This window comes from Coloeus monedula (genome assembly GCF_965178545.1).
Source record: "Coloeus monedula genome assembly, chromosome: 3".
Lineage (NCBI taxonomy): Eukaryota > Metazoa > Chordata > Aves > Passeriformes > Corvidae > Coloeus > Coloeus monedula.
Window position 1 is genome coordinate 94,887,151 of NC_138783.1, and position 564,059 is coordinate 95,451,209.

At 40.8% G+C, this 564,059-nt stretch overlaps 5 protein-coding genes across 12 annotated transcripts; 3 read left to right on the plus strand and 2 right to left on the minus strand.

The window, feature by feature from the left end:
* Positions 1-1,146: 1,146 nt before the first annotated feature.
* CARS2 (cysteinyl-tRNA synthetase 2, mitochondrial) lies at positions 1,147-37,887 on the plus strand. The gene is made up of 15 exons (XM_082278003.1): positions 1,147-1,455; positions 2,042-2,092; positions 6,246-6,363; positions 10,309-10,380; positions 10,974-11,079; positions 11,820-11,903; positions 14,344-14,473; positions 16,745-16,878; positions 19,867-19,934; positions 22,599-22,665; positions 27,228-27,366; positions 29,334-29,457; positions 31,373-31,471; positions 34,718-34,978; positions 37,723-37,887. The coding sequence occupies exons 1-15, from the start codon at positions 1,241-1,243 to the stop codon at positions 37,795-37,797; spliced, it is 1,743 nt and encodes a 580-aa protein (XP_082134129.1). The 5' UTR covers positions 1,147-1,240; the 3' UTR covers positions 37,798-37,887.
* A 1,060-nt stretch (positions 37,888-38,947) lies between these two features.
* Positions 38,948-91,058, minus strand: NAXD (NAD(P)HX dehydratase). Of its 7 annotated transcripts, none has more exons than XM_082279130.1 (12): positions 90,946-90,989; positions 89,011-89,600; positions 87,428-87,799; positions 83,838-83,988; positions 82,733-82,778; positions 81,039-81,127; positions 68,231-68,339; positions 53,002-53,052; positions 52,816-52,920; positions 52,335-52,455; positions 43,710-43,830; positions 38,948-41,190 (listed from the first exon to the last, which is right to left on the minus strand). In XM_082279130.1, exons 2-12 carry the CDS (start codon positions 89,579-89,581, stop codon positions 41,040-41,042), a joined length of 1,887 nt encoding a protein of 628 aa, XP_082135256.1. In that variant the 5' UTR covers positions 89,582-89,600; positions 90,946-90,989; the 3' UTR covers positions 38,948-41,039. The 7 variants fall into 7 exon arrangements, 6 of the variants coding, with proteins under 6 accessions (XP_082135256.1, XP_082135255.1, XP_082135260.1 ...); XM_082279129.1 differs by lacking the exon at positions 90,946-90,989 and adding an exon at positions 90,247-90,387; XR_014226310.1 differs by lacking the exons at positions 43,710-43,830; positions 90,946-90,989 and adding exons at positions 49,264-49,383; positions 90,247-90,387 and having other exon boundaries at positions 41,111-41,190.
* Positions 91,059-124,792: 33,734 nt separating this feature from the next.
* On the plus strand, positions 124,793-151,499 carry RAB20 (RAB20, member RAS oncogene family; the record flags this gene model as incomplete). Its single annotated transcript, XM_082279505.1, has 2 exons — positions 124,793-124,964; positions 150,707-151,499. 2 exons carry the CDS (start codon positions 124,793-124,795, stop codon positions 151,225-151,227), a joined length of 693 nt encoding a protein of 230 aa, XP_082135631.1. The 3' UTR covers positions 151,228-151,499.
* A 5,540-nt stretch (positions 151,500-157,039) lies between these two features.
* COL4A2 (collagen type IV alpha 2 chain) lies at positions 157,040-302,897 on the minus strand. 2 transcript variants are annotated; one of them, XM_082277674.1, is made up of 48 exons: positions 302,839-302,897; positions 302,445-302,548; positions 302,248-302,308; positions 258,581-258,661; positions 208,107-208,241; positions 207,980-208,024; positions 205,735-205,851; positions 204,934-205,005; positions 203,331-203,366; positions 203,175-203,237; positions 201,604-201,639; positions 200,890-200,931; positions 200,288-200,362; positions 199,092-199,136; positions 197,824-197,886; positions 196,951-196,995; positions 194,632-194,685; positions 194,295-194,361; positions 192,832-192,933; positions 192,276-192,431; positions 191,572-191,664; positions 191,103-191,269; positions 189,729-189,801; positions 189,535-189,641; positions 188,173-188,374; positions 187,342-187,401; positions 186,505-186,567; positions 182,906-183,013; positions 181,279-181,500; positions 178,965-179,126; positions 177,866-178,036; positions 176,592-176,735; positions 175,207-175,332; positions 174,702-174,883; positions 173,154-173,217; positions 172,271-172,345; positions 171,564-171,671; positions 170,516-170,623; positions 169,187-169,258; positions 168,673-168,798; positions 167,229-167,345; positions 165,216-165,377; positions 164,982-165,080; positions 164,074-164,220; positions 163,336-163,452; positions 162,110-162,301; positions 161,123-161,409; positions 157,040-158,673 (listed from the first exon to the last, which is right to left on the minus strand). In XM_082277674.1, exons 2-48 carry the CDS (start codon positions 302,486-302,488, stop codon positions 158,419-158,421), a joined length of 5,148 nt encoding a protein of 1,715 aa, XP_082133800.1. In that variant the 5' UTR covers positions 302,489-302,548; positions 302,839-302,897; the 3' UTR covers positions 157,040-158,418. The 2 variants fall into 2 exon arrangements, with proteins under 2 accessions (XP_082133800.1, XP_082133801.1); XM_082277675.1 differs by lacking the exon at positions 302,839-302,897 and having other exon boundaries at positions 302,445-302,686.
* Positions 302,898-302,969: 72 nt separating this feature from the next.
* On the plus strand, positions 302,970-423,638 carry COL4A1 (collagen type IV alpha 1 chain). The gene is made up of 52 exons (XM_082277676.1): positions 302,970-303,294; positions 352,447-352,497; positions 369,640-369,729; positions 369,820-369,864; positions 371,390-371,434; positions 371,543-371,605; positions 371,707-371,760; positions 371,908-371,934; positions 373,257-373,340; positions 373,453-373,515; positions 374,113-374,148; positions 374,687-374,728; positions 376,303-376,392; positions 376,986-377,021; positions 377,167-377,226; positions 379,353-379,397; positions 379,618-379,671; positions 380,143-380,184; positions 381,341-381,434; positions 382,095-382,130; positions 383,663-383,827; positions 385,751-385,846; positions 386,990-387,073; positions 387,790-387,860; positions 390,851-391,042; positions 391,874-392,042; positions 392,402-392,494; positions 392,593-392,697; positions 394,173-394,270; positions 394,573-394,723; positions 395,050-395,163; positions 395,566-395,733; positions 396,287-396,376; positions 396,958-397,110; positions 399,874-399,972; positions 400,064-400,153; positions 401,023-401,162; positions 402,024-402,154; positions 402,259-402,335; positions 403,068-403,166; positions 403,698-403,748; positions 405,618-405,803; positions 406,455-406,588; positions 410,149-410,221; positions 410,925-410,996; positions 412,298-412,426; positions 413,842-413,940; positions 414,087-414,299; positions 415,017-415,194; positions 418,010-418,124; positions 418,748-418,920; positions 420,564-423,638. The coding sequence occupies exons 1-52, from the start codon at positions 303,232-303,234 to the stop codon at positions 420,643-420,645; spliced, it is 5,010 nt and encodes a 1,669-aa protein (XP_082133802.1). The 5' UTR covers positions 302,970-303,231; the 3' UTR covers positions 420,646-423,638.
* The last annotated feature ends 140,421 nt before the right edge of the window (positions 423,639-564,059 follow it).

The following is a 564,059-nucleotide window of genomic DNA, read 5'->3' on the forward strand; positions in this document are numbered from 1 at the left end:
GGATGATCCAGTTTCAACCCCTCTTTCATGAGCAGGGACACCTTTCACTTAGACCAGGTTGCTCAGAGCCCCATCCAACCTGAACACTTCCAGAGATCAAGCATCCACAGCTTCTCTTAGCAACTTGTTCCAACACCTCCCTACCCTATGAGTAAAGAATTTCTTCCTAACATCTATCTAAATCTCTCCTCCCTTAGTTCAAAACTGTTCCCCCCTTGTCCTATCACCATCTGTACATGTAAAAAATTGCTCTCCCCTTTCTTTGTAAGTCCTGTTTAGGTACTGAAAGGTGCTATAAGGTCTCCCTGGAGTCTTCTCCAGGTTGAACAACCCCAACTTTCTCAGTCTGTCTTCATAGGATAGCTGTTCCATTCCTCTGATCATCTTTGTGGTTGGACGTTTGTGGAATTCTCACTTGTTTCCTTGGTACCTGCTCATAGTCACTTTTGGAAACAAGGTACTCGTTTAAAAATACTTTTGGCACCCTTATGTCTGTTCCATTACACTGTTACTCTAATTTAGTAGCTTAGTTTCTCAAGTGGTTCAAGGCACTGCAGCCAGTTAAGCTCCATTTCCTCGATATGCTCTGTAAGAAAGAAAAAAAAAATCCACAATGAGGAAGCAGACCTTGACAGTCAGCTGGCTAAAGGCCATGGTAGCCGGCAGCACTCTGTATAATTTTTGAAAATATCCAGGTCAGGTAAGACAAGTACGTGGGAGTCAGGGGAGCGCGTGTTTTCTGAGATTCTGATTTATTAAGTCCAGTTTGGGAATAACACGACATGTTTTATTATCAGAAGCTAACAGAGTGCCAGCCGTTCTCTGACTTGAAAGGCAAAGCAAAAATAGGTTCACTCCTAAACTGACCGAATTGACACAATGGAGACCACTTTGGTAAATTAGTCACACATTTCCTACAAACAGCTCCCTTAAAAACCTCGCTAAGAAGAAGCCGCGCTGGGGTTATTCGGGAGCACAAAGCTGGGTACGCGCTGTTTCAAGGGGGGCCTGGCCAGCCCAAGCCCCGCACCGCAGGCTCACCACAGCACCGCTCCGAGCGGAGCGGCGGCGCTGGCCCGGCGGGAGGCGGTGGCGCCCGGCCCGGCCCCGCCCTCAGGCGCCGCCTCTTCCTGCGCCCCGGCCGCGGCGGCCCCGCTCTGCCGCCGGTCCCGAGCAGGCGGCGCGGCTGTCGCGGCGGGTTCTGCCCGCTCCCCGGCCGGGGCCGGGCGCTGTGAAGGCCATGCTGCGCCGGGCGGCGGCGGCGGCCCGGCGGTGCGGGCTCGGCCTCTGTCCCGGTTCCGGCCGGGGGCAACCGGGGGCGCGGCGGTGCTCGGGCGCGGCGCGGCGGCGGCAGTGGGTGCGTCCGGCGGGGCGCGACAGCGGGATCGTGGCTTACAACAGCCGGAGCCAGAGCAAGGAGCCGCTCGTGCTGGGCACGGAAGGAGTGGCGACCTGGTAGCGCCTTGCGGCGTGGCGGGCGGGCGTGGGGGTGGCGAGGGTGGCAGGTGCGGTTTCTGTCCAGAAACGGCTCCTGTCTCCAGTTCTGGGCTCCTCCGTACACGAAAAACATGGAGCTACTGGAAAAGGTCTAGCGAAGGGTTGGGAAGGTGATTAGGGGACTGGAGCATCTCTCTTGCGAGGAGAGACTGCTGGAGCTGGGCCTGGTTAGTCTAGAGAAGAGTGAGAGGAGATCTCATCAACACATATAAATATCTTAAAGGTGGGTGCCAAGAGGATGGTGCCAGGCTCTTTTCGGCATTGCCCAGTGACAGGACAAGGAGCAGTGGCCATTAACTAAAACAAAAAAAAGTTTCACCTCAACATGAGGAAGAACTTCTTTACATTGAGAGTGGCAGAGCACTGACCAGGCTGCCCAGGGGGCTCGTGGAGTCTCCCTCTCTGGAGACGTTCAAAACCCACCTGGACACATTCCTGTGTAATCTGCTCTAGGGGACCCTGCCTTGACAGGGGCTTGGACTGGGTGATCTCCAGAAGTTCCTTCCAACCCTAACAGTTTGGTGATTGTCTCCCCTCTCCGCAGGTACAGCTGTGGACCGACGGTGTATGACCATGCACACCTCGGGCACGCCTGGTGAGTTGTGGATTGTAGCGTGGGGGCATCCAGGCAGATATACAGTGCCGGACATCCCCACGCCTGTGGTGCCAGGGATCCAGGCGGATACACGGTGCCGGACATCCTCAGGCTGCAGTGTGTGACCGAGTGACAGAACTGTGACTGGTGACATGAGGCCGAGGCCCAGCCCTTCGCCTCCTGAGCTGTGCAAAGGGCAAAAGTCTGTTTGTTACGTGTTTTTTCCTCTTGGGCTGGGGTAGTACGTAAAGGGGCTGTTGGTTCTGCTGCCTGGCTGAGGCAGAGACAGAGTGTGTGTCTGTGTCTTGGGAAGAAGCATTAGGAATGTGTGCAGTTTGTTTGTGTAGGGCGAGTCGTTTCAAATCGTATCAGCCTAACATGACCTCTCATGCAGAGGAGTTGTGAGCCTGGAGCAGGGCCTCTCGGCTGTGTGAAAAGATAGTATTGCCTCAGATTTAGTTCGGACATTGTTGGCACCAAGGAAAAGCCGTGCAGGGTTGGCTGATAGAAAGGTACTTTCAAGGTTTACAGATGAACACATCGTATCTTAAATCTCAGAAAATCCAGGTAGCTTAAAGGCCTTTTTGCATGTGGCCTTTTTTACTATGTTAAACATTTTTACTATGTTTAAAAATAAAAAGCCAATCCAGAACAGCACAGGTTTTTCTCTATAGTTCATTAGGATTGTTACAACAATAAGCTAGCTTCATTATAAGTAACTTTGAAAAAGTGCTTTAAATACACCAGAGAAAGTTGCTACCACTTGTTTCAAAACAACATACCTGATGAATAGACATGCAGGGTGTCTGCTGTTTCTGTGAAACTGAGAGGAGTTGCAGCAGCGCAGCCTGTTCTTAAGGTTCTGTCTCCTCATTCTTAAAAAGCAAGTTATGTTGTGCTCTTTGGAAGAGCAGGGGTTTATCAGATAATTGCCGTCTGTATGAAGATCAGATATTGTGCATTTCAGTAACTGAATAATTCCCTTTCAGTGTAAGGGATTTCACAGCTTCTTGTCCTGTCTCAACTTCATTCAGAAACTTCTGTTGAATCTTGCTCATGTTGAATTGATCCATTGCAGTACTGCACAAGTGCTGCTTTGTTCTGTAAAAAGGAAGACTTAAAATTATTATGTAGAAGTACTGTTGTCAGTGCTAATGTTAATGGTGCTGTACTGTTGTCTATACGTGGTGGTGTCTTTTTCCTCCTTGCTTTTGTCAAGCAGAAAGCTGACCTAGCTTTTTACAGGTGACCTAAAAATCAAGAAAACGATATCTTGGACTTTGTTTGTACTTAGTGCCTTCAGGGGAACTTTTTTTATTTTAAAGTCATAGTAATTTGTGTATTTAAAGCTATGGTTGTAGTGATACAGGCTCCATTACAGTTTACCTTGAAATAATTACGATTTAAAATCATTACTTGAAAGTAACTGTGTAAAAAGATGGTTATAAGTTTCTTGTCTTTATCCCTCAGTCGAGGTTCTCTAGTATGATAGGGCCTGTCCTGCCTGACATGGTGTCATAAGGGAATTGGAGAGGTACTTCTGTCCTAAGGGGTATAATTGATCTAGACCACAAAATGTTTATAGAGGTGGAGAAGTGGTTTCTCTTGCCTTCGGACTCTCTTGATTAAAAGAGGGAGTAGAAAGGCCTTGTTCACTCTTGGCTGGTTTTTTTACCCATCTTTTCTTACCCTGTGTCTAAACGAGCACTTTCAAGCTTTCCCGTTGTGGAGGTTTGCCATACATCTGTGTCACCTGGGTTTGACCTCTTCACTTGCTGATTTAAGAAGGAATGGCTAGTGCTGAATATTGTCTTTGGTGTATCATGCAGACACACCAGGTATAACTCTCTCTTTCAGCACCTCTTTAAGCACCTTCACGTGTTGTTCCACAAGGTGTCTGCAGCGAAGACCTTTTGCTGTCTTTACTCATCAGTTAAACCCTCCACTGTGGGAGGAGCTGGCTGTTCCTTTCCAGTATCTCTGGTCTTACACATGTCAGTGTTGGCATCCTGTTGGTCAGCTGATTGGTTCAGGATGGTGGAGCACTCTTGGTTCTATTTATTTATTTATTTATTTTTTAATGGTATTTTTTTTTTCCCCAGTAGCTAGGTCCAACAATAGAACAGCTGAAATGTGTGCTGCTGCTGAGGGCCAGGAGATGCACTGGGAAACAGCATAAAGTCAAACAGGGTGGTGGCTGTTGCTACTCTGCCGCTCTTGTTAAGTACCATAATTTTGTTGTACTCCTGCCACATGTTCTCTTCTCACTAGAATTCCTTTTTTCCCCCTCTGTCTTACATTTGACTTGTGTCAAGTACAACAAATGCAGCAGGTAATAATGCAGAAATGGATCATGGAAATGAGTTTGAGATCCTTGAGGAGAATTTGGAAATAATGGCATTATTTTTCTGCTGTCCTCTTTCCGCTCCACAAGGAGTTCTTACTTCTCTAAATAATTTAACATTCTCTACCATGTTGTGCTTCCAGTCTTAAAAACAGATGCTCTGTCTGCCTCCATATGACATCCAACACCCATTCTATATTGAAAAAAGTAAGACAGGCAAATAATAGTATTTTTTTCCCCAGTTCTGGGTCTGACCTTGATTGTACTTGTTTGAGCTGCAGCCTGGTTGGCATCCAGGTTCCTGGCCGAGTGCTTGGAAATAAGAGTAGAACCAAGCACAAGAGATTTCTCTTGTGCATGCTCTGCTACCCCGTGATTTTGACTGTCTGTTTTGTCTTTTTTTTTTCTGTCCTGAAGTGGTAAAGACCCTGCTTTCTGAGGTGTCAGGAAATCTGCTCTGGCTCTTGGAGAGTTTCTTCCATTAATTCAGTTGGAAGATGAGAGGGAACAGTGTGAAATTTGTGTCTGCTCTGGGAGCAGTGACTGCAGGGCTGTTAAATCTAATATCAAGCTTTTGATGCTGCCGTTGTTCTCTGAACAGGATCCAAAGACCAATTTAATATTCTTATGGAATTGTGTCACCACATTAGATGAACCTTACTCCCAGTGAGCTGCTATTCATTAAAAACTATCTCCCTGGCAGCAAGGCTTTCAAAAAGTCTTTTTTCATCACGGGCATGGTGCAAACAACAGCAAAATATCTTTTTCTTCATCAAGGTATCTTTTTCTTCATCAAGGTATTACACATCCATAAATCAGTACCTTAGTATCACCTGGCACCTGAAGGGAAGGGTGCAAATCCATTTCTAGTAGTTGCTTACATTTCTTTGTTCTGAGGGCCATGGGAGTTGCAGTTTGTGTGATGCTGTGGGTGAAATGGGAACATGCAGGTCTGTGAATCTCCTTGCTGGTTTTGGAGAAAACACAGCCCAGAAAGGCTGAGGATTCCCATCAGCTTGCAGGGCAGACTCAGAGTTTTTATTAACCATCTAGTATCCCTCCTAGTAATTGGGTTTAACTCAGTCTAAGTGTGTTTTGAGAATTACAAATGGAGAGTCTGTGAGCAGAAGGAGCTGCAGCAGCCCTATACAGTTTGTCAGTCTGTCAGCATTCAATACTCTGCTTTGTGACAAAAATCTTGAATAATTTTCAGAATAACTTTTATTCTCAAATGTAAATAAAACAAAATAACCTACAGACCATCTACTCTTTGCTGTCAGAAAAGGTATGTGGTGGTGTGTGAATGAAATAGTTTGTTGTTTTATTATTATTGGTTTTCTTAGGGTTTATCAACCCTAATAAAAGTTCATTTGAATCGTGCTTTATTTCTTCCTGTTCTTCTGCCCCATGACTTTTGAAAATCTGTTAGAATATACGAAGCCCAAGGGATGTATTTCAGTACTATCTGATCTCTGTGTCTTATTTTGTCCGGTTGGGTTTGAAAGAGTCTCCTCGCTTATGTGGCTTGTGATGCTCTTCTGTACTTGAATAAAGAGATGCAACAAAAGAAAACTCAGAAAATTTGATGTAATGTGTCACTAATGCCAGAAGAGGGTAGGCCAGTTCAAGAGAAATGTGCTTGACTTCTGTGCAGGTAGCAACTGATTTTGGGAAAACACCTTATGCACTGAAGATCTTTTCATTGCAAGTGTTGGGGTATTTAGATTGTCCCTGTGGCTGCTGGTTATTTTTATTTAAGTTTATTCTTACTACTGCATGTTCAAAAGCTTACATTTCTTTCTCTTCCAGCTCCTATGTTAGGTTTGATATAATTCGAAGGATAATGACAAGGTTTTTTGGAATTGAAGTTATCATGGTGATGGGGATCACAGACATAGATGACAAGATAATAAAAAGAGCCAGTGAGGTAGGTGTTTGCTGCAGTCTTTGACTAACCTTTTGGTATTTTCTGAGCTGCTTACATAGGAAAATTAGCCTGGGTATGGGGTTCTTTTGTTATGTTTCTTTTAATTAGTAGATTTAAGTAGAGATTTCTGGTCATCTGGTGTGGCTGTAATGGGTCTGGGAGTGAGGAGGCCTAGGTGTCAAGAGTCGTGTGATGGAGAGAGGCACAGAGGGGGGCTACATTGCAGCACCCACAGGTGGGATCCTCCTGCCCTCTCCCACTGCCTGGGAAGCTAGCAGGGAAAAAAAGCCCTGTGTGAATCTTCAGCACAGTGAAACTATCCCAAAACTTAACAGCCAGAAGGGTTCTGAAGTTCTGGAGAAGTGGTGTGTGCTGTGACCATGAAAGGCAGTACAGTACGTGCAGCACTGCCACGTGAGGCTGAGGGCAGTTCCTGGAAGGTGCCGAGCACCATCTAGCTGCAATGTCAGCACCTTGGAAAGCCTTGTCAGGCCTGTCTGTCACCTACAGGAAAGTTAACATTGAGTGTAGGGGTAAATCTTGATAAGACTGGGGCTGTAAGTGGTTCTTGGTTGAATTTTACTCTGACCTTTTTTACCAGAGGAGCTTGGTGAATAGTTATTGCAATTCTTTTTTTTTTTTTAATTGTTTTAAAAACACCTTTTGAACCCTGAAGCACTAAGAGTGTATTCTGTGTTTTATTCTGTATTTTGAGTCTTTTGTTTTATTTGTTTTTAGAATCTGTAATTCTTGTCTTTGGAATCATAAGTGAATGTGTTGGATTGAACTGCAGTTGCAAGCTTTAAGATAGTTTCTTTTAGCCAGAGAATTTGACAGCTGTCCCTTTTGCTTAATTTTTAAGTAAACAGATACTTTTGCAGTTAAATATAGGGCACTGCATTCAAATGAATACTAGCACACCACTCCTGTAGAAATATGTCTGTTCCCTTAGTCCATTTACTTCCAGTTTTCTAAGGCAGTAAACAATTTAAAAACAAACAACCCCCCTCCAAAATTCAGGCATCTTAAAATTTTTCCTTAGTGTCAGAACATCTTAGAGATTTTATGTTTGAGGAGGAGGGGGAAATGGTATGCTCTTAAAAGATGTGTTGATTTGCTATACTCTTTGGTTCTATAAAGTCATCTTTTCACGGCTTTTTTTTTTGGTGACTTTTTGAAATGTTTGCTCAACCATTTTGTTTGGATGGCCAAGGCCCCTACCTCAGTAGCCTGCTTTTGTTGTTGGAACCTGTGCACCTGAGGCATTACAGTGGTAGAATCAACATGCCTAAGCTTGTTGTTCATCCTCTGGTGGGATTCATCTGGGGGAAACCTGAAAGATGGGTATCTAGTTTATGACGAATGTGCTCGGTGGTCCTTTGAGAGAGACATGAGTCTCTTAGTGTGTTGAACGTCCATCTGGATGGGAGGAAATACCCCATCTTCTTTCTGTAGGCACATTTGTTTCTGTCTTGATCAAAGAAGCAGCTGAGCTGTGTAGGGAGATGAATCCAGTCACTGGTCTGTAGGCAGAAGCATGTGTTTGTTTTTCAGTGCTGAGCATTGTCGCGGGTTCCATTTGTAACCGGGCGGAAACACCAATTTAGTGTAGTGGTTTGGTCCAAAATACTCATTACTGTTTATCTGCTGTGAGATAAGAATTAGGAGAAATGCAAAGCAGGCACCAAACTTGAAAGAATATAAAGTTTATTAACAGACCTAAAAGAGGGAAGAAAAAAAAAATTATACCACCTTCAGAACTCTCCTCCTCCCCCCACCTTCCTCCCTTCTCCCACTGACAATGTGAAAAACAACCCTTAAGATGTTCAGTCTGTTTACCACTGCCATAATAACCTTGTTTAGTCCATTTAGAAAGAGAAGTTTCTCCTTGCTCATGCTATGAAAACATTATCACAACGAGACAGCCGCCCACTTCCAAATATTGTTCAGTCCATTTAGGAAGAGGAGTCTCTCTGCCTGCGTGTGAGTCCTTTCCCCCGACTTGCAGCTTTTTCCCGCAACTGCTTTCGAGGGTCCACTCTTGAAGTTTCTTGGGGTACAATTTTAAGGTTGAGCTGTTCAGAAACAAAAACAGAGGCCCTTCTCCTTCCCTGGGAGCAAAGGGTCTTCATCATCTTCATCGTTAAGACTATCTCTGGAAACATCTCTAGGTACTGAGGTTTTCTCCTTTCCCGTTTGGAGCAAAAGTCCTCATCTGGTTCATCTCTAGGGACTGAGGTTTTCCCCTTTCCCGTTTAGAGCAAAAGTCCTCATCTGGTTCATCTCTCCCTGTCCAAACTTCTCATGAAATTACAGCTGCGTCAGCATCTGCCTATCTCAGTGCAGGTGCTTTTGCTTACGAGTTGAACACTCCACCCCCCATATCTTCATGAAATTACAACAGGATACTCTGATATATCATAGCTTCACAACAGAATTTCAGCTTTAAGCATCTCCTCTCTCTCTTCCCTCAGGTTTTCAGCTCTTCACAGCAGTAAAAGGGTTAATCTCACCTCGGCCTTGCAGCTTTGCAGCTGGAATGTTGAATTTTCCTTATCGCAGTGGAGAGGGGGGAGAGCCGAGCCGCTCTGGCTGCCCACGGCAAGGCAGTGGGGGGGGTTCCATGGCTGGAACAGGTCCATGGCTCCAGGATGGCCGTGGCCCGGCCCAGCCTGGCCCAAGCAGGGCCTGGCCGGGCCCGCTGGCCCCCACACGGGGCCCGCAGCCACCTGTGCCAGCGCCGGAAACGAGAGAGAGCTTGGAGGGGGAGTTTGCCTATTCTTAAATGTGGATCACAGAGGTGTTCACAACTTTAAGTGGCTTAGAGAATTGTCCATATTCAAACTGGCCAGCTGATAGGTTCTATCAGTTCCCAGAGGAAACTGTAAGCACCCCTTAGCAAGGATGTCCCTTCCGGGACTATGCTTGCTAACCTATGACAGCATTATCCTCATTTCACTGCTGCATGAACATCTGGACTGTGTTCACCAGAAGTCCTGCTTTGTTCAGGAGTTTGTACAAACAGTGGTACCCACCTGCACTCTGAAAATTGGAACCCATAAAGATGCTCCAGTAATGAATTGGAAGTGATGAAATGGGATTCATGTTGTTCATGATTCAGTTACCTGCAAGCTGGAGAGACTGACAGTATGCTGTCTTCTCCCCAGCAATTTATTCTCAGAGAAGATGTAAAAGCATGCATTTGAAACACTTTGATACCATGCTGTTGCTTGCTAGGGCAGGTTTTGCTGTCATGCATCTTTTAATCCCTGGCCTCTTCTGAATATTTGAGAACAAGTACCTTATCGTGTGTGAGTTTCCTTCCTTTTGGGTTGGATTTTTTTCATCCCCTCTGCAAGAGGAGCCTGTTCCTGTCCCATGAATGAAAAATGCAGAGAAGGTGCTTGAGAAACATTGGACTTGACAAAGCGTGGAATTGACTTTCACTATTGAGATCTATGAGTACCCATGATCTGCTGAAATAGCTTATTTTTCCTAATCACTGAAAATTAATATCTTGTGTCATCCTGCAAGTCTCTTACCTGCCTTTCTGACATGTAGGTGGAATCGGTGTTTCCTGTCAGTAAGTTGAATGGATTTTATGTCCTATGTATGGTAGTATATTTTATCACTGGACATGAAAGACCCTCTCAAGAGGAGAATAATAAGAGAGGGAAGGAGTTTGTTATTTTAGTCTTTGGTTGCTTTCTCTTAAAAGATATGTATTAATATTTTGGAAATTGAGACGCATAAATGAAATACTACTGAGTTATTTATAACTTACATCTCTTCTCTATCAATGTTAGATTAATAAGCCTTTCTGACTCTTTACCTTGGGGGCTCTCTAAGTCTTCCAATTAGCTATTAGCTGTCTGAGAAAAGATTGCCATATTTTATATTATTACTCTGATTTATGATTTGCTTGTCTGCTTCTCTTTTTTTCAGATGAATATATCGCCAGTAGCTCTTGCTCGTATTTATGAAGAAGACTTTAAACAAGATATGGCTGCCTTAAAGGTACAAATACTTGACATTCTAAATTTAGGAGTATTTCTAAGCAATTATTTTGGTAAGGAATCTGGTTTTGAGAGTTTGATCTGAAAAAATAAATTTGTTGCTTGGAAACTGAGTGCTGATGTACTTTTTCATTCTTCTGGAATGACATTGCACACCTTTTGAGTAAGAAAATGTGGGGAGAAGCAATGCTGAGCTTTGGAATGAACAAGTTAAATTTCTTTAGGAACTATTATTTTCCATGTTCAGTAGAATCTTGATTCACAGATATTGCATATTTACTATAATGCAGAAATAGCTTGATTGAAAGTATAGGAAACAATCTTTCATTGATTTCAGATGACTTTGCTTCTTGTCTCCCTGTCAGAAGCAGGGACTAAGCCACTGGGAAAAATTTGGGGTTTTTTTGCTGCCCCTCAGATATTTTTTCTGTGTGTGTATTATCTTTAATACTGCTTATGAACTTTTTTTGATACTTGCAGTTTTTTTAAAGATAAAATCGAGGAGAATGTTCTTTTTAATTTATTTCTTGGAGGGAAGGAACTTAACAGCACTGTGTTTCATACAGATTAATGACATGTTACTCTTCCTTTAAGGTCCTTCCCCCTACCGTGTATATGAGGGTGACTGACAATATTCCTCAGATAATTTCCTTTATAAAAACAATAATTTCCAGTGGACAAGCTTATGCAACCTCGCAAGGTAAGACTCTGAGCATGGTAACTCCTTGTTCAGCACATGTATAGGAAGTCACTGCTCTTAGTAATCGTGTTTTGGAACCAGATGAGATACCCTGTGCCAGGCTTTCCTTGTGTTGCTTAACAGGGTGTGAGCTAATTGTTTGTGATGACATGAGTGGGCAGAACAACTATTACTCAATTTCTAAGTTAAATGTAGCTCATTACTTAATATAAATGTTTACTGTAATAAACTGCTGTTGAAACTCCTTGGGGAAATCCTGGCCTGGTTTCTACAAGAAAGCTAGGGGAACCTCTGAAGAGGAACTGTGTCTCTGCAGTGTGCTGCAAAAGATGTGCCTACAAAGCAGAGTGTGTGGATTTTTTTTTTTAGCAGAGCTGGTGGTTGTAGAAGGATTCAAGTGCTTCTTTATCCTCTGGTGAGGTGCATTGTAACTGGACTAGATGTAGCTTGAGCTGCAGTAGGGGAGGGGATTGCTGATTGTGCATGGGCAAGGAAGAACCTGGGAGATCTCCAGAATTCAAAGTTATGCTATGGGAAGAATGAGCATGTGCACAGAGGTTACTGAAAAGCTGGGTAACATGGAAACGTCTGCTATTGTTTTTGCAGTATTTCAGAATTTCTAAATCAGAATTTCAAGTGGGAGTGGAAGAGCACTTTGTTTTGCTTTCAGGGAAATGTTATCAACTTCTCATTAATGTGCCCCCTCTTTGCTATACAACTAAACATTTCTTTTGTATTAGGCAATGTTTATTTTGATGTTAAGTCCTGGGGAAAAAGATATGGAGTATTAACTACTATTAATCCTGATACCCAAGATGAAGCAGGTAAGTTCGTGGCACCAACTTGTTTGTGTTAATGCATTGTTTGAATGCATGATGCATCTATGTGCAAACTTTCATTCAACAGTCTGAAATGGTTTTCTAACCTGGTGTGTGTATAGCTAACTTTTTGGTTAAGATTATGTTCCTTTCATAGTTATTTTTTGAGGCACTCAGTGTTGCCAGTGCAGGAGGAAGCTTGGTCTCTCTTCTTCCTTTCATCCTTCCCTCTGTATCTTTGTTCTGATGCCTTAGAACAGTTAGGATTCTTGAGCAATTGTAATTAAATACTTGGCAGTGGTACATAGAAACTTCACAGTGAGGTGGTGTTCTTGCTGCTGCACTAGCCTGCAGTGAGGACTCAAGGGCAAACAGAAGCAAACCTCACCTACCATGTTATTGTTTGGGGCAGTTGCACTCCTCTGAAGCTAACTGGATGAATTGTTTCCTTTATTACTTGTCACTGGGCTAAGCAACCTCTTTGTGTGAGGGTGAGCAATCTCTTCATAGGCTGTGCTAGAACAGGCCTATACCCTGGGCTGCGGGGTTTTTGCTGCAGTTCCTGCTTTGAGCCTCTCTGTAGTTTCTGTAAGGGTCTGATCAGGTCTCTCTGTCAGAGAATTTAATGCAGGTCTCCTGCATCCTTTTGCAAACTGAAGTTCAGTATTCATCATTTAAAAAAAAAAAAATCTGTATGCAGTTATTGAAAATGCCTGTCAGGCTGATGCTCAGGTGCAGCCAGGGCTTCTCACAGTTCTGCTCTGGAGTTGTTTCAGCGTTACAGCTCACAGAGGGAATGCATTTTGTCAACAGTTATTTAGAGGTAATTACTGCCTGCAGAGAGCCAGCAGCCTCCTGGGCTGCACAGGGAAGAGCATTGCCAGCAGGTCAGTGGAGGTGATCCTTCTCTGCTCAGCACTAGTGAGACATGCCTGGAGTGCAAGTCTGGTGCTGGGCTCCCCAGAACAGCAATGGTATGGACATAGTGAGAAAGGCCAGCAAAAGGCCATAAATATTATGGAAGTACTGGGGTATCTTTCATATGAGGAAAAGCAGAGAGAGCTTGGACCACTCAGCCTGGAGAAGAGAAGGCTCAGGGGAATCCTACCCATGTGTACTCATACTGATGGAGGGAGGAGAGCTGATGGAGCCAGGCTTTTCTCAGTGGTGCTTGGTGATGGTACAAGAGGCACTGATCACAGCCTGAAACATGGGAAATTCCATTTAAAGCTAAGAAAAATCCTTTTGCTCTGAGGATGGTTAACACAAACCATCTTGATCAGGGAGGCTGTGGAGCCTCCATCCTTGGTGATAATCAAAGCCCAGCTGGACACCATCCTGGGCTGCCTGCAGTAGCTGAGCCTGCTCTGAGCAGGGGGTTGGATTAGACTGTCTCCAGCCGTGCCTTCCAGCCTCAGCTGTGACTGATTATGTGTTTTACCCTGCTTCCCCTCTAGTCACAACTAAATGTGTTGTTATTTATAAATATTTTGACACTTGTTTTGCTTACAATGGAGAAGTGGAAGAGTGCTGTTTTGTAGCAGTATACTCAAAAAAGGGCAAAAGAGGGTTGGAGTCAGCAGATACTGGTCAGTCAGAACTTGGCAATCTCGAGAAAGAGCCCAGGTGAAGATTCAGTGGATAAAACTAGGGTTTTATTTCTGTCTCTTTAGTTCTTAGGAATTTTGAATTGTATGATTCTAAATGTGAGGTCATGTATTTGTCAGAAAAAAAGTACAGAGTCCAGAACCCTGTTCTGTGGCTCCTGCCAGGGAGTGCTGTGTATTTGACTAAGGGGTTAGGAGTCAGCAGAGATGAACAATCGTGCAGTATTCTGCAGTATTCTGACAAAAAGGACTGCATCCTTGGCAATGTAGTGAAGGAAGGAACGAATGTAGCTGGGAGGAGACCTTTGTAGAGAACTCATCGGTGAAAATGGTACCGAAAAATCGTTACTATCCAAGAACAGTTTTGATTCTTACCTCTGTGCACTTTGTTTTATAGATCTAAACCACAAAGTACTTGTGTCCCAGAGGAAAAAATTGTGAAGTGTTTGTTTGTTTGTGGGTTTTGGTTTGGTTTTATTACCTTTTCTGCTGCAGTGCAGTCAGTTTGTCCTGGGGAAACTGGCTGATATGTAACTAAATAAATGAAAAACCAGGAAGACCAGGGGAGGATAAAAGGAGGATAGGATGTATTAAGGAATCTTGAGTCAATCTTTGTAGCTTGTCGAAATCTATTCCAATACACTATTTTTTTCAAACACTTGATTGATCAACTGGAAACCCTGTGTAAGGGGGAAGGGAGGGAAGTTGTAGTGGAAATAAGTTGATCGAAGGGGATTAAAATCAGAGTAGTTCACTAAACATACATTTCCTCTTGCTTTCATTTAGTCATTTTTTTTCTTTGAGACATATCCCATTAACAAATCACTTATTCTTGCCAGTTGATTCTGATAAACGACATGGTAAAGATTTTGCCCTGTGGAAGGCTGCCAAGCCTCAAGAGCTATCTTGGAATTCTCCATGGGGAAAAGGAAGACCTGGATGGCACATTGAGTGTTCCACAATATCAAGGTCAGATTTCTTGGATTTTAATAAATCTAATGCTATTTTTTGTTTTCAGTCACAGTACAATAGTAGCAGCAGTATTGAAAGTGTTTTCTGGTCAGTAGATAGTACTGGTTTTAATGTGACCATTTTATGCAACTTGGGATGTCACATGTGGCCCAGATAAACTCTGCTTCACCTTACTGTCACAGCTGCCTCTATGTTTTGCCACCTTGAGTCAGACTTGGTACTTAGAATATGGAACACAGGATCACACAGTTGATTAGCAGTCTTTTAACTTGAACTGAGTGACCAAAGGTTTGATGGAAGTTATGGTACTCACTTCCCTTCCACTTCTAGCAGTCTCCAGCAGACCTAGTTCAGGATGTAGGCTGTGTCAGGAGGACAGGATATGGGATTCCAGCTTGTTCTGTGAGATCTTGCTGGCCTTATCTTAACAGCAGCTGTGGATGTTCATGCTAATAATCTAAGTGTTATTCAGCTTTCTTGCTGAGTAGTGTTTTGCTTGCAGTTGGTTTGATGTAACTTGCTTTTAATTTACAACAGGAGAAAGTCTTCTCTCCTGGAAGATTGGTAGTGGTACTTAGTTTTGGTCTAGTCTCAGATCTTTTTTTGGAAGCTAATAACAAATAGTTTAGATCTGAACTTGTTTAGCTTAAATTTTCAACTAAAGCTGAAAGGAGGTGGAACCAGCTGCTTTAGGTTTCTCTTTCATATGCTTTTTTGGTGCACCTAGGATTGTTAGTCATTTCTACCTGCTTGTGAAAAGTGTTTATAAGTGTGATTTTCTGTCTGTAAATAGTTGCAGCATAGTGAGGCAGCTCTTAAAGCAGTCAAAGTGCACAAAATCATGCTGTGTTTGATGTACAACCTGGGACAGAAGTGCACAGATAAGAAATGCCAGTTACGAAATGGCCTGTCTGCTAATGCAGTGCTGTTTGTAGTCTGCATTTTTTTCTGTAAAAATGTATTTTACTGAGGCTGGATGAGGCTCCTGCCATGTAAATAAAAGCTGACCCATGGAGAGCATAAGTGTAGTAATCTTGGACTGTGAAAAATGGAGAGCTTACTTTGGTAAGTGACCTAAAACAATTTGCTGTCCCAGTCAGCTGTCGAAGGCCCATTGTTAGGCAATACTTATTTAGCTCTAGTCTGTTTTGCTAAGTATCTCAAAGCACTTTAAGTTAGGTGAATTAATTTTGAAAAGTCTGTGAAGGTGAATGAGGAGTCTCTGGTCTCTAGAGCAGCCCTGGAGGAGGGAATCCCCTGCTTTGACTCCCTCAGGTCTGATCTTCTCTCTGCAGTTTCCCTTGTGGTGACGTGGGCGGCTCCTCCTGTCCCTGAGCATTTGGCAGATCTGTCTGTGACTTTTCTCCAGCTCTTAATGGTTTTGTTGGAGGAAACAGCAAGTGCTCCTCTGTAGGTGGCACAAGGGAAGGTGAGGGTCAGTCCTGGGCAGATTTGTGCTTTAGCTGGTTTTGAAGCAGGCAGGAGCAGAGAAGGATGAACTTGGGAGATGGTGACAGCCCATCTTTCTTCCCTCCTCTCTTCTCCTCCTTGCCTTTTCCTCCTGTTCCCCAATAGCTTCTGCAAAGCCATCATGTGGCACAGTGTCAGCATGGTGTTTTGTCTCAAAAAGGAATCAAAGTATTAATGTTTAGCCAGCTACCAGCAGCACCTTGTTAAGGTAACGTGAGAGGCCTGTGTGTGTGTCTGTAGGCCTTGCATCTTCCCCTGCTTGAGCAGGCCTGGTTTCTGAGCAGTTAAGATTGACTTACATCCCTGTGAGGCTGTAAGTGTAATCTTTGTTTAACAGATAAACAAAATAAAGTTGCTAACCTGCCCAGCTTGACCTGACTGCACACACTTTTGTCTGAATTCCTACAGAAAAGGTACAAGATAAGGAAGAGTAATACCAAATTTGCAGAAATGTTTGCTGCTTCAAAGTTGTTAGGTGTGCAGATAAAGGCACCTGTTTGATACTGAAACTGTAACAGAACAAGGAAAGGAGACTTCCTGCTTGCCATCCTTTAAACTAAGTTAGAAAAATAATTGCTTCTACTAAGGAGAACTAATTTGGAACAGATATGGGTCTTGTCCATACAAGTTCTGCTGCAGTTTCGGTATCCAAGTTATGTATAAAGGTCTTGTTTTAAAACTGCAGTTACTAAATTGTACACTTAAATTTATGTTGTTTCATCTTACTCTTTTCTGCATTTCTTTTTACAAAAAGCTTTTGTGGTGTTCTACTTACCGATCAGGAAAATATTGTTACAGTGCAGTGTTTGGAAAGCAGCTGGACATCCATACCGGTGGAATAGATCTTGCATTTCCTCATCATGAAAATGAAATTGCACAGTGTGAGGTGTATCATCAGTGTGAGCAATGGGGGAATTACTTTTTTCATTCTGGTAAGTAAAATATTGATCACTTGAGAGGCCTGTACAAATACAACAGTTTGGGTTTTTTAGGTTTGGCATTTTATGCTATGAAAACTTGTTACACTGCCTGGCATTATGCAGAACTGCTCCTTGCTCCCTCTGCACAAAAGTGCTTCATTCAGTGAAGTTCGTGCTGTACAGTGCTTTGAACTACATCACTGGCTGACGGTTCTAGTGCTGTTCCCATTGATAGAAACCTTGACATTTGTTCTTCCTCTTGCAGTCGTGGTGGTTCCAGATGGACAGCTGAAGTCAATAGAAAGTCAGAATCAAATGCAGTCTCTATTTTGGTGATCAGTATTTTGGGCAGGATGTCTCTGTGAACTCTTGGAGCTGATTCTCTGAGTAGAAGAGCTGCAGAGTTAAGCTTGTGGTACATGCTAGGATTACACGAGCTTTTGTTTTTATATATTTGTACTGTTTGGGATGAATATTGAATTCTAGTTTCAGTTCCCAGTGCAGAGCCTGCTGTAAATCAGTAGCAATTGTCCAGAGGCTGGTGCATCCTCCAGGGTGTGCTTTGTTTCCAAGGCGCTGCGGAATCCTCTGCACTTCTGCTGAGATGCACTGGTTACTGCCAGGTGGAGCCTTCTGTTGAAAACCAGTGAATCTGGCTTTTCAAACTTGGAACTGAAACTGTAGGGGAAATATTTTTTGATACTAGCTAAAAAAAGAGGAGTCAATTAAAAAAAAAAAGGGAGAACTTAATTCCAAGGGCAGTTTGTACACTGTGGTTCTGTAGGAGCTGACAGATTACATTCGTTAAGTCAAAAAGTCTTGCCGGAGGATGATGGTGTGAATTATTTAGGGCAAATGAATCAGCTTCAGAAACAATTTATTCTGCTAACAGACTTCAGAATTTTAGCAGCTCAGAATTGGAGGAGCAATCCCCATTAGAGGAAGAAAATCCCTGCACTGGGGATAAATCTTATGAGGACTTTATTTTTAGACTACTTGTACTCTGGGAAGAGTGCCAAACCGAAGTTACGAAAATCCTTGTATTTTGTATTCTTGAATGAAATCACTCTAAGTACTGAAACTCTTGGAAGAGGAATATTAATTCAAATTCAGATGTTACCGGTACCGTTTTAGGAAAACAATCCAACTACTTTAAGCTTGGTTGCTTGAAGTTAAATCAGTCAATATTTAGGCACCTTTGCAAAAGAGAAAAAGTAATCCTACCCAGGCTCTTCCCCTTCTCCCAGGAGAATTTTGGCTGTGGGCTTTACTTGAGTCAAAAGAGCTGCAGGTGTCCAGCTGTGTCTGACAGCCTGAATATGCTTGTTGGGTGTCCCAAGTTTAAAGATGCAGTGGTGAAAGTGGCCTCACCTGCTAGCAGGCAGGACAGACAATGAAAGCAAGATTTTTTTATCATGGGTAGTTGCTGTAGCTGGTTCTGCATCCATAGATCTTTTGATTCATTCCTACTCTCCACAGAGTGTGTTGTGTAGAATTAATTTTCGAAGTGGTCAGGGTAGGACTGGAGGTAGCCTTCTCCTGGTGAGTCCCTGCTGCTTTGAATCATTGTCAGAAACAGCTGAGAAGTGAAACCATGAGCTTTTCAGGTCCAGTTATCAGGTCTGAGCTTGTTGCTTTTGTATCCAGATGAGTGTAATGGGGATTTTATCTACTTGTGGAAGGAAGGGGATTTCAGGCAAGGCTGCAAAGCAGCTCTGTGCAGTGAGTAGCACAAAATGCAGACAGCTGCATGGGCTGCTGAGCAAGAAATACCATTTCTGCCACCACTCATAAAAGCAGGAGCATGATCACACATTGTCCTTCTGGAGTACTCTGAGGCGTTGGTAACACTGGGTTGCCAAATGTGAAAGAATGCAGTGCTTGTACGGTATTACAGAGCAAGAGAAGTTTATGCTTAAAAATCTGCCTCAAAGCATGATTAAGTGCTGGATGCTGCAGGCCACAGAAGTGCCTAAAAATCCCATGTTAGTTGTGGGTGGTTGGTAACTTACAGAATTACCCTTTTATTAGGAGAAGCCTGTTAGGGCTTTTAACAACATTTCTGAAATTATGCTGAGTAGTCTTTCAGTGGCAGCATGTTTGGCATCTCTCTGGTGCTGTGAATAATTGGTGTTTTCCATCAGTGGTACTGCTGTGGCTCACATGGATGAGACCTGGAAGAGGACAACCTCAGGCTATACCTCTCCTGTCTTTGTTCATCAGAGCTTTCGGTCCTAAAGCCAGGCTCTACATACTCTCTAAATTTAGTGTTACTACCTTTTTCCTGTGCTACAGCCTTGCAAAGCAGTGGTCCATGTGACTGTTGAAAGTTCTAGCAGTGCTCAGAGATCACTTTTAAAAATAAACTAATTCAAATTAGGCACTGTAGCTGCATCCCTCCCTCGCCCTGCTTTTTCTCAGTCTCACAAGTCTGGAGAAGTTGAGAACGTGCAGAAAATTCATTTTGCGTTTAAGATATTTTGAACCAGTGCAATAAAACTTCGGGGTAAAAAAAAAAAGTTAACAGCCACCAGCAAGTAATAAGTACAGAAGTTTGAGTTTTAAGGATTTTTTAATGTGAGATCACTGGAAAATATTTCTTAAAATACTTCTGAGAAGTCAAGAGTAACAGGTAAGGTACTTGTCCTGTGAAGACTGAAGTATTTGCTGCATGTTTTTATCAGTTTATTGTCAATTCTGGACAGAGAGACTCATGGTGGTGGTGGGGTTTTTTGTTTTTTTTTTTTTAAATGATTTAAATGTATATATTTTAAAATTCACCCAGTGGAAGTTTTGAGGATGGAGAGGTGTGCAGGACTGTAGGCAAAGCTATTGAAAAATGTTACCCATTGCACTGAAATGGTTGGCGTATATCCATCATAGCATATGCTGCCTCCAACATTTCCAGTGTCTCAGTGCAGTCTTTCTCATTTGCTCCCTATTCAGAAGCACACTTGTTTATCTTGATTAATTTATTTTTCTTTCTTTTTTTTACTATAGGGCATTTGCATGTGAAAGGAAGTCAAGAAAAAATGTCAAAGTCATTAAAAAACTACATAACGATTAAGGTAATTTCTTTGTTTGCATTGAAGCAATGTATGTTTGTAATATGTAAATACTAATTACAGCCCTCTTTTGAGAAAACTTAGGAGTGTGTGCTTATGCTGCAGTGTTTCTCTAGTACTTATGTATCTGTTGCTGTGGATCTGGATGTAGGATACCTGCTCAGATTCAGGGTTTGCTTATAATGATGGATCTTGCTGAGCTGAAAGTGTTTGTAGGAGCAGAATTTGTGCCAGTACCAGGATCCTGCACTGTAGATTTGTGGTTGATCTTGACAGTCTCAGGAGTCTTTTCCAACCTGAATGATTCCGTTCTGTAGTGATGAGTTCTCATCTGTCTATTCTTAATAGAGTATTAAATTCTTCATGCTTTGAAAAAGCATGGATTAGGAAAAGAGTGGACATTTTTCCTTGTCCTTCTTTAGGTGAAATGGGACATAGTGTCCACGTTTTATCAGGAAGCTACTGGGCAATCCTGAACCACACTATTGCAGTGGTGTCTCCCATTACCCTTTATTTTTATACAGTGACCTTGCTGATGCACAGAGAGCTTTGCCTTCTGGTACCCACGAGCCACATGACTGTTTCACTGTGTCCCAGGTCTTTGGTGTGGCGCAGAGCAGGGTTTCTCTGCCAGATGTGTATGACAGAGCTGTGCATGGTGCTGGGGTGGCTCCCGTGATGGCTGACGCCTACTGCAGGAATAGGGTGATTTCCTTCCTTTAGACAAAGCTTGGGAAGCTGCTTCAGCACATATGTTCCCCTTTGCCCTCTTGGAAGAATTAATTAAAATCCCTTTAAAAAGTTCAATATGAGCTGCTTTATTTTTAAGTCTTCTGATGCTGTCTGGGTACAGTTAAGCCCTGTTTCCCTGGAGCTCACAATTTTCACAGATATCTCATGAGTTTCAGCAGGTGTTGTGGACAGGGTGGAGAAATTACCACAAATGCAGTGCATGGAGTTAAAAGCAACATATAAAAATGTTCCCCTCCATGTCTCCCATGATGGCACAGCTTGTGTTGAGGAAGCAAAGATTTCAGGCCTGTCTCTCTTACCTTGTGGGTCTCTGCTTTTCATGTCTGCCCTTTCACACGGCTAACAAGTATTAATCCTTCCCTGGAAGTAGTTTTCAGTCCAGTGAAACAATTTTTTTCCTGTACAGCTGCCTTGCACCTTGAAAGTTAAGCCCTACATGGAAGGTTTTATGCCTGTGCCAAAAGAGCGGAGGTCTGTCCAGAATCTTCCCTTGGTCCAGCTAGTGACTACCTGCATCCCAGGCTGTTGCCTGGGCACAGCAGCCCTGCATGTTCTGCATCCAGCTGCCCTGTTTTCCCTCCCCCTTGTACCCTACTTCAGTTCTTTCTTTCCTTTTTTTAATAGCTATTAATTCTGACCCCAAAAATCAAAGAGATTGTGATAACACAAAGCCAAGCAACCTGCTTTCAAAGAGCTGTGAGACTTCATCTGTTCTCTGTTTTTAAGGAAATGCGGAGTTGTTTGTTCTAGTTTGGATGGTCCTTTCCCAAATTTGAATTTACTTCTGTATTGTACTCATATTGTTCTACCTCTGTATATTAGTGTAAAGCTTCTGGGCACATTGGGTACACTCATTTATATCCAGTTTTATTTTAAAAACCCACAATAAACAAAAAAACACCCACCAAAACAATCAGTATCATTATTTCTTGATTTTGATTGCCTCAATTATTTCTATTTTCACTTGAGAGATGGCACATTGCTGATGCTTTTTTTGGTGTTCAGGCTGGTTTAGTCTTGTAGCAGAAGCCTTATTTCAAAAGGTGAGATTTAAGCAAATGACACTTTCCATATTTTCTCACTTGTACTGGCTTCTTACAGTTTTTGATTTTTGTGGCACTTCAGTGATCATCACCAGTTTGCAAATAAAAAAAAAAAAAAAAAGAAGCAGAAGTGCAATAGTCACAGTCAATCTAGCACAGTGTCCAGCCTTGCTGAGAGCAGGGTTGGAAGTGATTGAATGTTTTATCAGTGTACCTTCAAAACATTTAAATAGTTCTTTACACTATTAATATAAATTATTTGTACTAGTATTAATACTAATAGTTTACTGTTTACTGGAGTAAATTATTTGTAAAGCTAGATAAATATTAGAGTGGTGTTTATTAGGCTTCATGATTAACACAGATAATTCTTCTTATACGGCTAGGATTTATCTTTGTTCACTCCCTGTGTTTCTTCATATTCTAATCCTGCAGAAAAAGTACACTCATTTTCTTTTCCAATAAGTCTTTTTTTTCTTTTTTTTTTTTTGTAAAGTTTGCAGAACTCAGGAGCTTTCCTTTCTGTAAGATTGTATTCCAGTCTTAGTCTGATAATTTCATTTTGGGTTTTTTTGCAAAGGTCTTTATACAGTGTATGTTTGATGGTATTTGCAAAGTAATGTTCATTGTCCTATATTGGACTTTGTGTGTATATTTATATCTTGTATATATGTATGCACATCTATCTTATATGGAATTGAATTTTATTTAGTTTATGTTTTAAAGCAGTGTTAGAGTTTAAAGACTTTATGCTTATCTTAAACTGCAAAGATGTGTTATTTGTCATGTTAGTTTGAAATGCAAGGGGGTGGAAGAACTCCTGGAGAAATTGATACCATGCTAAAGCTGTCTTTTTGTGCATGGAGTTTAGGATTTCCTGAAGAAATGTTCATCAGATCAATTCAGAATGTTTTGTTTGCGTGGCAGATACAGCTCAGGTAAGGAAAAGCCCCTTACCTGTTGAGGTGTGCGTGGCTTTCCACACACACTTCCCAGCTGGCGATGCGGAGGCGGAGCGAGCTCTCCCTGCGGGGCGTGCGGTTCCCGGAGTCCAGTGGGTGGAAAGGTTTTGGTGGTGCTCTGTGGGGCTGCTCTTTGGCTCACCTTTAGAATATTGTCTTTACTGAGCACAGTGCATAACCATTCATCTAAATACCTTCTTGAGCTGCAGTTAGTTGCGACTCAGCTAATTGCACTTTTAATTAATGAATTACCTCTGTCTCTGATTTGCATCTGTTGTAGTTACTTGTATTGCAGTCACAATCAGCTGGTTTTGGACACATACCTAGATGTGCTTTGGCTTATATTCCTGTAGGGTATGATGAGGGCTGGCTAATAATTTTTTATCTCCCTGCTGTGTTACCATTTTTGTCCTGTGGAGTGCCTGAGTGTTCAGGCAGTTCTGTGGTGCAATGCAGCTCGCTTACACCAGCACATAATAACCTAATGATCATCTTAGCCTGGCAGATCATCTCTCTGCTGGTGGGGAGAGGTGTGGGAGATTTTGTCAGCTTCCCTGCTTTTTTCAGCAGATGGTAGTTCCTTAACCAGTGTTGGGTCACCTGGCTTGTTGGCCGTCCTGGCATGGCAAGGGACGGGTGGAGCATGGGTAAGCAGCTGGTGTGGTCAAGGCTCTGGGGCATTGCTCATGCCTGTCAGTGTGCTGCCAGCCCTTGTACACATGCAGTCATTGGACTGAGAAGTCTTTCTGCTTGTTAATACCTCTAGCTGCCTTGCAGGAGCCACCCATGTGATCTTCCTGGTGGATCCTCCCTCTCCTAGGACAGCTGAAGGCATCAGGAATGTAATATATCCCTGCAGAATTTCAAAGCATGGGATAGTAGAGAGGTGGTTATTAACTTCTGACCTCCACTGTGACAGAAAGACAGGAGTGAATCCAGTTGGAAGGTCTGCTGCAGAACAGCATCCTGTTTGGGGCAGGCAGTGGGTTGGTGGCATGCCTGGCTGTTTTTGGATGATGCTACAGGGCAGTGGCACACTTGGCTGATTTCCTCTTTTAGGAGATGAAATACCTTGTGTACACTTAAGTGGCTCCCTGGCTTGGGGCACCTGGGAGTCATGAACAAATGTGTGTTTAAAACAAAAGAGGAGATAAGACTAACACCTACTACACTATCATATATATATATATATATATATATGTTTGACATGTAAACAAGCACTGAATGTCTGGTAGTTTCTAAGCTTGCCTCAGGACGAGGAATGGCACTGGAGCCCTGCAGTGGAGGGCTACCTGCAGGCTTTCTTCACTCCCTGTCAGCTAGCTGCATTTGAACCTCTGCTTTTTGCATTACTTCTGGGATAAACGCCTTCCTGAAGTAAAAGAAGAGTGCTACCTGTGTGGATGTGGGTTTGATGAAAGGATATGGTGGTGTTACATGAGAGTATAGTGCCAGTAAGCCAGTTGGCAGGTAAGGGTTGCTCAGAAGTCTGCTCTTGCCATCTCTGCCTTACGAGGCCGTGTGTATTATTAGCTTCCCAATAAGGAGCCAGAGTTGGTCTCTGCTGAGCCAGGTATTTACTGTGCTGCCTGTCAGCTTGTGTCCCTGCTATCAATTCACTTTGGTCTAAACACAAGTTCACTGCACTCCTTCTCATCTTGCTGTCTGCTCATATTTTTATTAGAAGTGAGATCCCAAGCACCTCCTGCTTGTTTCTTAAAAGGTTTTTATAGCCTAGACCCATGGGTGATGGTTCCTGCCATCCCTGCCTGCTAAAGAAAGCCTTTAGTAAAATCTGGGTTTGGGGGTCAGATAGTACCACACACATTGGATTGAGTCTGTAAAAGATCTTTGTAGGCATGGGGATGAAGGCAGCACCTGACAGTTGGGAATGGCTCATGCTTGATACTGTGGTTTCTTGGGCTTGGAATGGGCCTTTTTTGTTGTCTAGACCAGCCCCTGTATGTGTGTGTGCTAACAGGCACAAACAGAGACAAATGTGACTCCAGAGTGTCCCAGCCTTGGAGGAGCAAGGGTTGAAGGGGTGTGTGCAGGGAGGTGCATGTGTTTCATGGGAGTGGGGTCCGGAGGATAAAGCTGGATGCCTTGCTTGTGGGGAAGAGGAGAAAAGTCAGAGAGAAGAGCCTTTTATCATCCTTCCATAATGTGTTTCTGCACAGGGTCTCTGCTTCATTGCCCTCTCTGCCTGCTCAGGGTGGTGGGGCAGAGCTCCTTGGGGTGAAGCTGAGCTCTGGGGGCAGTGGTGATTATCTGGGTCTTTTGCTTTGGCTGGTGCCTCTGGCTGTTCCCTTCTTGGCCTGAATCACCACCCTGTGGCACACCTGAGGCTGTTGGGAAAATGGTTCCTAGGTACCTGAGGCAGCAGCATGGTGACCCTCCACCAAAGTGCCAGCTGCATCTGGGTGCAGCTTGAAAGGAGAAGTGCCATCTCCAAAGCCCTGTGGGACTCTGCTGTGAGGCACAGGCAGTGGGGTTGTGTCTCCAGAGCACTCTCCTGGTCAGCAGAAATGCTCTGGTGATTTTGTGAACCTGAGTGAACTGCAATATTTTGACCCCTCTGGTGTCTAATTACTTGGTGGTGCTAATAAATGTACTGTAATTTGATGATGCATTAGTGATGCCCTCAGTGGCAAAGGAGGGAAGGAGCAGGGAGCACAGTGAAGGTTTATAGGGCTGGGCTTGCCTGTGCTGCGCTGTGGGTTTGCAGTGCCAGCAGGCAGTGGTTTAGGAGTATGCCCTGAATTGGGGATGAGGAACAGCTTGAATCAAAGTAGGCTTCATCAGGATAAACTTTTATCAAGTATTCCTTGCAGAATTCCCGCAACCAGGTTAATCGAGTAATCCTAGTGTATGTAAATGATCACTCTCAGTGTCTCACTGTGTCGTAGAGGTCTGTACATTTTTGAAAGTTGAGTAAAGCTTAATTTTAAAACCAGCATTAATGAGGCAATAATGCAGATTTTTAATTACACACAAGTGAAAAATCTGACGAATACAGGTTCAGACTTATGCCTTTGCTACACAGGGGTAAATCCTGTGGAAAGTCTGTTTAAACACTTAGGCTTCCTTAGGATTTAGGCTAATGGAACTGAGATCAGGTCTCACATCTGGCTGCTTTTGCCCTCTTAAATCTGCCCTCTTGGTAAGACTGTCTGCTCTAAAGAGTCTGTCTGGGCAGCGTTGGGTAATTCTGCAAAGCAGTTGGATGTAACATGAGCAGGGCCAGAGGTGAGATTTCTGTGCAAACTGTGGGTGATGCTCAGTGCTGAGGAGATTAAGAATATGCTGGAAGCTGTGGTTTGGATGTACCTTATGGCAGAGGTGAGGTATATGATGGTGAGGCAATACTGCACTGGCTATGAATGGCTCTGGTGTAATACTGGGGAAGGAAGGCATTCAAACTTAGGCCTGGCCTAGGTAGACACAACTTCCACTGAAGCCAGGTGAGCTCTCTTGTGTGGGGTCCAAGAGTTCTTCTACAGAAGGTTGCACATTACTGTACAAATAAAGAAAAGCCTCTCACTGATAGCAATTCCCAGTAAAAGTGACAGGGAGCTAGTCTGGCACCTGCACTTCTGAGGGCGAAGGCAAGGCGAGAGGAGTCTGCTGAACTCCTACCAGCAGGAGTGGATGCTGGAAGTTCCTAAAGTGAAATTGCCTGCCAAAGCTAAAGTCCCCCTGAATGCAGTGGGGATGTCTGATGTTTCTGCAGCTGGTGGAAGAGGAGCACTGTAGGGTTCCTGTACAGCACATCTCATTGTAAAGCAGAGCTCAGCTTTGGTTGCAAGGGCTCATTTACCTTGAGATTTTATCTTTCTTTCCAGTGGCCATAAGAGGCTTTGATGTGTGTGAGTTGAGTGTGATGAATCCCACCCTAGACATGCCCGTATGAGTTTAAGCAATTTGTATTTTCTCTACAAATAGCTTTCTCAAAATGATATGGTCAGTTTAGCTTTGATATTGTGAGGGAATTGTTTAGGAGCTAGTCCACAAATTTTAGGTTCATCTAGATTTTAGATGTTGGTGAAGCAGCCCTTTCAACAGTCAGTGGTGAGGGTTAGGCCTCTCTGGAGGTCTCCAAATACAGATTGTGTCTACCTAAATTAGAATAGGCACAAAATTAGAGGTAGATGTTGCCATCTTAAATCTGGGGGAATGCTTAGAAGTCTATTGAATCTTAATGCTTTGGATTGATAACCTTGCAGAAAGATTCAATAAAGGAAAAAAATTAAAGTCAAATAGTGATTGCTTCAGTAAACTTTCAGATGCAACTTTTTGAATCCATTTGATACTTTTTCCAGTAGGTTATACTTTGTCATATGTAGTGATTGTCTTTTGTATTGATTTAGTTCACCTGGTGTGCATGAAGAATGGAGCTTTTAATTAAATGTGCAATTAATTGTAAGAAGTTTGCTATACATATAATAACAAACTTCTCCTTTGTCTCCAAATACTGTTCCTATGTATGACAGACAACATTCTCTCCATCATAATGCCTTAATTTCTTTTTTCCTTAGCGGTAGAATTTAGTGATGAGAGCATGGAAGATGCAAAGAACCTTCTTCAGGCAATCTCCTCATTTATTAGAGATGCAAATGCTTATATAAAAGGACAGCTGGTGTGTGACCCTGTTAGAGAAGACATATTGTGGGAAAGGTAAGTGCACCTCCTGTATCTTAAAAGATGGTGATTATGTGAGCAGTAGTTCGCTGACAGGCTCAGAGGTTCTGTTTAAGAAGCAGGACAAGAAGGACTAGGCAGCAGTCCTCCCTCCCAGCCCAAAAACCAAGGGCAGGGGGTTTTTTAATTCTCTTTCTAGCCAGCTGTTTTTGCTCATAGTCTGCTACACTCAGTTCATTGTGTTTTTAAAATCTCTGTTACTTATCCAGTGTGCCTGTCCTAACACAAGCATCCTTTGCCCCTTGTGAGCGATGTAGGAGGCAAAGCTATGGCAGTAGTGAGGCTCCCCAGTTTGTAAGTAGAGCTAGGCAGTAGCAACTGGAGAAGAAGTGATACACCTCAGGCATGTGAATTTGTAATCCAGCTGGCTGGCACTGTGGTGTGCAGCAGAGGAGAGAAGGGGCTGCTGAGAGATTGGCCATGGGCAGGGATGTCACAGGGAAGGAAGACATTACAGTTGTTGTGACCCTTACAATGGTGAGGAGAGTCCTTTGGAGTCCGTTGTGAAAACCAGATTATCTTCAGGACTGAGATGTGCTGTGTGTTGGGTGCAAAGTTGAGAGCAGGAGCATGGTGCTCTGGAGTCAGGGTAGGAGGGGCATTGAGTGCCCTGAAGCAAGGTTAGTGCAGGCAGCTCTGGGCTCTAGAATCAGAGGTGAGACAGCCTGTAGAGGTGAGGGGCAGCTTCCTTGTGGCTCAGGCACCTCACTGCTGGGGAAGCTTGTGGCTGCACTGAGTGAGGGTTTCAAGGGGCACTGGAGCACATCACAGGAAAGTGGAGTTGCATTAACTTGCTGTAGCATTTGGCAAAAGCAAATCCTTCAGCAGGAGATCTGTTGGTGCAAGATTAAGTTGAGAGGCATGAGGAAGTTGAAATGGATAATCAGCAGGGGATGTGTGGGAGGGCACAACTTGTGTATCCCTAGGTGTAAAAACAACCAAAATGAAACAAAGCTCTTAATTAGCAAAGTGTTAGATACTCAGTGGAGAGGGGGAAGCTTGCAGGGGAAGGTGTTGGGAGGAATGAATTAGAGCAGCAGCCATCCAGGATCTGAGGGAAGGTAGGCATTCCAGGCAAAACCATTCAGAAACAGGCAAAATACGGAGAGCTCCAGAGATGCTAAGATAGCTTGAGGCTCCCCAGCTGAGCCTGCTCCTTGAGCTCTATTGGGAAATGGCATCCTTGGGCCAGCACTGTGGAGCTCTGGTTTGCCTGGCTGTCGATGGGAGCACGCTGACAGCAGCTGTTTGTAGCTCCCCATTTATCCTTGCTGCTCTCCTCAGCTCCCTCTCCAAGTGGCTGCAGCTGGTGGCACTGGTTCTGTGGTGATCAGTGCTGATTGCCTGCTGGCTTTTGGCACTGTTACACAAATGGTCCCACTGGACCTTTCCATCTGGGCCATGGTGAGTGGAGTCCCTTGGGATTGGGCTCTCCTGAGAAAGGAGGAAGCAGTGCTTGGTTGAGAGTCAGATCCTTATAACAGGATTCTTGGCCAACACCAGGACAGCTTTCTTGCCTAGCACTGGAGTGCTGCCTGTGATGTGCCTCTGGAAGAGAAGCATGCTGTTAGCATGATAAATGGGCTGCTGGAAAAAAAAGCAGAACTCAGTAGGATCTTTGATGTGCTTAATATCAGCCTCATTTTCCATCTGTTTTTAAATGATTTAAGGCAAACTGCTGTGTTGTTGTTGGCCCCTCTGATTAACCATGTCTATGTATTGAATGGATGTAACACTTTGGATTTTTACATGAATCAAGTTTTTCCCTTCACAGCAGAAAGATGTATTCTCCCTGATGAGTGTAGCACTGCCCATCACAGGACAGCTGGGACGGAGATGGCAGTGTCCTTTCGATGCCTCCCTCTGGCTGAATGGCTGATGAATTCAGCATACTGCTGGCATCTTGTTTGTCTTATCTTAAATGTTACCTTTTCTTCTTGAAGGCTAGCCAACACAAAAGTAACCGTGAAGGCTGCGTTTGCAGATGACTTTGACACCTCCAGGGCTGTTGCAGCAATTATGGACCTCATTCACCATGGCAACAGACAGCTTAAGGCTGTTACTAAGGTAACCCATTAGGATACAGAGATCAGAAAATGACAGCTGTCCACTGTCCTACTGCTTAATGCAGACAGATTAGTTTATTGTTCACATAAGAAACCAGCAGAAACAAAGCTCCATAAATTGTTGACCTTAATGGAGCCCATTTGTCCTGACCCTATCACAGGAATTGTGCATGGCTATTGTTTTGTGCTTTGTTGTGTCCAGAGGATGTTTCTTTCCTGCTGCCCTATATTATTTATATCTAAGGTTTTTGAAAGGCCTGAAGCCGTTGTGACATGCTGCTAATTTTTTTGCTGGTTCTGTGTTCTTACCCTGCTTCTTTGCTAAATATCCATGCACAGAAATTAAGCTAAACTGGGAAGTGGTGGTGGGGGTGGTTGCTGCAGGGGCTCTGGCTGGCAGCCCCAGGTGCACTGGGCAGTCTTGGTGGCGAGTTCAGTGCTGGGGACCGAATGGTTTCTGCTGTCAGCAGGCTGTAACTGGCATCAGCATTCCTGCATGAGTCTGTCTTCAGATGGCTTTTGGCACATTAAGACCCTGTTAAAATCTCTCATGCTGGCACAAAGAAAGCATCTGGTAAGGACAAGACTTGAGCAGTAAACACTGTCTGAAGCACTTCTGGGTTCTCCATTTACCAACAGCTCCCTTTGTCATTCAAGGCGAGCATCTCAGCCTTGTTGCTGTGCTCCATGAGTGCTGGTGTCATCATCATGTTCACCATGTTTGTGCAGTAAAAGAAATGTGTACATGGTAGTAACTGGTTTTAAGAGAGAATTAGTCTGTTGGTTTAGAAATCCTGCCTCCTTCTGGTCCTGTTTTGGCATTGGCTGTAAATTCTGTCCTTAGCCTTATCTTTACAAAATGACTCTCTGATCAAATCCCTGACCTGAAACACTTTGCAGCAGGGATCTGTAATGGCATTACCACTCCTAGATAAAAGTATCCTCATTTTGTCAGTCACTGCTTGTTCTCTCTGAATTCCTCCTGTCAGTCATTCTGTTGAGAATGGGATGGGGCAGCTGACACAGATTTCTGGTTGGGGTGGTGGAGCTTATCTGGGTGCAGCCCAGCTGTCTGGAGTGTTCCCTCTTTATGGCTGTGAGTGTAGTTTTTCTCCTTAAGAACTGTGAGTAAATCCACATGACTACTTACTCCTCTCTTTAGCCTTCCTGCTAAATATTTCTCACATTAGATGGCACACTCCTATTCCTTTCTCCCAGTGGCCTGCTCCAGCTCCTCCCAGTTCAGATCTTCCTATACATTTTAGACTATGGCTTATCTCAGGCCCTAATGAAGATGTCAGATAAAATCCAGTACTAGCTGCAGATTTGCTTGTGCATGTCATCACCCTTATTTTTTAGGCAAGGGTTAGTCCCTTAAATTGCTCTTCAGTCTGTCATTTAATCCGTATTTTATTGCTGCTGCTGCTGATTGCTGGTGCTACCAGGGCATGACAAAATGCCATATGCTATCTCAAAGCAGTCTCCACATAGATCGAATCAATAAGATACTCAAAGAATTATTTCTTTTTAATCTTTTGCATTCTAGGGACCCATGAATCTGGGATTTTGTTCTTTTTATTTTGTTTCCATACACACAGCCCTCTCATGCCCAGAAGTGCTATTTTTAGTTCTAATTTACTGCACACATGTAATGTGTGGCAGCTTCACACATCTCTTCTCCTCGCTGCGCAGGCTGGTGATAAGCTCTTCCCTTCCCTCGTTTACTTAAATCCCTTCCCTTTGTGCTGTGAGGTGCTTTTATATCTCTGTAAGATTGCCTGTCTGGGCAGGTGTTCTGGTGGAGGTAGATCTATATAATTAGTAATAGTTTTCCCTTGTGGACTAGGCTACAGAGAGATGCTGGGTTCTGTAATATGTATTGACTGGACAATCTCTTTTGAGTGTTTTCTAAACAGGATGCTGGATCTCCTAGAAGCTCTGTTGTGTATGGAAGCATTATTTCCTATATAGAAGGCTTTTTCAATGCCCTTGGGATGTCCTTCGGAGAAAGACAGGTAATGAAATATATCTTCTATGTGTTCTAGTATATGGTAGCAACCCCAGTGTTATGTTTCACAGAATACTTTCTGAAAGCATCAGATGTAACAAAGTTATTTATGGTTTTAGTAAACCTTTCTGCACCTCTTGCAGTTTCTCCTGTGATGTTTTAGGAGAGTGTATAAGCAGGTGGAACAAAGTGTGGGCTTTTTAGTTCTTGGATACTCCCGTGTGACTTCTGCACCAATTGTGCTGTGGAAATGAAAGACTGAGGAAGGAAACAAGAAAAAGTTAGCATTGGAGGCCTTTAAATTGTCCTGTTATGTGTCTGGCTTTGCCCCAGCTTTTCCTCTTCTCCCAGATAGTTGCATTCAGGCTGGCTTTGATAGCTGTGCAAATATTTGCAATTGTGAGGGGTCCCACTCCTCTGCAGAAAGCTCAAAGCAAAGTACTGAACGGGAAGGAGAGTCATCAATATGGAGGTGATATCCTGATGTATGGAAAGGGAGCATTTAAAATGACACAAGGTGTTGGAGAATAGCAGGCTGTTCTTTGCTCCTCTACTGCTCAAATATGGAGCTGAATGCACAGTAGTAGAAAACTTTCTGTAGAGAAACTGTTCTGCAAAAATTTATTTTGGGGAGGGGGAGAAAAGAATAAGAATGTAAATAACAATTTTCGTCCTTTGAAAATCAGGCAGTATGGCAGTAAATGCATTTATTTAGTTTACCTCCATGGATTTTCTCACAAAAGTTCTTTCAAAATGGTGGCTGGATGTGATTTGGCTGTGTGTTACTCCTCATAGCCTGTGGTTTGCATGTTATTTTGTAGTGGCATACTAAACACTTAAATTTCTTTGTTAGTTGGATGGCAAAGTCATTCCTCCAGATTCTGGGCTGTCTGTATGCAGGCTTCTGCTGCACCTGTATTTTTGCTGAAACAAGTATCTTGAGTGCTTTTCTTTGTTGTAGGCTGTGCTAGTCCCTTTCTCTGTGGCAGGAGGATCAGCAGTAGATGCTGGTCTGAGATACACAGGCAAGAAAGGAGCAACTGATCAGACTCTTCTCTGTTCCTCTGCTCTTTCACCTTCCAGTAAATGAATCTGTCAAAATCTTCATCAGAAAGGTCCATGAGTTACCACAATTTAGTAAACAAAATGGTGTAAGAATTGTTTCCTGACCCTGAGACCAGCCACAACAACCCAGCATCCACCCTTTCTTGCCCCTTAGCCAGGTAGCCCCAGGCATGCAGCTTGCCTGGAGCAGTTCCTTACCACAGTGGTTCCTGGTGTGTGTGCTGTGTGGGAGAGGGCTGCCTGGCCTGGACACTGCTGTGCTAACAGTGCAGAGGATACAGGGAGTGGTGTTTGGGCCCCCTCATTTGGATGTTTGCATATGGCCTGTGGGTCTATCTTGCTCCTGGGCTGGGATTCATCTCAGCTGATCAGCCTTACAGTCTAATGTAGCTGCCTGTGCTTCTGAAGTCTTTGGTGGGGATAGCTCATCTCAGTCTGGTGGCTGTGTACAATAAGACCGCCTGTCTCTTTCTCTGCATTGGCAAGAGAAGATCTTATTCACAGGGAGGTAAGATGAATCCCTCTGGAAAGGTGATGAATGAAAACCATCATGCCTGTTTTAGAGCTGGGAAGCTTTTGCTCTGCCAAAGCATGCAGAGTGTTGAGTGTATTGCAGGTGCAGCCGAGGCCACTCTGTGGAGTAAGCAAGGGCCAGAAATTTGGGATCAGCCCTGAGAGGCTGCACAGTGTTTTATGTGGAAATCAGATCAGTTCATCTCCTAAAGCTGCTCCTCCTTTTGAAGGCTCTCACTCCAGTAGGTGTCTGGTTTGAACTCTTGCAACGGTGTTTGTAGAGGCATGTTTCTTGCTCCCATCATCATGTCTTTCCCTTCTGTATTTAAGTATTTATCCTGGCACAGGTTACTATGGAGCATTTCTGGCACTTAGATTTATTATCTTCTTCAATCTCATAAAATTTTTCTTTGGTATGGTTACATGTTTTGAAAGCTTGGGGAATTTGCTGCATTTCACACTCTTATCTTCAATAGCTTCCCTGTCACCTCCTCCTCCTGCCCCTTTTTGTTTGTCAGTGACCTCTGAAACTCTGCTCCCTTTCATTCCCATCCTGCCATTCACTGACTAAACCCAGTCCCCTCTGGCTTTAATTACTCAGCTGCTCTTCCTTTCCCAGATGATGTTGCTGCCAGGAGCTTCGCCCCCGGCCTTGGTGCGCTTTGTGCTCCCGCTCTCATGTCACAGTGATAAAACACCACACTGGTGTTCTCTTGTTTGTTGGAGGTTTGTCCTTTTCCTCCCCCTTGGGAGTTTGCCTCTAATGAGAAACAGGGATGGTCTCTCTGCCAAGAGCAAGACCAGGAGCCTGGCTGTGCTACTGCTGAGGAGTGGCCTTCCTCTTCAGCTGACTCCCAAGCTCCCGTCCTGGCAGCTATTGGAGCAGGGCTCTGTAGGAGGAGTGAGTCTGTTCCCTTCCTGAGGCATTGACCAGTGAGACTCCTGCCAAGCCAGAGGAGGCCAAGGAAGCTTGGAGGTGGCTGAGGGGAGGAAGGGGCTCAACTACAGCTAGGAAACACCCACAACACCCTGTGTGCAGTAGCTGCAGCTCTGTCAGGATTTTTTGAGTGGCTGAAACTTCGGGTGAGATGGATCAGATGAAAGTTCTGTGGATTTGGGAAGGTTTTCTGTAGATGAAAGGGAAAGGATAGGATAGACTAGAGACTTAAAGCCAAAATACTTATTTTTCCAGGTTTGTGTTTCTTGAAGGCGGTCTGGAGGTACAGAGTAAAGGGCTGATGTATTCTCTGTCTTTGGACTTTTACAGCCAAGGAGCTGTCTGAACTGGTGGCTAGGCTTCCCTTGCTGTGTTGGATTCCTGTTGCCAGGCCTTTCTTACATCAGCTTGTCTGATCCCTTTTTAAGTTATGCACGCTTCTGGCATCTCGGAGGTTTCCTGTGGCGATGAGTTCCCCACTTGGGTTATGTGTTGTGTTCATGTGAGAACACTCTGCTCCAAGGTAAAAGCTTTCTTGTGCAGGAACATGCTGAACTACTTCCAAGCGTGACCCCACTTTTTGTCCAGCATTAGTGAGATGGTGACATTTTAATTCTACCAATATATGGAAGATGCACAACCAAGAGAGGTGATAAGGCCTCACATTGCTACGGAGATGGGGTTGATTTTTTAAATATCATTCTCAGATGTTTGTAAAGCCCCGTGTTTGATTTCTAGGTGCCTGTGGGAGGAGACAAGTCTGCAGTGCTCTCCAGTGTCATTGAGGAGCTGGTGAGGTTCCGCGCGAAGGTCCGTCATTACGCGCTGGCTCTGCCGGAAGCAGCAGACGCTGTGCCAGGAGAGAGTGTGGCGGGAGCCAAGGAACCCAAACAGGAGCAGAAGGAAAAGAGGAAGCAGCTAATGCGCGAGAGAAAACCCCTCTTGGAGGCTTGTGACAGTCTGCGTGGAGACCTTGCTGCCTTTGGAATCCACATAAAGGTAGAAGACAGTAACCCTCTTTGTGAGAGTCTCAGTCACTTTTTAAGACAACACTTCTTTTTGTCCTTCATTCCCCTTCAGCAGCTTGTGGTGGTGTGCTCTGCTCCATGTGTGACTGCAGTAGCAGGAGGTGAAAGTCAAGCTCTTGTCTGGCTATGCTGCTGCCTTCTCTTCTGCTCCCCTTCAGCCTGGTGTCTCCATGCAAGCCACTGAAAATCCCATAATATTCAGAAATCCCTAAGTTGCCCAAGTTAATCCAGAAGGAAGGGTGTGAGTAATGTGTGGAGTCTTAAAAAAGATTGCAAAGGAACTGGGAAGTAAACCGAGATGACTTGCGAAAGTAAGGCCTTCCTTCTATCCTCCCCACCCAAAATAAGTCTCCATGAGAAAGCTTCTTCCATCTTCAGCAGCTTCATTCCCAACTGTTCCTGAGCCACAGGGGCTTTGCCCAATTCCTGTACCATTCCTCTCTCCATCCTGCTTTCTACTTTTAGCCTACACCTAATGCCAGTGTTCCTTTCCATTATCTCAGTGGCATCTCTGGCTTGAGAAAAGACCCTCTATGGCATTACTGCCTCCTCCTGGTTCCAGGGAGCTGCATTACTTCTTTAAAGTGCTGCTTCTTCCACTTCCTCTTGGTCACTGCCCTTCTTGCCTCCACGAGGCGAGGGTCAGTGTTGCTCCTTGTGCACAGAATAATCCTCCACATTCTCTCCCTCCATCCAGTTTATGCTGCTCATTTTTCCTTTGCTTGGGAACTGATCCTGGCAAGTCTGGTTCCATGGTTTTACCAGTGGGAGGATGGAAAGCACAGTGACATCAGGGAGTGACAGCACACATCCGCTGCAGCTGCCGAGCGTGAGGGCTGTCACTCGTCAGCGCTCCTGTTACAGCGGAGCGTGGTCGGCGCTCTCCTCTCTGGGATGACAGCGAGCGCGCCGACACAAACCGGGGTGAGGGCCAGAGCGTGGTGGTGGTGCTGAGCTGCAGCTGTGAAAGGAAAGGGAAGCTGGAACATCTGCTTCCTCTGACTTGTTTGTAAATCCCCACTAAACTCATCTGTCAAGCAAGTTTGCAAATCCAAACAACTGTGCTGAGACAAAGTCTTGGAGAAGCAGCCTGCCTTTTCATCTATTGGAAAAATGCTGCAGCCCCACCTCCATCCTTTCACAGATTTGTTTTGGTTTGCTTTTAAAGGGATTTACATTTGAAAACCCCACAAATTAGCCAGGATTCAAACCACTCCATTTATTAAAAAAAATTTGTAATAACCTGAAGGTCAGCATAATATGTCCCAGAATAGATTGCTTCAGAAGACGAAGCACACATGCACTTACAAGCACACATAGCAAGCATCCAAAGCTGAACTCCTGCTTTTTTTGCTCATACTGTGAAAGTATCCCAGGGGGTGCTGTGAAGTTTGCTCACACCTTGCTTTTGCAGATCCCAAAGAGTCCTTAAACTGAGTGGTGCAGCTCTGCAGTTCCTCACACGGGCTCACCAAAGCACATGTGCAACAAGGCATGGCCTACACAAAGCAGGGCTCTCCCCACCCTCTTGCTCATCATGTGTCTGCCTGGCTGGGTCAGCTGATGCCAAAAATGCCCCAGTAAAACAGCCCCTAACAGGGGTCCTGCTTGCCTAATAAGTGCTTGAGGAAGTTACTTGAATTTCTCATTTCTACCCAACCTCTCATTTACACAAAACTTTTGAGCCTCACACTGTGCATTCATTAATGCCTCTGCCAGCATGCTGCCCTCTGTCATACGAGGCTCAAGCAAGCCAGCAACTTCTCAAGTACATGTGCTGAAGGAAAAGCAGTGGAACAGATGAAGCAGACAAGCCTCAGCTCCACCCAGTGCAAACTAGGAACCCGTCTGGTTTGAGGCAGGGCAGGGAGGGGGTGGCTCAAGTCAAAGCTTAAATTCCTTAAAAATCAGCTTTGTAGAAAGGGTAATTTCTCCTTCAGGTTCTAGCTTGTGATTTCCCTACTCTGGTTTCGTCTGTCAGGTTGCTCAACGCAAAGGATGCTGGCTGAAGTTACATAACTTGCAATAGACTGATTACAAAAATCCATGTGTCTTTTCTTGGCATTGTAGCATGCTTGGAAGCTATGCTACTAAGTGAAATGTAGTAATTAGGTATTTAGGCATCAGAAAGTTTTCATTTTAATGTTAAAAAAAAATTTCAACATTTCCACCCACTGTCATGAGTCAGCACTCATGGAATGTTATAATGTGTCAATGTTCAGATTAACTTTTATTTTCAACCACTGCAATCAAACAGCTGGTTTTAAATAGAATGTTCAATTTAGCTGTAATATTGCCTTTCGAAAGTATGACAGTATCTCATTACAGATACTAAAATCAACAGGCTTCTGTCCCGAGTTCAGAAGATCAAACACATTCAGCAGTATATTCTTATGTATTGAGTGTGCTTTTTCAGGAACATGAGCCCGTGAGACTTGAAAATACAACTGCATGAGTTGAGCAGAAGCTACTCATGTGAGAGGCTACACCCCTCTGCAGCATCCCATGCTGAAGAGGTGACATTTCTACTGTGTATTTCTTCCCTCTGAGCTGCAAAAAATTGGCTAGTTTTGTTTTACAGCTGTGAGCATTATTAGTAGCAGTGGCATTCCTGTGAGATTGTATTGCTACTGGATGAATAGCTCTGCTGAGTGAATCTTGGTTAAAAGCTGGGATCCAGACTGGTGAGATTGACCTGCTTACTTTTTCTTACAGGACAGAGCTGCTGTTTCAACCTGGGAGATTGTGGAAGGAGGGCAGACAGAGAAGCAGACTGAGAAAAAAAGCTGATCCTTCATCCTTGGACTTGTTTTTTATTTCAGCTTCTTTGGCAACTGTTGTAAATACTAATTCTTTCAAAATAAAATCTGTTGAACAGAATGGCTAAAAATGATAGCGTGTAATTTGAGCAAAACTGTTGGCACTACTGCTTGGTAAATAAATACAGGCTTTGCAGCACAGGTGGTGGAAGCATCCAGAATACAAGGCAGGATGGGAGCAGCTGCACTGACTTGCACAGACATGGGTCTGTTCTACTGCAGGAGCTGCCCCAGCCCCAGGCACTCTGTGATCTGCCCTGACCCCGTGTTGGTGACCTGACACGGAATTTAAACATAGTGAAGGCAGAGGCAAGAACTTAGGCCTGTCTTTAAGGTGAAAACAATTTATTTTATACCTGTTGGTTTAAGAATTCTATTCCTCTCAGACATAGCAGTGGGGGATACTTTTAACCTTGAATTATTTCCATATTGAAGTGGTGCTGCTTTGGTCCTGTGAAACCTTCACCTGTAATATGATGGTATCCAGTTACCTGTAAGGCTTGGTATCTTCTGTTTGCTTCTGCACTGAATACATGGAGATGGCTCTAGCACTGGGAGTGCAGCATGCTCAGGCTCTCTCCAGAGGTGGGAAGATAAAATTAGTATGTTTACTTTTCACCTGTTCAGTTACCTTTTTGCTGGCCCTGGCTGCTGTGGCTGTGGGCAGAGGTGCAGAAGCCTCTCTTACACCTGAGGTGCTACAGGCCCTGTGTTGATATGGGGCTGGTACTTACCTGGGACGTGCACTTCCCTTAAATCAATTTATGAAAACATAAAAACCAAGAACCTGGGTTCATCTACAAGGCACCTGTGTGTTTTCAAAGTATCTGTTCAAAAAGATAAAGGCTTTTTTTTATACTGAGAATAAAATGTGTAGCTGTTTTTCTGCTCCCTTTCTCCATTATCCGTACTTCCAGAGAAGCGTGGGCTGTCACTTCATCAGCACTGGGGCAGGTGCTTATTTGACACAGCTGGTATTGTACATGTGCTTGTGGCAGTGTTGTTCCAGCAAAACAGAGTGAATGGGGAGCGGGCAGCTCAGCTGCTGTGTGAAATGGGATCGGCACACACCAAACAAAGTCCAGTCAGTTTGCTGTTATTTTTATTTCCTACCAAAAGAAACTGCTACATTTCCAGAATGTTTAAAAATTGTAACAATTTGTATACATTAGTGAATAACAGAGTTACAACTTCTGTGTAGTTTTAAAACCAACACGGCATGTTGAAATCTGTACTGAGCTGTTAATTGATTGAATTCACTTACAAATACCATTTAGATTATAATACCACTGATGTTCTAATTACAAGAAAAAATTGCTTATTTTAAAGGAAAGGCAGTAGCTGTTTTAAAATCAGTTTTAACTTTCTGATTTCATTTAAAAGTAGTCAGGTTTCTCAAATACATTTAAGGGGAGGAAATAATAGCTTAAGTTTGCCCAAAGTTGTAGACAGTTTACAAAACTGCTTAAATTAAACACTAAAACTTCATCTCTGAAGAGTAGTCTGTGAACCCTCATAGAGCAACACAAGCAAACACTTAAAATCCTATTTTAAAAATAGGTAACTGGTTTAAAAAGAAAAAATGCATCAGGGTGAGGTAGTAGTCACAGTGCATCCAGAAATACCAACTCTAAGGGCTGAAGGGAAATACTTGGAGTAGCCTTTCTGATTCCAGGTGCTTTCTGCAGGCAGCTCTTGCAGGGAATGAGAACACAGTCTGACTGGTCTGTGAAACACCACAGTCAAGCTGTGAGCACTGCAAGAGTGGCTGTGCTGAACAGGCAACATCTGCTGCAGTAACCGGACGCGTTAATGTGCTTGTTCCGGCGCTTTAATAAGCAGGAACACTTGGAGCTGGATTGGAGGTTCAAGGGTAATACCCACTTAAATTTGCTTTGCATGAACTTGCCTCCCTCTCCACTGTGGTTTAGTCCCCACAAGCTTTGACTAGATGTCCAAAAATTTAAGGAATGGTCCTGTGCAAAATCCCACAAAGTTCTGCCTTACACCTAACACTTGCCTGCTCTGCCAGTGCACCAGAGTGGTGTGGCCCTGACAGTGTCTGTCGGTCCTGCAAAGATCAAGCAAAAGCCTCTATGCTTTTTGCTCTAAAAACTCCTGCTTTCTGCAGTACTAAGTACTGCACCTGAAGCTCAAACACCGACCACCCTTTTTCTGTTCCTGCCTTTGACTTGCAGCATATGCTGCCTGCACACCGCTAATAAAGGTACAGGTACTTGCCGTGGGCTGCCTTTTGTTCCTTCAACTTGTATTCCCACTGGCTCATCACTTCCCACCTACGGATCTGTGTGCTGGTCTGCTCTGAGCTCTAACCCAGCAGGCAACTGGAGTTTTAACAGCACTTAACTCTGCCATGATCACTGAGAGCTGAACCAGTTCTGCTGGGTATCACTGAGTTTCTTGTGCCGCCTAGTACCTCTCCAAATGATAATTTCCCAAGTTCATCGTATCCAGTTCCAGATGAGTCAAGACCAGAAAAAGAAACAGGAATTTATTTCTTTTTCAGGTGAGCCTAATTATTGTTTAATGAATTTTACTGCTAAGATGCCTATAGATATCTTCATTCTGCCAAGGGGGAACCTCTTAAAAAAGTAACACAAGAAGACATTACAGGAAGGGGTGCCTTGTCCAAGTGAATCCTGCCTCTGGGACTGGGAATGGGAAAAGGCAACTAATTACATTCAAAATCTACAGCAACTCTCATGCATTCCCTTTCCAAAGAGGCTTACTTCTTGCTTCTTACTATACTAGCGTGGCAAAAAATGAAGTGCAATAGCTAATTCTAGACAGAGGGTCTAAGAATGACAAGTGACAACCTTGGTGCAATCCAAGAAATTCAGTTGAGCTGGTGGAAGAATTTTATCTAAATATCAAGTGCATTTTTTTTGCTCTTCACACTTTAGTTATTGCTCAATAACTATCAAAAAGAACAGGAATACTTTCAGTTTAGTTTTATTATATTATAACAGATCTGCAACTACAGCTTATTTCAGCCAAAACATTTTTGTATCCCAAACTCTTAAAAAATATCTACATTAATCATATTTTTCTATTCTTAAAAATAAAAAATATCTACCTAACATACCAATGCTGCTACAGCACTTGAAAGGGTGCATTATGTAAATTCTACGGTACATGTAATTACTCTTGCAGTCACTGTTCTTCCTTTTCTTCTTCTCTGCTGTTTTGGCTTCAGGTTTCAAAAAGTTTGTTAAAAGCTGTTCCAACTTCTGAAACCATGTCAGAGGCTGTCATTGAACGTCCGAATTTTTGAAAGGCTTGGTGGTTAGACTGCCTCGTGAGAGAGCAAGCTCCAAATGCAGCCACTAGAAAGGGATTTTGACTGAAAGGAAAAAACCAGAAAACATTATAAAGAGAATACAAACACTTCAGTGCAATTTATAAGGTGGTGGACATCATCTTTGTACTCGTAGATGTTGGTCAGCATTACCAGGAAGGCCTCTTAAGCAAACACCTTCTCAGACTCTTGCACTGCAGAGCATTTTTGAACTTTTTTTAACAAATACTTCCCTACCCATGGCACAGCATGTGACTGAGTGAGAAACACCACCAGGGCCAAAGCATGCAAAAGGACAACACAGGCTTAAAAAGTGGGTAAGGTGTTCCATGTCTAGCTTTACTGATGTGAAGATTCATGCTTTCCTTCAGAGGAAGACCAAAGTCTCACCTGACAGCCTTTCAAGCCTCTTTTCTCTCCACTCACTGGGTAACTCCATTTAGTTTTGTCTTGCAGGGGTGGGGGAAGGTCTTGGGGACGCAGACAAGAGATGGATGATTTTCAACAGGGCCATGACTGCTCCAGGGCTTTCATTAGATCAGCTTAAAAGGGGTACAGTGGCAGGTGAAGACCCCAACACAAATTAAGGCACACTGCTGAAATGCCTCCTACACACTTAGGAACTGTGCAAGAGAGTGGACGCAGAACAGACCTCTCTCTAATGCTGAGCCTCGCCTTGAGAAGCCAGCACAGTCCAGAGCCAGCTCCAGCTGCCACCTCCAGAGCACCTTTTCACAGGCTGGGCCATGGGAGTCACTTCTGCTGCCTTAAAACAGAAAACGACTGCAGAATAGTTCAGCAGCCAGCGCTGCACTCCAGGTTCTGGCTGATCAAAAACCTCACAAAGCTCAGTCTCAGCTGAGCATTGCTGCCTGGCAGACACTAAGGACCTCCTGACTCCTCTGCCAAGTGAGAGTTTTGGGAAGAATCCCAATGTAAAACACAGGCAAAGCAGGACATGACTTTACAATTAGGTGTTACCTAAGCAGAATTTCCATGCACTCATCAAGGTGCAGGAGTATTCAAGCGACCTTGAGACTTAATCTTGGATGCCCAAATACTGCTCTGAAACAAGAGCTGTGCACAGGCTCCTTGGCTCAAGACAGCTAAAACACCATACTCCAAAGGCATCAGCATCCTCTCTACTTTAAGTGAGGAACCCTACCTACTGTACCAGTAGCACCCCTGAGAGCCAGTGCAATCTCAGTGTTTGAAAATCCCTCTGTACAGACCCACGGTGAAATGCCAGAGCCAGGCACAAACTGGAAGGACTGGCTGGACTGCCTACAGTGCAGTCTCCCAAGCAGATGCCCTGACTCACTGAACCCAAAAAGCTCCTTCTTTCCTGCAACACACGAGGTAGGGAGGATTGGTACAGCAGGTGCCTGTGAAGGGTCACCTTAACACCACTGCAGGAGACACAATGCAAAGCTGATGCCAATTACACTTTCCCTTCATCTATAAAATAAAGGAGTTTCCGAGCAAGCTGTTTAGAAAAGCCACAGGAGCTCAAGTCAGGAGAGCCTGGAGAACACATGCTGTGTTTGCTAATCTTTCCAACAATTTAACACTGCTGTGCTGTACCCCATGCAAAAACGAAGTCACTCTTTTAAGGACTTAAAACAGAATTCCCCCTTTAGTGGCAGCTACAACTTCAGATACCCAGAATGACAAAGGAAACCAAGATTGTGTATGTTAGATTTCAGAATTCCGAAGTCTGGTTCAACTGGTCCCTCATTGCCCCCGGGGTACCTCATGCAGTGTGCCTGTGGTAACACAGGCCCAGGCTGGATAACTCCCGTGCACATCTGATACTGTGCACCTGCATGCAGCATCCCAAAGACTACAGAAGGTCTCCACTCCTCAAGCTTCCAGAACTCATTACTTACTGAGAAGAGAGACTGTTAACTCCCTCATTGCTTATGCTCCTTCCAACTTCATTTAAAGCTGCTGCTTTCACAGAAAGACTACATGACTACCTGGGCCAGCTAGTGTGGCAGGAATTGACATAGTTTAACTAAGCAGCCAACAGCCATCTGCTGCTTTATGTACAACCAAAGTGGACTACCATTTGGCTTTATAAGAATTACTCTCTTTGAAACCGTATTTTATTTGCAAGTTTCAAAATACCTGCCCCACTGAATTACTCAGGCACAATGCAGGACAATTCACCAAAACAGAAATAACAAAGGCAAACAACATGTCTTTTGAATTACAGAGATGCTATTGCCAATGACCACCACTTATTTATCCTTCATACTTTCTGTCTACATTCAATTGTTTTGAAAACACCTACCTCATACATAAATATCCTTGCAAACAGATCCAGAGGCTGTTCTTCTGCCCCAGACTTGGGAGATATTAGATTACTGAAGGGTTTGTCTTATTAAAATTATTACTGTTATGTAGACTGCTCTAGAACACCCTTACACTTTTAAAAAGTACATGGATACCTTCTTACCAAAACCTCCAATTTCATTTGGAAATTCACATAGCAGGTCTACAACAGTTGCCACAGGTGAACACAGGCTCACAGCAATTAAGTTATTAATTAATATTCATACCCATTTGTTTTTTCAGCTCCAGCAACAAATGCCCAGTGTGCCAAGACTCCAAGAGAACCAGAAAGGAGGTCCCCCTGTCCACCACATCTCCGGCTGCTTCCTTCGTGACTGCACACAAGTACTATGAACAGACAAACCAAAAACAAAGTCATGTGCTTTTCCCCCTCCATTTACAGTGACAGCACTGCAGCTGCAAGGGTGACCCTGTGAGGCACACGGCAACTAATGGTTGAGAGACTTAACACAGGCAGTAGAATATGATGAAATACACTACTCTTAAAAAAAAATAAATTGCATTAACATTTTTAAAAATACTTTTCTCATTACCTTTTAATCCTTTGCAAATAACATTGCACAATGTGCACACTTTCTCCACTTCACTCAGGCTGCACAGGTGAGTTTAGTTATTCACGTGCCATAATGAGCCACCACCCCAAACTGGACCGGGTCCCTCACAAAGTCATTGCACAAACACAACTCTTCAGCGTCTCTGAGTTTGCAAGTATAACCAAGGTGTTTACAAAAAGCAAATGCAATACAGGACTAAAATCTCAAATGTTCTACCATGTCCATCATGAAAATACTTTATTGAAACAGCCTTTTCCTTAGGCTTTGTAAAAACCACATGCAAGACAGATTCGTTTTTTTCTGCCAATAAACTGTGTCTCACCATCCGTGTATGTTTCTGTCAGCAGTGTCACTGTGGATAGGCTGTGTCAGGGTATCAGATGTTACATTTCTATTTTAAATATACAAAGGACCTTGGTCAAACTGATCTCTTTGTGCAGCTTTAACTATGAAGAACACGCAAACGGTTTCACTACATTTAACTCCTTTGTTATCCACTCTCAACAAGCCCAAGCAAGAAGCCTAGAGGACATACAAGGCACACAAAAAGAAAACAGCATCAATTCTGCTCCCCTTTACCATACTCTCTTGTGGGTATGTACCTAGTCCTTAGCTTCTTTTTTTTGCTTGGCTCTGAAAAAAACCCCAGGACAGATTTATTTTCCTCTCCTAGGAGAATGGAAGAGCTGGCAGAATCATGATTGCCGAAGTGGTGATCCTTAGCATCTCCACTCAGCTACTGCAGGATTCAGGACTCTGCACACAATCACTTCTGTGCTGCTGAGCATGCCAAATATACAAGCAAAGGATAAAGCAAGACCAGGCATTGCTTGGGCAACAGCTCTTACCTCAAGCCTGGGCTGGGTTTCTCCAAAGTGTATAAACAGAGCAGCCCAGGTGTTTTAGAGGGAGTACTGTCCATATTTTTAACATTTATAACCATTTTTATCTTTCAAACTAATGGAAAAAATTTGCACAGAACTGAAGGACTTGCAGATACATCTTCCTAAATAGCAAATGGTAAAAAACTACATAATGCCAATGAACCCCTTCCAGTTCATTATGTGCAACAGCGAAGAATTGCACTTCACTCCCATTTCCTACCGATTCTTCCAGCGGTAATTGCAGGGCTCACGAGGCCAGGCAGTTGTGCGTGTTTGCTGCCACTGAGAGGGCAAAGATTCATTAGTCACCACGAGCACAGCACACACCACTGCAGCCTTGCCAGCAGTTCATTTTCCCAATCGCTCTTCTCCCCTTCCCCCTCCCCCTCTCAAATTAAGATTCTGGATGTGTTTCTCAGTGAGCAGTAGCTAATGTCAAATTTCACAAGTGTAATGCCCTTCTGAGTTAGCTATCTGAAGAAGGTATGCCCTTTCAGGTGGCACGATTTATTCTCAGTTTTATTTTAAATACAGTGCTTTGGAGAAATTACCTCTAATACTACTACTTTGAAGATGCTATCTCACCAGATTTTCACTTTGAGGGCTTGAACTCCTGGCAGGAGGCAGGATGGAAATCCTCTGTTCAAAAGCTTTGGGGCCTTCTGACTGACAGCTGAGCACAAGCCCCTGCTTATTAGCTGCATGTCACCATCTGCCACTATTCTGTAGCCCCACAACCTTCCAGTCATTTTTGAGCTGTACAGGAAAGCAAGATCTCCTCAAACTAGGCCAATTATAATACTCTGCTAAATTTACCAAAAAAAAAAAAAAAAAAGAAGTGGTCTTTTGTTTGTGGTTTTAAAAAGTAAGTCTCAAATATGTGCAGACTACCTCACAGGCAACAACAAAAGCAGACCTTTGTACTCTGCACACAGATGCTGGAAAACAAATCCATGGAATACCTTCAAAGAAGCAGAACTAGAGGAAATTCACTCGAATGAGGAGGGAAAGATATAACACACAATTCTTGTGCAGAGGCTTGGTTGATCAAAGAACATCTCAAAATAAAAGGATGATGAACATGACAACAGGCAATGGGAAAAGGATTTAAAAACATCTCTGAATTACAGTCATTATTAAAAGCTTTTAAAATATAAGAAGGAATCCCACAGTGGCATCAAGACAAACCAGCACACTGCCAAACCAACACAGGATGCTTTTCCCAGCCTTCTCCTAGAACAACAAAATAAAACTGCTGTCTTCATGCTCCCCAAGTGCAACATCCCCCACTGAATGTCTGAGCCCTGCTGAGAAGACACTTCCAGCAGTTCTTTAAGGACCATGGGGCTGAAGCCTTTACGTTGCACTGAGCAGTCACAACCAGTGGCAACGTTTCAAGGCCTCAGTTAGCTGGACATGGCTGAACAGTCAGCTATGATGCCGAGAAGGTGGGCAGTTCTATTCCCTGGAAACATGCACAGCACTCTATCTGCATGAGGATGAAGCTTTTTTTGATCTGTTGTTCAGTGAGGCTGTAGCATGTTCAGCTAGGGATGGGCATGTACACGGTTCTTGGAAGAGCTGAGGAGACCAAGATGACTGGATGCAGGACAACAAGGAAACTACAAAGACTGAAATCACCACAATGTATCAATTTTGAAAAGGCAGCAGCCAGGGCCACTTAACATCAATTAGTCTGACACCAGTCCTGATCAAAACAAGAGAGGTTCAGTTATAGCTCAACTGACAGAGTGTAAGACACAGAAACACACAATTAATGCTGGTCAAGCTGGCTGGTAGAGTAGGGTGTCCAGTTCTGTTTTCTAATGGGTCTGGGCAACCAAATCTGACGTCATTACTTCTCAAGGTGATGAATCAAAAAAAACCCACCTCAGTATAAGTAGCAGACAGTTTTTAAATGAAAACTGATTTATGCCAAGTAATTCTCAGGGAAAAAAAAACCTACCCAACTCCCTAGCACTTATCCATGCAGCACACATATACTATCAGAAGAAAAGGCTAGATGAAATAAGTGTCATCACTGAAGAAATGCCTGCAAGGAGATCTGCTAGAGTCAGAAAAACCACAGTCCTATTCAACACAGTCTCAGCAAGTAAACATCACATAAATACCACCAGAGCTTTAGGCAGCAAATACAACACGTATTTGCTCACATATAATCACACAGATTCCTTATGTACCTAAATCCATGGAAGTAATTTGTACTGAAATGAGTGCAGCAGAAACAAAAAATTGAAGGCTGTCATACTGACAGAATACTGGAAAGTAGAAATTCAAGAGTTTTAGGCTCCAAACAATTCAAAACTTTGCCCCAGGCTTTCTGGGTCACTATGGCCAAGTCATTTAGTAGTGCTATGTTTAATATATTTCAGGCCATAAAATATTCTCAAAAAGGGCTGAAAAGGGAGTGATGGCAAGATACACATTAATATTTGTGAAAGCATTCAGACCATGGTGTCACACTTAGCTGTATCATTGCCAAGTTTTAAGCTGAAAAACTCCCAGCCCAAATTTTGCTGCTGCCAAAAGCCCAGAAGAATGACCTATTTATGAGTATTGTGTGCTTAATTAAAAAAACGAAACCACAACATTCTGTTATGTAAATGAAAATAGCTGTTCTCTCTTTGAATGAAAAAAATCAGAATGCAGTAGTTTTGCTGACCTCAAGCACTACAAGTTAACTTGGAAGCACAGATTTTGATGTGGCTGTATGCAGGCAACACCATTTGCAATGCCAGCTCCTAGACACATCACAGTTAGAAAACCAAAGCAGTAGAAAAGGCAGTGTGTGTCTGCTTGTTCCTGACCCACCATGTTCACCCAGTAGTGAAAAAAAGAAATGAATCTCTGGGGTGGCTTTTATTGCTGCATTTAGAGCACAGCATGTGAAATATGGGATAGTTTAGTTCTGATGATGGTCAGAAGGCTGAAGAGCCTCTGTGAAATATAACATTTATTGAGACTGCAGACTGAAAGACTGGAGATTTAAATTTAGCTCCTGAATCTCAGACATCCTGAACAAATTCCTTGCACTTGTTTTCCTCTTACAGAGGAGGAGTATTACACTCACTCTAATGTGGTCAGGAATCAATGTATGAAACATGACCATTTGAACTTCTGATATGACCCAACTGGATCGGATCAGCTAACAACAGCCATCCCACACAACAAACACACTCTAGTTTAATTAAAAGGCTTAAGATCTCCATTTTCTATGCAAATAATGTAGCTATCAAGGATCATTTTGCTCCATCAAATACAAGATTTAGACCTTTATCAGATTTTTAGTAAAATCTCTTACTAATATACATCTCTGACCTAGCATATACTTATACTAGTAAGAAATCTATCTTTTTCCTTTTGCAAGTTAGTTCACAAAAGCATGTAGCTGGAGATCATGGACTCCCAGAAACATGTCCCAGAGTGCATATGGACAGGGAAACCAAGTTTAGTGACTCTGGCTGGGGAAACAACTCAACTGGTGTGGAAAACGTAAGTTGGCTTTTATATAAAGGGTGCTTATACTTTTTTATTCCCTAATCACACTTTTAAAACTTAGATAAGTCCTTGAGTGCAAGATAGAGCAGGCAATTGAAGTTAGCCAAAAGTGACCCGAATTTTACACCAGTTCTGTTGGACAGGCACAGGAGCCAGGGGCCAGGTGAACAGTGCCAGGGAGAAGCTGGCTGGGCTGCAGGTGCCACAGACCCCACAGTGGCACCAGGGACAGGAACCATCACCTTCCCCTTTTGCTCATTCTGCAGAAGCAGGACTGGAGACAAAGGTGCTGCCTCTCAGTTAAAAATCTTGGTGAGTTTTGCTCAGCAGCTGTGAGTGAGCCAGGCAGTGACAAGCACTGAATAGCTTCCTTTTTCCAGCTGTGTAGGGAGATGAATGGCTGGAATTAGAAGCAGTGCTTGGGGACTTATGGAAAGAGTTGGATTTTTACCCCATAGTCAGTACTCAGTATTCTGCCTCACATACTTCCTTGCTTCTCTTCACCATGGCTGCAGCTGAGCAACTGGAGAGAAACCAAATTTGGCTACTGGTTCTTGGGAAAAGTAACAGGATGGTTCCCATAAAAGCCTGCCTTTTGGAAGGTAGAGGGTCAAACACAGAAAAGCTCATTATAATGCTTAAAAATGAAAATTCAAATCCTCTGATTCAAGGACCTAACCAAATTTTAAACATGTTAGGAACTAAGGCTGGTATAACCACACTTTATTATTGACCAGTTCTCCAAAGAATAATAAAAAAATAACCTTAGAGAGCTGTGCCATAGTGAATAAAAGCTGACTTACCTTTTACCCACAGGCTGAGTACTCATTCCTACCCTGGTCAGTGATGGCACTGATATCACCTACCAAGAGCATGGTGAAGCTCATCTTTGTAGAGCAGGGAATCAACAACTGTAGACCAAGCTATAATGTGAAATTGCAAAAGGAAAGAGAAAAGAGTATATAAAACTTAATTTAAAATCTTGGTGATTAAGTTTACAGGCCAGTCAGCAGCTCACTACTGAAATGGAGACAAATTTTAGAAAAACCTCCTTTATAGTGGAGGACTCTTACTGCTTTCACAGAGGCCAGTATGTGACTGATGCCATAAGCAATCACCTGCACCAGCTAGTCTGGTCTGTGAAAACAAACTTCAGAGGTATCCAGACGCTTCAAAGTTTGTGAATCCAGCAAAATATCAGGTACACTGCTGTACCAGTTAATTTCTTTATCTATTAGTAAAATCTTGTTTTGAATTTATTAAACTTCAGCTTCCAATCAGAATTGGAATTAGAGCCTCTCTGTGTAGATTACAAAGCTTTTTGTTGAGAGTAATTCTTCACCAACACCTTATGCCAAATCTCCTGGTAACTCTTTCTGTCTTCAGGTAACAGAAGTAAACTGTCTACTGCATTTCTTACACACTCATGAATAAAAGTACTGTGAAAATAACCACTACAATCACTCCAAGCTATAAAGCATTCACAAACCCAATCTCCCCTACTGCAAAATCTGGCATCTTCAAAAAGCCTTCCTTCCACAACAACTAAGCACAAAACACTGGAGTTGCATGGTTAAGTTTGCAATTTCTCAATTTCTGTTTTCCCTGGAGAGCACTGAGACTTACTTTATTTTTCCCCCCCTAGAAAGCACATGTGCAGTATATTCCCAAAGGAGAAAGTTTAAAAGTACTGTAAGCAAACTACAGTGACAGTATGCTGAACACAGGAGGTCAAGCAGGAAATGCCTAATAGATAGGGCTTAAGCACTGCAAATGGATGATGACATGATAAATAAAAGGCAAAAGGAGTACACAGATCTTTTCATAATGTTTGATTGTGCTCAGAGGACATTGGCCTGATCCAATAATCTGGATTTCCCTCAAACTGGAATCATGATGTATGTAGTCTTAGCTGCAAAAAAAATGATAACAGATCAAAAGAAGAGACAGAAGAAAAATAAGAGCAAAAAACCTGGGAAAGAATTCAAGGTCAGTGACATGGCAACATACTCCATGTTGTGGCACAGAGCACACAGCAGAATCTCCTTTCTCAATGTAATTTTGCATTTGAGAAACTAAATGACCAGCAGACTAGACCCAAAGAACACTCTTGTTAAAAGGAAGCTGAAGTCTGTAGTTTCTGCAAAATTCTCAGGAACATTCTTGAAAGTCATGCAAACTCTACAAACAGTTTTTGTAACAGACATTATAACCTGCTTTCTTAGCTCAGCAATGCTGCCTGTAATGTCTGTAATCCAACAAAGCATCAGTGATAGTACCAAGGTAAGAACAAGAAAGCAGCCTATAGCTGGATATCAATCAACTGCTATAAAGGCACAGAACTGTTTTTTATTTCAAAACAAAAGCCACTCCACTAATAGAAAAAAATATCAGAACACAACAGAGACAAAGAACAAGGTGGGGGAAAAAATAAAACCAATAAAAAACCCCAAAAGCACACAAGACATACATGAACTTGTGTCACATATGAACATTCAAAATTGAAACTGGAAAGAGCTTCAGCTGTTTTCTGTTTTTTTAATCCTGCATGACAAGAGATTCACTGGAGACAGTGCCCTGTTTCTCCAGCAGTTGTGGGGACACACTTATCTCAAGAGTTAATAGTTCAAAAGGAGAACAGAGATATACCAGATAATGTACTCAATCTAAAGCGCTCGCCCAGGCTTCCCAATGTTCATTTAAAAAGCAACAATCCCGTATAAAAAGAACATTGTTGACATAAAAGCAGAGAAAGAAGACAACTATAGTGCTCTAAAGCTCTCCAGCTGGCATAAACTGAAGTCAAGACATTGTATCCTCCAGCAGAGTTCATCCACCCTTAAGCCTGGCCTGACTGTCCAAGGTTACAAATCAAGTCTGCTATGGGTGCAATATGACACAAGACTTCTGTGGGGAAACCTGGGTACTCTAAGAGGAAGGTCCCTTACCCCATAGCTGTAACTATACTGCTTCCAGGTCCCAGCTGTTGCACAATCTGCTGGAGTATCTGCACTAATGGGGTATGTGGAAGGTGGCTCTGCACAAACCAGTTGTACTTACGACATCTGTTTTCTGTTATAAAAGACTTCCATGGCTCCCAGTAATGAAAAATTGACTGTATATACAAAACAATTTTGAAGCAGCATAAACATTTATCAGAGATTAGCATTTCAAGTAATTAAAAGCAGAGCTGCTGCTTGTTATGTATGTGAAGTAAGACCATGCAGTCAAAATGTATCCATGGCACTTGTGAATAATTTTATACTGATCACAGTAAATGATCAGTATAAAAAGCACCAGACAAGCAGCTAATTTTATTAAGTATACTTTAAACCATATTGGTATGGGACTGTTATAATGGCAATCTAGAGTTAATTTTTTAATTTGTCAGGGCTGCTGTACAAGTCATATACGTACATGTGAATCTGCAGCCCCATGATGGACAGCACCAAGGAACTGAGCAGGTCATGAGCCTCAAGACATCTCCACTTTTCACACACACTGATACATGGTGAATATTGATACATTGTTTTGTATCAATTTAGCAATGACAGCTGCACTTATATAAACCACCTCAGCAAAGAACTTTCAAACAGTTCACAAAGATTAAATAATTAATTTCTCAATACCCGTGGAATGTAAAACATAATGTCATTTAAATGAGAAATGAAATTAGCAACTTTTGTCAGCAAATAAATTTAGTTGCACTCTTAAAATATAAATTTACACAAATCATCTAAAGGTGATCTGCAAAGGCAGCAATCCCTCCAACCTTCAGGGGAATACAGCCTATTGCTATACACTCTACTGGACTATGATTGAAAGCAAACAGAACAGAACAACCACACTGCTAAGAGCAGAAGGCTTCACTTACCTTTCTCTCCATCTGAAATAAGATCTCTTTCTCCCTTTTGCACAACTGTCAAATTCCCCATGGCTTGGCTGAGTCTTAATACACATCCATGATGATCACTACTGTCTACGGGGTCTCTAAGCTACAACACAAGAATTCCATATACAGTACATATTTTGCTACTACAACATATTCTAACACATGCTACTTACATATGCTTGGGGGGTGGGGGGAAAGGCAACATCATCAGTCTTCCCATGTATTTTTTTCTACACCCACTGCAGTGTTAAAAAATGCATGAGAATGGGTCTTCTTTAAAAAAGAGCTCTGTTTAAGAATATGCATTGCTGTGGCAATTATCCCATGGAATAAAACCCAGAGAGTGCTTCCCTCACACATAAGAAACAGCATGTAACATTTAAGCCAGCAATAAGTTACTTATTTTCAAGACAAAAAGACTAAACTTGCACATACTTAAATACCAAAAAGGCAATCAGCTCACCATGGCTTCATACAGTCTGCTGAACTCCATATAGTTTGGAGTAAGAATAGCTCGCTGGTAGCCTTGAATAAGAGAAGGCTGCTGGGAAATGAGCCACAGTCCATCCTGCAAAACACAGTAAGAAGAGCATTTACTGAATAGATTCTTAAATGTTAAACCAGTGACTGAAATCCAGAAAATACTTACTGCATCAATAATGATAGGAATTCCTTTCACTTTCGATTTCTCTATAATACCCTGCAAAAAATGCAGATACTTTTAAGATGCTTGATAATTTCGATCTCTTAAGATACAAACCAAATATATACAATAAATCTGACCATGTAAGTTGTTTTTACAAAGTGATAGAAAAAAATGTTATGTTCTGCAAACTAATGTAAAACCTTTTCGCAGCAGGTAATTTTACAGTCACAATGTTTTCTCCCTGGTTTAAGTGTCCACAGAGCTGGTATGTGTATAGGGTACTCATGGCAAGGTTTTAGGAGGGGGAAGAGGGGCTACAGGACTTCTCTGAGAAGTTGCTGGAAGCTTCGCTCATGTCCAATAGAGCCAATGCCAGCCAGCTCCAAGACAGTCCTGCCACTGCTCAAGGCCAAGCCCAGCAGCGAGGTAGCATCTCTGGGATAATAGATTTAAAAAGGGGAAAAAGTTACTGTGCTGAAGCAACTGCAGCCAGAGAAGAGAGGAGTGAGAATATGTGAAAGCTACAGCCCTGCAGATGGACAGGTCAGTGAAGAAGGGAGAGGAGGTGTTCCAAGCTCTGGAGCAGTCCGTGGGGCAGTTCACGGTGAGGCAGCTGTGCCCATGCGGCCCATGGAAATTCACAGGGGAGCAGAGATCCACCTGAAGCCTGTGGAGGACCCCACAGCAGAGAAGGTGGATGCCCAAAGGAGGCTGTGACCCTGTGGAAAGCTTGCACTGAAACAGGCACCTGGCAGGACCTGTGGCCCCATGCAGAGAGGAGCCCATGCTTGAGCAGTCTGTTCTTGAAGGACTGCACCCCATGGGAAGACCCATGTTGGAGCAGTTTGCAAAGAAATGCAGTCCATGGGAAGTCCACTGGAGAAGTTTGTGGAGGACTGTCTCTTGTTAGAGGGGCCCCACGGTGGAACAAGGGAAGAATGTGGAGTCCTTCCCCAGAGGAGGAAAGAGCAGAAAAGACAACATGTGATGAACTGACCAGAGTCTCCATTTCCTGACCCCCTGCACCACTGAGAGAGGGGAAATACACAATTTTGGAGTTAAAATAAGCTTGGGAAGAAGAGGGCGGTGGAGAGAAGGTGTTTTTAGCATTCGGTTTTATTTTTCATTATCCTACTCTGATTTCATTTGTAATAAAACTCAGTTAAGTTCCCCAAGCTGAGTTTGTTGCACATACTTCAATGTAACAGTAACTGGTGAACGATCTCTCCTGTCCTTATCTTAACCCACAAGCCTCTGTTATATTTTCTCTCCCATCCAGCTGAGGAGGGGAGCGATAGAGAAGCTTTGGTGGGCACCCAGCATTCAGCCAGGGTCAACCCACCACAATATGCAAGCAAACAAGCAATCTCGCCCACTCTGCCTGCTGCAGGAGGCATGTAATGCCAACACAAGCCACACATAGTAAACATACATCTTCAATTAAAAACCCCAGAAAAACCCCAGTGAGTGCTGCCTTGATAGAAATCGGTGAGTAACTGTCAATACAAACTTCAGCTGCTTTGCGGCTCACAGTGCCACTGCAGTGTTAGTTTATGCACAAACTGAGACAAGCAGTATGTATGATGTCATTTCACCCATGGTCCTGGAGGTTTTATGCTTGGAAAGCAAAACCAAGGTGGCCCAGACAACAGACCATTTGTAAGAGTGTTTTTTCAGCAAGCAGTATCTCCGAGCAGACTGCCTGCCCTTGTTCTCTTTCCTAAGCCAGCAGCAGCAAGGACTGATCCTCAAGCTTTTTAACGAGCAGTGGCCAACAGTCAAGTTCTTTTCTGCGTCGGTTATTACCAACTCATCCTTGAAGCTGGGGGGTTTATCTTTTTCCTGTATAAGGTAACAGAGCATTGTATCCATCCAAAAGTCTGAGTACTTTTGAATGTTATTAACATCTTCAGGTTAGCTATCGTATGGCACTGAGCTTTACAGGTTAGCAAGACATGATGTAAAGAATAAGGAAGCAATTTTTAATTAATGTTTAGGGTACTGAACATCTCTCTTTTCTTGTACAGTGGTCAAAATAAACACCCACCTTGCTCCCTGTAAATTATTACACATGACATATACATATCCTTACAAACATTACTACCTGATTCTGGTTTTTCCAACACCAGTGGAAAATACTTCCCTTCTATTTTTTTTGGGCAGTGTTTGCAATTTGGAAGCATGAGACTGAAACACCATCTACTGCTCCAAGCCTGAGGACTTGCCTCAACACACAGCTGTGGCTGCAGTACAAGCTACTAGAGAATAGAAACCTTTCCTACACTTGCACAACTTGGGCTGTGTGTCAGACTGCTCGGTGCCCACCTCCTTTGAGATCCCTAGGGAATACCACAGAGTCTCCTCTTATACTCAGCTACTTGAATAATTTTGAACCAATTGCAAATTTTACACAACTCATACTGTTCAGCTACTACTGAATTATTCAAATTTATTAGTAAGTATACTTAACAGCTGTGTGAGGATGGAGTCTTAAAACACACCTAGAATTAACTGCGCCATTCTGAAAACCAGACCGTCTTACTTTCAAAGCTTTTAAGGAATGTATGAGAGAATAATGTCTTAATTCATTCATGCTAATCTGCACAGATGTGCACAGCTCAGTTTTCCTTCACAGAAGCTGCACTGCTTTGCCCCTGCTGTGTTAAGCTCATTAGCAATTACGTTTAACTCGACTCACTTCGTAACAATGAAAAAAGGCTGTGGATCTAACAACCAGGTTTTGTGTTTTGCTGTTTATATTTTCCTTGTATACATGAATGTTATAGATACAACAGCCCAACTATTTTTGAACCATACTAAGCTGTTCTGATTAGATATCAGAGGGCACTGAGACTCAGACCTCAGCAAGATCATCCTCCCCCAATCTTTGAAGAAACAATTACCTTTTACTTCAACCTGGTTTTCTAACTGGTTATAATTACAATATTTGGTACATTAGCAGCTTCACCAAACTCCTTCAGTACACTTAAAATGATTACTGCTCCACTTTGCACTAATATGAATCACCAGTTTATTCTAGTATGTCAGCTTCAGTAAGCCAGTCTTTCATGACACTTCATTTTCTAAAACTAAAAAAGATTCCCCCAACAGTCAGGAAGGAAGTCTGAAGGAAGACACCAGATCTCAGGAGTCCTTAGCCTTCCAAACTATTCTCTTAAATGCATTATGAGCAATCTAGGGAAGGAATTTTGCCAAAGTTCTGTTCCCAAAACAGCTAAGGTTTGGCAGATGCTGTTATTGTTTGGCCCCTTTTCATGTTTCCTCATAACTGTCATCTTGGCTACTGGAATCTCTTGCTCTCTCCCAAATAAGCAATCTTGAAGATCCATTGTATACCAAAAGAATGTATGTATAAGATTTAAAAAAGTGGAATTTACAAAGCATGACAGTGTATCTACAGGTAAATAGCATCTGGAAGGCCAGATCACTGGTACACTCCAGAGAAATAAGGCATTTTTTCCTAATCATGTTTTGAATTCCTACATCTCTAGCACATCTGAAACATCCACAATACTGAAACATTTGACCTCTACTCTAAAGAGAAATTTCACCTTGCTAAGTAAAAGTTACTGGGCAAGCAGCTTTTATTGTGCACTAAGTCTCTGAGGTATTGGTTTCTAATCTAACGTACTGAATGATCTTTGCTTGTTCTTTCTCTCCTTATAAAACAAATAATCCGGGGATACAAAGTAATTTGTCTTATTTAGAAAGCTCATTTTTGATTTAAAAAAATGCCAAACAATACAAAACAAACAAACAAACAAACAAAAGCCCCTATCGCAATCATTTTCCTTTCCTCTTTGTTCCTTAAACCCAGACAGAAACTGCCTGGAGATAGACAAGGAACCTCAGAGAGGAAGTTCTGGGAAGGGAAGGGGTGACTTTGAAACTGTAATAAACAGTAAAGATCAGGGAACCCCCGTAAGACAGCCACACGTTTGAAGGACGCAACATTCACAGGAGACCCCGCTTCCTACTGACTGTGGACAGCACCACTGGAGAGCAGCTCATCCCATGCAGCTTACACACCACATTCAGGGTGGGATGAATAGCCAACAGATATACCTGTCTCTCCTCAGCTACAGAGACACTTTACTGTTTTATTTTTAGACACCAAGAATTAGGTGAGATGAAGCCCACTTCTAAACACTCTACTTCTGCAGACACTGTATTAAAAACCCCCTTAAATATTTGCATTAAGATGAGTTTATGGCAGTAATGGTAACATCTTCAGTGCAGAGTACTTTGTTCCTGGAAGCAAAAATCAATTTTCAGCTGTATTTGTACCTCAGTATTTGGCATGGATTTCTCTGGTTAATACCTGTAGATACAGAAGAACCTTCACTGTTAATTGCCCAATTACTACATCTCAGACTAACTCTGCTCTCAAACCAGAACCTATTTAACAGTTCCTGATAAGAATTCTATGTATGAGCAGAAACCATCTGTTCAGTTTTATCCAATGTAACAATTATTTCTATGGGAAAGGATTTAGAAGGTAACACTGGCAATTAAAAATATTAAGAAATGTCACTAAGACACAAAAGCTGAAATCCAAACACCAATGACAAATGAACAGCAACACATAGAGATATCAATGATAAGCCCAAGACATCACCCCTTCCCTTCAAACAGCATTTGAATATTAAGATTTTGAAGATCCTAGCTCCAGGATATCCCAGTGGACAATCTTTCTGTGCACAGAATGTATTATACTACAACAGTGATGGTTCAGCTTGGAGCAAGGAAGGAGCACTTCCTTCAGTTGATTCCTAAGCCCTCAAGGACATCCAAAACTGAAGCACTGGACTCACAAGGTACCTTGGCACAAGTCACAAAGCAGAGGGGACAGTGATGAGAAGAAGAGGATGATACACTGTTGCCACCCAACCTTATTGACCTACAGCTACACTGGCTAGCTAAGATATCAAAGTCTGAAATTTGGATCCTTCCTCTGCAATTCACAGCCAGGGCCAAAATTCAGTCTCTTACCTTTCATATTGAGAGTCTTAATAATGGGGTTTGGGCAATCTCTTGCTAGACATATTCTTCTTTGTATCAGCTGGCTAAATACTTGGTAGTCCTCTGAAACCGTGACATTTGCATGAGAAAATGGAAAGAAGCGTCACCCCCTCTTATTAACATCAGTGATGATTAATTGTATTGCAAGACTGCATTACTCATGCTAGAACAAATCTGTAACAGGAGTTTCCTCTCCGAATAACCAGACCAAATCTGAAGCTTCTATCCTCATTAAGCCAAAGAGGAAATTACCTGGGATTCACAAATCCCATGAAGATGCTCCATGGGACAAACTCTCTCACGGTTATTACCATTTGTTAGCAGCACCAAATACTTGACCTTTAGGAATGCCCAAAATAGTATTTCAGTGATTGCAGTTTTTCGTGGTGGCAGTTGAGGTAAAGAAAGCCAGAGAGGGTAAAATTAACCTGAATCTACTCCTACTCTACTCCTGAAATACACAATTTCCTGAAAAAACTTTTTTTTTTTGACTGATTATTCAGGATTTCTACGCAAGCAACCTACTCAGTAAGAACTGAAAAAGAAGTTGTGTCATAGTAGAAACCATTGGTCTATCTGAGGAAAGGTAACCCTTTACTGTAATTACAAAAATTTACAAAGTAAGGATGAAAAATGTATGGTTTTTTTTTTTATTATCATGGAAACTATTCCCTTAGATGCAAGGCATTCATTGTAGTAGAAATCTGTTTTCTGTCCCAACTTTCACATGGAAATTTTAAAACAGATTCCCAAACCCAAATTCCAATCTTTAGAAGAAACCCAAAAGACAAAACCAAAACACAAAAAAACCAAAACCACCAAAACAAAACCGAAACACACCAACCACCACACTTCCCCCAAAAAAACCTGACAACACAAAACCCCCAACACATTGACACCTGTACAACACACACAAAAAGGCAAAATTATTCAGGCTGGAAAGGACTGCAGGAGGGAGAAGCCTGAAGGAACAAATGGACAGGATACTGCTGAAAGAGGGCACAGTAATGCAAAAAAGCATGGTACGATTTAACCATTTGATAGCCTGCAGCTGTGCTGTGAAACACAAGATTCACCTGCACTGTACTAACATGGACATCCAGGACTCCTACACTCTTCCACAAGTATTATGGAAAAGGGAATGGGGATGAGATGAGCCACTGGTTGTAAGAAGCAGCCACATGGGGAATAGTGGGGAACATGAGAGGGAGGAATAAATTCCCATGGAGCTCCTAAGTACAACCAAAGGATCCCTCATCAGCCATGGAAGCCTTCACAGAGCAGCCACGCTGAGGCACCAGGGGCAGAGAACAGGTGCTGCTCTCACAGCGAGTACCCACAGCCTCTTGGAAAGAAACTCTGCAGTCTGGACTTCTCCACCCAAGTCCAACAAGCCTGTAGTAGCACTCATCCTATTTATGCTGCCCACATGCAACAGCCTAAAAGCTGGTTCTCCACAGATCCATGGAAAAGACAATTATGTAGATTTGCCCACACCTAAGTTAGATATACTTTTCAGCTATTTAAATTAGATGTGGATTAGCAGCAGAATGCCTGCCGTGACTTTTAATAAATATACTAGCAGTTTTATCACTACTTAGGTTTTTCTTGATGAGCTGGTTCAGCTACACAAAACTTTGGCATTTGGTGTTTGCAACGGGAAGAATCAGGAAATCGGAGCCAGTCATTTTAATATACGATTGAATTTTAATGAAATGTATAGAAAACTGGAATAGCAGAATATATAAAGCAACATCTATCCCACAACAGTAATTAATTTTCACATTGTCATTTTTCTACCTAGCAAAGGAAAGACTGCTTTACTTGATATCAGCAACAAACACTGCATTTCCTCAGTCCCTTCAGCAGTCATGTCTTGACCCACTCCTGGAAAAATTCCTACTCATGTTCTCAAAAAGAAATTCAAGCCTTAACATGCCATAAAAATGGACAATGTTGACCACAATGACATCCAAACACTTTAGGAAGCAGTATTACCTTGCCTTCAGCCCACTGAAAGTGCAGTCCACTGCAACCTGCAAATGCCAAGTATGTAATTACACACTCTGGTTTGGTAAAGACATGCAAACGTGCAGAACATCGCATTGGGAGTGGCAGCCCTTTTTACAAAGAACCCTCTCCTGAAATACAGAAACAGAAACTGCTGTTGAAATGCCACCTATAATTGCTTATATTTTCTGCATGGATGCTGCTCTCATCCAGCAATCCTGAATCCATGGTTTTGTCTGAAACAATAGAGATAAAAGGAAAAAATAGCCAAAATTTTCCTGTACATGCTGCAGCTTAAAGCATTTCCACACACCCTCCTCCCCAAGGTGACCTGGAGGAACAAATAAGTTCCACCCCAACACGCTGCAAATTGATTCCTACAATAGGCACTGAAAGCCCTAGGAAGCATTTCTGCCTTGCTTGCTTCAAGTCTGGATAAATGCAGAGTTAGCAGGGACTCAGCTGCAGTAGAGGTCAGGATGCAGCTCTCTGGTGGAGATGCCTGGAAAATGGGCTTGGCAGGCAGGAGTTTGCAATCTTGCACAGCTAGAAGTAGGCAAATATCCCAGGCACAGGCTGTGCTCAAGGCTACAGTCTTAGCTGGCAAGGGGGAAAAGTTGCCCTTAATATATTCTATTTGATGCAAGAAATTTGAAAAAAATTAAGAATGGAGCTCTACTGTTTGCGATTCTTCCCATTAGAGCCATATTTTCAGTAACTGGTTTTAGGCTTTTTATTGACTCACTGGTGAAAATGAGCAGTTATCTCTTAAATGTGCTTTTATTAGTTCCTACAAACTGATCCAAGGACTCATCCTCCTTTCAAAATTCAGCAAAGACAATCAAAATCTCTCTTTGTGGTGAAGATATATATAAATCATCTTTAACTAGCCTAATTGCCTGATTTTTTTCCTTACGTATTTCTGTATGCATACCTATCACTAATTCACTAATCACTCCAGTAAGCCCTCAAACCTCATGCAAGGAATGACCACCACTTGTGAATGAAGAGCACATAATAGAGATGACTATCCCTCCTCTGGAGCAAATAGGTTCTTCATCTCATGGTTTATGCTCCATTCAATTTATGTTGGTCTTTTGTCTTTTAACTGTAGTACCACATGCTAGGCCCTGTTTTCCAAAACAGCTTTTCAGGTGCACAGCAAAATATTTCACTTAAGCCAGGCAGAGGGTGTTAAGAACTCTAAAGAATACCCCCCCTACACCAGCAGGCTCATTAAGTGCTTTGGGAGATATTAGAAGCTGTTACAATCAACAAAGCTGAAGACATTGTATATGGCAGCTATCAAAACTGTTCTACTCTACATAAAAAAAAATACGAAAATTATTCATTTGTAGATTCCTGCTTTGAATCCAAATGAGATCATTTGCCTTAAGCATGGAGGAAAACTGCAGCCAACAGTTTCTTAATATCAGCTTCAATCACATGCTAAATTCTTAAAGAAGTGACATAAGCCAAAGTAATGCCTGAATACAATACAATAAGAAAAAGCAAAAGCCTCTGAAATACTGTCCTAGTTATGAAAAAACCCAGAGCACTCCTTTTTGCCCATGCTCCCCCAAAATCATGGTCAACCAGAGACCATTTGGGAAACTACATTTATACATACATTTCAGCCCTGAACACATGGAAATCCACTTTTAATTATTAATCCTGTTTATTGCAATCCAAAGTATAAATATCTAAATCAGAATAAATAAAAGCAGTAATTTTTCTCATGCTCTCATTCACTGAATGTCTGCACTCACAATGCAAACTCTACAAGGTTTCCAGTTTATAGCTGATTATGTTAACTAGATTTGGCTTAAGATATTCATGGTCAGCTGTTGGTTCTTTGTCTTAAATAAACATAAACTTAAAATGAACTTGTCATGCTTAAAATGAACTTAATGAACTGAATTTATCACTGCCAATTTCTTTTTAGGGTTTGTATCTGAATGATGCTCAGAAAGAGTTGAAAAGATATCCAATACCAGTGGTTTGCTCACAAATGCTTTGAAGTATCAAAATCAAGTTAAACAACAATATAAGCCTACATGCAGAAAGCAAATAAATATCCCACTTCACTGTGAATGACTTTCATCAAGACCCATTATACATATTAGAAATAAATTCTGTTTGCAAGCTGCATAAACCTGTATTTAAGGTACTGTTAGCAGATATTCAAACACTATTTTTCTAATCAAGACATTTGTGAGGAAGCCACAGAATACTAACAGTTCTTAGCACAAGCAGCAGTAGTTTCTTGGCATAACCAAGAGGGTATCTCTGCCTTGAGCTGGTGTTTCCAAGGTTTATCCGCACCAGTAACATCGCCACAGAGAAAGAACTGCATCCTATCCCAGCAACTGCTTCCCCTTAGGCGAAGACATCTACAAATTCTGACTCTCATCAGGCCTTTTGAAAGCAACAAAGCTTGGCTAGCAAGAGATCAGTTTTTCACTGGATTCTACTTGTGATACATGCATCAATGCTGGGCGTTGGGTGAAAGCTGACAGCACACATGTTGTCACAGAGAGGCCACGTACATCCCACTGGGTTTTGCCCTTGCAGCACCCCAAACACAAGACCCAGCTACTAATACAGCCCCTGCCTGGCTCCGTGGGGTCCCGCGTGCCCCCACAGCCGCACGGGTGGGTTCAGTGCTGCAGTCGGCAGCAAAGAGTCGAGAAGGGCGTTTGGGTGCGTTCTGCCAGGAGCATTTATTGCTGCTACACTGTCGAAGGCTGCAGAGGCAAATACGAACATGATCCCAAAACTCACAGTTTTATCTGGGGAAAAGGTGGGACTAGGGAACAGGGACCAATGGGGAAGTTCTGGGGGAGTGACAAGGGGTAGAGTCTGACAGCCATCTGGGGGAGCCAAACTGGGATAAATTAACAGAGCAGAACAAGCATCCTGGGAGAAGCCTTTCTGGTCACCCTAACACGATGTGGTTCTTGTGGTACTAGGGACTTGTCTTACTGAAAACTCTCTGTCCCTTGTAATGTATGTTCACCGGTCACCACAATTCCTCCTTTCTGTATTAAACAAAAGGGCCTCTCTCAGGGATCCCCCAGAGCTGGGCAGGGACAGTATTAAATGGCGCCCCAAATTGGGCACCACCTATTACTGGGTTCCCTGCTGGCTCCGTGGCTCACATGCATGAGCACACAGATGCAGGGCTGGCTCCACTAATATTAAGCCAACAGCAAGGAGTTGAGAAGGGTCCTTGCTTAGAGTTCCACAGAAAGCAGTTTATTGCTACAACTTGTGAAGGTTTCTAGAGGCAAATGACCCCGAGCACATGACAGCTCAGGCTTAAGTACAGGGGCGTGGCTAACACCAGGAGCCAACTGGGGAAGCACAACTGGGGTACATTACCATAACCAAACATGGCATCCTGAGAGAGGCTTCTTTCCCTCACAATAACCGATAGTCTTTGGCACCAGAGACTGCCTTACCAAGAGCTCTCTCTCTGTCCCTTGTACCACTGGTCAATCAGCCACCACAAGCTACCTGATCCACTCCAAGCTGAGGGCTGAGAAGAGAAAGAGGCATATCCTTGCTGCTACTTCTGTTCCCTATGAACTGCTGAATCCCCACAGCAAGAACCTCCAAAGGGTATAAACAGGGAGGAAGCAAATGCACATAACACACACTAAAGAATGAAGTTTCTGGAAAATAATTCTTCTGCTGATTAGAGCTGCCATGAGCAGTGACTCCAAACAATAATACATTCCGTTGGTTAATATTTGTACATGGTGGTAGGTACCACAGGCAATACTACTAATCTGTCACCTGCAGCATTCACCTGGGATGCTTCTCAGGTGTCTTACACCTGGTACAAAGAGAACTCAGAGGGCTACTTAGGTATCAAGAGGAAAATCCTTTTCAAGGCCCACAGTGACAGACGCAACTCCAACAAACACATATGGTAACAACAGGTGACCCTGTACTCTGCAGTGCTCTTGATCTTGCAAAAAACTAGTGCAGATAGTGTAGTGAAGCACCTGGTCCCATTCCCACAACTTATTAGGGCTGTGAAGTGTTGCCTCAATCCTTAATGCAGGAGGCTTGAGAGGGGGAAAATAATCCAACTAACCAAACACAGACAGGCTGACACCTCAGTCAAGGAACTAAGAATCCACCAATCTGAAAATCTCAAATGGGTTCTCTCTGGGCACACCCGATGGAGATGATCTGTGACATGGGCCCAAACCTCTCTCACCATGTAGATGTTAACTACAGCCAAGACATTTTAACAGAACCTTAAGATGATGACACAAGGGGTGGAAAATGGGATACTGAAATTTATATCCCAAGAGATAGCAGAGATCTTTAAGGACAAATGACTGGCTGAGGGAAGCATTGCAGGGCAAGGGAGTTGAGGGAAGAAAAACAGCAACATCAATAGGCACAAAGGGCAGCTAGGCAGGGCCTCAGCCGAAAGAAAATCCAAGCTGGTACTCCGGACATGTTCTGGAAGCTAAAATAAAGACTGAGAATTGAGCAAGAGGAACAAGCATATCGTTTGAGAACCCAGTTGATTTTTATCGTGTAATCTGAATTACACAGAGTTGTTCTTGCCATTAATCATTACCCCTCCTACAGGAGGAAAGCAAGCATCCTCTGCTGAAAACAGCATTCTGACTTCATGGCTGCAAGGCAAGACACAGCAAGTCTGGAAGACCAGAGTGTGGGACTTGGTGCTGGCACTTCAGGGAGGGAGGCAAAGAACCCAATGACAAGCAAGGAAGATTCCATCATCGAAGACTTCAGTTAAGGAGAGGGCTCTTCATAAGGATGAATGCCTCTCTACCCGATCCCAACAGTAACTGCTATTCCACCAGCAATTCTGTATCAGTCCATTTGACCTCAAAGCCAGGAGGAATAGGAGATGGCAAGAGGGTGGAAACTGATGAAGGACTCAGCCTGTAACTGCCTAACTGCTAGGTGGCAGCAGAATGCAGAACATCCTGGAGCATTAGGCAGCACCTCCTGCTCTCCCAGGTGGCTATGCAAGGAATACGGTATTTTTAACCAAGTCCTCTTGGGAGCTGCACTCATCATTCTGCAGCAGAGGAACCTGGTTCTCACACCTAAGAAACAGCTCTTGATGGTACAAGCAGAAATTTCCCTACTTCCAAGCTTCTCCTACAAGGAAAATCAGCTCAGAGTAAAGCCAGAAGTACAAACATACATACAACAGCTGATGAAGTCAATTGTGATTGGTAGCTATGACAGGAACATAACACTGCTGCTGTGTAAAAAAAATATCCAAAAAAGAATATCCAACAGCTCTAGAAATATTCTGCTTCTAAACAGAGCACAGTCGTAGGGATTTTAGCCTTGCTTCCACATGGCAGCTCAACTCTTTCTCAACAGGCTAAACCACCAGCAGCAACACTCCAACTGAGCTGAACTCGGTGACATAACATACTGGTATCTCTGGCCAGAATCAATCATGGACACTGAAAGGAAAAAACAGATGGCCTGATGTTCCCTACAGGAAAGCTGACATTGTGGCCAACTTTCACATCAGATGCGGTAACAGTATTTCAAAAGTCTGAAGTAGTATGGGCAGCAGAAATGCTTCAATCTGCACACTCCAGAGCTGAGAAACAGCGCAGAAATGTGGTTTTGCTCCTTTCTCTTGAAGAGAAGCAGGTCGTACTGGTCCTACAAACCCATGGCTAAAAAGCTCTGACAGAGCATCAGCTCCAAGCAACTGAGTAACAGCATGTGAGGGTTCTGGCACAGACCCACACAAGTGGCACATAAAAGAAGGATATAACTTGCAGAGTGGCTTCTTGTAACAGGACTTGTAAATGGAATTACAGCCAAACCTACAAAATCACACGAAGCCAGTAAACATGCATTCAAAGACTATCAAGGTGATCAAGCAAAAAAAAAAAAACCTAAATCAAAGGAAAACGATCACAAGGTGGGTTTTTTTATCAGACTGTTGAAAGGAGTTCAAGTGCCACAGTGAACAGTGCAGGCATCAAGAATGAGGGAGGCAGGTGACACACTAAAGATGCTGAGGAAGCAAAGCATTCTTTGATCTGGAGATGATGCACCATCTGGTCAACAAGTACTCAGGCTATTCCACAACACTGTCTCTTGGCCATATAACAGAAATTGAAGGTTACTGCACTAGTAATTAATTTCTTAATTTCTCAATGCTCAAAAGAAGAAGCAGCCCGAACAGGACTGTTTGGAGAAGCACATTAATTGGCAATGTGCTGGCACAATACTGACAAGAACTGACATACAAACAGCATCAGAGAGATTCCAGAACAGTATGCCTCAGCACCTAAATGGGGCAGGAGGAAGCAGAGGGGAAGCTGTATCTCACCATCACCACCACTCTGATACAAAATGCTGACCAGAAAGCAGACACTCACCTACCTCCCAGCCCTGTGTTCATATGACATACGCCACAGTTAGCTTAAAGGGAAACCAGAAAACTTTATACTAAGCCAGCCTCCTATAAAAGTTTAAAATAGATTTTTTTTCTTGACACTTAAAATTCACTGCTGAAGCAAGAGGGAGACTCAGCTTTCCCTCAGCACAGAAAAGCACCAGTCTTCCTCAGACAGGCAGCCAGGGTTCACTTGTCCCCAATGGCATGTTAAAAGCCTCAGCACTGGGTAACTAATGAACACTTACACAACTACAGTGGAGACAAAGAACTTGAGCTTTAATGTGACTTGAAATTAATAACGCCAGATCCACAGCTCATATGAATGTGCCCTGAGATTTTAGCATGAAGTAACTTCCAAATGCCTTGTCTTTATTGACAGGGTTTGTTTCTCTAAGCTGGCTTACACAGGACAGCCAGACTGAAGTAAAAGTATGCTTGTAATTCACTAAGAAAGCAATATTAATTTTAGCAATGAGGAAAAAAATACAATCAAGAAATCTTCCAGATACTTCTGTAGTACAGATAAGCACATAAACCCTGGATGGAATTCTGACATAAAAGAAGTTTATCTTAGATATTCTAAATGAATTCTTGTTTTCTTTTGTTTAAGGTTATTTTCCTTTAGGAAGAAATCCCATCAAACCTATTTTTTTAAGCCAAGAAAAAAAAAAAACCTGTCCCAAATATTTTTTTCTGTAAAAAAAATTCTGAAAAAGTGTTTCCAAAAAATAATAAAATCTGCTAAAATTTTTCACTCAGAATTTGATTTCTTCATCAGCTGTAATAAATTTCTTTTTTCTTTGTTTTCTTATCTTTATTAGTTTTGCACCTCTGTTTCATAATATATACATTTTCCTTCCAAAAAGAATTAAAGAAGCAAGAAACTCCAACAGCAACTTTCTCTAAAAAAATCCTAGCAAAACCACCATTCGCAGTTCTCAAGGTATTCTAAACACTTGGATAGTGTGGTCTCTCCAGTCTCTTGCCTGCTCTGTTTCGTGATTTCACTGTGTAACTGTCAACATTTCTGTAAATTATATTCTACTTGTTAGTGCCACTGATTAATTCAGTAATACTGCTCAGGAAAAAAAAAAATTGAATTGCACAAAATTAGATTGACATTAGACTGAAAGGTACACTTCAAACATGCAAAGATGTGTTGACAGTAATACAAAACATCATTGGGAAGATGGTCTAAGTACATATTATTTAAAGTAAAAAACTATCTAATCTCCTGTTTCAGCTCTCCACTAAGGCTTGACAGAAAATAGGATTCTCTCTTTATCCAAAGTAGAAGTCTGCAACATTTTATAATTAGGAGTATTATTTCTTATTGCAAGGGGATACAGTCCCTGTTCTTTGGTGCATCTGATATGAGCTGTCAAACATGGTTCTGAAAATTAGGAACTCAAATCCGTATTTATGTACTTACCGTACTGGTGCTTTGCACCTGACAAAACACAGAGCCTTTTATCCAGATATGCCAACATCTGTTTCTTAATTAGTGACTTTCACAAGCTAAACAAAAGCAAATCAGAACAACCATACAGGTGCCCAAAATTCAGACTGAAGCTTACAGTTTAACAATGAAAACCATGGATAGAAACTGTAATTTTCAGTCAACGATATTTTATTAAACTTGATATTTAGCAACCGTATCAAGACCATTTGTGTTATGGTGAAAAATGGAGGAATGGTTAATAAAATTCAACATGAAGACACAGGATAAAATATCAGTATGCACATTACCTTAGCATTCTCAAGTAGAACTTCATCTCTACCTAAGCCAGGTCCTATGACAACCGAGTGCAGCCGTGGTAACCACTTTTCCACCTCATGGACAGCATTGGGACTATCACTGCATGGAAATGTGGGGAAAAAAAAAAAAACCAACGAGTTAAAAAAGGCTTCATTTTAGTATTCTCAAAAACTGAGTTCAAGATGCAAGATAGAAAGAGAGATTTCCTGTCTTCAGTACCAAGCAATTTTATCCTCCAAACTACCAAGAATCTGTGACCCAGGAAATATAGAATGGTTGTCCAAATAGCTAAAATGAAAAACTTCTCTCAATTCATTCTTTAGGGGATACCACATAAAAATGAGGAGGTAATTGCAAGTATCCACTATGGTTGTTACAAAATAAAAAAAATAAAATCCAAGCAGGAAGCCAACAATTTTTAGAGTCTGTCACAATTCCCTATTTAATGCTTCCTTGCAGAGGTTATACCGTGGAGACAGATGCACCATCTCACAGGTATATATTGTGGCTTGCTGGAAATGATGCAATTGTTTATTACCCCACATGGCAGAATGATAAATCTACTCATATGCTTTTTTGTCAGTTGCTTCATAAGCATTTTTTCCAACTGAATTACAGCCAAATTGTCCCCTCTCCCCAAAAGGCAACAGGAGAAACAAGCTATTCAGTACAGGCATTATCTGCTTGTAAAGCTTAAAATTTCCATAGCATTTTGGTTTATGACTACATTAGAAAAATGATGAGAAAATTCACTGCCAAATATAGCTGCCACAATACAGCATTCAGCCACTGACCAGAGCTGTTTATTTTGTTCTGATCAGTTTTGTTGTGTAAATAGGTCAGAATATTTTGAAAGCACTGCCCAGCATTTCCAGTTAATCCTTACTGACAGTATGGAGGGAAAATTTAGCCTCCCTCCTTCCCCACCTCTGGCATTGGTGACAACAATAAATGAACATTTTAACTGAAGCACAGGGGAATAAAGCTCCCTGTAGGCAGAGCAAGGGGGTACTGCTTCACAGTATTGCTCAGAATATTGTAAGCTTGCAGTGCTTCAACAAAGCTGTATTATTACAGATGAAAGCCACTGCATGTTTTTCATAACCAACAGCTGTCCTGATGGGACACACCACTTGGGAACCAGTGTTTAGGTTGTGTCTGGCAGAATCAGCAAATTCCACAATGATTTCTGCAAGTGCCAGGAGGCCAAAGCTTTTGCAGCTGCAGGGAGCGAGGCATCCCGCTCAAGGGCGCAGGGATGCGGGGCCTGGCTGCAGCCCCGCAGCCCCTCTGCTGACAGCAGCTGCCTCAGAAAGCCCAGAGGTGCCCTGTGCTGACACCACACAACAGCTCTGTCAGAACAAGGCTGCTGGGTGGGAGCAACGACCTGCTGCAAGGGCAAGGGAGACACTGAACCACGGCAGGACATCACTGTCCCCGGAGCAGTCCCTGTTTTAGCAAGCTGGATTTCCATTTGAACGCTGCAGCTCCCTCCTTTCTCCTCTACCTTTCATAGAAACCACAGTAGCTTGAGAACTATTAAACAGCTCACTTTTCTTTTTATTTATTTTTGTACCACCACCTATCAGTTTATGATGTATACAGAGGCTGGAAATAAAAATGATTCAAGAAATATCTAAAGAACTATTAAAAAAAAAGACAGGTGACATGTGAAAAAACATGTGAAAAACTGCCTGTAAACCAAACTCTCATGAAACATCACCATTTCTGAACGCAGACCACTTTTCTTTGTTCACATACTGAACTTATTTTATCTTTGAAGAGCAATATATATCTCAAAAAATATATGTTTGTCAAATAAATGTATCTATATACCATGTAGTTGTAAGAATACTGCTATATATATATATGCACGTCTGGATTCAACATACCTTTGGATAGTAGAAGCCAAATACATTAAAAAAATCTTCATTAAATATAAGCTAAGAACAGAGCCATAGGTAGTACCATAAATGCTCTGCTCTTCTACAAACATCTCATGCAAACAATCTAATGATAAAAAGTTTGTCAATCTATTTATGTTCAGGATTGAAATAAGATAATTTTGTCTAAAACTCAATTGATAATGTGCACTTTTCAAAACAAAGCCATCTCTTGGGAAATAAACAGTCCAATATTAAGCCACTCCCGCACACTTTGCCTCTGGTAATAATAAAAACCTACTGTGGAGCTTTTAATCTCCAAAGCATTTTACAAACATTATGTTCAACTCTACTGCAACTTCACATCAAGAAGCAATCCAAGATGTGAAGGGTCAAGAGACAAAAAATAGTGCTAATGACTACTGCATCGCAAAATCAGCTATAAAAACACGTTGTAAAGTAACTGATGGATTTTGAATCTTCATAAAGAAAGCAGAAAAATATTGCCTCATGGAAGCATCATGCCAGCTTCACCTCAAGACACTGGATGTTCACAATAGCTGTGGCTATGCAGCTACGGACACTGTACCAATATCCTGTATCTACAGCTGCTCTGAAAGTGGAAGGGCTGTTGTGTTACCTCACAGTTTATGTCCACACACGCACATCAAACCAGTCGCATTTTAAAGCTGATAGGGTACAAATGATCAACGAGCATCTTTCTTTAGGGAGGGATAAACCTTGAATGTTCCTGACCACAGGATTTAGCACAAAGGCAGAAATTCCTCTAGCTCTTAACAGCTACAGTCTATGCATGATTTTAAACACACTCAGAAAAGCTCTCTGAGGTCAGATGGCCTCTGCACTCTCAGACTTCAGAGCAGACAAAGCTCAACCTGCCTGTCAGGCACAGTTCCTGGACTACGGCAATTCCTCATCAGTGGAAAAAGTGGTTGGAAAAGGCTAGTTGGCATGGGCCAAAATCGTTCCTAAGGATCATCTGGATAATTTGCTGGTACAGATAATTGTGCCTGGGTACTGAGGAACAAATATTTCTTGGCAGTATTTGGTTTATCATTACAGAAAAAGTCAATGCATATTCTTGTTTGCCTGTGGATCAAAACCAGACAAAAGTGTCTTTGGAAAAATCTACCTTGGAGGCACCAGCACAGAATACCATGGCAGGTGCTCAGCTGCTCATGGTGTACTACACTCACACAAAGAACATAGTGAACCTCCTTTGTCACTTCGTGCCAATTTCCCAGCCTGGTTATTAACCTGATCTCAAACCTCTCCTTTTAATTATCACCTCCATTGTGCAAGACATTGAAACAACAACTGAAATTAGCGCTGTATTAAAAAAACCCCAACACCTTTTTAGAAAGGTATGAGGTATGAAGAAGATGTCCCCTTGATCAAAAGAGATGTAATCTTCAAGCTTTGACAGAAATTAATCAAGTAAGCAAGAATCACTATAGCCTTTAGAGGAGCAGAGCTATATCATATCCAACTTTATTTCTTTCCAAAAGAGACATCACAAATGCAATACCCCCATTCTAAAGCACAAAGCTAGTAATAATATAAAGAGGAGTAAGAAAATCTCTTAAGGCCAGGAGAAAATAGCATTTCAATTTCTGAGAAGAGTGTAAAAACCTTTGAAAGAGACCTCAATTAAATAAAAATCTGGGATTTTCCAAAATAAAGCAAGGTTTTTTGGAAAGTGATAGGGCAAGAGTTAGGGTACTAGTCTGGCTTTCCCATAATATAAAAATACAAACTCTGCACCACGGACATACACAATAGGAATAATTGGGAACCTGAATCCTAGGAGCAACACCTGCAAACATGGAGAGTGAAATACAGTACCATTTTGCAGATGTGTGCATAAAAAGATCCTAGTGACAAACCACATCAGGGAATAAATGGGGAATGAGCAGATACTGAACAGCTACTTCCAGCTAATCACTACATGTTATGTGACATGTTATCAGATGCCATTCTGATGAAAATCTAGATTATGACAGCTCACTGCTGCTCAATCAAGCAACTAAGCAACACCCTTCCAAACTCCCAAAAGCTTCCTCAAAATCTTAGGTTGTCTGCAAAGCAACCAATGAAGCTCTGACTGCACATAGAAGAGAACTATCACAGGGTAAACACATAACTACAGGACACCACAGTAACTAGTAAGAAAAATTGAAGGAGCTTCTGTAACTTGTGTCAGATCTGTGAAGTTGTGTAGGTAAGAACAAGACTAAAGCTAATGTCAACAATCATTGAATCAACTTCACACATTGTCCATTAGCCAGATCTAAACAAACAAGCATGCAGACAGAGAGGGTTACACAGAGGCACACAAAGGCAAAGGACCCCAGAGATGGGGTCTGATCAGCTTTCCTTGGCTGTTAGTGAGAGGTAAGGGGAGGCTGAGAGACTGATGATCTCTAGGGAAGGCAGACACAACACCTTTATCATTTGCTGTCCCTGAAATTGCTGCATAGACAGGACCAAGGTATGGTGTTCAGTATCTTGCATGCTTATCTTTTTGCTCTTTTCTCCCAGAATGTATTGAGATAAGTACTTCCCATGGCAAAATAGACAAAGATTCTTCAAACTAAACATCACTGAGTCTCTAAAATGGTGAGGACAAATTTTCTTTGCAAATTATTAGTGGCTTAAGACAACTTTTGCCACATTAACCTCATAAAGTTCAATGTGTGCAAGGTGCTGCACCTGGATCAGGCCAATCCTCGATATGAGTACCGACCCGGAGAAGTGATTGGAGGTGAAGAGCTAATACAGAAAGAAGAACTAAGTTAAGTTTTTTTCTCTTCAGAACTCTTCTGTATTTCACTATCACACAATAAAAATTGTCCTAAAACACAGTTCTGTAGATCTTCATCTTAGGGAAAGCTTGATGTAATAACCTTTCCAAAAACAAACAAGCAAGCAAGCAAACAAAAACCCCTAACATAAAAAAAACCAAACAAAATACCCCAGCAAACATCTGAAAAAAAAGAAGGTGGCTACTGCTCTAATACCACCCACAGTTTGTAAGCATCTTCTAGAACTGTTTGTTACAGATACCTGACAGGTGCCATCTGCTTGAAAGTCTGCTCTAGATTGGTCAGTGCCCAGAGTGGGGGGACACTTGACAGCTAGGACCTAAAACACCACTCCTATCCCCAACTCTCCAAAGAAATAAAATTTTGTTCTATGCTGCATTTTTTCAAAGACTGGCTTTTACCAAATAATGAAAAGCCACCAAGCAATAGCTTTAAATTATCACAGAAAGCTCTACACACAGCAGCTTTCCTCATTCAGGATGACTGACAGTTTCTGTCATTGCTTTCTAGAGGAGGGAAAGGAACAAGTGATAAGGTGCAGCCCTGTCAAATTTTACATGGAAACAAGAAAATGTGAAGCAAAGTCAGCAAGGGTATAACCAGGAGCTACAAAAATAGTAGATAAGCATGAATGACAGCACAAACAGGAGGCAGGACTGCAGCTCTTCATATGGGTTTTAGGCAGAGCTGGTACCACCTTAGTAATCAGAGATGTGGTTTGGACATCAGAAAATGCCAATCAGTGGAACCTCCTGCTAGAGAAGAACTGGGACAAAAGCAAGACTGCTGTCACCCAATTGACTATATGGCTCCTCGTTGGAGAGTACATTATTCAAATTCTGCTCGTTATCTGTACACACTTGGTATGACTGAGGCAACTCCAAATGCATTAAAATATACCACTGCACAGGTCTGCTTATGCAAACTCAGACAAAGTCACACTAAGGGGGCAGTTCCATAGCAAACCTACAGACTTATCTTCAAAGACGGGAAGGAGTTTCTGATCTGAGGATGAAAGACTTTCAGTTTTGTTTGTCCAAATACTGCAGGTAATTATAATTAATGTGAATCAAATGTTAGCTCTGCTGACACTTGGAACCTGTCATGTAATACATCACATCAAAAGAGCCAAAGATGTAGCTCTATAACTGAAGTAGTTATCTCAGAAGCTAATTGTTACCAATTGTGGTAAACCTTGGGTGAGGTATTTATTGGAAAGTGGGAAAACAGGATAGGGAGTGAAATTATCCTGGAAAGAATGGGTCAAAGGAATGAAAAGCAAACCCAAACAATGCAAAAAAAAAAAAAGTTGAGCATAAAATTAAACTAATTATCTATTCCAAGAGTGGCTGTATTTGTTAATGTTTAAATCATCTTTCTCATAAATAAATGAGAAATTTCCAGAAGCCCAAGGGCTTCAGGCAGCCTCCTTCAGTCCCATGAACAGAACTGGAAATAATAGCCTCTTCTGGAGAAGCTCATTGAGCCCATTATCAACTTGTGTGTCTCTCACCAAGCACCTCAATCATTTAGAGCAAATCACAGAGACAACAGGCTGGCATGGAGCTGTCTGGATGCAATTAGAGAACAAAAAGAGTTATATTTATTAAAGTAGGATTAGCATATTAAAATGCCCTCCCAAAATATTTAGAAGAAAAAAAGGGTCAGTTTCACCAACCAGGCTGTTTAAATCTTTGAATGTGTACAATCTGTAAACACTGGATAGACAATATGTATTTTCCAGCTACATTAAATAACAGGGAAGAAAACTAAAGAAAAACAAAGACCTTAATGAGAGAGGGATTGAATTCTATTCAAATCAAGTCTTCATTTCCAGACATTGAGTAAGTTAATCTAGACACTAGAAGTGAATCTGGTAGGTTTCTTCTGAGTATTAGCAGCAGCAGGAACAGCAACCCGTTATCCAGGAGAGGCAGGGGTGTCACAAGTTCATCAGAAGGGACTGCTCTTAATGTGCAGATACCAGAGTTTTTACTTGCTCCATATTCTACCTTCAAGGCAGTAAAAGTGTAAATGACCTATCGAGGTAAACATTTAGAAAAAAATGCCATATTGGCCATATCATTGTTTTGGGGTTTTTTCGTAAGGACAATGACAAAGTGTTTTCCATAGCTGCTGCTTGGACACCAGACTCTTACTTAGGTATCAGATGTTCTGCTTCACTAGGAATTGGGTGGTCACACACTACAGGCATTGGAATTCACAACAGCCTCTTTAATAATGAACCAAAATGCACTAAACAAATGGGACCACCTCTCTTAAGCAGAGCCTCCTGCATTCTGTGAGAGAACCCCAAAGGAGAAGAAGCTGTTGCCTGACTGTTTTCTGAGACCTCTCACACAGACATGACAACAGCACTGAAGGTCAACCTTATCTAGCCTTGTAAAGATAGCACAGCTACCAACACAATCATTTTATGACCAGCATTTAGATATAGATAAATACTTAAAGCTGTTGTAGTCTGTTTTGATCTCAACCACATTACCAATGTGTATTATGACAATCCTCCCCAAAAGCGTAATGATAACCAAATGTCTTGACCTCCTATTTTCAGAGTTCATGGAAGTGGTCTTGACCCCATTATACTTCCTGTGAATTGACTTGATAAATAGAACCTGTCAAATATTTTTCAAATGGACTGCAATCAATTGAACCTGTGACTTTCAAAGCAACAGAATCAAGATGACAATGTAATTTCCCTCAGAAAGGAACACATTTAAAATGTCCCTAGAAAAAATAATACTTTTTTTTTTAATGTTAAAACCAGTAAATAAAGTGACAAGCTTGTATCACATCCGTAGCCCTCACAGTCAGCTCTTAAGGCACAGGTGATAGTTGAATTAATATCCAGAAGGCTAGAGTACTTCCAATCAGCTGTGGATACATGAGAAGACAGGACAGGTCTCAGCCTGTCTGCTTTGCTTGTTGTCATCTGGGGAGAAAAAAAAGAAAAAGGGGATCCTCAAACCTTCAAAAACAAACCCCAGGGATGCCTGCCTTCTGTCAAACGCAAGAAAGATTGAACACCAAAGAAATTTGATCCTGGTTTCAAATCACAGCAGTATGGCAAACATTCAGAAAGATAAATTTGGCCAGATCTAACTGGAGTACATCTCTTTCTGACATATCAGAAAGCAGCAAGGACAGCAGCCCTCCCTGCAGCAATGCTAAAAATCTTTGACTACTTCTCACATTTGCAGGAGGTGACAAAACCTCCTCTGGAATCACACTGGACCTCTGCAACAACCACAAGGAAAGGGACTATAGTACAGGGTGAATACACCTCCTAGCTTTTATTCCCTCTGAAACGCACAGCAAAGCAGCAGCAGCTTTTTGCCAAGAAAGCCAGATACAGAAAACAAGTCCATAAGCAAGTTTTGGCCATGGCATTGCATGACAGAACAAGAAAGAGTTTAAATATATAAATTCTCTGAGTCAGCACATACAAACTGACCTTTATCTCTCCCTAAGTACTCAAGAAAAAACCCCAAACTTTCTCATGCAATTCCTAGCTAGGCTGATGTCTAAATAAAGCTTTGGAAAAAAGATCACAAAGTTTAGGTCTTCCTCCTTCTTCTCTGCAGGTGTAGTCAATTGTGAGACATCTTTTTGATTGTTGGAGGAATCTCTGTTTATTCCCTGACTTTCCCTGGTGACAACAACTCTGCACTTCTTCCAGCAGCTGATCCAAAAGAGGTCAGTGCCAGCGTTACACCACAGTTGTGTTTAATAGCTATCCTCAGCTAACACAAATGAAAGGTAAGAGCATCCTCCCACACTGAATCAATGTTTTTGCATCTCCTCTCCACGTAATAAATTATAGGGGGCCAAAAATCTGAAGATTATTCCTGGGCCTTCTTTAAGAGATTTAGCACTGGTTAAACGTGCTCAAATAACTTATCAGGGCCTCAACTACCCATGATTCACCTTCGTGATTTTTTTCACATGGTCAAAACATAGCCAAAATTCAATAAAACTAGGTAAAATATGTTCCAGAAACCCTGATCTTCATTAAGCTTCTTCATTAAAGGTAACTGGCCTGAACACACAGTCTGCCCTTGTGAGAATTTTCTCCCCAGTTATTCTTATTTCAAACTGAAAATAATAATCCTTTTGAAAATCCAACCCAAAACCTGAACTCTGCAATTAACTGTAAGACTTCTAGTAATTCTGACAATCTTTCCTAGTCCACACAAACCCAGAGATACAACCAGCTAAGAGGAAGGTATTAGTTCTAAATCCATGCCTAGTTCAAGGGTGATTTTTTTGGTGGATAATGTAAAATCACATCACTTTTTTGGCACCACAAGAAATTAATGACCTGACATCTCATTCTACTTCTCTGATAAAACTCTGGAGATTAAGGAGTATATCAACTGTTGACTTTACAAACTGTCTGATAACCACCTTACAAGAGGGGTACTCAGTAGTATCTGGCTCTTTTCTGGCCTACAGAGAAGAAAATCTCCGTACAATTATGAAAAGTCCTTGCAAGAGGGGAATATAGCAGAATAGATTTATTCTCTCTTCTTTTAACATACAACCAACTGGTTTCACATAGCTCATTTAGCTCTGGGATCACTTGCCTACCAGGACAGGATAAGCTAACCCAACACAGGTATCCAAGAAGTCTATTCAACCTGACCTGAGCCAGGCCATTAACATGGCAAATATAAAAAAGCTGCTGAAAACTCTTCCCTAGAAATGCCTGAAGGAAGTATGCACACATCGACAGCAAAAATCCACACAGAGAACACCTGCAATAAAATAATAAAATGAAAAAGCTAGGTTTCATCTTGCCTGTATTTGTGAAACATTTACAGTAGAAGCACATTAGCTGACAAAACAGGAAAATGCAGCACAAACCTGGGGTAGCAGTGACAAGACCAAGGAGAACAGATGTCACCACGACTGGGTATATTCCACTATTCAAAAGACCCCAACTTCTGCAACACCTATTTTTCTCCACAGGAAAGCGAAGTCGGACAGCAACAATATTGAACTGGTTAGCTGGTCAATTTTTGAATAATACCAGTTCATTGTGGAAGGGGCCATAATGCATTTGACAGAATTCCTGAATACAAAGGAAAAGTTACTACTGATAATATTGACTATTCACAGCCTCTAGATACCCTGCTATCATTATTCTGCTCACGTGGTGAGGACACAGAGCCAGGTGCTGAAGCTTTGTCTTTCTAGATCCCAGGCTGTCACGTGCAGTCCCAGCTCCCATGTTCACTCACAGGGAATGAAGTCAGGAGACAAAAACCACAGAGAAAGTTGCACTATGGGTGTCCCCGGTATGGAATGTTACACCAAAAGGATTCCTGGGATGGTCTACATCTGGAGTCACATGGAATTGCCCTGGCAATGCTGCAAGATGGATGTTCATTTTCATAACCCTCCTTCTGCAATCCTAGTCAATCTTTCTCACATAACATTCTCTGCATCCTTCAAGTGACAGACATCTGCCAAAGACCTGAAATGCTCCAGTCCAGCTTCTAACTCTCACATACCTTCACCAGTCATGCTGGCAAAGATCTGCAACAGCAGCTCTAATGAACCAGAAGAGCCCAAACATTCAGAGGGGGCAAAAAAAGAGCATTTTCTTTCCTTGAGGTGATCGCCTGTGAGGTGAAGGCAGTAAAGAAAGTAGAGGCAGCTAAGATGATAAAATGTCAGATTCCCAGCAGCACAAAATGGGAGCTGAACCTTGGCAAAGCGCCAAGCTGCTCAAACAGGGAGTTGAGTACACGGGGCCATAATTATGATTAGCATAATAAGAGAGTGGTACAACAGCTACCTAGTTACTCTGAAGGGTCATGGAGAAATCATAACAAAGCAAAGTTTTAAGGGGAGACACAAAAGAAAACAATGACATAGCTGCTCGTGGGTTTACCCAGAGGTTCTTCCATGCGTGAAGTGCGGCCTGGGAGAAAGTACAAAGACTATTTAAGAGATCAGGCTCTGAATCAAGAGCAGCCGGCCGTGCCTGCAGAACTCAAATGGCTCCATAACATATAAAGGATCATATGAAAAGTGTGACACTGAAGACAAAGGACCTCACAAGAAAAATAGGCTGTTAGTGCAAATTTCAATAAAACCTGGGCTCAATAGAGTCAGTCAAGATTTTTTCCTTTCTAACCAGAAAGGACTGTTTTCTCTCCCCCTCAAATGAAGCAGAAGAGAAAAAACCCGAGAAAATTTAATAAATAAAGTCTGAGCACTCGGATATTTGCATTTTTAAAATTTTGAATGTCATGTAAACAATATTTACAGATCCACTGCATCATGCAATTAGCCCAGCTGGGTGCATGAAATTAATCAGTTTTAATAAAAGTATTAAATACTCAGTTGCAGACTTAAAGATATATGAAAATCCCTAGATTCACTGTACTGGGTACATCTGAAGGAACTCATAGAGCCTAAGTTTAAAATCAAAAGTTCTCTTTGCAGGTAGAAAGATCAGAGTTTTCACTGAAATCTGAATTTCACAGAAGACACTGAGAATCTGCATATAAAAAAATCCCAGCCTTAGCAGGCACGATCTGGTCCTCCATGAACAGAAAGTTTACTGTTAACCCTATTTTCACCTCCCCTTTCCTCTGTGCTGCTTCTATTTCTCCAATTAACCTTTTCCATTACCAGACATCAAGAACCACCGTGCACACAATGCTTTTCCCAAGGCAAGGTCACCATACAAGATGACCATATGCTGTATCTCAAGTGCAACACATCAAGACACCCCAAGTTAAATGTTAATATTGCCATCAGGCTTCTCCACTGTGTTTGCTACCATATGATACCAGACAGAACATCAACTGAAGAGATGCTTTTTTGATTAAAGAGGCAAACAGTCATACTGGTAAAAACCCTACCCATCTCTCCCTTGCTTTCAAACATCATTTTTATTTTGTCTGAACTCTGTGAAGTTATGGATTTGTTCTGTCTTTGGGAGGCTGGGGGGAAAAAGCAACCAACAAAACACAACCCTGTTTAACTGTCTTCCTTCTAAGCACCTTGGTCTACAGCAACAGGAATGAAACCCACCTTCAGAAAGCAATAAACTTATGACTTCCAACCGCAGGCACCCCCATAAGGAAGATCATATTCTGGTTCTCAGACACCAAAATATTTCTAGTGTTATAAATCCTTCCTGACAGCAATATCTGACAAACACGTTTTTAAATTATGTTTTTCCTACCCTAATCACAGCTTTACTACGTACACCAACAGACTTTGACATGCACTGGTGTGAGCTAAGCTCAGAGGCATATACCTAAGGCACACATCTTAACTCTCATTTGCAGTGCTCATTGCAAACCATCATAACACCTAACTGAAACAAATTTATCCTATGAAAGTTCATCCATCAATAACACATTTCAGAAGAAAAATTCAGAAAAGCACACACACACTGATTTTACCAATTAGGAGGACAGTTACTTATTAAACTTTTCATCTTCTTGTTAAGTAAGTCCTGTATTTTATATCACTTTGGAAGATCTATTTATTCCCAAGAACAGGTGTGTATCTCAAACAACATACTCATGAAGAAAAAGGAGAATAAGCATCTCTCTTGCCTTGTAATTTTGCATAGGTGTCTACAAACAGAGTACTGAGAGAAAAAAAGACACACTACTGTTAAACACTATTAGGGCTGAAGAAGCAAGAGAACACACTCCATTTGCCTTTTGAATGCAGATTTCAAAATGCTGACTTGTGGTGATTTGTAGTTCCAGATCTTGCTACCGTTCACTGTTAAATGCATTACAATCACAGAACACATCAGCAAGTAGCAGAAAGAAAGATCTCTGCTTTTTAAAAATTGCACTTTGACAGACATGAAAATAAATTCACAACTGGTTGTCCTATATTAAGTATCTAACTGTTTGTAATGAAAGGACAAAGCCCAGAGTTTTGTGATCTCCAGCTCACCCATCCAGTAACTCAGCGAAAGAAATAACACAAACTAATCGATTATCAGACTGAAATATTAAAACTAGTAAGCCTGACTAGCTCATTTAAACAAAACATAAGTCACTTACAGAACTGGATGAACAATCAGCTCTGGACTATATGATTTGATTACTGTTGCTGCATCTTTGGTACAAAACACATGGGATAAATCTGCACCCTAGAAAAGAAAATTTGCAAACAGTATTATAAAATTCGTACTTACTAATAACTCTATCATTCCAAAGACTACTCAACTAATAATTTAACTGAATTCTTATTTCTCAATAGTTTAAACAAACTTTATTAATTTTTTTCTATTTTGGCTTAGACTAGTATGAAATGTTCTGTTCTTTTTGTATCTAATTTCCAGTATAATTTTTTTTTTGTTTCTCACTAACAGGATGACTGAAAACACAGGTCTTGAATTTTTACTCACTTGAGATATGTTTCTCATTAGCAGTTCTACTGTAACATACTTGCAAAATATAGCTATGGCAATCCATGAGTACATTTCTAGTCCTACCATTTTCACTCAATGGGCCAAATTCAAACAAGAAAAAGGCTGGCACAATTTCAGCAACACACCCTATGTTAAATAAACATTAAAGCTGAAGACTTGAGTCTCAAGCTTCTGCTACCAACTCAAAAAATCAGAAATACACATAAAATTATGTAAGCAGTGACCAGGAAACCTGATCTTGTACTGGTCATGCATACTGAAATTTCCCATTGTTAAGGAATTGTCTTCTCTGCTTTACTACTATACATTTAACATTTCAAGCTATTATGACTGTTTATGTGCAGATATAATGGTCTGAAATCAAGTGACCTCAGTAAGAAACCTCCTAGTATTGCCACTGTATTTGCAGATAGTGGACAGAAATCTGAGTGGCCTTGGGATCTTATAGTAACATGATTAAATAGTATCATTTCAGTTTTAAATCTTTGAGGGTTTTCATCCTGAGGGAAGAGGTGGTTGGAAATACCTGGGTTTGTTACCTACTTATTGAGAGAAATCTTCAAAAAGAGAAACATACACAATGAACTGAAAGTACTGATACACTATATATAGCATTCTGAAAATTAGATGTATTATGTAAGCATGACTTGTTTACATTTGAACAATCACCCTGTATTTATGTACTCTGCAGTAAATATGTTTAGCCATTTGATATGTCAATAAAATAAGGAAGTTCATGCTTCTAGGGAAAAAAAGCTTACAAAATACTTCTGCTAAAGATGAGAATGCAAACAAAATGTGCTATTAAAGATCACACTGAACTCCACCCACAATCTTTAGACTTACAGCACGTAAGAATTTTACTAGGCTAAAGCTTTAAGTTTTGAAAGAAAGTTACTTCATTCAACACAGCTATCAGGTCCAGAAAAGTTTCTGAAGAACTTATTATAGTCAAAAACATAACTTTAAACAATAATCTAAGGTTACTTTATTGTTCACTTTTGGAGAAAATATTTCATCAAGTCTTGAAATTTCCTGTGCAAGTCCCTGAAATTGTCAAATTCTGGACATATTTCTAACTTCATCTCACATGGAAAAAGAAAACACAGTGAATGAAACACAGTGAATGACACACTTGCAAAGTATTTCTACAAATTCTGGATGAAGGATTTTCTTCCTTCAAGAAGATCTTCTAGATCAAGAGAAGATCTTCTAGAGCTCAAAGTTCATGTGCATTACAGAATGAATGCTATTTTTAAAATGGCACCTAGGCAACAGAAATGATGAAAAGTTCATTTTGGACTTGTATAGAAGAACACGTACCACTTTGAGAGCTGTAATTGCAGCAAAGTATGGTGCTCCAGTGTATCTAGAATGAAATAAAATTTACGTTAGGAAACACAGTAACAAGATTAGATAACGATCTTTCATGGAAATATTTACAAAGATCATGCTTATAAACCAGCAAAATTTTCTCAAGTAACTAAGGTAAAACTTTAGACCAACAAAACTGAGGTCGAGAACTGTTTGCAAGCTAAATATGGGATCTGTGACCTGGATCAATCCCATCTGGCTTTAGATGTTTAACTGAAGTGCCTAAACTGTGATTCCAGTTGCCCTAAATTCTCTTTATGAAGACTGAAGAGAGAGATCTGAACAAGATCACCCTCCAAAGGTGCTTACTTCAGCCAAGAGGTAAGAACCTAGGAGCATTAGGTTCTAACTCCTGGCTATTCAACCCAGCTATGAGACATCACCTTTTTGCTCTTATGAAATGTTTATTAATGGCAGATGTCCAACAGCAGATCTCTCTTACAGGAGAAAGATGTCATCTCTCTTTCAAAATGGAAAAATGAAAAACAGGAAGGTGCAGTGGCTCATTCAAAGTCTTGTGGCCAATATTATTTCTAGGTCAGTACAGCATTTAACTGATTCATGCAGTACCTCTTTTTTCCCCTGAAACAGGGTATTTTCGTTACTCCAGTACATAAAACAAGGTATTGACAGAACCTAGTAAACACCAATATTTATCAAAATAAAAAACCCACAAGAAAACACAGCATAAGAAAATACAGAGACCCAGTTCCCAAGATTCCAGAGAAGCAGATGTGCCACTGCCTTACTCTACGCTACTTACTCTATAACCTCATCATGCAATGGGAAAAGACTAACACTGAAAACAGAGTTTGGTGGTCAAAAAAGACAGAGAAGGTTTTTTAAGTTCCCATAACATTCAGTATCAAAATTTTGCAACACATCTGCAAGGTACCATGTTCTTTCCTAAGTGTGCATGGTCACGATGATGGAGTATTAAAGCTCTCCGGAAAATTGTGGTTTAAGTGTAAGGTGAGTTTGAATGGCTTCTACAAATAGCTATGACATCCTGAAGCTTTATCAGAAGCAAGAATCAAATTTCTATTTAACTTACTCTCGACATCCTCCAACAATGCCTATACGACCATCTTGACCTTTATGCTTTTTCCCTGTTAGGGGAGGGATAACATTGCGCACCAGCTGAAAAATATTCTCCATATCCTTCAGAGTGTGTGTTCTGTGCAGTGAAAAAGATCTCTCTATAACTGAAAAGAAGAAAATAATTGTTACTTCAAAGAATGTTCTTTCTTAAACTATTGCAAGCATTTCTTTTAAGCACTCATGTACACTAATAAAATCACACAAAGAGACATGAAGTGACATACTTCTAAAACCCAAATGCTTTGTCACTTAAAGGCCTTTAGAACAGTAAGTAACCAGGGAAGGTGATGATTTAAAAAATGAATTCAAGGTCTGATGCATAGAATACTCTCACTGACTGTTCACAGTCCTAATTTAGGGCTCAGGTACAGAAAGAAACAACAACCCAGCATAGTTATATGAACACTTTGTAACCAGAAATACCTTCTTAGTTCAGCCTGAAATCAATTCCAGAATTAAACTCAACTGAAATAGGAACACTTAGTAAGGACTAAACACATCCAGACACAGAGCAAGCACAAAGCAACTGAAACCAAATTTTAAATGTACACCCTACCTTATATTTCGCTTCCCTTAAAGCCTTCCACCTCTTAGCAGAATCAGGGCCTATCTCACTGTTTTTATTTTGGTGGGTGGATACAAAGCATAGTGAAAGTCTTTCTGCAAAACTATAATCCAACACACTGGATGCAAACATCACAAACATCACACAAAGATCATTTTTAGCTATAATACATCTCCAGATCTTGGATGCAAAGCTACATGTCAAGCCACATACTAAAATGACTGCACACTCAGTAGGCTATGTATCAAATGAGTCTTTCAAAAGGCTACAAAAACTTGGAAGAAAAAATTATTTCAACAATTACAACTAGAAAGAATTAAAACATTTACCCAACATGGGAAAAATGTGAAGATCACTACTTCTATCAACAATGTGTTAACTATAAATTGCAGCAAATACACTAAAAGAGCAAGTTCTTAAAAGCTCCTCATTACCTGCACAATTCTGTTCAGAAGAGCAGTTTATTTGAATGCTAATATCAGTGTCCTAGATCACCAGCCATGCTAACTTTCTTTTTCTTTTTAGTTCTTCTAAAAAGCTTTCAAGGAACTGCTACACATGTATAACATAATTATGCAGAAAATAACTCCCATGAGACTCCTTACTTTCAGCTGTATAAAACTCAGTAACTCTACCCCACAACTCCAAAATACAGAGGTGGGAAAAGGAAGAGGGGGGAGGGGGTGGGAAAAAAGAAAAACTGTTCCAGAAATACTGGGCATAATAAGGGAGAAAATGTAACAAACAAGAAAATTCCAAATCTGCGTGCTATCAAGCAAAATGCATCTTTTTCTCTGTCTTCCACAGAATCGAAACCTAAACCAGACATACTAATCTTCAGTAACAGTATGCTTTAGTGTACAATAATGATAAATACTCCTGGCTGATCTTTTGCTTCTGAATATAGGCATCCCACTCTTACTGAGAAATAATACAAAAGGGGGGGGAAAAAAAACCCAAAGGAATGAAAACGAAAGAAAAAAACCCACAACCTGTTTTGGATTATGGCCAAACTAGTATTGCAGTGACCCAAAGGAGAACAAAATGCTCATCTCCTCTGAAAATAGGGCAGATTGTTTTCTTTAAATCACACTTCATACACTCACTGGTTTTCAACCACACAAGAATATCATATAGCTTGGAACCCTTAAAGCACAATGTTGTTAAGAAGGCCTTCTCTTTATTTGCTGCTGGTTTTTATTCATGTGTGAATATAAAGTGACTACATAATAAAAGGAGAGAAAACAGAGAATTATGCAAAAAGCAGATCTTAATATAGCCCTACTCTACCTACAGAGCCACTATAGGATATTCAGCTCTTAACAAATGAAATCCTAATTCCTTAAAAGATGTGTTGCCTGAAGCATTATGTTCACATTTTAGCATGCCAACTTTTTTACACCTTTGCCAATTAGAAGATTCTAATCTTGAATTGCTCTTGCTACAGTTAAATAAATAAAATTCATTTTTGCATAGTGCAATATGCCTGTACACCTATATGATGAAATCCAGCAAGAAAAACTGAACCTCAGTTTCAGGTTGTTACACATAATTAAGCTTTTCAGGAAAAACCTTTCAGAAGTAATGGTAAGGCCTTGTAGGTACCTTCACCCCAGTCTAGAACCTTAAATTATTTCCTACAGGATTTTCTAAAGCATTCCAATTCTACTTTATTTTAGAAGTGAAAACAACATTTAAAACACTGCATGCATTCATCCCATAATTTATCTACAAAAGTCTGCTGCCACCAGGAAATCCTACAGACCAGCTATCTACTCAAGAAGAAACACAACCAGATCTGCCAGCCTAAACCCTCAACAGGCCGAACAACCCAGTCTGCCACGCATTTTACAGGGAAACACAGTAAGTAACACACAACCAAAACGGCTCCAACAGCCTCGCAGGACTCAGAAAATGCCCCTTAGGATCTGGCAGGCCAGATTATTATTCAACACTGAGGCTGGGTGGTTTCTTTTTTTTTCCTCTTTTCAAACTACGCTTTTTTTCTTCCAAGCAGTATAAAATTCAGAATTAGAACAGAGTAAGACTTGTTTAATTTCCACGTGGCAGGCTACAATCACTAAGCCCTAATCTGACTTCAGTTCCAGCACTGATGGAGTATCCCTGATTTCCTCCTGCCCATGCAGTCTACCTCCACACACAAAGAGACCGTGATAATGATAAATGCCACAGGCGCACAGATCCCAAGAAGTTTGTTAATGATTGCTACCATCAGCTTCTGGCCCACACATAAGGTACAGAAGGAAGAGTTTGTGCATAAATACCAATTCTTGAGATACTGCTTTGCCTTTTTATTTAAAGTAAATTCAGATGCCCAAAGAATTTATAAAGAGCTGGTGTAGAAAAAAAATTGTAAGCAAATATTTTCATCTTCTATTACACCTATTACAATAATACAATGCTTAATTGATAAGATTCAGAATTTTGTTGGAAAGATATTTATTTTAAAGAAGCTAGATCTTAACATCTGACTTACTTCAGTGTAGGCAAAACTCCACTCTTTTCCCAGCCCTGAAAAAACATATGCACAGCCTTAACTTCATATACTGGGTTATGCTTGACAACTTCAAGCAGAACAGCAGCAAAATTTCTGCTACAAAGTACCTACTGTTTCCAGATTGCTTTCAGCAACTGTCCTACTTGCCTTTTACATACAAAACTCCTCCTAACTTCACTGTACAGAGACATGAATGTGGAAAGAAGCTCCCAATGTTTACAGGGTTCAAAAGGTATGATTTTGCTCATCAAAATTTGTTATAACTAATGTACCTCTATAAATAATCAGTACAATGGTACGAATAATTAATTCATTTCATTTGATATCAGAGAAACACCTTCACCACAGTATTAAATAATTCCAATTAGCTTTTATTTTCACAAGCTGCTTACTACCAGTGCTTTCACACGGAAGTTTTAAAAAGTACCCTAGCTTTTATTTATGCTGTAGAAGGAAGTACCTATCGGTGGAGAAAGTGTTGCTGTCATAGCATTATAATTAAAGTTATCCGCATATGAACGATGGTTCGCTCTCCGAGGTGGACTTCCTGGTATAGATTGTGACCGTTGTGATACTGTAGAAGAAATTCCAGCCAACATCTGTCCCAACATCTGTAACATCTGGAGTTCTCGAGCATGCTCAGCTTCCCGACGCTTGTCCTCAATTTTGAGCCTCTGCTCTTCAAATCTGTAAAATTTCTCATCTGTATCCATGCTCTGCTGCAGGAATTTTTCCATCATTTTATCCAATGTTAAATTTGTATGGCGTTTTTTTGATCTTTTAGGCTGATTGAGAGGTGGGGTAATAGTTGGAGCACTGACTTCTTTAAAGCCTAAAGCAAGGAAAGAATCAATTATTTTTCTGATGGAAAACAATTTTCTAAGAGGAAAGCAGCAAAAAATCTCCCTACAAGATGTGACCTAATGCCTCACAAAGCATTAGGTTACACTTTCTCAATGTGAACTGTATCTATTTGAGATATTTTTCTTTCAGAGCACTAAAGCAAACCCACGAACTTCTAACAAGTTGCAAGGGTAACACAAAAATCACAGAGACATTTTTTAATTGTTGTAGTACTAAACTTCAACAATAGGAGTCTTTTTCATCTTCTAAAAAGGTTTAAGCGAAGGTTATTAAATAGTATACCCTCATTTGTGTATTGCAAGTAATTACATTAATCTAAATTGAGTTTCAGTCTGTTGGCATTCTAGATTTGCATTTCAAAAGAACATTAGTGTAAACAACTCTTTGATGGGGTTTATGTGTAAAAAGAAGGTTGGTTAAACGTCAACCAATTGGCTGATTTCTCAGTGATGTCAACTTCTGAAGACAGGCTCATGTTTGTATTAAAAACCCTGCATTAATCTAGATTGAAAACAAACAAGCAACACTTCCCCCACACCTCCACAATACAAACGTGGAGGGTAAAGAACGCGCAGGGAAAGGACAGGCTGTATCGAAGTGCTGCTTCTGTCCGCAAGCCCGATAAAGTTAGAAGCAGTGTTTCTGAAACAACCCATGCAATTAACTATGTAAAAGCTCTCCCCTAGCTTTCTGGCCCATCTGCAACAATAAGCAGATTTTTCAGGTATTATCGTCATCATCGTTTTAATACCGATTAGCAAAACTGCACGCAGTCTGCAGGGAACAGGAAAATCCTCCACCGAGAAGGATGCTTATTTTCTTGTACAATGCCACCTGACACTTTGTCTCGATAATCTCGGCGCCAGTTTTCCACGGGTTTCCCATTGATAAATACCGATAAAAACTCACTAGGGTCCCTGTCCACAGCATCTCCCCCTACCCGGTATGCAGCATTTCCAGCACCCGCAGCAGCTCGCTCCCCTTCCGGGCTCCCCAGCTCACGGGGAAGCGCAAGGTGCAAGAGTTGGGGGAGGCACGGGCGGATTTCAGAGTGCAGAGGACGGGGCGGGAGGGAGCAGGGTAAGGCAGAAGCCACTCAGAAGCGCGCTAGCTGGGGAGAACCACCGGCAGTCGGGCTGCGAGAGCCCGCGGGGTGAGGGGAGCCCGTCGGCTACTCACCGTCACCCGGCGGCACGGGGATGGCGAAGGACGGGCACTCCACCTTGATGGGGTGGTCGGCGTAGGAAGAGCACTCGCCGGAATCCTCGGTGAAGTTGTCGCGGGGGGACTCCGGCCCGGCGTCCTCGTCCAGCTCGGCGTCCAGCTCGCGGCTGTTGTGCGGCGTGCCCGGCGTGGGCGGCGCGGCGAGCGGCCCCGCGGGCGGCTGGGCGCCGTCGGGCGGCGGGGCCAGCGCGGCCAGCGGCTCGGGGGCGCCGTCGGGGCCCCCCCGGCAGCTCAGGATCCGGTCCATCTCGTCGTAGTACTTGCATATCTTGCGGGCGTGCCCGTTCTTCTTCAGCCCGTCCCGGGCCTGGTAGTACTGCCGCTTGAGGCCCTTGATGCGGATGCGGCACTGCTCGGGGGTGCGCTCGAAGCCCAGCTCGGCCAGGCGGCACGCCACGTCCCGGTACACATGGCTGTTCCGAAAGTTGCCGTCCAGCGCCGACTGCACGTCCGCCTCGCCCCAGATCTCCAGCAGCGCCCGCGTCTCCAGATCCGACCACAGGAAGCCCCGCGTGTTCGTAATCATCCTTGGCCGGCCGGGGTCACTGCAATGGCCGCGCACCGGGGAGAGGGAAGGAGGGAGGGAGGGAGAGAGGGAGGGACGGAGGGGGCGGAGGAGGGCGGCGGGGAGGAGGGAGGGGGTTTAATGCCCGCACGCGGCTCTCCCAGGGGGCGCCTACGCCAGCCCCGGCAGCCGCGGTGCGGCGGGAAGCGGCGGAGAGCCGGGCCCCGGGACGCGCATCCCGGGCCGCAGCCGCTCGCAGCCCGCACGCACGCAAACAAAACTTTCCAGGCGCCGCTTTGCGCTGCGGGCACCTGCAAGAAGAGCGGTGGTAAGGTGGGGGGAAAAAAAAAAAAAAAAAAAGAAAAAAAGCCCCTTCCCCTTGACTCGCCCCCTCCGAAAACGATGATGATAAATAAAAAATAAACAAGCGGGCTCCCGGCGCGGAGCCGCGGTGCCCTCCTACCCCTCACTCAGGCAGTCATCCGTGCGCGGCCGCTCCCCCGCCCCGGGCTCCGCTGGGAGCGACAGGACGACGGCGCTGGCTGGACTTGGAGGCCCTGCTCATCACAGTGCGCCTGCCTCCCTCCCTCCTCCTCCCTCCCTCCCAGCCGCAGTGGAGCGCGATCCCTGCACACACACACGCACAGAGACACACACAGGGCGCTGCAGCTCCGCTCGGCGCCTACCTCACCCCCGCACACCGCCGTGCCGGGCCGCGCCGCGCCAGCGCGGGCAGCGACATCGCTGCGCCCTGGCCGCCGTGTCAGCCAGCCCGGGGCGGGCGGGTGGCTTTCCCCCCGCACCGGCGCACACACGCGCGGCAGCGCTGCCCCTGCAGGCCGCCACAACAGCCGCGCCGCAGCCGGCGCCGCCCGCAGGCCCGCGGGGACCCGGCAGCCGCTGCCCTCGGCAGACCCTGCGGCGGTGCTGGGGGTCGGGTCTGTGAGCGCTTCCCCCGCCCTCGGCCGTCCCTCCGCGGGGCAGGTGAGCGGCCCGGCCGGCCCCCGCGGCAGGCGGGGGTGGGCTGCATCGTGCCGGGCCCAGCTGCCGCCCCTTCGCTTTGGTTTTGCTCTCCGGCAGGAGCGTCACGAGGCCGCCACCGCCTCCCTCCCGCCCCGGCCCAGCCCCCGGCGGGGCTGCCCGGCCCGGCCGCTTTTCCTTCCGTGGGAAGCACGCACCGGCCCGGCAGCACCCGGCGCCCACCCGCCTCCCCCCGGAGCAGCCCCACCCCCCTGCCCGCCGGGCCGGCGCTCGGAGGTTTGTACCTTCGTCACGCCGCAGCCAGAGGGCCACGGCCGCGGCCAGTGCGGCCACGGCGATGACAGCGCCCCGTGCCCGCATCCTCGCGGGGTACCAGGCAAGGCCGCTCCGCGCTCTGCTCTTACCTCGGCACAGCTTGGGGCTCCGCACAGCCGCTGCCCAGCGCGCACAACTCATCGGCGCGGCTTCCGCCTCCGCTCCGCGCCGGCGGGGCCGGGCAGGGCTCCGCGGGCGGGCGCGCCCTTCTGGCACCGCTCCGCGCCTCCCGCGGGCTCCCCGGGCAGCCACCGGCGGGCGGGGCTGCCGCGGCAGGCTGTGTGTCAGGGCCCGGGTGGGGAGAGCTTGGAGCGCCTGGCCCGGCCGTAGCGGCGCTTTGGAGCTGTCTTCGCAGCCCGTTTAATTGGCAGCTCTTAAAAACTCCTAGGGATTTAGCATTTATTACTGCCGGCATTTAAAACTCTTCCCATCCCTCACCTCGCCAGGTGTTTCTGGGCAAACTCCTTATTTGCAAGTGTGGTTTGCTTCTAAGGTGCTATTTCTTGCTTAGATACGTAGTTTTCTCGCATACGCTGCATTTGCCTTGTGCTCTACTGGTGAGGCCACACTCGAGTACTTTGTCCAGTTCTGGGCTCCTCAATTCACAAAGGACACTTGTGCTGGAGCAAGTCCAGAGAAGGAAAACAAAGCTGGTGGTGGGTTTGGAACACTAGTCCTGTGAGGAGCAGCTGAGGAAGCTGGGGTTATTTAACCTGGAAAGAAGGAGGCTCGGGAGAGACCTTACCACTCTATGACTATCTGAAAGGAGGGTGTAGCCAGGTGGGGGTTGGCCTCTTCTCCCAGGTAACCAGTGACGGAAGAAGAGGACATAGTCTTGAGCTGCGCAGCAGGGGTGGCGTAGGTCATACATTAGAAAGAATTTCATCACAGGAAGGGTGATCTGATCTTGGAATGGGCTGCTCAGGGTGATGGTGGAGTCACTGCTCCTGGAGATGGTTAAGGAAGGACTAGATATGGCATGTAGTACCGTAGTCTAGTTGACATGTGTGATCCTGTGATTTTATAGCAGCATTCCATTAATATTTTCTTTAAAAGACACCAGATCTAGTGAAACTACCATCCGATGTTCATCTCTGGTCCTATGGCACCTGCTTAATCTATATAATGAATCAAAATGCAGCGTTACCCAGGAGAGACTTAACAAGATTATATGCATGAGAAATCTGAAACATTTTTTTAAAACTCAAACCAGCTGTAATTTATACTCTGGACTCCTGGGTATTTCAAGAAAGTGTTGTTAATAACTTATAAAAGCTTGTAGCCTAACTGGCAGTAAATTGTCAATGTTCCAATTAATATTTTGAAGGGATGAAGACAGACAACATTTACTGCCCTGGGTTACATATGAGCTGCAGTCAGAAAGACCTGCTGGTGTGACCTGGACCAAACCCAAGTCTGAGATATTTATGTCTTTCAGCTTCAGAAGCACCACTTAAAACAGACAGGCTCTCTGCAAGCTACAAGACAGATAACCTGAACCTTTAGTGACCCGGGTTGATCAGTAACCCATGTTCTGAAGCAGGACCTTGGATACCTGATAACTTCACTGTCAAGAATTAACTTGTTTATTGAAAAGTTGCTCTTCTATAGGTCCTGGTATCTGGTATGATTTTAAAGCAAATACCAAGTCAGTAAAATTTGCCCTTCATTCAGTCAGCACAAATAATGCTTTTTACCCTCAGATTATAAGTGGCAGTCCAAAAGATAGATTAAACAGACAATCATGTTTAGTTTGCACATGAATTTTAACCCAGAAAGAAAATGTTGAACGCCTCATTTCATACACTCATGTTTTGATTCCAACTGGGAGGATAATGACTGTGTAGATTCTCATAACTCCAGCACTGATTTAATGTCTGGAAGAGAGGGGGGAAAGAATGATGAGGATGTTTTCTTCATCCCATCAGATGTCTCCAGCAAAAGCATGTCTTGTGCCAAACGAAAGAGAGAAGAAAGATAAAACTAATGGTTTTTGCTGGGTTCTTTGGTTTCCTTTGTAGCAGAGATGGAAGGAAATTCTGATGCTGCAGAGCCCTCAGCAGTTGTTTGTGGAGGACCCAATTCTCAATTCATGTGTAGAATGAAACCTAAGGGTATCTGTGGGCTTCCCCTATGCCACAGTTCTTCACGTTGTTATGCAGAACTTTGTGTAACAGCAGGAGTGTAAAATTGTTGAGCAAATCACGTTGCCACTCCTCCAACATTCTCCTGCTCTGCATCTAACTCAAGGTACCTTTTTTTGGTGTAGTACTGGCTGCCATCTTCATACCTTGCACAATATAAATCCATAACTACTAGTGCCATCTCTGAGTGCAGCAACAGCAATACTACTTAACCAGAGAATGAGGCAGGGAAACGTTCTTCTTTAACAGAACTACAGAAGGTAGGAGGTGTATGAGGCAAAAGTTCACATGCCCATCATAGAATTCGGGAAAAAGCAGCTGCAAGAGGCACTTACTTCTTCAGGTATATACTGTGCTTGTCCAATTTTTAAAATTGAGCTTCCTGATTTGACAGTCCTGTCAATTTCTCTGCTTGTCCCTCTTACATGGAAGGAGGAATGACCCTGCAGAGTTCCATTTCATTCTTTGTCAAAGTCATTCTGGCTCTATTGCTTGTTGCTCTGTTGCTGGCCCCTACCTCTTCCTCAGAGTCTTGTCCCTCCTTCCCTAGCTCTTGATCTCTACCTTCAGCTTCCCTAGCTGCACTGTCATGGCAGCATATCCTCCTCATTAGTGAATTAACTGCTGCAACCTGTCCCTGCCCTGCTACACAAAAAAAAAAGGCATCAGTAGCCAGCCTGAGAATGTCCTACTGCTGTCAAGACAGACAAGAGCTTGGAGGGTTGACTTTGTAGTAGATGGCAGCAGTCACTGACAGCTGGTGCTTGCTGGGAACAGTGTGGTGAGGGATGGACTGTAAGCTAGATGTCCCTAGGTGAAGACCCCAAAACAGTGGCCATTCAGGACCATCTTTTCTTCTGCAAGTTCCTGATGAACCTTTGTTTACATTTTGGCTCTTTGCTTCTGATCACTTTACACCCACTCAGCACTTCAGTCCTTTCCATCCATTTGTAACTGTTGTGCAACCCTGCCTACCAAAGCCATTCCAAGGTGCATGTGGACAGCAGGTGGCAATAGCAGAGTTTGCAACATCCTTTGATTGTATTCTCTCCACTCAAATAATTGTCATCCTGTACTGGAATCACCATTTAATATCATAAATATTACAAACTTATCCCTGTTAACATATCCATATTAATAATTGCAATAGGAGGCTTAAGCATACATGTGGAGAAAGGTGATGGAAGAACTTGGGAGTAGTAAGTAGCTCTAATTGAAACTGCCCATAAAATATGACCGAGGATTTCTATGTTATTGAAATGGGTATCGGGAAGAACCTTTCATTGTGAAAGATAAAGGAAGTCTTGATTTCATTTGAATGATTACCTAGCTAAAATGCAGCTGTTAGAATTGATAGTGGTAATAGAGAAGGCAAAAATGGTATAGGTGTTCTGATCAAAAGGGGGCCTATCCTGCAGGTGTTATTAGTAGTGCTGTTTACTGTCATTAAAGTGAGTGGAATGAGCATGTTTTACACCATTAATATGTTTATCTTAGTACAGGACAAAATGTGGTTATATGGTGTAAATTTTAGTTTATTAGTTTGACGTCTCTCTAGGCTGCAAAGAAACTAGGAAGACCTGAAGCTGTAGTAATTACTCCTGTCACTTCACTTCTGTGCATTTTGATATTCAAGAGGAAGGATAGCAGCAAGCGATTTACAACAAGCCATTACAAGAACACATCAACATAGCTTTGGTTTCCCTATGAAGTTCACTAAACAGGAATGTCATATGGGCTGAAGAAGGAAAAGAAAACTGTGTATGAAAAGAAACATACCCACACCTAATTAAATACTGTGTAATAAGTTTGTCCCTACAGCTTCTGTGATTCTTCATATTCTTACCAGGGCAGTGCAGATGTTATCACTTCTAGACATACTCAGTCCAATAACATCTGTGAAGCCCTGTGCTTCACTAGGTAATTTTTGTTTTACTCAAAGTGAACACTCTTTTTGCTGAGTGCTAATGGTGAAAAGAGAATGTTTCTGGTTTGTACTCTCCTTAGAGCAGGCAATAAGAATGATCTATGTAGTGCAATAGAAGTGAAGAGGGTTTTTTAGGGCTTACCCAAATTCTTTAAACAAGTTCCTGATATCTAGTCCAAACAATCATGTATAATCTCTTAAGCAACAACCAAAATGTTAAAACAAATGGCCTCTTTTCCAGTAGGGAATAATGAGACTCTCAGAAAGTTAATACTGGGGAGTTATACAGTTTTCTTAAAAAGTGCTTTATTCTGTTCTTTGGTAACATTTGCCAAATCCATTAACGTACATAATTTATAACACTGCTATTATTATGAAACACACTGTTTATATAACTTTTTTACTGTTCAGTAATGTCATTTAAACATGATATTTTATTTTAGTTGTGTTGTAGCTGAGCCTGAAGGTTTTGCCTGAGTATCGCCTCACCCATGGTACGTATACAAATGTCAGGCCCTTGCTCAAAACTCAGTTTTATGTGCGTCTGAGAGAGACACGCATACTCAGAATGATGGACAGATTTGTCAGAAGTAAATTTGTTTTACCTTAAGTGATACAGCTCAGTTCAGTCTTGGAAAATCATAGTGCATATTGAACATGACTGCTGGAGGAAGGCTACATGCTGTATGCAAAAGGGATTTGAATGCTGAAAGGTTCCTCTTTCAGATACCTTGCTTCCTTTTTTCCCCCTGTAATGTGTTGCTAGTTATCTCATAGATCCAGCATATGAACTTTAGCAGTTGTGTCCCCAGGTTTCTCTGAAGACTCTGTAGTTGCTTCCCCTGCAGCCCCTAAGCCTTGTGTTTGTAGTCAGGCTCAGATGCTGTAATGCGACGGGTGATGTCTGCCTCCAGTTGCTTCTGGAGTTGTGCGTAATCTTGTTGCCCAAAGGAAAAAGCTGTAGTTCTCTTTCCTCCCTGTGAGAGCTGTTCCTTTTACATATTCCTGAGCTCTCATATATAGAAAATATATTCTAGTCCTTAGTATGCCTGCACTTCAGTTTACAGGTGTTAAACACACATACCCTGTGTTTGATTACAGCATCCTCTACTTCAAAGTCAGCATATATACATGTACGTTATTTCTTCCTGTGATTGCCACAGCTGTATAAGTGTATGGGCAGCAACAATTCATTTTCTTCATGCCAAGGCCTGCTCTTCAAGTTCTACTGGGATAATTAATCCTATTGTGGGAGGAGAAGGTCATGTAAAAATAAAAGCTAAAATAGGGTAAGAGGGTGGACATAACTATGTTGTTATAAAGATGACACACCCCAGTGATGATTTTCCTTGCTGTATGGGAATAACTATCCCAGTATAAAGCACCTTTATACAAATATAGGTATGGACATGACATGTCAGAAGTTGAGATAGCAGGGAAATTGTATTGGTTTAGTTCTATCACATTAATTAAAATAGGACCTATTTTTGACAGACAAGCCCCAAATAACATATGGCAATATAAAATTACTTCATTTGGCAAAAGGTTCACAAAGAAGCTCATCCTTTCATGTGAAGTAAACTTTCCCCCCCCCCCCATTTCTGTTTTCTATCCTTCGTCACTGTTAACACCTTTCCAGAAGGGCGCGCCACGTCAATGATCCAGTTGCCCTACTAGCACATGTTCATGAAGAGTAGTTAATGAAGGAGCAGTAAAGATCAGAAGGGGGGAGGATTTTGTGTGAGGGTGTGGAAAGGAGAGCCTTGACGGGTGGCTCTCCAGTACTGGGTCTGCCAAATGTCATGTGTCAAGAAAGAGGATGCGTGGCCAGCGAGGAAGGGAGGCAGGTAGCCCTTCTGCCCTGAGCTCCGGCTGTCACCTTTAGGTTCATTTTAGGAGTTCAGACGGCCCATGCCAGGGTCACCACTCTGTACCAGCCCACCCCTCCTGCACTCCCCCACCATCTTCCAGTGTCTTCCATCAAACCCAAGTCTCACTGACAGATTAAATTAAGACTAAACTCTCAGTGATTATACAATTAGGGGAAAGTCTCACTGCCCTGAGGAAATCCTGCTGGTGCTCCCTGGCTCCAGGCCTTCCCGTCCAAGCCTGTCCACTCTCAGCCCCTTCCCTTGCCAGCCGTACTATGGCTCAGCACTCGGTGTCAGCTGGCCCCAGCCTTCCTGTGCCATGCACTGAGGCTGTCCACAGTGACCTTCTGCTCCCATTCTCCCTGTGCAAGAAGAAGCAGCTCCTGCTGCTGTCAGTCAGGCAGACACAGCCTGCACTTCCCCAGAATCCACCCAGGCTGGATCCTGATGGATGGGAGGAGGTGGGTGTGGTGAAACTCGGACGCTTTAGCAAGGAATAACCATGCTAACCCCTGGTACTGTGGTGGGAGAAACTGTGACAGAGTGATAACTGGAGTGTCTTTGGAGGCCAAACCTCAGCACGAGATGCAGAGCTCCAGTGAGGGTGCAATATGACTGTGCATCATCTTCAGCCTGCAGTGCTGGCTGATCTCCTGTCATGCTAACTCTTCAACACCATGTAGGGAGAGGAGGTACCCCCCTCTTCAGCTACACCCACTCTGCAAGTAAGAATTCCAGGACATTGCTCTTACCTTCCCCATTCTTTAGTGACATATCCCACTCCCTCAGGCTAGCACCCCTAACACTGCATCCCTACTCACTCCATTCTTTTCTCTTGAATACCTCCTTGTCCCACTGTAGAGCCCGCTTCGATCCCTGCTCTGTTTTCTTTTGCAAAGTGGATCCCAGCACTATGTTGAATGTGAGGGAAAAGCACCACAGCTGGGCAGCCTCCCACACTTTGACCAGATTGCTGATCATTCCCATACAATACTGCATGTGTCACAGGTGAGCAGTTCCTGCAGCTGGTGACAACAGAGGATGAAAGCAATAATCTGTAAGCTGCCTTCAGTCCAATTGTCAGTTGGTGAGTTACCTGCTGTAAAAGTTTTTTAAGGCACTGCCTTCTGAGTGGGCATGAAGGCTTTCTCCCATTATATGGAAACCAGATTATTGGTGAACTTATTTGATCCATTCCTAGGGAGTAATAAAATATACATTTTGCTCAGTAAAAACTCCATCTGGTCTCTGAGATATATAGGCATGGCAAGCATCCACCTTCCGTTGCTGTCACTTGCAGTCCCCATCCAGCCACTTATCAGTTCATCTGTCACAAGAAGCAGAAAGATTTCCCTTGCATAGACAAAAAGTCACCTCCCTGAGGCATCTAGTAACTGGTCCTGCCTCTATTGTGGCAACTGGAGTGGCACATTTTAAGGCTGTAACAGCCTAAAAAGGATTTAACAGACTGCCCCTTCTGCTCAGGCATTCAGAACTGTCTCTGTACAAGAAAACTGTGTAATGGGGAGGAAAAGCATTGGGAATTAAAAATTAATCACTCTTGTTTTTTCCTGTAAGAGCTCTTTTGTAATGCTTTAGAGCAGACAGGAGTTAGCTGGTTAGGAAGATCAGCAAACTGAATGCCTTCTTTTGAGATAAAATGTGATTCATTTGCAGCTGTGCAGACACAGCCTTAATCGACTCCGTGTTTATCAGGTTCAATAGCGCTTTTATCAAATTCACCGAGCAAAAGAAGTGCTGCAGGTTTGAGCTTAACTATCCTACAGATACCTGTAGGTCAAGGCTGAGACCTCAGGTCTTTCCTTTCATAGAGGGGGACCCACTTCCCTCCCTCTTGGTCTGAGTTTATTTAAGCTTCTGGCCTGCTGCATTGCGATTACAAAAGTGACTCAGTTACTTTTCAGAAGCATCACATTATTTCAAGACAAAAGTATTACTGAGTAGTATCAAGACCTGTTTGTCGAGTTTAACTGATGCTTGGGGTTATTAGTTTTTATGTCATGTGTTTCTGCATTTTTCCTGCTCAGACATGCCCTGTCAGTGTGCCCTTCTCCCTCCCTGGTTTTCCTGCCCTGTTGACCCAAAATCCATTAGCACATTGCTTGAGGGCATTAAGCTTCCCAGTCTTGTTCAGTTGGAAGATTACTCTTAACTACTCTTTTAGGACCTCAAAGATGCAAAGAACACCTATTGATCCATTAACCTATGAACATTTAATGTGTGGGGGGTCTGGAGATAAAATTTTTGCCTTTTTTGTGCTTTCAAAGTCTCATGTTGTTTTGTAAAAGAGACTTAGACCATTCAGTGTGAGTAAAAAGGCTCAGAATTGGAGGTCAGAGTGACAGACAACAAAGTTGACCTAATTGTGGAGGTGTGTGAGGACTGTTTCAGAGTAGTGGGAAAAAATGGAAATAAAGGAGGTCAAAAAGTTTCAGAAGATGCTTCTGACTGATTATTTTTGCCAGGTCATGAGCTGTAATGGGAAATATGGAGTGTAATTCAGCTCCAGATTGTAGACATCTAAATTTAGATATTAAATGTAGGTGACTGCCTGTGAGCCACATACCTCAAGTTCCATTTCAAGCAGTGGAGATCAACTCCTTAGAGTTATTGGGGCCTGGAGAGCTACTGAGCTCATCCTAAATTAGACACCTACCAGGCCAGTCAGCCAAAGACCCAGCTGTGCTGCAGCTAAGATACTTCTTAAACTTTGACAAGTCTATTTGGTACATCCCCAGGTGCCCAGGGTTCCCCAGAGGCAGAATAATCACACACATCTCTCTGGTGACTGGGTTGGCAGGGGGAAATTACGACTGTGTCTGCCCAGCCAGAAACACCACAGATGGTCAGAACAACTGAGTGCAATGCATCCTTTAGTGCAAACCTCCTTGAATTTCCCAAAAGCTGCTCATATACTTGCTCATTATACATGGTAGACACATGAAGGATGTAAACATGGCATCAACTGATCCTGGGCAGCCAAAGAGCCTCATCTGTTCAGAGTCTTCCTGCCAGGCCTTCTTACTGTCATGAGGCATCAGTCTCATCTGTGGGGCTATGGACAGGAGCAGTGGGACTCAGGGCTCTTTGGTAAGAGTGGCTGGATACCTCTGCAGTAAACACTATCAACTGCTCAGACATGGCAGGACAACCCTGGCACCGTATACCCAGGAAGTATATATGGAATGTATAGGGAAGGCTGAAACAAAATTTTATAGCTCCAGCACTAACATCTATTGCTCACTTGTTTGCAAGAGAAAGGGCAAGTTCAGCATGTATTTCTTTTTTAGCTTACCCTCTACTTAACTTAAAAGGTAAAAAAAGAAAAGAAAAAGCCCAAACACACCCACAATGACATTATCAGAGCTTATTTTTATCTTGTTTGTGGAGTTCACTTACAAGGTTACAAATCTTTTTGGTATATTGCACAAGGATTACAAGAATTCAACTACTAATGGATTTTCCCAGTAGAACATGAGTACAGAACATTTCTGGAAATACAGTCTGTTCATACTGTTCGACATAAAATGTGTGAACACATGAATACTTAACAGAGTATATTAAGAATAGGTATTAGCAGTTAATATAGGAGGAGATACAGGTAATTGACTCGCACTTCATGAGAAGGTTCTTGGTCCCTTGCTGCTCATTGCACATTGCCTTCACAAGGTACTTGTGGTACACATCTGCCTTGGAAACATCATCAGCTTTGTCTGTGCCACTGTTTTTACATGGTCTTGCCCTTTCTTGCTGTTGTTAGGTTTCTGTTTGCAACTAAAGGCTGTTACTTCCATCTGCTGTGGGCAGAAATGTGCCTCTGAAAGACTCTCACTGTCCCTTGGCAGCATGCCACAGAAATGTTTCTCCACAAAAACAGTAGCTGTCAGTGCTGGATTTTAGGGACTGTGGAATCATCTTGAATACTTTACAGTGTACCTTTAGACAAATTATTATTAGGTTCCTGCAGAATTTTCTGGGCCTGGACTTCTCAGTCTCTTACATTTTCCAGGTGAACAAAGTGACTGATGTACAGCTCACTGTTCATGCAAACACAGAGCAGCCTAGCAAGCTGAAGTGCTATGAATCTGCTTCCTTTTCTTACTTATAAGCAAGAGATCTTGAAAGAGAGGTGTTTCATCTTTTGTAACTCATATATATCACTGTCCAATCCCATAAAATATTTCTTCTCCCCTGTACCCTTTGTAATCACTATTGACAGCACAATTCTTCTGACTGTCACTCAGGTTTATAACCTGAGACAACACTTGAGTGGGTACAAACAAGCAGACAGGAAAATACAGAGAATAAAGAAGTCATTAATGGTCAGCATGGGGAGGGCAGTATGTCCAGCACACCTGCAGCGTAAGTTTCAAGATATTTGCTGGAAAGCTTTGAAAAGCACAACGCATTCACTTCATAAACACTTGTGCACCCTTCACTCATATGTGATGGCTGAAGGAGAAAGTGCCAGAGGGATGCATTGACCAGTTATTGGCTGGAATCAGCATCTTTATGGAGAGTGAGGGATAACAACACAGTGCAAACATGCTAAAGAAGTTCTTGGAAATGAAGACAAGGATATAGTTGATGAGCAAGAGAAAAGAGCAGAGAATAAATGTGTAGAGTTCAAAGGCAAATTGATGGAAAAGACCTGAAAGAAACAAATGGAAGGCAGGAGCTGTTACATAAGGTGGTACGTTTTACTCAGCGAGTCCCTAAGCTGCTGGCTGTAGAAGAAAGAAAGGGACCTTCTCTATTTCTAGGTTTTTGCTCATGCTATGAGCATCTCTGGCTCTCCACAGGTGATTTCAAGTGATGTAAATACAAAGGAAAGTCTTGCAAGTTAGGAAACGTTAGGAATTTGCATTGTGAGGTATTTTGGAAATTTTGCACTGAAAAGTAATAGTCTCTACATTATTTTCTCTAAATATATTTCTCTAAATTTCTCTAAATTTTTTCGCCTAATGACCAGCAGTACAGTATGTGTTCAGATGCCATGATTTTGTTACGAGGACAAATAGGAGAATAAAGAATGTATATAGGATGTGTAACTCAGCACCAGAAACTTACCTGTATTAGTCACAAATTTCTTAGTCTTATTTAGCTTGCTAGAGAAAAACTGTGACATCTGACTAAGACACTGGTATCCAAATAAACCCAATTCATGCACAGTCCACATTAGATTATTTGTATGATACAGAAGTGTCTCTTAAATTTGCTGAGTTTTCCCTCCAACCCCTCAGCACTTTTGTGCTACATCATGTTACCCCCAGAGCTTCTCTGCCGTCAGAGCTGCTAGCCATCTCAGCTTTTTTCCCCCCTTAATGTAAAATGAAAGAAGTTTTGAAGCAAAAATTTAAATGGTGAAACTCTCTTCACCTGTATCTTGTCTTTTAAAATTTAGCCTAGTAATCTAAAAGTCGATCTACTGATTCAGTTCAGGGTGAATACATTGAGAGTGGTTCATTTAATTTCTTAAAAACAAGTATGTACTTATATCTGCAAGATATTGTAAGCTCTTTAATGTAGGACTTGAATTTTTCTTGACCTTGATATCAAAGCCATGGTTCAGGTGCACTAGAAGGAAAATCCTGTATTAATAGTCACTCATTGCCCGCATCAAGGGACCTGTCAGAAGACATCACTGCCCACTCCTTTCTCAGGTATCTAGGCCTCCCTTGGGTGGAAAAGACGTCAAGGGAAGGAAAAGGAGCACAAACATCTGGCTTTTTCACCCAAGTCAGGGTGGAGTCAAAGTGGATATCTACTGACACAGTAGGTGTTGGTCTATGACATATATAATACCAAACAATTTCTCTCTCTCTCTTTGTTATGTAAGAGTGGTGTCATTTTTTGAGCTGTCAGACACAGTCTGCGAATCTGTAACTTCTTTACAAAACAGGTCACAAAACTCAGGATGGGGAAGACATTAATAGGACTGTATTCAAAGGTCTTTAGCAGGCATTTCTCTCTCTTTCCTGTATTCTTTATACTAATCTTTTGAAATTTTATGGTGTTGTTTTCATATATTTCCCACATTTATGGCTGGAGAATATTTATTTATTATTATTGAGCTGTTTAGGTGTCCATAGCTGCTCTTCTCATGATTCTTCTCATGTTTAAAATGTTCATTAATACCTTTGTTTGAGAAAAAAAAAAAAAAGCATGCACAATAATTTGTAGACATAGAAAGCTTCAGAAAAGCTGTTTGTGTTTCTGAGCTCTCAGATTTAATTCTGTCTGTCCCTTTAATGTCAGCTGAACACTTAATACTGATGAGAAGACAGCTGGCTGCTCAGACATGGATGTACAACATCTGTTGGCTGCTGTATGAGTATGAGACTTGGAACAGCTTCCACTCACTGTGCACCTGACTTTTTTGAAAATGATCCAGTTTTTGTGTTTGTGAACTGATTTGATGCCTTTATTCATCACAGAGCATTTCCTCATCCCTTCTTTATCCATCCTTGAATGTGTGCCACACCATCTGAAAATAAAATATTTAATTGGAAGGATGACATTTGTTTTTTTAGCTTTTGCACAGTTCTTCCAATATTTCCTTTATTTAAAACAAAAATGAATGAGCTTTGGCATGCCTGCAAGTCTGTGTGACTCTGTCTCCCTTGCCACAGGTGGCAGAAGTAAGAAAATGACATACCCAAATGCTCACAAGCTTAGAGCTGTGGGCAATGGGATGCTAAAGAATCCATGCAGGGATGAAGAGTCTCTGGTTCTGTAGCACATGAATGGTGAGGTCTCATTTCTTTGATGAAGAAAGAGGTAAAGCATGTGACTAGGAAGAGTGCCTGAGAGATTAATTAAAACAGCAGTGTTGGAACCCATTGCAATAAAGAAATTTAAAGATTTTCTGGGTCTCTGAATGTATCTGGGTAAGCCTCCAGCAAGGAGAAATCTTTCTGGGGCTGTAACCTGCACTCTGAATGCTTCCCATGCTGCTGGCAGCTTTCAGCAGAGTATCACAAAATGGGTTGCAAATATCGAATATGTACATATGCAGGGGATGGCTTTCTAATTCTGCAAATGCTTCACTTCCAACACACAACACATGCATGTCATTCCATTTCACTGTGAATGTGTCCATACAGTTTGCTAAAATCATCCTTTATGTTAAAAGAGTAAATGGGGAGATAGGAACTTTATTTACCATCAACACAAAAGCAAGAGGGGATGCATTTCATTGTCTCTTTCCACTTCACCTAAGGTACTTTCTCAGGGCAGGACCTGCACAGACATACACACCTGTATAATCTCCATACACACCTGTATAATCACAAGTGCAAACTGATTTTCAGGGTGGGATGGGGAGGTATTGATATACTCAGTCTTAAATACAGGGCTTGCAGACCCAAAGCTGGGAACGTAAGTTCTGGGACATGCATTCCCAAGCAGCTGGGTGTATATATTGTCAACAGCATGACCTCATCCAAAATTCCTGTGGCTGTGTTTGCTGCCACATCACTTGAGTGTGTTGGTCATTGTTACTGGCTGCAGGTGGTGCTTCATGAGTGCCTCCACACATGCTCTGGGTTGAAGTTATCTCCCTTGAGTGAGGGTGAGGGGAGCTTACAGGGATAAGCACTTGGTGTTATCCAGTGTCCAGCACAGCCAGGGCTTTGGGTCTTGCCCAGAAGCTGTAGGTATCATTGCTATAGAAATAATGCTTTTTGCCTACTTTGTCAAGATATGAGAGGATTTAGGCAATAAGCATTTCAACAGGTGCCTGCTCCTTCCCTTTGATAGGGAGAACATAATTTCTTCTTTTAGCTGGTCTACCTCAGTCCATAGGTCAGGATAGAAAACCCACTTCATCTACTTGTTAGCTACAATGAACTCTGAACTGGAACACCTAAAGTATGTGCTTGATTACACTGCTACTCTTCTGGGTGTGTGTGGATGCATTTGAAATTTTTTTTGTGCCTGTAGTGACTTTTTCAGGTCCCTTCTACACAAATGTGAGGAAATACGGGCACACCAATTTCCATTTTTTATTGTAGACAGAATCATATTTGAGCTTATGCCACTGGTTGTGACAAAGCTAGAGTCTATTTGCACCTGAAGGTATCCAAATCCTCTTGACATGCATTCTCTATGAAGTTTGAAAGGTAAGGTTAGAACACATTTGCTTTAATTTAAGTGTTTGAAGGTAAAGTATCCAGCCTTAGATTACATTACAGACTTTTCATAAGCAATCAACAGGGAAATGTACCATCAAAGCTGATATGTGTCATCCTAAAATGAATGCCTGTGAGAAGTTAGGCAAGTATGAGAGACAACTCCTCTGTTTCCTTCCATTGCACTTAAAGAGAGCATGGGGTACTAGCTCTGACTGCTGTGGATGACTGTGGATTGGTGGCAATATTTCAGTGTTTATGGAACCTGGCCATACAATCCCTCTTCACAGGTGACAGAAGTAGAACATGACTCTGATGGCTCTATCACAACTATGATAAGAATAAGAGACAGAAGGACCTGGGATGACAGACATTTTCAGTGACCATCTGGACAGGATGGCTCTCCTCCAGAAGCAATGAAGAGTGGAACAGCTGACTTACTAATAAATATCCACAAGTGTTCATCTCACATTTATTATGCCACACTGAGATGAAACCCTAACCCTGACTCTAGCCCTAGGAGTACCGGTTAAGTTACAGATATTTTATTTTTCCATTATCCTGAAGAACAGAAATATTGCTAACACTGAACTCATGCTAGAGAAATTCCAAAGAAATACCAACCAAGTACCAACCAAAATAGTAATTAACAAACTCATTGAGAATGACAAAATACCAAGGGGCTTACAATTTAAGAGCAGCTTTCACGAAAACAAATTCTGACTAATTTTTTGCCCTTTATTTTTTTTTTCATATCAAATTAATAAAGGGAGAAAGAAAATGAGGCAAATAATCTCCTGGCTGAACTTTCACACAACAGGCAGTAAAAGAAACTTGAAAACCACAGGGTTGCGTGAGCTGTTCTATCATTAATCAAAACTTGCAAGAGAAAGGAAGCAAAGGATAATAAAATTAGTTTGAAATGAGGTTAAATTTGAATTGTTCAAGTGACCACTACACGTAAAATTTGCTTGTGTACTGTCATCAGAGTTAAAAACAGAATTAGCCAATTATTATAAAAAGTGTGTATAATTAATTAGCAAACTGTTACAGAACTAAAAAAATATTCAGAGTCGAACACTTACTTTCATCAAACTTCATTTTATTAATCTATGCTGCAAAACCTTCCTGCAGTATTTTATGCAAATATCTCATGGAGTGAAGAAGGATTCCATTTGTTCATACAAATCCCTGGAATATATCCATTTGCTAGGTTTCAGGTTCTGCATTTTTTGGTGTGCATGGAGTAGGATGGGAGTGCAGCTGGTTGCAGTTGCTCATGCTTTGTACCTCTCGACATATTAGAGCCTGGCAAAGAACCATGAGCGTGCCATCACGAGTATGTTGTCTTGAACATTTGGCCAGAGGCGTGCAAAATAGAAACCCTAATGCCTGAACAGTTGCACTGACCAGGTGTCCTCGGAGGTTGGCTGGGGACACAGACGCTTCTTTTTACACTTTCTAGGAAGCATCCGGGTGCAACTGAGCGAGCTAGGAAAAAGAATCTCTTCTTCATTCCTTGGAAAGCTGAGGTAGTGTGGAAGAAATGCTTTGGGTTTTCCAGAACACATTCCTAAAATGAATGAAGAAGAAGCGTGTCTGACCAGGGAAATGGGCAATGCAGTATCGCATTTTTGGAGGAGTGGGGTGAGTGGAGGAACTCCTGCCCTGTGGAAATTACCCAAGGTTGTTTTTTTGAGGCCTTCTGTGCTTTGTGGCACCACAAAGGTGTCACACAACAGGACCCACAGGGTCTGTCACTGGTAATATTACCACAGCCTGTGGAGCAGTTTAATTTAGCTGCCCTTTGCTTCCCAAGTGGTTACTGGTATTGAGTAGAGAAGGTCTCAGTGGGGACCAGCTTCTGGTAGAAGCATTTCCCTGTTTACAAAGATGAGAAAAATGGGTGTAACTCAGCCTGACACTTTCTCAACCTCATTTGAGTCCTGCTGAAGACAGGGTCTTGATCTTACCTGTTCTTTTTGCACATTCTTGTCCTTCAGCCCTTGGAAACACGAAGGCTTTCTGGACAAGAATTGTTCTGTAGCTGAGGGAGTAGTGGCTAACCAAGTTATCTGCTCCAAAACCACAGTAAGCATCACTGACACATCCATAAAGCCTGTGAAGTGCATGCAAGTAAAATTTGTGAAATATCATGGTTATTAGCATGTATGCAGTGCCTCTTAGATTGTCAAATAAACTGTTGAAGATTAGAGCTTTGTTATTCTCTTTATTGTAGGCCCAAACCAAGGGATGGAATTGTGAAGAATTATGAATAAAGTCACTCCTAAAGTTTTGGCCAGAATGGCATATTCCCAACAAGCTATTGAAGACTTTGCAACATCCCTTTTTTTTTTTTTTTAATACCTTCAGGTTAAAATGCCAACCGAATGAATCAAAATTAGGAGTGTTCAGCAGAGCAGGAAAGACTGCAGAGTGCTGCTCCTGCGAAAATGAATGGAGACATTCTGGAACCCTGGCTCCATCGCATGAATGAGTCCATAACCTCAACTATCAAAAGTTCATTTTATATGTAGCTTTGGGGGATTTAACAAACCATTTCAAAGATTGGAGATCATAAGAAAAATGAAAAATAATTTTAAATGTTCATTACAGTATCATTACTTCATTTTGCCTTCAGAAACTGGCATGTATGATTTAGCTGAACAGACATGGAACAATTTATTTTGATCAGTGTGAAATACAATGCATTTTACCCTGCTCCTCTTACGCTTTCCATGGCACAGGTTGCATGGGGTTTGATTAATGTATGTGCTTTACATGGGGTAATTTTTAATTTTATATCCCCTCTTATAGCTATATAAAAAGGCAGTATTTACCCTGGATGAGAATTCTTTTGTGTTAGAGAAAACACACACGTATGCATTTTTTCCTTCCCTGAATCTTTGTTCTATGGTTTTAAAGGAAATAACTTTGAAGCTCATAATTCTTGCTCTTTAGTGAACATAGTATTGGGCTAGGAAGATAGCAAACCTAGAAATGAGTAATCAGCCAGAGTCTCTTACAGAATACCACTCTGACAGCTACAGGCCTGGCCTTATGGGATCTGCTTTAATATAGTATCTACAATTAGTAATTGAAGGCAAAAAATGCCTTATTGGCCCTACAAAGACCATTTGATGTAGTAATCTAATTTTAGGTATCCAAGTAAAACCTGTTATTCCCAATGTGAATTTATATTTTTGTGACTGGAGTGTGTGCATTTAATTGGCAAATAAAATTGAAACCAATTGAATAGCTTTGTGGCAATATTTATACCATTGATAAAAACCAGACTGCCTCCAGGCTGAAAAAGTTCAATCATCCCTTTTCAATATGGACAAAAGTAGATTTTTTTTTTTTTTTGGCAAAAAAACTAATGCAAAATTTAATTTCTTCAGTGTTGCTTTTGTGCTCATATAGGTAAAAGTCTACACGCTTCAAAATGCTCCATGGAAAAGTTATTTAACTTCAGAAGACTTGTCTAATAATCTCCATTGGTATACAAGAGTTGTTGCATTGGAACTATTTGGGTTGTATCAATATGTACAATACTGCAGGTGTTGTTAGACACTGACTCCTTGAAAGTACAGCAACTTCTGGGCTTTTTGCTCTGCTGCTTTATTTCTAATGGATTGCAACACTCCACTGTGCCTGAATAAGGATCTGCTTTCTCTGTCATTTTCTGATTTTGACTGTGATCTGCATTTCAAGGCAGCAGAAGTAACACCAGCTTTTCTTTTTAATCGTCCCCCTGACATAAGGGCATCACGGATAAACTGAAAACAAGGTGCTTCACCTCTTGTTTCTGACTGGCTCTGTCAGTGCTGCTCCTGTGCCCCGGCAGAAGCTGCTCTACAGAGCTCTGTAGCAGCTATGGAGAGCTTTTTACTCGCCGTGAGCAGCCACTGAAATACCATAAAGAATCCACGTATTAACATTAGGCTTATTTAAAAATGGGGGAGAAACCCCAAAATCACCTATCTCAGCATCACAGTTTGCATCAAAGGAAATCCTCAGCTTGTTTTTGACCCCCAGATGTTCCTTCTTTACTGCAACCTTTGCAATTCAAGGCACCTATCCAGACCTGGGTTAAGGCAGTAGGATATTTAGACCACAACTAAATTAGAGGGGTTTGTATATTTTCTTATCATATGAGTGGCTGTATTTTTTCATGCTACCAGAGTGCTTAATCAGTCAGAAGGCAGTTTCTGAGATATGTGAAGAAACAATGAATAGAGGTTTTGTTATTATAGATACACCAACATTGTGTAGAAATAGAAATGATGATTTGGGAAGCAGTGGATATAGAGGTGAAAAATGTTGTTGGATGGCTGACAAAGTAATTGGAAGCTGACTTGACAACCTTCACTCCTCACAGCCTAATTCAGTACACCCACTTGTTCCTGCAGGCTGTGCACTGAATGTAGGGGTGAATCCTTCTTCTCAAAGCCATAGAAACACCATCAGGTGTTTCCACTCCTGCAAGGTGAAGGCCTCTGTGATTCTTGTGGCCAAGGCGGTATCCATCCACCAGGACACTGCTCTGGAGCCTCCTGGGTTTTCATTCTGCTCTGGCCACTGTGTACAGCTCAGGCACCAGAAAAGGCTTCAGCACATCTTGGAGATGGCCAGCAGAGAACTTCCTCCACACAAAGGAGCTCTTTGTTGGCATTAGGTGTGCAGAGCTAGCAGAGCTGTGCTCTGCAGCAGCCATGCTGCCCCCCTGGGGTTTACCAGTGCCAGGGGAAAAGGGCAGAATGGAGAAGGAGGAATGACAGAGGTCCATGTCTGTTTTCCAGACAGTCCCAGGATGGGCAGTTCTGGCAGCCTGCACACAGAGCCACTGCACCAAGACTGTCACCTGCTGCTGGTGAGGAACAGCAGGGTTTATACACATGTGTAAGCACAGGAGGAAAAAATACACACAGCAGCACCCACAGCACAGGTGATAACACACAATCTCAAAATTATCCAGCAGGAAACACCGGGACACCTGACACAGGTTTTGTTCAAAACAGGCTTAAGCAAGGTATATGCATGCATAGGAGGGAGCAGAGATATGCTGAGCCAGTATGACTATGAAAGTGGAAGCAGGGAATATGACATGCACTTTAAAGGAGGTTATTTGTTTCCATGTCTTTAAGGAATGCTGTCAGTCTCTATGCTCATTAGAAACAGACAGCAAATAAGTTTTTCCAGAAAGTGAGTATGATCTTAACAGCATCTGACTGCACATGTGAACATTTTCTGAATACAGTAACATTTCTATTGCTTCCTTACATAAAGCATCATTGGGAAGAGTACTCCATGACAAAGTATTTACTGTAAAAGCAGGAAGAAAAAAGTGTCTGAAGGAGGAAACCCCTCTTATTTCAGCACGTTAAACATGGAGCTGGCTGTCTGCATCTGGCTTGAAAGCTAAGGGATCTTGCACTCGGCACTCTTCCTGTGGCATCCATTTCCAGAGCATGAAGAGAGGTCTCACAGTGGTTGGTGAATCCCCAGGCAGCAGTAGCCTCTGGGCTGCCATGACAACCACGGGGCTATGGCCACAGGCTCTGGATGCTTGCACACACTGCATGGCTGTTGGGTTTGTGACTAATTCCTTACCATCAGCTGACTCTTGCCCTCTGCCAATGCTTCTTCCAGTTCAGAAAACACAGGAAGTAATTTCTACCAGACAGTTCATTTGTATTGCTGACTTAATGGTAATTTTCTGATTAGTGGAACCAGATATTCTACAAAAGAGGGCATCAACTGACCATTTATGAATAGCCTAAAAATAGTAAACCATATTTCATCTCTTTCATTTCACTGGTGGCCCCTAAACCATTTCTTTTCTAGGCTCAGGACATTCTTGATTACTTCAGCAGTGACAGAGAACATGAACAGCAATATCCCAAGAATGTCAGCATCTCAGCACAATATGACTGCAATACCAATTATTTTTGGCCTCATGCTGTGGCTGTTTAGGGGAAGAAACTCTCCATCTCCACCACAGTACCTTCACAGAGCTTATGAGCAGAGCTTTTCCAGAGGGTGGACAACCTAGGTAATCTCTGCTGTTTGAATCATCTTTGTCAAGTATTTCTTGCTGTGACGAGCTTTCAGTTTAATTTGTGGGCAGAATTATTCATTTTCAGAGCGGTGGTAGCAGAACTGTATCCAAACAGGATAAATGCTGGTCCTTACCACAATACCATGCAGTTTCAAGTTGCTGCTGTTTGCTTAATTAGAGAGAGGGGAATGAAGAGCTCTGTAGTCCTCCACTGGCACACCAGGGGTGTGAGCTGCCCCTGCTCACCTAGTCCACATCTCAGCATTGCCAAGACCAGCACTGAACTGCACCAGGGCCCCAGCAGCCAGTGACAGCTCTCCCCTCGTGTGAAAGTCTCTGAGCAGCTGCAGCGGTGGCAGCCCTGGACACAGACTCTGGGCAGCTCTAGGTCTCCCTCTCCAGGAGCACAGCTGATGAAAAGGCCGCTGCTGGGACTGATCGTCAGTTTCTCCATTTGTTAGCTTCTTCAGAACGTAAGACTGAATCCACCACTGAATAAAATCTTTCTTATTGCACTCACATGACTGTTATCTATTTGAGCTTTCAGGTTAAGCAAAGAGTAGTGTGGAAATACTTAGTCTCCTGGGCCTTCAGAGCAAAGGGACTTCCCCTGACCCTTTGCAGTAATTCATTTATTAGCTGCTGGCAAACAGCAATAATAATAACAAGCATGTGTCAGAACTTGTCCCTTCCCCATGAAGTGGGGCTGACATTTCTGCAAAGCCACACAGAGGCTCAGGAGGTCCATGAGGGGCTGGCAGCCTCCATGCAGCAATGGGAGTTCTGCTGAAGATACTGCTACCTGTAGCATTGCAACAGACTACTTACATGTAATGGTGGGGGGCAACTTAAAACACTATAAACGAGTTTTCCATTAGATACGGTTTCTATGGCCACTAAATTTCTATGGGAAGTGTATGCTTTGACCCCTGAGCCTATAGTGATGTCCCCCTTCCTCCCTGGGTCATGGCACTCACATTTCCCTTAGCTGCATGACTTTAGCTAGCAGTCACCTGCTTTTCAGAAAGACCTGAACCTGCCATCAGCAGCTGGGGTGCTCTGTCTCACTGCTCCTCACTCACATTCCTGTTAGTTCAAGGGCCCGAGGACACAGACTCTCAGGCACAGCAGACACCTCTCGCAGGACAGCAAGACGAATGCGCTCCATCCCTCAACAAGATTCCACGTGTAGCCTGAATTGCCCAGAAGCCGTTTCGTATTTGGGACCTTGGTACCGTGTTGAGAAACGATGCTGTGAGGAGGGAAGACGAGAGACGCGTGGGCAGCCTCCCGCCGTACCTCTGCCGATTACTGTGGCTAGAAGGTTGGGAAGAACGGAACCCCGGGACAGCTGCGGGAACCCGAGCCGAGGGCCGTGGCTGGCAGCCCGGCCGGCCGGGCCAGCGCGGGGTCTTGGCCGGCGGCTCCCGGGACGAGACGCCCGTGCCGCCACCTGCCGGCCCCGCAGCCCCGGACAGAAACCCCGGCACCTCCCGGACCTCCCTGCTGCCCCCGCTTTGTGCACTTCACAAATTACCTTACAGTATTTCCAGTTTTCCGAACTTCTCCGGCACCGGGCATATCCCCAGCATTCGCATGACATCCAGTATGTTTTATCCGACGTCGTAAGGTAAACATTAATATCACATAACAAGGGAGACTTTGGGAAAAAATGCAGCTGAGAGAAATGGTAATCACTTCTTTTTCTTTGCAAGAGCTTGTTTCAGAAGTACTCCCTCCAGTTTCTGGCTGTGCCTATAGTGTTGGGGCATATATACTGTATACATGCCTGCAGTCTTGATTTTCCTACTTGTCCAGATAAAGGCACCAGCTTGAGATTGCACCCGCTCCCTCCTTTCTGAACATCAAGTTTTCTTTTACATAGGAAAAACAAACAGCAAAAGGACAGGAATGGTGCTTCAGCTATGAAATTGGGACACAAATTTTTAAGCATCCAGACTTGACAACAGAGAGGTGCCCTCATACCCCATAATGCAGTCATATTCTGAACATCCTATTGTAATTGGAGTACTTCATATTTCCACTCACAACACAAATCTGCAAAATTCCCAAATAATGTAGTAAGAGACTAAGAACCTAGTTAAATTGTTGTTTCTTCAAGGATATCTTCCAAAAGGATATCTTCTAGAGGATATGCCCCTGCTTCAAATTCTTTTATCCATGCCCAGAACAGACAAAGCAGAAATTCAGAGAATGTTAACCAGATTTAACTGAAGGGGTAATGCAATAGTAGATGACCTTTACTGTTAATAAATGAGAAATCATTCACGCTTGGGATGCCGAGACCTGACAGGGTCTCCTACAGGAGGCCTTCAAAAACACCTGTTTTCATTGACTGTATAGCTATGCCCAAACCATTCAGTCAGGGAACTGAGGAAGAAGTGTGGCTCACAGGCTGAAATCAACAGGCTGCTTTTAGGACAAGGTACACCATGCATCCATACTTCAGATCATAGAATTATTTAGGTTGGAAAAGATCTCTGAGATCATTGAGTTCAACTGCCAAGCACTGTCAAGTCCATCACTAAACCATGTCTTTTAAATACCTCCAGGGATGGTGACTCAACCTCTTCCCTGGGCAGCTGTTCCAGTGCCTGACAACACTTGAGGTGAAGAAATTTTTCTTAGTGTTCAATCTAAACCTCCCCTGTTGCAACTTGAGTTAATTTTTCCTCATCCTGTCACTTATTTGGGAGACTGACTTTCACCTCACTACAACCTCCTTTCAGGCAGTCGTAGAGTGATAATGTCTCCCCCGAGCCTTCTTTGCTGCAGGCTGAACACCTCCAGCTCCCTCAGCCGTTCCTGATATGACTTACTCTCTGGACCCTTCACCAGCTCCATTGCCCTTCTCTGGACACATTCCAGCACCTCAATGCCTCGATGTTTTCTGCAAAAAGGGGGACTATAAAGAAGGCTGGAATACAATTCCACTAATACAGATAAATGACGTCAAAACTAGAGGCTGGGTTGTTAGTTCCTGAGTGATCCTGGTGAACTTTTACTTCTGCATTTGTTCTCATGTTGTGTTAATGCAATTAATATGCACAAAGAGTAGATACTGATCTACTGCTCTCAGAAGAGGCTAATTTTTTTTTTTCTGCCATCAGCAACGTGCTTTTTCAAGGTCATGAATCATCTCATTCTTCAGCAATGACTGATTTCAGAACGTGACTAAACCAGCCTCCATCTACTGGTTAATAGTTAACAGTTTATTTCAAGTGCCTGATAAATTCTGGGTCAGATCTCCTGAAAACATTTGGCGGCTCAGAGTTAATGTTTATCTTAGCAGAGTGAAAATATAAACCACTTATTTCTGTAGCCTCTCGTGATTTGTTTTCATTTCCTGCATGAAACAAATGGGGCACAAGCAGCCACCAATCTTGCCAGGGAGACAATAAAAGAGCTGATCAGAAAAGTCCCTCAGAAACAGAAGACCAGACAGGAGGAAGCTACAAGGCCCAGAATCATAATTTACCACTGCTAAGCAGGTAGTTTAAGACCAAACATCTACCCTCACCTAAGTTTTGATCAAGTTATGCAGATTTTGCAAAAACTTTTCCATTCTAAAATCTCTAACTACTATCTCTGTATTTCTTTGCCCAAATCTAGTATAGATTATACTACTTCTGAAATCCAAAATTCTTTTTCCTTTCAACTGCTTGGATCATGTCAATATAAGTTTTATGATCCTTCCAGCTGGTAATCAAGAAGCAAGAGAGCACCTACAGCTTGAAAAATAAAACCTTGAGCAGTTGTTAGCCTTCATGTGGGTCATGTGGGTCTAGTAGCTTTATACTAGAGGATGTGGCAGGCCAGAATCTGGGGACCTTTGCAGCCCTTTTCTCCAGTCACCTCCTACCCTGATTGCCTCAAATTCTCAGTGTCCCACAGAAGGGACAAGTGAGCTGTCATTTTTATTGCCTGAAATGCCACAGCTGTTAGGTTAACGCTTTAAGACAAGCTGGTCCAAGTTTCAGTTTAAATGTAACTGCAGCAGTTTGGGGGCTGCTTCATAGAACCATTCTGTTCACAGAGGTGAGGAGGGTTCAAGTGGGAAGCAGAACAAGCATACAGGAGCTCTTTTCAGGTAAATGCTGCTCAGAATTAGCATCTTTGGGACTTCATGATTTTGACCAGTCTAATATATATATTTTTTTAAACTTTTGACCTGCACAAGACAAGGAGTTCTGCAATGTAATCATGCACGGAGAAGAAACAATTTCTTCCTTCCATTTTAAACCTCCTACCACAAGACTGTAATGGCTTCTCTCAGTATTGGTAATTTCCTGATAGTTTTTAATCCTTTGTATTGACAATTTGAGGACAGAGACAATGAAGTAAATGAGGTATCTGGAGAACAAACTCCACTTCCACTTCCCAAATTGCCTTAATTCTTCAATTTTAAGAAGTTCCTCAGTTTCAAGTTCTTGCAGCTGTTGTACCTTCATGCAAAGGTTTGCTACAGATCTTTTCTTTTTCATGATCACAAGATGTACTTGCAATGAGTATAAGCACACTGTGAACTTGTGTGCCTTCTGCATCAAAACAGAGGCTGTGACCTGAAGCTCACTGAAATGGGTGGATTTTTTGCTACTCACTCTGAAGAACACAGCTAACAAGTGTTCATTGCAATTTCTCCATCTGTACTCAATTATTCCTTTCTGTTAGTATCCACTGTCAGTGTGTCCAGAGTTAGCTAATTTATAACCCTAATCAAAAACTCGTAACAGAATTTAAATTCAAGTCCATCCTTCTTCACTGAAGAATTTTAGCATAGGTTTCATTTAGGTATGCTTTTAACTGTTAATAGTATTCCTGAGAGCCAAGAAAATACTTCAGCACCCAGCTGAATATGCCATGGGATTAAGTCCATACTTGCCATTTCACTGAGAATGGAAATTTTTTTTTCTAGAGTCACTGATGTCTTACAATCAGACTGGGTATTCCTATTTCTTTTTATTTTACCCTCTTCCATTCTTGTTTTCCATGCATAAATTCTATGCTGACGCTTTTAAAAAGCATTTTGTAGCCTGTCTCTTCTCTTTTGGACAAACCCCTTCTGTTTCACCTTCTAATTTCAAGTGCTTTTTCCATTCAGTGTCATTTGTCTATATTAAATTGTCACCTTTCTCCTTTTTCTGATTTATAAATAGCAGTGTTGCCATGTTATTTTATAGTAATCTCATCTGAGCTTTAGAGAATTACAAGCTTCTTTATTTGACTTAAATAGGAACAAGCTTACTCCAATAAAAATATCTTATGTTAACATCCCCAATATGTTGTAAAAGTTTTCTTTTCTCTGTTATTTTTACGCCTTAAACAGACCAGCTTTGACAGAAGCAGTGTTTGAAGTAAATTACATTATATCATATTATATCTGGATGAGTTTCACCCAGCACTTCTGTTTAAAGTAGGGATTTAGATTAACTATCAGCTAGCATGAATAATTTCTGCAATTTCCTCTATTTCACAGAAGCTGTTTCCTCAGTGTTTTAAAAGGGTACATATAATTCAAATTCACTGAAAAAAATATCAGAATTAAATTTTTTCCTTGAGTATTTTCGTTCTTCTTTCATCCTTTAGGGTTCTAAGTTTTCCCTCTTGTTTAAGAGTTTCTTGGCCTGGGTGTGAAAGAGGGTTAGGATACCTTATAATCAAAGCTCTGGAACCAGTCAGTGATGTATCAGGCCAAATACAGAACTGATTTGCTCCCATAAGCAATCCAAGCAATATTTTAGTGGCTGGCTTAAGTGTAAATGAGCACAGAATGTGGTGCTACATTTCTGCAATGCTCTGAAGATGGCAACATCATGACAACACTAATTAATACAGATAAGTTAATAGCCAGAGAAAGCCAATCCACAATTATATTTACCTCCCACCTGGCATTTCAAATGGAAAAAAGCAAGCAAGCAGACTTTTAAATATTTTCAGAGCTGAAGCCAATCCAGGAGGTTCTAAATCAATTACTTTAGCAACTTGCTTTCATAAAGGGAATCCTCAGCAGCAGATTTAATTTCTAGGTGACTTCCCAGGCCCCAAGAAACACAGCAGCATCTACAGTCTGGAAAGATATCAAAACAGCAGCATGCAATTCCTAGCAACCCATAAGTGCCAAAAAATATACTGCTTCAGCAAACACCACTTGGATCAAATTTTCACATAACAGAGCTACATAGAGAATAACTATTATAGCAGGAAAAAAAGTTTAGGTTTCAGCTGCAAGTACTAGACACTGTTTGTCAGAGGCAATTTTAAAGTATTTTTGCTGTTGAATTTACAGCAGGATTTTCTCTATGTAATTAGATTGGAGAATATTTTTTTGAGATGAGTGAAGGTCAAATTGCATCGTACTTATTTATACCGTGGCTATGAATAATTCCACTGATCTCAGTAAGATATCTGGAGAAGTACCCAAGGTGAGTAATGATTAAAACCTTGGTTATTAAACAAGGAAGGGTAGAAGCAAGCCAGAAAAGTTTCCTAAGAGCAATCAACAGCAAATTTTTGAATGGTGAAATTGAAAATGCACTCAAAAGAATGACACAGAAATTAATTCTCAGAAACACTGTGATGTAAAGTGGTGTGCTGGGGAGTGGTGCACTTCATTTTAATCATAAATATGTGGTTAAAGACACAGAAAAAGTAGGAAATTCCGACTGCACCATCTTTATGAAAACTCTCTACAGGATACTGTAGTATGGCAATGTTTCAAATATAATGAGGTTGCTCTCATGCTGTGTTTGAAACTATTTTAGTAAAACAGCATATTTTTAGTAGGCTTTAATGCCTAGATATAATGTCTGAAACAGTGAAAGTCCAACTAACTAGCTAGCAACCAAAATCTGAAATATTCTGGGGGGTTTTGTCTCTTTATACAATTTAGAAAGCAGCCAGGGAGTCTCTTTCATGTATTAGGAAGGGAAGATTTTCTGTTACAGAAGCAACTAAGAAAATCATCATAGCTTTCTTTTCTCTAGTTCTAAACCAGGACTAGAAGGGGATTGGAACATTTTATGCAATGAATTTCTAATTTGAAGGCAACAAACTTGGCAAGAATTTCCAGTATTACTCTCCAAAAACATGCTAGTATAAATTATATTTGTATATTTTAAATTCCACTTTGATCATCCTTTTTTTCTTCTAATCTCAAAATCACATCTTCACACGTAAGTAAATCATTACTATCTTTATCCTTCTAATTGCATTCATGTTTTCTTTCTAAATAGGTTCTATTATCCATAAATAGCTGGGGCATCTCTCATCCAAGGGCCAGACGTGGCCGGAGGAAACAAGAGCCCATGACGAGGTCCAATACTTTTAGGAGAAATCATTGTGATAAATTTCATTTCATAGTGATCAATTTACACTTTGAAGGTCACAATGTTGTCTTTCTGTAAGGATATAAAACGAGGATGGCTGGTTTTTCCTGCCAAATTCAATCAATTTTTTTTTGATCTTTAACATGCACGAGGAGGAGAAATCCCACTTCTCTCTACAACAGCCAGTATGGGTGGGGAGGCGTTCAAAGGGGAAGGAGAAAAGGAGATTGCGATGACTTGCCTAGCCAAGAGGTGAAAGTGTAGTAACAGGGCTGGAGGCAGGACAAAGTGTAACTCCTGACTGGATGCGTGTTGTGGTTTAGGAATGGTTCCCCAATTCCAAATGCCACGTGCTCACATGCTCACTCCCCAGTACCCCTTTCCCTTCCCCTGAAGGGAGATGGAGAGGAGAACTGGAGGCTCAAAAGGTAAAAATCATGGGTTCAGATAAGAACAATTACTGAAAACAGCAATGAAATAAAAAACTGAACAGTAACAGGAACAATATTGAAAACAAACTGTCCAAGAGGAGAACGATTCACACGCAAGTGCTCACCACAGAGAAACCCCTGACAACACCCCACCACATGGCCATGCTTTGACACCAGGGAGGGATGCCTTCCCCTGTCCCCAGAAAATGATGTGAGGTGCTATAGAATAACCTCTGGGCCCTAACCATGATCTCTCCTGGCTACTGCGAAAATTAACCCTCTCCTGCCTGGAACCAGGACAATGTGATTTTGCCCTGAGGCAAATTTGTCTGTGACACCCTTTAATGGCCTTTTCTTCATGACCAGAAACAATGATGGCATGCTTGGCAACACATGAATTTATTCATAGAGAATAGCTATGGCTACAGCCTAGGGAAATGACTTAAAGTTAAGGTATAACATGCAAAAGATATTTGATATACATGCATGTCATTAGTGACGAGGTGGGTTCAACTAAAACCAGACATCTGTTCTTCTGTATATGTCAATTTTTTAACAATTCATATGATGACAGTATTGAACTTGCAAATAAAAATTAAATTCTTTCAACTATCAGAAATGTGTTGCGAAAATAACTTCACATCTAAAGGTCACAAGTTGCATTTGTTTTGACTCCCATGTCATTATTAGTCACTAGGATCATGCCTTCTGATTCTGCCAAATCTGCGCTCACATTCCCATTGTGGGCTGCTGCAGTCCATAGGATGTCTCCTAGATACATGGGTCTGCTTATCATGGACAAGAATCCTAATGAGTTTATAAGAACTAAAGCAAATTCTGTCTTACTACTGGCTAACTTACTCCATCTCCTTATTCCAGGAAGAGTGAAAACCTAATGCATTTTTTATAGGTCATAATCCTGTAATTTCTTGTAAGCATGTGTACCACTGTACCCATCCACACACAGTGCTCTATTAAACTTCATGAACATGATAGTAGGACAGCCTTGGATTCTTGTCTGCTGATGGAGTCTGATTAGACCTTAAAATGCTGCCATTAAAAAAAAAGCAATGTATGCAAAACTCACATTTTGTGCACCCACTTGGGTGGGGAGTTTCTTCTGAGCTCCTATTTTCATTTGCATGTCTAGCACCTGTGCATCAGGGAAGAGTTTACTTTTGCTCACTCAGTGGCTGTATCTACAGCTCAGGTTGCTTCATGGTTTCCATCTAAGACCTGCTGTTCAACTGGCTCTAACACAGGCAAAATGTAATCATCCAGGTCAGGCTTTTCTGTGATAAGGATGTCTTGAGCTGCTTGGTTTACCATCTCATTGTCAGTGTGCTGTGATTCGACACCAACCCGGTGGAAGTCATACAGAGAAACACTTTTTCAATCCTGGTGAAAGAAAACAGTCCTACAACTGAGGTGCTCCAAAGCCTGCAAGGTTTGAAGAGTGGGTAGAGCGGGGACTTGCCAAGGGAAAGTATAGGTCTGTAGGCAGCCAGCACTGCTAAACTGAAGACCCAGGCTACTAAAGCTCTGTGGCTCCAACCATGGGCTGCCCCATCAGCCTCCTCTGTGCCGATCACAAAACCAGCAGAAAATTACTCACTGTCACTCCTGAGCTAGTATTTAATCAGCTCATCAAGCTCAATTCTTATAGGGAATGGTCAAGCAGAACCCAGTGCCAGCCTAAGAAAAGCATCAGGAAAAGGAGAGGGAGAAAGGTGTGGAACTGCAACCCTAGAGAAAGCAGACTAACTTTTGATATGCAGTACAGGCAATTTCCCTTGATTAGGGCATCCAGGCTGTGGACTAATCTACGGGGTGAAGAGGAAGAAACTAGTATATGTTAGAAATATGTAGGCTGAGCAGTAGCAATGTGAAGATTAGCTTTTTAGGCTACACAATGACTCATCACATTGCCACTGCTTGTCTACATATTTCAGGCTTTGTAGCCTGAAAGAAAGCACCTTGAGAGTGAGTTCTAGTTACAGCTGTCTGGAAGATGATGAGGGCAAATACTTCTGTTTAATGAGCATGCATACTCATTTGCTCATTTAGAAGAAAGACGTCATAAAGGAAGGCAATAAGCAGAAACAAAACCAGAAATTGCTGTGGTTCACCAAATGGTACCTGTTTGTAGCTTCTGCAGTGACCTCATGCTTCATGAAGAGGTGCAACAAAGCACTGGTGTGCCAGCACGTATTAAGGACAAGAAATAAGCCTCCCTTACTGTCCTCATCTTTGGTTCATAAAGCCTTGTCTAGGATTCAGTAGGTAACTGAGATACATTGCTCTCAGTTATGGATTCTTCTGTGTTTTAAAAGTAGGATGAGTTTGTACCACCTTTATCACTACAAACAGTCCCATTGAGGTCACCTGTGGTACTTCCAGAAAGCACACATCTGGCCATTGGAGATTCAACATCCCAAAACACGGAGACACTGCCAGAGGACAAAAAGGAGGCAGGTTGAGGTGCTGAACACCAAGTCCACAGCACACCTGTGACACCTTGGGGGCAGCAGTTAGTAGCTGACATGACATATCCTTTCAGCCACTTGCTCAATTTGTCTCCAAAATAAGATCAGCTCAACAAAAAACAACCCTGTTCTGTGACAAATATTTCACCTCATGTGAACTTGGAAAATATTGTTAGCCTGAAGACCAAACGAGGAACATAGGCAGGACAATGTGTGTATATATATATACCTAGGGAAGGCTGGCAAGAAAACAAATAAACAGGCTCTAATTTTCTCCTGCAATATTAAGCAGCTTTCATACTGCAGGAGACTAGAAAGGTTGAGTTACCCTGACGTCAGTACAGTCATTATTGGCTCAGGTTCTTGGCTTGTGTACAAGGCTAACATTCTTACTCTTGGGAGTGTCTTACTCCAGCACAGAAGTGGGTAAGAAACTTTAATGTGTTGTGCCCCTCTGTATCCTAATCCAAGTATCTGAATTTCAGAACCTCTGGAGACCAACCATGGTGAGCATGTTGTCACACTGTCAGGAAGGCTAATGAACAACCTCATTGTAATTAACAGTGTCCTCAGATGCTCTAAAATGAAAAACAAACACCAGTGTATGTAGTACATATACATGCACTACCTAGAGAGTAAAGTATTCCATATTCCTTCCTATCAAGCAATTTGACATTCTTCATGCCCATACTTACTACTGTGGAGACCTCTTGCTACAGACAACTCAGTGATTTGGGGAAATTATCTTGCAACAGGCCAATACATCTGAGTGCTAGAGAGCAAATTACAGGCTCTTAATGTTTTCCCAAATATTTTCACATATGCTCTGTTATTATTTATATTGCATTACAGACTACCATGAGCCACTTGACTTTAACAAGAGGTGACTTAAATTGTATGCTGTAGTTCGGAGCGCATTCATCCAAGGAGACGTCGGCAGTAATAACAAAACACACTGTGCTCTGCCTAGCGTGTTTTCCTGAGGTCAGTGGGAGCTCAGACTGCTGAGGACTTCACAAACTTGAGTCTTTAAGGGCTTACCTCAGGAGCCCTTCCACGTACTTTGAACCTGTTCAGATCACCACTGTCCTAAATTCTCCCAAGGATCTGAAACAACATGCAGTACCCTCCAGTCCTGTTGCACCTGATTATTAGGGAAAGATTGCTGTGAAACAGAGACGACCCTTTAGGTAAGCAGTGAATGGGAGATGGATACTAGTGGGATAATGCACATCCCTGGCTGAGTGAGAGTTGTTAGGTGTGGCACCAGGTCCAAACCAGTAGTGGACCAGATGAATTTGGTGCCTTGTTGAGCTAGGCTATGTTCAACATACAAAAGTAATACATTGCCATCAGTGACATTTGGCTGGTGACACTTTCAGGAGAGTCCCCTGTCTGTCTGACTGCTGCTAGCTAGAAATACATCCACTGAAATATGTGAGGATGTAGGTATGTGTTTCAGGAAACTGTGGAAAACTTCTGTGAAGGGAGCGGGCTTCTTTTTTTATCGAGCATGTTATTTACAAAGCCTAAAATCCCAGTTGCATTTTCACCCTATTATTGAGACTGTTTTCTGTCCTAACTTCTCTGCTTACTTTTAGAAACAATTGGTACTTGTTTTGAACACCAGAAAGACCTACATTTCACTAGTACTTGAAAATAATTCAAATACAGCAGAATTTTGGTAAAATTCAGAAATAATTGTTTTAAGTGTTTTAACTGCTAGGATTTGGTAGCAGAAGCACTGCTGTAAATCAATAACTGTGTTTAAGCTTTTAGGTGTTTTGTTATTCTGTGGACAGTAAAACAATTCATAAGGTGAGAGTAAACTCAGGATTTTTTTACAGGTGCAGATCCTTATGGTCTGTACTCTTTGATACAAAATTCTTTTCTCTTTCTGAAATGGCATCTGCCACTTCAGAAGGGTGTAACATATTGCACATGGGAATTTGCAAGCAGTATCCATACAAAGAGAATTTTTGTTCTTTTAACACTTTCATACCAAACACCCAGAAGAAACCTACTTGCTTTGCAGTATGTCAGAGAAGCACTTTGATTCAATAAGCACATTTTTCCCAACTCTGGGAGCAAGATGGGAATCCAGGCACAAAATTGGAATCTGAGACAAAGGCTGCACATGCCACAGAAAAATAGTGCCACACAATTTTCCAAGTGCAACAATCCCATCACTTACATAGTATTGCCCACAGCCCTGAATCACACCCCACATTAACATTATGAAGTTACTACTTGTAAGACTTTTTAACCTAACCATTTAATATCTCCTCTCTTTGGGTATCTCCAGTACTTTAATATCTGGAGCATATCTGATTCTGAACTGAAATTGCATCTCACTGGGTACAGCTGCAAAACCACAAATCTGGTCAGTAAAAGCAGAATAAGCAGAAATAAGCAGGCATGACTTAAAAACCCCACAGTCTCACAGCTAATCCTTTTTAGCAGGTAGGCAAAAATCAAAGCACCTCATAAATATGAAGCCTAGACTGGCTAAAGAAATTCTAGCAGTTTCAACGTAAGACATACAGGAATGAGGATGTGCGTTTACTTATTAAGAAAAGTGTTTCTATCTGAGAACTTTCCTGTGGGGAGGGTGAGAAAATTAGTAACTGGTAAGTTCTCCTAAGAACACTGTAACAGTTGTTTCTCTCCAGTTGGTCTACACATCATCCCTTTATTTGCCCAAAATTTGTAGCATGTTTATATTTTATTGATATTTTTTCCCAGATTTGTTTGGCATAAAGAGGACTGACACAAAAGTGATAGGCTAGATCTCTGGGTAATTTAAATTATTGCAATTCCATCACCTGTAATCAAATTAATCTGAATTACAGCAGCTGGGCAATTGACTGCGAAATTGGGTAGACCTGCCCCTTAGAAAATAATCCCCGATACCTCCCTCTCACCAGGGCAAAGGTGTTTGCCTGGCAGCTGTCACAGCTCTGTGAGAGATCTTAATTTCGGAGCAACTTCCTGCCCCTCCATGCACACGCCGGGAGGCGAGCGGGATGAGCGGGCCCTCCTTGGGTTCCAGGAGGGCTGCGGAGACGGTGTCTGTGCCGTCTCCAGCTGGAAGGACGCGAGCATCCCAGGGCGCAGCTGCATCCCCCGAAGGCTCAGCGCGGCCGAGCTCGGCCCCGACACCCCCGCGGGAATCGGCTTCTCGGCAGCCGGACCCTGCCCGGGGCGGCCGGGACCCTTCACCGGCTCCTGCGGCGCAGGGCAGGGGCGGAGGGTCCGCGGAGCTCCGGCGGCTTCCCCGCCCGCGTTCCCTCCCCCTGGCGGGGCGGGAGCGGGGCCGGGCCGGGGTGGGGGAGGAGGAGCAGCCGGAACCGGGGCCGGATCGCGGCGGCTCCAGCGGAGCTCCCGAAGTTTGCGGTGCCGGCGGAGGCGGCTCTCGGTCCTCGTCCCGCCGCTTCCGGGGCCCCGCCGGGCGGAGCGGAGCGAGCCGGGGAAGGGGGCGGGAGCGGCCCCCGGCACGGAACCGAGCCGAGCCGCGATGAAGAAGCCGGACGGGAAGGTGGTGCTGCTGGGGGACATGAACGTGGGCAAGACCTCTTTGCTGCACCGCTACATGGAGCGGCGCTTCCAGGAGACGGTCAGCACTGTCGGCGGCGCCTTCTACCTGAAGCAGTGGGGGCCGTACAACATCTCCATCTGGGACACCGCAGGTGAGCGGGATCCCCGGCACAGCGGGCGGCACGGGGGGGATGGGGTCCGGCCCGGGGCTCCCAGCGTTTCCCGGCGGAACGGGGCTCCCCGAAACCCGCGGGGTGTTTGCTGGCGGGCTGCCCCTGTCTCCGGGTCCGGTGAGAGCGGCGCTGCCCCCGGCACCCTCCGTGCCTTGGGATGCATAGGGCTTTCTTTTCCCCAGTTTTGGCTCGGCCCTAATGTACGAGCTGCTGATGGCAAGGATTGCGGTGGGGTGAGCTCGCTCGGGACAGCTTTGCCTTTCCGAGAGGCGGCGGGCAGATGGAGAGGTGACCCCCGCGGCGCCCCGGTGGGGGCGGCCGGCGCCGGGAAACCTGCCCTGGTGCTTATCGCCTTGTTTCGGCACTACGGTAAAGTCAGTCGCCTGAAACAGGGTTTGGTGGTAGGACAGAGTCTGAAAAGAGACACGGTTTTGACGGGCCCTAAGGGGCCTTACGGCTGCTCATCTCTGGTACTTTTAGAATTGCTTTGCGAAATGTGGATGTACAGGGAGGATTGCGGTGCCTGGTTGCTTTCTTTCACCCGACTAGATGGCTACTGACTACAAGTTCAGTCAGGAATTAGAAAGGTTATGGCTTCTGTTCGTCCCTTCTCGTTGTGTACTGCTGAGTTAGATATCAGCTGGTGTCAGACTCGGACTTCCAAACGCGTGCTGCTTGCCAGCCCTTCCGACGTGGCGTTCCCCTTCACCGCAGCTGTAAGAAATTGGTGCACAGAGAGCATGGGCTGCCGGCAGTCTCTGTCTGGGATAGCAGCAAGGGGCTGGCTGTCCCACTGTTGTGGCAGGCAGCATCTCCGGGATGCAGGAGTCAGCGTGGGTTGTGGTTTGGAGGCCTGGGGTGGAGGAGGTGGGAGGGCAAAGACTGGAGAAGTGGCTTGTGGTCTGAGTCATATGAATGTCTTGCTCTTGACTATTAAGTCAGGAAGCTCTGCTCTGTCATGTAAAGGACCAGAGTGTCCAGCAAAATGAAGTCAATGGACACTCTTGCTTTTAAGTTGTTCTTTGGAAATATAATCTTGTTTTATTTTTTGTTTGTTTTCATGTTTAGCTGGTTTTTTAAAAATTGGCTAGTGGCAGCATGAAGAATGGAGGTTATATGTCCTTGTGGAGCTGCAGCATCGTGCAATATTCCAGTTTCCTCTTGACGAAATTTGGGAGGGAAGTTCGTTTGCTGTGTCACTTTATGTCACAATCTAGTCCAAAATGGCTTTTCCTGTGTCAGGAATTGAGAAGGAGGAAGGGGAGAAATGAAACTGCTGAAAAGTTATACAGAAACACTTTTGGGAAGTGTGGGGAGGAGGTGTCTAAGAGCTTTTGCTTCTTTTATTTAGTTATCTGTTACTATCGTGAAAGCTCTCTACCAGTAGCTCTGTCTTAAATATACTTTCTGTGTCCTTTGCCATCGTTTTTAAAAAAAATCTACTTTAATTTTGGAATTGATGTGTTTTACTATGAGGAGTCTCTTGTGGGCAGTTGCTACTTGTTTCTAGTAAGCCAGACCCCCGTGGGTGATTAGCAGTGGGCTTATTTCAATTAAAAAAACTGTCTTGGTGAGATTGTTCCTTGGTAATTCCCATTACACCCTTCTATTTTTTTTTTTTTTTTTTTTTTTTTTAGTATACATAATAAAAAAAGTTCCTCCAAGGCTCATCTGCTGGTTTTAGAACCTCTTTTTTCTTCAGTCATTTACTCTTTTTGCAGTAGTTTATTCTGTGTTAATTGAGGAATCAGGTTCCAGTTCTGTGTGGAATCTGGAAAGCTCCAGAGGTGGAATCTCCATGTGCCAGGTGGAGCACCCAGGTGCTACCTGTCTCAGGACAATGCAAGTGTTTAGAGCTCAACAATCGCTTTCCCAGTGGCCACAATTCTCTCTGCTGCCTGGAGCAGGGCCACTGCACAGCTCTGCAGAAGTTCCTGCTGCTCAGCAGGACTTCTGGAGCAGAATTGCTGAACCTGTATCTGCAGAGCAGCAATTGAAAAGTGTTGCTCTATTGTACCAGGGGTGGCATAACGTGTCTTCCTTGTTCTTCTCTGTTGTTGGAGTTAGTACTGAGCCTGGGTGCCTCTCTCTTGTGTTTCAGAGGCGGGCAAGGGCTCTTGCACTGTCTCCCTGTTGACTGCTGCTCTTGCAGAACGATGGAAGTTGCCAAAACTGGGCTGGACTGTTGGGGCCTGTGGGCTTTCATTTATTAACAGCTCTCATTAATCTTGGGAGAAATAGAAGCTCCCAGGGCACATATGTGCTTTCTGCTGTCCTGGTGAAGAAATAAGGGACCTTGTTGACACTGTAACTCTGGCATTAAGTCACAAGGGGATTCAAAAGTTGGTGTTATTTATTTATTATTTTTATTTTGTGCGGACCTTATGCTTTTGCGGGCCTCAGTGTCTGTGGAGACCTTGGTCTGCACCTCTTATCTCTCTGTGGTCTCACTGTCTTATCTACCAGGTGGGCTTACCAAGTAAGCTTGGAATGCGTATTAAGGAGTTTAAAATTTAGCTTTTCTTGTCTGTTTATTAACCTGATGTAGCTAACTACTGAATTCTTGTGAAGCAGTTATAGGGTTATCAAATACTGATACATTGTTTTCTTTAATTACGTATGTGTAGATATCTAGAGAAATCCAGCAACAATCAGTCATCCAGGAGATTTAAAATTCTTCAGCACAGCAATGACAAAAACATGGATCAAAGTTTGCACCCATCCCACCTACCTAAATACTGAGTGCCAGCTCAGGATGTCTGTCTTAATACCTCAGTAGTACTTTAAACTATGTATGATGTAGAAATATGGAAAATTTGGCCTACAAAAATTAGGGGTTGCATGGTAGTAACTACTGTACTAGTTCAATTCATAATTAAGGTAAACTGGAATGCATATTTTTTCATTTTCTCCATGTTGTATTTAGTATGTGAATGTATGTTTATTTTTGTTGTCACTTATCAGCATTATTTTGGGGACTTATCTCCATAGAAGTCCCCTATATTTTACTTGCAGTTCAGATTGTATGGTTATTTGTGTTTCTGGTATGGGTTAGGCATTTGGCTGTAACAATGCAAGCTTCAATATACTGACACTTCATTTCTGTAATACAAAGTGATGTTTGTGCACAGTTAGACTTTAGTGATTGATGAGAATATCTGCAGTAGTGGTGGTGGATCAAGTTAAGTGTGTATGGATACTAGTACTAGACAAGTTTCATTTCTGATTTTCTGAATTATTTAAAATGCTTATCATTTTCACTAATCACTGTTGATTTTGCATTACTTCCTGCTCTGATATTTAGAAAAATCTCGTTTTCCTAGGAAGAATTAAATTTGCTTACCAAAGTGCTTAAAATGTACATTTCTGTGCTGCTATCATTCATGAAATCAGTGTGCACACCTGACCTGTTCTACCAAGTTAGACTTGAAGTGTAAATCAGTTATTCTAGGGAGGACTCTTCTTTTACCTGTACATTCACACTGCTACTTATCTTGGAAAAATCAGCTGCTTAGTCTAGTCTAAATCTTTCATGTTCTTATCCACAAGCCCTGTAAAATGTGTGCGCAGAAGTTGTCAAACTTGATTGTTTTTTTAATATAAATGCTCATGGCAAATAGTTCCACGTTTCCTGTTTTCCAATTTGATGATTATGAGAGAAGTTATTTGGAAGTTGCATTCAAGTCAAGGAAACAAATAAGCCGCAGATGGGGAATACTTGGGAGAAGTATCATATGCTTGCCATGTTTCAGAGCTCTTCTTTTCCTAGCAATCTGTTTTCGACTGTTTCTCCCTTGTCAGAGGCTTGGATAGACAGTCTTGTCTCTGACCTAGCATGGCTGCTGTTGTATTTGTGGTTGGTGCATAGAATTATTTACTACTTATATTCTGATGTGAAAAATTACATTTGTTTGTTTTCTCTTTGGATCAGTTAACTCGAAGGTGCTAAAAAAAAGAGAGCATGAACTGTACAAAAAAAACCTGTACACTTTTAGCATGTTTTAAAGAACTAGTTTGCTGGATAGAGGCCTAGTCTCGAAAGCATTTGAGTACATGCTTTGAGACCTTTGTAATAGTTTTTTTTGAAGCAGTATTTTTTCTGGAGCAAGGAAAGTAAGCAACATCATCAATGAGAAGAACTTTCTCACGTGAAAGGATTGGAGATTGGACACTCAGGATGTCAAAGCTATATATATATATATATCTGTGTGTGTATATACATGGATATATATATATATGTAATATGTGTGTGTATGTGTATATATATATCTTCTAGGCAGTGCTGACAGCAGCTGTGGAGTAAACTAAAACTTCCTGCTGGGTGCTGATGGTGTGTAGCTCAGAGCTAGCATGTAATCTTTTATGTCTGGCAGCACAAAACCTCCTGAAGTTTTGAGGGTCTTGGTCCTATTCCACCATTAAACTTGGAATAATAATGTGTGGACTGGCTACAGCTAATGATATTGTAGGTGTCTTTTGGTCTCAGGCATGTTTTGTGATGCCTTGGTATTCCAAAAGGTAAAACTTTCTTTGTATGTTAGATTTCAGTCTCTTTGAGTTGACATTTGTTCATCTGACAGATAAGTGGTCTTTTAACACCAGCAACAAGGTTTCTTAATTATTAGTGGTTATGTCCCCTGTGTTGCTGGCTTGGTATTAGAGCAACCAACCGGTAAATGAATGACCAGTATTTTAGAAAGTTCACATCAGGATCCTGTAATTCTATTTTAAGAGGCTGAGTTTTGAACTTGCCAACAGATATTCATGCAGCATTATAATGGGGAACCATAAAGGTTAACTGGGAAAGCAAACTTCCCTTCTTTTCCTTCCTCTCATTTTGAGCTATCTGTCAACACTGACTGACTTGGTTTTTTTCTTCTATGAATACTCAGATAGATATAGATATATATGTGTGTCTATATATATTTTTTTGTTGTTGTTGTCAGAACTCTTATAGTTAGGGACAAAGGAGATGAACAGCCTAGAAAAGGCTGTTCTGTGCCTTGGGTCAGCTGCAGTGTATCTGCCCGATGACTGCTTACGCCTCTTGTGACTGGTTTGCTGATGTCTGATGTTATCGGTGCTGGTGAGCACGTGTGAATGGCTCACAGCTTCTGATGTCTGACTGCTGGGGTTTCATAGGCTGCCTTGCAGGCAACTGCCCGTGCTGAGCTTTCTCAGGCAAGGTGAGAATGTTTAGCTGGGTAAGACGTGTTAGATTCCCCCTGGTAAGAAGGATTAGGTTCCTCCCTTGTTTAGTTAGGCTTTGAGGTTTTTGTGGGTTTCTGTTGTTGTTTTTTTTTTTTTTCCCCAGAATTTATCTGTGTTGATGAATACTTCCTTGTGCACACTGAGTCAAAGAATATCTTGAGCTGAAAGGGACCCATAAAGACCAAGTCCAATTCCTGGCTACTTGCAGGTTTATTAAAACTAAACCATTAAACCACATGACCAAGAGGGACCTCCTTGAACTCTGACAGGTTTGGTGCTGTGGGGAGCCTGTTCCAGTAACTCACCACCCTCTCAGTGAAGAATGTTTTCCTGATGTCCAATCTGAACATCCCCTGGTGCAGCTACACTTCATTTCTTGGTAAAGGCAGTGACTCAGCCTAGCTTTCAAGGGAAACCTGGGATGGGGTGTGGCTTGGTCCTCAGAGTGTGAGATCAGCCCAGGAAGCTGGAACCAAGCATTCCCCTGTGTGGAATATATGATGTCCAGTATGGAGTTGGCAGTAGGTAAGCAGGAAACATGATCCCCGGTCATATTGAAACAGAACAAAGAAAGGAGGATTTAGGTGACATGTTTTCCTCACAAGTGTAGACTGATGGTAGCTACTCTGCTTGATATTCTTCTGGTTTTGACGTTTGGAAGTAGAGGATTACAGCAGGGAAAAAGAAGCTGCAGATGAGATGATTGAGTTAGATTAGTTGAAGCCAAAGAGGGCTCTGATGCATGTGCCTTTCTACACCAGATGAAATCTGGCAGCAGTTGGGGTTGAGTGTTGCTGAATATGTAATGAAGTATCTTTAGTTGAGGAGGTTTCTTGTTGGAAGGACACAGGGAATATCACCTCAAAAAGTGTTGTTTTGGGCATCAGGGATCATCAGTGAGAAAAGCTGCTGAGTGTGTACCTGTGCTCAAGAGGTGAGAACTAAACAACACAGAAGTTGGAAGTTATAGGGAATAAAATGCCTTAGGTTTGTTGCTGGTGAGTCACGGCTTGGGGGCTAGTTACCAGCAAGAGTCTTAGATTTTTTTTAAAAAAATTATTTCCTTTCTGCCCTTGGGAAAATTATTTTGCAGAATATTATGTTGACTTTAATTAGTTGTTCATAATTGATGTATGTAAAACAATGATGGCTGAGGACCAGTGCTGCATACACACATAGTGTGTCTTCCCTGAGATTACTGTGTATGGTTATAGGCTGTATATTTTCATATCTTCAAAAGGAAACCGTAAGAGTGGAGGTTCGAAGGGACAGAAATTCCTGAAGAGTTCACTGTCAGTGAGCTCTGTCTAAAGCCTCTGAAGTAGATTCAGAGGAAGGAATAAAAGTTTAAGCTTTAGACCATTCCTGAAACATGGTTTTGTTGTTGTGAAACAGTGCACTGGATTACTTTTTTTTGGCAATGAACGTTTTCTGAAAAGAGCAGAATAACTTGGGAGGTGATTAAAAATATGAAGAAATAATGAACAGCCTGGGGAAAGTCCTGGAGGAAGTTATATCTTCTGTGTCCAGCAATTTAAAATACAATGATACACTGGTAAAGTCAAAGGTAACAAATTCACTGCAGCTGAAAGTGCTTTTGTATGCAAATTAAGTAAAAATATGGAAATACCTTGTCAGAGGGGATTGTGAAAAATACATATCAAAAAGAGACAGAAGACAAAAGTAACACAATTTATTCAGCTATAGCTAACTCACTTTCTTGAAGCAGAATTTTATTTCTAATGTGTAATTTTAGTACTGACTTGCAGAGGCAAGCTAATGGGGAGGTTATGGCACCTCGTGAGTACTTTGTACAGGCCAAGATAAATGTTGTGTGTGAACCTCTGTGCTACCTTTCCAGCCCCCACATTAAATCCCTGCTTTGTGTGTGGTATTTAATAATAGTGTGCAAAGTGGCTGTGCTGTTCTAGCCTAAGTGGGAAACTACCCAATAGTTCGAGTGGGACTCTCCCAGAGTAGTATCAGTGACCTGAGATGTATGCCTGGCTAAAGCTGTCCAATATCATGCCAAGGCATTGTGCTCGACAAACATGAGCAGCTTTGGCGTCGTCAAGAGGACTTGAGTTGGTACAGGTTCTTGAACTGATTGCATATGGCATTTTAAAAAGTCAGATTCTAGGCTGGAGCAATACTGAGAGTCTTCATAATGAAGAGTTTGTGCTTTTGGCATTGCATTCTTCTTCCCTGGTTACTGAAGGAAGAGGTGTATTTTGCAGATGTCTGTCAAAATTGACTCAGCAGCTGAAAGATTAGTTTAAGTACTGACTGTCTGCTTTGTGACAGTACTGAAAATGTATGAGGGAGGGAGGCATGAACAAGAAAAATGGTAAGTAAAACAATGTAAATGCAATGGCAAAGCTGCTGACAAAAATTGCAGATGTATGGAAATTTGTCTTCCTGGTGGATCGGGAGCTGGTAGGAAAGACTGGAGAAAATAAGGGTGTCCAAGAACTGGATTATTGGCTTCAGTTAAACTGGTGTCCTAGAGGGTATATGCAAAGGCGTAGGTGTTCTGGGCAAGAAAACAAGTTACTAATGCCCTGTTGCATTCTTCAGTTTGACTTTAGTATTTGTGAAATGTATACCTGAGCTGTCTAAGAAACAACAGCTCTTTCAGTTTGAGCGTGAGGGGGGAAAACCCAGGGATTGGATGGGAGATGTTTTTCCCGGTAGTTCTCTGTCTAGCTGAGTAAATAGCGTTGCACAAAACAACAGAAAGCTTCATAAGCTGTAATGTAGAGATGAACATGTGCAAGGTAACTCATGTTGACTCAGTTGTGTGTGTTGGGTTTTTTGTTTTCCTGAGATACCAGTTACATTCCATAATGAAAAACAGATGGGTATTTAAAATTAGTATGTCTAGGTGCCTGAACTTAAGCAGTCAGGGTTGTGGTGTCTTTCTGTTGACTATGCAATGAACTTTTGCTCTCATTTGGAAGGAAGTGGACAATGGATACTTAAAATACAAATGTAGGGCCGGTAGTTGTTTTACAATTACTACTTTGAGCCGTCATGTATGGTGAGTACATTTCTAGTTCCACCTCCGTACATGTACACTCTGGTGACACAAATGTCAAAACCAAGGAGACTCATAACGAGCCTCACAGTGCCTTGGCTGAGCTTCTCCTGATACTCTCTTGGCTAGTTTAAGTATCTTGATACTTATATCTAGATGAATTGTTTGCATCACTGCAATTGCTGTCTCATGTTGAAGCCACTGGCCATGTGAGCTTCCAAGTGGCAGTGTTTTACTGCCTGAACTGAAGGTACACTTAGTAATCCCTCATTCGAGTCACATTGTGCTATTGCAAAATATCCAAACAAGTAACCTTTGTCTGGGTCTCCATCTAGAAAGACACTGAGTCTGTGGTGGATACATTTGGAGCCATTAAAAGTTATGGAACAGAAAGAATAATTTTGTCTTCCAAGTCTGAATGATTTCCTTTCTTTTGGGGAAACACTGGGTACAACATCCAGGGGGTTGATCAAAAGACATCAAAGCTGTGATAAATTCCTTTTCCTGTGGTTGATTAACTGTAATTTCATATTCAGTACCTGAAGATATGCCTAGGAAATGAGATTTCAGGTTGGTGATTAAACTTCACTTATACAAGCGTGCTGCAAAGAGCAGAGGTGGTCAAAGGAAATGAGTGGGTTTTTGCTCTTAATCTGAATTCTTAATGTAAGTAGTTTGCCGTCCTACATCACAGGAGATTCAGGATAGCTTCCTTTAGGGCAACCAACTCAATAAGCATTCAAGATTTCCACACCTAGGTAGGTGTGGAAAGAAACAAATCAAGAAGAGTGCTTATTAACATGGTTTTTAAAGGGAGATAGATCATCAGATGTGTTTGTGAATTTCCTAGTATATCTTTCCATCTTTTAGGAAGCAGATGAGAATTGAAGTTGGCTTTGCATGGGCCACCAAGCAGCCGTTCATGGACAATCTGTGCTGAGAGCCTAAAGACCTGTGTGAGCACCTGATGTAGATACTTCTCCCTGTTCCCTCAGCCTTTCTTTTCAATACAATGACCTATTTTCTATATTCTGTTACATGATTTAATATTCCTAACTACTGTTTTTGTACTTCAGGAGATTTGTAAAAAATACAGAGAAAGGATGCTGTCCAGCCATCCAACCACTCTTACATACTTAGTTTAAAAATAATGGTCTTCAGTACAGTTGAAATAACAGGAAAATTTTTGATTTACATTCTGCAGCTGATGACTACCTGTGAATTTTTAGTCATGTATAATATTTAAACATGTGAGACTTTGTTGTGAAAGGCCTCAAAAATTCAGTTTCTGTTCTTCATAGTGACGTCTGTGATCTGGACATAAATCTGTTGTTGCTCTTTTCTTAATTGTTGAAAGTAGAAATAAGGATCTTGGTAATATTCTAGAGGGTTTTTTGTTTATTTTCCACCTATCATTTGCTCTCAAAAAAAAAGCAAGGATTTTGGTTCATTCAGAAAAGGGAGAAATAACCCGAATCTGTAGTGGCTTATAGTTACAAAAATATATGAAAGAAAAAGCTCTGTGTAGTTGAGTCAGCATCTTCCAAGCCTCATAAAAGGGACCATCAAATCTTGTGGTTTGCTGCAAGTGAGACTTAGGTGTTTTAAAACAAAAGAAAAAATCCACGCTGGTATAATGAGAGTGAATGTATTTTTTAATTTTTTTTCCTTCCTGATACAGGCTGTTGCTTTTTTAAAAACTAAATCTCTAATTTTGTGAAACTAAAAATCTCTCAAATTCAGCTCCAATCCCTACCAGTATGATTGCTTCTTACTTTTATGAGACTGTAGAACTGTCTTCAGGACATGAGCTTTCCCTCCTGCAGCAGATAGCTGTGTATGACATTTGTATTGTTTCCCTTATCTCCTTTCCTGTTCTAGCATTGTGTGACTTTTCAACATTGTCGTGTTCAACTTCTTTTTTCACTTCACATCTCGGAACCACAGTGGAAGTGGAATAGTTGGTGTCTATCTTCTCTTTGAGTAGCAGAACACTTTGTGACCTAGAGATACTGCCGAATTATGAAAGAAAAGGATGCAGTGCAAGCAAATCAGTAAGCAGTTCCTTTTCCATAAGTTGTTTCCCCTCTTGGCATGAGGGTTGAATGTGCAGACACTGGACAGTGGTAACATTGCTCTTTATAGCTTATTTTGTTCAGAAAATTCAGAACTGAGTTGTTTATGATTTTTAGTGGTACTTCCTTTGTACCAGGTTGGAGAACATTAGTGAGATGAGGTTGATTATGTACCATGCCTCTTGTCTGATTACAGTTCTATAATTCTCAAATTAATGCTGCTAAACTGTGGATACCATGTATGCTTTTAAGGGTGTAGGCAGAGAAGCTGGAAATAGAATTAAAAGGAAGTAGTGCTGGAAATGTAAAGACCATCTGTTTATCTTAGCATAAGCTCTGAAAACACAAGTCACACATCCTGTGATAAAATTATCTTAATAATTTGAACAAGTTTTAAATACATCCCCACAAAACCCAGGTAGCAGCACTGTGTCTGGCACAGTCTCCCACTTCTGATATTTGCTGAAGGCAGCCCACTGGATAACTAGCACTCCCTCCTGCTTTTGACAAACAGCAACTGTTTAGAAGCACCCAGTGAAGATGATTTCAGCTGAGTAGAAACTGGTGGTAGCTGGTAAGGAGTAGAAGCAGTTGTAATTTTCTTCAAGGGTAATTATTCATTGCTTGTGTTCTTAGTTGAGAACCTGCCTATAAGTCATTGAAAACATTGAAACAAATCATAATGAGTGACCCTAATTTTATGTCCCATGTTATTAGTATGAGTTTCTCTTCAAAAAAATAAAACTGTAAACTTTTTCATTCTTTTGCAAGATCCATGGCCTTTATTTCTACGCATTTAGCAAAGTTTAAATATTTTTCAAATTGCTAGCGAAGGCTGGTTTGAAGTTAAACACAGTGTTACAAATCAGGAGCTGGCATATAGTTATCCACTGCGCCTCAGTTCCATTTCACCAAAAGATGGTTTAACCTTAAATAAGAGGCACTTGCCAAGTAACTGGAGGGGCAGACCGGCTGTGGGTACCTGCTACTGATCTGATAGCCAGAGCTTCCTGAAGCATTTTGGAGAACTGTGTTATTCGTTACATGTGCAAAAACCATTCCTCACTTTTGAAACATATGACACAGAAGGTCACTTCTGACAAAACAGCCTGCCAGCTCTCAAATGTGTTCCTGTGAAACCTGGACTCTGTTTTTTGGAATGTGAACGTTGTCATTTGTAGATGCCTTTCCTTCCCTTCCTCACCTAGTAGTGATCAGTGATGAATACCAGCACTTAGCTGCTGTCTTGCACTACAGTCTTGTAAGAGCTAGGCCTCTAGAAGTATTTCCAGTTCTCTTCTTCCTGTCCTCTACTGCTATCAACCTGCAAACGTATTAGTAGGATAAAAGATCTATGGAAATAATGCTTGAGGTGCTGTCTATGTATGAGCCTAGTAATTAATTTTATCTTCAAAAGGAAGCATGGCTAGTGTACTTGGGTCCCTCTCCACACTGTAGTGCCCCAGTGCCTGTACTGAACAAAGTTGTGCTGCAGCTGTGGAAGAAGAGGATGGTCTCTGGCTGTGTGGTAGGGTTGGAAGGTGCATTCCCAGAGATATGTGACCTTCCAGACTGATTTCTGAAGGCTAAAAAACTCTTGCTTCTGGTGGCCTGATGCTGTGCTAGAAACAGTCTGGAGATCCCTGAAACTGTCTATGTACTGAGGTTCTTAAAAGCCTCTGGCTGGTGTCCTGGGATGGCCCTGAAGTGGAGCACTGAGGGGCAGGGCTGGATTCTGTTGGCCTGTCTTTGCTGCTAGTGCTTTTGAAATATTAATGGAAAGAATTATCATGAAAGTGAGTTTGATGAAATATAGGTATTGCTATAGCTAATGCTCTTGTAAATGAATCTAGAATGGTTTGGGTTGGAAAAGATCTTAAAGATCATCTAGTTCCCCTGTCATGGGCAGGGATACCACCCACTTGATCAGCTTACTCAGGGCCCCATCCAACCTCTCCTTGAACAGTTCCAGGGGTGGAATACCCACAGCCTGTCTGGGCAACAAGCTCTGAAGCTCTCCTGTGGGTCTGAAAGAAAGCTAACTTACTGTGTTATTGTGTGTGACTCCTATTGGGTGGATGTGCACAAAAGAGTTTACAGCTGCTTCTTGATGGTTTGGTTTCCTATACTTGGGAAGAAGGGAAATAACTGACAGCCAGGAGGCAGAAGTGCATATATATAATGTGTTTGGGGTTAAAGTGACAATATGGAAAAATGAATGTTTCTAAAAGAGTAGACCATTTGATTTTATGTATGGTTGGATACAAAACTTAATCCAAAGAGGGTGTGCAATGAGTAAAAATAAACTCTTTTTGTCCTCTCTAAAATGTCAATGCCCTTAGTTAAAATGTTTATTAAGTTTATGGCGTTTCCTCACTTAGAACACGGTATGGTGTATTGTACCGATTGACTTGGTATGTACATAGTTAACCCTTCTGCAAAAAATCCTATAGGGAATTTTGATTTTAAAAAAAGAGGTTGTAAAGAGCTAAGGCTATAGCAAAGTATCTAATGAGGAAGTGGAAAAATGTAACTCAGCTTAGAACAGGAATAAAGAATGAAAAAAACCAGGAAGAATTTCTTGTCTGTGAGGTAGTGGGCAGACTCTGACTTAATTCTTTGCTGAGAGCTGGCACGAATGCTGACGAGTGGTAGAATTTCAAAGTGCTTATTGAGATATGTTTAGGAGGGCAATCTCAACTAAGCCCCAAGCAGCCTCTTGCTTACTCTGCCCCACTGGGATGGGGGAGAGAACTGGAGGAGTAAAAGTGAGAAAAATCATGGGTTAAGACAAAGTTTAGTGGGTAAAGAAAAGTTGTGTGCACCAGCAAAGCAAAATAAGGAATCCATTCCTCACTTTCCATTGGTAGGCAGGTGTTCAGCCATCTCCAGGGAAGCTGGGCCCCATCATGTGTAATGTTGACTTCGGCAGACAAATGCCATCACTCTGAGCATTTCCCACTTCCTGCTCCTTTCCCCCAGCTTTATCTGCTAAGCATGACACCATATAGTGTTGGATATCCTTCTGGTCAGTTGGGCCCAGCTGTGCTGGCCGTGTCCCAATTTCTAGTGCACCCCCAGCCTCTCACAGGTTGGGTGATGTCACAGAATCAAATAGGTTGGACAAGATCTCTGAGATCAAGTCCAACCTTTGAACACCACCATGTCAATTAGACCATGGCACTCAGTGCCATCCCTGTCCAGTCTTTCCTAAAACACCTCCAGGGACAGCCCATTCCAATGTCTAATCACCCTTTCTGTGAAGAAATTATTCCTGATGTCCAACCTAAACCTCCCCTGGTGCAGCTGAAGTCTATGTCCTCTTGTCCTGTTGCCGGTTACCCAGGAGAAGAGGCCGACTGCCACCTGGCTACAACCTCCTTTTCAGGTGGTTGTAGAGGGTAATAAGGTCCCTGCTGAGCCTTCTCTTCTCCAGGCTAAACAACCCCAGCTCCCTCAGCCTCTCCTCATGGGACATGCACTGTTGACCAGCACTCCCAGGTCCCTTCCTTCTGGGCTACTTTTTAGCCACTCTGTCCCCAGCCTGGAGCTCTGTCTGGGGTTGTTGTTGCCAAGTGCAGGACCCAGCCCTTGTTCTTGTTGAACCTTGTGCCACTGGTCTCAGCCGATTGATCCAGCATGTCCAGGTCCCTCTGCAGAACCTTCCTACCCTCCAGCAGATCAACCCAACTCAGTGTTGTCTGTGAACTTGCTGGTGGTAGATTCAATCTGCTCATCTAGATCATCAAAAAAGATATTTAACAGGACTGGGCTCAACACTGATCCCTGGGGGATGCCATTACTGACCAGATTCCAGCTGGATGCAGCACCATTCACCACCACTCGCTGGGTCCAGCTGTCCAGCCAGTTCTTAACCCAGCAAAGAGTGCACTTCTCCAAGACGTGGCCCACCAGCTTTTCCAGCAGTATGCTACGGGAGGCAGTATCAAAAGCTTTGTTGAAGTCCAGGTAGGCTACATCATCTTTCAGCACATAGGGATAGCCTGGTTGTGTGTCTTCAAGATTTCTTTCTTAAGGTACATATTGGTTAAAGTATGTGTTATGTATTAATTAAAGTTAAAATATGTATTGAAGTATATGAGACACAGGAAATTCCCTAACACTGTGCAAGTGCTGCTCAGCAATAGCTAAAATATCCCTGTGTTATCTATGCAGTTTCCCAAATCAGCAACACAAATCCCAAAACACAGCCCCATACTGGGTATTGTGAAGAAAATTAACTATGGCCCAGCCAAACCAGCACACCAAGCTAACTTGCCAGTTCCTTGTTGAGCAGTATAAAACATCCAGTAAGTGTGGAGTGACCTCCTGGCCCTGCAGTGCCAGTCAAACTGTGCTGAAGTACACCTGGCCACGCATTCTTGCCTAAACAGGACTAAGGACCTGCTTCTCAGTTTGAAGAGCTAGCTTTGGGAGGGAGTGTGGGCTTTGAAGGTCTCCTTTGAGTGACTCTGAAGTTAAGGACCTGGCAACACCCTCTGCTTGGAAATTGTGTAGGGAAGTGGGGTCATCTGCAGTGCCTTTACCCCTGTAGAAAGGAATTGTAAATTTAAGGGAAAAGTATCAGTTTTCAGGTACTGGAAAGAAAAACCAGCTTCTTTTAGAACTCACCCTGTGGAAAATGAATTGGTTTTCTGTAGAACGTACTTTTCTTTGAGGATATGAATTGGTGTTACAGCAGGTGTTAAAGCTGAAAAGCTTCTCCCACAGGCCAGAAGTGAGTGTCTTGCCCAGGTCAGGTTGTTGTACGGCCCTTTGCTGTAAGTGGCCTCTTTGTTACTGCTGAGCAATATTTGACCATCAAGCTCTGCTGCTCCAGTTAAGTGTTCAGTGATATTGCTTCCTGCAGAAGTCCTCCAAAGTAAATCCAAGGGGTTCCCCCCCCCCCCTTATGATTTGCTTCCAGTCATATTTTCCTTAAGGAAAGCTGCCAAATGACCACTTCTTTCTAAGGAGCAGTTTCAGACTTTCTTTTAGACACATAGTTTCAGAAGAATTTTACGTCAATGCTTTTTACTTACTCAGATTTAAATTTCTAGTTTCATTCTTGCATTCCTGCTTTCATTTCAGTACAGGCATACAGGAGCTTCATAAATTTAACTCTCAAGCACCCTGCCACATTTTCAGTAGACATGGTGTTGATGTTAGATTTCTGGTGGAGCATTTGCTCGTAGACAGGATGGTAATGTCCCATCAATCTCTCATGCTCTCATTTCTTTTGCCAGGTATCAGTGTTTAGATAAAACGTTTCCTTTCACAGCTGTGAGATTTCAGAGAGAAATAGATAAATACTGGTGTCGTTTCTTCAGTTTGTGTTGAAGATGAACTCTTGGTACACTTGCCGGTCTGGCAGGGTTAAGGTTAGTTCTGTTCATCTTTTACAAGGCACTACCCTTCCAGACAGCTGAAAATACATAAACTGCTTGAATCTTCCAGGGTTATCTTGTTTTTCAAGAAATGAATGCAGTATATAAAGAGAACTAAATAAAATGAATGGTTTGAAGAAAGTAAATCTATTTTGCTAAATGTAAAAGTTATTCAGGATTGTAGAGACATCAGTGGGATCTTTAGCTACAAATATATTTTTTTTTTATGCCGGTCTAGCCAAAGTTTTTGTTGGCAAAAACATGCTATGTGATGTGGTTAGGAGGTTTTCTGTGTCTCTATGTAATGCTTTGTGTTGCTAGACATAATATGGTGAAGTTTAAAACTTTGGATAGAAAGCATATTTGTGTTTTTATGAAATGTGATAGCTTTGGATAGAAAGCATACTGGTGTTTCTATGGGAACTTCTATTTTGAAATTAAAATTCTTGTGAGTTTAGAAGCTCCATCTTAGTTTTATTATTAGAATGATAAGTCCTGAATTATTCTTGCCAGCAAAAAACCTAATTTTGCATTTATGTAGCAGAACAGATTCCAGGTATTCTTCAGTTCCAGAAAAGCTGAAACTAGTTAATGGGCTAAATCTTGTAGATAATAAGAATCTTCTCTGATAATATTTCTTCTCCTTTATATAGGCATTGTGCAGCTGAAGGCATTGCTGGTTATGGAAACCCTAAATATGCCTTTAGTCCAAAGGCACTCAGTTTATAAGTCTCTCTATAAAAAGACAATTGCAGCTAGAAATACATTGAGCAAATGTATAAGGCTGCAAATGAAGAGAGACTAATGTTATGGGGTGCTGGCAACAGGTTAAGCTAGAGTCATTGGGCAGCAATATATTTTGCAAGGTCTGTTGAGTTGGTAGTAGATGGCAAACCAAGCTCTTGGTACCTCGTGGTGTCCCAGAACCTATGAGCTGTTCTGAAAAGTACAAGTGTAGGAAGAGATAAAAGTAGTCAAGAATTTAAGTAACGTTATAACTTCAGTGAGACTCTTTTTACATTCTTGGTAATTAAAACAATATGGAAAGGTGGGAGAGGGGAGCTACAGGTATGGTTTTTAGTTTAGAGAAATATGCCAGAGGCAGAGTCTGAGTGAAAAAATACTCATTTCTCTGGCCTAACAAGAAGTCATAGGGGAATACTTATTAGGAGGAGTGTGGAGTTTTTCTGGGGTTTGGGGAATGTGATATTTTTTTAGTTTGGTGTTCGAGGGAGGGGAGTTTGTTTGTTTTTTGAACAGATTACTTTGTGAAGCTGAAGGTCTATCAAAGTTCAGAATCTGAAAGCTGAACTCCAATGCCTTATTGGTCGGATACGAACTTTCCTTTCTTTAGCTACTTTATAGAACACAAATTCCTCCTAAGTCACAAGACAAGGACAGAGTGAAATTCTATCATCTTTATTATGCAGGAGGTCAGATTTGAATGAGGATTACAGTTGGTCTCTGATCATGCTCTGTAAATGTTTTTTACCTTCATGACTTTTTTTTTTCTTTCCTCTTCTGTTCTCTCCCATGTAAACTTGATCTCCTTTCATTGAGTGTGTCTGATGGGTCTGTCATTGGGAACCAGAAATGCAAGCCTTCACTACCAGTTGTGGAATGAAGATGGACAAACTACTCTTCAGGGCTGGATTAAAAAAGTTTCTGGGTATATTTAAAGTAATTCATGACCAAATAATACAGGATTTGACAAGGTGGCTGAGGAGTGTTTATTATATTTGAGCTGTGGGTGAGAAGGCTTCATCTGTGGTAATAGGCTTTTTTGGATACCTCTGTGACTCAGAATGCTCTGCAGGATGTAACAGATTGATTGGCACCTCTGTAAACTGCTAGGCATCTGCTTTTAGTTTAGCTGCCTTTAGAAAATTAAGCTTTTACTTAAAAGCACGTTTCTCCACAAACTATCACACTGTTAACTGTCAAAAAAACACAGCAAATTTTTACCCATGTTTCAGTTGTTGGTTCTTTGGAGGTGTGCTCTGAATTAAGGCTACATGGCTTTTGAGGCATTTCTTCCACACATCAGAAAAAGGTGGTGACTAGCCTTTTATTTTGGAGCTTCTACCAGGACATGCCTAGATTGATAATCTTCTTGGAGACTACGAAGCAGAACTAATCTGTAGCAAAACAATCCCATTATTTTCTGATTTGCCATTCTTATTAAACAGAGGTTTGTGTGCCTTTTTGCTGGAGAAAAGCATATTGCAACAACCCATCTTCTTCAGATAATGCTCAGATGATCCTGTAGATCATTAACCACATGTTGCAGAGTTTGGCATGTGATGTGCAGCACACCACGCTGACATTCTTGCATAACTTCTCAGTGTGCTATTTGTCCTAACAATAAAAGGCCCATTTAAGTGAGCTTCTTTGGAAGGATTGTTTTATGTGAATTGTGCCAAAGTATCACTTTTGGAATGTTAATTGAATTGATGTTCTAATAAAAATTAAAGAGTCGGTTGAAACTGCTTGACCTGCTGGTATACTTCAAGTTTGACGAGGGAAAGATGTTCTTTAAAAGGTCAGGGGTGTAAAGGGGATTTTTCTCCCGACAAATCAGGGCTTTCTTGAGTGGATTGGCCTATAATCATTCTGGGGGTATATAGCAAAAAAGAAAAACAGGAAACACAGCCAAAATAGAATTATGAGCACTTTTTGCTGGTGAGAACCAGAAAGAGAAGCACATTAAAGTGGTTCCTGCTGTCATTTATTTTAGCTGGTTGAGATGAGCTGGGATCTTGTCACTGCATACAAATTTTAAGGGTGGGTGTCAAGATGATGGGGCCAGACTTTTCAGTAGTGCCCAGTGATAGGACAAGGGACAGAAGGCACAAATCAAAACACAGGGGGTGTAATCTAAGTATTAGGAAAAACCTCTTTACTTTAGTGTGACAGAGCACTGGAACAGGCTGTCCAGGGAGGTTTTGGATCCTGTATATCTGGAAATGTTTAAAAACTGCCTGGAATGATTTTGTGCAACCTGTTCCAGGCAAGCCTGCTTCAGCAGGGAGGTTGGACTAGATGATTTCCAGAGGTCCATTCCAACCCCAGCCATCCTGGGATTTGTGTAACTCTCCTTTTGAAAAGGCTCTAAACAAGCAATAAGCTTGAATCTGTGAAGAAATATAGACAGCATTACTTTAGAGAAGTTATTAATCCTTTTTAAGGGAAGACTTATCTTTCAAGAAAGTAGGTGAAGTGGGTAGAATTTTAATGCGAAGTCTTTTACATATTTCGTATTTGTTGGTTCTTGCTGAAACATGTCCTTCAAGTCTTATTTATGGCATATTAATTAGCTTTAGTTTAGTTGTTATACTTCAAGGGGAGAGGAAAGAAGTAGGCTAAAAGACATCTGCATAAAACTTTTTTTCATTAAATGTACTACTATTCTTAGGTATAAAGTATAGTGGAATTTCCATTTTTGGTAAGTAAGCATCCCATTTTTCTTTATTTCAGATGCCTTCTAGTGATTCTTTTCATTTATAAATATTCTGAATTAATTCCTTTTCCAGACAGGTTGTGTGGTTTATTTTATTTGTGTGGCAACACAATTTGTGCTTTTGGTACCCTTAGATAAAGCAGGGGAAGAGTGAGCTGCATTTCTTAATGTGCACTGGTAGGTGCTGGTGTAGAGTAGCCTTCCAGGGGGTAGTTGTCTTCTCATGGCAGAATCTTAATAGCTTGCTTAGATGCCCACAAGGATGTTGGCTTTTTTATGTAAAGGAATGAAAATAAAAGATGAGCTTTATTTTTTCTCTTGAGTATTATTTTAGAGACAGAACCCCTAGTAAAAGGCTTAGAAAATGCTTAGTAATGCTATTATTTTCATCCAGCTTTTCCTGAAACCTATTGTAGATTTTCCTGTTATTCCATGGAGAATATATTAATATCTGTTAAGTATTCCTGCATAAGTTTCCTTCCAAAGAAAAAAGATAAGGTTCATGCTCTTTTAAAAATTGTGTTTAAGAATTAGTCCTTTCTCACAGCCCTTCACTTACTTATCTCTGTGTATTTTTCCTAGATCTTTATTTCTATCATAATTTAGATTCTCTAGTAACAGAGTTTACATGTATTTTGGATGTGTTTTATTCCAGACACTATTGGATCACTGATGGTAGACTTCTAAAAAGAAAAAAAATATCTCTAACATTTTTATTTACATAGAAGGGTACAGCTTCATTTCTCAGGATAAAAGTCATACTGTGGAACCATAGCTCATAAATTTGGGATTATAGTGCCAAGGCATTTCCTGTTTTATCAAAACTTTCTCTGCTTCCAGTTAGATGACTTGTTGGATTTTCTTGGGTAACTTTATCCAGTTGTCCAGGCAAAAATCAGATCTATTAAATTGAATTTTTAATATTGGATAGAATTCTATTTTATAGTCTGCCAGTAGATTGTGTAAGATTTCTGAATGTGAATTCAATGGGGACTAGATTATTGTGACATAATGTAATGCCACTTCCCAATCAGGAAAATAATGTTACATTCCTCCTGTATAACAGTACACTGCAGTCTCGAGATCTGCCTTTTATTCAAATGTCATGGAGTTAAATGTATTAGAGAGCATCTTTTGCTTCACTGCTTACAGTTCATAAGGCTTTCTCATCTGTGGCAGTCAGCCCAGATACATCATTGGTTCCTCTGAATCTGGGACTTGCCTCCATTGGGATATTGTGATCTTTTTTTATGGGAAGAGATTTGTAGTGCTTGGAATTAATGTCCAGAGTATATTTGCTTTCCTGAATGCCAGCCTCCAGGGGAGGAGAAGCAGCTCATGCAGTACATTTCCTTTATCTATATAAAAGCAGCAGTATAAATACCTAAATGCTATTAGGCTTGGCTCTTAGCTTTGGATCTAAGCTTGTCAATAACTGCTGTGGTAAGGACTGTGTGTGTATATTGGTAGGAAGAAGGAATCAGTACGATAATTAAAGCTGACTGAAGGACAGGGCTCGGTTTGATCATGATTTCTTGTCCTGCTTAAGTGAGAAGTGAATGATTGTTCCTTGTTCGTGTGGGTTGTTTTCTGACACTGAGCTGCTGTTTTGCAGAAGGAGCTTTATAAGCCTAGAATAATTCACGTTTGTAGAGTGGGGATGTTTGCAGGGTCTTGGCAATTTCAGATTCCCTCAGAACTCCAAGTATTTGCTCATTAAGTAAAAATTGCATAGATTTAAGGGAAGAGATTATTTCTTTCACAAATTTAAGTCTTCTATTATGAGATAAAGATTTTTGACTTAACAATTCTGAATAAATTGTGTTTAGAAGTGGAGTAAGCATGTCTCAATAATGTATTACTTTGAGTCCACTTTCTTGACTGTTTTTGATGTTTTTTCTTTGGAGAGCTGTATTAAAGAATTCTCCTTTGTTCATTGTTCACTTAACCCATGTGGTTGTTATTTTCTTCTTCCATGTGTAGCTCTTTCTACTTCAAATCATGAAAGTGAAGCCCTTTGGGTATTAAGATCACTACTCTCCTATGTTTATGTTATATTCTGCTTTGGCCAAGACATACATATCTAATTTTAATAACTTAAGTAGAAGCTGCTAAAGTAGGCCACAGTTCATGCCGTGAATGTTGATTCATATCTAAGTAATGAGTATAAACAAAATAAACATCATCTTGTTTTTTAGCAGAGCTAGACATCTGTTGCCTTCTGAAACTTCAACATATGCAAGTGTCTTCTATAATGCAGCTTTGTGAATGTATAATACTGGGTGAAGGTGGAGCTTAAATGAATTTTATAGTTGCTCAACTGTAATTGATTTTGTGTTTGGTGGTTGTTTTTTTTTCTGGGGAGGGGCGGGGGGTGTTGTGGTGGAGTTTTTTGTTTGCTTGCATTTGTTGACTTAATTATTTAGTTTTTCTTTCTCTCAGAGGCTTTAATTCCATGGGGAATTTTGTCTTGAAGAAAAACCAAATGTTGGCATTTTTCTGGCAGATCAGGAAATCATGTATTCGGGCAGCTCCTGGACGAGTAGAAATTGAACTCTCCAGTGCTTTGTGACTCATGTTTCCACTTATTCCTACTTATGTCCTCTTTGTTAATCCTTTGGGATGGAGAGCTTTATTTTTATCCCCGAGTAACCAGAGGTGTAGTGCAGTTCTTAATAAAGCTCCTGACTTCAAGGGAAATATGATAAAGCCACCTACAAGAAATAAACACCAATCTTGAACAAGGTAATGAAGAACTGACTTCATCGCTGTCGAAACTTGACAGCCTGACTCATAAGTGGGCAGGAGAATTTTCCTGAAACCTTTAGGGACCTTTACTGTTTGTTCTTTGATAGTAATTACATATCTTGGTATATGTGCAGAAATAGAAATCTCAGTTACTAGAAAAATGGTTTCCCCTGATGCCCTTTAAAGGGTCACAACTTTACTGCCTTGTCTGCAAACAGAAGGAGATGTTGTTCCCTTTTCAAAAGGGATCTTTGTCTACTTTTGTGATCCTGAGGATGTTCCTGCTGAGGTAACTCAAAAGCATAAGTGTCACCCTTTAAACCTTCATCTACTGCAGCTGAATTCTCAAAGATAATTTCTTTTTGATACTGATTTCTGTGCTGTGTCATGGGTGTCATACTTTCTCTTTTCTTTCCTCTTCTAGCTGCCTCCCTAGGGCATGGTTCCTGTTGCTCTCTGTGTATACTCAAGTTCAGACTCTTATAAAGCAGAAAGAGAATCTGAAAGACAAAACCTAGCTGATTCCTTGTGTTTGTGTTAATTCCTCTCTACTATATGGATTACAGTACTGCTTAAATCACAGTGATAATCCTTGGAAGATACCTAGTTTATGGACTGAGAACTTCCTGGACAATTTTGTGATCTTGTACAGTTTTAATGCAATGATAGCATGCCTGTGTAGCCCACCTTTGTGTACTTTCCCCCACTACATATTTACCTTAGGAACTGAGTTGTGCTGCCACTCAGACTGTGCTATCAGAGTAGAAACAGTACTTTTTTCAACACTTTATCGAAGACCGTTTAAGCTCTTTAATATTCGTTGTGTTTTATCCCTTGCAGCCTGAAAGTAACAGCCTGTTTTACATTCTTGTATGTGCTCAACACTGAGAGATTTAAAACTAGTTCTTTCGATAGAAATTTTCTTGAAAGAGTGTGTGTGTGTGAAGTTGTGCCACTTCAGAAGTTGTGGTAAAAGCCTTTGAAGAGGTGGTAGGTAAGGAGCATTTAAATATGGCTTCTGCTCTCATAAACATCCACAGCAACTTCATGGACTACTTTGGATACCACTCTCAGCAGCCACGGGCAGGCAGAGAGCTCCAAGAGCGACATCGAGGTCTCCTTTTCCCTTCTTTCTCTGTTAGGTTTATTATGAACTTTAGGGTACTGAGGTCCATTTGGCTCAAAACTCTTTGATTTGTTCATGACAACCATCATAGGACTTTGAAAATGCTTGTTGGCTGTGCTGCCTCTGAGTGGCTGAAGTCTCCAACAGGAGTTTGTATACTTGATGGAAGAGCTTCTGGAAAGCTAATGGTGCTGCAGATAGGGATACAGCTGTAGGGCTGTTGAACTGCTCTAAACAAGGCAAAATATAAAGATGAAAAGAATAATGGAAATTAGTTTTTGGTTGCTCGGTTTCCAGAATTTTCCCTGATGTTGTGCCTTTGTGGTTGATTTGGTGATTCTTGCAATTCCTTTGACTGCAATTTATTTGATAGTTTTGTCACTCTTCTCTGTTAACATTATTTTTTTGAAAGGGCCAAATTGTTTAATTGTTGGATTCAGGGCTTACCATTCAATTTAACTAGTTGTGTAAAAAAATGTGTGGTTGGAGTGGGACCAGATGGGTCCAGAGGAAAAAATAACTGGCTATAAGAAGGGGATGGCTGTTCTTATGCAGTAAGTTTTTCACCCTAATACTATTTTGCCTGATGCCTTGAGGACAGATATTAGTTTAAATACTTTGTGTAGTTTTGGGTCTTTTTCCATATTTAGAGTTGTTCTAGCCCTTAAGTGTCAGAAGTGGTCTGTACAAGGAAACTGCTGCAAAAATACATCGTGCAGTTTTCTCTTGTTGATTGTGCTGTGAGGATGAGCAAGGGAGACTATCCATAATTCCTCTGACATAATTAATCCCATATGTAAGGTAAATTGTTACTGTTTCTTTCCCCCTTTCTACAATATATTAGTTGCAGCAGTAGTCAGTTGGTAGTTACCATGTAAAAGTGTCATGGTTTGTATTATGCTGTGCAAGATTAGATTAGCATACAAATTCCATAAAACAAGTAATGGTATTGTTCTAGTACTCGGTTGCTGCAGCAAATGATTCTGGGGGCTGCATTTTATGGCTTACGCATCTGAAGTGGGAGAATGGGGAGATATATATTCCATTGTGGTTTCCAGACCACAGTATAATCGGGGTTTGGGTGAAAACAAAATCTGCCATGGCACAAACTTTATTGAAAAATTTGGGACATTTAAAGACTCAATTGCAGTGCAACTGAAAGTACAACTTTAACATGATATTGGAGGAAAAAAAAGCATAAAGGGATTGACCTCCTCCCTGCCCTGTATCCCAATCTCCCTTGCCCTTACTCAACATACCTAAACAAGGGTATAGCTATTATTTTTTTTTTTTAAAACCTCCTTTTTCCTACCTACTAGATCATTAATTAAAGAATTTCTTTTGCTGAGGGAAAGCAAATCAGAGGTTATGGAAAATTGCTTCAGTGCAATTTTGTATAAACTTTGCCTAATGGTTTTCTGAATGCTGTTCATTGAACTTTTGACCTCTGCAATATCATATAACTGCTTTTACCAATTATTCACTTTGCAGGAAAGCATTAAAATTACATGCGTGTTTTTGATTGAATTCTCATTTTCTGTGTGACAAGAAAGTAACTGAAGAGCAACTATTTACTTTCTCAGCATTAGGCCTGAATTTATAGACATTTGTTTCTACCCCTTTTTTCCAATCACTCACCAGCCTGAGAGATCCCACAATTTTTCCTCATGCAAATGTTTCACGTACTCTTAAGCATCCTCACCAGCTTCCTTTTACCTCTCTTTATAGTGAGCTCTTCACCTTTCCAAATCTGTTTCTCTGGCAGTTATCAGAGTTTCACTCAGTATTAAAAGTGCAATGAGATTTGGATTTCATGTTCTAGCTTGAGGTTTTCCAGATCTGTTTTACTGATAATGGTGAACACTTTGTGTCTCTTCTGGAAACTGTGGAGTAGAGTCCTGATGTTTGTCAGAGGACTTAACTGCAGTGACTGTTCTGTTCCCAGCTGGAGGTAGATTCTGAGTTCCTTTCTCAGTGTGCATGTTTGTGTGCAGGTGTGTTTTCCCAATGGGTGTTGACCTGTGTTTTTCAGCATTAATTTCTTCTGCCTTTCCTATTCCACAGTCATTTACAAGGATTTTTTCCCGTCAAGCCAATGTTCCTGAGAACTGTGGGTGTGTAGCATCAGCCTAAATAGTTTACAAAATCCTTCAAAACCTAAGAACAAGTGGATTACTGATTTTGATCCAGATTTCTGAACTGGATGTACTTGAAAATGTGTGCTGAATTTATAGGAGTAATAAATTCTAGCAGAACCTGAAACAGTAGAACTTTTTTGTTTGTAAATGGTGAGGTAGATGGACGGACCATCTGTGGGTGCAAGCAGGGTAGTAGTTAATGTGACATAAATCAACTAGCATGCAATTTAATAAAAAAGAAGCCAGCTTTGTTTTGCTCTCTGCACATGTGAATGCTGCATGAGCTTCCTCGCTCATTTGTCTCTACAGATTCCCTTCTCTGTGACTGAGCCAGCAGTGAGCAGAGCTATTCTGTGGCACTGTTGCTCTCTTAAGGAAAAACAGAAGGAAAAACCTGAAAGTACTACAAATAACACATTTTTACCTTTGCTGCTGCATCCAGACTTGTGAAATTTGTTTAAAATTCCTTAAGCTCTTTTGCTTGGTTAGTAATGTGTTTTCCAGCACGCTAACATTTGTTGTGTTTAAACCTTTGCCAGGACGGGAGCAATTCCATGGCCTTGGGTCTATGTACTGCAGAGGAGCGGCTGCCGTGATCCTCACGTACGACGTGAACAGCCTCCAGAGCCTGACTGAGCTGGAAGAAAAATTCTTGGCACTGACAGACAGTGCAAGTGCTGACTGCATTTTTGCTATTGTTGGAAATAAAGTTGACCTCAGTGATGACTGTACTTTACCACCGGATGAAAATAGACCTGAGAAGTCTGTTGCCAGCTGTGGCTCAAAGGTGCGAAAACAAGTCCATGCAGAGGATGCGATTGCACTCTATAAAAAGATACTGAAATACAAAATGCTAGATGAGAAGGATGTTCCAGCAGCTGAGAAAATGTGTTTTGAGACCAGTGCAAAGACAGGATACAAGGTGGACTACCTCTTTGAAACTGTGTTTGACATGGTAGTCCCAATAATTGTACGGCAGAAAGCTGAGGGGCCACCGCAAACTGTAGACATCACGGACTACAAGCCAGCCAAAAGGACAAAATCAGGTTGTTGTGCCTGAACCATCTATGTGACATAAGAAAAGGGGAGGGATTTTTCACTCCAGCAAAATGAGGAGCAAGAACTGCTTTGCAGTTCACCAGAAAGGAAAAGTCAAGGAATAAATAGACTAAAATGGTGTATGCCAAAAAAAAATAGAAACAAATAAATCTTCTGACCATTAAAGGCTTCTGGGAAGCTCTGTGTATAAAAAATGGGAATATGAGTGAAATTATGGAGTAAGACTTGCCAGTTTCCATGGGCTCTGAAGACAAATGGTGTGTTATTACAATGGGTAGCGACAATCATTTGGACAGATTTGAAAGAGTCTGATTTTTAGTGACTTGCCATTTCATGTTGCATGTAAATGATCTGTTTGTGTACTCTTGAAAACTTTCATATGATTATCTTCTTTTCCCTTACGATTCTAACTTTGGAAGATTGGACACATGGTACTTTTTTATTCTTAAGGCAAAAAAGAAAATTCAGGTATATTTATATTTGTAGCTAATAAATCAATTCAATCTTTTTATGTCAGACATGACAATGTATGATTCAGAAACTAAACTCTATTAAACTATTAAAATCACTGTGGATATGTACTATTCAGTTGGAGACTTTATTAATGTGAATTCTCCTTCCATAGTGGGCTTCCCTGTGTTAACAAGCAGCATCCCAGCTCTTGCTGTTCTAATTGCAGGTTGCAGGAGAAAGTTTTTTTTTTTTTCTTTAATTTCATTTTTCTCTTGTAATTTTTTAATATAGGTGGGTTTTGGGGAAGAAATCAATCTTATTTTGTCTGAATTTTTGTAAAAACCTCTTTCTGGTGCCTGTAGGAATATCACTGTGTTCAGTACCTGTATTCTGTCTCCTTTCCCACTCCTTAGTTGTTCTCAGGCAGAGCTGCAGCTTTGATGTTTATCAGCTATGCATGACATTACTACCTGGAGTAGTAATTACCTCTAGCTGGAGGGAAGTGAAGACTGGTGTTTTCTGATGTGAAACGGGCTAATGCAGGAGGAGGGGAAGAAACTGCCTTTTGTGGAGTAAAAGGCCCATGAAGGAGCAGTAATGAGGTACATGGTTTCTCTCCTGACTGCAGTAAAAAGGAGTGGGTAACACTTAACACAGCTCCTAGAGTTTCCCAGCCCTCTCAGCTACAAAGAATGCACGTAGTGACCCAGGAGATCACACTGAACTTAGACAGAGTGGAGAACTAGTTTTTAAAAACAGACCCACACCCATCCCCTGAACCCCCTGCCTCATTCCTCCCAAAACCAACCAACCACTAAACCCTAAAGATGCAGTTTGCATATTTTCAGTTTTGCAAGCTCTCGTCTCCTTCATCTTCCTTTGGATGCCTCTGTTAGAATTTTCTGAGACCAAGCATTGGTGATTCTTATGCTTTCTCATTGCCTCTCTCTGTCCCACCCAAATCACAGTTGTTTTGTACACAGGGAGACAATTCCTAAATAAATAGTGAATTAAATTATTACTTAAATACATTTAAAGCACTTTTTTCTGGAAGTACATCCTCTTGAGCGAACTGCTGCAGAGTAGTAGCTTTATTTTCTGCTTTCAAGTTAATTCGTAGTACACATGTAGTGGGGAAGAATGGCCTGAGAGAGAAACCACTGAACATTAAATAATGTAATCATAGGTTTGGGTTGGAAGGGATCTTTAAATGTCATCTAGTCCACTCCTCCATGCATTGAGCTGGTAGGTTGTCAGTCAGGTTGCTCAGAGCTCTATCCAATTGAAACTTGAATATTTCCAGGGATGGGGCATCTACCACCGCTGTGGGCTTGCTGTTCCATTGTTTTACCACCCTTGTTGTAAAAATGCCTTCCTTATATCTAGTCTGCACCTACCTTGGTTTAAAATCATTACCCCTTTTCCTATTGTTACAGGCCTTACCAAGGGTTGTGATCTTTTGGGTTTGCTAGTGGCTTGCAGACACCTACCAGTCTGTCAGAGGCTAAACAGCACCTGAGCTGTAGTATTTGAAAATGTGTATAATTAGAAACATTCTAGCTAGTAACAAAATTCCAGGGGTCAGTACGTAGTCTTCCCTCAGGACTGGGAAGAGACAAACAGGTTCCACTCTCAGTTCTGTTTGTGACCAAAGGGTTCTGCTGACACATCTGTGAGAGGTCCAGTGCTGGCTTCCTTTGTCTGCTGACAACTGAACCTGCAACACGCGCTTATTGCGAGGTCAGGCATTTTGGGAGATGTACATCTAGAAGGTACAGAACAGGAAAAATATTTGTGAATTTAACATCCGACACTTAAGGTATAAATATCTGTAATTCAGTTGCACAGGCATTTGATACATATGACATCTTAAGTAATTCTTACAGTCTTTCTGAAAGCTCCAACTTGGGTGTTTTCACCAAATGAGATGACACAGGAACCAGTCTTCTGTGCTGCACTTTTGCCCTTAAGGCTACCCTTGTTGTCTGGGATGATGTTTGTGGCTTTTTAGTGTTTCTGGCTCTCGTTTCTGGAGAAATTTCTGGGTTATGATGGGTTGTCACTGTACCAGCCTTTGTGAAATCATGACAATACCTGGGAAGTTGCATAATACATGGGAGCTGTTGATGAGAGGTAGGTTGCCCAGAGCTGGGCCTATTGTGGTGATGCTGCTGAAGCCAAGGGAAATCCTCCTCTCCAGGACTAGTGAAGGTGGGTAAAAGCATGGACAAAGGACTCTGCCTGCCCTGCCAGGGAGAGGAAACTTGTTTTACAAGCATTTATTTCCCCTGCCCCCGCTCCTTCTTATGTCTGGATTATGTGAATTAATTATATAGTGAAATAAGAGGTGTTATTTTTGGCCATGCTGGGTGAATGTGAGCTACAGGCCAGCCTGTGCCTGAGGTGATGGCTGAGCCAGGCTGACCCACGGGGGAGGATCTGTGCCAGAGTGGTTGGGAAGGATCCATCCTACTTTCTGCCCCTCACAGGCACTGATGGTGCAAGACTGAGGTTGTTATGGGCCCTTGACAACCCCAACAAAGGCTTTAGGTCTTGTGGGGGCCACAAAAGGAGCCAGAACCTCCTCTGCCGGTGCCCATAGGGCTGGCAGAGCTTCTGAGCCCACTTAGTTACATCCTTGCCCACATCATGGTGGGAAGCACTCCTGCCTGTTTTTGCTTCTCTCTTTGTGAGCAGTGGGGTGCAGTGATGCTTCTTTCCCTTGTTCAGTGGGGTTTGAACTATTGTGTGCTGAACAGCTGCAGGTCCATGTCCCCGCTGCACCTGGGGCGGGTGGCTGTGTCTGGGGGTGCTACTGGTCCCCATGGGGTTACAGGGGCAGCTGCTGCCTGCACTTGTGTGCTGTTGGCACACTGGCAGTGACCCCTCAGCCTCTCCCCTGGCAGCAATCTCACACTTCCTGTGCCAAGGCCATGTTTACTGCTTTTTGTTTGCTAATTTTCTATTTCTGGCAGCCACGGACAAGCACAGTCATGTAGGGTGTGAAAAGACTCTGCTCATTTGGTCAATACACTCTGAGGGAATAATTGGGGCCAACTCACATCACTATGTTGACTTCACTATACCTGTGTTGATATACTGAAGCGCTATTACCTATAGAAAGGGAATATGATCTCATTTATCTTCTCCAGGCTCAGCAGCATGTTATACTTCAGCATGTTTTCAAACAGGAAAGTGTAGGAAGCATACACCATGCTTCAAGACAAAAGATTTGATCAAACCAAGGCAAAACACTGGTGGTTTATTGCATCCTAGGTTGGAGCACTCTAGTTTAGTAAAAGGATTATTTAGTTTTGCTGTAGCTGAGCTTTTCCCTAAATAAAGATATTTTAGCTTCCTGAAAGTGGATTCTACAATCAGAACTGTGGAATGGTTTGGGTTGGAAGGGATCTTCAAGAATCATCTAGTTCCAACCCTCTAGCCACGGGCAGCGACACCTGCCACTAGACCAGGTTGCTCAAAGCCCCATCCAGGCTGGCCTTGAACACTCCTGGGAAGGGGACATCCACAGCTTCTCTGTGCAACCTGCTCCAGTGTCTCACCACCCTCACCATAAAAAATGTCCTCCTTCGGTCCAGTCTAAACGAACCGTCTTTCGGTTTAAAACTGCTGCCCCTTGCCGTGTCCCTACAGGTCTTGTTATGTCTCCTTTAGGTACTTTGAGGCTGCTATAAGATCTCCCCAGAGTCTTCTCTTTTTCAGCTGAACAACCCCAGCTGTCAGCCTGTCTTCGTAGGAGGTAAACTTGCAGCTAAGAGTCCATTTGACAAGTCAGTCTCCTTCCATGCAGTGCTCTGGATTAGCTCACCAGGTGAAGTCCTGTGCTGTGAGTGTTCCACGTGTTTGTGTGCACGAGCTCGCTCCACTTCTCCGAGCCGTGATTGCGCAGGCTTTGGAGGAGCACAGCTGTGAGTACACAGACCTGAAGCACATGACGCACACAAAGTACAGAAGCTCAAGCCTGCTTAGCACCCTGTGGCTTTTGTGGTTGGTTTCTTTTTTCCCCACGCCCATGTATTCCACTTAATGCTGTGCTGGGACCACTCTGTTAAGAAACTTGTTAAGAATAGCTTATTGAGTCAGAAAATGAAGAGGCAGAGCAACTGTTGGTGGAAGAACTATGTGCTGAAGTTCTATGTGCTAAAGCAATGAGCTACGTAGGAAGATTAGGCAATATATTAGCCACAAAAATCCAAATAGTTTGCTGCTGCTGTTGACATAATCAGTTTTTACAGATTTTTATAACCTTGAGTTCTCTTAAAACCCTGAATGTGCTGCATTGCCAGAGTAGCATGCTGTACAAGTGATAGTTGTGTGATCATCCCACAACCGATGTCTAGCAGTATGTCGAAGAGGCAAGTTGTCTATTCTTGGGTATTTGTTACTGTCACAATTTAAGAGAATTGACAAATATGGAATAAATTTAGCTCATGTTGACTGCAATGTTTTAAGTAGTTTTATTTAGCTGAAACAAATAACAGTGTGATAAGTTTGTTCAGGGGCTGCCTTTCAGAGCTGCAGCAGGGCCAGAGAGCTTGTTTAAAGCTCAGGTAATTTCTCTGTTTATGGATATATCTAATTTTATGAGCAACTAATCTGGGTCAGACAATGTGCTAGGTAAGTACCTGAAGGGAGCCTACTAGAAAGATGGAGGGGGACTTTTTACAAGGGCATGTAGTGCTAGGACAAGGGGGAATGGTTTCAAATTAAGAGTAGGTTTAGATTATATATTAAGAAAAAATTCTTTACTGTGAAGGTGGTGATGCACTGGCACAGGTTGCCCAGAGAAGTTGTGGGTGCCCCATCCCTGGAAGTGTTTCAGGCCAGGTTGAATGTCACTCTGAGCAACCTGGTCTAGGGAAAGATGTCCCTGTCTGCAGCAGGGGGGTTGGAATGAGATGATTTTTATGGTCCCTTCCAATTCAAACCATTCTATGATTCTAGAACTTTAACAAAATTTATATATTTTTTTGTGGACGTAACACTTGTCAAGTCTGGTAAATATTGTTTTCCTGAACCTTGTAGAGTGTGAATAATAGGTTGTTTTAATCTGCAATGTCAGAATTTATTTGCTTTAATCATTCCAACAACAGATTAAATACTATTTTAGTTGTTCAGCTTAAATAAGTGATTTTAGACACAGCTTCCCTCTTAGATCTTTTTAAGTGCCATAAAATAAACAAGTGTATTCTGGTTGAAGAGTTTGAGTTTCAGCGGGAGGAGTTTTCTGGGAGTGCTTTTCTAATTCCTTAGTACAAACAAAGTATTTCAACAGAGCAGTCCATATGCATTATATGGAAAAACAAGTTTACGAAACAGAAATCACCAACAAATAGAGATGTAGAAAAAAACAGGTTTTATTTATGATGCAGTGAGGTTGGAATGTAATAATAAAAGCCAAGAAGCACCTGAAGCAGGAGCGAGGCGAGTTACTGAAAAATCAACTGTCATTGCTATAAATGTTAATCAGATTATGTGATCATGAAATTCGTAGCTGATCCTTCTTCCCCTCCTGTCTTGAAGTGTTGACAGACAACTTTGGGCTAAATTGCTTCTTTCTATCAAGCCTTTTGTATGGTTTTGATAATGGTGCTAGATATGTGCCTTGAGAGGGTGCCAGATAAATGCCCTGCTTCCCTCCCCCTTGCTTTTTCAAGGATGACTGTGTGCACGTTGGGATGGTGGCTGTCCCACTGCCACATGTCCCCAGCTGCCAGGACAGCATGCCTTCAGAGAGCCAGCTGGCAGGGCTGTAAGTTCTGTGTTTCAGGGTTGTGTGGCATTAAGCAATGCCTTCTCCTGCAAACCCTATCCTGTGTGCTGCTCCAACATGATGTGGTTAAAGCCTGTTTGTGATGAGCGGCTTGATTTCAGAAGGGAAAAGGTGCAATGCAAAAACCAATTGCTGCTGTTTCTGCTGTGTGGTGTGACACAGATGAAATGTCCACAGCACAGTGGAGCAAGGGATCCTTTGGCTTGGGGTATGTCTAGGAAAAACCCCATCAAGCTTATAAAATAAAACGCTAATTTTCATCATGTAGACTTATAACCAAATTGAAAGAGTTGCATTTTGCGGTTACTGTTTTTGGGAGCCTGTGGGCTTTGTTATTGGCAGTGGTTAAGTGCTAAAGCATGGTGAGGCTTGAAAAAATAAAAATATTGTGTTGGGTGTGTTTGAAATGCCCAAGCATAAAATACTAAAACTTAAGTTAGGTTTCAATGCTAGACATAAGCATTCTGGACCATGGTATATTTTTGGTATTTTGCAATGATTTAGGACTTAAATCACCCTGTGTTAATTTATGGAACTGCAGCTGTTAGCGTTTACTGTTGTGAAAATACAGTAAATAGAAAGATACATATATTCTCTTCATGTAAATGCAGTGGGTATCTGACCAAGGAAACCTTTTATTACTAAATTTTTTTTGGTGTTTCAAAGCTGAGAGTATTTCTATCATTTGGCAAATGATGTAATATTAGACTAGCAAAAAATGTGTATATATACTGCATAGTTGGAGAACACAGCACTAGATCTGTTAGACTTGTGTTATACTTAATTTGCTTTTACAGACATTTAAAAAATTAATTTCCATTCAGCTTTTGAGGTAATAAGTTAAAAAAAGCACCAACATGACTTATTCAATTGTCTAACCACCACAGAAGGCTCCACTGTATAAGAACTACATGATAAGGTGGTTCCTTATACTGTGAGAGACTTCTATAAGTTTTTCATACAGACTTGACATCTGCTGATATGGCTTCGAATGAGTCCTGCCTTGAGTGTGTCTCCCGAGGGCTTGCTTTGGAAGGGTTGGTCGATCGTGGTGAGCCAGAAGCTGTATTTGTTTGCAAAGTAGTGACAGGTTCCGCGTGCGCCATTGCATTCGATGAAAGGAGTCGCCCTGAAATCTTCCAGGCAGCTCCCAGGAGAAACCAGCGACTGTCCTCCACCTTCATCACCAGCAGCAGTGTGCTAAGGGAGACAAGGAGAACAGTGTTCAGAGTGCAGCCTCAGGCAATGCTCTCATAAACTTACATGTGTGAAAAGAGAAAAACCACTAGAATTTCTCCTAATTCTTATCTCCAGAGCAGAAAGTTGGCCAGTCCTGCATCTGTGTAAGGGTTTGGCTATGCTATAATGATATAAAGCAGCTAGCCCATATGCTGATGCATCTTTAAAATCTTCTAACAAATATCTTTTCTATAGTTAAGATTTTCACTGTTGGAAGTCTTAGAATTGGAGAGTCATTTAGGTGGAAAGGGCCCACTGGAGGTTACTTCATCCAGTTCCCTGCTCAAAGCAGGGCCGACACCAGAGTAGCCCTCAGTTGCTCCAAGGTGCTGTAGACTTGTTAGTATCTCCAAGGATGGACTTCCCACAACTTGTCTGGGCAACTTGCTCCTCTATTTCATTACCCTCACTAAGAACAATTTTGCACTGTACATCTAATTTGAATTTCCCAAATTATAAAGTCTGTCTTCCTCTGCATTGCATATGAGGAGCATTGTGGAAACAGAATTAGCTTCTATATAACTAGTTCCCTGTAGGATGTTTTTTGACAGCAAATTACACCAAAATCATGCATCTCTACACCATGCAACTGTTGCCTTTGACAGGTTCTGTGATAGTGAACTGAATGTTACTTTTCTGCTGTCAAAGGCGTTACTAACAAAATGGGCCTTTTCTCTGTCCCTTTAAGAGCTGTACAGCTGTATTTTTAAGTTATACTGTTGAATTCTTGTTAGAAACGGAAAGAATCTGCAATGTAAAAGAAAGCAGCTGGAAAATAAAGTTCTTAAATAGTTTTGTAAATGTAGGGAATGTAAGAAGCAGCATAAATTATTACAGCTTTGAGGCCTCTGCACTTGGAGGTGGAAAGCAGATAGTAAAAACTGCTGCTACTGTTTGAGCCCTGGCTTGGGAGCAGCCCTGCTTGGCAACCTGAGCATGACCACTGGCATTGCATGCTTGGTCTGCAAGCTCCAACTCTATGCCTGTAACATCTCTTCTGGTATTGACTATGGCTTTTTATCCTTCTGCAGTGCTTACTCGTATAGGATATATGATAGTGGAGTGCTTGCTGACTTCTCCGGCTGTTTGGGCAGAGTGTGCTGACTGAGGATTGTACCTTACTCAGGGGAAGGAGGTGACAAATTTAAGCCAAGGAAATAAAACAGTATGTACTCTGAGAAAACCACACGTGTGCTCTACTTCCACAGTTGCCTGAGAAGCAAAAATGCGTACAACCAAACACTTCATTTGCTCCAAAAGCCAGCTGGGAAAATGGGAATTCTTCTCACTGTGTGTACCACAGTGCTGACAGACTCTGTCCTGGCAAAAGGTTCTTGCTAAGGTGACCATTTGCTCTTAACAATGCTCAGTGTTTACATGGGGCTTTGCAAATATTTAATTAATTCTTAGCATTCTTGTGAAGTAACTATCAGATTGGTATCAGGGCTTTTTATAGAAGGAAAAGAAAGGTCAAACACAGGGATGGTAAAAAAAAAAAATTGACCTGCTCTCTCAAAACGTGGTTTTCTTTTTCTGTAACAAATTTCAGATTTCCCTTTATCTTATTTTCTGAAAAATTTAAGTTTTTGGCTTTTGACATACAAATGCTGCTGCAGGTTTTGACTCTCGTGTTTATCAAGGAAGTCAGAAAAATGAGCATCAGACCATTCAGTGACATTTCAGCTGCTCTTTACCCTCCAGTGCTCATATGATCCCTCTGTACAGTCTTGCAAAAAAAGGTCAGGCCCTTCAGTAGGTCTTCTGCTGCACACCCAGCGCTAAGTGTAACATCCCTTTTCCTGATTATAAAATCACAAGATCAAAGAGATCCTGTAAGCCATGGGATGTACAGCTGAGCTCTTATTGCCATTGGAGATACAACACTGAAACTTAATTTGAAAAACAACCAGCGGCTGTCTCTCTTTCCAGAATAAGTGAAAGACTTTGGCTTCAAAATCTTCAACCAAACACCAATGATTTTTAAATTTCAAAAAGAAGGGGAAAAGCGTGTTGTTGCTTTTTTTCCCCCCTAGATCAGCTTCTTAGTAGTGATGTATGTAAGTAACTCCAAATCTTTGGCAGTGAAAATGTTTCATATGCTACTGTTGCACCTCAGTGTAATTTTATTTGTTAAGTCACAGCTGTCCTTTTGTTCAGTTCTGAAGCACTATTTTGTACATAAAGTAAGGTCTCCAGATGCTACTCTGACAAGAGACAATGTTCTCTGAAATTCACAGAAATTTTCATCTTCCTCTTCTGCTTCCTAGAAATTACTTTTGTAGTTCCCTGGTTCCCCAGTGCGATGCATGGTTTTGTTTTTGCTGGCTCTGAAGCAGAGCAGCCTTACTAGTACTAACACTCAAATTTAAAACCCACTGCTGCACAAAATGTGACACTGGAGACCAAATACCATAAGGAAGGAATATCCGATCCACAAACTGCGCCAGCCTTCAGGGCAGTGAGGAATAGAAGCTTCTTGGCTGTGGACAGCAATTGCCACAGCTGGGGCCTCACAAACTGAGCAGCGACTGATATACGGCTTAATGTCTTCTTCTGCCACGGGCATCATTGGAAGAGGTGCTGTAGTTGAGAGCCAGTAGGATTTATCGTTTCGGCTTGCATAATAACAAATATCCCCAGGGTTACAGTAGAGGAATGGCATGGTGCTAAAACGAGACAAACATGAACCAGCCAGCCCTGTTAAAAAAGAAGAAAAAAGCAATCATTCTCACAGAAGACAATGCACATTTTCATTTTCCTGCTCTTTCCCAAGTATCTGTCAGGAAAGCCTGTGGGGATCTGTTAACCCACTGCTTTTCCTATTTCACATGTTCCCCTGTTCCCTGCCCTAGCCCTGGCTAGGTTTCTCCCTATTTGCTCCTTTTCCCTTGGTTTCTCCCTATTTGCTCCTGTACCCCAACCCCACCCAGGGCCCCTGACAAAACCACCCCGCACCCAGACCATGCGTTCTCTCTGCCTCTGAACATCTCAGGGACAAGATGTGATTAAAGCCATCTCAAACCCTCATGAGAGACCCTTCTCTACCTTCTTTACCACCAGTGCATTGTAACGCTGCTGGCTGCCGGAGCCAGGTCGCGGGGCTGTCCGCAATGGACTCCGGGATGAGACTGATCGCACGGCCCTAGGAAACCCCTGCTGTAAGCACAGGGAGCTGCAGCCTGCTAGGCAGAGTCCAGAGGTTACAACACAAGCCCTGTGGTCCAGAATGTTTTGCTGGCTTTACAGGTTCCCTTGAACAACACTAATGACTTGCTCATTCGGGGGCGCTCTACAAAGACATGCTGTTTTTATATTCTCATTTTGGTGCTTCCTAAGCCTGTTTGCTGTAGTCCCAGTTTTTGGAATTGAGGCTGCTGCCAGCAATATTTGTACATACCTAGATCCTGATTGTGTGCTTTTTCTTGTCCTTCAAAATACAGTAGGCTGTACCCACTCCAGAGTTTGTTCATGCCAACTGGGCACATTGGCTCTTGGTCGGACTGGCTGTGCTTCACCAGCAGGTAGCCCATGCTGACACTGCGACCCGGCATGCCTGGTGGCCCAGGGCTACCGGGGCGACCTGGCTGACCTTAGAGAAGGCAGAAAAGAAAGAATCCAGCTGAGTTTGTGCTCCCACAAATGATCTGGTGCTAGCTGATATTCTAGCTAAGCTGCTGACGAGCAGCTTAATTGCATGATGCCTTTTCCTTATGGTAAGTTATTGTTAAAAGAGCTGCATTTCTAGGATTGTAACAATTGCTTTTGAAGTACATTGGTGCTGGATTAGGCTCCCCAGTTTCTTAGATAATGTATTTCACATCAGAACTAGGGAAAGTCAAAGTTCTGTGTACAGATGAGCATATTTTTCCTTTAAAATATTTTCTTAGTCCAATATTAACCAATAGTTGTTAGACTTCTTGCATTTGATCCATACACTTGAAACTATGCTCTGCAAATACCTTTTTCTCTGTGTGCTTAGCTAAGATAGTAATAGTTCTGCTCTTTGATTTGATAAAGACACAGGTATTTCTTTTACAAATACATTCCCCTAAACTTCATCTATCCAAGTATCACCTACCCAGCCATTCACCTCCATGAATGTAACTGTTAGTTAAACACTAGGATGAAGATACTTAGAGAGAATAAATACACTCAGATCAAAACAAACTCATGAGTGTACTGACATCTACAGCTATCAAAATTTATTCTGAAAATACTGCTCTACGGTAACTGTTAACAGTTAATTAGTTGTCCCTTTTGAAGTATCTCTGAAGACAGAAACTCCTCCTCTCCTCTCCTCTCCTCTCCTCTCCTCTCCTCTCCTCTCCTCTCCTCTCCTCTCCTCTCCTCTCCTCTCCTCTCCTCTCCTCTCCTCTCCTCTCCTCTCCTCTCCTCTCCTCTCCTCTCCTCTCCTCTCCTCTCCTCTCCTCTCCTCTCCTCTCCTCTCCTCTCCTCTCCCTCTCCCTCTCCCTCTCCCTCCCCCTCCCCCTCCCCTTCCCTTCCCTCTCCCTCTCCTCTCCTCCCCTCCCCCCTCCCGTCCCCTCCCCTCCCCCTGATGCAGTAACTACAGAGCAATGTAGTGCAGAGAAATGAGAAAGAGGGAAGAAGTGTGATATCTCTTACCTTCAAATCCCACCGGACCCTGAAATCCCATTCCTCCTTGTTCCCCTCCGGAACCAGGAGGAGCTGGAATGCCACCCCTGCCCTGGAGTCCTGGCTCTCCAGGTGAGCCTCTGAAACCTTACACAACAATGGTTGTAAGCACAGTGACTGCAGACATATCAACATGCCCATCCCACCTTGTTAACATGTGCTCTACTTGCATATGTTTGGTCCTGTCTGCTGGGTTTACTAATTTACACTGAAGGCAAGATCCTGTGGTACTTGCTCAGGCAAAAAGCACTAAGTTCATTGGAAAAGGTTGCTGGGATCAAGACAACATGAGCCCCACAACCCTAATTCTTCACTCTTGGCACCACTTATCTCTGATGAGGCTCATGGCGAAAGTTGCACTGCATCAGGTCCCTATGTCACTAACACTACATTATTCCCTGAGTTGACAGCATTCCCACAAGGATGTGCACCTTCCCACCAAACACATTCAGTCTTGGTTTGTGCCAGGTCCATATCTGATGTTGCTCTGGCTACTGAGTGTTACCGTGTAGATTTGTCTACATGAGTGTTGCCAAAGTTTTCTCCTGTTTTGCTTACGCTCTGAATGTTAGGAGGACGAAAAAAGCTGAAGCCCCAGCTTTGGAAGACCAAAAATTGACTCTCCTTCCTGGCTTACAGACAAGCAGTGCTCTGGTGGCCTCATTCTGCTAAGGGGAACAGCTTGCAGTCTGAATGTGTGATTCCTACCTGGATCTCCTGGTGGGCCCTGAGGTCCCATATCTCCTGGGCTTCCCTGAGGTCCTATATTTCCACGAGGACCTGGTGAACCTTGCTCAGCAACCAGCCTTGGAGGAAGAGGGGGCAGCCCAGGAGAGCCTGGAGGTCCCTGGAAGCCTGTCATTAGAAGGGGGATGAGATAGTTTGATTAAAAAAAAAACCCAACCACCCTGTATTTTTCCTTAATGTACTTTCATCCAGAGATATGTTGCTCTTACTTGGCTGCATACGTATGTGAGGGTCTATGGTCTGCAACTCACCAGCTTGGGTATAGCAGCTGTTTTATATTGGAGAAATATGTGTGGGTATGGGATGCCCAAGATGAGACAATCTCCAAGTATGGGATAATCTCCAAGAGATTGTTTTCACTTGGACAGTACACAGATAAGCAGAAGGAAGTTAATGATGCTACTGCTCCCTCATTTGTGACACAGGAAGCCGGGAAGTTCCCCCCAAACTGCCACAGCTCTCTGAGGTGCAGCACCATCTTTTGGTGGGCTTCAAGAGACACAAATACACGATGGTATAGATGGAGTGACGGATTTTAAAGGTCTCCTTAAATATCCAGTATGTCTACTCTGGAGGACTAATTTAGACAAGAAATTCTTCTTTTTTTTAACCCCAAAAAGTAGCTCTGATTTTGGAGTTGGCACCTCATACAAATTAAATTCATAAAGGCAAAAAATTGACTTCTCATGTTAAATTCAGGCATCTGTCCTCTGGAATTTGCCAGGATTCACACAGTCATGCAGGACAGAGGACTCTGGAGGTCTCCTAGCACAACCTCCTGCTCAGAGCAGGGCCAGTTAGATCAGCTCTGTGGAGCTGGAGAATGAGTGGTTTAGAAAGGAGTCACACATCTGACTGCACACACTTACCAGTTACTCCTCTATCTCCCTTGGGTCCAATAGGTCCCAAATCACCTGGAAATCCTGCTGTGCCCATAAAGCCGATGACACCTTGTTCACCCTTACGACCTTTAATGCAAAATGACAAGTGGCATTATTGCATTTCAGTACAAATCAAGTGAGTGCAAAAGTCATGGTATTAAAGCTGCTGTAGCATAGAAGGCTCGCCTGCTTCCTGCCAAGATCAGCATTTCCCATCCTTACCTTTTAGTCCAGGGAATCCAGGCAGGCCAGGTCTTCCTGCTGATCCAGGATCACCTCTACTTCCTTTTGGGCCAATTTCTCCAGTCCTACCTGTTTGTCCACTTTCTCCTTTGCTTCCTGGTGGAGCAGGTATTCCAGGCTGCCCCTGTGGTCCTGGATAGCCTGTTTAGAGGACATATAGATTGTAATCTGTTTATATTTAACATCTGGGCACAAAGGAAAATAACAGAACTATCTAACTGTATCCCATCAGGTTCTATTTCCTTAATTTAAGCAGGAAGCAAATGTTTAGCTCCTCAGCAGACTTACTCAGTACTCCCGCTCCTGCTCTCAGGCTGGCATAGCTGTCTGCAGCAGTGGCACAGGAATTAGAGCACGAAGCTCCCACAAAATTCAGTGTTATCTCAAGCAAGATTTCAGCAGAAATAAGGTGCCTGCTGAGATACAGCCTTCAATGAACTATTCCTTCACCAGTAAATACCCCACTTCACTAGGTGCCTCCTTGCTTCATCCTAAATTATCCAAGTAGCTAGAGAGAAATCAGAGAGCATCAAGTACCTGACTCAGAGCCAAGGACTTACTGTTCTGTGTATCTTAGTGCTTCATTTGAACATCTGGAACTAGATAAGTGTTGCTGCCTGTTCTGAGCTTCCCCTCCCCCTCCCAAAGACACGTGCTCCTGCCCATGTGCTCCGAGCTCCTTTGTTCCAAGCGCGGGCAAAGCCAAATGTAACTCAGACTCTTCAGCAGTGTCTGATTGGCCGGTCGCCCCGGGTCCGCCCCGAGTCCTCCCCTTTCCCCTTCTCCTAATAAAAGATGGTCGAGGGGAGGCTCTGCCTCTCTCTCAGCTCAGCTACTTTCCTGTGAACATCTCTTGTTGTCTGTTTCATTTGAAAGCTTCTAACTGCAGGAAATTGAGTGAGCAGGGAGCTATATTTCTCCCTCTTTGTTTCTGCTGATTTGCTTTGCAGCTGATACAGGTACCGATTTTAGAGCTACTAAAGTGCTAGATTGCCCTTGCTACCTCTAGGCTGCTTGAGGCTTTCTAAGGCATTAAACCACTAGCCTAGCTGGTAAAAAGCTGAAAGATACCTTCCACAGAGAAGTACTTCATGCTGTCTTGGGAATTATGGGAACAGCTTCTTTTTCTAGAATTGCATATTGCCTGAAGCTAAACCTGGCAGGTTTCTCTTCAGTTACCTCTGCTGCTTACAAGGCATTTGGACCTTGTTTCTGAGGAGGGAGTGACTTACTAACTAGGGTTTTGAGTGGGGCATCTCTTGTGCTGCCTTTTGAAGCTGGGTCACATGAGGATACGAATGCAAGATGTATGTGGCAAAGTAAGAGTGAGCCACACTTGTCTCACCATTTTGGCTGGGGCATGGTGTTCCTGTTTCCACTCCCCTGACTGCTTGGAGAGTTGGAGCCACTATGCAGAGTCAGGCCAACTAACATTCTCTTTTAACTTGGAAGCCTAGGTATTTTGCTGGTTTTCAGCTGGTTTGCCTAAGTTTTTGCTGAGTTTACATAAAAATTTCCATCCATCATATAAAGATGTTAGTGGAACAACTGCTAAAAGCTCTTCAGAGTGGCACCACAGTTTGAAATGACTGTGCACTCCAATAAGCAACAGGTATTTTTAAGAGGGAAGAGCTAATGCTTTCCAATGAAATTTAGCTTGCATGGTCATTTCACATAGGAGGATTTTGTAAATGATTAACACAATATTTAATAGACTTACAAGTCTGCCACAGGCCTCAGATTTTGGAGTAGTAGATTAGCATAATACTTCTGAAAGTTGTTAAGAGAATTCTGGATTATTTAATGTTATTTGCATGAAATTCAAATCCTTTCATCAGGACAACCTGGAGGAACTGCCTTTTGCTTTCAAGAGGTCTGTCTCTGTTACCTGATGTACCATTAGTTCCGTCCAACAATTTCAGTGTTGTGTTTAATAGGGCTACTTTACTGAATCAATTCAGAAATAACAGTGACTGCTGTTGCATGAATTACCTGGCACTCCATCTAGACCTGGGGAACCTTTATCACCAGGATATCCTGATATATTTGAAATCCCAGGAGGCCCTGGAAATCCTTCCTGCCCAGGAATACCAAAGGGTCCTGGGACTCCTGAAAGGAAGAGAAGAAATAATCAGTACTGCAAGAAAAGAAATGCACAATTGCAATTAAAAGGACTCACCTTAGACTAAGAAGTGGGATTTTCAAAATAGAAAACACCTGCAATTCCTACCGATTTTTATTTTTTCAGATGTTACTGTGGAAGGTTTTTTTTAAAGAATTTTAAAATACTAGTTCTCTGCCAAAGCTCTCTGGGTAGCTAATTACATCTCACTGTGTAGAATACTAATAATCTTGTGTTTGCCAGGTAAAATATTTCAAGATAGGAAGTACTCAAAATACCCTAGGTATACTGAAGCAGGCAGGAAAGCAGCTTTGTTCTTCTGTGCCTGCAGAGTCAGGGCTCACACTTAGCATTTTCTGGGGTCAGTTAAAACCAAAAGTTCAAATCCAAGAAGTTCTCTACAGATGAAAAATTGTTAAATGGCCAAAAATCTGCCCTACCAATAACTGATTATTTTTTAAAGTATATTGAAGTTGTCAGGAAGTCGACCTTCTGTTTATAATTGTGACAAATATCCATGGATGAGGTAAGCTGCTTTTTCTAATGCTTGATAATAAATCTCTGAATAGTGTTTGAGATGGCACAGCGTGTTAGTAACAATAAAGTGTAACACAAAAGAATAGGAATGAGCCATTGAACCACGCAGGCAAAGGCAGTAAGGTTTTATATCTCTGTCAATCCTTAATCCTTTTAGAGCCAAAATGTTGGAAAAATATAAAAAACAAACCCACAAAACTCCTGTAATTTGTTCATAACATCAGTCTGGTGGCTTCTTGATGGATGAAAACCAGGTGGTGACCCATCCTGAGATGAGCACAGCCTGTTACAGCATGGGGGGTTGGACCTTACTCTGCACGAGGGGTGATGGCACCAGCAAAGCACCGTGTATGGAAACAGAGCCCCCGAGGTGTCAGCAGGACCATCACACTTTGACAAACAGTGAGGCTTTCAGGAGAAAGGTAAATATGGACAGGCTTGCAAAAAAAGAGAGAGGGGTCATGCATTTGTGTAACTGGAGCTTCATTAAAAATATTTGGAGAACCGATGGTTGAGAGTAGCCTCTGGCATTTGCAGCTTGCTGGGCCCAGTGGGTGCTACAACATGTTGCTACCATGGGGAAGGACTCAGGCTGTCCAGCACTGGGGAATACACACTGCTGTTTCTGAGCAAGGGCTGGCTGAGCTGCAGCACAAACTCCAAACAGTGACCTTCCTGACTTCGGGAGTTCTCCTACACAACTATGCACTTTGTGACCTCTCTAACACCCACAGATGAAACAAATAACAGATGGATCCCATTCTCTGGAATACAAACCTGGAACACCTCTGTCTCCCTTCTGGCCTGGAGGTCCTCGGCCACCTTCTACTCTGCTCGGCTCTCCTGCTTCTCCTTTGTCACCCACTGTGCCTGGGAAACCTGCAGAGCCATACCCATCTGAACCTGTTGAGAGTTGTTCAGAACAAGAAGGAAAGCTGAAATGTTTCTGCATATAACAATGCATGCTAAAGTACATGTATAGAGCATGTGGATTTACAAAATACATGAGTCTGTAATGGCTCATTGAAAAAATGGCTCATGATGAGAAAAAAGACCTTGAGGTTTTAACTTTATCAGAGGAAAGAAGTTATAATTTGAAGTTGTGTTCTAATCCACCTGTGGGGTAGCACATAGTGTACGAAGTTGTTTGCCAGAGCCCACAATAATGAAGCACATTCCAAAGCTTTTGAGGACACAGTTAAGAAAGTTGCATTACAAAGACCTCACTAACAAAACTTGAAGCCAACACAATGTTGTGCCTGTGAACAGGCAGAGTAACAGCCTCACTTACCTGGTGATCCTGGTAAACCCTTAGTGCCTGGTAAACCATGCAGTCCACTGATTCCTCTTAAGCCAGGCTGGCCTGTTTTAAAATGACATTCATGATTATCATAATAGTTTCTATTAGTCTATATATATTCCTGGGCCAAAAAAAAAAGAAAAGCTTGAATAAATGCTATTCTGTGTTAAAATATGGTGTATTATCTGAAAATTAATTAATTACCATAAGTTTATTATGAAATACACCACACCATAGTTTGTGATTGGCAAATTTTGTAATTATCTGATAAACTCATTACTCCAGAGATAGTTTTTAAATATCTCTGATCCATCTGGTAGCATGCCATTAGTTCCAGCCTTGCTTCCAGAGTTTTATTAGTACCCATTTAGTTTTCCAAAATCCTCAAGCCAAGACAATTATGACATAATTGTAGACTCTAAATGTGGTTATAATAAAGCTGTCTTCAGGAGCAATTCACTCTGTCTCATTTAAAAAACCCCAACAAAACCCTAATGAAATGTCTAACAGCTACTGTTACTATTGTTACAGGTAAAATTTATTCCATCTATTTGTACCTGTCAAAGTGGTGAATATGATGTTAAAGCTAGACAATGGCCACAGCTCTGGAGGATTATTCAATCTCAGAAAAATAAGTGTCTGTCTGTCTCTCTTCACTGTCTAAAAAAGCAGTCTTCAAAACTGTATTAGCTGAGCTTTGATGCAGATTCAGATAGAAGAATCTTACTAAAAGCAGGGTGATTTCTGGCTATAAGGTAGAAAAAACCTGCTAGCTTAATATATTAAGGAATTAAGTGGCAACCATTGAGATTCTGTATCCTATGATACAAACAGCTTCATTTTAAACTATCACCTGCATTTTGATAGCACAATTCTGTCTAAGCCGTAAGGAATTCATTCTTGAAACTCGATACTGAATCAGTTAACAGTTTTTGGTGATGATGTAGGACAAATATGTTGCTTGCTATCTAATTCCAATATTCTCATATTGTATATCATTACCCTTGCTGCATATTTAATAATTTTTTTATTGTTTTTTCTTCCTAGCTGTCATGAAAAATGAGTGTGCTTCCTGAAAACTACTTTCCTAGTTGAAGAGGTCATCAACAGTTAAAATGAGCTGAGAAGACACCAGAAGCCATAAATCAGAAAGCAACCAAGTGTCTTTGTTAATACACCTGGACTTTATGAGGAATAAATGTTTTAGCAGGGGAAACTCTGCCACTCTGAACTGCAAAAACCCCCTTTCTTCTTCAACCCAAAGGAACATTTGCAAGTGTTCAGACAGAAATGATTGAATAGCTGAAAATCTACAAATACCTGCTTGTCCTGGTAAGCCAGGCCAGCCGGGAGTTCCCTTTTCACCTGGAAATCCAGGTGTCCCAGGGCTTCCTTGCTGCCCTGGGGGGCCAACCAGTCCTGGCAAACCTGTGTGACAACAATGAATCATTGGTCATGAGCATCCTTAAAACCAACAGCCCAAAACACCAACTTGTGCTACTTTCATTCCCCCAGGCAGCAAACTGAAGACTTTCCCTTCCTAATGTCATTGTATGACACTGCACTGCTCATCCAAGTGCAAGAAAACTAAAGAGAGCACAGGTAGGAGAGACAAACTCATTACAAGCTTCAGGTTTCTGACAACGTCAGAAAGACAGTGGGCTCCTCCTATTAAAATGATAATTTGACTTCTATTGCCAGTTACAATAAGTGATTTCATTGCTGTGCATGTCACTTTCCCCCTCTCCTGCACCTGTTTTGCCTTTCTGACTGAGAAGCTCATCAGACAAGAACTGTTTCCCAGTGAGGCACCTATCAAAACTCTTCCACTTTTGGCTGGAGTTTCTAAGCCCTCTAATAAGGAGAAATGTGGAACAACTGTTCTGAAAGAGCCTTTCCATGATCCTCCTGCAACAAGACATGTTCTTAAGTCCTGAGTGTATGATCTGGCCTCAGCTGAACCTGACTTGGATTCTCTTGTACAGTTGGCCAATGAGCCTGGCTCGAAGGCTCTGTAACTGTGTCCTGGGGGATACTGACTTCATTTATGGCAGAAAAGGTCATTGAAAAGCCCACTCCTTGTAGTACTGAGACAACATTAGAATACTTGAGTATGCCAGCAATACAACACTTTGACTGGACACGTGGTTGCTATAAAGAAGCAAAAACTGGTATGAAGCAGAGTTAGGTTTCTGCAATTTTCTCTTAACTTCTGCTGTGAGTTCCACATCCTTGTAACTGCTCTTCACCAACTTACAGAATGATGAACATATTAAAAAACATAATGACTTTCTTTTGATGGAAAGAGTATTTTTCTTTTTCCTCTTAAACAATGTTATTCTTTGAAGTGTTAAAAAGAATATTTTACCTTCCGGTCCCACAGAGCCAGGGACACCCTGCGTGCCCTTGAGGCCTTCAATGCCAGGGAAACCAGGATCACCACCTTCTCCTTTTGGCCCCACACCTCCTCTTATACCTGGAAAACCACAAAACCAGTACCTTATTTTAATAATATCTATACAACCTTAAGCAAACAAGCATAAAGTGAACTTGGCTACTGAATGGGTCCTGGTCTTGTCACATAAAGGCATTCTTCTAGTCAGGGTGCTTACGTAATCTGGGAGCATGAACAGTCATCTGGCCAAACGATCACTGAACTTGTTTTTAAAAGTACTCCCCAAATTATGTGGAATATGACACTGATGTTCAAGTGGACTGCATGTGCAGGGAAATTTTAATACATTACCTAACAATTCAGTCCAAAATCTATGAGACTTTGCTATCCCATCTTCTATAATCATGGCCTGATAATGCTCCTTTGGTCATCAATAGCAAAAAAAATAATATAAAAATGTTTACTAGAGTTGCATGTGATGATGTTTACTGCTATAATGGTATTTTCAGTTGAAGAGGCAAATGTAGCACATATTTATTTCAATAAAGAAAAGATGAACCTCTCCTGGAGCTGTCATGAGAGCACACATTCAAGAGCCCATACAAAACTCCCCCTCCTTTCCTCTGGGAACTTTAATATGTGAAAGAAAGATATCCAAAGAGCAACTGTGAAATTAATACCTGTTAAGCCTGGCACACCAACTTCCCCTTTAAGGCCTGGCATTCCTGGTAAGTTTACAGTATCTCCCCGATCACCTATTTCAAATAAAAATGAACATGAGTGGTAAGGCTTTAATTTAAACAGTACTTCCTGTTGTTTTGAGGAATTGCAACTTGAGGCAAAATTCAACAATTATCTTTCTAGAATAAAAGAGGAGTAAATTAAAGAAAGCAAAAAAAAGTCTGTAGAACAGCCTCCCTCCTTGCCACAGATGGATTTATCCATGGACAGCACATGTGGCATGAAATTAACAGTATTAACCTTTTTACAGCCTCCCACATCTACAATATCATTCTGTAAGACTGTGGAAAGACTCTTTGAGATTGAAGATCCACGGAGACCTGTGGCGATCCGTTTACTCACTGCTTTTCTTATCCCATATTGTTCCCCCACCCCGCTTTCCCCTGCCCCTGGCCCTGGCCCCTCCCTCGGGCTCTCCCTATTGGTTCCTGTACCCCAACTCCGCCCATGTACCGCCCCTGAGCCCCTGATAAAACCCCCCTGCGCCGAGATCACAAGGTCTCTCTGCCTCTGGGGATTGCTGGGACGTGATGTAACCATTAAAGGTCCTCTGAAACCCTTATGGAGGGACCCTTCTCGCCTCCTTTGCTGTCACTGTGTTGTAGAGCTGAGAGCTGCTGGAGCAAGAGGGCGGAGCCGTCCGAAATGGACTACGGGATGGCAAAATGGTCACACTGCCCTAAACACTCCGCTGAGCTCCCAGGGAAAGCTGCAGCTTGCTAAACTAAACCTAGCACTGCAACAGAGACCCCTCAGATCTTAATGTCACATATTTGATGGGTGATGAATACGGAGGGTGCTCAGATAAGAGAACAAACTCACCTATTTCTCCATGTGAGCCAGGAGTACCAAAATGGCCTGAAATTCCTGGAATGCCTTTTTCTCCCTATCGTATGATTGAAAACAGGCATCAGTTAGTGAGGATGAGCATTTAGTCAACCTTCCAAGCATTTAGTCAACCTTCCAAGCAGCTGGTTTTGGAAATATTTTAAAAAGGCTATTAAATTTCCCATTTTTGAGTTTCTTTAGTACTTTATAGAGTGATTTGGCAGCAGTCAGTTAATCTAAATCAGTACCAACCAAGGGAGAAGTTATGTTTGCAAAGGCTTAAGTCTGAAATTGAGGACATCTTATTGTGCATATAAAGTAGTGAGTCCTTGTGCTGGTTTTGGCTGGGGCAGATTTAATTTTCTTCATGGTAGCCAGTACAGGACTGTTTTGGATTTGTGCTGGAAACACTGTTGATAACACAGGGATGTTTTCATTCCTACTGAAATGCGCTTCCACAGTGTCGAGACATTTTTTGCTTGTCACCCCACGCTGCCAGTGAGCAGCCTGGGGGTGAGCAAGTATTTGGGAGGGGACACAGCTGGGACAGCTGATCCCAACTGACCCAAGGGATATCCCACACCATATGGCCTCATGCTCAGCATATAAGGCAGGCGGGACAATAGGCTGGGGGGTAACAGTGCTTGGGCATTGGCTGGGCATCAGCCAGTTGGTGGTGGGCAATTGTTTTCATTTGTATCACTTGTCTTTCTTGGGTTTTATTAATCTATCATTATTATATTCCTTTTCATTATTATTATTATTATTTATTGTTATTATAGTTTATTTCAATTAGAAAACTGTTCTTATTCACTTTTCACCTTTTTGAGTTCTCTCACTTTAGCCCTTCCAATTCTCTTCTCCCCATCCTGCTGGGGATGTTTGAGGAACCAAGTGATAGGGTAGGGCTTAGTTTCTGGCTGAGATTAAACCGTAACAGTCCTGCAGTCCTTGGTTAAAAAAAATTTTACTGAAACCTAAAGGCAAAGAGAACCTGAGAAAGGAATATAGTTTTTGTGTCTCTTAAATAAATTATGTCTGTGAGTCTACTGTCAGGCCTTTTCTAAGCATTTATTTCTTTCAGTGTAACTTATTTTGCAGCTGAAGTGAATCACAGTGAATTACCCTCTAGAAGCTAAGGTTCTTAGGCTCTTTTACTGTTAAATAAGTGACAGTGAGTAACTTTTGGCAGTGATACCATCAAGTTCTGGGAGAAAAAGAAAAGTAAGCCCAACATTGAGAATAATTTTTATCAGCAGCTGCAGCAACAGAACCAAGGAGCTAGAAGGAACCATCTGGGTCCTCACTGGCAAAAAGTTGGCACATGAAATTTGGATGTCTCACAATGAGAAAATAAATGACTCTGCTTAATTAATGTTGGAGGGAGCAAGCAAAAATATTTGATCTATTTATTCAATGCTTATGGCATTTTTATCTTTGCACTGCCGTTGTTCAGCAAAATTTCAAGGGGTGAATGTCACTTGCTGAAAAGCTGAATGCCAGCACAGGGGCACCAATATTCCCTCATGTGTGTGAACTTACTCGGACTCCTGTGGTGCCAGGGAAGCCTCTGATGCCAGGAGAGCCAGCAGGACCAGGATACCCTTTCAGACCTGTCAGCCCTTTTGCGCCGATGTCTCCTTTCACACCAGCCACGTAGCTGGGATGCCCAGGGGACCCTGGGGTTCCTGTCTTTCCAGGAAGGCCTGGCATTCCCTTGCTACCTGCAGGCAGGGAAGAAGAAATATAAGTAAGGAAAGACTGACACGCAGTTGCTTGTGTGTAAGAAGTTTTCCTGCTAATGGCCGTCTCGAAACATGGCACCACAGTGTGCTGTACAAGTCCACACACACCCACCCCTCAGAGCTTTCCTTGGGGGTGACTCTGTGAAATGCAGCCAGGAGCTCAGCTTCTGCTGTCAGAGACCTTGCTAGGGAGGCTGCAGCACAGTGGTACAATGAACAGGGAATATTTAATATGGTAGCTGAGAACAAGCACTGGCTGATAATCCTGAATGTGCTTGCCTTGTTTTATTGTGACCACTGACCTTTTAAGCCAAAGAATCCCTTCGTGCCCCTTTCTCCAGCATCTCCTTTTTCACCTTTGACTTCCATCATCATGCTGGGCATGAGCTTTGGAGGTTCTCCTGGGGGGCCTTGATCCCCACGGTCACCTAAAGGGTAAAAAATCCAACCATGTTACAAAATGTTAGTCAGCAGCACTGTTGGGAAAAGTGAACAGAAGAGCGAATTAGGAAAAAGGAATGTCCTTGCACAAGCTACAGAAAATCCACCTTCATGAAAAGTAACCTGTGTCAATATAACATGGCAGTGCAAGAGTCACAGTTAAGGAAACATGAAAACAGAGCTAAACTTTTGTACATACAATCCCGGGAGCTGGACCCAGACTTGCCTGTGATAGATAATTTGTCTCTCAACAGATCAGTTAGGAATCAAGTGTTTATAAAAAACCCCAAAATCATGGTTTATAAAAAGCCCTGAAAAGCACACAGAAGAAAGCACAGAAAAGTAGTTCATTTCTATTAAAAGGGAATTCTCAGTCAAAAAGCCTTGGGCAAAAGAAAGTGTTTGGATTTGTTATCTGTTATAGTGTTCACTTTCTTGACTTTATCAATAAGTATCAGTGATATCAGTAAATAATGTCTTGAAGAAGGGACCCATATAGACTGTATGTCTGTATTTAGTTCTTTGTGGTGTGCAGAGACAGGCCAGTAACCCAGACTTGTCCCCTGTGATTATGCATTGTCTTATATTTCTTTGCCAAGAAGCATATTTGCACTTCTCTTCACAGGGGCTGCTTTCACACTTGGCTTTTGCTGAGACTGATGCTGGGATCACTGTTCTGCAATCTCTGAATTGCAGATACTTTTTAAAAAAAATACCAATCTCAGGGTTCCTAGAAAGAACATTTTGGCCTTGTGGCAAAGCATTTATTTAAAGATAATTGTGTGCAATAAAAAGAGGACTGAGTTACAGTTTTCATTTCACCAACGATAATACCAGCTGAATGTTTGTGATTTTTTACTACTAAAACTACTTAATTGTCTGGTTTTCTGAATATTTCACTGTCTTTACAGTGCAACTGGAGAAAAATCCAAGTATTCTCCCCCAAATATCCTATGCTTCCTGGGAAAAAGCTCTCTTGACTTCTGCACATGTCCAGAGGTGCCACTGTCTGAGCTCAGATGAGTAATAAGATGTCTGTCTCCAGCCTTAAGTATGTAAAGAACTAACCTCTCCCTGAGTCTAAAATCCAGGCCTCTTGGCCAGAGGCCCATGTGTGAAATAGGTGGAGGAATGTCTGAGCTAAATTTACCATGTGAAAAATGTGTCTTCTTTGTCTTTGTGTCCTTGTAAAATAGTTCTGCAGACGTGAAGAGCAAACACACTGGTACCACCCATAAGCAAATACCTTTGAAGCCATGGGCACCCTGTGAGCCTTTATCTCCCCGAGCCCCGACTGGGCCAAATTCTCCTTTGACTCCCTTGATGCCTGGTCTTCCTTTTAGGCCTGTCATGCCTTTGAAACCATCAATGCCAGATGAACCTTTCGAGCCTTTAAAGAAAGAAGGGGAAGAGAACTGTTATTTCACTCAGATTTCTGCAAACTAAGTAAATATGAACCAGCAACACATGACAAAATTGTATGAAAACTTCAGTGCAGCAGTACCTATTTTTTGGGTGCCTTGATGCCTACAGAAATCTTTGGGTCTGGAGCAGGCACCCAAGCTCTCTGAGAGGTAGTAGAGCTCCTGAGGTAGTGTACTCTCAGGAGTACACTAACCCACCTCAACTGGCCAAGAGGAGATGTTGTGGGGATGACCAGAACTTACTGTATTCTTCTGACAGACCAGTACAACCCCTCTCCTAGAGCTAAGCTTGAGATAGGTACCTAGTTCCACATAAGGTTTTTAGTCAGCCTGTTCCACATGTAGAGATATGAGTCTAGGACTGGCTGGCCCTTTCTCACCAAAAATTCCCCTACTCCTCTTTTCTAAACAAGAGAATGCTGTTTTACATGGGTAAAGCTAACAAACAGATCTTAATTTTTCTCAAATGAGAGCTGATCAGTACTCCAGAGCTAGTCTTGTCCTGTCTTTCCAACTGATGAAATTGCAGCATGCATTTTTAAGCATGCTTTGTGCTCAATTTGGCTTCACGTGGAATTGAACACTGTTGAAACTCCCCGTGTGGTGTAGGCAATGTGCATTACACATATGTATTTTCTCATTGCTGGCAGGTGAGGACCTCACCTTCTCAACATAACATTAGTATCCTAAAGTCACCATCGAGGTCTTGTGTTTGGCATTGCTCAGTCCACAGCTCCCAGCTTTAAAAAGCTTTAAAGCCAAGGTTTGGGGAAACATCTCTTAAATTTTACTGAGGACCAGTGGGACTAGGATGAGGGTAAGACTTTTAGAGAGAAAATAGTAAATACTGTATCTTTTTTTAAAATGAGAAATAAAGCACCCATTGCTCTTCTAAATAGGGCTGCATATCATGAGCTACCACTGTGCCAAGTACATCAGAGGGGAAAACGGGCAGTGATTTTGGAATTTATTAGGCACATTATCCTAATTCTACTGTTTTAAATAGAGGGAGACCAGCAGAGAATATGTCTGGCTCACCTCAGCACAGAACAGCTTTAATCAATTACTGTTTTCAAAGCAGCAGTCCAGAGCTCACCTTTATCTCCTGGAAAGCCATCCATTCCACTTATGCCAGGGGGACCAGTCACGCCACGTATACCTGGTAATCCTGTGAGACCCATGTCACCTTTGTCACCAGACAGACCCTTCAGGCCCACAGGGCCAGGAAAACCTTGCTCACCATCTTCTCCCCTAGCACCAGGTGGACCTGTCATGTAAACGTGAGAACAGGGAGAGTAAAAAAGGTTTGGACATAGATGATGATTCATACAAGGTAGCTCAAGAGGGAGAAAACTGCTGTCCTACCAGCTTCATATTGAAGGAGGGAAATCAGGATTTTTTTCATCAAAGAATTGCAGAAATGGCTGCAAAGATAAAGCAGCTCATCAGTGTGAACCAGCCTCGCTATCAGTTTGGTTCCACACCCACTACCAACAGGACTTTTCCCTCCTCTTTAATTTAAGAATTAAGCCCCTTTTCCATAAGACTACCCCCATTTGGTGGCTCCCTTTTCCCAGTCTGCCAGCAGCAAGCTCTGACCTGACTTGGTAAGTGGCTATAGAAAGAAAAGCAGCAGCTCTGCCTGTGAAGAAATTTCATCCCCAAGCTTTATTTTCTGCTGTGGAAACCATACAATGGCCCTGCCACAGAGGACTGGCAAAAGGAATGACACAGTGATGCCTTAAGAGGCCTCCTAGACACAGAGACTAGACAGGAGTAAGGGAATAAGGTAGGTATTTATTTGAAAGGCCTTCAAAGGTACACCCTGGGAGCCAGAGGCTGCTGCCAAGATGGACCCCAAGATGGACAACAGGTCACGAGTTCTTCACACTTTTATAGGTTTGGTTCATTTGCATATAAGGGTTAATTCTCCAATTAAAGCTTCAGCTAATGATGTAATTCCCCTCAGCTTACCCCCCCTTTAGAGGCTTTTTGGTTTATACTTTTTGGCCTAGGACAGTCTAGGTGTCCTTGGAGAGCAGGCCCAGGGAGGCTTTGTTATGTCTACCTAGCACGAGAGAGCAGAAGTTAACAGGCTACAGGAAACTTTCAGAGTTACACACTAGGCAGTACAGAAATTGAAAAATATAAAAGTTAAAACCTAAGGCATCAACAGGACCGTGTTACTTCCTCACCAAGAGGTCCTTGAGAGCCAGGCCCACCATCTGGCCCACGGTTTCCTGGTGGACCTGGGAATCCATGTGTTCCCGGTGTTCCTGGTAATCCCATCAAACCAGGGAGACCTTGTGGCCCTGGATCTCCTTTGGGTCCTGGCAAACCTGGGCTACCATCCGCTCCTAAAAGACCAAAATCATGCATTAGTGAGCATCATATCTAGAGAGCTTGTCTTTATATATCTCTTCTCTGTACACCCTAGTCTTCCAGGGTGTGTTTTTCCTTTGAAAATTCAGTGAGAACAGCAAAAACAAATTAAAGGACTGGTCTTTAGATTTAAAATAATTGATGTTACCAGCAATTATCTCAGTATTTGTGTCAGAAAGGTTGATTGACTCTTTCAAATGAATGGTAATGATTTGGCACCATGTGGATATAGATAGAGCAGGTCTCTTTCAATTTTAATCCCAATAATTCTGTAATTCCTGAGCTCTCTGTCACATATATCTTAGTAAGAACTGAATCAAGCAGCTGACTGAACCACTGAAATAATGCTATGTATCTTTTCTAAAATGTTATAGGCAGGAAAAGCAACATTTAAGGCAGATGGTGGGATCTGTGGTGTTGTTTAGAAATTTTCATGTAAGGTTGTTACAAGGCATTGATTTGTAAGACCGATACAAATTCCTAAGCAAAAAGGCCCTGATTCTACATGACTTACTGCACTGGGTGAAAATTTATGTCTCTACCATGTAAGGGCAAAGAGGGTGTTAAGTTTTAAAAGATAATGCCTGCTTTTCATTCAGCTTGGAGAAGCAGCAGCATCCAAGTAGTACATGGCATTTAAAATCCAGGTCAAGCGGATCTGCTTCTCTTTATTCAGGTTTTACATCAGTGTAGGTCCATTGGCTTGACTGTAGTTAAATGAGCTTTATAATTGTGGTCACTTAAAGTGGGTTTTCTCAACAACAGCATACAGGCTTTAGTTTGCTATTCTGAGTGAAGTGGCAAAGGTGGCATAAAGGAATCCCTAGCCATTTCATGTAAAATTAAGAAAGTTCATACTCATACAAAAATTCACGTGCCATTTGGAGCCATTCTGTCAGAACTGTAAAATAAATTAAGAACAGACAAACTAGTAATGCTTTTTATTTTTGCTGTATTTTTTACTACTGAAAGCTTAGTTCTACAGAAATGCTGTCAAAGAGAGTGGAAAATCACACCAAATTTTTTGTTTTCAAATGAAATTGGATTTCTTCCCCTTTTCAGAGGTGTTAGTGATGTTTTCTGCCTTTTCTCAAACCTGTGAAGTGCCACAGAGCTGCTTTCATCCCTTTCCTTCACTCTGGGGCTCTACTGCAGGTGAAACCAGCTCTCCTCACTTCAAATAACTCTGGGAAGACAACGCTCTTCTTTATTTATTGTCATCAAAAGTCATGAGAAGGATATCCAAAACTAGTTTCTGTGATAAACCTTGCTTCGAGCTAGTCATACAATTACTGCTCCTTTCTCAGTTCCATACAGGGGAAGGGGGTAATCAGCACTCCTAATTTAATTATGTGTCCAAATGCTATTGAAACTCTGTAGCAGGGTATGCTAAATTCCCACATATGCTTTTGAAAGTCCTTCACAGAGTTCAGAGAGTGAAAAAGTCAGATTTTGTAGAGAAACTCTGTTTTCTGCAGGGATTTTAGAGTGTTTTTTATGGTCTGTGAAGTAAACTAAAATGAACACCTTGAAGTTGTGAATCAGTATATAATGCTATCTTTTTCTTATTCGTGCATGCCCAAAGACTGACAAGGTAAAATAGCTTATTAGCAGTTACCTAACTCTATGTCCTCTTAGTTAAAATTTACAAATTTGGCACTACTGCAATGTGCTGATCAGCAAAGCCATGCAGTATCCAGACATCTTTTGGTGTGGGAAAAAATTGCTGTATGTACTATTGCTATATGTAAGTGAAAAGTCAGGATAATAGCGACATCACCATTCCCTTAACTACAGTGAAAAAAAAATAGCATCTGAAAGCAACAAAAATGAGCAAAATCCAGTTCTCTAGTATCCTACTGTAGTTGATTTCATGTAGAGCAGTGTGAAGGAGAGCTAAACATAAACAATGGATCTCCAGAAAGTGTTCAGAGGAGCCAGGCAGATTGGCAACAGCTGACACAGAAGTGGAAAGAATGGGAGATCATCCGGCACTGGGAATGGATAGTGGGGTCATCAGTACCTCTGACACATCCTAACCTGCTCTCTTACTACTCTCACATCCCTACAATTTGGCTGCATTTGTATCACACTCTTAAATATTTCTTTATTTGAAGGAGTGTTTACCTCTAGTTCCTGGTATGCCTTGATCTCCTGGTGCACCTTTCAACCCTGGGAAGCCGGGGAGGCCAACATCCCCTCGGGAACCTGCTGCTGCTCCAAACACATCACCAGGAAGGCCCTTCGGTCCTGGTGCTCCTGGAGCTCCGGATTTCCCTGTAAGGCCTGGGTGCCCCTGCAGTCCAGGTAGACCATTTGGGCCTCTGTCTCCTCTGGGTCCAGTAAAACCTATAAATAAAACAGGGACTAGGCATCACAGGGTTCACTACAAATGCTGGAGTTCAAATCCTACATATACCAACATGATGCCCCCATTACCACAAATGACAAGGCTTCTTGTGGACTGGAAAACTGGACCTGGACTGAAAATTAAGCCCAAGCACTAGTGAAAGATAGCATGGAAAACTGCAGAGAATTGGTCCCTGTGGCCTGGGAGCCATGTGGGAGCCCTAATTTAGCAATTAGAGCACTCTGTAGAGCTTAGCAGGGGAGATAGAGGTTCATGGTCCTGCCCTATGCTGCACAGAGCCATGTTTTATGATGCATCCCTTGCCTGTTGACCAGGACACACATCAGCTTTTCTTCTGCTTTCTCTGTTGCTACTACAGATGCTGTAGATGAGTCTAGAGAATACTATCAGGCCATGTGCTGCCTGAGGGCAAAGCAGTACCTGGCACTGGATTTGGGAAAGTTTGCAGCACTTCAGAATCTGTGGGGATTTAGGTCTTTGAAATCAGATAACACAAAAATATTTCCAGAGAGCTCATAAATTAAGTTGCATCAATGGCTTTTGTATTGGGGTACAGAAGAAACCCCAAACAACTCAGTACCCATTTCTCTGACCAAATAAACTACCACAGGGAAGTGGTAGTTTCTGGAGGTAATTCCTGTAATTCTTGCTGGACTGACTGAAGATTTGTGAACATACAGACCCTCTGTAGCTTTTATGTGTGTGCCATTGCATGGATCACATGTGCAGTGGCACACACGCAGGCTCATCTGACTTGCTACCTACAAACAGACATCTGCCTTGATGTGCCTTGAATTGGTGTGCCTTGAACTGATGTGTCTTGGACATCCTGGAACCTCTGGAATGATACAGAAGCCCTGGGATTTAAAAAATCTGCACCTATTACAGACTAGCACAAAATCTGACAGGCACTGAACACTTGCAAACACTCTGGGAACAGAGCTGCCAATGTGCATGGTGAGTACCTAGTACTCCACCTTTGATACGTCCAGTATAATTTATACTGATATTGAAAAGAATTGAATGGAATAATACTATTATTTTCTTCCTTTCTGCATCATCATTATGAGTATAATGCACTTGGAATCTGACCTATCTTATTGAATTTCTTTACGACAATTTAATGAATTTTTACTGTCACATTTATAATTTTGCACAATAAAGCAGATTTTAAAAGGTTGGCATCTATGAAATTTTTCATCATTATGGAAGTTGCAGGAAATACTTCTGGATTTGAAAAGTAGCAGTTTTGTCTAATGGCTTATTGATTCAATGTAGAAGGGAAGGTAAGTGAAAATGTACCTGGAATCAAGTAGTTGTGTTTCAGTGACTGCAGTAAAAAGGTCAAAAGTATGTAAAGAATGACTAATTATTTCAAGATACCTGGAGGACCTGGGAATCCTTCCCGACCTGGATCACCTCGTGTACCATTTAGCCCTGGAAAGCCCATTGGACCTGGATCACCTGGGAATCCTCTTGCACCTTTTGCACCTAAATTATATAAAAGGAAGTAAGAAAGTGTGATCTGAACAAACAAAACAGAAATGTGCATATAATGTAAAAAAAGGTAGTAGTAAATACCACCATGATGTGTTTCTGGATGCAAAGATGAAACTTCAAAAAAAAATTAATGGGACTATACAGTAGCTCTTTAGAAGTATCCAAGATCCCAAAACATGGACCAAAAATCTAGGTTAAGTGCTTTTACAAACATGGATTAACCTGAATTTAAGACCAATGATATGGAGACTACTAGGTTGAAGATAATTAGTTTCACAGACTTTTGGAGTCTTTCAATATTTTGTAAATTAAGGATTTTAGATTAAGGTCAAAAGGCAGTATCAAAAAAGAATGTTCACAGAAATGGGCACAGATGAGATGCTGTAGGAGGAAAAAAATTTTCCCTTCCCTGCTAAACTGATCACAGAACAAGAACAGACTGGTTTAGATAACCAAGGAGCAGAAATGTAAGGCTAAAGGTTAGATCTAATAACCCCAAAAATGAATACAAATTAACTAGCCTTATTACTATTTTTGTAACATTACAGGTCTACAGATTCCCTCTAAAAGAAAGGATGTGCCCTGAAAAAGTGTTCTTTTGGCAACGACCTCTTGCTCATACTGATTTTTCTCCTGGCAGCAAAAACGGTACCTTACTTCCTTGTGATACATTATTTGACACTTCAGTAAGGGCAAATATTACTGTTTTTTAACATCTCAAAACCTGCAAGTATTTTGTAGGATTCCTTTATCATGTTTCAAAAATTATATATTTTTTTCAGTGCAATAGTTTTATTACATGAGTCTCATTAGTTCACTGTATTCCAAGTGAACCAAGATTTTTTGTAAAGTTCTTTGAAAATAATTCCTTTGGAATGCTTTGTTTCCCTACCCTCTCCAGCACTCTGAACTTTCTAAGTTCCCAGCTCAGGCTTGAAGGTCAACAACATGCTTTAACATTTAAAATGTTGCTGCTTAGCATCACCATTAATTACAACTCATTCATTCATTACTGAAAGCAAGTTTCCCTAACTATGACGAACCAAGGAAACTTGGTTTGTCACTTGGATTTTAATACTTTTTTCCACTTTAGTTTTCTGAATTTCCATTATTTAACCATGATTATTTGTAATTTTAACTATCATTTGTGAAGGGGAGAAGGAAACATTTAAAAATATGAGAAATAAGGTGCACATAACCAGCCAATGCAGTGTGCATAACATTTCACAGTGCTGTGCAGGAATATTTTTCTCTCCCTTATATGACAAATAACTTCTCAGGAAGAAATCAAAAGGAAGATCTTAGGCTTTCCGGTCTCAACGAAAAACTCCAATGTGCCTCTTACCTGAATGGCATCTTGGTCTTTTTCCCATCTGCAATAACTGACTTTCATTAATTCTGTTCAGTATAGCACTAATTAAAAAGCCATGTGAGAGAAAGAAGGTGCAGAGGGAGAATACAACCACTGCTTACCACATATTTCAGTAACTCATTATGTGATGTTAGTTGGTGATGATGTTGTGCCAAACAGCAGCGAGAAAAATGCTTTTATTTTGGGCCAACGTTTAGTTTGCAAATGTTTTAGCTGTATGTTTGAGACAGAAAACAGCTTAAACATTTTATTCAACAGCAATCATGTAGGTCTTGAGACTCCTGAATAACCAAGATGAAACTCAGGGTGGGCTGTGCGTGTTGCCAGGAATTTCAAAGGAACACAAGGACATCAGGGTGGGAGACTATAAAGACAACTCCTTTCTCGATACACTGTGTGTCATTAGCACCTAGGACACCAAGACACTTTATTGTCTGCAGTGGAGCTCCATGCTGGCTGAAGAGAAGGTGGGAAATCTTGTGGACAAACCACATCACTCTAAGCAGACAATGAAAACGGTGTAAAGAAGGTGTGGGTGCTTTTGTGTCAGTCTGGACAATGTGAGTAGAAATGATTCTCCAGACAATTCAGTTGACACAGCTATGGCAAAAAGAAGCTGTGAAAATGTGTCCTTTTCCTCCCAGGCTTCCAGTTCCAAAACTGCCTCAGGTTGAAATGCAGCTACACAGAGTTCTGCACTGGGCTCTGCAAGGGGCCTTTCCCAGGTTTTGGAGAGAGAGGATGAAAACCAAGTCTTAAAATAACTAAAACATGTAAGCTAACAAAGACAGAGAAAGATCTGTTAAAGAGCTAACCAAGAATGCAAAACGTAAAACACAAAAAACCAGCATCACTTGTGCTACATCAGTCTTACAGCTGGGAGTTAAATCTGACTGTACTCACTGGAAGAAAAACCATCAAGCTCATGTGAATGAAGGAATGAACAAATCATCATACTCAGAAAAAAATTTAAAATATTGCAAGGAAAACAAGAAGCATTGATCCTAGCAACAAACTTAGGCATTAGGACTAAGGAAACACAAGTAATCTTTCAACAGACATAAAATTTTCCCTTTTAAGATCCATTAGTCTTTGATAAATCAATCAGTCAATCCATGTATGCCATAATAAACCCTGTGCTGAAAAAAGAAAAAAAAAGCTTGACCTTAAAATTTATACTCCAGATCTCTAACCTTGGCTAAAGCACAGCAGCACAGGAACAGATGCATCAAGAATTTTACATTTCCCAAAATGTGAAGGACCCAGCTATGGTTTTTGTCAGTTGTTACAGTTGGTAATGAGAAGGACTTACTGAAAAACAGTTTTATTGCTTAGGCTGGGGTACATAAGTTTATGGAAACTGTAAGTGCTGGTCAGACATTCCCTCTTCAAGGTCAGTCATTATGACCACTCACCACACCTTGCCCATTTCTCAATTCCATCTCACACAGTCCCTCAGGCTCTGTCCTCACCTCCTCTTCCTCTTGGAAGGAGGTGGGGAACCCTCAGTGCTGGGGAGGCCCAGGATGACCAGATGGCCCCTCTGGGCTAGGGGGGACCAGCTCTGCAAGGAAGGTGTATGTGGCTACAGACAGCACAGCCGTGTTGTGTCAGACAGCCTGGCCCACGACACTGAGCCACGTCACAGACTTTAGGCTCACACTTGCTGAAGGCGCTCCGTACGTCACTTGAGGAGGAACAGTAAGAAGGATGTGTCACAGTCCTCCATTGAAGCCTTTTATCACCCTGCTCTCAGAGGACAGGATTTGCTTTGTGAGGTGTCCAGTCAGTTCTGAGAGACCTCAGTACACTCTCTACCAATAAACCTCCGTATACTCTTACTGACTTGCATGTGGAGAATAGCAAATGGGCTGTCCTTGCTGCCTTCTGTTCCATGGCTGACATTCATAGGCAAAGGCAGGCTTAGTTCAGGAATGGTGAAGTCACCTGGGCTGCACACTGCTTAGGTCTCTCTGGCAGGGCTAGGTTAATGCTGTCTTCCAATGAAATTTCTAAAACTTGCTGTCTGCTAAGGCTCAGCTTTAATTGATATGGCAAGATACCCCTCAAATACAGTCTATGTGGGAAACAGGTGAAGGCAGAACATTACCTGTGGCTCCTGGCAGTCCTGGCTTGCCTTGGGATCCCTTTGGTGGCCTTACACAGCCTGCACCTGCAAACAAAAACCAAAGTTAGTCACACTATACGTGCTCCTATGCTGCCTCTCAATGTCTCTGTGCCTGTGGTTGAGACAATTTCATTAAAACAGGTGAAGGAAATTAACAACCAAACTCCTAATTTGAAAAGAAATTTTATTCTTCATTGAAAAAAAAATTGGCCACGGGTGGCATTTTCAGGGGAGCACTCAAGCTGATCTCCACCCCAAGAGCTTCTCTTCTATTTTCCAGGGGCTATGGTGGCTGGTCCAGTTGGACCAGCATGGGAAGGGTAGTCCAGCCTCATGGATGACTGTATTTTTCAGAATAAGAGAAAAACTTTGTTTCCCTCTGGCCGATTTATACCCTTGAAGAAAGCAAGTCAATTTTTGTAAAAATCTAAGTGTTTTTTCTTTTGTGTAAAATTGCACTGAAAATCTTCATTCAAAGTTCTTCTTTAAAAAAAGTTGCTAAAATTTTCTTGGGCACCTATTTTCTGGTACTGTTTTTATAGATTGCACAGTAATCATTATTTTGTTACAATAAACACTCAAGAGTGATGAAATAAAGAATCTCTGAATTGTAGAGCTAGAAGTGCAGTAATTTTAGAAAATGTTCGATTTGATTAATTTACTTTAGAGCTATATGGAGTATATGCATGGTTATTTGTGACCTAAAGTTCAAAGAGTTTACAGCTAAGAGCATCCAAAGCAGTCATCAGAAAGAAAGTATCAACCCATAAAAGCATCATAAAGCTAAAAAGATATTCAAGCCATTTGTATGTACAGTACCCGACCATATTGGCTCACTTCCATCTCCTCTAGGAAAGTCTTCAATGACCTGCCCACAGTCTGTGAGCAAAGAATTAGAAAACACAGTTATTATCTAAAGAAGAAAAATTGCCAAAAGACAAAAATGTTCTCAATGCTAACCAAAATGCCTATAAAAACAACAGATAATGTATTCCCTCATGTATTATGCATGCATACAACACAAATTATTTGCTGTAAATACCGGAACACTCTATCCACACATTGATTAGATCCAGGCTTAAAACCTGTCCTGTCCAAGTTATGAGGCTGTGTGTCCCATGCACTGTGTAAGGTTGACATGTGCTTGCTTTACCTTGAGTATTCTGCCAGGCTTCTCGAAGTCAAGGAATAAGACTCTGAGCCTGACCTCTTCTGAATGTAGCCCTGGCATTCCTATGCTTGCAAAGGACTTGAAAAGCTGCAGAGATACTATGAGGAGCTCTGAAGGGTGGATACATGATTTTCTATGGTCAATTAAAAGATTATGTTGGATGGGAAAGATCAGAGAAAACCACCTGTGGGATTTCCAATGGCAGGACATTGCTCCATTGCCTCCAACTGCTTGAAACCTGAAAAATGTTATTTGCTGGCACTAACACATTAATTCATGCTATTTCAATACCTGACATGAAACTACTGGGACTTCTGACGTATCTCCTTCTTTAAGATTTCTGGTCAATACCAGCATTTCCTTTTTCCCTATGGAACCCCCACCAAGCTCTCACTTTTCAACAGTGTGCTGTATAAATGCTGCACGTATCTCTGTGCTGATCTTCCAAGGCTCTGAAGTAAGACAGTTGTATCTCTTACCTAGTTGGCCAGGCTCTCCTGGCAGACCAGGCAGACCTGGTGGTCCTGGGCTTCCATCTTGTCCTTGTTCACCTGGAGGACCCTGGAACCCTTTTGGACCAGGAAATCCTTCACCTGGCAGGCCTGCTTCTCCTGGAAAGCCCTTTGGGCCTAATTCACCTGGATAACCAGGATCACCGGGGAAACCTCTTATAGCATCACCCTGCAGGAAGTGAATGGAGGTGGTCACTCCTGACTTTGCTGAGAAAAAACTGCAATTCAAACAGTTCAACTACTCTCATGAATAACATCTTATAGGCAGTAATTTCTCAAGTGTTGCATCCCAGCTCCTTAAATCAACATTGAAAATAAAGTATTTTTAAAATAACCTGACTTTAATGTAGACCACATGGCAGTAAGGGCATGACAGAAGTGCTCCTCGAGGGAACATTCCTCTAAAAATATTGGCCCATAAAAAGCACTTGGGTAATATGAATCAGTGTTGTGGAGGGACTCCTGGCCCTTTCTGAAAAGCTCTAAGTCGATTTGGGGAGACCAAATGCATTGCTAGAGATGTTCTTTTGCGGCTGAGAAAAGCTGACATTAAAATGCACCCAAAAAGGCAGATTTTTTTTCTCTGTCTGCACCCCTAGTGACATTTCTACACTACTGAATCAACATCTTACAAACATCATTAGAGAATACTTTTCTATCTTCAGAAGAAATGTAAAGTGCCATCTTCACTGGTAGTAAAAGTACTGTGGTCTAGAGTGCCTGATAGAGCTCTTGCCCATCTTCAAATATGATATATGAGCATCCCAGTGGTTCAAAACATCAATTTATGATGGGCCACATGAATTTTTCTTTCAAGGTATTTAATTTTGCTTATAGAAGAAAGCTAGAAAATGAACAAAGACTACATGTCTAATTTCTAGATAGCTACAGTTAGTTAGGTGAGTTGCTATCAAGCAATATGATGATACAATGTACATTTTAGGATAGAAAATTGTAGTAAATTTTGCTTTTCTTTAAAACAGATGTACCAAAGCTATTGAAGTTCAGTCACAAAGAATCTCAGACCATACAAGAAGGAGTCACTAATAAACCATTAATTACCACAAACTAATCAGTAATCACAAGCTGGCCTAAATGAGAGTTATACACCACTATTTGTTGTTTAAGTAAAATGGAAATAAAAGTGAAAGATTGTTCTAAAAGCCCTGAGAGTAAACCTGATGCTTTATTTATCAACAACCAGCAAACCCAGCCTAGCTGTGCATCATTATCTGTGAGAGAAGGACAGGCTATAACCCCTCACAACCCCTCAGAATTAAGTGCATTAGTAGTATTAGGTGTGGTGTATTTGCTGTATTCTTTGCTTACCGGAAGGCCAGGCTGTCCTGGTAAACCATCTAATCCATCTCTGCCTGGGAAACCATCTTCACCTCTGATTCCAGGAAGCCCAGGATCTCCTCGGATTCCTTTGGTGCCTAAAGAAGACCTTCCATTGTGAGATCCATCTCTCATTAGTAGTATAAATAATAGGAAAATACAGGTGATAAGAATTTTCACTCTACCTTTCGTAGTTATGTGTAAAGAGTCTCCCTTTTCTCCTTTCCGTCCAGGAAATCCATCTGGACCCGAAAATCCCTGGTGTTACATACATTGAAAAAACCCCAAACAAACCAGAACTGTTTAAGAAATAAGTACCAAGATTTGCATTTCTACTGTCCTGCTTAAAAAAAAGCCTCCTTAGATTTTACTGCTTTCCTGTTACTTTCCTTGAAGGATTTCCTCTTCAGCAATCCCATTCTTGTGTAGAACCTTTATTAATATGTACTAACTAGGACCAAGGTCTCTATGGCATGGTAGGGGAGCTTCTGCATGAGGGACACCTGTGGCTTTCCAAGAGCTAGTGTCCTGCAGGTGACTTCTGCTGCAGAACTGCACTGGAGAAAACATGGTGAGTTGCTTAGTGTTAGCCACTAGAGAAAAAGCCCTAAGCAACTCTTTGCCACCTTGGAAAAAAACCTTAGGGTTCTACTGACATGCAATTCCTCCTGTGCACCACTCCCAAAGAGGACAACCTCACAGCTGGCAGTGAACTGTGGTTCACAGCACCGTTCTGGGGCTGAAAAGTAGCACTACCTTCATTTACCAGACAAGAACTTGGGCACCGAGCGATTAAGTGACCTGCCCCAAATCAAAGACCTGTGGGTAGTTTTTGGTTAGAGGGAGGGCTGGAGGTCTCTGGCCCAACCCAGCACTTAGAGCAGGTTGCTCAGGGCCTTGCCTAGCCATGCACTGAAAACCTCCAAGGAAGGAAACTTTCTCTCTTGCAAAGACAAACTGTGGTGAAGCTAAAGGGCAGTCTCTGGCATTCCTGATTCTTTGGCATAATGCAGAAACCTCCTCCTGAACAGCCCATCTGAAAGCGAAATTTCTAGCTGCTGGCCAAGAGCCTTTCAATCACAGAACCAAATCCATATCCATGGTAGGTGCCAAGGCCCAGAGGTTACAGACTCATTTACCATTGACTATTTTATGCCAGTTAGTTTTAGTTCCGAATAATTACACTCATGCTCACTAAAATGTAAGCCTGTTAGGTGCATGTTAGGTTTTCTTCAGCCACCTGTTACTGAATTCCAGGGCAGACACTGAATGAAAAGGATGTAGCTGATAAAGACAGAAAGAAAGATAGAAAGGTAGAAAGATAGAGAGAGAGAGAGAGAAAGACAGAAAGAGAGAAAGAAAGAGAGAAAGAAAGAGAGAAAGAGAGAAAGAGAGAAAGAGAGAAAGAGAGAAAGGGAGAAAGAAAGAAAGAAAGAAAGAGAAAGAACAACAGAGAAAGAATACTTTTCATCATTTTTCCATGGAGAATAGTTTGGGGTTTTGGGTTTTTTTTCACAGTAGGCATATAAAACTAAGCAATAAAGAAACAACTATCTCACTTTTGCACCAGGGTAGCCAGGAAGACCATGTGGTCCTTGATCACCAGGTTCTCCTTTCCTTCCAGGCTGGCCAGGGGTTCCTGGAAAGCCAGGAGGGCCGCGGGGGCCAGTAGAGCCCCTTCTGAGTTCCTCACCCAAAAGGCATCTAGTGCAATCCCCTTCTTCACCTAAGGAAAAGATTGGAAAGAGAAGAAAGAAAGCTCTATCAACAACACATGGATGTGCAGCTGTATCCATCTTACATACAGACTTGAGAATACTTGAGTAGTGTCTTAAATACTTGAGAAAACTACTCCTTTTTTTTTTTTCTGACAAGAATCCAACACAGTGTTTCTTTGTCATATTAGCCCCAGATCAAATTCATCAGTCCTCATGCATGTCATAGTTCAATAAACCCAGACTGAACACACTGGGACTTTACATAATGCATAACAGCAGATCATTTATTGAGTTATCTGTTTTAACCTACCTTTAGGTCCTTTTTGTCCTCTTGGCCCAGGGAAACCTTGTATACCAAATCTGCCTGGTGTTCCCTCCCGTCCTTTAAATCCAAAGAGACGACCTAGAAGTTTAATTAAACAAAAATATAAATTCATCTACCGTAGATTTACTCTTTTGCTCTTTCATTCCTATTTCTTTGAGCTGCAATGCATTTTCCCATTTCCTCTAATGTCACTTACTGCCTAACCCAGCCTGCTGTGATACACTCCATTCTCTTTTCCCCTCCCCATCTTCTCACAGTTTCTCACAGCCATTATCAGTAACTCAGTCTGCTGTGGCGGACAATCCTTGCCATTCTTTGCTCTCTCTAACACTGGATTCCTCCTCTCACTCAGCCCAACCTACTTTCCATTAGCACAAACAGCCTGCTCTGGATCACCTCACATCTTTTTCTCCATCCTTTCAAAAGTTGCCAGGACTGTCTAAAAATCACGCAAACATTTTCTTCATTGATGAGTGTACAAGACTTCTCTGCGTGTCCTCCCCACCTCTCATTTCATTTCATTTCATATCATTTCATTTCATTTCATTTCATTTCATTTCATTTCATTTCATTTCATTTCATTTCATTTCATTTTTCTGTCACTGTCTCACTTTGCCCTGCCAACAGATGTCTTTAAAATAATCAAAGGTGTTCCTGTGAGTCCTTATCATCTCTCTTTTTGCACTTACCAGGGGCTCCAATGGGACCAGGTGGACCACGAAGTCCTGGTGAGCCGTCCTTACCCGGAAACCCAGGTGGACCCGTGTAATAAGCAGGAGCTCCTATTTCACCCTTTTCACCTTTTGGTCCCATTTCTCCAGGTAAGCCTGGCTTATCCCCATCCGCTGAAACAGAATCAGGGAAGAAGTTCAAAACAATTTCTTAACAGTGCTGCCCAAAGAGCTGTGATGTAACAGAAGAGAAAGTTTATACAACTGCATCTAATATGCAAGGAAAAATGGACATATTTAGCATAGAGCAAAAATGGTAACTGCATTTTTCACTTGAGCAAATCAGTAACAGTTACTGAAAAAAGGCTCTGTCATCATCTCTATTTCAGTAGTTTTGCAAGAGTCCCATTGGTCCAAAGGAAAATGCTCCTCTTGTTTTTTGCCCCCTCAGTTATTTACTATTCTGCACTGTGTATTGCATGACCAGCATAAAGATTATTCCCACCATGACCCTGTATCAGTCAGAACTCCCTATAAAGTTAAGCTGTTAGAAGATATGTTGCTGGAGTATTACCATCAGAAAATCCAGGAAGACCAGGTGACCCACGATCTCCTTCCTCTCCTCGGTCTCCTGGGAGTCCAGAAACACCTGGGAAGCCTGGATCACCTCTTGCACCTGAAAGACATCCCCAATTCCACAAAATGTGTTAGTGTGATGCTGCTGTTTGTTAAAAAGCAAATATTAGAATCTTCAAGTGCTTTGGACTAGTAGAGTTTACGATAGTTTCTAAAACATAGCTTTAGAAATGGACCGACAGGAATGGTGTGGAGCCACCAAGCCCAGGAAGAAGGATGGTATTAGTATCTTTTACTAATATGCACCTATAGCTACATTGCTCCTGGGAAGCACAGAACAGCAGCTCTCTGAGGAGAGCCCCTCTTTTTCCTACAGGAAGTTTCTGCTGTAACAGATGTGTGATATGTGAGCTTCCTTTACTTCCCACTACCAAAAGCATCTGCCTGGGCCTAGCTATTGCCTGCAGAAAGTATCGTGTTCTTGTCAAAGATCAGTGATAGTAGAGGACATGTGGTGTGTTCAGCCCCCTGCCTGCTTCTTTCTCTCTCTACACACTCCCTCCTGCTTCTAAAAGGTTCACAGAGTATTTGGGGTGATTTGACCCATGTTTTGGGTCTCTTGCCCCCTTTCTCTGGGAGGAAGGGAACCATTCATTGCTAGTCTCTCTGGCTTTCAACAAGACCAGTAAACTCTATGGTATGAGGACAAAGGCCAGGGCATGTGATCACTCTTGCTGTTTGCTGGCACCTTCCCTTGAATAGTTTTGGCCTTGGCAAACTGGCACACCTTTTACGTGTTTCTAGTCTAGCCAGCCAGAGCCACCACAGCTCTGCAGAGCAGCTGACACCGGGTGCTACAAGCGTAGTGAAAAGATCACAACAGAAATTTGTCAATTTAAAAAAGGAAAAAAAATACTTTTCTATTCCTCAAGGCTTTTTTCATGTCTTTCTTTCTTTTCTTTCTTTTCTTTCTTTTCTTTCTTTCTTTTTCTTTTTCTTTTTCTTTTTCTTTTTCTTTTTCTTTTTCTTTTTCTTTTTCTTTTTCTTTTATTCTTTCTTTTATTTTTTCTGTCTTTCTATTAGATGATAAGAATGTTCTCTGCTGTGCTGCCACTACTGCACTTTATCCAAAATCTGAAGCAGGACACAGAAGACAGACTCCCATTCTTCCTTTTGCTGGACAACAAAGTCACATGCTTTTTTGCTTGCTTCTTCTCTGTGGATACAGGCATGCATGGAAGCCTTTTGTATAGCAATCCAGCTTCAGCAGCAGAGACAAAGAAACCACCTGCCTGCAAAAAGGTGATTAGGGCACTCTCTTGGAAGGCAATTACAGCTTCTGGAACACTTTAGCAAACACTTTTTTTTTTTAGGAGTTGAATTCTCAGAATGTTATGCTTTTGGTCTACGCAGAAGGTAGTGAAACAGCTAAGATAAACAATCTAAGCAAAGAAGATGTACCTTTCCTTGGGATGCGGGAAGGAAAATAGGAATCTGGCCCTGGAGGACCCATCTCGCCAGGCTCTCCCTGTCAACAGAAGTTGAAGTATCACACCCAAGCACATTATTATAGAGAATTTGTTTTAAAATGGAAAGGTATGCCCATGAAACACAAACCCCCAAACTCCAAAAGGCACTGACATGACACTTAAGAAACCTCAAAGATTTCAAGTTAACGAACCACATAACCAGTCCTACAATGACAACAGACACAATTGCTACCACATGATGACAGAAAGGAAAGAAAGCAAAATGATATCTGGCTTATTGCTTCTAGCAAATGAAACTAAAGCAATACCTTGCTTCCTCTGGAACCATAGCCACCAGGTGGACCATCAAATCCTGGAATACCCTGTAATACACACAAAAATGATTGACTTTTCCTTTATCAGAGAGAGACTAAAATTATTTGGTCTGTAGCAATTCCTGTAACACCAATCAGGTTCCTTGTGGTTTGATGTCCCACCTCTTGGAGCAAGCCTAACTCTTGCCAAAGGCCAGAGGGACCTGCTGTGCTGCTGGCTCTGTCAGCCCTGGCAGTGGTGCAGATGGAAGGAACACCTACACTCACACCATTCCATGGATGCTGCAGGGTGGAGGAGGAGAAAGGGGATCCCCTCCATGCCAGTTGACCCTGAGACACATGAGCCAGGCAGCTAAAACACACCAGCCTGTTGCAAGAAAATTAAACTAATCAGAATCATTACAAGTGGACATATTTTCACTGGAATGGAAAACAGGGAGCAGTGAAATAGCACTGAAGTGCACAGGTCTGTTTTGCTCTTTTCCAGGTGGCTGGAGACTGTTTGGCTGAAGAAGGGTTCCACAACTGAGAAGAACTCAGGAGCAGCCCTAAAGGTGCCTTCCCTCTACTCTCCCACCCCTGGGCATGCCATATCCCTGAGAAAATTTTCCATCCCTACCCTAGAAATTGTTATAATATTTAAGATCCTACCCACTCCATTCTTTTAAAAGGTTTGAGATCCATAGCATGTGGACTAAAACATGCACAGTAACACATCCTATCACCCGGGAGTGAATTTCAGCTACTGGCATGAGAAAAGTGCAGGTTTCAGAGATGCTGACCCAGAGGAGATCATCTCTTCTGTGTGCTTTACTCAGCTCTTCGACAACTTTTGTTCTCTACAGAAAATGTCTGCATGAAGTCTGGAAAGAGACTGATGTTAAAAAGGTGTGCTTTTAGTAGAAAACAGTGGCCAGATCCACAACTGATGTCAATTAACACAATTTTGCTGAAACCAGTAGTTTTGTATAATTCATACTTATAATTAGATTATCAGTCAGCTTTTTAAAATCTCAGCATCTCTCAAGTTTCACAGTGGATACAATTCTTACCCAGAACTTGAATGTTAATAACCAGCTCTGTAAGTCACTTTTGAAGCAGTTTTGAAGCACTACAAGTACCACAGCTCTTAACAAGATTCTGCAAACCTGACCACGTGTTTCAGAGACGTTTCCATAATGGCAACTGTACATCACACCATCAGAAAAGAAGCCTCTCCATTATCAGGTGTAAAATCTCTTTACGCTAGGTGGAGCTGGTGGTCTAAAAGCAAAGCCAGCAGCTTCCTACTCAACTGCAACTTCATCTGTGTGGTAGCAGGACTTAACCATCCTTTTTTCTTTCTTAAGAATAAAATCACTCCAAAAGACCCAAAAAGGAGGTTGTTGTGAATAGCACACAGAGTAAGGTGTCTCATCTCACACACACATTATACAATGACAGTCCATCCAAACCAATGTACCTTCTGCTAAAATTATTGCCAAGATTCATGCTCAAAAAGGGGCAGCCACTGTTCACATCTGACTGGAGCATGAACCCATGTTAAGGTCAACCAGTGGGCTTCAATGGGTTTTGCATCAGCCTCTCCATGTATGTATTACTAGCAGCAATTCCCTTCCACACCACCAGGACTGAATAGCTGTGCAAAGGTTATTTTTCGGATTTCATGTACTTTCACATCCCATGTGTTTCATGTTATTATTGTTATGCCTTTGTGGCAGGACAAATCTTTAAACAACTAAAGATGGCAAAGCATGGAAAAATCGTGCATCCCACAGCTATTTACCTCATGGAAGTGATTTCTAAAGCTGACTGAAGAAGCCTTTTTCTGAGACCAAACAGTAAGTCTCTGTCTGACAAAATGCTATTTTAAATATTTGGGTGTGTTTCCATGGGGACAGAGATTTAACTGGTATATTTATCAGTTTCCATCTCTTCTCCCTTTGTGATATCCAAGATAACCATACATCTCAACCACATCTCCACAAATTCAAAAAAGTTTCTGCTTGTAGGAAGAAAATTACAGAAATCATAATCACAGTAATGGGAACAATGAAAATGACACCCCCCTGCAGTGCTCTCAGAAGATGCTCACGGTTTAAGCAAAACCAGACTTTAATTATAGGGTAATTATTTTTTTCTCACTGATGAGAAAAATAACTGACCCAAAATTACAATGATGGATGAACCCAGATGATATTTGTTAGACTACAGCTAGTGTAATTGCAGGCAGAATTTGTTCTCTACAGTTTACTTTTCAGACAGATTGTCTACGTATGTGTTAGAAGCAACAGTCTCATATGAAATACTCACTCTTTCTCCACTGAGTCCTGGAAAACCATTGATGCCAGGCAGTCCCTATGGAGGTACAATAAAATGAACGATATTAAAATGCCATTCTAACATCCCCACGGCAAAGAACTATTATTATTTCTTAGATAAAATAAATCTAACAGCTTGAAACTCTGAAATAAATAAATCTACCAGCTTTAAACTCTAACAGTCGCCCTTCAGATAGGTTTTCAGTTAGATTTTTGTATGGTGCAAATGGAACAGGTCCAAAATCTAATCCAGTATTTGATTTTTTCTCTCTTAATCAATACATTTTAGATTGACCATAAAGATTTTAAAGATGACTGAGATTTTTTAAAAAAATGTATTATCGGTACTGTTCTCACTCTATTTAAGCACTTCAGAAACACTGCTCCAAAACAAGCAGTCATAGATGCTAGGAGGAGACATTTAGATTAACTTTTGTTTGAGGGGTCACAAGTAAGTGGAGTCAGACTCATGTTTGTTAACTGTGTTCTGCAGACATCTCAAATGGAAACATTGAAGCACAGTCTGTGCTGAGGACCAGGACAGCAGCTGTGGTCAGTGAGCACAGCTTCAGGTGAGAGATGCACAAGGCTTCCCAGTGATGGCAGAGGCATAGCTTGTCATTCTTTGGCATACCTGTGAGTCCACAGACACACCTGTGAGTCCCGTGGGGGCCTCCTCCCACCACCATTTCAAAATGGCCTTTTCACTTTCCTGCTTCAGGCAGTTCTGAGCTGGCCAAACCTACTGATCTGAAGAACTGTAATTTCTATAGTTTGTTCATCTGTGTTCTGTTCCAGAAGGCAAATTCTCAGCTCAGATCCACACATTCAGCTGAGTGAATTCTACCTTTAATAAGTGACTCACCCTTTGTCCCGGGTAGCCCATTACCCCTTCTTCACCTTTTTCAGGAGCAAAGAGAAGTACACCCTAGGAAAGACTGCACGTCAGTTCAACATATTTCTTCATTATGTGCAAAAAAATTGCAACACTGTGTTATGGAAGCTAAACAGGAAGAAAGCATCACTGTAACACAAGGATAATCTAGTAATAGCTGCATGTGAAAGAACAGCTGTCCTTAAAATTAAGTGTAACATGCTTGCTTCACTACAATAGCAGGAGCAGGCCAATATAGAGAAGACAGTGTCTCCCTCCTACCATCTCCTTTATTTCATCTGCGTCTGCAGCTCTGAAGAAGAGCCAAAATAATCAGTCAGCTATACAACCAATTAAGCAACTCAGTTTATGCCCAAACTGTAGCTTCAGAGAGTTACTTGGCAAACATAGGCATGCTGCTATCCACCCTACTGTACAAAAAAAAGGGGGGGGGGGAAAAAACACATATCCCCTTTTGCTACATCAGCATATAATCTAGTTTTCCTAATGAGTAAAAAACAATCCTACATGTGTAAAATATGACCAGCAGCTGAAGAACTGGCTAGCAACCACACATGGAGGGCATCAGGGCTCACACTGTGACCTTCTCCCGTAACCTTGTGGAGTTGCTAACCAGACCATCTGAGAAAATAAAGCTCTGCAAAATGCTCAGTGAGACACCCCTGCTTGGTAAAGACTGTGTTTTAAAGCCTGCTGGGAAGTCAAAAGGAACCACTCAATGGCAAAGCTATTCAGTCAGTCTAGAGGTTGTCTGTGAATTATAACTAAACCATGTTCAGTCAAGCTGGGTTGACAGCTTTACACAATGCAGCAACATATGGGATTACTGCCCAGTTACTCAACAGATCTAAAAAACCATGAGACAAAATGTTTGTATGTGCTGGAGAGTAGACTAAAAATGAGAAAAAATATTTCATATATTCTTATTTAATGAAATATAGTGAAATTTTAAAACATAGATCAGAAGAATAAGTAAAGAGATTTATTAATAGTTAAAACTGAAATTAAAAATGTGTGAGGGAAGGTCTTATTTCAGTAAAACAGTAAGAGAACAACTGATTGTGCTGTGGAGTTATTACACATCAAGTTGTTCAGTTTTTCTGAAGCATTAGAACTGGTGTGTCTGCTTAGAACACATCTATATTGCTCTATATCTATATTCCATCACATCAGTGAACAGTGCACAAGTATTAACTCCAATATTATTATTTGTCTTTGTTCTTCTCCACATGACTTACTGGAATTCCAGCTTCCCCTCTTGGCCCAGGGTCTCCTCTTTCACCCTAACAATAAAGAGAAAGTATTCAGATAGGTTTGGCATTCCCATTTATATTTCAGTAATTTTTATACAACACAAAATGACTGATCAAGAGAAAAAACATTACTCTTGTGCTGTTCTTTATTCATACACTTCTCATATGAAATGCATGCTTTCATAAGAAGTTTTTGAAGTTGGTTTTTAGAAAAATATTTGATAATTTTTCTGAAAAGGTCTCTAGGAATGTGAATGCCCAGCTCTTTCCAGGCTTGTTCATGAGATGTCTGGGTGGTGAGTGCCTAAGTAATGCCTATGAATAAATGCACATTCTTTCATTTTTACGTACTGATTATCTCTGAATTATTTGATCAAGAGGTCCTGTTAGGGTAAGACGAATCATAGCCTAAAGTCCACTCACTATCTTGATGACATCTCCATTGAATATAACAGCTCTCCAGGTAAGTAGCTCACATGTGGGTGTCTCTGCTTAGTCATGGAAATCCCAGCATGTATGGGATATATTACTTAATGTATGTATTACTTAATGCAGACTGCAGAGCATTAAAGGTGTTTTTAGATCTTCCAGTACTGTAGTAATTTACTCATCTTATTGCAGAAATTGTATGAGCCACATAAACTTTCTAACTTCAGATATGGGATGAAAAATTACTGGTCTGGAGGTTGGTGTCTGATACAGAATATACACATACAGGGTATGACTGCCTCTGCTCCCAGCAAGAAGCAGCAGATGAGAATAAACTGCATCTCTCTGGTGGGGATTTCACCAATACTTATGAATAAGGCTTAACTCTAAATATATAAATATCTGCATCACATAGATAAGCTATAAAAACAAACACAGTAATGGTTTCTCAGCAGGCATTTCTGTTTGTAAAATGAGATGTGAGTGATGGCCAGTAGTTGCATGCTTAAACAAAAAGAACAAGTTTGCCAAAGGCACCTTTAAACCTGAGAAATACTTTCTGAATTACTTTAGCCACTATAGTTTCCATAAATACTTTATGATTGAAGTTTGTGAAAGCAGCAGATTTCTCTTTTGATATATTGAAGTCTCCTAAGTTCTATATGTTAAAACATGTTTGTACAATATTTTAGTTTTGGTACTGCAGAGCTCTTTGTTCCTTGTTTATTTTAGAAAAATACCCTCTTAGTTACCTTGTGTTTGTCAGGGGGGACACCCGTCAGTTCTCTTGTAGGAAGCCCAGGTGGACCTGGAGGACCTGGGGAGCCCTGCAGGAAAAATATGAAGGTACATTTACTAACAACTATAATAGCTGGCCAAGCAGTTGATCAGCACAGGGTCTAGGACACTGCAATGAAAGGAGCAGCACAGATTTGTGCCTGCTGGGAGTATGGTTCTAAACCATATACAACAATACCAAATTAGTTGATGGCAAGATAAATTAATTTTGTGCTGGGTTAACATATAGCAATACTTGCTCTTGCTCTGTGTGTTTCCAGAATAACAGCAAAGATCATTGCATTATATAAAGTGGCCTGGCTTTATAGATTTCAGAAGTGTTACCTCTGTTTCAGTGTAAATGAGAGCACAGAGAGACCCAGACGAAGCGGTTAGTTCAGCTATGATGTTCCTCATAGAGATTATAATTACTTTCAGACCTATACTTCATTTTTCTCTTATAATTATATAATGCAGTTGCAAATGAAGAGAGTATTTAAAATAGGATCATTTATAAATAGCAGATAACATCAACCTGCCCTTTAGTAGTGATATTAATTAATTAGTTTTCCTTTACCTGTTCACCTTTTTCTCCATAGAAGCCAAGGCCCCTGCTGCCCTGCAAAAACAATAGGTCAATATCTACCAAGTGTACAACTCTAATCTAATTAAAAATTCAAATTTAAACATGCTTAAAGGCCTTTTCAGGCTTACAAGTCTGTAGGACACCAATGAAGAACAGCAATCAAATAATAGTCTAGGTTTACCTTGAAGTATTTTTATAGACTTAGAAGTATTTTTATAGACCTAAACTTTTAGAAAGACAACACTATTTAAAATCTCATGCTACCAGTGCTTTTTTGAGTCATCCATTGAGTAATGTCATGAAAAGATTAAGCATTTCCTTTACAATGTTTTTAATAGCCTTGAATGCTAAATAAAAACACCTAAATGGGCTGGAACAATGAGCTCGTATGTTTTTTCCATGGAGATAAAATTGAATATTGTGAAGACTGCAAGGCTTCTCTGTTCATGGGAAGCTACTACAGTAGCTTCTGTAGAAGTGACTACAGTAGCAAATTAAATCTGGCTCTAGAACTGGTTTAATCTTTTCAGGGTAGGCGATCCCAGTGTAAGATTAACTTCCCATGGTATGCAGCCAACACAGAAAGTCTTGTGCTACACAGTCTTTCGTGCAGCCCATGGTTCTTTCTTTTACTGCCTTAAGTAGGTTTTGGATAAACCTCAGCAACACAAAATCAACATTAACAACTCTGACACAAAGACTTACTTGTGGTCCTTGGGGCCCTGGGGGTCCTGGGGGTCCCTGAGGAAGCACAATAGGGGAGAGCAAGTTACTCGTTGCTTTCTAACCAATGCATGCAGGAGGTTAGTTCCTTTCTGTCTGAAACCTAAGTTTATACTTAGTAGGCAGGGTATTCCTCAGCATCTCATGTGCTATTCTTACTATATTAGCTGTATTTACTGTTCTGAAAAATACCTTCCTAAATCACATCGTAATCCTTCTGAACATAATGGCAGTTACCCAGCCTAGATCTAATGAAAACCCATTTTTCAACTAATAAGAACTTGTGTTTTGGATTCTGACTAAGTAACATTTTAAGCTCATACCTGAAGTTAAGCACATCTTTAAGTGCTTCACTAGGCTGCAGTCTTGGTACTGTATTGGTGTGCAAGGGGGTTGAACTACCACAGGCTTCTCAGACCTGTGAAATGCTCCCAGGTCCCTCTCACAGGTGAGTCACAGCTTCAGAGGCAGTAAATAAAGTTGGATGTATTTTGCTCAAGAGATGTTGCCGATATGGTAACCAGAGCGATGTAATTGTGGGGCTCAGAAAACGTATGGTTCATAGCACTCCTAACATCCAAGAAAGAGCTCTGGGAATATGAGTCATTGCAGGCTGGGCTCCTGTGTGAAGCTTGTGAACTTCTGTGGGTTTGCTCTAAAGCAAGAGTAAATAAAGGACTGTTTTCCCTTCAGGAGAACCAGTGGAGGAAGAAAAGGTGAAGTATGCTCCAGGTGATGAAACAGGCCAGTGCAGAAAATTAACTTTGAACAGCTTAGCATGCTATGGATTTAGGGCTTTTTTTGTTTAGTTTGATTTTTTTTGGGGGGTAGGGAGTGGGTGGGGGATGTCCCTGAAAACAGCTATGGGGGCTATGTGGGAAAAGCCCTGAACTAATTTCTCCCTCTCAGATCAGGAATGCAAAGCAGGTCCAAAGTGAATTCTGACAAAACGAAGAAAAGAAAATGCTACAAAGTTGCATTACAGGAAAATAATAAAAGCTTTAAGAAAATGAAATATATTGAATTTGAATATCTGCTTCTCACCAGCAAAACTATTAACTATGGAAATAAGAAATATATAAAATGGTATCTGGAGAGAACACAATATTCTCAAAGAACTATACTGCAACAGTTGTCAACATCAATGCTCTAAATGATGATTTTGGAAAAAAATTACTGAAAAGTAGTTCAAGAATAAGATTGCATTCTAAATATTATTCAATCTCCTGTGGGAAGTGTGGAGAGCTAACATACATATCCTTTATGAGCAGAAAAGATAACATATTCAAATCATGATATTTTCGATATAGGGAGATGTTCCAAGGAGGTTAAAAAAATACAACCTAAATCAAAAGCCTTTGACAGCACAGGGCAAAAAACCCTATACCTCTTTCTGCAACATTCATCCCTCAGTGTCTCACAGTGCTTTTTAAAAGGTTTTATGTGCATTGACACCTTCTTGCTATTTCTACCCTAGGTTACAATCCAACATAATGGAACATAATTCTTCTGTTTGGTTAATTTTCTAGAGAACATCATTTAAATGTACTTACTGGTCTTCCTTGCTGTCCTCTTGGACCAACAGGTCCTTGAATACCCAGCGTACCTGGAGGTCCCTTTAAATAAAAAAGCCCACCAACTATCAATTAATGTCATTCTGATATTAGTTACTGTTGACATTTCATCACATCCACTGTAACACTACTTACTGGAAAACCAATGAACCCTGAATCCCCAGGATCTCCCTAAAAAAAACAAACAACAAACAACAAGAAGTAAAAAATGCAATAACTTCTATATACAAAATTGAATAAAATATTTTTATCACTCATTAATTTTTTTCTCATTCAAACAACTAATTATAGCATATGATGCTACTCAAACCCTTCCATACAGATGCATTCCATAGAGATGCTGAGATAACTGAATTTGGGCCACACAGATCTCATGCTTTCTATATATGGTGTAGTGGCATGCAATAGAGTAGCAGGGTACAAAGTTGGCTAGTGAAGTTAGGGACCCAAACTACAAGGCTGAATGATACAACAGACGACACTGAATTTTTTTGTTGAAAAATCCTATCTAACCAGTGGCTTAATTAGGACTATAACCTTAGCTGAAATGCCCAAGCTCATTTTGTGAGTTGCATGGGAATTACTGAGTCATTTTGATTCTCTTCTGAGTCACTAAAAGCATTTGGAACATACTGTTTTCAGTGACCACATATTTTAACTTCAGTACATGCTGAAATGTTTTTGGAAATTAGATCCAAAAATGTTCTAGCCCAAAGACGTTTCAACACACATAAATAATGTGTTATTCAGTCCAAACACCTTCAATCACTTTGAGTAACATCTTAACTACCTAGTTAATTTGCGTTTAGTTAACAGAATAATTTGTGGAACCAAATACTTTCTGAAATGAATACAGGTGTCAGTATCCATCCTTGGCCAAAATGTAGTTGAGCATTTCTTAAACATTTCTTAAACATTACTTAATCATTCCTTAATCATTCCTGATTGCTAACAAGTGCAGATCTGAAGATTTTCTAAAAGGAAAAGAGAATTCCATTAAAAAATACAGGCAACTTACAAATATGTCAAGAGAAATACCTATTTTGGCACATACTGCTGGCACAAAACACACATAAACAATGTCAGCAGATCCCTTCTGTGCTGAGTATAGCTCAGCTGTAGCTTTTATATCAGCCACAATTTATATTCTGCATATGTAATCTTATCTCCTTCTCATACCTTCAAATTATGCAAGATTATATATGTATATGAGAAAAAGCTGCAGGTGATTACAAAATAAATTTTAAGGATTAGACACAGTAAAAGCACCCACTGGAATACTTGAGGTTCACTAAATAAATAAATAAAAAAAATATTGAAGGATATTTTACCCTTAGTCAGTCAAACACTTGCAGGAAGATTTTACAGAAAAGGTGCTAATAGTAACCAGAATCACTAAATGGACAAAACTATGGCAAAGGAAGGATTTTGTCATGCATGATACAAAGGTAGTCATTGAATAAAGAGGGGAATACTTGACCTACATCATCTACAGTGCCTTTGCAATCCACCTACAGGCTGACTTTCTCTGGAAATAACTGAGTGGAGATTTTTTCCCTTGGATATCAGATAAACTTTGCTACAACCAGAGAAAGCAGAAACTGCCTTTCAAAGCCTACACAAAATCAAAGTGGGCCTCTTGGGATGTGCCCATCAGGGTATAAGAAAAATGTACTCTCCATCATGTGTGTGAAAAACTGTACTGGGCAAGAATAACTGCTGGGAGTTACAGACGTACCCTGTATCGGCTGATGATCTCCGGTGCTATTATGTACGGCTCCCCCTTCTGGCCCTTGGGCCCTTGGACTCCCTGGAGGTGACCAGAAAAACCAAAACACACCCTAAGTTTCATATCATATATGTTAACTTGTAAACAGCTAAGAGTGAAATGAAAAATATTTGTTGGTGTTTTCATAAATATACATAGACATACTGCAGTTTAGAGGCAGAGACTATGCCTAGCTTTGGAAATTTATGGTTTAGAAAAAGATGTAAACCCTCACAGTACATAAAAGAATGAATTTCTAAATCTGTGGGAGAAACACCCCATTACCTGGGAGTGGTATTATGGGGAAGCATGTCCTAGCTAGAACTGACGCTGCACTTCCCAGGGCTGACCTGCCCCCTGGTAAATCCAGGAGCCCCACCGCTCACCTCAGCATGATCCTGTGTATCTCATCATGAAAAGCCAATACTTTGGCCATGGGGCAAGAAAGGAAAGGTTACTTTCATCAGCAGCTGTGAGTTTAATATTGTTTTATTGCTGTTGATTAAAGCTGTACAGGTTTTCCTACAGTAATCTCTCTGCCAAGACCTGTATGAGAGGTATAGCTCTGAGCAGACCTTCTGGCCCTGGCTGCAATTCAATGACTAAACACAGTGCAGTGTGTCCATGCTGAGTCTGCACAAATGCTCTGCTGGGCCAAAAAGCCCCACGTTCCCTTCATTAAGATATGTCCCATTAACTTCCAACCCACATGTGAACGAAACTCACTCCAGCAATGTTCTTGGCCTCACGTACTCCCTGCCAGCTACTTACAATGCTACCAGGGAAACCAGAGCGTCCGGGAGTTCCTGAGTCACCAGGGTCACCTGTTGTCCCATTACAGCCATCATGACCTGGTTTCCCCCTTGGTCCTGGCTGCCCTGGATGACCCTGTTGAGGAAAAAATTAAGTGTTTATCTATCCATCTGTTTCTAGTTTTCCTTTTCCTCTAGTCACGAAGTATTTAGACATTCTCACATTAAGCCCAAGGCTTGGATCCATGGGAAACTAGGATTTTCAAAGACAGAAACAGACAGTGCCTTTTTTTAATATAGCTGCAGCTTGAACCAGATGCCCCAGACAGCATGAAAAAATGAGTAGTGAAGGACCTTTCAGAAAGGGTAAGAAAGCTATGTTCAATGCAGGCTCTGTTATGCAGAGAACTAAGCCAGATGAGGCTGCTGTGAGGGATCCACCAAGAACTGGGATTGTTAAGCATTTCAGTGCTTCACACTGGAAGAGTGGCAAGAACGGCTCCTCACTGACTTTCAACAGCTTCCAAGCCAGGAAAAAAGTCAAAGATGCTGTTGGAGCTAGATTGAGTGTCATGATGAGGCTGTGAATATGGAAGAAAACAGCAGGGCTCAAAGTTAGGGAGCTGGGGGCACTCCAAGACCTTGACACACAGCCTCTGAAAAGTTACTCGTCTCAAACTGGATTTTCACTGCTGTTCCCAGATCACCTTAATTGCTGTTGCTTCTGGTTTGCACTGAGGCTGATGAGAAGCAAATCTTCCCTTGAGCAGCTCTTTCTTCCAGCAGGCTCAGTTACAAAACCCAGAAACTAACATAAAACATTTGTCCCTTCTTCTTTATCTATAGCAAGAGTTTTCTCTTTGCTTTTGCTCCATTGCTTAGAAAAAACAGAAGATTGTCCATGTCCTTACTCAGCTTCACCAAATACTGGCACTCCTCATCCCAGAAGAGATTCAGTCTTGTCACCCTTCTCTCTTGGCTCCCAGCCCCACATCCTAGCACCATGCCACTGTGGTTTGTTCAGGTATCTATTTACCTGCCTTCCCATGGTCAGTGTTAAGACGTGGCCTGAAAAAACTGGTTGGGAAATGTAAGGGTGCTTGAAGGGCAGGGGAGCTTGAAGAGAGGACACAATGAAAATGCAAGTTCAAGTACTGTCTGAAGGTATTTATCCCTCACAAGGCAATGTGCAGAGGCCAGGGAGGCAGGGCTGAAAAAGAAAACATGCCCAGGTAAGAGAAGCAGTCCAGCTATAGCAACACCGGGCTTCACAGGGGAGCAATTTACTCTGCTTCCCAGGATGTTACAGTGCTTAGAAAGAAACTCAGCATGATGCAGTGAGATGAACAAGATCCTTGGCTCAGGAGTGTTAATAGAAATGGCAAATATGGTTTTCTTTTTTTCCTTTAAGAGTGAGAAAGAGGGAGACAAGGAAGATTGTGAGAGAGAAATCCCTGAAACTTGATAGGAAGCTCTTCTAGAAACAAAAGAGGGTAAAAGCAGAGTGGATGTGGATGCGTGGGCTGCAAAGCAGGGCCCTGGTGTCAGGGAGCACTACAAAGGAAACCCAAGCCTGGGAACTCTGTCCAGGGATTCCAGTGACTCAGATTTCTTTGTTATTTTATGACACAAGATGTAAAGAAGTGTAGGCTGGGAAAATACTGTGCTGTGAACTTTACCCGGTTTTCCTCTTTGAGTGTTTCAGTTTCATGGACCTGGTCAATTTGTTCAAAGTTTTACACTGTTTAGTGCTCAGGAAGTTTTTAAAGACAATCTCAAGCATGCCATATGCGTTATAAAGCAAATTAACCATAGTTAGTATTCTTAAAATCACTGGTCTTTATACACACTTTCCAAATCAGAAAAAAATAGGAATGACCCACTCGTGTCCTTCGTTCACAAGCTTAAGAGTTGTGAAGCACTTATGTCACAGGTCTTTCCTGTGAAAGAACATACTTAGCTGGGTAACCTCCAGAGACACAGGAAATGTCTATCCTTTTTTGCCCCTTTTACAAGGGGATTTCTCTGTAGGACAAAGCAAATGGACCTTAATTACCTGAGGGAATGAGATTGAGCACAGATTCTGCTCTTTTGTTGTGTATCTGTAGTTCCACTCACTTCAGCAAATGTCCTTAGCTGAAGAGTGTGTACGTGGCTGATGTAGAATTTAAGCCAGACATTTTAATTAAATTACAAAGGCTTTAAGCTAGCCTGCAATATTTGCAGTTGGTGATTTCTTAAAGATGAAGTAACCTGCTACTTACAGGAATGCCATCTGCCCCGGGGAATCCAGTGACTCCTCTTTGTCCCTAGAGTGAAACAGCACAATTAAAATGATGTTCTGCCCAGCATTTTGCTTATTAGCTAAAGCATTTGATATTCAAAAGTTACCACTTCTCCTTTGGGTCCAGTTATTCCTGGGTATCCTCTTTCACCTTTGTGGCCTTTGGGACCTTGCACTCCTGGGATCCCCATCAATCCTGGTGGTCCAGTGAATCCCTGTGATCCAAGAAGTCCTGGCTGGCCCTGATAAAAACAAGAAAACAGCATTTACATAGGAACAGTTTTGATGCATGAAGCTGGATAAGTTATCACTGCTGCAATGGAGTCAATCTCTCCAACAAAAAATAAACACAGAATTTCTTTCCTTCCCAGTAGGCCAGGCTCTTTGATAAAAATCATCTGGAAACACCACACAGAGAAACTCCAGCAGCAGTGACTACATTGCACATGTGGTCACAAAATTAACACATCGGTATTACCATTCAAATCAATATTCACTACTTCAGTATTTATGGCCACTCTACAAAAAAAATGTTTTCTTTGGAAGGAGGTTTCTCAAGAGTGATTCTCCTACAACACAAAGTATGATGCTCTGAACAAGTAAAATACGCTTAACTGTGAAATTTGTTTATTGGCCGTATTTATTACAAGTGGAGTCTGATATTTAACGGCAGGAATTTCTGCCCCTTAGTGATGATATTTCTATTCAGCAGTGGAGCCTGAAAATGATGGGACGTGCATGAATCCTCACAGGTTGAAGAGTTGCACACAGGGCTCCCCAGTCATTCTCCCTTCCAGTGCTGGTTTGGCTCTTCAGGCCACTTCAACCGTTGTTTAAAAATAATCCCTGTTGGCTGCCAGCATCCCAAGGCTCAAAAGGGGAAAAAACAAATTTGAAACGACACAATGGTGGTTTAAGTAACGGATTGTGACAGTATGTCTGAGATCTGTGAACTGAAGTATTTGAATATCATTCCAGATGCAGCATCACTGAAGGCACATATGTTTTACATGTACTCACTGCACTAATGACATTAATACTAAATTGCTGCAATCTTTTCTGGAGAAATATGCTTTAAATGGGGCAAAGCACCATTTATCAAAACATTCAAATTAAAAGTCAAATCTAATGAAAGTTGTTTTTAAAATGCAATTAGATTTTCTTCACAGACCTGGCTGCAACAGCATCAGTATCTCACAAAGGAAGAACTAAAGCAAACCATGAACAAACACATACATATTTATACAAAAAAGCTGATAAAAAAATACTACCTTGTTTTAGTATAAAATACTTACAGTCTTGCCCATGCCTTCAAAGAAAGAGCTAGAAGATGAATGTAATTCCTGTTCAAGAATTCAACTTCATTTAATGCCATTGAGGTGGAAAGAGGGCAGTGTGGGTACTTGAAAAAATGAACCTGCAGATATCCTAATTTCTTTGGACCAGGAAGTTGTAGCAGAGATGCTGAGCAATGCCTTACTGATATTAGGCAAAATTTATTTTAGTCTCATAGTCTCATTTGTGATATACTTTAAAAACTTCATAGTCAACAACTATGTAAAATAAAAATTTATCTGTGCTATAGCTGTCTTCATACCACATATCCCAAAACAACACTATGACTGAAACACAGCTTACTTGTAGCTTTAACAACACATCAATTTTCCACACTGCTTTCACGTAAAATGGTTGTCAAAACACTTGGGGTAGGTTTTATATTTTAAATCTTATTGTATGATATCAGTCCATATTGAGAAGCTGACACAGCCAAACCAAGTACAGAACTCAGTGAAAGTCTTTTTTTTTGGAAGAAGACTAGGAATGAGCCAATATGAAGGCTGAATTACATGGAGTTCCTTGGGACAAGCCACCAGGATGGATCTCGTACAGTATGGCTCTTTTGCTCTACTGTTGTGATTGATTTGACAAGACTGATGGTTTAGGAGCACTGCCAAAGGATGCCATGAATTTAAGTGTTTGAGCTGCCAGTGTGAAAGAGAATTCCCTCTGCTTACAACCAAGCCTGACTTTATATAGCATCCCTGCTTTTAAACCAAATCTGCTCATGTGGGTTATTAGGTGCTAGGAGGCCAATGTCTTTTCAGATTAACAAACTGAGAAGGAACAAAGATTACATGAATACATCTAAAACATAAAGGAACTCACATTGGTAGGAGGCATATGCATCTGAACAAGCAGCTGCTCATTTCCTTATGCCAGGTACAGCTAGCTACTACAGATGCATCTACCTCCACAGCACTAGTTTTTAGTTTTCTTAGAACACAGTGAATCTCTAAAAGTTACTCTGTGGAGGTGCAGATCACAGTAGACATATTTTCCGAGTTGCCTGACTCAAGTGGAAAGATGCTGATTAAAAGCACTAGAATAATGACTTAAATCTGAACCAGAATTTTTCAGTATGAGTCCCAAGATCAGGAGAAAGAAGTTCTTATGTCACATTTTCTCCACTTTTCTTACCTACTATGGCTCAAAATTTAAGTATATAGGAATTGACAGAATACATATAAGCATGCTCCACGAAATTGCCTTTTTAGGGAAATAGAAATTTCCTTCATTAAAAAAATGGAGTCTGTGATCGTTTTGTTTGTTTAGGTTCTTTTGGTAGAGCAGTATAAATTCCTATGCAAATATCAATCAAAAATATTTCAATTTTACTATAAAGCCTTAAAACCTCATTAAATGCTTAAGGTAGTTTGTTTTTCCTCATGCACCCAAAGCTAGAAAGGAACCTTTAAAAGGGTTCAAAAAGTATGGAAACATGTCCCATACATTTGCAAAGAATACGGAAAAACTATTCAAATTCATTTGTAGAGATTTGAGTTGGCTCCAGTTGCATTTAATTTCTGAAAATGAACGTTTCAGTTGCTTCTGCAAAGGAAGGATTCTGTGCACTGAAAATGCCACTTCATTTTTGGAGTACCTGAAAGCCAAAATAAATCAAATTCCAAAGCCCACTCCTCCTCCTGAGATAAGCAAACCATCTCGTTAGTGCCCCTCTACATCCCTTTAGCGGGCGGCTGTCTGGAGGCAGAACACGTGTAAAACTTTTCATTGCGGTTTCTGATAAAAGGCTGGTTATGTTCAGAATTGTCAAATCTGTGCCTGGCTTTCCATGGGGACCATGCAGAGCTGTACAGTTCAAAGGTGGTATTCCATGGAACATGGTTACCTCTCTAATTCCTACATCAGATACCACTCTCCCACTTGCAGTCCCATTTTCCTATCTGGTGTGGAGGAAGAAATAAACAAGGAATGGAAAACAAGTAAGAGGGCTGGGCATCAGCACCCCTTCCCCATGCTTTCCTGATAATTTTCTGGTCATTTGTTTGTTGAGGAATATGGGTTATTTAATATTATTTGCAATAAAGACAAGAGAATAGATCCTTATGGGACTAGTTTAACACAAGGCTAGAGTCAGAGCTAGGGAAATACTTAATATCATGACAATACTTGTGTAATTATTCAGCCAATTACTACCTTGGCTTGTTAACTGAATTAACTTTGCTAACCTTTGTTAACTCAGACTTGTCAGCTTTAACTCTGCTTCCTTTATCTTAGGTCTTTTGTTGAACAAGTATGTCCCCTTTTCATTAGCAAGTGACCTAAGAACATTCTCTCTTTGGCAAAGGTCACTGAGGAGATTTAAGCAAAGACAATAAGTTTGAAAGGTTCAGTCAAATAATGCATGACTCAATTATTAGTCACAAATACCCCTGTGTGACACATGCCACACATGGTACTATGCCTGTGCTCCTGGAGGGTCAGAAATCCTAGAAAATTCTCCAAAGCTGTAAAATGGTGCCTGACTTAAAATTTCCAGGTCTTAAAAAAACCCCAAAAACCAAAAAAAAAAAGCCTAGGGAAACATACCATCCTTGTCATATTTTAGAAAACTCATGAAGTACTTCCTCTTGAACACGCTCTGGCTCACAGTGCCCTTCCCATTTCACTAGGGTGAGCTGGACCTCTTCCCTAATCCAGAGCGTGGCACTATTACCCCATACCACCCACCACAGGAGTTACAGGCCAGTGCTAAGAGGTTCACTGAAGTGTGTGTGGAATGCCACAGCCAGCACCTCTGAGAGAGCACATAAAAAGAAAAGGAAGAAGTGGGCTGATGGAGTATCTTGAAGACTAACAAGAAGTCCTTTTGTTGTTTTTCATACAAAACTTCCACAACTGTTTAGTCGAATTACAAAGTTCCCAATGTCAGGATGTGGGATATATACCTAGATAGGCAGTCCCTGCTTTGCTCTTCCTGCAACTTCAGCTGACTGGAAGAGGTCTCGCAAAACTCTTGTGGCCAGCCCAGATACTGTGAAAAAACTATTTACAGAGAGGAGCAAAGGCTGGAAATTAGAAAGCCTAGAGGAAATCTCCCTAGAAAATATTTGCCATGTTATATATACATTGTCACTTGTCCAGTGACATGCATGAAAGAAAATGCTGCCAAGGTTGTGACTGAATTTAATAACTCCATTTTGCAATTAAGTACTAGTGGACGTAAGAAGATCCTGATCAGACTTTTAAATTTGTACTTAATGTTCATGTTTTGCAGCTTGAACTTTAATTTTCAGTTCTTTTATGATCACTCAGATGAAAGAGGTATGTTGCAATACTTTCTTCCTTTTAATTTACTGTTAAATTTACAGTGTGGAAACAAAATTGACAGAGGAGGGTGTGCTAATTTTGAGAGCAACCAAATGTTTGGTGTGCTATACAAACAAAGATGCAATAAGTGACAGTACCAAGGTTTTAAAATACAGAAATCATGAATTGCTGAGAAATCCACCTACCAGGGTGGAGATACAAAGATAGGAGAAAACAGTTGATTTGCAATAAAGGGGAGAATGAATTCAAGTTTCTACAGAGCTTCCCAGCCATTGAGCCCATTTCTCCATGTTTCATTACAGACAGCCATTTTGCAATTGCTTCTGGTACATGGAATGTGATGATTCAGTATTCCCCACACGAAAACCAGCCTTGTAGACCCTCATTTCTTTTAACAGTGGACAAAAGGAAAGGAGGTTAATTTCCTGACATTTTGAAAAGGTCATTGGTGAAAGGACAAGTTCATTTCCTGAGGGAAGGGTGATCTGACCATGACAGACAAGCTGGAGCTGGGATTTTTTGTAAGAGCGCTTAGTCTGGAACAGTCCCTCTAAGAACAGATGGGGAAAGGACGTGACAGCAAGGACCTCAGTGCACTCCTACTCAGTGAGACCAGCAAGCGGAACAGAAAGCAACTCACCAGGGAATAAAATAATTTATAAGGAAAATGAGCAACTTTCGAGCTGACTGAAAGTGCTAAGCCAGGAAAAGTCATCCCCCCAGGCACACAAGAAAGAAACAGAAAAGTTTTTAAATACAATGCTGGCAAATGTGGAAAACTGGATGTAAATGTAGGGAATTTGTGATTCTTTCAGCTGATTTTAATGGATGTAGTGCACTAAAGTAATCACTGACCCCAAATAAAAAATGTATGATCTTAGTGCTCCAACCACCCCCAAAGATATAAATTACAAGGAAGAACCTCAAGAACCCTGCTGTGGCACACAGAGTCAGACTAGGATGGGCATATCACCTGGCATTTCTGCTGGAGCATAAATCCAGGAGGTTATCTAGGACTTTATGGATTAAACGTACTAGAGGGGAATACTAGGGGAAAGGTTTGGGGTTCAGCTCCATAAAGTGCACATTTTGTCAGAAATACTTCACCTATGGGGTTGCACCACTTTGGGCTGGGAGGCAGAGAAAAGCAGACCACATGGAGCACCTGCTGCCACCGCATGGTTTGACTCAGCAGCTGCTTCTGGCAGCACTGGGCTGCCCAGTATGGACAGACCCCCAGAGATCTCCAGACACGGATGAGTACAACATCTACCATGACACAGAAGAAACTGGAACATTTCTGTACCTTACATCATCATGTTGTACACTGATGATGTAGTTTGAATGGTTCCATCCACCTCAGCAACTCAAGAGTTTTGTTTAAGCAAGATTCAAACACTTTTGTAATTCCACCTAGGAAGAATAGATCAAAATGATGCATGGAAGGGTAGAAAATACAAATACACAGGGCATAACACAACCCATGCTAGCCACTGGAGAAAAAGATCATCTGAGAGAAAAAATCCTGAAGTTTGTGCAGTCTTGGTTGTTACTCATATTAGTATGTTACTTTATTTCTGTGTCTTCAGGACTGTAGTAATGACCACTTTCCAGAAGACAGATGCCTTGGAACAGTTTGCAGCGAGCATTCAGAAGCTCCTCACTAGATGGCACCAGCCATTGCTGCTGCATGCAGCCCCCACCACTGCAGGTGAAGGATTCCAGACCACGGTACAACCCTCAGGAAATCTGATAAGGAGTTTAGATAGGGTCAAACTGTCCTTGATTGAGGTCTAAGGCAACAAAAGCAGCAGGTTTCTGGCAAAATGTCTGTCAGTGAGATAGCTGGGGAAGTGCAAATGAAATGGGATGAAATGCATCATGCAACTGAGCAGCATGTCTGCCTGAAGCGAAGGTGTTCCATCATTCAACCTTTATTCTGTGTAGCAGAAAAACTTGGTCTTCAATGAGAAAAACTTATTATCTTACTTGTTCAATGGATATTTACACTTACTGTCATAGGCCTGAAAAATCTCAAATTTATCTTCTGAATCTGTATTTTTAGTGTTGTCAGAGACTGAAACAATTCATGCCTCAAACATTGATATAAAGTTTTGCTCATTATAACAAAAACTGTATAAAGAAGCTAAAACCAAAGAAGCTTCCCTGAGGATACTTGACTGGGGCTTTGGACTGTAAGTTAAACCACTAAGATTAGATAAAGAGAAAACCCATTCTTTCATCATCTCAGGCCTAGGAAAAAACAAACAAGGAGGAAGGAGAGGAATGCATCCACAAGAAAGCCAAATGCAGCAGAGATTCTTCCCTGGCTGACTTTGGGGTGGGGGACACCACAGCCACAGAAGCCAGGTTTGCACAGACTCCCCCCCCCGAAATGAGGCAGGAGGGGGAGGAGGTTTGGGGTGTAACCTCTGGTTAGAGGCAGTGAACACCCATCCTCCCTTACACAAACTGGCCCAACTGCAGAACCCCCAAGCCCACAGGCCATGTCCATGGGACATTCATGTGAGAGGCAGCTGAGGGGGTGTCATAATCTATGAAAGACCCCCGAGGTGCCCCCTTGAGTCATTCCTGAAGCCTTGCACCACAGGACTGCACAAACCTAGAGTCTGCTGTAAGAGACAATGGCAAACTCCCCCCATCCAGCCCCCCCAGGGAGGTGCCTGGGTTTTCCTACCTAGCCTGAGCTATAGTAACCCATCGAATTCTATGCCTTTTGGGGGGACCTTCACCACCAAGAGACCAGCTGGAGAGGATCAACAGAGCATTGTTGGGATCCACAGAGTGGTGATATTTTCCTTATTCTGTCCCTGTCACTCTCTTTCTGTCCTCCCCACCTATTTTCTATTTCTTTCTTTCTATTTTTCTCTTTCTCATATTTACTATCAAATAAAACCCATATTATTGTCACTGGCATATGGTCTTGTTTGAACCTTAATTCAGGCAGAGGCATCTCTAAGAACTTTAATAACTGGATCTTGACAAGTGTAGGGTTGGCATTAACTTCTGCCACCACACTGATACCAAAAGGGGAGCCTTATTCTGATATTTCAGACATTTGGTAACAACATGGTTACCAGTGTACCATGGTACCAGGAAGAGACGGACTTCTGTTGTCTAATTAGAATACTGATAAGCAAATCAAACAAACCTTTCTGTTGTGCCTTAAGCTGTGTGATATTCAATTCTTAAACACAGAGTAGCACTGAAAGAGTCAGCAGGCTTTAAATATAAAAGTACATAACTAATGGTGAGTTCTACTTTTTTTTTCTGTTTTTCTACTTTAGAGGAGGTTATTTAGCTGAGTTTCACATTCCAGCTCTTATTCTCAGAAAAGACTTTCCTTCTCATTTTTTAAAAAGCTTTTTTATTTATAAGAAAAGTAAACAAAAAATTATAATGTTCGTTAAAAATAACTAAAAAATTAGGCTAGTTCAGCCTAGTGGCATGGTAAAAATCTGCTGTTCTTTTAAGTACATTGTCTGGACATACGACATTTTCTCTCAAGACAGTGGTGACCAAATGACATTAATTCCAGAGCAGTGATTCAGCTTGCAGAAGGGTGGATTTCTTTTTTTTTTCATTAAGGAAGGAATACACATTAAATCTTCATAAAAAAGGAACTATGAAAGCATTCTCTTTACCAGAAGCCACATCCCTTTTCTGTACTCAGTAATGAAATAATTTTGTACTGTTTTCTGTTCCCACGGTTTGATCTAATTTGTGATCTTCCAGAAAGCTGCTATGTCACCCAAGAAGATAAAACATGTGCAAAAGTAAATATATGCTGGAATGTAGGTCAAGAACTCAAAAGAACCAGTTAATAGTTTCTTCATGTCACAAAATACACAGGAGTAAATGTCAGAAATGCTTTTTGTGCTTTGCAGTGCTTCTGTAGCAAGAACAATAGTGGGACCACAGCAATGGTCTCTCAAAGAAAAGCATCAGAAAGGTCAAGTCTAGACAAAACCACACAAGGATTTCCATACTAACCTTCAAAAGGTTAATGCATAGAAAGGAGAAGATGGAGGTGGACAAGATGTGGGAAAGAAGCATTGGGCAGAGGCAAAGGGTAGATTTGTTTGCTGACTCAGTAAGGGGATATCTCTGAAAGTACAAAGCAGAATCCCTGCTGAAGTATGGCTGCACAGACAAACTGGGAAATTCAGGATCAGAATTAAGACATATATTAGCAAATATATCTCTCCTGTGAGCATGATCTACTGAATTATGTAAGAAGACTTGAAAGGCACAGAATTTATTTTAAAGTATTGTATTTATGAACAGATGTAGACATTTACATTTAGTGTAGACACTACAGTGTAGTCATCAAAAGCTCCCATCAGGTGCAGGTGATATCTCATGGCATGATAGCCTAATGCAGATATTCAAACTAGGTAGAACAAATGCACCTGAATGTGCCCATTTTTCTTAAGTGTCTAGACAAGGGGCCCAGGTCTCTAGCTCAAAAGTTGACCTCACATCATTGCTTTCTAAACTGTGCAAGAAGGCAATACCCCAAAAGATCAAGTCCTGAAATTGTGGATTTAGCAGTTAGAATAAAGACTGAAATAAACTGGATTGTGAAAATCATGCTGCATGGAAAAGGAGCGGGATATAAATGCAATAAATTTACTTAACTTGACAGGCAATTTATTGCAGAACTGTTGCTACTGGTGGTACAAAACAGTAGGATTTTGTTGGAAGTAAGAAATATTTCAGCATAAAAGAGTAATCAGATGATAATGTTGAGTGCTCAAAAGCATATCCATTTATTCCATCTTGGCCTGAGTGGAAGTGCAGTTAACAGAGCTACTCACTTTATGTTGGTTAAACTGAGACTACCAAGCTAAGACAACTGTAAAATCAGAAGAAAACCCTACTTCAGTGACATGTAAATCCTGCCCCTTTGACTTCCAGCTAAATTCTGTTTTTAAGAAAGAGGTAACTAAAGTTAAATTTGGAGATGTTACTTTGAGTGAACTTGAATGAACTTGAATGAGTTAATGATGTTTTACAGAACACTAAAATGACATTGATTTATACTTGTCAAATGTTCATTACTATGTAATTAACTGGAGAAGCTTAGTTTGATAGTCAACCAAAAAATTTGCCAGAGAGGAAAATCACCTTGCCAAATATGCTCTTATAACCAGACAAATATCACACTGATGGGTGTGGACAAGGAGCAGGAGGAAGCAGGGAACTCCCAGTTACTCTGTGACATCTGCTGTATCATGCTCATGTAAAGGAGCAGTCTTTGGTCATGATGCCTATTAAATGTGTGATTAAGCATTTGGAGGACAGTGAATGCCTTATATGTTTTTAGCACAATGAGTGTATTTATAGAACAAAATTCTGTTCATTCAACATGGGTTTTTGCGGGATTAAAAAGCCAAAAAATTTCCAGGGCACCATAGAATGCAGGGCAATCCTCCTACTCTGCTAGTATCTGCATCAAAAATAATTTTTTTTTTTTATTCTTTCCATTAATTCCATTCATTTTATTACCATCATAATATTAAGATAACTGCTTTCTGGGACTTTTAAAAAGCCAACTTCACACATATTGCTAAAAATTTGAATAACACAGTCGGTTGGATAGCTGTAAGGTTGCTGCTTGGCTAACTGGGCTTCTCAAGGCAAGACAACAACCAGCACCTGCTTGAGTTAGAACATTCAGTCATAGACACAAGAGCCAATCTGCCAGCCCAATTGCTTTCAAATGGCTTTCAGTGGTGTGTGGGAGTGTTCTCAAGATCCTAAAATTCAGGAAGTTCAACACAGATGTTTTCTGTCAGTAGGCGTTGGAAGCACCAATAGTAACATCTGTTCGCTTTTCATATTTGTGAGAACATTTCTTTTTCGGTCCAAAAACCATTCACTGTTGAAATTTCCAAATTGTGCAACTGGCCAAAATGTTAAGCTCATTAGGCTCCATGAGTTTAAGAGTATGTGAAAATTAAAACCCCTGCAGGAGTTCAGACTATCGTATGCCAATTTTTCCATTCTGTGTTCTTCTGTTTAAACAAAAGCATAACTATTTTTGTGGTGGGAACAGCTATCAAAACTGATTTGATCACGCAAATAGAAGTTACTACTGGCTGTTTTAACCATAGAAAGAATTTAATTCTCTTACAGAGGCTGTGACTTTTTAGTAATTGTGTATTGGGATACCCTCTCCACATGGGAGCGCAGAACACATGTTCTAGCAGCATGTACAAGGGACTTGGTACAGACCTCACACTCTGGTCATGGGAATTTACAGCTTGGGACAGTCTCCGAGTTCCCAACAAGGCCAGATGATTGGCTCTGAACCACCAGGAAGGACAGGGGGCTTTAAGGCAGATGCGTGCAGCAATATGAAGAGTCATTGTTGGTACAGAATCAGAGACATCTTTTTTTTCCTAACCCTTCTAGACAGATGTGTCTCAAGAGCAGTGGGGTGCTGTGATATCATCTGAATGGAGTTTGTACAGTTGTTTCCTCTCCATGATTTCCCAGCCTTGATGTATCAATGCAAATGCTCTAGAAATTTCAGTAACTGGGACCCTGTTGAAACCTGCTGTTGAGTCAGCTTACACTGAAGCCAAATCAACCCTTATGCCTTCCAGTGTATGTGGCTTGTTAACGCCACAAACGTTCTAACGCAATCACTTTGATGGTCGTTAAGCTGGGCCTGCCTTCATGTTGGGTTTGGCTCCAGAATCAACCAATAGTCTAAATAATCTGTAATCTATGAGAAGTCTTGCCATCTTCAGGCAGTAAACAGAAATACTCAAAATTAAACAGAAATACTCAAAATTATCAGCAGTTGTCTTTTATATCATACAATTATATTCCCTGCAGAGATGCACAAAATGTTTTTACAAGCTGGCAGTACTAGATCAAGCTGAATGATCATCTAGGGAAGCTAAATTATTTGGGAAAATTATTACGGCAATCAATTACTTGGAGAACTCTCAGTGATTCTGTGAAGTCTTTCTTTTTTTGTTTCCTTTGAATCATGAAGGAAATAGTTCTGTATCATCTACCCGAAAAAAAATGAATGTAACTTGTGATAACACTCTTGGAGAGGATCAAGGGGGGAATATAAAATTGAACAGAAAGGTTCTCCAGATCCATCACAAAATATCTAGCTTTTCTGGTATACTCAGCTTGAGGCAGCACTAATGGGGGCCAAGAGTGCCCACACATCTTCTGCAGATTCCAAAATCTCATCGCTCACGGGAAAGGATGTTCTGGAGAACATCAGCAGCAGACAGTTCCACAGCTGTTTAAGGAGAAAGATTATTTATCATTTCAAATGTTGATTTCGAAAGCTACTGGAACTTTTTTAACCATTTATTGTAGGCAGTATGGGCTATGGAGCTTCTTCAGCAGAGGATTGGGATAAGAATCAGAGCAAACCATTTTGTTTGATCATAAAATCACAGAATGGTTTGGACTGGAAGGGACCTTAAAAATCATCTAGTTCCAACCCTGCTACCAAGGGCAGGAATACCTTCTGCTACATTAGACTGCACAAAGCCCCATCCAACCTAACCTTGAAAGTTCCAGAGATGGGGCATCTACCATCCCTCTGGGCAACGTGTTCCACTGCCTCACCACCTTCACGGTAAAGAATTTCATCCTAATATCTAATTTACATTTGCCCTCTTTCAGTTTAAAGCCAATACCACATGCCCTTGTGAAAAATCCCTCTCCAGCATTTTTGTAAGCATCCTTTAGATACTGGAAGGCTGCTAAAAGGTCTCCCCAGAGCCTCTTCCCCAGGCTTAACAGACCTAAGTCTCTGTTCTCATAGGAGAGGTGTTCTGGCCCTCTGATCATCTTTGTGGCCCTCCTCTGGACTTGCTCCAACAGGTCCATGTCCTTCTTATCTTGGGGGCCCCAGAGCTGGGCACAGCACTCCAGTGTGGATCTCACCAGAGCAGAATGCAGGGGGAGAATTACCTTCCTCAACCTGCTGGTCACATCACCTGTTTTTGATCCAGCCCAGCAAGTGTTGGCTTTGTGGGCCGCAAGGATGCAGTGTTGGGTCATGTTGAGCTTCTTGTCCACCAACACCCCCAAGTCATTCTCCTCAGGGCTGCTCTCAATCTGATCATCCCCCAGCCTGTATTGATTGGGCTACTATGACCCAGATGCAGCACCTTGTACTTTGCTTTTTTTGACTTCGTGAGCTTTTCACACTGCATGTCATCCCTCCCCTCCAGCATGTTGACCTCACCACACAGCTTGGTGTCATCAGCAAACTTGATGAGGGTGCACTCAGTCCCACTGTCCATGCAGCTGACAAAGATGTTGAACAGTGCCAATCCCAATACCAACCCCTGAGGAACATCACTCAGCACTGTTTTCCACTCGGATATCGAGACATTGACTGCAGCTCTGTGAGTGTGTCCATCCAGCCAATTCCTTATGCACCCAGTGGTCCACCTGTCAAATCCCTGTCTCTCCAGTTTGGAGACAAGGATCCTTTACTCCTTTTCATTCTGCAGATACTGAGGGAGTGAAGGCACTGCTAAATTTTAACAGCAAGTTGCTTTTACTTGAAGCACATGCCATTAGCTTGAGAGGTCTTGGAGAAAATTAAGGTTGCTCTCTAACTGGTAGCAAATGCAGGTAATGTGGAGGAAAACAGAAGCCTTCCAGACAGGGAGAAACAGTAGAGGGAGCCTATGTGTTCTATCAGAACATCAGAGAGACTGCTAAACAATTTGTCGTGACTACTCATCTGGGTCCCATCACTGGGGACTGGTTTTGGGCTTCAGCTTGAGGAAAGTATCCTCAGTATTTTACATACTGATTCTAGAGTGTCTCTAAGCTTTGTTAAATTAGTGCCTTCTTGGCTAAAACACAGTCTGCTTACAGGATTAGCTGTGTCAAAGGAATCACTGATGTGCAGTGATGTGCTGTCTTTGTGAACTTAAAATGTCCTTGCAGAGATGCTTCCATCAGTCTAATGGGAGAGGCTGCATTTATCAACAGGGAAATTGAATTGCTGGTGGTGAAAGGTCAGACTGGTGCAGTTCGCGGGTCAACCATGACCCCAAACTTCTGCTAGGATGCCTCTCTTGCTTTACCATGTCTGCTACAGGCAAGGATGAAAGGAAGCAGGAGATAAATGGGAAGCTCCTTCTCCTTTTGAGAACATTAATGCTGGAACATCTGCCCTAGATTTAAAGGTCCTGGATCCTCCAGGTCCCTGAGAAGATCTCAACTACCACATGGAGCATCAGTTTTCTGTATTTTTGACAGAGACAGTAACAAATGCACTTCTATTTATGTGGTTATCTTTGAGTTTTTGACCTTGCTCTTCCCTTTATTCATGAAAAAATATTTCAACTTTAGTTTTCTTACTGTTTCTGCATCTGGGAGAACCTAAGGCTTTTATCTAGCTACTGAAAAGAGCCAATGTTAGCTCTCCTGTGCAAGTTAATGCCTATAACTTTTATTGCTTTTTTTTTTGTCAAGAGATAAAGAATATTTGCTATATGAAAACAAACTCTGAGCAATAGTGTTATGGAGGCTACCATGCTCAGTACAGACTGTGATGATGTGGATGGCTGAATTAGTCATGATGGCCTGGAGACTGGTAAGCCCCAAATTACCTGGGCAATAAAAAAGACTAACCAAATATTACCTGCTCTAGCTGACCCTGCTTGAGCACAGGTGGTTGGACAAGATGATCTTAGAGCCCCCTTCCAACCTCAGCCATTCTGTGATTCAGTGAAATATGGTGACACTGATGTTCAAAATCCTCTTTAAGACCCTACAATTTAGCTGTTTGCCCATTCTACTGCTTAGATTTTTTCTTCTCTGTGATGTCTTCAGAATTTTTCTGTCTGTGTACATATTTATTCTCTCTTTTGTTTGCTGCCTTCAGATCTCTGTGTATCTAACACAAGCCATAAAGCACTCTAGTTTCTTTAGAACAGATAAGGGGAGGGAGTCATTGACACGAGGTGGAATACTTTCTTATTGTTAAAAACACTGATAATTACTATGAACTGTTTGGTTAAGTTAGCATTATTAACAAAAGCCAAGATACAAGTTTATAGCTATCTGCTTGTGGGTAACTATAGCTGTGTGCTTGTTGCAGACATGTATGTGTGAGGTCTCCCATATCTTTACAGTTTACTTGGGTATTTACAAGAAAAACCAGTCTTCTGCTCCTGCAATGCTTTAACAACCTCACTAAAACCCTGCCAGACCTATCACTCTACCAACTCTACTGATTTATGCAGCTCTGAACTAGACTGAAGGAGTTTCTGCTGTTATTGTTTCCACCACAGGAAGACACTAACAAGTACTCTAAGGATAAAAACCAACCTACTTTTTAATGAACACAGCCTGATATTTCCATTACATTTTGACATGAAAAAGACGGTGCACTTAAAAGGAGAGATTTGAGAAAGAGTCAGAGTAAAAAAAGATGATGGAGCTATTCAGCTTCCTCCGAATATTTTTGACTTAGAGCCATATTTCTCTTCCTATTCCCCCCACCATCTCCAAACAAACAAGAAACCCACAGCAGATTTTCAACAGATACAGAAAAAAAACCAACCCCCAAATTAAATTTTTCCTAATAAGGCTGACAGAATTTTCAGATGGTAAGTTTCCAGTAACAAGGACTGAAACAAGTATCAATGAAAAATCATTTTTAATTATGCTGGTTGGAGTAACACAACATTAATTTCACAAATATCCAAAAAAATCCCAACTGCAATGAAGAAAACCAGCAATTTGCCTATTTGCATATTCTTTTTGGTCTTGATTATCTATTTAATTCCTATACATATTAGATACCTTTGGAGGATGAAACTAAGAGAATACGGTTTAGTAACCCCATGGAGATGATGCAATTCAGGAAAAAATGTAATGAAGAATCTTAGAGAAAGAATTTAAATTATTAACTATGATAGATTGTGGACAGAAAAGAAAATCAAAAGTATTTCCTCTCAGCATTCAAAAAACCTATTTTCTTCTGAAGAGAAATATGGTTTAATATAATTTCCCAGTTAATTCTGATTATTTATAAAAGCCTGACTAGACACTGAGCTATGAATGCCTTAGAGTTTGAGTTACCACAGAAATTCAAATAATTTTAATTACTTTACGCAAAGTAGTTATGAGATTTCTGCAGAAGTTCCTCCTTGACTGAACTTTTCCCAATTAATTCAATTTTGTATTCAGCAAATCTAACAAAAAAAAAAAAGTGAGATTAATATACTTTGAATGTACAGCAGAAACATTAAGGACAATAGCTGGAAATATATTTCAAGGCATAGCAAAGTAGGCTTAGATTGCTTTTCAGCTGTTTGACTAAGCAAACATGTTACCTCATTCAATTAGTATCTTAGAGAACTGATGACCTTGTTACCCAATTGAATGTTTAATCCTTGGCAGCAGAAATCAGCAATGACTTGAGAAAACAGCTAAACAACAGGACACAACACATTCCATCTCACTGGGAACACTTGCTGCCCTAGACTGCCTAGACTTTCCTTCATATATAAGATACAGCTATTAATTGGTATGTTTTTAAGGAATACAGCTTTCAACTTAGAAAGATTAATGACACTACCCTGACAATATGCAGGGTTCACTTGCTTCACTATAGATGAAAAAATTAGTAGCATTAAGAAACCGGAAGTTTCAGGGAAAAAATCCAACAAACTGGAGCAAGAGATTTACTTTTACCTTAATGTTTGCCTGAAATGAGGGTAAGCACATGAAACTACAGCCTTCTCATTCCTCAGTAAATGTGTGCAGCTACTGATGAGAGCTTGAGACTGGTCTGTACTGAACTAAAGATGTGTCACTTCCATGCACCAAACTGAAGATGGGAAGCACCCATGGATGAGAACGCTACCCTTCAGTCAATGCCCAGCACCTCCTCACACTCATCTCTCTGAAGCCCATGGTGAGTTCCCTTCCACCTCTGGCAGGAACACATGTGGGTATTGCAATCCCTATCACACCTCAAGGGTGCCACAGGTCTCAGACAAGCCCTTCTGAATTGAGGTGAATTTCTGCCAGTTTGATATTTGCTAATTATTAGACTGCTTCAGCAGCAGCAATCCTTCATCACAGAGATAAACAGGACTTCTTTTATTTATGAAGAACACTAAGGAAGAGACTTGGAAAAACATTTCAGAAGACAGTTTTTGTGCAGCTGTTAACACCTTCAGAGAAGAAACGCAGAAGATATGTGTTGGGATAAAATACACAGTGACAAACATGTAAACACAAAAAGCCAGGCTGCAACCTAATTTAAGCCTTGTTCAGTCACAGGCTAGCTAAAGCATGCTTCCACCCTCATAATTAAAAAAACACCCTGAAATTTAAAACAACTGAAACCACACAACAATGGGACTTCTTGCACTGTTCCAAAGATGTGTAGTGAAAAAAAAAAATCAGTTAAATGTCTGAGATTAAATAGAAAGTATCTAAGAATCCATTTAAAATGGTTTTACATTATTAATCACTTCTTTTCCTAACTCTAATGGAGCATGCATGTGTTCAGTAAAAATGCACCAGGAGCCATTCCAGATTAAAAAAAGCTGATCTTTTTTTGATTGATCTTAAATTTTGGGAAATGAATTAAAAACACTATTGAAAAGTCTGCATTCTAGGTGTAAGCAATGCACCTTGTTGCACATCAAGCACATAAGATGGCAGAGATTGAAGCACAATGCTCTAGGCAAACATAACTATCAGAGGGCACCTTGCAGGCCATTTTGAGTGAGCACAAGAAAAAGAAATCTGAGAATTACTCCAGCATGTCCTCACAGCAAAGCTGACTATCAACAGCTGACAGTTTGTGGGTACACAAGAAGCTACTGAATGGAGTAAGCGAGGCTTGATAAATGGGCATTTCATGACCTTCAAGATATGGTCCAAAACATGCTTGTTTTTTCAGGAAACTTTGATACTGTATTACATGAGATTACATCATATGATTGTCAAAGCCTCAAGGTCACTCAAGGTCCACACCTACTTATCTTTTTGCGTGAGTGGTGTGAAAGGTGCTTGGGAAAATCTGTGAAGCAATTTCAAGTACCTCTTTTATGTATCCTTCAGGTGACCTAAATGGTATAACACTGAATAATTATTCGTAATAAAGTTGGGCTATAAGCACTTCCAAAAATTGTATCTAGATATTCTTTCCTCCAAAGCTTAAATTTTGTCCGGCAGAGACTCTTGCACCACTGCTATTCCTGATGCACATCAGCACACGGAGGAGCCACCAACAGGCATTCCTGGGGGGGCTGCTGCCCTAGAAGTCAGGAAGCCACTCATTACACTCCACTGTCCTGCTGCTTCAGCCTACAAAGTGCAAAAGATGAGTTATTTCTGGTTAAATTAAGCCCATACTAATTCCTTGGCTGAAGCTAATCAGTTCCTTTTAGGGAGAGATGGGTGTTGTGCAGAGGCTGCTCTCCTCACTGTCCTTACTAAGGACCACAGGAATCCAATGGGACAGTTTAACTCTAAAAATGAAACCAGTGATTTTTGGGGTGCCTATTTTATGGATCTGCTCAAATGAACTTGTCCCAAACTGTCAGCTGCTTTGCACAGCATCTGCCAGAAAAGTTTCTTCAGCTTTCTTTGGGAGGCAGAAACAAGGCATATGACACCACAGCCAACTCTGCAGCACCTTCTTCTGAGTGAATTTCCTTTTGCAGGGTGGAGGGAAGGGGTGAACATAGGAGATCTTCCTTGCTGGGGGGGCTGCTGATCTGCCTTGCCTAAGGGAATCTTTGGTGACACTCTGCACTATCAGCTCCTCCTTCCACTGATCGTCACGTGGACTGAGAGGAATGGGGCAGCACCCAGTACTTGAACCCCTTCAGTTCTGGTCAGTGCTGTCCATCTTCCCCGAGTAAAGAACACTTTCTGCCTCCATGCTATTGATCTCCAATAGGCTCTACAAATGTAAAAACATGAACAGCTTATGCACAGCACTTGTGGTTTTTTTACAAAGTTATGTAAAATTCACACAACAATTGGAGAGATTCATTTTAATCCCCTGCATGAAGACTGCAAAACTAAAAATGAGCATAAATACTGTGAAAAATGAATGTCCCAAGGATATGTGCTATCACAAACATGAAATACAGAGCTCCTTGTTTAAGTTCTCCTACACCATTCCAGTCTATTCCCTCCTCATTACATCCACAGAAATACCATTCATTCATGATAAGCAGGTTTGATTAGTTCAGATAATGTTCCATCGCTGTTCCTTGCAAGCTGCAGTCATGGCAAAGAGTTTTTGAGTCACTTTCATGATCTTGTTCCAAAATATGTCTGTGTTGCTCAGTGCCTAAACCCATCAAAATAATCATGACAATGTTTGCATGTGGTGCTATTAGTTAAATATTGAAGCTATAGCTGGAGAAACAAGGATTATAAGTTTTACTAGTAATTGTAGTCAGATGCCTGTTACAATCCTTGCGGTTTTGCCTTCTTGTTCAGTTGTTGCTCACATAGACTATCCACAACATGAGTGGGAAATTCCTGTGAGGAAAGATTCTGGAAATGAGGTCCAAATGGTGCAGTCTACTGGTCTGAATGGAGAAAATAAGCTTTTTTTTGGTCAATTTACTTTGATTAAGGCATAGCAGAATAAACTGAATATAGCCCAATAAATGATGTATCTTTTATCACTGAAATGTATTCACTTTTGCATTATTATATATTTTTATCATTTAAAAAAACAGTGGATAGGAAAAACTTACTGGCAACCAATATGCACATACTTGATATTTCTATCTACATTTTATTGGTAAACAAATCTCTGACACATCAGTAAGTAAATAGACTGTAAAATGTATCTCTAGACAAATATCAATGTAGATGGATAAACAGTCTTGAGAGAGGAGGTTTCAAAAAAAAATCTTAAGCTGTCATGTAATATTAACAGCAATACAGTCTGCTTTCCACACCACTACTTGGAACGAAATGTTATGCCCATGGATGGTAAAGCAATGAATAAGCTGCAGTTAGTCCTGGTCATGAAGCACTGTTTGAAGGCTGAACAGAAATGCCAAAAAATCTGTACAATTAAGTGCTACTAGTTCTACAGATCCTAAGTAGGCCATATAAGAGCTTATCACTCTGCTTGCTGTAGAAAACCAAAGTGAAACACAAGCTCGACCACTGCATACTTGCAGTTTTTCTAGCTCTTAAAAGGCTAAACAGAGCTGGGAACATGAAGCCACAGAAGCCACCCATCCTGAGGGCAGTCTGAAGAGAGTTCAGCACTGGACTTGAAACAGCTATTAAACCAGAGCTGTGTAGGATTATTTTGCTGAATGAAAACAGCAATATGTCAAAAAAGTTCTTTGTATGGATTGATTTAAAAGATAGTGGGGAGGAAAAATGGGAAAGAATTCCTAATTACAAAATGGGAGTTTTAGTCAAAATGAGGTAAGGTGCCAACTCTTGAGCTAGTGAGTGGATACAGCCCTCACAGGACACATGGCAAGCTCAGGTTCAAGCCCAGAGCACAGCTGCATTGCCAGGTCTGTATGTCTTTTTCTAAAAGTGTTTTTTCATCTCAGTCTTAAAAAAAAAAAAAAAAAAAAAAAATTAGTTTTGCCTTATTTAGGAATAAAATATCACAAGTTTTGAAAATATTTCAGGTCAGCAAAAGTGGCTCTGTTAACATTTGTTCTGCCATACACTACCCAAGAGCAGTCTCCTTGCTTTTATGCTGGAGGACAGCATGTTTGGATCTTGCTGTCTCCTGCTTTTTACATCTGCTATGCTGTGAATGGAGTCAATGTCACCAAGCTGGCTCTCCTGGCCTTATTCCAGCCTAAGATTTCCTCATGCCGGAGGGAATTGCTTCAGCTGCTTTTACAGAGCAACTTTAATTCCCCTTTCCTCTGCCACAGTTTACCAGAAGGGCATTGAGCAGAAATTTAATCTTCCTTTTTTTTCATCTTCTTCCCAACAGTGTAAGTTCTTACTAATATGGCTTTGATAACGAAAGTAAAGGAGGCAACAGCTTGTGCACTCATCTTAAACCAGGCTTTTATTGTAATTTATTTCCCCTAATCTTTATGTGAACTGAAATGTAACTGTACACACCTCATGTCAAAACTCAGATCTAGATACATTCCTTTCTGAAAGATTTAGTGAAAAAGGAAAGGGTATTCAAAAGATAGTACAGACTGAATATAGTGCTGGAATAGGACATTCACTGGCTTGCAGCAGTGGATGTAGAAAAGGTTCCCACTGCAAAGAGAGATTGATGGTGGAAATCTGCTAGAATAAGGTTCCCTCTGGGTCAGCTTCTAGCCATTTACAGTTTCTTTATGGTAAAAGCTATAATTCATAGATTTCTCTGCCTCTCACTGCACGATTTTCCTAATTTGCGATTACTTTAGCTTTCAGTACACTGCCATCACTGCTATTTAAACAGTAGGTGTATTGCAATAAATGCTGTTGCCTTGTCATCTCTGATTAACTCCACTGAGTTCAATACTAGACCAGTGCAGCTGAACTGGGAACATATTTGGGTCTAACATCTAACAGATGTGTGATGGGAAAATTTCCAACATCTCTCCTTTTTTTCTTAGAAAGCAGAAAGAAAAAACTAGTTTAACTCCAGTTTCTCAAGGCTCAGAACCTCTCACAATAACAAGCTTTAGGAATAACATGGGAATGAAAGAAAGCACAGTAATATAACAAGAGGGAATAACTGCTTTGCTTAAAATATAAACTATTTCACATGCTTATTCCTATCCATATTATATAGAATCTTTCCACTGAAAGCATTCCAAGAATGTGCCATTTACTGCTAAATCAATGAAGTCAAAGAGCATGGGAATGTAGTCTGAGATCCCAGAAGAATCCATCCAGATTGTGCTATCAACAACCTGTAATGCAGTGCAAGGTTGGGACCAAGCCTGGTACTTTGTCCAAAGTCTGGAGATTATTTTTTTTAAAGGCTACAAATGCAGGCATTTGCAAAGTACCATTTGTGGCTGTTTGCCTTGGGAAAGTTAAGTAAAGTTGGAAAACAATGCTTTCTTAATGAATATATTTTATTTTCTCTCAATCTATATGCAAGTGTTTATTGCAAACAAATTGTGTGTAAGCTGCTCTAAAATAACCCTCTAAAAATAAGTAATTGAAGCTCACTCTAATACATGGCATAAGTAGGAATTTTGCTGAGTTACTACATGCTCAGCTTTTTCACCCCATGCTTTGTCTAATGTTAAGACCACAGCTTCTGTGATAAATATGATTCTTGTATAAACACATTCTTTCCAACAATATTCATCTGGCTCTTTGCGTCTAAGAGAGTATGAAACGTTACAGAGCTCTCAGCACTTCATTCTCTCTCCCATTCAGCAAGCAAAAATAAATCTTTGCTCCTTCCCTTGGTATATTATATGCAGTGCCAGGAGCTGCAAAATCCTTCCCTTTTCTAGTAGTGTCTAGTGCACTCAAGAACTCGCCGTTAGCCACAGACGTGAAGAAATGTTAAACAAAGTTGCTAATGCATAACCACCTCCTCCTACACGAGCTCTTGCAATAGGTTTAATCCTCAGCTGCACTTGAAGAATACACTTGTCGAGATTAATGTGGCATCACAGCCGGACTGCTTGCGTAGTTTTGTTTAGAGTGGCATCAGGATCTCTGCAGAAGCATCCAGCCAGGATGAAACACATCTCAACAGGGCAAGAAATCAGATTTTTCACATTGAATGCAGTGGAATTTCCACAGGGGACTGGGGAGATCTTGACTGCTGTTGGTCTTCAAAAGAAGTCCTTATACATGCAGGATGAAATGTAGCTCCTCCTTTTCAGTCTGGGCTACATTTACAAAGACCCAACACCATGTCCTGGATCCAGATGCTTACCCAACCTTTTCCTTGCTGTGTATCAGGATGAGACACAGGTCCTTTTTGCCCCCTTCTCCCCTTCATCTGCCCCATACTCTAGCGGAGGGGCACAAAGCTCTTGAGGATGGAGGAATAGATTGTAGGGGCACTGGCACTGCAGGGCTGGCTGCAAGACCTCGAGCATACCTCAAATTAGACATCACTCTAATGAAGTGGCTGGAACCAAACAGGTACATGGAGACTACAAGCAGAAATTAAGAACACTACCATTATTTCATAGCTAAAATACTGGATTAATACTCTGCAGACGTGAGCAATTTAGTTCTCAGCTCCATCGTGTCTTTCGTTCTTTAACACTTGCAAAGTTCTTACAGCTGCGCCAGTGGGTAACACCTCCTTTCTTCAAGTATCATGTTTCTTCATGTTCTGCAGTGGCAAAACTGTATCTTTTCCTCATTATTTACATCACTTCAGTGAGCAAAGTCCCCTTTTCAGATTAGAACCAAATTTCTGTGTGAATAATGATGACAGTAGAATAGCTGCAATTCAGTCCATTGCACTAATTTGTAACTGTTCATTAAAGAATTCCATGTTTACCTTTTTTAGAAGAGTTTTTTAGAAAGAAAACTTCACTAGGGTTATTTGCATGAAACTTCTTCACAATAACTAATTGTGAGAGTGATTTATTCAGTAAAAGCTTGAGCCTTGCACACACACACACGAACAGGCACACACGTACATGGAAAGCTCTTCATGCCTAGCGTGTAGATATCCATTTCTGTAGAGGAGGGGAATCACAGTTCTTCCACATTTGCTCATCATTATCATCCTTATTGTGTGCCTGCTGAGCTTCACTCTCTGGAGGTCCACCTCCAGGGAGAGAAATATGATATGGGAAGTTTTCTGTATTTAGACCTGAGAACAACTGAGAAACCCAATGTCGGCTGCACTGAGCAGCTTTTCTCTCTACTGCCAAGTCTACAGCAGCCTTGAGAATTCATGCTCTGCATAGCAAAGGGATATGTTTCTTTATCATCTGAGTCAGTTTATACACCACTGGCATTTGCAGAGCACATCAGTAATACTGAGACAAGGCAGTGTACAGACGAAAGCCAGAACCTGATCCCCCAAACCATCCTTTCCAGAACTACATTACTCCAACTCTAATACAGCACTTCACACAAAACCAAGGCTGTGTCTTTTTTTCTTTAGTAAGGATAATGTATGTTAATGGCTGAGTTCTCCATCAGTGTCTGCTTCTGACACAGGGACCAAAAAAAAACCCCTTTCCTGTTTCTTTGTCTGTGTATATCAACATGTGCCAAAAGGAAGCATGTTTGGACACTATTATGCAGCTTGCTGAGAAACTATCTTAAACGTGAGGTTACTTCTTTCCTACCAGTCATTATGGTTTCTTATCTCAGGCATTCAAACTATTTGCTAATTGCTCTCTTTTCTGTTTTGGAATTTTTTTTTGGTGGGTTTTTATTTTTTTTCTGACTTTTTCTTGTTTTACAAAGTAGTTGCTATGAAAATAATAACAACTTGACGACAGGAACATTTCTGTCCATATTTTTAATACTGAAAGGCCCTGTATTTATTTTGTAGGAATGTTAACATTTCTCTGGGGATATCATTGCAGAAAGCAGGTTGAATTTTGCTGTGAGGTTGAAATGCTGGTGAAATAAAGACTGAGTAGATCTTTGTGACTAATTGCGACCAGGAGTTATACTGCAGCCTGATCCATAATCACTAAAACAAGTAGAAAATATATCCCCATCTACTTTACATTTTGTAAGGTATATTAAGCATACAGGCTTCAACTATTTCTCATTGCAAGATCTAGTTCGCCTTTATCTCTTATTTTGCTCTAGCCTTAAGGAAAATCCAAACATATTCAAATATGCTTGTTATATGTTAACACATTTAGTGTGCTTTTTAGATACATCATGCCCACAAAGTTGCCAATGTGGCTATAAGGGGAGAGAGAAAGAGGTGTGACCTATATACGGGAACAAGATTTACAAGAGTTATGCAACATTGTGCCTTAGCTGGCACTAGCATTGCTCTGCCAATGCACAGCTGGAATTCACAACCAAAACATGGAGATGGAGTGGTTGTTTCTTTTAAAAAGAGGTAGATGGTATCAAAATCAACTTCTAAAATCTCCCAACAGAAACATCTTTCCATCTGCTGCTATAGTTTCTTTATCCTGAAATTGTTCTGTGGAATTTCCTGTTTACTCTCAATCTCCTAATTTATAGATCATGTCCTTCAACACCAATGGTAGAGTTTATGTAATTCCCATTCACTGAATTCCTTCATTATGTTCTTTTAGAACAAACTGTATTATTATCTTAATGTGCGCAAGTTCAGGACATTTAACATTTTTCTACCAGCTGCAACTTAATTGCAAGTTTGAGCTTCATACTGACAATTGCCTCACTAAAAAAAGAATATTAAATTCAAACCACTGGAATAAAACCTTCAGTATATCCTATAGAATGACTCTAGCATTACTTTTGAATTTCCTCATTTTATTGGTGCTTACAGTATGTATTAGTTCTATCTGAAGCACCAACGAAATACAACATCTCCTAATCAGTTACCTGAAGAATCCCTCTCTGCATCACTTTTATGGCTGATCTTGAAATACGGGATCAGCCTGGAGCAGAGCCATCAGTGTGACAGCCGAGAGAGCTACAGGTGACCAACTCAGAAGGGAGAAGTTTGTGAGTACTCCTGCAATGAATTTCCCTTTCATGGAGTTGGTAGGATAAGCAGCCTTTCTATAGGGCAAGCTGTGGGGCTCAGCACAAAGACCAGGATTCATCTCTTCTAACATCCTCCCTTTTCCTCCAGCCACACTTCTCTTACAGAAAGGTCTTTACAGCAAAGGACAGACACAGAAACCCTGCCTGTGCTGTCCTTCCTAGGCAGTGCTTAAGGAGAAGGAGGATGGATGAATCACTTTTTCCATCTCACAAAAGCATGCACTTCCATCCTCAGCCCGTCCACTGCTGGCAGCCTTCCTGTGGCCTGGGAAAACCAAGGAAGAGAGCACTGGATCCTGGTGCACACCACTGCTCCTGTCACTCAGGAAATCTTACAAAATCCATTTGTAGAGCAGCTTTGGAAAATTGTGATTCAGTTTATTTATTAAAATAAGATTTATTTCACTAAGTCTTCCCTGCATTTTTAAGTGGTTTGTTGAAAATCTTCCAAAGGTTGACTCGGGAACCATTCATTTTAACTTAGCAGAAACCTTCTTTTAACCAAGTACATAAGAAGCAAAGGCCATTTGCTGCCGACTGGCCAAACTCAAGATGTGCTTAAGTAATCCTCATGCTTCTTTGCCCCAATTCCTCCACCTTCTCCCCAGAAGTAACGAGGCAGGAATGGCCCCTTCATTCCTCTACTGACACCATTGGGAGAGGGATGGGTGCCCACAGTGAGAGCAGCTGAGGTGGCACCGAGCCACCTCTTTAAAAAGCACTGGCTGCACACAGTGAGTGAGCTGGGCATTGTTATACCTCACAGGCTAACCTGGCCCTCAGACAAACAAAACATTACACTGACAGTACTCCCATTCCCTCTATTTCCATCAGCTTTATTCAAACAGGGAGAGGAGCATAAACATGACAACCTGTTCCAGGACAGCTTACATGTCCACCACATTAACACTGACACAGAACAGCTTTAAGTTACCTTCCCCTTGTGCAGCCCTGAGCCCTGCTGCATTTAGACAGGTTTCCTTACTGCCCAACTCACTGTTCCCTCCTGCTCCCACTGCTCACGTCCTCCTCTTCTGGCCTTAGTCCCAGCCATCTGCTGCCAGTTCCTAGACAAATCACATCCACAAACTTTCTCCTTCTGTCTCCTTCACTGTCCACTCCCACACTCTGCTGAAGTATCTTCACCAATTAGCCACCTGGCAAGAAGAGCATCTTCAAGTTCATTAGGTGAACATTCCTGCACAGAAAAGCACCAGTTAAAAAAGAAGGGTGGGGTTGGCACAGAGTAGCCAGGGAGAAAAAGAAAAGAAAACAGGCAGTGAAAATAATGTAGGAAAGCGATGTACAGACTTGGGAAATTCCATGCCTGGTAGTATGGATGGCTAGCTGGGTTTCAGCAAACTTCAGAGTGAATAAAACATCCTGCCTTACTTCTACTCTACAACCTAGTCTTAAAAAAGAGTACGAAAGAAAACAACAAGAAGAAGGTGGCCGGAGTACTTCAATAAAATTTTTATGGACTGTGAGATGCACTAAAATCCATCACTGAAAACCATCCGGAAACACATAGAGGTCTAATCTGAGGTCTTGCATTTTTGTTTCAGCAGAAGAAAGTACAAACCAGACCAAAATCAAACACAGCTCATTTTCTGAAGACACTGGGTGGTAACAAGCAGTTGTGTTTTGTAAGAATAAGCCATCAAGAAGAGGAATGCATGCTACTTTTGATTTTTTTCTAAACATGGATTTGAGGTCGATAAAGGCGAATGAGCTCACCTCCCAGTAGAGATAAAATTCCACTCATACAACTGATTAGCTATAAGACAGTCCTCATCATACTAAAACTATTCCAATCAACCCCTCCTCCTGAAACCTTCCCACAACCCCCCCAACACCACCCACTGTTCTCAGTGCCCTGGAAAAGTAGCTGCTGACAAATGGGAGTGCTGTCCATCTACTGAGTTTTCCAAGTGTTATGTTTTGGCTATTTATTGGCATAGTTACATTGCAAATGAAGTTCTCACTCACTGATATGTTTCAGAAAAATTTGACCTAAGCAAAGCATACCCAGTCATTTTGGCCAATTGGCAAGGGTTGATTAAGATTCCTGTTATTTTTACTTTGTTTTGACTGGCTTTGAAAAGGCAGTCCTAAACAGGCTTTTCTCACTTTCTGGAACCTTAGGGAGCCAAGGAGGTATCATACTGTACATGTAGAAGCTATTGTGTGTCCATACAGTGCAGTGCCATTACAGGCTACCACTTGTACCTCCTCACTCTGATTTACTACCCAGATATGAAAACAAAATGTACTGTTTATGCAAGCATTCCTTCCAAACTTTGATAAGGGAAATGATATTAAAACCCAAAGGGGCATACACAGATGTCCAGAACTCCTGGTGAATGTCACATTGTTCTCATGCTCCCCACCTTTTACCAACTAGAGACTGAAGTTTCTACCATTTTTCTAGAAATATTCAGAGCCTCCTAGATGGTGAGTTTCTGACTGGATATGGACAAAACCTTCTAGTGATGGGAGAAAGGAATCATCATACTGACAATCCCTTCAGTATTTGTTGCAGACACAGTCCGTGGAATAATTCTCCACCTCCTCAGACTTATATCCTGTAGGTGTAGTTTCTACCAACAAGAATTACTTGGCAATAAATGTTGCATTAAATATTGAACTGCAATATTCAGATATACACACATTCATCCCACACCAGATTCAAATCTGAAGAGATACCACAGCAACAACATAATTCAAGCAGGAAATGACAATTGTCTCAAAGAATAGTAGAAAAGTTTGAGTTGGAAGAAACCCTTTAAAGGTCATCTAGTCCAACCCCAATGACCTTTTTTGCTTCTGAGATTTTGAACACTGTAGACAAGCATAAAACGCATGAAATAATCCCAATCCTCTTCTCAGCATTGATAAGCTTGTGGTCAGATAGTCTAAGTTCAGTTCTGGATACTGCATCTCATCAGTCAAGAGGAAAACAATAAAGAATGGTCAGCAATGCAAGAAGCTTTGTAATAAGTGAGTGAGTCAGCTCTCCCTGGACTGCAGCAGCAAAGACCAAGGGGGGTATAATAGCACAGGTACCAGCACAGGAACTTCAGATATGCTGACAAGCTTGCTGGTGGACTGTGGAATCTCCATCATTGGAGGTCCTTAGGGGAAAGTTAGACATATCTGTGTTGGCAACAGTAGCAGACACCTGGCATACCTTAAGAGTTTATTGGGACATAAACAAGGAGAAAAAAAGCCCTGTCAAATGCAGTAAGTGCTTATTAGTTGTACTATGTACAGACTCTCCAAGAGATCAAGGCTTCTGTGTCAGAGACACTTACATGCATGTTGAGCAACAGTTTACAGAGCTTGCACTGCAAAGAAGCAAGAGGGAGGGAATTGCTGGTATTTTCTTTACTAGGGTTGAGAACCTCAACCGCAGTGGTATTATCCAAAAGACAGAACCTCGTTTGCAAAAATAGTCAGTACCAAACCCTGGCTCTAAGTTCCCTTAGGTGCCTTCAACTCCCACTTAGTTATTTAGTAAGTAAGTACGAAGACCAAATCACCACATAATGGATATAACTCCTTGTCAAACACTTCAAAAATCTGTTTTACTACAGAGAACTGAGCTCTTGGGAGATTTACCTTACATGACTTCCCTTCCAATGTATCGTGGGCCTGTAGCTAAGCCAAGAAAGCAAGCAATGTCTCCTGAGAGCCAAAGGCTACAAGCAGCAGAGCTTGCCTGGAGGTTACAGCACCTTCTGCACCTCATTTCTGCTCGAGCACAGGCAAGACACCCATTCAGTAATGACTGAACTGTCAGAAGTACATACAGCTGGGCTGGCTGAACTCAGTGCTGATTCACTGCAGTTGGGTCAACTGTGAGCTGTGGGATCAGCTGCTGCCTCCTGAACTGGCAGTCAATTCACCTCAGGAGCAGGGACAGGTTGATATACTGTACATAAGAGGAAAACACTTTTTGCTTTTGTTTTTTTTTGGTAGTAACTCCTCACATACTCCTGTATTTTGCAAAGCAGATACTGAGGTTTTTTACTGACAAACTATGTGTGTACTGAAGAACCTTGTATCTGAACAGGCCTGAGAGCTCCAGAATGTAAAAAGTGCACTTTTAGTAATAAAAGGTAATGCTTACATGTTGTCTAAAGACAATACAGAAATCTAATCTCTTTGCGGAAAAAACCCAAACCTATTTTGACATCAACATTTATGATTTTGTTTGATGGGCATAGAACACTCTAAAGGTGAACTGGTACACTGTACTAGTGACTGCTTTTCACCCTGTGTATTCTTGATCTACACAGTTTATTGAAAAAAGTTTAAAGTGCTTGATGCTAATAAACTTTGGTTGTTGGGAGTTTTTTTGGTTGGTTGGTTGTCGTTTTGTTTTGTTGGTTCTTCACTATGACAAATACCATCTGATTGACAGGATAGCAAATGAGATCTAGATGAGATCTAGTGGAAACCGTGGGTGAGATGTACAGCCGGTACTAACTGGGGTAGTTCCATTTTCTTCTTGAGGCTGATGCTGACAGCTAGCAATTTTCCTGTAATGAGATCTGACTACTGTCTACTGTCATCAAAGAGGCTTCAGAAGAAATGTGTGAGCAAAGGAATTGGAATGGAAGAGAAACTACCTACAGGACATCTGACTACCACTGGTCCAAAAAAGAGGGTGCAACGACAGATCAGAGAGTATTTGTCTTCTTTGGCCACCATGGACCTTCACTGGTTTTTTTCCAGACCACAGGGAAACTACCAACAGCTACCCGTACACCTCCCAAGCCTCATTTCAAGATCCTGAGTGGATGTTAGTAGACCTTAAGTTTTGTGGCTATTTCTCAGTTCAGGAGTGAATTCAGCAGAGGTGAAGGTGGACTGCATAGCAAAGGTCACATACACAAGTTATACAGAATTCACCTGAGTTCTCTCACTTAAGAAATCTCACTGGGTTCTCTCACTTAAGAAATCAGAGCAGTCAGTTTTAGCCGATAGGAGGAACATGAGCTTAAGTCCACAGTAACATGGAACATCTTTCTTTTCACACTTTTTCTCAGTATAGCTTCTTGTTCTACACTGTGTACCCTAAAATCTGGAGAAAATCTGCCCTGTTTTTTCACCTGGGAGACTATAAATAAATGTAGAAAATAGCAGACAACTGCATATTTTTACATATATTACACAAAATTATAGCAATATTCTTCCTCACTGAAGTTACTTGTTCCCTTAAGCTCTTGAGACCTTTGTGCTTACTGAAAATGGTTGTGTGTGTGTGTCACTTTAATGTAATGACACAATCTGTAAATACAATAGTCTAAGTTAAATAATGCTTCCTCACAAAGTTTCAGGCACACAACTAAGGAGTTAAGTAGTTTCCATGTTTGTTTTTCCTGGATCCTGTTCTGAGACTATCTTCCATAGCTGGAAAAGGTCAACATCCTACCATTAATACAACATTATTCCCACAAGTTTCTACAACAAAAAAAGTTTTCATAAACAAAAGCCATTTTTTAATGTGGTGCATCAAGAGCCATGTTTACTTGCACTGTTATTTTGCCAGTACCTTATGGTTTAGAAAAGATAAGGCTATTAACAGAATTTAAAATACATATTTTTTGATCTTATTCCACATCGGGAATGAAAGAAAATGTTACTAAACTGTCCTCCCAACTTCCTCTCTTGAGAGGTCAGATAACTTGGCAATCTATCACTTCTGAAAAAGAAAGTATACATATGTGTATTTGAAAGAGCCAAGACATGTAAAATTTATATACAATCATTCAAGATTTTCTGAACTTTGCTCTGAAAATAAATAATGCTGACATTAAGGAACCAGTTTGAAGTATTTTATAGTTATTAAAGTAAAGCCCCACAAATCTTCTCATAATCAAAATGCTCAGAGGAACTTCTCTGCTTTGACTTAACTCTCTTTGTTCCTATGCACTGGTTGGCAAACATGGTTCATCTGGGAAATGCACATACATTTATAGTCTTTCCATTTGTCAGCTTTCCGTAAAACTTCAAGAGTCTTCACAAAAGCAGTAACAAAATACTTGCATGACATCTGGCTAAAATGTAAAAGGAAAAAAACACTGATGAGAAGTGAGTTTTGTTTGTTTGGGTTTTTTTCCTTCACATACAGTTTCTAGCTCCAGCACCTGTTTGGACTGCTCATTTGTTCCCAGTGCATATGCTTCACACATCCCTTCTCTCCAGAGAAACAAATGTACAAAACTGCAATGTACAATCCAGAACATAGATCCTATTATTTCTTCTCTTTGAACTTCAAATCTAAAGTGGAAAGAATGAATTGGAATGGTCATATCTGAAAAAGAAGGTGCAGTGCATGGAATTAAATAAGTGATAATCTTGAACTCTAAAACAAATTGTTATTATCTGTTAATCTACTTGATGTGCCTCTTCCCTATGCTGTGGCTTCCCAGTGCAATCACGGCGCTGGTGCATGCTATCAGTTACCAGTTTTAGATGAGAAATGCTCCTGTTGAGTTTTTTGACATGAGGGTAGACATAGAAACCTGAAGAGCTGAGGCACTCTGTCAGCCTCCTGCACTGCCCACGCTATCTGTCAGTGCTGGGTCACGGTATAGGTCTGCCTTGATCTCTGGGTGCATCTCCTGGGGACCTCTTTCTTTGAAGTATTCGGTTTCCTCCCCTACTCCACGGATTTTGTGTCAGGGAAGCAACTTTTCACCTTCGTCTGACACTTGAGCAAGACACAAAACTTTGTAAAGTTTTATACACTCAGCAAAGCTTTTCATTTTCAGACACTGAAATGTGGGAAGATCCTTCATTTCCTTCAGAGTGTGCCCAAACCCTCATAGCTCCTTTTCAGGACCAGGCTCTGGGAACACAGAGCATCCCATGTCTGTGTGTCTGTGGCATACCTTCGATCATCATTTGCATGGAGCAGCATCAGCCTCACAGATACCTGGGTGGTAGCCCACTCCCCAAACTGATGAACTTCAGGGGAATCATTCCTGCAGCTCTCCTTCCAAACCAACCCAGGACAGATGGAAATTGAGAGCAAGTTTCCTGTCCCTCCTCAATGAACATTCAGGCAGCATGGAGCATATTCAGGGACACACCAGGCTGGATGAAGAGGTTGGTGGAGGCTGCCAGCTGGAGGTGTCTAAGAAACCAGAAGCAAGGTTTCTTTTCATTACTAGAAAATGATTGGGAATGAGAGTCAGAGACAAAAGATGGGCCCTGGTGGCCCAGGATGATGTACCAGCACAAGAAGGGGCTGTGTTTTCGATGTGCAACGGGTAGAAAAGGGACTTTAGGGTCAGATGGATGGATAGTTACAGTTTCAGTACAAAATAATGCATAAAGGGAAAACCAGTTGAAATAATTGTCATTTTAAACATCTTTTTATATGTGATTCTGGATTACATAAGAGGTGTATTACACAGGATTCATGACAGAACAAGCAGGTCAGGATTTTGTAAGTGAATTTCTGCTTCTATCCATGAGCCAGTCAGCAGTACCAGGGTGCTGCCTCTTCTGAGGAAAATGCGGAGAGAAGGTGAAGAATAGGTGGTGACTGCAACTTTAATTGAAAGATACTCAGTAAGTCAAATCAGAGGAGTAAGATGAGGTAAATTCCCTTTGAGAAGCTTTCACAAATGCTCTGTTCAAATTTCTAATTTCCATATTTGTTTAGCTTTCACCGAAGGGAGGAATTTTGTTTATAGTTCTCCATTAAAAGACCCCTTTCAAAGGCTCAGGTAACCCATATCTCAACCCTTTTGAATATCAAGAGGCACTGATTTCACCTCCTAAAGATTTGGGTTAAAACCTTGGAAGAAAAAGTGCAAGGAGGCTATCCCTACTATCTCAACATTGAGACACATAATACCCTGACCAAAGGGAGAGGGGCAGAACACAGAAAATGGCCTTGTAATATAGGGATAAAAGTAACAGCATTCTGAAGTGGTTACAGGAACACACTCAGTTGCACATAACAGAAAGCAAATGTGCAGTTCATATTACTGGAGTTCCATATTCACCAGCCACAAAGCAGTAAAAATACATCTCACACTGACAGCAACAGAGGAGATTACATCACTTCAGGGATGCATCTGACTCTGACTGTAAGAGAATGTGGAGGAGCACAAGTGTCAGGCTAAAAGCTGGTAAGAGCCAAGAGAGCATTACAAGCACCATGGCATTACACAAAGGCACATGCTCTGGACATAGACTAAACTGGCCCCAGTTTCAGGGTGATAAACAAGGCAGGGGATTGTTTCACAGCCCCCATCAGAATTTATTCTTAGCAGTTTCATCTGCCTGAATACTTAGAAGTCAGATAGGAAGTAAATGAAATTCATCAGTCATCAGCTGGCTGATGCTCCTGCATCCTGGGGTGCTTTTGGGTTGTGCAACGTTTCCTCTCCCAGGGAAAGAAATACTTGTTACAAGTATGAAATGCTTTTTCTTCAGTTGCTAGTTCTTAGCAGCAGTTTCTTGCTGAGGTTTTCTTTGCTTTGTGTCTGCTTACCTCATGACACTTTAGTATCTAAATATTAGTGTTTTGTTTGAAAGACTTGCCTTTTGTTTGGTTTACATATCGCTATGTACACTCCTACAATTTTTCTTTCTGACTACCATCGTCTCCTCCTTCCAGCCCATCCTAACCAACTCAAGGAAACTTCTGCTTGTTCTGTGATTACACCAAAAGCTTTGTGCCCAGGGAATGAGGCACTTCTAGGAAGGAAATCTTGATAATATTTTGCTTTGTAGAGTAGTAGATTAGTATCTCCAGACCCTTTTATCTCAATTCTCCCCTGACAGTCAACTTTAAGCAAAGATGGCTATTTCCTAGTTCCATTACAAGAAACCGAAAGGTTCTCACAGAAGACTTAAGCTGGAAGCTTAAGCATTTCCCTCCTGGACCCTCTGGAATGTCTTCATTACTGCTGCAGTTTTGATTTAAAACACCTGGGTCTTCCCCAGTCAAACACAATGTAATTTGCCTGTGATGCTTCTGCTTTCTTACAAAACACACTTGAGCCACTCATGAATTCTTACATGCTTAGTTAGGTCTTAAAAAGCCAAAGCTTACTTCTCAACAAATTTCAGTTCTGAAAGCTAATCAGACCAGCAGCCAGAATAAGTGATCAAACTAGAAATGTCCTTTTTGCAGGACTTCAACCAAATTGTGTCTGGTGGCAATAGCTGCAGTCTATTTGGCAAGCACACGGCTGCGGTGGGATATATTCCACAACTTATATATGGGCCTGCAGCTAAAGGGATTAATTTGTAACACGTGCATAAAAGGGATCATGCACTTGCTTAAAGACACAGGTTAACTGATAGAGGTTACAAGACCCTAAGAATTACTTCCTTTTGTAAAGAGGGAATTTTGAGGAAGTTTTTCCTTGAACTAAATGGCTAGTTAAGGGATAAGTTAAAGTTTGACCTGTACTTCACTTCATGACAAGACTAGATTTTAATGCTTGAGACAACATGAGCTGAACAATCTTTTCTCTGAAAACTGTGTTGTATGTTTGAATAAACAAACTGCAGGAATAGATGAACAATTGTAAACTGATACTAGGCATTAAATTTCATTATGGGAATGCTCTGAACTGAATTGAAAATGAAATAGTACTCCACTGGGTATGGATAACAGCTATGAATCCTCTAACTGCAGACACTTCCTGAGATCTTCAACAGAATTTGGTTTAGAGAATTTGGAATATATAAAAAAACCCCACAGGATGAAAGATCTCTTCTTGAAGCAAAAGGTTCACAAGTGTCTACAACAGTGTTCCAGTGACTGCAAATACACGACGGAGAAGTATGTTTATCCCACAAAAACGAAAAGGACCCCTGTTGATTTAGTACACAGAGGCAGGAACACATTTAGCTTTACAATTATGCCTCATTGCAAGGAGGGTTTATTTAGCCAGTTGGTGTTCTGATTTACACCATACAAAACATCTTTGAAGTCACTTAAGTTACACAACATACATAAATCAGGACAGTTCTCTGTCTAGGACTAAGAATAGGTAGAGAAGGAAAATCCTTACAGGGAAAAAGCAGAACACAATGTCTGTGAGGGAAAGAGTAAACAACAGCCCAAACTGCAGCTGTGTAAATGCACCAAGCCACAGACTCAGCTGACAATATGATGTGTATATTTATACCAGAGTGTTGGGGCTTCTTAAAAAAAAAAAGTATGCTTACTGAGAATGGTATTTAGTGTGTGTTTAGTTTTGGTAAACATGAGGGGCCAAACTGTCATGCTTAGGCAGGACACGCTGAAATTCTTTAGAGGATTTTTGCTGATTAAATGTATACATGACTGATACAATTAGTATTGTCTAGCAGAAATTATTACTTAATAAAACTATTACTGTGGCAGCAATGCATAGCTATCTTTGATAGCTATATATGTACTTTAGAGAGAGTGTAGCTCTCCTGTGGTAACAGTCATGCGTCTCTCCAGCAAGGACTGGACGTGCTGAGGAGAGAGATGTACAGGGCAGGAGGGTCTCCATCCCGAGGGGGAGCATCCCCACCCCTCTACATGTTTCTTGTTCTGCACACCTTATACCACAGTGGGGCACAGGCTGAAGTGTCCTGTTGAGTTGTCAGGGTCACTTGCAGAGGTAGCCCAAGTTTCTTCCCAAGGGCGCTACCTCATCAAGTGACCATCTTCCTTGGTCTTGGTGGTAGTCATGGATACAGACTAGCCCCCAACAGACCTGTTCTCCACTTCCCATGTATCTGGAATAGCTCAGGCATCTTTAGAGGCATGACACCGGAGGATGTTGGCTTGGGACAGGAGAAGCAAGCCTGTTCTCTAGTTCACTTGACTAAGGTTACTACTGCAGCTCAGGCCCTGGAGATGCTTGATACCATGGAGTTGGCCTGCACCTTCAACAACATCATTCCAACACATACCATTCCTTTCTCAAGAGATGCTTGAGCCATTATGGCAAATTTAAAATATGCCTCTATGTGCCTGACAGGCCTGTGGTGGTGCAAGTGGCTGCAGCCACCCTGACCCCAGAATCCCCACTTTGGTGGTCAGGCACCAATGCTTGAAGACTGCCTCTAGGTGAGGGTGAGATCCCATCACCCCTTGGTTCAGTGATTTGCCTGTTCTAAGCTGGTTGGTTCTTGTTCTCTGCTCCCTGTTTTACTTATAAGTTTGTAAATATTTGTTTCCTTTAGTTAAATATGTATCAGTTCTAGAAGTTTCTCTGTTACTCAGTATCCCATCGGCTATCCCCTCTAATCCCTCCGCTGAGTTATCCCCATTAGTTACCTCATTGTCAATCCTGCCTCTTTATCCCTACCCTATTGGCTCTTGCCCTTATGCCCGCCTTTCCTTCCCTGAGTATAAAATCTCTGGACCTCCTATTAGAAGCGCTCTTTGTCCCTGGAATTTTCAATGCCATGAACCTGCTCGTGGAGCCCACACAAAGAGTCCCTCCTTCCTTCTTTGCCTGCATGTCCCGACAGCTCAGCTCAGGATAAGCTCCTTTGGGTGCCTATCCAGTGGAGAGCTGTGGGTTTAGAGGGTGCAGCCAGACCTCTGGGCTTCTTGTTTCCCGGCTTAGTGTGCCCTCACAGGCCCTGAGAAAATAGCTCTAGAGATGCAGGGGTGAGCAGCTCCCTGCTCAGACGCTTAGTGTGGCTCAGTGCACGGACCCATCCATGATCTTGGGTCTACATGGTCTACTTACGGAACAGCTCATTTTTTAAGCAGAGTTTTCTATGGTGGCCAAAGCTGTATCAGCAGATATATTTTGTGATGATAGTTTTCAGATGGCTTTACAATTCACTAAGTAGTTGTCTATGACATGGTTTCTCTCCTCAGGCTGCTCTGCTGTTCTCCTGGGGGAGGGGGGTATTTTTCTCCCATCTCCTTTGATGATAAAACTCTATTCTCCCTTGAGAAAGTTATCTGGTCTTCCCCCCCCCCCCCCCCAGCTGTACTGAATTCTGGATCTTTTCATCAACTTCTCTAATTTTAATGCTGTTGTTTAACTGGATAATCTGACTTCTTCCATTTTACATTTACATGTCATAGCACATCTGCAGCATTTGAGAGTTCACTGCATGGATGTTTCAAACCACACCACAGGATCTTGGCAGTTACACATGACTTCAGAGATTTTATACACATATATCTGACGTACAGAGGAAGTAATTAAACCATATGAACCTCTCCTGTGCAGTAGGAAGTACAACACAAATCTTCTCACTTGATTTATTATAACCTTATGTCATTTAGCAAAACCAACTTTGCAACTGTTTGAAGGAGAGAAGCCAGCTGAGGAGAGGGAGGACCTCTGTGGGGAGCTGTGGCTCTTGCAATCCTGAGCAGTTTTATGTGCCTGTGGCTGTACTGGGCAGTCAAGACCTGGCTGGCATCACCAGGAGTGAGGCAGCAGAGCACAAACTCTACAGTTTGGTTTGTGAGGTGTCGCAACAACAAGAAAAAGAAATGGATCTGTCCTCAGCCTGCACATTCACCTCTGCCTCTGCTCCAGTGGCAGGGGCTAAGGATGAGGAGCTGCAGGGGACAGCAACAGTAACATCCTTGTCACACAGGGACCCCACCCCTCCTCTATCCTGAAGGTTCACTCTGTGAAGAGGGGTTGAAGGACAAGATTGGGCTCATGCAACCTAGCTTGTCCTGTCTACAGGGCACACTGATGGTGGGGGAACGGCCCCATGGTGTGCAGTCCCTAGCAAATACAAATTAAGTAAAGTAAAAACTGTGAAAAAGGGCGCAAGATAGTTTTACACCACATATCCATGCGAAGCATGTGGAGGGGTGTGCTCTCTAATGGAAAGGGGGTTAGTCTCGCAGTGGTAAGGGATACTCTGTAGCAGCAGCAGAGTCATATTTGAACTTAAGAGTTTCCTGTGGAAAAAACCCATTTTATCCATAAATCTGCATGCCACTGCACATCCTCATTAAATACTGGAATAATTAATATATTTGGGTTCAACACCCACAGTGTCATGTGGTGCCTTTGAGCCCTTTGCTGCTGGAGTCCCTGTCCACTGGAAAGAAGCTGTCACTGTGCCCCTCTGCATGATGCTACCTCTGCCACAAACCTGGAAGTGTTAGCAATGCTTTTGGCACCATGCAAAGAGCCACATGCAAACAGCTCCTGCCCAAGGAGCTCACATCCTAACACACACAAGCCCAGACAGCTGTGAAGACCACGGCATCCTGCATTATAGGAGGGAGAGCTCATCTCAGAACCAGCTGCTCTCATTCCTCTTCCAGGCTATCAAGAAACGAAGTCCTTTGGGGGAAGCCTTTAACAGATATATGGTAGTGAAATGGAAAAGGAGAAGATGCTGCATGCTTTGGAGTGGATAACAGAACGTTCACAAAAGAAAGAGAGAAGTAGGGGATCTAGAAACTGAAAAACAGCCAAAAGGTGATTTATAGTGAATAAGGAGTATTTGGATCAGAAGAAATAATACAGATGTATCCAAGTCTTTATTTGACTGGACAGAAAGACTATACAGGTTGCTATACTCTGAATGGAATGAACAACGTATACTGGGGATGATAGCAAGTACAACTTCCTTTTTTTTGCTCTTACACCTATGCTGGACTTTGCCAACAATCTTGGGGACAAATAAACCCGTTTTAAACAAGTTTATAAGGGCTAACAACATTTCTTTAACCAGTGATACTGTATTTACAAAAATTAGTTTTGCTAAGTAATAAGATAAGCAATAGTTAGACAAAGAATTTCATTGAACAACCCAAACCAAAGCCACAAAAAACCCCAAAGTGCTTTTCTTTGCTGGGTATCTATGATAGCAGTAGACAGAAAGGAATTTGACAGACTAATACAGTCTTTTCATAGAAAAATAGTTTTAGCCTGTGGGAGAAAAAATGCTGCACGGATGCTTTGTTTGTTTGGGCTAGCAGCTTTATTCATTGTCTAGAAGCGTTCTCTGTGCCTAAAACACAGACTTCTATCCTTCAAGATCTTTCTGCATGCTCCCAAAGTTCTTATCTAATGGTCATTATAAGATATTATAACATTTGTCATCCTTTTCCAGACAAATGTAATGGAAACACTTAGGTATACTTCCAACAGTTTGGTTCATTATGCAAAGACATTGAAGATGATTTGGAAACCTTATGTACAAACTGAGGTTATTAAGGAACATTTATTTTCTTAAGTGTCAGTAAGAAAATGCTGAGAACAGGCTCAGTCTGCCTCGGCAGATACTGTTTGAGATGACAGCCTGCCCATTCCCACATTCCTGGTCTCTCCAGGTCAAACTCAAAGGATTCCACTAATAGTTTGATACTTAGCAAAGCAGACAAAAGGAAAATGGGTCAATGTTACTTGCTCCCATGTGACAAAAATACAGAAAATAGAAACAAGCGCCATTTGAGAAATTTGTAAAGCCTCAGACATATGTCATGAGAAACATTTACAATCTCTGGAGTATAATTTAAGTGCTAAAGGATGACCTGGATTATCCCTCTTGGATGCCTTTGTGAGCTACCCAGTCACAGAGTAAGACTATCATCCACCCGCTGCTCTATCTTTAAACTCCTGCTCACAGTAAGCAGAAATTGCAAAACTTGGCTGAAAGCACAAATAATATTTTTGTGCAGTAGTTTTACTGTCTGACTGCTAGAAATCAAAGTCTGAAGGTCTAACCAAATGAACAACACATTTTTCCAAAACCAATCCTGACAGTGCATTTCATCTCCTCAATGAAGTGTAATTCATATGCGAAAACCAAACAAGATGATCAACAATACAGAATCACAGAATATTCTGAGTTGGAAGGGACCCATAAGGATCATCCAGTCCAACTCTTAAGTGAATGGCCCATCCAGGGATCAAACCCTTGGCACTATGAGCATCCCATGGTGGGAAATTTCTAGCCAACTGAGATGACATCACACATACAGGAGGATGTGCTGTGCTGTGCAGACACTATTGACCACAACGAGTGGAAGGGTGACAGATGAGTAGACACTCATGACATTCCCTAACTTTAGGTACTTACTTTCTAAATTAGGTAAAGTATACTTGGAGGATTTCAAAGGAAGACAGGAAGGATAAAAAAAAAGGCATTCAATAAAAAAGTTAGGATAATATTTTTACATGATTGTGAATTGCATCCAAAGGGTTCTTATCCCAGCATTGGCTATTATCACCCAAGTTAACTTTGCACTATTCATCTTCAACAACTTTCCTTTCTATTATTTCTTCACCAGAGTTAAATTTTAAATCTTGTTTTATTTTCTGAAATAAAGTGGTTCTTGATTCCTTACTGTGATTTCTCTTGCATTTTCTCTCCATCTCTCATTCAAATTTGTGATATGCAGTGGTTCAAATACACTCAAAAATGCTGCCCTCAAAATAAATTCCTAAAATGTCAGTAAATACCTTCTCAATTTATTAGCAAACTGCCATAAGATTTTTTTCAATGAGTGTAACAAGTCCATAAATCAACAGATTGCATAGGTAATGCAAAAGGCATCAGATGGTATCATTTCAAATGGAAGAGCTGAATCTACATTGCAAATAGTTAATCCAGCATATTGACTTCGGTCATAAGTTTGTTTGAACTGCAACCTTGGTATTCATTTTGACTGATGACACTAATTCTTGAGCTTTGTCCAATGCTGTTGAATTGTTTTCTCATCACACCAGCTGAGATTGCAAAGGTTTCTTAAACAAGGTCATAGGAGAAATATCTGCACAGGTCTAACCTTGGGCTTTAGAAGGAAGGTGCAGCACCTGTATGCATGCTGCATACCTAGCACTTATTTTGCTGGAGATAACGTATGTCAGTCCAGGGAAGTTTAAAATTATTAAACTTAAAAAGGAAATATAAAGGTGAATGTGTCCTTTTGACTACCTTTCATTAAAGTATCACTCTTTTTCTCTTCTGTACAGTTGATTTGAAAAGGTTTTGAAGGGATTTTGCTTTCAGGGCTGGAGCAAAAGGGAGGGAATGCAAATTGCAAGCATGGGACAGGCTAAACAAAACGTGTAGTCCTTTAGATTACAAATAAATACAGTTTCTAGATGTTACTTATGGAATGAAACAAGTTTCATACCTGGCTGAAGCAGAAATGTTCTGCAAAAGAATAAGATAACAAGGAGCGAAAAAAAATTTTTGGTCAATATGCATATTTTGTTTGATTTGAAAGAATGTCTCCATTTGAGTTTATTTTATCTTTTCAACATTCTTTACAATATTCTGAATATTTACAAATGAAAATGTGATTTTTGTGTGAACATTTAATTGCACTCCTGCAGGTACTGAAACAAAGCATCCTGCTTTGTTTTTTAATGTATCTTGCATTTTTAATTTGAAACAGATTCTGAGAAAGACCTTTCACTGACTTCCCAAATGTCAGATTTTGTGTAGAATGCATATATGGGAGGAGGAGCTTCTTGCTCATGGGAAAGTTATCTAATCTCTGTCCACCAGTTCAAAAAGATCTCTGATGTTGATTAAACATGTATAAACAGAGCTTAAAAAAAAAAAAAGAAGGAAACATGCATATTTCACTCAAAAAATGTCAAGACAAATGTACTAAAGGACAGCAATTACCAACCAACATAACTATCCCACTACTTGGTTGATTAATAGTCAACGTAGCCCAGGTTAAGCAATGTTCATTAAATAAGACATTAGGTCATAAACTAGGTACCAAGTTCCAGACTGATACAAGTTCAAGTTCTGTCAAGCAAACCTGTACACTGCCTGCCTTTGCTAGTGAACTCTGAAGATTTTGGGCCTATTTACTGCTAACAGTTCATGCAATTACGCCTTATACCCAAGGTTTAGGTGCCTATGGAACAATATCAAGACTTCAGGCATTTGTCTATGCTGGCAAGACCTTGTAAGGCTGAGTTTTCAAAGTATAAACTTAAACCAAAGCATGCATCTGAAACCACCCTCAAACATGTGTGCAAAAGAAAACTGTATTCATGTATGTGAAAGCAGAATTTAGCTTCACACTGTCCAACAGATTTTACAGCAACACTTTTCTTTTCCTGTCTTTTGCCAATGGAGCTGCTCTCCTCTACTTCCTTACCTAGAGAAAAAAAGAAAATTAAATCTTGAAGTACCACACCAGACTTGATCACAGCATTGAAATATCGAAGAGTGTCATCTTGTCCCATGTATAGTGCTCATTAATACCATAGGCACTTTACTTTTAAATCTGTTGCCATTACAAACCCCTCCTCCAAATACCTTCCCTCAGAGGGCAGCTCTTCTTCCTGGAAATTTCCAGAGACTTATCCTTGGTCTATGAAGCAATGTGAAATTTTGGAGCACAAATATTTGGTACTTATATCCATTCTGCTGCAGAATCTGACAACATTTCAGAAGATACAGGATCAAGTTCACTCCCAAAGCTTTGTATATGGCAAACACTGGAAAGCAAATAGGACATTTTCCAAACCATTTCTGTCTTGTCGACCATCAAAAAAATCCAACAAAACCTTGATGCTGATCCAACAAGTACTTAGGGGTTGTCAGTCAGAGGGAAGGTGGATAATCAACCTGGAACAAGGGATCAAATTTCTGATAAACTCTAATCTCTAGGTGATTATAATGTCTGCTTGTTGTGAGGATGCTCCTGGGACAGAGTGAATCTTCCAGGAGAGGACAAAGCAGGTGATGACAGTGGGAGGTTTGATGAGTTCACCCAGAGAGCTGGATTTGGAACAGGTGAGAGGCCTGAAAGGCCTGCTGAATGCAAAGGGAGCAGAGCCCATGAGATGTCCAGACAGGTATTTAGTCTGGTAGAAGGGAGTGCTGACCAATGTGACCAGTGGTCATAATCTGTACTATACCCCTACTGAGGTAAAGTAGAACAGAGGTGTCCAAGGGGGTTAACTCAAAGCAGCTGTGTGGGAGACTGAAGTCCTTGCCAACTCCATGGAATAGGTAAGGTAAATAACCCCATTTACAATTTCACTTGACTGGTGCTTGCAACAGATGGTCAAAAGTTGTAAATGCTTCTACAGCAATGCTAGAAATCTACAAAATAGGATTATGGAATTATATTACCTGGCAAAAAGTGACAAGCCTGACATAAAAGGCATCTCATGGTGGTGAAAGGAGGATAATCAGTGGCACACAGAGTTACTATACTAGTCTGTTTACTTTACAGGGATGATAGAAAATGAGATATGGCCACGGCAATGGCACAGTACGTGAAGGCTACAACAAAGTGTTACAGAAAAAAATACTCAGGGCAGAGGGGAACATTAAGGAGTCCTTGTAGGTGGACATAACAGAAAGGTAGGACTCAGTTTGTATTTAGGATTCCTCTGTTAAGGACACCAATCATTAAATACTCAGTGAAATTTTCGTAAAAAAGCTCAGAGAAGCTGCACAACTAGGTCAGGTAGCAATACTAGCCAATTCCAACTACCCACATACTGTCAGGCACAATGCCTCATGCAGATGTGATAAGGAAATAGAAGTTTTGGACCCACCAACTGACTTTTTCTTAGCACAGTAAACACTGAGACCCATAAGAAAGAATGCTGCTCTGGGTTTAGTCTCAAGTGCTGCACAGGACCTGCTTCAAGAAGTACTATTGAGAGAACCGCTCTGCAAGAGCTTAAAAATATAACTGAACTTAATGCTGTAGTGGGATGAATTAAGCCAAACAAATACATCACACAGATATCCAATTTCAAGAAGGGGAAATACATAAAAATCACAAAAATATTAAAAGCCAGAAAAAGCAGTCAAAAAGGCGAGAAGCCTAAAGTAACCTGGAGGCTTTTCAAAAACCCTGTATTAAAAGTCCCAGTAAACTATGTGTCACATATCAAAAAGAAAGTAAAACGGTTCAATAAAAACCCTGCATAGCTCATAAAAAAAAGCTAAGGAGGCTATTGTAGGCAAAAGGGTTGGCATTTAAAAAATTTCTGAAACAAACAGGAAAGCCCATAAAAACCAGATCAAGAGTAAATGGCAACTGGGATGGCTAAAAATGAGTAAGAAAATTTTGCAGAAGACAACTAAGCTGATAGTAAAAAGTTGTTTAAAGGAAAAGAAGAAGCCATCAAGGGAAATAGCAGTACCACACGAAGCCAAGGGCTCATAAGGGGCACTCAGGGATAATAAGGCCATAGCAGAGAAACTCAGTGACTTCTCTGCAGAGGTCTTTTACTGCTGAAGGTGTTTGAGAAGGTCCCAAATCCAAGTCATTCCTTGAGACAGAGTAGTTTCAGATAAATATGAAGGAAGTCAGAGATAAAACAGGTAAGCCAGGTGTTACTAAGTGAACACGAGTGGAGACATTCACCCATGACTTCTGAAGGAACTCAAGTGTGAAACTGCAGAGCTGCTGGCCAAAGTGTGCAACCCAACATTACAAACTCCACTGCAGCAGTGGGCTGGTGCCAACCAAGCTTCCATGCGGAAAAGGGGCTCAAGAGGAGTCCAGTTTATTTGACTTTCCTACTTGGTAAGGTAGTAGTCCACCTTAAGGAACACAATGAATGAGCACAAGGATAAGCATGGTAAAGCAAGCCTTAGTGACTATCATATATTTGGATTTTCAAAACTGTTTTTATAAAATGCTTCACCAAAGCTTTTAAAATTAATTCTCTTGGGGTTGTATGAGAGGTGCTCTTATGGGCTGAAGGTTGTAAAAAGATAGAAAGAATAGAATATTACCTGATGGTCACATTTCAAAATGGAGACATAACAGCAGTGGGTCCTCTCAGACGCGTGCTTTGCAAAAACTGGTTTTTGCAAAGATTTCAACAGTGATCTACAGAAAGAACTGAACTGTGAAACATCTGAGTCTATAGATGATACTAATCTCTCTTAGGCTGTTAAATGTGATGCTGGTGATGAGGAATGGGGAGATCTGGTGATCTCCCATGTTGGGAGATCCAGAAGGACCCCACCGAACAGGATGGGGACAGTTCTGGTCTCTTGCAGAAGAGAGAGCAGAGTAAAGGGACTAAGGGCTGGAGTGTCACCTTCAAAACAGAACCTAAAAAGGCTGTGACATCCTTTGGACAAGAGAGAGCTGAGAGGGAATATAACTGAGATTTACAAAATCAGGGAAGCAGTGAGTAACCTAAACAAAGAGCTACTCCAAATCTCACAGTACTGGAAATAGGGTGTATTTGATGAAACCAGAGGGAACTTTGCTTAGAACAGGTCAGACAGTGATTTATATAATTTATATTATTTAAGTAGTGCCACTGGAGGTTGTGAAGACACACAGTTACAGTAGCTTCAAAAAAGGATTAGACAAATTCAGGATGAAATACAGATACTGAAGGAACATATAAATTGGGTTATCTTGGGTACAAGTGAATGGACTGCAGAAAATTGCCAGAACTCTGTGCTCCCCATAAATAGCATCTCTTACTACCACTGTTGGGAACAGAGTAGTGAGATAGATGAATAACTGAGAAGATGCTTCTAATGTTATTATTTTGTGGAGGGAAAAAAAAAAAGAAAAAAAAGAAAATATCAAATTTAATCAGATATATCAGTTTATACCAACAAAGAGTTACAAGGAGCTACTGCCATTATACCAGCTTGGAAGCCAGTTAATTGTGATATACAAGAATTATTCTAACAGTTGATAAAATTATTTTATTGGATTTAAATATTTCCCTAAGATATAACAATGGAGTGGATTTTAGAGTATTTATGTGTTCTATTTTGTCGGTGTTTGTTTTTCTTAGTTATGAAGAAACACATCTAGATCTAACCCACGTGTTAAGACTTAAACTTGTATGGAAAATGCTTGCAAGTAAATATCAGACACTAGATTTCCCAACTGTATAGCATCCAAAAGCAGACAGAAGTAATTACAGGTGTACAGGTAATAGCTTACCCTTGGCCACTGCATTAGTGAAAGCAATATAACAGAAATCTGTAAAAGAGTTCTAGTGAACCCTCATGTCAGTCTCGGTTAAAAAGGAATGTTAAGGCATTCTCAAAAAGTGGCCTTTATGGGGGACACAAAGCAGTCTTTTAATTTCAGTTTCCATCATTCCAGCCCCTTGCAAAAACAATGGCTAAATGTCTTGAGCACTGTTAGATGCTTGACTTGGAAAATACAAAGGAAGATTTCAAAAGAGTGCAATTTTTCCCTCTATAGAAAGATCAAAAACATTTCTACTCACTTCCACTTTCTATAAAGCCTTCTAGGTTGGTTATGAAGTGAGACTGGTTTTGAACTTCAATAGGTCAAACAGTTGGCCATTGTACTGAATGGAGTTATCGTTTCCTACATAAGTGCATTAATGTTTAACAAATTTTAAGGCACATATACTGTTCTCTGAGCAATGTTTGAAAAGAACTATAAATCTCAAGATTTTAGGAGTTGCAATAAAAATCTAGAGGAAGAAGAAAGAAAACCAGATGTTTTAAATATTTTTTTGTTTTGTTTTTTGGTTTTTTTTTGGTTCCTTTAATCCAGGCTTTCCATGTTTCCATGTCATTCAAAACATAATTTCAATGTCATATCAGTGTTTCCCTCTACTCTCTTCCCTCTTACCCAGGCATCTGTGTAGTCCTTACATTATGTTCTCCAAATGTACCTTAGGGAAAGGGTGAGTCTGTTGTCGTAGGAGAACAATTTAGGAGTTGCCCTAGAAGAAAATTAGAAGAGCATTCTGTCTCAGGGAGAAGATGAGTCTGTTGTCTTTCCTCTGCCTTCTCACTCTGTGTCCTCCACTGAAGCTTATACTATGGTTTCTTATCGTGTGGATTTGAACACGCCTTCAGGAGCTTTGATTTGCACTGCCACTCCACTGAGCTGTGAAAAGGGGAGATGAGGCTGAGACTGGTTCCCAAGCTTGGCTCCTGCAGCCCCAGCTCCAACCATCTACCTAGATGCAAGGTACTGTTAGATAGACTGGATATTTGTAACCAGCTAACAGTAAATACAACTGGAAGATAAGTAGGCTACAGCAAAAAAGAACAAAGACTACAGTGTCATTAAAGACAGGGAAAAAAACACCAAACCAGCTTGCAGAAGAAATTCCCTTTGCTCTTTCTACTTTGAAGATGTGAACATGAAGCAGGACTGGAGGTGGGAACTTCAAGGGGATCATGTATGGCCCAGAGAAACATTTCTTTAGAGAAACTTCTCCAAGAAACAACTCAGCATTTGCTGTGAATTGCAAACACAGTTATCAGCAATGTCCTGATTCTCTGAACATTTGGATTTGACTAGCTTTCCTTTTGGGAACGAAGAAGGAAGTGCCATTTGCAGGTGTCCTCACAGCCCTGGGAGCAGCTCAGATAAGAGGCAGGAGGTTGCTGGCTAGATGCTGCCTTTGCTTAGCTGCAGCCACTCCCCCACCACTACAGTGGGCAGATGATGCTTCTGCTGTTTTATTTCTCTGTCCCCACTGGATTTTAGCTGTGTCTGAGCCCAGTGAAGGTTGCAGGGTTGAGTTCAGCCAAAACAGAGTGGAAGAAAACCTAAAACCACATACCTCTTTCCAGTAGGCCTGCTAGGTGGGTGCATTGATTTGTGCTAGGTTGCCTTTTGCCCCTAGAAACTGCCCATGTGAAGCAGGGTTCAACTTTCCTGTGCCTTTGTGCCTATCCTTACCAGTCCTGAACCAAAAGCAGTGTAGGCAGAAGCACAGGGCTTCCAGCTGTCCTGCACCTGGAGACCTGGCACAAATCACCAATGCCTGGATGAATCTTCACACATCTGGACAGTGCCCCTCTGTCTCTCACACAGATTCCCAGGAGGCATCAGTGGGCATATTTTACAAAAAGTGCTTTTTTAAAAACAAGTTATTGGATTAAGACAACAAATAAACATAAGCATCTTTCCTTAAATGCTGTATCTTAAGAGTACAACTGAGCAGTGACAACAAATGAAGTAGAAGCACATATAAAGAGTAGGCATTTCTTCAGACCTTTACTCCTTTCATAGCTTGCAATTGTTTACCACTTCAATGAATTCACTTCATTCAACAGCTGCTGATGTGAATTCAGTAGCAGCAATCCAAAGAAAATGCTTTTAATTTGCCTGGTTTTGAGACCTGTCACAAACAGAGGGTGAACTTCCAGAGGAATGGCTGGGCTGACAGCTGGCTCCAGACCCTTGCAGTGCTGCTCCTACCTGAGTTCCAGGCTCCCTGAAAGTGACAGCTCTGTGGCACCTGGGATGGAGAGTCACAGCAGAAGCAGGCTCTGACAGACTGGTCAGGCATTCTTACAAGTGCAAACACGCAGTATGTCCATTGTGCATGCAATGAGTCACCTCGAACAGAAAACGTGTGTCGTGCCAGATTATACAGAGGTTTTGTGAAAATAAATATTCCCATTGAGGATTAGCATGAGACCAGAAGCTATGCCAAATTTGACTAGACTCTAAAGGCCAATCTTGTTCCTTAAACCAGATGTTTAACAGGGGTTTGTGACATCTGAAGAGATCAGCAGACACAAAATACCGGCAGCGTGTGCTAAATCAGAATGAGGTGTATCATTTCAGAGAGGTAAAATACAGAGAGATAAAATGTGATTTTTGAAGTGTAAAATTCTGTAAATGCCTTTTTCCAATACTTTTTCACATCTTGCAAAATTAACCAGAAGCAGTAAAATATAATTTATGTTCTGTAGCATACCCTTTTTCTCTTTTTGAGTATCTGTTTAAAGGGAGGCCAACCTCATTAATAAATGGGGTTACTTACTTCCCTGAGGTAAAACCGAGAGTGGTGAGCAAGTGCATAAAATCTGCCCTTACTTCCCAATCTAAATAGTAAGCAACTCACAGGGAGCTTCTTGTCAGTGGCACCTGACTGCTTCTCTACCGTGGTATTTTCACATTTTCAGCTTTTCTAATCTATGCAGTTAGTTTTGTTTAACTATCTGTTTTTTCTTTCACATTTGGCAACTTGAAATTCAAGGTCATTCAGTCAATAAGGAGCATGAAAAACATAAAAGTTGGTAGTTTTGCAACAGATATTTTCATGAACTCTAGTGAGAATCTTACAGCATCAGTTTTTGATTTTCAGTCAAAAGTGGGAAGTGGCAGGAGGCACTTGCCAAACTTCGTGTGCTGGATGATGAGGGTAAGGCAGTAACAGCTGGAGGGACTCCCATGGGAAGCTGTGTCTCAGGGGAGGGCTTGTTTGTCCTTAGCTTCATCAGGTTGTCATTGGGTTATTATAATGGAAAGCACATCATGAGCAGCTCCTGGTCAGGCCACGGGAGTATAACCATTACAGCCCCCATAGCATGGTAACCCCAGGATCATCTGACTTCCATGGAGACATCAGGACTTCTGCTGTAAACAAGTGTTCCTTGCCTCCCACCTACACTGTGACTTTCCTACCACCTCTCCCTCCTCTCAGACGTGGAGTCAAGCTTGAGGAATGCAATGGGAATGGGAACTGATGGCTGGCTGTGTGGAGGGAAGGCAGACAACTGAAAAATCTTATGAGGTTTGTGATAGGAGAACAAGCACATGACCTGCCACCACATCTCTTGCCTGACCTATTCTTAGAGATGGGTGGATGGAAAAGGCTGAGTCACTGTCTCAGCTGCAGAAGACCAAGCTGTACAGAAGGAGCCTGCCAGCCAGGGCTCCAAGCCATACAGGATAGAAACTGCCCTATTTCTCAGTGCTCTTTGTGGCAGGTGGCTAATCCCCTCCACCCCATCTCCTTTCCTCTGCCTCATTCCTCACTAGTCCCCAAAACAAAGAACAGACTATCAGCCACAACATAATGCCAGAATTTCTAAGCAGTTCCCTTTCAGCAGGGATTTCAGGTTTTGCAGGCGTGGTTCACTCTTGCTTTACTGGAAATCACACAGAGAATCATAGAATTAATGAATAATTTAGATTAGAAAAGACCACTAAAATCATCTAATATATGCATCCCATGCATGTATGTGGTATCTTTTCATCCTACTGATCTGATTCTCATCACTACTTCTGAACCTGGCTTGGCCCACAGTGAGTAATTAATACAGTCAGAAGAAAAAGAGAGAAGGACTAAGTCTTGTGGCTACAGACCATCATGGCTGTCAGGTCCCTTGGCTCTCATCTTTGAGATAAGTGCCTGCTACATATAATAAGGTATTTGTAACAAAGTATTTCTTCAAATCTATGAGCTTGTGAGAAAGTAAGATGAAGCAACAATAACTTTTTCCTGAAAAAGAATAATTGTTTTAATACTCTTAGCAGCCTAATGCAAGTCATATATAGTAAATTATATAGCATTGAACTTGTACCATCAAGAGCATTTTACAGGAGAAAAATGTTACTTACACGGCTTCCTTTTTCAGGGAAACACTGACATCCTCCACTGCAGTCTCTGCCTCCACATGGTCCTGTGTATTTCTTTCCACCCTGCAAACCAGAACACACATAACACAAAAGTTAAAAGGTATCAGCTAGAATATCTGAAACAGCACACTAAGCTTTGATTAGCAGACTGGCTGGGAAGTGCTAAAGCAAAGACCAGGACCAGATCTAGGATTTACAGTTGAAACCTCTTTAATCTGTGCTTAGAAGCGGCCATGAGTGGCTGTCCAGTTCTTGGAGATCAGCATCAAGAAATATAATGTTACTTCATTTATTTCCCTCCACATTTTCAAAACACTGCAGCTTGATGCTGAGCAGTATCTCATATATCTTTTTAACACATGCAATAGATATCGTATCACAGAAGTGCAGCTGCTTGGATTCTTTACGGACATGGACTAAATCCTAGGTCACAATGCAGCACATCCTTCTATGCATGCTCTAAATGGTTGCTGTATTTTGAAATATTTCTTGGTGGACATAAAGGAAAATGTACATATCACGTCCAAAATCATGAGCTAAACTCCTGCTTTCTCCTCTTCTATGGCTGCTGATTCTGGAGGAACATAAAATTTGCTGCAGTCAACCACTGTGATTTAGAAGTCACTCCCAGCTCAAGTAAATGTCTTCAGTTACATCTCTCCTGCCTGACCAGAACCACCTTGGCCTGGTCCACAAATACATGGATCACAAAATATGTACCACTCCACACAAATCCTTGGATGGACTTCAACAGGCAGGCAAACTCAGATTATATTCCATGCAAATGCCTGCATGGAATGCAGCAGCCACAGTCAGTCTTGTTCAGAAACATGAACAGCAGAGATGCTGTGCATGCTGTGGTGTGACTTTTACAAATGTAACTTAATGATTAGGAACATTGTGAAGACCAGCCTGCAGCCCACCTAAGCCCAGGGTTTTGAACTCCTGAAAATGACCCAGCAGCCTAGTAAGTAATCTGGGAAAGGAGGAAGGGATTCCTCATCACTATTTCTGAACCTGGCTTGGCCCACAGTGAGTAATTAATACAGTCAGAAGAAAAAGAGAGAAGGACTAAGTCTAGTCTACAGGAAACCAGAGCCTCTCTTTCAGGGCACTTCACATGCACTGCTCCTTAGATGAAACCTCAAGGGAACCCAGCTGTAGGGTACAGAGTCAGGCTCTATGTCACTTGCTCCCCTCTTGGCTAAATGAAATGGTGCCTTCACTTTTCTGCCTCCTTCATAGCTTGAGCACATAATCTCTTGAAAGGGAGGTGAAAGGGGTATAAACGACCCTCCAAAACAGGATGGGTGCTCTGAACTGCTATGCTGTTTCATAAATAGACAGTGATGTTGCCATTCCTGCCTCTAGCACTGACTTAAGGAGCTAAAACACAGAGAGGGGACCAAAGCTGCCATGCTTAGAATTTTTCATGTGGCTCTAAGCAATCCTCTACTCAACACCTGAGGTTTTTGGGTCACATTTCTCAGGTATCCATTTCTGCCTTTAAACTACCTGAAAACACAGCTCTGGGATTTGGATACCTCCCTGGCAGACAAATGAGTAAGAGCTATGGAGCAGGCACCCAGCATTGCCTAAGTCCTGCTTTGGTCGTATTTGTAGAGCAGGATCTTAATCTTATGACACACAGCAACACAAAGTTCCCAAAATGAGTTCTTTTGCTTGTCATGAGAAGGTTCATGTCTGTATTTTAAGTACTTATATATATTAAAATATAAAAACTTTCAACTTTATATTTAATTCTCATGTTTAATGGAAGAGGTAGGATTTTCATACTGATAAAAGCGGTCCACCAAACTGAAACCATGCCCTGACCTATTTATAGGTTTGGTTTTTATTCAGGAAATTATTTCATGGATGTAGCAGAGTTCTGTGTCATGTTATGGATTCTGCTTTATGTTTAAGCTATGGTTTAGAGGAAATATTAAATCAAGACAGTTTTATAAACTCCACCAGTTTGCTCAGGTTGGTCCATTTTTTAGTTAAATATCTGGATAAACACAAACTCTTTCCAAACTGTTTCCATGGGGTTTATTTCTTGTTAACCTATTTGCAGATGAAATGTGCATCTTTTTCTCAGTATCCTTCATTTTACAGAGTTTTCCCCTCAGTTCCTTTTCTGAAATTGAGAATAGTTCTATTAATTTTTATGGATGCCATGCAGATGTATGGCCTGTGTGATCATATTCCTCTGGAGGATGCAGGTATCCATTAAGGAGCAGTGTGTGAAGTAGTGCTGCCATTGGTAACAATGAATTTTGAACTTTTAGAATCTGTTTTTATTGGTGCTGTAAACAACAGCATATCCCAGCCTAAGAGTAACAGTAATTTGATGTCAGTTTTCAGTTTCGCCTACTGAGAAAAAATAATGAGAACAATAAGTTTATTTCTTTAATTAGCAGAGTGACTCTACATTTGGTAAATTGTTGTCAAGGAAAAAACAGACAATGAATCAGAATGGCAAGATGTTTGTGCACTTGTAAAAAAAAAATGGAGGAGGCTGCTAATGCTTATTTCAAATGGAAGTTCAAGGTCTATTGTTTGTGTACTATCCACCATCCAACATTTTAATTTGCATGCTGTAACAATACCAGCAGCTAATATGGGGACACAATTGTTTTCTTCCATAATTTTAGGAAGCGCTTTTTTTTTTCATTATTTTCTCATTTTGTATCCTTTTATGCACACAGACTCTGCAGATAATGAAAAAAAAAATGTGGAAGATTCTCCAAAAGTTGGGAACATAAAGGGAAAGCATTTGAGACCAGCAGTAATACACCTCTTCTTGATTATACTTGGGCTTTCCTTATTACCTAATCTCCACCTCTTCACTTTTCAACTGCTACTTTCAACTTTTCAACTTTGGGAGCTTTTAGTCACATGTAGCATTTTCTACTATCTTCCACTATCTAAAACATTTATAACTTCTTGAAGATCATTGCACTGTTGTTTGATCTTACATTATTGGGGGTTACAGTCTAAAACATTACGGTTTACAAGATTGTTAAGGTTCAAAATTAAGTCTGTTAAGGATACTTGTACAACTTTGTTTAAAAAAATTATACCCATGGGCACACAATTGAGATGAAGGGAAATCAAATGGACATATATCAGTCAATAATTAGAATGTAAAGAGCCTTAAAATTTAAAATTTAGCTATGTTTTTGGAAGTGCTCAGCTATTTACGTCCTGAGGAAAAGATATTTCTGGGAACATAACACTAATGGTGACAACCCAGTGTAGCTGTTTTGATCTGAGCAGGAGCCTTTTTGGTCAGCGGTGAGAACAGTCAGATCTAGGACATAATTAATTCCATTCTTATCCTGGCATTTCAACTGATAGATTGCATCTCTCCCAGAAAGTACCTACTGCTTTCTTTCAACCATGAAGGTGGGTGGAGGTGAGTACCTTACACAGAGAGATCCCCCCCCTATAGAAGTGTAAGGATGGGGAGATGAATCTCCTGATTTGCTCAGCATGCAGTTAAATGAAGAAAAATGTGCCTGCACCAGAATGATATTCTAGGATTTGTGTAATCAAGCTGGCTGAACTGGCCCTCAATTATGAAGGTGTCTGCTGAGAAGATTTTCAGTTCCAAGTCTTTCTCATGTTTTGGATGATGCATAATTCCACTAATCTCTAAAAAGTCTAGAGTCTAGGAAGAGTCTAGAAATGGGGTTTATAGACTCTAATTTAAGATTTATGCAACATAGGCACAATATCTGGCTGCTATTTTAGATCACCCAGAGAATCTCATCAGATGTATTTCAGACACCAGAGCTAAATGTCTTCATAGAAGGGTAAGGGGAATAGAAATGTACCATAGGGCAACTGGTTGAGATGTGTCTACAGAGCAGATGTCCAGCTCCAAATGAGATGAATCCTACGCTAAGCGTCCAAGTCTCACTCTCACAGGTAGCCATGGGAGCTTTGATGGGAGCACCGAGTGTGAAGAACACTATTTAAGAGCAGACATATGGTGCAAACACAAAACAAGTTATACCATTGCACTTGTATGCAAGCTTTCTGTGCATAAGGTGAGGTGTTGCTTAATTAGAATTAGGTTGGAGAATCAGGAGTAAAATATGGTAATTCTGTCCAGAAATGTGTAACAGAAATGCTCCCAACGAGACCCACAGGGTCAAAAGGCAGCCCTTGGAGGCAAGGCTGTCTCATTCAGCCAACTGTGATGGTAATACAATATTAGACAAAAAATTGCCTAGGTAATAGTGTCAGAAGCACCAACTTTTGAGTGTAAAAAAATGGACCAATGAGGAAAAAGAAACTAAGAGTAGGTTGCTTATTTGGGAGGAGTACAGGCAGTGAAAAGGTGGTGCAAGGGTGGTAAAAACTTGGAAAATTAAAAAAATATGAAGAGGGCATCAAATTAGATGAAGAATGAGGGTAGTGAGGATATACTAAGAGCAAGAGCAGGGACACCGGCAGGCAGCAGTGATGCTGACTTGTGGGCACAAGCCCACTGGGAGTCCCCATGGGGAGAGACCACAGGTCTCTTGACCAGGCATGTCCCTGTGGGAGGGTGGGGTAAGAAGGGATAAGCTTGTAAGGAAGGATAGGCTTACTCCTGAATACCAACTGAAGGAGCAAAGGCAGTAGAATTGCAACTTAATAGCCCTTTTGTGTAATTTATCAGATTTCTTACAGTGATTTTCTACAAATGCTAATAACAATAGGATATAGAATTGTAATTCAATGTTTCTTGCAGTGATGTAGTTGTGAACTATTACTAATAACAACAGTGGTATGTTACTTTGCCAAATAAAGAAATACTAGGTTCTCAGAAGTGTTTTCTTTAATCAGCAAATCTTAAGTTACATCTAACCCATCCACACTGTTTAAAAGCTAGGCATCTCCAGAGCTGGCTTACCCACACACTGTGCTGGGATGAATATATTCATCATGTTCAAGGAACGTGAACACTACTTAGAGCGAGAGAAAACATGTTAGTAAGTGCCACCTATGTTTGTAAAGCTTGCATATTTGCCTAGTGTAAATACTTATCATTCTTATGTATAGCAAGCATAAAATGTGTGTGTCCCAACACAAAACCTTTTCTGCCCTCATGCTTTCTCATAATTTTTTTTGTCTCCAGACATTATTTCTGTACTTATATATCTTCAGCCAAAAATAGACAACTTAAATGCAGTTTCCTTCAGCCAAACTCTTAAAAACCCCAGAAACATACATACAGTTTTCTTTAAACTTTTCCACACATTAGTGATTTATTTGTTGCGAATCTTGGCCACATTTGGGTAATTGTCATTTCTGCGTGCCCATTCAAGTACCTTCACTTCAAGGGCTGGTATTCTAACAAAGAACAAAGGCAACCAGAGACAGACCTCAAAGTCCAGTTCTATGAGTACAGAAAGACCAGGAAATATAAGCCATTTCCTTACATACAGCTCAAAAAATAATTACGGAAATTATAATGAAAATATTGCAACTTGGAATCAAAGACTCCATACACCGACGTCTTCTTTCACAACGTTTTGTAGGTTGTAGTTGTGCATTAACTTCTGTGCTGACAAGCCTCATTCTGTTCACCTAAGTTTCACCAAGGCATGTTTTAGAAGGTTTTGGGAGCTTGCTGAAACACTGAACTATGACTGGAGGTGCTGACATACTGCATGCCTCTGCAGTGGGGCAATGAACAGCACATTCGAGCAGCACATTCAGATGCTTCAAGTGAGGCTTCAGCCTGGAAGTCCCGAGGGAATTCCTGGCATGCCTGAGAGTCAGCCCTCTGTGTCAGTGCCAGGGAGACCAGACTAGGCCACACCTCCAGTATGAACCTCTGCTTTCACATTTGACCTTCAGCTGTTGATACGGACATTAATTTCAAATTCGGTTTATACAGCCCTGACTTAGAAACTGAGTACTCCTGCTGCTGATCATCACCAGAGAAGAACTTCATCGGATTCAAGTGTGACAGCACAGTTGTATTTGCTCAAACCCAACATTTTACTCCTTAAAGAGTAGAAAACATTTGTTTCCTGCTGCCAAACTTATTTCTCTAGAAACATGTTATAAACAGCCACTCAAAACAAGTACAGAGAATGCTGTCAGCAGAGGAGGCCTGGACTGCCCAGGAACAGGCTCAGTCTTTCCTCAGAGCTACAATGTCAAAGATGGAACCAGCCATCTGAAACTGCCTGCTCACAGTCCAGTAGCTACTAGTGCATGGGACAGCAAGACCACTGGGAAGACCTTAATTGTCCAGGGAAAGGGAGAGATCACTGGCACAGTCAGAGAGGAAGGAAAAGATGTGGGTGTGGATCCTCTCTCCCAACTGTTCTGAGAATTATTTCGCTAAGAACTAATTCTTTCTTTCATATTGAATGGGAGCCAGAACCTTTTCCAGACTGGATGAATGGCAATTGGAATAATTTAGTGTGTGACCTTGAAATCTTATGAATGTTTACACTTCCCACCAAAAGTAGGGGGAGCCATGTATTTACATATCCTTCCATGAAAAAAATCTGGAGGACGAAACTGGTCCCAGGAAGAACACAAAGAGACTTACCACCAACTATATGACAAGAGCTGGTCTCCTAACCACTGCCCAATGGAACCTTCCCAATGCAATGAGAAGATCTATACTTGTGACAATCAATTATGTTTTATAAACCAGTGTGAAGTTTCACGTGCCATCTCCCTCTTATGACAGAGTGTATAGAGAAAACTGGGAAGCAGGATGCCAAGAAAGCAAGCAGCTTGCTTCAGCTCTGAGTCCTGATGGGCATGGGAATGTCAACAAAGGAGAAGTATCCAAAGGGACTACTGCTCCCAGGGACAGAGATGCCTTTGTTTGATGTCTGGGACAAGGAAAGGAAGGGCAAGAATGTAAAGTCTTCAATGCTGAGAAGACCCCAACAGACAGAAACTTGTCTTCTCAAGTGTCTCAGCAAGTATGTTGGAGTCAGAGATGGGAAACATGAATTCTGTATCTCTCAGAAATGAAGCTATAAAAGACTTTCCTCTTATGGACTTGCTTGTGACTCTTGATTATATGAACCTCCTGGCATGCAGCCTTGATTTGAAGGCTGCATAGTTTCATTTCAAAGTGAAACTTCACAGCTCCACATGTTCACTTTATTTGAGGTACTATTTACCACCCCTCTTCAAATTAAAAAGTTCTCCTGTTGAAGTCTGGAGAGTGCCTTGGAACAATGGCAGAAGCCAGATCTGATAGAGTGTGAACTTATCCTTCATGTTTTCATAAAACCATTTTGTGGCTTTCATCCAAACACATATTTACCCAGAAAACCAGATGGAATGCAGAAAGAGCTGCTGTGATAAAATAGGCATAAAAAAAAAAAAGGTCTTTAAGAGGCTCAGTCAAAGAGTAATGCTTAAAAGCTGCTTGTGTACAAAGCACAGATATTTGAATAACTGTCCAGGGGTCTTGCCTACTCGTCCAACATGACTTTGTTTGCAAACAGCACATTTCAAAGCAAGCAGACTATGTTGTGACATAGTTTTCTGTCAAGAAGTCAGAGAATAGTAGTCTCGTATTTTACAGGTAATGAAGTTGGATTCAGCCATATTTTTCCTTTTTTTCCATCACAGAGATGATTATATGTTATGCTAAGAAAGAATATAAGATAGAAAACCCAGTTAAAACACTTTAAAATGTCAAACAATAAAAAAAAAAGTCACCTCTATAGAAAAATATAGCACTCCTGCTTATTTTTGAAGAATCTGTAATGCCATGAGAAAGGGAATCCTAAAAAGCTGCCCCAGGTCTCTGCATGAAAGTGCTCCAGCTTTCAGGAGCTAACGAAGGAGGGCTAAGATGCAGAAGGGTTTTTCTGGAAAAAAATTGCATCCAGAAAAGGAAGAAAAACATAATCTGGCACTTCTCTATTTGAGACAAGTAACTCAGCTGCCTAAAGAAATGACAAATTTTGTCTTCGTCATCAACTAAGGCTTGAACATATATTAGCAGGAGACAAGTGATGCTGCAGGCTCTTTGAGGGGTGTGCAACCATGGTTAAAAATGTCTCTTATGTCTTACAAAGGATCAAATATTGCACAGCCATGAACTGATACCTATGGCCCACAATGATTACAGAAAGAGAATAAAAATGTTGTTCCTTTTTACCAAGGTCAGAATTGGGTTTGCCTGCAGAAGAAACACCCCACAGGTATAAGCCTAGTAAGACTTTGAAGATAGAAATCTATTAATAAAGGTAAGCAAAGATACTGCATTAATTATTCCTATTAGTTAAGGCAAGCCCATTGGCTTCCTTGATTGTAATGAGAACTCAGACACCTTGTGGATATGTAGATGTTTAAATTTATACCTGGTTCTTTGTTCAAATGGGATTTTTTTTAGCTAAATCTGAGAGAAAGTAAGGATGCAGCAGTAGCTAAAGTAAAATCTGGATTGATAAATTAAAATTTGATTTCTTGTTAAACTTGATCCCATCTTTGTAAATGCATACTTTTAGAGATGCATATTATTTCACTATCATCATTTCTTATGAGACAACAGACTCTCATCTAACATTCAACATGGCATTCCTCATCTAAAAGGATAGTGGTCTTTAGACTAAGAGTGCTGGAACATCTTAACATGAGTCCTTATTCTCAACACCCCATCCCTAGAAATTAAATGTATCTCCACAGAAGCTACTTAGGTGGTTTCAAAAACAGTATTACAGAAGAGAGAAGTGTTTTCTAGTTATCAGCAATGAAAAAAGTCCTTTGACTTAATTCTGTGATTTTTTTGTGACTTGCCAAGGTAGACGTAATCATTTATTAGGGAGGCTGTGACATTGAAAGGCACAGATTGTTTCTCTTTTAATTTTTATTCTAATATTTTATTTATGCAAACCACTGTGCATTTTGTATTTGATCTGCCCAGGGCTTATGAAAGGCACAAGTTAGTGGACAGTGTTATCACTTGATATGTGCAGTTATACTGGAATATTTTCCATAAAGGAATGAAGTCAAAGACACTATCAGTCCTTAATCTGAATTTGGCTTTTGTGCAAAATCTTATATTACTGGAATAAAACCTCCTTTCCCATCCCTAAGAACAGAAAGACATTTGTTCACATACTAGTAGCATAATAATGAAACACAGCATTCACTCATTAAAGTAGCAATTTCTATATTTAACTACTGGTTTCCGAAGTCTAGTCATTTTCAGTTTTGGAAAGACATCCAAATAATGATATCATTTGCTTGAAACAATAGAAAGTCTGGATACTAGTCTATATATGGAGATTTTTTTTTAGTCTATTTATAAACCATGCCAGTTATTTGACCTGTCTCGTTTACTCACCTACGTAAATTGGCAGACTCAGGAAACTTAAGAACATATTATTCTTTGTGACTTGTAAACCTTAAAAGTTGCTAATCATACTTCAGACAGGCAACCAGTATTTCTGAAAACTCATCTGTGCCTATTACACTAAGAACAAGACAACCTGCCAATGTTGTCTTTTGACGCTTTTTTTGCTTTTGAACCAGCAGCAATGCTATTGCACTAGCTCTGCTTGTGGGGAGGGGACTGACAGAAACCAGCTGCACAGCTGTTTGCATGGCTGCAGCACCTGTGTTCTTTTCAGTGCAGTGCAATGGTGCCAGGGTTTCCCAAAATGTGGGCATAACCACTGAGATTTTATTCCTGTTTCATGTTTTCTGTAATTACTTAAAAACGTTTGATTGTGTATGAACTGCTTTTATCAATTGAATTTGTTACATTTGTTTTCCTCTGATAACTGTTTACAGACATGGTTCTGTTTACAGTCATGGTTTGGACATGGTTCAGACATGCTGATCTAGTTTGGAAGTGAATACTTAAGAGATCCTGGGAGTTCTTTTTCCCTTGGGAGGGATGAGGTTGGTGACTGTTTTAAATGGCCTTTTTAAATCTTGTGCCTGCAGAATCAGATATAATAAAGAAAGCAAAAAAGCTGAATTTAAGTTTGTCCTGCAGAATTATATAATTGCAATTAGAAATATCTACCAAGAACTGGAAGTATGGAACTATCCCTGGCAGCACGATTTGAAAGGAATGGATTTTCACAGGTTTATCAGAGATAGCGGAGATCGACTGACACTGCTTTTATCATAAATGCTGATGGGTAAGTCCAGTCCGTCATAATGTTTACAGCCCTGGCTCAGTTTTCAGGGTTGTCTGTTAGACAAATTACTGTAGTGGAAATATTAAATGTGGAAATTTGCTATGCAATTTTTCAGAATTGCTTCTTGGGACTGGACTGGTGTTTCCTTAAAAGTAAGAAGAATGGGTAAGAGATTTGCAAACTGGAAAAAGAACTGCATTTGATGATGGAAGTGTTTACTGCTAACTGCTTGGTCAGATGCTTCACCCACCATTTCCTTTCTATTTCAGTCAAGAAAAAGCCCATGAGGACTAGCTTTCTAACTGACCCATTTCACTTTCCACTTTTGATTTCAAAACTTAACCTCCTCCCTGAGCCTTACTGCCTCTGCTCCAAGTTGATCAGTGTTGCCACTGGTGAAAGCCTTGGGTACAGGTATAGCAAATAAAGAAGGTACAGTAGAGGATCTGACATATCAGGACTGTATGCAGACATCTGTGAAAGTTTTGCCACTTGCAATGGGGTTAAGGAAGGTAATCTAACATACAGAAGAAAGTATTTGGGAAAAAAAATCAATGTCTTTCTTGTGGATATAAAAACTGGTAGTCAACTATCACTGAAAATCTCTTTTCTCATCTATATACTTTTGATTAGCAAAATGTCTTAAAATATTTTCTCATATGAGAAAAGAAGGGACCTGTAAAAGGTCCTTCTTTTTTTGCATGTCCTAGTGCATGTATAAACCACCCAAAAACTTCAAACAGAAGAAGTGTTATAATTCCTGCTCATAGAACTCATATGATATTTTTCATTTCTTTCTTCTACCAAAAAGCTCTTTTAATTACTTGCCTATTTAGGTGTGAAAATCTATATAGCTCAATATAATGTATTTGTATCTGTAGCTTACAAAACCTGAAACCTGGAATGGCTGAATTGTTATCCTGTATCCTAAAAAATAAATGACAATTTATTATTTGGATATTTCTTCATCCTGCATATCTGTTTCCACATAATTTTAATGGGAAGAGTGGGAAGGTTGGGTTTTTTTTTGGAAAGGGGGGAATGGGGGAGGTTTCACTTCCTTGAAAATATCCCCTTGAGTATACAAGAACATTACCACAGCCATACTGTGAAACATTGGCTCAGGAGATGGCAAGATGGAAATAACATTTATTTACTCAGAATAGAAAAAAAGGGTTCATATTTCCCATATTACCACTGACTTGTGACTTAAAACCTGCTCTGGTTACATGTGGCAGCTGATCTGATTTCTGCAGTGTTGCAGAACTGGGTTAAATGCACTTTCCCAGAGTTTGATGAGTCACTGGTTCAGCTTGGTCTAGGACCCAGGATCTTCCTGCCTTCCGGGCCACTTCCCTCACCAACAAACACTGTCTGCATTGCTGCAATAAGTCTTGTCGCTCAGTCTCCACACCAAAAATGCTCTTATCATAGTACAAACAACTAACATATTGAGATTATAAACAACCAAATATCAAGCTTTAAACTGACTTAAGGGATGTCATTTGGCTTCTCTTTCACATCTTTTTTCATTACATGCTTGTCAGTTTGCAAACAGATCTACAAAATTTGGAAATGCTCATGTCTTGCCAGTAAGGAGTAGAAAATTGACAAGAAAAAAGTAACACATCTGTAGCTCACTGTATTAGAAATTATACGAGCTTGACTCATGATATGAAGCTTGACTCTTAGAAGAGGTGGAACAAACCCCAGAGTGCTCATCGAGTTCAAAGGTATTGGAAACTGGTAATCGATGCTTTATTCAGAACACATTTCTGAATGAGCTGTACCACCCAACTAACTCAGAAAATCTATCAGAGGCAGCCAGAAGACTGGATGTATGCATTCAGCTTTGCTATAAGAAACTTTCTACGAAACTCCTCATAGGCGATGCCAGCTCAACATAATGATACTTAGAAAGAATGCCCAAAGCCCTAGAATGGATCTTAGAAATATTTTATCAGCAATTGTGTGGAAATAACCTGGGGCTGCAATGTTCATGTTCAACAAAACAGTAACAACAACATCCAAGCTCTATCTCCTTGTTTGCCTCCTTGAAACCTCACAGATTGTATCTCATGCCTCTGTTCAGAAGAGATCTTCAGATTAGAGACCATTAATGAGCTGTTGGTGTCCTGAGTAGGTACCACTTTACTATGGCACTGGTCTGACCTCTCTAAGGTCTGAAACACAAACACGCAGTGGCTTTTCTCTGACATAAGATGCAAGATTCTGCTAAACTCCAAAGCAAGTAGAGGAAAACAGCTCTCCCCAGGCAGATAGAGGAATCAAGCCTCTAGTGAATCATTACTATATGTATGGAGAACGTAAAGACTGTTCTCCAGGGACCCTTTGCTCTACCACAAAGCCACAGCTTCATTTTCAGGCCTCACAAGGTAACAGAAAAATCACAATTGTCTTGCCTTTCTTTTCTGTGATATGGAAAAGTCAATAGCTACACTATATTTTGTGAGCAGGATAAATCTTAAATGCATTAAGTTTCTGGGAAAACTCTACTACATAACCCCTCCTGGAAGAATCAATCTCTCACCATTTATTTTTATAAAGAAACTCAATGCTTCATCTGCTGAAAGCCTGGTAAAACAGTTTCATTGCTACCTCTTCACTAGAGCCTTCCTTCTGTGTTCTATTTTTCCAGCATCTAATAAATTATTCCAGTTGATTTTTGAAAGGCAGATCTTTTTCATGAAAAGGCAACAGTACTGACACATGCTGGATCAGTAATGAGATTTCGAGTCCGGTCACACTTTGTCAGCAATGTGTTGTTCACAGAGATGGATCTCACCAAGCACGCATTTGAGGGGCTAAGTTCTGTTCAGTATCTGCAAGCTGCATAACTAGAACCTCATTTTTCCATCTAACAAGATGAGCAATAGTCCCCAGAAAATTCCCACTCTCTGTTTATATTGCTTAATTTGTAGTCTCTTTCCTTTTGTATCCTGAAAGGTAAGCAGAGGGTTTCCCTAGCTGTCAGATCCTGGGATCTGTTTTACTGAATTGGAAAGCTGGTAAACCAAGTCTTGGAGGCATTTACTCCAACCATCATCTACTTTATTTCCTTAGTGTGTACTTACACACACACAAGCATAATTTCATTTTTCAGCTGTGAAGTATAATAGCTTTTCTTCTGGTTTCTTTTCTTTACTTTTCTGTTTTTCCTGATGAACTCAGGCAAAAGCTTCTCAGCAGCAGGAGATCCCAGATACGCTGCTAACTTGGTTTCAATTTTAGTGTTGCTGCTCAAGTGCAACCTTTTAGCACAGTTGGACCATTTCTCTACAGTTCTCAGTTTTCATGGTTCTACACTGTTCACACAGTGTCCACTAAGAACATTTATTCTGCCGTTCTGATAATGCAAGCATAATATTTCCGTTTCCCTGGACTTCTGTGACTGCTGCCCATTACATTCCTTACGCATACACGTTCTTTCCTACTCCTGTACAACACTTAGGTCTCCAGATCATTTGGTTAACTCCCTAAAGTAGATTACATTCACACTAACATTAAGCCTTATTTTGTGGCATTAGTGATTCCTGCTGCCCACTGCTACAAAGAACACTGGCTTTAGTACCTCAGGAGAGTGCTTTTTCCTATTGGTGTTCCTGTGCTTCTTTATTAACACACAAGCCAGATTGTGAGTCTAGGCCACCACTTATGCAGCAAGGTAAGATATTAAAAATATGGGCATGACAAAAAGAACCTTTGAAGATCTTAATATGGTAATAATGAAGATCCTTTATTGATTTGTCTTCTCCTATTTACTGAGAAAGATAAAGGGTATCTACAGTAACAAATTTCTCAGAAATTCTTGTGACATTTTAATGCCCTACTTTTTCATATTCATCCCCAAAAAATCTCCCACTGCAAATAGCCAGTTGGCCTGGACTCACTTGTCCCACTAAATCCAACTGTATCCTTTAATCACGGAAACCCAGCCTCTTGTTGCTTACTGGAGAACTTCCTTACCATCATAAAATGTGATGTTCTTGCCTGTGAATTCCTGCTAAAATGTGAATTAGGATCCCAAGGCAAGGAAGTTTTTTCTACTTCTGCTGTTTTTATTATATTTAGGTAAGTAAGAAAACATTATTTCTTGTGTTTTCCTCATTAAGCCACATCAATAATATAAAAATAATGTAAAAACCTACTCTTAAAATCTCACAATAATAAACCCCTCATCCTCCACACAAATATACTTATTTAACTCTTACAGTACCAAACCCCAGTATGCTTTTATTGGTAAAAAACCACAACAAATGTAACTATTATCCCATGGTGGTAGCAGTCTAGCTCTCCAGTCACCTCTTTCTAGCAACAAGGGACCTAGAGGAAACATGATTTACATGACTGAAGACAACAGTTTATGCCAGATGCTTAGAGAGCAATAGGATGCATTACACAAACAATTACTTGGTTTTGTATTTTGACCAAACATACAAGTTATTAGCCAACCCTGTTCCATATCTTATCTTTTTTAAAATATTCTGTTCTTTCAGAAGGAGAGCAGTACAATGCTGATGTGCTTTGCTGTGTCTATTTTGCTGGCAATAGGGAGGTTAACTTACTTCTCACTTTGCCCCACTCCCCACCACCCCCCATCCTAGGAACACAGTAGGCAAAACGGAATTGTTCCTCTGAATTGCACATCCGTCAGCTTCCTCCCGGGAACAGACAGCTACTTCTTATCTTGGCTGTTTTACATCACTGAAATGTGAAGGGAGAAGTTGAAGGAAGGAAATCATAGAAAAGAGAGACCTCTGTGTTTCAGAGCACTGGGGGGAAATACCAGAAGAAGGGTGGGATGGTTGGTGGTGGTGGGGACAAGAATACTGTAGGTAATGAAGAGCTACAGAACCTCCACTGACAGAAAAAGAAAACTTTTTGAAGAAAATATTTTTGATCTGCTATCCTTTACCCTTTGAAAAGACATTTAAATGAATACCATTACATTATTTCCATATGTAAATTTCTTATGCTCTGAGATCCTAAAGGAAAGAAGTCTCTCTCTAATGTTATTCATGCTGCAAATATAGGAAGAAAAACATCCTTTTTGCACTATTTTAGGACACATTGCCCATGAAAGTAGGGATTTACTGCTAAATCTAGTATAAATATTGTCATTTGGTAATACTTCAAGAAATGACAGCAGGGTTAATTTAGTCTTCCCTTGGGACCATAAATGGGTTCTCTGAGAAGACATGAATAAATTTTAATTATCTCATTGAGAAAAAGATCTGCTTAAAGGACACAGGCTTGAAATGTGTGAGGGGCAAATTTCAAAAGATCTGGAATTAAACATCCAGAGTACTTATCTGAAGCTTATTGGGACTATTTGATGCTCTGTGAAACGGTACCAGAAATCCTGTCCCAGGCCATCTGCAGTAATTTCACAGCTTCCTTTCAGGCTAGAAACTTGATCTGTCTGGTGGTAATTCCTCACCTCTGGACCTTGTGTAATGCTGAGAGCATAGCATAAGAACTCAAACCCCCATAACTTCAGAAATTCCTATCTTAGAAATGCTAACCAGGCATGTCAGAACTCAAAACTCCTCAAGTAGCAACAGGAGCTTGGACAAATCAGTCACTTTCTCCAGTGAAAGCAGATGGTCTGAAAAGCAGCCCCTTAACAAGAACTTCTGTGGACAACAAGTCTTCTCTACAGCCTAGAAAAGAAACATCGTCCCCTGGTATCTGCTAGTGAGGGAAGGGAATAATGGACCAGGCTTTATCAGGTTTAATTGAACATTTATTTTCTAGCATTTTGGACCTTTGTGTTAAAACTCACCAAGCCAAAGAGTATAGAAAATGGTATGCAAAAACACATTTGCAAAAAATTGGGTACCTATCCTGGGATAAATAGTGGTCCTGATAAATTGCTCTGGTCCCAAGAAGTGGAAAAATGTGTCTGTGTGGGGAAAAAGATCGCTAGGAGATTATTTCTTCTTTCCCTTTTTCCCCTAGGAAAGAAAAAAAGACTTAACTTGGTCAGTGCGTTCTGCGTGGCTGGGGCCCTTTGTGGATCCCCGCACCGCTGCACTTTCTGTAAAGCACCAGGAGCGCGGCGGGCAGGGCCGTGCCGGAGCCGCAGAGCGCGGGGAAGGGAGTGGGCAGGAAGCTGCGGCCGGCGCAGCGGGCACCGCTCCCGCAGCAGCAGCCCCGAGGGTGGCAGAGGCCCCGGTGGAGCTCAGCGCAGCGGGCACCGCTCCCGCAGCAGCAGCCCCGAGGGTGGCAGAGGCCGCGGTGGAGCTCGGCGCAGCGGGCACCGCTCCCGCAGCAGCGGCCCCGAGGGTGGCAGAGGCCGCGGTGGAGCTCGGCGCAGCGGGCACCGCTCCCGCAGCAGCGGCCCCGAGGGTGGCAGAGGCCGCGGTGGAGCTCGGCGCGGCCGGACACGCGCGGGGAGCTGGGGCAGAGCAGCTCCGGCCGCTGCCCCTGCGAGCCTCCGGGCGGGGGCGGGCTGGAAACGGGAAGCCAGCACAGCTCCCACCCCCTGCTCCTGGAGGTCAATGTGACGCTGCAAACGCGCTCTGTGATGGCAGTTTTGCCTCCTGCTGTGGATTGCTTAGGTTTTCTAAAATGACGTATGATTAATTGGGAGGTGGAAAGAACAGGGAAGTGTAAAGATTTATTTATTTTGTTTGATTCATTTTTCCTGCGGAGGGAAGTACTGCTCAATAAGAGAGTGTAATTCAGATTGCCAGATTTCTGGGTGGAGGCTCAAACTGGTGCAGTTTGTTTGATTCTGCAGGATGGGTTGTTTTTCTTTGGTAAGGAGAGTTAAAATTGATTCTGACCTATACTGCTTCTTGCCAGAGAGGCTTCCCTCACGTTGAATTCCCTGTTGCGTTAGACATCAGTCTACCTGAATGATCTCAGTTCAAAGATAATGCAGACCTCTAAGGAACCAATGCACACAATACATACAGGTATCAAATCTAGAAGCACAGCTATCTCGTACATAATGGATGTGGTGAAGTGTCAATTATCACCTGGATAGCTCAGCCAGGAAAGGCTGCTTTCGCAATCACACTGTCGAATCACAGTGCTGCTAGCAGAGTGCCTTTATGCAAGAAATACAAATTGGGAGCAGCACAGGCTTTGCCTTTCTAGCTTTATCTATAATAGAGGCTTCTGTCAGCAAAATGTGTATATGTAATCCACTGATGGCTGGACTGCAGACCTGGTTAAAGTGTGCTTAAATAGAACCTTGCACTTAGCTTGGTGACTAAAAAGATGCAACTGAGATGGCATAATGCAACCCTGTCCATTACTTAATAATAATAATAATCTTACTTGTAAATATTAAATACCATATAATATTATTCAAGTACATACTTAGGTAATAGATGTTTTTCATTGAGTTCTTCGTCTTGAGAGATAACATGAACTATGCTAACTGGTTCTCCATATTAATTCAGGTGAGTTGCTTTTTAAAAAATCATTTCTTTATTTTCCTTTGTGGAAATCAATTCCAGGGAAAACTGAAATTTCTGAGGAATTTCTTCTTTTTGGAGAGCCAGCTGTGTGTTTGGCCTCTAATATCAGAACCATTTCTTCCTCCCTGTGCAGAAAACACTAATAAAATATTTATCATTTAGAAAAGACATTGGCAATGTTTTTCATACCATCTGCATTCTGACACCAGGACTTTGCAAAAGCTGAGTAAGGACGCTGCTTGGACAGCTTTCAAAAAACTGGGCAGACTGCTTGACATGCCACAGGAGTTGAAGAGTCTGTGAGCCAAACTGTTACTGACCCCCAGCACCTCATGTCTGCAGCCTGGATCCAGCCTTCATAAAAGCATCCTCTTTGCCCATATTTCTACAGCAGCTCCAAAAGCATTAATCAGTACTAATTTGCAGTGTTGAAACTGTGTATGTCAGTCACTTTGTTTCATTCTAAAGAATCTCTGTTTCTATAGCACAGTACCTGTAGCATGTGTTTTGTGGAATGATTTAGTGCCAAAGCTCAGGACGTATCCTTTGTATTTGCTCGCTGCAGGGCAGATATCCATCCTATCTAAATATCCCTTGCTGCAAACTGAGGAACTTATCAAGATCAGTCCTACCAAACACTTCTATTTTGCTATTTGTTAATAGCTCATTACACTTCTTCTAGTAATTTGTAGGCTGAAAGTTCAATATAATGCCCATAAGCGCATTCATATGCTTTCTGCTGCTGTATTTTTGTAATCCTTGGACTCAAAAATAGCAAAAATTAATTGTTTGTGGTAGGAAACAGCAACAACAATATCAAAACATATATAAGCAAAGTTGGGAAAATTTATTTAACTTGATGTTAATTTTTGATATTTTTTTTGTATACCAAAAAACCACTGAACTTGGGTTTTCCCCAGCTTTGACTATATGTTTTAGCTCTATACAGTTGGAAAATTTATGAATGCAACATATTTTCTATGTAAATATGAAGTATAGAAATCTTCAGTATCAAAATGATAGATCACTTGAGTTATTAATCTTTCTGAGTAGGAAAAATTTGGTTTTCAGATAGTTTTTCATTAAATTTATTGAATATCTTTGAAATATGGCTTCCTTTCTTTTAGATTATAAGTTGCCCACACCTTCAGGAAAATAGAAAGGTCAGGCAACTTTCTTGTCCATGACTCCATACAGACTTAAGGCGCCTGTGCTGAGACTTCTCCGCCTCAGGGAGGTCACCCAGCTCTGCTTTGCTGGGGAAATCTGATAAGGCTGCAGGTTGGACTGACAAGACTGCAGGCCATGAAGACCAGCAAGGCTGTTCCAGCTGTCTCCCAGGAACAGCTGGAGCCTGCAAATGTTACTGCTGTGGCACAGCCTTGTGCATCAGATCGATAGTCAAAAGTGGAGGACCATCAATGGAATATCAAAAGCAGTTTTGGTATCACTTTGCTATCTGATCTCATTGAGGTTACAGACTTTCCATGGAGGACTTGTGTCTTGTTTCATTAAAATACTTTCCTGCATTGAAATTTTTTTCTCCTGGCATTCAGCATCTCTCTTTCTTTGGGACATGGCAATACCTACTGCATGAGGAAAATAGGAGGTCCCACAAGCATGTGGAAAAGGTTCTTGGCGAGCAATGCAGAAAAGAAAAACATTCTTCACTTGCTCACTCATTTGCAAAAGAGAGAATATTCCTGAGAACTCCCAAGCCTCTGTTATCTCTGTGACTGATCCTTGGTGAACAGTCGGCAGCAAAATGAACTTTCCAGAGTGGCTGAATATCAAATAATTGTGGGTTGCCTGGACTAGAGAACAGCACCATTACCACTTATCTCGTTATGAAAAAATGAGTTACCATATTTGTCATTCTTTACTTGATAAATGTAAACACAAGGGGTATGTAGGGACATAACATCATTTTCTTCCATTTCTCAAAAATAGCAAAGCTAAATGTCTTCCATGTAAGTCCAGTGTATTCAAAAATTAGAAAAAAAAAAAGACTGGAGAAAGGTTTCTGGGACTTGGTTTTCTAATTTAATAATGGGAAGAATGGTTCCTTCCATTCTTCCTGTTTTTTTGCGTCTCTGACTTGGCGGGTAGATGGAAAGAGATTTAAGAAACAGGGAGTTGAGTTACATCCAAGTTGAAAAAAAAAAAAAAGAGGAGCTATCGACCTGAAAGAAACTGATCTTCAGTGCTGAATTAATATTACATAGGAGTATTACTTGATGATGACAACAACTCATGCCTTTACATGTGGGTGTATCTATTCCTTGAATTTACAAATGAGCTTGAATTAATGAATTCAAAGCTGTGCAATCACTTCTTTCATCTTCCTGTTATATACACTCACTCCCCTAATGCCCTAGCTCCAGCCTCCTTAGTCAGAGCTGCAGATATCCTACAGGCTTCTTTGCAGGTGCACCCATGCTAATGGTCAGCCATACAAATAGGTGCTTCTGATTTTGCCTGTGTGCTGAGGGAGACTCAAGTGAGCTGAGCTGGAAGCCGCTGTTTTTGGCTGGTACACGTCCTGCTTTCAAGAAGTGGGCCCATATGGCAGTTTTATAAAATATAGTCTGGGAATCACACAAGAAACTGTAGTAAAAAGAAAATGGACTGAAAAACAACAGTTACAAACATTTGCCTCCTTAATGCAGACCAAGTCAGGAAGTAGAGGCCAGAGCAGCCTGTCTAGCTCAGAGTAGACTGAGCTTTGGTATTACGCATCTGGAGTTCTGTCACTTGTATCAGCCCATGAAGGGAAAAGATTCATCAGTGTTACTCCTGAGACCTGTGTGTGGAAAGACCATAACAATAAAGCAGATCATTTAGAATATTCAATTGCTATACCCATCACAAAGATGAGGTAGTTGTAATAGCAAGACTAAGTTGGAGAAAAAAATGTGCTGACTTGCAGAAAACAGAATTAGTAAACCTAAAATCTCAAGGAGCACATTAAAAAAAAAAATCATTTTACAGCTACTCTGAATCTTCTGACTGCACTAAAAAAGTCACATAACTAACTTCTGTGCTGCTGCTTTTTCTTAAGCAGAAGTATGCAGACTAGCTTTAAACTTATCTCTTATCTCTATACTTCTTGTAATTGGAATTTTCCAGAGGAATTTGTCTAGCAGTTGTTTTTAACTAATGTTCATTAAAAGCATGATGAAGCCCCATCAGGGAAAATAAATAACAGTGTTGTGACACTAGGAACCCAGTTGTCATTGTTAGTGATGAAAAAAGATAATTGCCCTGACCAGTAGTGTTTTGGTAGTCTCAGTAAAATCTAAGACTGAGGAAAATAAGCTGGACCAAATTCTGTGAAACATGAGTATTCTGTCATATTCCTTCAAATTATAAAAAACCTCGGTAAGTTATTCAGCTGCCTACAATATCAGATTTTAGGAGCACTTGCTATGTATCTGGAAAATACAATATCTGGGAAAAGGAATTGCTTCTCATCCTACTGGAAACTAAGATTGAAAGGCTGGAGTCCTTGAACCTGTAAGATGAAAAGCTTTCATCCTAGAGGAGGACATGGTTTAATGGTGAACATGGTGATAGTGCTAGGTTGGTAGTAGGACTTGATGATCTTAAAAGATCTCTTTCAACTTTAACTATGCTAATATTTTTCTTAATTAAACTAGTAAAGATAGTCACAGGGGACACAGTCAGTCAGGGAGGAAGATGAAACTGGGTTCTCTGCACATTTCATGCTAGCCATGCAGCTAGTTTCTTCCAGGCTGAGAAAGGAAAATGCCTGAAGAAAGGGAAAGGAAATTCTACAGGAAATTTGGTAAAGATTTCCTTCTCTTGTTTTTCTCATGGAAGAAGGTGACCTGAACTCATAAGGATAAAAAATAAATGTTCCATGAAGCCTCATACAAATCACCTTCTTGTCAAAAAAGCCTCCTCTTCTGCATGCAACACTCTTAAAAGTTCTAATGGAACAATTTAATATAATTAGTTCCACCAACCTGCACAACTCCATCACTGATGTGCTGCTTTTGCAATACCAGAAGCAAAACTGAGCATGACCGAACTCTTTTCCTGCAATGTCGTGTTGCTATACAAATAGCAACTGGCTTCAGGCTACATCATGCTGCCCTTTGAGTCCAGGTTAGTCTGTGCAGGGTGGCTGCACTCTTGGGCCTCTTTGGAGAGGCAATGAAAGGACACTGTGGGTGGCAGAGAAAATAGAAAGTAGGAGCAAGAAGTGGAAATCTATTATATGCCCACAAAGCTCAAAGGGAAAGAATAAACAAAGCACTATTATTCCTCCTGTTGCTGCTTTTTTATAAGTCATTTTCTCACTGGGTTTTTTTTTAGTAGATTTCTTTCATCTTCCTGTCTCCTGATCTTGCTTTACCAAAACCCACCACGTTGAGATGCACTCAGGCTTAAAAATTATTTAAAGAACCTCACTGTACTTATCCTCCCAAGTGTCTCTTTGTGCACAGGCACTTCCCTGCTTCCCTGCTGACTGGGGTACTGAGCCAGGTAGCAAACATGCAGTGCACTTCACTTCAGCAAGCATGCTCCCTCCTACAACTGACCCTGGAACCCCGCAGAGTGCAGAGCAGGGGCGTCACATATCTTTTAGGGAACCCCTAGCTCGCTGTCTCCTGGCATCAGGCAAAGCTTCCTCAGCTGTGGCAGATGCTGATTGCTGCTAGCAGCAGCTTTCCCTGGTGGGCTTGCCCTGCAGACGGATTTGAGAAGGCAGAAGGTACCTCTCGTTACGGGCATGTGGTTGCAAAGAAACACAGCTAAGCTATGCCCTGCAGGGTCATGACAAACAAAAGCCTCAGAGCCATAAATAAGTGCCTGGGGATTTAACATGCTCAGAGGCAAAAACTTGAGCCCATGTTACCATGCACAAGCCAGCAGTGTTTTCTGAATAACAAGAGGCTATGGATACCTGGAAGATGAGGTGTGCTGCTGAAACATCTCAGAAGGTTCTGTTTGACACTCGTTGCTGACTGCACAACCAGGGAAGGGACAGAGAGCTCCAGAGGACAACCAGGTCCTGCTGTGCCTGTCTAGACACCCATCCACCATGCAGTAGGCTCAGCTGTGCCTGGCAGGCGCCTCCTCCTCTGCAGGCAGCCTAGACCTACTGCAAAGCCTGTCCAGCTATCACAGGGTGAAGGGAAGCCAAGCCCCTCTGAAACCTGACTTCTCGGAAGCATCTCACATTGCACATTTATTCTCCTCAATACTTGGACCATTATGAAGGGGAAAAGTTTGTATTAATGGAGTTACCAATTCAACAATTTATATGAGCAAGTAGGCAACAAGGTTTTCAGGTATAGAGTTCACTTTTTCCTGACAACGCGAAGAAATTATTTGATTAGCAGCTAGCAAAAAGGTTGATGGATGTGTGGCATGCATTCAGAAGCATGAAAAGAAATGCAAGGAGGTAGAAACGCATGCCTGATAAAGTCTCAATTTACTTAAGAAGATGCATTTTACTGTCCTAAGTGTGAAATAAGTTTCTAAAATTGAGTTTCCAGAAGATCCTATTATAATTTCATCATCACTGAATTTATAGTACTTCAGGGAAGGCTTCTGTTTCTTAGGATACCTCCCAGAAGAACCTGGCACTGGAATACTTGACTCAGTAAATGCTTAACTTTGATAGTATAACCTTCTTTCCAGCAAAAGCATGACCTCTGGTTATTTTTGCAAAAGAAGACATTTGGAATTATCTATCTGCACAATATTCTTTAATAAACTGAAAGAACCCCATTTACTTTCCCTAAAAGGAGACTTTGAAATATAGTAAATTTTGTGAGTCTTTAGAACATAATTAAAGAAATTCACAAAAGGGATTATTTTTCCATGTAGGATGAATGAAATACATGATACATGATTGTACAGATAGGCCAAACTTCCAGTTTAATTAATCCACCAACTTTGTCCAAGGCAAGATAACCTTTCAGAAAATACCTTCTCTATACAGAAAATAGGGCCTCAGCCAAAAGGTGGACACTTCTGAATAGGTTTTAATAGCCAGTAAAAGCCAAAACTGCCTTTACTGTGTGCTTCTTCATGAGTTCAGACAAAGGTGTGTTTCAATGTATGCTGAAATAACCATTTTCAAAGATGAAAATACTAGGTTGCCTGATATTCTTATAAGACAGAGACCATCAAACAAACCCTTGATTTGGAAAACTATAAATTCAAAAGAGGAAACAGCCTTAAAAGCAATTGCATCCCGAGAGATGAACTTTACAACATAATACTTGCCAGTGAATGGTAACCACAATTTCATCCTTTCAGGCCAAGAACAGCTGCACTTTCTAAGTACACTATGAGTGTTTCTTTGCATTATTTCATCCCTAACACTCCAGTTAGGTAACACACAATCTCCTCTTTCTATTCATCCTTTATAAACTTAATTAAAAAGTCTGACTGGGGAGAATTGTTTGTAAACAATTGTAAACAATTCTCTTGTCAATGGAATGACCTTTTTTCCTAGGTATTAAGTGTCACAGTTTGAGTTTCTCTCTTCACCCTGTGAAGCCTGTATTAGGAAACAATGAAGTAAACAATAGAAAGAGAAAAGCCACCAAGCTCTAGACCAGCTGAACTTAAATGACTTAACATAATCTCTAAGTTAGTTGAAACAGTGTGGTAGCCTTTCTGATTAGTCTTAAATAACATTACAGGCTTCCTGGAATACAGTGCACTCTGTCCAAAAATTGCCTAAAATTTCAAATGAATACGCATCCATATAAGGAAAAGATGGTGCATTATGGACCAATCCTAATTTGTATTAGTAGCCCTTAACAGACCTACATTCAACCTTTCAATAATGTCAGAATTTTAAAGAAAATGCAATAAAAATAAACTGTCTTTGGAATGGTACTTTTAGTGCTTACCTGTGCTGGATGGGAAGATCTATTGCTACCAGCGTAGAATGCAAGTATAGACGAGTCTCTGTATGATCCCAAAAAGGGGAAAAACCCCTTTTATTTGTGAATGGGGATTAAATTCACACTTCCCACCACTGCAAATTTGACAATGATTATCACAGCTAGCTGAAATGGATTTAGATTTAAGAATTGGGATTTTGCCACTCTGTAGAGTGAAATTGCATTGACTGATGAAATTTTAACCTTACAAATTTCAAGTTCTGCTGCTCACAGGAACATTGCATTGGCCCTACTCCACATGCCAAGTAAGACAATAAAGTTAACAACATTAGGGTAATATTACATTTGTGGAAACAGGCCAAGTGATGAATGATACACATCCAAATTTCCTCCTTTCCTTTCACAGAAGAATTATTACTAAATGTAAAAACACAAGAGACTTAAGTGAAAATAAATAGGATTGTTAGTTAAATCATTTTAAATCACCATGACTGTCTTCAGAGAAAGAAAAGGCAAGAGAATTAACTGAAGTTCATTACACTGTAAAAAGTAGGCACACCAATCTCAAGTTACTATTTTCAGCCTAGTATGCATAATAGGACAAGAGGGCAAAGGTAGAAATTAAAGAAAAACAAATTCCAACCGTCAGGAAGCATTTTTCACATGAGAATCATAAATGTTGGAAGACTCTATCAAGTAAGGTTAATGAGGCTAACAGCTAGCAGCCAAGGAACATCAAATTAGATGGCATCATGGGTGGATGACAAAAAAAAAGGAAACAATTTTGCAATTATCCTGAAGGCAAAAATGCTTCTGATGCTCTTTGCCTGCCAACATTCATAAAGGGCCACACTTGCCTTTCAGTTACATCTGCAAAATCCAGTAACCATCCCTAGGGGAAATGCACAGCATCAGTGACAGGATAACCTGGTCGATGGGTTTTATGGAAGGTATGTGAGAAATGAGGAAGGAAATCTTATTTTTCCTTAATTGGCTGTGATTTAAAAACTATATTAATTTTTATATATACAGTACCTATATAATGACATAATGAAACTAGTAAACTTGTAACTTTGAGCTCTTTCATCTACCTTGTAAAGGTGAAACAAAAGCTCAGAGACTGATTTTAAAGCTAGAACAATGTGGTCAAAACAATCTGTGTTTATCCTAAGAGTAATCAACTACTGGAAAAATTTAGTAGGGGCTGTGGTAGGCTCTTTGGCACTGAAAAAAACAAAAAATACAGATGGGATGTTTCTCCAAAACTGGCACTGTAATTCAAACATGAATTAAACTCAGGAAATTCTCACAGCCTACTTTATAAATATCAGTCTTGCTTTATATATTCCATGTTTCTCTTGACACCAATATGCCACATGAATCAAGCGTTGTCTATCAAACTGAGCCTGTACTTTCAGCTGATGATAAGCAAGGACTCCAGATGAGAGATGAAAGACTTACAGGTGGTGCTGTAGGTCTCACACAAGTGTAATGTGGGGTGGGTGTCATAGGACGCTCTCTGCTTGCATGCTTAAGACAAACAACCAGACATAACTTCACTGGTTGATAACAAATGTAGGTGACCAGTCTGGGGACATAGTCTGACTCACTCTTCCAGGACCCTATTTTCAACTTCTAGTTCTTAGAAATTAAAACATGAACCTCCTTAAAGGAGGGAATGTGTTTATCAGCACAAAGAGATAGGACATACATAGGACATACAACTACAAAACCAGGAAAGCCAAAAGATGTACATGATGTTAAGTCACTCATTATCACCTGAGGGAGGCTTGAAAAGTAGAACTTCAGTAACGATTAACATGAAACCTCACTGTCAGCACACACTGGCAGAATTTCTATTAATTGTTACCCTGAAAACTAAATCCAGTCAATCCTATTGTGTTCTCTTGCATCTCCCAGCAACTAACAGAAAAGGTCAAATGCTTAGAGCCTGACTGAAAGTGTGCTTAAACCCACTGATTTTAAGGAGTTTCTACAAACATGTTGCAATCTCATGTTAAAACCTGACTGAAAACATTAGACCATTTGATAGCACATGCTTAAATTACTATTTTCTGTTGAAGACATCATGCTGTTCTGCTTAAAAGCTGGTGGCACGAAATGGGTCTCATAACACTGTAGTTAATTATTAAAAAACAGTGGAGCCGGGAAAGTATTGTGTTTTTCAGCTTTAATTATTTAGACTTAAAGCAACTGGCCACATGTCCTTAATAATTAGACAGAATCCATGCAACAATATACTGAGATCCCACACCATTAATCCTTTAAAAATCATGCTGAATATATTGTTTGGAAACCTGTGATCTTTTGGGGCACATTTAATGCAGCACATAGCAATACAGCACAGATTCAAAAAATGAGTTTCAAGTGAGCTGCCTTGGGCACCGTATCTGGCCTGAATAGCCTAAGTTGCAGTACATTTGGAAAATCTGCTGGAGGACTTCATTAGGAAAGTTCTAGCTGCAGAAACACACAGCTTCCTGAAAGTAACTTTCATATTAGTGATGTAGTCAGCTCAGTAACCTGTAGTGGTGGCAATGCCACTCTGAGTGTACAAGGATACATTTCTTTCCCTGTTATTTTCAAAGTTGAGAGATGTTACAGTTAATATAATGCAACTGCGGCAGGGATGTGTGTACTGAATGCTAAGGAGGAGAAAATGGTTAACCTGCTTATACACTAACAGGGAGAATGCGTTCCATCTCCCCTGTATGCTGGGCCAGGCAACACACACCTTCTGCATCATGCAGATTCAGGCATGACTCACAAATTAGCAAACTTGAGGATGACACCAAGTCAGGAGGGAGTGTTGATCTGCTGGAGAGTAAGAAGGTTCTGCAGAGGGACCTGGATGTGCTGGATCAATGGGCAGAGACCAACAGCATGAGGTTCAACAAGAACAAGGTCCGGGTCTTGCACTTCGGTCACAACAATCCCAGAGCTACAGACTGGGGGCAGAGTGGTTGGAAAATGGCCTACTGGAAAAGGACCTGGGGGTGCTGGTTGACAGCTGGATGAACATGAGCCAGCAGTGCCCAGGTGGCCAAGAAGGCCAATGGCATCCTGGCCTGGATCAGCAACAGTGTGGCCAGCAGGACCAGGGCAGTGATTGTCCCCGCTGTACTCAGCACTGGACAGGCCACACCTCAAGTCCTGCACTCAGCTCTGGTCTCCTGAATTCAGGAAGGACATTAAGGTGCTGGAGTGGGTCCAGAGAAGGGCAACAGAGCTGGTGAAGGGGCTGGCGTGCATGTCCTATGAAGAGCAATTGAGGGAGCTGGGGTTGTTTAGCCTGGAGAAGGCTCAGCAGGGACCTTATCACTCTCTACGACCACCTGAAAGGAGGCTGTAACCAGGTGGGGGTCGGCCTCTTCTCCCAGGCAACCAGTGACAGAACAAGAGGATACACTGTGCCAGGGAGGTTTAGGTTGGACATTAGAAAGAAGCTCTTAACAGAAAGTTGATGATACATTGGAATGGGCTGCCCAGGGAGGCGGTGGAGTCACTGTCCCTGGAGGTGTTTAAGGAAAAGCTGCATGTGGGACCCAGTGCCATGGTCTATTGACATGGTGGTGTCATAGGTCACAGGTTGGACTTGATGATCTCACAGGTCTTTTCCAACTTCATTGACTCTGTGATTAACCTGCACCATGGCTGAAGTGTCTGTCCCTCCCAACACCATAGGGAGGGACAGACAGCAAGTCCTGGCTTGCTCATGCTCTCTAGTTAGTCAGCCATGGATTTATCTCACCTTGGGGTTACGTTTTCATAGAATGGCTTGGGTTGTAGGGAACCTTAAAGATCTAGTTCCAACCCCCTGCCATGGGCAGAGACACCTTCCACTGGAGCAGATTGCTCAAAGCCCCATCCAACCTGGTCTTGTAGAATTCCAGGGATGGGGCATCCAAGACTGCTCTGGTCAGCCTATTCAAGTGCCTCATCACCCTTATAGTAAAGGATTTCTTCCTAATATCTAATCTATTCCTAACCTCTTTCAGTTTAAAGCCATTCCCCTTTGTCCTGTCACTACATGTCCTGATAAACTCTGTCTTCAGCTCTCTTTTAGGCCTCCTTTAGGTACTGAAAGACTGACAATTTTTAAAAGAGTCCATGCAGCTCTGCTGTTGTGGAGGCTGATGGGCAGTCTGACACTTATGCTTGAAGGAGAGCTACAGGAGTTCACAGCAGGCCCCCATTTCCAGGTCTCTCACAGTCTCAGTTGCAAGCTCTGTGCTGCAGCTGGACTCCTCAGGGAGCTGCTCTCTTCTTCTGTTCGTGAAATGCTGGAGCTTCCCCTTTTCTCAAGTCTCCAAGTCTTCTGGTATTTGTCTTGCTGCTTTTGGACATGCAGAGATTTTGGGAACAGATCATCAGATCAAAAGGTCAAAAGTCTTTCCTGCTTGTGCTCTGGAGCACAGTCTTTGTGTTCATGGCTCATTTGAAAGATGCTGGGACAGATGACGTTACTAGCCAGACTCTGCAAAGGCTAACCAGACTAAAATTACATTTGGTTCTGAAGTGCCAGAAAAAGAAATTTCTTGAAGCTATGGCAAAACTGAGTTGGTCTTTTATCCAAGAAGAAAATAAAAAAAAAGCAAGCAACAACCTTGCACTTTTATTTTAATTCACCATTTTCCCATGCCCTTTTGTAGAAAAAATGCTCACTTTTGACAGTAGACAAACTTTGAAGTAGGAAGATACAGTAGAATTTCTGAGATTAAACAGCAAGATTTTTGCAACTGAAACAACTTCATGTCAATCTGACCACAAAAAGACAAAGAATGGTCTCAGACCTGGCTTCTCAGCTACTGAGGAATAGGACTTTCCTCAAAGAAAAGACTAAATTCCTATTTACAGAAACACTGCAAACATTGCGAGATCTTTAGATGACAGTCGAATAGTTTTAGGATGGTCCCTGTCCCTCTGTTAAATAAAAAAAAAAATCCTGCTTTTTCTGTATGTACATAAATGGGTTTGTGGAGTTTCTCCACAGGCGAGGGGGGTTGCCAATTACCTGCATGCAGCACTGTAATCTCTCCACAGACTGTGTCTGTGTCTGCGTCTGCAGGGTAGGTAGTGAAAACTACTTGGCAAGTGCATTTTCTTATCCTTTTTTTTCCTGAGGAGGATGAGCTTTAATCTCCCAAATTAATTATGCTATTCTATCAAGTTAGGTGTCCTTGTCTTAATGGAACATTCATTTTAGAGCCTAATGAAAGATGAGTAGCCTCAAGTCTAAGAACACGTGTCCAGGGCGGATGTCAGTCTACCCCTCATTCATAACGCATGATGAGTGTACTTCAGTTCCTCTCTCCTTGTTTACACATGTTACTGGCTTTATGGAAGAGAGTGAATGATACATGACTAACATGGAAATCACGTTGAATGAAAACTAAATACCTTGAAGAAGTAGTAAAAATTACATCATCCCTAATTTCAGATGGTATAGTTCCACTGCAGCTGACAAGCCTCATGGAGCCCATCTCATGGAAACTGGATTTCATACACCAAGAGCTCCCAACATGCCAGTACGATGTTTCTGGCTGCCTGTGATTTGGTCACATTTGCCTGCTGTATGTTTTTCCTTGGAAAAAAAAAGAGCAGACCAGTTGATTCAAAGCATGAAGCAGCGCAGGATCATGCAAGCATGTTGCTGTAGGGCTCACAGGATTCCTTACTCAGACAAATTCAAGACTACAGTCCCAATCTTCAAAGTGATTTATGATACAGCCTCAAGCTACCGTACTAATCACCCTTCTACTCACTTGTGACTCTATGTGATACTATGTTCCTAAGGGACAATACAAACCTCAAGCAAGAGATTAGAGTTGTAAAAGCAAAGGTAACATTTTCTTGAAGAATGGCTACAATATTATGCCCTTGAAGACACAAAACCAATTATTATGAGCAAGTAACAACAAGGAGTGTTCAAAGTTTCCTTTCTTACACAGAAACATAATCAGATCAGTATTGGGCAAATCATGCATTGGATGGATGATATGTTTGGATCTCAATTTGATGGCATAGATTCATAAAATAAAAGTTAAAGAGAAATATAATTTTTTCCTGGATTTTTCCCAGTCCATCAACCATATAAGTTTATTTAAATAATCATTTCTTAAAAGGGATTCTGGTATAGATGGTTTGATGCGTAGAAACAGTACCATATTTCACTCTCTTTGAGTGTAATTAAGTCTGTTTACTCAAAAGAAAGTTTTATCCTTTTAGTTCCTGGGTCACTCAAGGGATGAAGTCCCAAGAAGTTCTCTCCTTATTCTCTAAGACTGAGGCAAAAGCTAAACAGATGGTCTTATAGTAGACTTTTTTTTTTTTTTTTTTAAGGCAGTATCAATAGCTTAATAGCTAAGGCAGCAAGCTTGTGATTCACAAAGAAATAAAAACTCTTGCTGTGAGAAAGGAGTGGAATAGAAAAGTAAGAAAGAAACCTACACTGGAAGCTGGCATTGTGTGACTGACAACTGATAAAGACCAGTTCACATCAAATGAGGACAATTTAAATCCCTGCCTTCTACTACCCACCTGTCCTTGACTGCATTCTAAAACCACAAGGTAGAAGAGCACATTTTTGCCATGCCCCCCACCTAATCACTCCATAGAAAATCTCTGGAGAGTGGGGCAGTGGAAGAAGATGCACTGCAGTGTTGACACTCTCCAGCACAGATTGAGGTGCAGTTGGGATGTTCGACATAAGCCACCAGAAAACAAGTATGTAACCAATGGCTATATATTCTAGCCACTGTCCTTTCCTTGGGAAGAACTACTTTTCCTAACACTTAGGCATGACCAAGACGACGAGTAAATAGTTTTTTGATGCCTCTGCTTTTGCAATTTGACTTGTGACCTGTTGCCATTCACACCTTCTTGTATGCTTATTTTTGTCTTTTATTTTGCTTATATGAAGTAGATGTCAACAGATAGGGCACGATAATGCCATGAATAATCACATAAAGCTTAAAACAAAACTATCAGGAGGGGGTTGGGTCTTCCTTGGCACAGATTTCCTATTCAAATGGGTGACAGTGCTGCTCAGTTTTTCTATTTCATCCTTACTCAGGTAAAACCCCCCAATACAATGATGCATGTGAGAAATGAGAGTAGGCCCTGATTTCCAGCCAGTTAATGTCACAGTCTGAGGCACACATGCTCCATGTCTATACTAATGTATTAAGGAGCCCTGTGCCCCACAGCCTGACCACTTGCACCATTTAGCTGTCAGAATGGTCTCATGAATGCCTGTAGCTTGGGCTAGGAAGCTTTTGCTTGCTTTGCTTGCAAAGACAATTTTGGCCATGATGCAGGAGTCAGCATAATGTAAGGAACACAGGCAGTCTCTAAGGGGCCACCCTGTTTTGGAAACTAAAGAGGCTATTATTGTTATGGACATGGACAGACTGTGCCAACTGACCACAAGGCAGAGAATACACCTGGGACTCTGCGGTTTACTGTAAGGGACACAGCCAGAGAGGAAGCAGCCTGTATGCCTAAGTGAGTTAAGAGATAACAGATGTGCTGGCAACCTTGTGGGCATGTACAGAGGACAGAAGCTTTGGAAAACTTTACACTGACTTCTTCACACCTATTCTTACCACAAACCTGCAAAGCACCTAGTGGAAACCTAGTCTTAGCCCCACACTGCAAGGAAAATGCTTACATTTCCCCATTCACTTCCTTTTTCCAGCCAGTGTCACTTCAGATTTTCTAAGTTTCATGCAGAGACGTTTGGGCTGTTTCCAGCAGACTGTTTCTCTGGCTGATATGCAGGCTTCCCATGCTCCATGGCCTCAGCGGCTATTCCCAGCCCTGTGCGGGAGCGGCATTCCTTTCTGCCCACTCCCTTTGCCGAGGCTCAGCCCAGGACACTCTGGCAGCCCTCGTAAGCAGCTCCACTCTCCTCCCGGAATTGCACCCCGGGGTCTCGGTACTTGCGTTCAGGATGCCGCGAGACTCAGACCAGGTGTCTGAACATCAATTACACGGGGTCAGTGAGGCTGCAGCTTGAATGTGGGAATGCCTTTCTTCATCCATGTGCAGCATGCCCAGGGACTGCACAGATGGAGCAGCAGGAGCCAACGCTTTGCTGAGAGCAAGACACACATGAGTACGACAGGGAAAGCCTGTGAAGCTTTCCCAGTTTCCCATCCCTGCCTTGGAAAACGATTCTGCTCCCCACAGCTGCAAGGCACAGCAAGCATGGGCAGGACCTGACAATGGACACCCATGCGGTACAGGCAGACAATTGACAATTTGTACAGATGCCTTTTTTCCTTCTTTTTGTTTCCGATGAACAAGTTTTGTTTTCAAGCCTGTGTTTCCACAGGAGGCCGGGATGTGCACCAAGGGGGTCAGCTCTGTGTTGAGCCAGGAGCTGCAGCCTCCAGAGGAAAGACAGAAGGGCAGCCACACTGCTCAGGCACCGATGGCAGGTACACAAGCTTCCGGAGTTCAATCGGATATAAAAACCCATGAGCTCAGGCTGCGCTCTGTGACAAGGCTTAAATCTGAGGCAGTTAGTTGTTTTGTAATGACACAAACTAGAAGGTGACAAAAAAACCACCAAAATACCCAAAAAACCCCAACTGCAGAACAAAATAAATGCGCTGTATCCAAAATATTTTACTTTGCCCAGCATTCCTTTTCTGTATACAGACTGATTATATATTCAAGTAATTTTGGTCAGCGAAGAATCTTTAAAAGCTTGCGAACTATAAAGGAAAAGTATACTTGGAATAAAGGATTTATTATTTGGCTCCATCACCTAGTGGTGAGAAGAGGTGTGGGTAGGATCTGCAGATAGGACCTGCCAAAAATAAGCCAAGCTCCATTTATCTGAATGATCTTTACTTACTAGCTTCAGAAAGCTACTTCAAAATGAAGGTTGGGATCATTTACAAATAAATAGGACGCCTGAAATATCCCAGTAAGCATGCACGCTTGGTAACTGATATGATCTAAATGTTTTTCTGATCTCGTGTTTCTAAAATAAAAATAGAACTCATTAGTAAATTTACATTGGAAATCAGAGGGTTTTCTTGACAAAAAGTCCCCTGTTGAGGAACTGTTCCTGGAGAGATATACCAAATGATGCTGCCCTTTCAATTCATATGGAAGGCTCTGGTCAATTTTAAAATTCTGTTCGAGCCCTCCTAAAACATGCCGATTTCCCTAAAATTGCCACAAATTTTAAACTTGCACATCTGCTTTTCCAGCTTCCTGGCCTCCCTGCAGCCAGCTGGGCTGCACCAGGACCTGCTGGCTGCCTCTGCCTCAGGCTCGCTCCCCCATCGATCCCAGGGGAGCCCCGGGCCCGCTCACCGGGCATAGGGCCAGCCCCGGGTGCAGCTGTGCTCCCAGAGTGGTGTGAAATGAGCTGTGTGGGAAAAGGGCTGGGAGAAGTGGGGCTTCCCCCTTGGCCTGCCAGCAGCCTGGGAGCTCGGGCCGAATGCTGGGCCTTGGTGCTGGCCTGAGCTGTGGTCAGACGTGCCCATGCCAGGCTACACCAACCTCCTCCACCTGTGGGCAAATACCCCAGCCTGGCCTCTGCCTGTGTCCATCCCCATGGCCCTGCCCTGCCCGCCAGGGCTGTGTCTGCCCTCGGTGACCACCTGGGCCCGCTGGAGGGTAAGGGTCCTGCCCACCTCCCCACCCTGTCCATGGTCTCATGCCTCCTGGCTCCCCTGACCACAAGGAGCAGCAGCCCACTGTGCTGCTGGGCAAACCACATCCACATCACCCCTCATTCCCGCGAAGTACAACAGTAAAGGCAGAAACTGAAAGACAGCACAAAACCAGGTGTGTTCAGAAGACGCAGCAGCCTAGTCAAACACTGTGACTGACAAAGAGGGGAAACTGCAATAAAAACATGATTCTGCTGAAGTAGGGCAAATTAATCACACAAAAGCAAGTTTGCTCATGAACTGTGAGAGCTTTTTCCTTGCTACACATTGTTTCCAGGGTGTGAAAACAAGGAGCTACCTTTGCCTCAAATCAGCACCTTCAGCTTCCAAATGAACAAAAAAGGGCACGTGGAAACCAATAATGTTGGTCCTTGGTCACTCAGAAATGTTTTCATGATAAAGATCACATAGTTTCTGAGCTGAGTCAACTGCTGCTATCAACTAGGTGCTGCCATTTTAAAGAAAATAACTGTTGATAAATATCAGGAAATACTGCAAATTTCACTGTGCTTTTTACTCCTTAGGAGCAAACAGGGTACTGTGAATAAAGCAAGGCATGAGAAGATAAGCTGCCTTCTTAGGCAAAATGATGTAAGCTACTAAATTAACATTGAACTCTTTGAAGATCTTGGATCAGTATAATATGATATGAAAAATGTTCCACTCCTTGGCCAATTTTTGGCTTGTCAAAACAAAAGCAAAGAACTAATTAAGAATAATCTGGTCTCAAACAAGAAATGCATTACTGCTAAAGAACCCCAACACTAATACAAAATGTGCTCTGAACTACTGAATTAAAATATTTATAACAAATGTGTTTGATTATAGTGTAACTGAAGAAGCCACAATGCAGCACTACATTTCGGGTAAGGCAAATATATTTGGACCTGTGCAAAATTTAAAAAATACATGGTAGGTTTAGTATCATAATGCATAAAGGCTTCCTCTGGTAAAACAAAAAATTGCTACATAATAAAACTCAGATGTCCTACCTTAAATGCTCAAGGAAAAACAATGTTGAATTTCTGAAACTGCTTCAGCTACTTTCAGAGAGTAAGGTGAAAAAACAACGAGATCATTTTATCACATGACAGTTTACCTTGTCAGGGTTCTTGTTTCTCAGTATCAACATTTTAACTCAGAGGATTCTGGGAGGCTGACAGAACTCCGTCTATTCTGCTACCAAATGCAGCATGACTGTATGACACGTCAGTTAATAACTCAACAAAATAGTATTAACTTGAATATATTATAGTAAATATTCTTTGAGCATAATTCTGATCTGTAAAGAAGAAAAAGTGAGTAAAGAACCTATGTGTGACTTTGCACGGAGAGTTTAAAAAACATGGCCACACACAAGAACCTCTTGTCATCATCATTAACTTCAGGGAGATACAGTATTTTGCTTTTGTTGTAACCTGTCTTTTGTCCTTGCATGAGTAACTTGAATCAGTTATATGATATACAGGATATGACTGTATACAAAGAATAGACTCTCTAATTTTTTCCACACAGACATAGCACAAATGACTCTTAAAGAAATCTTTGAAGAAAGAATGATTAATTAATAAACTAGAATCGGTATCAGTTTCATAGGCATGGCAGAAAAAAAGAATTTAAAGGAAGAATTTGAAGAGTAACAAAGAAAAGAGACATTTAAGAAACTCTCTTATTGATGAGTGGAGCAGACAGCACACAAGAAAGCAGGGACCAAAAATAGGGAATTTAAAGCTATCAACCATGACTACATCTCCATGTGTGGAATACTGCTGTGAACGTGTTTGTCTGTCTGGCATCATATGACACTGATGGGGGAAGTCATGGCTCTTCAAAAAAACATAAATTCCCACTCAGGCAGCCATCCTGCTGCCCATCTACAACATGATACAAATTCTGTGACCCTCATCATTGAAACACCACTGCCAGACCAAAACATGGCTTTGATGTTGGTGAAAATGAGTAGCCTTGCCTTAGGCAGCTGCCACCTCCTTCATTCAGGATTTCTCATAGCTTTTTAAAAGAGCTGCCTGTCAGCTCCGTGACTGAACATAGAAGGAGTCCTTTCTAAACTACCCAACAATTCTTCCAGGGTTCAAAGAAATTTTGAATAAAGGAATCAGATGGGCTAGGAGGGTCCCCAAAGTGCTAGCAATTTTTTCAAGGTACAATTATTCTGTTGGATTTTCATATGGAACACCACTCTTATTCAAAGATGGGCTCAGTTGTACACTTACCCAATCAGACATAAATAAGCCATGTCTGCCGGTATGGATATACCTCAAATGAAGTTGTTCTAAATTAGGATTGCAATGCATCTTTTTGAGGAATCTCCTAGGCTGTTTCTGAAGCAACCCACAGGTAGGGAGCCTGGATTTCCAGGAAGAGGTGGATTCACTTTGCATGCACTAAGTAATGTGGCAGATGAAATCAATACATCAGATTGATGCCTCATTCCTAGGTCACCTGGGCAGTATGCCTGCCCTATCACATTTTTCCCACTGTGATCCCAGTGTCTACATTTACAGTGGACGTATTAAGCAGGATGGGCCAAGTGATTACTCCACCCTGGCTTCTTTCAGCCTGGAAATCCTGTGTTAATGTAGAAAGTCGTCCTGTTTCAACCAGACAAAACTTTCCAGATGGAATAAAACAGGACACATCTGGGAAAACCTGGATGTGAGATAGCCCAGAGCATTGACACATTTTAACTTAGCACAGTAACTCAGGCACCCATGTCAGCAATCTAATTTCACTATGAAACCAATAGAAGTAGTACATAGTACTGTTGGTTTTATTTTCTCTTTTAAAAATTATTGCTTTGCCCACTTTGATGACATCCCTCCATGATATATCCCCTTGCAATCTCACAGAAGTGAAGAGAATCTCATGCACTACTTCAACTGTTTTCTTTCTATATTTCTATATATGGTCTCCTTTTAAAATGACAGTTGTGATCTGTTATTTGCTGTTATTTTTGCAAATGTTATTCAAACTTATTTTCTCTCAATTTTCTTTCTTTGATCTGACAGTTATTTCCTTCTTTGCTGGGATTCTATTGCTCCCACCTAAATATAACTTGGAAAAAATAAATTTTTGTTAGAGGCAGTTTAAAAAATATACTAAGAGGGCACCAATAAAGTAATCAAATGTTACAAAATTACTTAGGGAAAAGTGTGCTTTGGGGAAGACAAAAGGACAAAAATCAGCATTAGCACAAGATACATTCTCTGAAGAGGAAAAAAAACAAAACCAAGAACTATATTTTTGTTGTAATATATATACAGGGACAGAAAGGGAGAAGAAACCTGCAAACTTGGTTGAACTTCAGGTAGTTAATACTACTTAATTTTATTTAAGCCATGTGAATTCTTAAATCTACAATTCAGAGGAGTTCCAAAGTTATTTGAGGCCTTTAACATCACTATCCAGTGTACACCGAAGAGTGCTAAAGATAACTGTGCCTGATCGACTCCATCTGGCTGGCTGTCCTGGCACTTCCATTCAGGGACTTCTCTTCCTTAGTTCTTAAAGCCTGCAACCAGCATCCTCTTCTCTTGCCAGAGACACCATTTTTTTCTCTCCCAGTTCTCTAATATCCTAAACATCCTCCTTCTTTTTCTTCCTCTCATTTCTTTTTCTGGTGAGAAACATCCATGTCTCCCTAACAGCCAGCAGCAGCCTGCCAGGCAACACATTCAGTCAAACTCTCAAACTTCTGCTCTTACTCTCTTCCTCTTTCCTGGCCTTTCCTTAATCTCCCTTCCAATTTCTTCCTATGTAGAATTTTTTCTCATTCAACACCACTTATGTCCAGCAGCTGTAACTCATTCACATATATACTGATGTCAAAGTCACCAGCTCTCCCTGTCTCATTACAGACCTGGTCCTACAGACTCTAATAACTTGTAACAGTTTTTTTAATTCAAGATAATAAAACAGTAACATTAGCACATTGATCTGTGTAACAAATAGGAGAATATTCAGTGTGACAAACAGGATTACAATATAAAGAATATGACTGCCAGCAACTCTGGCAATTATTCAGGTGCTGCTGCTTCCCACAGACCCCCACTTTGTCACTTTGCAAACGTATTTGACCAGAGCTGCCAGTGCAAGGAGCAAGCCCAACCCTCCTCCCACCCCCAGCTGCCTGCTTCCAGTCCCATGCCAGCCCAAGTTTCTATGAATACAAGTGATGATCTGACTCAGGATAAAGTTAGTTCTCACCCCTCTTCTCTTTTGGGGTAGTGATTAGTATAAACAAGGAATTTTCCAATTCAGTTCACCACATGACTACAGAAAGACCTGTGCTGGCCACAGGAAGAAAGCAGCATGCGTGGAAAACAGGATAAATATTTTGATGGCAGTGCAGCTCAATTTTTCATGGAAACATGACCAGACTTCCCCATTAACATTCACTGGGGTGTTCCATCTCCTACACAGCCACCACCTTTGGAATTACTAAATCTGGGAAATCAGACCTTGAAGCAAGCCAATTTACTTTTTCAAGATTCTCTGGGAAAACCAGCATGTGGAGGAGATTCAAGCAGCCATGACCAGACCGCATCCGTTAACCGAGATATCTTGAACAACTCTTCAGTATACCTCTATTTTAACACCACAGCCTGCAGTCTACTTTAAGAACATGAAGGAGAATGAATTTAGTCCATGCTATAGCTAAAACTCAGGTATCATGCTATGCACACTACAACACAACTTCATAAAAGGAGGGTCATAATGCCACAGGTTTATGTCAACTGATCCCAGTAATATCATTACTGGGCATAAAACATTCACAGTATCACCAGCCTGCTCTGGTTTCAGTAGCACATGGTAATTTTATCATCCATTCAGCACTATGCAGCAGAACAATGTTTGTATCTAAATGAGGCAAAGACAAGCAGCACATGACATTTAAGGTCCTCACTCCTGTCCCTTCTTATAGGGCTGTGGGTCCCCAGCCTGACAGCTCTTGCTCAGGCATGATGTGGAGAGATCAACCATCCACGCAGACTGACGGGCAAGCACTACACACCAACTGCAGCTGGAGTGCAGGATTATTGTGTGTCACAACACCTGCTGCAAAAGCCTAGGACTTCCCATTCCTTAACGCAGTATTCCATCTCACCACAAAGATGTGGCCTATCATCACACATCTATATGGAGTGTAAAGTCATAAAGTTGCAGACAGTAGGATTAAAATATAAGTGGGATAGCTTTTGAAAAAATGTAATCAAGGTCCCGCTAGCACATGACCACTGAGCCTTACCCACACTTGTGGCTGACCAATAAATGCAGCCACAAGCCAAGCCTTACCAACCTCAGTTTTCTATATTCAAGCCTGATCCAAAATTTATTCCCATTAATGATAATCTTTCCATTAAACTCACCAAGCTTTGTAATAGGTAAATGCCGCACTCTCCTATACATTATCTCTCATGTCTTTCACATCCTTGTGACAATGATGCAAGAGCAGTGTAATTAAATCCAACATGTTAGTAAGTTCTACTTGTATCAACAACTCAGGTAGATAGCTGCAACCACCTATACAGTGCATAACAACTATTTTTGGATTTAACTATTTTATTTAAACAACAATTTATTTATAAACATGCCTCTGACTTGTAGAAATAAGCTACACAGTCCTCAGATGTAACTGAAGACATTTCACCTGCAGATTAACTTTACCAAAGTACTCTTTGGTATCTACAGCACAGCATTTTTGGTGCCTTTCATACAAAAATAAAGAAGTTGTTGGGTTTGTGTTGGAGGTTGGGGTTGTTCCTTTTGTTTTCTTTCTCTCAGGGAATTTTCTTCCATCTGTTGCTGAGAGACAATAACGACCGGTACTTAAGAGAGACAAAAGAAGTAGCCAGGGTTCAGGGGAAGGGTGCTGCTGGCTACTCTCTTAGGTGAGGGGTTTCTCTTGGAGGGTCAGAGATACCGTGAGATTTGGGTTGGGGGGAAGGGGCTAAGCACAGCTCCTAGCTCTCTCTTGCTCTCAGCATTGGAGGAGGATGGTCAAGCTGTTGCTCACTGGGGGGAGAATTCGCTGCTGCCACTGGAGCCCAGCCCTGTACTGCTTCTCCTGCTGTGGGTGAGTCTTTGCTTGTGAGAGCAGCCATTGAACTGGGACCTTATTGGCACCCTGCCTCACTGGAAAGGACCCTTGTCAGCTGTTTGGGTGCCTCAGAGGAAAAGACTGGGATCCTGACTTTTTGAAAGTTTGAAAGACAGGTGTCTGCCAAGGAAGGAGGGAACCTCCCTTGGAATGAAGAATACGACCCCCTGTATTGGTTTTGCTCGGCCTGGTTTTTGGTAGCAGGGGGGCCACAGAGGTAGTTCCTGTGAGAACCTCCTGGAAGTTTCCACCATGTCCAGCAGAGCCAGTCTCTGATGGCTCTGAAAGATGGACATGCTGCTGGCCAAAACTGGGCCAATGAGAGGTTGGTAATGCCTCTGTGATGACATATTTAAGAAGAAAATCGAAACAAAGTCACAAGGTTTTGGCTTCTAGTCAGAGAAGAGGAGGAGGTGAGAACATGTGAAGGAAAACAACATGGCGACACCAAGGTCAGTGAAGAAGGAGGGGCAGGAGATGCTCCAGGCGCCGGAGTCAAGATTCCTCTGCAGGCCGTGGTGCAGACCATGGTGAAGCAGGTTGTCCCCCTGCAGCCCATGGGTCTATGGGGGATGCAGAGATCCACCCACAGCCCGTGGGGAAGGTGCTCACACTGGAGCAGGTGGATGCCTGGAGGAGGCTGTGATCCAGTGGGAGACATGGTGGAGAGAGAGGCCCCTGCTTCCAGGCTGGAGCAGCCTGTCCTTGGAGGACTGTACCCCGTGGAAAGAGAGCCACGGTGCAGCAGTTTTGGGAGGGCTGTGTGCCCATGGGAGGGACTCATGTTGCAGCAGGTGCGGTGTGGCTGCTGCTCGTGAGAGCAGACTCATGTTGGAGAGATTTGCAGAGAACTGTCTCCTGTGGGAGGGAGCCCACAGCCTCACAGGGGAAGGACTCCTCACCCAGAGCAGTAGAAGAAAATCGTGGTGATGGACTGACCAAACCCCCATGCCCTGTCTCCTGTGCTGTCGGTGAGAAGGAGGGAGGGGCTGGGGGGAAAAGGTGTTTTTAAGGGCTTATTTTATTTCTCATTATCCTCCTCTGAATCTGTTAGCAATAAATTCACTTTGTAAGTTTAAGTTGAGCCTGTTTCACCCTTGAAGTGTTTTCTCCTGGTCCGCATCTCAACTAATGAAGCCCTCGTTAATTTTTTTTCCCCTCTCTTCTCTGCCCAACTGTTGCAGGGGAGGGTGAGCAAGCGACTCTCATGGGTGCCTGGCATTGGGCCAGTGTCACGCCATGCCACCCCCTTCCCTACTAATTATTATAACTTTGAAATTAAGGGGCTTTCAGGCAAAGATGTGGGAAAAGTAAGAGCAGCTCTTTACTACTGTGTGCATGTATAACAAGATAAACAAATAACAACAATGGCAGCAACAACAAACAAAACCAGAAACCCAGGAGCAGCCTTCTCTCGGCCACAGGCACCTTCTCCTTCGGTGCAGTTCCGCTCGCAGCCGGCAGGGGCGCTGGTGGCTCCCGGCCGGGCAGGTGCAATGGCTCCCCCCGGCTGCAGGGGGCGCTGTGGCGAGAGCTCGGCCGTCTCTCTGCACATGGATGATGGCGGACGCAGCCGGCGGAAGGGATGGGGAAGGGGCTCCCTCTACAAACCCCCAGGGGCAGTCGCTCCCGGTGCCCCAACCGATGGCAAAAGGAGCTGTAGCAGGAACCTCGGAAGCAGCAAGCTGGAACGGCAGAGGCGAGCAAAATCCCAGAGTATTAAATGAGATGTATCAGAAGCTCCACAGCTGTAGCAGGAACTGTGGGGTGTGCGGGGCTACAGTGTAGGAAAAAAAAGCCCGAGGTAACAGCAGAAAGCAGCGTGTCTGGGCAGCAGCAGTTGGGCTCCTCTGCAGCAGCTGCCGCACACAGCCAGGGAGGTGCGCCCTCTGGGAAGGAGGAGGGGGTTGGTGTCTTGGGTATGGTTTTTTATGCCATGCCTTTTTGGGGTTTTTTTTGTTTGTTTCAGGGGTGGTCACTTCTTCCCCCCCATACCCTGGCTCTGGGAGAATCATAATGAGTGAGAGCCAGACCGGAGTTTCCAGCAACAGTCGGGGTCGGGGTGAGGGGCAGCTCCTTCCTTCTGGGTGGGCTTTTTGGCTGGCATATGGTGGTGACATGCAGCTGGTGTCCCTGACTAGGGATATTGCTGCTTTGTGGGTTTTGCCTGTTTCTTTTTGTTTCTTTTCCTTTGGCACTGTGACTGGGCTTGCTGGCTAGCTTCTCTCCTTCTCTGCTTTTGGGGAGCCCAGAGCCAGTGTGGGCCACACCAGGACCTGGGAACACCCCGTTCCCTGCCAGGGGCCATCTCCTCTGCACAGCCCAGACCCAGGGACCAGCCACTGCTGCTGAGATACCCTGGGGAGGGATTCCCCACTTAGCCCTGCTGTTCTCTGCTGCAGTTTCAGGGCATCTTGCTATAGTGTAACCCAACACTCAGTGCCTGCCGGGACACCCCACAGTTCCTGCTACAGCTGTGGAGCTTCTGATACATCTCATTTAATACTCCGGGATTTTGCTCGCCTCTGCTGTTCCAGCTTGCTGCTTCCGAGGTTCCTGCTACAGCTCCTTTTGCCATCGGTTGGGGCACCGGGAGCGACTGCCCCTGGGGGTTTGTAGAGGGAGCCCCTTCCCCATCCCTTCCGCCGGCTGTGTCCGCCATCATCCATGTGCAGAGAGACGGCCGAGCTCTCGCCACAGCGCCCCCTGCAGCCGGGGGGAGCCATTGCACCTGCCCGGCCGGGAGCCACCAGCGCCCCTGCCGGCTGCGAGCGGAACTGCACCGAAGGAGAAGGTGCCTGTGGCCGAGAGAAGGCTGCTCCTGGGTTTCTGGTTTTGTTTGTTGTTGCTGCCATTGTTGTTGTTTGTTTATCTTGTTATACATGCACACAGTAGTAAAGAGCTGCTCTTACTTTTCCCACATCTTTGCCTGAAAGCCCCTTAATTTCAAAGTTATAATAATTAGTAGGGAAGGGGATCATATTCTGCATTGCAAGGGAGGTTCCCACCTTCCTTGGCAGACACTTGTCTTTCAAAACAAGACAGTTTGTTTCACTATCACTTTAACAAAGTACCCAATTTGAGCAAAATTAACAGTGGAATATTTCAAACAACCTGACTCTTGAAGCATTATGCTTCTCTGCTAAACATCATTTTGTTGAAGGCAGCAATCTGTAAGGTTTGCAGAAATGATTTGTTAGTTGTTTCTTTTAATAGAAAGACAGATAAGCCATCTGGCAAAGAAAATGCAGTTCCTCACTTATTGGTACCAAGGAAACTGCTTTTTCCTCCTCTCCTCAATAAAAGTCGTAAGACGTTTTACTTACAGCGTCCACTTTGACTGCTGACAGCAAAACTTCTATCAGGATCAGCAGAAGCCCCGTATCCCTGCAGAGAGAGGTGAATAAGGACGATATGGTCTTAAACTAGCGCAAAACAAGCACGTGATAACACTCTGCAGTTAAAGGTGACAATACGACTTTAAAAAGTTATTTCCAAAAGCCTACCGAGCGGAATTACTTACTGACAAAGGAAAATACGTGCACTGGGAAGCTGCGAGATGTCCATTTTCGCTCCTTCCCCGGCCGGGGGCTCGGCTCAGGGCCCCCTCCCGCCGGACGGCCACTCCTGCAAGGCAGAGAAGAGCCCGCTTGTAACGCCGCTCCCCGCGCCGGAGGTCTCCAGGCTCGGCGACGCCGCTGCCGGAGCAGGGAGCGGCCCCACCGGCCGGGCCGTGCCGGGCTCCGAGCCGGGGGAAAGAGGGGGCTATCGCGTCGCTCCCGGCGCGGCGCACAGAGCGGCGTCCTCCCGGCACGGAGCCACCCGCGGGGGCGCGGACCCCGACGGGCCAGGCAGAGCCAGCGCCCCCGGCCCTTCCCCGCCCCCTTCCGCCGCCCGGCCCCGCGCCCGCTCCGCACCGCGCTGCCGAGCCGAGCCGTGCCGAGCCGTGCCGTGCCGTGCCGTGCCGTGCCCTCCCGGGCGGCCGCAGCGGCGTGCGGCGAGGAAGCGGCGCGCCTCCCCGCTCCGCCCGCGCCCCCCCGCGGCCCACCACCCACCCGCGGCGGGGAAGAGGAGACGCAGGAACTGCGGCCAGCGGGCGAGGTTGCGCCCTCTTAGGGTCCCCGCCCGGGGGGAAGGAGAAGGGGAGCTGCCACCGCCCATCGAGTCCTTGGAACCCGAGGCATTCGAAGGCGCCGCGGCCGCGACGGAGGGGAGAGACTCGCATGTGGGGCCGGCCCCGCGGAGCCCCACTCTGAGTCGCCGGCACCCCGCCGCCCAGGGACTGACGGCGCGGTGCAGTGCGCGGCAGCATGCGGCTCTGGCTGGGCTTCGGGCTGCTGCTGAGCGCCGAGCTCAGCGCCGTGTCCGCCGCGGTGAGTACGCGGAGGCGGCTCCTTCGGGCTGCGCGATCGGGTGCACACGCGGGACCCTCTCACGGCGAGACGCGGGACGGGACGGGGAGCCTGCGTGGGGTGGCTCGGGGCCTCCGCTCTCGGAGCGCTGGGGCAGCCAGGTGGGCTTCGCGCGGATGCCCGGCTGCCCCGCCCCTCCGCGGGGCTGCGCCCGCTCGCCGGCTCTCCGCGGGCGCGGAGCGAGGCGGCCGGCACCGCGCGGGGATGGCAGCGGGGGCCCGGCGGGGACGGGCCCCGCAGCGCTCTCCCTGTCCCACGGCCCGGCACGGAGCGCCGCTGACTGCGGAGGGAATAAAAAGCACGCACCCACCCGGGACTGAAAAGCAGCGAGTTGTGTTTCCACGGTAAAAAATAATTAAAAAAAAAAGTGAAAAATAAATAATATTAATATGAATAATAGTTTAGTGTTGGCTGCTTGGATTCAAAGTGCTGTGCACGCTGCCTTTGACCCCGCGCGATGGGCAGTAGCAGCAGGCTGGGGACTGGGAGGGATCCTAATGTTAATGGTTAAAGTTGAATTTTGGCATCTTTCCGGATGGAACTAGATTGTGGCATAGACTTGTAAAATCGAAAGCATGCAAGTAGTCTGAAAGTTTTGCTAAGGGAGCTAATTTTATCGCTGTGATAATAGCTACTAGCTGTCCTTAAGTTTAAAGGACTCTCTTTCCTGGCGCTCCTGAAGTATTTGGGCAGTTCCTTCTGTACCTCTAAGTAAAGGGCAGTTGATATAAGAATTTGAAATAGGTTATCTTTTTGTGTCTCCTTGTTTCCTTGCATTTGGTTAGGTTGATACTGTATTAGTGAAATTCAGGAGTGCAGAAAACTTGTCAGTAGATTTAGACACATGGGTTTTTGTCATGCTTCCTACCATAAATTTAAGATCTTGTATTAACATTTCAATCAACAATGGAAATATGGGAAAAGGTTACTTTAAGCTTTTCTGCAATTTCAGATGAAATTAAGTCCTATAATGAATTTTGATACCTCTCTGTGACCAATGGGATGCCTTGAATCAACTGAAGTAAGCAATGCACTGAACTACTGATGTCTTGTCTGTTGCTCCTAGGTTGATAACATCAGGCTTACTTTGATTGCAATAAATCACTCAGTAGTGAATTCTCTTAGGCAATTCACCCATCACTTGGCATTAAGCTGATTAAACTGTATTCCCTTGAGGTCCTAATTAATTTTAATTAATTAGAATATTTTGAAGTAACTTATTTACATTTAAGTTCTGAATTTGGTATGTCTAGAGATATAAATACGTATCTGTAAGGTACATTCCCACCTTGTGCTGTAAAGTGAAGTCATTGGGTAAACCATGACTTTCAATCAAAGACACAAAACTGTGTAGGGAAGAGGTGCTTATTAAAAGAAGATACAAACTTTAATCAGTTGTACAATTTAAGCTCTTCTGTAGCAACTGTGAAGAGGCTCTGTTCTAGAAGTGTCCTGCATGTACTGGATAAATTATTTCATTAAAATCAAGATTTCTTGAAATGTAACCTGGAGCTGTTAATTACATTATGAAACTATTCCCATTATTAACTGTTCTTTGTGGGTTGAGCTGCCTGCAGATTTACAGTTCCTCGTCAGTGCCACCAGGAAACACAAGTATGCAGTGGAAGTTCAGCTCCTTGCAGTTTTGTTGCCTTAGATAAACTTTCAGTTGTAAATGGGTGGCCCTTCAATGAATTCAGTTCTGCTGGCATTGTCCCCAGCTCCACACTGTTGCCTGTCACTAGCAACCACTCAAAAGATGATGGAGATGGCTGTTGGCCTGCACCACACCAGGTGTGGGTGGTGATCAAGGGGCTTCTCTTTGGAGATTCTTGAGCCAGGCTGATGCCTGTGCATGATTAAGGCAGGGTGGTGTGAAGCACTCTACACCTGGGCAGGACCTCTTCTGCTTTTGGAGAGTTGACAGAGCTGACCCCGCTCTCACATGGTCCTTAGATGAACATGTTCCCACTGTTTACATTTAAAGAGTAGTTGTATTAGCAGAAGTTTGTGTGGTAGGGAAGGTTGTAGCAGTACTTTTTTGCAATAGGCTGAATGGAGCAACCACTTTTCTCCAGAAAAAAAAAAAAATGCTGGCTCCTTTCTTCCCCAAAGTAGCTTTTATTGGCTAGTCCTGTTTTGTGGTTTGTTTTTTTTTTTTTACAACAGTTGTGCAGCCACAGTCTTCTTAATTGTCCCATGGCCTTCATCACAGAATTGGTGAGGCTGGTGGGCACCTTGGAGATCATCTCGTCCAACCCCCTGCTCAGAGCAGGGACACCTACAACAGGCTGCTTAAGGCTTAGTCCCACTGAGTTTTAAATGTGTCCAAGGATGGAGACTGCTCAGCCCCTCTAGGCAACCTGTGTCAGCACTTAGTCACCCTTACAGTAAATGTTTCTTCATATGTGCACTGTGGTTGTTCTGAGGTACCTAACTGAGGCTTGAGACCGTGCCTGTGTGCACAAGCGTGGCAGCAGCTCATGCTCTGCTGGTGGTGGTGATCCTGCAGTCTGTCAGGGCTGACAGAGTGAAAAATTGTTTTTATCTCTGACATATCTGTGATTAAATACATACAAGGAGGTTTGGAAGGACTCCTCTGACAGAGGCATTTGACATAGCAAAGCCAGCCAGCTACTGTCATGATCATGTGCCTCAGTACAGAAAGAGGGAGCTTCTCTGTTGCAGCTCTCACTGGTTTTAATGTGGTACTATAAGGTGCATCCAGATGTGACACTGGAAGTTTAGTGTTCTTTATTTTGACCAATTATAATTAAAATATTAGTTATAGCTAATCCGGGCTTTTGTGCTGTTCTGTGTTCTTCTCAGGAGATTAATTTTCAGCTTACAATGAGAGCAGAGTGGAAGACAGGGCAGCAGATTAAGATGTTTCCAGGTCAAGATAAGAGACTGCTCCCATGAGACAGTTACAGGAGAAGCTTGTTTTGATTGATCTCTGCAGGGGTTCTCATTTCTGACACTCTTCAGGCTGCCATTTCCTTTGGAGAAAGTCTATTTCCTAACATTAGTACTGCTCAGTTGAGAGTTGACAATGCCATGGAAATCCCGGGTTCACGTTTTGGTACCTTGTCCTTGCTGCTGCAGTGCTGGTCCTTGTGCTTTGTGCAGTGGAGTGAGATCTTCAGCTGCACTTGAGCCCCGGGTTGAGTCGCCTTCCACAGAAATGGACTGGCTGCCATGTAATGTTGGTGGAATGAAGGAGGTCTCCTGGCCACCACTGCTCAGCAGTGGGCTTAGCATTCTCTCCAAGTTCCCAACCCATCCCTGTTTTCTGCTTCTAGTCTTGGTGAAATGGGTGCTGGGACAGAGCTGAGAGCAAGCTCTATGGAGCTAATAGGGAAAGGCATGCCAAAACAGTGATAAAAGCATGCATAAGTTTTTCCACAAGGGCAGTGCTGATTCCACTAGTCCTACTTGAGCTGAGTGTGTGGTGGCAACTGGGGATGCACTGGTGTGAGGCCAGGAGGTTCCTGTCCCTGGGTAAGCCCTGTATGAAGAGTGGTGCCCTGTACGTGGCCAGGCAGAGACAGCTCTGCTGTGTTGCCCTCATGCCTTCCTTGCATCACCTCTCCTGTTTTTACATCATATTTGGGAATGCATTCTGACACATGCAGTTAAAAGCCAAAAGCAAAAAGAATGTAATTGCTTCCAACTAATCTGAACAATTTTTCTATTCTCTTTTCATTAAAAATGTGATTTACTGAAAATTGAGATGAATGGGGCACATAAGCCAAGAGCAAATAAAAAGAATGACATGGGCTTTTGGTTTGTGGTTGAACAGAAGTATGACTGAGTCTGAATCACTGGTAGCACTTCACCTGGGTGTGCTTAATGAAGTAAGGCAAGGTTGGGCAGCTGCCTTCATGTCAAGGACTGCCACTGTCTTTGATGCTGAAACACCTATTCCTCGAGGCCATCTGACACCCTTGTCCCTGAATGTCCTCAAGGACTTGACAATACCAAGAGCATGTTTAAGAAACCCTGGTAAGTGTTAATTTAGGAGGGAGATACAGTCACTCTGGTTCCAAAAATATGGCCAGAAGGGGAGACCTAAATGATTTCTAATGAGTGAAGATTTTCTCGGGCTAGAAGGCTTCAGAGAAAAACATAAGTGGGTTTGGTTGCCCCTGCCAGGCTATGGTGGGGTGTGGGAGTCTGAAGAAGACAAGTGCAGTGCTCCCTTCCTCCTGTTGGAGCAAGATGTCTTGTCAGGAAGAGGTGTAGGATCTGGGATGGCTGAGGATGCACCAGAGAGGGTCATGAGAGCTTGGGCAGGAGGGTGGCCTTCCAGCCTGTGGTGAGCAGTGCTGGCTGGGGAAGTGGCGGAGTGGTGGGTGTGGGTTCACCTGTTCACCCTCGGCATTGGGGGATTATTACTCAATATATATACACAGAAAAGTGTGCATATATTGAGCAATATGGGCACTTCTGGGGCAAGAGGACAGGCCTGGTGACTCCTTGGTCCCAAAGGAATGTTTTTATATCTGTTATCCTTTCTGCCAACTTCCCCTCTCCCTTTGGCCACTTCTTCTACAGCATCATGGCATGGGGTGCTGGAGGTGGGAGAGAAGGGCAGGCTTTTTTGGAAACACATACCTGCCTGCTGCTAGTTGTGTTGGTGAACACAGTCCCTGAACCTCCTTGAGCAGTCAGTCCTGACTCATCTCCACAGACTTTGCTCCTGGAGTCAGCTGTTGAGTGTCAGCATACGCAAGTGCACTCATGGACTATCATTTCAAGTTGCACAGTTTTTGCTTCTGAGTGTTTGTATCAAATGCGTGCAGGACTACTGCAATGTTTCATTGCAACTTGTCCATTTGGTGTTTATAATCCTGGATATCATTAGGTTGTACAATGCCTGAGGTTATGCTGGATGTATATTCTGTCAGTTGCCTTGATTATGTAGAGCAATGTAGGAGAGCTGCTGCAGGCAGCTAAGACTATTGTTTTAAAATGTCAGAAACCACCTTTAGGGATAGGCTTAGGAATATTGTTCTTTTTATAGAACTAGACTAAACAAAGGAAGATTCAACAACCTCTACACGAGAATAAATTGACTTACTTCATCAGTGTTTAAAAGTTGCATAGTATGCCCTCCCCAGAATTTCCGATGACTTTCCCATCATAAACACTTAACACCTTAACATCTTGCAAGATTTGATCAAAGAGAAGAGTTTGGGAGTGGGCTATGACCTGAATGGAAGAGCAACCTGCGGCTTTAGTGAGTAGTTGAAAGTGTGAAGTACTGCTGCAATGTAATGATGTTTGTGAGAAGATAAATTTTTGATTTCTCTTGGTTGTGACTGGCTGGAATTATTCTTGGTGATTTAATACATCAAAAGAGTATGTGGGATTAATAGCATGTGCATTTATATAGCATGTGCATACAGCAGTGTCTTGGACAATGTGTCAGTAAAATACAGAACAAGTTAAAACATTATCAATATGTAATTACTGCCATTATGCTGTTGTAATGTGAAGTGAGTTGCTGTAAAGAAACAGGCAAAGGTATTCTTCATAAAGAGTATAACTAGTGCAAAAAACTAGTCTGTTTTTACCCTCTGGCATGTACAAACAGTTAAAGGATGAAAAAACTGACTGTTTATCTTCCTTTATCTCTGACATATTCTCTTACAGGAGGAGGAGCTCGAATAAACTTTGTAAATTGAAAAAGAAAAGTACAGTGTATATGTTCAAAAGCACTTCAGCTTCCAGTCGCTTGTACTTCTACTACACTGTTCAGCTCAGGGCTCATTTTTTACCACTCTGATATCTCAAAATATCTCAAATATGTATTTTTTAGGAAACCCCTTAACACTGTGCATGCTTTCATTATATTTCCAATGTGAGCAAAAAATATTGTAAGCCATTAAAAAAAACTCATTTAATGTTATATTAGCTCTTCTTAGGTTAGGTGGTTGTGTGGTGGTGGTAGGAAATACCCCTTTTCACCTCTGATTTGTCAAGTTATCAAGCATCTGAAAACTTGTACTTATGGGTTCTGATGAGAATTGTTGTCCTGCTTTTATACCTGTGCTGGGATGTTTCGGTGACATCAGTGCAAGGTGCTGAGGCCTGGGTGCAGACAGCAGGTGCCATGGGACTCAGCAGCTTGGGAATCTGCTTGGGTGGAGATGAGTCAGCCTAGCCTTGCAAGCAGCAAAAAAGCTCCCTTTTTTTGGCTTGGCTTGCCTTTCAGCCACATAATAAAAAGGACATGTCCAAAAATGAAACGAGGGAAGCCAAAGAAGAGCTGGAAAAGGATAGGTTTCCTTCTTCTTGAATTTTTTTTAATGTTACCTTCATATGTAAAGAATGTTGTTCTCACACGTTCTGAAATAAACGGCATAAGATTTTCTATGAATGTTCTGACTTAATTTATTAAACGTGTAACTGTGTTTTTAGCAAAGTTATTCAGCTATTTCTGTGGAATTTCTTGTAATCTGAAGGATTTCTTTGTGTGGATTCAAGAGAATTACTAATCATCCTCTGTTCCCCTCCTTCCCTATGCTTTTTTTCTCTCTGTGTGCATCCGCTGCCTTCACCTTTACTGCTGCTGGCAGACAGCCTCTTTCTTGCAGGGTCTGAGGAAGGGTGTGCTTCTTCAACAGAACAATGTGAAGGACAAAATACAAAGTGCTGTCAAGTGTGTGGAGTAAACAAATTGCAAAGCAATAATTAGGTTTCTTTCATCTTTTTGTGGCTTTCATCTGCTTGTAGCAGTGACAGAGACCACATTTTGACCTGCAGGTTTTTAGGACAGCTGAGACAGAACCAGCAGAAGAAACTATCAGAGTTATAAAATAGAGTAATTAGTTTAATACACTGAGATTACTAGGAAAAACTAGAATAGTTTAATTAAAAATCAAGTGAGTTTGGTCATTTGCATTCAGAAGAGATGTATTTTTTGAGGGAAGACTGAAGCATGGTACAACCTATGCAATATCTTATCTGTAGATAACAATATGTACCTTTTTGAAGAACATTTCAAATGCTATAACTGGGAAACAGAAAATTTTTAGGTAAAGTCTGTCACCCCCGTGGAGATCCCTGCCCAGCTGTTACAGTGGGAGCAGAAGACATATGCTGAAGAGCTTCAGTTTGCAAACTCTGTGCTTCATCTCTGAATTGAGATAAGATGAAAGCCACAAATCAAGTCTAGATGTTGAACTTTCTTGAAAGGTGCCAGAAGTGTGGTGGTGTTCCCTATCATTGCTAGAAAAAAATTATTTGAGGCAAGTAACATTCATCTCCTCTACCACCTTTAAACACCAGTGTCCAGCCTTCTCTCTGCCTGTGTGTGTATCAGCTGCTGTGAGATTTATAATCTCTCTGGCTACATGGGAGGTCTGAGGTTTCAACCTTTCTTCTAGTCAAGATGCCCTCAATATGTCTTCTGTACATGTGGATGTTGTCTTAACACTGGGGAGTAAACCTGGTAGAGCATTTCTAAATGGTTTAGTGGGAGAAAGAGTTCTAATTCATTAATATAGTCAATAGTCAGTGCCATTTTTACATGAAGATTCTTCCTATAGATAATTCACATTGCAAATTCATAATAAAGTATGTAATCTTTCATGCAAATAATCACTAACTTAGTGGAAAATGTTTTATAAGCTGGTTCTTTTGTAGTAGATGATTTATGGGGTTCTTAGTTTAGTATACAGAAATCAGAATGAGAGGCTTTTTCTTATTTATTTTTTTTTTCCCTCTTTGTCATGACAAATGTTTCAGTTGTAGCTAAGGGATAGAGCAAATTAGCACATTTTCACTGGATAGCTATGTGCTGACTAGATATTTTAAGTCTTTTGGTCTTGTTAGTCCGGTTGTTTATCTAGTGGAAGAAAACTTGTTTTCTAGTCTACTGAAGACTTTTGTTGAAATATTTGTTAATCTAAAAGCATTGAAACAAATCCTAAGATTGTAATGAAACCCAAATAAGGCTGAAAAATTACACTGGTATGGACTGATGGGGCTGTAAAGAATAAGAACAAAAGTTTAAAGAAAAATTAGTGCATTAATAGTTTGTATTCACAGTGCACATATTAAGGGAAAAATCGGCTACATGAGGGTAGATTCAAGCATTCCAGGAATTTTCATATTGTACTTGAAGCTTGCCCCTTTTATGGCAATGGTAACTCAGTTATCTGCTAGCAGAATAAAAAAAGGATGGGTTTTGACTGCCATAAAGCCAAGATACATGTGCAAGCACTAATTGTGGCCAAAACTCAAAAGACCTTTTTAGCTGTAAATGCCTGTGTGGTTTTAGCTGTTTGTTAGAATAAGCAGGGGAATCTAAAGCTATGTAAATGCTTTTAATGTAACAGCTTTACTTGAGAAAATGATGAGTAGCTTTTTATTGAAACTTTTTTTTTTTTTAGCTGAAGTGTATTGACTGGGGCTGTATCTTTGTTAAGAACAGCTGTGTTTTTTGGAATCAGCATGGATATTTTTAGAGAAAAGCAGGGAACAGCAAGAGATATAAGTGAAAGTGAGAAGAAAGTAAAAAGCTTAACATTATCCTAGGAAGTCTCTATTTTCGTCATGTTTGGTTTTTTGTGTTTTTTAAATGGCACAGTGATTCTGAGGAGTCAAGGCTGTGTGACAGTGATTCTGAGGAGTCAAGGCTGCATGACGCATCTCCAGGGGCCAGAGCAGAAAGCAGGGCAAGAAAAAAGGTCAGGAAAAAGGGAAAGAACTAAGTGCTAGAGCCCTGTACTTTGTTTTGCTTAGCTGGACAACAGCTCTGGGAGCTGGCTCTGGCTCCTGGCCACTGCCACCAGTTGTGAGGACCCTCCAGCTGGCAGTCCCAGCCTGGAAGGGGTTGTTTCTGTGATCATTACTGGTAAATATCAGCTGAGAGAAGACTCAGACATGGATTCTGGTGCTGTCAATTCTTACGCAATGTAATTCTTCTGTCTGTGACTTTCTCTTACTATTTTAAAACTTACTTCCCAGTATGGACCTTGGCGATCCAGCAAATGTTGTACCAGTGCCTAAAGTCATTGGGTTAAATAATGTCTTGGCTCACGCCCTTGGGAATGCCAAAATAATAGTTCAAATCAGGCAGAAAAGTAGATCCATCTTTCTGGGAACATGCCTTTGAAAATGTGCTCTGATTCACGCTGGTCAGACAGAGTGGATGCTGATTTCTGATGCATTTTCCAGGAATTATGTGCTTGGTTGGGACAGAGCTTGTGATTTTAAATGGACTGGATGTGTCATAAGCATGGAAAAGCTTTGAATGTTAGCCCCTGAGATGTGCAGGCTGGCAACTGCTAACCTTGCAGTTGTAGCTCATTGCCCTCTGTCCTGTCAGGTGCAGACTCATTTCCTCAAAGCTGCTAATAATTTCAGCTTCCATTTAACTGATTTTTAGAGTAGTCAGAGGGGCTGTGAATGTGGAGAGATTTTTCTTTAGAGTATCAAGGAGACCAAAGAAGACAATGGTGACAGGACAAAGCCAAAAAACTGCACGGGTCAAAAATTACAAAGATTGTTTTGTGAGAGTGCTTCTGTGTGCTGTCATTATAAGAATCATGTTTTCTTTTTAGTGCCTTCAAATAAAATCTTTAGAGGAGCAAGCCTAGCAAGTGATTGCCTTATACCCATTTGTGTTCCCACAGCCTTTGCGAAGGTAATGTACACACTAAAATATATACCTGCTAAAAGGTGTTTGTTCTAAATGCCTTCCTTGCATTCAAAAGAACTTTCTCATCGATACCACAGAAGCTGCTGGTGCTGGAATTGATTTGGCAATGTGAAAGCCAGAGGAAAAGGTCTGTTTGATCCTCTAGATACACTACTTTGGATGCTGCCGGGTCTGCAGAAAGTGCAAGCGCGCAGAACACAAGTAGGATATTCTCAAGACCAGATGACCCTGTGTTAAGGCCTGAGATGGCATCTACATGGTCCCTGTGTAGCTGGCACATGATGGTTTTGGTCCAGAGTTTGTAAATTACCAATACTGTGCACAACTTTAATTACTCTCACAATATAAGACACATCTGTGCATTGACAGACCTGCATGTCTGGACTCTTATTTCAGTGGAAGACTTTTTATTTTTGTTCAATGTCAATACATCAATATCTTTTATTTTAATAGTGTCCTGCTGGTTACAATTAAATAGTATCAATTTAAATTGCAAAATAGAGCAGCATGCAGAACTTAATGCAATGCCAAAACAGTCTGTGTACTGAGTGTCTTCTGTTCAGCTCAGGTTTATTTTAGCTGGACTGTTATTCTGTACCACATGGTTCACAAGCAGTTCTTTGTTTTTTGTAAATCCCCATTCAACATCATGGATTAAAGTCTGAACATTCATGGCCAAAATATGAAAAGTTCTGGGTTTCCCTTCCTGGGTTCTTTTAGATGTGTGCCATGATTGGAACAGTAATGGGCAATTACATGGGACGGGTTTGCACATGGCACAGTGTGTGTCTGTATTGTCCAAGGGAAATTGTGAAATTGATTTGCATGGGAAGCTGCCCATGTGATTATGTCATATTGGGTATTGTTTTGGATAATACCCCTACTTTTCTGACAGATGTGGTTCAGCTGTCTAGAAAAATATTTCATATTTCAGAATCCAGAGATCTATAAATTGTGTCAAATCAGTCTTGAAAGCAGAATGACATTTTTGCAAAGTTGCACATACTATTGTATGAAGTACTGCTGAAAATAATTGAATGTTGCGATGTGCTTAAAACATGAGTCTCTTATATGAGTTTTTTTATACCTGAGGACAACCAATGAATTTCGGGTAAAATGTAAAGCTTTTGTCCAAGACCACTCATTAAAACAGAATTTGTAAGTTTGCGTGCAAAGTAATTTGTTTCTTGTTTGCTGTGTTTGAAAGTATAAAGTGCAGAATTCCTGTCCTTAGATTTATAGTATTAGATGGAAGCTGCATTTTTAAAATCTGAGTCACACCATGCTAAAGGCAAAGTTATGATGTACATTCATAATTAACCTATCTCATAGTTGTCACTGGTGATGGATAGTGATTTGTGTGTTTCCCTAAGTACCAATTGTTATTAGCCTGATAGCCCAATATCAAGTGGTATAATTGATAGGAATTAGTAATTTGACTAAATTTTGGTGCTGATCTTCAATATCTCACTGTCTGCAGGAATTATTTAGTGTAAAACTGGGTCTGTTTTTGGAGAAGCTGTCAGCTTCTTTAGACTGGTTATTTACCTGCCTTTGGGAAGGTGGAAAAGGGGTGAGACTGTAAAAGAGTCAAGGCACTTTGCATGTTATGATGAAGTGCTGAGGTAGCAGCTGGGTGAAGAAATAATTTCTAAGTATGTTGTCTGGGTAAGACCAACAGCTACACTTTGTCATTCCTGTGTGTGTGCCGTGCTCCCTAGGGGACAGATGGTGTTTCAGCCTGCTCCTTACACCTGCTTTACTGTGGTGCATGGAAAAGATATGCCAGCTTTTCTTTCCTGGCTGGTGCCTCCTACACATTAAGCCTTGCAGGTGAATCAGCATGATTTGCCTTTTGCTTGCTGTCAGCACCTTCATTTGAAGCTGCTGAAGCTTGGTCTGGTTGGCAGCAAGGATGTGCTCCTGCAGGACGAGTGGCAGAACCCGCTGCCTGTCATCCCACACGAGAGGCAGAGGAGTACATATCAGCTCGTGGCTGTACATCCCGAATCACACCCTTGGCAGTTGGATCTGCTTCCTGTGAGCTTGAGGATGTCCAGCGAGAGTCCATTGCTGCCTGTCCTGCCAGGGCTGGAGAGGTTTGCTCTCCTGTAGAGCCTGAAGTGGTAGCGCTGCTCGATCCCTGCCTGAAGTTGCCTTTGAAGCTGAACTCTCCAGCTGACTGCAGTAGGGAGCCACAGCAATGCCAGTTGCATCCCCTTCAAAACCTACAGGCCATGAGAAAATTGAGGCAACAAGCTGTAAAAAAGCCAGAAAATGTCTTTAAGATCTATGTGTCTTACTCTTAGGGTGTTTCAATGATTTATTTATGGCATGAGAAATTACTTTTGTCACTGAAGATTTATTACATGCAGAGAAGTAGGTTAGTGATCTTGATCAGCAGAGTAAAAATGAGTTTCATCAGCTTGGTTGTCTGAGGATGATTTTATCTTAACAGGCCTACAGATGGAAAATAGAGTCTGGTCAGATGTTCATTGCCTATTTTCCTCCCTTATAACCAGCCTTGCCCTGTTCCCTAAACTGAAAGTCCAGTGTCATGTCTACAATCACTTCATTTTTTCATGTTTGTTTCATTGTTGGGGCTTAGTGATGATGAGCCTATCATAATTTCCTAAAAACTCAGTCAATTAAAATATAGCACATGAAAATATATGCTATTGTCTAATATTGGGAAGCCATTAAAAGCTTCTGGATGTGTTGACAGGTGTAGTGATCAAGGTAAACTACCAAGGGAAAAGTGTCTCCTCAGGCTCTTGAATGAGTCATCAAAGAGATTCTTTTTTAAAATAATAAAGACATTTACAAAGAGACATCCTCTAGAATGTTATCAGTAGAGTACAAAACAACCTTTTCTATATAGTTTGGCTTAATTTTTCCCACTGTTAAGTGAGCACTTCAAGCTAGCTTTAAAGGTGGTGGATGTATTTTTGGTACCCGAAGATTTTCTCCTTGTTCTAACTCCTCTTAACATTGCAAAGGAGACGGATTACTGGGTGGTCTTTTAGTCCAGAGGTGATTGCAGGAAGAGAAACTAAGAATGTAAGGTTGACTGAAACCCAAAAGTTTTGTGGCTGTACCCAGCAGGTGTATTATTTGTATTATTTCTATTTTTAAGGACCACTGAGAGTTGGTACAGATCACTGCATTTAGAATCCCTGTGAAATGCAGCAATATATATGGGCTTTTGGGGGTGGGCGGAAAGGCAAGCAATCCAAAAGGAGTAAAAGGTGACTTTTTGTTTTTTGTGTGTTTTGTTTTTGGTTTTTTTTTTCAGGCCTTATCAAGAAATGCTGGAAAGAAAAAATTTGGAGAAAAAGGCAAAAGAAATATGAATTATGTATTTTTGTCTTAGAATAGCAGTCACCTAATTGTTAGGGTAATGAAAAAATATTACCACTACACTTTTATTTATTAGAATTCTTTCTGAAATTATAAATAGCTTGAATAAACAACATTTTGGAACCTGCAGTATCAGCCAAACAATTCCTGTGCACTGCAATCTGTACTATTCTCAGTCGTGTGCAACATATGTTGTTGTGTGTTGGCATATTTGTTTCTTGACTAGGATTTTTTTACCAGAAGCATCTCCTTTATTTTTATTATAGAGTGAAGTACCTGTGCACATACTTGTTCTGGAAATCTTCATTTCTTTTAGAAATTACTGATACTGATACTGACACTTTATCTTTTTCAGCATTTTCTTTTTCTCTCTTCTAGACAAATGATGTTGGTGCCTACTCACAGAAGTATGTGCTAGTAGAACCCCCTCAGTATTGCATGTAATATTCAAAAGTATTTTATCCTTCATTTCATGCAAACATATCTAGCACGTCTCACTCATTTTAGGACTAAGAGATGCATTATGCATAATGGTGATAAACCCTCATTTTGACAAGCAGTTGCCTGTTGCAGATACTCTTTTTTTCCTTTCCCCTCATTCTGTTTTATTTTTTCTCCAGGAAAAGTGTGATACCCTCCTTCCCTCTCTCCCAACACCTTTAAAACCTGTGGAGACCTCTCACATCTAAGTGAGGGCCATGGATCTTGATAGATGATCAAAGAAGGATAAGAGTTCCAACAAATGTCTTGTCCCTTGCCAATAAAATTGTCATAGCCTGTATTCTGATTCAGTGGTAAAATTAAAGTGGTGGGGTTGTTTTTCTGTTCTTTCAGGTTAAATTATGAACTTTCTCACTGTTCAGGCTAAGGTTTTATTTTCCATTTCCCTTCGTTCACTGACGTGTTCATGAGACATTTTTAGATATGAAGATATGGACATTGCATCCTGTCCAAAGGTGTAATGTCTGTTTCAGAAGTAAGTCTCCAATGTTGCCTGTGGACATACAGTGTGTGCCACAAACCTATCAAGGGCTGTCATTTTTTATCTGAAGGTTCCAGTGCAATCGTTGAGTCTCCAGTGGTTCCCCTCCCACTGCACATGCACCTGCTCTCTCAGCTACAAGCAGAATTGCAAACAGGTTCAGGTACTGCAGCCTGAAGGGATGAATGGCATATTTGTAGGGAGCTTGGCCTAATACCAACTTGGTACCATCCTTTCCCTTTCCCCTTTTCCCTTTGGTGCATGGAAGGAACTGTCTTCCCTGAGCAGCTCCAGCTGGCTGCCTGGATACCCTGTTTGAGCAGATAGCATGGATCTCTAGCACCAGAACGCTGTTCAACTGCTTATCTTGTTCCTGTCCAAGGATAAGGTGAGCTTGGAGCTGATGTGGTGGACTGAGGGAAGTGTTGCAGGCAGTATCCAGCGCAGCTGCAGATGAATGTGGCTGACTGCACGTGTGGGAGCAGAAATCCAGTCCCTATTTTGCCACAGGCTGCTTTGGCAGCCCTTAGGCAGTATTTTTAGCTTCTCTGTGTCTCCCTTCCGTAAAAATGAAGTAAGGATAACAAAACCTCCTGATCTCCAAAGTAAGATATAAGTAAGTTTTGTGATATTCCGTGATAGGGATTATACAAAGCTTGAAAGTGTGGAATAAAAATGGATTTGATGGAGATTGAGGATTGATTTCTCAGTATCATCAGCTTCAGGAATAAAAGGAGTTCACACACTCAAAAGCTGGCAGCACACTGGCCCTCATGACCTAACATGTAACTCTGGGTTGCCAAGCCTTTTCCTGTATTGGCCCTTGCTGCTCTCATTTTAGGTGTTTCTGCAGTAACCACAGAGACAAAAACTTTAAATACAGAGGCTAAATATCAGAATGGGAAAAAAAGACAAATGATCAAGGGGAATTTTGTCATGGGCTCAGGATAGTGCACCAGATTAACTTGGGATTTCCATCCAGTGATTTTGGCTATGTCTCTATAATCCTCTTGGAGCACAAAATAATTCCTAACTTTAATTACAGTATATTTAAAAGCATATTTTCTAAACTGTTTCTGCTTCGGACCCCAAAATAGAAAAATCTTGTTTTTTCTACCAGAAAAGGCAAGTATTCACAGAATTATTTAGATGAGTAAAGGTAGAGGGGGAAGATAAAAGTAATAAAACAGAATAGCTTTAAACCTGCATACCTTATGATGCCCGCCAGTTTTTATGAGGTAAAAACAGCCAAGATCTCCATATAAATTTATTTTAATAATTAAAAATGGTCTTTTGGAAATGGAAATTACAACTTTTTAATTTTTTTTCCCAGTTTAACATGAAATTCCTTTCCAGTGAAAGAAGGGGAAATGAAGTAAATGAATAAAGGAAAGGCTTGCCAAACAATGATAAGCTGTGGATTGTTGTAAATAACTGTGAAAAGTTTAGTGTCATTATAGGATAGTGTGTTACCTGTTCTCCTCTTCCCCCAGTGCTAATTGAAATTAGGGGGGACTGATTTTATTCTTTACGGTTAAATTTACAGCGTTGAACAAGACAGGGAATCCAGGCTGTTCTCAGCTGGATTACAAACAGTAGAGCTATTCTTTTGGTCTGAAAACCCTGACCTGGTAGGGAAAAGTGATCCAACTGCTTCCAAAATAGGCACATCTGTATACTGTAGTACTTTGTCTCTCAGGGATACTTGATGTGTGCTCCACCAGTTGAAGAATGGGTGAGGTAAATGTAGAGTTCTAGAATAAAAGGCATGAAACTACACCTAATCCCAAAAATTTTAGGCATCTCTGGGTGTTTTTTATTTAGAAAAGTTAATGTCAATCTATTTTAGGAAGTACAGCAGCTTCTATTCTTCATTCTCCTCAATACTTGTAGTTTTTGGTGAGCTCTTAAATACTTTACCAGTCTTAAATACACTTACAAATATTAAATCACTCTGTTGCATCACTATGAAAATAAAATTTTCTGTGTTCACGTGCTGAAATACAGAAATTGAGATGCAAATGAGAAGCAAGCATCCAATCAGTTTTCACTCTCATTTTCTCTTGAAAGTGCAATGTTTTTGAGATATCCAGAAAGAAACATTGAAATATAAACGTGACTCTAAAGTGAGGTATGTGATCTGACTTTTGTAAGCACTATTTTTTGCTTGTAGACAGTTTTCCATGTGGGGTTGGATAGGAGAGCTCCCAGCTCCTTGCCCCAGTAATACCAGGTAGCAGTGAAGTTAAGTATTGCAGAACCCATTGGTGGGGAAAAAGATCTGCTGCCTTTCCCTAAAGAGTAATAAGACCAAGCAGCATTCTGAGCAAGCCTTCCTGCTGCCATTGTAGTAGGATTAGGAGAATAGTTAACCACACCAGCAAGGTATTGGCAGTCAAGGTTTTTGGTCTCTGTTGTAAATGTTTTGTGATTAATTTAACAGGGTTGGACAGGATAGGGAGGCAGGTTGGACTGACTTGCTGGCTGGTGCTAAAGTGGCTGTGTCCCACAGGGCTGCCAAAAGAGACATTTCCACTCCTTTTTCTCATGTATGTCAGTGTCAGTGATCGTTTTGCTGTGAGCTGTAGCCCATTTGAGCCCGGCTGGTTCCCAGCATTGGCTCCTGGAAGGGCTGGCTGCATGACGGCCGCTGTTGGCACTGGAGAGGGAGCGGGAGCGGGGCCAGACCGCAGCTGTTAACAGCAAAGGGCCCGGGGCTGCGCTGCAGAAACTCTGCTAACCACGGCCTCAAGGTGTGGTTTCACATCAGAGCTGGACTGACCTCGCGCAGGGGCGGAGGATGAGTGGGGCTGACCTTCTGGTCCCAGCCCGCTATTTACTGGCTTCTGCAGACTGCAGCCTTGCTTTCTCTCTGGTCTATTTGCATGTGGAGTGGCAGTGGCCATTCAATGCATGGTGTATAGTCAAATGCACTTCCTTCTCACCACTGGCCATGTGCTGACATATTAATATGTTTTCGTACAGAGAAAATGCTTAAGGAATATTCTGTTTTCATAGTCAAGCTCTGTGCAACCTAAACATGGGCCCCTTTTGCATCATTCTAGCCTTTAATTGCTTGATGGATTTCACAGGATCACATCTTATTCAGTATGCAGAACAGAATGTGCTCCCTGAGCAAGGGAAGATGCAGGAATTTTTGCCTTGCTCTTCACTTTCTGGACTTGTTTCTTACTTTAGAGATAATAATCAAGTTGTGCTTTGAAGGCAGAATAAATGCATTCAGCTTCTCATGAGCTTCCTATGGCCTTTATCACAGTAATACCTGAATGTTTTGAGAAAGCATGTGCTGATTTTTATAAGCATACTCCCCAGAAGGAAGGAGGCAGTGTATTGCTGCACTCAGTTTTTTCATCCCATTCTGTCTGTGCAAGCCAGAGTGGTGCTTTAACCTTTCCTAAGGATTTCATAGCTATTTGCTGACTCTTTGGGGAAGGGTAACCTGGAAAATGTAATGTCAAAAGTACCTCCTAATTAGCATTCAGTAGCATTTCATCGTCTGCTTTAACACAGTAACTTCAGCTGAAGCCAGGACTTTGAGATCTTTGGTTTGAAAAAAGATCCAGCACTAAACATGTAGAGAAAATGGGGAATGTGTAATTAGTGACTGCCTGTGAAAAGTGTGGAAATGATTTGTCTTCAGTTGATTTCATGGGAGAGGCAGGGGCTGGTTCCCATTCTGCAGGGTAGCACTCGACTGCCTTAACCAGGGAATATCTTTCAGCTGTGTGTCTCAGCTCTCTGTGCATCCTCCAGTACAGCAGCAGACATGCAGGCAGTCTGCTTCAGGATTGCAGAGCCTAGTGCTGAGATTTCATATTCTCCATATTAAATGGGTCTGAGCGAGGCTGGTGCTCGCCAGGGCTAGCCATGCTCTCTCACTGCTCGTACCTATTTTCAGAAAGGATAAATGTTTTTTACCAGAGAGTTCCTTGCTGTGGCTTGCCAGGCAGGAAAAAGGCGAGGTAGGTAGGGTGATGTGACCCTGGCCAGGCCAGGCTGGTGTGGAGGGCTTGGGTTGCCTCCGAGCAATAGTAATTTAATGACTGCAGCCTGTCAGGAGAGCAAAAGAGCTGCTTGAGAGGAAAGGAACCCTCTGCTCAGTGCAGGTTTGTATGGAGCTCTCACAGAACACCTTAAATTTGCATTTAGCTTGGAAGGAGAAGACTGTAGATATAAAACCTCCAAAAATAATTCAAAGAACAAGGTGAGTTGATTAAAAAAATGAAAATGTAATCATTTTTCCATTTTGACTCTTTCAAGAAAGAAATTTTTCCCCCCCATCCTAAAGTTATGAAACGTAGCTATGTCACAAATTGTGATGAGAGGTACCAGTTCCCTGCTGTTTTCAGTTATTCCATCACTTTCTCAGGGCAGGAGGAAGGTGTGGTGTTTAAAATCCTTTATGAAAGGCTTCACAGCTACTTAATGAAAGCAGTGGTGAAATGGAAATTTGTTTTTCTGTGTCTCATCCAGACTACTGTTTGGTCCACCAAAGAGACTGCATTTCTGCTTCTTCCTTCTCATTTTCTCAGCCCAGTGTCTTTCACCTGACCGTGTTGGTTACTTTCCATTTACATTTTTTCTTTATCTTACCTGTTATCCTTTTTCTCCTTGTTCTTGTGCCCTAATAGTCCAGTCCCTATTTGTTTGACTGTCATTACAGTCTTACCCATCTTTCTTCACATGAAACCATATGACCTTAGATATATTGGCAGTACAAGTTTTGTCTGTATTAAGGAGGAAAAGAGTAGGCAGCAAACTACAGGTTTGATGTTAGCATTGTTTATATTTGAGTATTTTTCCCTTTTAACTGCTGATGAGCAGGAGTTCCCAGTTTACATCTGCCTAATCTGTTTGATTACAAATGCTTAGCCTGTGCTCCTCCTTTGGTGTTCCATCCTTTCTGTTGAACTATTGCCAGATATAATTCATATGTCTGAAAACATGGAAGAGTTCATGGAACAACTGTCTTTTTCCCTGGAAATAGTTCAGTGGGCTTTTGCTTTGGTGGGGTTCTGTGTTGTGTTTATCTCTGTCTCTTTCTACGTTTAAAATTGCCGTGAGAAAATAGAAAGGTCGCATGCTGCAGGACTTCCTTGCTTTCTATGTCACAAATATGGAGCTTTTAAAACTAGCTAAAAGCTGTGTTGAAACAACTGGGAATTGATAAAATCTATGAATTCAGATGAAGCAATGGTGGAACAGCAATATGGTTATTTTTAGGCCTTATGTAGACAGAAGCAGGTTTTTGCAACCTGTTTTGAATTATCTGTGGTAATAGAAAATTGTATATTACTGTTAACTGTGTAAAACTTGAGGTTTTCCTGAGCATGTTCCTCCTTAGAGAGTATCTTTCAGAAGATCAGCGTTGGCACTGTGACATGTCCACCTACACATGGTGCCTTCTATGCACTGTTGGTAGCAAGTAGCCCCAGGCGTCTACTGATGGCAGTGAGCACCTTGAAGGTAATCATAAACCTGGTGTGCATTATGCATGTATTAACCACACAGTGTATTGGGAGATTGTTCTAATTATCTGTTTAAAGTTCTAATTAATTAAAAAATGGTCTTAAGTTGTCCAAAAAGATCATGATATGCCTTTTCTAAATAAAGTAATTTGACACTGTGAAGCTGGATAAGCAGTGTGATGTAATTTTACATAGCCTTTAGGACAAAAAGAAATGTGTAGTTTTCAATCCACGAATAAGCTGAGCAGAAATACAGTGGAAGGGAAAAATTCGGAAGGTTGAGTGTAATATTGCAGCAGGTGTTCTATAGCTTGCACATTCAATATTTTCAAAGCTTATAAGGACTAAAAAGCTTTTGTTTACATGAGCTTTAGTTTATATCTTGAACAGCTGTAAGGAACCTGACAGCCAGAATCTTCTGCTCCACAGGAGTTCTGTGTTCTGATTTTGCTAAATGGGGTCAGTAAATATTGATGAATAATTGCAGGTAGGTATCATGGCATAAACATAGTCTATTAAGAGTCACTAAAAAGTTTGAGGAATTATGGGGTAGGCTGCTTTGGCTACTGTTGGTGTTTGAATAAGAATTGTTTTCCTTTTATTCAAAGTGAACAAATACTAGAATTACATCATGTCTTTTAAACATTTATGGGTGTTACGACTTCCATAGTGCATAAAACTGCAAGGAAAATAAGTTGTACTTTTTGAACAGCAAGATTTAAAATTCTCACTGTTGGTATTTCATTGGTTTTTAGGACTAATTCTTTTGAAAGAATTTTGCTTTTAATATAAATGATTAATTGTTTTACATTTTCAAAGGAATAATAATGACATTGTGTTGCATTCTAGATAGTTTGGAGTTTAGGAATGCGACTTTTATTTTAAGGTTGCATGGGATCTCCCAAAGGCATTTCACTTTTGACCTTTAGATGAAATAAATGGATGTTCCCTCTTTGTAAAATGGACAGAGCCTGCTGGTGGAGTGCAAAGGCATTTCTTATTTAGCACAAAGTCAAGCTTTATGTGAGGAATTAGATATACAGATTAAGCAACAGTACTAAAATGAAGTAATGCCAGTATAATGCCAATCTTGTTTTCACCCTAAGTAAGTTTACATTCTTAGACTCAGACTGCTAATGTACATCTGTGTTATTAGCTCTGCCTTTAGCTTCTTTGCTTCTAATTTTCCATTCACAATTTCATAGCAAGAGATGCCTGTGCATGTGTGTGTGTGCTGAGGGTCAGGCTTTGTTTCTACCAAAGTCTAGGGTATCTGTATCGTGAGGTAGTACATATATTTTTTAGCAGATATGTCTAGTTTTCACAGTAGAACAGTTTTGATTGTAGGTGATGAGAAATAGGTAGATACCTAGAGAATGACTTCTGCAGTACATAAATCTTAAACGTTGTCTTCCTTCTATTATGGTTTATGACATGGTAATTCTTTCAGCTGTTCTTCAGGGCACTGAATGTGCAATGATTTTGGATGACATTAATTTATAAAATAAAATGTATATAAATGGATTTTATATGTTAGAGAAAGCAAAATTAAAAAATACCATACACTGGAAGCAGAAGATGAAGAGATTTATTGTGATGCCCAGTAATCTGTAAAAATCCATTCATGGCTGTGAACCAGCTTTTTTGAAGTGCAGGAGCAATCAGAAGGGGCAGGCTCTGGACTTGCCAAGTGGTTTGTCCAGCTTTCCATCAGCGGGATATGGCATTGAGGGGTGACCACAGTTTCAGTCGTCAGTCCTGCCCACCCTAGAAGAACTGTACGCAGATCAGCAGTGCTGGTGGTCTCTTGTCCTGGCTGCAGATGTGGCCAGGCCTGTTCAGTTTCCGTTGAACAATGCCACAAGGAGGAAGCATGAATGTTGTTTCCAGTTATTAACTGTACATACAAAGTAGATCAAAGTGGCGTTGAAATGTCTACTTCCATTTTCAGGCACCTGGTTTGGATTTTGGATGCACCAACAAGTGACACTTTACCGTGCTGTAAATCAAGTCCCTCCGGATGGGAGAGAATTTACTGAAAGTCCTTGCAAGGAGTTTCAAAGATAAACCGGGACTTTTCCTTGAGTTTCAATGCTTCCAGATAGTTGTTTATTAAGTCTTATCAGAGGAACAGAGCCACTAGTGTGACCCAGGTACAGCATAGAAGACAGAAAAGTAGGAGTGAGGACAATTATCAAGATTTACACGGCCTTTTAAAGATAATTTAACCAATGGTTACTAAAAACATACATTATTTTCACTTTCTTACCAATTATTCAGTAACACGACTAGGAACTACGGAATTTTCTATCCAATCATTCCAAACTACTTTTACTGCAGAATATGGAGTAGTAGAAGAAGGAGAAGAAGGTTTAGAGAACAACAACAATCCTCCATTTTGATATTTTTTACTCTTATCTATTTACTACAAAAAGAAGCCTAAAACCTCTAAATTTTTCACCCTGTGACAATCTTACATAGTAGTCTATCACCTAATTCACACCACTGTATTTTCTAGTTCTTGTCTGATTGTTGGTAATTTTTTCCAAGGTTTGAAGCTAAAACAGTGTTGTTCAGGGGGGTAAGAACCCTTAAAAACAGGCAGAGAAATATTCTTGGTACTCTGGGTTCCTGCAGACAAGGATGACAAAACTCGCCCTTCCTCTCTATCACCTCACTTCTGCTGGACCTGCATAGTTGAGTGAAAAATCAAGCAAAAATATTGCACAGATAAAGTATTAATCACTTACCCTTGAACAGTTACTTTGGATCCCAAGTGGAGTTGTATGGGGTAAAGTATACCCCAAGGGAAGAGTGTGTCACCTCAGTACTACAGTGCCATGCATTTGTTTTTTATAAATGAGTTTCAGTATTAAAATGGATTATTGTTAAATTGAATTTTTTTTTACAAATTTAGGTCAAAATCTGAATCTTGCACAAGCCCCATTTCACTGAGATGCGGGACACTTGGGCCTGAAAGGCATTTCACAGAAACAAGGTCTTTTGAAGAGCAGGTGCTTCTAAAACTGTTTGAGAGGCTTGAGCTTTGAATAACCCCAGTTAAGTGCAAATGATTTCTTTGTTTCACTGAACCTCTTAACCTCTGTAGTTTGAGCCCTATTTTGTATTTAGATGAAAGAATTGCAGAGAAAGTTAAAACTTCCAGGTGCAATAGTGCCTGCAGAGTTGCTTTTGTAGGTGAGAGATGGCTCCAGCAGATGAGGAGAGAAAGGATGCCTTTGTGTAGGCTTCTGCTTTGCTTCTTCCCTCTGAGTGTTTGTTTTGTGGATACACTCGTGAACTTTAATGAGCTTTCTATACCACTTGCTTCCAGTGCTGGGCTCTGGTGTTGTGAAGAGACTGGATTCACAGCTGTCTGTCTGCCTTTGATTTTATCAAAGGTAGAAACAAGGGAGGGAGAGACATTTCACTTCCCAGTATCCTTCTGAGCAATTAAAGTGATAGATGGAGAGAGCATCCAGCCTGGCCACTGCTTATGCCAAGCACATTGGACTAGGCACCGATTCCACTTTGTACTGGTAAGGACACCGAAAAAGGAGTGTTTGTCTTGTTAATTTTATTTGTCCTGTGGGCTTGAACTAACACACCTGTCTGATAGTCAGGGATATTTTGATTTTGAAAAGCTGTGGAAATCCTTCCATAGCTGTGCAGCTTTTCATTCTGGTTTTGTTTATGGAAGAGTAGAAGGGTGAGTATAGTTGTACAATAAAAATTCTCAGTAATCTGTTCTGAGCTATAGGCATATGAATTTGGGGAAGTTCTTTACTTTAAAGAAGTATGAGTGTGTTAGAATAAACAGGTGGAAAATTGGAAACAAAAGTGTTGGTAGAGCTTCTAGTTCCCTCCATGGCATGGGGGGTTGGGGGACCAAACCACGTCTGCATAAGGGTGATGGTGGGAAGCAGTGTGAATCAGATGCACCCAAAATACAATTTCCTGTTTTATAGAAGCAGCGAGTTCAGCGATTCCCCTCTCTGTGTTGGCTGCAGAAAAAAAACATTCTTGCGTTCTTCCGAGTATTTAACCCGTCATCCAGTTACAGTTGTGAAAAATACAAAAAGATTGGAGTCCATAAAAGGAGATAATTTGAAGTTAATAGGGGCAGCTCTGTGTCACACAGAAATGGAACGCAAGCCGTCATGCTTTTCACTCTTGTGTTCTGCTCCATTAAATTAATCTGCCAATTTAATTCATGTCTGTACTAAACAAAACTTTACATGACATAACAGAAATTAGCTTGTGTTTCTGCCTTGTTGCCTCGGCTCTTTCATAATACTGTAACTTTCTGCGTGCCTGAGGACAGCAGGGTGAGCCTCAGTGTTGGCTGAAAGGCAGGAGACTGAATACTTGAAGCTAAAAGGTTGGCCAAAATGTCCACCCTGCCTCTGCTGTGCTCCCTGATACAGATTAACCTAAAGTGGTTAAATATACAACTTGATTTATGAAGCACAAAATTGCTTCAGCAAATGAAAGCTACCTAAGCCTGTAGATGTAGGATATTTTAGTCCCCTGATTTCTTTTTTTTTTTCTTCAGTTAATAAGTTAGTACATTAGTTACTGAACTGGTGCAATAAATGAAATTCTGTGCATCTGAATGTGTTGATGAGCCAGGAGCATCAAAGTCAGGTGAGGCTGCTGATGATTACTCCTAAATTTTAAGGCAGATGGATTTTACAGCAGGGAACTGCATGTGGGAAAAATTTTACCTTAAATCACTGGAAATGAAGATTAGAGAGGAAGCAGCTGTGCCCAGGTGGCTGATGGCCATGGTACTAGAGTTCTCTTGCAAGTCTGGATGCCTTAAATGCTGGGTGCTGTGCTTTCCCTCCCCTACATTGCTTTAGCTGTAGGCAGGTGGAAGACATGGGGCCCCTGGCTGTCCAGGATAAATCCATTTCTGTTTGGAGTGGCTGCCATGTTTCTGACCACAAAGAAAGTAGGGGACAGAAGTAAGCCTCTGTTTTGTTCCTTTGTTCCCTGAGAGAGGACCCTGGAGCTGCCGTGAGGGATGAGGGTGACAGCATGGACACAGTGGAGGGCGGGAAAGGTGACTGATGGTGGGCGTCAAGTGAAGACATAACATATGGGAGCCCTAATATTTGCAATCTTGTTAAGCTGACCAACTGTGACTAATGCTTGGAAGACTAATGGTCAGATGCTACTACTGATCTGTTAATTGAAGATGGCTTTTGTCTTAATCTCCTGTATTGCAACATGTTGGAGATACACGTCACTAGATGTTTACTGTTGAAGATTACTGATGTTCTTCCAGACTTGTGTATGCTCAGTTTTGAAAACTTGAGTACAATTATTCCACTGTGAATTTTAGAAACATATGTTCAGGGAGATATATCTTTCATATTCCATTTGTGCAGCTGCAACCCAAAACTTGGTACTATCTCTTACTTGAGAGAAAAAATAAAGAACGTGCTGTACCCATGGATGAGTCATGATTCATTTATGTTCTATGAGAAATTTTAAATGCTGTTGCATGACCTTTGTCATCTTTGTGTACAGTGGAAAAAATATGCCAAGCCAGGAATATCAATGAAAGTCTTCCCAATAACCAAAAACAGGCAAGTAAGTTCCCATTGGGTCATTTTTTTTTTTTTTTTTTTTTTTGTTCTTCACTAAATGGGTCTTTACTGTGGAACAAATGATGATGACTGCCTGAGAATTTACAAGCTAAATAAGCTTTGAGATCATACAGCCTCCTAGACTAACCATCATTATCTGAGCTTACATCAAAGGAATGGGGCTTTCTTGGTGGGCAAACCGAGTCTGGAGCAAACACGTCTGTCCTGTGTTTTGAATTGAAAGAGTTATTTATTTTATTAATTAGTTGGTAATTTGGATAATGCATTTGTTGCAAGTGTGCCTGTAGCTACGCAGTTTGGTGCAGTACTGAAATGCATGAAAGATGGTAGAGGAAAAATCAAAACTTCACACCTAGACCTGAAATAAAGCTAGAACATCTAGGACAAGGTACATCTCCCAGGTTCGTTCCCTGACGTGCTTCAAGTAGTGTTGTTACCCAGTGCACTCTGTAATGCAGCAAGCATTTTTTATCCACCCCCTTTCTCCCCAAGCATCTGGGATTCTTTTTCATTGAGAGTTAATGTTTGGCTTGGAACTAATCTAACAGCTTACTACAGCTTGCTCTGTGGACCCAAGCAGGCTCTGTAATGGATTAGATACGCGTCCTTAGAATAGGAGGGATAATGTGTCCGCTGTCCAGGGATATTTGTGGGGGTGGCAGAGAAATTAGAATGGACTGATAAAAAAATGCTCTTTCATTCATGTCAAAATTTTCATGAAGTTTCATAATGCTGTTTTTTGTGAGTACGTATTTCCCAGTCTCTGTTCTTGTCTTACAGTTTTTGTTACTTAATATCCTGTTTATTAACAGGCATCCTACAAAAACGAGCTCTAACATAAGGATATACCAGTTGCCTGGTGTAACATTTTTCATAGGAAAGTGGAAAATTGAAAGTAACTTCTTAGGCTGAAAAGTGACATTGTAGGAGTACTGGTCTATTAAGACAAAAAAGGGAATTTTAGGGACATGAGCGTTTCAGATTTGGTTTTCACCTGTTCCGATGAACTTTCAGAGATTATGAAAATGGTGTGGAATTGTGAATTGTGGTTGGTGATGGTTGTGAATGATAGTTTTAAAAATTTCTGAAAAGGGGAAGAAGTAGAAAGTAGTTGGAAGAATAAAGTTGAAGTAGACCGTCTTCAACAGACTGTGGGATGCTTTGGTAGGATCTTGCTGGAAGCAAGAGTAAACAGTTAGTGTTGTACTTTTAAGCAGCATAAACTACACAACCACAATGGGAAAATCAGAAAGTGTAATCAGAAACTAATTGAGAGATGCACTGAAGAGATTGAGGGAGTTGGAGCACATTCCCCAGAAAATGGCAGTGAGGCCAAGTTGCTAGGAACCTTTATGAGTAAGTACCATGGACATATAGGGACAAACTTGGAAAGGGATGAATGAAATAAAAGGATCTAGGGGCATAGTAGATACTCCTTGTGCTTGCAAATGGTAAGAGAAAATCAAAGGGCAAGAAGTTGCACCTTACTAACTGGAGACGGAAACCTCATGACTGAGGCTTATACGTTCAGGTGGTTAATGCATGCATCATCAGGAGTCTGAGCTATCTTGGGGAGGGAGCAAGTTAGAACCTACTTAAATTAGATGGCTATTTTAAAGTCATTTGACCCCCATGACTCAGACTCATGGCAGCACTCGCAGTCTAGTTTTTTCTAAGCTGCACAGCCATTAGATGAAGCAGTCTCTCTCTCCTGCCCCTGCCCACTCCCAGGAGCTTAGTCCCACCCCTGAACTCTGCCCCTTCTTGTCCTGCCACAGGAATTATCCAGTTTTGTGGTAAAACAGGGCAGGGAGTTGATTTGGCTCAAAAGTTTTGATGTTTTAAGAACCCTTTTTTACGTTTATTTTTGGAAAACCTACTCAGTCCACTGCACACTTGTGTTGCTGGTAGAAGGGCATCAGGGAGAGGTCTTCTTTCGGTGGCTATGTTTACATCAACTGTTGTTGGACCTACAGCAGTGCCTCATGAACGTAAGCCTGAAGTTCCAACATATAAGAACTACCAGGGTGTAGTTGTATGTTATGCCTGATGTGATCAGCTCCACCTTCTTACTCTTAGCACTGTACTCTCATAGCTTCTGCTGTAATTGCCCTGTTCTGAGTCAGTTCAAGTTCACTAGCCTGTGAAAAGCAGAATTATTCTTTTAAAAATAGTCTTCTTTTTGGGAGGAGAATGGGATGATTCCTTTATGGTGGCAGTGACTAAGTGAGTTGACTGAGATAGACTCATGTCCACCTTTGGTGAGTGGGCTGTAGCAATCTTATAGTTGTCAACAGCTGTCTTTGAGAAGTTACTTGAGGGCAGAGCAGCTGTAATAACCCCCTTTAAATGCTGGAAAGGAATACCTGTGAACTGATTCAGACCACTCAGTTTTTCTCAAATTCCCCAGAAAGATTCCTGGCCGACTAAACAGAGTGGAAGCACCCATGTAAATAAACACCCACGTGGCTTATGCTGGCACCAGCTGTATTAAATCAGCTCCCTGGCTCTGTAACACAGTAGCAAGTGGAGAGTGGTGAAGAACCAGATAACAGTGATTTCAGTAATGATTTTAACATGTCTCATCTACTTTGTGAAGCAAATGTCATGTGTAAAATGTTGGGTCAAGTGACAGAGGGAGACAGTACCATACCGTCCTCCTTGGGAGGCTTGTGTATCCTGTCTGGAAAAAAAGGAGGGACATCACTCCTCTGAAATGCGAGAAAAGAAAAAAACCACAGGTCTTTAGCTATATAAAAAGTTGTTTGTAAGTGGGTAAGAATAAATTCTTTCTGTTCTTCAGGTAAGACAAGAATCATTACATATCTAGAAGGATTCAGATTGGTCACTAAATTACTAAGTTTTAGGAAAGACCAGACGAGCACTAGGTGGAGCAGGTGTAGTTGATCCTCTGTAGAGACAGTAGGCTTAGTAGCTTCTTGAGTTCTCTTTTTCAGATACTATTTTCTAGTTTTTCAACTTAAAGAGGAAACATGATACTTAACTGCTAGTATACACCAGCAGAAATTCAATGTGTAGACAATGAGCTACAAGATACCTTCAATGAAAATTTATGCATTATGTGATGTCCTATAGTTGTATCAAACATTGCCAATTAAATTCAGTTTCAGTGTGCATCAGTGAACACTTGGAAAACTAATCAAACCTTTTCACATGCTTTATTCTTATATTTCTTCACTCCCCATCTTCCCCTTTTGTAGGATGCAAAAGGGAAGTCCTTTTCAAAAATTTTGTTTGTTTGTTTTTTATTTCTAGAAGGAGGCTATGGGTGATTGTTTTAAGCAAAATGGCTTTGCTTGAATGCACCTCAAACTGCATGAAAAATAAATGTACAAAATGTTTAGAGGATCTTTAGGGTATTTTTTTGGGGTTGTGCACCAGATGGAGAGCTCAACTGCCTGTTCCTCCTGACCCTTTGTTTACATTCTATTCAAATCTCAGGGAAGAAAAGTGCAAAAAAAATTTAATTAAGGAAGAAACATTAGTGAAGATTTTTTTTATCAGAAAAATAGGAAATTTAAAAAATGTGCTTCACAAAATAAGTCTTTACCTCTGTCTGATGCTGTTCTTTCTTGGTAGCTAGATTTATTATTCTCCAAGATTCTTCATATTGCCTATAACTGTGAATTTTTAATCGTCTTTGAGACTGAATGCTCACGGGAGTTATGAGGCAGTTTTGACAAACTTCAGTGAATGTGGTTGAACTGAGTGGGGACCTATTTGGGAGCACAGAGTAGTTTGAATGTTTCTTAGGGTGAGGGATGTGTGTTGCCAACATGCCAGTCAATGTTGAAGAAAACTGCGGTGTCTGCTGAAAGGCTCTTTCCTCACCCCGCTTGCTTGCCCTCCCATGTAGCGCAGCTTTTCAGCACTGCTTACATTTTACACAAAGCAAGAAGACAGAGCCAATATATTGTTCTCTTAATTTGGTTAGCATATGGCCTTGGACACATATGCAGCTTACATTAAATTATATGAACCATGGATTTAGTATTTCAGGGTGAGTGTTTTAAGCATTGTATTTGTTATGAAGATAATGCCTCCCCTAGTGGGAAAAGGAAGACTGTATTGTTACAGTGACACATCTTTGTAACTTGAGATGACATTTCTTTTCAGAGCTTAGACTTTGTGTGTGTAAGTATAATAAAACCCCAGATCTTTGGTATTCTAAACTACAGGCAAACACAGTTCAATAGAGCGATGCAATAAATTATTTTTTTAGAAGTTTTCATCATTACTTAGAAGCCAAAAAGAAAGAAGTGTGTTCCCCCTGTACTTAAGATCTACAAAAATATGAGATGCTGATTCATGAAAGATAGCCAAGCTGAGAAGGATTCTTGATAGCAAAACAAAAAATTTAGCATGGGTTAGGATTGGGTGGCAGCTCTGTATAAGTGTCAACACACCCTGGAAGACTGGAAGAGTCAGGGATGGATGGAGAGACCTCCTTATGGTACCCTCTCGTCTTTTAGTACACATTCTTGACCCAGTCTCAGTTTACTGCTCATCTGTGGCCTATCTGGGGGATTCCTCTTTTTTCCCAGCTCACCTTTTCTCTGATCATCTCCTACTCACCAGTCTTCTGTGAATCAAACTCCTTCATTTTCTCAAGTTCTCCATATCTAATTCCCATACCTCTGCTGCCTCATCAACAGGAGACTCTCACAGTTCCCTTTTTGAGGCCACCCTTGCTTTATCTGCCCTGGGTTACAGTTAATGACATCTTCACCTTTCTCTGGGTACCATGGTCTAGTGCACTCATCTCAGCAGCCTCCTTGCTCTTATCTGATTCTTTTAGTCACAGAAAAATACCTGTTTCTTTTTGACTTTTTGCTATTTCCATACTCCCAGTCTCCCAGAACAGGAAGCCTCCCCAGCATTTTGGAGGCTGCTGCTCTTCTCCATCAGTCCTCATGGTTCTGCAGCTGCATGCGAGTGCATCCCCTGTCCTGCTCATCCCAAGGCTCCTTTGCCATGCTGCCCAATGTATGCTGCTGCTCCTGGGAGGTTGCTTCATTTCCCCTGTGATCCTGTTAATCATTGTTCAAAGGCTGTCTTTTAAACATTTTTTTCCCTGTGCTGATTTGCATGTCATTTAATTATGTTGATACTTGAAATGTATGTATCTTTAAAATAGCTTCTTTTTTTTTTTTTAATTAGTTGTCTGGGTAAAGCCAGGATACATGATGCTAGGCTCAAAGTAGTGCTTATCCCAGCTGGGGATGTAGCTCATCTCAAACTTGCTGTTCTAAAGAATGTTGGTTTTTTTCTTAGAAATATTTTCTCTTTCTCTTAGTAAGCCATGTGAAAGAATCTATGGAAACAGGTGTGCTCTGAGTAAATTTTAGTAAATTGGTGGCAGTACAAACAGTCCATTTGTCTAATGAATGCTGATAGTGGAAGCTTAACTGATGTGTGTCTTTGGGGGAATTCATTGAAATTAAATGTGTGTGTTGTGAAGATCCACACAATAAGTAAAATTTTTGCCTCCATTGACATGAATATCCCACTGGCCAACTGAACTTCTGGCATTGTCAACAAAGGAAATATAGTGAAGGATTGTTTTTATGTTTTTTATTTCTAGATATTCCTTCATTAATGAAATACAAGTGTGCCATGATTTGGAAGTATCTTAAATATCTCTACTTGATTCATATGGCCTGATGATGACTTCATTCCTGGGTGAAGCTGTTTCTCATGCAACTGTCCTAGAAGTCAAAGGTTAAAAAGCTATGTAGACAAATGGTGACGTTTAAGAAATTCCACAGTGTCGTTTGAACCAGCATAGCTAATACCGTGTCAGAGTTTACAACATTTCCTGTTTTCGGTGCTTTGTAATTGTAATCTAATCTCATTTGGTTTGGAGGAGAGATTAAATCATTGCCAGGGACTAATTTTCAAAAACTGAAAGTACATGAAAAGTCAGCTGGTTTTGCTTGAAAGTGAAAATGTGAAGTAAGTTTGTATGTTGAAGTGAAAATAGGAGGACAAATATTACAGTAGTCACTGAAAAGCAGCTGTTCAGCCTGGACCTCTCTAATGTTATTTTTTCTAGGTAAAGGCTAAGACTTCGTAGAAAATTTGTTTCTGTAATAATGCGTTTTTATAATCCGCTTCTATAATAGTTTAAATATCACTTGCTAAATCCTGAAAGTACCTTTCAAGGATTCTTAAGCTAGTGCCTGTAAATTGAATTTATTTTTATAGCAGACTTATTATTATGTGCATTATCCAGGTACTGCATTTCCATTGCTAGAACAGCTCTTGCCTCTTCATGGTCCAAATCCAAATCTGGTCATGCTACGCAGTTAAAGAATGTGAACTGGTAGAGTAACCCAACAACTAAATATTAATGGTGCTGCATGCCTTCACAAGGTGGAAAAAATCTGTCACATTACCATACAAGTAAGCTATAAAATAAAATAAAGTCTTCAGGGACCTGTCACTGGTGTGGAAGTTTCCACACAGGACATGGCAACACAAATTGCCAAGACTAGGATTAGGATGTGAGCTGGAAATGTGTTTGTCACCCCAGGTGTGTGTTTGTCCAGCACTGTGTGCATATAAAATAAGCCAACCTAAGGATTCTTCAGCACAGAAAAAACTTGAGTATTTTGAGACTTGTTTAGTTAGTCCTTGAACTTTTCACTGCCGGGGTACCCTTAAGATGACATTTTACTGACAGTGGTATCTTCTGGTCAGAAACAATCAAAATATTTCTGTGCTTTTACATGTGTTTCTTAGAGTCTATTTGAAATTTGCTTGTGATTCAAATATTTAAGAGGTGGTACGTATATTACAAGCAGCACTTGAAATAGAAAAGACCAAGTGAGTTTGTGAGTAAGGAAAAAGTTATGAAAGTCAATTGTCCTTCTGCCTTTTACTTTAGAATGAACATTTTCATGAGGTATTTGAAATCAATCACCATTGTTGAGAGAAAACAAAGTGTTTTGAATTTTTTTTTCTTGTAAAAGGCACCTTTTTTTTTTTTTTTTTTTTTGTGTTCCATTGCTTCTCCACAGTTATTTAAAAATTCTGGAAATAATACATTTGAGGTTTTGCAATGATAAAACTCAGACGCTTTCTTCTTTGCAAAATGGTAACACACAGCCACTTAAAAGGAAGGAAGGACGTGAAAAATAAGACCAAAGGAGGAAGGATGCTGTGTTAATGAGTACAGCAGAATCTTTGTGGTACTGGTTGCTTGATGTTTCCATCTTCTGACAGATGCTATTTTTGTATAGAGTGTTTCAAAGGGATGAAATGGTGACTCCGTGATCTAAAAAGTGATACAAGGTACTGCTACATGAGACCTTGATTTGAGCATTCATATTTTTGATGTGTGCATTTCAAGACAACTATTCAATACATCCTGTGATGGTGACATGCTTTCTGAGATAAAAACAGATTTCTTTTGCTTTTGCAGTTAAACTAACTGTATTTACCTAAGCAGCTCCTAACTTTGGTTGTGACATTTTGGACTATTTCAGAAAATCTGCCAAGTAGGGAGACATGAGATGATTTTATAACATGCTGTTCTTAATAGAGGATGTAAAATTCATATCATGTGAGAAATAAGCTGCTGTGTTGAATACATGTGCATTACTAATAAATAGTGATAAAGTCAGGATCCTATACTAAAAGTAAGAGAATTTGTGGTGATCTTGTTTTGCTTTGGCCAGTTGGAGTGCCTCTTAAATTCATAAAGCTCTTTGACTCAGAAAATTAGACTAAATGTAGGCATAGTTACTAAACAAAAGTGTGCCCAAAGTTATGCTCATATAGCCAAATCTAAATGAGTAGCAAGATTTTTCAAAGTTGTTGAATACTCTGAAGTTTCTGATCATAATTTTAGGTGATGTGATAGGTGCAACACTGTTGAAAGAAACTACTGCAGTGGTTTGGTTCTGCTTAGTGTGCTGTAAATTTGAAAATTGTGAAGTTTATTTTGATTTGTACAGAGGTGATATTAATGTTCATGCAGTTGCTAAACTAAACTTTGTACGTGTTTCGTGGTTTCTCATTACTTACATTTTTGAAAATTGGATGTTTTAAGTGTTGTCCCTATCCAGCAATATGCTTATTTAGTTCCTCAAAACTTGTTGGATGTTCAGAACCTCTTGAAGGTGTTTGAATTCACATAGCCTATTTAGCACCACTTTTGTCTCTTTTTTGAAGAAATTGTGGCACGGAGTCATTTACTATGGGTGCGTATAAAAAACCCAAAAGTATCTTTTTTCTGTCTGGGTCCATTTTTCATTTTGGCAAACCGTATCCATCCTCCCAGCCATTCTGCTGGTGTGTACAGTTTATAAATCACCATAGAGTATGTTCCTTCTGTGAGACACTGTGGCATGAAGTATGTTTGTGACTGCAGATGTTTGGATTCTGATTTCTATTGAAGTCTGTGGAGATTAGTCTTGCGGGTTTTTCCCCCCCTAATTTTAGTTGGAGTTGAAAGGCATGCCAGACAGAATAAAATTGCAATTCATGACCTTAAATGTGCCCCTGTGGAGAGTCCTACGGGTTCTGCAATTTGAATGTCCTTCTCCTCCTCCTTCCCCAACTTGGTACAACCTGCCTCTGTTCTTTGTGCTGCTTTTATTTGTCAACCAGAACTCCTAATCATAGAATCATAGAACCTCCTGAACTGGAAGGGACCCAGAAGGATGTTTGAAGTCCAGCTCCTGGCCTGAGGCAGGTCACCCCAAGAATCACATCATGTGCCTGAGAGCATTGTCCTAATGTTTCTTGAACTCTGTCAGGCTTGGTGCTGTGACCACTTCCCTGGGGAGCCTGTTCCAGTGCCCAACCACCCTCTGGGGGAAGAACCTTTTTCTAATATCCAGCCTAAACCTCCCCGATACAACTTCAGGCCATTCCTTCAGGCCCTGTCATTGGTCACCAGAGAGAAGAGATCAGTGCCTGCCCCTCCTCTTTGCCTCACGGGGAAGTTGTAACTGCAATGAGGTCTCTCCTCAGTCTCCTCTTCTCCGGGCTGAACAGACCAACTGACCTCAGCTGCTCCTCACATGGTTTCCTCTCAAGGCCCTTCACCATCTTTATCCCATCCTTTGGACACACTCTGATAGTTCAATATCTTTTTTTATGTTGTGGCACCCAAAGCTGCCCCCAGCACTCGAGGTGAGGCTGCCCCAGTGCAGAGCAGAGCAGGACAATCCCCTCCCTTGCCTGGCTGGCGATGCTGTGCCTGATGCCCCCCAGGACAGGGTTGGCCTTCCTGGCTGCCAGGGCACTGCTGGCTCAGGTTCAACTTGCCATTGACCAGGACCCCCAGGTCCCTTTCTGCAGCACTGCTTTGGAGCTTCTTGTTCCCCAATCTGTCCATACATCCAGGGTTACCCTTACCTGCACAGCAATGCTGTTTTTCTGCTTTCCTTTCCCCACTCCAAGTGCTCCAAGTAGTGCCAGTCTAAGGTGATGCTCACAGAAGTCATGTCAGGTGATGACAGGGATGTGAACCCTTCCATTTCTGATGACTCAGGGAACTACTGGAATTTGAACAGTTTAATAATTAAAATGCTTTTAAATAAAGTAACTTCTGTTTCTTTTTAGCACTGTATATGACTTCAGTTAAATGTTTTATCTTAATGAGGTACTTTTCAAACCCAAATTATTTTACTTGGGGATCAAATAAACTGTTGGAGACAGAGAACGATGAATACAATAAAAACTTAATATAAATAAATATCTCCTTTAAAGCAAGCACCAGTGAAATTAAGGGACTAATTCCCTTGTAAAACTTTTGCTTACATTTTCTGGTTAAAATATGCTAATGGTTACTTTATCAAACAGACTGAATCTGCTCTAAAAACTTGAATTATTTAATAATTGACTTTTTTCCTCTCTTTAGATTTCTGAATTACATCAACTAGAAAAAGATACATAAGCTAATTCAAACAGAGTTACCATTTTCCTTGTGCAAGAAACATGAGCTGAGCCCAAAGGAAATGTGCTTTTAGTTTGAAAAGAATATTTTTTAATAATTACCCTATTGAAACTTATACACTCTTTTTGATCTTTACTGTGCAGATTTCTGATCTATAATCCAGTCAAACAAATGACACTTTTTAAATAATAAAAAAGTTAGAACATACCCATAAACTCACTTAACTCCAGTCTAAAGAGTAATGCCAGAAGTGAAAGGCCCCCTGATAGTCATGAACACTTGCTATGCATCTGTAAGGCAGCAGTTGCAAATTTAAGGTTATGTATAGGCAGCATTGATAATTTTTGGTTAACAACACACTTCTATTAAGTAGAGGTAGTGATTTTAATGACTTCAGTTTTTAACTTTTCATGCAGTGTAAATATGAGGGGGTTTTTTTTAAGTGTTATTCAGATGCGTGGTTAAAAGTGTGGTCTGTTCTAGGGAGCGATTTGGGAATACATCTGGTGCATTAAAGATGTTGCCATAAGAATGACATGTTCTGAACTTTGAGATTTAGTATGACTTTTGCAGATGTGCTGGCATTGAAAGGCGGTCTCGTGATGTGACTTTGGGTGGTTTTGCTTACATTTATCACTTTTATTCCTGTTTTTTTTCAGGGCACTTGTTGCTTAAAATTGTCAATATTTGCATATTTTATAGTCAAATTATTAAGCTGAACATTTTTTCATTCATGAATCTACTTGGAATGTTCTGAAACAGCTAGACGTTTATCATTTGCAACGAGCTTTAATTCTAGCAAAATGCCGGTCAGTCAGGACTGTGTGAGCTTTCACATTTCTTTTGTACATGACTTGAGGACTTTCATTATCTGAGGATAATTTTCTTGAGTTTATGCTTGTACGTCAGTGCTGGGAACATACTGCAGACCACAAGGATGTATGCTTAAGGATGAAGGATAATCAGAAATTTTTAATTTCTTTCTAGATGTACTCTGGATGACACATCTTCTAGAGGTGTTCACAGTCTGGGAAGGTTTTTGGAAAGCTCATTGTCAACATCTGTCTGAGTCCCCTGAGATTTGCTAATTGCTGTATGAAGCCATGTTGGTAGTGCTGAAGTATATGATCATCTTTGTAAGCAGGAAGCCTGGCTGAGCTTGCAGTCACATTACAAGTAACTGCTACAGTGAATTCAGCCAGTATCCATAATGATATGAAGTTGGTCAACCTATTTTGGAAAAAAAAAATAAAATAGGACATAATACCTTACAAACCCAGATGAAATGGGGTTATTAAACATTCAGGTCATACAGGTATAGGAAATGGAAAGTAATGCTCACATTTTTTTTCAAGAATGATTTAGATAAGCATAACTTTAGAGATACTTTCAACCTTCTTTCACAAATACCAATAAAAATGAAAGTACCTTTGTTAGTTACACTATTGGAGAAGGGAGTATGATCAATAGTATTTTGTTTTAAAGGTAAACTCTGGGGATCTCCATCTTCTTCTGTCACAATAGTATGCAGTAGCTCATAAATTTATCAGTTTATCGATTTATCTCATAAAATGAAAAGTGCCTTTGATAATTAAAGTACTTGTGACACCTACGTCAATCTTAAACCCCCTGCATCAGACTGTTCCTAGACAGTTTAACCTGTGGTCCTGTTTGCATTGTCTTGCCCTTCTGCTGTGGCAGCATTTTTTTGATTGACCTCATCATGAAGGTAGTTCAAGAAAATAAACTGTACCATTAAAAAAAAAGTGGGTAAAAAAGTCACTGTATTTAGTCCTCATAGAGTTTAATTCCAGGGTGGGTTTGATGTATTGAAGTGGCAGGACAGGAGTAGTGCTGGGACTGCAGAAGGGAGAACACACATGTGGCAGGTCCCACCAAGACAGGTCTCTGTGACTTTACCCGTTGTGACCCAGCCCTTTTCATCAAGTCTCGGGAGGAATGGCCCTTGTTGTGTCCTTTGTCTTGCCCTTTGGGTGCCTTATACCTCTTACTGGCAGGATCTTTTTTGGAAGAGCACTGAAATGGATACTCAGCCTGCTTCTATAGTAGCCCATGTTTATTAACTTCAGAAAATTTTGATTAATTTTTTGGATGAAGTATGAGATCTTTAGTATTGACCTTTTACTGGATGAATGACCTTAAGCTTATTGTTTCTAATTCTAAATAACAAGCATGGATTTTGAAGCCTATTTGTGTCTGCTTAATCAGTGGAAGATATCTTATTGCTGAAACATTATCTGTCTGCTTCTTACAGTTTTTAAATAAGCTGCTCACAAAATATTTACAGCTGTATCTCAGTGTTCTTCAATGTTTGCACTTCTCCTGACCTCTACATGCAGGAATACAGGTTAGGCAAACATTTAATTTTACTCAACTGTAACTTTTCCATCACTCAGAATGTTGCCATAGAAAAGAATGGATTTTCAGCCTCTCTTCTAAACCATGTTATTTCCGTTTCTGCAATGAAAGCTATTTACTTTTCTTTTTGTACCTAATTAGTACTGCATTTTTGTAAACTGTCAGATATTGAGCACTTCCCTGGATGCTCATGAAGTATGCTTTTATTTACAAAATGCAGTCAGCAACTGAAGTGGTACAATAAAAATTATGCTGTATGCTTTACAAGAGGAAAAAAATCAATTTTTGTCAGCTTCCTGTCTAGTCAACAAAGAAACATAAAAGAAAGAGAGGACTGACAAGTTTGTTTCCTTTTGCGTCTGGCAAATGTTGCACACTAAAATAATATTTCCTGTGGCTATTTTGCTCTAATGTTCCAACATTTCAATTTTTATTAAAACTGGATTTTCAAATGTTAATTTGGAAAAATATGGGTTGGAGAAAATTTTGTCTGTTTTTCATTTGGGCCAGACAAATAAATTAGCCTACATGCCGATAGCACTGGTTTTAACTTGTGACTATGTTTTAAAAATGGCAAAAGCATCCAGTTGACCTGCCACATAAGTAAAAGTGAGTTCCATGAGTGTAAAATAAATAAATAAAAAAGTTTTTTCCACAACCACTCTAGGTTATTATTCAGTTACTTTTTAAATACAACTTACTCTTTAATAGGTATGCTTATTTGCTGTGCAATGTGCATTTAGAATGTCAAAATCCAATTGCAAGTGAAAATAGTTTTTGGACTAAGCTAATCTGTATAGGAAGAGCTGGTACTGTAGTTTCTACTAGAATAAATATTCTCCTATGTTTATGGGTGGAATTCAGAGCAAGTTAGAGGTTCAGGGTACAGGACTTCAGGGCAATAAAAGCCATACTGATGATTTGCTCTGGCTTTCTCTGAACTCCTTTATGCCATAAGGCTCAACTAAGAACTGAATCCAACAGGCGGTGTAACTACTGCAGATGTGCATTTAATGGGATAAAGTGTGATATTAAACCATCTAATTTGCACCTAAATTCCCTTTCCATGTAATGTTGATGTTCATTGGATGGACAAGGAAGACAGCAACATCCTGAAAGAGATCCGATCCGTCCACTCCCTGTAAGCCCAATGCACACAAATACTGTGGGCTCTTGCCACCATCGTTAGCTTTTACATTCCAGTGTTGTGATACTGCTGCTCATCAGGTAGCAGAAGACATGGACTCCTCTCCATACCTCCTAATTCTCAGAGAAGTTTTTGCAGTCCATAGGGCAAGGCTGTGGTAAAGCTCATCTTCATTGTTTTTGTTGAAGTCAGGTAATAGAGAGTCAAACTGTCATGAGCTATGGGTGTCCAAGTGTGTTTGTTAAAGGCAGAGGCTGTTCACTGAAGGAGGTATTCTCCTGCTGCTGTCTTTGTCTGCAAAGGATCTAGAGCCAGCACCTTGCTCCAGATGTGAGGCAATGCCTCAGGGGCATTGTAAGGTCTTGTGCAGCAGACTTGTGAACTGAAACAGTGATTCGGGGATTGCTTCTCAATTATCTGTCCAGTTGCTTAATGTCACATATGGTTTGAGGGTTTGGGTTTGTTTTGAGGTCTTTTTTCCTCCTGTTTTCTTATCTCTAGACTCTTTCTTAAAAGGCAACACCACTTGGAAAAGCCCGAGTCTTACCGCTTTGCTGGTGCTTCTCAGAGAGGAATGAAGCGTCTTTTGGGATCATTTCTTTGTAACAGCAGAGGAAAGAAAAAAACCACGTTTTTGACTTCTGGTCAGTCATCTTTGTGCTTCTGAGCAGGAGCTGATTCTTCACTTCTCTATCAAGCAACGGCTTTTGTAAAACCATGATCTTTGCATTTAAGAGGAATATCTTTTGCAAGCTGGGACTCCTCAACAGTCAGACAGAGAGAGTCTTTAGATATGCAGTAATGTCCTTTGACATGTAGCTTGAACTGAGTGGATTATTTCTGGGGTGTGCAGAGTCTTTAGGAGAAAAGATGTTGGTGTGTCCTGAGGAAAAAGCAGCTTGTAATCAGTGGCACCCTTGACTGAAGCAAAAGACAAGATTCAGTGGCCTGTAAAGGAGCACAGAAAGCAGTACTTCCCCTTACGGCTTTTTAGAAGTCCAAACAGATAAATAACTTAACAATTTGTTGCTAAAATTATTAGTGTAACTGAACTAAAGTTGCCAGACAGAGCTTAAGAGAAGGTGCCCAGATAGATTGTTGACTGGCAATTTGTTAAACTATTTGAGAGAAAATGCATAGTGTAGACTTCAGGTACTGCTTCCAGTCCAAAAATTATGGTCATATTATAATGCAAATAGTCCAAAAACATATTTCATTTTAGGAAACAGTCTTCCAGTTTTAGACCTTTCCTGTGGCACTGCAGTTTCTAGAGCTGACTCCCTGCCACAAGTGGCTGAAATCTTTCACTAGAGCAATTAAATACAGCTTTTTTTTTTTTTTTTTTTTTTTTACTGTAGCAGTGATATTGCCATAGGATGAACCTGTTTGGAAGAACTTTGAGATCTGTGGGGAAGAAAAGTGGGTTTATAGAATGAATTTTTGTGTATTTTGGCTGGCTGCTAAGTAGACTAAACATGCTACATGCTTTTTAAATCCTGTGTTTGACAAGGATGTTGAACTGCTGTGGTTACTACTGCTGTTTCCAGAATACCATAAGGCTCTTAAAATGTACCCATTAGTTGCTTGTTAACAATCTGGTGAGTCGTTGTTGAGTCTGTTGGCTGGAGTGAGGCCATTGCTACCCTACCTGTCTCCTCTTCCCAGTGTTACTGAGGAGATGAGTGAGCTAGTATTTAAAATTGTTTATATTAATTGTTATTATTATTTCATTGTCAGAAGGTTTGAAAAGTTTGAGGCTTCTTTTAGAAGAAAAGTCAACTTCACCTGTTTTACTCAAGAAATCACTTGGACAGTTCTGATAAATTTATGCAATAAAAGTTGCATATATTCTAGTTAAATCTGCTAATCTTTAAATGCTCTATCTGACAGAGACCTCATTGTTTTCTAAGTAATGCAAATTCAGACTCGGGAGAACTGAAGGGTAAGGAACTGCTGATGGGGAGCAGAGGACTAAGCAGGAGCAAGTGGACCCTGGTCATGCAGTGTATGTGACATGAAGGCAGGAGGTCTCCTGGGCAAGACCTTGCCCATGGTGATGGTGCTACCTGGAAGTGCACACAACCTCCTCCCCTGATGATGGAATACACTGCAGGAGGGTGGTAAGAGGAAATTAGGAGCTGCAGAAGTGAAAACGCCGTGCTCACCTGCTCAGGTGGTGTGAGTTCAGGACACAGCAGTCTGTGGCTTTGCTGGACTGTGTGTCGCTTGGGTTTCTTCTCTGTGCTTAAACATAGAAGTACAGTTTATCTTTTGTGCTTTTCTCACATTCTTTGGTGTGCATCCCAACTAAGAGGATTTTGCTTCTCCATTTATTTAGTCTAGGCAAGGGTGGTGGAGGCTGAAGACCTCTGCTTCCCAGCACTGTGTTTTTTAAAAGCTGTTACATCTAAATGTATTTGTTTATGTTGATGTTCATGTTTATCAGCTAGCAGAAGGGAAATCACCGCTCACAGATGTGCTGTACACGTTTGCAAAAGGGCTTCACTGGCTTCCTGCATATTTCTCCTGAGGTATCTCCTTTGCTTTCAGGTTTATGAAAATGCCTTGAGGGGGCTATGATGCAGGAGGGCTTCATCTCCCCTGCAGACTTCTCTTTCACTGCACTCCTCAATGTAGTGGCTTGCTGGGGCCAGACAAGTGCTGATTTTTAAAGAGAAGACTTAGCAATTGGGTGGACAGTGTGGCAAGGAGGTGGCTTTTTCCATCAGCAGCCTCAGGGCTGTTCTGTCCTGTGCCCTTCGTGGCCCATGGTGGCACAGTTCTGGGGGTGGTTGCCACCGTGGCAGCCATCTCTTACCTCATTCCCAATGCTGCTTAGAGAAGGCTGCTGCCTGTTAGAAGAGGGAAGGAGGGAATCCACCTTGGCGGTTCTCTCTCATCCTGGTTCTGCCTCCAGCCTGGGTTGGGGAAGCGCTGGGAGGGGCTGCATTGCCTGCTGGGCTGGTGGCCACCACTGCCTCTCCCTCGGCCTCTGCCTAGTTTTGGTGGCATTGTGTTTTGCCTCCCTGCTGGAACTGTTTTGGGGCAGGTTTTCAACCACACCAAGCATCCCTACTCAGGCTTATTGTGGGTACCCCCTGTGCTTGTGAAAATGGGGTTGTGCACTGAACAGCAAAGGCACAGAGGCCAGAGAAACTCTCAGACATTTCTAGAAAGCGGTGAAGCCCTGCAGGTGTGCATTTATTGAGAAGACAGCAAGAAGACTGCCACCTGTCCTTCTGGCACCACCAGCCACCACATCATTGTAATGACACTGTTTCCATCTTGCTAGCTTATGGCTAGATCCAGCCTTGTACCTCTGGCAGGTGCTGTAAGTGGTTGTGTGGATCCATCCCATAAGGCAGCAAGAAAAACAAACTTGAGTGATCTGTTTAAGAGTCCACAACATCTCTGCCTCATGAACAAGAAAGAAGTTTGATGCTTGGTTAGCCTTCCACTTGTATACCTGGGGATTGCTAATGCCAGTTTCACCAAACATGCGAGTTACAAGACAGGGTGTTTCGATCTGTTCCATGCAGGACAAGGAGCGGTTTGCTTTGTGAGCTCCAGGGTAGTTGTATATGAAGAGGGTGGTAAACTCTGCAACAGCCATAGGGAGGGATCTGCAGGATTCCTCCCTGCAGATTTTTTCAAGTTAGCAAGATGAGGAATGGGAGCTTCTTACCTGTATCAATTGTCTCCAGTTTGCCCATTCACAAAGTAGAAGAGCTGAGTGACGATTGTTAGCAATGATTACTATAATCAGATTTTGGAAGGGTCATGCCCTTTGAAATGTATTTGTGAAAGCTCTTATCATTGGGTGTTACAAAGCCCAGTGATTAGAACATGCTCTAATCCTCAGCTGTCAGTGAGGTAACACCAGGGACTCCAATGCCAGAGGATCCTACTGGTACCTGGAATTTTTTTCACTTCTTCGAAAATAAAGCTAAAAGTGGAGTTCTTGTATAGGAAAAGTGTACAAAACCTACTGGATGGATAGTCACTTGGTAAATACAGTCTTCTGTTTGTTGGAGGCTGAACAGTATCAGACAGTCTGTGGAAACAGACCTCTTGTAGATAATGCTCATAGAAGGCTTTATATTTTAGTGATAATGCGATTAGTTTGTATTCACAAACCACTTATTTGCTTTGAGCTGTGCGGAATGGAGTTCTATAATGTAATATTCTGAAAATTTCCCTAAGTAAGCAGATACCTTGATTGTTTCCAGAACTTCCTGTAAAAGAATGTGGTTAGAGGAAACGGTTGTTTTAAATGTCGTTTTTGTCCAAATATGGAACAACAGGAATAACTATATTTCCTGTGAACTAACGGGAAGCCCCCTGGATTTGCATTACTTTGTGAAAACGATGTTCACATCACCAACAGGAAGGTCATGTTCACAAAGCAGTCTTTAGGGTAGTCCCATGACCCTACCTCCAGGATAGATCCCTGGGGAATTTGGAAAAGAATGTAAAAAATGAGGTCCCAGCAACAAAACATTTCAGCGCCAGCAATCTGATACTCTTTTGATTAAGAAGACATTACTCTTTTTTTAACATATTTTAAGTGAAGTACTTCCAACTGATGCTAATTTACAAAATAAATATTTTCATGAATAATTAATTTAAAATTTACTAAATTATAAAAATTTTCTAATATTCCCTTGAGTGACTAAAGTACAGTGGAGATAGATAAGAATCTCTGGTCTGTCTGCAATTTTTGTATGAACATCCTGCATGATTCTGGTAACACTAAAAACAACAACAAAACAGCCCTCCCACCAGCCAAGCAGACAAACCCTGCTAAAAATACATAAACAGCCCCCTCCTGTCCCAATAACCATAATGATTTTTTTCCAATTATATTTTACAGAGTTTTTCTTAAAATTAGATTATTTTCTGAAAACTGTACAAGGCTTTTCACAGGTTCACAGAATATTCTGAGTTGGAAGGGATCCAAAAGGATCATTGAGTCCAGCTCTTAAAGTAAATGGCACCATACAGGGATTGAACCCACAATCTTGGTGTTACTAGCATCATGCTCCAATCAACTGAGCCAAACTTCTAAATAAAACCAGAACTGAATTGTTGTAATTAGTTCAGATTTCATCATACACAGCAGTACTTCAGACGATGACTGGCCATTTCTTTCCGATATTTTGAATATGTTAATTTGGGACTCTAATCTTAAAGTTTCTCTCAGACTAACAAGACTACTTAACTCATGCACTGACATACAAGTAATCATGAAATGCCAGTTTTCCACTGTGTAGGTTTGCTCCAGGAGATTTTTCTTCTGGTCTAAAGCAATCCCCAGAAGATATGTTAGGAGAAGGGCTCTGGATTTACAGAGAGAAACGAGTGGGGACCACTCCTGCTTCCTTCTGTTATACTCATGTACATCAACCTGCAACCAAAGAAGGTCTTCAGGAGAATGAGTATTTTAATTCTTAAGTTTAATGAGCCTTTGGAGATTATTGGGTTGCACTTATTTCCATTGCTTAAACACAGGCGTCTGGCACCTTTTGAAATATTTACATAGACCAAGCAGATATGACCAGGGATCTAGGGGAGAGCTGTTCCCACCTGGCCTGGCAACTTAAAGCAGGTGGCATCCCACAGGATATCTTGAATAGCACTGTTCTCCTGTCCTCTGTGAAGACTGATCTACAGAAAATTGAAGTGACACAACCAAGAACTTTAAATAGCTACTGCGTGACAGAAGCATCCAGTCACTGCTGACGAGAGCTGAGCTTAATTTGGTGACCTAGAGGGTTAAAGCTTTAAAACCAGTAAGTCTTCCCTTGGTTTGGGGAATTCCCTGAACAGTCATAACTGGAGTCTACCCATAATTTGCTGGGAAGAAAATAAAAAAGGGACATGAAGATAAGCTGCCAACTGTGGTTTGCAGAGGGTTTTTTTTGTTTGTTTTTTAATAATGAGAAAAAGAACTTGGGAGAGGAGGAAAGACTGGAGCTTGCTGATGTAAAAAAATCATCAAATTTTTCCTTTTGTCCACTATTTTTCTGTCTGTAGAGATCTGAAATTGATGGGTTTGCAAAAAACATGAGAACTGTGCTTAATTTCTGGTCTTTGCTTTAAGTCCTCAAAATGAAGGAATAGCAGATGTTCCTTTTCCTGAACCATTTTAAGAGTTGAAGTTCAAATCATCAGTCCAGAAAAACTGGCTTTGTATCAACTCCAGTAAGGATGTATAACTAAATTTTGCTAATTGCTAAGACAGTGTGGATTTTTTTGTTGTCTTCTTTGTTCTAGCTAAGTATAAATCAGGAGTTTTAGCTACATGATTTTTTTTCAAAGTTGTTAGTGGACTGTAAAATCAGTTAACAAAAATACTTAATTTAACTGGAATATAGCAGTGATTTCCTCTAGGGATACTTTGCAAACAAAAAAGCAGTTCTGCTAATTCAGTAGTTATATCTAAGGGTGAAGACAAGAATAGTAATACAGACAGGGAGCTATTTTGACATTCTGGAAAGAGAAGAAAATATGAGAGGAATGCAAGATAAGTGTCCTGCAGTTGGCATCACCTCCCTATTTCTGTATTTGGTGGGATGTGAAATGTGAAGACATTATTGATCCAGCTCTCATGTCAGCTACATGAGTTGTATGGACATGTGCTTAGGAAGAAGTGCTGTGTCTGCTACATAGGGAAAAATCTCTTGTCCTGCTGTGAGACTGGGTTTACATTGAGGTGATTGATTTTGTGGAGGGAGGAGATTCAGACTTAAATTTGTTGCTGTCAAACAGCTGTCCTATTGGCCTAGCCTTTCTTGGGTTTCAGCTTGAAACTACTGTTGGAATTCAGGTCAAATTGGGGCTTGAACTAAAGCAATGTAGAGTGAGAAATCTGCACTGTTTAATCAGAAAACATCAGTTCAAACATCCAGTCTAAACAGAAATTGTAATTTTATAATGATTTAATAATGAAATAATGAAGTAATTATGAAGAGATGAAGTAGTTATGATTATTTGTACTTTTTGAAGCACTAGGTAATTTGTGAATAATCAGAGGATTTTGAAATCTTTGCTTGCCTCACCATTCACCTGTTCATAGAATTTTCTGTGATTTGAAAGACATTGTATTTTGTGCAGCAGAACTAACTACATTCCCTGGAATGAGATTTTTAACATGAACAGAGTTAAGTAAACCTAGAGCATTTAATTAAATTACCATACACTTGTGCTTTACAGGTTACATTGTGAACTTGATTGATACCTAAGCAATTAGCCTGAGCTGGTGGCTGCTCAGCAACTGAAACTCAGTAAGCAGAGCCTGAGGTGATGTTGTGGGAAAGAGAACTACATTTTATCTTGAGAAATGCACTTCTGTAAGAGAGTGGAGCTTCCAAGAACTGACTCTGCCTTTGTATTTTTTTGGAGATGTCTGTAGTCTCCAGAAATGGTGCATTCCCAAATATGGCAGTCGTCTCCCTCCTAGGCTGCTCATCTGGCTGTTTGCATCGTTCCTGTGCAAGTTCCAAGCAGTCGTCCTCAAATGCCAGGAAAGTAGCTGGACGTGGAAAAACAGGGCAAACGCAACAAGTCTGTAGCTGTGATCTGACAGATGTCTTACAGGCTGCATTGCAGAGCAGAGTTTGTTCTGTCTGCTGCAGGGAATTTAGCAGCTTTCTCAGCTCTGTCACTGACAGAGCTTAAGGCTTGTAAGGCTCAGTACGTGGGTCGTAGGAAGTAGAGGTCCGGATTGGGATGCCCATTCATTAGCAGAACTTCTTTTGAACTCTGTGTTAATGTGGTAGAAAATAAATAGCTGTCCTTTAGGCAAACACTCAGGCTTCATGTAACACATCCGTGTGTGTTGTGTTGAAGGGACGTAATCTTTTTATAGTTTAATACTGATTTGCTAGGATGATTCACTAAGCTTATCAGTTGCAGACAGTCTGGGAGAATGAAATGGAAATCCTTGTCAAGAAGTGAAGCAATTTGCATCACTAAAATAAGCTTCTGCTTCTGGGCAGACTTATATTTTGTGGGAGGAGTAAGATAAAATTAATGTCCTCTAGCGTTACACGAGAGGCTGGCCTGTGGTGCAAGGAAGCTGTGGGTATTTGAAAACTGTGAGTGTACCATGCAAAGTAGGGGAGGTACCTGGTGCAGTGCACCTGGCCAAAATCTTTGGATTAGCCTGTAACTGGCTCGTAGACAAGGAATAAAGAGCCTGCCTTTTCATCTGCTGTTCCCCCCCACAGATTATGCTTCCTGCCCAGCACTGTTCCTTCTCTGTTTTGGCACTTGGAGGACAGCAGTGATTGTTCCAAGCTGCATGCAGTTTCTGGGGAAGGCATTGTCTCAATGAGGATGTCTGGGAGATACGACGAAGTTATTTCTCTCTATTTGTCTCTTTATCTCTAGTCGTATGTAGTGGGAAATCATTAAGTGGTTTATTTATGTCATGAGACTGATTTAAAACCAAAGAAGTTTAGAAATGAACAATAATTTGCATAGTTTCAGTTTAATTGCCTTGTGATGATTCCTGTACTTGCTGTAATCATCTTTCTGTCTTCCAGTATTTCATTACTTAAGTGCCCCTTTGACCTCCATAGAGTGATCTTTGATCCATAAACTTCTTCCAGTCTGGCCCTCCCATCTTCCCCGACAACCTGGGGGAAAAACCTCATAGTTCTTCCTAGTATAGGCAGAATGTTGTCACATCCCTCAGGTTCTGAATGCCTTTTAGTAGTTGAGGATCATGCTATTCAGTAGTGGCTGTCATTGTCGGCCAACCTCCCACTCACCTGCAGAGGCTGCAGTCAGTGATAGCAGGAGATGATGCTGCTGTAAAATAAAGGCAGCTTTTCTAGGGCAGGTGCCTGTTCTGGCATAGCAGGCTACAGCCCTTGCCCCAAAGGGGATCTTGTGCAGCTGTGCTCCCTGGTGCTCAGTACCTTCCTACCTTCCTCGCCTGCAGTTATTCTAATCTGAGGCACTAAGAAACGGGAAAAATTGAATATAATGGACTCATTTTTGTGGGGACAAAAAGAGGCTCAAAAGCACAAGCCCATTCTTCTGGCTATGCTAAATTTGAGAACAAAACCGTACTTAAATAACAACATACTTTTTTTCTAAAACGGTGCATGTTAAATAATAGGCTGAAGGAAATATGCAGGGATTAACTTGAAAACAGATGTTTGTAATGATTCAGTGACGTATTTTAAGTACATTCCCAGACGCAATTAAAACAGACTTCTTCAGAATTTAGGGGATGTGTTGATAAGACTGATAACATTCTACATGATGCTGGAGGAGGAAGTATGAGCTGCAAGCATGCGTCCTCCAGCTGAGATCTCGTCAGGTCTGAAAAACTAAGAGAGGTCACACCAGGTCACTTCTTGTAATGGGAGACCTAATGTTTTTCCAGGCATAACCATGTCCTGCAAGGAGTAAAGCCGATTATTCAGTGGGTGGCACTTTTCCCTTCTGATCCTTATGGGGGTTTGCACTGCAGCATGTCTTGGTGTTGTTTTCAGATCCAATTCTCTTTCTATGTTATATGATAAAAACTCATTCTAATCAGTGTTTCTCACCTTTGTGTGAGTTTATAATATAACGTGGTATGTAGGAACTCTGTTTGGGGGGTGCTCGGTGCGGGTTCGGACGGTCGGGACGGTGACGAGAGATACTGTAATAATGTAAGATAAAAAATTGTAACTACTTTTGCTTTTTGTCAGTATGGAGAAAATTCTACTTCAAGAAACAAATTCAGTGGATGTACAAATACAAAAAGAGGTGTCAACAAAAGCAATATATTTTTCAGGATATAGCACTGTAGTTTTATTGGACAGCCTTTATTTATTTTTTTTAATTATTAAAACCCCATTTCTCTTTGATGCTTTACTTAAAAATAAAATGTATTTACCAAGTAAAAATGTTGCTGTATTATTTAACTTTCTGGAGTAATATCTGTTGGTCTCACTGGGGGCTTTCCAAATTCAAAACAGATTAGGTACATTTTCTTTTCATTTCCCAGAAGTCCTGAGATCCCAGTAGACTGTGGAGCCTGCAGGTGTAGAGGGACAGGTGCCCAGCATCTGTGCTGAAAGCTGTCTCAGGGGAGGTGCTGTCCCTGACTGCTTCCGAATAATGGCCTGAAGGGGCTGCTGAAGGATCTCCTGTGCGTTGGTGGAATATTCACTGATACAGATGTTTTGCTTCTTTTCCTCATAGTTTGTTTCTGAGGGGCATGACAACAGTAAAAGCAATTGTCTGCTTATGTGAGTTTCTTACCAGTTGCTTCATAACTATGAGGAGGAAGAGTAGCCCAGATAGACTTAAGAGCATCTTCGGTAACACAAAGCTAGACTTCAAAGTAAGATTTTACCCGTGCACCAGTTGATCTGACTTCTCTCAAGTTACTTTATGGGTTTAAGCAAATATTCCCCGCACTGACGAGCCTTGCAGTCAGTGTGGTGCTGCTGACATCCCTGGCTCATTGCAGTATGTTCTGCCTGTCACCCAGTTCAGACATTTAATTCTCCATTTCTTTTATTTTCAGGGATGTTCCGGTTGTGGAAAATGTGATTGCAGTGGAGTAAAAGGGCAAAAGGTAAGTCAGCTCTGCCCATTTCATTTTCTTGCCTATTTCAGCCACAGGGTATAAAATCTACCGGGAGTCAGGTGAGCCATTGCTTTCCGTGAAGGCTTGCACCGCCAGGGAGCACTGCCAAGGCCAGGCCACATGTCCTCTGCAGGGTTTCCCAACAGCAGCCATCTCCATGCCTGTGGCTGCAGGGGGCAGGAGGGCCAGGGCTGGGCAGCAGGCCAATGCCCTCACTGTGGGGTGAACTCCCGCCCAGTGTGGCCGTGCCCTCTCTCCTTCCCATCAAGTGGGATGCTAACCTGTCACTCTCAGCTTTCCCTCACCTCATCTCCAGCCTTTTCAGTGGGTAGCAGGCTTGACATCCTGACCACCTCTGGAAGTGAATCGAGCAGTTCCACTCAGAAATGCTCCTCTCAGCATGCCATGCAGATTGCTCTCCAGGACGGCTGTGATGCATCATAATCAATGAACCCTGGCCAGGGTTAGCTGTGGGAGGCAAAGACTTGCAGTAGGAGTAGGGAGGTTAATGATCAACTTAGGCACAGAAAAGTGTTGCAGGTCAAGGAAAAAAAAATATTTAGAACTTTGCAAATGAGTTTTAAAGTTCCCATTTCAGTTATCCAAACTTCTTGTATATGAAACAAAAAAGGCCCTTTAAAGTCTTCTTTTAAAGCAGTAACAGTGAAGAAAAATTATAGCGTACTTAAGCATTCCATGAATTCCCCCTGTAAATTACCTGCTTTTGTAAATATTGTAGACATTCAATCACTCTCCTTATCTCTCCAATTTTGCTTGTTGAGATTTTAATCTATGATGTGTTCTCTTGTGCATGCACATGTGCTGTATATCTACCGTTATAAATGAATGTAAACCAGTTTTATCATCCTGTGGTTGCTTTGGGTATGTTTTTCGAGGTAAGTTGTTTAGGTCACCCAAAGGAATGCTTAAAAGAGATGGAGGAGTTGTTTGCTTTTTGTTTTGGGGATTGTTTTATTCTTTGAAATAAATAGACAGCTGGTGTTCTGCATTGTCTCGAAGGCAATAGCTGCATATTTACGGATGAGGGATTTAAGAATGTCTGTTGGTGGCTTTTCTTTGGTGTTTTCCAGAACTAGGAATGTAAATTACTTAATTGGAGGCCCAAGCAAGATCATTTTCTTTGTAACAGAGCACAGATTAATTTGTGACACAGATAAAAAGTGTCAAGGTCCAAAACATCATTCAGATGGAGTCTCCTTTCTTTAATGACCCATTAATGTCTGTTTAATAAAAGTCAACTATATATTGAAAACAAATACAGCAAAGATTTGTGAAAGGTTCAAAATTCAATTCATTACTTGATAGCTTGATCTTATTGTTCAGTAACAAGTACAAATGAGTCACAGTGGAACGAAAGAGACATGTTATAACTCTTTTGTTGAAAGACATCAGTTTTCAGTTCATAGAGTATGCCAGCATATTGTAACAAGATCATTTTAGAAAATGATAGCTTGGGGAAATAAATAGTATTAAACCTTATGCTTAATTTATTTCCAGCTGTATTCCTGTCTGCTTGCTAGAGCTCTTGCTGGCATTTTTCATTTGCATAGCCCAGAGTCTCGAAATGTTCTCTTTAAAAGAAATAGATCCTTGTCTGATATGCTAGAATCCAAAACTACCTCACATTAGGCTGTTTAAAAATGTAGACAAAAGAAAAATATCAGTCCATAGTAACAGAAGACATACTAAATTCTAGTGTGTCAGTGTACTCTCTACTCTTCCTAATGGGTTCCATCACAAACTTCTCTGACTTTAAGCAGGTGTATAGTGAAATACTCATGTAATTTTAGACTGTGTAAGAAATGCAGATATTGACATTAGAGACAGGTGAATGAATATTTATACCTAGAAAACGATGGCCAAGTAAGGTATTTGAAGGTATTTTGGAATGCATTTAACATGCATGAACCTGGTTCAGATCAATGCTTGCTCATTGTGTTAATTCTGTTTCAAACATACTTAGGATTTTGAACAGAAAACTGAGTTTTATTTAAGAAAACCCTGCCCCCTGCCCTTGTTTCATCCCAGTGTAGATTTTCATCCTGATTTTTTACATTTAATACCTGTGTAGAATAAGGACAGCCTGCCACTTGGTTCTAGGCCTGAAGACAGAACCTGGTCAGGAAAAGTAAGGGGAGCATCCTTCCTGCTTGCCTCTTCAATATTTCTAGAAACGGTCTTTCCAACGAATGCCTTTGGATTTGAAACATGTCCCTGCTAAATGTGGTTCCCATTAACCCACACATCAGTAATGGTACCTGTTACTTCAGAAATCTATGTGAATGTTGTGTAATCAGAGGACAGATCAGAAAGACTGATCCTAGCCAAGATCCAGGCTAGGAGAAGGCTGCCATGCCCAACTCCTATGATACCCCAGGAGACCACATAAGAGAACATCTGCTCTCCACTTCTCATGTGGGAGCACGTATCCACTCTGCTCTACACCATCCACAGCCAACATTCTGCCTACACTGGAAACCCTTTTGATCTGGCTTCCATGTCATGCAGAAGTGCACAAACGCTGAAGGGCCTTTTCCAATCCTCCCACACTCTTCAGCAATCCACCCACACCACTTTACTGCTATGGGAGCTTCGGGAGCTGCGGAAGTGGGCTTACTCTTTAATGCCTTAATGATTAACATCTGGAGAGATATTTTCTACCATAGTGTGGGAAGAAGTTCCAGACCCTACAGTTTAGTGGGGTTTAATTAAAATTCAGTTCACCAAATAATCATATTAATGATCTCATCAGAAAATGTGCTGAAAATGGTATTTGACTTAAAAGCTGTGAAATGCCCAAGAAATATTACCCAAGAGCATTTCAGACATGGAAGAGTAAATTACATTGCCATATTTTTCTCTCCCATTTGAGAATAATTTCATCAATATGATGGCCATATTTAGAGTACATTTAATATGTTCAGTCATCAGACTGTTTCCATGAAAATTGCATTTCTATGCCAAACTCCTTTAACATGACTCATGCTTTATCAAGGGCATGTAATTGACAAACTCTAAGGGTTTTCATCCCTTTCAGAAAATTCAGAAAGTGAGCGTAATTGCAACAGATGGCCCTTATCCTATAAAGCCTTTATTATTACACTGAACATCAAGCTGTTGTTTTAAGCTATATAATGTCAGGTATCACATACTTGCCGAACAAAAGGTACAGAAATTTTAGAAAAACATAATATTGCTAAAATTATAAATAATACCTTACTGTTTTCCATTAGAGAGATTAGCCGAAAACATCTTCATTTATTGCCTCTTACACGTTTTATTGGTTTTCTCCATAATAACTTGACTGTTCTCTTAAACCTCACTGAAGTGTGAGATCTTTTTAAACTGATTAGAGTTTTGAATACTTGCCTACATTTTATTGAGCTACTCAGAAGAAGACTGAAGCTATGTTTTCTCTTTTATGCCTACCTAGATTTTGAGAACAATTTCAAGCAGCTGTTGAGATAAGAAGTGCTAGCTGTTAGTGTGTGCAGAAAAAACATGTTAAGCATTTAATTACCATTCAGAACAAAGACTGTACAAAGAAGAGTAAAACTCTCCATGCACTGACTTTTTCTAAAAATGTTCCTTCTCTCATTCATGACCATTTGTACTACTTTTACTCTGTATCAGAAACGAGTAAATGGAGGCAACACTGGAACCTTGCTGTAAGTAATACAGAATGATTAATCATCTTAGACTTATCAGTTAGAATGCACTGAAGTATAAATCCTCATTCTTCAGTGTAAATATTTTATGATGATTTCACTGTCTCAGCATTACACAGTGAAAGTTGAAATCAACAAGAATATCAAGCATGCTTTTGTCATTGAGCATGAAGTATTGCAATTTAAAAAAAAATCTTTGCTAAATAGAAGATAAGAATAGAATTGACTCCTAATGTAACTGCTGGTTTTGACTTTTTTTTGGTTTGAAGTAGGAAAACTTGAGCAAATAATTTTATTTTGGCATATATTTTTTTCCCCTAATTCTGAGACTGTATCTGTATTATTAAACCTACATAAATTTTACTTCTCTGTTTGCCTTGATGGGTGTATCACCCCTGTGTGGATTGACCATACTGCAAAAGTACACAAACTGGCTTTGCTTGAGGTATTTTGGATCTGGAAGCCAGGTAGCTCTGACTTAGACTGAGAGTCAGTGGGACATCTCTGGAGTCCCCCACTGACAGGAGCAGAGACCTGTGTTTTCTCTCCTGCACACTTCTACAGCCTTAAAAATCACAGCTGGTTCTGGTGTCTGCAGGGGATTGTGCTTCTCCTTTTTGCTCTGTGTAATGAAGAGTTGACTGTTGCAGCGGACTGTGTCCCTGTATTTTTTTTTTTTAAGTTTTACCAGACTGGGAGGACCTTTGAGGGTTTTTCTGTCATTTTAGGTATCAAAAGGTAGAACAAAAATATTTTTGATGTTGATGATTCAACGCAATATAAACCCTCTTGTTGGAGAGAAGCCCTGGCAGTCAATGGGAAGATCACTGTTAAGTACTTTGAGTTTCCTTGAAAATACAGCAGAGGCAACAAGTCAGTTCCTTTAGTGGAGCAAATCAGTAATCATTAGATCTGTGCTTTTCATAGTCAACCTTTATTAGACTTTTAAAATCACTTTTCATTGATACTGCTTGGTTTTAGTAAGCACTGCTCAGTGTTCCTATTTAAGTGTCTGCTGTAGGAACTTTGTGTACAGCACCAGTTTATGCCTGAGCTGGAAAGACCATGAACTGAGGACACTAAGGAAACCACAACCAAATAATATACTCTGGAAGTGGCCATAAAGTTGGAAAGAGGGGTGACAAGCAATGTGGGAGGCAAGAATGTGTCTGCAGTCTGGAAAGGGCTAATAGATAACATGAAATCATCTAATTGTGCCTGAAAGGGCAGACAAAAAAGACAGTAATAAAATAAGCAAAGATACTGATCAGCTGCAGATCTGATGTTCTACAGGGAAACTTGCAATTCATAAATATTTTTGAAAGTCAGGACATTGTCACAATGGTTTTTGTCAATTCTGCAGTGACAGTAGTATATTTTTATTGATTTATCCTTTACTCCAAGAAAAATTATCTTTTAAAATCAAATCAAGGAAAAGAACATCCATGTTTCGTGAAGAGAGCTGCTATTCTTGAAAAGAACAAAATGTCAAACAACTTTAAATAAGATTGACTGCCATATGCTAAATATTCAAAAGTTTTCTACTCTTTCCGAGCTGTCAGACCAAACTGCTGAGTGGCAGCTGAAACCATCAGCTTTTCTTAGTTTTAAATAGTTATAGGAACCATTTGTCCCAATTGTCTCTGGCAACAGTTTCTATATTAAGATATATTTTTGCACTAGTACAGTGGGTATCTTTGATTAACACAAAACAGTGGATTACACTCATTAATTTATCTCTGTGGAAAGAGGGCTATAAAAGCATATATCCCAGCAGTATTATGTGGTGGGACATACTCATATTTAGTTTTCAGAGCTGACTTCTGAAGGTTTTCACAAAGTAATATTTCATTTGGCACAATATGACCTTTTAAGCAGCTGTTGCTAGATGCATTATCTTTGATTATAAGGGCGTTGGCACAATGAGCTCAGGAATTTCTTCATGGAATAAAACAAGCTCATAGGGCTTGATTTTAAATTTGTTCAACTGCTGTTAGTGTATGCCTTTGTTATGGTTTCCCAAAGGATTGCAGGGCCTTAGCTTGATCTGAAGTATGTGAGCCTCCAATGAAGTCAGGCAAGCTTCACCACTGTGAGGTCAGATATGAAAAGTTGTGTAAGGTCTCTGCTTCTCTGAAGTCTTCATGCTCAGGAAGTGGAGCTGCCCAGTGTCTGTGCAATACCTGTGCATACAGCTTGGAATCTTCCCAAATTTAAAATTATGTCCATACAAACTGTCAATGTCTGCTGACTAGATAGTGATTACAAAACTTCCGTCCTGATGTGCAGTTTTTCAGTATCTGGTATAATTGCCCACTAAAACTCTGTGAAGCTGACAGGATTTTGCGGGTGTAATTTAGGAGGTTGAGACAGCAAACTCTGGTGTGCAACAGTAGCTACATTTTGTAGTTAAACCCTTGAAGTTTCTTTAAATCATTTTGCTTTTCAATTTATATTGTATTTGCTGGGGTTCTCAGACCAAGACAGACATTAAAATAGTTGTGTACATTTTCTCTATAGCAATATTCACAAGAAGCCACCTGGGGATATATAATTATCACTAGGGAAACACAGTAATATAGTAATCTTCTTAAATCACTTTCTAGTCTTTCTAGCCAAGAGCAAAAAGTGGTTTGGGAAGTTGGGGTGGTTTTCTCAGACCTCGTGGTAGTTAATTGTTTGCTTCCTTTCTCTCAGGTTAGACCTATGCTTTCAGAGAGAGGTCGTAACTTAGATTAGTCACTGAAAACATCTGGCCAGATGATGTCGACCTTCAGAAAAGCAGATCTGGATTTTCTCAAAGTTTGGATTTCATTAAGGAAGGCTAAAAAGTCAAATTTTATACAAAGTTCTCAAAGCCACTTTCAGCAGAAGCAATAGCAAAACTTGTAACCATATATACCTGGAAGGAGACAGAACTGTAAGAAACAGCATGAAAGTAGGATTTTCAAAGAGGAAACCTGAAGTAGCTGCTAAAGGAGTGATAGTGGAGTACTTTGTCACACAGGGAAGTTTCTAACCTGCTGGAGAACATGTTCAGTTTAGCCACAAAAGAAATTTAGTATCACAGTAGGAGCAAAAACAGTTGAGAAACCATATTTAAAAGATGTTGGAAAGGATTTCAACATTTCTTTTCAAGTAACTACAACACCTGAGAAAGCGCTATAGAACAGTTAATTGAGCTATAGATAACATAGCAAAGAAAGTTCAATAAAATGATGAATCTAATTACTAGCTTTCAGTTATAGATAAAGTACTCTTATATAATCTTTAACAGTGAAAGAAAAACGAAATTAAGGTAAAGCCAAGGGAAAAGAAACTTCGACTCCTATTTGGAAAATCATGTTTATATCTCCTAGAACATTTAGCAGTGATTAGAATGGCAAAATGTACCCATAAATTTTGTAGCTCTTAAAGAAAGCATGTAACAGCTTCCACCGAAGTTCAGCTGGAACATTTTTAAATGTATTGATAGGCCAACAAAAATAATTCTCACCAAGGCTTGTGTCAAAGTTCAGTGTGCACAGTGTACTGAGCTGAGTGAGCACAGTCACTAGCATCAAATGGGGCGTTCTCTAATTCTTTTGTCACTGACTGTAAGCAGATGCAACAAAAGCATTTCATGGATAGTTAGCAGAATACTTAAAGCCTTGAGGGGGGTTGGTAACACTTAATTTTGTTAGGTTTGCTCGAATGCCAAGCAAAGACTGAAAGACGATGCGGAACTGCAAAAGAAATGGTTTTAAGTGGTGGGGTTGGAGGGGACGGACTTTAGTACAGAGCAGCAGTCTGAAATGCCCTCTGGCTCCAATGTCAGTAGTTAGGTGAAATAAGGGGAGGAAAACCAAAGGCTTGTGTAGCGAGCAGTGAACAGAGAAGACGGTGCTGCCTCCATCTGTATTGCAACACCTTTAACGGGGATTGTGAGTTAAGGATGTGATCCCAGCTCCTCAACTCAAACTTCATTTCTGTCTGAAAGTGTGGAAATAGAGGCTGGAAATCCAGCAAGGACACATTCAGCCTCGTGAAATTCCTACAAAAGGATCCCAGTGGGAAGTTCTAGGTATTAAATGCAGTGAAATCAGTGCCAAGACAGGAGAATTGAGTGACACTGTTTCCCTCAGCAAAAAAGGGAAAAGATAGTGTTTGTGAAACTCTCCAGAATATAAGCTTTAGATAGCAAAACTGCCTTTGCCCGCTGTCTGTCCCTGGGCTCCATCAGCTTTTAGGAAGAGCCAGGGAAGGTGGGAGGGAAGGGCTGTGCCGTGGGGCTGGCAGTGTCCCCAGAGCCCGGCTGTGTCACTTCCCCGCGAGGTCCTCTGGGTGGCAGTCAGACATCGCCGATGTCGTTCATTCCGATGGGCCTCTTTACGTGTCCTTGTCCTTTTTTCTTTTTTTGCCAGAAAAGCTTTAAAGCCACGTGCTGAGCAACACACTAACTTCTGGTTGACACTTTCTGACAAGGATACTGATATCCTCTACAGTGCCAAAATAAGAAAGATACTTGTTTTCATTATTATTAATGATTATTGCATCTTTGTTAACTTTATTGACTTAGGCTGAACATCCCTGGAGGTATTACAAAAATATATCTTGTATATTACAAAAATATATCTATTTAAAATGGATCTGGCTGAGTCAAGAGACAATAAAGTAAAGAGGCACTGATTTACACTTTTGAGGCACAATGTTGCCTGCCTTGTGGTGTTTACATGTTTAAAGGTCAGAAGCCAGAATATTTCCTCTATTTTGTGGAAGGATATTTTTCTCCTATGGAGCTTTCAAAATGTTTGAGACTTTAGAAATGCCATTTCCAACCTGACCTAAAAAAGCAGCTAGACTCGCACTGTCTCAAATAGTACTGTCTGTCGCATACCCTCAAGATATGAGCTACCTCATTTTGAGAACTTTATTGCAGTCTGTACTGTCTAGGACCAGCTGCCCATGTTTTTACTATTTATGGAAGAGATTATTTTCTGTAAATATGTCCATGACAAACCTTTGGCAAGAGAATAAAACTTGCATGTAACGTCACATTTCATTCCTGGTCTAGGATCTGAACAAAAATAAATTAAAAAACCCAGAGAAGTTCAGGATCCTTTTTTCCCCCTGCTGTTTCATCTTTAAACGTGAGCCTTTAAACAATGCCAAATGCAAACAAATGCTAAATAATTTTCATTAATGAAGTAGGAAGGGTGTGGAGCATTTTTACCCCTTATATTCTTGGACCTTCAACACTGGAAGTGATTTAACACAATGTGTAATAAAACAAAGGAAGAGTTACTCAGACCTAATGTGTTCAACAGATGATTAGAAGGGGTGGGAAATATAGCACCCTTTTGAGTCAACCTGTATGCAGGTGATAGAATTTCCTTTTTCTTTTTACAGTGCAAACACATTTGTCCTTCAAACATCCTCTTCCCTTTGGATTCTTTGAGGTTCTTCTGTTCCCCAGAGTGACTCTAGCTGATAGGAAGAGGCTCCTTGACCTTGACCCATGTGTGATAAAAGATTTAAAAAATAAAATAAAGTTGGAGAACCTCATGTATACCTTTGTAAAAAGGTTTGTGTGACTTCCTCCTGAAACATCATAAGCTGTGTTATTGAGTTGGCTTTTTTTTTTTAATCAGAAAAAGTTTAAACACAAAGACAATGAACTACATAGTTTGGTGTTAAACTCCCAAACTCTGTGCAGGCAGACTTCCACAGTTCAAGTTTGGTTGCTGTCTGTTGTCTTCTGCTCTCTCATTTTGTATTTCTGTACTTCATATACCATGCCCTCAATCATGCTATGAATAAGTATGTACCCCCTCAGCATCCCAGCTACTTCTGGATCTGTAACATTTATCTACACTGGAATGAAATATCACACAAAGCATACAGGAACGATATACATGTACGCATAAGGAAATACTGAGAGCCTAAGGTAAGAGTGTACATGGCTCAAGAAGTCCTAAAATGTGAGTTTTGGGCAGCTGCATTGAAAAAACTGACTACCACCTTTGGAAAAGGACGAATAACTATGGGGTGAGCAAGAAGAGGAATTACATGAAGAAGACTTGTTAAATTATGTAGGGAGGAGCTCTTACTTAAAGTTGGTTTAACTGAAATTTTATGATGTTGATAGGAAACCAATTGCTTGACACCAATTAAATGATAGCCATGATTGGCTTTTGAATGTTAATTTTACTTCACTCATTTCTTAATCAACATCTGAATTTCTTTGAGACATACTGTATGTCCATGCACTTGAGCACCAGCTAAGCACATGGATACTGATATGTAGGGAAAAGGATAATCAAAATTGTTATTTCTGTTTTTATGCTCCTGGGAAGCACTTAGCAGCTTCCTGAGGAATGTTCTGTGCAGCCATGAGCTGCCACAGAAATATGCTTTTGCTCTAAGCATTCTTTAGTGTTTAGGAGGCAGAGGCCCAAGCTCAGTCCCTGAACCTTAAACCTGAACAGCCCTCAGATTAAATGTTCTTATCAGTGGAGTCGCTGTTGGAGGTTTGGGCTCATCTTGTATCAAGCTGCACAGGTTCTTCAGTGTTGTAAATTCATGATCCTTGAGAAAAGATACTTTCATAGTAGGAAGAATAATCCTGTCAGGGAGTAAAAAAACAGAATGAGATTTGGTGATCAGGGTGCCTGCCCTGTTGTACATGAACCTGTATGGCACTGGCATTTGCACCATAAATAGGTGCTTCTCAGTGTCCTCCCCTCAAAATGCAGCCTGAGAGCTCATTTGACTGCAGTACTGAAGGAGTCCCACAGGTGAAAGTCACTGGGGAGGGAGCAAAGGGAGAAGGAGATGGCAGAATAAACACCATGGCAAAGAGGTCATGGATAAGAGAGTGCTCTTCCCCAGCTGCTGTTGGGATGGATCTTTGTTGTCGTACGTGTCTGAGTTTAGCATAGAGCAGCCCTGGTAGTGCTTGAAGTTGTTCAGGGCCTCATCCAGCCCACAGGCAGCATGACTGTGGAGCTGTGCAGGCCGTGTGAAATTGTCATGGTTCCTTCTGTTAGTCATGCCAAATATGCTGCACTCATGTTTCTATGGGACTGAGTTCTTTCAGACGCTTCCTGGCAATGCAAGAATCCAGATTTTGCTGACACCCCCTCTCTCTGCTTCAGCCCCCTCTTCCATTCTACATACAGTCAGGAACTCAGCCCCAAAACTTCTGGGTGAGCCAAGCTCTTTACAGAGCTCCTAAACAGATTCTTTGCATGTCTGCAGAGTTATGTTTGTGTAATTAATTACTTGTTACTTGTGTGGCTCCAGAATTGTATAGCTATAGTGCAGATAGATTCTGCTGAAGAATGTGCAGTGGGAATTTTGTAATGTTAAACATCGTCAGTGCATTTGAGGATACACATCCTGTAAGCATATAGCAATAATTCTGCTTGACTGATATCCACTTCACACTTCCAATAAAATACTGAAAATGGTAAGTGCAGCTGAGGACAAACAGATGACATTTATTGTACATGTTTATTTTATTCCTGAAATATATTCAGGGCCAGTGCTCCCTCTGGTGGTTAAAAATACCATTTTAATAAAGAATTTATTATATCCTTTAATAAAGGATATTCCCCACATCTGTGTCTTCTCTAATGTAACACTGAACCAATTACAATTCTCTAACACATGTTTAAAGGAGTGTGGAAAGAAACACTGTGACTTGAGAGTATTACTCAAGTCGTACAATGCTGTTTCCCACTGCTTGCTGTAATTACTGGTCCAACACCTTGGAGCCGACTCACTTCAGTGCTCACAGTTACATCAGCTGAAGGAACAAATACAGAGCCTGCATTCACCTCTCATCTGGCTGGGGATAGTCTGGGTAGAAACCATGTAGTACATTGCAAGGCTGTTGTCCATTGCTGTGGATTTTATGAGGTCACACTGGACCATCAAGGTGTGATGACTGATTTGAATGGCAGGTTTTCCTGTTGACAGTCAGGCCCTTTTTTTTTTTTTTTTTCTATTTGAAAACTGCATTGTCAGTTTTCATCTTGAAACAGTTGCATTACTTTGCCAAATATGCCCCTGGTAAAATTCCAGTTCAATGAACGTTAACTTTTGGGAACAGGAAAGCATGTGCATTTGTGAGAGGAATTCTGAGCTTATAACACGTTGGAGTCAGCAGTGACACTGGGCTGAAGACAGCCCTCTGGCAAGGCCAAGGATTTGTTGGCTCCCTGCTCAGTTTCCCTTGTGAAGGCACAGCTGAGGAGCTGTGGTGGATGAACTCCAGCAAACCCCACTGTGCTGGTGTGAGAAACTGCTCTTGCTGCCTTTCCACCTTGTGTCCTGCTATGTCCTCCTTGCATTGGTTTTGGCAGCTCCTCAGCTCACAGAGGCCAGACCAAGCTCACTAAAGAAAAGGGAGTAAATTTAATGAATAGAACTGGTGCAGTGGAGGCTCAGGGAATCATGCTAGGTGATGTAAAGAAGGGTGAGGTGGCATCATCCCTTTAAAAGGAGGAGAAGGGCCACCTTTGCTGGGTAGATCAGTTTAGTTGCCTTGTGATATCTTTCCCTTAGAATGAGTTTTATGCCTTTTCAGCTGAAGGACAGACTGTCCTGCCATTTCAGCTGCTGGGAGATCTCTGGCAGAGTCAAATGTTAAGAAATGAAGCATCTTTCAAATGACTTTGGAAGATCTACACATTCTTATTCACCATGTGCCTGAGTCTCTGGAGAGCCTGAGAACATCATATTTGTACAGACACAGACACCCTGTGAGCCTGCACTTTGGGAAGCAGTTATTTATATCCATGTTACCAGTCTCTCAAGGCTAAAACCTCCCAGTCCAGCAGTCCCTAGGCAAAGTAATAGGGGAAATAATTTATAATGGGGTGGTGATTATTTCCTCCCCCTCAGCCCTTGATATATTACAGCTGAATCTTCTGAAATTACTTATTTTATGTGACTCTCTTGCTTAGCAATTTGCAGTTGTTCCATGTGCCAAACAGCATTTCGTTGCTAATTTGGAAGGGTAGGTGTCAGAAAAAAACGTCAGCCCATGCAGTTAAACTCTAATGTCTGTTTAGAAGTCCATTCAATTTTAATTTGAACTACCTAATGCAAAGGCATATCACAAAAGCTGAACTAATGCAGACATCTTGCTTATTAAATGAGTGCAGTGGTGACTGAGCACTTGCTGTCTTTTTACGTAGCAGCTTCACATTTCCAGCAGCTGAATGGCAAAATACTCATTTTTGAGAGCTGAGTAATGTGTTCTCCTTTGTGCTTTCTGACAGCTTGCATTGAATCAGCAGAGGTACAGATGACATGGTTCCATCTGTTTTAATTTTTGAGTCTCATGAATTGATTTGTAAGAAGCAGAAGCTCTTTCAATATTACTTGCCAAGATTTTGCAGCTGTGAATATTGGAACTTGAACAATACATAACCCTTGCAGTCGGAGTCTCATGCTCTTCATGCATCACAGCTAGAAATCTCAGAGCTGAGTGAAAAATAACTGGGGTAGCAGTAATGACCTGGCGCTTGCCAATTTAGGTAGTGTGTGTGCTTAATGAGTTGCAGCATAAATGTAGCACAAGCACTTACTGTTGGGCTGCTTGGCTGGAACATTGAGTGAAGAAAGGAACAGGCAGGCAAGCGGGGGAAGGATGCAGCTCAAGTGTTTCCTTGCAGTGCAAGCCATCTTCAGGACATGCTCATGTCTGTTCTGTACAGTATAATGAGTGATAGCTTTGTCTGATCTTGAAGTTCTAAGTAAGCCCCTTTAGGTAGGAAAGCAGCAGTATAGCTGTTGTTACCTCAGTGATCTGTGGGGTCTGATCTACTCAGTGACATTAGGATACCTTTCAGTCATATGACTTTACAGTTTAAGGATGGTAGAGTTTCTGTACTCTCTTGTTCAGTGCAGATGCTCTGGGACTGATAGAATTTTACTGTAGTTTAGTGTAGCATCACTGATGCAAAAAAAATATGATGGAAGTTTGTACAAACTCAAACAGGAGTATTGAAGTAGAAGCTTTGTTAGTTAGTCCTTATAAGTGTTGGCACCACTAGTTTTCTAAGGCTATTGTAGAAAGAAGCAGACTGATACCTGGACTAAAGAAATGGACTGGAACCCAGGAGACATCCCGAGGTCTGTTACTGAGTCTTGGTGGAACAGGTTGCCCTAACTTCTCTGAGTTTCCATGGGTGGCGTAGAGGAGTTAAATACCATTCATTGTGTAGCCTAAAACTGCAGAAATTTGGATTTCTTACACAATACTTGGTTTGGACTATTCACCCTGAACTTACTTTGCAGTAAAATCAAATGGAAAGGCAGAGTAGAGGCAGAGGTGTTCGCAGTGTGTAAGTCCATGATTCCCTGTTAGAATAAGCAGCCAAGGCAGCAGGTTGCATGCAGAGAGGGATCCAGCAGCTCTCACACATTCAGTCTCCTTTATGTTTCCTTACCTCCCTCTAGCAAAAAGATGAGCTCAGTTCCAGTAAGAGGAATCATGAGTCTGTGGGTTTTGGGATGGTACAGAGCTCCACATGCTCAGCAGTTGTGTTTTCCAGGGCTTGGAACATCCAGTACCTTGACTGGGTGTCCAGAAGTTCTGGACAAATAGCTGGTTGTTTTTCTTGTTGGCCTAACAGTTCAAGTCAGGAAAATAAAAATGTTTCCAGGGAAACCTGAATGTATCTTAGCTCAAAGTGACTCGGTATGGTCTCAACTCTGCTCCTCCAGCTGTTTTACCCCTCACACAGAGCAGCCGAGGAGGTTGAAGATAGCCTTAAGAGAATTGACTATAGTTGCCTTGGAAGTGCAAGTTTTTATGTATTTTAAGCCTTTAGGTAACCTTCTTGGCCGGTTGAAGCAGTCGTTCCCTTAGGAAGTGATTTACAGGCACATTAAGGCCCTTGTACAGTTCCAGAATTATCTAAGGGAGCCTTAGACTAAGTGAAAATCTGATCTGTAAACCTCAGGTTTAACTTTCCTTAAGAATAGAGGAAAGACTCTTTTCCGGTGTTGCAGGGTGCAGTGGTTCAAAGTGTGGTGAAATCCTCAGGGGCAGAACTTCTGAGTGCAGAAAGTATCAGCCATGTTAACATGACTGATGTGAGTCACGTATGTTACACATGAGGCATATTTCTCTGTGGGTTTCAAAATAATTTGTTTTATTCTCATTTGCACACGTTGTACATTCTTTCAGCAGTGGAAGATCCTGTTGTATGTACTTGAATGTCTTCTCCTTCCTTAGCCTATCACACAGAAGGTCATGAGAGCAAGTGCCCAGGGTTCAGTGTGAAGTTCTGGTCTGAATGACATAACAACTGATTTTGTAGAAGTACACTTGTGATAACAGTGCAAATTAGCCGCTCAAAGTATGGGTTTATGTAATTTCTTTAACTTACAGATATATTTCAGATTGTTAATTATTTCAACATTCATTCAGAGACCTGCATCATGATGAGTTCTTCCTTAAAATATTTTTCAAAACAATTTTAGTTACTTTAGAACTTGGACTTTGTACCTCTACAGCTGACCTAGAAACGTATTTCTCCAGCTGTTCTCATGTTTGCTTTGTTTTGCTTTGTTTTCTGGTCTAACACACTGCTTCAGATTTGGGTTACCAGCGAACTTTATTCTCAAACCATGATAAAGAATATTTATTGGGAATGAAATAGGGGAGATCAGGCCATTTCAGCACTTCAAGGAAAAACTGACTGTTTGCTCAGAAAGTACTCTTTTATTGAAAAATTTTGTTTTTATGGGAAGAAGGAAAGGAGAAGCAGCAGGATAATTTTTTCTGTCAGGAATTATTAATAAATTAATGTTGTTTTGATTTTATTTTCTCATGCTCTTATAATCTCTGAGTTTTCTCCCTTCCTCCTTGGCCCTGCTCTTCATACCCATCAATAATGCCCCTTCCCCCTTGTCTCTTCATTTTAACAAAATCCTGGACAAGGAACTAAAAAACAACATCAACCCACTAACTCCACAAGTCTTCCAATTCCTCTCATCTTCTGACACTATAGCACCATGTCTGTTGGTTGTCACTCAGTTTCCTCTGCCTGCATGTCATAACTTTTTCTTTGCAAGAGGCCTGTTACACTTCCTGGACAGATGAGCTCTCCAAGACTCAGATGTTCTTATGTGGGCTCAAGTCCTCAGATGACCTCTAAGTAGCCAGCATATTTCTGGAAGTCTTTGTCCTGAGCAAACAGGAGAAAAGTTCATTGTTAATCGCCATCCTGAAATCAAATACTGAATTGGTTGTTGATCAGAAATTGCAATTTCATCTCTCACTGTTTTGCTGAAAATACTTAAATCTCTGCAGTGTCCCTTTATGTGTTTCGAACTTCATTAATGTTATTTTCTTTTTGCTATCCTTTGAAAATTGCTGTGTTTTGAGTTTCTAAAGCAGGTGCCATGTTTTTTAGCCATTTTTCAAACTTGTAAAACTACTTCTTTTTGCAGTTTCACACTAACATTTTATTCATCCAATATTCCCACAGTTTTTGGCAGTATGAAGTGTTTCTGCCTGTTTCATATCACACCTCAAAAGGACAACTCTGGTTACTTCCTGCATGGAACAAGTGGCTTTTGATTTGCTTCATTTACTGTTTCCAGGAATTGACATGCATAAGTTTTTCCCCCCTCTCCCTACGTGTAGATTTGCATCCTTTATTTAGATAGTGTTCCTCTTGGTTTCACTGGGAGTCCAAATATAGCTGAATGTCTAATACCTGCAGTATTGATCTAGAGTGTGGATAGGTTTTCTGCCTCTAAATTTATCTGATTTAAATACATTTGGAGTTGTAGGGAGAGGAACAACACAGGTGTCCCCTACAGCATTAAAGCAGAATCAAAAGGATGACACATAAAATCTGTGTGTTCAGCTTCTTGGGAAGATCCTGTATCTCAAAGCAACCTGTCTCTGAACCACCCTGAAATTTTAAGTGACAAACCTGGTCTCCAAAACTTGCTGTTGTGAGTGGTGTATATGAAGAGTGGTAATTACCCTTCCTACACTAGTTGACCAAACAGTGATATTTGCGGTTTTCAGGAATTTAGTTGCTGATTTGGGCTGTTAGATTTTCTACTGGGATTTAGCAGTACCTCTGGAGGAATACAGGTAGGTTTTATTAGAGGGAAGGTTACCTTCCTGATCCCAGGAGAATAAACCTGCTATGAACAGTGCTATCCAGAAAAAAAAAAGGTTTGACTAACATTTAAAGAGTGCTTTTCTGTTATGCCACACTCAGCCCCTGCCAATCTATTATTGAGCCATAAATATTTCTTAATTTATAATAATCCTTCTTTCAGGTACCAACATGAACTCTTTGCTGTCACATATAGCTTCTTACCACTTAACAGGTTCCTTGAGCACAGAAATGGGATTTGTGAGTTACTTGAAGAAGGAGCTTCAGTTGTGTAGTTGCTAATTAGTTTTTTTCTTCCACAGGGAGAAAGAGGCTTGCCAGGACTACAGGGTGTGATTGGGTTTCCTGGAATGCAAGGACCTGAAGGTCCCCCTGGGCCACCAGGGCTTAAGGTAAGAACTGAAGCTTTAGTATTCAAAACAATCAGATTTCCCTAAATTGTTGTCCCAAGAAAAGATAAAGTTTTCTCTTTTCCTTTTCAGGGTGATACTGGAGAACCAGGACTGCCAGGAACAAAGGGAACAAGAGTGAGTTCTACCTTACTTTCTTGCAATTATGATGTCTTTGGGTTTATATGACTTTAACTCTCTGTGTCTGCCTTCATGTGCAAGAGGAAGTCTGTATTAGTGAATGACATCCCCTTGTGCTGCACAATAATTTCAAAATTTTCACTTTTACCTTTGAACTTCTTGCTGCATTGGGCAGCCAATACCTTTATTCATTTGCATTTTTACCTGATACTTATCACTGCATCAACAGCAATAGTTTTAATATGCCTTTGATATCTTCCTGGCATACCAAAAGGCTTTGTTCCAGCTTCAGAATGTACCAACCTTATTTCCTCTTGCAAAACTCTCCTTTATTATCCATCTAAACTTGAAGCACTCCAGCAGAGAAGCTGACACACTCATGAGCACATATGGGCTAAAACTGTGCACAAGATACAGAGCAAATTAAAGCCAGGGACAGATTTCTTAGCTTTGCTAGAAGAGACTCTGAATACCTGTGATCTTCCTGTTATTTCTGGTTAATGGGGCACTTACATAGCACTTCTTTTAGCATATTATATTGGCCAGGGTCGTGCCTTTTGGGGTTTTGTGAGGTGCCAAGCTCTTTCTGAGCATTTTCACATTTCCTAACATCATGATGAAAGAGGATTCAAATGACTTGGCCAGTAATGATGCATACATTTTCAGCTATACCCTCTTGCTCACAGATTCTCAAAATGCCATCTCGGTTTTGTTCTCCATTTGCCTGCAGTTGCTGCAGCAGATAGAATTTACTGAAGTAAGTGCAGTTTATGAGGTGTTACAGAGAGGGTATTCTGCTAGATCAAGAATTCCATATTTTAATCCACGATGCCCATGTTAACTTGGGGTATCCTGAGTTAATGTAAATTGGCATCTCCTGTATTTGTTTGCTGCAGAGTAAGTAAAATATATTTTAGCAATTATAAAGTTTTGAAAGATGCAAACACACTATCTGAGCTCAGGATTCCCATACATCTTTTCTGCTTCATAATACATGTCTTAGGAAATGCTGCATGGATAAGTAAGATGATAGGATGAAAATGATGTGCCAGCTTAAATGCCTGATTCGTTACACTGAAGAACTGTTCAAGGAGAAAGAATTATCTCAGCCTGATAGGATTTTTGATAATAAGAAAGAATTGATACACTGATGACTATGAAGGATAGAGAAGCATCTTTACAGTGTGTTGACATTATCTTCTGCTATGAAGAGATACCTACAGTAAATTAGTTTTGGGAACAATGTTTGTGAGAAGGCAACACCTATTCCCTTTTACCTCTACATGAGGCTCTGATCAAGTTCCTACTGCTTAAAAAGTTAAAGAAATATAAAAGGTTGCTTTCATTTATTCATTACTAAGGTGACATATTTGAGAGGTTTTGAAGTTTAGAGCTATTTTGTCAAGGAAGTTTAAATGTTTCAGGTTTTTACTGTCAGCATTGGAGATGCAAGTTGGTCTGCAGCTTGTCCTTGGTGTTTTGTGGATTTGTCATTTCAGTTTGTGTTTTTTCTCAATTGCAGGGCCCCCCAGGAGTATCAGGCTTTCCAGGAAACCCAGGCCTTCCTGTACGTATGAAGTACATATGTTTTTACAAAGAATATCAAACTTTAGTCATGATGTCTGACCTGGGTTATTCCTAGTATTGCTAATTTCTTTACTTTCTTTTCATGTAGGGCATTCCTGGACAAGATGGCCCTCCTGGTCCACCTGGCATTCCAGGATGTAATGGCACAAAGGTGACATTTACATATGTTTATAACAGCATCTCTGTGTTGAAATAAAAACACCCCTCATGCATGTGTTCCCTAAACAAAACTGATTTCTCTGTTCCCCTTAGGGTGAAAGAGGTCCAGTAGGTCCCCCAGGTTTACCAGGACTGACTGGAAGTATAGTAAGTAGATTCTTTCCTGCTTGATTCACGTTTTTTAATGCTGACTCTTGAAATGCAAATATAACTATAGGAAATGATACAGAGTTTAAGGTATAATATATACTACATTGAGGAGCAATAACAACAAATATGTCTGTGTTTTCACAGGGACCTCCAGGACCTCCTGGCATGAAGGTACATTTTACTCTTAAGTGTATTCATATTCTGCTTCTAACAATAAGAATTGATGTGATCTCTACATCCTCTAAGACTAGCAGTCTTTACCTAAGGACCGAAAAATTCTATTACCTTGTTTCACTTTGTACTCTGTTTTGCAATCCCACTAAATAAAGACAGTGGGGTAGCCTCCCCACCTAATAACAACTGAACATAAGTATTGTTGCATGCAGGTCTTAAAAGGGTGAGTATTATATGGATTACAACAGAAAAAAAGTAGTACATATCATTGGTAATTATAAACACTATGGTGGCCACCTAATTGTGTATAAAGATTTAGACAGGTTTTATAATTCAAACATTTGGTTTTATATTGGCATTTGATTTAACTAAAAGGTTTCACATGGATAATGTTTGTGGAAGAAGGTCATATACCCCACAGTATGAGAACCATACTCATACACATACTAAACAGTTTTCATAAAGAAAAAAGATCAGGCTAGCTAACTAGGTATCTGAGTGCATTTTGTGAACTGGAGAATGAAGCATTGAAAGACATGAGAGAGCTTTTTGTCTTTAAAATGAACAGATATTATTTGGAGCCATAAGCTCAGTGTAAGTCTAAATGTTATCTCAAATTTGTAATGACATGACAACCCAAGTTATAAAATGTCCATTTCTCTTACTCTCATGTGGGAAGAGCTGACTCATTCTAGAAACAGTACTCAGATATTTCTTCCCTAAGCATGTATGCATAGGTACAAGACTGAAATAAAATCACTTACAGTGTTGTAACTTTGTACAAAAACACAGGAAAAACAGGATCTTTTACTCTCAAAAGAAGGGACATAAAGAAATGGATGGTGGTCAGAATAGTTTTCTGAAGTAAGACTAAGTGTATTCCTTTCCTGAGGACAAAGAACACCATAAATGGCCTTTATGTAAAAATTAGGTGTAAGCATGAAGATTTGAGCCTGGAAAAGAGATTGTGAGGGTACCACTTCTCTCAGCAGCCAGGTCAGATGCTCCAGTTGTGTGGTGACACTGTAGAAGTGATAGATTTAATGGAAAAATCATTCCAACTACCATTACAATACAGGAAATGAGGTATGAAGGTAGTTTTGGTACTGGAATCTCTTCAGGTGGCTTTAAAGTACATTTGGCAATTAAGGTTTTAACTTTAATATCTCTATGTTTCAGCTGAATTAAAAGAAATAAGGTGATTTTTTAAAGTCAGCTTTCCAAACGATTCCAAAGTATGCATAGCTACAACTTTCCTCTCCTAGTGGGTTTGAATATATTTGAATTCATGTTAAAGACTTACTCTTTTCTTATTTTAGGGAGATCCAGGTGAAGTGATTGGTCCTGTACATCCTGGTGTGCTAAAAGGTGAAAAAGGGTTTCCTGGCCAACCTGGACTGCCTGTAAGTCTAAATGATGTTTGAATAGAAGTGAGTTTCAATTAAAATTATATCAGTATCATGAAATTACCATATAAATATTACTTTCTTATGACACCATTTGAATATTTCATAGGGTCCACCTGGAGCTTCAGGGTTTCAGGGGCCAATGGGGCCACAAGGTCCTCCAGGAGAGCCAGTAAGTTTCCTTTCATGGTGATTTGCACTTCAGTTACAGATCTTTATTACAGGAGTGTTCTAGAAGGTGTGTGTAGCAGGTCTTGGTTGGGATTTGGGAAAGATGGCATGTGGTGCCAGGCTTCACGTTCAGCCTTCTGAACTCTACCATGGAAGAAATTACTGGGTAACACAGGTTGTCAGTAGCAGCTGCTCCTACAGTCCTCTTCTCGCACTCTTGGAGGGTATTTTTGTGGGGGAGAGACTGTAACTGTTGGTCCTCCTTTCCTCTCTTTCCCAATTTAATTAAGAAAATAAACTACATACCAAGCATTCAGATCAAAATCCAAATGTTTGCTGAGGTTATTTTTATGGGTGGCAGCACTGAGTGTTACCGTGGAAGCACGTTATCATCTATCTGTTATTTTGATAATTAATGAGATATCTCAGACAGATTGTTATTATTTTTTATTCAAGTTGTGAATAATGCACAGCAAGAGAAAAATTAATTTACTGGGTTTAATAAAAAGATTTGCCTTTCTGCTGTTTTCATAGAATAAGGCATTATTCCACTTAGTGTACTCTACACATGTGCATGCTAAAATGTGTTGTCTTGTAGGGTCCCCCAGGGGCACCAGGACTTCCAGGCGAGAAGGTAAGACTCTTTAATACAAATACGAAGTCTATCTATTTATTTTGCATACCAGATCCTGAAAACTCTGGAAAATAATGGTCCTAAAGGTGTGGGGTTTTTACACTTTGGGATCTATTTGTGTGTCTTAATGGACATCACAAAAAGAGAACTTTACCACTTTTTTTTCAAATTTGTCTAGCCCTGTTATCTCGCTTGGTCAAATCAGTAGTAATTACAGCATTCTATGTTTTTTTGAATTCATTTTAAAATGTCAACATTTTCACTAAAGTGTTGGGTAAAAGAGCATATTGACAATAAAATTATCTGATAAATTTCAATCAGTTTTTTCACAAGTTGCTGTGACACCTGGCTTAAAAAACAGCAGGGAGGTTAGGACATGATTATTTATTTGTTTCACACATGCATTTAAAAGACATATTCTGTGTTTTATATTCTCCCTTAGCATTTGACGTGTACATAATACCTTCATATGTTTATATGTATGCACGTATGCACTGCTGATAAAAATTGACTAAGTGTGTGTAATTTACATTTTCAGGGCTACATGGGCTTGGGCTTTCAGGGTCCCAAAGGTGAAAAGGTAGGTCTCTTGTAAACATCTGGAGAACAACTGTCAGAAATATTCCTGATACTGTGTTTTAAATAAAGAAAACCGTTGAAATCAATCAATGGAGAAAATCAGCGTTTTAATTTTTGGAAGACTCGAGTAAATCTGTAACTTACACCTAAGTAAACAAAAGTTGTGAGCAGTTACAGACTTTTTAAATGATGATGTTATACCTGACAGTAATTTAGATCACCATCCTGTTTTTCAGCTGTGCCTGGAAAGCTACTTTAATTTGCACTAGGCAGATCTGGAAACATTTATTCTGTATATTAGGACTCACCATGAGATTTTTTTTTAAATCTGTTTAGTTCTAAGGGATGAGACTTAATGTGCTTTTCAGAATGATCAGAATTAATTGTGGTGGGACTCTAAGGCCTGTCTGCCTTATTTTGGTTTGGTAATGTACACATTTGAAGCAGGTATTTCAGTTGTCCCCTTTTATTGTGTTAAGACACAACCAGGAAGAGGTTTAAGAGCACACAGACTGGTTTACTTTTGAATGAATCTAAGCCAGAAGATGTGCTCCAGGATCCCATTTATTCTCTTAATCAGCATCAAATGGGAGGTAATACATGTCAGCTTTAGTCTGTTACCTCTCACACTGAGAGGTCTAGGCTGAAGTGCCTTATGTTGTGTTTCTGGGAGCCAAGAACTGCATGCATTCAAGGGCTATTCAGTAAATTCATAATGTGTCTGTGCACTTCTCCAGCAGCTTTTCATGAGTGTCACTGACAGAGGGCTTTTGGGGTATAAGTAAATTATATTACACCACCTTACTAATATGTCTGAGTCCCAATATTCCTAATGGAAAGAATTTTTTTCAAGATGACACATTGTTGAAATTAATTTGTTATCATGAAATTTATTGAAAAATGTTGGCAAAGATAACATAGAAGTGTATGGAGATTTCCTGGACTCCTCAGGTTTGTCTTTAGCAGAAGATAAATGGTATTGCTGTGCATGCATTACTGCTTGACCGAAATGTATCGAGTCTTTTCAGAGGCATTTTACTGTTAAAGATAGAGCTTTTGCATTATGGAAGAGGTGAGGTTTTGACCCTGCAATGGACATATGCATACTAAAAACTTGTCCACAGTTATCATCTTGAAGTTGGCCTTTATGGACCTCTGCAAAGCTTTTGGAGCACTGTAAACTTTGGCTAACATTTTTCTTTAGGTGCTGACTTTCTATGCCCAACCTCTTTCCTCCTAATTTCCTTCCTCATGAAGGAGGCACTATAAAACTTCAGTACTATTGCTGTAATTATTTGGATATGTTCCTGATATTTGGTATTAATCAGTCTTCACCTTAAGAGTGGATTCAGAGGTTTTTCTTCAGGGCAGTCTCTGTCTGTAACCAGTTACACAGCAGTGACTTCTGTAACCCTCTCTCTCACTGATTTTGCTGAAAAAAGAGTTTTTTAAAAACCCATTGAGCTGTATTTTTAAATGCAAGTGGTAGTTCTCTTTAATGTTACTGATCTTAGCAGTGTTTGATCTCAGCGTCATTCTGTTTTCAATGGACAATTCTGGATTTGCTGTTGACAGGGAGAACAAGGGGTAAGGGGCCCCCCAGGACCCCCAGGACCAGCACCACATATGAAAGAAAAAGGGAGTGAAATCATAAAGGGAGAAAAGGTGAGATGTTAAATGATTAAACTTCTTGTGCTCTTCATTAAAGTATAATCAGTAGGAATTAGCAAACAAAAGTGAAACAGGAAAAGGAAAGTACAAAGTCACCTACAGCAAATTTTTCCAAAATTTCTGCCTGTTCTACTTGATGGATGAATTTTAATTTTCATTCTAGAAATCTCTCTAAAAATATATGATAGGTAGTAAATGATGATTGCATAAATAAGTAAGCAACAGATGACTTTCTGAGGAAGAAGGATTGATAAGGATAGGATATTGTAAAAATATTCTAAAAGATTGAATTAAGTAGCATATACTCAACTTTTCTTATACACATTTGTGAAATCTTAATGCTAATGAATTTTTCAATTACTGAGTTAAGCAGTTGAAGCAATATATACTGGTAAAATAAACTTAGCTTAATGGATTCACATTTGATGTTTGTCTAAATTTTTGCTCATCATACTATTAGGCATAGTTCTTGAAATGGAGAACAGGACTAAATGTGCTTTTGCCTAAATAAAGAATTATTTACAACCTAAATGAATAATGTTTAAGTGTTTGTTTACTAATATACATTTTTTTTATAATTTCATTAGGGTGATCCAGGTGAAAAGGGCGAACAGGGACTCCCAGTGAGTATTGAGTTATTTTTTTTACTATGATAAAAATTTTAAAGAATCTGATAATGTCACTGAATATCTTTGTACCTATTAGATAAAAGCAGATTTACTTTGGAATTTGGCAGTATTTTTGATCTAGTGAGTATTTCTTTTCCAGGGATTGCCTGGTTCAGGTTTCAAAGGAGACAAGGGTGAACCTGGGAAGCCTGGTCCCCGTGTAAGTATACTCAACTTTATCAATACCATAATTGCAGTTACTGTATTTTTTCCATTAGCTAATTAAACTTAGTAACCATTAGTTAAACAGCAAATTTGTTATATTTCAAATAAGCAAGTTTACTGTAGGACAGGTGTACAATCAAGGTAGTAGTAACATGCAGTAATGTTACTATATAATATTTCAGATAATTAAAGACACTTAAGAGTATCTTGCAGTGCTGAAGGCAAAGGCAAAACTCCCATTAATCCCAATTGAAGCAAGACTAAGTCATTCCAGAATGGAAGAAAAAGCAAAGAAAAAACTCACCTTGTAGGAGTGACTTTAGCTAAATGGAACGTGTTGAATTCATTTCAAATACTCTCATGTGCAGTTGACAACAGCCTCCTTAGCCTGAAGGTACAGTTTCCTACAAAGACATTGAATGGAGCAAAAAATGTAGGTGACTGAAATCCTTTTGCTTGCTGGTTTCTAGCCTGACTGTGGATGCTTGAGGCCATAAGGTCTGTTACATTTGTCTAACCTGACCTTTATCAGTCATCCATCCAACTTCTTCATGAGTCGTGCTGTATCTTTCATAGCTGAGCAGGTAGCAAAATTGTATTTTTTTCTACATTCAAACATATCTAAACTATTCTAAGTAATTCTAAGTTTCTCAAGTGGGTCTTCATAAACTTTTAGGCCCAGCACATCTACAGGCATTCGATTGTACTTCAGTCTGAAAAAGAGAAAATTTCCCTTTCTACTCTGCTTCAAAGTCAGATGTTCTATTAACTTTTCAGTAAAGTTATGTGATGGGATTATCTTTTATATCATATACATACATGTATTTTAGTCTTATGAGGGCTTGAAGCTGAAAGAATGGAGACTTGTTGGCTTAGAACTTTTTGAGGAAACCAGAGCATCAGAAGTTATCAAAAATACAGTTTTCAGTTTTTGCAGAGTTCCCTGAACAAAGTTTCTAAGATATTTTATATATAATTGGTCAGGAAATCACAGCTACTTCTGAAATTAAGCTAAGCCTTGAAAGATGAACAGATGGTATGATCTGATATTCTAGTTTAATGAAACTAAACCATATGATTAATTCTGATCACAGTGTATATTTGAAGGCTCTCTTGACTTTGCAGATCATATTTTAATCAATTACTAAAAATTACTTGTAACCCTTCATTATAGGAGACCATAGCTGCACACCTCAGTGGTGGTGGTTCATGTTTGTTCTATCATTTTTATCTTTCAATTGCATTAAGACAGAATTTTTTGACCTAAACTGATGGGATTATGTTTTAGACAATTACATGCCCTGTTAATTTGTTTATTAAGTATCTACATTTACTTGGGTTTATGGGACAAACGTATATTGCTTATGTTACACGTACAATCTAAGCTCTGGGGCACCAAATGAAACCAGCCTCCAGTGGGTCAGGGTACAAGCTGATGTCCCAGACCTTCTATGGTGCAGAGGAAGAGGAAGGGAAAATGCTGAAAAGTAGATTTGTCCATCTAGATCATTTATCACGTATCTATTGACTACTTCAACAAGGGAATCTAATCCTCTCTGTAGGTTAACACAATGGTCTAATAATTTTACTCTGGGGGAGGGAATTTTGACTTCTAGCTTATCATCTGCCTTGTGATTTGAATTTCAGTGTGAGGGTTGTGGATTGACCAGTACATTGCCACACAATCTGATACAGGGCCACTCTACAAGCCTTCTGCTGAAACTGAACCACCAAATATCTACGCATGAATGTTTTGTGAAGTTGAAGAGTGTATATATAGAAAGGTTTTGTTGTGAAAGGAAAACACAGATCTGGTTCCAGTTTCTTGTGCTGTAGATATATTTTGTCTTGAAGACCCTGTGACACGGAAACCCATGTTATTTCTGAATCTGGGAACAGATTTGCAGGATTTTATATAATTTGGCATCTTGTAGGGTGTTGGGTAATACAAGCACTAGGCATATTCACCATTTGTACTCTCTTCTCTGTTAGCTGCATTAGCACACTTTGATTAATGCATTGCAATAGTGATGATTTTGTTCTAGCATTCCATCCACTGTTTTTAGAAATTGCATGTATGTGGTTGTCTGTTTAAGCAGAGTGGAACTTGGTGTTTTACAGGGAAAGCCTGGAAAAGATGGTGAACCAGGACTGAAAGGAGAACCTGTATGTATTTTACTCAATTTCCAGTACTGTTTCTTACATTAAAAACAAGGAACTGTCTGTGCATTATAAATGGTTGATGTTTTCTAGCCTTCTGAATTGTTTACTTGAAGTTGTTGCTTTCAGTGAATTTGTGACTTTGAAAATTTTTAAGCTTTGCTGCTGCCACAGCTAAGATCCACCTATATTTGTCTCTTCTGGTTTCACTGTCTTCTACACACAGGGTTTGCCTGGAGGGTTTGGGATTCCAGGACGACCTGGGGAGCCTGGCTCAAAGGTCAGTAGTAGCTACTTTTGCTTCCTTCATGTAGAATGACTTAACAGCTTTTCTGGTGTGTTCATCGATTGCATTAGTGAAATGAATGCACATAAAGCAATACTAAATGAATGCTAAGCTGCGTGTCATCATTCAGAGACTAGGAAAAGTCAAAATGAAGGTAGTGTAGGTATCCCCAATTTAGATCTCTTATATGGGTTGATTAATGCAGGCTTTATTTTCACAAGCTCTTTGTCCAGTCAGCATAGGTGTAAGTGTACTTCCCTAAAACCTCCAGTTTCTCTTTAAATAGTGCAAACCAGTACAGGCTTGCAAAGTAATTACTAATGCTGGTTATTACAGCGTTCCAGGTACTTACCATTTGGATGTTGTTATGAATCTGTATCAGATTGTTCATTTGTTGAGGAAATCTGATTTTGTTGGGAGAAAAATTTGATCTGGATTTAAAACATAAATTCTATTTTGATTTAGGGTGACAAAGGGGAACGAGGCTATCCAGGACCTCCAGGAAGAGTAAGTAAAAGAAATTGGTATTTTATTTTAAACTTAAAATAAATTTAAATTTAAATTTTTTGAAAGTCAAAGTGCTCAAACAATGAGGAAAAAAAGAGATACTATGCATAGTCTGATCTTGTTCTCATCATTCATGTCCATATTTTTCCTTAATGGAAGCAAAAGTTGGGTGCAGTTCTTTAAAGTATGTTTGAAATTTGGGAAAGGAGCCCTCAAAGAATATGAATTTCACATGTTTTGGACTGTGAATATTATAAGTGTTGCTAATCACTACACAGTATCCAAAAGACAGATCAAAAGAGTATATCTGTCAGCTTTGCAGTTGTGGTTTAACCTCAGCTGGTAGCTAAGTGCCAGACCACCACTCGCTCACTCACCGTCCCTCCTTGGCATGGGATGGAAGGAGAATTGGAAAAAGGTAAAACTCATGAGATAAGAACAAGTTATTAATCAAAATAAAGTTAATAATACTAATAGTAGTAGTAGTAATAATCGTGAAGAAAAGGGAGATAACAGGAAGAGAGCGGAATAAAACCTGAGGAAGACAAGTGATGAACAGTGCAATCGCTCCCCGAGGAGAAATTGGCAAGAAGTACACAAGAAAAACCAGGAGAGCAATTTATAATTTTTTTAACACCTCAGATAAAAAATGGGGTTAGTCAGGAACGAATAGATGATTGGTGGTGCTGCTTCCCAATTATGGGGAGAAATCCCCAACATCTGCTAATTTGGTTTGGAAAATTGTATGTGTGTCCTGAATATTGTATTGTAAATATTAGCATCCTATATATTGAGCTCAGATCAATGTTAGCAAAAATTGGCAGACCATAACATTTTAAAATAAAAGGTAATACAAGTGGATCAGTGTTTAGACCATGTTACGGTTTTCTTGCATCATTCTTTTTGAGGAAGATGCTGTAAAAGCTCTCCACTTAATCCTGCAGTTGATGTGAAGGCATTTGGGTAGAACGGGAAATATTTATTTTCTCTGGTAATTCCTCAGCAGCTACAAGCCTCTCACTTGCTGAAATTGCAAGTATAATCAAAACTGCTGAAAATTGTCAATAAAACTAAAATGGCTTCTGTACCATCAGATGAAGATGGGGGAGATATGATGGCTCAGTTGTATGTTTCTAGTGTTTGTCCTGTGATTTAGGTGATAGATGCTGGACCAGTAGATACCTTTGGTGAAAAAGGAGACCCTGGAGTTTCAGGTTTGCCTGGACTGAAAGGTCAAAAAGGTGAAAAAGGTATGTATGTTGTCTTGTCTTTTTAGTTGAGTTATACTTTCAGTTTTCTCACTAAAGGAAATTAAAATTGTACTGTCTGTGCTCAGGAGGTCTATATGACAGTGTAATGTTCCAGTTATTTATTTAATTGTTTTTAGCTTATTATATTTTGCAGTAGCTTGTAGGACACTTCTGGTTCTCAGCGTATCTAAGACTGCCTTTCAATTATAGATGAAAAATAATAAACTGGGATCAGTTTTTATGGTAGTTAAATAATTCAGCAAGATTATCTAAGAAGTATGGAAATCAACATGAACTTAAGGAGGGTAATAATGTAGAGAATCTTGAGACTCCTTTGTAAAAGTCAGTAGCTTATTTTTAATCTTAAGATTGGCTTGCATATTTTTAAAAAGGCTTCAGTAAACAGAAAATCAAGCAAAACCTGCTGGCTTTCCCCATTACAGACCTTAGCCAATTTAAGAAAAATCACTGGGAAAGTTGGCACACAGCAGGACCCTTTCCCTGAATGTATTTCTTGAAGATATATATAGATTATTTAATTTCAAATTTGATTCAGAATTTGAATATGCATGAATGTGAATTTAAATAATATCTCCTAAAAGTTCACTTTCATTGGCATTGCAGAATTCATTGCCTAATTGAAACCTTCTCTTTCTAAAGGCTTCCCTGGTGCACAAGGAATCCCAGGACCTCCAGGTATGAAATTATGACCACTGAATTTTTCACATTTTTCATGTGTTCTGGAGTGAACAGTCCTGAGGGATATTCTCCTTAGCTGCTTTCAGTTACTGCCGGACTTTCTGAACACCCAAGCAGTGACCTCTCCAGGGGTGTAATTATCCCTGCAGACACTTCCTGTAGGTTGCTTTTCTCATGTCTCTGATGTGATCCAGCCTTGTTCTTTCTGTTCTGCCCTGATAACTTTCTGCTGAAATTGAAAATGCAGTACACAGTCTGTCAGAGATAGCCCAGAGAGTATGACTGCATGGGGCAGGAGGAGTTGTTAAATGTGAATGTGTGTGAGTGTGTGCATGTATACCTGAGTATGTATGCTCATATGTAGGTCTTTGTCTTTCTCTCACTTCAGCTCTGTATGTGTTTGCATAGGTATAATAAAACAAGGTTTGTAGGAAGATATAATACTAGATCAAAGTCATTCTTGAAGGCTTCCTGCTGTTTTTGACTATGTCACTTGCTCTAATAAAAGTTATTTCTTTTGCCTAAAAATTTTGCCCTTTTCAGAGTCTTAACATCTTCACATCCATGGAAATACTGCTTTTATCTATATAAGTACATGTACATGTGTTTGAACTACACCATGATATTTTCTTTTTGAAAATTAGGCAAATCATCTGTGGACACCAGACTCTTAAGGCATTCTTCAGTGATATTATTACCTTCCTTGTTTTCATTTTCTAACTTGACAGTGAGCTAAATATGAAATTAATGTGAGCCATAGTCAGATAGTTTCCAGGAAATCTTTCACAGGTTAGGGAGAAGATGCTATATGCCCCAGGCTGTAATGATTGCTGTTAGGCTGTAATTATGCTACAGAAACTGAGCTTTGTGTGACTTCCATATCTTCCTGCAGTGTTGCAGAAGACTCAAAATGTTTTAGTGATCAAGTGTAGTGATGAGTTGTGAATTAAGTTATTAAAATATGAAGACCTGCATGACTGTACAAATAGCTAAAAGGAGATCTTAAGTAGGATTTTTTGTAGTTGTTTAATTGCTTCTCTTTTTTGGCTGTTTTTCACTTACTATTCTTACAAACCATTTTGGTTTTAGCATTCCTGAAATCTGCTAGCATTGTTGACTACTTATTTATTGAAGTTTTCAGACATGCCCTCCCTTTCTCGGTATGTTTTAGATTTGGTTTGTTATGAGGTAAGGAACTGTGTAGTAGTTTCTAGATGCAATAGCTAAGTTAACTCCAGTGTTGCAACTATTTACTGCCCAGCAAAAGGGTGTCCAACTAAATCTCAGAAAAGCACTTGATAAAGATTAGGTGTGTTTGTCTAGGGACCTAACAGAAGTGAGTTTCTCTCAGTTGCAGTGAGTATATAAACTCAATTTTGTATAAATCACCAATAATTAAATACAGTCCCTTTTTTCTTTTGCACTAACATTTCTCCATTTCTCTCTAAAACCCTATGAAAGTTAATGTGTTGATAATGTTGCTGTCTCTTCACTTGTCATTTTTACATGTATGTTTTACTCTGTCAAAGGTCGACCAATTCCAGACAGGGTAGGATCACCTGGTGTCCCTGGAGAGAGAGGTGAAAAAGGTGAAAAGGGTTCTCCAGGATTTCCTTCACCTGGAATCCCTGGAAGAGATGGTCTGCCAGGTCCCCCTGGGTTGCCTGGCCCACCAGGACCTCCAGGCAAAACAGGTGGGTAAAGTCCTTGGTTGCTTTTCACATTGAAGGCCCATAATGCACATTAAGAAAAGAAAGAGACAGGATTATAAAAGCTATTATCAGGATATGTCTGTGCCATGGAAGAAACATATCTGAGTCACTGATAAACCGATCTGTGTCATGAAAGAAACATAGCTGAGTTGCTGATGAACTGAGTAAAACCTGTTGCTCAATGCAGGAAGCCACTTATTTCCTTACTGGGAAAGGACAAGGATTCTTTGCTAAATAAATGCTTTTAAAGTTTCTGCAAAATTCATTGTGAATTTTTAGAATATAACCAAACAATTGACCTTAACACGTACTAATTTGTTCTGTGTCCTATTGTGCCAACCTAGTGATACTTGTGTATTTTCAATTAAAAAAATAGCAGATACTAATACTCTTCTCAGCATAAAAGATAGCTGTTCAGTGTCACGATTTACAAGTCTGCAGTACCAGTCTGTGTAACAGATTGAACAGGTGTGAGAACTGCAGTGTGAGGTACTAATTTGCCAGAAGGTTTTATTGTAAAATAAAATTACCTTTGAGGAGAATGGGGTCATAGAAAGGCTTGGGTTGGAAGGAACCTTAAAGATCATCTGGTTCCAACCCCCCAGACACAGGCAAGGATGCCACCCACTAGATCAGGCTAAACACCTGCTTTATAGAGTAAATGAAAAGCCAGTAATGATGCGAAAACTGTATAATAATATCAGTAGTAATGATAACAACATTACACACATTTTATTAGATTGTGATAAAGCAATTTTAAAGAGAAAAATTGTTTTTCTCTGCAATGAAGCAATAACCAAGTACCTGTGGAAGTGGTCCATGCTAAATATCTCCTTACAACTGCTGTTTTAACTCTTTGATAGAAAACTTTGGCTATAAGTGATACTGATATTGTGAGTTAAATTATCATTTCAACATCAAGAATGATATCCCTTTTACAATAGTTTAGGTACTTTAAAGCTATTGAAAGAAACATTATTCTCTATGGAATTCCTAAACCAAAGATACTTTGTTCAAAAACAGGTGAAGATGCCTAGTTGTTGCTGTATTTGCCAGTGAAGCGGTACAATCCAGCATGTAGAATATGGAATTAAATAGCTAAATACTACATTTTCCTAAAAATAAGAGCAATTCCTGTTTTTCACACAAGTTACTGTCATTGCTTAATTCTGCTCCTTCCCCAGATACTTCTTTAGCTTTCTCCAAGTCCATAATGGGAAGCAATTTTTTTTCATTTAACTTGCTTTCCAAACTTCACACTAGCATTTTGACCACTTGCTATGGCCAGAATGATGTCACACTATATTGGGTCAGATCCTGCATCGTATCATCAAACAGAACAAGCACTATTCATATTCTTATATCAAGCCTGCTAAATATTCTCGTTGGTTACCTATTTCAGATACTAACATATGAGGTTTGTTGTCTTCAGGAAGCTTGATTGGTGTGAAAAAGTTAAATAGAAGTTAAATAGATGGTGAAAAGCCGCTCTTATCTAGAAAGTTTTCTAAAATGTTGAAAACAGAAGTCAGGGTACAAAAACACATTCTTAATGAATTTCTTCAGAACATTAATACTTCCCATTCTATTCAGGGTCAAAACATCAGTTTTTCACGCACAGTACTTTTCTAAGCCAAAACTTAAAATGAAAATAGATTTTATGTCGAAATTGTTTGTAACCTTTTTATGGCAGAGCCTGTATTTTCTCTGTAATTCTCATGGTTTCTTAAGAATAAGAATACAGAATCCCAGTGAAATTTTTTCAAGTAAATCCAATAAAGGAGTAAAATGCTATCCTGACTTAGCACTTTTCATAGGTAATATTTCAGGTATGACATAAATGCAACCCTATAAAGGAAACTTGCGTTTGTCAAAACAATATTCTTTATTGCATTTTCATTTCAGATGGAATTGATCAGTGCCAGCAGGGAGAACCTGGTGCACCAGGTAGTCCTGGACTTCCAGGAAGAGATGGATTTCCAGGAGAGATGGGAGAGAAAGGTAATAATATTTTAAAGTGATTGTATTCTAATGATCCTTAGCCTGGAGCTTGGGTATGTAAAGAGGCTGAGCAAATTAGACTGGATCCAGAGAAAGTGTACTTAAAGCTAGTTAAATACTTAATGGACATGGAAGATGTTTCTGGACTCTCTGGTGGGTAAAGAAGGATATTGTGTATTGAATTGTGTGATATGTTTCACTTGGCCTGTTTATTGCTGGGAAGTGATAAAGGATGGCCCACTGCTGCAAAAGGAGATGGGAAGAAAGAAAGAAAGGGTTGAGTATAGCCCCATGCAATGGAAAGTGAGCCGTTCATGGCAATTTAAGATGTGAATTCTGAGATGAAGATTTAGAGAGGGGCAGAGGAGTTGAGAATGGAAATGGTTTATGAGTCATTGCCATGAGTATAATTGAAGATAAAATTTTAACACCTATGAACAACCTTAGGCTGGACATTAGGAAGCCATGCTTCACAGAAAGGGTGTCTGGGCATTGGAGTGGGCTGCCCAGGGAGGTGATGGAGTTGCCATCTCTGGAGGTGTTTAAGGAAAGACTGAATGTGGCACTGAGTGCCATGGTCTGTTGACATGGTGCTATTTGGTCATAGGTTGGACTTGATGATCTCAGAGGTCTTTTCCAACCTAAATTTCTGATTCTGTAAATAGGACTGTTAACTGCATGTTTTAGCAGTATTGACTAAATGGATGTTTAAAAAAAATGAGCTGTACCCATTTACTTGATGATTGATCCTTCCTTATCTCGTTCTGTTCACTGTTTTTCTGCAAAATTACAGTGACTACAGAAGTTTTCCTTTTTCTGCTTTAATAATTTTATTTTCTCTATACCCAGAAAATATTAAGAAAAGAATATTTTTTTATTCTTTTTAATCCTCTTTAACCTGGTCCCCTTTAACCATTCTCTTCAATATTAACCCTAGGATAAGACTTACATTGATTTTCACGCCATTCCTTTAAAAATTTTAAAGAATGTTGAACATCAACTTGCTGATATTTTCTCCTTGAAGCATGGAATTAGAAGTAAAAATTTATTTAAGTATTAAATTGACATTTGCCCTGAATTCAACTGCTTGCAGAATTGAATCTTTTGTTGTTATTCAAGCGCTTTGCTGTTTTCTTTTTTCAGGTGACAAAGGTGAAGCCTGTGCCTTGTGTGATAAAGTAGGACCTCCTGGACTTCCAGGACCACAAGGGCCACCAGGTCCAGCAGGTAAAAACTCCTTAATTACCCAAGAATGAGCTATGTAGACTAAATTCTGAAAAATGCAGCATACATAATAAAATTAATTACTTTTTGTCCCACTAGTCAAATTGTTTGTGAAATTAATGAAAGGAGGGTGGAATATTCCTATTTTTGGCCTGATTCCAGATTTCCAATACAACCAACCAGAATAACCATGGTAGGAGAATCTGTCCACAATGAAGGGGCTTTGCAAATTGTGGCCCAAATATTTTCACAGTGAGAAATAATGTGGGAACCATTTGCCTATGTGCCTAGGCTTGTCAATGACCCATACATTTGTTTCCAATTGCAGCACTAAATTCTGTAGCCCAAAAAAAAAATTATTTTTTGCTACCATATGAGAGAAGTGACACATGCCAAAAATTACATTATACCTAATGTTTGTTCTAGTGGCTGTTCAGAAAAATGAATGTGGTTTAGGTAGTTTCAATTCTGCATTGGTTACATGAATTGGTGAATTCATTCCTAAGTCAAATGAATCATCAACTTCCAAGTTTATTAATGCATACATGTAACACATGAGTGCATGAACCAAGACAGCTTCACTGGCTTTAGCAGCATTATGCTGATCTAACTGGGGATGGAATGAGACACTTTAAAAGGGATCACAAGGAATTCACATACAATGAGCTATTTGTAAAAGCATGTAATAAATTAAACTATATTTTTGTCTATCTGAAAAGGTTTCCCAGGACAAGCGGGTTTCAAGGGTGACAGAGGCTTACCTGGACTTGATGGCCTTCCAGGGGTACCTGTAAGTAATGCCTTGCCAAATACTACATGTCCTACTAGGCATGTGATCAAAAAACATGTGATGATTGGTGTATCAGTGTGGGTGTGTAATAGTTCTGTTTAAAAACAAAACAAACCCCCAAAAACCAGTGCACTGATATGATAAAATTAAAGTTAACTATGCCTAATAAAATACAGTAGGAAGAAGTGGGTTTGAATTGTAAGACCTAAAACAGACCTGTGAGATATTGGTTCTACTTCTGAGTTTATCCATCATAAGAACTCAGCAGGATGTGTGACTTTCTGTCTGAGCAAGCTAAGCAGTGGAGCTGGGTAAAGAGTAGGATTTTTCAGGAAACAGATGCAGGTCTTCCCTGATCTTTTTGTGAATTGTTCCAATAACTCTTTGCTGTTGAGTACAAATATATTGAGAGAGAAACAGTGCCATCTGGTGTAGTGTGAGCAATATAATGTTAGCATGCAGCATACTGTGGTAGTTTTCCTGAATTTTGAATCAAAGAATAATAGAATATGCTGAGTTGGAAGGGGCTCATCAGGAACATCAGGTCCAACTCCTGGTCATGTGAAGGACATCCCAAACATCACACCATGTGCCCGAAAGAGGTGTCCAAATGCTTCTTGAACTCTTGTCAGGCTGCTGTTGTGACCACTTCCCTGGGGAGCCTCTTCCGGTGCTAAACCACCCTCTGGATGTAAAACCTTTTCCTGATATCCAACCTAAACCTCCACTGACTCAGCTTCATGCTGTTTCCTCTAGTCCTGTTATTGTTCACAAGAGTGAAGAGATCAGTGTCTGCCCCTCCTTGTCTTCTCATGAGGAAGTTGTAGACTGTGATGAGATATGCCCTCAGTTTCCCCTTCTTCAGGCTGAACAAATCAAGTGACATCAGCCGTTCCTCATAAGGCTTCCCCTGAGGACCCTCCACCATCCTCGTGGCCATCCTCTGGATGCTCTCCAATGGTTTAATGTCTTTTTTATATTGTGGCACCCAAAACAGTGTTCAAGGTGAGGCCACCCCAGTGCAGAGCAGAGCAGGACAATCCCCTCCCTTGCCCAGCTGGCGATGCCGTGTCTGATGCCCCCCAGGACAGGGTTGGCCTTCCTGGCTGCCAGGGCACTGCTGACTCAGGTTCAACTTGCCATTGACCAGGACTCCCAGGTCCCTTTCTGTGGCACTGCTCTCCAGCCTCTCACTCCCTGGTCTATCCACATGTTCAGGATTGCCCCATCCCAGGTGCAGAATCTGGCACTTGCCCTTGTGCTGCTGATTGCCCATCTCTCTGATTTGTTGAGGTCTCTCTGCAGGGCCTTTCTGCCCTCGACAGAGCTGACAGCTCCTCCCAGTTTATTGTCATTGGCAAACTTAGTATTCCTTCAAGTCCTGCATCCAGGTTGTTAATGAAGATTTTGGGGAGTGTCCGCAGCATGTTCTGTAAAACAGTTGGTAAGAAGGAAAGTTAAATACTTTTGAAGAGCATCCTTGTAAGATTACTTGTAAGTTATGTTGAGGCAGAGCAGCATGTCTCTCAGTAAGGCCAGAAGCAGAAGAGCCGTAAGTGTAACACTTGTCTCAAATGTAACACAGATGACTCCTAGATGAGCAGTGTACTACCACAGCTATGTTTGATCTTGTCACAGTCCACTCAAGTGCCCCTATGGACACTGAGGTTTGCTATGAAAACCTACCTCAGCATACCTGTTCCTGTAACATAATGTGGGTTTTAACACCATTCCTAGTGTGAATAGACTGAGTCTTCCCAGACCCCTTCTCCCCAAAGCTGTTTCCTTACAGCTGATCCTTTCTGACAACATAACTTCTCAGTGACATTCACGTTTATCACACACTGGAGTTATGCGAGCTCCCTCTATCACCAGTGGTGAGAGGGAGGTACCTTCAGAAGTAAAAAAAACCCCACTTGTATGAATTCATTACTCAAGGAATCTGTTTCTCTCCCTGAAGTATAAATAAAGCCTTGATTCCTGAATTCGGCCAATGAAAGTTCGCTAAGATGAATCCTTTATCCATTGCCACCACAATAAATTGCATTACCTAGTGACCGAATGTACTATAATATCAATGGGATCCATGAAATAAACAGTGGGAAAAAAATGGAAGACATTCTAATGTATTTAAGCTTTTTTGTTGTCTGACATTTGTTCTTGGCACATATTTTGCCACACCTTTATATTTTACTTTTATTGCCTCGTAAGTTCTGTTCATGTCATTAATCAGACAAGGACTGGCTGCTGTTCTGAGTGCTTTTAAGCTTGTTTTGCTCCTCAAAGTTCAGCTAGGTGGTGATCCAGCATATAATTTAACTTGGAAAAGCTACATAGAGGCCAGCCTTGCAAGCTGACATTGTCTACAGCCATGCCAGAACATCAGAGTGTGATTCAGAACACTCCAATGCTAATGAAAAGATTACCAGTGACCATGTTCTGGTTCAGGCTGAAGTGGAGGGCACACATGGGCTGTACGTAGTGGACATTGCCCATGAAGTTTGTGTTTCACTACCCTAGTGAGCAGCTCTGATTCACCAGAAATTATAGAGACTGTTTCCATAAGAAAAGTTCATTCAAGTCCTAGAAAATATGTAGGGAAAAATTGAAATTCTGGAAATCCTGTAGGTATACCATTAGGTAGATGATTTCTGTCCAGAAGAGGTTACAAAACTATTTTCTGAGCCTGTGCATAGTGTTTTGCTATTACCAGCTGACTGTGTCCGCTGTTCAAAATCAATAAATATTAATAATGAGAGAACACATGTATTCACATCCACTGAATGTCATTAATAAACTACCCAGGGAGAAGCTTTCTGCTTCCAAGACTTCTGTGTCTTGGAAAATATTCTCATTTGACCTCCTCAGCCAAAAACTTGGTGGTTCCCTTGATTTGGGTCTACACTTCAGTTTTTGGAGGTTTGTTTTCTTTTGTATCAGTTGAAGGGTTTGTAGGGCAACTGATGACATCTGAATTTATAAAATTTCAGGGCCCCCCCGGTGCTCCAGGACTTATGGGCAGCCCTGGGGCAAAAGGAGAACCTGGAGATTTTACTTATGATTCTATCCTGAAAGGGGAAAAGGGAGATCCTGGTTTCCCAGGACAACCAGGTATTCCTGGAAGAGAAGGAAGACCAGGAAAAGATGGATTTCCAGGTCCCCAGGGTCCAAAAGGAGCTGCGGTATGATTGTTTCTTTATGTTTACGTATTGTCCTACTGTGTGTTTATTTATGTTTACTTGCTGTGCTGTACATTCTGTCTTTCAGATCAGAATTCACATGCTTTTGTGCCCTATACATGCTTTATGTATATTTGCCTCATTCATTTTTCCACATCTATTACTTACCTTGAGGAGTACATTCTTCCTCAGAAGAAGATTCCATTTTCACTGGAAATAATGAGGAAGACAGTTCTTCAACAACAGACTATTTCAGAGCTAGATTTTGACCATTTCTTTTTGCATGTCATGCAAATAAGTGATCTGATCCAAATGCATTCAGCATGGCTTGTTACTGTCAGGACCATAGAGAAAAGGTTTGGACATGGACAGTAGTTTTATTCCTTTCTGCCTTTCTCACAGATAGTGAGAACTGGTGTGAACGATTTAGCTGATATTTGAATTCAGTTATCCAAGTAGAAATTGTTAATACAAGATTCAAGTCCGTTGTAGCATATTTCTCTTCTTGTAGAAATGAGTACTTCAAAATCTTGCACTGATAGAGTTCAGCTGATGTATGACGATATGGAGCTGAAAGTGGAGCTCACATCTGCTCCCAGATCCACTACTGGAAACATGGACTACGTGTTCCAGTTAGCTGCATTGCTAGATGTGATTTCCATGTGCTATTCCACATGGAACCTAGTTCTGTTTCCATTGAGCCCAGTAGAAAAAATCCACTTTTTTCAACATTACAGGCACCTGTGCTAAATCCCAGTTACAAAGTATTCGGAAGATGATGTGTTCTGTCTTGCCAGCTAGGCAAGAAGTACACTTACACTTTCCAAAAATTAGGGTACAGCTGGCTTGAAAGGAGAACGTGGTCCCCCTGGCCAGCCTGGATTCCCTGGAGTGCGTGGTGAAAGAGGTTTTCCTGGCCCACCTGGGATAGGTACTGCAGGATTACCTGGTGAAAAAGGAGACAGAGGCTTTGCTGGAACCCCAGGTTTACCAGGACTTCCAGGTAATGCTATAATGTGCTTAAAAAAAAAAACAAAAAAAGATTTTAAAATTTGTGCCCTTTAAGTGGTACATCCTAGAGGATCATCATAATTTAAGCCTGAAATAAAAAGACTTTCTAATTTAAATCAGTGTTTGCTTTCAGCAGTATAATTACAAATTTTTGAGGGCAGTTCTCTTGAAGAATTTGCTAGGCAAAATGGGATATTTAGGGTCGTCCTAGTTTTCTATGAATCTTCTACCAAAAAAACTTCGGAACAGGTCTCTTGTAATGGTATGGATGAACTAATAATGCTGTCAAGGTAGAACTCCCTTGTTTTATTTCATCTGTTCCTGTACTCTAATATAACTTTACATTTACAGGAGCAAAGGGTGAAGCAGGACGAACTATATCTCTCCCTGGACCTCCTGGGGCAGATGGCCTTCCTGGGCCACCTGGTTTCCCTGGACCCCAAGGTACAGCAGTTTGTTAATCTTTGGCTGATTATTAAAATGGTTCTGTTCCCTGGAAGTTAGCCTTTGTATTAACATTTGTCTTGTTTTCATTTGCAAAGGTGACAAAGGGAATCCTGGGCTTCCAGGTAGACCTGGCCTACCAGGAGAAAAAGGTGCTGTCGGGCAGCCAGGTATAGGGTTCCCTGGACCTCCTGGTCCCAAAGGTAAGATAAAGCTATCCATCTAACAGAGCTGGTGTACTGTAGTGTGGATGGAGGCCTGCACTGTCATCCAGCCATAGCTGCATGGGATTTGTGAGGTGCAGCTGAGGAAGCTCCCTTGCAAAAGTCAACCAGCACCACAGTGAGCATTCTTTCGATGCACACTTGCTTTGTGTAGTGCAGTGGTGCAGCTACAGACAATGTCACAGCTACTGCCAGAATAGAAAGTGATACAGTACAGCATCTTACATTGCAGCAACTGAAGTTGCTGAGATGAGATGACCCTTCTGGGAGATCAAAAACACTGTGTGTAATTGGTCAAAATAATATGCTGATGTAACTACAACTGTTTTGGGCCAGAGCTTACAGCTCTGCTGGGTCCCAGACAGCTGAGAGTGGTTTGGTTAGAACTCCAGCTTACTCAACATAAGTGTAGTCTTACCTCCATGACCATTGTAAGGGTATGCAAGTAGCTTAGAGGGAGACTAAATGTTCATATTATAGTTTAAGATTTTTTGAGGATGTGCTGCTGCTCATTCAGAACTAGGTGACTGAACTTTCAGCAGCCACCTCAATCACCAAAATTCTTGTGTGTCTTCATTATTATTTCTTATGATTCCACACACCAATGAACTGGGAGGGTCAGAAATTTAATAAGGAGAAAGGGCATATTTTTCTCTGTAACCATGTCTGGTTCCTCTGAGACTGCATTGGGACCTGAACAGAAAAGGCCCATTGTATCTGGAAAAGAATTGCTGTTTGCACTTCGATGCCAGAAGAAAGGAATGACACATTAAATATATTTCTTTAAAGGACCGTTCCATGAACTCAGCTCTGCCCAATGACATTCTGGGTCTTAGCCTAAAAGCTGGATTTCTGCCTGCTTCGTCTGAATTTGTTGTGCGTGTGCTGGTGTTGAGTGAGTGTAATCTTTGTTGAAGTTGTTCTGGGTTTGCAGAATGTTGTAGGTATTCCTTCCTGCATTCCCAAGGTGCAGTTCATGGGCTAGGTGTGGGATAGAAACCTTCTGTATGCAACCCACAGTGGGACATGTAGAACATGTCACAAGGTCTGTATTGCACAGAAGGTGTTGATTCACAGACTGTGCATCCCTCAGTCTGATGTCCCACACATTAAGTTGCATTTTTCTGAAGAAAACTTTGGGAACCCAGTTTTGAAGGCTGTTTCTCACAAGGGAGATGGGAGATGAACCCACACGGCTATTTATTTAAGAGGAGACACTCAGCATTTATTTCTTCTGAGTGGTTGTTTCTCATCAGAAGCCAACTGCCACAAAAACATCAGCATTTGAATCCTTATTGGGACATTTGAGTACTGGCATCCCTAGGAGTTTGACTACACAGATCTTTTTTAACACATCCCTGTGAATAGTTCAGTTAGAGGCCTGAAGAAACAGCAGAGGTCACTTTCAGAGAGAGACAGTAATGATGTGAGAAATGTTTTGTTTTGTTTTATAGGTTTCCAAGGTCAGCCTGGCTCACCTGGTCTGCCAGGAACTCCAGGAACCCCTGGTCTGGATGGTTTGCCAGGAGTTCCAGGTTTACAAGGCCAAAAGGTAGATGTCAGCTGCTGATAGTGTTATCTGTGACTCGCCATGTTAACAGGAATGTGTGCAAAGAAAAGTGCACGAAAAGTTGGCCAAATTCTCTTTCATTTTATGTTTCCCACTCTGCACACAAGGGGACAGAATAGATGGATAAATACTTGACATTAACACTAAAGGGCTTACAAGTCTCTCCTGAAGTCATGTATAGAGGTCTATACATTAGCCCTATACTGCATGATTTAAATAAATTTAGCAAATTATATACTGGTTTTGATGTGTTGATTCCTAATCTATTGTGTTTCTTTGGCTAGGGTGAACCTGGTGTAGGCCTCCCTGGCCCTAAGGGATTGCCAGGACCCCCTGGCCCAGCTGGCATCCCTGGAGAAAAGGGAAATCCAGGACTGCCTGGCTTACGTGGTGAGCAAGGCTTTCCGGGCATACCTGGACAGCAAGGATTCAGAGGTAACATCACTGGAAAAATACACTTTTGTTGTTTGTATTTCTTTTTAAAGTCACTCTCCACTAGATGCAGCAAAAAGTTTATTCATCACTGAAATATCCTACTGATATCTCAGGGAATTGCCCTTTTTCCTTCTCATTTTTTCCTACCATCCACCAGTAGCAAATGTTAGCAGCAAAGAGCAGCCCTTCCTCCAAGCCCAGGCTTGGAGGTATTGGAGGCTGAATGAGGTCCTGTTGGCCACGTGCTTCCAGAACACCTTGTCTTGCATCTTCAGCAAGCAAGCATCAGAGAATGCTTGGTCTATATTTCTCTTGTCTCCCTGCAGGTGATCCTGGTCTCCCAGGTCTCCAAGGCTTGCAGGGCCCTCCAGGCGCACCGGGGCTGGGCCCTCCAGGATTGCCAGGACCTGCTGGGCAGCCAGGACCCCAGGGACCACCAGGTGAGAGGAGAATACTCCCATGATGGTGCTTAGGAGCAGAATTTTTACATAAGTGGATAACAGTGGTAAAAGTGTTGCTTGAGACCTTTCTGCATTATGAGGTTGGTGGGGGTGAATGGGGGGACATGCCAGTGGGCCTCCTCCATGTGGTCCAGAATGCAGGGTGGGCCTCCTAAGAGGATGCTGGTGTTTGGATTGGTCTCCTTGGGTCATTGATGGGTAATAGATACAGGTTCAAAGCCTCTCCTAGGAAATAAGGACTGGTTCTGCTGTCTGCCTTTGAGTCTTCATCCTCCATGCCATGTAATTTGTGAATCACAGGTGGACATGATTAGATATGCTTATTGATGTTGTTCCTTGTTCTTTGTTAAGGACTAATCCTGTATCTTCTGTTTTTCCTAGGGTTTCCTGGAGTAAAAGGAGAAAGGGGCTTCCCTGGTGTCCCAGGTCTAGATATGCCAGGACCGAAAGGGGAAAAAGGTAGCCAGGGCCAGCCAGGAGTCCCGGGCTCTGTGGGGTTACCTGGCCTGCCAGGTCCACAGGGGGCTGTTGGACTGAAAGGATCAGCAGGTAAACACCCTGTCCCTCAGAAACCAGCATCTTTGACAGCTGTTTTATTGAGTTGTGGTAGCATACTCTTACATTCATTTAGGAATTGATCCATCAGAGAGCCCAAGCTTGGGGAAACACATGGACTGACATCAGTAAAGCAGCTCTGTGCACATGTAACTGAACTGCTGCTGAAGTCCTGGCATGGATCAAATCCAGCAGTTTGAAGGAACTGCCTTTTTCCTGTAATAATGAAAGGAGATTATTCTGCACAGTTTTAGTTACAGAGTATGGTTTTAATAATGCCTTTGTTAATGACAACATTGTTTGCTGTAATAGGAAGTTTTAAGAATTTGTCAAAAACCCGTTACAAACTGTTTTTCTCTGGTTTTCATAATACTGTTTTTACTGTTGTTTTTTCTATTGGGCTGTTTTTGTTTAATCATCTTCTTTGTCCCATTTTTCCTTAAGTAATGCAATTCCTAATATGATAGGCAGTAAATAATTCTGTTTCTTGTACTTCTTTACACTTCCTGCTTAATTTTTTTCATTCACTCTTCTCCTTTGGCTTCAGGACCCAAAGGAGAAATGGGAGTTATGGGAGCTCCTGGATTGCCAGGAATTCCTGGACCAGCTGGAGATCGAGGGTTACCTGGTGAAAAAGGTAAGAGAGTGATTTTCTCAAAATAAAAATTGTAAAACCCACCTTTTTCCCAACAGAAGTCGGGAAATAACCAAATATAAGGATTATACTTGACCTAAGGAATAGTTTATGTCAAGTAACTTCTCTCTGAGTTAGAAACACTGTACCAGGCCATATCCTAGGAGCAGTCGTATTTGGGCTTCAAGGCATGATTTTTGATCCATTCTTCAACAACATAAGGGTTTGCTAGGTGTGGGGCTGCTATAGGTATTACTCCAAGAATAATACAATATTTGAAATTATTAAAAGCCAGCAGGAAGGTCTTAATTAAGAGCCTCAGATAATGCTCTGTATTACTGCCAAACTCCTGTCTTTATTGTTTCAAGAGTCTAAAATTAATGGCTGTGAAGTGGAAAAATATGTCAACTTTTTGACAGAGCTATTGTGAAGTATAAAAAAAACCACTTCATAGGAGCTGTTCCAGAACATGGTATTTGGTGCTAAAAATCTGAATAAATAGCCAGTTTAATTTGTTGTTGTCTACTAAATATTTTTGCAAAGTTTTATATGCCCCTGTAACATTCAGTGCTGTCTCTTTATAGGTAGCCAAGGTTTCAAAGGTGTAATTGGACCACAGGGTGATCCTGGTGTTAAGGGAGATAAAGGTGAAGCTGGTCTCCCAGGAAAACCTGGAACAATAGACAACATGGACATGGTTAGCCTCAAAGGCCAGAAGGGAGATCAAGGAGAAAAAGGTAACTTTAGTTTCTAACTGTGAGTAAGTGTAATTAACACTCATATACTACCAAGCAGCAGTACTTTGAATTCAGTTTCGTGTTAGTTTTAGGCAACAGTTTTTAAAATAAGATTAAAGAATTTCACACAGCAAATGTAGATATTTTCCTAGTGTTTTTCAACTCTATAGAAACAAAGATTAATCACAGAGCAATAGGGTTTCGGTTGAATAGAAGAGGTTCAATTTGTCCTTTTTTAATTGATTTTGCCTCTTTAATCAGAAGACTCTCTGAAAAGAAGTTTTAGAAGTAAGAATAGAGCTTTCCAGAAGGGAAAAGCTGTCTTTCATGTAAAACATGTAGTAGTGGCCATGAAGATCAACTGATAGTGTAAGAAAAAAAGTGAGCAGCCTTTTTTGACATGTGTTTCTTTGTGACCTGAAGAAAATTCAGAAAAGAAATGCATTTATGCCACTGATACCAAGAGATCAACTTATATAAATTTATAAACATCTGGTAGTATGCAGGGGAAAGGCAATCAGTTTTCTGTTTAGAAACTTCATGGCTATAGATTTGTTAGCTTTTTTAGATCATGCATTCTTATTGGATTTTTATTCTTATTGCTAGTTGATAAATTAGTTGTTAGAAATAATTTTCTCTCCTTCATTTCTTTTAAAAGAAAAAATTGTGTATATTCTGCATATTTTTAATATTTCTTCTTCTTATCATAATTTACTTTTTATTAAAAAAAACCATACGCGTTTTTAATAAATAGTAACCTTTTTTAGTTAAAATAGTGTAGAAGTGTGGAGCTTAGAAGGGAGCTACTGAGATCATGTAGTCTTTCATTTTTTTCTCAATCAAATCTGTCAGGCTTTAATAATATATCATGTTTTCTGAAACAATTACTGTTCTTTTTACACTTTCTGATTTCTTCCCAATTTGGCTCATCCTTGTTAGAGTGCACATTGCTGAAACAAGCAAAGTACTTCAGCTCAGGTCAGGCTAGAATAAAACTTCGCTTTCTTGAAACAACAGCTGACTGAGTTTGTGATTAGCTGTAATTCTTAGTCCCTTAGCTCTGGACTACTGCCTGTGTAATAATTTTTAATTTTGTATGCATCTTTTTGACTTCTCCTTATCACACATATGGTGTACCACACTTTTGATTTTCACTGTGATGAGTTTCAAGCTTTACTTGAACTCTTTAAAATCCTTCTGTAGTCTAATCCTGTCCTCTTTTTGAGCCTTTCCTTTTGGGTGACATCTGTACATTTCATCAGTGTATTCCAGGGCAGACTCCTCTCCAGTTTGACAGTGAATCACTAATAACTATACTATGTTGTATTTGAACTGTGGAAACAGGAGAGTATCCCAGTCTTAGCTACCTCTTTTCTCCATGTCCTGGCTAATTATTAGAAGGAGATCTGGGCTCACGTGTTCTGGTTGGGTCTCAGAGAAACCTGGGCATGTGGGTAAGTAGTGCCTTGCAGCTTGGGCAACCAGGGACTGCAGGGGAGGGCATGAGCAAGTATGGAGTACATCTACCCTTCAGCTGAGATGCAGCTTCTGAAAGTACTTTTAATGAAGCTCCCAGCCTATAAAGATTTCATCTAGATTGTTTCTTCTCGTTTGTTTCTGATCTTGTGGTTTGTAAAGTCTTAAAACCACATAGGTTGTGGTTTTCACTATTTCCTTATCTACTACTGGCATGTAGGATGATTAATTTTATTTTATTTCTAGAAATCTAAATTAGGCACACTGGTTACATGCAAATAAAGAAACCTTTGCTGAGAAATTCAAATGATTAATTACTTTGGTTTCTAATTTACTAATCTCTCCAGTGCTAATAATGCATGCTTGCAAGCTTCTATGCTCTACCTTTTCCTGACCACATACAGTCTAAAGATTGGCCTGGCTCACACAGCCTGGAGTAGGTTCCAAACAGATTCCAGCCTGCAACTTTCTGCTCTTATCTCATCCTCTTCAACCTTATTACCAGCAGAGAAAAATAACTTAGTTAGTTATACTCCATAACTTTGCTGATCTTTTGGCTGCCTTCATTCCTCTAGACATGAATATCACAGTAATGTTTTTAAAAGCTTCTGAAATACAAACTGTGCAGAGAAGACACAGAATTTTTGTCATATTATCAGTGATGCCTGACGGAAAAGTTTGGGTTTGGACATCTTGAGATGTTTTTAATAAAAGCTGCTTACTTAAAAACCTTCAGTGAGTTGTCTTCAGTAACCTGTTGTCCTGAAGCTCTGTGCAACACTGACAGAATTGTTTATGACCAAAAAGCATGGACATAAAGTTGGAGAAGAGGCACAGTACAGAGTAAGAGATCAAGCCTTGTGAAGGTGCTTAAAGATTGAATGGAACAGAGAAAGCATCCAATTTCTGGCTGCTTACTAGTTGCCCACATGTGACTTTTTAGTTAGCTGAACAGTCAAATCAGTAGTTTCTGTTAACACCTAATTTTGTCTGCCATTTCTCAAATAACTCATTAATGTAACTCAAACACACATTAATTCCAATTTCTTTTATAGATATAAATTGCAGATACACTTGCTTTGTAATTTGCACAGACGCCCATAAAATTGTGATAGTTTTTAGCCTTTCCTCGGTTTAATGATTGGAGAGTTGTGTTTTACTCATCCATTTCCTTGTTCAGCAGAGAGAAGCAGCAGTGATCAAAAATTAACTAGAAGGATTATTATATGTAATTACAGTAAACTGTGATAAAACTGATCTCACTATGTTTGTCTTTTTGGTGTCCAGGGGACCATGGAGCAACAGGAGAAAAAGGGCTACGTGGGGATTATGGAGAACCAGGAATTCCAGGGAGGGATGGTGAACCTGGTACTCCAGGACAACCAGGTATGTCTGAAGCTAACAGCAGACAGACTGTTTGTCAGGTATTTTAAACTGTATTAATGCATGGGACTCCTAATTTCTCTGTTGTCCATAGGACCAAAAGGTGATCAGGGCCCCCCAGGATACCCAGGGGATCCAGGAGTTCCAGGACAAAAAGGATCAGTTGGTGAAATGGGTTTGCCAGGTACTGATTGCTAGGAATTTCTTCTTATTTTTTCCTCAAGTTAATATAGATCATTTGGAAGGACCTGTATGGATTATTTGTGGGTGTAGATCTGCTAAACAGATCTACAATTGCACAATTGCTAAACGATTGCACTATTTGCAGCAACGGAATGTAAGGCTTTTGGGACATTGCTTTTCAATCCTATTGTGATATACAAATAATAGGATGGTTTCCTAAGTTTCTAGGTTCAAAGTGCAAATAGCTGGATGGTTAGGTTTTCTGTATTTGTTTCAGGCAGGCAGTTTTTTGAGTGGCACCTGTTTGTATGTCTCTGATAGTCTGTGAACTGCATTAAGCTTCTTGTGTATTTTCCCTCTTTTAAAAGGTTTGGTGAGTTGCTGTGTACTGCATGTCAATTATGAACTGTAGGGGTCTGGGAATAGTAGTGTTGTGGAAAGGACTGGTAAAGAATAAAATGGAGAAGAACCTGTAACTCAACATGGAAACTGTCTCCGTTGGGATGGCCTTGTGTCTAGCATATTTAGGAAATCAAACATGAAAGTCTCAAATGGTAAATGAGGACAGGAAAAATATGCTGCAGAAGAGTCACTTTGTCACTGTAGTACTATTAGAAATTATTCAAATAAAATTTTATTCAGTTCATATCTTTAACAAGATCTCTGTTTACTCTGAATCCAAGATTTTGACCATCTCTTATGAGTAGACTTTATCATGCCACAAAAAGTCCCATTTAGAGAGTGAATCTCAAAAGATAGTTTACTTACTTTTATAGCTCTGAATAGCTAAGGCAATGGTGAAAAATCATTGTCAACACTGCTAGGGTACCACTGGTTCTGATACACCCATTTTTCCCTTTCCCTTACCAGGAACACCTGGAGAAAAGGGTCTTCCTGGAGTACCAGGTTCACCAGGCACACCAGGGTTCCCTGGGCAAAAAGGTGAAAAAGGAGACAAAGGAGCACCAGGTTTTCCTGGAATTGGCTTTCCAGGGTCTCCTGGTGAGAAGGTATTTATACCCCTAAGGATTTGGTTATCTCTGCCAAATGCTTGAAAAGATGCTGTTGGCCTCTAAGCTGTTTTGTTATATTTTCTATTATGCTAATATCTGCCTTATGAGAAACTTGGAAGGTGTTCATATGCACAGGTTTAGATGCATTCTGTTTGATGGAGCCAGTATCTCCAGTGTTCTTATTACATCTGTTCAGAAGAGACTAATTCACAGTGCTAGAAACGTAGAGAAGGGGAAGAACTTTTAAAAATACTGAGTCAATAATGTGAAAAGGGCATTTTACAAACAGTGCAAATAATCACACTGAAATAATGTTACTGTACTTTTATGAAGATACTAGACAGTGCTCAGATACTACTGAAAAGTGAACTGTATTAATACTGTCTGTAAAGTTTAATTTCATCTCTTAATAGCATCTAATGGGATTCTCATTTGTTTCATATTCCTTTTCCTAGCTGTACAATGACAGTTATGAATTTATAAGTAAAAGTGGTAAAAATAATACTTGCTAATCTGGTAGCAAACTTACTGAGGACTCAAAGACTTTTTCTAAGGTGATGAAGTGTAATAAGTAAGTTAAGAGGCTAATTTTGAAAAGACTTTGTATAACCATCCTAAAAATGCATAGAAAACTGCTCATTTTCATATGTAGGTATTAAGCAATTGCTAGCTTAGTTAAAAACTCTGGTAGTGGATTTTAACACCAAATTTAATCCTAAATGACTTTGTTTAGGAGTGGAAAAAAAATGGAATTCTTTAAAAGTTAGATATAAATAAGAGGGGTAACATATACCACTGCATACGGAAAAAACTGTTTCTGAATTAATGTGTGGATTTTATGTGTGCTGCTTCTTCTAGGGAGAACCAGGAAGAACAGGTAGTCCAGGTTTATCTGGAGATAAGGGTGAAAAGGGTAGTGCAGGAATTCCTGGAATGCCGGGTGCCCCAGGTCCCAAAGGATCCCCTGGCATGGCAGGATTTCCAGGCAAGTGTTTAAGCTTTTATAAAACAGAAACTGCAGTGAAAAATCGAAGTAAAAATGATATCAAATATCCCACATGGAAACACATGTCTTCTTCCTTTCTTTAGGAAGCCCTGGCCGCCATGGAGAGAAGGGTGAAAAAGGACTTCCAGGCTTAAGTGGGATTCCAGGTTTAAAAGGAGAACCAGGTAAAAAAAAATACAAACCACCAAATGACACTTAAAATAATGTTGATCTCCAGGCAGTGGCTAAAACAAAATCTGTTGCATTCTACATTAATTTTGGCTCAGATATTTCATAGTGCATTTGTTCATTTCATAAGAAAAAGACATTGCTGTTTCCCAGGTAAATCTGAGTCAGTGTAGTGGGGGCTAATACTTCTTTTGCACTGTTTGAGGAATAGGTTTTACCACCTTCCACAAGACTGGTTGCTTTACAGCCATTACTTCTGTTGTTTCTGAGTTAATTTAAAAAGTGTTCAGCTGTTTTTTATCCCCAAACCTGAATCACCACATGAGTATCATTACACAGATGTTAAAGAGGAAATAGAGTATGGAGGAGAGTAAGTCCATTGCTGTTATGAATATAACAACATTTTCTATTTTGGAGTCCTCTGTTCTCAGTTTTTTGGCTGCAGGACACATCATCTTACAGGACAATGGACTGTGCTGTTCACAAGTCTTTGCTGGAGTTTCTGCATTCTAAACTCACTGAGATTCATGATAATTAGCTGTGTCAAAATCTTTAATACTTGGGCCCTGTCTCAGACTGGTTTAATTCAGAAGTAAACTCAGCGAAAAGTCACACTGAAATCATCATGCAATATCTGCTTGGTCTCTGTGGGAGCAAAAGAAAAAGTAAAGCTTTTCTTGAGAGAAAAAAAAGTCATAGCTAAAATGAAAATGTCAATGATTTTTCAGGTGAACCTGGTCTTCCGGGTCCTGCTGGTGCCATTGGTCAGAAGGGTGAACCAGGTTATGATGGGATTCCAGGTGCAGCTGGTGCAAAGGGTGAACAAGGTACTGTGACTGTCATCTTCAGCTCCTGTGGTATGAAAATGCACAAAGACAGGCCACACAAGAGTAGCTGGTAGAGGTGTGTACTGGCTTTGAGTCCTCTGGATGAAACCTTAGAAAATAAAGTCAGTATTGGTGTCTTACTATCATCCAGCATTGTAAAGCTGATCATTTAGATGAGCAACTGTGTTTAATCAATCTCGAAAATCGATTAATCTCGAAAGAATTTCTTTCAGAAAGCTGGTAATATTTTAAAGAATTGTGTTTTGGAATTAATTTCAGCCTGCAACTTAGCTGTGAAATAGTGGAGCAGCCTTGCCTTCTCTTAGGGTAGGGTTTTCAGTCATACAGGACCCATTGTGCTAAGTACAATACCAGTACATAACAAAAACAGCCTCTGCCCCGAAGAACTTTTGCATAAGCCATTTATTTGGAGTTTGTATTTGTGTAATAGAGTTTTATTCATTACTTAATGTAATGGTTAAATGTAAGTACTTTCCCAGCTTCTAATTTTTTGCTGTCTCTGTACTGCAGGTCTTCCAGGTAGAGGACTTCCAGGGTTTCCTGGTGCAAAGGGAGATAAAGGTGAAACACTTAAACAATTTTAAACCTCCTTCCCAATACACTGTAACTGTAATTCTGTAATGCAGACATACTTTCTACTTAATTCTTTTACATCCTATGCCTTCTCAGAGCAGGCAGAAGCTCTGAGAGGTTCAAATACTAATTTCTGTTACAGTGGCAACATCTTGGAGTTAGATATACCCTAAAATAGGTAATTATTCATAGTGTGGAATTTACTTACTGCAAGCTGTGCTGTGATGAGGTAATATAAATAACTCCTGTATTTGTGTGCTGTACTTTTGACTCCCAAGTATCTCTGTTTTCCTCTAATTTTGCAAGAATCAAAATTTAGTGAGGTTCTGTGCACCAGGCAGCTATAGGTAGTAGTTTTGTGGCCAGGATACTGCAGTAATTATTTTTGCCTGAATCTGTTTTGCAGCCCTGATGTATTAATTGCTAAAATAGTTATTTTCTATAGCTCAGTAGAGCATGTCTAAGCTATGCACAGGAGCGTGGTGCAGAGATGCAAAAGATAGCAGAGTCCTTGTGAGATCTCACTGAAAATTTTTATTACCTGGGCTCAGGACTTAATAGCTTGGGTATAGCCACATGACTGTGACAACTCAAGTCCCCTTATGTTCTTTGAAAAGTGTGTCCCTACACTGCTGTGAGAATGGTTTGATTGGCTCGAGTCAGTGCTTGTCCAAGGTGTCTGCAATGCACCATGCTCCACTTTATGAAATAAGTATGTCCTAGACACCAGGCTGCAATAGATACAGTAGTGAAGAAATGACCAACTGCTGTTGATAAAGGAAATTGTGTATAATTGAGGAATTTTCTATTTTAACCATCTGGAAAACACAATTCAACTAGTCCATCCACAAAATTAATGTGACGTGGCAGGTTTTGAAGAACTTGCATAGCTTTAAATATCAATGCCCTACCTCACTCATTCATTCTATCAATACAGGACACTTGTCTGGACAATCCGAAGTGATAAACCAGGATTTCAGTATATCTTTTATTTAGCATCTAAGACTAATTAACAGTCATTAACTGCTGCGAATGCCCTAATGTTAGAGAACTTAATAAATTAAACAAATTTTCAAATCATAGGTCAGTAGGCATGTAGAGTACTAGATTATTAGAACACTTCTCTCACCTTTCCCATCTCTCATTTTGTCAATCTAGCTCATTTAAAAATATCTGGATCTAGACTAAATCTGTGGTCCACTTGCATAATTTCTGTTCTAAATGCATTGTAGTTCCAAAGAAACAAGTTCAGGACTTAAAAACCTTGTTCTGCTCAGGCAGAGAGCCAGGGATAGTGTTCTCTATAAATGTTTCTCTTAGTGTTGTACTTATACCAGTTAGTCTGTATTCTTTTGCTCAATCCAAAATTAGATTGAATTGCAATTGTTAACTATTTGTCCAAGCCTGAAAGTAAGTACAGTGGGTCTAAATCTAGATAATAATAAAAAAGTATTCAATTTTTCTCAGGAGCAAGTCCGTTTGTGCTTAGTCAAGCACAACATCCATTACTTGACTATGACAATAATAATGGCTGTGGAATAAGGGTTTGGGGGCTTTATAGTCTTAGTGTAAGGGGTGATAGAGGGATGCTGGATGTTAATCTATTTTAAGACTGACTAAAAATAGCCCAGTGATAAGATAAGAAAAGGTATGTCAGTCAAACTACTTTCCTCGTACTTTATATCATCATGTGAAGAATAATACAGTTTTCCTGAAGTTTTGCATTTAGAAATGTGTAAAGTTAAGGTCAGTGTTTTCAAAAAGAATAAAGCTTACTATGAGTGGATAACAAGGCAGAAGGTTTCAGTGATTGTGATCCTCTCTCTAATCATGTTCTGTGTTCGTTTCAAATCTTAGGTGCAAAAGGCGAAGTGGGTTTTCCAGGATCTCCAGGAAGTCCAGGGATCCCAGGCCTGAAAGGGGAACCAGGATATGCAGGTCCACCAGGCCCTAAGGGGAACCAAGGTCTTCCTGGACTACCAGGAAGTGCAATTGAAGGCCCTAAAGGAGACAGAGGACCCCAAGGCCAACCTGGTCTTCCAGGTAATTCTCTGTCTTTAGTGTTAGTGTATTGCTGTTCATCGAGGCTCACCTGATTGATTAATAATACAATCAATATTGCGTATCTTTGCTTGTCCTCCTGCCGCAGGTCAGAGAAAAGCCTTGTTCATAGGCAGTTTTGGCATTATGTTCTAGAACAGGCTGATTTTATGTCCTCAGGCAGTTGGCTTTGTCCAGAAATCTTTCTAATGTTGAGAAGGTTGCCTCCCATTTCCATGTTTCCCTGTGGACTTTATTTACTGTTTTGAGGCATCCGGGACTGTATGTTCCTATGTCCTGGAGTGTTAATGTATTTAAAAATGGCCCAGCATGGCCTTTCCATGGCAGTAGCCCTGTGCTAGAGGCTAAGGAGGAAAGTGGAGCAGAGCTACAAAATATCTTTAGCATGTTTCTGCCTGGGGATGTACTATCTGCTTGTTCTGCACATTTGGAAAACTCCCTCTATTTTCAATCAGCCACAGGCTGAAAGATGATTGGATGAGGAGTCTCCCTTCAACAGATTGTTCTACTTATTTTCTTGAAATATTACAACAATTATTTTTGTTCTGTCTATCTGTAGACCCTGCTTGTCCTCCATCAGGTACTGCTGTAAACCAATTTTGCTACTAAATACTCTTTTCTTCTGGTATTTAGGTTTACCAGGTCCAATAGGGCCACCAGGACCTCCAGGTCTGAAAGGGGCCAAAGGAGAGCAAGGGAGCAGTGGCTGGCCAGGGTCTCCTGGGGGTCCGGGAATGAAAGGTGATCCGGGTTTCCAAGGAGTGCCAGTAAGTTACTTTCAGTACACTCCAGATTTGCTGAAAGCTAGTTCTTGTAATTAATTGATATATTAATCATAGAATTTCTTGTTCAAAATAATGATATTTTATGCTTAAAATGCCTTTGGACTCACTGCTGATGATGTAAAGTCAGTCTGAAAGCATTTCAGTGCTCTCCTTGGAAAGGCTGCCCCAGTGAGCTAATGAACTTATTAGAAATTTACAGATAGTGAGTGGTAACATACAACACCCAAAATATAATTTACGGTGTTTTAACGGTACGGGATGGCTGAAGCACAGCCATAAATCCCGCAAATGCATTAGTAGTTAATTTTAAAGGTTGCATACTTCACGATAAATTGCCTTCTGAAAATACCTGAACTGTTTGCTTTTGTTATGAAAGCTCTCAAATAAAGTGCAGTTTCAGTACTGTCAGTCATGAAATATAGCTGCTGATTTAGAAATACAAACAGGCAATACTATTAATACATTTTTGTCATATATTATTCATTTTCCCTGGCCCAAAATAGTCTCTTCGGTATACTAGCGAGAATGAAGTTGAATAGGATAGTCACCCACAACAGTTGGTCTTCTATATTCTTTCTCTCAAAGTGTATGCCTTTTTCCACCCTGAAAAATATGCTCTATTTTTTAACTTTTCATTTCTTATTTCCTTCTACACTGGGAATGGAAGTTGTCTAGCCCAGAGTAGAAGGAGGGTCAGAGGGGATCTTATCACTATCTACAACTCCCTGATGGGTGTCAGTCTCTTCTCCCAAGTAACAGGTAACAGGACAAGAAGAAATGGTCTCATGTTATGTCAGGGAAGCTTTAGATTGGATATTAGAAAAAAATTCTTCACTGAAAGGGTGGTCAGGCATTGGAACAAGCTTCCCAGGGAACTGATAGAGTCATCATCCCTGGAAGTGTTCAAAAAATGTGTGGATATAATACTTGAGGTGTTTGGTTTAGCGGTGAACATGATGCTGCTGGTTTAATGGCTGGACTTGATGATCTTAGAGGTATTTCCCAATCTTAATGATTCTATTAAAAAAAAACCCAACCAATAATTACAATAAAAATATTTATGGAAAAAAGAATAATTCCTAGTCTACAAAAGGAAGAAAGACTCAGGAATAAGGTTCTGATATGAAATGCAGGGCTTTAAAGGTACACTTTATTCTTGATAATGCAAAGATCTAGTGCATCTTTTTCTGCATCCAGGAATGTCTCTTCACAGAGACATTAAGGATTTGCTTCTGTGTTCATACCTTTTTGTATTTGATACCATACCGTATCATACCGTACCAGCTTTGAAGGTAGTAAACTCCAACATAACACTCCAGTATATTTTCCCTAGTTTAAGAATTTGCAGTACTTCTGCAGAGAGCTAAATTTCTATACCCCAGGAAATTGGAAAGCTTTTCACTGGTTGATATACAAGTCCGAGACTGTTTGCTGAGAAAGAATGGGAAATGCCAAAGGATTTTGATTCCATGCCTTCAATCAGAGAAAATGTTTCACTCTCCTTGAGCACCATTCATAGTGGCAGGTTGTTAACTCAGTGTGAAATGCTGCAGTCAGAGTGATGTTAAATATTAAGCTTCTTCTGGTGATACGTACTAAGATGACTTTCTAATGTCTTCACCCTCCCCAGTGTGACAGGCTCCTGCCCCGATTATGGCTCAATTGCTCATACAGGTCTCCAGGTACATGGATACCTATATCAGAAGGGAGATTTTGTTGCAACATGAGTGACACAGGCCAGAATAGTGAATACAGAGACCAGACTGCGAAATACAAATCCCATGGTTTTTTTCCTGTTCATTTTAGTGTTGAAATGCGAGAAGAAACATTTTCCTGAAATAGTTTTGTTCTGTTTGGAACAGATCCAAAAAAGGTGTTGTTTACCAAGCTAGATCTGATGAGAAAAAAATGTTTAAGAAATGCATACTGTTGTGGAAAAAGTATTTTGATGGAAAGCTTCCAATAAACTCCTCTTATAAATCCATTTTATAATTATAACCTAAAAAAATATATTTAAAATGTCCATCTTTGAATGGGATTGACTCATAACTGCCTTCTGAATGAAAGTTGGCCCTCCTGTTGTGGACTTCAGAAGTTCACATATTATGATACAAAGAGGCAGCCATTTCTTTAAACAATCCTTCATACTGTGATTATGTGACTGAAGGAAACCAGAGAATCTTACTTCATTCATGCCTCCCTTAGCACTCTTGAGAGTAGCATTTCTTTTGTTTGACTTTGGAGTCTTTGGAAATTTCACTGTGGACATCCATTTTTGAACTAGTCATCTCTTCTCCCTTTAAAATCAGTGGAAAGAATTAGACATTTGTGGTGAGCTGTTCTTCTCACCTTAATATAAACATCTAATTTGCACTGAATGAAAAATCACTCCTTGTGTGCTTATTCTATTGCTTTTCAAATATGATAAGATGACTCCTACTGGTATTATTTTTCACTGGATATTCCATTCACATCTCCAGCTGCTTGATAGGTTACTTAGCAAAGGGATTTTGTTTCTTTCCTCCACCTGTGTTCCACATTTTATTACATAGTGAAGTGTCACTATCATACCAATTCAACCAGGGAGAAACTCTAAACTATACTTACAGGCTTTCTGCAGACGATCTGCAGCAGACAAAAGAAAAAAAGGAAATTGGCAGCCATTTGAATGACTATTTACAGAGTCTTTTGAAATAGAGGCTTGGTTTTCCTTGAAGTGAGGCTACAGTGAACTTGTTACCATTAATTTCAGGGGAACAGTTTAGAATAGTGAAGGCAGAAGGAGGGGTTCCCATTGTGTTTGAAGTGTTTTAAGTCCTTGAGTGTTTTAGCCCTGTTGAAAAGTAAAAATCTTCAGAGGATTATAAATTGTTGAGCATATTTAATTTCATCCCATGTGTGATTGTAGAAGTTTTCAAGTCTGCTGTGGTCTAGAATTACCCCAGTGAATTATCTAACTAGCAACCTCCTGCTGGGACTGCACGGAAATTAGTATGTGCTGAGACTTGTGCTTGCTGATGTTTTTCATAATAATATGGTCAACGGTTGAGAACCTTTTTACTGGCTGCACTGCTACTACGACCTTATTTTGATCTGGTGTCTTTGTGAGGCAAAAAATAGTTTAGAAAGAACAAAATGTCACTCTTGTTCCTGTAGGAGAAGCTTCTCATCTAATCAAGGGAGAGAATGACCATTTCTTAAACATAATGGCTATCTCATATTATATTTTTTTTCATAGGTTTCCAATAATACACAGCCTATTTGAGAGTTATATCATAATATACATATATTTATATGTATATATACACATATATTTATATGTATATATAGTTATATCATAATATAACTATTATATATTTATATTTTATATTTATATTATTATATTATACTATAATAATATAATATTTATATGATTATATTATATTATAATATTATATTATTATATTTATATATAATATAAATATATATACATATATTTATATATATATATAGTTATATCATAATATATAGGATAACTATACTTCACATTTTCTTTTATGCAGGGTACTCCTGGTTTGCCAGGAGATATTGGTCCAAAGGGTGATCTTGGACCTCCAGGAGTTCCAGGTATTCCAGGTGAGGAGAAAACTTACCATACTCCTGAAAAGTATCCAAAAATGTCTCTTTCATATCCTTTCTCTCTCAAAAGAGATGCTCAAAGAATGTTGACTCTATGTTACAAATAACTGAACAGGACACTGAAAGCTTCATCAAAAAGCATACAAGAGCATTGAGATTTTTCTCAAGGTTTTTTGCCTTTTGCCTGTTCTTGCTTTGCAAATATTAAATGTGCACTTCCTTTAATAGATGGATGTAAAATTGATTGTTAGATAGTACCAGTCAAGAATCTTGAAGATTTTCTTGAGAATTGAAGAGGCAAATGTTATAGCTGTGTGTGAGGAAATGGGCTCTGTGTGTCTCCCCTGTTGATTATATTCCTGCTACCATCACTATCATGTACATGGAAACACCATATGTATAAAAAATACAGTTATGAATAGAAAAAACATAATGCTTTTAATCTAGAGAATTAGATTATTAAAGTAAGAGAACTTTGAAGAGAAGTAAGAGAAAAAATAAGAGAAATTTATTTTCAGTCATCATTTCTTTGGTGACTTAGTGCTGCTGTTTGTATCATGTTCCTGCAAACAGTTAAAAAGTACTTGTGCAAATTAAGTCACGTAAGTCAGGATCATGGGGTCATACATGATTATTCCACACATATCCTTCCAAATCAAGAAATTACAGAGTTTTCATCAAATATTTCCTTTGACTTCAGGTCCAAAAGGAACTCCTGGCTTCCCAGGCCTTAAGGGTGAGCGAGGTGACCAAGGTCTTCCTGGATCTAAAGGTATAATGTGAAGCTTTGCCTTTTTTTTTCCCCGGATGTTTTTGGTAAAATGGTTATTTGTGATTAATTTGTGGTTATTTGTGACTAATCAATGGATAGCTACATCACCCTTTTGTTCTGTGTAAAAATGCAGAATATGAAACCAGGTATCATGTAGCAGCATCTGAATGGTCAGTTAGCATCACAGAATGGTTTGGGTTTGAAGGGACCTTAAAAATAATCTAGTTTTAACCTGCCTACCATGGGCAGGGACATCTTTCTCTAGACCAGCGCCCCATCCAACCTGGCTTTGAACGCTTCCAGGGACAGAGCTTCTGTAGCTTCTCTGGGCAACCTCTGTTCCAGTGCCTCAATGCTCTCACAGTAAAAAAACCATCCTCAAGTCCAACCTAAATTTACACTCTTTCTGTAAACACTTCTTTCTTTCACACTGTTGCCCCTTGTCCTTTTGCTCCAGACCTTGGTAAAAAATCTCTCTCAGTCTTTCTTATAAGCCCTTTTTATATATTGAAAGGCTGCAGTGAGGTCTTCCCTGGGCCTTCTCTTCTCCAGGCTGAACAAGCCCAACTCTCTCAGCCTGTCTTCATAGAAGACCTGTTCCACCCCTCTGATCATTTTCATGGCCCTCCTCTGCACCTGCTCTAACCAGTATATGTCCTTCTTGTACAGGGGACCCAGAGCTGCATGTAATAGTCCAGGTGGGGTTTCATGAGAACAGAGCAGAGGGGGAGAATTAATGGCCACGCTTCTTTTCCTGTAGCCCAGTATTGGCTTTCTGGGCTGCGAGCAGACATTGCCCATTTTTCATCTACCTGTGTTTCCCAAGTCCTTCTCTGCAGGGCTGCTTTCAATCCATTCATCCCCCAGTCTGTACTGATATTGTGGATTGCTCTGAAACATGTGTAAGACCTTGCACTTGGCCTTGCTGAACTTCATGAGGTTCCCATTGGCCCACTTGTCACACATGTCAAGGTCCTTCTGGATGGCATCCCTTCCTTTCAGCATATTGGCTACACCACTCAGCTTGGGGTCATTTGCAAACTTGCTGAGGAAACTCCATGCAGCTATTTCAGTCCATGAGAGGTCTGGCTGGCTGGAGATACCAACACAGACAGGCTTCTGTTTGGGAAGCTTTGCAGTTTAATTCACGTGTAAAGTCTGGGACACATTGATACCTTGTGACTATCTGTGAGAGGCTCTAGTCTCTGCCTGCATAAATGGCAATACAAGGTAACATTTTTTTGCCTTTTTTTGTTGTGCAGTACTAAATATGTGCTGATTTTCTCTGTTGATTTCCACAGGTTTACAAGGCCCACCAGGCCCACCAGGTCCTTTTCAGCTTGTTAAAGGAGATCCTGGCTTACCTGGCCCTGTAGGACCAGTTGGTCTCAAGGGATTCCCAGGACTTCCAGGTCCCAAAGGACAGCAAGGTGAGAGTTTCTAATTTGTCAGTAAAAAACCATTTTAAGTAATGTAAAAATAGACCAAAGGTAGGCTAGATACTGCAAGATTTTTTGGTATGATATTATCCAGTTTTTATAAGCCACTTTAATTGTGTCAGTGATGAGGAAGGGAGTCCTTTTTGAAGCTCATCCAAAACAGATGCCTTCCAGGTGATTTTTTTGTAGGCTCTCACTCTGCAGTCATCACATCAGTATCTGAGATCAGCAGTAAGCAGAATGACTTGCAACAATCTGCTCATCCTTTCCCCAAAATGTATTTGTTAGGGTATCTTCTGTCATTAGTCTTGAATCCAAACTTAATTCTTGTGTGTCTCTGGGAGAAAACAAGCATGAGGAAAAACACTTGATCCTGGAGTGAAAAGTGCTTCCTGAGGAAGCTTGTTCCATGGTCCTAGATTTCTTCTTTTAGTCCAGATATTGAAATTTTTATAAAGAGTAGATGAACTGCAAAAATGAAGCACATTGGAAAATATAAGGGAGTGGAGCAAAGGGTAGGACAAATGAAATGCTGGCACAAGGACACATGTCCTTCAGAATGATGGGACATGGAGAGTGGGAGCTCAGGAGTGTTAAGATTCTAAGGAAAATCTTTTTTCCTGAATGATTTTTGTTAAGTTGATGGGGAATTACAGTGTAATATAATGAATATCCTCTTGCTAGTTGATACAGTAGATATGAAAGTTTTCTCTTGAAGGTGGGAATACAACTCTGCAACTGCTGTCCTTTAAGAAAGAGCTATGAAATAGTCTCAGTGATTGAACACAGCATGGGTTTGCTTGTACAGGACCCATTGCTCTTTGCTAATAGTCAATTCAGCACATAAACACAATATTGCTTTTTGAGTGATCAGGAAAAGAAAGCTGTGAGCATCTAAAGCTTCTGATGAGTCACGGAGATGTTGCAATGGTGCTGATGGTATTAACTTCCTTTTCCTGAAGTCAGATTTGCTGAGTTTATGTAGGATTCATAGCATCCTTAAAAATCGATAAAGGAAGACATAAAATATATCAGAAAACTTGTTTGGGAAGAAGCTAAGAGGATACCCATTTTCTCATGACCCTACTTTTTTATGGTCTGTTTTTGATTGAGTTATATGATAAACAGAGAGAGAAGGGATTGCTGCCTTTCCTTTTCATAGTCCAGGCAAATACTAGTTATTTTAGGTGCATGCTCTCTCCTTACTTCTCTGTTCTTCTCTACTATATAATCACTTTGCCTGCATATAACCCTCATATGTGCTCTAGATACGGAACTGTATGCACTGAATCTGCATGAGTTTGGTTTATGCTGAGGCATACCTGTTCTGTACTGTATTAAAAGCCAAAAAGCCAGAACTAACATGAAATAATATCCAGTAATAATTATTGCTTGTTTTTCAACAGGAGTGACAGGACCTTCAGGTGTACCTGGACCACCTGGTAGTCCAGGGTTTGATGGTCAACCTGGGCAGAAAGGGGAAGCTGGTCCTTATGGTCCCCCAGGTAAGTCCATGTGTTCTTCAAAGACTTAATTCCTTCATGGAAAAATAACATGGTATTAGGTGTGAATGTATTTAATTTCACTTCTTTAGTTGTGTAGGGAGAGTACTGCTGTCTGCAGAAATAAAAGGAGCCTCTCTGTATTGCAGGGCCCAGAGGATTCCCTGGTCCACCTGGTCCTGACGGCTTGCCCGGGGCTATGGGCCCACCAGGGGCACCATCTGTTGCTCATGGCTTCCTTGTTACCAGACACAGTCAAACCATTGAAGAACCGTCGTGTCCATTTGGAACAAGGCTGATTTACCACGGCTACTCCTTGCTCTATGTACAAGGCAATGAAAGAGCACATGGCCAAGATCTGGGTAAGTAGAGACCAAATTAGAATTCAGTTAGAATATTCAAACCAAATGTATTGAGCAAATCTGTGTAATTGCTCTGGCCCAGACCTAGACATCCCAGAATGAGGGAAGATGTTGCAGTGAATACAACACCTAGTTACTGAGATGGCTCGCGGGGTTTGGACAGTCTGATGAAACTGGGTTTGCTCAGCCTTAGCAGATGTTTATGGGGAGGCCTTTATTGCAGTCTGCAGCTGTCTACAGGGAGGGTAGAGAGAATGGAGTCCCTTCTCGGAGGGTCTCAGTGACAGAAGAAGCAGTGGACACAAGTATGAGATACATTTCAGTGAAACATAAGTGAAAGCTTTTTTATCATGTGGATGGTCAACCATTGGAACAGAACCCCAGAGAAGTGGTTGAATTTCTTGTGTTTGGAGATCCTCAAAAGTCAACTAAATCTGGACTCACGCAACCAGGTCTAACTGGCAGTAGGATAGATGACCTCTAGAGGTCTATTCCAACCTAATGTATTCCATAATTCTACAGGCTAGAGTGGGCTACTCCTTGCCTTGTCCTGTTCCTTCCTGGTGAAGCTAAGGGAAGTCACTTCCTCTGAGAGTACTGGGCCCTCCAGAGCAAGTGTTCTCTGCCTTTTTGGCTGCTCCTGGAAATAACTGTTAGGCAGTTGGCAGTGGTTTAACAAAACTGTGTTAAGAAATAACCTTTCACTTAACATTTCAGGCACAGCAGGAAGCTGTCTTCGTAAATTTAGTACCATGCCTTTCTTATTCTGCAATATCAACAACGTCTGTAATTTTGCATCAAGGAATGACTACTCCTACTGGCTGTCTACTCCTGAACCCATGCCAATGAATATGGCTCCTATCACTGGTGATAATATCAGACCATTCATCAGCAGGTATGGTTTCAGTTCTGCTGTATTTATAAAGTGAAAAAGCCTGTGGAAAGAGTGTAGGGTTCTTTAATTTTCTGGACAAGGCTTTTAATCTGTATATTTTTATTTCCTGCCTTTAAATTTAAAGTTTGAATTCTTTTGATGAAATGTTTCAAAGTGTTCATGTTTTCAGTTTAGACTTTGATCAAAAATAAATCCATTTTGGGGGAAATGCAAACAACTAGAGTAGCCTATTTTGAGTATAATTGAAATGAAAAGATTTACTTTGAAATGTTGTCTTACAAAAGCTATGATGTACTTTGAAGGAGAAAAAGTTTTGCATTTTTTCACAATTCTTGTCCAAAACACTTCTGTTTTTTGACTAGCCATAGCTAGAAGCTTTTTAGGGCTCAGTTTCCTTTTGTTTGAAAATGGTAACATTTTTATCATAGAGTAGACTGCCAGGCTTCTTCCATTGTTTTAGACATTCTGCTTGAATACAACCATTATTGTCTGAATTAAAAGAAACAATTGCAAAATCAATCATCTACTTTTTAATAATTCCAGATTCCCAGCTAGCATAAAGAATGGTGCTTCTATCAGAGACATAACTGTTCTGCATCAATACATGTTGAACTTTTGGTTCATTTTAAATTTTAGGGCCACTAGAAAAACTCTTCTGGTATAATATGTACAGTACTGAAGGCAGAGTTGTGAGGAAAAGTGTGGAAAACTGCCCCACCGTTAGGTATGAATCTAACAAGGGAATCTTCGACTTACAGCTTAAGCAATAATCATTAGATACAGACATTACTGTCCTTTGTGTCATTGCTTCTAATCTGTATCAGCTCTTGCTGATGCCTCTTCCAGCCATATTTAGTGAATGGGAGTGGAGATTGCTGGTAATGATTTCTCAGGTACATCCAAGAGAAAGGACAATCCAAATCATCAGTAGGTTGTAGTCTGGGCATCTGGGATCTTCGAAAAGATGTATGGCTCTACTGCAAAACATTTGCTATTTGTTTTGCATAGTGGAATCCATCTTGTGCCTGCAGTTGTTCTCTGTATTCTTACTTTTGGTTTAGTGCCAAAGAAGTTGATATGTCTTAAAAATGAATGGGCAGATTGAGGACAAGATTCTCAAGAGAGACTATGTTGGTCTTACATTTTTGGTTGTTCATTGCATGTGAATGGAAGGGGCTTGACTTTCAGAAAAATTCAAATTACCAACTTCTGAAATGCATATTCCTTTTATGCCATCCCATACCATGCACCCAAAAGAGCCTTTAAAAATCATGTTTGAAACTCTTGCCAAAGGAGGTACTAACCAACACTTTGCCTTATCTCATGCCTACGGAGTAGCTTTTGCACCATAAAAACGCGTAAGTTTGTATATGTATGTACATATGTGTTTGTGTGCATGTATGCTTATGTGTTTTTCTCCTTTTAGTTATAGCAACCAGTGAGAGAGCTGTAATTCTAATTTTAGAAAACTAGGAAAGAGTCTGAAAGACTCTTCTTTCATTTTTTTATTAGTTTATGCTTTTTAACCAACAGTTTTCCCTGTCCAAAAGTTGAAAATGTGTAGAAGTGTCATTTGCTGCCTTGAGTCATAGGACTTCTTTTCAAGTAAGGCCTTCTACTGAAATACCAGAAATCTCTTGAAGCAAAGCAGAGCTCCAAGAATAGATGCAGCTTTACATTCCTTCTTTTAACTTACTCTTTCATTGATGTGTTTCTTAAAATAACCCTCTTGGTTCTGCACTAAAGATGAAGGCAGTAGGTATGAAAGCAGTCTTCACAAGGCAGAAATAGAAAGCTTTCATTCTGAATTCCTTTGCTTCTCTGCATTTTCCAGAATCCAACTTAATCCATTTGCACTTGATTCTTTTCCCTCTGATAACAGGAATCAGACTGTTTAGTTTTGAATCATTTTCATCATTGCTAACTGCAGCAGCCAGTTGAGGAGTTGTACAAGAAAAAATGGATTATATCTACCAAATTCCTTATTACCAGCCCACATATTAAAATTCCAGCCCAGCTCATGTATTTTTTACAATTCTCCTGTGAAGGCATGATTGGTCATTGGATTATTCAGTAACCTAGCTGTTCTGAGATGCAAGGAATTTATCTAAAGTAAAAGAACTGGTGCTGCATGCCTTTCTAAAGAATTGCTTTGAAGTTTATTGTTCAAGTTACTTTGCTAGAAATCTCTTACTGCAGATACAGAGCACAAATGTAAATAGCAAAAACTTTCAAGGAAAATGCATGGGAAAGAGTCTGCATTAGATTAGATTAGCAGTGATTGCCTTTGTAAGGCATTTGCCAGAGAGATGGCTTTTTCTCTGGAAGTCAGAGCTAAGTTTAGGATGATGAATTGCTGTTACTTGTTTCTGATCACAGTAGACCACTTTAAAGTGATACTTGCTGAGTTGCAGTGTTTGGTTTGCCTCCCATGTTCATGACACTGAGCACTTTTAGAAACTACAGTACAAATGGGACTAGAAAAAGACAAATACATGTAAATCCTCAGATAAGAGGTCTCTTACTCTTCTAATAGGAAAGCTAATAGGAATAAGACTTAACAGTTGAATTGTCTCTAAGTAAGGGAGAAATCAGAAGTTTAATTTCAGAAAAGAAATTAGATATTAAAAGAAATTAGATATTAACAAAAAAGAAAAACCCATTGGCTGTTTTTCTAAATGAAACATGGTGATTTTCCTTTGGTTTTGAAGTGACAACATTTTCTCTTGGAAGATTCCATAAAGAAAGTAACTTCTGAATAAAGAAGTATTAATCCTTAAGTGCACAGAGCTCATTCATGTCTTGGTCTTTCTAGATGCTCTGTGTGTGAAGCTCCTGCTATGGTAATAGCTGTTCACAGTCAAACAATTCAAATACCACCCTGTCCTGAAGGCTGGAGTTCACTTTGGATTGGTTACTCCTTTGTCATGGTAAGTGCACTGAGATGTACTCTGAGCTGAGGAAAGCATTTGCTTCAGGGTTTTGATCTATGGAAAGTTAATATCTGACTCTTGCTTCAGGTTTTAGGAGGGCATTAGACCTCCACTCTTTATAGTGACTTCAAAAATAATCTGATCATTTTCACAGGCAAGGCCTGGGCATGGTCTGAGACACAGCGTGGATCCAGAGCTGTTAGCACTTGGCAGTGGGAGAGAGGCCACTGTGATGTGGGGTCGGAATGGGGTTGAGCTATTCAGATAAAAGCTGTACCAGACCTTATGCCTTCTGGGCTAAGAGCTGGCCCTGGCATGTTGCTTACATAGAGATAGCTTGGGTCCTGCTGTCTGTCCTGAAGGACTTCTGTGCGTACAGCTGCCCTGAAGTTGAATTTGCTGATGTGTTGTGCTGCTGTTAAGTGAGAGAACCCAATGCTGTCTCTGGAGCCTTCAGCTCCACCTTGTTGTTCCTCCTGGAGCTGAGCAACAAAACTGCAGATGGACAAACAGAGAACAAGGAGAGAAGTGTGAAGAAATATTTGTGTGAGGAGTTCATCGAAGCTGTAGCAGAAAAGGTAAAGAGTCCCTGTCTGACTGATGCTTTTGCATTTTCCTAGCACACCAGTGCTGGTGCTGAGGGCTCTGGCCAGGCCCTGGCGTCCCCTGGCTCCTGCCTAGAGGAGTTCCGCAGCGCTCCCTTCATTGAATGCCATGGCCGGGGCACCTGCAATTATTATGCAAATGCTTACAGCTTCTGGCTTGCCACTATAGAAAGGAATGAGATGTTCAAGTAAGTGCATGATTTATTTGTCATTCTTTGAGACTCAGTTGAGCCTTATCGTTGAATAAAAGAAGTATTTTTTGAATGTAATACATTTTCAAGTATTGGCTGTCCACCAGAACAGTTAGTTTATGTAGTTAATTGTTTTCCTAACAGGAAGAAAAAAATTACTAGCTTTTGGGGGAATTAATGAATGTATCATCAATTAGTGTTTGCAATGTGTCATTTGTACTGTGTATTTTGCTTTTCAGAATAATCTAACAATGTTCACAATTCCACTATGTTTTTGATTGCATTCACCGAGTGGTAAATGGGATAGGTTGACATACTGATTGAAAGTAAATTAGAATGTACAATTTCCTGTAATGGATGTTAACATATAATAGAACCACTTGCAATTAGTACAGGTGTTAAACTAAGTGAGTTGAACAATTATTTACCTTTTCCTAATGTTAGAGGAACTATGTTTGAGTAAAATGCAGCTGGTGGTAGTAGGCTTTGTTCTCATCTCCTGTATGTAAGTATTTTTCAACACAGGCTAATTTGCTCCATATGAATGTTACTAATGTGTTAGCATGTAGATCACTTTCCATGTCTGGGTAGCTTAACTGGTCAGCAGGCATTCCTCTGGAGTGCAGGCAAGCACCCTCTTCCACCACAGTCCTGACTGCTGCTCCTGTTACCCTTCATCTCTTCACATCTTCTAGATCTGTGAATGCTGCCTTGTCTGTCTCAGAATGAAGCAGGTTGTTTAGCCAGTTTTCACTGTTTATCAGATACTTGTCAACAGAGTAGGTAGAAAAACTGAGCACTGGGACTGAGTATTACTGGGGCTGTGATAATCTCATCAACCAGAAAAACTACTACCAAAACCACCCTACCACTGGGGTAAGCCCTGGATCCCTAGGAAAGAGGAAAGCCAGTCAGAAGAAAATTTAGAGTGAGCACTACAGTTGTTTCCATTCTTTGAGTCCTACCCAGAGACCTTTCAACTTCAAACTTTTTTCTGGCTACAAACTATGCCTCAGATTAATAAAATAATCCCAGATCAGGGGACCTGCTCTGCTGTCATAAATCACAAATACTACTCAATTTCCTGTAAACTCATAACTTTTTTTAATGAAAAGCACTAAATGCAAGCACACTTTTGTCTGAAAAGTATCTATTTCTAGTTGCTAGGAGAATTCCTTATGATAGTTTGGAGACTAAAGGCTTTGGTTTGTGTTTCTATATGACATCACATAATTTCCTTTGCCAGCTTTTCATTTGTCTTTAAAGTCACAAGAGTTAGCAGAAGCTCATGAACAGTCAAATTTCAGCTTCTTTGCCTGATTTTATTACCCACATTCTAGATTGTTTTCAAACTGCTGCTTTAACAGATAGTGTTCTAGGTTAAGGAAATGTTCTGCCTCGTGAAAGAAATGAATTCATCAGTAACTGTAAGTATGTGATGTTTAAACTAATCATATGATAGTTTGTGACCAAACTTGGAAGTGATTACACACTGGAGAATTTAGGAACAACTTCTTGATTCAGCACAGGCTGGAAGAGAGACTTGCATTCAAAGTTGGTGTTGTCCATTATAAACCTGAAAAGTGTCTGTTTGTTTCAACAATTGTTAATGGGTCTTTTAATTTCTTTCTTTTCAATAGGAAACCGACTCCCTCAACTTTGAAAGCAGGGGATCTACGCTCAAATGTTAGCCGTTGTCAAGTCTGTATGAGAAAAACATAATGACTTTTGAATTTCAACTAATTTCACACAATATGGTGCTATTCGTTTAACAGCAATGAAGCCTAGACATATATCATATGTACCTCATTGTTGTCCAGTATGAAAACAGTAAAGTGCCTTTTAGGACCTTGCATAACTAACACACACTGCTTTACTGGCCCTGTCCTTGCTAAAGAAGAAAAGAGACAACAAAGATAAGCTTCAAATGTTGACATGCCAAATGGCACTTTTGATCAAAGTATATGTATTTTTTATATAAATGCAATGCACTGATAGAATAAAAAGTCAGCATTTATCCAGAAAAAAAATGCAAAGGTGCTAGGAGGTATGCAGTTCTGCCTTATACTGTTTGACCCCCCTTTCTCATTCTTGTATTATATATTTAGATTCATTTTTCTTCCCCAGATAAGTTTGTTACCATTATCTAGGTGTCTTAAAATCCCAGACTCTTGGGTATGTACTTATTGTTCTTGTACAAAGAAATACTAATGTAAAAAAGAGGTTTGGGATTACAGACTGTGGTTAAGCAACATGTAACCATCTTTTCACAACATAGTGTGCCATCCTGCAAACCTTTGCTTCTGTTTGTAGTCCTTAGTGCTGTCTGGTTTTAATGGGTCTACATCTGGAAGAGATTGCCAAACTGGCGTCACAAATAGGCAAGTCAGTGTTTCTGCTGTGTTGGTACTATGCAGCTTCTTTGTGCAGTAGAACAAACTTTCCTGTGGAATAAAGAATGATCCAGTAATGGTCAAGAAAAAATATATATATAAATATTTTAGTAATTTATATAGATATCAACCATTAGGCAAATCAAGCGCTGAGTTTATAATTTCAAAAAGAAGCTTACAAAATTTTTCTTCTTTTCAGTGTCATGAATTAGGTGTTAAATGCCAAAATATGATGTGAAATGTTCGTTTTACATAGGCCATTTCAATGCTGAAGTTGCAGAGACTGAACCCAGGTTAATAGCTATTTGTGTTTATAATAGCAAATCCTGCTTTGAGCTTATAGTCTTTATTCTGTATTTAATATTTTTCAGGGTTTTAAACACTACTCACACACTGAATGACTTGATTTTGAAAAGTATAAGGCCTTAATTTTGTTAATATTGTGCCAAAAAAATTCTTCGAAGTGGCCTCAGAAATCTTTCTAAAGAATTTCTATGCAATGATACCATTGTTTGAGCACGTCTGTGTCCAAAAATGTTTTGTGGACTATTACCATGCAAATACCAGAAGATTTTTGCAAATGCCAAGGCCTTTGTTAATTTCTTACATGTGTATTTCTTAAAAATTCAAGTTTGTAATAAAACTATTTGTGTAAAAAAAAAACCCCAGAAGAAAGGAAGCAGTTTTTACTAATTTGTTATTAGCTATCATTTACAGCAATGAATTAATTTTTAATAAGCCACCAATAAATGCACAAGCTTGATGCAATCCTAGATGATTTTTGTTTTGCACATCTTGCAGATGTACAAAGCATCTTCTAATGGGGGAAACAGGACACTGTGCTGACACCTCTGTTGTTATCTTGTAAGAACTGAAACTGATAGATGAAACATGTGAAACATCTATCGCTGAAATATATTTGATACGAACACATTACAAAAATCTGCTAATTTCATCTCAGCTCATGGGAATCAATCAAGTTATGCACGTTTTTCACTTTTTCTTTAGTTTTTCATGCACAAATCAGAACTGAATTATACAGGATAAAAATTAAAATATCTCATATAATTTTGCTTGTAAGTGGGCAAGGTGAATTTTGGCTCTGGTTGAAGAGGAAATGGGCCATGCTATAGTTTTCCTTGGCAAAAGCACATAATTTGTTAAAGTTTCATGTTGTTTTCCCAAATTTGTGAAGACACTGTGGCTGCTGCTGCTGTTCTGAGCTGGGCTTTCACTTAAAATCCTTCAGGGCATTCTCTGACCAAATGACTGAAGGCTCCTGGATAGAAGCTGGTCATTTTGTTTAGCAGTGATTCTTAACTCTCATGGAAGTTTTGACATCTGATAATTTTATTTATGAAAGACCAGTCCTCATGAAAGTTCCTTGCTAGTCTATAAAAGTCTTACTATGTCTAAGCAGCCTCATGCAGGGTTTTCCAAAGTGACACTTGATATCCAGAAGAAGAGGAGACTATAAGGTGATTCCTTGTGGCATCTAGGAGAAGCTGCGCAAATATTCAGTCTTCACTAACTCAGAGCATCCAAACTGCTGCTCACACTCTACAGCTTATGTCCTGGTCAGCTAGGGATTTAATTTGCTATGGTCAAATTGTCTTAGAATTGCCAGACAGTTGAGTTTATAAAGTCCTTCATGTATGTTTAAATCATCTGGGTGTGTATGAACCCTTGTCTTCTCAATTGGGAACATCTGGAAACAAGGTCCTTTGCAAATTTTCAAAAAGTGCTTGAACTGTAGTTTGGTATCTTCCTTATGTAATCGTAATTATTTATTCCATAACCTCCAGCTCATATAATGACCTAAACCATTCTCATGCTAAAGATGCTATTTATTTTTAAATCAGTCAGAAAACTTTTTGATGCTTATTGAATATCGGTCAGATATTCATATTTCAGATGAAAATGTGTGAACACTTGATTTTGATGCCCTGGGTGAGGAAGAGCCCACGTGAAACACTGCCTTGCTTTCAAAAATCTCTTAAATACCCCATATTCAGGCATTTATGGCCATTGTTGTGGCTACAATACAGTTCATTGTGTGAACAGGCAACTGCAAACACATCAGTTATTCGTCTTGCAGAAGCTTTCAGGAGAAAATTTTTGAGTGCAGTACTTGAAGAGTTGCTGTCATGATCCAAATAAATACATTTCTAAAACAGCAGGTGGTGCTCTTGCTCTCTTTGTGGTAACATTGGGATGGACAACTTTACACTAACAAATACCTTGGTCTCTAATCTGCTAACATGACTCTATTGTCTATATGACTATTTTCCCATGTCTCCATCTCTATTTTGACATGTCCTAATCACCAGCAATTTTCATTTTGAAATAGGAATGGATCAGTTTTCAGTTAAAAAAAAATTCTATACATACTGCAAAATAAAAATAGAATATAATTAAATGATCCAATATCTATTTTGAAACAAATGATCTCTTAGCCTGTGTGTCTTTTCTGATAAATGTACATTCAGTTTATATCTCTTATCCATTTTATAGTGGCAACTTCCTTGATGAAATACACTTTTTTTCTATGTAACATGACTCCTGAGAACAGTATCCCCCTACTAGGCTCCCAGAAAAGTGATTGTATTTTAATGACTGAAATTTTAAACCTGCATGAATTTTTGAGAATTCCTTTCCTGTCTTCCATGTTTTACAAATCTGGAATAATCTCTACTAACTACATAAGGTGAAACATAAACACGGGCCAAGGCTTGTGGATCTCAGAGCACCAACTAAATAGAAAACATAGCACGTGGCACAAAGGCAGACCACTGGCTAGCTGAAATGGCAGCTATCTCAGTATCTGCCTGTATCTCCGTCTCTTACTCTATAAAGGTGGTTGGCCATGCCTGCACTGGGACTCCTGGAAGGAGACTGGCAGCATTTTTGCAGAGGTTGCAGTAGAGCTTCTCTCTCTCTGCTGGTCACATCGTGGCAGCGATGTGCTGCCCACTGCATTTCCACCTCTGCGTACAGAAATTATCTCTCTTATGATCTTCACATTCTGAATTAGAAAACGGTGAGAACATGAGAGACCATGGTGGACCTTTAAATGCATGTTTCAAGCTCAGACAAATGCTGAGACCAGTGATGGATGGTCTGGGATAGAATTAATCAGCATGAGGAAAAGAAGTATCCAGTGGCTACATGGAAGTGCTCAGTCTGTCTGTTTCAGAGGTAAGATGGTAGAGAGAAGGAAATAATTCCACCCATCCATTTAGTTACAGTACAGTATGAAATGGATAATAATTGTGAATTTGTAATATTGAGGATGTGTCTACAGCAGAATTATAAACAAAAAATAATACACAAACTTAGTTTTAGCACTAACAGCTAAACAACAAGCGCATATTTTTTGTGAAAGATGTGCTAACAGAACAAACTCAAAAAATTTTCCTGGAAGTATAAACTTTAAACCATTCTCTTTTTTCAGAGTATCAGAAGAAAGTCCTTCCAAAATATGCAGAGGGGAGTGTGTGGGTTTTGGCTATTTCTCTCTGGCAAACAATAAGCTTGTTGTGTTGCCTGAGGTGTTAATACCTGTGGGAGGATAAATCACTACTACTTCTCATGAACACAGGAATGCTTCTATTGTAAAGATATTTTACCCAGTCAGGCTTACTGACACCGCCTTCTATACAGCTCCCACTGTTAGAGGATGATACTCAGAGCTGAATATTCTTATTTACTTTTCAATGTTGATTTTTAAAGAAATATTCCTTCCCAGGTCTTTATTGTCTTCAAACTAGAGAACACAGTACAAACATTCAAAAGATTTTAAAATGTCTGAATCTTTTACATATGTTAGGGAACTGCGTTTGTTTTCCTCTGGCTATATGGAGTCAGCTATATTTATTATAATTGGTGTGCAGAGGACAGAAGACTTGACAGAGTGAAAGTTATAGATGGAACGTGATCATTTGATGCTCTGTCAACTCCTGTCTCGCCTAAGAAAACATGTTAGATTTCATGCAGAATTGTGGCAGGATTCATTTGTCATCTCAATCCCATGAAATATGATATACACTGTAGTAAATAAGCATGTAAAATGGCTTGGGCAGGGGAGAAAGTCCTTGTAAAACAGTCTAAAGAGCACTGATCAAACCTTTTTGTTATTAGTGCACAGCTTTTAGGCCAGTGTAACCTGTAGTATGTTTTTGCCAGAATGTACCTCTCAGTCTTACACCAGAGTGCTCATTCCTCACCACTGGTTCCTGGAAGAGGTTCAAAGTGAAGAGTGTGAGATCATGCCCAGTGTTACCTTCTGCCAAAGCTTTTGTTATCTTTGTGGGCATAGTAGCTGGCAGTGGAGGATGTTCTCGTCTTCCTATTTCCTCTAAATAATTACAGCTGCATTTTTTCCAGCCTAATTTGGACATGAACCTGTTTGAGAGATGTGATCTAAGTGTCAACAAAATCATAGGAACTTGCAATGCAGTCACATGAATCCCATGTCAAGAATTGCTTCTGTGTACCACTTTCAGTAATGTATCTGGGAATCCCCACAGAAACACTGATTCCCAGGGCAGTCTCAGCATGCACCGTTTTATAGTTCTATTGAGATCCACCTCCTACTTCCCTGGCCTGATTATGTTGCAGTGTCTGTGGGAACTCAGACTGGTAAGAAGGTGAGTACCAGACAGAAGTGAATGAAGACTCCTGGTAACTCAACACTGACAAACAAATTTGCCATTTGCTCTCATTTCCACTTAGACAGACTACAACTTTTTCAGATTTTTTTTCACTGCCCTTGATCACTTGGGAACTGTCAACTGTCTGTGTTCTAAAGCTAATACTATCCAGGCCTCTTGGCATTGTCCCTGAACTGAGGGAAGGACCTAGCCCAGGGCAATAAAAGATACACCCTCTCTTGTTCTCAGCCTTTCTTTTCTCAGTAAAAAAAACCATAGAAAAGAAAAGAAGTTCTGGTGTTCCAAAAAAACAAAAACCCAAAGCCACACTGCATTTCTCCTTCTCCTCCGTTCAAAGGCAAGTCTTACTTCAGGGAAAGGTGATGACCTCTTTAAAATGGGAAGGAAAAAATTGGAAATGGAAATTTGAGAAATTATTCCCTAGATTATATATTCACATTATAAAAATAGTCACAGTAAAAAGACAATATCTGAAATGCTATAATCACCTATAGTTACGTGAGAATTTGAGGGATTTCCTGTAGAGATGGTGATTTTTTAACAGGGAAGCTACAGAAGTTGTGAAGGCTTAATTAAAAAAGAAGAGTCTTCTGAAAACAACCATACACATTTGAAATAAAAATTTTATTCAGATTGCAAAGATTACTGGGATTGCTAGTGGTGCAAACCAGAAGCACATTTCTTAGAGGAAGCCACTGCGACCTGGCAATCACAGGTACAAACAACTGGGAAAACAGCTGGGAATCCACTCAGATGAGGTGCTTTGGAGCTCCTGCAAAGTGGCACTTAACAGGCACTCACTTTTTCAAAGAACTGACGTAAAAAAAGTGAGTAGGTCCTACTTGTCAAAGGGCAAGGTTGTCTTGGAAGAACATTTGTGAAGAGGATCTGAAAGCAACAGCCAAGTGTGTGAACCACCACTATAAAAAATTAGTTCTTCCATGTAGCCTTGGTACCAAAGCATTTTTTGGGGTATTTTCTATCCTCTCCTAATCAGAGAAATCTTGCCAACACAGGTATATTAATAACTATTTTCAATAAGTAGTTTTCTTCCTAGAAACACAGTAGAGAGGAATTTCTAAAAGTTTTTCTCCTCTATCAAGAAAATTGCAGAGAATCACAGCGAGAGAGGAAAAAAATTGTAGTTGTTTGTTTGCTCTTGCAAGGCACTGAACATGACCCCTCAGGAATGTGTAGGAGAGGAAATGAAAAGCAGACGTGGGAAGCTGAAAAAGCAGCACTTCTCCTCTATCATTAAGTATATAATAAGGTAGATTACATCAGTTGTTGTCCTAGTCTCCCTGGTGAACAGGTGTCATAGATACAGCACTGTCTAATCAAATATTAACTCATCATGTGGCAGCAGTGGAGAGGGAATGTGTAAGATCATCTACCTCCTTTCACATGTGGCCAAGTCTTCCATGAGGCACCAAGGTTCAGCAAAGGACATTCTTATCATTCCTATGGGTTCTTATGAATCTAATTTTATATAGTTGCATAAACTTGTGACAACTGATTTTTTTCTGCTTCCTGAACAAAAATACATTAGATGCTAAGATATGAATGTCGCAAACTCAGACAAAATTTATGTTTATGTACATTTTTATACAATGAACCCACAGGAACTTACTGTCTTCAACCTTCACTTAGAATAAACTGATATACAAGATTTTTGTTTCATATAGTTCTAAGTTGTTTGCAATTACAAATAAATGCCATTGCTCCCATGAAAGTGAGATGACTTGCTGTTAGTTAGAAAGGAAGTCAGTCCTAAACTCCTGGACCAGATCTGTCCCTGCTGGGTTATGGTCTGCCCAAAGTGTCTGGCTCTCCTGAATGGTGATGAAATACTTGTTTAGTTTTTGAATATTCCATTGCACTTGCTAGACTTTTTAATTTACACAACTTTACATAGACTCCAAAGCATTGCAGTGGTTTTAAAATGACAGCTGAATCAGATATGTGGGTATTGCTCATAAGATATCAAATAACCTGAACAAAGGTACCTGATGAGATTCGCTTTCTGTCTTCTCAGTCACTTTCCTGACGGAGGAAAAAATCGCTAACATTGTATTCAAAGCAGAACCTCCGAAGCAAACTAATGATAAGTGAAATGAGGCAAGGCATTTTTTCAGGACATATAGCTTATGACTTACTCTCTTTTTCTTTGGGCTCCAGGAAGAGTCAGTATAAAAAGGAGAAACTCTCACTAGGAGAGGTTATTCTGCATAACCAGCTATCCTGATGTATGGACTTTTACAAATGTCCTCTTTGATCCATCCTAGCTGTCCTTTTTCCAAGATGAGAAGCCTAAAACTCCTTCAGACAGTTTCAAGGAGGGGATTAGAAACTCTTGTTATTTAATAGAGAAAGGACTTAATAAACTCGATGTAAATTGACCTTTGAAAAATCAGCCAGGAGAGTCCTTTATAACCATAAAAGAAGGGAGATTTGGAGCTATTTTTTCAATAAAAATTGTAGGTACAAAAACTGTTAAGTGCAAAGGCATGACAAATTTTCATAGCTATTTGGTGGGATTGACTGGGCTGGCAGGACTGGAGTGCTAAAATGGTTCTAAGATGGTGGGGGTTTGTGGAGTGAGAAGCTGCATGGTGCCTAATTTCCACCTGGGCCAAAACCATACACCATCCCAACCTGTGTTATCACTTACTGAAAAGAAATGCACAGCTCTTTGTCCATATCTGTAGTTTCTTTTTATCAGATTCTACCCTTCTATGTTCTGGTGAGATTCTTATTATGGATTATATATCTAAATATATATATTAAAATAGTAAATATAATGCATAACACATTAAATCAACCGTTATTTTATATGTATTTTACATCTAAGGACTATTAACACATCATCTGTACTACTTGTCACAAACATTATTAAAATTCATCTGACACAAGGCTGAACCTAATCTGTAATAAGTAAGAAGACTTGCTCAGTAGTTTTTAATTATTCAGTGAAGGTGGAAGATGTGCCAAGAGCTGGAGAGCTCTAGGTGCAAATTTGAGCTCTGGCTCAGCTCCACCTTGAAGGGAGGTGCAGGTGCAGACTGTTCCCTCTCCAACCTGTTTGCTTTTGGGAAGAAGCCCAGCACAGGGAAAAAAAAGGGGCAGACAGTCTGGTCATGAGCTCCAGCCTGTTCATGGTGTGGGCAGTCAGTGCGTTAGGACTGACGATACATTGTGGGGTAAATTTGCTCTGTGGCTGGGATATGACCAAGTCCTTGATGTAAAAACACAACACCAGCACTACTGTGAAGTACAGCAGATGTTACCCTACTCTGCTTCTGCTCAAGGCAGTGTTAGTCCATGGGAGCAGAGCTGGTGAGGCTTGGGCACCCTGTGATGTATTTTAAAAGAGGCATTCAAAAAAAGCATGGCTGGGCCACCTGTTGATGATAAAACCTTGTCAATTTATTTGAGATTAATTGAGGATGCCTCCATGGGTTCTGTATTGTATCACCTTCAATATCTTCCAGATACCTGAATGTGACAGAGGCAGTGAAAGGAGGCAATCTTCTTGAACTCTCACTTCTGGAAAGGAGACCAGTAAAGGCTTGTCATCAGTTTCTATTAACACTAAATATTTTAGCAAGCACTTGTCATTTTAAGGATCATGGGGAAAACAAAGTAGTCATCTGCCTCCTGTAGCAATTTTCATAGCTCATGAGACTAATAGTTCCTGTCAGGTAGCTGGAGAGCTTTTTCATTATGCACAGCTCACAGCCTTTTTGTATTTGGTATTGAAAGCACAGGCTCCAGCCTTACGCTACCAAGAACATGCTACATATTTTAATAACTTCCTAGAATCGCTCACCATTTGCAAGAGGCACAGCACTGTGCTGCAAAACACAGAAGGAACAGCAGTGAGTCTACAGGATTCACAGTCTTTGTAGGATTTGGGCAGAAGTGCAATAGTCTCATTGAAAGGCATTGAGAACAGGCTTTGGTATGATCTTGGTGAACTCGTGATCCTTACTTTTTTCATCCCCAGCATATGCTTTGAGTTGGTCTAGATTTTAATTTTTTTGAATAGCCATATTATTGGTGGGTCCTAGAGGGCTTGTTACAGAAGAAAAGAAACACAGAATAGAAATATTCTCTTGTTTTTGTAAGAAGTAAAAACTCATTACCAACAGAGAGATTCTATTGCAATAAACTTGTACTGATGGGACAGGTTTAAGCACTTAATCCTTTTTCTGCTCCTGTTATAACAATTCCTAGAATATGGCAATGCTAACAGGATGTTTTTCATAGAGATTAAGAAGGATTATTCATTTTAGTGACTCATCTCTAGCCATTGTTGAAAGCTCTGGTTGATTGTACAAACAGTGTGTTTTCCTGATGAAATGAAAGCAAACTGAAGAGACCTGTTCCCTTTCAGCCACCATCTATTCTGACCTTTGTTTGCTGTCTGTTATCAGTATAATGGTTAAAAATCCCACCAAAGTCTAGTTCTCTTCAGTCTGTCCCATGTGTTAGCCCAAACACCTGTCTCCCCCTGTCCTTTACCTCTACAGGCTATTCAAACACCACCACAACATGTAGTGTCTACTCTGTTTTGTTTCAGAGTGGTGTAACCTATGTGTGTCAGTATTAGGGACACATACTCATCTGGTCCTGCTTAAAAATTAATTCTGAGAAAAGTAGGTCTGAGAAAATTTTCTGCAACAAAAGAAATTCTCTTTTGACAAGCTAAAATGTACAGCTGGGTGGAAGCACAATAGCAAGTAAAATGCTCCACAAAAAAGATGCAAAAATTTATTCCTCTTTTACAGAAAGGCAGGAATTGTGCTGCTGAGTAAGGTTCTCAGCTCTCATCTTCCTCTGCTGTATGTAGACAAAGTCTGTCCCTTTTGTAAGGGCAAACTATAAACTCCTGGTTGAATTAATTTTGTGTCCTTTTAGTCTGCTTGAAAAAGATTTAAATAACGGGAACAAACAACAAAAGCCTTTACTTTAAAAAAATAGAACCTAGCTTTGGAAGCTATCTTTTAACACTAACTTTCCTTGTGCAATTGAAGAGCTTCTTACCTTATCTCCAGGGGTTTGTCTGCAAAAAGCCTCCCACTGAATTTTTTTCATGTGTGGGGAAGTCGATTTGCTTTCTAAGAACTACTTTCAATCTTTCAGTTTTTTAGATCTTCCTCTGCCTTGTTACCTACTACTTTATGGTCAAAATTGTCAGAAGTCTTTTGAAGTATAACAAATGCATACATTCAAGATAGCTTTTTGGGTTATGTTTTCTAAATAATTACTTTTACCCAGTAAAAAAAGTAATTTTCTTACATTGTAAACAAAATGGACTTTGATTAAACATCATGCAGGAAAAGTTGCTTGGAAGAATGACTTGCCTGTGAAATAGGAAATATATGTTCTCTTGACATCACTGACATGACACATACTGCCATCTGGGTGTTCTGAGAAAGCACCTGGCTTGCTTCCTTACCTGCTGCTCTCATCCTTTCTCAGTGGCCACATCAAAGTGCACTACAAATGCAAAAATGTCATCAAATGTCAGGCTTTCAACCTTACCTAATGTCATTTGCTCGAGGCTTTTGCAATCTGATTATCATCCCCGTTTCCCTCAGGCAGAGGAGTTGAGGCAAAGATGCCCTGGAACCATGGGCTGGAAGTAGAGCTGGAGCCCAAATTCTTCACACAGTGCCTACTCTGAGGCCATGTCCACAGGCACTGCTGTCTTTGTGTCCACAGTTACTGCCAACTACTGCCAGTACTTTATAGGTGAATAAACCCATTACTTCTGAACTGTTCACAGAATCACAGAATGGTTGGGGTTGGAAGGGACGTCTGGAGATCACCCAGTCCAACACTCCTGCTAAAGCAGGCTCACTGAGAGCAGGTTGTCCAGGTGGGTTTTGAGTATCTCCAGAGAAGAAGAATCCACAACCTCTCTCAGCAGCCTGTTAAAGCATCTTAAGAGACCATATGATAATACCACATTTATAGAATATTTTCTGCTGAAGTACCTACCCCAAATTAATCATAGCTGATGTTAAATGCACTTTTTCTGCTTCACTTACTTTCTCTGTGCCTAGGTAACTGAATGCTGGTGAAGTGGCTAATCTGACACTTTATTAGATATGTGTCTATGTGTAGGTCACTAAGAGTATATTAGGAATGCAGTGACATTTGTCATTCAAACTGTCACATCGACCAAGCCACTGCAAGTGTTAATGATTTTACAACTGACTGAACTCTGTTATGTGTCTCAGGTTGGCAAGAAGAGAGATTTTTTTTTCTTTTAATGAGTAAAAATTTTATTTTCTTTCCACATTAATATCCTCTTAGGTGGTATTGTAGTCCTTAGATACTTTCAGAGGAATGTTAAGACACATTGAGTAAGAAACAAAAAAAAAGAGGTTAAATTGCAATCTACTCCCTGTCCTATGTTTTCTTTCTTTGTGGCAGATGGCTGAGGTTCCTAATACAGTGTTCAGTCTTCCAGGAATTGGAAGGAAGGTATTTCATTGCTCTCAGGAACTCAAGGGTGTTTGTATTATAGTGAAGTAGCAAGAAGTTGTTTCAATAGGTGCAGTTGCCAGGAAGCTCACAATATAGGTTAAATCTTTATCATGAGTCTGGTTTCTTCTTACCATAGGCTGAAGCAATAATGGCAAACTGTATTAAAAATCAAAATCATTTAGTAAAGTATGATGGAGAGAACAAACAGGATTTTTCTAGAATTTAGAAATAAATTGTCCATTGACTACTGCTGATGGAGTCAGCTGATGGAGAAATCTCCACTTCATTCTGTGAACAATAGGACATATGGTCAGCTGGGGTTTACTAGATACTTCCAAAGCATCGTTATTCCAGCTAGAAATGCTATCCACTGTGAAGTCAAACCCCCACAGTGGAGGGAGGCTGCTGAGTCTTTGCACTCTTCCAGAGCACAGGCGCTGCCCCGACTGGATGTAGGCCAACTGGAGCCACAGCTATGACAGGACAATGAGCAGAGACGTGGCAGCCTGAAAACTCTGTCCCTGGTCATTATGTTCATTGCTGCTATAAAAAGACTTCAGTCAATTATGAATTTTGTCAGAACATTCTAATACGGATGGAAGGAGAAGGTCACTTTGAAAATAGCTCATATTTATTTGTCTGTCAATGCTTGTAAGAAATTATACACATACACCAGATGCTAGACTGGCTGTGCCCTTTGTTCATAACTCTGGCAAATAAAACAAAACCAAGAATGTCCAAGTGGTATAGTTTTAATAATCCCAAAGATTAGCAACTAATCCCAAACCATAATGAATTTTCCATCAGCATGACTTGTAGGTCACTGTCACTATAAATCTAGTCCAATAAAGTTCATTACCCAGAGGAATGCTCATGGAGTGCAGAAGAAGACAACAGAAGCCAGGGTCAGGGATGGAAAAAGTAAAAATGATAAAACATTGCCTGGAAGGTACTGTATGAACAATCAGTAGATAGCAAAGCACTGAATTTAACCAATACTCATATACTCCACAAGGAAAATACCTTTAAGGAGGTAAACAACCATCATCTTTTCCATTTACATTGCTATCTGTTCCATTCCATCTTAATAATACCAAGTCTTTGTGCCATAAGTAGAGTCCTTGATTTTATCATGAGTGTTCTTTGAATGACTGCTAGACATACTGGGTGAAGAGACTGGGACTTGTGCTCAGGTAACTGAATTCTGGACAAAATGGTTCTGAGTCAGTAATGCTCTACAGAGAAAAAGATGTGTGAGGAGAGACATATCCTTGGCAAAATGGGAAAAGACTACTCTGGTCACAGCATGCCTTTGCTGAGTATGTCATAGGAATACTACCCTTGTGCTATGAAGTTCCAAAAGAGTCAGTCCTAAATTGCTCTTTGTGACCCACAGATACGTAAGGCCATGGCTCAGGGAACTATGAAGTTCTGGTGCAGATGAAATATCTTAAGACCAAAACTGTGAACCAGAAGCCTTCTGCTCAGAATCCAGGTTATCTGGGAGGTAAGGGAAGTACATGGGATTAGTTTAAACTCTGTTGTGACTAAACACTGACATGAAACCATGACCTGAGTTAATTTCTGAAATGGTATCAAAAACATATCCATGTGAACAAATGAACATTTGACGCTGTCTCCTGCAATGTTGCAGTCTGGATGGGTGGACAATTAGAGCAGTAATGAACCAGCTGGATGGTCAGGCTCTGAGTCCCAGGGGATCATTTTATGCCTGGAACATGCTACAGGGTAGCTACCATAGAGTCTATCCCAGGACCTGTGCTGCTTCAGTGACCTGGAAGGGGTTGTAGAGGACACTCTGACCAGATTTGCAGATAATACCAAATTACTGGTGGCCAGCCAATACTCTCCATGGAAGGGCTGTCTTTCAGAGGCTCCTAGACAGGCTGGAGGGATGCGCCAACAGGAACCTTATGAATTTCAAGAAACCAAATGCAAAGAGCTGAACCTGGGAAGGAAGAATCTCTTGCAATCATACAGGCTGGGGACAGCTCTGGAGAAGGGGCTCTGGACCAGCGAGCTGAGCAGGAGCTGATAGCAAAGCCAGGCAGCAGCATCGGGGGCTGCCACAGCAGGAGCACAATGAGGAGCTTGGGGCAGGTCCCCTGTGGCCAGCACTTGTTGTCAGAGCACATCTGGGCAGCAGCAGTTTGGTGCCCCAGCGCAGAAAGACGTCGATAACCCGGCGTGAGGTCACCCCTGCAGTGCTCAGGGCTGGAGCTGGCCCCTGAGCAGAGGCTGGGCTGGTCCAGCCTGGGCAGAGACGGCCTCGGGGGCACCGCACAGACAGCCCGGAGCCCGTGCGGAGGGGAGCGAGAGGAGGCAGCCAGGCCCTTCACAGCCAGCGTGGACAAGGCACGGCAGCAGGGACTGGAATGAGAGGGCTTCAGGCTGGGCGCTGAAACCTTTTCCGTGAGGACAAGCAGGTCCTGCACGGGGAGGCTGGGCAGGCTCCATCCTTGGGGGATTATGAAACCTGGCTGGGCAAAGCCCTGAGCAACCTGGTCTGACCTCACAGCTGGCCCTGCTTGGAGCAGTGGTGCATGAGGCACCTCCTGAGGTCCCTTCCAACACAAACTACTTTATGATTCCATTATTGTAATCAACAATATTACATGTAGGAGCATGAAGAATATTCCTGTTGTGATGCTATTCCCATCTAAATATGCACTGGCGATAAATCCTGGCTGGGGACAGTCACCCAGACCCCATGTGTCTTGACCACTGACATAAATCAACCTACACTTTATTGACTCAAAAACATTTAATATAGCAGACACTTTTGCTGATTTTTTTTACTGTGAATGGCAGATGTATCAACAGAATGTTTCATTGTTTTTTCTCAAATATAGGACCAAATTAAGAGTTCTACCTTTTTTTTCTATTACTCTTTAGCGTTCATTACCAATATCCTGTGATGGACATGAGGCTTGGAGAGTGTATTTTGTTTCCAATTTGTTATTTTTTTAAAAGGCTCCATTATAATTTTGAATTCTAGTGGTCATTCACTGTGACTGGTGACATTTCACTGATTCCTTCAACTTCTGCTTCTCTCATAATTTCTTAAAGTTAAAACCTATGATAACTGACTTTTAAAAATTTTTTCTTCTCAGATTCCAAATCTTTATTTTGAGGATTTAATTATCTCTCTGCATCTTTTTCTTTTTAATCCGTTGCATTTCTTATGCTTTCTCAATCACAGTGTTTTATTTAGCATCCAAGAACTAGTTCTTAAACATTTCCTCATGTGCTTTTTTAAAGCATTTCTCGCTCTCTATATGTATTCCAGTCTATAATGTTGCCAATTAGTTTAAACATTAAAAATTTGCTATTTAAAGCTTGATAAAATATAATGCTGATTAGTAGCAGTACTGTGGTCAGATATATTTAACCCAATCATGATCACTGATATACAGGCAACCATAAATACTCTAAATCTGCAGTGAATATTTGCTTGTCCAGCAAAATGAGGTCTAACATGGCAACTCTCTTATCGTCACCTTCTATGAATATTTTAGGGTCTCTGTAGTTACCGTAGCTAACTCTTCTCCCAAATGTAATGACTAGCACATTTTCTGACTCCTGTGAAAAGCATCTAATATCACTTATTTGTTGCCACCACCTAAAAAAGTGAGGCCCTGTCATGGTTTGATGCTGGCTGGGAGCCAGCCCCATGAAATCTATTTATTTATTTGCTTCTACGATCGTTGAGCAGAGAAGGGGAAACCAAAACGCCACTTCTCGTAAGGTGAAACAAGGATTATTGAGGATAACAGAAAAAAACTTCAAGGTAAAACAGGTCCACACTTGAACAGTTTTAGTATAAAGAAGATTTATTACTGACAGAATTAAAAGTAAAAAGAAATAGTAAGAAATTGAAGTAACTTTCAAACACCTTTCTCTCCCAGTACCTCCCTTTTTCCCACCAACCCATGCAAGGGAAACAAAACATGGGGTTTTGGTCAGTGCTTCATTTCTTAAGAGTCTTTCTTTACGTTTAAGGGAAAGAGTTTCTTCTGCTTTAACGTGGTTCAAACCTCCCCAGGCAGCAGCTCCGCCCAAATCTGCTGCAGTGAAGAGATCTCTCCCACAGTTTAGCAGTCTTCTCACAGCTGCCAACGTGGGCTATAGTAGCCATGAGGCTTAGTCTTGTAAGGATGGGCTACTCCAGCCTGAAAGCAAAGGCTCTCTTCTTCAATCTCCAAAAGCCTTTCACAACACCTATGGGCTCTGGCATTGAGCACTTTTTCATGAGCTGCATGTGGATTTTTGCATTGCCCCCCAATGTACTTCAATGAATTATACAGGAACAATTTATAATATCAGTCTTCACCTCAGCTTGCAAGGAGAATTTAAGCTCTGGCACTAAAAGTGCCTCCTCTCTCTTTCCCTTCCTTCACAGCTGACCTTGGAGTCGCCATGTCAGCCTCTTTCAAGACCCTTAACTTTCCCTTCTTTCTGACTTGGAAGAAAAGTTGGCATTTGCAAGCCTTCAGCTGAGAAGTTGCTGTCACTCGGGCCTGGCACCGGGGAAAGACCCGTCCTGTCTCTCACTGTCGGCTGTGTGTGGTGTTTTTCGGTCGGCGCGGGCCGTGCTGGCTGTGTGGAAGGGCCCCGCCAGCCCGCGTGGGCTGCCCTGACCCCAGACACCCCGGGCTCTGGCGACGGGGCCTGGAGGCCTCCCCCAGCCACCCCTCGGCAGGAAGCAGGGACAAAAAGCAATTCCCGCACTTGCGCTGCCTTTAAATTGGTTCAGCAACCTGGCTATCAACTATTAGCTCTGTGCCAGTCACAACAACCCTACCAACCATTAGAGCCACTGAAGGCCCTTTCTGTAAAAGCTCCTAAGTTATTTCCTATAATACAGCTAAAACACGGACAAGGCGAACTCCAGACATCCCTCCCAACCTCAGCATACTATTTGTACATGTGATTTCTCCTGCTGTACCTTCAGTATGTACTTCTGTGCTCACTTCTTCCATTTTTTTATAGCATCTACCCTATCATTTTTAAATGCTTCTTACTAAATACATTATGAATGGGATACAAAAGCCTGTATATTTCAAAGACCCTTGAATCTGGATAGCATCACAGAAATGGGGTTCAGGCTCAGAAGCAGTATCTGATGTCTTAGTGGGATTCATAGACTCACTGCTTTAGATCACAATGCTGGTGCCACAGCCTTTCTGGACCCCTAATTACCAAGATACCTTCCTTGTTAGCTGGCAAAGCTCTGGTTTCTAGTTAAATGTAGGGCCAGGGCCATGGCAAGAGAGTAAATCAAACACACTCAGGAATGGAGAATATAGCACTCTGAAAAATAAAAATATTCTGTGAAGACCGTCAAGGTTCATCTCACCCTTCAGCATCCCTTTGGTTTGAACAGTGATGTTGCACAATTTGTCATTCCTTCCCCAGCCTGATTTTCATTTTCTTATGGAACTGGGGACCAGATTGCAAAACCTAGGACTTCTTCCCTCATCAGCTTTCCAGGAAAAACATTGAAAGACAATTGCCATTGTTCCTGTATGAAGACATGCTGTGCTTTGACAGCCCAGGTTGTCTCTGCCACACACCTGAGCCATCCCTTTCCCACCAGGATATCAAAAGCCCTTGCTAGTGTCCATCTTCACCCTGACAGAGAGAGAACCTACAAAGCAGAGCCACCTGACTAACGCAGTTCTTGTGCTCGATGCACGAGCTCTGGCGAGGCCCTGGTCGGAGAGAGTCCAACTGCGTTACCTCTGTGCATTGCAGAAGCAACTTTGGCATCAGGAAGGGAGCTGCTGGCTGGGCTGGCTCGCTGGCTTCTTTGCAGAGGGAACACGGCAGGAGCCGATGGGATCGGCTCACGTTAGCTTGGAGACAAAGGGAGAGGCTGTTCTGGTCTGACTCCTAACAGGTTTATTGTTAGAAGTTTCGCAATCCGAACAGGCTTGGAAGGGATGGAATGCGATGGGAGTCTCGCCTGAGCCTTGTCCTCAGTTTTATAGAGAGTTTAAAAACCGCGGGGAAAGGGGAAAACAACCAATGAGTTACAAGCCAAGGGGAGGATACAATTCAACAAGAACCACTGGGGGGAAACCGAGAGGCGGGAGTTATAACAGGGAACCAGTGAACAACCGAGGAACCGGGAATTTTCCTGAACCGGGAATGGCAGCTTGGACCCGGGCACCGCCCAGGGGATGCGGCTTAGGCTTCTGAGCCACCCCTCGACCCATCCTCTGAGCCTGCCTCTTCGGGAAACTCCATCCAGGGCATGGGCTGGGATTGATTGGCATCATGCTGCCCCAGCCCCGCAGTGGGCTGGGTCACAGCGACACCTGACTTGAATTACTTTGGACACTTGTGAATCCAGCCAGCTGGAAAGGATCATGTATTTAATTAAATAAATCCAGCTTGGTAGAAAATGGTCCTAGGTAATAAAATGCTGGTTAGAAGAGCTAGGATGGTCAGGCCCAATACAAACCCACATTAAAATTATACTGATAAATTCTGGACTGTTCTCTCCAATTTCTTTGAGAGACACTGCAATGGTTGCAGCATGAAAACCAGATCTCCAATTCACAGTGAAAGTGGAGCTATGTGTGGAAAGAGCTGATTTAAAAGGAAAGATTAGTTGGTACTCCCACACTGATGTTTGAACATGGCTATAACCTGTAGTGAGCCCAAAATTGGTTCATATCCACAGTGTGGGTTGAAGGCAAGCTGGGAAAGTGGGGGATGCTTAGACTTGGATTAACTCTGAGTTTACTCTTCACACCAAACCCATTCTACTTGAATGGCGGTCTTTAGTCCCAGCCAGGGAAACAGGCTGGAAGTGTGTAAGAACCACATGAATGAGGCTTCTCTTTAGATTAGTTAATAGGCTGGTTATAAATATCTCATTGACACCATGTAATCATTGTCACTTCTGTTATCCTTAGCTGGGAAAGAAAGCATTGGGAGTGATTTTTCAAGGTACTTTCCTGCAGGCCAGCTGAAGCCAGTTAAGTTACAGGCAGGCTGGGGTAATGTGCTGCTGTCGGCTGGAGCCCAGGCGTGCAGTCAAAAAGCCTTTGTCAAACCCTTGGCTCTGATGTGGGAGTAAGGAGCAAGCAGGTTATTTCTGAACTTGAGCAGCTAGCTTGAGTTAGTTAGATCCCTTCTACGTGCAGCCTGGACACTCCTGAAATGTCTGTCACAGGACATAAACATTTATGATTTCTTTAATGCCAAATCCTTGAGCTCAGAACCACTTAAGGTTAAATGAATACCTGCTATTCTTCACTATTGCAGTTTAAACCAAACTCGGTGTGCTTGGCTATTCAGTAGTCTGTTGCTTCATGTTTCTTGTGAGCGTGAGGACAGTCATGCCTGTCTTACTGGTTCACAACACCCAGCAGACACCCTGAGTTTCTCAGTGTGAGAGAGTGCACAGGGCCACTCACATTTGCAGAAGTGCCACTGTGTGACTTCAGCTGAAGTGGACCAAAAAACCCCTTCAAAAAGCAAAAAAAAACCCATTGAAATAAGGGAGGGCTGGATGAGGCTCCCATCATCTGGCTGATTCTTAGACTTTGGGTGTAGCTCCCTGCTCCACACTCTTGTGTTTCTCACTCGATTCTTTGTCGTGGCTTCACTCCTCTGCTTCACTTCTTGCTTCTACAATACAAAGTCATGTCTCACAGGTCCACTCTAAGTTAGTTATATGACTAGCAGTTATATGACTGATTAAATCAATAAGCAGCAGCCTTTTTTTTTTTTTTTGAATAGAGATTATAGATTTTTTTTCTCATGGGGCTTGAGATTTTGCTAAGGAAATAAGTTCACTTAAGAGTTTTTCAGCCAGTTTGAAATCACAGGAAAACCTCTTAAGTTGATAGTAACATCTTCACAAGCCCTCTTTGCCTTTTTACTTGCTTTGGTATGTTTGCACAAATAGAATTATCAGTGAGAGGATGTTTGGTTTGGTTTGGGTTTTTTAATCTTTTTGCCAGAATTCTTTTCTTCATGACTTGTTTTGTACCGAGCCAAACTTCAGTAGTATATCATCAGTGATTTTACCCACAGTAAACACCATCTATTTTTCTTTTCTGAGAGTCTTTAGACTGTAACCCCACCCTTCAGGGCTGAGTTATGATCACACCACTCTCTCAAAGAGGACAAGTCAGGTTGCAGCGCTCACTAGATTAACCAAACATAAAACATGAATGCAACACATCACAATCACAATGAATAAATGCCCTTGAGAACCAAGAGTTCTGTTTTAGCAGACCAACAACAAATTAGCTTGTTATGAATAACATTTACTATAACGTCACAAGTGAAGCTGCCATTCTGTTCTGCTAACTATGTAAGACACAAATTCACAAGGTGAAACTGCCAAGTGCTAGGAAAGGGAATAAAATTCACTCCTTCACATGAGGGCTGATTAGAAATAACAACTACTGCTTCTCAATTTGTGTTTGTTTTTACCTGCTTTTGCTCAGCAAAGGTCCTTTCCACTGATGACAGTTTTGTAAGATAAATCTTGCAGGTGCTGAACTACTTTCAAAATGCACATAGCACTCGGCAGACTAATAAGAGGGTAAACCTATTCAAGGATGATTTTATGGGTCTTTTCCAACCTAAATGATTCTATACTTCTATTAAAAGTTGAAGACTGTAATCTTGCAAACACATCAATAATCTCTTTGATTTCAAATGAGAGTTGTGATGTGATTAACTTTTTTCATGTGCATATGTATTTGCAAGATTAGATCTGAAGCATGGAACTTTTTGCATGATTTAAAAAAAGAAAAGGGAAAAAACTTTTTGGTGAAAGAACAGAGGAATTAATGCTTTTTTAGGCATTAAGTCTTTCTACTTCAACTATGTATATGAGTTAGTGGTTTTTAATGTATGTTTATAGTGGAAAGGAGCTCAAAGTTGAAAGACCATGTAATGAACAAAAGTAAGAAAGAATATTTTTTTATCAGGTGAGACAGAATAGTGAGGGAAGTGCAGTCTAGTTCTGAGAAGAAGCCATAGGGCAAGACAACAGCAAAACTTTGTCTCTGCTGATTTTAGGGTAGGCAGGTGAAGCGACAGGTTTTGAAAATAAGATGGGTAACAGCTGTTACATGAAAAATCCTAAGCAAAGACACATGCAAGGCAATGGTCAACAACATATTCATCCCCCACTTCTGCCCATTGTGATTTACTTCAGACAGCTTAGTTCAGAAAAATGTAATGTTTGCCCTGATTTTGGATGACATGATTATGTAGTGAAAGCCACATCTTTGTATCAACAGCAAATATCTGTCTAGAGGCCAGGCTTCACCACAATTTCTCCATCTGTGGGCCTTGACCCCAGCCTAGTTAATGAGATCGTGCCCTGATACCATTACACACCTATGCAGATTCTGTTTTATTCTTGAAGGACCTATTTGAACCACACCACAGAAATTGGGAGGACAAAGGTTTTCTGAGATATGACAAAAAGGAAGGGTAAGAAAAGCTCATTTAAGCAGCAGCGTGTCATGGTTAAGGTAGGAAATATAGAGAGACATCAGGGAAAGCAATTAGATTCACAAGCATATGGTGAAGATGTTTTTAGCATTTGAGATCAAATTGAGCGATGGAGAAAATCTCACCCTAAAGTGGCAGGTGGGAGTCAGTTTGAGTCTAAGATGCCCAAACTGTGGTTATGTAATGTAGGTGTCACCTCTGGGCCACTTGCCTAAGCTCCCTCTACTGTCAACAGAGGTTTAGTCAATGGGATCCAGAGGGAAATACAGCAGACATATTGCTTGGGGCGTGATTCAGCAGTCTAAACATAGACATCTAATGCCAATAGAGGTGTCCTAGGCTGTGCCATCTGGCCTACAGCTGCCTCTCCTGACACAAGCAGGACAAACAGGTCTGTATTATGTCTGCCAGTCTCAGGTAACTGCATGCATCTGAAAGGGATGCTGGGCACTTTTGTCTGGGGGTACATATGGACTAGCTGAACTGAGTCTTAGATTGAGTCTTCAGCTGAAAACAGTCTTGAGACTGTTTTAGAATGAGCCTCTAGGATGTTCTCTAGGGTCTTCTAAATTTAGGTGTTTTAAACCTGGTATGTTTCCCATATAGATGCTAGTTCCAAATTAGAGAGTATCACTTCCCTCACAGGTGTACCTATAAACAGACTCCTAGTGAAGGTGAGCCATGTAATCTGAAAATGGTACTTGAGCTGATACTAGGGGATAACTGGTTTCTCTCTCTGACATACTTTTTTTAAAAAAAATTATCTATAAAGGGAGGTAAGCCTGAATAACTTGCATTTTAATATCTGACTTCTAAACATCTAAAACCAGGTAAAGTGAAACCCACAGTAGGGTACTAGTTTCAGAAGAAGAATTGACAAAATTTAGGTCTGGTCAAGAGAAGAAAAACAGATTTTCTCTGGAATTCATAGTGCAACTTTATCTGAGTGATTTCATACTGGTATGAACACTTTTATTCCAGGATCATTTTCTGGTTTTGCTTGTGAGGAGGCTGGTGAAAACCAGTTCCAGGGTAAGTGTGCCTTTGTGGCATAACTTACAACATTTCACTCCAGAGACAAAGGCCTGGGGACAGAATAAGAGAAAGGAGAGAAGGGCTGGTAAAACCAATGTCAGGGGAGGTTAGTCAAGTAAATTGTAGTAAAAGGAAGCACTCATTTAAATTCCTTCCGATTGTCTAATAGTGATGATAAAACATTGGCTCAATTTATTTTGTTTTTAAATAGTTTGTGTTTTTATACTTACTGGATTTTTATTTCATTGTGAGCCTTTTGTTTGCTACAAATTGTTTCAATATGTCTGTGAACTGCCTGTTTGAACACACGGCTTAATTCACTTCCATTTTCAAGAATAAAATATCTCAAGCACTTTAAAATGTTTAGAAATAGCTCCACACTCATAAAACTTTAAAATATTTGCAAGTGCCTGGAGTAGGAAATGCTGCTGGTGTTTGAAAGATGTGCAGTCTATTTGAAAACCAGTTGGATGTTTCATTTAAAATGAAATTATGTATAAATGATTTGTCAGCTTAAAGCAATTTTAATTTAAGATGTCCCTTGAAACTGCTTTCATCCTCAAAACTTCTCCTTTTTGCTGCCATTATCAGCAGCCTTCAATCCTGCAAACACTTGAGCACAACAGGAAAATTGTCATAGTTTAATTGACTCCAATGCTCCAACCTAAGAATAATGCTAGGCCTGACATTTTTCGCAGAAGCAGGGTCTGGATAGAATATTCCCACTTCCCACTTGAGGGACCTAACCTTGGTTGCTTACATAGTATGTAGGAACCATATTAGAAGGTTTCTTTACAGGAAAGCATAAACATCTTAGCAACAGATCTTACTGTGAGTGTTCTGAACAGACTTTTAGTCTTTCATCCTATTAAAATTTCTGTCACACTCAAAAGCCAGTTATGCTCACACTGATGTAACCTTTCTTCTGAAGACAGCGGGGATGGTGGTCAGATGAGAACCTATGTTATCCTAGGGTTACAAATATGCTTCAAGTCTGTAATGATGCTCAAACAGGGAATACTTTATCAAGAACCTAATGCACAATTATGTAAAAGGCTTTTGTGAAAGGTATTATAAAGATAGTAGAGAATACAATCTTTCAATTTCTAGTTTGCTGTTCCTTGTTTCACGAGCCCTTCAACTTCGCAATTTTAAATTAAAATTGCTTTGTATAGGGGTTTTTATTTTTTTCTTTCAACATTTCAGTTTGTCAACACAAAGCTAATAGATTTATTCTCTCCTAGGAAGTGTCTGAATCTTCAAAGTGGAAACATGGGAAGCCTAAGTCACCTTTACCAAGGAATCCCTTCCGTGGAAAGTCTGGAAACTTTACAGTGTTATTTGCTATACTGGCTGAGGTATTTTTTTTCCATTAAAAACAGATGCTCTTCCTTAATATTAAGACAGATTAATTTCACAGATACGATGAGATCCCATTATAACAATCTGGTTTTGTTTTTAAACAGAACAATTTCATCATATGCATGACGCCTGGCTATAATATAACTGTTTTGATGTGCAAATGGAAATCTGGAATTCTGACTTTCTTAGAGTGTATGTAAAAGGTGGCTATATTTGTAGACTCTAAAAGTGGATTCAACTGTACAAACGAAATATTTGAATACATACCATCTGTGTTAAACATATGTTCTTTTAAGGCCTGAATTTACCACTGCCATTGCTTCTTTGAAATTACTTCAGTGCACTTTGAACTGACTGGGCATCTCAGAATCCAAGATTAATTGACAGCTGTCTTGTAAAAACTTGATGTATATTAATAGCAAGTTGCTCTGCAATTAGCCCAAAAAAAAAAAAAAAAAAAAAAAGGATTTGATTAGTTGTGAGACGAGGGTCTTCTCAATGCTGTAAGGAGTACTTACTGTGGCCCTGGGGGTGGAGCCAGTCATGCACAAATTTGAGCTTCAAAAGTGACAAGAAAGGACCTTGGGAGCATGAGCACAAAAGGTGAGCAGAGAACAGAAAGCAGCCTGTGGTATTGTTGTCACATCTGGTCCCAGAGATGAGAGTAAATGGAGGGCTGCTTGTAAACAGCTGAGCTGCGGCACAGTTCTCCTGATGCCTTTCCAAGTGAGGTATGTTTTCAGTGAGTAGAGGCTTAGTTACAGAATTTAGTGCTCTTAAAAGAACATCTGTGGCTTGTTTTTCTAATTAGAAGGGCAGTCCACAAACAAACTGCTTTCTATGCCTGGAGAAGAAACAACATCTTAGAAAGAAGCTCAGAGCTTTTGAAAGATGCAGCAATTCACAAGGGGGAAAAATAATCAAGCAGCTATGCTTTTCAGAAGAGTCACATCACTTTTTGATAGTGTCATATCACTGAGCCCTGACAATTACATGTGTGTCTTAAAATGAAAAGTCACTGGGTCCTCCATTTGTTATACTTCATCATAATTGATAGCCTGAGCCTTTCCAGCATTGGCTTCTTGTTGTCTGATTTATGTGAGCTGACTCTAGAGCCTTGGAAAACCTCAGCTGAAATCAGTGGTGTTGTACGAGGGTGTATATTGATGCCCTGCTGCTCAGGTTGCAGGATAGGAAGATGACTTTATAACACTGAAAGTTGCTTTTTGAATTTGCTTCTATGAAATGCCAGACGAATGTGCTCAAAATTTTCATTTTTCATAAATGTACCTGTTGGTACATGACTGGAGAGTGTGAATTTCCAGAAGGCTGGGTTGAATCACTGTGCACTGTCTGGCCAGCACTGCCCTGACTTCAAGGCGTTGAGCCTAATGAGTGTATAAGGAACTCTGTATCTAGTCCATGGAAATAAATGAGGGAAAGGAAAGCTGATTGTAACAACAGTAACAGCAACAAAAATATTTTTTCTTTTTCATGTCAAGTGGTTGAAAAAGTTCTCATTGTTTTGGCAGTGCAGGGAAACTCAGATCTTACCTCTCACAGCCTACTCATCTTCTCAGACTTTTCCCTGATGCTTTCTTAAGGCTTTTGGCAGCCTATCTCTTAGTGATTCCTTACTCAACAGAAAACCTAATCTCGATCCCCCCGCCAAGATACAGGTATTGGATAAAGCAGATAATTTTAATAAAAAATAAACACCTCTATAACTTTAAGTATCTAGCCAATATTTATTATAAATAAATGTTATATATATGTGTGTGTGTGTGTATTTGTTTACATAACGAATAATAAATATTGGAATACCTCAGTCCCCTGAAAGCAGTGGGAAAGTATGTAACAGGAAAGACTTAACTCTTGATGAAGTAGAATCATGTTAGAGAACATTTCAACAAACCAGACATCCTAAAGTCCATAGGGCCTGAGAGATTGTATGCACAAGTGTGGAAGGAGCTAGCTGATGTCGCTGTAAAGCCGCTCTTGATTATGTTTGCAAGGTAGTGGAATGTTCAAGATGGGAAAGAAGGAGGATCTGTGGATGTGTAGGTTGGTCAATCTTAGCTCAATCCCTGGGTAGGTGATGTAGCAACTAAACCTGAAAACCTCTTCCAGACATGTGAAAAAGTTGATCAGGATAGGACAGCAGAGATTTACAAATGGGGAATCTTGTTTAACCAATCTGACAGTCTTCTTCCATGAGGGGACTAGCTTGGTGCACGAGGGGAAAATGGAGAATGTTGTTTAACTTGACCTTAGTAGGGCTTTTGACACTGTGTATCACAACATCCTCATAGACAAGCTGACAAGATGCACATTAGAGAGTACACAGTGAGGTGCATTGAAAACTGGCAAAATGGTCAGACCCAGAGGATTGCAGTCATTGTCATAAAGCCCAGTTTGAGGCAAATCAGTTGAAATGTACTCCAGGAGTCAATACTGAGACCAATAATACTCAACTAATGACCCCCACTAGTGACCATGGAGCAGAGTGCATCCACAGTGAGATTGCAAGCAACACAAGACTAGGAAGAGTGGTGGGTATGCCAGATGGTGTGCTCACACTAAGAGGAACCCAGATAGGCTGAAGAATTGGGCAAAGATGATTTGTGAAGTTCAGCAAAGGAAATGCCAAGTCCCAGACCCGCAGATGAATGACACTGAGCATCAGTATATGCTGGGGGGCATCAAACTGGAAAGCAGCTCTGCAGAAAATATGTAAGGATCAGCAAGCTGAATACAAGCCAGAAATGTGCCCTTGCGGTGAAGGCCAACAGGACAGCATTAACATTGCCCTCAGGTTGATAGAAATGGTCCTCCCTCTCAGGGTTGGTAGGGAAATATCTAAAGTACTGGGTCCAGTTCTGGGCTTCCCAGTACAAGAGACATACACACACTGGAAAGTGTCCAGCGAGCAGTCACAAAGGTGATGAAAAGAATGGAGCACCTCTCTTATGAGGAAAGGCTGAGGGAGCTGAAACTGTTCAGCCTGGAGAAGAGAAGGCTGAGTGGGATTTTATCAGAGTGTATAAATGCCCATGACAAAAAGGGAGACAAGATTTTTTCAGCAGTGCTTAGGGACAGAACAAGAGGCAATGGGCACAAATTGAAAAAAAAAAAAAAAAAAATCAATCTGAACACCAAAAACTGCAAGAGTGGTCAAATACAGGAATGGGTTGCCCACAGAGGCTGTGGAGTTTCCATCCCTGGCATCATCTAAAATCAGGTCACAGTCCTGGGCAACCAGCTCTACCTTATGCTGCTTGAGGAGTGAGAATGGGCTAGATGAACTGAGAAGCTCCCTTCCAACCTCAACCATGCTGTGACTCTGTGATATTCTGCAGCAGAGTTGTTGATGTGTTTAATTGCATTTGCTCATCAGATACAAAATATCTCTGCGGAAGTGTCCATTATTGGAGTAGTGGCACATAAGAATTGTTATTCAAAGCAAAACTGCTTCTACTACTAATTACAGCAGACCTACAGGAGCTTCCTAGACTGCACAGGGTGAATTGACTTCCGTTTAGTGACTATTCCCCGGACTACTCCTGTTCTAGTTTTGCAACAATGCAAATGGCTCTTGCCAGGAAAATAAAGTTGTAGCTATTTGGTTAGCTGCTTGAAATGGGCTCCTAGAGCATCTCTGGAAGCAGGTTATAAAAACCCGGCTACACTAGACTGAAAGCAGAGGGGAATACTGCTATCACATAGGATTTCTGCTTGTCTTCCTAGTATGTAACTATGCTGGGAATTCTGTCACATGGGTGACATGTCATGTCAATTCTATAGAGTATTTTCCTTTTATGGCCGTGCTGTGTTCATGTAGCTGCTGATGTGAACATTGCTTTGGCTGCTTGGCAATGCACTGTAATTAACTGCCTGCTAAGTACCAATGCCTTTCAACCAGGATTTTAAAAATGAAGGTATTTATAGTAATGCCATGAAGATTTTTTGCCTTTTCTCTTATACCCCTGTTATACATTTTTACAACTTCTGTATTCCTAGTGCTTTTCCCCTACATTCTTGGACTTGTTTGTCAAGCTGAGAGACTAAACATTTTAGAAGCTTCATAGCTAGGAATCAGTGTGCCCCAGCCCCCAAGGTCCTCTCCATAACACATTCTGTAAACTAAGATAGAACCATCCAGGGGAAGGTTCCTTAGGGAGGGGGGCTCACTTGAGCCTCTCATTAGGGAATCTTTGATAGATATGCTAATTAATAGAACCTATAATGTTATACCTGATCTTTTGAGGGGGCATTATTTCAGCGGGGTGCATTTCAATGCATATGACCTGGACGTGTACACCTAAGGATCCTTAAAATAAATACCAAGGTAAAATCCCTTTTCCCCTTCTAACCATGTATAACTCTTGATTTTAAGACCAAGAAAAGGCATCAGTAGGAGAATGCCAGATAAATAATCAAATCACTGGAATGAGGCTTTCTTAATACTATATTCTATGCTGTTTGGTGACACAAATGTATTTTATTTCGAAAAGAAAATTAGTCTTCAAGAGCAAAAATCATTTGAGTATGTCAGATACTTCATGTGAAGTCAGTTAGGTTTCTGTTGCTGCATAAGCTCTTACCTCTCTCAGTAATGATGAAGAAGACACTGTCCCTTTTCCTTTTTCTTAATGTAAATTTATCTGCTATTTTACAGTGACTGCACAGAAACATCAGCCATTGCCACGTAACTGGAAAACCCAAAGAGGTTTCTGGAAAGAGTAAGATTTTCTATGCAAGTTCTGACCAGTTAGTCACTTCCAGAAATACTGCACTGTGCGACATATGCACATACTTTTGTGTTTGGGAAATCCCAGGGAAAAATGCAACATACTGTGTGAGTATGTGCACTCTGATTGCCCAAATCAGACCTCTCTGACCCTTTTTCAAGCCTCTCTCAGCTTCTGTGCTCTCACACTCTCCACTTTTGCCCAGAACTTTCCCTTCCTGTTCCTGTTCTCTGGGCACCCTTCCCAGAACTATCCATGAGCTGTGTCCACCACTCCCCTCTGCTGTCTTTCTAATGCTAGAAAAGACAGCACTAGGTAAGGGTAAGGAAAAAAGAAGCTCGGAGCCACTCGCTTTGGAGCTCTGCAGGAAACACAGCGATGGGTCTTTTCTTCCAGTGATGACAAGGTGAGGAGAAGCACAAGACCTCAAACCTGTATGTGATTTGAAGCTTGTGTTTGAATCCCATACTGGAGCATAGTTTTCTATCCTACTTACACAGGGGTGTTCCTCTTAAAATCAGTGATATCGATAGGTACTTGCAGTCCAGGGTGACTTGGACAAGCTCTCGTAGCAGGCCTTGGGATGACTTAATTTTAGCCTTCCAGTACCTGAGGGGAGCCTACAGGAAAGGTGGAAATAGACTATATACAAGAATATGTAGTGATAGGAGAAGGGGACATGGCTTCAAACTGAAAACAGTAGGTTTACATTAAATATTAAGAAAAAACCCTTTCCTGTGAGGGTGGTGAGGCATTGGAACAGGCTGCCAAGAGAAGCTGTGGATGCCCAATGCCTGGAAGTTTTCAAGGCCAGGCTGGATGGTGCTTTGAGCAACCTGCTCTATTGGAAGGTGTCCCTGCCCATGGCAGGTGGTTGGGAACTAGATGATCTTTAAGGTCCTTTGCAACCCAAACCATTCTATGATTCTAGGATTCTGTGACTGCAGGAAAATACACTGATTGTCTGATGGGAAAAGGTAACTCATGGCCTCTTCATTTCACCATTTTTAGCCTCAGGCTGCCCATCTTTTTTTTCATTCCCTAACCATTCTTGCTCCTTGTTCCTTTCCAGGAAGCACTTTGCAAACTGCCCATTTCCACCTTTCCTCTTCCCTTCCCCTTGCTCTAGCCTTTGGTCAGCTCCAAATCTCCCCTCACAAGCTTGTTCTTCCTGTGCTACCACACAAGGTCTTTCCTTCTACTGCCTCTTCCCCTTGCCCACAGCCTCTTCCCACCCTCACCCTGGAGTCCTTTCCCAGACCTGGCTGCCCCAGTTCCATTTTCTTTTTCTGCTGTGCTCAGGTGAAGCTGAAACCTTGCTCTGCCCTCTGCAGCTTCCACCTGGAACATGTGCAGGAAGGGTGCAATTTTTAGACAGTTATCAATTTCTAAACAGGTGAAATCACTGTTTCTGAAAGGCTTATAACTGGATCATGTCAGAAAAAGGCAGGAGATTTTTCACATGTAAGCCACTCATCTCCTGTTAGATTTCAAGTGACTTGTCTGAACCTCTAGATTTAAGAGCAGGTTTTAGAAGTTTGAAAAAATGTACAAAACTTTATTCTTTCCCCACACTCACTCTTGTGGGTGGCTGGATCTTGCCATGTCAAATTTTCCACAACTGTTCATCATCCAGTGTCCAACTGAATCTGAAGCTTTTCATACATGTAGAAGAAGTTGACAATTCCTACTATGGGCAGTTTTGTAAAGAGTTTTATCATATCGTTATCTTTTCATTAACATGCCAGGCTAAATTCCTACCAGGAGTTGCTACCAATCCCACCTAGTATAGAGAAAAAAAAAAAAATCTATTATTTATTGATTTAGAGCACCAATTATTGAACATTATAGTAAAATATATCACAATGACACTGTTTTGGTGTCGCCTCATCCAAAACGTAATTAAGACAGCTCAAAAAGCATATTGACTGCCATTAGTTTTGTATCAAGTTCTGACTGAACAAACAACTGCTTATAAAATATGAGAAATAATAAACATGGCCAGCTTTTTTTTTTTTAACGTGAATTTGGGAGAGAATAATGGGCTGAGGAGTGTTTTATTTCTTCTTGTCAGGGTGAAAGAAAGGAAAAATACACCCAAGATGTTTCTTTAAAAGATCCATTTAAATGGGACCACTGTTGAAGGAGGCAATTATTTTTTTTATCATAAAAGCTTGACAGCCTCCTTTTAGGGCTGAAATGCAGAAACAAAATGAAAAATCTTTTGTATGATGGATTGAGTTAATGCACAGCAGCTTTCTGAGTGGGAAAACCAGAGAAGTCATTAGGTTATTTTTATTGCTTTAGCTAGAGAGACTGGGTACTGCTTCTACAACTAGTCACTGGGGTATAATTAATAGACCATTTGCTAATAGAATATAGAGCTTTAAAAGCAGATGCAGTTTGGTATTTCAGCTATCTTGCTGCATCTCAGATGGTTGTAAAGAGTGCAGAGCTGTGTAGCATGGTCCGAGTTGCTCTCCTGGACTTTACATGGTTAATCTGTGTCACTCTGAGAGCCCTTTCTTTCCTGTGCTGAGGTCTAGACAGACGGTGGGGCCGTCCCGGCTGGGCTGCGGCTGGGCTGGGAGCCCTCTGGCAGCCTCAGGCCAGGGCGTGTGCGCTCAGCCGCCAGTGGTGCCAGGTGCCAAAGTAAGTCCCAAACTCGGCTTGGCGGATGGGAGAGGTGGGGCTGTTTTGCAAGAGGAAATGAGGAACCATTTTACCGTCCTGGACTGGCTTGAGAAGTGAAGAACTATCCAGAGCCCTTCTGTGAGCTCTGACCTGCTGGTTTGTGGTGAAATCTCAGAGTGCCACAGAGAGAGCTCCTCTTCATGTCACCCCAGAAGAGTTGCCTCTTCTTTCTCATCCACTTGCACCCGTGAAGGTGTTGTCTGTTAAGGCTAATCCAGGCTGAGCTGATGGAAGAATAGCCTTCAGCACCTCTGGGCATTGCAGGTATTTACAAGAAAAGGGGTGAGGGAGGAATCTGGTCTCAACTGCAGTTGCTTTGCAGCATGGTGGTCCAATGGAAAAAAGAAGCAAAGTCAAGCAGGAACTTCAAAATAGTGTGTATTAATGACTCCAAGACAGAGGCATTGATCTGGTCCAGCATGGTTTAAAGAACCTTATTCTGGGTTTAGGATACATCTCTGCTCTGCAGAGATGGATTGGGATTACACTGAATTTCAAGCCTCCCATTTTATGCTGGAGATGGGGTCAGTATCCCAAAAGTGTCAGAGCACAAAGACTAAAACGTCTCACTGGAACTGCACCCTCTATTTCTTATTTAGCATAGGAAAAATGGACCTAAGTGTTTATTTACATGCTCCTGACTAAAATGTTTACCACTGGGAAAAGAGCAATTAAGATAAGTGAGTGGGAGATATTAAGGAAATAAGTGTAATTAAAGATCTGCAGGCTTGTTTTTCCCAGAAAGGATGTTAAGAGGGAGAAAAACTAATTTGTGGTGGATGCTGTGTAACCCTTGAAGAAATACAGTCTATTTCTCTGCCTCTGACATATCTGAGAGATCTCATAGTCTTCAAACCTTTTTTTCCATTTTATTCTTCATTGTTTGCAGTGCTTTGGATGTCCTTACGCTGCTTGTATACCTGTTTATATCTTTTCTCCCTGACTCCCTGAGCCTGCAGTTAGCCAGAGAAAGGAAATATATGTACCCTCCTTAGAATTATAAAACCGCTTAGGCTGGGAAAAGATCTTTAAGATCATTGAGTCCAACCATTTGATCTCGTTCTGACTACACGCTGCGTTTCTCCACTTTGGTGTGGAAGAGAGAGACAAAAAACCCATTGATATCTAGCAGCCCCTTACAAATTATATTGTATGATAACTCCAGGCATGAATGAGAAAAATGAGTAAAATGTATGCCTCTCATCCCATGCTGCTTCTCTGCTGTCCGTGTAGGTTTTGTTTCATAGTTACCATTTATTTTTCAAGTCACATGGACAGAGTACATTGAGAGTTTGCCACCTTCAAAGCACGGGTACTTTAACAAGTGTTTGTGAAGCAATTTAGGGCCTGTTAGTGGTGAGAAGGCTGTGAGAAGCCTCCATGGGGGCCCTGGGGACCACTCTTCTGCTCAGGCCCTGGCCTGTGGTGCCTGCTGGGGCATCTGTGCCTGGCTTGACTGGTCCAGACCCAGCTGGCTGACTGGACAGCTTAGTCAGACCTCATCCCCTTCTCGTCCCCTTGGCCTTTCCTCTGCCCTCAGCTCTTGCTCCCCAGCATGCACAGGACAGTGCAATGGTGTAGCCATTCTCACAGTCAGATCTGCTTCAAGGCTGAATTTTAATGCTGGCTTTTTAATACTTTTTTTTTCTTTATTGTTCATTGGTATAGTTAGTACCACAGCAGGTAATCCTATCCACAGCTTTTGAGAGCTACCATAGCAGACTTGAACATAACATAAAGTTCATTTCCAGAATTCAACAAGCTGCCACTCATCAGCTGCCATGGTGGCTGCCTTCCTATGCTCTAAATCTGCAGTAAATGGAAGATAATTCAGCTTATTTTAACTCTTTATTGCTGCAGGCTCAATTAAACCCAATTACCTCACATTTGCAAGATTACACACACATACAGGATTACTGCCATTCAGTTGATGGTGGAGAATCTGACAACAGCTCAGCCCAGCCTAAATGTTTCTTACTCCTAAGGACATTTTATATGTCTGTCTGCATGTCTGTCTACATTGAGTTTGTTCACACAGAGATTTGGATCTGAGAGAAGGTGCTCTGCTTCTAGGTGCTAACATCTGTTAGTAAAGGAATTAACATTAGGCTAAACTGGTGGCAATGGAGAGTAAGAAACAGGCTCCATAACAAATAGGAACTCTTAGCCTCGGGCTTACACAATACTCTAGGCACTGAAAGGTTAGGAAATTCCCTTACAGGAAGCCCAGGCCCTGCACAGTTAGCCAGAATTTATCAGAGATGTTTCAAGGGATGAAGTCATGCGGTATTTTTCTGTTGCTGTTTGGTGTCTTTCAACAAGATGGAAATTAAATCTCAAATCTCCTCAGTATATTTATAGTTAAATTTTGGACAAATTTACTGCTAAGCAGGAACATGGGATGAAAAACTTAACCAGAAGATATGGAAGAATTCAAGGTATACATGAGAAAGGATAAAGTCAGCAGAAAGTGTTGGTGGGGCAGAGAAGGCAATACAGGCAACCTCCGAGGAGATAAGGAACTTTCTATGAAAAGTGGCCACAAACAGAAGGAGGACCATTTAAATATGGCATATATTCTGAGGTCCTTATGGGTAAGATATTTATAGAGAAAAGTTGCACACATGGGATGCCCTGCCATCTGAGGCTTAGTGACTCCCAGAAATCTGCTACTTAAGCAATCCATTATTTGTGTGATAGAATCATGTGATAACGGTTACAAAATAAATTGCACACCCTTTAAATTTTTTTTTTAAATAAAACATGGCAGCATGCACAATTTGGAGGGCAAGGTGAGCACAGATTACCTCTGAATGTAATATTAATAGCTGGCTTTTCAGGTAAGGTAGTAATGGCTTTTAATGGTTTAACTAAAAAAAGAAATCTTCATCTATTTCCTTCAAGCAGAATTCAAGAGTCTTGGAGTGCTAATTTTGTACCAGAATGATCTTGAGTGCCATACTGTTAGCACTCCAGAAAAGTATTCCAGCACCTGCTCTCACATAGAATTAACTCTACTTATATTCCCAAAAAGAAGACCAAATGTATTAAATTATCAGCTATAAATAATTTCACATGTATCTCCCAAGAGCCATGATATTGTAAATACTCAGCAATTTCTATTCATACAGTAATAGGAAGAGGTAATACACTTCATTACGGATAACTTCAATTTCAAACTAAGTGGAGAATGAACTGTTTGATCTATACATAACAAAAAATGCTTTTGAAATCTATAGCATTATAGCCTTGGTTATTGTTTAATGATAAAAACTGAAAACTAGACAAGAATCAACTATGTTCATATCAATTTGTTAGTAAAACACCTTCTTTGAACACTGAGATGGATTGTGAGTCAAGTGGCTTGCTCTTAATGTTCAGTGCATAAAACAGTGATTTCAACAAGGTCAAAACCAGTCAGGTAAACCTTGGAAGCATTTGCTATTTATAAGTCACTGAACTTCCAACAAGTACACATCATACACTGGAATCTGACCTGGCAGAAATAAAATCTAAAGGGGATTGAAACTCACAGAATTGTTATACCACTTCTCACACAATATCATGTTTAAAGCACGTTCTTCTAGGAGCTTCTCCAGCCAATATGGTTCAGAGGTCAAAACGTTCAGCTTCATTTATCACAGCCTTCAATATACTTAAATATATGAGTGACTTTAGGGAAAAAAAAACAGACAAGAAAGAATCTGGGACATCCCATTCATATATTTTTCAAGGTAAGTTCCAAAGCAGCCTGAGAGGTATAATTCTGGGTTCTGATTCAGCCTGGTTCCCTCCTGCCAACTGGCAGCACTGGGACAGAAAATCTAAATTTAATAATTTAAATTCAATTCTATCAATCAAGACTGAAATAAACACAGTACTGATTTTTACTGTTCGTATTTATTTGTAAAGATTCTTTTATATAGAAATTTCCATCTGCACTCCAGGAAGCGTCTGACCTTTTGCACCTGCTTTCTATGGTTTTATATCAGCTATGCACTGAATCTGATATGACACAGAGTCACAAGGTGCACAGGTGATTTTCAGCTACATAGAACTGTAAAAGTTGGGGCAAAGACATTCAAAAGCCAGTATTATATTCAAATCCTCAGATTCCTAAGGCAGCCATGGATAGGGAGGTATGAGAAGACACCCCTAATGCAGGCTGTGCTGTGGTGCCAAAAGAGCTGGGAGGGAAGGGGAGCTGATATTATCTTCAGCTGACCTGGATGGATCTGGAAGAGGACATATGTCAACAGCTTCAGCCAAGGGTTATAAATATGGGATTAAGTTCCCATTCCTTTATGCTACACTTCCATCTAGGAAAGCTGAGTTACCTCAGTATTTCCACAGTTGTGAACTAGTGATCTTTGCCATAACAGCTAAACAGTCACATTTTTGTTCCAGAGCAGTCTGCCTACCATTTATAGGTCTTCCATTAAAGTGACTCCTTTAGTGATTTTTTAATATAGCAACTATAATTGGGAATCAAATATTTTTGGTGGCAAGATATCATTCTTATGATTGGCACTCAGTAAATGAAAGATATGTTTCAGGTTTTGAAGACAGAGAGATGAAAGACTCTTAACAACCTATCCGAAATGTGGATAATATATTTAGATAAGAGCAATGTTACAGCCATGAGAAAGATCTATTAAGCTGTTGGAAAGGAGAAGAAATTACAGAAACAAAAGAAAAGGAACAGAAAATTATGTTCTTCATGGGACTGTCTTCAATCCATTTGTAAATGTCCCCAGCTTTTTTCTTACACAGTATGAAGCCCAGCTGTTGATCATCCACACTAACAGTGTGGATGTAACTCTTGCACTACATTTTAATCATGGCAAAATGACTGTTAGCAGGTATGATCCATGTGTATTCTTGCAGAAAGGGAAGAAGCAAAAAATAAAAATAACAATCTCATCTGAGTAGGAGCATTTATGCTCATGTTGGAGGTGGAAACTGGTCACATCAGACATCATTGTGAATAATCAGATCTTGTGTGTTCATGTAGGGGTCACTCCTTTTGCTGAAGCATTCTCCCAGTTGAGGAGTACCTGCTCAGTGACAGAAATCATGGGTTAAGATGCCAGAGCCAAGGGGTCATTTTACAAACTGGGCCTGTTAAAATGTGAGCACTCCTTGTAGCATCTTTAAAAGACTTTATAGTCTTAACATGTTTCAGTCTTGCTGGTCAAGTGTGTGTCTCCTGTCCACAGGTACCAGCTAGAAAGATAAGTGCTCTGATGGAGTTCAGTCAGGAACAAACCTGTCGTGGATTGCTGCTTTACTGTTGCCATGCAGGAGGCAGACTTCAGGAGACTAAAATCAGGAGAAAAAACACTGGCTTATAAAGTATCTAAGTGTACCTTTGCTTCCCATTTGGCCATTCTGTCAAATGCAGAGAAACTACACGATCTTGTTTTCCTCAGCCTGGAAGTCAGAGCAACTTTATTTTACTAGGCTGTTTGTGTTAAGTTTGATTAACACCTGGGGCCAAAGGGAATGACTGTCCATACTGAAATCTGGAATAAAAAGTCAAAAAGACATTTTTTAAATTATATCCCAGGGCAAAAGAGTCCTCAAATAATCTTCTTTTACATCACATTTTGCTGTGAGCAATTGTGCTGAGATTCAGGGAAAGATGAAATGATGACTTTAACAGATAGAGAGCAGACTATGATTTGGAGGTAAAATATGTCCCCATTAATTTACAGGGGTAAAATTTACGCTGATGTCACTAGAAATTTGCCCCATGTAGCATCATTTAAAACATTCTGAGCCCTGGATGTTTGAAGCAATGAGTTTATATGGGAAAATTCAGATGTTCTCTTTCCTTTCTTGAATTTTCTTTATTTCTATGATTAAAGGAGTACCTGCTACCTCTGTCCCTCTTTAAAGTTTCAGTTTTACAAAATGATTACGTCTTTTGGAATGTGTGTAGGGGTCACCTACCACATGAAACACACAGATATTATTTTTGTGCAGAGAGGAACAACCTGTGATTTTCAATATCTCTAACTGCGAAATGACCTATAGTAACCTACTGACATGTGAACATATTTACTTCTCAGCCAGCTATGAGTGTCAAATGCTAAATGCAGCATATAAATGCATTAGGTGGATCTGCAACATTTTCTAGAAGGATCTGGGTCCTTAGCCTTTTAGTAGCCTTTTGCAAATTTTACAAGCACATCAGTAAAAGCACAAACTTATTTGAAATCTTTGAAGTTAAACTTCCTGGTATAAATAACTCCAAAGTGTCAAAGTTGACAAGTCTGAAAATGCCCATGTGGGCACATATCCTGGATCAAGCAGTTCCTATGATCAAATGAGATTTGGCTATAGTGACCCAGAATAGATAAACTCAAGCTTACCTGCACCAGGCTCTAAACAAGTCCTAGTTCAGAGCTGACCCAAACTGCATCATACTAGATCCTGTTCTGGGATGGAGCTGAATGGAGAACTCTGTCATTCTATTATGACTGGTACTGTCTCATGCTAGTACTACCCACGGCTTTTGCTCCTTTTGGGAGTCTGCGGCTTTTAAGGCGCAATGGTTCTGACATGTGTGCTGCACGCACTCTAATTCAAAGAAATTTGTTCTTTTTCTCACATGAAATTCATGAGGAACACAGATAAATTCCTACCCATTCTATGGCACGAAGTGGTCACAAGCTTTCTAAGTGTTTCAGAGCTCTAGTTTCAAGGAAAAAAGCTGAGCTTATCTTTGTAAGATTATGGTTTTCAGCCATTAAACAGGCACCCACAGGGAAGAGGGTCTGGCTGAGTCTCTGCTGTGAAGGAAAGAGGTTCCCTAACAAATACTCAGCCCAAGACTTAGTGCCATGACTGGATTATGTCAACCCAATCCAGGGCTTGCACTTCTATATGTTAATTTGCCATTGCAAGGGCAAATGGGAACCTTTTGAAACAGCAGCCAAGCAGTGGGAATAATCACGTCTCCAGGATCTGAACTCATTTGCTTCTCCTCTTGTTGAGCAGCAGGGCCTGTGTTTGTGACTCCCAAGAGATGTGTTGTCTTAGAAGAGGCATGAGAAAGAATGGCTCTGTCACTAGCCTTCTGCAAACTAACCTTTACAAAAGAGGACCAAAATGTGTCCTTTTAGCGATGCCAGCTGTCCAGGAGATCCCCGAGTAATACTTCTTCACACTGCTCTATTCCAGAGATCTTTATCCCACACGATCCACAGAAAGAGAAATAAATATGAATCTACCTACTTGTCTTATCACACCAGAAGCTCAGAAACACTCCTGGTACTTGCTTATGCCTCTCACGTCTCCCTATGCAGCTGCAGACCCTTACCTTCAAACTGAAAACATCTCTGTGGGGATACTGAGCACTCTCTTTGATCCCTTCCTTTGGACATCCCAGTCTGGAATTGTGCTTGGTGTTGCAGGGAAGACCAATTTGCTAGCACTATTGGGTGTTTTTCTATTTTTGGCCTGCAATAGAAAATATTTCATTTGGGATTTGTTTTCCTCTACCACCACAGAACTGTGAAGTTGCTCTTTTGCTCTTTTGTTGTTGTTGATTTTCTGTATCAGTTGAAGGAATTAAGCAAACACACTTCATTTGTCAATCTGAAAAATGGGAAGAAAGAGAAAAGAATAAATCCAACATCACAGGATGCTAAGAAAATGACTTCTATTTTTAGCCTGGTACATTTCAGACATGTAAACACCTCTGTTAATTGCAGACCCTGCAGCAGTGCTCTGGGGATTATTGAATTGCTTGGAAAGCTGGCAGCCCTATATGGCATACCAGTGAAGGACTTGACAAGGCTAATTGTGTTCCAAGTTGTTTTCAACACCAGTGGGAAATGAGGTCTGTGTGCTGGATGTACTGTACAAACTAAGTAGTGACGGAGGAAGGGAGGTGGGGAGAGTGAGGTGCTGAATAAAGGTAACAGGATCCATGAGCATATGACATTTCACGAATACAGTTGGCCTCCGGAATTTGAAAAGCAGTTGCATGCTTAACGGGTGTGCCGTGTACTATCGCGAGTGCCTGCATTTCCCTTGGAAGTTTTATATGGCTGTTAGCTCTGGAGCACATCTTTCTATCTCCTTTCCTTGCACCAGTAAGAATATAAAATTCATTATTAATGAAGTTTTTCCTCTAGACACAGGATTTTTCAGATCCTGAGAAGTTATTGTTTTTCCTCCATACATTTATGAAGCCTAAAAATTATGTCCACAAGCATAACTCTACTAAGAACATTTCAGGATTGCCCTGTCTTGTAAATTCCCAATAGCAGCAAAAAATTTGCAAATACCCTTTGGCTTGTCTTCCTGTCTTCAAATATGGATTTCCATCTAATCTATTGCTTGAGTGACTTATCTGTTGTCCTATGAAGTGTTCCTTAAAGAATACTTAATTCAAAACCTATGTGAGAAGGTGAAACTTCTATGGTGTTTGCACCTGTTTATCTCATATTTAAAATAGTTTCTGTTCATCAGATTCAGTGTATTTCCCCACACTATTTTCCAAGCCTTTAGAATGTATTCAAAACCCATTTTGTGTGACTCTTTGGGTTCTGGTGGGAGGAGGCAGGTAACCTTGCACGGCTTAGAGATCCAGGAAAACTAGCTGGCTTTCCATGCTGCAGGAACAAACATGCCATAAAAACACCTCATTGAAACAGATTTAACAACATTTCCTCTTTTTATGAGCACTGCAGCAGATTTGTTCTAGGTCTGCCTTTGGTGCCTTGTTTTCCTCTGTCATATGCTGTTAAACATAAAATGTCCTGCAGAAAGTGATCTGTTTCTTTCTAGGGTATATCTGCCAGTCTTACAGTGACAATGCAATCTAAGATTGTCATCTAACTTGAGCATGCTAGCTCTTAAGAACTGGTGTTATGAACCCTCTCACTGAGGATTTAATCACAGGAAATTTTGGGCAATGCAATCTTGGAGGGAGATTGTTAGCATTATGGGGTTTTGGAATAATCTGTCTACCAGAATAATAAAAAGAAAAGCCAGATAAAAGGATGAAAGGATGTGAGACAAGGTAGGGAGAAATGGAGGCTTGGGGAAAATAGCCAGGAAATGAGAGAAGGTCTGGAAGAATATCAGGGGTGCAATGGAAAGAGATTGTGAGAAGTATTTCCAGAAGGGAGATGCCTGGCAGAGAAGTATGAAGTGGTATTAAAGGGCGTGATGCATGCTCTGGCCTGGGGGCAGGAGCAGGCTGGGGCTTGCAGGGGGAGCACTCTTTCTAGGACTCTGGACCAGAGAACAAAAGGATTTTTATGTTTGTGAACAAGCTAACAGGCAACCTTTAAGCCCATCTTCCTAAAAGTATTATGTAATGCCTTGTTGGTGCACTTAGAAAAAAATGGTGAGGCTATTACTTCTCATCAAATTTGTTCAGTTCTGGAGTGGGCAAGATTAAAGGATACATGTATCCCACTGTTAGACAGATCCCACTGAAAATAAAAAGAGCAACATGCATTCTCTGGTCCACCAAGCAACTGTCAGTGAAATGATATCATTTCACTTTTTCCTCCCAGTCAAATAAGCTGTTCTTATCCATTGACTCTACTAGCAGCAGGCCTTCATCTACTTTCCCCCATGAATCATGCTTGAGTATTGGCTGGGAGGACCTAAACTATGAGTGGGAGCCTACCAACGGTGTGGTTGGCCCATGGTCCAGCTTCATTTTCTGTCATAACCCATGAAAGTGCCCTGAAGTTCAAAAACAAGGGTGAGAAGGATGTCTTGCTGAAGACAATTTTTTTCAGTCATTTTTTAGCTCTGAAAATGAATGTAAAATCTTGAAGGCGTGTTTCCGGTTTTCCTATTTTTCACTGTGCCTGACATGAATGAGATCAGCATCTGAAACCTGCACAACAATGAACTTAGAGCTAGTTTCTCCCAGTTTCCCCTATCAGAGTGATGCTGACCAATTGGCAGGAGCACTAAGTGACCAACAGAACTTCAAAATGATGCCAGCACTGTGATTATTTTAAAAATAAGCTTTAAATACATTTTAAAAGGTGATGTAAGGTTGACAGTTTCAGTATAGGATAGTCCCCTTCTATTTAGAGATCAGTTAATATTTAGAGATCAGTTAATTCATGATGGACAGAGATTGGAGAGATTTGTCCCCAAATAGCAAAGTAAGCTCTCATGATTATTTTGCTACACTATCAAAAGATTAATTGGTAATGTGAATTGGTGTGTGCCACAGAGCAACCTGCAGCATGGTGTGCTGATGATCTAATCTGGTGTCATAGTTGGACAGTGTATCTACCCCAGATGTCCTGTCCTTTACATGGGCTTCAGATAAAAGGGCAAGGAAAATAAATTGTACATTTCTTTGCAAAATAGAGTTAGGATGTAGCTGAAGTACCTGCATAGGTCCATAAATTGAAGAGCTCAAATCTTCCCATCATATCCTATGCAACTCTAGTGTATTTATTTTTTGTTACCATGAAGCTGAACTTTAAAGAAAGTAAAAATAAATTAGTTCCTAAGACTCTGCTCTGAGAGAAGCTGTAACTACCAAGACCAAGAACTACTATGATTACTCCACAGACATCAGCACAAAAATGACAATATATTCTGCCAACAAACAATGTGCTGTTCCATTGCTGTAGGACTATCAGCCCCAAATCGCCATCTGTGTCTCCTGCAGTGTTCAGTGTCCCATATTGCTGATTAGCTGGCATATGTCATCATGTGAAAGAAGGAATTGTTCTGTCTTGTTGAAGGGCTTTTTCTGTTCAGAATTCTAGGTATTTACACTTGTTAATCTGAAAGGTAAAGTGTTATGGAACCTATAAATGTTCTGAGTACTGCACAGAACAAATTGGACACATAAATCTTGACTGTAAAGAATTTATCTAATTCAGAAAAAAACCTTACAGGGCAGTATAGGTGACTAGTTGTACATTTTTAAAATTGATTCAGATGGAAACCTGGGTTTTCAAGAAAAAAAAAAATCAAAGAAATTCTTGGTTTGAGCTGATTTAGTTTTAGATAAGAACTAACCATAAGTTTCAGTTCAGAGATTCTGCTATATTCTTGTAAAAATAATAGTTAGGCTGTTGTGGGTTTTCTTTCTTCTTTGTGTGTAACTACTCTTCTTGAACTGAACTGCAGTCCTACTGATGCAATCTCATCTCTTGCTAATAGGGCACCATGAAGTGTCTCACAGAAGATGTAGTCTAAACAATAAACATTATTTACAGAGAAGAATGTACAGCAAATACACTTTAATTCCCTGTGGAATAGAAATATTTCACCAAAAAGAGATTCACAACAAATTTTCATGAGGCAATTTAATTTCACTGGGTTTGTCTGTCTTTCCCTTGTGTAAGGGCACATGCCTTCATGCCAAACAGACATCAAGGAGCCAGAAGAGTAGAGGATTTGTAGTTGAAAGGATGAAGAGAGGAGACTGGTTTCTGAAATACTTGGGGCTGACAATACTGCTAATAATCTGTGACTGTTTTTCAAAGAATTATAACCTGGCAAACACATTCAACTTCTGCTGACTCTAAAAGGTTACTGAGATAAATATATGATTGCTTACTTTAGCAGTATAAGTTTGCCTGAATAATTTTTCAAACCTAAGAGAAGATAAAACTTGGCCTGAGACCACTATGAACTCAAGAAGCAATGAAATCCTGCCTAGATAAATTATCGAATATTATTAATAATTAATACATTCATGATTATTACACTGAACACATATCTAGCTATGATTAAAATGCTTCTGCTGAGAGTACTCTGGAATAGAAACCACCTCTTTTCATCTAGAACAAAAGGACAGCACTGTGTGGTTCCTGGTTCCTACACAGAGATTCTGTATAAAACAAAATTCCAAAGGAAAACTTAAAGGCAGTGGAAAAAATGGATATAGCATCACAACTCCTTTTTTTACAGGAATTTTCTCATTACTTCACAGAGTTAAGAAGCTGGTCTGGCCAAACTCTGTATCTTTCCAGCTGAATACTATATATGAAATAATTTCCTATTGCTTGTGGTTTAGAAAGTAATTACTAGGCCATACCCAGAGAAAATTCAGGGTAGATCTGCAAACTCTTCAACAATTTAACTGTGATGGGAACAAGTTAGATCTCTGTGGAGACCCCCTTAACATAAGTCCCGCTGATGTTCTGCCAGGCTTTCAAATGCTGTTTGCAAGTTTAGAACTATGATAAATCCGTAATAATTCACCTCAGCAGCCTCTCTCAGGAGCTTTTAACCCAAGTAGCTTGCCAGCTTTCTTAAACATGCTTTACTGTATATAGACCCTTCAGCTTTTTTGTGTATTTCTGTTTCTTTGCCCGTATGAACCACTCTTTAAAATGGTCTGTTTCCCTGGCACTGGGAATGAAACTGGAACAGCTTGTCCTGGCAACTGTTGCTAGTCTACAGTAATTGGATGTATTAAAAATAAAAACAAAAACAAAACAATTGTTTTTCCTCATTCTTTCCCAGTAGAAATCAGTTAGTCACAGCCTTTATTTAGCACATGTGACATTTACCTAAGCAAAGGCAACTGGTGAGCCAGTTCTATGTAACGGTCCTGGGGAGCACAGATCTTACTCATGCTGCAGACTTTGTTCTGTTGCCCTGCTTGTCACCAGGGGTAGTCATTACTCAGGATGCTTCTGGTAGCAGGACAAACTGCTACTAGATTATTGCCATGAATTTGAAAGGAATTGGATGGAGGAATTACTGTGGGGAGTACCTTCCAGCAACGCCCCATGCAAAGAGTTTTCCCTGGGCTTCATGTCAGGACCATATCCTCGGCATAAATTGTGACTGTCAGTGCTTGTTTTCTACTGTTCATCAGATCCCTGTGTGCTCCTGCTCATGTGAGGGTTTTTGTCATAAATTACACACTTGTTCTTCTATCACATGCTACCTTCCCTGTCTTCTACCCATCCCTATCCCTGCAATCCTTATCTCCAGTGTCCAGGGAGAAGTGGGGGATCATTTTATTTTCTTGAGAAGACACCTGATTTATGACATGTGGGTTCAGTTGTCTGGGGAAGGCTGCTCAAGTCAGGTCAAAATTTGGAGGCAGTTTGGGATGTATGAGGAAGGACAATCAGGAAAGTCTTGGTTCAGTTTTTGTGTGGTTTCATTTTTCTTAAGGTAACTGTAGTGGAATTGGAGGCCCCCAGGAGCTGTAGATTTGAATTGATTTCCCTTCTCCAACTGAGGTCACCCCTAAAGAAGTGAGGGCTTTGGTGGATCGATGCCGCGTTTGTCCCTGCTGGGTCCCTCGTGCACCGCTGAGGCAGCGCTCTCCCAGCACCCACGCGTGCCCCCGATCTCACCTTCGCAGGTGGTCGCGAACAGCCGCTCACACCCACAGGCTGTGAGTGAACCGGAGACAGAGAGGCGAGAGGGGTTCTCTGCCTGCAATTCTGAGGTGTTTAATGGCAACACCCCGAAGGGAACAGAGGCAAGAAGAACAACCAAACCTAAAGCCCGCGCCCGTTTTATCCTGAAAACTCCCAAAGGAGGGCAGAGCTTCCAAAACCAATGGTCTGAGGGCTAGGGGGCAGAAGCAAGGTTGAGTGACATAACGGGGGCCAATGGGAAAAGGGATGGAAGGGGGAGAGGGCCAGTGGCCAGCAGAATCTAGACAAAGGGAGAACCTTCTAGAACAGTGTTGTAAAGAGAGACCACTTTTAAGGCAGCTTGAGGGGTGTAAAGTGGACTTAGCCACCGCAACACACCCTGAGTTACATCACCCAGAGAGAAACACCTTCGCTACCTGGCATGATGCAGATGACCTCTTGATAGGATCTCTGAAAAAAACATGCAGTTTTGACTCTGTAACCTGCTTGTGGTGGTGTGCATTTGGGCAGTAGTATAGCTGGGCAGTAGTCTAGATAGCTGTCCTGCTATTTGCCCTAATAACTGTGGATTTTCCTTCCCTGCTGTCAGTGTTCCTTTCCTTCTTTCAGTGTTGTGACTCCAACTCATCATTTTCTTTGCATTTATTGGCAGCATCTAAGAGAGAATTGAGTCAATTGAAATGTGCAATGCAACATCTGATGAATTTTTTCCAGGTTTCATTGTTTCAATGGGAAATATCAGAAATAATTTTCAGTTTGTGTTAAATTGAATTGTTCTTTAGGTTTTACCTCCATTCCTGTCACATCAGACATAATCTCTCCCTCGGTTCTGATCAGCCTTGTGTCTTGCCTGTGTTTTGTGTGTTGCTTGTGTTTTGAGGGGTGGTTTCTGTCTGTCAACTGTCTCACGCAGAGAAAGGCTCTTTCTTTTCTCTGACGGTATCTTGACTGAAAAATAATGCTCTCGTCTCAGTTTCATCTAGGCATCACCCTGCTTCTGCAAAGCAAGTTATTTTGGTATGTACATTCACATGAGGACATTCTTTAACTCTATCAGCTGGTGTTTAATCATTGCTTAGACTCAGAATATATAAAATTTTATTTTTAAAGATACAGTGCTATACATAAAAGCCTCCAGGGGTGACTTTGAAGTTTGAAGATAATTATTTGGCAAGCAATGTGGGGTCTGCTGACATGGTTGGTTAAAGAACATATTGTGCTAATTTGCAGTTATACTAACAGAGATAAGAAGCCTGAACTACAGAATTGAATACAATTGGGGCATGTAAATGGGACCTATGCTAAGCCTGCTGGATCTCCTGAGGTTCTGGCTCCAGTTTAGAGCATTTCTTTATTTAAAACCCCTCTATTGAAAAGCGAAATGTGTTGAATGTTCCAGAGGAATGGGAAAGCTGGAAGACTCTCCAGAAAATGAGATTTCCCTTTCACGCCTGATAAGCGATTCATCTATTGTTACCTGCTTTTCCTTTCCTGGATAATTACAGAAGATATGAATTTTATCTCCCATGTTAATACTACCTATCTAGTGTTAAAGACTTTATTGGATGAACAGATAGATTTTGAATTTTGCAAAAGCTCCACTAACAGGGGTATAGGGCAGCAAATAACTAAGGACATTGTTCTTCTAGTCTGGCATTACAGAAAGTACCTTAAGCGGAACTTTGGTTGTTCCTGTAGGAATGATTTAAAATACCTGCTCCATTCTTCTGCCAGATATTATTACCCCAGCAGCAGAGGGGGAAGAAATAGTGGTATACCCTTCTCTCAGCTACAGAGATCATAGCCTGGTATATCCACTGAAACTGCAATAAGACTTAGCTTTCGGGCAGTAACTCCCAGCTCTGTGGGCAGGCAGCTGAGAGCAATAACCTCTTGAATGATTCCAGCTTACATTGTAAGATCTCATTTAGAAGTACTCTGCATAATCTTGGGCCTGTATTTTCTCAGGTGCATTTGCTGTCGTGAGGCTTTGTGTATAGTTTGCAGCTACACGTGGTCATTTGACTTCTCATCTGCGCATGTCTTGGGGTGACTTTATGGTGTGTATCCCATATCGCTGCCTTATGCCCAGAAATTGATTTTTGTACCTTTCTATGCCTTTAAACTGAGCCTGAGAGGGGGAAGGAAAAACTGAGCAAAACTTTTTCAAAGCAGTTTGCAGCTTGTCCAAGGTCACACACAGATAGAGACTTTTTTTTCCCAGCGGCAGCAGGAGAGCAGGGGAGCACCTGGCTTGCTGCTTTCCAGTCGGCCAGTTTTTCAGCTTCTTTTCCTCCAGAGAACTTCTTTTCCTTCCCTGGAATTTCGGATTTTCTCCCTTTTCTGCTGGACTGTTTCAGTATCAGAACACATCAGGAGGACTTTCCACTGGGCACAGAGGGCCTGGCCCTGGGCCAAGCCCCAGCTCCGAGGAGACCAAAGGGAGGACTCTGACACTTTCCCAGGTTTTTCTCCACAGCGAGAGATTTTATTATTTGGCATTATTATCCTTTTCCCGTGTGTTTGTTAAATAAATAGTTTTTATCTCTTCACTTTCCTTCAAGGAAAATTTATTTTTCCTGAACCTGGTGGGGGAGGGATGGTTTGTAACCTGCCTTCTCTCAGAGGATACATTTCTAAATTTGGCGAAACTGGAACAACATGAAACCACCAAAATTAAATTGTCTTGTGTTCAGTGTGGGTGGATATCCATCGAGGTACTGATCACAGAAATGTCCTGATGCTTTTAGAAATCCTGTTCCTCCGTCTTTGTAAGGGGGCTGGTAATGGCACCATGTTCTAGTACCTGGCTGGGAACCTTGAGATGGCAAATCAAAAGTCAGACATTTCTCTCATACCAAAGGTCCACAACATGCCAGGCTTTGGACATATCATGTAAACTTCTTGAGGTTTCCCTGGAGTTCTCAGTGAATGCAAATACTTCTTCTCTCTCACAGGACCTGGGAGCTCTTGTCTCAGTGACATTTTCACGATGTTGTGCTCACAAACCCCCATCCCTGCCTTGCTCATGCCACTCAGCAGCTTACCTGTATGCCAGGTTTGGCATCTGTGCTGCTAGTTCCTGCTCACTGGTGGAGCTGTACTGTTCAGAAATCCATTCAATTAGCAGTATCTGTGGAAAATATCTCATGGCGTGAAGACACTGTGGATTAGAAGGCAATGGCTGCACCACTGTGGTGTTTGTGGGTTTAGGTTGGTTTGTTGGTTTGTTGGGGATTTTTTGTTAGAGGGTAAATGCTGTGTTATAATCCCTTGCAATTACTATATTCTTAATAGAGGTAATAAAAAGATTAATGAAGTTATTTTGGAACAATTATTTGAAGACTTAAAGCAACAGTAATGATCACAGTCTAAGTGGAGGCAAGCAAGAACTATGACAATCCACATCCCTGCTCACCAGCTTCTCCTCTGCTGGTCTAGGCCTTCATCAAAAGCTTACAAATAGACTTTTGAAGTCACATTGACCACAGTGGACTCACAGAATTCTCTCAATGGCTTTTACTTGCCCCCTTAATTCTTGGCATTTTCTTAGGAACTTGAGATTTGATTGAGGCCTATGTCTTTTTCAGGTCTTAGTCAAACTATTATTTCCCTAGACTTCATATGCTTTTGAAAAGTATTAATGACTAAACAGCTGTACTTGACATTTCTTTTGGGATGGAGGAGAAACTGACTAGTGGTTTTCCATAGTAGATGTATCTATTCAGGAAATGTCTGTTGGAAGCAGAACTTCAAGGTTTATCTTGGCAGATCCAAACTGCCACTTGGAAAGAATAGCTTCATTCATGGCTCTAGATTTTGTTGTTGCTAAGAGTTCTGTGCTTACTAAAGTGTGGTATACGCACATAAGGGACAAAAAGATAATATCAGTGGAGTTGAAGATGAGATATTGCAAACAGTTATCTGAATAAATAGTTAACACATGTCGATCCTCAGCTTCCACTCATGTTCATACTTCTCACAGCTGAAGCCACATAGGAACTATGGTGAATACAAGCAAATCTCAGCTAAATCTTAGTGATCAAACATGTAATCAAATAATAAAAATACTGACCTGATTTATGACAGCTTGAGCACCATTCTTCTCAGGTTGGCATCTGGAACTGGAGTTACTTTACAACATCTGACAACTGCAAGGACAATAATGTCAGCTTATTTCAACTCATAAATAGCACCTCCTTTTTCTTCTGGATGACTTATCAACTTAGTTTTTGTTTCAATTTTTTATCTCAGAAAATGAAGATGATTAACACAATCCAAGTACCTATTGAAAGGGTTGATGTTTCTCTTTTCCATATAATCTTCATCTGCTTCTGCCTTGAAATGTTTCTGTTTCCCTCCCTCAGCCCTGAAGAATTCTGATTATGAATTGTGGGTGAAGTCATAAAAAAAATAAAAGTAGTGAACTACTACTAGTTTCAGATTGGGGTGTGTGTGGAATTTCAATGAAACTGTAGATGTAGAGGTAGGTATCTGGTGCCTAACAGTATTTCAGAGGTACTGCCTCAAGAATATGATTTAGTGGTGGACTTGGCAGTGCTGGGTTAATGGCTGGACTCAGTGATCTCACAGGTCTTTTCCAACCTAATGGTTCTGTGATTCTAGGGATTGCTGTAGACCACCTGCACTGGTTTTCTGGGCAGGCCTGCAGTGTCTCTGCTGCACAGTGGTCGAGCGTTCAGAAAGCAAACTTGCCTTCTAATTTTCTCGCTTGCTAGCAAACTGGCTCTTGAGAATCAGTTAATGATAGATCGTATATCTGAAGTTGGCACTGCACTGTGGATTGCAGCCATAGCATTAAGAGCCTTTAAAGGCTGAGTGGGTATTACTGATCTATAAAACATCACTGCATAGCAATTTATTCCACGAAACCAAAATGATACAAGCAGAAACTGTATTCATTACACAAACAGCACTCTTCCACAAACAGGATTGACATTCTATAAGCAGCACACATGCAGGAATAGAATTTTATAAAACAAACCATGAAAGAAACGAATTGTTACAGACTGATGTAATTTCAATAATTTTCTAGTGGGGAATTTCCACCCACTATGTGTGAAAGGAAAAGTACACATAGTCCTGCGCACTCATTATGTATTTACTTCTTTGATAGTGGCAAGCATATTAGCGGGTGAAATGATGGCTTTGTGTCCTTTCTGGTATTCCTTGACCATTCACAGAGAGTCATTGCTTCCAAAAGTTAGAAAAAAGAAAATTTATATTTTGATAATTAATATGATTCCTAGTTGGAAGAAAACTTTTAAAACATTTTAATTAAAAAAACCCCACAAAAACTGAACAGTCATTTAATTGAGGCTTTTTTTTCCTCCAGCAGTAAAAAAGAAGCTCATTGGGAAGAAAATTGCATGATAGCTTACAGTCGATTTCTTTCAGACAGCAGTAATGGAAACTGTCCTTTTGAATATAATTACATATGTGAACAATCAGGGAGATCTGCCAAAGTTTTCACTGCTGGGAAGTTAATCTTTCATCTTTTCAAATATCTGTTTATAGATCCAGATCAGTTACAGGAAGAACAACAGCAGCTATGGTCCTAGTGTTTGCATTAATTACTAGAAAAGTGTACATGTGTGTATATATACACACACAAACACACATAACAGTATTCCAGACATACAGCAGAAACTTCTGTATTGCTAAAACTAAAATCAGGCTCATATTTTCCACTTCCAATTTTGAACCACTTTTGCGTTATGCTGCAAATTTTACTGTCTTAGAAGGTTCAGACACTGCTTGTCATTCAAATTTATGTTATTCATACAAACAAGTCTGAATGTCAGATATTGGAAGGTCGTTTTTTGGCACTCTGCTTCTGGAAAGATGCGAACCAGCTGGAAAGAATCTGGAGGAAAGTAACAGAAATGAGTAGAGGTCCAGAAAACATAACCCATGTGAAAAGATTGAAGGTACCAAGGTTGTTTAGTCTAGAGAGGAGCAGAGAGAGGGGGAAAATTTTAATAGCTTTCATCTATCTAATAAGCAGCTATGCTTATCTATTTCCAAGCTGATGGCTGATAAAGCAAGAAGGAATGATCTTAAACTGTGCTAAGTGAGAGACAGATGAGACACTAGGAAATACACTGTAATGGTATGGCAAGACTAGGACTGGAAGAGTGCTGGAAACTTGATCATCTGGAGATTTTAAAGAGCAGGTTAGAAAAACGTCAGCCAAGAAACATTGGAAGGGGTGTAGCGGAAGGAATGAAAGGGTTGAACTAGGCAATCTTGACAATCTTTTGAAAATTCCTTTTTCTGGATTACATTACTTCACATCCTGGACTGTTGTAGTACCTTCTCTACCTTTCCAGGCATTCAAGATAGCCTGGAGACAGATGTAATTTTCCAGATCAAAATACACGAGTGGAAAAGGTAACCTTCCCATGTGGGAACATGCCATTTCTTTGTTCTGTTGTTCCAGTCAGCTACCAGAGTGGCTTAGGTGGACACTCCAAAACTATTTCAGTAAAGATAACTAAATTAGTAGAGATCTTTTTGAAATTTGTATGTGAATCTGGCTATCTCATTTGACTGAGCAGCACTTGACAGTAGGTCTCCAACAAGATCAATGATAAGGAGGAGGTAAGTCTGGGCTATCTGAGCACATTATCTTCTTCCCTCTTAAGACTTTGCAGACATTGCTCATAATTGTCCCTGTTAACCTTGGTGCTTTCCCACCTGACATCCTTTCTTCAAGGAACAAATATCTTTCCTATCCTTGGAAGTGCTCAAGGCCAGATTGGGTGGGATTTTGAGCTACATCACGTAGTGGAAGGTGTCCTTGCCCATGGCAAGGGGTGTTGGAACTAGATAATTTTTAAGGCCCTTTCCAACCCAAACCATTCCATTCTATGATTCATGCACCATGGCTTGTACCTCTGACATCTTTTACCAGACATTAAGTTAATACATGTTAGGATAAGTTACAGTTATTGCAAGACAGACTGGAGTTGGAGTCTCAGAAAAAAATGGGCAAAGTAGATAATGTTTTATCATTGTTTCAAATATCATGTCCATTTTGATATATTGCCTTTCTGGCAGACTGGGTCCATCCTTCAGGAACTGCCAGCATGAAGCTGATAAGACATTACACACTACAAAATCAGTCCAAGAAGTTATAGTGGCAACTGGCATGGCCTCCTGTTCTCAACAGTCTGTTGATATTTGGAGGATAATTCAGACGTTTCAGTTCTTTGCTATCTTATACTCACTTTAGATTCTGGGGAAGAATACAGACAGGAGTTATTAAGACACTGATCAAACAATACTTCTCAAACGCTTGCACTGAGACCTCAAAAGAGTTTAGAGATTGTGCACTTCACCTTTTGACGCCTGTATTTGGGTCAGACCATCAGACCATGCCAGGTATCTGGCCCTTCTCTTCAGCAATCTCACATTGGAGGGGGTTCAAGTGCCTATGAGCCAGGTAGAAAGCCACAGTAGCTGGCTGGGAGGGGACACTCCTGCATTGCCCTCTCCTCCTCTTGCTACCCTTGGCAAGGTAAGAGTCCTCACCTCCTCTAGTTTTGAAACAAAGGTAAGGGAAATGTTTGGGACTGCGAATTTTGAGGAAGACAACTGAACAAGCTGTATTCATCCCAGAATACAAGAGAAAAAACTTCCCCAAAAACCCCTTGGATGTCTTAGATGTGTCCAGACTGTGGTGTGCTCATTTTAAGCATCTTCTGCTCTGGCCTCATTGGAGGAAGCAATATTTTGCAGGACTGGAGGTAAAATGCTGATGAAAAATCTGATGAAAGATTTTGAAGGAATTGTACCTTATTTAATGGCTTTTTAGAGACTATCTGAAAGAGAGTGGGGTAGAGCTGTATTCTTGACAAGAACAATCTTTGTATTGCACAAATATTTTTTTAAGAATCTCACAAAAGTAGGGTTTACCAATTATTTAGCAATATATATAAGCCTGAGTCGGTAACTGCTAAAAGGCTAAAATAACGCCCAAATTTTCTTTCAGTTTTTTAAGACCTTGCATCCATCTGCCACATCTCTTGTTCTACCTTGCATTTCTGGACCTTCTAAAAATCCCAGGTGTATATAAGCATGACTCACGCAACCTCCATCTGCTCTGTGATCCATGTGGGGCATAAGTACCTTATATCACTGTCATGAAGCCAAAGGACTCCCTTCAAACTAAACATGCTTTTTGTGTGGGCATAATGACATCTTTAAAGGCTACTGCCATCTAAAGATTTTATTGCGTTTCCATATAACTGTTTGGATGATGCAGAGGGGTATTAAGCTTTGTGTCCTTATAAAAAACCAGTAATGTAGTGGAAGATGAAAATGGATTCCAAAAACCCGAATTTTTAAAGAGATCGCCAAGATTTAGAATTGTCATGGAATATCGCATGACCCTGATCCTCTTGATTTAAAGATTTAAATTTGCTGGTTTTCTCCATGTTGTTTTCAATCCTTCACTTTATAAAGATACTTTGCTAATTTTGCAAGAGACACTGTACAAGGTTCCATCTTTTGGTGCTGGTTATCTGCTTTTAAAGGCAAATGCATGCAAAGATGCATTTCATCCAGACTAGAGGTTGAAATCCTTGCCAGATACTGCATAACACTAATGAAGATCAATACATTTTGTTCAGAAATAGCTCTAAAAATGGAAGATAGTTCCAGTCTGTACGTCCTCAGTTCGTTCACAGGCTTACTCACAGTTTACAGATTTATTCACATTAATCTAAGGAAATTTAACAAGATATTTAGAACTGTACCCACTGTTTCTCTTAAATAGTTCCTTTCATCTGTAAAGACATTCTGGAAACACTGTGTGACAAGACAGAACTTAGAAATCAATGGCAAAAGGTGTGTGGCAGGCAAAATTAGTAAAACTAGTTTTAAGAAGGAAATTATTTTGCATGTGTACTGGTCAGAAAAGAAAAACATTTACCAGAGCGAAATGCACTACCTAGAAACAGTGTCACCTAAAACATTTCAGCAAGAGAGCCAAGGAGTAAGTGACTTCAGAAGATATGAAATAACTCTGGTTTTGCTCAGGAAAGCCGGCTCCTTTACTTGAAAGAATTTAATAACACTTCATGTGTATATAACTTGCAAGTGGGAGGAGACTTGTAAGTATTGTACAGGCATGTTTTGTATGATGAGCAGCCTCCTTCCAGCTGCAGTTTTTGAGGGCAGGGAGGGGGAGCAGTTGCAGTATTCTTTATAGGGTCATCATTCACACTTCAAACAGGACATATATGGGAACAAGAATAACACTGGTGTTGTTCCGAATGTATATTAGAAAGCACCAAAGTGGATATAATTTATCCCTATGGCATCCAGATGCCATAGAAACCCACCTCATATAAGCCAAGATGTTTCTTTTATGATTAAAATTCTGTTTCTTCTGGCCCACATGAAGCATATGAATACCACCAAGGGAGAATTCACATATAAACTACCAAATGCTTCTCAGCAATTTCAAACCTTTTCTGAAGTGACAGTAATACTTATATGATCTCTGTGTACATTTTCAATCCTTTAGATGCTTCAAGAAGAAACAGAAAACTCTTTTATGTAAAACTTTATGTAAAGCTTTGTCTATTTTTACACAAAACCAGATTGCATTGTACTTCCACTGGGTGGAGAAATGGCCAGGACAGAGGGTGTAATGAAGATACTATTTCCCTACAGTGTGACTAATTAGAAGGCTCTAAAAGTTCTTAAAATCTTCCTTAATTGTTTAAACAACCCTTTATTATCTCTTTATTATCATGGTTCTCAATATCAAAAGGTTTCCACTTGTTGTGAGAAAGAAGAATAGATAATTTGTATGTTAAAAGGAATATAAGATAGTTGTGTTGTTGGAAATCTATTTGATGAGCAAAGTTTAATTTTCTTTCTTTTTTTTTTTTTTTGAAAAGAGAGTGGCAGCATTGAAGACTGAATTTTCTGTAATACACTTAGAGTTCATTGAGCACCAGCTGGAGATTTGATCAGCTTTCTGCTATTTTTTCAGAGGCAAATTAATCAAGCCACTAGAACTCTCAGTCCTCCCATAAAGTTTCTGTGGCTGAGTTCTGTCAGTTAGCTTTGTGCTGCAGACGACAGACATTATCTCTTAATCACTCATCATCTTCCAGCTGTGTCCTTCATCTTCTTCACAAATCTAAAATTAATCTTACTGTGTTGAAGCTTAGAAAACTCTCTTCCATAAAAGTGTTTCTTGTTAGGAGATGACTAATCATTGCCATCTCTGCCTTCTTGTGCTATGAGGAACTTCATAAAAGGGTAGAATTGTTTGGGTAGGAAGGAACCTTAAAACTCCTCTAGTTCCAACCCCCTGACAGGCTGCTCAGAGACACATTCAACCTGGTCCTGAACACTTTTGGATATGGGGCATCCACAATTTCTCTGGGCAACTTGTTATTGTCTCACCCTCACAGTAAAGATTTTCTTCCTAATGTCTAATCTAAACCTTCACTCTTTTGGTCTGAAGCCATTCCCCCTTGTCCCATCACTACATGTGTGTAAATAGTCCCTCTTCAGTTTTCCTGTAGACCTTCTTTAGGTACTGGACGGCTGCTATAAGGTCATCCCAGATTCTTCTCTTTTCTGGGCTGAAAAAGCCAAATTGTGCTAACCTTTCTTTATAGCAGAGACACTCCATCTATCTAATCATCTTGTTGGACTCATTCCCACAGGTCAATGTTCTACGTGTGCTGGGGACTGCAGAGCTGCAAGCAGTAGTTCAGATAGTGTCTCATGAGAGTGGATAAGGGGGCAGAATAGCCTCTTTTGAGTGTAGCTTCCCCTTGTACTGCCTGTATTTTCCTATGTCTCAAGGCTGCAGCACTTGCATTCACAGGTATTCTGTTTTTTCACTGTCTACAACAGCTGCATTGATGGCAGTGGTTTGTGTGTGTGTGTATAAGTACCTGGGGGAAAATGTGACTGCCCTGTTTAATGCTCTGGAACACTTTGACAATGATAACTGCATATTTATTTTTGTTGAGGTTGATCAACAGCTATTGGCAAGGTGTAGGGATAGGTTACTCCTGTCAGCCCAGATGGAGCTCAAAGTAGAGTTTATTCAATGATATTTTAAAAATATTTACACAAATGTTTTCTTACAAGTTCTGAGAATAACACTCTATGTTGACTACAATATATGCTTTGCCTTCAAAGGCTGTTTTTGGTAAAGGCCACTCTTCTTGCTTGTTTTACTCCTTCCTCTGCTATGGAAAATCTCTGTCAGAGGAGCTCAGGGGTAGGCTACAGGGCTAGCTTTGGATGCTACCACCCCTAGCAGCTTGCATGAAGCTCATTCCCCAAAGAGGATGAGCAGAACAGAGATGAGCATGGGCCCACACGTTGGCTGCTCCAGTTTACACTTAAGCAGCTGATGGCAGTGAATTGACATTAAACACCAGAGTGCAAAGCCTGTAGTTTTCTGCAGGGTATCTTCTGTGACACTGTTGGTGACCACCAGCAGAAAAAAAAGCAGGTACAGAACAGAGGAGACCCATGGCGTCTTTAGTCACTTCAGCAGCTGATCAGTGAATGTGCTCATCTGTCAGAGTAGCTGTAGTCAGAGCTGCCACTGCAGGTTGTATAGATGTATCTGGGCATGCTTTGAAGTAGCTGCTTTGGATAAGGCCCAACAAGTAGCTGAGGCAGCACGGGGTTCAGTGCAGGCTCCACTTCCAGTTATTTATTCAGCTTCTCCCGTGGTTTGCATAACCCAGGCTGAGAGCTGTGCTGCAATAGCTACACAGTAACATCACTCCTGCTAGTTTAAAGTTAGACTGGGCTGGTGGGCATTAGCTCCAGCCATGGCTCCACACAAACAGACCAGCTCTGCCCTTATTTGTTTGTTTCAATTCCCCAATGGGATCTTCAGGCACTGCTGCAATAGAAATAATAATGAACCATTAATAACTTCTGCTGAATCATTTGAAAACTATTCACTGTGCAGTTGATGTTTATTTATTAGTGCAGAGTAGGTGATGCAATAAAAGACAGCAAACAAAATGAGTCGTGGACTATTTTGCTTCAATTTATTGAACATTTTCTTCTGGGGATAATTATGTCTTAAATGAAAGCAAATTATGTGCATTTGTGGTTGGAAAGATTCCCCTTGCCTCCAAATATCTTCTGAAAGTAATTTTGTTTATTAGTCTTGGTATTATTTTACTATTAATGCAATGCTGATAAAGTGTCTGGAGAGAGGTGAATTTTTTCCAAAATAGAGTTATGAGATGTCAGAACTGGGTATGTTCTGTCCTTCTGTTAAAATTTCTATGGTTTTTTGGCATAAATTCATGTCAACATCCACCTTTGGGCCCAAAACAGCTAGATGGAGCTCTTTCCTCTCTAATTAACAGGAAACCATCTTAAAGAACTAATTTAAAATCTTTGGACCAATCTGCCAATGAAAATATTCTCATTTTTTTAAACAAGACAGCTCTGAGTAAGAGCTATGTAGGAAGGTTTTGCAAGATTAGACCCAACGGCTTAAACTGGAAAGATGTTAATAATGAGCATGTGAACAGAGCTGATTCTGCAGTGCATGGACTGGCCAAAAAAAAAAAAAAAAAAAAGAAAGTGAATGAAATATAACTCGAAGGTTTCCTGTCAAGGAGTATCTCTGTCATATATACACATAGGTACAAATATTGAATTAGATGATATAATGATCTTTCTCTGTCTCTGACTCAATGAACCTAGACAAATGCCAAGTGTATTCGTTAGTGAAGATAGCTAAGGTGGTGCTTGTAAGAAGCTGCGTTGAAACAAGTCAGGTAGAGGTCCTATGATCTAAAATACCATGGCCAAGAGAAGACTAAACATTGTCTTTAAAATCTACAAAGCAAGGCAGCAGTATCATAGTTGCTCTTGCTAGGTTAAGAAAATCTTCCCTAGTATGGATATATTTCATTCTATCAACCCTCAGGAAATAAAGATAAATGAAAATGGAGAACTATTTGTTTTAAAAATATGCACAGTAAAGATATTCATAATTTATATACATTTAATTAGTTATCACATTTCTGAAAAGATAACTAATAAACAGAGATATGAGGATGTTTACTCTTTATTTTCCTTTGCAATACACAGGTTATGCTGGATTTACACTAAAACCTCTTAGAATCAGTGGAAGATTTTCCCACTGATAGGGGGAACTAAAAATAAACTATATCATGTAATTGCTTTCACAAACCACTAATCAAACTCTGCTCCTGAAACTGTGTTTCTGCCAGCTACTAAGGCAGCCTGGTTGTTACAGACACACAGCAGAGCCGTCTGCTTCTGCTTTGTTCTCCCCTTCCTAGTCTATTACCGTGAGCTAGCAGAGGGGACAGAGCTGCAGTGACATTTTGTGGCACCCATTCATCACTCAACTTCAGACCACACAAGTGTATTCCAGAGGCCACCTCGACCTCCTGCTCATTATTCTGTCTATGATCTGAGCTTGGTCTTCCTAGGCAGCCAGAGGATGCTGGGTGTACTCACTTGCCTTGAGTACCTCCATTGCCATGGCCCAGGATGGTAGAGTCCAAAGTGTACTTTGGGATTTTCTCAGCTGTACGTGGCACTGTGGACCTGAAGGAGTCTTAATGAGCTGTATAACTTAGTCACATGATATTACAGTCAGTCACAAATTTTGTTCCTCTTTGCCTGTTCAACTCCAGCTAGCAATAGTTTTTGTTTTGCTGCCACACAGGAAAGCAGTTACAGGATCTCACTGCAAGATTAGAAACCTTCTACTCTCCCAAAATAACTTACTTCCAGCCAATTTATACCCACTTTGTGTTATACAAGTATATCTGAAAGCTTAACTAGATCCTCCCTGATGCTAATTGAATAGTCATGCTGTGGCTACATGAGCAAATTAATTGCAGTCACACAACAGGATTGGTAGACCAAAGCAGTCAGTGATGACACTATTATATCCTTTACAGGCACTTTGGAGTTTACTTGAGATATGATTTATTTCAGTTGAATACCTCCGCTACCTGTGTGATTCAAAGTTTTCCAAAGGAAATCTGTGCTTCAGACCCTTTTTCCTGGATCTTGGGTCCCTCTAGGAAGTGCCACATTGTCTGTCTGCTTCCTGCAGATAAATGCCACTACTCACAGCAGTTTCCTCCTCGTATTATCTGTCTAACATCAAACATATGAAAGTATCACTTCTGTTCCTGCTCATGCTGTGCAAGATATCACCTGCACCTCTGCCCACTTCCCTCATAGCCTGCACAGTGTTTGCTGCTCTGTGCCATAGTCAAGGAGTAAATCCTGTGGCTTCAGCAGGTACCCCAGTAGGACAGCAGTAATAAACTGACACTTGCATACAAAGATTTCTGTCTGATGACTTTGCCCAGGCTTGATTGACGTTGAGTTGAGACTACTGGGACTGCATCACCATTGGGATGACCAGTAGCAGGTATGACGTTTTCCAATGCAGTTGGAGCACCACCAAAAATCTCTCCTGTGAGCTGGCTTCAGGGTCTTGCCCTCCTGACAAGCTGATATCTGTATTCAGAATAGCAGCTGTAACCCTGTGGAACTTTACAAACTTCAAAGCCTGGTCTGTGGCTAATCAGTGTGGGATGGACAAGTCCACCACAGGCAGGGTGCAGTGAAGCTCTCCAAGACCATTCTCCACAGCTGCTTCCTACATCCAGAGCAAATAAGTGACACAAGCAAAATCGTTGAGACCTTTTCCATTCAGAGGCTGCATTACTGTGTGTGTATTGTGGGAGGGAAGAACAGGGCCCTTTGTCTTCCCCCTGCTTCCCAGAGCGTGGAAGCTGTGAGCGCCTAAACTGCAAGGGCTGCCACCACTTGTTCAGGACCAAGGCAGGCCAAGATGCCTTGACAGAACTTGCCCAAAGGACTGAGGATACTCATGCCTTCTGCAGCTCTGGCCATCCAGTCAGAGGGGTGCAGGCACCATCTTTCCTGATGATTGAACAAGGATCATTCAGGACGCTGGGGCCAGGTAGCAATGCTGCTCATCCATGCATGACTGGATCATGAGTCTGTGCTAAGGACTACACTGTCCAGTACAGGAGTGCTCCCTTTCTGCAGTGACCTTCTTACTGTGTGTGCAAGGCATCATTTCAGCAGCACACTGCAAGGTAGAGGGCCACACAAATCAGCCTTGATGACAGTGCCCTCCAAATTATGGGTGCCTGCTGTGTCCTGCAGGATTGTGGGAGAACATATTTTGGACTGAAACGCTGAGGAACAGTTTCTTCAGAAAATCTGTGCATAACCTGTTGCACTCTGCAGGTGAAACACTATGATGGCATGCATGCAAGGGATGCTTTCTGTTCCTTCAGATGGAGAACATCTGAAGCAAGAGGCTTACATGTCCCCATCTTTTCCAGAAATTAAACTTCATAATGGAAATCATAAAGTTTAAAAATGAAAAAAATCCCAAAGTGACTTTTAGATCTGCTTAATCCTCCTTTTATTCTGGAAGAGGCTACAGTGGATTTTGGTAGCCCTAGTGTTGAGCTTCAATTTCTCAGCAGTGTCACTAAATACACTATTCCTTTTCAGCAAAGATGGTTACTCTAGTTGTCTTCTCTAGCTTTCTGCCTCCTATTACTTTTTCTGTGTATCAGTATGTGCTTTGACTCAATAAGTCTCAGGAAACCACCCTCACACTCCTGAGATGAGTCTCCTGCCCTCACAGGTCTTTCCTGGAGTAGCTGCTCTGGGGGATGTAGCAGCCAGAATATACACGGGATTCAGCTGAAAAGGATGGTGTGTGGGTGTGTTTTTTGCTGCTTAACAGAGATCTGACAGGAGAAGAGGGCCTTGAGGGTGGCTTGCTTGCATGTGGCACTGCAGGGAGCTGGCAGTGACACAATGATGGGAGAGAAGCTTGTTGAAACTGCTTGGGAATGGGACAATCAATAAATGCTGCCGTAGTAGATCTAGATGGTCCCAAGCAGTGGGAAGGGACCCCTCAGCAGGAAAATTCTCCTCCCAAGTCAGACAGAACTCTGTCTCACTTCTTCTTCATTCTTAACAAATTTTAGGAAAAGAATCTCCCATCTTTTCTGTGCCTTGGCTTTTGCCTCAAATGTTTGATTCACAGAGACTGAGCCCTTCCAGCCTCACAAATTGCCCCAGTTCCTTGCCTCAGAGGGACTCAAAGCTGGAGTCCCATCTTTGTGTGCTGGCCCTCCTACTCATGAACACTTAGGGGCCAAGCTTTCCACAAGGGCACAGCTATTCAAGGAACCACCATACCCTTCCCATGCTATGATGGGCCATCAATACCTACAACTCAGTCCCTTCTCAGGCATCTTGCTCTTAATCTATTGGAAAAAAAAGACAGCACATGCTAGGATGATGCAGAGCTTTAGCTCAAGGTGAAATACCTGTATCTAAGCAGAAATGGGTAAGCATGGGTGACTTCATCTTCTGAGCTGCAGGCCGCATCACTTCTAAGGAGATCAGTGTGATAGGGAAATCGGTGGGAAAACCCACATGGCCAAAAAAGAACTACTTAGGAGCAAGGGCAGAGAAAGAGAGACCAGGAAGAGATGCAGGGAGTGGGAAAAACCAGGAGTTTCCAGTGTCCAGGAGTGCAAACATCCCCCTGGGGAACAGGTCCTGCCACTTGTCAGTTGTAACACACTGCAGTGGGGACAATGTTGGTAAAAACTGGTAAATATGGGCAAGTAAAAAAGGCAACACAGTGCCTGTAACTGTCTGTTGGAAAGAGGGAAGCAGTCACTGTGTTCTCAAGAGCTTTTCCTCTCTCCACGAGGCTGTCTACCTGACATTTCTCCTCCTTCTCTTCTCAGGAACCTGGACTTGACACTCTGAAGAAAGGTGAAGGAGCTGCTGTTGTTGTCACTTCTCTGCTTCTGATATCCTGGCCATTTTAAGGGAATATGGAGTAAAGATGGAGAGGAGTGGTAGCCAGCTGCTACCCCAGTAGCATCTTTGTGTTGTAAACACAGGGAAGCCTTTCAGCATGTACTTTTCAGTCTCATGACTGCGGGCAGAAGTGGGAGCAGTAGTGTTACTGTGAATGGTACCATCACTACATCTTCAGGTGATAATCCAGTGCCTACAGGAAGGGATCATGCAAGAGTGTCAGTTTACAGTAAGCTAAGGAGGATGAATCACCACAGAGTGCTGTATTCACAGCTTTCCTGGATGTCTGGACTGAGCTAGATGCTCCTGCTGGGTGGCACTGGATAAAAAGTTCTGGATGTAAAGAGAGCTGCTACATGAAAAAATACTCTGGCAGATTTCAGACTTTGAAGAATACTTTGCAAAGTGGTCAGATCACCAATATGCTAAACCACAGTTACAAATACACACCTGTAATACAGTTGCTAGAAGTTTACCTCTTCTCTTCCCAGCATGGAGACATGAGTATTAAACTGCACCCATGCTCCAATTAACCAGGACAGAGGGTGACTATTGCAAGTTATGGTGGGAGTGGCCAAAGCAGAAGCCCCTCTGAATGTCCTCACTTGCCTTCTGCAAGGTTTAGGCGTGGGCTCTGTAGGTCAGTACTGGCATGGTGGCACTGTGACACAGGGCTATGGGGGTTCAAAAAAGCCAACTTTGTGGTGGACTCTCAGTCACAGAACTTTTAAAGCTGTCTGTAATGGACACAGACCTTCCCCTGCATGATTATTTTCTTCAGAAAAACTATCTTTCTTTGCTCAAATTTCAAGCAACATTGCTAGCAAGCTGCTGATGCTGCCACTACGTTATTCAACTGTCCAAGAAGTTTTCAGCCTCTTCATCTCAGTTTGATGAAAGATGTTGTTTCATCAAGTGTCTGTAAATCTTCAAGGAGAATGGGCAGATGTCTGATACTTTGACAGACAAACAAAGATTGCAAGTTGGAAAAGGAAACCGTGGCAAGTTGGACTTGTAGCCAAAAGGAAAGGTAGCAAACCCAGGAATTCCTCTGTAGAAGATGAAATGTCTTTGCAAAAATAGCTGAGGCATAACAGTTGTTGATAAATAGAAAGACAGAGATGACACTTGTTCATTTGAATGTCAGAAGAGATGCTTTATGGGATCTGTGGAAGAGTAGAGAGCCTCCTCACAGCACAGATATTTTATGTAACACCTAGTGGCACTGTGGCCCACACCCTGGCTCAAACCCCACTGTCTCCATGGAGCACTGGAACACTTGTGAAATGATAATTTCATTTTAGTTTCCTCCAAGGGGAATTGAACTTGTGTGCACCAAAATCACATTGCCATCTGAACCAAGATGCTGGAACTGAGGCAAACAGGGAGGTCTCTTCAAAACTGCACAACTGTTTCAAGCCAGAGTGTCTGTGTAGAACTCTTTTCTCAGTCTTTGGAGGATAAGGGGAAACAAGCTAAGGTTTTTTATGTCAGTGTCCTGCCCTTATAGCTGAGATGTAACACTATAGATCAATGCAATACCTACAGGGTCCTTGATCTATTTTCTATGTTCACTTTTTCTTCTGAGGAATTTGGGTATAGGGATGCTTTTTAGCATCTGACCCACACCAATATAAAAGTTGGTATCTGGACCTGGGAACTTGGAAGCATCCATCGGTCAGTAATAAGGACATGACTTTTAGGCTGCCTCCCCTGCACCTACAATGCTGCACTGAAGCTGGATGACTTCTACTGTGCACAAAAAGGCCAAGTTTGATGGCAGACCTTCCTTCTTATTTATACGTAGAGGGTCTTTTTTTTTTATTTGGCAGTAAACAATCCTAGAAGATGTCTCCCAAAAGTCCTGTAGTATTGAAAAGATTGAACAGATGTAATCTAAGTAATTGGAGACAGGAAATTTATCCCATTGGACCTATGTACTTTTTAAAATTTCTCTCTTTAAATGATACTTCTGGAACTGGACAAAGTAGAGAAAAGAAATGAACTGGATTTTTTTTATTTCACCAAAGAGTAAGAAAGGGCTCTAGTTTAAATCAATTCTGTTACCTCTGTTTAGAAAGTATCTTTTAAAAGAAAATCTTTGACATAGAATTATAATTAATATAACATGATATTAAAGCTTTCCAATTTGGTGTTTGGCATTTCCTCTTAACTAGTTCATATCTTCCAGCTGGATTAGCATCAAAGAATCATCACAAGATGTTTGCCTGAGGTTCAGCTGCGTGATCACATCAAACTGTTTTCCTCCCACCTGAGGGATTAACAGGAGCATAAATTAAGAGTTTTATCTACTTCAACCATTAAGCACAAATATTCAACCTTAATATATCTTTTTACACTTATTGTGTGATGATCAATAGGAGATTTTTGTTTAATTTTGCTCTTTTGATACATTACTTTGGAAACAAGGTACTCCAATATTTCAAGATGACTAATTGCTGAGATTTTGCAGACTATGAAGCACCAAAATGTTCTAAAATGCCTGACAAAGATATTTACAATCAGACTTGTTTAATCCTTAATCGATCATCAAGTCCCATTTCTATGTAGGCTAGAAGAATCTTCAGGCTAACAAAAAGGTGACAGGAAACCAGATGGTCAGATATTTGGATAAAGTAAGGAGGTATTATCCAGGCCTGAGTGATGTTCTGCAAAACTAGGAAGAGTAAATGCTGGTTCAGAATTCAGAAGGGCAGATGAGAAATAATATTGCATGCTGCCTTCTCTTTCCCCTGTTAACAGTAGTACCTGGAGGGAAGAGTCCCTTGATAGCCATGGGCCTTGCAGGCAAAGTCCAGCTACATGTGCACTGAGGCAAACGAGGTTCAAGGACTCCACCTGGTACACAAAGAAGTCATTTCTGGCATGCAGGCCCTGCTGGTTGATTGGCAGGGCCATAGGAGAGATAAATCAAAGCAAATACAGTTTTAAACCCCTTGTGCTATCAGTGCCTGCTGTGCTGGTAAGTCATCTTCAGTGTCCTTGTTTTTTTCTTCTCTCATTTTGAACAGGTTAAGGAGCACATTCCCAGTGCAGCTCATGAAGCTGCCTTCTACCTGCTCCTCCCTGAGCACCCCTTCTTATGATGTTGTACCACAGCTCTGGGGGAAGCCACTAGCTTCCAATGGCAGTGGGTATTCCTGTTATTAATTAGTGAATAAGAAATTGAGCTCTGCTTGATTAGGATTCCTATAAATTATCTGCATTAAGTCATGTGCTTAGAAATAATCTGCTCATCATCCTTCTCTTTATCCTATTGTTTGTAACACTCACTTATTTCCTATGCTAAAATGTAGGATGTTATCAGATGTCTATGGAATGGAAGTAAGCATGTCTATAAAGGGATATTCTACAAAACTAGATGCTTCTCTGAGGTGTGGGAGTATACTGACATAACAATGTGTGCATCTGAGCCTCCTCTGATTCCTTTCAGACCCCTTATCATACACAACGTGCTTCAAGTGTGAGAGTATTTCTGAATTTGTATTCAGAATACAGTTGAATATTAACCATTTCCCATTTATTCTCTCAAATAACCTGGCTGGGGATAAGGTGAGGAAAACAAATGGTGAAGATACTATACCACAGAGAAATCAGAGAGATTTAAAAAGTTGTCAGATTAAAATGGATAATTTTTTAGGAGGCAGCAGCCAATATCAGTTACTTCAGGAAAAGCCATATCCAATGTCCACAGAGATTGTTTCTAATGCTGCTGATGGTATTCTTTCCTGATCCAGTGATCTAAAAACTTTCCTGTCCTTGTGTATATCTGGAAAATGAATTTTAGGATGGATCAGGAAATTCTAAAATAGGAAACAGAAAATAATTTCCTCATATGAAAACATTAGGATTAATGTGTGTGGGGATGGTGTCAAAAAAAGTCATCTCTGAAAAGTCAGAAATCATACCTTGATTGATTATGTAAATTAATATATCTTCTCTGTTAGGGAAACTATTCCTTCATTTCCTTATCTTATTAATTTCTTTTCTTTCTTCTACTGTATCTACTCCCCTAAAAAAGGGATCTAGTCAGGGTAGAGAGGAAAGGTAGGAAGAGAGAGAGGAAATTTCTAGTGGAAAGTTATGGCTGTGCAGGTTGGCAGGCAGACTAGGCAGGTGGTGAATGATACTCAGGAATGTTTGCACACTGTGCCTCATTAATTGCTCTTCATGAAGTAGTGAACTAAAGAAGGAAAGGCTGATTTTATTTTGATCTGAATTGTTCATATGACCAAAGTTTCATTTCATCAGACCCTTTTGCTTGTATGGCTCAGCTCCCTATCATTCCATCAATTAATAGTCTCAGTTTTTCCTGCTTTTTATGTATCTTATACATTTTTCTATTCAGCATTTTGAATTATAGCAATGCAAGTTGATGGATGCAAAAGGAAAGCAAAATGCATGCTTACTATCCTTGAATTACATACTGCCTGTTAGAGTGCAGTACAAAACACTGTCCATGTTATAAAATCAGAGCATATCAGAGTGAATTATTAGAGGAAAACTTATTCAACCTGAATTCCCCCTCACTCAATTCAAATCTTATGGAAGATCCTATATAAACATTTGAAACCTGGACTCTGACACAGTCTTTCTTCCAAGGTACAGCTGTGGCATGCTGTAGACAAATGTAGGGGTGCACAGGTACTTACATAACCTTTAATTATAGTTTTTCCATGCCAGGACTAGACTTTTTCCGAATCCCTGTGCCACTAATGTCTGTGCAGTCTCTGAGGGGCTCCCTACCAAAGGGACTCCCTATAGAGCCTCTGTGCCTCTGCAGTCAGTGCTTTAGGACTAAGCATGCCCACTGGCAGTAAGCTCCTTCCTCAAGGCATCTTTGTTGCTCTTCTTGTGGGCTGGAAGTGAGGATGAGTACCCCTGCAGTCTGGCAGGGGTACCGTGCTTCTGCCCTTTCCAGCTGGGCATATTCATTTGCTGAAGTGAAGGGTCCCTTTTCTATTATAGATTGTGCAACGTAAAGTGCATATTCAGTAGAAAGTCTTGGACAGTTGCAGTGCAGTCCACTTTGCTAATTAAACCAGAGCGGTGTTTAATTCATTTTGACAGCATGCTTCTTCCCCCTGTCATATTTGTAACAGCAGGAATTCTACTCGCTGGCTAATAGTTCCACGGAAACATGCAATTACAGAAATTGCCCATCAGTCTTTGTGTTCCTTGCCATGGCCAACATTGTGATAGCACTGAAACTTATCTGACCAGATATAAACTGGGTGTGTGCCATGGAGGCTTTCCTGTTCCTCCAGGCAATCACAGGCAGCATAAATTTGAGCATCAAGCAGGGGACAGAAGCATAACTACAGATGTTCTTAATGTCTGCCAAATTCCTCAATCCTACTTTGAAAAAATCACTGTTCTTTCTGATCCCTTGAGCTAATGCTTAGAGTAGACTCAACTAGTTACCTAACATAATAAAGTGAAAAAGTGAGTAGGTGTATGGTGTGAATCCATGGTGATGCACAGACTAGATGTTAGACAGGGTAAGAAGAAATTAGGCTTCCTTCCATCCATCTATCAGCTGTTAAAATGGTAACCAGAGAAAATACAGCCCAGTAGGAGAAACTGGAACCTACAACAGTGATATCCATTGAGACCCTCTAAAGAAAGATAGAAGCAATAACATCTGGATTTGTGAAAGAGAAAAAAAAAGAAGCATTGCTTTTTGGCAAAAAAGAGAAAAGCTGATAATTTTCTTCCATCTACATCTATGCCTCCTGTGTCTGCTCATTCACCATCAGAGCCCTAGGGTGCTTTTAGAAAAACTGTCCGTAAGAACATTCAGAATTCCAGAAAAGGGTTTGAAACTGCTATCTTGGTTCAGTATGCACAGCATTTTAACCTGCAGCTGAAAATGAAACACAAGAATTCGTTAGGTGCCACTGACCCCCTGTGAGACAGGAAAGGGTTGTCTTTCTATTTTGCAAATGAACAATAAACAGCAATTATTAACGCTCAAGTATAAACCTACAACATTATTAACAAAGACCAAGACACAGCGCAGCTTTCCTCTGTACAACTGTGTTGTTTTTTTTAAATACATTAACCAGTTAAAAAAAGAATGGAGATTTCAAGCTAATAAAATACCAGGACTTATTCATGTAAGCTATCCACAGCCTCATAAAAGGAGTTTCTCTAACACTAAATGAAGACAGGATGAGCTACCTGCTACAGGATACATCCTTTCTCTCTCTTTCTGTCCCTCTCCCTCAGCTTGGCCAACTGCACATGGCTCTTAGGCAGTTTTGAGAAGACACCCATGTAAGAACAACACTAAATGCTTGAGTTTATGCAGAAGCTGAGGCCAGAGGGCAATGCTGGTCTGGTAGTAGGAAGGTCTAACTCTGGCCTTTCATGTCTCTTTCTCTTCTCATGGTGAAGAAATGAGGTCCTTGGCCAAAATACCCTCCTTCCTCCTGGAGTAGCCCTCGTGCTCCTCTTTTCTTTGGATCTCTTGCGCATGCAGTGGGTGCTTTATGACTCTTGTTCATTCAAATACACTCCTATACCCAGCTCCTATTAACAGGAGAACCAATTACCCTGGAGTGAGTTCAGAAATTATGCTAAAATTGGCAGGGAAATGCCCTTCAGGGTGTTTTTAGTTATTATTAGACTTTTCATTTCAATTTTAAACATTTTTTCAAAGTATATGAGTTCCTGACAACACAAGAGTTAAGCACACAAATACCTTTAAATCTGTGGTTCCTAATCCATGCTGAATATGCATTGCCACCTTAGGTGAAACCAGACACTTGAAAGTTTAATGTTTGATTTAAGTCCTCAGCTGAAATACATCAAAGCTGGTCAGGTGCCTGTTGCTTTTTTGGTCACAAGAAAAGTATTTCCACATTTAAACACAATTATTTTCTCTATATAATATAATTTAAACATAAACTATTTTCTCTAATGAAAGGGTTGAATTGAGAAATATTTCACAAGCTATTTCACCTTCTTTGGCTTATTCTTTTTCTATGTGTTTGTTTTTTTTAGCAAGCAAAGAGAGCTGGGACAAGGCAGCTGACGTAAAAGCACAATCTTTTGTTGTTTTATTATACTTACCTGGTGCCCTGGAACTTTATTTCCATGACAGCCTTCTTGAATGGCATATTTGCTATTTTCAGTTTACTCTGCGTGTGTTTGCGTATGTGTGTATGAGTGTGCGTGTGTGGGTGTGCCTGCAGAACAATTCCCATTGATGAAAAAGGCCAGGAGAAGGCTTTTAGGAGATGTTATGAAATACTTAGAAGGAAATAATGCTTGTAGCTGCCAGAACAAATAAATTATTAATGTTTACAGCTCAAAAGTTTTTAGAAGCCCGGCTGTTCAGGGTAGCTATGTGCACATGTACGTGGGTACGTGTGTGTACGTACGTGTGTGTGTGTGTGCAAATATAAAGGTTAATGACTCACGCTGTGTTTAGTGAATGAATGAGTGAAGGTGCCCAGGCTGCAGGCATCAACTAGCAGACATGCTTGAGAATATCCACCCTAGTAATCATCACCCAGAACCCATAAACTGTGACATTTCACTTGCTTGGGAGTTTCTGGCAGCCCTGCTATTGTCACTGCCGTTTATTGGGCCATTTATGATGTTATAAAGGAAATATTGCTTTTTCTATTGTAAAAGTATTGTGCATGTTTACAGGTGAATAGTAGTACTTAAGATAGCTGACTTTGTTTTATTCCAGGAGAAGCCTAGTAGCTGGTTCAAAATGGTAGAAGATTGGTGTTCACAGAAATCACTTTTATTTAAGGAAATGATTGCACAACTAGCCAACATCTGTTTTGGCATAAGAGCTCATTCTGTCTTCATTTCTGAATAATTGACAAAAATTTCATATGGAAGTTTCCTCCATTACCCACACAAGTAGACCTACAGTTAAAAACTAAAATAAATTTTTTTTAAAATGAAGAAACTGTATCTGAGCACAAAAAGAGAGTTCCAATATTTTTAATGATTCACATATTTGCAATAAGGAAAAGAAATGGCATTTGATTGATTTTTGCTCCTTATCCAGGAGTAAGACCTTTGGCTCTTTTGTCTGTTTAAGTGGATTTGCGCTAAGACCTCAACCTCCACAAGCAGAGAATGCTCTGAAATAAGTGATGTGTCTTTCTAGCTGAGAGCTGAGGCTTTTCCATCTATATGGGATCCTGAAACATTCACTGACCCTATTATCTGAAGCCATGCAGAAACTCCTTCTACAACATACAGGAGTTTGTTCTACCTGAATATGTGAATGAGTAACTTTTTCTCTATGGAGGATAAAGTGTTCAAATATTTCCAGACAAAGGAGAAAATGGAACCTTTCAGACATCCGAGATTCACACACCTTGGATGTCTGAAAGAGTAATGATAGATTTTTTCCATGCCATTTTTCCATTCAATGCATACATCTGTCTTTTCTTTGCAATTACCTTATTGTTCTTTTTAATTGTCTTACTTGGAAATAAATAAAAAGTTTCATTCATTTTAAGGTTATTTTTTTTGGATGGATCATTTCAGCAAGAAAATTGGGATACTTTCATGTGTTAATGTCACAGCAATCCTCAGCTTTTTTCTCTCAAAGTCTGGGTTGCACCTGTTCTATTTTCCTTATTTAAAACTGTAGCAATAGGAAAATAGTGCTCATTAATGGCCAAACATGTAGCCCCTGACTGTGCACAGAAAATACTTGAACAAATATTACACCTTCCAGATGTGGCCTGCAGAGCATGAACAGAAAGGATTCACCTTCTAAGCTCTGATGTCCTGACTTATAGAAAGAGCAAAACCCATACTAGGAAAATTTCAGTAATTCTTTGGTGCTTTGCATCAAAAGAATTTTTAGAATTTTAATATTATATATATATATATATATATATATATATATATATATGATTTTTAGCAGTCAGCAAATTCCAGTTAAGTTTGTGTTTCTTTCTCCTCTGTCACTTTGCCAAATTTAATCAGAGATTAAAGGTGAGACTTGCTCACCCCTGGCATGAAAGGTTCATGGATAAGGAATTGGGAGAACTGCAGATTGTGCTCTGGCAAACTCAGCCACATGTATCCTTGAGCCTGGAAAACCAAGGGAAGCACAGACTGAAGATCTGCATCTGAGAAGGCCTCCTAGCACTGCAGACGCAGATACTGAGTGCACCCCGCTGGTGTAGAGGTGGTTGGTGACCAGAATTTGGGTCCACTTGCAACATGCTGGTTTGCCTTTCACACGGGGATTAGGTATGGTTGCACCTGAAAAGGCTGAAGTTAGAGGACGGTATGTTCCTATCAAATTACATGAGGGCTTGCAGCTCCAAAACTTGGCTGATTCGGCTTCTGAAGCCAAGTCTTGTGCTGCTTATAATACACACAGCATCCAGAAGCTCACCTTCCCATGTCTTCATTTTAGCACTCTCAAGAGGGAGATCAACAAGCAGAGCATCAGTGAAGATGAAATCTTCCTTTGTTAGCTCCTCTCTAGAAAGACAAAATTCAACTTAAGCTAGCATTTATGTGTTTGTAGGGATGAGGGAACAGTCACCACTGTTGAGACAATAAAGACACACTTTGCCAAATTCTGGGGTGTTTGAGGGCAGAAGTTTATTGAGAGCTAGAGAATAATGCTGTGGGACAGAATCTCAACATGATATGGAGGGTATATGGCATTCGTCTTTCCACACAGAACTGCCCTGACAGGTCAGAGCTGAACAGTAGTATTGTTACACAAGTGTTAAAAACCTGCACAATGCAATACCAAACATGCCCCACATGCATGCGCCAGGTGAAACCTATGCTCATGGAGGCCTCCCACAGTGTGACAATACCCTTGGAAAGAGGGAGGTGCCTTACACCTTGTAGGGTCATAAATACCACCTTTTGTCCTGATACTTTATCAAGTACAACTTCAAAAAACACTGTGGAAATTCCTTCAGTATTCCTAAGTATGCAGATTGGGGGCGTTCAGGGGATTAGAGAGTCTACACAGCCCACACACAAAATGTATTTGTAAAGTAGTGCCTAGAAAAATCATGGGACACCTCAGGTTTCCACAGCAGTACAACTATGTCTTCAACTTGCTTTGTGTTCCAGTTAGAGGTATCTTTTGCATGGCTGTTAGCAAGAGCAAATTTAGGTTATAATAGCCCCACCTCCACCAACATTTGACCACCCCCAGACAACTGGTGTCATGAGCTATATATGCTCGTTGATCCATAATTTCTTGACTCTCAGCAGCTGCTTGCCCTCCTCCCACCCTTTCCTCTCAGGGTACTTCCTACTTGAAAGGTATCATATGTGTGGGGCAGACTTTTGCCATCCCTGGTGCTGAGCTCTGTTTTGGCAACAGACACTCATTGAATAGTCACTTCTGCTGCCAGCTGCACTGTTTCTCCATGTAGAGCTCCCTAACCAAATGGCCATGAATTCACACACCTTGCTAGTTTTCCTTAATTCTTATGTAGCCAGCCACAAATCAAAAGCAGTCCAAAAAATAATTTGTCACTCTGGTACCTGAAGCATGTAAAAATGAAAACGTCCATTGAAATGTATCTCTAATAGAAACACAAGAAGGTTGCCAGGAGAAGTTTGAGTTCTTCTTACAAATAATAGTTGACATTCATAAATGAGATCTAACACTGTTCTGTGACTGGGTTTGGGGTTGCAGTTCTGAGGTATATGAGAAAAGAAGGGTAGAAATGACACAAAGTACTAAAATCAGTTTCTGCACCTGTCAATATGATGGCAGTAAATGCTGCATCTTTCTTTCAAAAATATCATAGGGATGTTCATGAGATCAAAACCAGAGAAACCAGTTCTTCATTAACTAGTAAATTAATTGGACCAAAATATTGTGATGAATGTAATAGGGGAAAATAAGCGCTGCCTTTGGAAAGAAAATGTCTATTTCTGAAAATCTCAGGATAACAGCAGATTCCAAGGGATGGGACTGACAAAAAAAAAAAAAAAAAAAAAAAAAAAGGGAGAATTGCACCTTGTATGAAAATTTGATGTTTGAGCAGTTTGGATATTTTCACCTTTTTTGTTGAAATGCCAGGCGGTCTTGGTAGACAGGAAATCCAAGTATACATCCATGGATTTCAGCATTCAGAACAGAGTCTTGAGTCTCAGCACTCTCCATCCTGGGCAACACATCCACCTCTACAGCACTGCCAACCTTCCTCCCTCCCTAACTCCCCTCCCTCCCTCCTTCCCTTCCTCCTTCTCTTGTTCTTACATGCATACATGCAAAAACACGCTTATTTTTGTCACAATTTCATGTGAACTTAATACAGATAGAAAGGTTACCACTGAATGTTTCTCTAGAAGGGTGGAACATTTGAAATAGAAGTTATATTTCAATGCAAAAATGTTTTGTTGAAAAATTCCAAACCATCCTTAATAGATAAGCACACAGTCCTGAGACCCAAAGTGTTTTTATTAAAGCTTGTCACAGGATTTTTATAATTGTAGCTATGTATGACAAATAACATTATTTATTTTGGATTAAACAGAGCTTCTAGGGACTGCTGGAAACAAACATCTCTGTCAGCATACAGGAAAAACATTTTTTTTCACTATCTGAACTGTAATGAAAATCTCTGCTTGTAATGCAACATCAGTAGTAAAAATCAAACAATGCTAAGATAGACAAGAAGATGGAGGAGAATATGGTTATGTAAACTGAGAGTTTGCCAAATGATGGTAGTCACATCTAAGAACACAAAGCAAAGCAAAACAAAGCCTAAACTCATTCGTGCCAATGAGCTAAAATCATGAGGATTGTGTAGAAACCTCTGCATCATGAGAGCGTGAGATAGTTCATGCTAGGAAGGAGACAAGTAGGAGAGACTAAACAACAGAGACATAATATTGGAAATCTAAACAGAGGGAATGTAAATTGGGAGACTCCTTTTATGGGTCTCAGAAGAGAAGAGAAAAGGGATGGCATGTGAAATAGGGAAACATGTTTAACCATGATTTAAAGAAAATGCTCTTTATGCACTGTGTAATTATCTATTAGGACTGCTTGCTAAAAGATAATTGAAGCAAAGGGCTTAGCAGGATTTAAAAAATGATTAGATAGAGATGATAGGAACATTTGTAGTTAATTAGACAGGATAAGTAATGTACAGGATATACTTATGGTTTGCAAGAGCAGAAGTTACCAGTTAGTGGAGGTTAGGTTGGTATTTACCCTCACAGAGAGATTATTCTGCACCTGTTCATTCTGGGGTTTTGTTCACCTTTTTCAAAAACATTTTCTGTCAGACTCAGGAGGACAAACCATTCTGTGGATCAATGCTATGCTGGCAAATGCCAATTACCATGTCATAAATACAGTAAGGTTAGATCTGGGAGGTCTGTGAGAGGCTGAAACCAGCACAAAACCAGTATTTCGCTCTGCCCTTTAGAAAATGTGACAAATTGTTGAGGCCTTCATGACCTTGGAAGCCGCCTGCTCTGTACTGGACTTGGGCAAAATGGGCTGATGCCTTCCCAAAAACCCTGGAAGGATCTGCATGGGCTGCTGTGTCTAAGCAGGGTTTTTCAAAGAAAACTACCTGAGACTGAGCCAGATGAGCTCTAGGACAGAGCCCAATGGAGACTGACGGATGTATCCTCTGGTAGCAGAGGCAATAACAGCTCCGGGGACAGCTGCAGTTCCCTGTCTCATGGCACCTTGGGGTCTTGGTTCCCTGGGTTCCTTTCCAGCCCTTGGTGTCTTCTCTGTGAAAGAAATGAAGAGGAAGAACAATTCTTTCTTTCATCTCACAGCAGAACTGAGGACTGGATGTAGTACCTGGAACTGGGGGTTGGGAGGAAATCACTGATCTGGTAACAGACAGTCTCAGAGCTGAACTGGTCCATTTTAGAAAATTATCACTCTCAGCCCAATCCACAGTGAGGTATGAATTCCTCTACTTCTGTGTCACTAGTTTCTTTTACCTTTTCAGGGAAACATATCCATAGAGAACAACATTTCCATTAATTTGCCATAGCTGTACAGTATTTACCGTGATTTTGCCATTCAGAGTGTTGCTATGATCACAAAATTGACAAACTAACCTACTCTCAGTAATGGTGGAATGCTGATCAGTTGAGTGTTACGGAAGAATTTTAATCTTTTTACAAAGGCTGGGAAATTCTTTTTAAAAGTGCAGTGAAAAAAAAAAAAGAATTACTATACTTGCTAAGCCTAATTACATCCAGAATTGTGAAGTAGATTACAATAAACATAAAAAAACTGTATGCCCTTTGTGGGTTGTTCTGTGGGTCTTATTGAAGGATAAGATAAAGTTAGATATAGTCCTCTGCTGGATGTTTTACCAGCAGTCTGGCCACCCATCATTTTAGTATTGTTCTTAGAAGGTTATGTAGGATTTGAAGAATTCAGTCTGTAGTATTTTTGAAGCTCTGCTCACTCAATATTTCATCATTCTTCTACAGCCGGGCCTAGTGGCAGTAACAATGTACACTGTCTTCTTCAATTCTCTGAAGAAGAGATTTTTCTATTCCTAAATCCTTATGTTAACTAAGATTTTAAATAAAACCTTTTATCTTAAAAATTACAGTGTAAAAGTAATGTTGAAAGCATATGCTTGACCTTAAAAAGACTTACATTCTTACAATAACTTTTAAAAGTGTATTTTCATGGCTTATATATAATAGACAAATAAATTATATTGAACCCTAATGTCAATGTAATATAATTCTCAGTTGTCTGAATAATTGGACAAAATATTATAAATAACCTTTAAAATCTAAAATGTGGATACATAGAGATGATATGTGTGGTTTAATCACACATAAAACGTAAAATGACTTACTTAAATTATTTCTTCACAAAGTGAAATCTGACTGATACATGCATAGCCTATGAAACCAGTCATACACAGAGCATAACACAGATGTTTCTAGACAGATCAAGGCTTAAAATCTGCAAGAAAAATATTACGTCTTTAAATTATTGAAAAGTAACTTTGATGTTTCTCTGCACATTTCCATAATAATATATTTTTAAAACTCACTTTATCTTTATTGGGTATTTCTGCTACTTTCTTAAGAGCATTTGAAATTTTGGGACATGGTATGAAAATTCAAGGATATTTTTAGGAATCTGTACTTTTCCACCTGAAAACCAATATGCCATATTATAAAAATCATATCAGAGATTTATTTTTCTTGCTTACATATTTTCAGTGATTTTTGTTCTGTGTTTGTCCAATTTATATGTTTCAAGTAAACAAAATGTCTTGCAACTGGCAGAGACCTCAATTACCAGCTCTGTGCAACAGGATGCAGAGATTCTTTTATGATTCAATTACAAATGATGTGGCTGAGCAATGTCAGATGCCCTCATTTTTAGTCAGAAGTAACTGAAATAAAGCCAAATTTAAAGACATACCTGTCATTGGAGATATGAAACAGCAGCTGGAATACATCTCTATAGGAAGTTGTTAAACAATATGTAAGTCTGCAACCACATCTTTTGAGAAACAGCTTTTTACAAACTAAGATACTTGCTATGTGAAGATTGTTTTTGGTGGTTTTTGAAAAAATGCTAACAATATCACTGGTCATACTTAATGCTGGAGAAACCTTTTAATAATTCCAGATTAGCCCATGATATTGTCAGTGAGTGAAAAAGGGAATATGCTCATGCTTATTCAACAGCCAATCAGGTAGTGTGAAGAAGTCCTCTGACCTTGTTCTAATCTCAATTACACCACATGAAACCAGACTAATTCTGGAATTAGTCCTCAAAAGTCCTTCCATAATTCAAGGAAGATTCAAATTGACCTTGGAGTAAAAACTGCCCAAGAGATGTCCTTTCACTCAGCTGTAATCTTTCAAGTTGTTCTTCTTAGGTGAAATAAATTCTTTTTAATCTCCTTGGAAATGCTTTTGAAATTTAAGGAATGAAGTTTATCTTGTCATCACCACTTTTAATAAGTCTCAAGCCATTTGCTTGTTCCCATTGCTTGAGTTACAATGGACTTAAAGATATCTCATAACCTGTCAGTAGTCTGACTGGTCTCACTGAATAACAAACTGCTCACCATCACTAAGGGGATCACAGTTTTAATCGAAAAGATTCGATTATTTTCTGAAATACTTTTTTCTTTTAACTATTTAAAATGCCATATTAACACATCTTATAAACATACATTTTCAATTTCTTTTAGAACATCATTTATTTATATACTCCATGCTCATGACTTCTCTTTAGCGTTCATTACCCAAATGTTGTCTGATGATCTTCCACTGAGCCAAGAAATCTGAAAGAGGAAAAGGCCCAGAGAGAGGACAAGGAAGAGGGCAGCAGCAACTCCACAGACTGCAGCTGCATGCTAACACTGGGCAAATTAGTCACATTTTTATGGTTTCTGAACCAAAGGTGTAGACATAGATGATAATTTCCCAAGTTCTTTTCATGACCCTTCATAAAGATCCGGCCATATCAACATTATTTATATGAGACTCTATCTCTGTGTATAAGGTTATCTGCTTCATAAGCATGGTGCTTTCATGTCATTCCTCCATCCCCTCACTGGTTAAAATATGACATGCTTTTCAAATCTGGTCACCTTCCTTTGACCCAAATGCCACGAGTTTCTCCATCCCCCTGAGTCCACCTTTCCTGATGAGAGCCAGTCCTTCCTCAGAAGGAAAGGTTAATGGGCTGGCCAGGTACAGTGTAACTTGCTGCCTTGCTGCAGATTCATCCTTAGTGGTGCCATTAATGGTACCCTGTCCCCACCGTGCTGTGCCATCTCTGGGGCTCTGCCTTGCCCTGGGCCCTGCAGCACTGCAGGCAATGGGCAGCCAGGCAGCTGCTGGCTTGGGAAGCTTGCAGGTTTTGGGGTAGAAGTAGAGTTCCCGTGGAAATTTCTGAGCTCTTCCTCCAGCCATTTTAACATTTCCATCAGCATGCACAGGCCATGTCATTTTTCTAATTTGACTGAAAACATGTCTGTTCTCAAGGTGCCACACCATTTGCAATGCACAATGTCCTCTTTTTTTTCAACAACGGTTTTTTATGGCTCAGCTCTGGTGGTAATTCTGATAAAGATGCTGGTGATAAACAAGAGAGAAATGTGCTGTTCATGAAAGCACAGGGAGAGGTACTTCAGGATACACTGTTTTCTAGTAGGTTGAAGTGAGGTATCACTCCTTATATGACTCTTTTTATTACTGTACATATTGTGTAAACAAACTCTTTCATGTCTGGTTACTATGTTCATCATGTGGCTGTTCATATACTTACACAATTTCTTAATTAAAAATTGCAAAATCTTACAGTTTCAACTCCCTGATCCTGTCTCAAAGTTAACCTGATGAAAGAAAAGCTGCCATGGCACCTCTGTGCCCTACATGGGCTAGAATAACTAAGGTGGCTCTCTTGTACAGTCCCTGCAAAATTGCTAATGCAAAACAGGTTACACATCCTAGTTGCCTGTGAGATGTTTCCATTTGCCTTGGAAACCAAGTTTCACTTCTTGGTTCAAGCACCCAGTGCTCATACTTGAAACTCCCAGAATAGTTTTATCTCAGAAGTAGCTAGTTGTGCAGAGGGAACTTCTTTGGTACAGTCTTTAAATATTTAACACTTTAAAAAATGGAAAAATATTCAAAGTTCTGTTCTCCTGAACATGTAGTATTAAGAAAGAGGCACCTTCTATTTTCAAGAATTCAGACGTCTTTTTGGTTAGTACTTCCCCCTCAAAAAATATTGTTTACCAAAAAAAATTACTGGCTGAAGGAAACGCACACATTTTTGGATTTCTCTCTTCCTTCTGACATGGTATTCACTTCTTGACTGTCTCACATCCAGCTGCAAAATAGATCAGTGCTACCAGATCCTGTTTCTGCAAGCAAGCCCCTGGGAAACCTATCAGTTCACATAGCTTTGGTTTTGCTCTTGCTTTGTTGGGCATTATCTCAGTATTACAGCTGCCACAGACCAAAGGGATATTTAATTGCTGCTTCAGTGTACACGGAAGGAAGGATGTTTAGTGTATGCATTACCTCTAAGCACAGCTATACCTGTTGGTAGCTCCTGCCATCGTTCAGCTGGATTTTAAACTGTTCTGTCCCAATACAAATGTGTTGTACATGAGTCCCTACGACAGGAGCTCCTCTGCGTATTGGACTTGCAGAGCTGGAAGATCCCTCACATTCACGTGTTTTGGGAAGGGAGAGTCTTTGATGTAAGGCTGGGAGGATTAGAATTTTTCAGTATACATTTTATTTCCTTTCTGTTTCTAGTACAATTGTCCAGTTGATCATAGAAGAGGCTGACCAGTTAATATGGATAGAAGAGAGAATGTGCATAAAATTATGATGTAGGGTCTTGGTGATGGGGAAAGTGGTAATCATATGCTGGAATCAATAAGACTTCATGAGCCTGTTTTATAGACCCTTGTGTTTCACTTCAGTAAGTCATCAGGCATAGTTCATAAGTTAACACTTGCTTTGTGCCATATGATTTGTAATATTTCACTTTTGCTCTGAACTGTAAATGAAAATCGCTGTCAAAGATACCAAGTATATAATGAAGTTAAAATGTATACATGAACATATAAATGTATGTACTTGTTTTCTCAGGAGAAACGCCTACAGAAGAGATGAGGCACACCCCCAGGCACATCACATCTCCTCCTACCCTCTCCCTTTTCTATAGGGGTTCATTCTGTAGACTGATGAGTGTTTAATCAGTTGCCTTTCATTCTCACCTATGGCAGAAACAACTTCCCGCACCTATCCAATCCTGACGTTACATGTGCTGAAGACAATAAAAAAGTTTTGATTTCAGGCTGGAAGAAGGCATCCTTATTCAAAAGGCTGGTTGTTTATTGCTGGCTAGTTTAATAAAAGATATTATGTGTACTTACAAGGTTTGCCCAACATACCTTTTGGCCATTCCTTCTACAGCAATATAAGTAAAGCTGTGCTTGGCATATAAAGACTCAGGATTAAGGACCTATGCCCCCTTACAAGTGCTCTTCTTGGACTTGAGTATCTGAATGTCCCCAAGCACAGTTAGGCTCTGAGTGCAATATTAAGTGCAACTGATGTGTAAATAAACAAATATGAAATCCTAGAGATGCTTCTCAGCTGTTTCAACTGCAAAAATGAGTTCCTCAAAAGATTGTTCTTGATATCAGTTCTTGTATTAAGTACAGTGAAACAGAAATTTCAGTGCATTTATATTTTAGCTAGAGCTCTGTCCTTAGTTTACTACACTAAAATTAGACAGAGAATTATCATTCCTGTTTTCATCAGCTAGGTTAACTACTAGCAGTCATATTTTCATGGCTGAGCTTTCCCCAAAATATACATTTATGTTCTGTGCAACTACTCTCTTATGCAAATATCACCAAGAGGAATTAATCACATGTGTTCCTCTCTCACACCCCTGGGGTAGAGTTTGTTAGGTACCACCAGGCTGAGCACAGCATAAGTTCAGTAACAGAAACCTTTGCTTCAAAGACTGTTAGGTCCCTACAGATTTCAGCTCCAAGAGAGCGACCACACGTCCTCTTCTGACAGCAGCAGTGCCTCAAATGGGACTGCTTGGCAATCCCCACCACTGTCCCCGGTGAAGATTTGCTTGTGCTAGCACTTTTTACCCCGTTTCAGCTTTAACCTGGCTCATTTTGATGGATGTGGGTCAGGGACAGATTATCCAAGTAGCTCAGCTAGCAGGTCCCTAGGACAGTAAATTCTAGCAGTCTGGCAGTGACAGGCCTGAAAGTGGGCTCTACACCACTTACCCCTGCAGCTAACAGAGAGGGAATGGTGACCCAATCAGTGAAGGTTTTGGTTGTCTTTTCCTTTCTTTTGATACTTTTGCCTCTGAATCCTTCTTAGCACAACAACAATAACTGGTAGTCTAGTGCCAATGTATGCTAGGGAACTGACATATGAATTTGTATAGGAAGGAATATAAAAGGAAATATTCAATCTTAGAATATGGAGGTTTTATTTTTCCAGGCATAAGTGATATTATCCAACTATGGAGGAGGACTGTTTTCATGCTCCCCCTGAAATTCTTTTCTGCAGCTCACTGAGCTTCTGACTCATTCATTCTGTGCAAAACAGAGCGATTACATATTTTAAAAGCCTGTATCTTTATTGCTGTTTGTGTACTCTTCCCATTCCTTTTTTTTTTTTTTTTTTGATAAGCCAAATGGGTAAAAGGAACTATTTCTTTAATCTGTCTTTCAGTCCAGATCTCATTATAGGCAAATATTAAACACTACTTCATAACTTTTAACAGATAAACCCTTATTGTCTGAGGTGTGAAAATGTGTGCCTTAAAAAAATGTCATTCATTCCTTTTCTGTAGGAGCTGTCACTGACATCCTGCTGCCTGGAGATCAGAGGAACCCACATTTCCTCCTGCTTGAGTAGCACAAAGCCAGGCCTACATACAGACCAGGAGACACTTCCTTGGGAGAAGCTGGTAGCTTAGGCATAACAGGAAGGCCAAAACATCTGCTTACCATCTCTGGGACCAAAAAAAAGGAGAAAAGAGAGAAAAGAAGTAGTTCCTCAGAGCAGCCCTGCTATAGTTCTGTAGAGAGAAGGAGGTGAGCGGGCAGGTGATGGCAGCATGTGATGGTCCCACTGACATTCTGCTATGGGGATCAACTGGCAGGTCAGCACAGGGCTGCAGGGAAGGCAGCATACTGGTGGCACTGGTTAACAGATGAAGAACAATGCTCCCTGCAGGTTTTCTGCCTCTGAGCAGAGGTCCCAGCCAGGTAAAAGGGCTGTGCAGTGCCCAATGCTTTGCAGCAATCTGATGGCAGCTGCTTCCTGAATTGGAGCCGTATTGCCCTGTGCTTTGACTTTGGCTCTTACTGGAAGAGACTGCAGCAAGATAGACACAATTCCCTTTGTTCTCCATTTTATTTCTTTTCTCTGACCATTTCTTCTTTCCTCCCCACCTCCCTTATATCATTCCTGTTTCTGTTATCAGTCACTATGTGTCATCATACAGATATTTAGACATCATTTAGACATCTTGGCAGTGTCTGTCACTGAGGTTGCCTTGGACTCCTGCGATGTTTCATTATCTAGTGAAAAATTTCAACATTTCACATTAATTTTGAATTGTATAACAGTATTAAATACTTCACCTTCATCAGATGTTCTCTATTTTCAGTGGGGATGGCAGGATTTCTATAATTTCTACTCTTCCTAATACACAGCTGAACTGAGGCAAAACCATGCATTTTTTCCATTCTATGAAGCAATTTGTGCAAGATCACACTGGATTTCAGAACCTGTATCACCTGTCAAGTTGCATTAAGATAATAGTGCTACAAAGTGGCATTATCATCTCTCTTCTTTCAAAATAGTCTTACAAAAGGTGTGCAAATGTTTGACTTTCACATGAATTGCATGATCCTGAGGTAACCAGAGAAGGAGACAAGTCACCCTTCTGACAGGGAAAAAGTCTGCACACCCTCACATCCACTGGCACAGACTTGTCTTACCTCTTCAGTACCACTGAAGCAGGATGCCACTGAAGCTTTGTGCCAATAAATATCTCCAGGATAAGGCTGCTTACAAGTGTCCCATTCATGAAGTTCTCTAAATATTCACTGCCATGTGTGACATTCCAAAGGTGTAACAGTATGAAAATGTGTGCTATTTTACAAGGGTGAGCTAAATGCATTTCTTCTGCCCTGTGCTTGAGATGAAAAGAAAACAGGCAATTAAATAAGGAAGTCTGGGGCTCTTTTTATGGCATTGTATGTGACCGCAAAAGGGAAAATGGTAATTGCCATTGGTGTGTGATATCCTTTAGCAACCTGACTCAGAAAATATCTCTGCGTCCTAGAATGCTGTTGTTTTATAAAGCCTGCAGGCACATCAGTCTTCAATAAGAGAGCTCACCCCATTAAAGCATTTAAAATTAATTTTAATCCAGGGAATTCAACTCCTGTCTTTAAACCTTTACAAACAAGTTTAAAGCTGACATGTGCCATAAATTTGTGGTGGTCTGTAGAGGTTTTTTTATAAGCTGAACAAAGCATAACAATTACATGGGGAATTCAGGAAAGCCCAGTTGGTGTGTATAGATAATACACTTAGAGAGGAGTTCTTTATACCTTTTATAATAGCTACTGTATGTATAAAGTCTACAGGAAAATGTCACTGTGATAACAACTATCCCTTAAGTCAGGCATGTTATAATAAGAAGACAGTGCTGCTCCTTTATCTATGTGCCAATAAAAGAGCAAAGTAGGTATCCTGTCCCATGGCCTGGGCATTGTAGTAGAGGTGCAGTTTGCAATATATCAAGATGCTGAAATTTGTCCTGTTCTGCTGCAAAATATGGGAAATTCTGTTGTTTGACTTCACGTGCTCCTTCTTTCTGAAGTGTTCAAACAAACGCACATTCATAGCTTTAAGGTGAAAAAACACAGAATTTCAGCTCTTGTCCATTTCACTCCACCATCACGAGATATTGTACTGACTGCTAATATGCAGCCAGTGCCTACCTGACCAGGATTTGTCTTCTGGACTGGCCCAATTTTCTTGTTTTTGATCTCATGTAGTAAAGCAAGGTTGGCTTCTGCCTCTTCTTTGTCAAAGACTCTGACCTTCACCTGTTATGCTTCAAGCAAATACTGAGTGTTTTCAGTGCTATTATTTCACTGTGCAAAGACAGCACAATGGTGCTAAAACTCCTCCTTGGAGCTGGCACAGTGACACTGGTGCTTATTGAGCCGCCCTCCATGACCCTGCTGTGTTGCTGTGTTCTTTGGCAGCTGTGCCCTGTTGCCAACCCAAAGGCAGCAGCTCTGTTGCACCAGCAAGTCTCAGGCTGGAGCACCAACTGCCTGTGGGACACTGTTTGCCATCCCATTAGGTTTGCTGATCCATCTCCCTTCAGGGTTACACTCCAGACCTGAAAAGTGAAAAGATCCAAGCCAATATCCCACCCCCCTCCAGTCCTGTCCTAACAGTAGTGGTGGTGTTTTTTAAATTGGAACACTTCTTCGATGCTACAAAGGAGCAGCAAAGATGAAAGAAGAGGGGAATCTCTTAAACCTGCTTCCCTGGAGAAATCTTAAGTGAACCCTTATGTTCATTTATTTTCTGTTGGTATTTACATGCTGACTCCAGTCATAATTAAACTGCAAGTTCCTTAGGGCAGAGACTAGCCTTTTGTTTGGTGTTAATTAGCAGTTTATGCAACAAGGCCTCTGTGACTTGACTTCTGAGTGACAAAAAAATCAATGTGTTATGTTTTTCAGGTTTGGGGGAGATTCTGGCACTCTTCACACAGAGAAGATTGACATTTGGTTGAGGATCATAATACATACACAGTAGTGGAATGCTGCTGCTAAAATGATAAACAGTTATGATTCATTTGATGTTAAGACTTGAACGATCATATTAGGACTTTGAGTTAGTAGTCTGCTGTGATCTAGTCACCCTCATCTCTCCAGGCTTTATTTCAAGCTGTCTGCACAGTCAGTAAAGGAACAATGCATGGATTTACTCCTAATTCATAATTTCAGTGTTTTCTGGGATGGTTAGGGCTGAAAACATATTTATTTTCCTATGTTAAGACTTGGATTCCTGGGGGATTCCAACGGGCTGCTAACTGTATAATGGCTGCCAGAAGCTGCTACTGACCAAGTGTCTATGCTCTTCTGGCTTGGGTCAGTTAGAAAACAGTAAATATTTTCCACAGAATCTTACTAAGGAGCTATAAAAACTTCTCTGAGGGGAAAAAAAAATAAAATAAGGTATATTTCAAATTTTCTGTGCAATACTAAAACCACTGATTTTGAACAAAATACTCAGTTTCAGCTGTTTAACTGGTCCCTAAGAAAAAGTGAAAGAAGGAAATACGCTATGTGTTTTTTTTCGAAGTCAGTTTTTCATTAAAACCTTTAAGTAATCTGTATTTGTGACAAATAGAACACACATGAGGATTTAAGATATTGTTTGTGTAATATGTCAGAGAAAGATTTAGAGCTTTTTCCAAGCATCAGAGAAATGTTAGGAGTTCTCAAACTGTTACCAGTCTCATTAATCACCCTGAATTTTTAAGAATGTATTTCTTACCATGCTAAACAATTAAGTCAAAGTTAAGGCCAAAGCCTGCCTGTGAATATGCATATGCAATATCCATTTAAGTCAATATGCGGACAAAATTTAGCTCTAAAGCCTTTTAACTGATAAAGTCCTAAAATAGCTTTACAGGCAAGAATTTCCTGGCAAGACTAGAGTTTTGTAAATCTAAAAGCATGCAATCATATTTCAATGTAAAATAGCATATAAATATCAAGCCACATCTTGAATTGTAGCCAAATGCAACACTACATCAAGCACTGCTCAGAAGTGCTATGTACAAAATTAATGTTTTGTCAAGTTTCTGCATCGGTACATAATAAACACAGAAGTTTGCACATACATATGTATCATTGTATAAAAATTGGAAGGTGCTGTTGTCCTTTTTGTCTCCGTTATAAGCTCTTTTGCTAAAAGGAATGTAATATTTAGCTTTTAAGTCAGAACAGGATGTAAGTGGACAGTATTTCAAGGAGAGTGTTATGTCTAAGGCTTACTGCCACTGCGTAGTGCTATATCCCTCCTGGGGTCACATGCAGCTCAGTCAGTGGCTTTCCAAGAGTCAAGTAAAGTACTTATGAGTTTAAGTAGCACAGAAATTTTTATAAAAGCCTTTCATCCCTGCCTGTTCCCCCCTCCCCCCCCCATCTGCATAAGTCTTAAAACCCAGTGAGAAAATTTAACATGTCAGAAAGTAATAATACAATTAATCTTTCTCAGAAACTTTTCAGTTCCTATTTGGTTATTACACTCAACCTATGCATATCCATCCTAATTTAACATTGTATACACTATAACTTCTCATTTCCTCTCCCAAACCTGAAGTTCAGTGTTAGGCACTGTTGGAGCTCCATCCTGGAGGAAATGTTATCCAGTTCAGTAGAGGAGCAAGTACTTCTCCATAGATAGGATTTGCAGATGAGGGCTTAGTGACTGATGCAATGGACAAAGCAAAAGTCGAGTTGGGATGTAACACGCAGCAACACTGTGTACAGATGTCAGTGTCTCTTGCTGAGGCTGGACAGGAGGACTTTGGGCCAGACTACAGCTTTATCTGTAAGAATGGAAAACAGAAGGCACAAATGGAAATGAGCTCTGAGGCCAAAGAGAGAGATGACAGTAGAGTACCTACAGATAAATGAGCTTTCTTTCTTTGTCTCCTGTTATCTGGTATATGTTCACATTGGGGGCTTGCATGTAACATCACTGAAAAACTCATGATGTCCACAATCCAGCAGTTAAGAGTCCTGGAGAGACAAGAAGACAACAACAAGAGACATGAGTAGGAACTTTCTGAGCTGTAACTGACTAGGAAAGAGAGGCATAAGTGAGGAGATCTAAATAAGCCACTTCAACTCTGATGCTCAGTGAGCTCCTTCAACTTGAGTCCACCTATCACTTGGGTGCTGAAGTCCCTCAGAGTATGGCCTAAACTCCTCAGACAATTCAAAGCTAGTGACAGCTACCTAGTACCAACAGAGCAGTGTTTCCAGGGTTGCTTATACTCTTCCAGGGAGCAGCTGAAGACAGCATTAAGGTATGCCCTTTGCCTTCTGATATGGATGAGCAAACACAGTCCTTGGCAGCAGCAGGGCAGCGGCAGAGCCTAATCCCATCAGCAATCCTCAGCCATGCCATCCCCATTAGGAAATCAGAGCCCATAATGCTGCCTGTGGGGAAACAGCATCTTTTTTGCTTCCTCTCTTTTTACTAAAAGAGGACTTCTTGTGAGCTCACTTTGTAGATTAATACCTTCTTATAACAGAAGAAAAAGGCCCTTGTATTGATCACTAAGTTCTTGTTCTAGACACAACAGTTCTCAAGACACCAACTGCTAGCCTTTTCATCAAATGGTAGGAAAACAATTAATGCCCATAATTCATGCTGTTTGTTTCTAAAAGAAATTATACCAAAAAAACCTGTCCTTCAGTGAAAAGTAAGTTACGGCAGATTTCAATTTGTGAATATCTTAGCTGACTCTCTCTCAGAGGAGAGGGTTTTTTGCATTCCTGCTTTTGTAAAACAAAATGCACTGATGAGCTGAGAGGCTTAAAACACACAAAATAATACTGTTTTTTTTCTATTTTTCTCCTTGAAGAAGTATTACCTTCTTCAAGAAGCTTCCTGCAAACACACTGGTCACAGCTGAATTCCATCTTCCTCCCTCTGCACCCTCCCCGTCCATTCAATGCTCAGAACACTTAACTTCCTTAAGCAAATGGAATTCATTTTACGGAAAAAAAAGGAAGTTCCTCTGTATTGATTAATAAGTCAGTTAAATTGGAAATTTTTCTGCCAATTGAACTAATTTTAAATACTAAGGCAGGGAGGTTTTGCTTCATCTTTTGCCACTATTTATTTAAGAATGGCTTATTCTGTCAGTTTCACTGAGACTTTCTTGTCTAACTCCAGTGAAAGTGAGAAAAAAACCCACAGGCTTACTGAGTCTGAAGTCTTGTGCAAACAATGCAACCCTAGAAAAGGATTCATGCCGTTTATAACTATACATCTAAAAATACACACACACACACACACACACACAGAGAGAATATGCACAGAAAGCTTTTAAAAAGGATGAGAGTAAAATTGCATTTCAATAAATTCCAGGTTAAAAAAACTTGACTTAATAAAATTTGTTTTGATAATATTCAGCTTTAGCATTTTTATCATTATACATCTATTGAAAAAAACTTTTCAGAAGCTGTAATAATTAAAGATGCTATAGGGCCCCTGCATGCAGGCCCCAGCCCAGCTCATGCATCTCTCCCAGGTATGACTTGGGACATTCATCAATTTGTCACTGTTATTCAGACTTCTTCATACAGCTTCTGATTTTCTTAACTGTTTAAAAACCATGCAAATGTTTCTGAGAAGGACACTTTCTGGTGGCATGTTCAGTTATGTCCCTTCTCTCACTGTTCTTTAAGAATCCAGCTTGATCAATCTGTTGTTTCAGGTTGCAAAGCTGGTTTAAGGGTTCTTCCTTTCCCCACCTTTGGCTGCTCACTTCTACTGATGAACAGCAGGTCACTGCCCCCTCAGCAGTGCTGAAGCAACAGTTCCATCACTGAAATAACCTAAGAGTTATTTTCAAACAACTTTATGTATTGGTGGGGTTTTGTTTGTTGTTTTAGGTTTTTAAACCCAGTTTGGTGGCTGGCTCTCCTCCATAGAATTAAATCAGCACAGCTGAAGAAGTGATCAGTTAGATAGGCAAGAATAAGCAGCAAATGCAGGAACCTCTTAAATCAGCTGCTGCCTGAAAAAAAGTTCCTATAGCTACATCGTTGTGTGATGTGCTGGGGGAGTAGAAGAGTATTTTTATGAATATAACTGCAGTGATTCATGTGTTTGGTGTTCTGGAATGTGTTGAGCATATGGTATTGCAGGCTTTATGTAAGTGACCTTGCAAGTTTGTATTTTTAAATCTATTATGGAACAACTAATGAATAGGTTCTGATTTCTCCTTCCTACTGGGATAAATCCTGAACTTCTGGTAAGCACACTCTTTGGGGCAGAACCCACCCCTATTCCTGTAGGACTAGCATTTCTTTCATCCCAATGGAGAGAGGAGTTCTCCACATCTCTTGGGAGATTTTTGCTCTTAGCATATGTTATCTTGTTTGGTTTTTTTTTTTCCTGTGGGAAGAAATTATGTGAACCATATTAGCAATGAAGAGATATACTGTATACAAATTCTTATCATTTTCCAACAGCACAAATAAACTAGGAATTGTCCTGCAGTTCTTGTTCCTTGACAGATATAAGAGTGTGATGATACCAGTGAGTGACAGGCTACCAGGGAGCATTACTGAGCCCAGAAAGTCCTTCACCCTTGGTGCTGTGCTGGTGGATATTTCCACTGTGGGTTTTTGGCTTGGCCTCCTGTGGGTGATGTGATGAAGAAAAGAACTTGGTCTGGATTTACCACTTAGCTTGTTTACCACCTCAGTAAAGCCTGACACCCAAGCCACAGTTTTTGCACAGTAAAAGTGGTGACACCCAGTTTAATCTTTCTTCTGAGTTTTAGTTTAGCAGCAGATACCCAGTGTTCCATGGCACAAAGCATGGGGACCATAAAGGTGCTAATGGCATACTGTAGGCAAATACATTTCCTCTGTATTGCACTGAAATTCTTTGACTAGGCACTTAATGATTATGTACTGTGCTTAACTGGCTTATAAATAGTGTCCTAAAAGTGTGATAACTGTATTTTTTCATTACGAATAGTTAATTCTAGATATTACATCAAATGGTGTTGAAGTCTTTTAAGTCAAAGGCCTCAATTAGCACTTTGTGGAGTTCTGGACTTCCTTTGGTGACACATACAGTCTGCAAGGCCTCAGATGCAGAAATTGATCAGAATAGCTCTTTCAAACAAATTATTCTGCTGAGCCATTCTTCAGGCACTCATCCAAAATGTAAATGAGCATGTTTCAGAATAATTACTCTACTCACAAAGCAGGGTAAATATCCCAAAATGAAATAATTGCTATTCCAAATTAGACTCTCTTTATAGAGGAGTCATTCTATAATATAGGAATAGCAAGGAAGTAAGGAGAGTGTGTGACGATTTTGATTACTCATATAATTCTGCTATCAATAATTTCTCTAAAAAGTAATGTATTTCTATATTCATAAAGCCATTTAGAGTGTGTGAGGTTGCTACAAGTATATCTACAAAGCTAAATGGTTGTGTCAGATGTATTTGTACCAAGTAAAAAATAAATCAAGTTTGAGTTCCCAGGTTTGCACATTTACTATGGAGGTAAGGATTTTTTTATAGTTTGAGTACAGCACATCAAATGTAATGAACTAGTTTACTTGCTTGCATGATAAATTGACTAAGGCCCCATTTAGTTGAACATTTATTTTTGTGGCAGAGTGTGTTCACATGTCATATCCCCCCCTCCGTATGCTCTCCCATTGTACAGCTGCACAGTGAACCAGGATGAGAAACTGATAACCCAGAAAAACGCTCAGAAAAAAATGCACCTTTTTAATCTGTATTAATTCCTCACTCCACTTTGGGGGCCGTATTTGGCACCTCACAGAGTTGTACCACACATGGTGTACAAAGGGAAATGAAAGGCAGACTGGCAATAACAACCCATCTTCCTTCTATTTTGTTGGAGCCTTCCACTGCTTTATATAAGTGTAGAAACATTTATGCTGTTAAAGGTGGTAATGAATAATTTCCAAAACAAAAAGGAGTGAGCATGTGTGTATATCCAGTTGCTGTCAGTCAGTCCAAAGGCACAGTTGTGAAACAGGGTCATACTCCTTCATCAGCTTTCATTACATATATTAATTAGTGTTGTGTTTAAAACTGTGTTAGCTTCTTTTTTTTTTAATAAGATACTACTGTGCTAACTTCTCAATATTTTAGCTTCTTTCCCCAATGCCCCTCAGAATTTGGTTCAGGTCTCTACAGGTTGCATGGCCTGCTTGAAATTATAACACCACAGTTCTAATTATTTGCATGCAAAATTAAAATGCAAGAGGCTAATTATGCCAAAAATGTTCTCTTGTCTAGACAAAACCTTTTAAGGATTTCAGGATGGGGGAAGGCTTCTGTATTTGTCTCCAAGAAATTCTGCACTCCTACCATGCAGAACAAGCACCCTGAGGACAGTGCCTCTGAGACAAGGCAGACCTAATGATTATCCCTACACATGCACTGACAGCATTGTTTTTTGATAGTGTCAGACTGACTACTCACACATGAGGCCAGGGTGTTCTGGCTTGTGCTGGCTTTACTTTATACCTGACTTTCACATCATTTTTGATGATTTGTTGATTATTAATCAGTCTTCTTCTACCAGGTCAAAACTTTTAATTGAGAACCGGTCTGGAAATAGATGGTTATATCAGGTCCAGCCCCACTGTAAATCTAATCTTCAGAGAAGCCTGTAAGATAGAACAGTCAACTGTGAAAAGAACCCTGAAAATGTCTTCTCAAAGGCATCTGGCTAATTAAGGAGCTGAAATTCAAGCAGCTACAACCTCAGGAAATGTTTTGTAAATGTCGGTGCACATCTTTGTGCATGTGCCAAATTTTTAAATGTATAGCTCTTCCATTGCCAGGGATGTGAACGTGAAAATGTCTAATAAGTAAGCCTTGAGCCAAGCAGAAAGGAGACAGCCAAAAAAATCTGGCTAACCCACTACACTTTTTGATATTTCTCTCCAGAAGACATCTATAAAGCACTATATTTTAGGACCAAAGCTTTTTATCGTTCCTAAAGTGTTAGCAGGACGACCACAGTAAAAAGCCAGGGCCAATAAATTGTTATGAAAAATCATCACTGAGCAGACACAGAAGCCAAATTAAAAATAGGACTATCATCACTTTATTAAGAATCATATTTTTTAAAATGCCCACTGGCCATGCTTCTCTTACTTTTGCCCTAGGACTACATCCTGGTTCTGCACAGAGTTATTCCCAGACAAGCACACACAAACACTTACAGACAGCTTTATTTTAATATGTACACATACCCTGAACAGCAGAAACTGTACATGCCATAACTTGTGAAATGCATGCTGTCCAGAAGCCTAAGCAGACTGCCCAGGAATGCAAGTACATGCTGTGCAGTTACTTCCATGACTGTGAGATACCATGAACTGGGCCAGGGGGTGGGAATCATATGCCTGATGTGTGCACGTGGCCGTGTGAAGGGGGCATCTCGAGGCACCGTGTGTCACATGCTGGGAGGGCAAGAGGGAAGGGACAGCTGTGCTGCTGCTCTGTGAGAGCCCCTGTGGAGACACAATGATAACTGGGTAACTAAATCATTGGCTCCTCTCCAACTAATGAACACCAAATGCCAGCTGTAGCCTGAAGTAGGACAGTAACCATGGCACCACCCTCTATGTGCATCATGTTGGCTTGTCCAGCCAAAACATTATCTGCGTACAAACACAGGGCTGGCAATTTCTGACCTTTAAATAGTACCAGAAGTCTTTGATCCTGCTCTGTCTTTATGTAGGGAGTTCTTGAAGGGAAAAGACAACCCTCTGGCCACATGGCACTTTGAGAGCATGGACCTTGTAACAGCTGTCTGAATGTGACCCAAAATGATGAGACATTAGATTTCTAGCAAAGAGGACTCAGTTCTGAAGAGAATGAGGTAGAATTTGAAGTTAAATTCCTCCTATGAGGATGAGACATCAGTAATAGTAGAGAAAAATGCTGAGATTGTACTTGGGAACCAAGGATTTCCCAGACAGATGGTAGGGCTGGAAGACAGGGATGTTAATTGCTCTTGTTTATCTGGTGGCCACCTAACCTGTTTCTTACAACAATAAATGGGTCTTACTGTTGTTTAATATTTGCTGTGCTATTCATTGCTAAACTTCCACAAAAGTGGTCAACAATAAACATGGTAGAAACTTCCTGCTCTGTGATGGGAGTCACAAAGAGGCACTACTACAAGTTGGGCTAAGATATAAGACAGGATTTAGGGATCAGAACCTCAAAAAAATTCAAATGTATATGACCAAGCCTGCAAATTTAGATTCCCATTTAGGCACTGCCTTGACTTGAAAGCATGGAGTGCTTTGTTCCTGTTTCCAGTTCAACTTCTATGTCAACCCATGGCTAGTTTTTTTAAAACACAAAACTTAAGCTAGGAAGGGATTGGAACCCACAAATACTCTCTTGTGCTTTCAACAATAGGCCAAAGAGTAATTCTTCTGTCTGTATTACATTCTTGTCTCTAGTCCTTCCTCTTCTGTGATAGGCTCTGCTTCCCCCTTCACAGTGAGGTGAAGGAAAGACTGTGGCCTTTGTGGAGACCAGTAGCAACAACTTCTGAAAAAAAAAAAAAAACCTGAAGTAATCTGACAGAATGACAACTTGGCTTAGGGAGCTGAGAAAGGATGGACCTTTCTTCCCCCCAGCCCTCATACACATTTGGTAAGACAAGTCTTCTTGGCCTGAACTACAAGCAGCTAGTGGGAGAGGCAAGGGAAGGAGTTGGACTGGAGAAATTATTGCAGTTCAGTTGCCTAGAAAAACACACAAAAATGAAATGGGAGAGACAACTGTGCTGATGGAAAGGCTGTAGAGAAATCCAGAAATACTGGTATGATGGCAGGATTTTCCCAGAGCTAACTGTCCCCGAGCAGGTATGTCATAAGAAAAATCAGGTGAAAGTTAAACTCCCTCAAAAGCTTAAGTAGGAGAAAAGTTCCACGACACAATCATCTCAGAAATTCTGCTCACCAACATTTGGATTGAAAAAAAAAAAGGACAAAAATGAGCTTGGGATGCTCAAGACAAACCATAATTTCACTACCTTTCAATTTGCTTTATTCCTTCAATCCTGTTGGAGTAATTGAGGCACAAACTTCCCTGGATTCCTTGAGGAAAGAAGACGTCACAAGTGTTTGTGCTGCTTGCATGGGGGAACATATGGCAACGTGGAAAGCTGGAGCACAGCCACTCGAGGAGTACTTTTGCAGGGGCCCTACAAGCAGTATCACATCACAGCCAGAGCAGCACATGCCTCAGGGCATTCAGGTTCAGGCCCTTTGCTCACAGTCCCTTTTTTCAGCCTTCTTCCCTTCTATCATGGGGGATGAAGAGCCCTGGGTCTGCAGGGATGACCTCAAGGGGCAGTCTGGAGATGATATCAAATAGTGTTGCTTCTGCTTTCTCTCACAGCTGTTGTGTCTTGTTCCTCTGCTTGCTTCCAAGCCAAGAGCAGCCTCACCTGTTGTCAGTATTCAGGCTCTCAACCTCTTTAAGCTCTTTGCTGAAAGATGCTCCCTAAGTGTCAGACTTAATCATGCCTGAGCCACACCAGTGAAGGTGCAACCCCAATATTATGCAGAAATTATACTGAAGTGATAAATACTTGAATGAATAATCATTAGTCATATGACTTGCTCTGATAAACTAAACTAGAGTAGCACTGCTATCTTGATTCAGGCTCTGAAAGGAAGTAAGCTGGTTGCTGCAGCATCTAAAGGCTGGCAGCTACCCCATGGCCAGCCCTCCTTGGGTTTTGGGAGGCTCTGTCCATTTGTCCTGCCTTCTGGCCACATTGCTGACACCTAGGCACAACCATTTCCTGGGATTTCCTGGAGACGGACCCTAGGAGCTGTCATTTCTAGACTGCAAGGTAACCTGGTATCCAATGAAACCTGGAGCCCAATTTACTCTCAGTAGTAATGTGTTTGCTAACAGTCCTCCAAAGAGTGTTACTGCAGCTATTTTTTCTGTACACTATACTGTCAGCAGGCATCTCCCACAAAACCAATAGAGACCTGGTAAGTGCAATGACTGTGCTAATGACTGGTTAATGAAAGTGAGAGACAAGTTATAATGGCACCACCTTTTGAGAAGCCAGCAGCAGCAAATACAGCTGTTGCTTTCTGACATTTCAGTGTGTGGATCCTGCTGACTGCTGAGATTGGTAGGGAACTGAATCCTGAATCACGTCATTAGCTGGACTGCATGGCCACCTCTTCCCTCACTAGTTGCAGCAGCCTCAAGTCTCAAACTTCTGTAAAAACAAGGACAGATCCTTGAAGGCCAAGTAGTGAACATACCATTAGAGCAGTTAAAATGCTGCAATGTATGTGTACATTTAAATACATATGTGTGTATGGAAATGTGCCTGTAGTAAGGACAATTATATTAGCACAGTAACAGGAAAGTAGATGCTGTTTATTGTTTGAGTACAAGCAGTCCTTTAAGTAATAGCACTGTTGTGTAACAGCACGGAAATGTAAAGCTGAGCTCTGTTTGCTCTAACAAATGTAAGGTTGGCACCCTGTCAGTTGTGACTCAAGCAGCACATTGTAACATTTCAACCATATTGAACTGTGCGTCACAAGAAGACTTATTTCGTACTCCGTTTTCTTACTGATGGAGGGGGCAGAGCACAAGTAGCGGAATGGATTTTTTTCTTCTGGTGAGCTGTGCATTTCTATTTGCTTTCACTGGGATGCTTTGTAATAGGATGACTGCCAGACTGGCTTTCTTACGAAAACACCTTACCTGAGTAATAGTGCTGTTTCTAGAGAGGAACTGTGCTTTGCACAGTACCCTCTACTGTAAGCATTGGTGAGGTAATGAGGTCATAAAAATAAAAAAAGTTAGAGATGTAAGGATTTTAATTTCACTGTTGACCAGTGTGAAGAAAATAACTCCCCCTGTTTTTCTCTCTACTTTCCTGCAAGAGGTCTACAGTCACTCTCACTGAAGACCACTGAACAAGCAATAGAGCTGGAATGGCCGTGGTTTCATCCTCTCTTTACCTCTGTGCAGTATTATTGCCCAATCCTTTATAAAGCTTTGTGGTAGTCCAAAACATCTAACCCTAGCCGTTTACAGTGTTGTGTTCAGGGGTTTTTGTCAGATTCTATTTAAATCTTTATTTTCAGAATTAGCAAGCATCTCATGTTAACTTTTGTCCTGAATAGCAAACGGTTGTTATTCATTCATGTATTGTCATAATTTTAAAATCTCTTTTCCTCTTTTATGCTGTGGCATACAATACTCATGTATGTCATAACTCACTGCTTAATCTGGTGTTCGGTTCAAAAACCACTTTACCCTTTTTGCCCCTCAAGAGTAGCTGAATAGGTATCCTCCTTTCTTCTCCCTTTGTTCTGACAAAGGCTCTTTCTCTCTCCCTCTCTTTAGTGTGGCTCCCTCTCTGCTACCAAAAGATGGGAATGAAAGAAAAACTTTGTGACTTCTGTCTTGCTTATGTACTTGAAGCAACACTCTGTGGCTAGTGATTTTCTGTTACCCTGTGCAGTCATTCACCAGGTTCTACTTTACCTATGGAAATCTTCTGAGCAGCAACAGAAGGAGACATGCCAAACTACAGAGCTTGTCATGGGCATCAAGAAACAAGTAGTCTTCCAAAAGTGCTTTTAACTAAATGTTAGTCTCCTTTTGTTTTTGAATTCATTGTGCATCATAGCCCACATTCATACAGAAATCTTATTCTCTGAAGGCCTGAAATCTTAAATCTCCTTAAAGTAGACCTAGATGCAAAAGGCACAGGTGTTACCTTTGACAGTGGAATTTCTGGATCTTTTGGGTACTTCAGATATTTTTGTGTAAGTTATACAGCTATAAAGGAGGTTACACTCTACTCCAGGTTGTCAACAGTACAGAAGAAAAACAAGGTTAAGATAAAAACCATAGTTTTCAGTACTTTGGAAAACACTGAAAGAATTGGACATTTTCAGTGTGCCACGCTGTTTTGAAATATTGATCTGATGCACTTCTTTACAGTCCCAAGTAAATAATACTACAGGCAAAAGATGCTAGAAATGAAAGTCAGATTTCCTATGGGAATGTTTGATAAACATGGATTATTTACACTTCCAGTCCTACAGAATTATGTTTCAGAGGATATTTTAAAAACTGACTTCAAATAATTTTTAAGTGGTTATTACCATCTGTGGTAATATGCAAAAATCTCTCAATCACAAAACAGCCTGAAACTTATTAAGATTTCAGTATATTGATTTCAGCTGAAGACTGTTTGAATCTTGGCTTTGACTTGCATTTAGAAATAGATTTAGCTGGGAAGTGGCCATTGTCCCAGCTGCACACTGGTCGAAGTTCAACCATAATAACAAAGAAGTTTAAATGGGATTGACATCCAATCCTCTACTGCTGTAATTTCCAGCATATATTTGACTGTATGATTAGCATTCACATACCCCCACTAGCAGTGTCTGCTTAAGGCTGTAGGAAAAACTGTAAACAGAGGTAGTTCATCCTGCTCAGCTGCTGCTGGGAGATGGATGGGATAGTTGTGAGTGCTGCCTCAGCTATCCCAGCTAAACTGGCCAGTGAGCACAAGCCTGAGCCTTTTTAGAAATTGTGTCCTAAGTCTATTGGAGTTGGAGGTGTCCATGTGCGTAACTAGGAGCTCCATTCAGAGGTTGTGAGTTCTCAGATGAGTAAGTAGGCAAGTCCTACTTGGATTGGAATTAGGGCTGACAGTATATTTCAGAGGCCTAATTGGTACAATCATTGCATCAAAGATGCTGATGTTAAAAAAACAAAAAACCAAAACAAACCCCAACCCCCCCAAAAAAAACCCAAGAAGAAAAGAAAGAAAAAAACCAGTGAAATATTTGACAACAGCTGATGGTGCAGGTGACTCAGGTGCTTCCCCTGCTTCTTTTTTCTTTCTCCTAGAGAGTCCTGTTAAGGCTGTAGGGTAGCTCTGGGCTATGTCCTTTCAAATCACACCTACCACTCATTCTTTCCTCGCTTACTCATTGTCTCATCACTCATCTGCTCCCATCTATCCATTTGCTAATGTCATTCACTACCTACTTAAAAATTATCTTTCATCCACTTACTGAATGAAGGATTCAGATAGCTCAAGGAGTTTTATTTTCTGTTTTAATCTTATTTCTCCTGCACGCTGGAAGACTTCCTCTCAGAGGTGAAGGTGCAGAAACCTGTGGAACTTGGAATTAGCTTACTCCTAGCACAGTTTTTACTCCCCAGAAATGCCTCAGGGCATAGAGATTTTGACCTTCTCTATTTTCCTGCCTGTCATCAGAACATCAGAAACTCCATAGGAGCAGGATGAACTTCTCTGCTTCCATGAGATTTCTCACTCACTGCACTTACAAAGCACGTGCTGAGCTCTGAAATGTGCCAGACTTAATTTATCACTAAGGCTAACCACAAAAATAAATCACAACACTTTTTTATTAATCATGTTTGAGCTTAAACACTTTCTGCAGTGTACCCTGCTTGAAATTATTTTATAGGCAAACCCCAAAACCTTCAAAATGAAACTTTATAGACTTTGAAATCTGACATCAACATTTTTGGTGATGAGAGTTCCTAATTATCTCTTATCACAAAGAAATTTCTAGTACTCTGCAATTCCAAAACTTTAGATAATACTTCAGATTACAGAGCTTTGTAATTTTATGCTTCTCTTTCACATTCTACATTTCCCTTAGTCATAGAAGATTCTCCAGTTTTTTATTAGAAGTTTCCTAGCCATCATCATTATTAAAAATGCCCAGGGCTTTAAAATAGACATAAATACAAAGAACTCCAAATTCATCACAGGTAAAATTTGATGTTTAAGCTGATCTCATTCATTTTTGCTTGATTCTTGACTGCGGTGTTTGGAAACACTATATAAAACTCATTAAAATTTCACATTTTTCTTCTAACAGCCTTGAAATCTATCTTCATTTTTTTCCTGGTTCTAGATACAAAAACCCTTTCAAATTTGTGAAAATCTCAGCTGTAACTCACCCTTCTCCACCTAATTTCCTAGTGAGTTTAGAAATGATTTTTCATATCTTGCTTCCAGAGGACTGACTTATCTGAATAAAATAAACAAGTAAGTAAAAATATCCTTTGACAGTGTATTTGAGCTCAAGAGAAATTTTCTTGGAGATTTAAGAAAATAAGAGATAATCTTCTGATAATTTTATTTTGCTTTTCGTATAAGGACTCCAGTAATAAATCAAGAGCTAGTAAATCACAGGCAGAAACTTCGAGACATTGAAAACTTTGAGTGAAATCTATCAGACTTTGTCAAAGAGCCTCCAGCAGGCCATGCACTGACAGTCACAGGAGCCACGTAGGAGACTGTGCAGAGTGGGGATCAGCATCCATCTGAACCTGAGCTCAGCACCTTTCTGGGCTCAGGCAGCAGGTAGGGGGGTCATTTTTAGCTCACCAAAGGAGCTGCTGCCTCTGGCTGCTGTGGAGAGCCGGCGCAGGAGCCTTGGCTCTGCTCCCTGGCTGGACTCGCACACAATGAGCCCACGAGGGCTCTGCCAGCTCCCCACTGGTGTCTGGCTGCTGGCTGGCAGATGTAAACAGCTCCTTAGCTGGAGGGTGACCATGGTATTCAAAGCCAACACACATACACACACAATGAATATTTTTATTCCCTCATATAAATTGTTAGACATTTGCTGCCAATTATTTTCTAGAAGTTAAGGCTTAAAAGCCTTCTGCAGTCCTTTTCTAGCTCTATTCCTACCCCCTACCCCCAAAAAAAAAGGTCATTAATCTTGTTCTGTCTCCAAGAATTTCACAGTTTACTATTTTTTAAGGTGGTATCTGGCTGCTGGTACTTTGTTTATATGACAGGAAGAAAATTTTTGTTTCCCCAGGCAAATGTTCTACCTCTCACACATGTCCTGCTAGCAAAAGGGGACCTGATCAGGAGCTGTCCTGACCTACCTTAGCTTAGCTCTCAGGATGAGCATGGCTGACATTTTGGCACTACCAGTAGCCTTTCCTGAGACAAGAACTGCAGGAAAAGGCCAAAGTTCGTCCAAAAATTGGAAGGAGCAGTGCTCTCCTTTGGCATCTCCTTTGATGCCTAAGGGCATTAAGCATTACATGAAACCTGAGTTTCTGATTGATATTTTGCTGCTTGTACAATCAGACATTAGCAGGGACAGGAATCTGGCACTCTGTTTTCACTTCCTACAGAAAACAGGGAAGAAACCTTTCATTTAATAAGACATTTCTCACTGACAACTGCCTTTCCTTGTTAAAAGAATCTCTTACACTCTGCACTAGAAGTACTTTTCTCTTTCTCTCTAAAATCTAAATTATGACATTTTGACAGAGCTTCTATCTATTTAAGAAATCCACTGACTTCAAGTTGCTCCTGTCCTTCCTGGCATTGTCATATCATGACAATTACAAAAGTCTTAATTTTTGTTTTCTTCCCTAATCTTGCTGTCAACATGCTGGAATAAGGACAACAGATTTAGAAGGTATACTTAGTATTTTGACATATTAAATACACCTGCTCTTTGAAGTTAAGGGGAATAGGTTTTTGAATCATCAGGTCACTTGTAATTTCATACAAATTGTATCTTCATGGTCTGCAGACTTTATTTCAACTCATATTCATTGTTTGCGGTATTTTTGTTTTGTTTTTGTCTGAGATGGAAGGTGGCTTTTTCATTTTGTTTATAATATTATTACTGCTGTGAACTTACCACCAGCCAAGTACTAAAATTAAAACAACACACAAAACATGTATACAGAGCTCACTGCAGGGAGAATATTTGACTCCAAGTCTGTGCAGACATGGAGAGGAAAAGGGACTAAAGTTTGCCTAGTTACTGTTGTGGCACAATGCTGTACACAGGTGTGGTACCTAAATGCAGCCTGCCTTGAGGATGGGTTCTGTTGTCAGCACTCCAAGTGTATATTTTCTCTAAGCAATACCATATTTGGCTTGCATCAATGGCTATCGACGAATGTATTTAATCTTTATCACCTTGTGGTTGGGTTATAGATAAAACTTGCTGCCAAAAGGATCTTCCTACTGCTCCCACATAAATCTATGCCTGTATGTCATGACTATTCCTGATTTTCATGCTATGATGTAATTTGTTTTAAACTTCAAGAAGTACATTGTACACAAAGAATGTCTGCTCAGTTTTGCTGCTGAAGTCTGTCACTGCAGCAACAGGGAGCTCCATGAATTCACTGCGAAAAGGAGGGGTTAATACAATGGAATGAAACCCTTTATTAATTTAAGCTCCTATATCAGTTTCTGGGCCTTTTATACTACTCAAGCTTTTGCTGCCTGCCAACTGTATCTCTAATTTAAGCTTGAAACATCAGAAGAGATGTCCGTAACCTCAGTAGCATTACTCTTCACTGGAATGAGTGGAATGTTGGCTCTGCATGGGGAAACCATGGCTCTCCTCATTAAACTCCTACTGATAAAGCAGTACATGAAAGCCACGGATACATCTCATACATAAATGCTTTTGGCTTGTTTGAACTGGAAACTATCACAGCTCACTGATCTGTCATGAGTTTACCAACAAAAATGTAAATGGTGGAATTTGTGGGCCAATGCACGGCAGAGATGTTACAGCCTGGTGCAAAGTAAGTTGCAGGAACTTTTCTTTGCATCCTCCTCTGTTGTCTAAAGGAAATAAACAAATAAAATAAACTGTTTAGTTTTTTCACCAGCTGGTTTTCAAAGCACCTCCATATTTAAATGTGAACTATAGGCCTTTAACTAAAATGTAAAATTCTTGATTACAATAGCAAGAAATATAAGAAAATATATTCCATATTGGTGAAAAACGGTGTGTAAATTCACATTCTTTCTTTGGATTGTGGATTGCTATTTGTTTGTCAATGACTGTTTAAGGGCTATATAAATAGAATTCAGCTTCCACTGAAATCACTATGAGACTACCTTTACTTAGTGATTAGATATTTACAACATTTGTCTAAGTAATATATTAAATCTCTGCCTACTTTCTGCATACATATATACACGAGGTTGTGAAATAAATGTTTTTCTGCAACTAAACCTGGAGTGACCACACTATCTACAGATGATGAGAAGGCGTTTTGTGAGAATGCACAAGTAAGTGTGTCAGAAATGTATTACACGAATGATAGGCTTGTGTTTCAGAAGAATTTTTTTTTTTTTTTAGATTTCTTTTTAATGCTTGTGGTACATCTCTTCCAGCAGGTAGTGCAATGCAAAGTGGAAGAACTGAGTTTTGTCTTGCTGACACCTACTGTGGTTCCAGAACTGTGTATCTGCATTGCATCTTCAGAACAGAACAGAACAGAATATAATATAGACTAGAACAGAATATTTCAGTTAGAAGGGACCTATAACAATCATCCAGTCCAACTGCCTAAACAATTCAAGCCTGATTAAATATCAACCCCTGTTATTAAGGGCATTGTCCAAATGCCTCTTAGACACTGACAGGTTTGGGGCATCAACCTTCTCTCTAGGAAGCCTGTTCCAGGGTTTGGCCAGCCTCTGGGTAAAGAAAGGATTCCTAATATTAAGTCAGAACCTAACCTGATGCAGCTTTGAGCACTTTCTGCACATCCTGTCCCTGGACCCTAGGAAGAAGAGCTCAGAACCTCCCTCTCTACCTCCTCAGGAAGCTGTGGAGAGCAATGAGATCATGTTATCTTCATTTTCTCCAAAGTGAACTTGTCCTAAGTCCTCATCCACACTGGACATTCTTTCCAGCCTTTCGCTGTCTTTGTCATCCTCCACTGGATGCATTCAAGGACCTTCACATCCTTCTTAAATTGTGGAGCTCAGAAGTACAAATAGTACTCCAGGTGAGGCTCCACCAGTGCTGAGATCAGTGGGATCATCAGCTACTTTGGAGCGACTGGTGAAGCTGTGTTTGATGCACCCCAGAACGGGATTTGCCCTCTTGGCTGCCTGCGGTCCCTGCTGACTCCTACCAAAACTGTTGTCAACCAGCACCCCCAGATACCTTTCTGCAGGGCTGCTCTGCAGCCAGTCCTCTCCAAATTCATACCTGTGTGGGGCGTTTCCAATCCTATGTGCAGAATATGGCATTTAGACTTGCTAACTTTAATCCTGTTAATCATTTTCCAATGATCCAGTCTATCTAGATCCCTCTGTAAATCCTCTTGTCCCTAAAGAGAATCAACAGCACCTCCCAGTTTGGTATCATGAGCAAACTTGCTAACAGTGCATTCAATCCTGAACTCGGATTGTTGATAAACACCTTGAACAGCACTGACTGTCACTGCTGGTGATGAGTCACCAACCAGATGTGGCCCCATTCCCTGCAACCCTTTGAGCCCTGCTCTTCAGCTGGTTCCTCACATTGCATGCTGTGAACCTGCTCATCCCACAGTTGGACAACTTGTGCAGGAAGATGACGTGAAGGACAGTATCAAAGGCCTAACTAAAATGAAGAAAAACTACATTCACCACCTTCCATTCATCCACTAGATGAGTGAGCTTATTAGAGAAGGATATCAGATTAGTTAAACAGGACTTTCCCTTTGTGAACCCATGTTGACTTGTGCCAGATAATTACATTGTTCTTTAAATGCCTTCCAGTAGTACCCAGAACAGCAGCAAGGTTTGTGGTCCATGGCACACAGAGTGCATGCATGGCAGGTGACTGCTGGAGAACCTTGTGCTCACTCTTCACATGACCTGCTGTGACTGGTGGCTCCCTGTGTTTCTTCAACCTTTATTACCTCTGCAGGGAAACTGCTCTGAGCATCAGTGATGTGCTTTGCTGTATATCACATCCCTAAGAAGAAAAGAAAGGCAAATGCATATTTCTCTGGTACATTAAATCACTAACACAGACACACAGACTGCATTTTTTTGTTCCTCATTCATTCTGTTATCAGCCTCACAAAGATGTCTGTATATGTGACATAGTTCACATATTTCCCAAGTTATATCAATCACGATATTATAATATACATTATACCACTTTTAAATTAATGGCATTGTATAAAACCAACATATACACACCTAACTATGTGCACAGTAATATATTTGCCTTTTCCAGATCTTCTAAAATTAGTACTAGAAGGTCTTGCTTCTAAAGTAATATTTTTACTTCAATGCAGCATCTTTCCACTCTGTCCAGAGAGACTGGGTGCTGCTAGGTGGTGAGTACCACTGAAAAGCAGCCCATTCACTTCTTTCAATTAATGACATGAAAATAAGGGTTTTTTCCAAATTGTGTGGTTTATTGATTCATTGGTTGTCCCAAAATACTGTATAATATATTATGATAACTAGATAGAGAAAATGTCTATGAGTTCAAAAGATATATGGACCTGTTTCTTGGAGCTTCAGAAACAGGCTGTGTGATACGAATGTCAACACTCAATAATTTATGACACTGTAAGGTGATTTTGTTTCAGAGTTCAAATGCTGTTATTGTGTGCCAAAAGTCTTTTAAGATCATGTGTTCAGAAGTCTCTTAAATAGCTGTATATTTCAAGGGGGAAAAGGAGTATAAATTTTCAAAAAAGAGAAAAGAATTTTTAAAAATTATTATTATTATTATACCTCCATTTAATACATAATATATGAGGCAACTAAGACAAAATATCTGCAAGGTTTAGGTTTAATGAAAGTAGACACAAAGATTTAGCTATTCTAACATGGGTAGAAAGAAATCTATAGACAAGGGAAAATCTGTAATGTAGAAATTGACTTACTACAGACTAATTCATGTCTCAGCTGTATGTGAAGTACAGATAGCAGATATTCCAGAGCACAGCACACACTGTACCCTGCACTGTAGAACAGCAAAAGTCTTTAGGCCAGGAAAAGCTTACAAGATAGGCACAAATACTTTAAATACTGCTACGAATGCGGGATCATAACCATTCTGGGTTTAAGCTTGCTGTAACAGTAGCTCCCATGCTCAGTGGAAACCGATGCCTCTCATGTGATGAGGGGTAACCTTGAAGACGCTGACACATGCCAGGTGACTAGATGCAGAATGTAAAGTGTCCCCTACCAGCTCCTCTGCCTTGTGTGACATTGGTACCCTCTAACTTAATTTCAGTGACATATTTTGTTTTGCATTTTCTCAAATTTATGCATTTTTCACTTCTAAAATGTACCTCATAATGACTAAATTAAGTAATTCGTTTTTCCTACCAAATGTGAAGAGAAATTTTGATATCACAAAGCAGAAATGCTTATCACAAATCACTTTATCTCATAATAACTGTTGTCAGTTTTCAGCAAAGAAGGGAGAAGAGAGATAAAGCTTTCCCTAATGGTCTCATCTAGTCGATAGCTAAGACATTTTTTAAAGAATAATTTAGTGAAGTGCTATTTAAAATTATTAAGAATTTAAGCAAAAGTGTTAAAATAGTTGCTCAGCTCCAAAGACAGCAAATAAAATTCCTGGTATGTCACCTACAGGTGGTGGTTTGGAGGATGCGGTTTAGGAAGATAGGTCTAGACCTCCTTGTAGAGACAAACTTTATCACATGAACCATTATTCAGTACTAGGACCTTGAGCCATCACTGCAGTTTTATTTCAGGACCATTGAAAGTAGTCCAATAAGTTCTCTGTAAAAGAAAATATTCTTAAATTATAATCAACAGTAGATTAAAATTATGCCATTCACAGAGTGTGTAAGGAAAGACTGTGGTAAGTTGTCTGCATCTGGTCCTTGGAAACATTTAAACTGCCTGCCATGAATCTTCATACTAAAAGGGCATAGGGCAGTCTGCAAATAAAATTAAAGGGTTAAGAACAGACAGATCTGATCCTAAAAGTCTGGGATCACTTCTCTCAGACTTGCTAAAGTTTTTTTATTTCCCCAGATACTAGATTGAGAGGATAAAATGTAAGTGCTTACGAACGCATTTCAGGTAATTTTAGCTTTCTCTCTCCTCCTTCTCCAGTGAAATCACTTTGTTATCTTAGTCCCGAGGCCCTCCTGAAGTGACCTCATGTCTGAAATATATACTTTGAAACAATTGTTAATTTCTTAACAATTCCACCTATCCTTGTCACTACTCTGTATCACACTTCTTCAGACATGAAACTTGTCTTGTTTCTGCCAGTTGCCATACTTCTACAGGATTTACTGGCAAAGAATCAACCTTTGGTGATATACATGGGCACCACCTCCTTCCAGATATATTTGAAATAGCAGTGAAAAACCAGTTGCTTTTCTATTAGCCCACTGTTTGCCTGAATTTCTAGTTTTGTCGATCTGGCACCTTTCAGATGGCAATTCATTGTGATGGGGAAGTGAGCACAGTGATTTGGCTTCCGAGGCCGCCTTTGTGCTCTGCAGTAACCATGTTCCTGCTGCCAGGGGGCCATGGCCAAACTGCTGCTTTTCTGAAAGAAAACTGCCAAGCTCCTGCTTGAAGACTGGAAAAATATTCTCAATAGGTAAGACCTCAAGTGCAACAAAACATGGGAAGAAAAATTCCTTTCCCTGAGTTCCAGGTCTCTGATTCTTGACAACTTATGGCTTTGTTTTCTGCACTTTTGATCACATTGGGTAGGTTCTGAACATGCAGGTTGTTTTAAGTGCGAATGGGTGAGATGAGCAGGAATCTGTATGTAGACCCTCAGCAGAAAAAAAAATTCACTGAAGTGTTGTCTGCATCTGTGTACTTAAAGAATAAAGTCTTCAGCAGATATGGATTAATATGCAGTCTTTGAAATCTAGAAACTCTTCCAATTTACACTACACAGGATACTTTTCCTTGAGCATCTTGTTCCCTTTGTTCTCCTGGATTCTTATTAGTATCTTCCAATTTACCTTTAATAAATTTTAGCAATACAAAGTAATCTAGCTATAAAAATTATCAACATAACTTCCAACAGAACAAGCTCTAAGTTTTGAGATACAGCCAACACTTAATACTTACTGAAGCTGGGAGGAGCAAACAACATAGCATTTCGTAGTGGTCTGAGCTTTTTGTAACTGAAATGATCGATTTTATTTCATTCTATACTTACCAAAAGCTGTCTTACATAATTGCCTACTTGGCTTCATGACTCACACTGGGGAAACTGAGAGTACTGCTCTTAATGACTAATAAAACTGTGTTGAGCTTTTCACTGGTATTTGAATGGGGTTTATGGTGCTCCCCATTCAGTATGCTGGAGTTTTTGAAAGTAACTTTTAAACTGAATCTAAACCAGTAGTATTACCTTGCAGCTAAATTTTGAAGTAAAATATATGTATTTGGACAGTATTACTGATTTTTTTCTCATTATAAACTTAGAAATACAGGATATCCTATGCTTCGTATAAAATTTATTAGTTATGAAGTTGCTGGAAAACTGGCTTAAATCCACAGCTTCCAGGTAACAAATAGTTCTCACTTTGCTTCCAGGTAACAAATAATTCTCACTTTGTTTTTCCACGTATAAGGGAATATAATTTCTGCCGTCTGTTTCAACAATTAATTTATTTTGCAGTAACTTCAGCTGTTGTCTGCAGTGACTTCAGTCACAGCTTTAAAAACTCTCCAGTTGGACTTGCCAGGAATGTAGTGTAGGTTTTAATTTCTTTGTTTTATTTATGGAACCCAACACTTTTCTACAGTTTTTTAATGCCTAAAAGAAGAAACTGATATCTGTACATCAGAAAAGACAGTTAGAACACAATTTCTTGTTAAAGATAGAAGAAAATCCATAAAGAATAATCTTTATACTTCTTGGGTGGCATACTTTACCTTTAGGATTTTTTTTGGTGACTAATGAATTTTGGTGTGTTAGTCTTTGACAGTTAATTCTGAGCTGTTATTAAAAGGTATGAATTTTTAAGAAGAACTTATATTTTTCATTCTTTTGATTTGCCTAATGTGAATATCTGAAAAGGTATCCAAGGTGTGTTTTCATGGCATAAAGAGCTCATTGAAAAAACCCTCTTCAGATACTCTTTTCCATTTTTTCTCCCACTGCCCTGCACTGTAGCAGGAGGCTGAAAACAGACCCTCAGCACTGCTGAAAAATTGTTTGTGGCACCACACTGTGAGGTTGAACATGAAAGTAAAAATCTTGCAGATAAACGCTTTGTAGTGTGAAACCATGGCCCAAAAATCGCATGTCACTCTAGACACTGCAGGTCTTATTGATCAGAATTTGGAAAATCATCCTGCTCTGTTTATTCCACTTCTAAGAGTCAGTTAAATCATAGTCTTTGAGCTCCTCATACATGTCTCCTCATACAGCACACTTACAGAGCTGTTGTTCACTGGATCTTTTTTTCCATTATGACTGCATTGTTCAGATCTAATAAAAATGTGGAGGCATTTGCAGGAAGGCAAATACTGTCATTCCCTTCTGTAACTATTCTTTGAGGCTGAGTAGATTCATTCCTCCAAAAGGATACAGGCTGTATCTGATCAGAATCTGGCAATTACTTTTGTGCAAAAAAATTGCAGTGTGATTTTTTGTGTTGTAAATTCTGGTTTTGTTATTTATCTGTCTGTTAGCTGTGGGTGAAACTGGAATGAGAAAAGTGATGATGTTTATTAACAGGATAAAGACATTCATGATCAGGAGCAGGAGTTAGACAGTCACATTTCTCCACCTCAATATAGGAGGAAAAAATTGCATACCATGGCATCCTGTGCTAGAAGAAAACTTGTTATGTCTGTAGTTCTCTTGGTAAATTCAAGCTTGATTAAATATTTTTGGAGGGTCATTTTCTGTCAAATGCTTCCAATGGGAGCCCAAATGCATGAGGAATTACACAGCACTTTTGTCAAAAGATAATACATAGGGCACTAATTGGTCTATGGCAGTGACAATCATAACCTTGTCAAAAAATAATCTTGATTTAAGCAGGATTAAGTGAAAGCATCTGCGTGTCTCTGCACATAAACATTATCCACTATCAGCAGTGTTCACAGGCAGGCATTGAGAGAAATCATAAACCTTGACTTCTTTTTCTCCATTCAACATGACTCTGATATTTCAACTTAGACTGTACTTAGTTCTGTCCTACTACAGAACAGGCTAGACTGCAAACCACAGCTACTTGTGGGTCAATGGCTAGTCAAATAATAATTACTTGGAAATTAGAAAATGCTAATTTGCTGGTGCTGATTTTCTTCTCAAGAGGACACAAGATCTTATCCTTTTCTGTTGAAGAGAGACACCTTACTTCTACCCATAATCCCAAGGGTTTTTTGATAACAAAAGTCAAATTATTACACTGTATCACTGTAACAAGTTAGGAAATTTCTTAGGTTTTTATTTATGTGGATTGATAGGGTAGTTGGGATAAGATTGTTCTTTAGGAGAAAGCTGACATAAATCTGTGAAATAATATTTTAAGATATGACAAAATCATTATTCAAGCTGATGACAGATTAGCAATTATTTTAGCAGTTCTTTGAGCATCCGATGAGAAACAACCTAGTATGTTTAATTACAATTTTATGTACTTCTGATACTTGTGCTATAAATAAGGAATTGCATGTAGGTCACTCGACTGGTTGTGAAACTGTTTACTTAACATACTGATGTCATTAAATTATTATGCCAGGTCACTGGGTAATCACACTGGGTAATCACTGGGTAATTTTTACAAGAAGAAATCATCCTTTCATGGAAACAGCTTCTAATTCAGTCCCTGAAATACTTTAGTTCCAGATCTATTTTAAGCAAAATATAGAAGGCTGCAAGTGTGTTTGTGTGGCTTACACTTCTCTGTGTGAAATTAATGGAATCATGGAATGGTTTGGGTTGGAAAGGACTTAAAAGATCATCTAGTTCCAACAACCATGGGCAGGGACGTCACCCACTAGACCAGGTTGCTCAGAGCACCATCCAGCCTGGCTTTGAACACTTCCAGGGATGGGGGTCTGCATCTTCTCTGGACAACCTGTTCCAGTGCCTCACCACACTCGGAGTAAAGAAGTTGTTCTTAATATCTAATCTAATTCTACCCTCCTTCAGTTTAAAGCCACTGTCCTTTGTCTTATCTCTACATGCCCTTGTAAAAAGCCCCTCTCCAGCTTTCAGTATTCATTCAAATATGAATAACTTGTCTTGGCAATCCAGTTTCTGGATTCTGACCTGAAGCCTTCTGAAAGCATAAGAATGATGATCAGGTCTCTTGATATTACATAACAAAAGTGGGATAGGAATGAGTAACTGGCCTGAAGTCCACGTGTTTCCTCTGACCTGTAGCCATATTGCTTCAGGTTAGTTCTTCTTATAAAAGAGTTGCCTTAACAAGCAAGATGTGACAGGCCAGTGCAGAGCTGGGGAGGGAACTATCAAATCACTGTGGCAATGATTAAGACCAGGGTTAGAACTCACTCCCTGGTTCTTGCTTATTTAGCCAGGTGTACCTTCACTGAACTCCCCGAGGTTTGGGTTAGACATCTGCAGTAGCCATTTTTGCTACTGACTTTGGTAGAGTAGGAACAGTACATGGGATTATTGTAGTCTTTACTGATGGTTCATAAGATCTTCATGGAATTTATCCTCTTGTTTGTAAAAAATGTAACGGGAACAAGAATTCAATATGTCTAATTTGATTAATACTAGGTGAAAAACATGGCTGTGCTGGATAAAGGGTGAGTATGAATTCACAGTTTCACAATAATTCAGCCTCAGTGGTAAGACTAGTTTAATGAGTTCCCATTCTTTTTCCTCCTCTCCATCTCAGCCAGCCCTTTTCTGCCCCCAGTTGCTCATTCCCACGCCCTGTCCCCTCCAAAGCAAATGTTATTTGTAATCCAAATCAGTTCAGTGATCCAGTTTAGATTGCAGTTCCACAAACAGTTGTGTTGACACAACTGTGGAGGTGGTACAATATGGGGAAGCAGGAATGAGTGGTTAGAGACTGCATATTGTGAAATGACAGCTTGAAAGTGATACCTGGAAAAGAAAGACTTTTTGCATTAGACCTATGGAACCATTATCATAATTATAAATCAACAAATCAGAACATAAATGTCCGTAGAGAAAGTCAACAAAATAAATCACTTTGTCTTCATACAAACCCTAAAGCTAGGGTGTTCTGGTAATCTGCCTTTTTCTGCCTTTTGTTCTGCCAAGCTGAAGCAATAGCTGAAATGTTCAAGACTGTCCTGAATTAAAAAATGGGTTGCACATGTTGTTGTTTTCCTCCCCCCCACTCATGGCTGAGTTTATTTTTCATTTTGAATGTTGCTGTTGAACTCTGCCACTCTACTGCTCATCTAATTCCTCATTCAGTTTTATAGTTAAGCAGTAATTACAAACTATCACTGGGGAAAAAGTATGTTGCCGCTATTTGATGTGATCCAGCCTCATATAAAATATAAACTATCCAAGAGTAGCAGTAAGAGAATTGCAAAGGACCCATTCTCACTCAAATTCAAAATAAAATGTTAAACCCTACATTTTAGAACAAGTGCTACTTCTCATAACCATTTCCAAACAATGTACAGTAGGGTTTACAATGGAGAAAAGCGAGACTTGGTTTTCTTTGCTGAAAGAACTGAAATGAAGGAAACTCAGAAGAAAGCACAATAAAGCCAGCAGCTGTGTAACAGGTAGGACAGGTCCTTCCCACATCCCAGCGCTTCTCTGGACAAAGTCCTCCCATTTGGAGGTTTGTAGGTGGACACGTTTGTGAGGGACGAGCTGATGTAACGTTGCAAGTAAATGTCTGTGGTTCCTCGGTCTCCTTTGCCACACAGTGGGTGGGACGGGCGGGGAAGGGGCACTGGGGGATTGGGTGTGCACGCCTACCCAGACACCTGGGTGCTGCCCTTCTGAAATGCACTGCCCATCCCCCTGCTATGAAAGCTGCAGAGCACTTTCTGTCCTTCAGAAAACCTTCCAGTAAGCACACTAAACTATTTCTTCAAGGTAGGAAAAAGCCCCAGACAACTGATTGGCTCTCTACTTACTTTAATGTTTTTTTAAACAGCTTTACCTATTCACAGAATTAGGCGGAAGGGGGCAAAATATTTATCTTCCCCTTGGGGACTACCATCCCACAGAAACCCATGAGATAAAAGGGAAAGGTGAGCAATGAGAGACCCACATATCAAACCCTGCTTTTTAAAATCAGGAATGCAGTGGGAGGAAGAAGGAGGCAGGATCAGTCAGGCTTGAATGAAAATATATTTGCAATACCTTTTGTCTAAAATATTTTCTGTAATTTTTATAACAATAGAGCAGACTCCCCTCCTCTCACAGGAGGCCAGACAAGGCCTTAAAAATTTATTTTACATTTCTGTTTCCATTGTGGTATGTTTATTGGCTAATTGTAATTATGATTGCTTTTCAGTGTCTTGGAGGCATAGAGTATATTTTATTTCTATATCAATATCACAACAAATTGCATTCAGCAAACTGTTAAATCTGCTACAGCTCTTCATTGTAATTTCTCACCTAACCCATGCCAAATGCATTCTTGCAGATTTATTGTATGACATTATCCTCCCTCACCCCATCATTCCTTGACCTGACTCTTGGTCTCTCTTGGCCCCAAGGGCATGGAGAAACTCCCTTCCCTGTCCATACCCGGGGCTCCCCCCCGCCCTGCCCAGGGCCCAGGACCACACGTCAGACCCCTGGGACTGTCAGCTCCTGCCCTGGGGATGTCACAGCCCAGCTCCCCACAGCCCTGCCCTGATGGCCACAGGCCCCACTGAGCTGGGGTAGGGATGTCCTACACACCTATTACCTAAGCCTAAAGGTGAGAGAGGTGTCTCCAGGGTTTTCATTACTTGTTGGGATCTCAGCCATGGACTTCTTGGCTGTTGCTTTGCACTGTGCACAGAAGCTCTGTGTGTTTCACAAATGTCACAGGTTATATGTACAAGACTTTGTCTGTTCCATGTCAGTTTACCTCACACTCTTAGCTAAAAAGAAACCATGCAACAAAAATGTTGTGAGTGATGGGGTTGCAGAACCTTCTTCTGAATCAGAAAAAATAGCTTTTCAAATGGGAAGTGCAAAGTCAGCTCTTACAGATCTGCAAATTCAGGACCCAGGCAGAGAGCTGAATAGACAATAAAATTAGGAAACAAATAACAATTTTCTGTTCTGAATAAATATTCCAAAGTACTAGTTAGACTTTCAGAGCTCTTGACATCTGTGGATTTCATAGTTATGACTAAATTTGTTTTCAAGGCTTTTTTGCACTGCAGGGTTTCTGTATCGTAGAAAACAGGTGTTCCTGGTTCTCCAGTCTCTAAGGATGGAGGTCCATGAACAATTTTCCTTCTGACTATATTTTCCTCTCAAGCTGCTTGCTTCCATTCCCTTACTGATATTTATCTCCTCACTCTGCCAGCAAAGTCATTGATAAGATTTTACTCAATAGGATCAACAAAATGTTCTAAGCTAAGAAAAATGCTCCAGAAAGAAAAAAACCAAAACAACAAAAGGGGGTCTTTTCAACACAGATTATTTCACTAATCTAATTTAGAGCACGGCACTGAACACACATTGTCCTGCGACACCCGTCCAGCTAAGGAGGTGATAAATTGTGGTACAAGGAAGGAACAAATAACTGGGGTGAGAAAGGACTGAAATTTATAAAATTGGTTTTGTCACCAGAGAAAATTAAGTCTGGAGCTCCACTACAGCCCTTGTCTGAGTAGGGCCGGACAATATGAAGATTAAAAATCACTGATAGCAGCCAGGGGCTTATCTACATGAGCATCCCACAGGATATGCTGCAGATGCTGTGCAACAGCAGGGAATTTAAATAAATAAAGTGCTGGTAAAACAAGGCTCCTAGGGTTAAGGATATTTTGCTTACAAAATTACAATATGTCTATCCTTCAACTGCAAATCATTTGTTTATTTTTCTAGTGGAAAACTAGAACAAGTGTTTTTAAAGTGCATCTTTGTGCACCTAGGTTGATTTTGCAAGAAATTCATGAGAAAGTCTCACAGGAATAAGAATTGAGAACAGCTGTGAGATTTTGAAACTTTACAGGGTAAGTATTACCTTGTCTTGGACAAGAAGAGTTTTGTTTGGTATGTGTAGGTGTATGCTCTTGATGCATAAGCAGACTCCTCTAAGTCGACTGTGTTTGCAGCACAGATGCTGATAAGAGCTCAGACCTTTATGATTACTTGATAAACAGTCAAGGCAGTTTAAGATGCTTACACCTGCCATGTGGTTTGGTAGTGGAACCATCATGGAGAGTGCTGGGAGCAATCTTGAGAGGTTTCCTAGGCACAGCTCTGGTCGGGTTGCTCTCCATGTGGGTGCCTGTGGCAAGGCAGGCAGGACACACTCCTCAGCTGTTCCTGATGTCAGCTGAGCTTGGGGGGCAAAGACATTCTGCTGAAGCTTTGTAACAAATCTCAGAGTGCCTAATTTAAGCCCCATTTAGAGCCAGAAATGATCACCTCTAGCACCTTACAAACCAAATTAGTTGATATAACTCCTATGCTTCCCTTGTTCTCCTCCCTGGATTTTGCTCGAGACATTATGGGATCTGGCTCTCATCAGAGTTTAGGAAATTAGCATACTGAATGCTAGGCTTAAACTCAAAAATTTCCAAATGTATCTGCAACGATTTTAAGTAAACCGAAAAGAAAATTCTTTGAAATAATAGCGATATTATTATTAGCTTTGCCAATGGTAAAGTACATTCATTTCTCAACATTTACTCTGAGCAACGATGGCCTCTAATAGACCACAAAATTGTCAACTGCTAGCTGAAAAGGAGATTAAAATGCATACTGATTTGCAGTAATTTATTATCAGCCCTTCTAGGAAAAAGCACAGAATACTTCTGTCGCTAATAAAGTTATACTAAAATGGGATTCCATGGGATTCTGCTATCGTTCAAATAATATTATACATGCTCTTAATAACCTTGCACTGTTAATAACCTTCTACTGTTAATCTCTGCATAATGTGAAACTGCAAATTAAGAAGTCTTTTCATGTACAGGGGCAGAACTTGATTTAAAGACCTTGATGGTATAAGAAGCAGACTGAAATAAATCCATATTGCAAACAGCCAGCTAATGGATGCGAAGATAAAGAAGGACTTGTGAAGACAGAAGCAGTGCAATGTCAAATCTATTTTTTGCATACTTTCTTACAGAAAATATTCCCATTAAAAGTAGGAATGTATCAGTACATGAGTGTTTTGTGCAAACTACGAAATGCGAATGGCAAAAATGATCAATGAAGCTAAAAAAGTAAAATTTCTTTATATTTGGTCAGACAGAAAATTAAGATTAATGGACTCTGATTAATCCCATATTCAACTCTGGAAATCTACTACCTTGGCAATACTGAATATCCTACTCCTTATTTTCATATCAAGTTACAAGCCAAGACTTATGCTGATTTTATAAACATTGTTTTCTCTTATCTTAATTTATCATTTGTGCTCATCATGGTTTAACTTTGATTAAATTAAAATCAGACCACGGTAGTGATGACTTTCATTCTAAGTTTTTCCTGTAACATTTTTTAATTTACTCCTAAGAGGAACAGTCTGTTTTCTTTTGATAGAGCAATTGAAATTCACTGAAATAATAAAGCTTACTCAGTTAACATATCCAGTTGGTGTACCCCTGCCACACAGCCTGGACAGACCGCAGCACTGGCAAAAACATTTTTCTGGCAGCAATCCTTTCATAAACAAAAAAGGCTTTCTTTTGTAATTTTTCAGGGGTTGGGGCTGTTTAACACCAAAAGAACCCCACCCTGGATTTGAAACACAAGCATGATTTAGAGCCAGGTGATTAAAAATTTATTTTTCATTATTCCATAATTAATAAAAAATTGAATTTCTTCCTGCAAATTCTGCTGCTCTTGTGTCTCTAGCCCACCTCAGCTACAACGCTACCATCAGTGTTTTCATAAAATGTTATTGTGCTCTTCAATGCACGTATTCCAAGGCTGACACCATGGAGCAGGGCTGTGGAAAGAGGACAGTCACACCCTTCTGCAGGTCATTCTGTCTTATGTCCAGGACGCCCTCACTGCACAGTGCTGGAGGAGTGTTTGTGCTAAATAAGAGGATCAAGGATCAGCTCCTGCTGCTGAAACCAAGTGGCACTGAAACGCTTTTTCCCACGCTGCCCAGACACAGCTCCTCCAGCAGGATTGGTGTCCGTGCCACGGTGCACAGTGTCCCGCGATCTCTGCCACGGCCTGGACATCCAAGAGATAATTACCCCTGCTCACCTGGGAATTTCTTTCAGAGAAAGTAGAGCCAGCAATGTCGATGGTCAGGGGTTCAATGGTCACGTTCAATTTATGAGCATCTTTATTTAACTTGTCGATGGCCCTTTCTGTCCCCAGCCCAGCACACCCGCTCTGCTCTGCCTAGGCACAGTCCTACAGGGCCTGTTCACATCGGCAACGGGCCTGGGATGTGACTTGGATTGTGACTGTTTATGTCTGAGGATATGTGAAGCATAAAATTATAGAACCATAAAGGTTGGAAAAGACCTCTAAGATCATTGAGTCCAACTGTTCACAGCCCAAAAAACTACAGATCTCCTAGCCAGGAGGGGAAATACAGGAAGCACATTCAGACAGGGAATGAGTCAAAGCTGAACAGTGAACAGCTGAACAGTGAAAAAGGTCCAAATCTGGTTGCAAATCTTGGAAAGTGTGTCATGAATATGGCAGAGAACTTAAAATTTGGGTCCCTGCTTTCCCTTCATTTTTCTCTGCATGTCTGCATTAAAGCACCTGGAGACTACTCAGCTGAATGCTAAGGGCAAATAATTGCAGCAGAAGTGAACAGGAACTGTACTTTGAATTTATGAAACCCTGATGTCACCAAGTTCTCTGAAAAATCCAGCTGAAAGGCATGTTACATGGGGGAAACAGTATAAGAGGACTTTTTTTCCATTTTTTCAGTGTCTTCACTCACAACACACAAGAGAAAGATAGCACCACCAGAGTGTCAGGAAGATAAATTCATTAATATCTGTGGAGAACTAGAGCACTACAATGGCAGCACTACGGAAAAGCCCATGAGAAAATGAGTGATTCTCTATTCAGTGCTGCATTTGGATGGAGAGCAGTAAATAATGGATAGGGAACACATTGAGAAGTGAGTCTAAAAAGAAATATTGAACAACTATCCATTCACTGTGCTCTGTTCATCTTTTCCTGATCCTGCTCTCTGCACCTCCCACAAAGTTTGTTGAGTTTAATCTCACCTGATTTCAGTTAATAAAATAAGATGTCTATTCTGTGCTTCCCCTGTAGTCAGTGAAAAGAGAAAGGTACCTTAGGAAGCAATTCATCACACTACCTCTGACACCTGGGTTAAAATGAGGTGATCACTGTCTGGTGCTGTCTATCTCTTTTCCTGGACACACACTGATGGAGTACAGAGAAACAATTTGGCTTAGTTCTCCAGAGTTGAGATGGCTTCAGTGTTTAGATTAATCCCGCCCTAAATCCCAATCTGAACGGAATAGTGTGCCATCCCAAAACAGGTAAATCATTTTAACAGCCTTGTTTTCCTTCTAGTTTTCTGTGAATCATGATCTGTTTTGCACTGTGAAGTAAAGGTGCTGAAATTTGCATTAGATTGTCACTGACAAGATGCTTCAAAGATGCTATTTGTGAGGCAACCAGAGAGTGATGGCGTGATTAGATGCAGAGCAGCTGTTTTTGTTTTCACTGTATTGACGAGAGAAGAACCCCTCTCTTTCTCTATGTCACTGTATGCAGGAAGTTCCTTCATAGTAGACATGACTGAAAAAATTATGTGATTTAGAAAGAAGCTGCTTTGCATTAGGAAACAAGTGTCCTTTCTTATCCTGGGTAAACTAGTTTAATCATTCATATTGCAAATCTGACCTTTGTATTATGGCAGGATGAGGAATCATACATAGTGCACAACCCTGTTAGCAAATCATACAGAGCTGATGATGAAACTTTATTTTGTGATTGAGTATGTATTTAATTTTAAATCCAAGACAAAGGGGAGAAGTAAAAGCTCAAAGGAAACATAGTTGGCTGCATTTAGATGGGGGGAGAGGTTTTCAGGCAAAATCTTTTAAAAATTAATTTATTGTCTTTCTGCTATTAAAATGGATCTGTGAGAGTTTACCTCTGTATTACAAGGACCAGGTTCCTATGAGCTTCTGAGGACTGGGCTTCTTGAAATGGTGAGTAACTAGCTTAGATTTAAGTAATTTTTGGTTTTCATGAAAACCTTTCTGAGCTCAAATCCAGTTGTATTTTATTTGTTATGCATTCTTTTCTTTTTCCAGGGTTTCTATTACAAGGCATCTTTTGTAAGTGAAATTCATGACCATATTTTTGATGGTTAAATTTAAAAACTTATTTTGAAAGGGCATTCTGTAGGAAAATGTAGAATAAGAGGTTAATTAACAGAAAGCTCAACAATCAATCATCTTCAATTAAAATTTTGCTATAGTTAATGCAGTTACAAGTCTGTGTCAGCCTCTTCACTCCAGGGACAAGTCAAATACATAATGCAAATCCACCCTACTTCTCTTCATAACATTAATATTCATTCTATAAAATTTTCATGGTAGGTGAAGTTCTGCATTTTATTTTCTGACAGCAACTCAAGATAGCAGTTTTATGCTGGTCCTTTCATTTGTTTTATTTCCTAAACACTCCTGTTTCTTGCATCCCGAATCAGGCAACTACTTTGCCACATGCTTGCACTAAGGCCTACTGCATCCTATAATCAGTACTGAAAATAAATCAATAAATCAAAGAGCTGACCAAATGAGATAATATGGCTTTAGAAGCCACCTAAATAAAAGTCAAGGTGGCTTCCAAATGCCATCTCAGGTATTACTAAGAATAAAGGTGGAACTGCCAAAAAGGTCAATTCCCTACTTTTAGCTATTGCTAAGACATTGCTGGTTTCAGACTTCTGCAGTGACCTGCAGGAAGTGATCATTTGTAGACTGGGTAAACAGAACAGAATTTCAGTGGGCACTTTCAGTAGTTTAAGTTTTATTGGATGTTGGTGTAGAGCTATGTTAGGACTGACTACATAAAGACACCTCATTTGCTCCAGTGAAAAGCTAGCTTAAATTAGTTTAAGTGGGTTTGCACTGCAGTGGATGAAGAATACTCAGCTGGTTGGTTCTGCCATGGGAATGGCATCTCAGAGAGAGGTGATGCTAAGCAGCTAGAAAGTAAAACATACTGAAGTCCATGTGTTCTGGAGTGAACATCTCCCCATGTCCCAGGGCCCTGACACATCAGTCTGCTGAAAAGGCACTTTCCATATGATGGAATTTGTTTCATATTTTTCTGAAGGTTTGTGAGGTATGTCCTACATGTTTAATGTCCAAAACATGCGATGGCACTCTCTATATTCTCATCTATTCATAGGTGTGCAAAAACAAGGACAAAGGCTTCTGTACAATCCCTCCCTCAACCGTTACCTCCATGTATTTACACTACTTTGCTAATGTATTAAATTTTACCTTGCTCTCATCTGCACAATGTAACTTCAGCCTATAAATAGACAACTTCTTCTGGATAGTCCCTCTGGATAATGCAGACCCCCAGAGCCACTTCTGTGGGTAGTTATGGATAAAAGACACAAAGAACAATCTGAGGAAGGACTAGCTCTGGCCAGAACTGCTGCTTGAACAACTATCTGTGGCTGCAGTTCAATTCAATGTGGAATGATTGCAAGCAACTAAAGAGCTCTGAAATGTTAGTACCGGATGATAAGAGTTAGGATTCAAGGCATTTTTAATGTCTCATAACATCCAGGGAGGCTCATGGTGAGACACCTCACAAACCATCAAAAAGCAAATAACCATGATGCTACTTGAGAACATGAGGTAAAATTGAGAGCTATAGGTTTTAAGGTTTTGTTACGTTTTAACTTGCCTTTTAAAATGTGTTTTGGTCCATTCTTTTTTTTTTTTCTTCCAGCTTTTGAAAGTGCAACAGTGAACTCAATGACTATTAGACTTAGGGAGTATATTAGATTAGATTAATTTAAATAACACTATAGATACTCATCAATCATATGTTACCTAATACACTCTCTCTTAAAGGTAGCTTGAAAATCAGATATTTTCATTTCCCGGCAAGGTCTGGATTGAAGAGAAATGTCTCATGCAGCAATTGAAATTCATGATGCAGCAGCTATAAATCAAAACGAAGTAAACAATTTTGTTTTGCATGTAGACAGTTTTCTCCATGCTTCAGGGCCTTAATACTGATTTCTTTTATGATGACATTTGCTCTTGTCCATTGACTATTCTGTCACTATCTTCCAGTTTTCCATAACCACTCATGCTACATATACTGTCCTTTCTGCTATATTTTCCTGTTATTCTACCCTGTGCTTTTTTCTCCTTCCCAACCCTCCTTCTCTGAAAGCCTTGAGGAAACATCTGAATAAAACTCCAAGGTAAGAATAAGTTAACTGCATGGGGTTTTTTGACTCTTGAAAAGACTGAAAATTACTATAATGTGTTCATTTAACTTTCTGGGTTTTTTCGTTTTCCTGTGTTTCAAACTAGCCCATGTTAAGCCTCATTACTTAATGAGCTAAAATGTTAGGGGAGATATGGTGAGGACTTTAAGAAATCTGCACTGAATTCTGTGCATAGGCGAATTATGTTTTTGAGTCATAACCAGGTGAAAGGCAGCAACCTTATTTAATTTGATACAGATGTCTCCTGAAACAGTCAGAAAATGTTCCATTTTTCACCATCATTGAATGTGAAACATGTGAACTATGTGAAGTACCTTTTATTTTCCTGTTTTGAGCCAAAGTATGTTTTGAGCTGCCAAACAGGAGAATCAGTGTACAGCTAATATTATTCCAAAGTAGAGTGCTGAGTGATATTTTGAATTATGTATTCCCACTATTGTGCCTAACCCCCTTCCAGTCTCTAATTGTGGGTCCCTTTCTATGCATTTTAAGTAGTTTTTCATCTTGACTGAATTCTAATTTTATCTGAACCTTTGCAAGTAGGTGTGCTAATTATACAAAAAAAACCATTCTGCATTCATTTTGAAACTAGAATATGTTTTCAACAAAATTTTTCCATTTCATAAACATGAAATTACAACTACTCCCAGCTTTGCCACTAAAGAAGATTTTTTTAATATTATATTTTAGAATATATTTATGAGATACATAAATGAAGTTATTACTTGTTTTCTACAGTTTATTGTAGCAATCCTGTCTATAAAACAAAAATAACCTAAAAATACACAGATTAATTTCTATTACAAGATACAGAATAAAATACAAGGCAAAATGAAAGTAAGTTTTTTATTTTAGAGTCATTTTAAGGAATTCTTTTGCAAAAAGTCATAGTTTTCCTTTTACTAATTTATCTTAGCTATGAGATGTAATTTCATTTTAATTTTAGATATTTAAAATTATGCCACTCTATTTCTGATTACACACATAATAATAGGTATTATTTTAAAATGAAAGGGTCCACAAAGAAGATACCTTTCCAATTATTTCTTACCTAGTACTGAAAAGGAAGGACAATGAAATACAAATGATCACTTGAAGACTTAAGTGCTTAGTTATTAAATGATTGAAAGTGTAAAGGAAATAACTAATTTTAAAGTAATGTTGAAATTAAATTCCCCATTATGCCATCAGCCACCCAGGCACACTGTTTTACCAATGAAAAATTCAGCCTCACGTTAGGCAAGAGAAGACCTATGTCAATAGCTGCTGCAACACATGAGCACTGGTTTTCAGGAGAGAACTTGGTGCAAGATGGATGCATGCATTGTTTTGAACAATTCAAAAGATTTTAAACTTTATTATTTACAACAATAAAAAAATAAAAGCTGTTAATGTGCGTGCTATCTTTCAATCTAAGCTAAGACTATTAGGTCTTGCTCATGCTACAGTTCTTTTGTAGCTAAACCACCTACAATTCTCTTGTAACCAGAAGACATCACGTTCATCATGGAAAACAAATACTGCAATGTCTTCCCAGTGAAACAGGAAAATGTGCTACAATTCAGCATTTCATTAAATCAAACAATTATCAGGACCATTGGAAAAATAAGGCTCTGCAACAATACTCTACTAGGAATAAATTGGATTAATCACCTACTGTGTTTTGAAGAAGAATGCCAGTGTAAAATTAGTGACAGCGTTACCTGAGAACAATGATGCAATTTTTGTGATGGCAGAGGATCCTGACAAGGAGACACAGGCACAGTTTTTCTTTCCTGTGTCTTTACTGGCAGTTTTTACAGTGAAGAAAATTAACTCAAATGCATGTACTCAAGCAGACTATATGTTAGAAAAGTTTCTAAGTCACAAAACAAACAATATTAAGGCCATCAATTACTAACAGCAAGAATCTGAACAGTGTTCAGACAGTAAAATAGTAATTAAAACCCATTTAAACATTTCCTTTGTGAATTAATGATATATTTGAGTAATATATTATTGATTTAACATATTTTTGGCCAACCTTATTCAGGGCCTGACTCCTAACTTGGCTAATCCTATCATGAAATTCTCATCTGTCAGTGCTAAAGAGGTACCCTCCTGGAACAGATATGCTAGACAGAGGAATTACCAGTATAATTAGGAGCTCAATATTCATCTGAGTGTAGTTTAACAATTGTTAACTGTATAAGCTAATTTCTGACAATTAGCATAAAGCCAGTATACAAGCATAAAAGTCAGCCTGAATGCCATTTTTCTTTTGCTGTGTAGTCCAAAAATTAGGACCATGGGCCCATCTGACTTAAATCACACTTCCTTCACAGAAGGTATAGTATTTATTTTCATGGGAAAATATCATAAATATTCCACAACTTAGAATATTTAGAATTCTAGCAACTTTTGGAAAATAGTATAAGCTCTGTAACTGTTGTATTATAGAAGTTATAAAAAGCAACTTGACTACACCAAGTCTTTTCTTAAAAGGTGTTCAGAAGAACTTTTAGCCACAGGCAGATCAGATTTCTTTGAAGACAAAGTCACTGTGTAGGGGAGGTGATCTAAGACTGCACTGCTCAAAAAAGTGGTGATTTTGTCCTGACAATGCTTTCACATCTCCTCCTCTGATCCAGGTGAAACATGAACTTTATGTTTGGTAAGATCAGCATTTAGTGATATCAGAGAACTGATCCATGTCACCTTGTGTGCCAACATGACAGGGACAGCAGCACATGTGGCCACAGATGAGTCAGAAGAACTAGCTCCATCAGTGGCCAGACTTTTCAAACTGGCTTAAACTGTTTCTGTTACCTTATGCTTTTGATGTGGTAACAGAACTTTCTCTAATCATGTGAGGAATCGAATTTTGATGCATCAGTGAGCCTTTCTCCTGCAGGTAGTTGGACCTCTGCAGGAAGAGTCTTTTATTTACTTCCTAGGGTGCCAATCCATTGAACTGAATTGAAAAGAATTAATTGATTGAAACCGAACTGATAGTTTTGGAGAAGGTTTCTGATTTCTCTGGAGCAACACCTGGCTAAAAATTCTCCCCTTTCCTAAACGTGAATAGGAAAAAAAAATGTGATGTTCCTATCCAGGGAACTGGGAGAGAGCACTCAATCTTCAAATTGAAGAGGGAGAAAACACCTGAAACATGTTAAATACACCAGCTCAGAGGTGGCCACTATCTAGGCAACACAGTAATTACATATGGCCTACAGAAACCTGGTGTTTTCCCAGTGTTTCTCAGTCAAAACATACTGTGTAATGGACATAGGGCTTGCACTTCACCTTATATCAACTGACTCCTAGGGAAAAAGATATTAACATACCTTCTGCTGTGTCTCAGATGTACAGCTTCTCATTGCTATGGTTACACTGGGAGCAGAGCACCAGACCCACGTTCTGGCTTGGGTATGGCTGCACCAACTGCAATAGCAGTCATTATGTTTACACAGTATCACTTGGGAAAAGTCAGTGATATCAGCTGAAAATGCAAAATAGCAGCAAATAAAAGAAAAGCTGTTCTTTAAAAAGAGCACAGTTGGGGCAACTTAGAATAGTTTATAGCTCCTGCTGGCTGCTCTGCTCTTCTGGAAGAAATTTTTAGCCCTTTGTAAACTCGAGAGAACAGGCACTGCATCTGATCTTCAGCTGCCATTGCCTCAAACTTGGAAGACTGGCTTAAATGGCCATCAGTCCTAGTTAAACCTAATGTGCTGGACCATGGGCTGGTGTGGCTGGGAAGCAAATACACTGGTTTCACTTTGGGCATGATGACGTCCACAGAGAGGTGCAGCACAGCCTGGGGGCACTACATGCTCAATTATTCCAGCATGAACCAACACAGGTTTTCTGGTGTCACCCTACTTTAAGGCACCCTTATGCAGTTGGCTTCCTCTTGTTCATGAAGAAAAGAACCTTTTGCTTAACTCTTTTCTAAGGATTAAGTAAGCATTAAAGAGCCTGAGGCTTGGTCTCCAGCATTTCATGTAGCACATGGTGTGTGTGGTGACCTGGACAAAGAGCTCACCTTCAGACAGTGATCACATTTATTTTCTTACCCCCTCTGCCTTTCTCCTTCAGGGCCAGCAGCTCTAAAGCCTCTTCCTGAGAAGGTTGCTATCTTCTCATAAGAAGAACAGTCCTGTAAAAAGTCTATTTCTTAGTAAATTGATGAAAAATAAGACACAGAAAAAAATTATAACTAATATTTTCTAGAGGCTATCATCTGGTTCATCTTCCCTGCCAATTTAATCCATCCTGTTCACATATTACCTTTTCCAATAAGAAGTGTTACCTGAGTTGCCAGTTTACTCTTAAATCTAGACTGTTCAAATCCATTCTGACTTGTCTAAGGTTACACTTAGAACCAAAACGTATACTTATTTAATTTGGCAAAAAAAATCTCATTTTTTCAGTGGGTCTCAGCCCTTAGGCCACGATAATTCAAAAAAATTATTTTCATCAGTATAACTATGTCCTACATACATGTTCCACTCTCCATTCAAAGCAGAGGGTGGATCTTGCACACTGACTGTGCTGTTAGGACCTCTACACAGTCATGTGATGTCCATTTGATCCTGTTCTTGCTATTGAAAATTTAGAAAGATGACTAGTGAATCCTAGCATCTAAAGGGATTGTCACCTGCAGCTATTTGGTTCTCTACCCCCACTTTTCTCCCTGGCCAAGGTTACAACTGCCTCAGGCAAATGGCAATACACAACAGCGAGTGATCCTCAGCCAGTTTACAGCAGAGGCAGTGAGCTCAGCATAAACTTTTCATACAGGTGAACATAAACTGTCAGATTTTGGACCAAAATGGTTACACCTGGACTTGTGTTTGATCCACCTGATTTCTGTCTGGGAGGTGATTTTCTGGCTGAACACGTGCTGCACAAGTCCTGACACTGTTTATAAGGGACTGTTTGGAAACAGCAGCACACTCTGATAATGTTTTAATATCCTAGATTCCCAGTATCGTCTCAGGACAGACACCTCCCTCTTTTCCCCCACTGCCCCTTTTAATCTTTCTTGGGTAAAACTGGCTCAGTTAACACAACCTGCCACCGACTGTTGTGTTAGCCATCTATGGATGGTAGTAATTTCAGACACCATGGAAACCCTTGAAGAGGATGCATGTCCACAAGCTAATGTCTTAAAATGGTCACCAATACTGGGCAAGAGAGAGCATTTCCCAGGTGCAGTTCTCCATCCCACCTTTACTGCAGAGTGACTAAGTCATGCACGAAGCTGCTAATGGCCGTGAATTAAAGAGCCACATATCAGTGCTGGTTTATTTTGACAAGCCTAAAATCTTTGGGGTTATGGCTGCTTCCCAAAGAGCCTAGCCCATCTTGCAGAGGAGTGAGTAAACTCAAAAAGAAGGGAGAAAGGTAGACCAAAATAGATGACTGTGAGCAGGAAATATTACAGCCACACCAGCATAAGCCATTCTAGCTCCTGAGTCAGAGTCCTGTGTGAGCATGAGTCAAGTCCCTTAATTGTGTCAGCACAACCACAAGAGGTTTCTAGCCGTGGCACCTTATTGGGGCTCCTAAGCCAAGCCTAACATAGGAAAAAGCCCTATGTTTTAAAATTAAATGGCTAACAGAACTAAACCTTTTCAAACAGGATTAAACCCAGGTTAACATCTAGAAAAACTGTTACCTGACAAGTATGCTTTAGCGAGGAAAGGTATCAAAAAATGTTTGTTTAAAAACAGTCACATTCCTGTATGCAACTTTTTTTTACTTTGCCATACTTTGTGCTGCTGGAAAGTTCCTAAAGTTCCTGGCTTGTCCCTCAGTAATAGCAGTCATTTCAGACATACGCACACGCAGTGAATTGCATATGTAAAATCTACTCAATACTCAAGCTAGTATGACGCGCAGAAAACAAAAAAAAGAATGGTGTAGAAAAAAAGGGATGGAAGAAACACAGTAATTTTAGTAGGCATGCACTGACTGTATTTTCTGTAAAATATGAGGGATAAGCACCCAGGGGTGTTTTTTTGTGGCTGTGGGTCACCTAAACTTAAGTGAGTTTTTCATATTATTGTGATTGTCTTTTCCATATGCAAACCTGACAGTTCTTAAAACGTATGTAAATAAGTGTTATTTACAAAGGCAGTCCAGTCATAGATGTAATGAATCCAAATAGAGTTAGCCTTAGCTCAGTTCAGTGCTATTTTCCAAGCTCCTCTCTTTACATGCAAGAGTCTTACATTTAGAACAGGCTGCCTGAGGTCACAGACAGGATTTAACGAGTGCAAGCCTGCTTAAGGAGGCCGATTTGAACTGAGTGGATACAGAGCCTTATTTATGACACAAACATAATCTGAATGAAATGGGTTTATGTCTTGTTCACATTTAAGAGTACTGTGCTACCCTTATGCAATATTTGCATTGGAAAATAAGAGATTTGCATGGGAGTGAATCACTAACATTATTCACAAGGCATTACAGGATTTTACAGCAGATTTTTCAGAAGAAAATCAGGATGGATACTGTGGCACTGATTTCAAAATAAAATTTGGATGCAACGTGTGAAATTCTGCTGATTTCTTTTAGTACAAAAGACTGTCTCACTTCCAATTTAAAATGCAAAACCTTTTAAATAATACCTTTTGCTCCAGAACACCTGCAACCTATCTATCTGCATCATGGTGTTAGTGCAGGCATGTTGAACATGGAGAAGTGACTTAGTCAGAATGAGAAAGCAGTGTTCGGAGCACATAAGGTCATCTCTTGAATAGGAGGATTTTCTGCTAGCAGCTGCCACTGCTGAATCTGACCAGTGACTGCAAGGCATCATGCCAGAAGCTAGGACAAGAAAAGATCTTTAGGCTGGGGAGCACAAAAATGAAATGGAGAGGATCTGATCAGCTCTTTTTTCTAGTTTTAAAGACAGGTCAGGAAGGTGAGTGAGACAATGACTGATGGGGTTGGCACTTGTGGGTTTGTCTATGGGGGAAGATACACTAAGATAAATTTAATTAGCTTTGAAGCCAGCATAGTTACTGTAGTGCCTGTACCTGATATGCACCTTCTTGGTATAGGAGAGCATTTTTCATTTTCAACCTGTCATTAATGGATTCAAAATAAATGAGAAAAATCATGCTTATTCTGTCATAAAAATGTACACATGAAAGTTTGCTCTGATACAAAAGTAGAGCCAAATCCATCTCTGGAAAATTTGTCAGAATAGTCTTCCCAGAAAGCTCTCTTAAGACAGGGGGATCCTGTAGGAGCAACAAAAGTTCTTTACCTGTGTAACACGCACCAGTGCCGAAAGTGCCAAAAGAGCTGTACACTTCTGTGGAATGATAAGTGGGTTTCCCCTTGGGACTTTACCAGTATAAAAAGGATGCAAGACAAAGCACCTCACTAGCCATTTGTATGGCTACCAAGGTTACTTGCTATAGCAACCTCTGCCTGTTTAAACTCACATCTACCTTATTTTACCCCACATTTAACATCATTCTCGAGACTAGTTCTGCATAAAGACACCACCAGACAGACTATTGTTGTATCCATACCATGGTTGCTAACCAAGTTTTAATGCAATAGTGAGCACATTGAAGAACATATTTAACACCTGATAACATGTAACACATAGGTAACACAGAGGTTTTGCAGTGATACACATTGAAGATGACTCTATTGATTTGGACTTTACTGCTGAAAAGATTAGCTAATTTTTTTTTTTTTAACCTTAGAGAAACCAACATGTGTCAGCTCCCCTGTGCTAAAAGCATAGGCAAGATAAGGTGCTTTAATTTTGGACTGAGGGGAATTTTCCAAGGTCAGTTGCAGCCTAAGAAGACTGGGCAGACCTTGCAAATATAACCTTGCAGTAAAGTATCCAGCACTTGGCTGTGTTTCCAGTTTGGCATATCTGATATATCCAAGTGATTTTTGTGGAAAAATATTGTACTTTTTTTTAGCAGCAAAGAACCAGTCTTTGTAATCTGCTGTTGTGTTACTTCAGAAGCATTTCAGCAGTTAACTCTCCACATAGCACAAAGCTTATAAAAGACACCTAAATTCTACATGCAACCGAAATTTGCTGTGGACATCTGTATCTATGACAAGTCTCTGAAACAGGCAGCAGTATGTCCAGGGTGTTTCATTATCCCTGGTGATGCAATTTGTATTTGGAATAATCATGTCTACACAGAGTGCTCTGGAATCACTATGCCTACACAGCTGTTACAACACTGCTGCTTTGCATTCTTGGGAGATTCCATGGTTTATTGCCTTACCCCTCTGTTTTTTTCCATGCTGCTTGCTCACTGTGAATACTCCAGTACAGAAAGTAGTGGAGTACTTTCTATGATTTCTCTCATTTCATCACAACATTCAAAGTGAGCTCTGTTTCTAAAGGACTTTTGATCATCAGGCAAGATGCACTGAAGACCACTGAGAGGTTCCTGGGGCTATTTGCATATCTTTAGGGACAGGGACTCATGCACAGCTGAAGCTGAGCAGGGAACTGACTAAGGACTAATTCATGAAATGGTGAGGCTCAGTAGTGATGCAGAACAGACAGCTAGCAATTTCAAAAGGTTTGGAAATATTAACTTTCAAGAGCCTTAAATGGAGAAATTGCCCTGCAACTGTAAGAATGGAACATGTCATAAGAGTTTATCTTGGCTTGGTGAAATACACTCACTGTTCTCATTTACTAACATTTCTACAGAGAGAAATCCACAATAAAAATGGTCAGGTTTATTGTGAATGGGTTATGTGCAACAACTGAAAAACTAGTTGGCATGTGTGAGTTGGCAACACACAGGAATTTATTGATAAGATTAAGTATTTGAAATTAGTTAATTTTGTTTAGATCATTAGGTAATTATATGATTCCACAATTAATGTGACAGATAAGGTTATTCTCGCTTCAGGTTGTACCTAACAGAAGGAGGCCTTGTCCTATGATATAGCAGATGATCACTATGGGAAACTTACGAATACTAGAATGACATGATGAGTCATCTGGGTCCAAGAAACCTACATTTTTAGAAATGCTGGACTATTTAATGCTACTTTTTTTCGTTAAGGGCAAACATAGAAAACAATAATGCTATGATTAGTCTTGTCTGTTCAAAAGACTGAGCATATCCACATACCCATGCTTCCCCTGTTTTTGGAGACTTTCACTGGATGCTTAAGTGAAGAAAAGCTCATTTATACTCAGCCAAGTAGGGTGATTTTAGATTATGCATTAATAATACTCAAAAGCTGGATGCTTGACTGGAGATATCAGCCTCATGGAAATTATTTTCTCTGTAGAAAGAATCTCTGTAGATTTTTTTCACAGCAAAGTAAACAGAAACACTGAGGAATTTTGAGAAGTAAATAAAGCAGTGATGGTGCACTCCTTCATCTGATCACAAAGACTACAGTCAGGGATGCCCTACAATTAAGTTGTGAAATGAGTGCAGATTTGTGAACAAAATGCCTGCCCTCTTGGGGCAGGAGTAGGGAAATTTGTATACATGAAAGTTTTTAATATATCACACAACAGGGATTTTATTGAATTCTGCAAAATTTTTAATATACTCAAGCAAGGTTAGGAAAATCACTTCAGAAAGTGTAAGTTAGTTAGGGCAAGAGAGCAGCAGAAAATATTCTTTGGAACTGCAGAAACACACTCCCCCTTCAGGCAGATGAATAAGTTTATGGGGTCCCAAACTATGCACATTTTATTTGCTGCTTTGCAATGTGGAATGTGGAAGAACAAACCCGTACCTGCAAACTGCTGTGAAAAGGTTCTACCTCAGTCAACACACCATTAGCGAACGGGTTTCATCTTTGAAAAAAGAGTATATTTAGATTTACCTGCTGTCTGTCTCCTCTAAGAGCTTGTTTCTAAAGGATCATGACCATTCTCTTCTACTCTCTCTCCACTTCATCATGCTAAATTTAACTTTTTTTCCATTTCTCCATCATTTTATCACTTTGCTGTGTACAGAGAAGCAGTAAATATGCTGCCCCTCGATTTCCTTTCCTTTTTGTGTAGACTGGACAGGTGTTCATCCAGTGTAGGCACCTGTGGCCATGGTTGCAGCAATGTAGCATGGATGAGAAAGATAAAAAGGAACAGGCAGTCATTACCAAAGAAATGGCCTCTGTGCCAAAAATAATAAAATATAGCTCTTTCCTTAATTGCACAAGATCCTTGCCAAAATAGAGAACTATCTTTGCCTGAAGATTTCTTTTTTAATACCTGTGGGTCAGTATAAAGTCATCTGTTAAATAAATAGGATAAAGATATAAAATACTGAGAATCTCTGTTATTAAAATATTTGTGTAGTCAGAGTTGGGTGATTTGTAACAACTCAATCCAAAGCTGAAGGTATAACAAAAATAAGCCACAATATTTATTCTATCCTCTTTTTTCCTATCCTGTATCTACTGTTACAATTAACTTACCTTCTACTCGTTAGGTCACACAATGTTGTCCCATTAGACATGCACGTTTCTGATGGAAATGGTAAAATGGGAGGGAAAGGTAACAATGATGAAGGGCTGTTCAGCAGACTTCATCTGAAAGTTGTTTTACACAAGTGGGACTGAGGTCTTGTACATTGAGGCACTTCAGTATTCAACTCCAAAGTTTGTATAGAAAATTAATAGTTTAAAATAATTTATGCATCTTGAAGATTCTGAGGCTCAGCTGCCTCTTTTCCTCATGATTATACAACAAACTTTCTTTTTTTCCCTCAGTGAGAAAAGAAAAATGCTGCATGGATGTCCAGATGTAGAAGTCTGCTGTGCAAAAGAACTGGATCAGGACTAATCACCACGGGCTCCTTTTATTGTCTGTGGGGGGAAAAATGGAGAAAGAAAAAGCATTTTAAGGCATGATTCATACCATCCTAATGCAGGCATCTAAAATAGGTCAGGTTCATTGAGCTCTAAAATGTCTGTTTTTCTCTATGGACAGAGGCATGGTCACCCTGGGGAATCACTAGCTTAGATGTGGATATCTATGTTATCAAGCAAGGTGAGATGATTTCCACCCCATGTAACTTTTGTCACCAAGAATAAATATCTATAAAGAAAGAAACATTGCCTCTATTAAAAAGGGCTTCTAATAGAATGATATGTGCTAAAGCTCTTGTTCCACATTCCCTACAATGACCTAGATCCTATAAAACTTAGACTGAAATCTCTATCCCAGACAAAAGCCTGTTATAACATTGCATTATCCTTCACTCTGACTTGTGAAAGTGATTGCTTACTAAACATAAAACACATGCCAAGAAGTACACAGCAATGATCTAATTAAAGATGTGCACACAGAATTCAGTGCTGATTAGTATGTGTATTATAATTACTGCATACAGCAGTACATCAGTATATTAGCATATATACACATATACATGTGTATATACATGCTAACAGAACACTTAAAAGACAATTATAGATAATGGTTGTAATTTCATACATTAATAAATGCAGTATATTGGTATGCAAACTAAATATATCTATGAAAATGTAAGGATAAAGGCAGCAAGAACATGTCCTTACTTTATTCTGAATTTCTGAAAGACTATTTAGCACAATAGAAATCTTAGTGCTGACATAGTTCCATCACTAATCAGGGAAAAGAAAAAGCGTTCATTGAATATTTCTGCTTTGCATGTAGAAAGAAAAACAGTGTCTGCACTGCCAAACTATCATCTATTCTGACATTCTCCAAAGCAGATGGTAAAGAACATCTATTAATTTTTTTAATTGGCAGGACCAGACAACTTGATTAAAAGGTTTTAAAAAGAATTTGTACTGCTGTGCATTGGCAAAAAGCTTTGGCATACTGGAGAAGTCCAAGAGAGGCCTGGAAAAATCTAATGCCATGTTGATATTTCAAGAACGTAAACAGGATGACCATGGTAACTGTAGATGAGTTAACTTGACCTTGGTTCCGTGTGAAAGAATGGAACAGCTGATACGGGACTCTGTCCATAAGGAAATAGAAAATGGTAACGTAATTACTGCCAGTCAACATGACTTTATGCAAAACAGGTTAAGTTAAACAAACGGCATCGTACTTTTATGAGATAAGAATTTTGATTATTTGATTTGTTTAATAAAGGTAACTATGTTGACAAAACAATGCCTTTCAGAGTTCTGTTAAGCATTGATACCACATGACACTGACTAAACGTTACACCAGAAAAAACCAACACAACACATAATAAATGAGACTAAACTGTGGAACTCAGAAATTTAATGTGTGATTGTTAACTAAAATTTACCAAGTATCACCAGCATGCTGCTACAAAGATTCTTTCATGCCTTAAGAACACCTATGGCATGACAAAAAAAAAGCCATAAACTTTAATAGTATCTCTATATTCTGAAAATGGCAAAAGGAGAGAATTTATGAGGACGGATTACAAACAGGAAGTGATTTAGACAACTGTAGATAAGTAGAAATTATATGGGTATAAATACTGTCAATTGAAAGCTGTTTTGGGAGGAAAACATAGAGATTACACTTGCAGGACTGAGTGTAGTGAGTCTAAAAAAATGGGTAGGCAATGGCTGATGGCTATTTTTTTACTGTAAAATAGCACTACGTTGGTTAATGTGATCCATAGTTTTACTCTGGAAGGGGTGAGAACTGGTCTTCTTATGGCTGTTGTAGTCAGACCAAATTAAGCTCTCCACAGAGAAAGGCAGAAGCAATGAAAGCTACCACGCTACAAACATATATTACTCTGTTTTGGACTATACAAACCAAGCAGTTTCCCTGGGATATATTACAAACACAGCGGATGAAGAAATAGTTAGCAAGGGTTATGTACATCTGCATAAATAAGGCACAAGAAAAACAGCAGGGAGTTTTTCCTTGTTGTGTTTGGGGAAACCAGACTTTGGCTACGTTATTTGTAAATAAGATTGCACAACTTTGCTAGCCCTTGTGGTGCTTTTGTTTTGGGTTTTTTGATTTCAGTAAGTACAAAACAAGTCTCAGAGTGAATCAAGAAGCTTGAGGCCATGATGAAAATTTCAAGATTTTTAATGGGAAACCTATTCTGACAGTGTCCTGCTTATTTTCCTGTATTCTGGTCCCCAGTGACTTGCTGTGTAAGAGCTGGAATTCTTTCCTGGTCTCTCCCTGCGCAGTCATCACTGGCATGGAAGGACAGAGCTGTCTGTGGCACACACATTCACACACCGTCCACAGTTACCCCTCTTCCTCCAGTCTCTTTTCCAGGAACACCAGAGAAAGACACTAATTTTCCACTCCTTGTTTTCCTTCTCGGCATGGTTTTAAAGGGAAAGATGATAAAGACAGACTCTCTGCAGGTCTCACCTCCTGTTGTACTTCAGAGAGGAGAAAGCATATATAGAAGTTTGATTCAGATTTGAGAAGCTGTATGCGATTGCATGCAGCCAGCCAAGGGATCCTGATCTCTTAGTCCTCAACCTCCAGGGCCAGGGTTTCAGATGGAAACCTTGGAGAAGGAAAAGGGGAAACTCAGTGTTTAGGTCTCTGGATGGAGTCAAACCTGAAGTTTGAAGAAACTGCTTGGGATTTGGTAACCTGGTAGAGCTCAGTAGGCTGCTGAAGGGAAGCAGAGGTGAAGCTGAAGAGAAAAAAAATGGGGAGATGAGTATCTCTTGGTATTACTCAGTGTCTGTGGATAAGACAAATAATGGCTGATAATGTGATGGGGAATCAGACTGGGGCATCAGGTCATGTTGTGAGGGAGCAGCCCTCACACTGCCCTGCAACACAGGCATATACCTCACACACCTAAGGGTGCAGAGTACCTTTGGTGACTCACTACCTTACAGTCCTGCAGCCTTTTCTCTCTGATCTGACACATAACCCTTTAATGTATCAGTTCGTGGAGCAGAAGAGCCTGCAGCAAAAATAAGTACAATGTGGCCAAATGGAGAGAAATCAGGCAGGGACAAGTGTACAAATCTCATTGTTAATGCATGAGATTTGACAGATTGGGAACCGAGAGGCAAATGTGGGGCAGGACAGATATTGGTACTGGGAGAACGCAGGATTCAAAAAATCACCTTATCTAATATAATTGTTGCTGATATTCATATGGAATGTGAAGATCAATAAAGATGAAAAGGGATAAAATGGATAGGTTATAAATGAAGTAGTGATGAACAACATCCCTGCCCCTCAACATCTTCACCATCAAGGATATTTTAGGCTTTCCAATCCCTCTTCTAAATAGCCTGTAATTCTACCCTTTCTAAAACAATGACCCAACAGCTGGTGTCTTCCTTCTTTCTCTACCATCATCAACAAACCATCTGTGAGAAGGGAGAGAGAAAAAAATACAATGTCTGTATTTTGCTCTCCCTGGCTTTCCTCGCTGGCTAAGCATCTGTCCCACAGCTGTCACACAGCACTTGAAGAGCAATGAGTAACCTTAAAGTCCAAATGTCTTCCAGTTTCCTGATTTTCAGGAAAATCATCTGTGTTGTGCTCCATAATGCCTAAAATGTTTCCTGAAAATTTCCAATAAATTCCAAAGTGGTCCCATTGTATCCAGGCAGGCAAGCAATCAAATATATTCATCTTGGCATTGTAAAAGACAGGGGGCAAGGGTTAGCTAGTTCTCTAGAGTCCCTTTACAGCAAATGGAGGAAAGTTATTTTCTAATGGAAATACGTCACACTCTTTTTAATGCATTGTTTTGTGACTGTTGACACCAAAACTGTATACAAATAAATATAAGAATCTTTCAAATTAAGCTGAATGCTTTTGTTAAGTGAGCAGAGCACACAATGTTGAGTTGGATTTCATGCTACAGAAGCTCCAAAAATGCCCTAAGTGGCAAGAAGATGAAGTGTGGCATACTGAGAGGGGATGACATTTGTCTGGACATAAACTTCCTGGTACAAAGTTAATGCCTTAATTCTTTGTAAAAAAAAATTTTAGTAGTAGCAATTGTAGAAATCAACACCTCTGTAATATGGCAACACCTTATCTCCTCCATTATTAAAAGACACACTAACCAGATACACTACGCTTAATGTCAAACTTCAGAACTTCCTGAAGAAAGGATTAATAACCCTCCCTTCATTACTTTGAAGGAACTCTAGAGGCTAAAATGCATCAGTCATAGAAATTTTAGATAGCTGTGGCTAGTTGAGATGAACACCACCTCACCAAACATGCAGGGACAGTCAATCTAGGCAAGTTTACAGCATCTCTTCATTTATCCCATCACTTATGGATATAACCTAACGGGCCCCCGAGGCCGGTACAGAAGACTTAAATATCATAACTGAGTTTGATCACAAGTTGTTTGTGCTGCAGAAGACATCAGATCCGAAACCTCTGTAGCTGGCTTTAAAATTCAGGCTACTATACAAATACAACTTAAATTGTGAATATCTATTCTTAAGTGACTTGTTAAGCCTGCAAAAAAGTATAAAATTTATCCAAGAAAAACAATAAAGTAGAATGAGGTTGTTGAGAGAAAATACGTCTTGTGGATTGTGATGGTTTTCTTCAGCTAAAACATCTCTTCCGGAAATGAAGAGTACAGCTGCTGCATTTCTGCAGTATACCCCGGTCTACCGTGGTGGTTTTAAAACCAGGCAGGAATCAAACTCCAAATAAGCTGCTCCCTTTCCCCCTGCCTCCTCTCCAGTGAGAGAGGAACAGACTATGGGCTGAGATAACAATTTACCGAAAACAAACAGCCACAGGATAAGAAATGCACAATAACAACAACAGCATCAATAACAGAAGTATACAAAGGACAAGGTGCTTCACACACAGAGGTGTTCACCACCTCGACTCAGCTCTGCACGGCTGCCGAGACAAAGACAAAATGGCAGGCACTCTCCATGGCTGGCATTCCCTGTGCCGGAGCACGGGACAACGAAAACCAGTGATGGACAAACACCAGAAGAGCCGGATCGTCTGCACTGTGCCGCCCACTTCTTGGCCTGCTGGGCTCGGTTGTGGTCGGCAGTCTTCAGCTCGGCCCCTCTCCACTCGGCTTGGGACCCGCTGGGCTTGGCTCGCCTCCGCTGCTCTGTTCCCTGCGGCTGCTCCCTGCACCGGGGCTGCAGCGTGTGCGCTCCGCTGTGCTTGCTGCCTGGAGCTGCACTCTTCCCGACGGATGGGAAGGGATGGGAGGCGACGACAGAGGGACAAAGTCCTCAGGAATGGTCCTGGCAACTTCCCTGAGGAAGAAATGGAACAAAATGGCCCCGCTTCCAGCGTGTGTTCCCTTTTTCTTCCCCCGCAAGCCACTCTCCCCAGACATGATGCGCATGGTTTAGAATAGCAACCTAGCTCCACCCCCTCCTCAGCACCTGCGAGAAAAACTAGGACATCTATTCAGCACTTAAAGTTTCTAATGAGGGACAGAATTTAATTTACTGAAACTAATGAACTTGAGACAAAATATTGTCAGTTTTGTGAGGTCAGGGGAGCCTTGTCAATTGATGTACGCTCTTCAGTCTTGCTGAAACAATTCAGAGGGAACTGGAACACAGGAATCCTGAAACGCAGGAAGTTCCACCTGAAGATAGGCAAGAAATTCTTTACTGTGTGGGTGACAAAGTACTGGAACAGGTTGCCCAGAGAGTCTCCTTTCGAGCAGATATTCACGAGACATCTGGACACAATCTTGAGCAACATTCTCTAAGGGACCCTGTTTGAACAGGGAGGTTGGTCTAGATGACCTCAAGTGATCCCTTCCAACCTTACTCACATTGTGATTCTGTGAGTTAGTGACTGATTTGTAAGATTTTCAGGTTTTTCATAATATTAAAATCCAAGTGGAGGCAATGTTTAAAGTAATATATTAATTTGATGCGTGTGTGCAGTGTGGTTACAAAATTGAACCTACACTTGGAAAAAGAAAATAAAAATTAATTAATTACAGAGAGTCTTCAAAAGTGAGAAACAGGAAAACCCACTATTTTTTTCCCCATCTGAAATTAAAAATGCGACTAAATCAACAAGTCGTTAAATTGTGTTGTAAAATTATTTCAGTATTACCTGCCCAAAGGATTGGTAATGTAAGGATGTCTCCAAGTGTGAATGCCTTGGGGACTGTGATTTTTAACTTGTAGGTATTTCTTTAAATATAGCCAACAACTGTTGTTTTTAAATTTGATTATCCTGCAAGAATAACAAGATCACTTCCCCAATGGGCATTTTTCAGCAAATGTTCATTAACAGCTTTACAGCCAACCACTGACTTTAAAGCTATATGATCTTTCCACAATCTATAAATTGTATCTGTGTAACTTATACTGGTGTGATAGTTATATATTTAGAATATTGGCTGTGTTTATCCATTCCTAAACAAAGCAAAAAGGTCATTTTGTTACAAAGAAGGACACCTTCTCAGGAAATAGTTGCAGAGGAAACTTCTGTAAATAAATGCTGGCAAGGGTAACCCAAAGGCCAAACTGCAGTGCAGTCCAGGGATCTCTCACCAGGTCCAATTTAGTTGGGAGAGAGGTTTTTGTCAGCAATCAAGCTCAGAACACTTTGTACCAGAAATAAAAGGTCCTTTCAGCTCACTGGAGGGTGTAAGAAGAAGATAACCCTAGGAGGCTTCCTTTCTGAGACATCTTTCAGGTCCTTATACAACACCAGCAGAAGAAAGGGTTTGCTTTGGTTTGGTCACTGCAAGGTAGTGAACTGAGTCTTAGCTCACTGATCTACTTCCATACCAGCTGCATTCAAGAGGCGACAGCAGCTCCTGCAATGTCTAATTTGGAGTTATTAATCTTAAAAAAATCTACTTCTGTAACCTTGAAAGTTTTTACAAGTCAGCAAAGAATCTCTCAAAAAAGAAGTGTGTAGGAATGAAGTGAGGCACCCAGAAACATTCCCTTATTGTATGATTAAATGCAACAGATGAAATTAAAAACATGTTCATGTGCCATGATTACCTCATTCTCTTCTGTTACATATGCTGTTCCTTTGCTTAATCAGCAGCTCAGCTGGAAGCACACTCTTCACTTGTATTTCATTCTGTGGTCTCACACTTTAGTACTGAACATGTCATGTTCACATGAATGTTTAAAAAGCATTGAGTGACCATTTCATTTTGCGTCCATGAGCACTCAGCACAACAGGCATGAATCTTTCCTTTTTCCTTTTTGCGGAATCTACTTGACAGCAATTTTTTAATCAAGTTGTTAGTATTATTAGATATGCAGATTGCCTCCAACCATGGTAGTGCTTGATACAACAAGTATCTTGGAGATGCCCACTCCTCCTTCTTATGCCCCAGAATCCATGAGAAAGTCTCTACCATGGGTGGGGTGTTTGAGCCATAATGCCCAAAACCTGGGAGGAGGTTTTATTCAACCTCTTTCATAGGCACATGAAATTGCATATATTTCTGGTGCCAAGAGTTTTGTACTCATCTTATTGTGATGCTTAACTTTCCTGAAATTAATAGTTGCACTTATTCTGCATATCTGAAAAAACATGCTTCCAAAAATATATTTAAAGAAAAGATCCTCCACCTCTTCCCTCAGGACATGTGTTGCCTTTGTGCTTCCCCCATGCATCCCCCATCAAAATATGGAAAGCTGACACTTTTTAGTTCTTTAGTTCTTGCTGAGCATGCCTGCAGTGTCCATTAGCTAGGAAATGGGCGAGCCAAAGCCGCTGATCGTCAGCCACACCGTTCACGGGACTGCAGAAATGCATTTGACTCCCCGCATTGGCAATCTTCCTCGAGTCATTGCATATGTACAATATGTACATTAAACAAAACAGGAGGCCCACCATTAATTACCTATCTACACAATGTCTAGCACAATGGAAGCCTGAGGCTCCAGTGAGTTTCCCAGACGCTGTCTAAATAATGCAGATAGATGATAATTTTCCTTGAAAGCAGTCGACCTACTCCGAGGGCAAGCTTTCCCAACCTTATTCACATAAAACTTCCACTGAAGGGGTACATTGAGAAAAGGAGGAAAGATTTTCCTCTGTAGTGTCTCTATTTCCCTAAATGTCTCTTCATATTCCTGGTGGTCTTGTGCACCCACAAATGAGATCAGCAAATGTTCTGCACGAGTAAGAATTGCACCAAAAGCATATCCCCAAACAGTAAGAGTAAGCGATGATTCATAATCACAGTTTTACACTCTTTATTTTGCACAGTTAAATAAGCAGACAGAAAAAGAAAAGGAAAAAAAAAATAGAGACAGAGAAAGAGAAGATTGGTTTTTTTCACTTTCAACAGTAATAATCCTGGAGCTATTTATAGGTGTATATATCACAGAAATCCAACAAAATAGGACTGGAGGTAAACATGAGATCATCTAGACTATCACACTGCCCTGAGTCAGGACAACTGTACTTGTGTCATTCCCGAGAAACATTTGTACAGCTTAAAATGCTCCAGTAGGGACTCTATAAAAATCCCTTGATAGCCTACTCCAGAACTGAATTACCCTTGCTGCTAGGAAAATGATCCTGATGTCAAGATAAATGATGGAGGAAGTTAGGTTACCTTCTGAAGTTTTGGGGTTTTTTTTAAGGCTAGAGGAAAAAGAGCTAGTACCTAAAGTAGATGCAAAGGCCATGTGAAAAAAAGGCAAATAGTCAAATGAATTGTAAGGTGGGGGGAAAGCTGAATGCCTGGAATGATTTTGCTGGGGAACAGCCTTCAAAAAGCATTTAGAAAAGAACAGAAAGAGTGGCTGGAGTAACCTGCCTAGGGAAAAAAAAAAAGTAAACAAATAGATTTTCAAGCAGAATGCTCCCTAGTAAGAAACAGAGTTGAAAAAAAGCAGGAAACGGACAAACAAACCAACCCTCTTCTGTTCAAGTCCTGTGTTTTTTGAGCACGAGGCTTTTCAAATTTTCTGTAAATATTGCATCAAAGAAATATTGAATTCTATTATCCATTCTCTTCTTGGAGACAAAAATACCCTAAAGGACCCTAGATCTTGGCTATACATACAGATGAGAAAAGTACATTACAAAATCTCTTAAAAAAAAAAAAAAAAAAAAAAAAGCAAAGAGGGCTTTGTTTTCGATTATTTTAGATATTTATATGATCTTAGAGGCAAGAGAGGTATTGACTTCAACTATTGCTTGAAAATATTTGGTTCTGTTGCTTCACGAACACTTTTTTTCCCCTAGGACAGAATTGGTTATATTATATCAGGCTTTTTTCTTTAAATAACAATATTTGTTCAATCGGCGATCACTCCAGAAGGAATGAAAGACAGCATTTGCCCCGGGGGGAAAATAAAAAAAAAAAAATCCGAACGAAACAGAAACCAACAAACCAACAACAGCAGCAAACCCCCGTATTTCGGAAGCTGTGTGCTGCTGCTGCTGCTCCAGAAGCGCGCCCGCGGTGCCCCCGCGGTGCCGCCAGGGGGGGCAGCACCAGCGCGGTGCCCTCCGCGGCGGGGGCGGCGCGGGCGCGTCCCGAGGCTGCTCCCGCGGCCCCGCCGGCGCGGGGGGAGGCGGGAACGGGGGCAGAGGGAGCGGGGAACAACAACAAAACCCAACGGTACCAAAACCGCGCACATACACACACACGCACACACACAGACCCGAACCAAAATAAAACCCGCAACCAACAAAAATAGATGTTCCAGGAAGAAAATCCTGGTGATTGCGAAGCGCTGACGCATATCGGCCCCCAGTGCGTAATTTTCTCACCGGCAGCGGAGGGGCGGGAGCGGGGCAGGAGCTGATCCACACCCCCCGCACGCCCCCAGCCCCTCCCCCAGACTCGCCCCGGGAGATTTACCAAAAGCGGCGATTTCCGCGGGAGGCGCCGAACGCGCGGAGCCCCCGCACGGAGCGGCGCTGCCGGCGGCGGGAGGGGCCGGGGCCGGCCCGAGGAGCCCCCGCCGGGCCCGGGGACATGCTGCTGCAGCCAGACCTGGTCCCAAACCGGCCTTTTGCGGGTTCACCTGCCACAGAAGAACTGTCTCCTTGTTCAGACCCCGGGAACTTGCTCAGGGCTTTCCCCAAACAGCAGCGGCGTATCCGCCTGCCCGGGGAATCCGGGGTTCTGAACTTGCCACTTGAGATAAAAATTTTGAGGAAGGAATGATCCAAATGCAGAAAAATATTGAAGTCTTAGTAAAAACAAAAAACCCCTGTAAATAAGGCATGTTCCAGGTTTTCCTCAGCTTAATCCCCCCTCCCATATAAGAACATACAAGGTAGTGACATCAACATTATATCTGTATCTATTTCAAGTAATTAATAAAAGTATTATTTGGCTCAAGAATTACTGAATATGCACGAAGTTCCATAACTGTAACCCCTATTTATTTAACCTGGAATTCTCTGGAAAACTGTGGGTGTGATATTCACCAAAGCAAGTAACCTTTACTTAAGAAAGAAGTATTTTTAGAGTCTGTGATTTCTGAATATCTTTCTGTCCTGTACGAAGCCACCCATAGATGTTTACACAGGACCAGGGGGAAAAAAAAAATTGGCAGCCCCAGTTTAAGGGTAAGGTCAACTGTATCACTCAGCCTTACTCTTGCTATAAAGGAATAAAACCTGCTGTTAGGAGTTACTAAATGAGTAGTATCAATAAAGTCTTTTGTAAACCTATCTGGAAAGATGGCCTGTCCTTCCTCCCAAGTAACATAGATTTCTCAACTGGATAGTAGCACAGTCATGGTACATTAGCACTCAAAGGAGCTGAGAAAGGTAAGACAGAAACAAGTTGATGGGAGTTCATGTCCTCTTACGTTAAGGTTATGAAATGTATAACCAGAATTACACTGTATCAGGAATATGCAAATAAAAGTACCAGGGAATAAACTGACTTCACCTGTTTATGTAGAAGTTCAAGGACATCAAAATATAAATCACTGTTGTGTTGTAACAGATAACTGTACTCTTGACAGTATAAGAAAATGTTGCTGACGCACATAATCTTTCTCTGCACCTTTTTCCCATGGCTTCACTACCATCAGCTATGTGAACCTGGCAACAGGTAGAAGGCAACAGCCAAGCTAAACATCAAATACATCCCTTTCAACTGTTGCTCCTTATCCTGATATTGAAAGATATTTCAAAATTATATTTAAAATAAGAACAAAGAAAAACATATTTTTAAAGGATGTCAGAAATTTTGGAATTCAACCTACTCATGCATCCAGTCTATCAGAAAGTGTTTTTTGAGTAACTGGCTGTGACTTTGGGCAGTATTTAAATATAGCTACATATTCATAGAGCCTCATGCTTCAATCCCCTTAATGGAGGTGAGGGGGAGAGGGACAGGGAGCAGACACCAAAACACCCAACTGGATCCTGTGTGTGTTAGGCTTGTAGAATCAAGCTTTCAGATGTAACTAAAACTCGTTGCATGTCCCTAGAAGTAATAAATTCAATCATTTAGCTATTATTCAGACAAACAGCCTTCTCAAGCAAAATTCACTGATGTCTTGAGAAGCTCATTGCTTGCAAAACAGTGTTGATGGCCACTGCTTAGCATTCATCCATATAGCTCAGTAATGAAAACACTAAGTTTAAATACATTTATACATAAATGAAATTATCACAACTTCTTCTTAAATTTTATTTTTTAAATACAGCTAAGGAACCCCAAGTATTTGAAGCATGGAAATGTGCAATCAGTAGGGCTCTGTGCCAACAAAACCGTATTTGCTGTATCTAAACTTCATGGTCATAAGCAAGGTCTATAATTTTCTAGGCATGTCATTTTAAGGTGGACAGAGGTAACTTTTTATGACTGACATAACTGATGGCAAATGCCCCATACATAGATAGTATATTTTGATAAATCTGACCATTACCTAACACAGTTTATTTTTCTTGGAAGAAAAAGGAGATGGCTGAAGCCTGGTATGCTGGCAAAAGCATAGTTTATCAGGCAGGAAAGATACTAATATTAGAACTATTTGGCTGGTGTACTTAAATATTAGCAAAGCATTCCCAGTCAAAACCTCAAACTTGAAGGTGAATATGGTGAAATACAGTTGGGGCAGGATAATATGACAGAAGAAAAGGAATGGGAGAGTAAAATAGGATCACTTCTTCTTTCAGGATGATGAAACTGTTCTACAGAGATGATTTAAGAAAACATCCTCTGGCAAATCTGTTGCATTACTAAAGATTCTGTCACCCGTATTTGTCCACTCCTACGTTGTGCCTGAAATTGTTTGGTGGAAAAAGGGTGTGTGTGTTGTGTTTAACAATCCCAATTCACCGCCCTCTGTATCTCTGAAACCCCTCTTACCTCAGAAATTAAAGCTAACATGCTACACAATGCACAGGACTAGCTAAATCATAAGACATGCCAGTCTGTAGGACCAGTGAATTGTAGCTGAAAGGTGGGATGGATGAGTGGTATTAGTGCATTTATTGTAATTAAGTGCCCTGTAATTACATTGAAATGACTGGGAAAATTTTTCAGAAGGGTATAGTGTTGAAAAACAATTCAGAGGAGTTCAGAGGAAACTCTGAATAAGACAGGTAATCTATGTAAACTAGGATCATTCATTCCAGCATATTGGTCACGAAATAATTTACTTTTTAACCTGCATTTTACACACGCCTGAGTCCCAATTCTTGTGTTCGGTACACCAGTTATGCATTAAAAACCAAGCCCCAAACATAACTATGGAAAAAATAATGCTTGTTATGAATCAACCCCTGCCAAAAATGAGCTGTTAAAGATATATCAATGCCAATCCAGAAATAAAAACTATGAACTGCAACCTTGGATTCTAGTCTATCCTAGTGTCTTTGTCACAGAAATTGTTTGCAAACAAAGCTGTGCTGCTATAGCCAGTACATTGGATGTCTATTGCCCACATGGTCAAGAATAACATACATAACAACGTCGAGTAGATGAAATAATATTTATCTTTTTTACATTTCAGACCTAAGAATGCTTGCTCAAGGTCACCAATATATTTCATAAATGTCTGGAGAAAATATTTTCAAATTCCCAAGGGGTTTGCAGACAAAAGTTTGTGTTTATAGGCCCAGGCTATAGTCATATCTAAAAAATCAACTATTCCTGAGTTTTCATATGAAGCTGTCCTCAATGAGGATTGTTATGCAATCATTACATATAATCTAAGTTTACAATTACCAATTCTATGCATTTTTGCACATACAGAAATCAAAGCACATTGCCAGGGCAGTAAGGATTGTCAGCATC

Excerpts from the sequence above, each read along its gene's own strand:
- CARS2 (XM_082278003.1), top strand. The coding sequence starts at position 1,241 with ATGCTGCGCCGGGCGGCGGCGGCGGCCCGGCGGTGCGGGCTCGGCCTC. Across the intron at positions 31,472-34,717 it reads TGTCCTTCGGAGAAAGACAG|GTGCCTGTGGGAGGAGACAA; the intron begins GTAATGAAATAT and ends TTTGATTTCTAG. Across the intron at positions 34,979-37,722 it reads CCTTTGGAATCCACATAAAG|GACAGAGCTGCTGTTTCAAC; the intron begins GTAGAAGACAGT and ends TTTTTCTTACAG.
- NAXD (XM_082279129.1), bottom strand. The coding sequence starts at position 90,302 with ATGTCGCTGCCCGCGCTGGCGCGGCGCGGCCCGGCACGGCGGTGTGCG. Across the intron at positions 89,601-90,246 it reads CGGCGGTGTGCGGGGGTGAG|TGACCCCGGCCGGCCAAGGA; the intron begins GTAGGCGCCGAG and ends CGGCCATTGCAG. Across the intron at positions 52,921-53,001 it reads TTCCTATCATTATTGATGCA|GATGGACTGTGGCTCATTTC; the intron begins GTAAGTATTTTC and ends TGTGTTTTGCAG.
- COL4A2 (XM_082277674.1), bottom strand. The coding sequence starts at position 302,488 with ATGGACATCTCGCAGCTTCCCAGTGCACGTATTTTCCTTTGTCA. Across the intron at positions 208,242-258,580 it reads TCCCTGAAAAAGGAAGCCGT|GGCCAGCCAGGACTTCTTGG; the intron begins GTAAGTAACATT and ends TGTTTTTATCAG. Across the intron at positions 174,884-175,206 it reads GGGATTCTTTGGCTTAAAAG|GTAGCAAGGGAATGCCAGGC; the intron begins GTCAGTGGTCAC and ends CCCTGCCTGCAG.
- COL4A1 (XM_082277676.1), top strand. The coding sequence starts at position 303,232 with ATGCGGCTCTGGCTGGGCTTCGGGCTGCTGCTGAGCGCCGAGCTCAGC. Across the intron at positions 382,131-383,662 it reads AGGAATCCCAGGACCTCCAG|GTCGACCAATTCCAGACAGG; the intron begins GTATGAAATTAT and ends ACTCTGTCAAAG. Across the intron at positions 402,155-402,258 it reads ATGGCAGGATTTCCAGGCAA|CCCTGGCCGCCATGGAGAGA; the intron begins GTGTTTAAGCTT and ends TTCTTTAGGAAG.